This window comes from Drosophila busckii, chromosome 3R (assembly GCF_011750605.1).
Source record: "Drosophila busckii strain San Diego stock center, stock number 13000-0081.31 chromosome 3R, ASM1175060v1, whole genome shotgun sequence".
In the NCBI taxonomy this organism is placed as follows: Eukaryota; Metazoa; Arthropoda; class Insecta; order Diptera; family Drosophilidae; genus Drosophila; species Drosophila busckii.
In genome coordinates this window covers 7957437-8516085 of record NC_046607.1, presented here as the reverse complement: position 1 = coordinate 8516085, position 558649 = coordinate 7957437, and the positions used below count along the sequence as shown (strand labels likewise).

Genomic DNA, 558649 nt, shown 5'->3' with positions numbered 1-558649 from the left:
GGAGTGGTTTGTCATTCGTCGTCTATGGTGGCCATGCAAGATCGTAAAATCGGCGCTCGTTACAGGGAAAGCTTGACGCGTTTTATGTGTGCTTGGCCCTAGGTTGTCTCTGGGTGCACGTAAAAGCAAATCAAGCAAATGGATAAATGTTAAGAGTACCATGACCACGACGTCATTATTCGTCGCGTCGAGCTGCATGATTGCATTTTATGTTTGTGTTAATTTTTTATGTCTACTCATGCGAGTGGGGTGTATATGTGTATGTGTACATACATAAATAAAGCAACAATCAATTTTCATACGCACCGTTGTGCGACAAAGTAGCGTCGCCCCATATTGTGGGCAGGCGTGCAGGCAGTAGGCAGCGAGTCGTAAAAAATCCCAAAAGGAAATCGTATATTTTAACATAATATTATTGACACAGCTGGCAGTGGCGCGCCCAATAAAGAGCCCACTACTTAAACATCATAAAATATGAAAATTCATCTGCAATTTATCAATTATTTATTTATGGGCAATGTTCTTCTGCGTTATATGCATGTGTTAATGAATAATTTCGAATTCGCGTTGGCATGTTTATTACACTTATGCTTATAGATTAAAAAATTTATATTAAATTTCAACCCATATAACATTGATATCCAAAGAATTGCAAGCACAATAATGAGTATAAAACGTTTTTTTAGCACTAACTATTAATTGTCTTGTAGCAAATTGCAATTTAAACATCGGATTCGTTAATGTGGCGATACAATTCAGTAAACATTCGTATGCAGTCGCCGTACTATAATTGGAAGTGATTGATTCCAGAAGTAATTATAAATTGTAAAATATATTGCATTCTGTTTTATACACTTTGATATTTATAAAAAATGGATAAGGTCAGCTTAAGGTGTTAAGAGAATCTAATACGGCTTATAGATTTATGATCAGCAATACCGATTTAATAAGGTCTCATTCGATGCATATTCTTAAGAAGAGATTACCACAAAATTAATATGGTATGTTTAAAAAATGCCTACAATACAACAAATGAAGCAGCGAGCTTTTAGCTTTGTATTTTCTTTAGAGGGATACCGAAAAAAATGTAATTTTTTTTCTTTTGAAGTCTATTTCTATTAAATTATTCAAACGTAATGCTCAATTATTAATGAAAGTATGAAAAATATAAATATAATCATTAGAAATATACTGAATTTAAAATAATTATGAACTTATTATGGAAACTTAACAGACTTTAACAGGTTTAAAATTAAACCTAATTCTTAATTCCGATTCTTAATGTATAGTATTCGAAATGCCTTCTTTGCCAAGTGGATACCAAGGGTATACAATAAACATATGGCAAACGCATAGTTAATAAAGCTGTGAGTTTTACAGCTGTCTACTATAAATTGTGAATTTTATGAAAATAAATGTATAAATCGCTTGAAATCTATTAAAAACGTGTGTGCTTATTTTCATATGCTATTTTTAAAATGGTATGTAAATTTACAATTAAGCAGCTTATTGAATAAATGCCGCAAATTGCAGCGCATTAAATAAATGAAATGTCAACGAAACAAAATTTAAACTAAGGAACACTTGGCAAAAAAATCATAGTTCTGTACTTAATTGCACGTCCTTTGGATAGATTTCAATCATAACTTGGCAGCGTGTCGTTGTAATTAAAATTAATGAGTGTAAAATGCATAAATGCTCAACACTGTCTGCTGAATTCAGCGCAACAAGCATTTCAGAGCCAGCTAAATGCTGTGAGGACAAATTAGCTCATTCATTTGTCAATAAGATGATCATGGACAATGCACAGTCTGTCCAACTGTCTATTGAGTGCATTACACAGTGTCCCTATGCACGAAACTCAGTCAACTGGCTAAATATAATTGCATTTGCCTGGCCCTAATAATCAAAGCCTGAGCCAGGGCCTGAGCTTATCTTGTTTGTAAATTATTGACTGATGAAATGCATTTCTTGTTTCAACAATATGCTCAAAGACTTATGGCTTTGTCATTTGGCTTAGTTGGTGTTTGCAAATAACTAATATATATGTGATTCGTTGATATTGTTGCTTAAGAACTGAACATGGTACTTTAAAATAAGTTCTTAAACAAATAAAGTGCATTTTGCACTCTGGCACTTCAGAAACAAAATAATAAGATTCATGCCCATGTTAACAATAATGGAAAATTAAAGGCACTGCCAATAAACTCAGTGACTGAATTGTTCATGTGCAAAATTGTTTTTTAATATGATACAATTTGTTGTGGTTTTTTTTGGTATCAAACTAGCAGTACAGCAAACGAATTGTGTTGAGATTTATTTAACTATTTAATTGCGATTTAGAGTTTTTGTCTAGTTGAGGTTCAAATCGTATGATATGCATCTAATAACAAAAATTGCTGAATAGAAATTAATTCTATTTTAATATATTCAATCATTGCTTAGTCTAAATGCTATTTAAATGTTCGAATTTAAATAATAATTATTCAAAAAAGATTTAGTTTTGAGTAAATGGAAATCCAATAATTGTACTAACCTATCAATCTATATAAGTATTAGAAGTTTTCTTCTTATTGCAATAATAGTAAATGAAACGTTTATAATTATATTTTTTCGTTATATTTGTTTGAGGGTATCCCCTCTACAGATATTCCTTCGAAAAGTTGTTTGTGTTTTCTGTATAATGCGCTTTCAATTGTTTGTTTAGTTGTTAAACATTTTTTGAAACAATTTTTCATACGAATTATTGCCAGCCAACTGAGCGGGCTTTTCCACTATTTATGCATTGTTTAGATGGGTTTTATTCAATTTAAAAGCGCTTTGTAGTTGCAAATTGTTTTTGTTCTAATGCAAAATATTTTGTTGTAGCTCGAGTTTTTGCATTTTAAATAACATTTAGGGCTAAATTAACCTTTTAGCGATTTGAATTATTAAAATATTGCGAACTGTGCTGTTGGCAGCAAATAATAGTTCAGTTTAGTTCAGAGAGGCTTCGCATTTAATCTATGAGATGTTTGCCTTTGCTCAACAAAACTAATTTGAAAAAAAAAAAAATACGTGCGCTTTCAATGGCTTTCAACGTTTCAACAACATTTGCACTTTGCTAATTTGAATTAATGTACGCTTTTATAGGCAGCGCATCCTGCAGTTAAATCATTCAATTACAAAAATAAAACAAAAAAGGGTAAACGCATACGAATTAGTGCGCATTGGCGCAGCCCATCAGTTCCGCCAACGCCGGCAAAGAAAACAAATAAAAGTCGAGAACGCATTGCTGAAACAATTTGCGCGTTGCCAGCGTCGACGAAATAATGAAGTGTTTAGTTGATTATCTGCAAAACGCAATAAAGCTCGGCGAATGGGTTTTGGCATAGTCATGTACTCAATGCCCATGTAATCAGGACAGCAACGAACTTATGTTGGCTTTGACTATGCACAGTGGGAAGTTGGATGCAATAAATTGGGAATACATCAAAATGGGATTCAAAGGTGGCTCTTAAAATCATAGAAATCAAAGTTACTCGCTTGTATTTCATTTATTGAATATTTACATCAACAACGAGGATCTACTGAATAACAATTCGATTTATATTGTTTTTTTTTTTTTTTTTTTTTTAAGAAATTATATCAAGGATATGTGCACTGTAGTTTTTAGGGAGTCCATAATACGCAAATAAACAGTCTGTTGAGTTGTGCCTGTATAAAGGCAAGCTAGTTTGGCGGTCACGCAACTTTTGACTAGCACTGTTAACTGTTAACTGGCAAAGGCGTGTGCGTAGAATGCGCTTTTTGCGTTTGCATACTTTTAGGCGCATTGATTGCACCAAAATGCTTGCATTCGCTTTCTGCCGGGACTGCCGTGCTCAGCGCACATATTTCAAATGCAAATCAAACACACGCCAAGTAGCATGGCGACGGGAGTGGAGGCGTGGGCGTGGCATGGACTTTTGCAAGTTGCATTTGGCTTGATGGCTTAATTAAATTTGATTAGCCGTGTTTTGCTTTAGCGGCGAGCAAAAGCCAATTAGTTACTTTTGCCTGTGCAATTGATAGGCAGTTTGAATTAATTGGCTAATTGATTGATGGATTCAAACAGACATTAGACTGAACAAACGTAATTGCAGTTGCAAATACCTCAAGTGCTTGCAGTTCAGTTGATCAAAAATGTATAAGACCGTGTGGCATTTGTGCTCTGTGCTCTGGGCTGGCAAAGTTAGTGGCGTATGCTTTTGGCTAAAAGCGCGCTGGCTACAAAATACGACAAAAGCATAACTTGGCATTGTTTTAGCCAGAAAGCACAAACTTTTAGCTTTGCCGTCCCTTGGGGTGTAGTTTGTGAGGGTTTTTGAAAATTTTTTACTCAAGTTGTATAAGCGCTGCACAGTGATTCGTATGGCGTATGTAATTGAGCAAAGTCTGTAATAATTTGAATATTGGTGATATATTTTAAAGAGTTTAGTAGCAAACTCAATCTAAGCGTTTTCTTTTTCACAAGCAGATGCTGGAATTAAATATAAGCAGTTCGATAACCTACTTTAGAAGCTGATTAATTGGAATTTGCAGCCGTTGTATAATATTTTTAAATATTTTTACAGTTCCACTTTTCCAGAATAGTCGCAGCTAAAGTTTCAGATTCTTACCACAAACTTATCATTAGGATCATAAATTCAGATCATTTATGACTTTTTATACTTGGAATTTAATTTTTAAAATAATCACGTTGATGTATCTTCTTTGAAATCGCTGAAATGATTAAAAAAATATTTATTTAATGCGCGATTGGAAAAATATTAAAAAATAGCACGACAGTGGCTCTTGAGTCTTTTCAAAATAGGAACAATGAAGTCAGATTGAGATATTACTCAGAACAGAGCATTTGCTACTCTGAGTAATTAATAATAATGAGTGTTTAAAAAAGTCAAGTGAAATATATTTATTTCAATTAGAAGAACGATTTGAAAAAAATGGAAAAAATTTATTTATTTCAATTAGAAAGGCAATTCGAAAATCCCTCAAATTTAATCATGCTGTGGCATATGAATAAATATTGCTTAATAAAATAGCTGGTTATAGTTTATTATGCAATATTTTACCATATGCTATAATTTTATGAAATTTTCTAGCTGCTTATTGTAATATATAGATTGTCAGTTTGGTGCTGCGGTTTAACTCATAGTTAGCCACTGTGCAAAGTTCTTTTATATATTTGTATGCTTGCCCTTCTGCTTTCTTTTCTTTTATATATTTTGTTGGCTCTGTTGTTGTTTTTTATTACCTGAATTCGCCACTCTACAGCCCTTCGCGCGTGCTCATTTTGAGTACATGAAATTATTTTATAGCATGGAAAAACGTAAGTAAAGTTTTGTGCGCTGTGCTTGGCTCGGCGCGCGGCTTTTTTGTTTCGCATATTTATATTTTAATAAGCACGCTCGCAGCTGCGCTATGACGCGTAATTTCACTGCAATTTCTGACAGTCTTAGGAAAATCATGGTGAACGGTACTTATGAAGCAGTGAATGCAGCTACTGTCAGTTGCAACTGCCAGCTAGTCAGGCAGCTAGGCAGCCAGGCAGCAGCCAACGTGGCGTATGATTGTTATTAATTTCATATTATGTAGCAGCCGCCATCGCCGCTGCTCTGGCTGCTGTTGCCGCTGTTGCTTTTTGCTGCCTGCCTAAATGATATTTAGCATCATAGCCATGGGAGCTAAGGCTGATCGACTTGACAGCAGCAGCGGCAGCAGCAGTGAATTTCTAATAATTGTTTATATTATAAGAAGTGATTATTAAAATGCAACAATGCGTGGCGTTTGCAAAATTTAATTAAACAACTTTGTAATATGCAATTAAAACGGTTGCACGCTATAAATATTTGAACTAAAATCGAACAATAGACCAACAACCAACACACACACACACACACACACACACGTTCATATTGTTGTTTTCGCCACAATTGTTAACAATTTACGCTTCAATACAATGTGGCTGTCAGATAAAGCCAAAGCCATAGTCGCATACATCAGCATATCCATATATATACAAATATATGTTTGTGTGTGTGTGTGTGTATGTATGTGTGCGTAAGCATTGTAACAAAATATAATCATAAACGTAATTTAATCGCGCCAAACCGCGTCTGTCACGTACCTGCCAACAAGAAACAAACACACACAAACATATAACACACACACACACACACAGACACACTAACAATGTGGGCTGCGTTGACAGCGCAAAACTGTTATAATAATTCAATAGACAGCCATTACATAATAATGTCGATTTGGTGTAGTAAATTCATTGCGAATCGCTGCTAACCTGACAAATGTAATGATCACTTATTTGTGTGTGTGTGTGTTGGTCTGTCTATGCGTGTGTGTGTGTGGGTGCCAAGAAATTGATTTTGTTATCCAAGCACGTCAGTGCACACGTACAGGCAAAACTATTGTGTATTGAATTAAATTGTTGCCATTACAAACGGCAAACGAAATGAAATTTGTGTGTGTTGTTAGCTCTACACAAAGTTTGGCAGATTGCAAAATGACCAACAAACGAAGAGACAATGAAGACTTGCAATTAATGCAGCTGCGTGTTAAGTCAATAACTTGGATTAGCTTTCAAAGCTTTCAACTTATTTCAAATTTATTACAACTTGACATTTGTCTATAGCTTGGCAGCTTAAGTCTAAATAACTTTTACTTAGCCGACTAATATAAATGTAAATTTATGTAAAATGCTTTTAGAAATTATATAAATTTGTTTTGTATTATGATTAGAAACATGAGTTAAGTTTACTATAAAAACGAACTTGAATTTAAAAGTTTTCTTAGATACTGTACAAAGCAAAATATACTTTAGGGTCTTGTAGCTTATTTAATTGACGCGATTCGTTGCATTAATTACTTCATTTATGATTGGCTATGGATGTAGCTATGATGTAGCTTAGGAATCAGCAGCAGTTTTTACATCCAGAATAGTTTTTGTTAGAATGCTTACAAATTTTATATAGCTACGCCCATGTCTAAGCTTCTAAGCTTATTCCATCGAGCCAAACACATCAATAGACATTATCGGGGTCTCTCTTAAGTGTCTTATTTCAATTCGGAGGAAGCATTGAAGTTTAAAAGATCTTATGGGTAACAAAGAGTTACTTACATTTATACAAAAGTCTTGAAATTTAGCACTTGCCACTAAATGAGGAAACAGCTTTGGAGGTGGCCTTGATGTTGATTTGAAATTCAGTCATCTCAATGTATTTAATAAATATTAACAAGTTGTTTGTATTAAAGCTTTTTGATTGCTAAGAACTCAATGGCTGAAATCTACTACTACTCAAAACTAAATGTCGAGTTGAATTGGCAAATTTGTTTTTGGAAATTCAAACCAAACTCAAACTACTTGGGGAATAGCAGACTGTACGTATAATTATAGACAGACTGTCGGATCTTTATTAGAGTTAGATTTCAGCATAAAAGTATCTATTGGATCCTTGTCTCTGTCTCTGCTGTTGATGTTGGCGTCTTGTATTGTCAACTGACCTGCAGTCATTGGAGCGTGAGCGTGAGCGAGTGAGGAAAATCAAAACAATTTGTGTGGCTGCTGTCGCGCTTGCATTCTTTCTAAATCTTTTGTTTGGCACGCAGTGAATGCGCGTAAATTACGACTGACAAGCGACATATACGGCAACGATGTGTGATTGATGTGCTTGCCAATGCAGCAGCAGCCAGTGCAAGTTTTGCAGCAAGACCAGAGCCAAGAGCAAGAGCAAGAGATACGCAACGCACATGACAGCTGCCAAGTTGACTGGTATGGTATGCAGCTGGGTTAACTAGCTGACTGCCTGAATGGCTGGAAACCACAGCAAGGCAGTGCGGGGAAGCGAAGAGAGAAGCGTTGGTGCGTTTATTCCTGTCACCTTTTAGTTTTTGGCGTTGACATGCGCACACAGTTGACAAGGTTTGCGCTTTACGGTGCAAAGTGCATGGCAACAACGTCCAATGCTCTTTGAATAACTTGGCATATTAGCGCTTGCCGTTTCCGTTTCCGTTTTGCCAGCCAGCCAGCCAGCCAGCCAGAGAGCTAAGACTAAGCTACGGCTGAGTTCAGTTGAGCGCATCGCACTCTGTGGTTATTTGTCAAAAGGATTTCGTCGTGATTTGGCTGCCTGGCCCAAATTTCACAGCGTTAAGCTTGGCGCGCTTGGCTGACGGACAGACGCTGACAAGAACGCCAGCCTTTGTAGCTGTGTGTGTGTGTGTGTGTGTGTGTGAGCGACGGGATTAGCACGCACATGGGCTGCGCTCCGCCAGTTGAGCCGCTGCAAATTAGCTGCCTAATTGTTTGCCAAAGCCGCAACTTTTGCGTCGGACGCATTGCCACTTGGCCAAAATGACAGCTGAATAATGTGCGCTACATAAGCAATTAACGCGCCTACAGGGCTTTACACACACACACACATACAGACAGAGAGAGACTGAGACTGTCTCTGCACAAATTGAGTCAATAATTTCGGCTGGGCGGCATTCGACGTCGACGGCACATTGTGCATAATAAATAAACGCCATGAAATACGCGACTTAACACGCAATGCATGTCTTTGTCTTTATGTGTGTGTCTGTGTGTCTGTGTGTGTGCGTTTGCGTGTGTGTTAATGTGCATGCGCCATATGACACCACCTTGACTCATTAATTACGTCACTGGCATTTTTATTTTCATTGCATACTTTTATACAATTTATTATAACAATGCGCAGCAGCAACAGCAACAACAACAACAGCAGCAAGTTGAAATACAAATTACCTGCCTTTTTTATATTTATTTTTGTTTTGTTTTACATTTCTCTCTCTCTGTCGCGTTGTGTGAGTTATGGACCGTCACACACATGGCATTGTGGCGAACGGCACAAGCCGCAAATGAAACGTTTGTCACTTGGGAGACGCCACATACTCTCATGCGCCTTTTATGCATTTCCAATGTTTTTATAACTCACTCTCCCTCACATTCTCTTTGGCTTTCACTGTAGTGGTTTATTTGCATAGTTGTTACCACGCTTTCATCTGTTTCCCAGCAATGGGTTATTGGTTAATTGTAGCTTTATTGGTTCTAGTTTAAAGTAGTGCAAACAATGTGGCAATTTATTTATAAAAATAATTTCATTTTTAAGGCTTGCTAATATTTATTAGTTTATTATATGTTTTAATTATTAGTTCAGCTTTAAAACAATATCTTAAATAAAACAAAAAGAAATCTGTTCTTAGGATCTTTAAATCATGTGTGAATTCAATTCAGCCATATGGGCTTCAGTTGATGTGAATCAACTACATATTCCAATGAATAATCGATTATTTTTCTGACAAAAAGATAGCAACGATATTTTCCACGAATCAAGGGCTTCTTGTCAGACCATGCAGTAATCGATTGTCCATAGAAGAGAGACTTAAATTTAATTATCGTCAAGAATTTCATTTAAATGCTTGTAAATATATAATAATATAATATATACTATAGGCAACAATTAGGAGTTTAAAAAAATGTATGTAAAATATTATATAATTTTCATAAAAAATTTACATATTTATTTTATTTATAAAAATTTTAAGTATTATGCTTGCTGATGATTATATTTAAGCTCATTAATTAATTTAAGTTTATTTTTTTAAATCAGCGTATTTATATTTCGTTGCATTAGCTAGCGGAAACATAAATTTGATCTTTTTTTATACACTTTATTGCATTTTTTACTTGATATTGTTGCTGCTGCTGCTGTGTGGTCGAAATTTCCCCAAAGAATCTGAGGCACTTATCGCAAATTACTTTGGCAGTTGCAGCAGCGTTGCTTTTTGTATATAAATTTAACAATTTTACCCATACAGATGCAAGGACGCAAGCACTTGGGATTGTAAATTACACACATACACAGACATACACCCGAGCATGCATACATGCATACATGTGTATAAATGTTAAGCAAGTAAGAGCTGCAGTTGCTATTGCCACAGGCAAATTAATTGAATTTGCTGCTGCTGCTTTGTTGTGTGTTTTGCAAAATGAGACATCAGTGGCCAAGGCTCTACACACACACACACACATACATACGCATAACAAACTGTGTAAAGTTTTGGCCAACAACTGCAAACAACATGGCGTAAGTATAATATTTATTTGTGCTGCTCAAATAAACTTAATGCGACAAGCGATTGCAGCTGCCGCTGCTGCGTGGCTTAAGCCACAATTAGCCGCATGCCTCATTAAGTGACAGAGTGACAAATTTTTTTATGCGCATGGCGTTTCAAAAGTGCGCACTTAATGGTCGTTCGACAAATGCAATTGTTGTTGCTGTACGTAGCAATAAGTTATGCATAAGATGTTAACGCGCACTTAATGCCACTTAAAAATGTACATAAATCGCAATTGGCCAACCTCATACTTCGCTCGGCCATGTGTCCACTTACATGGCTACTTACAGGCTATAGTGCAGCTCAAGCATATGCCGTTGCCCATGTTGTGTTGTCAACAATAGCAACAGCAGACAAAGGCGGCGAGGGCGGCAGGGAGCGAACGAAAGCGAGAGAATGAGACTGCGGCATGCAATTAAGTGCATTTAATTAATTATTGTTGATAAAAATAATATTTTTGCAATTTATTGTGCATTTGCGCATAGGTAGGCGCTTCTTTTTCATTCTCTCGTGCTCATTTTTATGATTTTATTTATGCATGTGTGAGCAGCCATAAATAACGCAAACTGCCCATTTGATGGCGTACGGCATGTATAAAAAAGTATTGCATATATTTTGGGGCAGCAGTCATCGTTATCAGCGGCAGTGGCAACAGCAGCCAGCAACAACAAGCTGCGATTTCAATCGCTGCTGCTGCAACGTCATATAGCCAGCCAGGCTATCGACGGCCATGGCAGATCAATTCGCATAACAATAATTTCTTCCGGTTGAATGCCAACAAACGACGATGCACACATTCAGATACACAGACAGTCAGACATACAGACAGACAGAAAGATAGCAAAGTGCGTAGGTGAGGCGGGGGGTAAAGATGTCGATAGTCGACTGAATTTGCATAACGGATGCGCATAAGTACATGAGAATTGACAGGATGTGCGGGGCATGCACCGGCATGCGCTTTGTTTGCCCAGCTGCCCAGACGACATTATGTTAAGGGCGAAGCTTTACTGTTAATTTTCAGTTAACATATTACGCACATTACACACTGTAGAAAGTGTTGAACATATTTACATAAATTACGTACAATTTTAAAGCTATGCAAATGTAAGTAAGAGAGACAACTTCGATCCTATAAGTTGTATAATTAAGATTCAGCTTACTCAAGCTCAAGTTTGCACCTATTCGGATAAATATATTTGGAAATATTCAAGTCTTGAGCTTATTGTAGTTTCCTAGTCAAAGTGTATAACAAAGTTTGGCGCGCTTGCTTTATATTTCAAAAATTAAGTATTAAGCAGAAAAGTAAGTATTTCAAATAAACTTTTATTTCAACAATTTATTTCTCTTATTTTAACCAGCTTGTTGGTATATACTCAAGCTTGCTTTTTATTATTGTATACACTAAATTAAATAAAATATATTTCCATTTATAAACTGCTTTAGCTTTGAATAATTTTCAGTTCTGAGTTTGCTTTTCTTATGAATAAAAAATAAGCTAAATATTAAATTGCTTCTCCAAATTATAACAACATTCAGCAAAATATGCCAATTAATATTAGTTAAAATTCTATTAGCCTTATTCATATTTATTGGCATATGCACTATACATATTTTAGGCAGTGTGCATATTTTCAATAAATATTATTTTAATTTGTCATATAATGCAATTTTCGTTGACATGGCCGGCATATTCAAGTAAAAAAAAATATTATATAAAATATTGTGTGCGCTATAAATTAAGTGAATTTTATGTTCAGCGAAGCGCTTGTTAAACATTGATAAAATACACAAGCTATAACATTATAATTAAAAATTTATTTTCGCAGCACACACCAGCAATATATTTTTGGAAGACTTCACTTTAGTTGTTACGCATATATTAACGAAACAAAATAAACTAGAAGAGCTTCTTTTTATGTAGTTAGATATTAATTAGAAAAATTAATGGCGACGGCTATTTTGATGTTGTCGAAGGAGGCGTGGCAGACCCCACAAACTAGAAATTTTAGCTTAGCCAGACAAAATAGAATCTATCATGTTAGTTCGTCTCCTCTTTATGTGACGTCACTCTCAGTGACGTTAATAACTAGAGACCCAGGCGTATTTGTAGATAATATTATACTTAAAAGAGTTTCAAGTCGTTTTAGAAAATTATTTTTAGCTAGTCTAATGCTCTAAATGCTAATCAATTTATTAGTTTTATTATTTAATGTTTATTATGCGCAACGGAACTTATGAATTTTTTCTCTTGAACCCGTTTTGATTTTCCTTTTTAAATTTTTTTTATATAAAAATTGTGTGCGTATTATTATTTTATTATTTTTAGTAATATTATTTTATTGTTGTCTTTTTTGTAGGAAGATTTGACTTAAGAATGAAAATGAAGCTATTTCTGTTTTTCAAATGCTTCTAAATTCATTTATGCAAATCTTGCGCATACAATATTTAATAAATCATATTATAATCCTTCGTTTCACCTTTTAAGTAATAAATTTAATATGAATTGCTGTTAATTTTGTAGAAACTCAAAGCAATTAACTTAACTTTATGGTACGAAAATAGGCCTCTCAATCAATATAAAGTTTGGTTTAAATTATGCGCAAAACAGTTTTGATTTTTGTTGGGCAAACTTTTGCAAGTAGCTTGGCCTGTAATAACATCTTAGGACACCTTATGCTTGGGATTTATCTAAGAGCAACAGCAAGTGCTTGCCAGGGCAATAGGACCTTGGGGAGGGCTACATTGTTATGGTTACGAGACGAGAGCGACAAACGACAAAAGACAAAGCACTTGCTAATCCAACATAGAGCCTAATCAGGGCTCAAGCACTGTTTTTCCATTGGCTTTGGCTCTGGGCTCCGAAAAATTGCCAGCTAATAATGCAAACAGCGCGAGGAAAACACTGCGCAAATTGAAGATAATTATGAGAGCAAGTTGCTGGTAGTGGGACTGACTGGAGGGCTGGGCTGGCAGGCTCGTTCTCTCGTCACAGACTACTTTTGGCTAAAGCGGCGCAATTAGCGGGTTTAGTAGGGTAAACTTGGTGGCCATGACCATAAATTGGCGGCCACAATGCCTGCAGGCGCGCAGATAGAGAGCGCCAAACATCAGCTGTCAGTCGTTGTTGTCATTTGGGCTGCTTGTTCGTTGTCGTTGTGGTTACGCCCGGTCGACTCGTTCACAGAGTCTCGTATCGTTTGGTTTGGTTTGGTTTGGTTTTTGGACGCGCACTTTAATTCCATCTGATGTCGCCGCTTTGCCCTCCATACTTCTTTAATGAATTTAATCGCGCGTAATAAGCCGTTGCAGGCTCAATATACAAGCCTCTTATTCAAGCGAAACATACACAAAACACACTTGAACAAATTCCAAAACCCAAAATATGCGGGGCATATTCAAATTAATTATAAATGGTGGCTCAAAGTCAACATTAATGGTCAGCAAATGCTTCTATAAAAGGATTAAAATGATTTGAAACGCGTAATATGAAAACTCAGTACATTTAATGCAGAAATTAAATTATAAATGCTTATTAAAATTATGTAAATAATAAAGCATGTTTTATAGACTTTTATAAGAATTAATAATTTGTTTATAAAAATATATTTTAAAGATGAAGAAGATGATTAAATTATTTTGTTATTAAACGAAGTATAAGTCAAATATATTCGAAAGAATTTTAATGATTTGATGGCCATACTCTGATTTTTTTATTAGCTTATATTAATGTTAAACTTTTGACTGTAGCGTAATTTGTTAGGCAATATATAATATCAGATATTTTATGTTTTATACATTATTACAAATATGAATTACATTTTAAATAAATGGATTTTAAAAGGTTTGAAAGATTTGTTAGTCATAAACTGTATTTATTTTGAGCTTAACTCTTGACTAACTTTAATTCCTTTGTATTTAAGTACAAAATTAATGATTTTCAAACTGTTGACAGTTGTTCTCAGTGTAGAAAGTTACTTGTGTACTTATTAACAGTACTGAGTCGGTCGGCCCATGGCCCATGGCCGTTTATATTGTTTGCTTGGAGCCATTGTGGTCGTTTGACGTTGATAAGCATTCTGATTTATTGACAAACGCAAACTGTGTGCCTTCCTTTATATATATGTGCTATATATACTTACGTATATGTGCGTGTGTGTGTTTGGTGGACATTTATTTAAATACACAAACGCATATACACAGATATTTATTTATGGTCTTTGGCAAACAAACATATCGCACTTTAAACACATTTTTCAGCTTTCGACTTTTGTATGGATTTGCTTGGCTGCATTTCCGTTTGAATTCAATAATGTAAACTTCCGACATAAACCGGAAATGACAAATAAAATTCAGCCGCCATTCATGGCACATGCACTATAAAAAATACTTGAGTGCGCGCTCGAAAAACTTCACTTTATATAGATCATGCAATTAAAATGAACTTTTAATTCACGCAACGTGATTTTTGCGAGTGCAAAAACTTTTTAACGTGCTGGCATCAGAACTTGATTAATACCAATATAGCTACAAATCCAATAGACACCATGTGTAATATAAAAAGAAGGTTTTGTTTTTAAAGTAAAGCATGCAGCGTATTTGATGTATAAAATTCAAAATTAAACTGCAATTGGTGTTAGAGTGTTACCAAGAATTTCGTTCTCACATTTGACTTAATTTCTGTTTGAAGATAAATTTGTGTACAAAAATTTCATATATAATTATTTAGTTTTCACATTAGAGGTGAGTGAGTGAGTTAAGAAATCAGAAAAAATACCATTCAGGTATTTCTTTAATGTTTGGTTAAATTTTTCAGATACCTTTGCAAGAATTGCAAGAAAAAAATCTGAAAGAAATGGCTAAACTCAACTGCATAATTGGAATTTATTCCCTATCTTATCCATAACCCTGAATCACAAAAAATTAAAAGTGTTTGAAAATATTATTTATATAAAATTATAATATTTGCAGCAAAAAGTTAGGCTGAGCTTCGCTTCAATTATAAATGTATATAAATTTAATTTCTCACGCAAATCCTAGGACATTCAGCCAACAATAATTTATGAAAAAAGCCAAGCCCTACCTTGATTGTTTTATGTGGCTTTGGCATAAATTGTATTTCGATTGAAATTCTTCGCTTGATGTTTAACTTGTTTGTTCTTTGTGTTTATTTTTTGCGCGTACTTTTTGACTATTTAAGTCAGCGGCTTTTATCAAATTGATCGCATTTCATTTACTTTTTGATATGCGAAAGCGCTGCCTCTGCCTGTGCCTGTGTGCGTGTATTTTTCGCTTTAATTGTAGCTGGAGCCCTTTTTTTGTGTGTCTGTGTGTGTGTGTAACTGTAACAGCAGGAAAATCACATAAATTACGTGATTTTCGCGTACGCTTCTTTGACCAAATCCAAGCATTAAAAGTTGCTGCTGCCTGCTTCTGCAAAAAAATGAATGTAATACATATTTTTCATGCACACACACACAAGCAAGCGCAAATGCAAATGTATGTGTATATAGACATGCAACAACCATGAATTACATAAAAAGCCGCAAATACCGAACTCAAAATGCGTTGGTCCAAAGGCATTGTTGCTGCTGTTGCTGTTGCTGTTGCTGCTGTTGCTGCATGCAAGGCATACCAATGTGCATAAAATCGGTGGCAGGGCGTAACAGCTACTGCAATTGTAACCCATTGCCCATGTTGTCCTTGTAACACGCAAGCGTTTTACTCAGCCTATATATAAAAATAAATAAAGCCAAATACATGCATAAATATATATATATATATATATATGTATATGCTTTATATATATATTGCAATCCTTTAGGCGCACAAAACATAATGAAACGAAAATGCTTCTGTGGCAGGCAGGCAGGCAGCCAGCATTGGCAAGCAGCGCATTTGAGCCCTTCATGCCTCTTTACCAAGTCGAATAAGAAATATAAATAAAAACATGCAAATATTTCTTTGGGCAACATTTTAACAGCCTCTCGCTTGCAGCCCGCGCGCTGTCTCTCTCTCTCTCTCTCTCTTTCGCTTGCAAAAATGTTTTTATTTATACAGCTGGGGCGTATCGCTTGAGCATTGTCCAGGCTCTGGCTTGGAGGTCCAGGCCCGAGCCCAGGCCTTGTGGTCGTCGCTTGATTTATATTGATGAATGTCCGTTTGTTCGTTAGTTCCGTCTTCGCAGGCTGCCAAAGAGATTTACTTTGCTGCATGCAGCCATGAAGGCGTGCCACTTACTTTACACATTGACTGTGTTGCCACAAATACACACACACACACACACACAAACAAACACACACACGCTTGCACTCATTTTATACACTCGCTTATGCTCGGCGCCAGAAATTATTGCATACTTTACGGAAATTAACCGCATTTCCATTTCTTGCACGCATGCATCACGACCAATGCTTGCAACCATCCCTTGCAGCTGCTACATTCCTCCTTTGTATATTTACAGTTTTAATGACTTTATTTTTGTGCACTGCCACACACAATATTTTTTAATGCTCTTTTGCCAAAGCGTATTTGACTTGCATACCAAGCCAGGCCTTTTGCAATTTTAATTCCATGCACTGAATTTAAGTTTCTCCAAATCGATTCTTATAGTAACTTGTAGATTTTTAAAGGCTAACTCCCCTTAGTTTGAATGTTTTGTTTATAGTAAAAAGCAAGAGACATCCTAAGAATCTAGACTTTAATTATCAATATTAAAATTAAATTTATATCTACATACAGACTATATAGTACATAATTATAGTAATAATATTAATACAAGCTGCTGTTCAAAAATATTTTATTTACATTTTTATTGTTTGCTTTTTTATTTAAGAATTGCAAAAATAATTCTTATTTTCAACTTTTATAATAAAAACTGACAAAGAATTGTTATTTTTAGCTTTTGTATAACAAATTTTAAATCTAAGCGTTTATTTAACAATAGTTAAAATTCATTTACTTCGGAAACAATTGACAATTCTTATTCACTCTGGAACAGAAATACATTAACAATCTCGCCAGAAATTTATTAACAATCTCTGATATTTGCGAATTGACCATTGTCTGAGCAAAAAAAACTGGAGTCATCCTAGGTAATATTCTAATATTTCATTTATTTAAAGCATATATTTTCATTCACTTCGGAAACAATTGACAATACAAATTTGCTCAGTTACAGAAATACAAATTTATCAAAAAGCGGCAGAGCGCTTGCTTATGTTATTAACAATTTGTCTAAACAAAAAAGCAACTGGAGTCACCCTGTTTAATATGATTGCTGATTGTTTGACAAGTGTAAGTATCGATGACTTCCAATTTAGTTTAAGTTTATATTTGAGTGTGCTACATAAAAAGACAATTTTAATACTTTAATACAACTCTTTTAATGAATGAAAATCTTTGAATATTGCAGGGAATACGCTTGGCTGCTTTAAATGTTTCGCTGTGTCAGAATTTGCTTGCGCATTATTAATCAACTGTGGCTACATTTTTAATTTATGTTGACATGCACTTATTTATAAAATGCACAACAAAGAGAAAACTATGAAACGCGAGAAAAGGAAGCGAATGTTAATTTCTGATTAGCGTGGCAAGGCTTCAACTTCAACTGCAACTTCAACTATGCTAAACTTCGGCTATATTTAGTATTAGTGTCGCTCCGGCGTACGCAGTTGATAGAGTCACGCAATGTGGCAAGTTATTTGAAAAGTTGCGTTAGCACTGATTGCCTGCTCAATGCAATTGCTAGGGACTGTTCGCTATTATTTTGCGTAACCATTTATTTTTGCTGCACAAGAAGAAGTTGAAGTTGTTTTCGTGCGTGGCACGTGCGCGAAAAAAAAAAAAGGAAACTTCACATGCAAAGGACACGGCAAAGTTAAAGATTAAATGCTTGACTGTTGCGCTAGGTGGGGAATGCAATTTAATGTAAAATATTAATATTAGATTACAGCTGACTGGCGTCAATCAGAGCTGCAAGCCATTTTGATTGGACGCTGCAACAAGCGCTTCAATTTGATGACAATTTTTCCATAAACATCAAGGACACACCGGATCCGGATATGTGTGAATGCAAGTACGTATGCCAATTGGCATGTTCAAGCGTTGCATGCCAAGTGCGTAAACTATTTCAAGCAGAGACAGAGACAGAGATAGGGAGAGTGCGAGTGAGATACATGCAAATCGAGCTGTCGCTTGTCGGCAATACACAATACAAAACAATTTGCTGGCGTTGCCACTATGTCAGTTACTTGCCTGCTCTCTAACGCTCTTTCCGTCTGTCTGTCTGTCGCTCTGTCTGTTCGTTCGTCTGTCTCTTGCTGCGCATATAAAATGCAGCGCTGATATTAACAATGCTGCGCAGCCAAACCAACTGGCAATTTAATGTAACAAGCGCATTGACTGCTGACAAATAGCATTGCCTGTCAATTCATCAAAAAATATATATATATGCCATATATAGTTGTATGCTAAAAATGCAAGACTATTGACATGCATGCAGCCAAAGGCACAACAGCTACAAGCAGCTTGGCTAAGCGGGTTAAGGTGGCTCAACGGGGTCCTCCTTTAGCTGTTGCCGCTTCTGGCACGCACTTGGCATACGCTGGCTCAGCAGCGTTTGCGTCTGACTGTAAATTTGCTTAGCTGCCAAACAAACTTCACTTCCAGCACATACACGTGTGTGTTTGTAACTGTCTGTGTGTGAGTGTTAGACTTTTACAAATTGTTTTGAAATGAAATTCAAACGCAGCTTCTTCGATGCGCACAACTACTCAAGTGAATTGCATATTGACTTGTGGCCACGAAAGTGTAAGTAATTATTATTATGAGTTTCTAATACAATTGTTAAGCCAACTTAATATTGAAGAGCAGCATATCCAAAGTGTTTCACTGTATACTCTATACTGAGATTGTGAATAAAGCCACCCAAGCAACGCATTAGAGATTATGTGGCTTCTAATTTGTTGATATGCTTCTCTTCATTATCAAAAACCTTATTCGAGCAACAGCTGTGCCCATTTGCTGTATTAGAAATATCATATATTACATATATAGAGCTCTTAGTATATAACAAAAAGCTTTAACGTCAATACAAAATTTAGCTTTAAAGCATTAAATTGGATTTCAATCATTTTATTTAAATATAGTTTATAATAAAGTATTTTACGCCACTTTATGGTGGTTTAATTTTCTTTTTTTTATCCATGGTTTTTGTTATTCTATTAAAACAAAAAGAGTTTTGTGTAATGTGAGTGCACTTCGAAGAAAAGAAAAAATTTAAATAAATTAAAGTAGATAGTATTAAAAATTTTGTTGTAGAGACCAAGCGGACTTGACAACTAATCCTGTCGAAACAAATTCTAAGAGCACCAAAAGGACACACAATAAAAAAAATCTATTACTAATAATATATTTTTATTTGCATCTCACCCTCTGACAAAAATTTCGAGCAAGTTATTCTTACAACTATTATAACTAATGTGTTTCTTAAGATTTCTTACTTATACACATTTTATATTTTTTATGTTACTATCCTCGTTGTGGCCTGGCCAGACTTCAACTGTTGCATTGTGGAGTGGCATTAATTTTTAATTACTTACCACATTTGCAAACTTAAAGCCAGAGTTAACCCCAATTGGAACATGGCAAGCCCATAACTCTTCTGTTCTTGCCTCAGCTTAGGTCCTGGCAACAAATTGGCTCAATTACGGGCGTTTGCCACTTGGTGCCTGCCTGGCCAACTTTCTACGCATTTTGCTAGGTATAAAAACTTTATTAAAAACTTTTACGCCCAAGCCTTTGGTTTGTGTTTTTTTTACGCCTTGCGCTGTCTGCTTTGCGTAAAAAGAATTTTATAAAATATACACGCACATTTAGGCGCAGTGCAGTGCACTCCAGGGGCGTTGGTAGAAATCAAATTAAGTAAATTTGCTTTTGGGGGAAAAAAGTTTCTTGCGCCTGTTTAGAGTTTTGTAATACCTCAACACAGACAACAACAACAACAACAACAACACGAACAACAACAGCAACAACAATAAAGGCAGTCGTCTAGTTTGCTGTCGCTGTCCCAAGTTGCTTGTTTCTGGCTTGCTCCGCCATTACCATTGAGCTGTTGTTGGCCTTGGCCTAAGCCCCATGTGGTTACTTGAAAAATGCTAAATGGTCCCAAAGCAATTGCAACCGCAACAAGCCAAGACGTCAGCTGGCATTTTACACAAAGAAAACAACCAAAGTTTTGGCCTAAAATGCTCGCCTGTCTAATAAAATGACTCAAGCGTAGGCAGCGCTTTGGCGGACTTTGGCTGGCGGTAATTCAAGGCAATATATTTGCTCGCCAACTTACTGTGAAGCAAAGAGTAACCGAAAGAGGAGGATTATTAATTTTGAAAGTAGCAATCATTTGTTAGTATTTATTTATTAAAGTATTAAATACGTAATAGCAAATGCAAAATTAAAGCTTAGCCTAGCAACAAATCTAAATTTATAAAGGAAATGTTTACTTTAATGTACTTGCAGCTGCTTTGTTTATAAATCAAAGACAGCATAAGATTGCCAAGGTCATTGGCGATTGGCAGTTGTGCTTTTAGCCTTTTGCTTGGCCATTGTTATTGCTGTTTTGGCCAGATCGCCTTTCAAGTTCAATAATGTCATAGAGCGTGTCGCAGGGCAGGCGCTAAAAATTTATGACCAAATGCTTGACCTGGAACCTTTGTGCCCGGCCCAAGCGCAGCACGTGCCACTGCCAGGGAAATAATTTAGCCAAAAACATGTGAAGCTTGCCGTATAAATTATGCATACAAGCAACAGCAGCAGCAACAACAACAACAACAGCCACAAGGTATTGTGTAAGCGACCGGCCCACAAATGCAGCGTTTTGCCCACAAAAAGAAAAACTAAGCACAACAACAATAACAGCAAGAACAATGGACACAGACATTACTCAACGCTTGGCCTTTTATTTTATTGTATTTTATCTTTTGGACTACTTTTTGCCATGACCACAACAAATAAACTCGAGCATCTTGAGCTAAGCTTACAAAGTGGGAGGCAGGCGAGAGTGGGAGCAACAAAAATGAGAAGGAGTAAAAGTTGGGAAAATTTCTTTGTTGCTGGCTGGCCAAGTCGGCCCCAAGGGCTATAACAACAACAAGAACAACAACAGGAACAACAACCACGGCATTGGCTCTGAACAATTGCGCATGTTAACATACTTGTAAGTAGTTTTTCCACTTTGCTATGTTGTTATTTTTCTATCACACACACTTGCACACCCGCAAACCGCACACTCACACCTACACACAGCCACACCATCTGTATGTGTGTGTGTGTGTGTGTTTTGGCCATCAAGTGGCCGCTAGCTGTTGCCATTGTTTTTTGTAATTATCTGCACGTTATTTGTGGGTCAATAAAACTTGATATTCGTTGGCTTGAGCTGTGTGGCGTTAAACGCTCTCGAACTCGCGCCCAGAATTTATGGCACCAAATTGTGGTTGAAAGCTAATAGGAGCGCTGCTTAACATGCAAACGCATTAGGCGATTGCACTGCCATTTACCAAGCATATTGGCGGCATTAATTACCTTTTTATCGGCCACACACAGTTTAAGTTAAAGCATTTTGTAAAGCAGGCTTTGCATCTAAATTCATACGATTATTCGCTAAAATTTATTTCATTTAGTCACGTTTAGTCATCGGAAAATGTTTGCTTAATTTATAACATTTCTCAATTGATACAGTTTTCCTAAGCGTTTTTTAAACTGTCACAATGAAAATAATTCATTTTGAATGTGTTCTCCAGATAAGTTAAAAATCTTGGATTCAATTTTCAAAAATTAACTTCCAATATAGCTCTAGCGGTGCCCTAATTAATATTAATAAAGCTCATAATATGTTTAAGTTACCAACTATATTATCTTTGTTCTTACTTTGCATCCCTAGTTTAAAGTTTCTCTGTCATCTCTAATCAAGAAAAAGCAAGTCAAGTTACTGAAAATGCGATGAACACAACAGATATAAATAAACTACTTTATGTGCTACGAAAATATCAAGTCTTGTTATTTTCATTAAATCTATTTAAAAACAAACCATACATTTAAGTGAACCGAAAGTCTTTGGCAGCCTAGTAAGCTGATTACTTGGAACTAATCAAACTCCGTTACGGAAATGTTTATATATAACTGCTAAATTAAATAAATTCGATACTGCTATGTAACCTTAAAACCAAATCTAATTGGCTTTTCAGCCTATATAAGCGCGATTCGAACTGAAGTTTGAAATAGTGTTATTAAAATGGTAAAGTTGTGCATTACTTATTCTTTGCTAGTATTTCTAGTGTTAGCGGCAATACCACATGTGATCTTAGAGACCGTGTCGACATCCTTAATACAAGGCGTTCTTCGAAACAGCAAGAAATCAAATACTCTATTTTCGCCTGTTCTGCTTCAAGACGGCTTAACGCAACTATACTTTGGAGCCGAGGGTAATACTGCAGCTGAACTGAAGAGCCTGCTGCAGTTGCCAGGTTCCTCGAAGTCTGAGGCAATAGATTTATATGCACATACGAATCGTGAGCTACCACAAAATGTTGAAATAAATATGGCCAATCGGCTGTTTGTCGCAGAGAAAGCTCAAATATTGGAGGAGTATCAAGAACAGATTAAAAGTCTTTTTGATAACACTGTTGGACGCGTCAACTTTGGAAACTCTGCTGAGACTGTTGATATTATTAATACTTGGTTTGCCGAACACACCCGTCAAAAAATAACAAATATGATTGACAAAACCAGTGATGACACAATCGCAATGCTACTCAGTGCGATTTATTTTAACGGGCGCTGGAAGCATCCTTTTGACAAAAGTTCGACAAAAAAAGCAAAGTTTTATAGTTTAAACGATGAAGGGGAATATAAATCGATTTTCGTTGATACAATGCTTATTAACGCTGATTTCAGATCAAACCCAATACAGGAATTAGATGCAGAAATCATTGATATTCCTTATGCCAACTCAAATGTCTCAATGGTTATTCTGTTGCCTAATCAAAAAGACGGTATTGACAAACTGGTTAGCAACCTTCACAAGTTTCACGCACATCAACTTACGCCACACGGCAGCAGGCATAATGAATATAAAACACTTCTTCAGTTACCGAAGTTTAAATTTGAATTTAAAATGGAACTGATCCCTGTGCTGAAAGAGCTCGGCGTTATTGACTTATTCAGCAAAGCAGCAAATTTAGAGAAAATAACTAATAATAATCCACCTATCAAAGTTGAAAAGGTAATTCAAAAAGCTATGATCGAGGTAGACGAAATAGGATCTACTGCAGCTGCAGCTCAAGGTATGCCAATAGAACTAACGCAATGTATTTGTAGTTATTTCATTATTAACTTTTTTTAAATTAATTTTAGTTCTTGAGATTGTTTTCTTGAGTGGAACACTGAATCCAAGGCGTTTCATTGTGGATCGTCCATTTGTCTTTTTAATAAGAGACTTTGAAAGGGTTTATTTTGCTGGCCGCGTTGGCAACCCAAACCAATAAAAATGTATCCTTTATTTACAGGACGTTGTTCTGCGTTTAATTCTGCTATAGATTATTCTATAAAATCAAATTAATATACTTGGTCGGTATTTCATTTTTAGCCCTGTGCCAATCAGTAATAATGAATTGTTCGTATTTGGTGCTCAATTATTTAATAAAAAGACTAATGCGCCTGTCCTTGTATTTTATGGCCAGCTGTGAAGTTTTGCAGCAATTTTATCTACGGCGCGAGCATAGAAAATGCGTAAATTATAATTGGCTAATTAAGGCGACGGTATATAAATAAATATATGTCAGACATTGATAAATATGCTGCGCTTCTATTTTATATATTTGCGTTTGTGTAATTTAACGCGCTTCTCAGCGAAACGTAAATCAATTTTTTATGCTAATTTATTAGATGAAATTTTTATACATATTTATTTGTTGCCATGTTGAAGATAAATCAAAAATGTTAGTTGCATTAAAAATTCGTTATGCATTTAGGCAGCACAAACACAGTTATTCGGTTCTTAATATTAAAAAACAAAAAAAAAAAAAACAGCAAATTTTATTCAGTTACAAGCTGCCCACTGTGTAAAAGAAAAAAACTTCTAATGAAGAGACATGAAAGAAAAACCAACAAACATTGTTTGTGGCAACGCCAATTGTTTAAAAGTGAAAATTCGATTTTGTGGTAACGCAGAGCCAAATTCAAAAGGCACAGCATTTTGCAGTGAGTTTTTTGGTTTGCTCTGTTTGCATTTAGTTTGAATTACCTGCCAGTGTAGCTGTAGTTGTGCTCGTCAATGGCCGGACAGTTGCTATACTGTGCATTTCAGAGTATCTGTGTTGATTTGACCAAAAAATATACAACATGGGCAGCAGCAGCAGCAGCAAAAAATAAAAACAAAGACAAGGGTGTGCAGTTCAAGAATGAGGCGGCAACAATTTTGAACCTAGACGAGCACAAAAGCGATAGAGAATAACCGCCAAACAGTACGAAAAGCAGCAGCAGCATGAGCAGCTAACAAGAAACGTAACGATAACGAAAAACAAACTTTAAAAATTGGATTCTTCATTTGCATCGGGCAAATCCAATCAAGCCCCAACGTAAAGACCTCGGCCAGACACATGCACAACATAAAGCCCAAAATGCAGAGACACATACCCAGGCTGAGCTGAGCTGAGTGAGGAGTGAGCAGTGAGCAGTGCGCAGTGGGCTGAGCGTTTGTACGACGTTACGTATACGCCAGCAGGCACACAGACATGAGCAATGAGTTGAACAATAAATGAAAGGTGTGCAGCGCCGTCGTCGCCTCACCTGCACCGTTGCCGCCGCCGTCGCCGCCGCCGCCGCCGCCGCCCGTTTGACCATATAAGTTGACCGTTGCTTATAGACGAGCTACAGCTGTTGCTGCCGTGTCCGTTTGAAAATTGGTAACGATTTGTATGGGCAGCAACAAAAGCGACTACTGCTAGCATTGCTGGCTCAAAAAAGTTTTGTCTGCTGCGTTGCTCGTTTTATGTTTTCTTCTTATGTTTTTGTTGTTGTTGTTGTTGTTGTTGCTTCTGCTCTGTGTCTGTTGCATTTCTTGCATTTTCTTATTTGTATGCTCGGCTCACCTGCCGTTAGCCAACTGTCTTGTATCTTCATCAACTTGGCCTCCATTAAGTCGCTTGTTGTCAGCTCTGGCTCTCTCGCTCGCACACACACTAACACACAATACTCCCCGCCCCCCTCAAGTTATTGCTGTTGCTGTTGTGGTTTTTGCTACGCTTCTTGTTATTGTTGCCCACTTTTGCTGTAGGCTTCGGTTATTGATTGCAGGCATACGTTTGCCATTTTATTACAAGCACCAAAAACGAACATGCCGCATGAAAAAAACTGCATGTTCTTTTTTCTTTTTGTAGCTCTTTTTTTTTTTCCACGTTAATTGCCAGCAAACCAAACATTGGCATCGCACACTACCAAACCCAACCACAGCAGCGGCAGCAGCAGCAGCAGCAGCAGCAGCAGCAGCAGCACGAGCAGCATTGTCATGAAGCACAACATCAACCGCCACTTAAATTGCCCAAACCGCGACAAGTGTCCTGCTGCGACTGCCGCTGTACTGTGGCTGGCCATAGACACGGCCCACTGAAGCGCAGAAGAAAATCATTCATTAGCGCTTATCAAGCTGACTGACCTCAATGCCAATTTGATTTTGCGCTTAAGCTAAACTACAACATTTCGTTTTTTTTTTGTTTGTTTTTTTCGTTCTTTTCTTTTTTCTCCTCTTGCTTAAGCGCTGCACAATCGTTGACGTTTATTGTAAATGGCTGTCCAATGAAAATTGTTGTGGCCTATCAACGTCAACGCTGTTGGTGTCATTAGTGCAGCGCAAAAAATAAAGAGGAACTGTGAAAAAAATCACGTGATATTTTATCGCTGTAGGTTCTTTGGTTTGCTGCCTGTTGCCGCGTTTTAGTTTAATTGACACTTGACAGTATGGCCTAGAGCGCTGCTGACCAGCCGAGAGCTATCAATCAACTTGCCTCATGGGGTAGTGGGAGATGTGCTATCTACACGTGTGTGTGTGTGTCGAAAGTTTTTATGTAAGATAATTAAGTGAGAATTCTTTAGTTGATATAAGTAAAAATTGTTTAAAATTATTCTAAGCAAAGTATTTAAAACTGGAATATTAGTTTTGGGTAATAGCTTAAGTCATAAATCTAGCATATTTTTAACCTTATACCTTGTTACGTGTAATCAAAAAAAAAGGTAAGCTTCCGAGAATACCAAGAATCCTATAAAATATTAAAAAAAATTGGGGTATTCTCATATTATTCAGAAATATAAATATATAGTTAAAGGGGAAGACTCAAAAAACACGCTTTTTAACTTAATTTTGAATAAATGCAAAGTTTTCCACATAATATGCAGCCAACGCTTAAAAGTATGCTATGTTAATTTGAATTTTAGGAATATGCTGTCAATAAACAAGTAAATATTTAATTGAACGCATTCAGTATGTCTTACAGCTACAGCAAGACTCTATTTGCTGTACGATATGTACTTCAATTAAATTATATTAACCTGCTGCATTTCATGCAACATTTGAAACACTTGTGTATATGTATTATGTGCTGACAATAACTCTGGCGAATCAGAAATATGGCAAAAGTTTCTGTCGTGTGCAAGTAACAATAAAATTTATGCTTAAGCGCGCTTTACGTATTAGATTTCTAGACACACACACACGCACACACGCATATGAATGCTGCTCATTGTGGTAGAGGCTTATTGTTGTTTGTTGGCAGACAGCTAATGTTTCATTAGATGCGGACAAAAGAGAAAGAGAGAGCTAGTCCTGCCGGCAGGCATTCTGGCTAAAATGCAGACAACGTCAACGTGATTTCAAATAATAATTAAAACCCAACGATGTTTGATGTTTCCATGCTGCAAACAAGCAGCGCTCAAATGTGTGAGCATGTGTGTGTGTGTGCATTTTCCAGGCAATAGATTAAAGTCGACGTAGGCTAAGCCCCTTTGAGCGTGTGTACAGCATGACTGACTGACCAACGCTGGCTGGTCAGTGTGAAAGTCTGTCTACCTAAGGTATATACCATGTACAGATATAGATATAGATACAGCATATATATGTGTACATATGCTATGTATATAGCAAGTGAGTTTGGCTGGGTTATCGCGGCCTCGTCAGAGTCCTTGCTGTTGATGCTCTGTGCGCTCTGATTGCCATTGCAGCCAAATGCTGTTTTATTTGAATAATTGAAAGGCGCACACACACACACTCAGCTACAAATACATATATCTATATGTATATGAGGTTTAGCGTCCTCTTGCTCGCAAAGGGAATTATACATACGTATTTGTTAGTCTAATGTCCTGCTGTGTGCTCTGTTGTGCATCGTCCATTGGATTTATAACTGATTTCTGGTGATTTAGTTGCAATGCAACGAGCCCGTCCCCGCCCCCGCCCCCGCCCTCACACACTTACTATGCAAAATGCTTTCGCTCCGTTAGCTATCTCATTTATGTGAGTTTTGTGTTGTATAAGGTGCAAGTACTACATAGCATAGGCACAAGGACGCGTAAAAGTTAATTGAAATGCTATCGAAGCATATTCAATCAATTTAAATTAGTTCTGCGTTGCCGACGCACAAAGCCTGCAGCCTGCGGGGCACACAAAAAACGAGTTGCTTCGTTAATTAGATGCGTCGTCGTCGTCGTCGTCGGCGTCGTCGTCTTTGCCAGTCAAAAGTTTTCAATTTTCCGGCGCAGCGGCAATGATAAGTTGATAATTGGCTGAAGCTCTAGCTCTGTAGCTGTAGCAACCCCCATTAATCAATTATTGCCAGGCAATTTATTGCGTTGTTTTTACTACACGCAAAACCAACAAGCATTTTGGCTTGTGGCTGCCAGCAGCAGCAGCAGCAGCAGCAGCAGCAGCATCAGCCGCATGATGTAAGCAAACGAGCAGAGTGGTTGGGGGGCTCACAATTTTTAAACGCCATGTTCAATTTTAGCTGCCTTAAGGCAGTTGTGTCCTTTCGAGAGTAATTGGCAGCGTAATTTTAACATTTCACATGTCGACAGCTGTCAAGTCGCCGTCGATGTCGTCGTCTCAGAAGTCCAATCAAAATGCAAATTAATAACAAACAAAAATAACTTGACATCTGACTCAATGCATGTACAAAATTGATTAAATTGAATGCCAATCCAGCAGTTTAGACACTAAGTAAAGCATTGGCTAAAGGCACAAATACAATATGCAATTGTAGTAGAAGACTAATTACTCGCATACAGAAAGCGATAACTAGACTAACATCACATATTTACTCCACACAATACAAATTTTACAGGCCCGCAACATTGAGAGTTTGTTTGCTATCATTCGCTTCCTTTGACCTCGCAACAACAAACAATGTAGAAAGGCGAGCGTATCCGACATTGCAAGACCTGCTATATGGGATGAATATTCAGTTTTAACTTATTAATAAGAAAATGAGTTAAAAGAACATTGATGCAGGAAATCAAAACTGAATTAAGCAACAACAAAAAATGATAACTATGAGAAAATTTAAGTTGAAAAGTTCGAAATCTACAAAGAAATCTGAGAGCAGTAATAATGGGTCTAAAATAAAGTCTAGCGGCCGCTAAAAGAGATTTTAATCATATACATAATCTTGACAAATATAAATAAATAAAAAATATAAAAAAAAGATATTTTAAATTAATTTTGAATTAAGGTTTCAATGCCACATGCGGCAAACGCTTAAGGGTATGCTATGATAATTTTAATTTTTGGAATTTGGTTATGTAAACTGCAAAAAATATGTAATTGCATGTAAATATTTAATGCACTCTCTATGTATGATAGCAACCTATTACATATATTAAACATCAGCATGTAGATCTCTCAGCCTACAAGACCCAGAGCTTTCAAATACGACATGTAGTCTACTAAAGTAACTTTATTCAATATACGCTCAGGAAACTTTAATAATAATAATATCATACAAGCACATGCTCAAAGGCAGAACTAGTATTAGAAATATTGAAAGCACACAATTAGTTAAAAAGAATTCTTAAATCGATTTTTAAAGTCACTTCTAAAACTATATATAACTATAAAATAAATATAGTATAAATATAGCGACAATATCAACCCATACTGCAGCAAATTTCAGCTATCAGCCTGTCAAGTCTCTACCTAACTTTGTTTATAACTTTAAATTCAGTTTAGCTACATCTATGTTTAATTGCAAATGAAATGTATTTGTTGCCTTTGTTGTTTAGCACACTTTGATATGTTTTATCTTATGTTAAACCACAATACATTTTGTGGCTAGCGAGCTGAGAGATTGTGCTCTGTATTGAACATTTTGAGTTTTCAAAGCTGGCGCGAACATTTTGACCTCTGGGTGGGCTATTAACAATGCGTTTAACATAATAACACAGTGAATTGTTTGGCGGGCAACTGGTCAGCCACACGCTGTAGCGGTAAACAGGCCCTCACTATAACTAAATAATTTAGTTGTGCGGCCAGTCATGTGCTGAATCAAGTCATGTACTTGCCCCGCAAACCCCACACAGAGTGGTGGCTGGCCACGAGTCAGTCAGTGTGCAGCATCTGATTGCCCAGACACTTTATTATGCATGAGGCAGTGGCAACAACAACAACAACAACAACAAGCAGTACAACAATCGGCCAGACAGACAAACAGCAACAAATGCACAATGAGCATGAACATGAGTAAACAAATTATTTATATTTAAATTGTTTGTATGCCTGCATTGTTGGCGCTTTTAAGTTCAACTCACACGCCTGTTGATGCTCCCACCGCCCCCTCGCGTGCTTTTATTTATGCATTTTTGCATTTGAGTCTGCGCTTTGCTGTGGGTACAACACCGGTCTTTGGTCTGCGTCGGATTGATATGGTCGCTGAGTGGAGGTAAAGGCTGCATTGCGGTTCGCCTTTGCAGTTGATGTATTAAAAATTTTCACACATCTGGCATCTGACTGCGCTGTCAGTTTGCTCCCATGGCGGGTGCTGTTGCTGTCGTCGCCGCCGCTGCCGCAACCTAACAAAATTTGATTTTCTTCTACTTTTAACAAACAGTCCCCATGCTGGAACCTTTTTTTTTGTTTTTGGTGTGCCTTTGACTGTGCATTTTTTAGCACTGTTGTTTGCCAATCTTGCACATAGCATTCATTAGAGTTTGCGTTAAGCCAACAAGTTTTATTTAATTTGACATTCGAAAAATAAGGATAGGTTATTATTAAAGTTATGCAACCAAAGCTGAATCCAAAAATAACATTCATCACTTTTAACAGCAAAATTTTGTATAATTTTTATAATAGACTAGCTGACCCGACATACTTCGTACTGCACATTTAGTATTTCCGAAAGTGGGCATGAAATTCTCCGGAAACTGGTTTTATATTTCTGAATGTTGGCCAAGAGATGATTAGATTCATTTCCAATCCCAGAGCGCTAAAGGCCTGGCATCAAGTATTTACAAATTATTTTCATCTACTGAATTGTTACTGTTAAGCCACTGAGCTTTTTCAGTATTTTTTAAATAGTTTTTTTGTTCGAAATTAAAACATTTTATTAAGTATATAATTTATTATATTTATTTATTTATTTTATAAAGTATATAAAGTAAAACGATAATTAAGTGAATATATGTATTAAATTAAAACAACAGCCCCGACTTGGGCTGTGTTAAACTATTAACTATTGTCTCGAATTAGACAATGTAGCTAAGTGCACTAAGACCCGAGTAGTCTTTTGGTATGCGAACGATCGAAGATCTTGATACGATACGATACGAACTTGACTCGAGTCTTAGAGTAGTCTTTGCTCTGCGAAGAACTTGTTACGACTCTGGAAAATGCCCTTAGCAACAGGCCTTAAATCTAATAGAATTGATAGTGCGAAAATGATAAAACAAGATCAAAAGAAAACGAGAGTGCAGCTGTGCAGAAGGCAAGTGCTAGACAAACGAAGTTAGCTTATTAGAATGCAAGCGCAAAGAAGAGAGCGAGCGAGCTTTCTTCACCGCTGTGCAAAACCAAAATACGATATTAGGCCTAGATCAGCTGTTCATAGCTGAGGAGCTCCAATTATTGGTCTTGCAAGACCAAACAGTTACCGATTGGTCAGCACAATAATTAATTGCCGGATCATAGTTGTTGAATTTGTTAACATCATAAGCTCATCGATAAAATATGAGCTCCAGTACCTTCTATGTGCCTGCTGAGGTGAAATATTTTTAAGAAGTGTCTGCTTCCATTTCTAATAGATTTTTCTGGCAATTATTCGAATTTTTCTCATTTTTTAAACTGTTTCTAAACCTGTATGAACATTTCAAGACCAAGCTACGATAAATCCGTTCACGAGGCTTAGAGAGACAAACGAACGGCAATTCATTTTCATATATTTAAATTCATTTAAATATGTATAGATACACTAGCAGACATTTAACTTTAACCATTGTAGATAACCAACGGTTAGTTACCATCCGCGAAACATCCATTTATATATTTCGAAATGTGAGCAATTTTGTTTGTGGCTTTGCATTTTGCCCAATTATTATAGAGCACTAAATAGCTATTGATATCCTTCATATAAAATTGGATACCAGAAAAATTCATCGAATTTGGCAAAGCGAAGTGGCCAACTAAACTTTTTTTAATTTTAATTTAAGCACATTTCGCTAGAATTTGGTTATGTGAAAAGTTCACAATCTTTTGTTGTTTTTTTTTTGTGATCAAAAATGTGCGGTTATGGTTTGGCAGCAACTAAAATATGCATAGCACTGACAAATATAATATAATAATTTACTTGAATTACAAAAAGTAAAACCTACATATTTTATTTTAAATTGTTTGTGGGCGTATAAGCTGCGAAGTGGAAGTATAGGCATGCAAAATAATATTGTAGCTTGTGTATTTAGTATAAACTAATCGAATCGAATCGTTCAATAAACAACTGCAGGTGTAAAGTTTGTTTAATTCACTCTAATTAGACTGTAGGTCAAAGGGAAACGCTTGAGTTGCTACAAAAGTAAGTTAAATATTTTAATTAAATTAAAAGTTCTTAATAAAGAAAGGTGCTCTATAAATAAATATGTAGATAGCTAACAAAATAAATGATTACAACAATACAAAAGCAATGCCAATTTGCTAAAATTTATAATTTTTCAATAAAGCCAAATTCGGCCATTAGTCTAAGTTCTTAAATGACGACACTGATATATATATATTAATTTAGAAGAAGTGTGGCTTGAACTACCCTACCCGTAACTGAATAACTTTAACTGATTCGAACTCTGCTTTTATACTTAGACAATCATAATGTCAGTTGTGTGACTTAAACTAAGTTGCTATAGTAAAGAAAAATATTTAATTGCAAAAACAAGTTTATTTTGTATATTTTTTAGATTATTTAACTACAGGTACTTCTTAGCGAATTACCTTTTCATTTGTGCTGCCAACTGGCATCTTGACAGTTGCATGTGTAACATTTTGCTAAGTTAAAGCGCATTTGGGGCTTTTAGCAGGGGGCGGAATGGGGCGGGTCGCCTGGGCACTCTTATAATATTTTTATAGTGTAAGCAAGCAACTTTGTTATGCTGGCGCGTATGACTTTTTCTTTGGCAGTCCTGCATTTTTATTCCTATGAGCTGTAGGTATGTATTATGTCTGTCTTGAGCACAAAATGCATTTCAAACTGTCGTGCTGCTGCCACCATACGCATGATTGTTTGATGGCATCCGCTGTTGTTGTTGTTGTTGTTGTTGTTGCAACAGCAAGAAGTGTGGCATATACTAGCTACTTAAGTTTCCTATATTGTGATGCTTCCTGTTGCAGTTGCCATTGCCGCTGCCTGTCTGTTTGCATACATTTAGCATTCGTTTCGTTTGTTGCATGTTGCTAAATGTAACGCATTGTTGTCAGGCTTTTTGCAGCAAACATGAAAATTGCATAAGCCACGCATTGCGATTTGTGACTTTTGCAACACATACTAGCCCTGACTGATGGCAGCAGCAGCATCAGAAGAAGAAGAACACAAAAAAAATGTAGCTGCTACTCAGGATATACACACAATGCAAAAATGCGCAGCTTGCTGTCTGTCATTTTCTTTGGCCAACTGTACAGTACGCGCAATTTTTATGAAAATACATTTTTCATTTTGTTATGTGCTTCAGCATCAGTGAGTGGAAATGGTACCGCTGTTTGCCATGGGGAACGCATCTTAATGGCAGCCATAAACATCTTAAGGCTACTGCAACTGCAACTGCAGGACAAGAAGCTGCGCTGCCAACCGCAAGCCATTATCGGTTACATTAAGAGCCGAGCTCTCGAGGTCAATCAGCAATTAACTGTGCAAATTGATAGACGCGCACGCGAATGCAAACTCAAGCTCAAACTCAAACTCAAGCTCCAATGCTTGTTGCTTGCCACAAAGAGCACTGCAGCTATGTGGCAGCCACAACTGCTCAATTAGCAAACGATGACGACGTCCCGACTTTGCACTATGGGTTGTATTTGCATTCAAATCATAAATAAATTGAGCAAAATAAGTCTCCAATTAAAAAAATGCATAACAGAAATAAAGTAATAATATTAGTAAAAATAAAAATATTAAGTTAATGAAATAAAGTATTGTTCAGTGCTACTGTAATGTAATTAATAGGGTTAGTTACAAAATGATTTAGTGAATTAATCTTAGTTGTATTTAATACACTATTAATTTCTTATCCAAGCAAACCTACTTAAAATTTTCTTTTAGCAGCTTTGCTGCTTTGTATAAATATAAATATGATTGACCTAACAGCCTGTGACACTTAAGAGTTAAATGCAATTGACAGCTCCAAGATCCGCCTTATGCTACAATTTTGAAATTATATTCATTTCGTTATCAACATTGAATTTCTCAAAACTGTCTATGTAAAGATGGTTCTTAAGAGCTCTGCATTTTATCTGTAAACTCAAAGTTAATTTATTTTGCAATGCTACAATGTCTTAAAGATATTTTAATATATAGCTCAGAAATTCGTTGTCATTATTATTAGTACAATGAACAGCTTGAAGGAAATATAAATAGTTTTTTAGTCAAGTAAATGTAGTATTTATATTTGTTAATAAATGTATTTATTTTATTATTGCAAAAATTGCTAAAAGAAATTTCGATTTTTTATAGCGAGCGAGAAGCAAATTCCGTCTGGCAGAGGCTCGAACGCTTTAAATACATTAAACTAATCATTAGCTAAATCTAATAAAATAATTAAGATGATCTTATAAATCAGAAAATATTTTGGTCTTTTTTATATACTCAGCACATAATTTCTGCTGCGATAGAAATCATTTTAATTTTAATAAAACTAGCATTAATAAAACTCCTTACGCTTAATTGAAGCATAATTTAAAATAACTGTTTTAAATCATATTTACAGCATAGAAATATTATTAATATCATTGCGCTCGCCAGTATATATTTAATACATTTTTTTTTGATAAAGCGAACCACTGTGCGGCGGCGACGGCGGCTCAAGTTTGAACAATGCCAGCCACAAACAAGCAGCGGCGTTCATTAGGTAACCAAGTGAGCAGCAATGGTGTTTTAGTTAAAGTTCCAAAAGGAGCACAGCGGGCAGATAATTGCGGAGACAAGGCAAGTGCATAATTAATTTGATATATGTGCGTTAAGCCTGCGTTTGAAATGCTGCACCCCAAACTAAGCGCAAAACTACAAGTGCAAATGCTCAAGTGCCATCACATATAGGGGAAGAACAAAAACAAGAGCAGCTGGTTCTTTGTTTAAACATTTGCAGTCAGTTTATGGCGCGACATAAATTTCGTGACATTTTTTGTGGCATTTTACGAGGCAGTCCATTAAAATGGCAACACGACCAGAGGCAGCAGCACCCCATTGGGGACACACACACACACATGCACATGTGTGTGACAGCCTAAGACAGCGCCACAGAGAGCGAGCTGGAAATAAAATGAAATACATAAATTTTGCAACGATTTGAGAGACCGCATTTTATAATTGAATCACGTACAACGTTTACTGTGCGTGTGTGTGCATGTGTGTGTGTCTGTGTCTGTGTGTGTGTGAGCGCGGAAATAGGAAATAAGTTTGCCACTGTTATAAATTAGAATCTTAAGGGATTGCCAATGGCTGCTGGCCCAGACTTACTTCAGTTCAGTCAATAACTGCAAGCGTACAGAGCCGCACTGCTTAGCTTGGACTTAAAGCGTGTGTGTGTCTTGCAATTTATATGACTTGCTTTCAGCTCGCTCTCTCAGCTTTCTTCTCTTTTTTCTGCAAAACTTGCATGTGCACATTTCCGTTTCCGTTTATTAGACGCAAGCGTTTTGATTTACTTTTCGCAAGTGGCAAACAAAATACAAATACACACTTGGCCTGGGCTTAACAAGCAGCAACGAGCTAACTTTTTGTTTTACACACACACACACACATACATACGAACACTGGCACAGCCTGGCCGCCATTTTGTATCAGTCTATGCACACTCCATTGAGCATCAATGATGCGTGCAAAATGCAACGCCAACATTTTCGTTCTGTGTGCAAATGTTTTTTTTTTTGACATTTTTTTTTTTAAATGGTAAGTTTTTTGTTTGTTGTTGGAGCTGTTGTTATTTTACAGTCAACACACATAACTTTGTAAACTCTTTTTGGCAAGCAACTGTTACTTTGGCCTTGCATAAATCAAAATGATGGCACTGCATTTAAATTAAGCGTTAAGCGCAGTGATTTAAGCGCTTAAGTTTTACTTTAAAAACAAAATGTAGGCAAATAAACTTATTTTAAATTACTTATGCCTTTAAGTGAAAGTCAAAAGCAACTTGAAGCATTGACAAAGCTGTGGCCAAAGTTGCGGCATTCGCTTGCTGCTGCTGCTGCTGCTGTTGTTGTTGTTGTTGTTGCTTTTAATGTCTGCAGACTAAATATGTTGGGCTGAGGATTTTGCCTTGCGGCATTGCTGGCTGAGATTTGCTTGGAAAATTTATGCGCTACCTTGTTGAATTTATGAGTTGCACTCGAGTGAATTATTTTATCATACGCATGCAGTAACAAACACACAGACACTTGTACATGCTGCCACAAACAAGTTGCAGCTGCAGCTGCAGCTGCCATGCTGCATGCCTCTGGCGTTTGTTGTACACAGTTTAAGCTTCTAATTTCACATGCAAAAGTCTGCACTAAGCTGGCATTTTAATCTTCGCCAAGTGCGCACTTCCTCAACACCCTGAACAGCCGGAGCACCCTCAACCCCCCCTGCCCAGCCAACACGCCATGCGTCTGTAAGTAATTAAGCAACTAGCACTGCCGAATTGCCTACGCACTAAATAATAGAGGGCCTCAGGCCTCGGGCCTACCACCAGCTAGGCTAGGCTATGCTAAAAGCCAAACGATTTTTGCCAGTGCATTGTGCCTGGAACTTAAACTGTTGTTGCTTTTGCTTTTGCTTTTGCCTGCTGTACTAAGTCGCTCTGGAGTCTTGTCAAACAGTTGCTAAGTTTGCCTTTGTCCTAAAGCCTAATGCGTTGTTGCTGTTTGCGGCTTGCAATAGGATAACAACCAGAAGCAGGTGCCAGACATCATTCCACTCTCATCTCTGTCTGTTTCTTATAATTGTTGTTGTTGCTCTTGTGGTCCAAGCTGCTGCTGCGCCAGCTACTTGATTTTAAGCTAATCGATTGACTCGATGCCTTCACACTTTCAGCTAATGGCATGCAATAGCTTTTTGCATTTTGGTCTGGAAATATGATTTGTGAAAGGTCAGACAGAATAGCAACGGTAAATGTGCCTTAAAAGGTTTTTTTTAGTTTTTTTTTTATGTGTGTTTTAAAGTCTAGACATGGTTTTACCATTTGGAATCAAGTTGGAATCCAAACAGCACTTTGCCTTGTTTTGAGGCTTATTCAAAAACCGCAAAACTGTAACTTTAAAACCGTATGAATTCAAATTAAACAATTATTTACAGTTCAGAACTAACTACAAAAAATTATGCAATATTGTTCAAGACTATTTTGAAAATACAGGACACTCTTATATATTTTTTTTATGAATTTTCCCTTATTTTTTGATGTTGCCATAATAATAATTACTTAAGCATTCATATGTCTCATTTATCATTTTCTTTGTTGCATTAAGAAAATCACATGAAATGCTCAATGCATTAGCTTTTGCTTCAAATAAATAAATAAATTTCATTCTGTGTGTGTTTGCTTTGATAAATATTCCGGATTTAATTGTTTGCTTTAGCACATTTGTAAATTAATGCACATGCTAATTACATTCAAAATTGACTTTGGCAACTTTTGGCAATTGTGGCCTAATTCTCATTAAGCTATGTTATATATTGTATTTAAAAGCAAGAAAGTGTCAGTATATTATAAAACATATAATATATAATGAAATATGCCAAGAATTTTAACTTTCTTAATTTATTAAGCATCAATTCGGGCTTTATTATAACATTTTGAAAACAGCAGCTCCCTCAAATAGTTGATATTCAAAAATTCACGGGATACTTCTTATGATAAATTAATGTTCATTTTATTATTATATATTGTATATGCGGCTTTATTACTATAGCATTTTGAAAACAGCAGTTCCCTCAAATAGTTAATACAAAAAAATTTACGTGATACTTCTATAGTTGCTGAGAAACACGCACTCATACAGACGGACGGATGGACGGACATGGCTATATCCACTCAGTTAGTCTTGCTGATCAAGATATATATACTTTATGGGGTCTGCCACGCCTCCTTCTCCCTGTTGACAAATACTTGAATCAACTGTTGCTGTTTGTAACGAGTTTTTATATTGAAAAGAGCCTTGTACAAGGATCCGTTATATAAAATTAGCTATATATCTTTTAAAGAAATTATTTTCTGGTTTCTTTTTTTTTTGGAATTTTATTCTAAGCTTTCTCTATTCTATTTTCTTCTTGTTATCCATGAAATAAATCTGGTAATTCTGATACTAGGTTGATCTGCTTGGTAGTCTGACTAGTCTACTGGATTGCTATTAAGTCCCAAGAGAAACTTATCTTGCTTTTACCTTATAACAAAATGTAAAATTGTAAATAAAAAATATTACTTCTGACTGATTTGCATTCACTGAGACACTTAACTTTTATCAGTTTAGCTCACATTTTTTTTTAACCTGACATTAAGTAACTAACTTTCGAGTTGCCATAACATAACGAGCCACATTGTTAACTCCTACGCAGCTTGAAGCGTTTGAGGCATGTTACGTTGCTCCAGTCAGGCTAGCGAACATTAATGAAATTAACCGCGTTTGCTGAGACGTTGCTGCCGTGCCCGTGCCCGCTGCCACCCACAAAAGTGTTGCACAAGCTGAGCGCGTATTTTGTTATATAAAGCAGCAGTCCCAAAAGTTGCCGCAGGCCGCTTAATTTCAGCATGTGTGTGCCTCAGTGTTGCCGCAGACTTGCTACAAAATGAAGAATATATAACTTTAGCTTTAATTTGAATTATTTGAATTTAGTTTCCATTTAAGTATTTATATATTAGCTTATAATTAAAGCAGCACTGTAGTTGATTTTAAATTATATCTACTAAAAATTTACATTTATTTATGTATGTACATACATTTTATAATTATTATCAATAATAATAATTATAATATTTTTACACTGCTTATTATGGTTTTACTTTAATGATTAACATACATATGAAAAAAGTAATATAAATTAACTGCTAACTCCGCCTTTACCCACGAAAAGGAAAATTCAAACCCAGCTGCTCCAAACGTGGTGGAAGCGGGGAAGTCATATTGGATACCTGATCGCGTCTTAACAACATGAGGATGCGTCTATTTGGCCAGATATAATCTATCTCTCTTCTTACCTCACCTACTCACAATAATGTAAAATTGCTAATCAAATTCTTAGACATTAATAACGAACTAAATAACATATAAGTTAACTGTCGAGTCGATGGGCTTAGTACTCCCTTTCTTAGTTATTAAATTATTTGCTTATAATAATTAATCATGTAAATAAATAAATAAAATATATTTGAAAAAATATGCTACAAATTAAAGATTTTACAAGATCATGAAATAAAACTAAATATACAGGCCGTACCTTATTCACAGATGTAAAGACTTTCGAAATTTACTTGTAAAATTTACTAAAGCTAAACATAAATTACCTGCAGAATGCAGTAATAAATATAATATAAAAGTTAAAAAATAACTATTAAATATTCATTTTAATAATAAAAGTTATAACCGTTACGGTCCCTGAAGAAAAGGCTTAAGCTTTTTAGATTTTCGGATGAAGCCATTTTAAAAAGTCAAATTTATCTAGCTAAAGGCTAAAATAGCAACACTGGTGTGTGTGTATGTGTGTGTGTGTGTGTGCGTGTTCCTGTAGCCGCCTGATGAGTGCAGGCAAAGTTGGAGCTGTAGCTGTAACTTGTGACAACATTAAACATCGCTGTGAAATGTTGCTGCTGCTGCTGCTGCTGCTGCTGCTGCTACTGCAAGCTTGAGGCTCATTAAATGCTTCTCATTAGCCAGCGCAAGGCTAGACCGCTTGTTATGCCTGACAAGGCATGAAAATTGATAAATGCTAGTCAGCGAGGATTAACAGCTTGGGGTCAGCTGGAGAACATAGCAATCACATCAAATATTATGCCAGGCAACAGACAACAGCAACTGTTATCTACCAGTCGCATCAAATAATCCTTAGCAAACACATGCTGGAGTCGAACTAACTGCGGAGGATGTGGTGTAGACATTTTGTAAAGAAACTTGTGCACCTGCAACATTTTGGTTTGGCCGGCCGTTTGGTTAAGCCTCAGCATCGAATGCAAACAATGCATTTTGAAAACTATACTCATTTGAAGATTACCACCGGCTAGGTAGCAATTATTGTTTGTTTATGCATTTGCTAACATTGCTGCTGCTGCTGCTGCTGTTGCTCTCTGTGCTCGTTTTCTGATGGAAAGCATAAATTGAAATTCATAATTCAATTGGACTTGTGCTTGGCTGGCACAAAACCAAGCAACAAACAAACAACGCAACATTTTTGGGCATTGCTAAGCTCTGTCTAGTGCCAAATTGCAGTCGACCATTAGACATATCCCAGCCATTGTATATAACACATAAGTCGAGTGGCTACAGGTTTTACTTAGCTCATGCTAACAGGTGGCGAATACTGCAGTTGCGAGTTAATTCAAATATCAGTATTTTCATAGGAATATTGTGTCGATTCTTAGAAATGTTAACAAGCGTGCAGCTAAAATAAAAATTGCAATGAATTCTGCGGAAAAAATTTGCAATTTCAGGAAAAATCTATTCGAATTTGTTTAATTGTCGTAACGAGTTGCACAGAATTTACCTTTTCGACCACTGTGCTGTATATGCAATGCATATTGTCTATGTATTTGTGTGTGTGTTAATTGAATGCAATTTATGTTTGCAACTGCAACTGCAGCAAAAGCTGAACACTGAACAAATATTTCAACAAATTTCAATTTCTTTGGCTTTGATCTGCATTGCCTCAAAGCGTTCGCAGTCAAACAAAAAGCTTGCAATATATGCAATATACATGTGTAATAAAATAAGAGAAGTCCTCGTCGTCCTGGCTGACATTTTTGTTTAAAATACATAAATCATTGAGAGTTCTGCAGTGTCATAAACGGAACTAAGCATGAGGACAAAATGCATAGGTGACACATGCATACGCATATGAAATTCAAGCTACAGCATATTATTTATTATTTTCAGTTTTCTTTTTCTTTTTTTTGTGCTTTTCCTGTATTTGCTATATCTTTTGCCTTTTGGCTGTATCACCAAAATGATGCCGACGAGACAACGTGCAAATCAAACGACAGCAGCAACACAGCACTGTTTCCGTTATACACTGACACACACACACACATATGTACAGCACCCACATACTCATAGATCCTTTTTTTTGCTTGACCAATACGCTTTCATTCTCTGTCTCGTTGCCTCTTTCTCTCTGTCTGTCTCCATGTGGCTGTGAGCAAAGTTGCAATAAATCTGCTGGCATAGTCATAAATATTGATTTCAAAAAATTGTCAGCATGTGTGTGTGTGTGTGTGTCTGTGTGTGTGTTGCAACACACTCAACGTTTAGATTTGTCGCTTATATTAGCTGCAGAAATGAAAATAGTTTTCCCATTGCATTCTTGCCTTCTACCTTTAGCTATGTATGGGTCTTATTACTTTTGTTGATGCTCTTATGGCTGTAGCTGTTGCTCTATATGCGTCCGAAATGCAATTTGCAGTTGCCATGCCTGTCGTTGTTATAGGTTTGCTGCTGCTACTTGAAAATTTGTACTGTTGCTGCTCTCTATAGTTTCTACTTTGATAAGTGGCGTTAATAAAGTAAAAGCAATTGTTTCTCTCTGTTTAATTCAGGCTGCCCATAATTGTTAATTTAATTGTTAAATATAAGTTTTTAACAAAGAGTTAGGTTGAGTTGTTATCCTTTGCTTAGTTGTCACATTTGATCATTTCATCATTGAAAGTCGTTGACTTTCGCTATCCAGCATTGAATTTATGTGTTGTCAGTGGATTTAGAATTACGAGCAAAGGGTTTCTCGCTTGTAGCATTGCGACTCTCCCCCCCTCTCTGTCTGTTGCTGTCTCTGGGCAGAAACTAGAAATTGAATTAAGGCACATAACTCAATGCGAACTCGAGTGAAAGCAAGTTCATTGCTTAAAGGCAGACCATATGGTGTAGCACTATTGCAGTGCCTTTGTGTGTGTGTGTGTGTATTATAAAAATGTCAACGTACTCATCACCACCATTTGCTCATGCATTCCTTGGAGAGCAGTTAGCTCCACATGCCCACATCACATGCTTATCTGTTATTTGATGTCATTTTATTAGTCCTAAAATAAAATGAAACTTGACGCAAGTTTTTATCTCATCATATTATTTTATGAGTTAGATTGATACTAGAACATATAAACTTATATCTTAATTACACTGTCACAACCTGAACATTCGAATCGTTCTCGAGGAGTCATAAACGAATAATAGAGGACATCAATGCTCACCAAGGCTCTGTATGCTATCGACATTGCTTGGGAATCTGCCTAAGCTCACCTAACGCATTATCTTTCTTATTGTTAGAGGCAAACAAATGGACTCTTATAGTTTGTACATCATAAAATAAATAACTTATGAAAAGTTCGAAATATTTGAATTAAGCTCATTGCGAATTCTTGCTACGCAACCACAAATTGAATTGTTTAACTTTTTGTTATAAGCTCAATTTTACATTTTTAGATAGATTAATAATTTTGCAAATGTGTGTGTTTTACATAAGTGCATTTTGCTTTTGTTTAAAATATTGGCACAAAATCAAATTATCTGATATCCAATAAATAACGCATTTTCAAAAGACCAACCATATTAAAATTCACCACAAAGCGTTGTAGTTTCCGGTTTCAATTACGCCATAAATTTGGTGACTCTACACCCACACCCACACACACACACACATATACACATGCAAAAAATAGCCTGGTACATGACTACAGCGTTGACATGCTGCTGAACGAACATTGGCAATATTGAAATTTAAGGCCCCATTGCCAACTTGTCACAACTCAAAGCTGAACGCGAACGAGCCGAGCCCGAGCCGCGCCTCGACTCTAGTGCAACATTTTACTGCACACACACAAAATATGAGCCAATATAAATGCAATAAAGCGCAGCCCAAAAGCAAAGGCAACACAACAAGAGTACAAACAACTATGTAGGTAAATACAAACATGAACATGCAGCGATATATGAGTTTAGCCAGCGTATATAACTAAATCAAAGCTGGCCACTAACGGAAATGTGGCATTGCTGCCAAATTAATAGTTGCACACACACACACACATACACACATGCACTAAAAGCGAGAGAGCTCGAATTGCCGAGATTTTTGAATTATTATATGGTATCTAGCGGAACTGAATTTATGAATTGCATTAGGCAATCAAACGCTTCCCTATGCGCGCACCCACCACGCAGGCAGTTAAGTTTAATAACCAATCTAGTGTAGTTTGGCAGGCAGTTGGCAAAGCAAAGCAAAAGGAAAAAAGGACAAGCGTGTGAAGCGCATAAACAATCCGCGGCAAGTTGGCAGCGGCTCTGGCATACGTTGTAGCCTGCCAGGCCAAAGGCAAAGCCAGTTGCACAATTTATGGCAGCGAGTGAAAGCAGCAGCAGCAACAGCAGCAGCAGCAGCAACAAGAAAGGCAAAAGCAAAAGCAAAGTTTTTTACTTTTGCCACTAACTCAGCGCTCAGCGCTTGGAGCTTGGAGCTTGGCCGGGCGGCCGCTTGCCGATGATGCATTGAAGCAGGATTTAAAGTTTTAAAAAGGTTGCCGCGGCTAGCCGAAGCGTAAGCTACTGACAGCCATTTGGCGTTTTGGCGCATAATAAATTCGCGCTGTAGACCCATGGTTTAATTTATCATCAAAGCGCGGCTGCAATCAGGCGTTGTGAAAGGCGCTTGAATTTATTGAGCTGAGTTATGGTGCAAGCGCCTGGATTTGTGGCCTCTGCCATAGAAACTGATGTTGTTTATTTTTCTCAGTGTCAGGCTCTTGCCATTGACTTTTTCATTATTGACTGATTGATGATTGAAGGCTAGCCACAAGCAAAGTCAAACTGTAATTTAAACTTGCTTTGCAAATTCATTTATTTGCATTTAATTGCTTATTGTTTATTGGCAATTTGTTATGCCTTTGTCATAGGAATATTGAATACAATTTTTGTGAATCTCTTACAAAATTCAATTGCATATTTTAATTAAGTTTTGTGTTGCCCACAAATGTGAGCTTGACTGGAGTTTATTACTTGTGTCAAACGACTCTTGCTTAATTATAGGGTCCAAACAAAAATCAGGATGTGAGTTTGAGCGAGAAGAATAAAAGGTAATTCGTAATAATTCAAGTGGTCAGTCAATAATGGTCAATGACTTTGCTTTGACAACTTTATTTTGAAGCTGATTGACTACTCTACCGTTTGATATTAGAAAGAAATCTAACAGTTGCCCAGTGTTCACTGATCCCATTTCCCATACTTTAAATGTTTCCTTTCTTGTCGTTTTATCCTCTTTTGGTGTTGAAATGGTCGGGAACATAAAACACATCTAGGCAGCCATGGAAAAAGGCACTTTTTGAAAAATTCTCACCTAAGTAGGCAGTGAGAATTTTGCTTATCTACTGGAGCTCAGTCTCATATTTTTTAGTTTCCGTCGGTCTCTCTACTCGAACACATCTAAGTGCAATAAAAAGTATTTATTCAAACATATCTTGCAGCAAAATAAAAGTATTTTTTTTATTACAAATATTAAAATAATAACAATTAAAAGTCCTTTTTGTTTTTTGTATCAAACGTTTTATTTAAGGTAAGCTCTAATATTTTTGCTTTTTGGCATCCTAATACAGCAATTTTCCACATAGGTCATGTTGGATTCTTTGGTCTGACGCACTTCTTCTTTGGCTTCTGGAGCTCGGCATTTTGGACTTGGCCTTGGATTGATCAGAATCTGTAGATTCTCGCTTACTGTCGATCAGAACTCGATGCCTTGGAAACCAGCACTTGATGTCTTGGATGTATCGCCAGATGTATCGCCATATCTGGCTGATCATTGGATCATGCTCAGCGCTTCTTCTTTCTTTGTCCTGTTGGCCTTTGCCTTGGATTTATATCAGTGGATTCTCGCTTACTGTCGACCAGAACTCGCGGTCGCCTCAATACAAAATTGTAGCACTTGGCATATATAATCGGAGGACGCGGTTTCAGTTCCGTTTGCGGCGGCTGTTGCATGTTTACACGCATTCTGTATCCAATCGTCTCCAGCGCTGCCTTGCGATGCATATCCGTGGATGGAACGATAGCAAAAGGTTTTAAATGGTAAAGTTATCTCATCTAGCAAAAAAAAAGAAACTGCCCTTCGGAAAGTTATATAAATAATTCCACCCAATAACCTGCCCTGCCTCACGCTTTCTGATCACATGCGTCAACGGTATAAACAACAGCAGTCGACTGCATCAAGCGTAATGGGAAATAGGGCCATGAATCGGCCTTTGTGATCGCTTAACAAGCTGCTATTGGGCTTGACCTCGCTTACTGTCGACCGGCAGAACTCGTTGCTTTGGAGAGCAATATTAAAATTAAGTCCCGCTTCCTCTTCGTTTTCGGCGATCGCCTCAATACAAAAGTGTAGCACTTGGCACATACAATCGGACGTAGCTATTCTGCAACTAACAATATAATCGAATATATCGGTCTCCTTGTTCTCCCATCGATCGACATATTGATCTGCGTGCGGCAGATCACATGCGTCAACGGTTTAAACAACAGTGGCAGACCAAGCGCTGTACATATTCAAAATCATGTTAGTTCCTGGGCACAGAGCAGGTCAATTACTGGACTCCTTCTTGCTCATGTCGTGCATGAAGCTTATTTTTGCAGATAAATTTTTGTCATCAATAAACATTAGTATTTAAAAAGACGTCTTATGTTATTTGCAAATACAAACTTCTTCAATAATTGCTCTCCACTTCGTCTTATCAGCTTCCCGATAGATGTATGGCAATAATGTTTGGAAATTGGCTGCAAAATCATAGAGAAGTTCATTCATAATTTGCCGCATTAGATAAATACAAGGCAGCAAATGAGGGTGAGGACTTTATCCGGCTGTTGATAATCATGCCAAGGATACGCTTCAATGAGCGGGCCTTCAAATCAGGCAGAAAAACGCTGCCGTGTCTGACTAGCCGATGCCATTACCTTACAAAAACACACACAAGCAACAACAGCATACTTACATATATGTTTGTTTGTTTGTGTGTGTGTGTGTAAATGTGCCACATTTCATTACGTTCGACATGACGCTGCTCAGCACTTGGAGCACGTAACAAGTTTAAATTGCGCTCGTTGACTGTTGACTGCCGTGCGGAAGATGCCAAAGCCAAAGCCAGGCCAGTCGGTCGGTCTGCCTGCCTGCCTGACTCTTCTGGCCAAGTCATGGCATGACTAACATTGGGCTAGCCTCAATTGAAGCAGAAAAGTGTATTTATATGTAACGGAAATGATGCTGCACTTGTGCGCCGCCTCTTAGCAACTGATCAGCTATGCGATATGGTCCTAGATTTCCAAACTAGAGATGGCACTAGTGCTTAGGCTAACTGAAATGGCTGCAGGCAAATGAAAATGAAATTATTAAGAAAACAGAGTCAACATTATATAGTCAACGAACTAATACAAACAATTGCTTATCTATGCTTGTTGCATTTTGATTACAAAATAATTGACAATTAGAAAATGAAACAATATTTCGTACATTTCAACAGAAAGTTAAGCCACTAGCAATTAATATTACTATTTAGTATTTAGGTTAAAAGCAACTTAAGCCATCGAGACCGCAGTTCAATTACAAGGCTACACTACAAACTTCTTATTAAATCTTTGGTCGAGCCACAAATTAAATGTTTTTAAAAATAATATTCATTTAAGCTTCTTGTTTTGTGGGAAAGCAGGAGCCAATTTAAACGGAACTGCGTGACAAGTTTGGTGTCCTTAGGTTTAGTAGTTGCTGAAATAAAGTTTAAATCATAAGTATAAACAGCTTTAGTGTAAGATCAAGAATCAAGAATAGGTATAGCTGAAGGTGCTTCCTTTTGCTCAAATCGCTTTAACCTCACTTATAATACCCTCAGTAAATTTGAATGTTCCAGGACTAACAACGCGTCAGTCTATGATTCAAATTCATAAATGACGCACATCTCTAACAACGATTATGCTTTCAAACGGGTTGCCCTTTAGACGTAGCAATGAGCATTATTCGATTTGCTTGCGATATAAATGTGCTGTGATTTGCGTTTCTAATAAATGCTTATGATAGTCATACTCCTAGTCATAGTCATAGTCATAGTCATAGTCATAGTCATAGTCATAGTCAAGACACGCTGCTGTCTGCGGCCCCTGCCCGTGGCTTGTGCTCCAAACTGACTTCAGCTCTGCAGAATCTGAGCGATAAGAGTCGTTTTATCGCTAATTGTAAGTGAAGCGTAAATTGCGCGGCAGCCTAGAGAAAGAGCAAGAGAAAGAGAGAGAGTGAGAGTGAGAGTGAGAGAGTTTGAAGTAAATAAAGATATGTGTAACGTGCACGAGTGCCAATTGCTAAGCATTAGCATTACTTTTTATGTAGTTGAATTGATGTCTCGATTCTCGCTTGTGAGTGTGTGCGTGTGTGTGTGTGTAGTTGTTGGTGCTTATATCGTTTTGTGCTGTGATTCGTTTATGTATAAATTATGTTCATGCAATTCGGGCGGGCACCTGTTTTCATGGTGTACTTAGCACATGAAATTTATGCGTTTAATGCTCGCGCACGAATTAAATTATTTCGTTGGCGTGGGAATACAATTTTTGTGCTTGAGGTTTACTTTCTTTAACACACACACACATAGACACGTCATTTGCATTTATTGTAATAGTCAAAAGTTTGCCCATATCAAAGTCATGCATGCTGTCAAGCGTTAAAGGCTCTCTACACCTGCAAATATTCAACGAGACAGCGTACATAGTGTGAGAGATAGAGAGAGAGAGAGAGAGAGAGAGTGTAGATATGCATGTTAATGCGGCGTATACTTTATATTTTCAGCTGCTGCAAATGTTGTAATGTAAGCGCGTTGCTGAACCCAAATATTTGAGCAGCAGGCACAACACACACACACACACACACACACCTATACACAAATATGTGTAACCAACACGCTATTTGCCAAAGGCAATCTACATACATACAGTTGCAAACGCAGCGCTCTCTGCATATGTATTTGTATCTGTGTCTGTGTGTGTGTACGCAGTGCAAATAAAAATCTCTTGCCTGTAAGGTGAAACGTGTATTAAATAATTCCTTTGTCGAGCACATTTTAATCGTGCCGCAGCAACAGCAAACAAAGCAATGTTACCCAAGCTGTATGAAAACTGCCCAGCGGACAAAACAAATAGCGAGTCCCCAAACCTCAACCGTGGGCTCAGCATTGTCTACAACAAAAAAAAACAAAAAAACAACAAATGAGTGAAAAAAACTGCAAAGCTTGTAAAAATTCACAGCAGTCTGTCTGGGCACAAAAAAAATTTGTTGTGTCCACGTTTCACGTACGCAACGGATACTGAGCGAACTGGCAGCCACGAGTTTTGGCATGACAACTAAGCGACTGCGACTGCTCAGGGCTCAGGGCTAAGGGCTAAGAGCGTGGGCTGAGGGGCGCAGAGTCCGCATAAGCATAAGCCCAGCAAATGGATGACAGCGGTGCAACGGTTTGACTAGCGCGTGAAGAAAAATTTCTGCATGTGTGCGCCAAAAACAAAAAAGGTTCCAAAATAACACAAACACAAAAATTCAACACACACACACACACAGAAACAGCGTTGAAATTGTGAAAACAAATAAAACGAACAGATTACGCCCTATTTTGTTGGAACTCTCACTCACTCTCTCTTTATCTTGCTGTCTGCCTTCCACACTCATACTCTACTCATATGCGTGTGTGTGTGTGTGTGTGTGCGCTTTATAACTGCTACGTGTGTGCCGTGCGCTTGTTGCGGCTTTGCAGGCATCAGCAATGGGCCAAAGCTACGCCATCTTTTTATTTATTTATTGTTTTTGTCTGTGTTGCTGCATTGGTGTTATTAGTGGCCATTGTTATTGTTGCTACTGCTGCCGCTGTAATAAAGTACAGTACTCATGCTGGGGGGACATTTCTGTTGCGTCAGCTGGCATCGCTCAAAATATATACACATATATATGTGGAGATGCTTCTATGCAGGTGTTTGAAATGTAATCAAGCTTAAAAGTGGGGCTTGCGATTTATGCTTGTTTCTCTAGATTTTTATTGCAGCATTTCAACAAGACAATCAAATCCAAGTTGACAGCTGCCAGCCAAACTATGGAAAGTAATAACGCACGAGCGAGCAAATAGATTGAAATTAGAATTTCTTTGCCAACAATTTAGCCTGTAACTAAAAAAAAAACAAACAATTAATATCAATCATGCTTTAATCCCATGTTTGCACCTTTGTATGTCTCTTTTTTGACACCTGAGCCTGCTTAAGTTCAAAAGCTCAAACACTTTCTTAGTCTGTTCATTAAACATGCAGTTTGGCCAACATTGAAACCTGACAAGACCACACACAACATAATTTGACAGAAACTCAAGCAGTTAGTGCTTGCTTTTAAATTAGTTTGCTGCTTTTCGATTCGTCTAATGCATATTTTATGCGACAAGCAGTGATTTGTTGGGGTTTTGTACATTTGCCATTTGCCTTTGTCCATCTCTGTGGCTAGGCCAAAGCCAAAGGTTTGCATCTTTTCTCAAAACTGTTGCACAGTCATTTTTCTTTTACATACAAGTATTTTATTTATTTATTATTAATGTTGCTTTCGCTTTGCTCAACTGTTACTGCTGCTGCTGCTGCTGCGTTCGGAATTTTAATAAATCATTGCGCATGAAATGCGGTACACGAGCCAACTCAAATGTTATCAAATCAAATCAAATGAATGCCCGCCTCTAAGATGCAAACAAAACGCGTCAGACCATCCCCCACACTTAGCTGCCTGACAGGCACCAACTCATTTCGTTGAAAAAAAGCATTTGAAATGAAAAAAATTCGTTGGATGTGTTGTAAATCAGCAAGCTACAGACTTTGAATATTGGGTGTGTCTGTCTGTGTGTGTGAGATGACTGACAGCATCCAATATGCAAATTGTAAATGTTAAATGGCAAATTGTTAGATTCATTTTTTTGTTGTGTTAATTTTATGGCGTGCGAATGTGAGCTGCATGCTTTGCCATAAATTGATTAGAAAGCACGTCGCTGTTCACATTTCGTTGAACAATTGAAGGCTCTACTCAATCGCATTTTCACTGAATATAAATGCTCTAATGAGCATAAGCTGAGATAGATGGAAAGTATGACACTTTGTTTGACTTGATTTAATTGCCCAATAAGCTCTCTGTTTTAAATCTACTGCAGTATACTAGTTTCTAAAAGACTTGATGATAATGAGCTAAGGATATGGCTCAAGTCCATAACAAGCGTCGTCGGGTCGTTAGCTGCCGTCTCTGAACTGAGAAGAGTTCATGAGTTCACTTTATCTACTTTCCATTTGGCTGAGATTAAGATTTACATAATTTTCATTAGCATCTCAACTATTTCTAATTAGCTGCACTAATTGTTTTCAACAAACTGCTGTTGTGTGCAATACGTATACGCAGCGTTAGCCCCAAATGTAAGAAGACAGCGACAGTGGCATTGGCACTTTTGAATTTACATTTTTTTACATTTAGTTTGTCACATAATTCTAATTAACACTCTTAATTTGTTTATGAGACACTTTGCGCCATTACCTAAAAAATATAGCCAGGCTAAAATTGCGCGCGGTAAAAGCTTAAATGTCAACTAACGCTGCACGTTGCCAAGTGCCCCACTGCCACGCATTGCCATCGCCATCGCCATCGCCAGCGCCATTGAAAGCCACCACTATTTTTAACGAGTGAACCAAGGGATGCTGAGCGGGCTGAGTGGGCTTGCTACCATGACAAAGTCATTAAATGCGACACAAATTAGATTTATTGTACTCCACTGCACCTGCCAGGTGATGCTGCTGCTGCTACTTGGCTGTTGTCTGCTGGCCGCTGCGGCTGCCCGCTTTGTTCTGTGGGCACATCGTTAAGTGTTTGGTGCTGATTTTTTTTGCTGCCCGCTTAGCTCAACAATAAATTTACATTAGAATAAAATATATTTGTTTCGTTGCTATTTCTATTTCTCATTTATTTTATAGTGCTTGTCATCAAGCAAGTGTCAAGCTCAGAACTCAACTGAAGTGCATTTTGCTAGTCAATACTTCAGAAATCAAAGCAAAATATTAGCATTTTTTTATTATTTTCTTAGCTTAAATCGATGAGCTGTAATCAGATAGTCAAATAAATATTTTTACGCTTTAGTTTTCTATATAAAATAATTTATTTCGCTTTGAACTCCTTTAAATGAAACAATTGCCTATCATTTGTCTTCACATTTTATGTAAGAAACATAACAAGCAATTAATATATTATATTTTGCCATCGAGCTTGTAACTTTAAGTGTCGGGGGAATTGTGTTTATGACACCTGAGCCTTCTGAAGTTCAAAAGCTCAAATACTTTCTGTCTGGACTGCAGTTTTGCTTACATAGGAGAATTGAAACTTGACAAGACACAAGCAATATAATTTAATTGGAATTTATGCAGTTTTGTGTTTTAGCTGAAAGTTTTTTTTTTAAATTCGTTTTGTGTTTTAATGTAGAGTTGCTTGCTGATTTGTCAAATGCATATATTTTTTTTTTTTTTTTTTGGGCTTTGCGCAATGATTTTAGTGCTGAGTCTGTGGTAAGGCCAAAGCTTACTATCAATCTGCTTATAAATATTTTATTATTAATGTTGTTTCCGTTCTCCTTCCCGGACTAATACTGTTTCTGCTGCTTGCGGAATTTTGATAAATCATAAAATGCGTAATGCGTGGTAACTCAAATGTTATCAAATCAAATCAAATGATTGCGCATCCATTAAAATGAAAAAGCAGTTGAAATGAAAAAAATTCTCTTGTGTTGTTAATCAAATTGACAGCGCAGTAAGATGGCTTAAAGCAACCAGTCTGCAAATTGTAATTGTTAAATGACAAATTATTAATTTCTATTGATATTCGCATGTGGGTGGTTGCTTTGGCAATAAGTTATTTACGAGCACGTCTCAGTTTAAATATTCATAATGACAATTTATAAACAATTTATAAACATCCAATTTTTCATTTAATTTTAATTCTGGCTCTTGGCAAATTCCAAAAAGATGTCTTCCAATGATGTCTGACTTATAGAGTAATCTGCAATTTTAAGCTTACGTTGGTTTTTCTGTATAATTCCAAAGATGTTCGACCATTTCATGCCACTCAATGGAATGTAATAGGTTAAAATGCCTTTGTACTCTTCTCTATTTGAAGCAATTAATTAATAAAATAATAAATATGATATGTATAGCATCTTACTGTAACTGTGCATTCGGAAACTCTTTGCTGACAAACTCCTTTACTTTGTCCACATCATTGTCAGTCTGTTTTTGTGGCTCTTTTGCTTTGTCTTCTTGTCTTGTCTCAGTTTCTGGGGCTTCATTCGCCGCTTTGCTCTTGCGTCTTGCGTCTCTTGACTTGCGTCGTTCGCTCTGTTTTGAGCTTCTCTGCGCTTCTTGCTCTGAATCATTTTCCATAGAAGAATCGGTTCTATAAAATAATATGCTTATTAATTGAAAATAAATCTAAATGAATTGCCTCACTTGCTGCTCTGCTGGTCGGCGTCGGGATCCATTTTCAGCCTAAGCGAAAAACCCTTGGAGAACTTATTCTTCAAATGCTGTGTTGGCCCAATACACTTGAACTGGCCATTGACCATGATAGCGAGGCGCGTGCATAGCGCCTCGCACTCCTCCATGCTGTGTGATGTGAGCAAAATACTCTTGCCAGACTCGCGTAGCTTGTGGATCATATTCCATAGCTGACGCCGTGCCCCTGGATCCATGCCCGTTGAGGGCTCGTCTAAGTAAACGATTGTTGGACTGCCTAGCACAGCAACAGCCGTGCTCAGCTTACGCTTATTGCCCCCACTGTATTTGCAAACACGTTTATCTAAATGCTCCGTGAAGCCAAAAGATTTCGCTAATGATTCTGTCAAGTCCTTGATGTGTTTTTTGTGTATGCCATGCAGTAGGCTGAAGAACTTCAGTGTTTGGCGTCCGGTTAGATCCTCTTGTAATGCCTCAAATTGCGGACAGTAGCCGATTTTAGGGAAAACCTTGCCCAGTTTCTTTTTAATGGACATGCCTTCCACATAGGCATCGCCCTTGTCAATGCTCTTATCGCCAGTCAACATACTAAATGTGGTCGTCTTGCCAGCTCCATTCACGCCCAACAGTCCAAAGCACTCGGCACTGTTTATAAAGCAAATTTTAATTATGGCTTATTAATAATATTGCAAATTAATTTATGATTTAATAATAATGCTACTAGAGCTATCAAACAATATTTACAATATTTATTGGTCTATTTCACAAATTTCATTTTCATAGAATCAGTGTTGAAACTTTAGCTATTTTATTGCTAGATCTAAAAGTTTCGCTATTAGCCTGAAATCGAACTATTTGTGAGTAGTAAAATGTGAGTTGACTTCTTTTGTAGCTTCAATACCGATAGAATGTATTTTAAGTTCAATAAAATAATCTTAAAAATAATTGTGTTTTATATACTTAATATTAGTATTAAATTCCCAATTCAAAATTTTAGTTTTTTTGAAGCATTTTTAATTTCGTGTTTAGCTATTTTTAGCTATTTTTTTCATCAATTCAGCTAACTTAGCTTTGGAAATTCATAGAATCATTGATTTAAGCACCAATTGTTATTAACTATTGTTAGCTTTAAAGTTATAAAATTCAAAGGTTTTTAGTACTTACTGTTGTACACACAGTGACAACTGATTGACGGCTACTTTTTTGCCAAATTTCTTGCTTAGACGGTCCAGCACTAATACATGCTCTTTTCTTTCGGACGATGTCATTGCCATCACGCGTTCGCGCTCGTGCTGTACATCGTCATCAAGATCTGTCGGCGCTTCTTTGATGGCGGCGGCACACCTGCAGTTTACTATCCCGACACTGATAGCATCAATAAAAAGCACAATTCCAAGTTCGAGTAATGACACAGCAATAAATATGAGAATATAAGAATATGAAATCTCAGCGTGTTTAAAAGACAATTCCTGAAAAGAATCGTGTAGCCACAAGTGTGGCAGAAAGTATCGTAAGAATCTGAGACTTTGCATCAACATAAGCACCATTGTAAAAAATATTGAGCTTAGCAATGCCAATATAAAAATTACAAGAAATGCAGCTGTTGGACCTTTAAACCAAAACGATAGTAAATAGGTCCAAGTGAGCACACCAAAGCTAAAGACCAGCATAGTTAAAAGAATTTTGTCCGCATCCTCTTTGATATAATCAATAAAACTCATCCATATGAAGATAATCAGCGAAACAATAAGTAAGATTGCAAAGTCAAATATGAGATGCGTTAGCCAGAATGTCATAATATCGACACCGCCAATAAACTGTAAGTGCTTGAAGCGACCCAATCGCTCATTGATAACGAAGAGCACAAATATAGGTGTTACCAGTGCCGTTATTAGTGCCACATTGACAGCAACCTCCATAATTATGCCAACCTCCGATTTCGCCGGCAACGGCCAGTTGGTAACTTTAATTTCCGCCTCGTTGCTGATCAGTGCTTTGGCCATTGCATTGTGCACCAGATTGAGCGACATTGGAGCTGTGTGCAACGGCTGAGCGTTTACCCAGGCGATGATTTGATTATTGTCAATACTGACGCCTGCCCAGTAGTGTCTATTGACATAAGATTGCTCTGTATTTTGTATATGCTTCATAATGCCCTTGTCGCTTACATCTTTGAGATTAAATGTGCCATATGATGAGATTAGCTCTTTATATGCGTCAGCAATTTTATTTGCTGTTGCATCATTACCATGTTGATCAAATAAAACTGCGCCGTAACCATAATGCTTTAAAGTAATAAGTCTTTTGGAATCCGCAACAGAATTTGTAACCTGACCTATGTACGTAACGAGCATAAATATCATTGGTATTATCAGTATAAATAATATCAAGAACTTATTGTTCCAAGCGAAGAAAATCTTTTTCAGAAACATTGCTTCCCAACGATCCAAACAGAGATGTATCTTGGTGTGTGGAGTACCAGGTAAAAATTCGTTGTCTGAAACTATTTACGAAATCAATATATTAACGGTAACGTACTCGTTAAAATTTACTTTTCATTGCTTCCTTATCATCGTTCTCATCCTGCTGCTGTGCATTTTCTTTGGTTGCTTGTTCCTTGTTCAGTGCTTCCTTATCATCGTTCTCATCCTGCTGCTGTGCATTTTCTTCGGTTGCTTGTTCCTTGTTCAGATTGTGATATCTGTCAGCATTGACTTTTAAGAAAACGTCTTCCATATTAGAAATACTTATGCCAAATCCAGCCAGTTTTAATTCTTCCAAGCGTCCTTCAAGATTACTTAGCAACGCCTCAAATCTATCTGAATACACCAATGGCAATTTATACATGAGCTCCGTGCCAATGTCGCTATGTGGCTTTAAGTTGGGTAAGAAGTTGCTAAGAGCCTGTGTTACTTTCGATGATTGACAGCCCTCCAGCTTAATGCAAATCTGTGAGTAAATTAATCACAATATACAAATATCAAACAAAACGGGATTTTGTTGTTATTTTTTAATTCAATTAAAACTATAAATTTGTAACGCTTTGTTTTCGAACAAAATCTCTGTAATTATTTCAAGAAATCCCAATAAAAATTTTAAAACTTTTTTAATGCATAATATTAACCGAATTTCGTAATGCTACTTTTATTATCGATACTATCGATATATATTAGAGTATTTACTTCAATTCAATTCAGAATTATTTCGGAACTCTTTTAAGGCCTCGCCTTAACTAACTTGTAGTTATTGATTTAAGAGCTTAGCATCAACAGTGCCGTTAAGGCAACCTAGCCTGTGTTAAAACTCCATAACTTACCAGTACATAATCAGAAGAGTATTGCTTCTTTAAAAAGAATGATGTACCCTTGCATATAAGCACGCCGTTGCTCATGATAGCTATGCTATCGCCCAGAACTTCAGCCTCGTCCATAAAATGTGTGGTCAACAATATGGTGCGACCTGCTTTCTCCATTTGCACCAGATGCCAAAGCTGTCGTCTTGCAGATGGATCCATGCCTGAGCTGGGCTCGTCACATAACACAACCTTGGTGTCGCCACAGAAGGCAAGGCAAACGCACAATTTACGCTTCATGCCACCAGATAGATTCTTTGAGGCTACATTTGCCTTTTTTTCCAATCCCATCAGTTTAATATATTTGTCAACCTCCGATTTAATTTTTTCCTTTTTCACACCTTTGAGGCGGCTAAAGAAGCGTATGTGGTTAGCAGGGCTCAAGGCATCAAATAGAATATTGTACTGTGTACAGATGCCCATTGACATGCGAGAGTCCTTGAGATTTGTTCGAATATCATGTCCATTGACAATTGCCGTACCTGAGCTCGGCGCTAGCATGCCAACTAGCATGGATAATGTGGTGGTCTTACCAGCGCCGTTGTGGCCCAGCAGTACAGTTATCTCGCCTTCATACATATCTATTGATAGACGATCGACAGCAGTATGCTTACCAAATTTTTTAGTTAGATTTTTTACTTTTAAGCCAACTGTTTTATCTTTTGGTTCGTCTTCGAAAGCATTTGGATCGCGTTTTTCAACTGTTTCTTCCTCAGTCTCAGTATCTTCTGCTTCTTGCCTTTTTTGCTTACAGCTCCAAAACTGGCGGGTGAAAGGAAAGTTCCATTTGCGCGCCACACCAAATTCACCAGGTCGAACTTGTTCCAGGTACAGACAGAGCAGAATGTATATAATTGCAGAGATTAGCATAACAAGCATAATAAGACCAAAGCTCAATTTATCTTCGGCATCAATTCTTTCGTAAAGATTATCCCAGTGGGCTCCCACGCCAATTATATCTAGCTTAAACGAAGCTTGTATGCCAAAGCACAAAGCTGTGGTGGGTATAAAGCAGAATATAAGCTTTGTCCAAGGCTCATTTGGCTTAGTCATGTACATCACGAAGGGTATATAGCTTAAAAATACAATTAGACTGGTGACTACGCCTGCTGTTCCAGATTTGTTGAAGAATATCGAAAGCAGAAAGCAGAAGCAAATTACAGCTATAGCAAATGTTATAAAAAAAATGAACAGCAGAAAGCCATCGGAGTTGGTATAATATGACAAGCCGTTTTTTGGTATCTTAAGTATTATGAGAAACACAATGATAGTTATAAGCAGCATTAAAAAAGCTTGAACAAACCACGCGACCCAATGTATCCAACCACTGACATCCAACAGTTTCATCATCTCCTTCAGGTTCTTCTGCTTTTCGTTAGTTATTTGCTATAAGCAATAATTCAATTAATAAGTGTAAGTCCAAATAAATGTAAATATTACAGCAGTAAGAATTCCGAGTGGAAACATAAAACCCAGTAATAGGAACAGTGGCAAGACGGGCCCAAAAATAGGCGTTGCCGCATCACCGCTAAATTCGGAATATGGATATTTCTGGATAAGTGTTTCTGGTAAGGCATTTACACTTGATTTGTTCTTGATAAAAGCCATGCTTACTGCATGTTGAAGTTGTAAAAATCCTTTCGACATATATGGTGGAGTCGAAATATAATTATCTCCTGATTCACGATCACCAGGCATTGCAGTATCGGGATATAATTGTTTCGTTTGAAAAAAACCAGATAATCTTATAGCATAGGAAAGCTTATTAGGCAGTTCATTTTCATTTTCCCAATCGCCATCAAATTGAATTGCTAGATATACCTTGTCCTCCTTGGCTGCCTTTGCCATTTCAGATTTGGTGTCATAGCCCTCGATACACGTCATGTTAAGCGACTTTAATGTTATACTCATCAGATCTGATAGCACATCACTTTTCGGAGCGTAATAAAGACAATATTTATATTTTGGGTGAGGTGGGAACGTTTCATTCCTGTAAACAATTTTTAACATTTGGTGGATAAATATGTAGTTTTTAAAACTTAATTTATAAGCAGAGAAATATGTAGTTTTTAAAATTTAATTTATAAGCTTAAGAAATTTTTGAAAACAAGATAAATGATACTAGCTTGAAATAAATTTCAATATAGGCTATTAGCAAATGCCGTTGTCAGGACAATGTGACAATCTTATATTTATATCGAATTAGAGAAATCAGAATACTTACAAGGGCACAGAATCATACTCTATCGCATCAATGTGGTCTACTTTTACAAAATAGCGTACGAGGATTAATATTACTGCGAATAGCGCCACTAGAATACAATGGGTAATTAATTGACATTTTTGATATTTTTGTATCATCCAGTTTTTCCAAAGTAAAAGCAAAAATTTCCGAAACGCACTGACATTGGCCATTGGCTATAATAATCTAAAGATATTGCATATAAAAAATAAAAAAAAAACTATGGATAAATGTTAAACGACTTGAATGATTTAGAAATAAAATGATATATGTTAAAGTTTAAAACGCCTTGTATGATTGAAAATAAATGTATGTGCTGAAGATTTCTTAATATGGACCGTTATATATAACTTATAGTCTAATATAGTTAAATCCAATAGAGTTCATATAGTCAAGACCAATTCAGAAATCCCATTTTGATATAAGTATTCAAACCTCGTCGTCAGTTTAATATATGCTAAACATTTTGGTTCGATCCCATAATAAAGCGAGTACTTAAAACAGCGTCTCAGATGGATGGAACAAGTGGAGCAAGTCCTATCCTCCCGTGGGGTTTCAAATTGGAAAAGGTGCGTGGAGGAGAGAAGCGCCTTCAAGGACATACTGAGGTCGGTAGAGCAAAACACAATACCGGGTTGTAATGACCATACAAGAAGAAGAAGTAGTTAATAAAGTGACTCAAGCTCATGAAGACACTTTGTGATCAAGCTTTAGATATGTCAAATCATAGCAAGTACGGGCCTCTTTTTAATTTAGTGCTGTCTAATTTCAAAGCTCACGTCATTTAATTTTAGCAAATATCACGAGCTAAACAAAAGCCATTGGTTGCAACTGCTGCTGTGAGCTGTGTCGACTTTTTGGCCAGATTCGTAAAGAAACAAAAAGCACCAGCACACACACACACACATATACACACACACACATGCAAGCGCTTAGGCACAAAAACGTGCAGAGCGAGACAAATGGGTGCAACGTCTGTTTCTGTTCTGTTTCTAGGACTGCTTCGTTTGCTTGTTTTCTTTCTTGTTGTTTGGGGCAGGTGTCAGCAGCAGCGGCAGCGGCAGCGCCAGAAGTTTTCGCATAAACAAAAGCAAATATTGCGCACTTGTGCAATTTATATTGCAAAACAATTGTCATTAGAAAATGCCGCACGAACAAAAAGGCTACGGCGCAGCAGACAAAGGCACCAAGGCACCAAGGCACCAAGGCAGAAAGGCTGCTCAAGCCCAAAACTCGCCAAGGACCTGCAGCCGAACAAGCACAACACAACTGCAACTGTCACATGTGAATCGTGGAGCAGCAGCCGCATTTTATGGCAGAGCTTAAGTGCTTCAAAAATTCCACGTAATGCACTCAAAGGCAACGTCTGTCGACTCCCAACCCCCCTCCACTTGCCACATCCTACTGAATGTTTCACCATTCACTCCCAGTTCTCGCATCTAAGCAAAAAATAAAAAAAGAAAGAAACAACAGTAAGGCAAATAAGAAGACGTGCAAGTTGTAGCGCAAATTAAAGTTGCTGCCTGGGCAGGAAGTCGTGTTTTGCTACTGATCCTGCTTAGCTTCACCCAACGGCTCCGGCTTTGACTCTGGCTCTGGCTCCGGCTGTTAATGCAGCCACTGCATTCCTTTGCTCAGTTGCTGTCATTCGTCGTCGCCAGTTGTTGCCGCTTTTTCATCAGTGTTCGCCGAGTGCGGCATTTTCTTCATTTAGGTTTTTGTGTGTGCGACTTTCACACACACAGACACACACACATGCACTTTTTGTTCATTAGTGGATAATGAACAATTGCAGCATTATGACAGCAATAGCAGCGGCAAAGGCAGCACAAAGCGCACAAGTTGCACTGACAAAAAAAAATGCACCCAAGTGTTACTTATCTCAGTTGTATACGGTTAAGGTTATGTTATTAAGTGACACAGTAGTAACATTATCTATGAAATCTTGTTTTGGAGCACTGGTAGCCAGAGAAGCTAATGCATCCTCAAGAAGGCTCAAGGCCCTCACAATTACGTGGAGCTCCACTTGGATTTCCTTTATATTAAGGATGAAATTGCCACGCTGAGCGAATCGTACCTTGAAAGACACACTAATGTCCTTGCTATCAAGCAGCTGGTCAAGAGCACAGCCTTTAGAAGTTGCTAGTCTCTTGATTGAGATCTTAGCATGTCACAAACTCCAAACTTACTTCCTCCAACCAATTCTAACAAGGATCTGTTAATGTTGCTCATAATTTGCTTCAAACTTGTTTCAAATATAAATTCTATTAAAAATAAATATATTTAAAGAAATTTATACTTCAATCAGTTTAAACCAATGTTGAAAATCATACAAATTTAAAGAGGCTAACTAAATATAAATAATAAATCAATAAACTTAATAATAATTATGATTTCTGAAGCAATAAAAAGAATGACAATATAAATAATAAATCAATAAACTTAATAATAATTATGATTTCTGAAGCAATACAAAGAATGACATTTATTATAAATTATATTTAAAGTATTTATTTTATTATTATTATTATATATGCGTGATCTTAGCACTGCTCACTTAGTTTAAGCTAGAGAAGAAGAGTAAAGCCAGTCAAATTATATTTTTTGGCTATTCTAAGCATCGTGAAATTTCGTTAAGAAACATCAGTAAAAATTTCATCCAAGCACTGAGAGTTGCATTGTTTAAATCCAACAGAAAAGCATCCATAATATTATAGCAAATCAACAACTCGGATTAGTTAAAGATGTTTTATGGAGTCTGTTGTTGTTGGTTAGATTATAAAATTTAACTATGCCAATTTGAAATTTGTATAAAATTGAGTGAATATCATATTAATGCTTTTGACTTACAAAAGATAGTATATTTTTTTAAGTGCACTGGACAGGTTTGTTGTTGTTTTCATTTTTTTGCACCTCAAGCTATCTAGTCGCAAGCATTTTTATTAAAATTCCTTGCAAGGACCATTAATTTTCCTGCTGATGCTTTGCTACTCGTGCTGCCACCGCTTGCATTTTTATTTCGTTTCGTTTCGTTTCGCTTTCTTGCTGTTTTTTAAGAGAGCGCAGCGCATTGTTGCTTGAGCAGTTTGTACTAGATATTTAGCTGATGCACCTTTCATTTATTGCAGTTAATATGTTGGCTATTTAAAAACCAGTGGCGACTGCTTTCAATTTACATAAATCAAGCGTAGCTGCTGCTGCATATCAGTTGACGTCTATTTTTATGGCATTGCAGACATTTTAGCATAATCAAAGTTTTTCGCTGGCACATTAAACAACTTTTGCCCGTTGGCAATTAATTTGGCTTATTTGAATTTAGTGGCTGGCGCGCAGACAAAATTCATGAGTGCTCAGTGCTCAGCTTTAGGTGTAATAAAAAAAAAGAAAGACACAGACAGAGACAGAGACAGCGACAAGTTATATGCATAAAGAGCAGCCAGCTGGTGCTCACCTGAAATGAACAGTGCTGACCTCAATAGCAGCAACAACAATGGCAACGACAAAACTGAAATCAACTAACAACATTAACAGGAAAACGCAATTTTAACGTAAGAGAGAGAGAGAGAGAGAGCTGCAACGACAAACGACAACGAAAACGAGACTGCTGCTGGTGCTGGCGATTGTTGGAGGCTTGGCCTAAAACCAGACAATAAGCGGCCCAGCTCTTGATGCTGGGTATTGCATTGCTGATTTGTTCATGGCGCGGATAAATAGACGGAGCGCGTTGCCAAGGTGGTTGCCAAAACCTTTGTGTGCTGCTCTTGTTGCTGCTGCTGCTGTTGTTGTTGTTGGAGTCATTTGCCATATGCATGCGGCCATAGCCAGTGAGTGCTCTTGCTAGTTGCTGGTGTCACATATGCTGCTAACGATAATAGTTTTCTGCGTAATTTGTTCGCAATTTTCGCATGGCGCAAACGTGGAATCTCGCGTTGAAAACTTCGGCCCCTAGTTGGGGCGTTGGGCGTTCGGGTCTGGGCATTCGGGGGCTGGGCTGGTGATATCCGGTGTACTAGCCCGTAAGCATTATGCATAATTTAGTAGCTTTAGCCCTTTGTGCGCACAGCAGAGACACTTTTCGCTTTGACTCGTTCAAATTCATTTTAATTTGTAGTCGCTGCTGCTTTCGTTGTCATTTTTGTTGTCAGCGCCAATGGTCGCAAAGTCTGAGGCGCGTGTCTATGACGCCGCATCCTGCGTAGCTTTATAAACAATTTTGAATTTTGCGGTTGTGTGAAAATTAATGGATGCCTCGCTTTTGTGCGGTTTATGGCTGTGGCAGCGACCACATCGTTTGCCTTTAGCGCTCTGCCAACGATGGCGGCTAAATTTTAGCATTTTGTCATTAGTGCCAGTGCGACTGGGAGCGGGAAGCGAGCGGGGGTAGCTTTGGCTTAGCAGCAGCAACTTCAGTTATCAATTAAAGCAATTGCGAGCCAGTCAAGAGTGCACGTCAAGTGCTGTCCCCCACACAAACACACACACACACTCAAGACACACACACGCACACTTGTGTACACATGCGGCATAAGTTTGTCGCTGTCTTGGCTGCAAGTTGCCGCAGATTGTCAAGCAGCAGTCGCATGTATGTGTTATGAATAAGCCAAACAACTTTTGCTCCCCACCCTCACCCTCAGCCCCCACTCCTAACCTCTTTTGTATGCTTGTGCTTTGTTCTGTGTTGTTATCAAGCAGAAGCCGTCGAGCTGCAGCTAACAGCGAGTGTACGCGGTTAATAAAACAGACAAACACTTAAACTTTTGCTATAAAAATATCTGCAGAGCGTAGGTTTTTTAAGTTTCACGGCGTTGTTTGCTTGCTAAACAAGAGCTATTAAAAGAGCATAAAGGTGAATGCGGATGCTCGAAGCCAACTTGGCTGCAAGTTGGCCCAAAGCCTGCAGCCAAGCAATTGTAATAGGCCCCGTCAGGTCTTTATGTTTGTTTATACAAGATACAAACACTTAGACTCAGCATTAGATAAAGTTCAAATGGAATATTTCAGGCTGCTGCTCTGTTGTTAGCTTTATCAACAATATTATTTGCAATTCAAAGTGTATATATTAAGTCGGTTATGCTGGCTGCACAATGTTTTTCTTATACTTCCCGTTGGTGTGCTTTGGCTTTATTTTTAGAGCTAGCAAAATAAAAGTGAAAACCTACCAGAAAATACTGCCAAAATTTAATATGCTTAGTATTTTTTTAATGCTGCATATATTAGCTACTAAAAAAATACTATAAAGCAGCACGGCGTAAATGCTTGGACTCAAAATTAAAAAGAAAAAAGAAATAGCTAGTGCTAAAAATAAATTGAAATTAAATTGCTTAAACTTAAATTCAGTGCGAGAGTTTTGTAGCTTATAGGGCATCAATATTTTATTTTTGTAGTTTTGCTTGCAGATCTTTATGTGCTGGCCATGGGGGGCGTATGCGCAACATATGCAATTTATGTACGACCATTGGCAGCGAGCTCTTCCTGCTGCTGTCTATTTGCTTAATTTCAGTTTTGAACTGTGCCATTTCGGGGAAGCGCATATTAAACAGTTTGTGACGCTAGCAAAGGCCACAACGGGCGTCACCTCCCCCTCCCCATCGACTGTGCATGTACAAAAAGTGCCAACAGCGCACCCAAAGTGCAAAATGCAGTAAAATATTGAAATTGTACAGTTTCCCGTTGTGCAATGATGCGCATTGGTAGCCAAGTTTTTGCTGCTGACACTGCTGCTGCTGCTGCTGCTGATGCTACAAGCGAGTTGAAAGGTGCACTTCTCATACACAAACACAAAACATGCCCCATGCACATATGTCCACACACACACAGACAGACGGACATACGTTTGTATGCAAGCGGCGCAAGAGAGTGAGAGAGAGATTTTAGTCAGACGTGACCAGCATGCGACAGTTGCATTTCAGGCAACAATTGCAGATTGAGTTTTTGATGCCATTGCCGCAGCAGCAGCAGCAGCAGCAGCTGCATCATCAAACAGGCCGACTGGAAACAGAACAAAAGCAGCTACAGACATAAATACGATGCAGCAGACTGACGATTATATACAACAGACAAAGTAACAATTGATCCAAAGATTAATGCTACAAGCAAAAAGAAAAGTAAATAAAATTATGTTGACTAAACTGCAATTGCAACTCATGATCAGAGCGAGATAGAGAGAGTGGGAGCGACTGCCTGCTGCTTTTAAATCAATTAATTGATATCTAACAACGTTGCGGTTGCCACAGCCTGTGACAAAATAAATGCTTTGACCACAATTTGAATTTCACACACCTCGCTACACAGCAAAAGTAAATGAAAAAAACACATTTTTATTTTATTTTGTTTTTATTTTATATTTTTTTGTATTTTTTGTGTTTCTTTTGATTAACATTTTTTCATTTTATTTGATTATTCCTGTGCAGCGCGCTCGCTGCTCTGCTCACACATGCATGTGCATGTATGTGTGTGTGTGTGTGTGTGTGTGTGTGTGTGTGTGTGTGTGTGAGTGGCTGATTTGATTGAATTTGCATTTAGGCCTTAAAAGGCGCTATTACATAATTATGGCCATTCCACTGTTTGTTGTTCTCTAAATTTTGATGTGTTGCATTTTGTATTTAACGCATTTACTGCTGCTGCTAATTCAAATGTTTTATAATGTGTAACTGTATGCGTGTGTGCTTCTGTTTTTGTTTTTTAGGGGGCTTTGCTTATTTTTTGAACATTTATATGCAGCTTTGTTTAATTTGTGGCATGTTTATTTGCTCATTTTATGTTAGTTTTATACATTAAAATTAATACTTTTTTATTTGCTCTTCGGTTTTGCGTGCAGTTTTTCTTTCCTTTTTTTTTTAAGCACACACACACATTGACATTCTATAATCATATGCATTTTATATACATACACAACATTTAATAATTTATTGTATTACATATATATGTATATATATTTATATGCATTTAGCTTAAACCATAACTATGTTTACATAATTAAATATAATTATGCTAACACACACACAGATATATTTATTTATCATATTTGTATTATGCCAAATAAATTGCAGCTTTGAATATTTTCTTTAATCCCGCTGCTTATAATTTTGTTGTCCATCAATACATCAACATTGTCAATATATATATGTGTATATATATATATTTAGTATATGTTCAGCTACAATCATTTGTTTTATTTAATATCATTTTATGTGTTTAGCTTTATTTGCTTTTCCATTCAGTTTATGTCTATTTAAAATTATGCATAGCTTTACTCCTTGCACATAATTTTTGCTTGTTTTGTTGCTCAAATAACAGTTAGTATATATGTATTGTATAATAATACCTATATATATGTATATATGTATGTATGTATATGTGTAAAGTGATGCATACAGTTTGGCCCCCCCTCCATTTCGAGGGGTGGCTCTCAAAAAACGCGTGCGGCCAAGTGTTTCAAAAAAATAAATCAGTTTACAATTTCAATAGCATCGCATCGCAATAAAATCACAACTTATAGAAATTAGTCGCACTTGCTCGTGGGCTTATCCAATTACAAAGTGTACTAATTTGTAGATCGCTTGTGTTTTTGTTTCCTCTTTAAATTTTTTATAGTTTTTGTTTTCTTTGGTTTTTGTAAAAAATAGTTTACAATTTTGATGATTTTTGGTTTTGTTTTGTTGCTTTTTTGTTGTAAATACCATAAATAATTGTGTTTCGTTAACGTTTAGCATATATTTTATGTATATATATATATATGTATATAGTATTTATAGTTACAGTTACAATCTTAACTAAACATTGACTAAACTTTGTAGTTTTTGCTTTTGCTACACGTTGCACATGACGTCATGGACGCTGCTTTACTTGTGTGTTTTTTATATAGTATATATATATATTACGATTTTTTTTTTCATATATATTTCACTTTCATCATTCTCTAAATATTTTCACTAAGTTTGCCTCTTGTAGCGGTTTTTGCGCATTGAGTTCTTAACAATTTACATTAATTTTGCTTGGCAGGATAAACTTTGCCACTTCATACACTTTGCTGCTTAAATTGTAGAAGTCTACAGACTACAATCATTTGTTTTTTTTTATCGTTTGTTTGCTTTGTTTTTATGTCATGCAGCTGATTTTATTTTACTTTAGTTTAACATATTTTGCGTGTTTTTGCCTTAATCCTAATTCGAACTACGCTTATGTGCACATTTACTACGCTTTGACTGTTTTTTTGTTTTTCTTTACATTTAACTATTTAAGTTGCTTGCAATTTACTTAACTTTGGTACGCTTTGCTATGTTGCTTTCGTTTCTTTGGTTCCTTTGACTAGAATTCAGAAATAAGTTTTGGGGTTGATGCCATAATAATTTTTGATATTTTGCAGTTAAATGCGAAACAAAATTTTGTCTTTCAATTCAGTCAATGCAATTTATGTTGTTTATAAAATTAACAATTTAGACTCTCTGCTGCTCTAGCTGCCAAACTTATAAACACAACACACAGAAGAATTTAGACTTTATTGAATTTTTGGCTTCATGCAATTTCAGTTGCTCTCAACTCGTTAGCAACAATTAAATATTTTATTTGTTAGCTGTTGACGAAGCAGATGAATTTCAATCTTTGTACATTTCGGCAACTCCATAAACTTGATTTAATTGATTTACTGTTGGTGGTGGTTGCAGCTGCAATTGTTGCTGCTGCTGTTGCGGCTGTTGCTGCTCTTGATGCGGCATCACCCACTGAGTCTGCGGATAATACAGTTGTGCTGCAGTTGCATAGTGTGTTTGCTGTTGCTGTTTTTGTTGGTATTGTTGCTGCTGTTGTTGTTGTTGCTGCTGCTGCTGCAAGTCGTAGTACTGCGCTTGTGTTGGCTGCAGTTGCTGTTGGCGTTGTTGCTGTTGCTGTTGTGCTTGCTGTTGTTGTTGCTGTTGTTGCTGGTAGCGCGGCTCCTTCACATAATCGCCGCCAGGTGGCTGCTCCAGTTGCTGCTGCTGCTGCTGTGTGGGATACATGGCCACCGCTCATGGCAGCTACACCAGCAGACTCGGCGGCGCCAGCCACTCGTCCCTCTGCCAACTGCAAGAGCAAAGAGCTGCAAGCTGAGCACACACACGGACACAGTCACGCACACACACGCATGCCGACACTTACCTGCGGACTAACCTGAAACTGTTGCATGGGATAGGCCACCACGCCAGCCGCCTGTGGCACGCTCTGTGTTAACTGCGGAGCTGCAGCAGCAGCGGCTGCCGCGCTAGTCAATTGCGGCTGGGCCGGCACGCTCTGCCAAGTGCCGGGCACAACGCCCATGCTAAGATACAGAGAGACGTTCGTCAAGTCATCAAAATATTAATTGCTTTTTACAAGTGTCTTACCCCATGTAGCTGGCCTGCTGATAGCCTGCGAACTGGCCATAGGTGAAGCCCTGTATGCCTTGGAGGAACTGTCCTGGCTGCAAGGTGCCGGCTGGCGCTGCTGTGGGATATGTGGGAGCCGGTGGATACCAGTAGCCGGCCACTTGCTGTCCGTACGCGGCGGCGGCGGCAGCAGCTGCGGCCGCAGCCGAACCGAAGGGGAATCCTTGTGCTATGGCCTGGCCGGCAATGGCGGACATGTGATTGGGATCGCCGCTCTCCTTGCCCCACGCACACTTCACCGGCTGCTGGTTGATTTCCGTGTTATTGACAGCAACGATAGCGTGTGTGGCCGCCTCTTTGGTGGAGAATCTGTACGAATATTTACAGCAGTCAGTGCAAAGTTGTAGCTCTGGCTAATTTGCTGTGGGACTTGGGCTACAGATTGACCTGCTTAAGTTTCCAGCTAACCCTCTCAACCAAAACAAAAACAGAAACAATAACAACAAAGGGGGCGAGGGTCTTTGGCTTGAGCCAAACTTGTGTTAGCAGCTTGGAGCGTTAAAATGGTACAAGCGTCTGAGGAATTGTGTTGCTGTTGCAGCAGCAGCAGCAGCAGCAACAGCAGCTGCACTTACGCTTGTTGCAGCAAATGCGACGCCAGCGGCAAACAGAGACCACTTGTAGTCCCCAAGCTCATTATGTTACAAAACGCCAAACAATGCCAATCCACACTCCCCACTCTCCTTCTCTCACTCTCTGCCACTTTTAAATGAGTTTCGGACAGCGCACAAAGGCGTGCAAGTTGCTGCAATGCGTTGCGCCCCATTTGGGTTTTGCTAGTTAAGTCGCCCAGCCCCACTCGCCGCGCAGCCAAACGCTTTGCCATTAAAGCGCTATCAGCATTCGTGGCGGCAGCTGCGATCTGCCCCCCATTTTGCTAACAAAGCTGCATTGGCGCCTGGACCAGACAACGCGAACTGCCCCAAGCAGCATACAAAATTTAAAAAATATTTAAATCAGCTACAAAAGCAGAAACACGTAACCAATTGTCGCTGGTACGCAAACAGTCCCGCCGCACACCATAGTGATCTCAATCTACATGCAGTAGAAGAACAACTAGAAAGATAGACGAGGCTACGAACAGCTCGTCCTTTAAGACAGTCAATAGTAGCAAGGACTAACCAAAACGAATGGTCGTCAGTAATAAACTCATAAGCTAAATACTTCATACTAAGCTATGGAGTAAGCCTCTGTCCATTACTAATAATATTTGTTGAATGTACGTATACTTAATAAATATTTACTATTATTTGAAGTATAAATATAGAATTATTTATATAGACTGGGCTGACTACAAGTATTAATTATTATTTATTGCATAGATGGCATGAACTTATTAAATTCAAATCTACTTTGCATAATTCTTTAGTCTATTTTCTCCAGCTAATGTTATCCTATCTTCATTCTATAAATTTACTCCAATAAAAGTCCCACAGGGCATTGATCTTGGACCTCTGCTCTATTCGCTGTATACTGCCGATATACCCAGCCCAAACTGGCAACATATGAGAGCTCCCTCCAAGACACTTTATGCGACCTATGTAGATGACATCGCTGTCACATAGAAGTAGCCAATGGACTGCAAAAATATCCTGATACGCTTGCAGAGTAGTGCAAACGCTGGAACTTAAAAGTCAATCCACTCTCAGGAGACTAATCATGACTACCCCTGAAATACAATTTAAAGTTCCCTCAGTTAATAAATATCTTAACAAAATATAAAATAAGATCTAAAGCCAGCTTCGAGTTGGTGTCACACATTTCTATGAATGGTGGCAACTTCTTGTTCTTCTTCAACGTAACTTAATAGTCCCAATAAATAAAATATGTAAGTAATTTAATTTCAAAGACTGCACGTGAAAATCTATCGAGCGTTTATGTTAAACTGCTTTGGCTAGGCTCTAAATCTGTTAACTCCTCACTATCATCCATATGCCAAATTTATGTATATTATTTTTTTGAATTACTTTCGTTAATCAATAAGCCTCATATGGGAGATATAGCACAAAAACTTAAAATTACTATTTAGTTCATGATTTGCTTTGTTGTTTGGCATTTCATATTACGTATACGTCATGTTTCCGCTACTCACCGCACAAATGCATAGCCCTTGTCCTTAAAGACGCGTATCTCTTGTATGTTGCCAAACGGTGCGAAGGTCTTTTGCAATATATCCTCGTTCAGAAAGCCGGAGAGCGCGCCATTGATGCCGCCACAGTAGACAGTGCAATTGGTGGGGCTGCTCTGGTTGTAGACCTCATCAAAGGTCAACGGCTTCAGATTCACTGTAAATCACAAGAGATGGGTATGGAGTGCCGGGTGGGCTGCGATGCAAAGATAAGCATTTGCTACTCACTCTCTGCCTTGGTGGCTGGCGGTTTACGCGTGGCCCAGTTGGTGCGTATTGAGCGCGAGCCGAGCCATTGTCCGTTCATGGCGTTGATGGCGGTTTCGGCCTCCTGCAAGCGAAAAATAAACGAACGAGTAGTCGAAAATTAAATGGCAATGGCAATTAGCTAAAAGCTCAGCGCAATTTGCTACGGTTTGTCTAGCCGGTTAAGCCGCTTACTTAGCTTAGTTCGAAAACATCAACAAAACAGCTTGCGAAAAGTGTTGAAGAAAAAACAATTGCAGCCCAGTTCGGCGCAAAAGTTGCTCCTTTCGGCTGACGACGACGACGTCGACGGCGACCACAATGCGACAACAACTTGCGGCGCTCTTTTGATTCTCGCTAGCGGTTGGCTGCTGCCAGCCTGTCATGCACTTTAAAGTTGCGCCCTGTCTCTCTCTCTGTTTCTGCCTCTCGCTTGTGCAAGGACATGCACAAATTATAATTTCAATTTCGCTAAAAAGGTATTTCGTGCGTATCAAACGTGATACATACTTGCGCAGAGGCCATGATTGCAACTTGCCGCAAACTTGCTCTACCCGCCTCCCCCTCTCTATCCCTCTCTCTCTCTCTCGCTCTGCTGTTGTAGCATGCAGACTGCTGAAAGCGCACATGGCAATTTACTTGCGGCAATCCACAGAGCCAACAGCAACAGCCATGTAACCCAGCCCTAATGGCGTTTGCTGCTATTTGCGGTGCCTGCTCATTGCACGTTCTGCGGTGCAAGCCAAAGGCAAAGGCAAAGCCAAAGGCAAGACTCGTGCTAAGCTTGGCGACATTAGCCGCGAATCACCTGCAACGAGGTTTGCCCTACTGCATTTTTAAGCTAAGCACTACGTGCTGAGCCGACTCCAACTAAACTATAGTTACAACCAAAAACAAAAAATATATATATTTTTGCTTGATTTGGAATGCTCTAATAATTCTATTGGGAGAGCTATAATTGTAGTTTAAAGTTTTAATTATAGACTTTAATATTGATGTAAATTTAAGGCAAATTATTAAGGGCAAACCGCACAAGAAGTATAAGTAAACTACAAGCAGTTCAGTTTAATATTAAACAATTATAATAAACTTTGTTGCTCAAATTGCTTAATTTAAATTCATCAACGATTTAAATTTGCAGTCCTTGCTATAATTTGTTATGCTACAATCATTCTAGTGTCTGATTTGCTTAAATATTTGTTTAAATATATTTATATACGCAAAAGTTTAATTGCTAAATGAGCTATTACTGCAATTTGTTATGAAAATGTTAGCAGCTTCCTTTTAATTTCCTTTCTTCTATTTTTGTATTTGCATCGTAGCGTATTTGGCTGTCTGCATAACTTATATGAAATTTATTTATATTTTTTCGTTGCTTTAAATTAAACCCACTCGAGTCAAAAGTCAACAATTGAGTGGCGGCCCAGAGCGATAAACCAAGCAACTGTCGCGCAACTTTGTCCATAATTTAAATTGAGTGTATGCGGTGCTGCATGTGTGTGTGTGTATGTGTGATTGCCTTGGTAATGTCACGCAGTTTGCGTGCGTGCGCATTTTTATGCATTGCCAGTTGCATTTTTCATATTTGCATAAACTATAAATTTTACATTTTTTAACCGATACGCATCGTTGATTGCAACACAACAGCAGCAGCAGCAGGAGAAGCAGGAGCAGCAGCAAGTGGAGCCTTAGAGCATGCTGGATATACCTGCTTGCCCATTGGCATCGAGAGCTATTTATATGCTTCACATTCAACTTATCAGCCAAGCGCTCTTTGGGGGCAACTTAAAGCCGCTACCACGTTACATTATTTAATTTGTTTTAAGTCGTTGTTGTGTGGCATGTACAGTTTGCTCTGTTGACAGGCACTTCAAGTGCAGACGCTTGGCACTGGGAAGTGCAGCAAACTTGCTGCTCTGTCAATTGCCATTGCCTTTGGTATGTGTCAACGGAAATTGTCTTAACAAACGGTCAGCTTGTTTGCGAAAACTTTGGGCAGCAACAGCAACAACAACAAAAAATAAATAAAAGTTGCAGCCAAGCAGTTTTATTTCGTTTTTTAGAGTCTTTTGTGTGGCAGCCAAAAGTTTATCAATCATTTTGCTGGTAAATTGCTTAGAAAACATTTGCTGGCTGCCGCTGCTGCTGCATATGAACTGCAAAAGCTGTAAACAGAGACGTCTGTGCCGAGTTGAAGTAGAAAAGTTGCAGGCGGTGGCCTTTAACTAATTTTACTTAGCCAAGTGACTGTTAAATACCACAATATGACACCACGACTTTGCATGGGCAATAACTTGGCAAACTATTTATGAAAGTCCGTTGCCAACTTGGCACACAACAACAACAACACGAACAATGGACTGACAAATGGTTGATCCAAAAAATGTGCACAACTAATTGAAAAGTTTCGGTGCTAATAACCCCAACTCCATTTCGTTGTGACGAGTTTGCCAACTGCCATTTTGGCTCATTCGGTGTATGCTTGAGTTGTCAGTTGTTGTGGCTTGGCTTCCAAATTAATTAATTGCGTATGGCCAATTTGCAGCTAATAGCGGAGGCAGCTTGCAATAGCATTGCCTACTTATGAGCGCTGCATGTAAGATCCACCTTAATTAATTAAATGCTGCTTAAAAGTCAATGCTGCTGGTTGCTCGTTGCTGGTTGACAGTCGCTTGTCTTAGGTTGTTTAGTAAGCGACAAGTTTCGCCTTTGCGCTCGCAGTTAATTAATTTGACAAAACTTTCGGACGCACATTTAAAGAACATTTTAGCTCTAAATTCAATTTGATGTTCAACTTTTTAGACCTATGCCTTTGTAAATATTGATTGCTTGATAACCCTTTACGGCGATGGAGACGCCGTCGCTGTCGCTGCCGTCGTGCTGTCTGAATGTGGGTAAAAGTTTGCACATGAAACAAAACCAAAAAAGGCGAAATACCTTCATTAGGCGAATGAAGAAACGTAAAGTAACTTGAAGAATTTTTAAGTGGTTTAAAAGGGTTTTGTCATACTTTTCATTTGGATTTGGATTTTGGTTTCTGAGGCAGCATAACCACCACCAACAGCAGCACCACCACTAACAGCAGCAGCAGCAGCAGTGGCTGACATAAGTCGAGAGCAAGACATTTTAAATGTTTATTAAAACAATAAGGAAATGGTTTGTGCCAAACGCAAAAGGGACCAAACAGCAAAGACGTTAACAGAAAAAAAATGCTGCAGCAAAAAAACAAAATAAAAAAGGGCAAAGTCAACAGACACACACACACACACACACACAAAAAGAGGATAATCCCCGCACAAATACACTTGCACGCCAAGCCAAATAAGTATTTGGTACCTTTTTTTTTTGCTGGTGTCTTGCAAAGGTAAAAGACGCACCGGTATTTAGTGCGTAGCGTCCTAAGTTCTCTCTGCTGTATCGTCCACTTGTTTAGCAGCCAAGCGAACATCATGAAGCTAAAAGGTTCAGCAGTTCGGACTCTAAGCTGGTTTTATGTTGTTCTTTGCTCAGATTCATTAACGTGGCTATTTAGATAAGCGTCAAAGCCTTGGCTCGTCAGTGGCTTTAAGCGCAAACCACACACAGAGCAGCAAACCGATTGCTTGAGTTCTTTGTATGCTCTGCTCTACTTTAAGTTTTTCACTGGAATTTTTATTCTTTTTAATATTTATAGAACAACTCAAGTGGCAAATCGTTTACACACTGTGCATGTGACTGTGCCATTTGTCGCATTTTAAACTGTGGCGAGGAGCGAGGGGAGCGGAGAAATGTTGATGATGTATGAGTTTGCAATGCTTCAACTGCCTTCCTGTCTAGTCAAGAGCGAAAAAAGAAAAGCAAAACGCAAAAAAATAGCACACAGTTTTCAATGCTGTTTAGGCCAAAACGTTTTCGATGCTTGACCAATGCTTAGACACACTTCGTGGCAACAACAAAAGCTTCAGCTTCAGCTTCAGCTCCGGCTACAGCAAAAGGCATTGCGGCCAGTCAGTGGGGCCAGTCAAAAGTGGGACTAGAAATCAGTATTTCACGCAAGAGCGCATTTTTGTCAAGACATAATTCCAGGGGATTTATTTGTGTATTTTAGTTATTTTTTTTTGCTTTCTTTCTTGTTGCTTTTTGCTCTGCTGTGTGCCATTTTTTTCGTTTTCTATTTTTTATACTTGCCGCCTTTGCCTGAAGCAAAAGCTTTATGCGTGTGTTGGTGTGTGGGTCCGACCGTTACAGGCCTTTCAAATCACTAGTTTCTGAATTATTATGGAAAACATAAAATGAATGTTCAGGCCATTTATATTTATAACTAGCGTCCGGTGTGCTTCAGCGAATTTACAGCAGCCTTTTAGACTTCCTGCTTTACTTAAAGTCAAGTTGAGCTTTAAGCATTCAGCCTTAAATTGTTAAGCAGAATACACAGAGCAAATAATGTTGCAAGCAATTGAATCAAAAACTGTTATGTTTATATGTCGAATTAACTGATCCGCTCTTAGCGCATTATTTGATATATTTAGTATTAAAAACGTTATAAGCTTTGCGGCCTTTTATCTTTTAAATGCATTCTGGCCTTAAGTCTCCAATTGCCCTTACATAGAAATATGCAAAAGGCTTAGTGATGTTTATTAAAGAGAGAAACAGTGAGATGCTTATGCTTCCCCTTTCAATTTGAAGTGTATATTAAAAATTACAGAATATTTGTGAAAACAGCTGTAAAGAATTTTATTTTCTTTGGCTTCGGAGAATGAAGCAAATTGCTTAAACTTACAAAATAAATGATTGTTTTTTTTACCAAGAGGCAGGTTTTATAATAATTTTAAATAGTTTTTGGATTTTGACAGAATAACTTTTTTATATCGAATCAATTGATTAGCAGAATTATAAAAAAATAAACATCAGACAGCTTGACATAATAATCAGTAGTCTAGTGTAATTTAATAGAGTTTAGTGTTGACCTTAGACATTGTCTGGGTTATTAATAAATTTAAATTTAGTCAACTGACTCAAGTGTGTTTTATGTAAATAATTTGATAAGCCTTAAATTGTGTGAAATAAATTCAAATAAATAAAGTCGCTTTCTGTGTAACTGTCGAGGCTTACGAAAGTATTAACTTTACATAAATAATAATAGTTATTACTTCATAGTTGCTGCGCTTAAGTTATGCCAGCTGCAAGGATGTCAAGTTGCCACTTGGAATGCAAAACAAGGCGCAACAGTCGGCGTGCGGCTTAAGTTATTTGAGCTGTTGCTCATACGCCCCGATGTACGTAAGCATGTGTATTTTCACACTGTCATATTGTCGCCGGCATGCAATAATATGTTAATATTATGTGTGACAATAAGTGACGCCAGCCTGCGACGTTGGCTGCTGCCATTAGCTGTGGGAAAGCAGCTGCTAAGCTGGCGCTGCTGCTGTCTTGTCTGGTGTCTGTTCGCTGCTGCATCGACATGTTTATTGCTGCTAATGTTTGCGGCAATACTCAAAAAAAAAAAGAAAAGAAGTGAAGCAACTACAGCGCACTTGCTGTTGTTGTTGTTGCGATTTATGCTGCTAATGACACGCAGTGAGGCAGGCACTTGACTCGTTGTGCCTTGATGATTATTAAATTATGGCAATTTATGTAGAACGCTGGCAGCAGCGGCAGCGGCAGCGACGGCAGCAGCAGCATTTGGCTGCCTGGTGTTTATTTAAAGCATGTTGCCAAACAATTTTGAGAGAGCTCGTTCTTGTGAGCAGCTTTGTTGTCGTTCGCATTATGCAAAGCTGCTGAGTGGTGGGTGCTGGATGGTGGGTGGCGATTGGGAAAATTTCATGCCCTACCGGAAGCGCAAAATGAAGAAAATGTTTCTTCCTTTTCCGCTTCGGCGCTGGCAATCGTAATGCACATGCACACACCAGCGTATGTGGTATGTATGTCTGTGTGTGTATTTCTGTGTGTGTGTGCAGTAAGCCATTCGAAAAATAACTTTTCAATTTCCGCAAAACCACAGAAAATATATAAACTTTGCACAAAAATTTAATAAAACTTTTCGCATAAATAAAATTTGCATTAAATCAGCTGCAAGCGACGGGCGACGGAGCAGCGCAGTGTGCGGGGCAGAGCAAGCGCGCATGTGTGTGTGTGTGTGTGCGTGTGTGTGTGCAAAACTCATGTCGAGAAACTTAATTTGAAATATTTGAGTTTGCTATTTGTAGCGCGTTTGTTTTTCTTGCATTTTCATTTGCTTTCGCTCGCATCGAAACTAATCGAGAAAGTTCGAAATTTTTGTCGCTACCCCCTCAACCCCCCCTCACCGAACCAAACGCTTGATGCGCTGTGTGCAACACACAAAAAAGTTAACTAGTTAGCGCCAGCGTTGTTTTTGACACATAACGGGGCGCAAGCAGCTTAAATTGCGTATACGCCACAATGCATTGCGTATGCGACTTTTGATGTGTGTTTAACACACGTGACCGTGGGCCGCGGGGCATGTCGACGTCTAAGTGTCCGGGATTATGTTGAATATTTTCAGACAGTCTGTGGGCTGGCTGTCAAACGAGGCTTACAAATGGCTCTACGCCTACGACTACGCCCAAGCCAAGAAGACACATTGCTTTGGGCAGGCTACAAATTTAATTATTAATTTTCAACATTTGCTGCGTAGTTGACTTGTAACGCCTTTGGCTTTAACGCTCGCACTCGCTTTCGCTCTCGCTCTCTCTCTGTCTCGCTCTCTTGTTGTTGGCATTGACTGCATTGAGCACTGATTTGGCTTTGATTTTCCACATTGCTCAACTCTCTTCGGCTTCGAGCATGTGGATTGAGCATTTTTTCTGCCTGGCTGCCTTGTACGCAGCTTTGCGTGCGCCTTTGATCCTTAACCTGCAGGACTGACTGTCTGTCTGTCTGTCCGTGGCGTCAACTTACGGCTTTGTCGAATTTTCTACCTATTAAGCACATGAAATTCAATCGCAGCACACAAGCGCACGCCATTTTGCACTCACACACACACACACACACACACGCACGCATAAATCGCTGAGAGTTATTTTGTACCCTTATCATCTGCGGTTTAAACATATTGAAGATGATGTGTAAATGTTTTCAGTACTCCCAGCGGAGCCGTGAGATTTGCTGCATCTGTGCGTAAAAAGTGGCCCAACGTGCGTGACTCTAGGCCGAGCCGCCGAGTTGCCGAGCCGCCTAGCCCAGTGTATTAAATCTGTTTTACGTTCGCCCTGCATTAAATCTTAGCCCACAAGTTGTTTTTATTATGTGCGTATGGGCGTGGGCGCTTTAAAGAAAGTTTTATGCTTACCGATTTCTTGACAAAGCTCACAAATCCATAGCCCTTTGATTTCAGCGTCTGTGGATCGCGCACAACGCGACAGTCTCTGCAATTAAACAGATAAAAAGTAGAAAAGTTGTATAAATAACTTAAGCCCTTTGCAATTTATGTGCGTGAACTGGCAGCACATAATTCAATTTATCTTTTGCAATTTAAACTTATCTAGCAACTTTGATAACAAGTGACCCCCCAACAACCCGAAAGGGCGCAAATTAAATGCTGTAAGAAATTCAAACCAGAAATATGAAGCGAATAAAAAAATGCTGAGTGCAGAGCAGCGACTGAGCGACTGAGCGACTGATGCGGCCGCTTAAGAACATCAGCGTGCAGTTTATGCTTTGGGTGTGGCAGTTGGCATTACAGATAAAACGGATTTTGCCAACGCCGCCACGACCACGTGTCGGACGTTGGGCGTCAGAGCTGGCAGCTTTAACTATGCGCGCATCTAAGTTAAGCCACGAAAGAAATATGTTCGTCCGTCCCTCCGTCCGACCATGTGTGTGTGTGTGCGAAACTTGGCGCAACCGCAACAGCAACAAGAGCAACTTGGCTGTCGGTTAAGCAGGCCAGCCCGCATGTCGACCGCGGCATTTAAAAAAGGCCAACTTGATTGTAAATCACGATAAAAGTCAATTTTTAATATGAGTTTTAGTTTAGCCAACCCCAAGCAAAAGCAAAAGCAAAAAGTAATGCCGCACTTTAGTTGCACTGCCAACAGTTTTCTCAAAAAAAAAAATGAACTTAAGACTTTAAGCTCGGGCTGCTGCTGCTGCTACAAAGTCTTAAAAGCAAACTACTGCCATTTTGCTAGCGTATTTAAGAAAAAAGTGGCAGAGGGCGAACAAGAAATATTTTAATGGCCTTTAGCTGCGGCTTTGGCTTTAGCTTCAAGGTTGCAATTTATGGCGCTGACCAACAGCAAAATTGCATTGGTGCAGGCCCTCGAGCTGTGCTAGCTCTGCTGCGAATCGATACGCACATAAATATTGGCAAAAAAGCATATTTAATTAAACTTTAATATTTATTAGCTACCAAAGGAATTTTCGGCTGCAATTGCGCCCGGGGCAAGGGATGCGAGTTTGGAATGGCGATTGGGCTTTTCAGCTGGCACGCAAACAAACAAACTAACATGGCACGAAACAACACACACGCAGACATGCACATGTATGTGTGTGTGTATGTGTGTCTGTCGGCAACACACACAGCGACAGAAATGTTGAAGCCGCCCAACGTTGGTTTTGATTGTGCTAACAAATTAAACGCCATGCAAATGTATGCAAGCCAATGCATGTGTGTGTGTGTGTGTGTGTGTGTCAAGCATTGCATGATTGCTGCCCCCACCCAACACCCCCCAGGCAGTGGCAAACAGTTCAAGCGCTCAGCTCGTTCATATTTCACAATCGATAAGCATCAGTTCATATTTTCATAACATTTTTGTTTGAATATTTCAACATGCAGTAGACACAACAACAACAACACACACACACACACACACACATAAATGCGTGTCTTTGTGTGCGTGGGCAAATACGAATATGTTGGTAACAGTTCGCCTGAGCATCGTGTTGCAATAATATGTTTGAACATTTAACATAAAACAAACATAACCTTTGAGCATTGCACAAGAAACAAATCCGACTGTCGAGCCATCTTATATACATATATCTAGCATATGTACATATAACTGGTAAGTCTGTATGCATGCTTGCATGGCACTTTGCTTCAATGGCTCTCAAACTGTTGCCACAGTTGTTATCATGCACGAAAAACTCAAAAATTTGACTACGTCTCCGGCTATAGCAACAACTGTGGCAATTTATCCGCTGACGTTTACTTATGCAGCAGTCAAGAGCAGCTGGGGGCGGCTCTCCCTCTCTCACTCTCTACCTCTCTTCCTCTCTCTTTCTCTCAGTGTGTGAGTGTGTTTGCCTAAAGAATTGAGCAATGGTGGTAGGAGAAATGTAAACGCAAACGCGTACCAGAGGAGCTGCATGTCTTATTGAAAGGATAAATTTATGTGCATAAGCACAGGAGCTGCAAAGCTCTATGCATGTGTATGTGTGTGTGTGTGTGTGTACAAGCCAATCAATATCTTTTTTACAAATATTGGTAAAAGTTTTGCTTTTGCTGCTGCTCCTAGTTTGGCTTTAGCTTTGGCTTTGCTTCAGTTTGAGTTTAAAACAAAAAAAAAAGTATGTTGCTATCTTAAGTGCATAAAACTATAAACGTTAAACAAAATATTTTACACACACACGCACGCACTAGTATTCGTTTATTTATACTATATATTTTGGCTTTATTCCCAAGCCTTTGGCTCGGGCTTTGAGTAGCTTTTGTTGGCTTCAGCTCTAGTGCCAGCTGCTCAGTCTCTCTCTGTCTCTGTCGCTCGCTTTGGGGCGCATTGAGCGCATTAGCTGGCTTGCTTGTCGCTATTTTGGCTTTTACAATTGGTTTATGCTAACAATGCCCTCGTGTCTATGTGTGTGTGTGTGTCCATGTGTGTGTGTTGTGCGGCTTGTACGTTGGGAAATTCTTTTGTGTTTGAATTAAAATTGCATAGATGATTTATAGACAAATTTTGAGATCGTGCCGCTGGCTTTCTCTCTCTCTCTCTCTCTCTCTCTCTATTCTCTGCTTGCAAGTAAATAATATGAAAACTTATGCATGAGATTTTTACACTCCGTGCTACATTGGTCATGGCTTAAGCCCGTATGCCAACAAGCGCCATCAATAAATTGCCAACAGTAGTAACATAATTCTTCGAGCCAATCTCTTATCGTCTAAGTCAATATTTATTTAGAGCAGCTAAGCCATCAATTCGCATTGCACAAAAGCCGACAACAACAACAACTGTGAATGCAAATTGCATATTGTAAAATGCATTGCCATCAGCTGCAGTCAACTACACCAGTAATTTGCAATTTTCCCCGGGGCCACTTAAGGCTGGCTGGCCGGCTGGCCCCAACAAAACATCAAAACCAATGTGTGGCTCTCTCTCTCTCTCGCATAACAGTCAAATGGCATAAGGATAAAGCACCATATACATATAATTTTCAGCTCACATGGCAGCCAGAATGAGTTGTGAGCATTGAACATGGCCTGCAAACTAAACACATCAACAGTAAACACAAATTACTCAGCAATGCAAACAAATGAAAACTGATAACATCGCGTATACTCAACGTGCTCGAGCGAAACAGAGACAGAGAGAGAGTTGAGTTTGACTCAATGAATTGCGGCTGTCCTTCAATTTCCTTTTTGGCCAATTTTGTTATTGCCAATGCTTCAGACATGTATCAGCTTATAGCCCCCAGTTCAACATCATCATCATCATCATCATCATCTGCATTTTGGCAGCATGTTTAAAATATTGAAACATTCTATGCTGATTTTTTTTCTCTTCTTTTTTTTGGGGTTTGTTTGCATATTGAGCTATTGGCTGAACGTAAAAAATATTTTTGCATTGCGAATTTGCCAGCGATTTTTTATTTGATTCGCTCGCTCTCGGGTTTGCTGGTTTGACTGGCACTTGTGGCGTTCCGACGATCCGTCAACTGCACGCGTATATTTCAAATCAAATGCAAGCTGAGCATTAAGTCAAATATTTAAAGTGCTTGTAAGAGTTTTATGTTATTTTGCTCGCTGGCCTTAAGTAATAAGTTTTGTGGCTAAGCAATTGGCTTAAGCTTTGACTGGGACACAGTCACGCGCTTGGCTTTTGAGATGGCTTGTCCATTTATTTAGACAAACAGGCTAAATTCGCAACGTGGACACAATTTCATGCTCATCTGCATAAAATCAATTCCATTTTGGCGACTATTTGAAGATTGGCATACAAATTTCGAATTATCAAAGCCAAGCAACCAATGACCAGGAACTGTGATCGCAATCAGCATTGAACCTGTCATTGGGCGAAGAGTCGAGCTAGAGACAAAAAGAAAAAAGGGCAACGACAAGAAATTTTCCATACCGTTCAAGCATTTACACCATAGACCAAAGCAGACCAGACTGCTGGCTGCCAAACCCAAACCCAAGCCAATGCTTATGCCAACGCCATGCATACGTAATGTGGTTGGGGACTTAACGGCCACGGCAGCAGCAGCAGCAGCAGCAGCAACAGCAACAGCAACTGAAGCTGTGTAGCTCACTGCCCACGACAGCTGCTTCACTAATTCCAAGGCAGCCGTTATGCGCTGTCTCGTAATGTCTAAGTCTGTGTATGTTTCTGTGTGTGTGTGTGCGCAGTGCAGCGGCAAATTATGTGGTGTGTGATTTGCCACAGACATTTTACCCATGCTGCCTTTTGTGCTGAGACTGAGACAGAGACTGAGGCGATATTTTAGCGCCAAAGAGTCAAAGAGTCGCAGGCAGGCAACAAAAAGAAAAGAAATGTTGAGAGGCAAAACGAATTTGCATGCAACTCGTTACGGTTGCTGCGCGTGTGTGTGTGTGAGTCTCAGCTTATGCCCACACGCCCCAGCAGTTATAGCACTGACACTCATGCTCATGCACACTTATAAAAAAAAAGAACCATATCGATTTTGCAGTAAATAAAACATTCAAAGATTGAAGTTGCCCGCTTTTCAGCTTAGCCGAATGGTGTGTGTGTGTGTGTGGCCTTTCTCTTGCTCTCTTTCTTTCTTCTTTTTTTATGGACTGCGCGCGCTCTTCGACAGTCAGCGGCTGCTGATGGCTTTGCCATGGGTTTGCCACGTTGGGAATGGCGCTTCCTTTTATGGCTTCCGCTTGGTTTTTCACTTTTATTTTTTTTGTATTGCACAGCCGCAGCAGCTGTTGGCTGGTCGGCCGGCTTTTTAAGCGTGCAGCAGCATGAGAAGCAGAGAAAGCTGCTGCTGCTACTGCTGCCAAATTGTAAATATTTTCGTCGGCCACGTAGTGGCACTGTAGAAAATATTGCATTTTTCGTTTGGCATAATAAACGATGTGCCAAAAGCCACGAAAGCCAAACCCCAAACTAATACCAGCATGCAGGCACTACACACACACACACACACACACAAGCTTACATATATACTAACACCGATCTACATAGCTAAGCATGCAGTGGCAAGTAATGAAGAGCAAATATAAATTTTATGAATGCAAAATAAACTTATTTACTTTTTACTGCTGTTTTATTGATGATGCAATTGAACTTTCGCAGATATTTGTCGAATTTAATTAATTTACAAAATGTCATATGCTGTCCTAGAATCTGTTATATATAACTTAGCGCTGAGCTATTTTCACGCTAAACTTAACTGATTTGTAATTGTTATCATTTCTTATTAGAATATTTTTATTTTAATGTTGAACTTATTTTTGGATTTCAATTAATTGTGGCTTTTCTCTATAAATTTTGACTTGTGAGATTATTTATAGCTTCTTAAAATTTAGTGAAGATATTTATTTTAATTAATTTTCAATGATTTTTGGTTAACTGAGTTATTGTTGTAACTATTTTCTAATACAAATATCACAATATTCATATTCATAATTGATTCATTGAAATCAACAAATGCTTAGTTAGTTTAATTATGAAATTGTTGAAAATAGCTGAACATATTTTTTAATAATCTAAAAAGTCTCTTCGAATTATATGCACTAATTTATAATCTTTAATATTATTTACAATTATTAATTTGCTTAGTAATCCACAGTGGACATTAAGTACAAATAATGGTAACTAGTTGAAATTTGACTGCTCTCATTTCACTTATGTATATACAAATTGAATATTTGGAATGCTCACAATTATTATTTGCCAACTTCCAATAATAATATACATAAATAAATATATTTTAATATATTTTGCCTTCAAGCAAAGAATTTTCATTTGAACGCTGCGTAGTAAACTTAATTTATTTATTTCTTGCAATTTGCTTACTCTAAGCGAATAGTTTGAATGCTCACTGATGCAAAGAGCAGCATATTTAGTTTTGGCGTACCATTTATAACTGTCTTTTGGCTAAAATGGTACGCATGGTCAGCCAGCTGTCATACAACGCAAACGACAACGACAAGCGACAACAAAAAAAGCGAAAAAAAATTGAATTAAAATGGCGCCTCTGCCATTTCGCAGACACAATTACTCACACACACACACACACACACTTGTAAATTTGCGTGTTCTATTTCCGTAATATTGATTGCTGGTAAATTATTGAACATGAATTTGTTAGTTGCTTTAAATATGAATTGCATTAAATGCTGGGGCAGGGCAGATTACAACAGGGCGTATGAGTTTTATTTACAACGCAACAGACAGCGGCAGAGGCACAGTCATAGGGACAGATTCTAGAGGCTTGTGACTTGCAGTTGCCACGCCTGGACATACGTCAATAAAACTGCTTTAAACTGTCCACATTGAAGGCAGCAGCAGCAGCAGCAGCAGCGACAGCGACAGTCGCAGCAGTTGCACTAAAGCTGCCCCGAGCCCCAAGCTGCGATGCGATGCGATGTGTGCCCAGCGATAAGGCTACTTTAACGCTGTCCCCATTTTGTGCATGATACTGCGGATCGGCCCCTTTCGTGTTTTAGCCAATGGCAGGATGAGGTTAACGCTTGGCTGCCAATGCAGTCAGCCAGGGAGGTGGTGGGGGGTGGGGCAACGCCCGTTTGCATGGCGTTTCAAACATGCAAATTGCTTGTGGCTCGCTTCGGTTTTTCGCTTTCAATGAGTGCCCTCACTTACAGTTTACTCCACTTTTATTTTGCACCGCAGACGAGCGTGTGTGTGTGTGTGTGTGCATGTGTGTGGTTTGGTTTTTATGCGCCAGTGCAAGAAATGCAACAAAAAATAGTAAAACGCACAACAACAACAACAACAACAAAATAGCCATTTAGATTAATTAGTTTTTAAGCGAAATAAGCGCAAGGGGCGTGGCCAAAAGCTTTTTGAGGCTACTTCAATGGCTATGCCACGCTAAAAAAAAATCTGTGCCTCGACTGACCCCAAAAGGCCAGAAAGGTATTAACAACGCCAACACTTCAACCCCATGCCTGAGTGAAATTGAAGCTTATAAATTAAACGAAATATTTTTGCTCTGCAGCTAAAGTCAATAGAATTTCATATTCTTTATATAAAAGCTAGGCGGGTATTTTACTTTACATGAGATCAAACCATTTTTTCAATAGAATCAAATTGAATAAAACCAAAATAAATCTCTTGCAAAATGTAAATGTATCAGCAGCTTTTTAAATATTTGTTAATAATGTATTTGAAACTTCAGAAAATTCGATAGAATATTCTGCTAAACAAATAATCTGACGGAGACGTAAGGATATTGAAAAGAAAAAATAAACGCGCATTTTAACAAAAATTGTTACTATTAAAGAGTTAATTTAATTAGACTTCACTTACTTAATCAATTTTATGGAATCTCAAATCAAAAACATTAGTTAACTTTTATAGGGTATAATTTTGTATACATATTATATAGTAAAGTCTATACCAAATTCTTAGTAAGCTCTGAGCTCTAAAAAATTTGTTAGGCTTGATATTAAAACAAAAGTTTTGTTAAATACAAATTAAATTTAAATTATTCATTAATTTTACTTTATTTTACGTGCAATGGAATTTAATAGTATTTACCCATTAGCTCTCTAATATTTAATATTTTTTTATTGGTTTGTGGTCAGAGCAATTTGTAGTTGTCTGGCTTTTATGCCCGACTTCACTTGCTCAACTTTGTTGATCGACAGCATCTTTATAGTTGACAGTTGTCACCTGCCCCGTTCATGTTCGCAAAATGGCGCTTAATGATGCCCAAGATGGCTGCAGCTGAAGCAGCAGCAGCAGCAATGGCCACCTGGCCATCTACATAACTAACTAAGCGTGCCGTGTTGCAGTCGATGTCTGGGTGTTAAACTTGTCGTACATGGCACTGCACTTCACTCTTGCCTGGCTGGCTGGCTGGCTGGCTGACTGACTGGCTGGCCAGCCACAAAAACGAGAAAACGAAAGGCGAAAAACGACTACACAAAAAAGAAAATATAATAAGTAAAAGGCAGAAATAAACTTTGCTCAAAAGTTTGTTTATTACGCGCCGACAACCGACCAAGTAGTGAGTAGCTTTCACTGTTGCAAGGCTTTTGGGGCAGGGGGCAGGGGGCAAGTTTATAAAGTCGCCGCGCGCTGTGCTGTGCTGTGCTGGAAATTCATCATCTTTTTAGCCAGTTTATGCGCCAGTTTGCTGCCTATGCCAACAGCTAAAGATGCAGTAGCCAGCCTGCCGTAGTAGTCTGCTGAAGTAGTTGCCTTTTGTTCAGCTGTTGCAACTAAAGTTTGCTTCACTTCACTTTTTTACCATTTTTTTGGCTGCTAGGCTTTGCTCCATTAAAAAGTTGTAACAACTTGGCTCGTTATCCCTTTTTTTTTTGGGTTGAGTGCGGCGACCAAATAATAATACAAAGAATTAAACAAAGCGTATAACTTTGGCGACATGACGCATTAATTGATTTGCATGCCACACAGTCTTTATTGATGAGCAGGCCTGACTGAATTTAAGTTGGCGACCAAAGTTTTGCAGCGTTTTGCACGCTCTTTAAACAACAAACGCGCTGTGCGGGAAACCTCAAAGAAAAAGCAAGAAAATATACATTTTACTGCATCATTAGGGATAAGCATCAAATTCGCTTTGAATTCGCTTTGTCTGTTTGGCTCTTCCTGCAGTTAAGTGGCGCCAAGGGGCGGCAATAAAAATAAAGCTTTAGGCAGATAGTTGGCCTCGAAATCTTTTTTTCTGTGGATATTGCCAGTTGAGCTAATTAGGAAATAATTTACAAGTTATTCACGTTTAGTCGCCCAACAATGTCATTGTCAATTGTTCAAGTGCAATAAAAATTCAAGAGTCACACACACATACACAAAGCGTTCGAGTTGCGCATTGTGAAATCCTAGCGCAATCCTCAAAAATGTTTTATTAGCCCTACCTACGCTTGAATAAGCGAGCTTAGCGGAAGCTATCGGATTTTATGCTACTAACTTTTGCAACAACGGCGAGCGGCGAGGAGAGAGCAGTGGAGTCAGCTTTGGAGTCCAGAGTCAGCTTCAGTGTTAGAGAGTCAGCGCCCAAAGCTTGCAGCTTGAGCTGCCGCTTCAGTTGCATTCGTTGTGGTGGGGATGATGGCGTCCATCTATGCCAGTCACGGCCAGCTCTGCTTAAGCTCTTTGTACAGCAGCTGCTTTTTACGCTTCTCTCTCTCTTATTTTTTTTGCAGCTTTTCTCGTATTGTTCTATCGGACATTGCGCACCTTTTGGGCCAACGCTGATTATCTTCACGTGTGCTGTGTACTGGGCTTTGTGTCTAATGAACGACTGCAGGTGTGTCTGCTCGGTTAGCTTGGCAGCAGCAGCAGCTTCTACTATTTCCACATTCATTAACTGGCAAAATAAAAACAACTGCATGCGAGTTGCGAGAGTTCTTGGAAAATGTAAGTAATGTGCTCTGATTGCATTCCCATTGCAATTTGCAGCGGCCTTAACGCACATTTGCTATTGGGGCGCCCAAATGTGCTGTTCAGGCTTTAACTCGCCAAATTTATTGGGTTGGCTTTCATTTTTGGTATTTGGTATTAAGCGGAATTTCAGCATGTATAGCAAGGTTGCTGCCAGCGGATTTAGGTTCTCGCACACGCACACACACACACACACACACACACAAAGCGAAGCTTCGTTAATCCGCCAACAACAATGGCGCAACTGTAGCCGCAGCAACTTTTGCTTTGCTGCTCGCTCCGCTCCGTGTGTGTTCAGGTTAGAAATATTGAAAATTTTTGCTGAAGCTCTATAAGCCGAGCTGTATATGTGCGTATTTGCAACGAATACACAAGCTACACATCTATGTGAAGGTAAAGCGCCAAATTACACAAGCACACAGTATGTTAGTGTTATGTATGTAGCATTTAGCTAGCAAGCAATACATAAATGTTCTAGGAATTTAAATGCGTGGCTGTTGCTTTTAATTGTTGCAGATAGAATAACAATTTGTGGACTGAAGTTGAAGTTTGTATTAAATTCTTTTGGATATCGATCACAACGAGATTGCTGACCAAGAAGAGTTTGCTGACTGAAGAAAGCCCGTCAGGCTAGATCCAAAGCTTCAGTATTTATTAATCTGACCTAAGTTGGTTAGTAAGCGTTAGCTTAAGACAAACTCTTTAATTTAGAACAAGTTGAAGCCTTTACCGGCGACTATAATAAATGATTCTGGAAACATCTCATCTAAGAGCGGCCTCATGAATAGAGCGGCTGTTGCTTGAATAAAGCACAGAATTCATAAAGATCCTTCCACATTAAAAACAATAAAAATACGCTGAATGAAGCCCCGCATATTTAAAAGAAAATAACTAAAAAGTGCCATAAAATAAATATAACATTTTGATATAATATATATATGTAGGGTTTGCGTCTACAAATATGTATTTTTATTTAACGGATATTGATTATGATTGGGTGACATTATATTATGTTATATTAAAGTAACTTTGGAGCTGGTGTTGGCTCGCGCTTCACTCTATTCTTCAACTCCCTCGACTGACTCTTTTCTGACTCTTCCCCCGTCTCTTTCCACACAGCTCACAGCTGTTGTGTAAAAACAATGTTATCCCTATCCTACATATATAATAATATTTATCATCATATGCAAGACTGCTAATCTTATAATTTAACAAAGATTGGATTATAAATACAGAAGACAGACCTTACTAATAATATCTGCTGAAATGGAGAACTTACTTCAAATGTTATGCAGTTGATTAAATTTCCAACTAGCTGTTCAAGCTTTAAGTTTGTGTTGACTAATGCAAAATCGACTTTTTATTACTGTGCAGCTCAACATTTAATTTTATTTCATTTTTTTAATGTTTGTTTAAAATGTAACGATAAGTTTTTGATCAAGATGTGATCAACAAACTTTATTCTGTTATGCACACAGAGGCCTCTTTTTATTTTATAAAACGATTTATTTTAACTTTTTTAACTATTAAAAATTAACACTAACCTATACCTAATATGCTTTTCCCCAATCCTTGCAACGAGTGCTGGGTCTGTTTAACACTCCCAATCTATAAGCTTATATAAGCTCAAAAACAAAAACATTATTTTTAAATAATTTTAAATTTAATTTTAAATACTTTTTGCAATATTTTTGAATTTCTTGTTAAATGTTGCTTACATTTACTGTTAGGTGGCAGGTTTTTAATCTACTTATACTTATTTTTAAGAATTCCAATCAATATTTTGCGTTTTTACATGCGTATTAATTTATTATAAGTTACCCAAGTTCCAAGCGCTTTTTTCTTAGAATTATACTAACACTCATTACTGTGCAAACAAATTTTATAATCTTTACGCCATGGATTATTTAATATACTCGAAAGTTAAAGTATTTTCGTACTTTTTGGCAAAACTTTTTATCACTCTCTGTCTCACACTCGCAGTTTGCAATGCTATTGGCAGCTGCTTCAGCCAAGGCGGAAGCAGTTGATGCATGGCTTATAAATAATCCAGAGCCAATAACGCACAAAGCGAACACTTCCGTTTACCAAACATAAACGTGCTCACAAAACTTTCGGCTCGACCCCTTAGTAGGGGTTGCTGATGGTGACTGCTTTGCATGTCTGTTGTGAGCCGCCACGTGTGCGCCAAATACATAAACTTCATTAAATTCATATATTAAACCATCAATACGCAGAGAGAGGAAGAACAACAACAACAGCAGCAGCAGCAGCAGGCTGAGGTGATAGGCATGCAACGCAGTTGTGCGTGTCTCTGTGTTTATAGAAAAACTGTAATATTTATCATTTGGATTGCTGCTGCTAGCTGTGGCTGCTGGCTGGCTGCTGTGGTCTGAGCTGGAACGTGCCTGGGTGCTTGGGCTATTTGTCAAGCATTCGATTGTCTGGCAATCAGCGCTGAGAATTGATAAATTTTTGTTAGCATCTCAGTCTCTCAGTCTCTGCGTCAATATTTGTCATAATTTAGCTATTTATGCGTGCCATTGTTTACTTTCGACTTGACAAGCATTTAAAGCATTTAAATTGCCCAACACTTTTGCTGGTGATTAAAAATTGTTTCGAGCCGCAAGCAAAGCGAAAAAATGCGTCAGTGTATTGAGTATTGTCATAAAAAAAATTGAAAATGTCAAAAAAACAGCAGAGAGCAATTCGAGCTTGTGTGTGTTGCAATTTTGCTTTTGTATTTGTATTTGTGTGTGTCGCTGTGTGTGTGTTTGTAATTGTGAGTTTGGCTTGGTCGTTGTTGGCATGTAGTTGACATCATTGATTGATTTAGCTGTCAATTGCATAATCACTCAAGCGTTATTGTTCAACTACTGAGGCGTTGCCAACCCACACACACACACACACACACACACCCCTCACCAATACGCCTATGCACAATGTCCACTGTCTACTGCCGCTGCTGCTGCTGTTTGTCTGACACTGACTTGGCGCCTGACTAAACTAGTGGGTGCGCTTCAAATGGCAAAGGCAATTGTAGGTAGAGTGTACACAGTACGTATACGTAACGTAGCTTGTTCACGTGTGCGGCAAATAAACCAGCTGCCGAGTGTCAGGCAATTGTCAGCAGACTGCTGTTGTTGCTGTTGCTGTTGCTGTTGCTGTTGCAATAGTAGTTGCTGGTGACCGCAACAGCGTCAGCTGTCGGTGAGATTGTTACATAGAGACAGTCGTAGTTGCAGTCGCTGCTGCTGGCACATACATATGCATATACATACGCATATGCATATACATTCATTTATGTGCCTGCATGTGTGTGTTGCAGTTGCAACGTGCATTGGCAGCAGCAATTGATGTGGCAACAAATTAACATGCCGCAAATGGAAGTAATGGCCAAGTGTTAATTGTTGTGTGAGTGCCGCCAATCACACACACACTCACACACACACACACACACACACACACACACACACACACTCAACGCAAACGTGTCTGCCATGGCAATTTTATAATGACGTAATTAAAAATTGATTCGTGTTGAGAGCAGGCGGCAATGTCTGCCCACTAATAGGCAACTAAATCTGTTTCTCAATCGTATAAACTAATTGGCTAACCTCGCCCAGTTAGCAAAACTGTCAGCGCAAGGCACAAACAGTTAGAGCACAGAGCCTTTGTTCGCGTTTGTTATGTCAACAAGTGCATAACAATAGATAATAATAAAAAAATATATATTAAGTTGTTGACAGCAATTGCTGACAATAGCTAATTTGATATTACTGCTAACTATAGCAAACAGCATAACAAATTGCTTATAGGGCATGAACTATTATTTGCGAGCATTGAATTTCATACTATTGTAATTTAATTAATCGTGAGCTTTTTTTTTAATTAGGATAAGAATATATAGAGTCTTAAGGTAATGCTTTCTACATGGTGCAATTTTATTAATAAGAAGTAAACTGTTGCGAACTTTTTATTTATAATTTTTAGCTTCAAAGCTTTTATTGAGCGAAAGGTATTTTAATAAGTTTTTATTTTATAAAATTCGATAATATATATCGATACTGCATTGGCCAATTAAAGAAATATTTGACGATCGTCAAGCAGTCAAAGTGACTTCTAACTTCTTGGCAGATTCAACTGGGTAAACAATATTTTATTTATTTTTTTTACTGTGACTATCAACAGTCAATGGCTATAACGGAAATTAGAGTCGATAGCCTTAGGTGATAGCACTCACCACCTTTAGTTATTATATTATATTTTGTATAATAATTAAGCTTGCAAATAAATACAATAAATTACAGAAATTAATACAAAAAAATTACTACAGACATATTTGACTGGGTTCACATTTGTTGCAAGCATTAAGAGAAATACAAATGGGACTGGGGTGGTCTTAGTAATTACTAAAAAAATAAATAATGAAGATGAAATTTAAATTAAAATATACTTTTGCTTATAAAGTCAACACAAATCAATTTTCACAATAAAAAAAATACTTTGGCACTTTACTTTATCTTACTTAACTATTTTATTCAATTAAAAAAGTAAAAGTACATTTCAATTTAAATTTTATCTTACGCTAGTCTCTGTTCGAGCTTACATAATTCGTCTAAGACTGTACGAACAACAAAATGGAGTAGCCAAAGTTTGCCATAGATACTTATCTTTAGTCTTTATATATATTATGTATGAAAAAATAGGGGAAAGTTAGAAATTTATCTAACTAACAAAATAATTTTATTAGAAGTCTATATATTAAATTCAATGTAAACTGATTTCTTTTCTATTTGCGATAAGACCGAAGTCCAGTGTAACTCTATTGTAAGCACATTTTCTCACACATTTGCCAATCATTAGTAATTAAAAGGGTTCTGGCTCTGGCTCTGGCTCTGGCTGCGCCAGCTAATCGATGAGCTTGCTGTGTCAACATTACGGAAATCCGATAGTACAGTGAACAGAGTATAAATCTTGAAGCAAAGCACAACTGGAGCAGGTGGAAAATAACAGCAAATAGTAGAATAAAAAACTACAACAAGTAGGAGTAGACTTACGAAAGGGCACCAAGCAGGACAAGCAGCAGAGCTCAAGGACACTTTTGTCATAGGCGAAGCAACAGCCAAACTTGCAGTTTCATAAAAGTTGGTAGCTTGGGCTGTTTTTTATTGGCTTGCAAAACACTTTGGGTGGCTTTTTTGATTGGTGCGATTGTGAGCGCGCGTGTGTGTGTGTGCTGCTGTGTTTGTGTGGCTAAATGGTTTGCCACATGCCACATGGCTCTGGCTGTTAAATTTCGAGCGCATTTGCAACACTATGCTGCAATTTTTTTTTGGGTTTTATTCGCATTGTTGATTGTTAGACGCATGCAAAACAAATTTGTGCGCGCGCCAGACTAACAAGCAGCTCCAGCTGCAATTGCAGCCAATGAAAGCTTTATTGTTGCTGCTGCAGAGAGCGAAAGGAGAGAGCGGGGAGCGGAGTGCTGCGATGACGTTGCTGCAATTGCACGTCAACAGCAAGCGGCATGTTTGCACTTGACAATTCATTTCATTGTTTGTGGATTGCATTTGTCGCTGCTGCTGCCTCCCGCCCGTTCGCCCCCAACTGAAGACACCCGTTCACAAACTGCAATTGTAAGCGGCGTGTTGAAATTGAGAAATGTCTATGTGTGTGTGTGTGTTGGGTACGAAATTGCATTCACAGCACGCGATGAGCGTATTTCACTTGCGCTTGCCCTCGACGCCGACACCGACGACGACGACGACAACAAGCAACAAAATGCTCGAGTTTATTTCTCAGCGCCAGCGCCAAAGCTTTTGCTACCTTTTTCATGTTGCTTTTTGCCTTTGCTCGTTTCTCTCTATTTTTGGCATACGAAAATGCAATTTTCTTTGGCATTTTTGCCCAAAAACTTGGTATTTGTTATTTTCTGTACGTGTGTGTGTCTGTGTGTGTTGCTTGTGTTTGAATTGCAGTATGCACGTGGTCAACAGGTTATCCTGTGGTCGTCCTGGCTGGCGTCCCTGTCTGTGCCTTAGCGTCAGCCCTGCTGCATTTATTTCCGCTTTTGTACCTTTTTGGCATTTTGTTTTCTTTGCTCTTTGGGCTGTCTTTGCTTTTTTTTCCTTTTTTTTTTGTGTTGTGCTGCACTTTGCGGTTTTCTCATTTATTTGCTGCTACCGACTATTGCCATTGCCAGGTCCTTGTTGCTGCTGTGGTGTTGCTGCTGGCGCCGGAAATGACTTCAATTTGCTGTTAACAAGTTTAAAATTTCGAAATTGCTGCGGAAATACACAACATGATTTCGACCTAAGCATTGGCGCACATAATTACTCAAAAGCAATGCTACCTCCCCCCTCCTCACTCCTTACGACACACACTTTGCAGGTGTGACAAAAAAGAGTTTAAGGCTGACAGCTTAAATTAAAACTAGTGACTTATAAGCAGCTTAGCAAGTCGCTCAAACGGATGCTTAGCAGCTGTTGCAGCATGCCAATCTACTTGAAAATAAATTTAAAGCCAGCCAGCTGTACGCTGCGTATACGTAATGTGAGCAACCAGGCAAAGCAACAATTAATCAAACATCAGCTGGCACAGCTACAGCTACTGATGTGACATGTTTTCATTTCTATGTTAGTTACTGCTTAAAGATTTAAAGCGCTTTAAAATGGGAGCTTGTATTTCATTTTTATAGCGCATAGACAGAGATTTTATTTCTTGGAAGCTCATCAGCGCATAATCACTTATAGCACTCATCGTTTTAATTAAATTTTAGATTACTTTGTATTTGTTAATTGTGTGTGCGCTTAATTAGTTTGAGCGCTAGGCGTTAACGCATATTTTGTTTTTATTATTACCTGAGCGCGTGTGGCCAAGTGAATTGCGAGTTTCATTTGCAAATGTTTCAAGTTGATTATTAACTAGGAAGCTGAGAGGGGCACACACATCGCTCGCATGTTTGTAATTACGCTCGGAGTGCTTAGAGTTCATGCCCAGTTGAATACAGACATTAGGCATGCATAGCTATTTGGAGCTGCGCCGCAATCAGCCAGCTAGCCCCCTAAGCACCCGCAACCCACAAGCTAAATTAGTTCATAGACGCACTCAGAGAGCCTCATTTCCATTTTGCTCATATTACTACACATACGATATACATAAAGCAGTTAATGCGCAAGCGCTTGAGGATTTCGCTGCGGCAGCGGCTCAATTATAATTTCATTTCATGTGTGTGCGTGTGTGTGTGTGCGTGTGTTTTGCAATAACAACAAAGAAATGAAATTAACTCAAAGTACAAATTAAGTGTATGTGTGTGTGTGTTTGAACAATCTAATGCAATTAATCGGTTCGTCACTGTTTTGACAAAGCACAAACATGTCACTGTCATTGCCACCCACTCAGCCCAGCCACCCACTCGCGCTTAGCTGCTGCTGCTGCTGGCTTTCAATATGCAAATTAAACTCAAATTACAACACATGCAACAGCAACAGCAACAGCGCAACAGTTTCAATTAGTTTGAAATGTCTGCCCCAAGGACTTTTTTCGAAATCCCCAAATTGGCTTCGAAACTTGCATTAAAATTCATTTTGTTTTCAAGTGCAACTAAATTGAATTAATTTTGTTTTTATTGCCAAGTAAATTTTCCAAAAATGTTTTTTTGATATGCCAAACGCACAACAACAACAAATTTCTAATCAAAAAGACATTATGCAAATGCTATTGCCAAGCCAAATAAAAAAACACATCAAATTGATATCAATCTGCAGTAGCAAAATCATTTCGTGTCTCTAAGTCTACAAAATCAGCAACCTGCTCAGCAGCTCTGAAGACTGAAGACTGAATTCAATCAATCAAAACAAGCAGCAAATGCAAAATGTGTCCAATGTGCTGTTGCTGTTGTTGCTGTTGTTGTTGTGCTCGTAATGAAGTACTGTCCAAATTTACCTTTTTCTAAATTAGCACAAATGTTCTTTTTACGACTTTGACAGTGGCCAGCGGCATTGGTTTGCTCGTTGTCTCTAATTTCTCATTAATTTGCAAGTGAAATCAGTGAACACGGCGCTGACAACGAGCGACGGCACAAACAAAACGAAATGGGGCAAACGGGGCGTATGAGTGTTGTATGCAAAACGAAATTGCGCAACCTGCCACCTTTTCGCCCAGCGAGTGGCTCTGGCTCGGCTAGATGAATGCTTGCGAGGTATTTGCGGTGGTTTTTCGAGTATGCTGCCACAGGAAGCGTTGACAACGCCACTGCCAAAGTCAATAGCAGTCGAGAGACTCGAGCCAAAGGGACGAAGGAAGCGCGCAGCGGGTCGCGCCTCTCTCTGTGTAGCGCTTGTAGTTAATTGAAAGGCGTTTATTTGGCTTTAAAAACGTAAATCAAATTCATTTAAAACCCGCCACACTCCGCTGTCGTCTTCTTGCTTCACCTTTGTGCAGCAATTACACGGCACTCGACACTCGACAGCGCTCAGCTGTGTGTGGCTCGAACGTTGGCTCATTTTATGGCTTGTATTTTAAATAAATGCTCGTCTCTCCCGCTCCCTCTCCCTCTCCCTCTCATTCTTGTGCTCAGCGTAGTTATCACGCCGCAGCTGAGCAAATTTTCCTCGCTTACGCCACTTTGGGCAAACAAAAAGGCGCTTGACATTGGCCGCCGTTCGCTTTTGTTGGATTAGCTTTGATTAGATTTTGCACTGGCTTTAATGGCAGTCAATTTATTGCCAATAAATTTGTAGCCAAAAAGTTTTGTGTTGGGACCAAACATTTTATTTGCTTCCGTGATAAACTTGCAACATATGTGCAAGACGGCCTGCTTGCCACTTGGCAGCGCCTCAACATTGCGCTTGAGCTCAACGCAAAAAACAAAGCAAAAAAAGCTGCACTTAAATTCAATTTGCGACGACGACGACGTCGCTGCCTGCAAATGACAGCAGCAGCAGCCAAAAATTGTCCTCTTCATTGCAGCATAATTTACAAAGCGCGATAAAAGCAGCCCACACCCCCCACTCGCCCCCCGCCCATTGTGCACATATTTTTGTTGATTTAATTTTAAATGCTGACTGGCGCCCCAAGCGCTTTGGCAGCAGGCTCTGGCTTTGGCTTTCGCTTTGGCCGCTCATTGCGCGCACCGCAGCGCATTTTATTTATATATATAAAATATAGCATAGTATGTATATAAATTGTTAGGCTGCGCTGCGGGCGGTGGTGACGCTGGCTTGCAAATTGTTTGGCTTGCCAAGCCGCGCTAAGCACCACGGACAATGCCTGTCGCAGTCAGTCAGTCATTCAGTCAGTCAGTCAGTCAAGCAGTCAACGAGTGCACAAGTTGGCAAGCCAGCCAAGCATGTTTGGCACTTGTGCTATGCCTTTTGTCAATTTTAATGAATTAATGCGTATTTTATGTGCAAACTTGCGCTACAATTTGCTGCGCCCTTGTCTATTAACTAAACGTTACAGCTGCTGCGGCTATTGATACGCAAATTGTTAATTTTAAATTGGATTATGCCGCTATTAAAAGTACATTAAAAAAGTTGCACGCCTCGACCGTTTAGAGCTGCAGAAGTTGCCGCTTTCGAAGCGGCTTTAAATGAAGTGGAGCTTACGCATTTTGGGGGCATGCACAACTTTTGACACTTGCTCTGGCACAAATAAAATAAATTGTTGCAGCCAGTGAAAAAAGAGTGCTGGGGATTTTGTTGCGGTTGCTGCGCGTACGCTGCTGTTGCAGCAAAAGTCGCAAGACTCATTTTTCACGCAGCGCAGCGTCTGAGGCTGCCTGCCTGATTGTGCAAGGACTTTTTGGGGCTGGGGTGTGCACGAAAGTTTTTCGCATTAACTTCCGCTGCACGCCGCCGCTTGCATTTGAATGCGAATGCGAATGGGAATGCGATTTTGATTTGTCATTCGACAAAAGCCGACGCCTACTTAGAGCAGCGGCTAGCGAAACTTTTTGCTACCATTTCCGGGTAAAAGTGTTAGAAGGAGTAGCGGGGGCGCGCGCCTGCCGCACTTGTCGCCGATCATTGGTTTCCGTTTCGCCGACTGTCGCTCGAAGTGTGCATAAGCGCATTTTGAAGTTTATGAAACGGCGCTGGCAACTTTTCTGAATAGATTAAGTTGAAAGTTTTGCTTATTTTCAACAATTGAGTCCCATACGCAGTTAGTTACACGCCAGGCGAAAAAAGAAAACTGCGCATGTTTATGCAAGTTTTCTATACACTTGACTTTGGCGTAAGACTTTCTATGCTTTCTTCGAAGTGTAACAAATATGAGCGCAATGCTGTCAATGGCAAAATTTAAAAACTTTGCCCAACTATCATTAAAGCCAAGTCAAAGGCAACTGTTATCTTTGAGCTGCACCTGGCAGCAGCTGCTGGTTGACGTCAATCTAGGACAGCCAAGCAGCCAATTAGCAGTCTAGGCTCGACGCCACAAAAGTGTAATTTCATTATGTGGCCATGGCCAATGCATAACAAATTCAACGACTAATGTGCGCCAGCTTATTTATGATATGATGCTCATTTGTGGCTACTCCGTCCGTGGATATAGATTCCATGTAATTAATCTAGCTTGCTGGCTGCCTTTGCTATTGGTATTGGCTTGTGGCCGGGCGTAGCGTTTGCTGCAGCAATATGAGGCACTTAGTTTAACAAGCGGCTCGTAATTTGGTTGTAGTATCGCCTTTGGGGCAAATATGTAATTCTGTTTCAGTTCAGTTTTATGCGTTAAGTGTATTGAACTGCCAGCCAGCCAGCCAGTCAGCCAGCTCGAGAGCTGTCTAATTATAGGCATGAGTTTTGCTTCGTCAAATTTGCGATCCACTCATGTTTCATTGCATAGCCAAATTATTAATTAGCCGCATTAATGCGTCGAACGCCTATTGTGTGGCAATGGCGCATCCCAATTAGACGCCAGCAGCCAGCAACCTCCTCTTTTTAAAGAGGATTTGCCTATGTTAGTTTATAAATAGAGCTACTTTCATTGGAAATAGCATTGGGGCTAATGCGATTAGTCACAACAATGCTACTAGCATAAATTTCAGTTTATGCTTTGGCTTACGAAGATGGCCACAGTATTGATAAACATTTTAAGCTGCAGCTGCATAAAGCCAACATTACGTATACGTTATATATATAATTTCTAGTTTAATGTTAAATTAGCTAACAGAAATTTAATACACTTTAATAAGCGACGCAAGCTTTAACTATTTAAAGCATTTTAAAATATAAATCATTATTTGAACTTGACATTATTATTAGCAATATTTATGATATTTAATATTAACTAATTTGCTTAAAATGAAAATAAAAATGAGTTTTTTAGCTTCTATAAAAATAGAATTAGCTGTGCATATAATATCTAGGAAAATTGAGTATACGTAATAAGTTTTAAATGCTCTTTTTTTATTTTAATTAGTTAAGTTAATAGCCGGATGTAAATTAGTGTAATAATTATTAATATTTATTATTTTATTTAGCATTTATAAATTCAATATTTACAATACCTTAAATATTGCTCTACATGAAAATTAAATTTATTAAAAAGGCTTGAGGCTTGACCTTAAGTCTCAGTTACCCATGAACAAAATGCGTATACGTAATGAGTTAAACTTTCTGTTACATAGCTAACATTTAGTTTAATTTAACTAATTCAGTGTAAACTAATTTAACAGCGAACTACTTAATATTTATAAATCAGTTAAGTTCAGTAAATTCTAAAGTCTAAAACTTTATTGATTGAAAATAAATTTAACCTGCCCTGAGCCTTAAACATTTAATATTAAATTTTTGTTTTAGCCTATAATGAGCAGAAAACGAAGCCCCTTTGAGAGTCTAATGATGTCTAAATCCTTCGAAAAATTTAAGGCATTCAATTTACATATTGCTGCGGCTTTGAGCCGCAGCCCACATGTACGCAACCAAAAACTGAAGTCTCAACATACATACATAAATTTATTAAATTTTCATTGCTTATGTTGTTGGTGTGGTTGTTGTTGTTGTTGCTGTTGCTGCTGCTTGGTTGGTTTTTCGGCATGAATATAAAATGTATGCATGCAAACTTTCAGTTAATTAAAAAGAAAAGAGAAAGAACTTGCGAGCTCTTCTATATGCGTATGTATGTATGTATATTGTTGTTGAAGAAATTTTAGCGCTGTGCATGCGACTAAATGAAAAATCTACCCATGAGTGTTGTTAACCTGATGGAAACTAGGTAAACGGACGTAAACAGCAACTGAAGCTGAAGCAGCAGCAGCAGCAGCAGCGGCAGAGGCAGAGGCAGCAGCACATTTGCGATTATTTCCCACGCGGGCACTCAAAACATAAAGAGCAATAAATTAAAAGCTAAAGCCAGCAACTATGACTAGGAAGACGGCAAACGGCGACAAGCGACGACAAGTTTGCTGATGAAGCAGCGCGACGTCCTTCAAAGAAATGCGCTGTAAAGCAAATAGCGCCGCCTTAAGGCTCTGCCGAGCTGCCGAGCAGGCACTTCAGGTGCAAATGAAAAATGTAATTATTTCGTAGATTTGCGTTTACAAAAATAAACACAAGGCAGAATGTAACTATTTGCTAGCCTCGAGTCTTATGGAGGGCAGACTAATGAGCAAGCGCCAAAAACGAGACGCATCAGCAAGAAGCGCAGAAGAAGAAGCAGAAAAAAACTTAAAAAGGCATGCCCATAAAATGCTAAATAAATAAATAGTGGCCTGACTGAGTGACTGTGGAAAAGAAGCGACAGTGGGGGGCGGGGGCGGTTTCTCTACAAATGAGTTCAACTTTTGTAGCTGCTGCCGTTTGCAAAATCTCAAAGAAATTAGCGCAAGTAAGAGCAGCAGGTACAGACAGAAGGCGTGTAGGAGCGAGGGCTGCACATTAATTAAGAGGGAGTGAGCGCTAGAGAGTGTGGGGGGCAAACACGCCTCAAATTAAGGGGACGCGAACAACTGACCCGTGGGCGCAATGGGCGTGGGCGTGGGCATGGGCATGGGCTCAGCATATAAATCAGGTTCTCTTATTTGCTTTCACTTGTTCTGCTCTGTTCGCCTGGCGCTGTTATACAATTTAAAAATGAACAAAAATTTCTTTTTATTTGTCGTTTATTTTTTTTTGCTTATTTGGTCACTTTGTTTGCTGCCGCATCGCCGTTTGCCGCTTGCCGTTTGCGGTTTGTGCAACACAGAGCAGCGCATTTTGTTGTTGCTGCTGCAAACAAAAAGTCGAAAATTAAATTATTAATTTATTGCCCGCTGCCTTGCAGTCTCTCGCTCAACTTTCTATGCCGCAAACAGCTTTCATGCCTTTAACACGAGCAAAATAAAACAAATCATGAAATGAAAATGAAATAAAAATGCAGAGACCAGAGAGCCGAGAGCCTGTGCTCAACAGCGTTTGAGGCCCCTTGGCTAGCTAATTATTCATAAATCAGACTCTTGGCTTGGACTTGGGCTGGGGCTGGGGGCTCAGCTACTTTATAGCTCGTTTATTTGTTTATTTCATAATTTGGCACAAGTGCGGCAAAATGTTGTTTGATTGAAGTTAATGTGCCTGGCGCCTCAGCATGCGATGGGGGGCGGGGCGTATCGATGCGTTGCTTAGTTCAAAGGCAATTTAGTCGCCAGCCAGTAGGTAATTAACTTATTATAGACGCTTGAGTGGTTATACTTACGATATTTCTCCGAATGGCGTGAATGCATCTTTCAGCTGTTGCGTTTCAATTTCGGCGCTCAGATCGCCCACAAAGATGTGAAACTGTTCTGCAAAGACAAAATAGACAAAACATCAGCACAATTAGCAAAATCCGTACGAAAACCAATTAAGCCGAGCAGCCGCAGCTCCTAAGCACTTGATGTCTGCTTGAGTGCCACACGAGAGATAAAGAGAGAGCGAGTGAGTGAACCCACTTGGCAACAGCTGTTGGGACTGTTGTCAGCTCAGCAACTGCAATTGCAACGGCAACTGCAACTGAAACCGAAATTGAAATCGCAACGTGCAATTGCTGTGGGGCTCCGGTCTCTCTGTCTGTCTCTGATTTGCGGCTCGACATTATCAAATGCCGCTTGTCAGACTGTCTTGTTTCCACTTGCGAGGCGAGTCGAGCTGCATCGAGTTGAGTCGAGTCGAGTTGAGCGCTGGTGCCGCATGCGCCACTCGAGATACGAGCTTGCAACTGAAACTCTGTGTGTGTGTGTGTGTGTGTGCAGCTGGACACCAAATGTGGCAACATGTGCACATGTCCACCTCCTGCTTTGCATGTGGGCTCAGCTCTCACCTCGTTGGCTCTCTGCTCTGCTCTGCTCTGCTGCCAAAATGATAGTTTCGCATTACAAGCAAATTGCACTTGAATGTGTCAGCGACAAGTGCCTGACTGCTGCTCATGGAACAACCCAACCCCACCCCAGCTGCCTGCTCTGTGTCAACTGCGCTGACAAATATGACAAAAAAAAGGATGAATATATACATATGTATATATAGACATATCTAGACTGACCAGTGTATTCATGTTGGCAATTTTATCGCTAGAAAATGCTATGAGTGTGGGCTTGAATTACAAATTGTTTATTTATGTATTTAAATTGATTAGATGTAGTTTATTTGGTATGGTATATATAAAGGTTTAAAGCAGATAAATAAGTCCGTACTGGTACTGGAGCGTGGTACGGGAGAATTTTTACATTGCAAGTGTTAACTGATTCTTCACTCTTGAACTTATTCGCTTTAACTTTAACTTATTTTCTCTACGCTTAACATATTGCTATATATACAAAAGCATATAGATTGGTACAATATTCTAATAAGCAAGCCTGATTCTTTGATCAAAGAATGCTAATCCCATACTAAGTTAGAATTTTAGCTATTTTAAAATAAGATTTTTCTATTTTTGGGAATTATTTCATTATTTCATAGCGTTTTTATCGATGGAAAGCATTTTGTAACCTTTGGATAGAAGTCAACACATTCGGCCTCTTAGCACACATTGCTGTGAAAATAATGAGGTCAAACGCAGAGCTTGAACGTACTTTTGGCCAAGTCTAGGTCGTCAAGTATACGTTAGGACGTTTAGATAAAGATCAATTTAAAAACTCTTATTGCTAATAAAGCCATTAAGGTTGTCAACATTAACATTTTCAATTTATAATTTTACAAATTATATACAAATATGCACATAAAATAAGTGGAATTTGTTATTATTATATGAAATTAAACTCAATTAATTGAGAATGTTTTTGGAAAGTATTTTATAGAGGACTAACTAAGGCTTTTTACTAGCCTATAGTGTCTAGTAATGTATCCATATTCTCAATTTATTTTATTTATTTTTAACCACTTTCAATTTTAGTTTCAGCTATTTACAGCACTTGTATTTTTTTTTTATATAATTTTAGCTTTATTCAGCCCCATGATTCTGAATTCTGGCAACATTCTGTCTACTCTGTTTTGGCCACGTTCTAACTGGGACTTGCGTCTGCAGCGGAAGTTGTGCTAAGCGTCATTTCCGTTGTTTTGAGTGATTGCAATTGAGATACGCTTTTTGTGCGGTTGCGTTTTTCGGACTCTGTGTGTGGCGGCACGTGTTGCCACTTGCTGCAGCTAATTGAGCAGCTGGAGCTGGAGCAGTAGCAACTTAAAGCTTTAAGCTTGGCTGGCCGACCGACTGCTCTTATTTATGTTGCAAATCCCTAAAATCAATCGGCTAACAATTCATGCTATGTGCAATCCCTGCACTCGGACATGAGCGAGCCAGAGAGCTTCAACTAAATCTGTTGCAATCCACAATTTATTGCCCTGCAAACAAAGCAGCGAACTGCAGCAGCAGCCCAGCTCGACCATAAACAACCCAACCATATACAATTTACAACAATATAAACTGAGCAGCAGCAACAAAAGCGCCGCCGCTTCACTGCTGGAATTGCAGTCAATTGTGTAGTGAAAGTCATTTAAACTTAAACGCATTTAACAATTTTATTTAATTGCATTTTATTTTATAAATCTCTGCGGCAGCAATAAAATGCCGGTCGCTGAACTCTTCCACTGGCTGTTAACATAATTTGGCTTGGCTAACAATCAAAGCCTCATTGACCCAAGCAAAGCGGAGTTTGTTAAATTCTGGAGTCAAAGAGCAGCAGCAGCGAATGAGCGAACTTCAACAACAGCACACAATTCAACATAAAAATATCGTAAATCTTAAATTAGAAATTTCGCACATTAAAAACTTGGAAATTGCATTTTCGGCTTCATACAGCTTCTGTTTGTTAGCTTGCGTTGTTTGTGGGCTTTGTTTTTTTTTTTTCGTTTTTCGTTTGCGCGCATTCATGAAAATCCAACAAAATTCCCCAAAGCAGGCAACAGTGGGGCGGTGGGTTGGTGGGGTAGTGGGGCGTGGTCGTTGCGGGTCCATTGGCGTACATTTTTAATGAGTTGGACATAAAAAAAGTTTGAGCTTTTCAAAAAGCTGCCGTTGAAATGAAGCCAATATAAACAGACACACACACACACACACACATACATAGCTAGAGAGCTGGGAAGGAATACTATAAGCTATGCTGTTGGAGTGCTAAGCATTGTCTCTGCTATTCATAGCTATGGCTGTTGTGCTCGTCCGCTGTTTTATTACATAATCGTGAGTCAATCAGTGAACTGCAGCGCGTGAGCGAATGAGCGAACGAACGAGCGAACGAGCGGGCGAGCGACCTTCATCAAATGCTAGTCAGCTAATAAATACGTGCTGCAGTTTGCCCATGGGACTGGGACTGGGACTGGGACAGGGGCGTGGGTGGTGAACTGGACGCTAAACAATTAAATTTCGTTTCGCAGTGCAGTTTGAAGCTTTAATTAGGCATTGCATTGAATTGGCGCATTTAATTGAATTGCACGCATAGCTAAATTGCGTATACGCAACGTGCGCAACAAAATGAATTGTCTCATAATTTACGCTAATTTCCAGCCAAACATTATCGACATTAATTAAAGCTGCCAACACAACTAGTTGTGGCTACAATTTGCGCTGTTTATTTCCTCAAGTGTGCTAAGCATAAATTTCGCTGGCAAGTCATTTAGCGTAGCGCAGCGTTGCGCGGGGCTGCGCTTATTGGGGGCGCATATAAATTTGGCATATGTCCAATGCGCGAACTGAAACCGGAGTGACTACAAATGCGGTTGAAATGTACGCGAAAAGCGGGAAACCGCAAAAGTAGCTGAACAAACACAAATGTGCCGAGCCGGGGCCAAAACGTTGCCCCCCCACCACCAGCTAGCCAGCCAGCCAGCCAGGCAGACTTTGTAGAAGAGAAGCACACAGGCCACTCGCATAGGTTGTGGCGTGGGCAGGAACAAACACACACACACACAAATGCAAACAGTGATGGATGTGCGCGTGTGAGTGCTGCAACAAATAAAAATACAAATACAAATATCAACACAGATGCTAACTAACCACAGCAGTTGCAACTACGTATCTGTGTGTGTGTGTGTGTGCGAGTCCAGCATGAAATGCAAACACATGCAAAGCAGGATTACACCGCTGCCGCATTTTGATGTTATTTCAACGGAAATTATGTTACAATGCCACTTGTGCCTTCAACAACAACAACAACAACAACTACAACGATAATAATAATAAAAGCAGCTATCAGAGTTCATTGTTGCTGCAAGTGCAGCAGACCAACAAAGCAGCAACACACACACAAATACACACACACACTCAGCATGTGAGTGGGAGCGAGCGATCAAAAAAGGATAACAGCATAAGTGGGCAGAAGTCCTGGCTCGAATTGCTGTACATTTTTCATACGAACACTCGACTGTAAAATGCATAGCCTCTTGAATTAAATCGACAGCAGCTCAAGCTGAAAATGCTCCCCCAACCTCCCACTCTGTCTATGAGACTCATGCATGCTGCCACAAAAATATTCCACATTACATGGGTGTGTGTGTGTGTGGGAGGAAGGAGACGCACAGACAGTGCACAGTGGGCAATCGCAGCTCGCTAACTGAATTTAATTTAAATACCAGTCGATATTAGACAAGAATAATAAGAGCTTGATTAATAAAGCAAATTTATGTAAACCATATCGACTTGGAAAGTTTCCAATACAATACTAACTTTTGTTTTAAAATTATAAATAATATTCAAATCAAATTAATTAAGATATATAGAAACTAAATCTATAATTATCAGTTGCTTGTTAATAAGTTATTAGTTTTTGTTCTGAGCTGTAATGAATAGGTCATTGAAGATATCTAAGATCAGCAAGCTCTATCAGCCTATATCTGTAGGATGTGGATGATAGTGAGTTTGCTGTAGGCCTGTCTTAACAGTAGCTTAACAGTAGCAGCAGCATTAACAGAACAAGAAAGTCGAACACAAGAAAGTCGCGAAATACATGAAGATCGTTTAAATTCCAAATAATATTAATAGTGAAGAATACCTTTCCAATAAGTAATAAATAAATATTTGTAGAAGTAATCCGTACATATCTGTACATCTTTATCTTTCTATTTGTATATTGTATAATATATCTGTATAGTTATCTATATCTATATCTATATCTATATCTATATCTATATCTATATCTATATCGTATATCTGATATCTATATCTTATCATATCAGATCTATATCTATATCTATATCTATTCTATATCTATATCTATTGTGTATATTCACAAACAATAAGATAATTACATACTTTTATATTTATCTATATCTATATCTATATCTATATCTATATCTATATCTATATCTATATCTATATCTATATCTATATCTATATATATATCGTATATCTATATCTATACTAAATCTATATGCATATACTATATCTATATCTATATCTATATCTATATCTATATCTATATCTATATCTATATATATATCTATATCTATATATATATCTATATTTATATTTATCTTAGACTAGCAAGATTTTAGATATCTATCTATCTATCGCTGCTGCTCCTTTACTTTTTGAGTTGCTCATTGTATTTCGCTTCAGCTGCTCAATCCGCCCACTGTGCATAGTTAGCTTGACTAGCTTGCTCATTGGCTTTGTTGTTGAGGGACAGGTGCCCAGCACTATTGAACAGACTTAAGCTGCTTGTCTGCATATCAACTTATCTATATCTACATATGTGTATAAATGTATTTATCAATGTCTGTGCTTAAAACGCTTGCAAGTTCGCATTAATGGCGAAAAGTACTTGCCATGCTAACATAAGCTAAATAATGATTTTCGCTGTACTATATAGAAAGCTTTTTGAGGTGCCATTAAAAAAAAAGTTGACTAAATCCGCGCAAAGACTACAAATGTTATGCCGGGGGGTTGCGCGCATGTGAGGCGTGTGACCTCAAAGCGCATTAAATGTTGCAAAAGCGTATTACACACACACACGCGCAGCTAGTAGAGTAAGCAAGCGCAAATACAATAAAAATATATAGAAGAGAGAAAAAAATAGAAGAGCGCACCTAATAAGCTTTTGTGCAATTGCCAACAATCGCGCACTTTTGCCGCCAAGCTGCTGAAAGCTAATTCAAACACATGCCACTCGCACACACACACACATACATATGCACACACAAAAGGTGGTAAAAACCCACACAAACAGCAGAGCACACAATGAAAGCAAAAGCATTGCAACAGCCGCAAATGCACATGGCACATGAACATTTAGCCAGCAGCCTCAATGCCTGTCAGGCAAAAAGGACTAAAAGCCTGAGCTCTGTGGTTGAGTGGGTGGTGGGTGTTAGTGGCTGGTGGGTGGTTGCATTAACACACGGGCCAATAACTATGCAATGCACTGTGACATTTTTAACGCCGTTGACAAAGGCAGCAGCAGCAGCAGCAGCTGCAACTGCGACAACAACAACAACAGCAACAGCAATATATAGAGAAGAAGAATGTTGCTGACAACAAAACAAAAGTTACACAGCTCCAAACGCGCTGCTGAGGCTGAGGATGCGGCTGACGCTGACGGCGTCTGTTGTGCAGGAAATCACGATTACAGTGAGTCAAAAGTACACCACTGGTAACTGGTAACTGGTGCTTGGTGGTTGGTGGCTGGTGGCTCGAGGATGAGCAGTTAACGCAGCAGGACGTCATGTTACTTTGACGCGTTATTTGCCTGGTGACAAAATTAGATTTAAATATGGCGCCACTTGCTGTGTGTGTGCAGCGTGGGCTGACGCCTCGGGCGAAATGTCAGTGCATGTCCTGCTGCTGTTGAAAACGCGCTATGTGTGCATGTCCTTGTGCTTATGCTTGTGGCATTGTTTTTAATTAGCATTAAAGGCAACGCTCACTATGATGATGCAAGCCTTTAAATAAATAAGTCAATAGCTCACTCGCCTGGGCGCTTGAGTGCTAGATGTAATTGAAACAAGAAAACTGCAAACAATCGTTGCAAGGACTTAACAGGATTGCGATTTCATGCCCGCCTGCCTCACAATCTAACAGAAATCAATTCGATTTCATATTTACGCTTATGTGCAAACTTTTTCAATGAAACGCAAAGCGATTCACAACAAAATCTGCCAAGACAGTGGCTCAATGCAGCTCAAATTCTAAATAAAAAAATACGCAGCATAAATTATTTATCTTTTTATTAGTTTAGTTTTTTTCAATTACAAACAAAAGTTGCGCAAGTCGAAAATTTTTCGACAGCTTTAGCTTCAATTTCCGCCCATTGTCGTTGCTATCATCAGCATCAGAAGCAGCAGCAGCAGCAGCAGCAGCAGCAGCAGCAGCATCAGCGGATCTTCTGTCTTCATCATTATGAAACGTAAAACGTAAGCGATTTACAGTAATGCCAACACTTTGCCACCCAAGCAGCCGCCCAGCTCCCACTTGAGTCGACATTGTTGTTAAATGAAGAAAGTATTTTTCAAATGCGAATTTCCGTTATGCGCGTCGCGTTGCGTTGAGCGTTGAGCATGAAGACATTTTTGACTATTGTCTGCCGCGTGGCAATGGCAATAGCAATAGCAAAAGCTCAAAACAGCAACAAAGTCTCTGCTGCTGCTGCTGTTGCTGCTGAAACTATTGGCAATGACAAAGACAACTGCAGCGACAAGAAGGAACAACGAACAACGAGGACAGCAACAGCGACAGCGACAACGACAACGGCAACGAGTATGGCAATGGCAACGGCAGCGGCAGCGGCAACGACAGCGATGAGGAAGACGTTGATGATGGCAAGCGCTTCCGCCTTTTGTTGTTGCTATTTTTGCTGCCGCTTTTGCTTTTGCTGCTATGCACGACACACACAAAACATTGAATGACATTATCCTTTATTGCTTTTCCCCATGCTTTGCAGTCTTCGGCCTGAGCCTGAGCCTGGGCATGGGCCTGGTCCTGGTCTGGGATTCGTCGACAGCTGCGCTTTGCACATTGGCACGCAAATGTAACGGCAGCCAGTGGACCAGTTCGTGTTCAGTAAAGTCAAAAGGGCAACGCAGCGTATGCGTAATATTAACTATGACACTGTCGAGCAGCCAAGCTCGTGAATCGACTGTTCGTAGAACTTCTCTCTCTCTCTCTGCCCCCATAGAGTGTGATGTTGGTGGGTGGGGCAGTGGCCAGCCACATTGTGTCCGCCAGGACTAACTTTTTCATTTCCCCGCGGAAAAATTTTCAAAAATTTCATTTCGCAACGGCAGAGAAAAAGTTTTGCACCCAAAAAAAAAAAACAGAAAGAAAGAAAGACAGAAACTACTTCAAAGTACGAGCAGCATGGTATGGGGTCAACAAAAGCTGAAAGTCGTGTCGTTGCTTGGCTAGTTGGCCGCTCACCCACACACACACACACACTCACACACACATGCGGAAGCTAGACCAAACGCATTTCAGCGAAAATAAAGTATTCAAATAAAATATGCTAAAATCTTTGAAGTACTTCAAATGGCAAAAAGTGTAAAAATAAAGGCAACAAAAACTGTAGCCGAACAAAAAGAAAATGGCACACAGTCAAAAAAGTTTTGCGTTTGCGAAAGAGAAAGAAAATGTGAGAGAGTGAGAGAGAGAGAGAGCGAGGCACATAAAAAGCATTGAGAGCAAATAAAGAAATGGCTGAGCATTGCAAAAGGCAAAAGCAAACCAAAAGTAAATATCGTTTATGTTGTCATAACGCGCTATGCCCAACAGCCAAACCCCCCGCTCCCCCTCCCCAACAGGCTGCCCTATCATTTGAATTTGTGCTCAACGTGTTGGTCGAGCGGCTGTGGCTGTGTGGCCGAGATGCTGACGCGATAAAGATGCGATAAAGTGAGAACAAGTTTGTAGCTGTAGCTGGGCTGACAAAACTTTTGACCGAGTTTTGAATGCAATGTCTGAACGATTGTTGACGGACGTTTTGTGTTTGGCAAGCGAAATTGGCAATTTGTGTAAATTATTGGTTCAAGTTGTGCTGCTGCTCAAAAATTCATAGAAAATGCGACAACTGTAGACGCCATGGAGATTTGTGGTCGTCTTAAAATAAAAATAAATTACATAATTTGATTATTTGCCGCTAGTCTAGTGTAAAATATATACGCACATGTGTGCGTGTGTGTGTGAGTCTGACACGTCCGCTTTTAGCATAGTTAATTAAGCAGAAATATTGCAGAAAAGTTTCAATGTGCAAAAGTTTGAGGCATGGCTGCCAAAAATAACATGCAGCACAAATTGTATTACAAATTCATATTTGCCTAAATTTGTTTTTACAAGCGAAGCAAAAGTAGCATGAGAACTGAGCAGCCACTGCATGTGTGTGAAAGAGACAGTCGAATTCACAGCTGTTAGAATTTAATTTTACTGCACACACATACATACATATATATATATATATATATATATGTGTGTGTGTATATTTGTCTTTCATGCTTTTGTTAGCTTTTGGCTGCTGCGTAACTCAAACATGCAGCAAATTGTAAGCAACATTTTTGGTTGCCCGCTAAGCGACACAATTTATGCATGCCACATTACAAATGAACATTACACAAGCCCGCGTCTCCACCGCCCCGCCCCGCCCCGCGCACCACCCACAAACACAAGCGTATCGCATAATGCAGACAACTTTTAGGCGTTAACTGCCAACAATATGCACACACACACACACACACACGCATACATGTGTTCAAGCATGTGTGAGTTTGTTAATGCGGCTGCAAATGTTGCATGAAAATCCATGCACATGCTGCTGCTGCCATCAACATCAACAATATTATTTTGCCTGCAAGCTGCGCTAGTTTCTTTCTGACAGCAGCTGCTTTTTTTTTTTATTTTTCGCAATCATTATTGTTATCGTTATTATGACGCGCGCTCTGCTTACTGCTGTTATTAACACTTTTTGCTGCTTTATCAACTATGCAAATTACGAGTTAAAGCTAAAAAGTTGCTCATGTTTTTTATAAACAGTGTGGGCAACATGAATGCCGTTAACTCAACTAAACTCAACTAATTGCATTTATAGAATGTTGTTGGTAAATAAAAAAAAATTTAGTTAACAAAGTTGTATTCATTATTTTGTGTGTGAGGCTTTGGCTATAGAAATATATTTAGAATCCAGCTCTGAGTAATGTATGTAGTAGATATTTGTAGTCGAAGCGGATTAACAGAAAGAGCAACTTGACAGAACGAGTAGGACAAGGGAAATAGAAGAGCTGAACAAGGATAATGAATGGCAAGTGTAAAGATCCTAAGAAAAATCTTTACATAGACATATAAGTTAATTAATAATATGTGAAGAACACTTAAGTTTAATTTAATAAAAATAATTATTAGCATTATAAGGCCATAACTAGATTCAAGTTATTTAAAGTAGTTGGCATCATCGATTCGTTGAGATTTAATTAAGATTAGTGGCAATGCTAAGTCAGTGAAGATTCGAGAGAGTCCGAAAGCTAAAGCAAATTCAAAATACACTTTCATACCTTAACATATAGAATAAATAATCAGCTTACTGAAATTGAGTGTTTTTATATGTGTACCGAGAAGACATAATTGGCAACCGTAGAACAAAATACTATATTACTTATAATGTCTATTGAAAGTCAAGACACCCAATTGTCTTTAATTTAAACTTTAACAAACTTAAAATCAAAAGCGAAACGTCTGTCACCCTCTTGACTATTCTTATCTTTTTCTCCACATGACATATTCTGTAACTTAACATATATAACTATACTAAAGAGTTTAGCTTTAAATATTCTTATAACTTCATTCAGTCACTCATACAAATATATTTCACGTATTCTGTTTAGTCTAAAGTATTGTTTGTATTAAAGTAAAGTCTTAATAAGTACGGTTAACCATTCTCATCAATTCACTTTGCAAGTCTTTAATTAAATTAAACTGACTTCAACTGTCTAATCAATGAAAACTGAGCACTAATCGATGCTTTATTTGCTCAATCGCTGGCTCTATCTTATATTCAAATTAAATAGGATAACTAATAAGAAGATGGCGTAAGAGCAAATAATATAGCCTATGATCTCAGCTATCACATGCATAAGCTTAAACTAAAGCAATGTAGAATAATCAAATCATCTTTGAATTTAACACAACTCGAATGCATTAATTTCTTTCCAATATTATGTGAGCACAAATGCATTCTTAATTAATTATTCTGATACTGAGTGCAATCAATTTGAATTTGTATTTTCCATCCCTGTACATATGTGACAAGCTTTGATTTGCCAATATCCAGAATTTATGTAAAAATACAAAGCTTTGACAATATCTATTATAAACTTGCTATTGCAAAGAATTTTGCGCAAAGGGATTTCTTAGAGCAAAAGTCAATTAGAGTGTTAAAACGTTAAGAGTCAATAAAAGCAACGGCAATAACTTGGCAACGGTCACATGCACACAGACGCACAGTGTGAGACTCTCTCAGTTGTAGGGAAAAATGCTTTGACAAGCAACAAACCTGGCGTATACGCAATATGCACATATTTTGCATATTGAACTGCAGCCCTTATTCATGTTGCCTGCATTGGCAATCAAACTTGTGCCACGTGCCACACCCCGCAAGCAAGCAAACAGACTGTTGGAAAACGAGGGATGGAGAGTGGGATGGGGGGCACACATAGCTGAAGTGAAACGAGCCAAAGTTAGCCACATTTATTGATGTCTCAATTTCCTTTGGCAAATCACCTATTAGAAATTGAGAGGCAGCTGCATGTTGTTGTTACTGCTTTCTCTGTATGTGTGAATGGCTTTGTTGGTTCTTACAACTGCTGCTGCTGCTGCTGCAATTCGTACAAATTTGGCTGGCAAGTAAAGCGCTTGGAAAAGCTGCAAAGTAAAAATTACCCTTCAACTGGTAATGGCTGACAATTTGTTTGGCTGCTGCCATTACCATTGCCATTTCTCTGGGGAGGGCAATAGCATTGCAGCAGCAGCAGCAGCAGCAGCAGCAGCAGCAGCAGCAACTGTGGCAACTTGAGCAACGCCCAATTGGCAAGCATATTTGTATGTGTGTGTTGGCTCTCAGACTGAGACTGAGGTGACTGATTTTATGCCTCATTTTGTTGCTGAATGCTGATAGCTGTTTGATCAGCGCATTATCTGGCTGGGCCACGCCCACGGGCAATTCGCCACAAATTTCAATCAAACGTGCTCGCTAAAAGTTGGCACAAGTTTTAAGCCCAGGTAAACCGAGAGCGCAACCTTCGAGCTAAAAATGGCTGCTGCTTTTGCTTGAGTTGCTGCTGTTGTTAACAAACTTTTGCATTAAGACATTAGCGCAAAGTTTTTTTTTTTTGTTTGCTGCGCGCTCTTATGGCTGCAGCTGCAACAGAAAAAATGTTGGGCAACAACTAGTTTCTTATTTGTTTGCTGCCTGCCTGATGAGGCGAGTGGTCAGCGCTTGTAGTTTTTCCATTTTCGTTTTCATTTTCATTTCACTTGCAGCGCTTCTTTCATTGCTAATGGCTTGAACTTTGATGAGGCTGCAAGCAGTTTGTTAATTTGCAATTTATTGCATTACGTATACGCAGCAGCGTATGTATAAATATTCATACAAGTACTTTAACTGGTTGCTTCAGCGCGTTTAACCTTGACATTTCCGCAGCGGTTATAAAACACTCGCTTTTCGCTTTCAACGCTGCCAAGTCGCGTTAATGGCGCTGAGCCAGCAGCAGCAGCAGCAGCAGCTGCACCAGCTGCGTTGGCTCGGCTTGAGTTCCTCGTTGCTCGTTGCTTGCTGCTCGGTGTTATGGTTATGGACAGGGCTAGCTTGCGGGCTGGCTAGCAGCCATGCAACGCGCTACGCAATTTCCGTTTCCGCCAGCAGCAGCAGCAGCAGTCGTTCTAAAAATAGCGCATCCTTGACTGCGTCAGCCCCAGCAGCAACCCCCAACCAGTTGTCAGCCATTTTGGCGCGCAAACAAACCGTTAACACTCTAGATGCCGCCAGCACCCTTTTTGCAACGCACAGCAAGTTGCAACAGCAACAGCAACTTGCAACTTTGTGGCACTTGTTTTGTTGCTCTTGCCATTTGCTGTGTTTCTATTTTAGTATTATTATTATTATTTGCTTGCTCTCTCGCCCGTTCATTTTGTTTTTGTGGCTGCCGCTGCTGCTGCTGCTGCTGCTGCCTTTGACGCGACTGCAGGTAGTAAATTTTCATTAAATGTGCATTTTTGTGCAAGTTTTTGAATTAAACTTTTTTGCCTTGGCAATAGCTCTTAGCTGAGTGTGTGCGTGGGGATGGTTGGGGGTGCTGCTGCTGCTGCTTTGTTTGCCGTCGCAGTTGCCTTTTGGCTTTGGCTTTGGCTTCAGCTTGTAATATTGCAATCTTGTCTTGCAGCAACTGAAAACTTTGTCCGGGATAGAGCGAGAGAGAGAGAGAGAGAGAGAGAGAGAGCATAGAAACAAGTTCATTTTTAAAAGCGTCATTATTTTGCCAGTAGCAGCAAATGCCGCCCCCACATTTTGCAGCCTCGTGTGGCTCATAAATTGTTTGGCATGCTTATGCTCACTTTTGTTTCCATTTTCATTTCTTTTTTTTTTTGCTCACTCCTAATCTATGCAACGAATTTGTTAAGCTAACGCTTTCATCTGCAGGCAAGCGACATTATTTTAGCCAAATGTTATAATATTACACACACACACACATACACACGCTCTCGTGCTGGTGGCGCCTGTCACTTGCACCGAGTCATAAAAATCTCAGGACGGGGTCACTAAAGTGGGTCGTTTGACCAGACTGCCTGCCTGCCAGCCCCAGGGCTGGGGAGTGGGACTGGGTCTATTATTTTTAGTCTATGACCAAAACATGCAAAAGATTTTTCGCTTTCAGCTTCTGGCCGAGTGCAGCGCACAATGCAGCAGCAACACACTTTGACATTGAAATATGTGAAAATTATGCAGCAAACATTAAAGAAACTATGTAAATTGCTTGCTGCTGCTCCATAAGCTGGAGCTCCCCTCCCCCACACACCACTTGTCTAGCGTCTAGCAAGACGCACTTTAGCCGCGCCCAACTAAATGTATGCGCTTGACAAACGTTGACTCTCGCTTAATGGTTTTAATTAGCCAACTCGACGCGACTTGCATGTCGAGCATGAAATTCATTTGGTTATTGCCTACAGTCACCCATGTGCGTACTCGTCTGAAGCAAAACTAAAACTTCAAACTTAAATAACAACAAAAAGAGCGGGCGCAACCGACTGAACGAAACTCTAGGTCTAAGTTTTTCTTAAGTTGAGAAATTCCAGACAAGGCAAGATTTTGGCATTTCTGCATATGCTAGCGCTGAACAAGGAACTGCAGCTCATCTACCAGTAGCAAGGACAATAGATCTCAATGGTCGCAGTACAAATAGTTCAATCAATAGAAATAATAAGTCCTCCGTAGCGAAGTCCGACAGTTGAAGCATTAGGCTGTGAGCTTCTTATGAAATTTTTTGACTAATTTAATCTTTTCTAACTAAATGTTGTCTATTAACTTTTCGTTTCTTTAAATATAAATTCTGAAATCAAAATATAATCGAATTTAATTTAAATAAATTTAAGTAAATAAAAAAAATCAAATCAAATTAATTAGATTGAAACAATAAATTTTGAGTCAGACAATACGAACTCTTTGAGTTCTCTATAAAGCCTAAACACCAAGTTAGAATAACTAAATATTTTAAAGCTTTCGTTTCATTATATATTTTTACATATATATGCATACAGCTTATGTATTTATTATAGCAGGAAGAAGGAAGGCAACACACTAAAATTCAAATATATACGCGTATATGAACTTATGCGCCTATAGCTCTTATAGCCTAGTCTGAAATCTTGGCTCTCATACTGACCCCAATGGTCACAATCTTACTTGAATAACTTAACAGACCCACTGTTTCTTTTCTTATGCACCGGGTCTAAAATTAACTTGACACAGTTTTGCTCAGAGATGCAAACTTACTTAATTTTTGCCAACTGCACTTAACTCTACTGCACCCCAACCCCTCGAGTTGGTCCTTGGCAAGCCAACTCTGCTTTATCTGCATAGTTAGTCCAATTTTCTTTTGGGCTGCGGCATATATAAATAAATAGTTGGCAGCATAGCACACGTTATTTATCTTTGACACTTGCTAATTTTTGTCAAGTTGCTGATGAAAATATTTATGCCTGGACTTGTCAACTTTTTAAGTTGTTAGGCAAGCAATGCAACTTGACTTTACAGCAAGCGCTGACACTTGTTCGAAGCTCATGTAAAATTTATTTACTGCCATTTAACATTTGTACTCTCTCAATTTTAAGCTGCTCGCAAATAATTTGCAATGCACATGGAATTCTTGACAATTTTCAAATTGAAATGCAATCCGGGTGAAAGTCAAAAGGCATTCTCTCTCTCTCTCTCTCTCTCTCGCAATGCTGCCAAAGCAAAGAATTTTTCATACCAAATTTATATTAGTAAATTCTAAAAATTACATATCAAAGCTCTTGTGTTGGGAATCTCTGCAAAAGTTGTATCCCAATTTGGAGCCAAAAGGATGGGATTTATATTAAGGAATTTCCTTTGACTAGCTGCCAAATGAGTTTGGTATGTGCCTCTCGTTTGTGCAGTCTTAGTAAGGAATGTCCAATTATAAGTATGAAATGCAAGCTTAGAAAGGTATAAAAATAAGTCAGGTCTTAACTATACAAAGCTATTTGAGAGACTCTGGACTGTCTCATTAGATTTAATTTTGAGCATTCGATTCAAATCGCAGCTTTCAGCTTATGATTTATTTATCACCTCAGTACAGATTTTTACAAACTGTAGTGGACTTCATTTCGCAGCCTGATTATCTATTCGTATTCTCGTCGGCACGTCTTTGTTTGGCAATCATTTGTCTGTAACTTTCAACATAATTTCATAACTAAGCAGACTTCAACTTGCTTGTAACTCAAATGAAATGGCGCTGAAATCTGTGCAACACCCTAATGATTGTTCATGTCAACAATTTGCAAAACTAAATGAACACATTTCGCAATCATAAATTATGCAAATGCGGCGGGTGACGCCACAGCGCTCCAGCTACAGTAATAGTAGAAGCTAAGACAGGCAAACTGCTGGCCAACCAGCAACCAGCATGTGTGTGTGTGTGTGGCAGGTGGCAAGCTGCAATGGCAGCATGTTGGCCAAACTGCCAACGCAACTATTAGACAGAACAACATACACAAACATGGGCGAACGTAAGCAGAAGCGACAGCTCTTGGAGCAGAAGGCAATGCTGACAACATGTGTTCTCGTAGGTGAAGCTTGTAAATAAATTATTGATAAGCAGCTGGCATAGAGAAAACGTCAAAAGTTGTCTGCAGCATGAAGCTGCACACACTGAAGTTTTAGGTCTTTTGAAATTTTAAATAAATTGAAATCACAACAAAAGCGAAATTGCATAGCATAGAGCAGCCTTTGTTGGAGCATTTTTAATTAATTTCGCTCTCAGCCATTGACGCTGGCAGCAGCTTTTAGTCTTATTTAATGCGAACATGAAGTTCAGTGCATTGACACCTCAATGAGAACGCAACAAATTGTGTCGTTGTTGCAATTAAAAATTTGAAGACAAATTAAAAAAGCGCATGCCATACATAAGTGTATGTGTGTGTGTGTGTGTGTCTGTGTGTGTGTGTGCTCAAGCAGCTTTTGCAAATTACGAATGAAATGCGCAGCAAGTGCATACGCTTTGCACTTGGCTGCTGATTGCAATGCACATTCAGACTTTTCCTCCTTTTGCTTTTCCCTTTCCCTTAGCCCAGCAGCTGTCCTCATGAGCTCACAAGCTGTAATCCCAATTCCAGCCAAAGTTCTGTCCTCAATTTGACATTTATGCCAGTTGAAGCAGCTTGTATGTGTGTGTGTGTATGTGCGTGTGTGTGTGTGTGTGCTTGAAGGCGACTGTGTGGCGTCGCAACTAAGCGACAAACACAAAACGTTGCGCATACGCCTTGTTGGGCCAATGCTTGGCCAAGGCTAAGTTTGATTGGGCCACGCACTCAAACTTTTAATTAATTTATTTTGCTCAACTTCGCTACGCTTGTGTGTGTGTGTGCTGGAACCTCAATAAATGTTTTCGCTCTGACCATAAATGATTTATTTGTTATTTATGCGCACAGCCCATCAGCCCAGTTGATGCTGCAGTTGCTGCTGCAGCTGCATCGACTGCAAATTAAAAAACGCCGCCCAGTCAAACAACTTTATTTAACGTCAAAGTAAACAGCTGCAGTTGCAGTTTAAATACGTCAGCCCCACCCCCCACTGCGTTTTTAATTTGCATCCTGCGGTCAACGAGCGACATCGAGAGCACGCATCAAGCGACGGACGAGCGACGTGCGCACTTAAACGATTTTCGGTTAATTATACGCAGTTGCATAACGACATTTGGGCCATTGCCATTGCCATTGCTATTGAAGGGGCAGCGGCGTAACCACAGCATGCGATCTCGCCTTCGATTGAAGGATGCTGCCACATTGATGTGGCAAGTTGCAAGCAAATGCAAGTGTCATGCATTAGGCTAAGCAAACATTGAGCTTAAGCTACGCCTTGCTTTGCTTTAATTAAAAACGAGCAGCGCGCGCTGTTGACAATGCGACCACAAAAGCCATAAACACAACAATAATTCAGCTTGAGCGCCATTCGATTGTGGAATATAAATATAAAACGTAGCGTAAATATTGCCTGTGGTCGCGTGTTTTATAAGTACAATGTAAATATATGAAATTAAATAAAAAACGAGAGCGAGAGACAATTTTTATAATATTTACAGCACAGTTGAAAAAAAAGGAGAGTTAAATATGCAAGTGCGTATGGAAAAACAATACAAGTGTATTAAAGCGCGGCTTTATGTGCATTATGTGTAGCTGCAATTTGCGTATGTATTGAAATTCAATTAATAATTAAGGTGTAAATACATTTGCAGGCAAGTTAATTAAATTTGTGCGGCTTTATTAAAGGAAATTACATATTTTTTTATGCGGCTTTGTTGCCATAACAACAACAACAACAATAACAATAACAAACAAAATGCCAATGCCTAGACAAAGGCAAAACCACGCACTCTATATATAGCATATATATACATATATATAATGTGTTGTGTATATAGTTGACTGTTGCACCTTTTAAAGCGTCGCAGCCATTCACATCTATAAATATTTCATGCGTTGCATTGCAGTCATTATGGCATTCATTAAATATATAGAGCGAGGCCCAACCCCAACCCCAGGCCCAGCCCTCAGTGCACTGTGCACAGTGGAGTGCAGTCCAAGCCGAGTCGAGCCACAAATGCAGATAAGCAGCAGCAGCAGCAGCCAGAGCGTCAACTAAAAACCGTTGCCGCTCATAAATCTCTCATATGTTGTGCGTCGCTCTTTCTGTGTGTGTGTGTGCTTTAAATGCTGTAAGCGCTGGCGGCCATGTTACCAACGCCTGACAGTAGTTATTCATGTACAATATACGCATACATATGTATTTAAGTAAATGCTATGGCTATAGCTGTGTGTGTGTTCTGATTTGTGGTCTGACAGTTTAACCAAAATGCATGCATGTGAATTTATTTGTGCTCATTTTTGCTAGCCCCTCATAGTTTTTGTTGTTGTTGTTGCTGTTGTTGCTTTCATTGCTACAGTGGTTGTAATTGTTGTTGTTGTTGGTGTTGATGCCACGCTTACATATGTCAAAATATTAAATTTATGCAGTGACAACAACAAAATGAACGCAAATAATACTTCACAGTGTCACACAGACAGACAGACAGCAAGAGCGACACACACACACATAAGTGAGAAGGAATTTTACCTATCTGTGCACGTTATCGAAATGCAGAGTCCATAGTTCCCAACCCAAATCAGAACCGTTTTGAGTGGTTTCCAGTTGGTAAATCTCGATTTAAATGCACGCTAACTAAATTGATTTCTGCACAATAAAATTCTGCTATATTATATTGAAAATCAATTGAAATTTTTACACATGATTTTACTTTAAACTATATGATGCAAATACCAACAAAAGTAACAGTGATATCGATAATCGGAACTGGTCATTATCATTGCTTCACTCATCTAGTTGAAAAGAGCTTTTTCTGAGAAGTGAAGGTGAAACTGTCTCTCTTACGGTCTGTGCGTTGAATAAACAAGAAATGCCTTATACAAGTTAAATATACAAAGTGTTTTAATAACTTTACTATAAATGTGGTAACTGGTGTTGAATCGTCTATATATAATCATTTATTCAATAGCAACAACTGGATAAACCATGATTTTATTTCATGAAGAAATATAAAGTGTCACAATGTCAAACTTATGCTAAACTTCTAAGTTAAAATATTTGCTGAAATCATTTTTATATACTTGACATATCTTTGAGTCAGGTCTAAGCAATTAGTTTGAATACTCAGCTGATGCCAAAATAAGAAGATGAAGTTTATTTTCTCTTGGTTAGCAAGTAGCAAAGCATGCATTAATAGTAGTTTCCAGAGTGAACAGAGAGTTCCCATATAAAGTCATGTTATTGAATATAATTTATAAAATTATTGAATGGTAGAAAAAATCCATTTAATAATAAATAGAATAATTGAGGCAAAGATACAAAGAATGGCAATGAAGAAAACAATTTATCGAGATAATAGACAGTGAAGCTTTTGCATTTTCCGCTTAACTTTTAATAAATTTCTTCGCCTTTTGATTTGAGGAAAGATCTCTTGGAATTGTTGTTCCTACCTTAAGGTCTTATGCGTTTTCAGCTGAATTTTAAGAAAAGCAAAACATGAAGTAAACAGAGAAAACTGCAGAGATTTTAGTCTGAATTCTGTGTAAAAAATCCTAGAGGCAAAGCAGGTAATGAGATTTTATTGTACTGAATGTTAAGCTCAAAAGTTGAAATTCTATGAAAGCTCAGATCTGTGTTTTTCCATTTAGTTCTGAGTAAATGTGCACTGCACAATTTAACAGAGGTTGCTTATATCGTATTTGTTTGTTTTTAATTCAATAAACAAAAGTGTTGATTAATTTTTACATCAATTTGCTAAAAATGCAAAATTCATGCAATTTAAAAATTCGTTTTTAACTCAACGCACGGTTAAGCTTTATAGTTTATTGCTCAATTTTGAAGTGCAATTCACATGCTGTAACCGGCTCAGCTGTTGCATTCAAAAAAAAGGTTTGAATGGCCAACACTGTTGCATTGGCAATTGAGCCTTGTAACAATTTTCAGCTGCCCACATTTTTATAGTGCGCCATATCTTTTTACGACTGTTTACTGTATTAAAACAAGAGCTGCAGCTAAAGCTCACAACAAGTTATGTAAATCTGACGTTCCAGTGTAGCTTTACTTATTTACTTGGCCAGGCCAAGACGCTTGGCCAGCTGCGGCTGCTTAGACTCTGATTCCGTAGCTATGTGGATACAGTTATTATTTGAAATTTCATAATACTTTTACAACTTTATGCAACTGCAGTACACAGGCGTTGCCTTAACGCGGATTTCATTCTTTTCCCACTCTCCCTCTCTTAACTTGGCTCATGCTTGCCCCATTCAACTATTTACTTTTGCAATTTTCAACGCTCGAACTGCATGCCATTTGTTCTAGCTAGCTTCTGTTTATTTTGTTCTACTTTTTGTGTGTTGTTTTCTACTTAGCTACACTCTCAGGCACACGGCAAAAGAAAAACTTTATGTAAAACATATTTTTCTTAAATAATTTATTTTTTGTGCACTTTGTTTTGCTGCTGCTGCTGCTTGAACAATCCAAAATGAAGCTTTTATTGAGTTCAGGTGCGCTGCTATTTACCCCAACACCACCCGCCCACTCACAGTGGCTGCTGCTGCTGCTGCTTAAGTTGAGCTCGAACTTTTGATTTCCCGCTCTTACCCTTATTCCAGTTTATTTTCGCTCTTGTTTTATTTTCAATTTGTGGCCACATTAACGTTAGAAAAATATGAAAGCACACGAAAAGTGTAAAGAAATGGCCTGGCATGCACTTAGCCACCCAAGCAGCCCCACAGCCCCCACAAGCAGCCACCCAGCAGTGTTGTAAGGGAATGCAAAGCAGTTGGGCAAGACAAGCTAACGTAACGGTATAGAGTTTACCGAGTTTTCGCGTGCACGGAAACGTTTAGTCGCCGCATATTGCTGGCAGTGTGCTGCAAGCTGAATGGGGCATGCGGCATGTGGCAAGGGGCAGAGGTAAGCGCGAACAGACTGTTTTTATTTTTGGAAAATATTGGCACACAATGGGCTACGGCATGCTGAACGTAGCCGCCATTGCTTGCGCCAAGGATTTACCGTGTGCATTTATACGCTACTTTAGCTCGACTTTTGTTGTAGCTCGAGTGGGCTTCCATACTCAGTTGAGTGTATGTGTAATATAGCTGCAGATATTTGCTTATGGCTTACCTGCAAGGAGAGAAGAAAAGTAAGAAATAATTAATCGAAGCGCTTATCTGTGAATAAAGCGAGCAGCAGCAGCAGCCGCAGCAGCGGCAGCAGCAGAGCTGTCAGCTTATTAATAGCATATTCGATTAGTGCTGGTGAATTAAGCAAACCTAATGCAGCTTTAATCCTTCACGCGCTGACCACAGAAAACTTCATTTATTATTTTCGACTAATGCAAACACATCAATTTGTCGCAAGTAAACACTCAAGTGACTTTCCTTATCTCTGCCAAAACACTGACAGTCGCTCGCTCGCTCTCAGTCTCTCTCTCTCTCCCTCTCTGTCTCTCTCATGACATTGAGTTAACCGAGAAATTCATTAGACATCCAACAGCAAATAGCAAAATATATTTCGGCCATTTGGCACAGCTATCAGTTTGGCAGTACAAATTGTTTGCTTAGGACATGCCAAGGCTGAAATAACTTTCTGACAGTTACCAAAAAATATCCAAAAAGGCGAAGACGAAGCGTAGCGAGCAAAACGGGCACCTGACCCGCTGCCCAGTGCTTTTCATAATTTTTCAATAAATTCAAGAGCTATTAAGCGAGACTCCCTCGATATATTTTTGGGGCTTCGTATTCAATAATGTGCACGTTACATTTGCCTTTGACAAGCGTGCAGATGGCAGTTTTAGCATAGTTTGGTTTGCTCTTCTTCTTCTTCGCCGTCGTGTTCGTTTTATGGGTAGCACTTTGCTACTTTTCTACTTGGCTGCTGTTTAACCGCAATTGAAATTACGCGCTCGCTTCCGTGTCGGCATGAAGACCGCAAATTTATGCAAATTGCGTCACGTGCCCCAATGATTTCTTTGCCATTGCACGAACTGAGGCTGAAGCTTGATGATGACATTGCCAGCAAGTGCTTGCTACCTTGGCTCGCTCGCTCTCGCTCTGGCGCTGCTTTGGCAAGTGTATCATTATTTAATTTAATGTAAAATAATTAGCCCGCTCAACCCGCCCGAAAAACTTGTGACATTGATGTATCCTCGAAAGCCAACAGAACGTGCCGCACCCAGTGTTGACTTAGCTCCCCCCCACCCAACCACTTGCTATGCTTGCTGGTCAGTGGATGATATATTGCTATATAGCAATGCTAGAGTCTAAGCTGCTCACATGCTGTGGGGCCCTTAAAAAGTAAGAACGACAACAAAAAGTGATGTAAGGAAAAAAGTTTGTCTGCTGTTAACATAATTTCCGCAGTTGATTGATACAGTCGGTTCGTCTGGGGGCGCACATGTTTGACTGTTGGCTGGTGGGCGCTGTTCTTGTATTTTGTTGCTAGCGCGCTCTCTGGCTGCTCAATTGTGCTTTAATGTAATTTTATTGCAAAAGTTTTCAATTTACGCATTAAAATATGCGTAGCTTTTTGTCAAATTGCCAATACACGCGCTGCCGGTGCTGCCTGTGAGGCAATAATATTAAAAATTACTTTTCAAAACAGTCCAAAGCACTTGGCGCGCTCTCTCCAAATTGTGTGTATAATTCATGAGCTGTATAGAAGTTCGAGGCATATGACACTTTGATAACCTTTTTTCCCATGACAAAACAAAATAAAAATAGCTAGCAACTAACCCTTTTCATATTTGCGCTGCTACCAAATCATTTAGGTCGTTCACACGAAGCGACAGAGAGAGAGAGAGAGCGATGAGGAGATGTAGAGATGGATGCCAAGCAGTCAACCTTTGGGTCATCGATGCGATTGCTTAACAAAGCGGCTATCGAGCTTAGCGCAAATTGGCAAGGGCAGCTCATTTTTTATGCACAAACATTTATACTTTATGCTGAGCAACAGCTGCGAAGTCATTTTATGACCACACTTTGTGTTGATTGATAAGCCATAAGTTTATAGTCAGCAGCCAGGCCGCTGCCTTGGCCAAAGCGTATGCACTAATTAAATGCACACATAGTACGTCTGTAATTGCTACTAAGGGTTACTACAATCGCTAAGACTCAACGCTCTAGCAGCTTCAGTCGCTGTTGTTGTTGCTTCAATGCAATTATGTACACATTTTGCCAATAGACATTTTCATAAATTATTAACAATTATAGCTCTGCGGTTTGCATAGCGTATGTGTCTGTGTGTGTGTGCAGTCAACCCCAAAGCCTACACACACGTAAACGCAGAGTGCAGCACAATTTCAATATTTGTCGGACCAATGTGGCGTATGCGTTATGCAGGCTTGCACACAGACATGTACATATGTAAGCAAATATGTCGTAGCCGCTGCACTTAGGTCTGATTAAATTAAATTTACAATTCATATACGCTGCGCTCTCTCTCTGTTATTACGAGAGAGAGCGAGAGCGCGCGTAGCTTTAAGTGCGGCGCTTTGCTATCTAATTGCCAGCTTTGGTCGCCGCGTCTGGCGCTTGATTGCTGCGCGTTTAATTAGAAGTTACTGCCAAAGTGTCGAGCGTAGTACATTTTTCTATTTTCCACATTTGCATATTGCCGCGACAGCAAATAGATTGCCCTCAATTGCATATAATAATAACTTAATATCGGGTGTGGGGAGCTAAAGTCAAGTCTGCCACTGACCGCAACACTTCAATTACAACAGCATGTTGTAAAGTAGAAATTAAATAATTTGTGCCAGTTGCTAGACAAACAATCAAATGGGACGCAGCAGCAGCAGCAGCAAACAGCAAATGGGCAAACATTTGTTAGAGCACACTTTGAATTTAACAATAAAATTTGCAGCTGCTGGCTGAGCATAATTGCATTTGCGTTAAAACGCAAGCAAACAATTCACTTAAAGTGCAAATAAGTGTGGCTTTGTCTTGCTCGCTCTCACTCTCTTTCTATCTCTTTCTCTTGCTGTTGTGGCCAGCATGTGCGTCCAGAGTCAAAACCAAAATGGCCAAGCTGACAAACGTAGATAACGGAAGTCAATCAGACAACTGGACAGACTTTGATACGCAAGCGCACCGGAAGCTTCACAGCAATGAGACGGCGTCGTCGTCTATGTAGGCGACAGACTGCCGACTGCCGACTGACTGACTGACAGGCATACAGCAGCTGGTGATTAGATGTTGGCTTAAATGTTGAACTGGCTCCGGGTTCAGCTGTCGACCACGACAAACGTTGTTTAACTAAATTCAATAATCGTTGGCAATTGCAATTTACGGACTGTGGAGACGGCGACGCCAACGTCGACATTTGTGCAAATACTGAAATTATAATAATGACGTGCAGTACGACAGGACCTCACTCAACTGACCGACATACAATTATACTATATGTGTGTGTGTGTCAATGTATAGTACTTGTCACTTGTCGCCGCCTGCAATGGCTTGTAAATAGCATTAAGTGGCTCAAAGTCAGGCGCTGCCTTTAGCCGCATTACGAATTCTATTCGATTTGTTCGCTTATGTGTGTGTGTGTGTGTGTGTGTGTGAGTTTTTGTGGTTTCGTTGGGTAATTACTCGTTGGCATATACTTACGATATATGTATATATGCACTGACGTATGATTGAAGATGTTGCCAGTTGTCCATGATGACGAGTACGTGACAATTTGGTCAAAACTTGAGCCAGTCACATGTTGCATAATCATGTTTGATGTTTAGATTAAATATCTAGTTAAGTAATTTTGCAATAATAACCACCACAGAATTAATGCTCAAAATTCATTGCAGCACAAGTGCGTTCTAATTCAAGTGGCTTTGGTTTGCTATGCGAGCATTTAGTTTTATTAAATAAATAAGGCTAAGAGAACTTATTGTGCAACAGTGTTGTCGTTTTAGAGTTTTTCCAGATAGATCTATCTTGCTCAACACAGCTTCAGTTGATATATTGTATATATAGATATATTCAATATCCGGAAATTCAACCTATTCTTTAGCTTTTTAAAAGCGTTTTCATATTTTAATTGAATTTTGGCATTAGTTTCTGTTAAACTCTAATAAAATCAATGAGCTCTGATTTAAACGTAAATGCTTTTCATTCGCTTTTTGTAGTCATTCTTTTTAATTAGGCAAGCATCGAAGTAACTTTATTATTCAAAAAATTGTATGTTATGAAATTCATTAAAGCTTTACTAAGTTTAATAGTTTCTATTATATTATGAGCAGACTATTAATGAAACTTTATTATTTTTACGTTTAAGATAAGCTAAAGGTAAAAAAATATTTAATTGGCAAAACTTATGTTGTATTTTAAAAAAAAACTCTTTTCTGCTTCGTTCGATGGAATAAACTTTTCTTTTGAGGTTGAAATGTTGATTTCAAGTTATTTTATTAACGTTACAAGTTTCGTTATAAATACTAAGATCTCCCAATATACAATAAGACATTTGTTCTGTTTTTGTTTAATTTCTTCTAATTTATATAATAATATTTATATAAAACTTTTCTAGCTTTTTAATGAAACTGATTATCACTAGTCAAAGAAATGGTTGTGTAAAAATTGTATTAGGCAATCTCTCTCTCTCTCTCTCTCTCTCTCTCTCTCTCTCACTCTCACTCTTTCACTCTCTCTCTGTGTGCATGTGTAATATTAATTGCATTTACATGACGTTTATTTGTGGATTAGAAAGCTTTGATTGCGAGACTAGCGCATGAAAGCACAAAAATCGCAGCTTTAATTTGTTTGTATGTTGGCCCCACAACATATTCGGCTTATACTCTGGCTCATGCCCTTTGTTTTTTATTAGCTCTGGCATATAGTTGCGCCTTTATGCTTGCCTAATTAAAATAATAGCAGCAAAGCCTACTTTTATTATTAATTATGCAAGCACACACACAAACACACACACGCACCAAACACAATCCCGTTCATTAATAAAACATAAGCCCAACAACATGCAGCAGCAGCAGCAGCAGCTTGGGGAGTTCAGAGAAAGAGATAGAGCGAGCGAGAGAGAGAGCCAACTAACCAACACTCGTGGCATTTTCAATATTGTGGTTTGTATGTGTTTTTTTTTGCCTTTTTTATTTGCAGTTGTTGCTGCTTTGCGTTTTTGGTGTTGCTCGGCTTTTAATGACAATTAATTACATAATATTTAATACACATGTTTGGGCTACACAACTTGGCAGTTTCTTACTTTGGCAGTTTATTTGCACGCCCAGTGCCTTTAGTTTTATTTATTATGGCGGCCATTATTTGTCGGCCAGAAGATATGGGCGCGCACTTATAGCTGCGGCTCAACGGCTTTTTATTTCAATTACAAACAAAAATAGGCATTTATTTCGAGTTTTATGTTTCCTTTGAACGGGCGGCACACAGTCTAAAAATATGTTTATTAAAACTAACCAACGCGTATTATTTATATTCATAGCTATTTATGGCACATAGCATAAGCTGCCTGTGGGCACTCGCGACGGTTTTGCCTACTTTAACAATAAATTTATGAAGCATTTTTAATGATTTAAAAATGAAATCTCGTCGCGCGCAGCGAACTCCGAGGAGTGCTGGGCGCAATAAAAACTGCGTCATTTCGGGCAGGGGCATAAAAAATCGTTTTGTCCCCACTGACAGGCAGCATCAGACCTCAGCCCTCCACCCACAGCCCTCACAGTGGGTGAGAGAGAGACAATGTAAGCGGGCGATGTTGAATAAAAAACATACAACAAAAAACGTAGCAGAGAAGAAAAAAAATCATGTCATGTCATTGTCGGCATCGTAAAAATGTTATCAGCCATAATAACGAGCCACGATTTTTGGGCCAGGCTATAGTTGACTGGGCTGCATCGATGGTGGGGGTGTGTGGGTGGTCGGCGCTAATGGTGCGAAGCTAATGACTGGAGAGCAGCAGCAAGTCGGCTTCGGCTCAGCTTCGGTTTGTGTATTGAAGAATGAGCTTTAAACTTCAGCGCTCAATGCTGTGAGTAACATTACATCGCCGCACTGTCGGCATTTTGTCAACTTATACTTAATGGTAATAAAAAGTATATCAAATCAGTGTCCTTAATCCCTGAATTGATGTTGGGCTTCCTCGCTTCTGGCAGCCTCAGCCGCAGACTGTGGCTGCTGCTGCTGCTCATAGTTTCGTTTTATATTTATTTTTTTTTCTTAGCTTTGCCCTCTCGCATTTATGCGCTGGCATTTCTTGCTGCCTTACTTACAATTCAATTTCTTGTCTCGCTTTGACTCTGGGGCCGCTCGTCGGCTCGACATTTAATGTGCAGTTGCCATTGGCAGCGAAATACACGTGCCCTTAAAGCTTTAAGAGCCTTTGCCTTGGCAATTTTGTATACGTTGCGTATGCGCAATATTAAGCGAACTGCTTGAGCGCTTCAAAATGAACTGCCAACGCGCTCGGCACTCATTAATCAAATGTTAAGGAAGCGCAGACACCATGCCCCGACCAACAAAAAAAAAATCCTTTAACTCGCACGCTTTTTGGCAAGATTTTTGTGCATTTTTTTTTCGCTGGTTTCGCTGGCGTGGTGCGTGTTTGTTTGTATGTTGGTGTAGCTGGTTGAAAATGCATTTAAAATACACAAAAATCCGCTGCGAGAGCAGCTAAGTGAAAAAGCAAACAAACGCGTGCTGCGCCAGCGAGGGGCGGCCAAAGGGTTCGCAACAGGGCAAAGATAGTGAGTGCAGTAACTTGAGCGGGCGTTCGGCATTGTGTTTTATGCTATTTGCATTTTCTTCTCCCTACTAGCGCTTTTCCATTTTTTTCGGCAAGCCAAACACAGTCTGCGAGTACATAAAAAATAAGTTGAGAGCGCCTCACACACACAGAGAGATATACATATAAATAATAAGTACGTGTGTTTGTGTGTGTGTGTGTGGCGCAAAAAATGGGCGTGCCGTTCAGTAAGAAGAAAAAATGCATTTTATATGCAGATGCATGGCGTAAATTGCAGTTACATACTAAATAAGTAAAATAACGCTGAGTATTTTTTTTCACTTAAAATGCAGCTGGACTTTGCTAAGGGGGCAACAGAGCAGAGCAGAGCAGAGCGGAGCAGAGCAGAGAGCGCAAGAGCTCCAAGCTGAGGGCGTGACAGAGGGCAAGTCTCTTAATTGGGTGCATGCAGGCAAAATAACATGCGAACCGTGCGCAAATTGTGAAGCGAGAGGGCAATAGTGTGTGCGAAAGAGAGAGAGAGAGAGAGACAAGGCAAAGTGTAGAGCAAGTTAACTAGCCGGCGGCTAATTAAAGCCTGAAATGTTGGTCACTCTTCAATTTACATACTTACATGCAAACACACACACACAGACACACATATACACACACAGTTGCTGCCACAATGTGTGAATGGAATTTGTGCAGTAAAATGCGAATTGAACTGAGACAACAAGTGAGCGAAAGAGACAGCGCCATGCGACTGGCGCCTAATTGGCATGGCCTAAAAAAAAAACTCTTGCCTTACAGTTAGATAACCCTAAACCTAAGCTGAAGCTATAGCTGAAGCCGAAACTGGAAATGGAAATATCGTTTTGCTTTCATTTCCTATTTGCATAAGTGTTTGCTCCACATGTACACACAACAAAAGCAAAAGCAGCAGCAGCAGCAGCAGCTCGACATTAAAATTAAACACAAACAGAGCAGAAACTCATTTAAGGCGCTAAGCATGCTCAACAATTTCGGCAACAAGCAATGCTTTGCTTTCTTTTATGCTCTGGCTGCTGCCGCTGCACAAAAGCCAACTTGAGCGTAAAATTCTTAAGTTGCGGCAAATGTTTTGAAATTGGCAGAACAAGCCTAATGAGCGTGCTTGTGGACTTGCGAAGGGATTAGCGGTTTTTCGAGTTCAACGCTTTGATGCTTCACGTGACGCGCTTAAGGTGAAGCGAAAAGTGTAGCGCACTTTATGGGGCTGCTGCCAAAATTGGCATAAAAATGAAAACCTGCATTGTCTTGAGATTTTAATTTTCGTATCTACATATACTTTACATTTTTTTGCTGCTGCTCTTACCGCCTATGGTGCGGCACAGACTGTTGTAGCCAATGGGCGGTCGGGCGGACGGACGAGCTTTGCTCATTTTGTCAAGTTAATGGAGAATAATAAAGCGCAAAAGTAAATAAGTAAACAGCGAGGCAAAGCCTGGGCACAACACACAGCACACAGCACAGCAAACTACAACAATAAAAGGCGGCGCAAAAGCTGAGTCGGCAAACGGCCGGAAAATAAAAGCGGATGGCCCAAGGCTTAGCAAACGAAGCAACCAACAGCAGGCGCTGTCGCTGTCGCTGTCGCTCTCGCAGTCGTTGGCAGAGAACCCTGCAAGGCATCTTTTTGTTTTATGCGAAATGCACTAAAAATATATTTAAATTTATTTCATTTTTCCTCAAATGAACCGAGCACATCGCGCTCAGCGGGCCAAATGCTGGCAGGACATGGCAAAAGTGCAGCCACTGCAAAGGCAAATGCTTTAGATGCTGCGAGGGGTGCTAAGGGGGGGTCAGTCATGGGTGCGGCGCCATCAAGGCGACGACTGCCAGTACGACGAGCACTTTGTGTTGTAATAAACTTGATTGCGCATCTCTTATGTATGTGTGTGTGTGTGTAGATATTTTGTTTTGTTTCTGTTGTAGTTTTGCTTTATTTCCATTTCCATTTGTGCTTACAGTTTTGTTGTAGCTTTTTAAATAAAAATTTTATGAAATTTTTGGCAATTGAACTCAAGTTTTAATGGAACGCCATAAATTAGTTGTCGTCCCGTCAGTTGCCTCTCTTGCTCTTCTCGCTGCCGTCGCCATTCTCATTTTGTCCACTTGAGTCCAGCCTCGAAATTGGATACATTCGCTTAATAAAACACTCGAGAGGCTCCCAACATCCACACTATGCGCCCCTCTCTCTCTCTCTCTCTCTTTCGCTCTCTGTCGCTCTTTGTCTGCCCAACTTGACGGCCTCATATACCCCAATCGCATTTGTCGAGGCTCATCCATTCATTTTTGCTTGGCAACGACATCAGTTCATTTTGTGCGCAATTAGATTTTTGCTGCATACACACACACACACACACACACACACACATACACACAAAGTGTATTTGCTTAGGGAGCAAGAGAGAGATAGTGGCATACACGCGGGGCTTAAGTTTGGCATTTTATAAATCTGCTGTCTAACTTTTGCCAATTGCATTGGCCAATGACCAGCCCTGGCCACTCTGCTCGCTTTGCTAGTAATAATAAAGCTTACAAAGGCTTGCAGCAAATTAAGCATAATGTGCTATCAACAAATCCCGTTTCAAATCTAGCACTATGCACTTTGTTCTAAATCAAATCGATTTGCTATAATTCGCGCAAACTTCCTCATTTAAGTTCAGCTAATTGCAAATAGTTCACATATTTCATCTTAACTTTTAATGCATAAGTTTTACTCAAACGCATGCTCACCGTTATTTTTCAGCAGAAACACTTTTCACTGGAAATTAAATAACTGAATGCCGCACAACTATTTTTATATTTATTTTCTTATGTGCCATTGAGCAGCAACTGCACTTCATTGCGTATACGTAATGATATTGATTTCCAGCTGTTATTAGTGATGCATTTTATTAATGAGCTTCCAACTTACGACAATAAGAAATGTCTTGCATGAACAAATAAATTAAAGCTTTTATAGTATTCAATTTCATTGTCTCGCTGCTACTCGTTGCTCTTTGTTTTATTTTTAAATATTGCTATAAATACTTTCCTTTAATAAGAATACTATTTCGGTATATCCCTGCTGCCCACAGACCAATTGCCAATAAAGCAAACAATACATTTTATTATGACTCATTGGCCCAGTTCGTTCTACTTAAGTTGAGCTACTAAGCTTTTGCTCTAAAATGGAACTTACTTAACTAATTAAATTGCCGATTTGTCCAATTTTAACTTATATATATTTAATTAATAATGTAAGCAAATGTAAATGATTTCTTTTTTCAATATGTTTATATTCAAATTGTTTCAACAAGTTCAATTAGGCAAATGCTAATACGGCAGAGCTGGGAGTCTTTTAGTTCGCAAACGAAATAATTCTTTAAGTAGATTTCAGAAGAGTTTTGCCGTTTTATTTGCTGATCTTTAATTGCAGCCAGCAGCAGCTGTGCGTTTAGTTTTCTATTTAAATAAGTTAAAACAACTTCATAAACTCGACGCTCGATGGCTGGCAACAAAAACTGTTGGATGCTGGGGTTGGGGCTGGTTAAGCCGTTAGCTGTTGCATGTAGGTGTGTTGCAAGTACGTGACTGAAAGTTGCAACTGTCATTTTTGCTTGCAATAGTTTTTATGCTGGCAATTAATTTATGTGACAAGCCGCTTAAAAGTTAAAGCCGCTGCCCAAGCAGCGAGCGACGCCTGCTAAGTGCGAAGCCAAGTCAAACAAACATTTATTAGACTGAAGAGCAAAGCGGAAAGTCAAAGAGAAAGCAGCGCTAATAAATATATTATTGCTAATAATTACAGCAACAGCAACAACAACAACAACAACTGACAACTGCCAATAAAGCAGAATGCGTAGTAAAGTGCAGCTGGGAGTGGGAATTTTATTTTTGATAGGGTTAAAAGTAAAAACTATTATGAAAGTACTCGCAAAGTTTTTAGCCAGCTACAAAAATGTTTAGCAATCAACAGTGATGAAATTTATTATACGACTTGAGTTCAGCGCAAAACTTTGCACAATCAACAATGGCGCAGAGCTAGAGCGAGAGAGAGCAGAGAGTGGAGCGTAGAGCGTTGAATTGTACGCAGAGTTATGTATGTATTAATACGCATACTTATGCAGCAGACTGTGGCAGACAAAGAGCGAGTGAGCTAAGGAAAAGGCGAGGTGTTGAAATTGTTATGAAATCCTTCTTGCATTATCCTGTTTGTAGATTAAAATGAACTATTGCATGACAACAATAACAACAAGCGACGGAACAATGGCAACGGCAATCACAATACAACCAAACGATAAGCAACACGAACGTGCAGAGCCCAAGCCCAAGCCCAAGCCCAGGCCCAGGCACAAAGCAAAAGAGACAAGTGCTCCACTATAAAAGCAGCTAACCAAAAAGCAAAGCACACAGCACAGCACAACACAAAAAAAAAAACGACACATAATAATAATAAAAAATACAAAAAAAAATTGTAAGCGGCAAAGAACAAGAAATCTGCAAAGACGACAGCAGCAGCAGCAGCAGCAACAATAATAATAATAATGCCTTGGATAATAATAAGAATTAAGCAAGAAAACATATCAGAGACATGGGTAGACAGGCCGGCTCTAGGATTGGGACAGGGTACGGCTATTAGGGTACGGCTTTCAGTCTTTGGGCATGTGGTTCGTGTTACCAAAAAAAAAAAAAACGAAAGAAATACGCAGAACAGAACGTAGCACAACACACGGCTTCCGTTTCCGCCGACATTTTCGTGGGGATTTATTAGTTTTTGCTCGTTAGAGGCACAGCTGCTGTGAGGCCCAAGTGTTTACATTGGCTGGGGGGTGGGCGTTCGGTCTACTGTAGTCCGAGTCGACTTCATAAACCAACAAAAATTAACACCCTGTGTGCAAAAGATGAAGCAACAGCAAAGTGAAAGCGAGCGAGCGACTCCCAACATATAAGCTGCTTGTTTATAGTTACAGCTTATGCTGCCAGTCAGACCCAGTGCTAGTCTCAGCCCTTGCCTGACGCTAAGCAGGGTTTGCTGTAGCTAAAAACTGCAGCAGCAGCAGCAACATCAGTTTCTGCTGCTGATGTGCATCAAAGTGAGAATGATTGATTCAATTTTAAAGTTCTGTGTGTGTGTGTGTGTGTGTGGGTGTGTGTGTGTTGCTGTTGTTTTAAGCACAGTTGGCTAGCATGTGCTTTAACAAATAATCCAGCCAAGCCAGCAGCCATTCATTTCAACGAATCTAGAGCTGTTAGAGCTGCCACTGACTTTGCTCTGGCGTTACCTCAGCTACTAATGCGAGAAATAATTACAGAAGTGAATTTATGTTGGTGCGGTGATAACAAATGCGCCAAACCTTCTTCACTCCCCCTCTCACAGCATTGTGAGCACATAATTTAGCTTGGAGCGCTACTAAATTCTAAGATTTATATAGTTTTATTTTATTTTTTGGTATAGCGAGTGTTAGTTAAGCTTAACACGCGTAACTTTTGCCAATGACGCGAACGAATTTTCCACAGCCACACACACAGACTGCATGTGTGTGTGTGTGTGTGCATTCATCACAACATGTGGCACAGTTGAAACGTTGCAGCAGCTAGTGAACTTTCTTCATCAACTTTTGCCACATCACAGATTAAAATTTGACTTTTTGGCACTGCCAGCGACTTAACTACAAACTCAAACTTCAAGTTCGACGAGGCGAATGGGGCGCACTGTGGGCGTGGCGCTGTGTGCTGTGCGGGCAAATTAAGCTGAGTGACTTTTAAATTAGTAGCTCTGGTGCATTCAAGTTCATTAGCAAAGGGCCCCCCCTTGAGTTGCTTGATTGAAGCAACTTGCACTTTGCACAAATATTATGCAGTTGCTGTCAACTTTTGTTGCCGAACGTTTGCCTAACTCAATAAACCAAGCTAAGCGCACATACATACAGTATAAAGACAGTTGGGCTTGGCTTAGCCACGTAACAACGCAAAAGCCAATCACTTAAGCAGCCACTTAAAATTATCTTACGTAAAAGTAAAAAGCAAAAAGCTAAAGGCATAAGCGCTTGGCAATCTAATTGCCGCTTATTGATACTTGAACGCCGCATAATCAACTTAATTACTTTGCCAACTAACTTTAATTGTGCAAACGGTGAACGAGATAAACGCTGCAATTACAATGGCTGCAAGTACAACAAAAATTGCAGCGAATCGAGTTAAAAGGAAAAGGCTAAAGACGCTTTTTCTTTCTTGCCAGCTGAGTGGCTTAGTTGCCTTGTCGAGTGTCAAGACACTGCGCGTTTCAATAAATAATAAAATAATAATAATCCAATCATATCGTTATATCCGCCAGCGCGAACGTCATCAACTGCAGCCGTCGTCTGTGCGCTGTTCGCTGCTCGCTGTTGTCTTGAGCATATCCTTGCTCAAGGACACACGGCTAATAAGCGCGCTACAGCGGCGCAGCGGAAATTGCAACGGATAGAGCACAAAGCGCAGAGAGACTGTAGACAGCCTGCTAAGCAGCTTAAAACCGCATCAACGTTGCCAGCGCTTAGATTTATTGGCGTTGCTTTTGTTTTTGGGGCGACAGGACATTTAGTGCGCTGGCATGCAGCAGGGCTCGGCTCGACTCGACTCGGCTTATGCTTTGGCGCACTTACCTGCCACAGGTTGCGCCCATGTTCTTCTTCATGTTCTATCTGCCGCTCAGTGTTGTCGTTCGCCACTTGAGCGCGACGACGGACTTAACAATCAGCTGCTGCGTTTTCATTGTTCATCCTTTTTTTCTTGCGTTTTATTTTATGTTTGGGGCAACAAGCCAAGCCTTGGCTGCAAATCCTGCTCAACAAGCTTTGCACTTGATTTAATTGGCAGCATTTACTCAAGTGTTCGTCGTAGGCAACCGCAGCTCATTTTAGATTGCGATCGCAGCCTGGGCTGGCTGCCTGGCTGGCATTATTTATTTATTTATGCCATGGCAAAATATCAGATTTACGACATGGCCCCCAAAATGCGAACTCTTGCCAAATTGCAGTTTCGACTGCGCGCCCTTCATTATCCTTGACAGCAGCCCAAGCCCAATCCCAAGCCCAAGTCTAGCCAGGCAAGCATTACGAGATGCCAAAACCCCCAAGGCGCTGGCTGCCTGACTCTAATGTCATTTGCCAGGCGCCGCTGATTTGTCAACTCTCAGTCCCCAGCTCCCGTTTTTTTCTTTCTGTGTTAATAATAGCCTAGCACTCAACAATTTCCTTCCCACGAATGTTTTTTCCTCATTCAGTGGCTGCGGCAGAGGTGAAAATTGCAAATTACACTAGGCAATAGCAATGGCTGGGATATTGCGGCTAAAACCAAATTGAATTCGGCTCTTTAATGACAGCTCGTCGAGCTGCTCGAGTCTCTTTGGCATATCAAAGAAATTGTGCTGACAAATTGAAACAATTTCTTTGGCTTTTGTGGCTTGCCAACATTGTGAAACCCGCAAAACATTTTATGCCATAAATTAAAAAATAAGACGAACTGTAACCGGGCAAAAAGCTAAAAAGTTGAGCGATTCCGCATTCGCATTCGCATTCGCATTCGCATTCGTTTGGCATTTAATGGAGCGTGTGGTTTTCTCCTCTAGGCTCGAAAATTACAAATTGAGTGATTTTTGATGTGTGTTGCAAATGAATTTAATTGAATTCCTTGGTAGCATTTGACAAATGTAAATGTGGTCAACTGTCTTTGCCTAATGTCACGTCTCAATTCAAAATTGATAGCTCCAGCGCACACATGTTATAAATATTTAAAGCTTTAATCGTTTGTTTGCAATCATGGCTGATAACTTATGCCAAACATATGTACTTAACAACAGCTAAGAGAGAGAGCCAGCCAATCGCTTTATGGCCAAAGCCAAGCTGAAGCACTTGTCAACGCAAATGTCTCAACTTGAGAGCGTCAAGTGTGCTGCTATTCCTTGTTGCTGTTGCTGTTGCTGTTGCTGTTCGTGTCGTTGTCATTGTCATTGTCACAATATCTCTGCTTTCTATTGCCCAGGCAATGCGCAGAATTTCAAGAATGCCAACGTAGAAGGGGCATGCGAAACGTACACCAAACACCAAACCCCAAACCAAACCGAACGGAGCAACAAAAAAGCACAAAAGGCAAGGAAAAGGCAAAACATTTAATGTAAACGTTTGTGTCGACAAATGTCAAATGACCAGCGGACAGCAGCAGCAGCAGCAGCAGCAGCAACAGCAACAACATAGAAAAGGCGAGTCAAGTGTCCCCCCCACGCTCACAATCTAGAAAAATTAATTCGATTTAATGCACGACTCAGCCAGAGCCAGAGCCAGCGCCAGCGCCAGGTGGGTCAACAATGCGATTTCGCCTGTGCTAAGCAGATTAAGCCACAAAATCAATGACAATAGGTAAACATGCCATTGCTTTTAGCTGGTCAACAAGTTCATTACGTGGCACAATAAACCAAATACAACGATAATTAAATGTTAATGTGGTCAATCTAATGCAATGGAAAACTTTCAAATGAATATGTTGCTAATAATAATTTCTGGTTACTCATAAATGAACAAACACGAAACTGAGTCAACTTTTTGCTGCGGCTCTGTTGACTAACAACAGAGATTTTAATTGTACACAAGGGTCAACTCTCGCCTATTTCAATTAATTTTTGCTATGCCAATTTACTTAGCCGTCTTTGCAGTTATTTGTACTAGTGCAAGAATAAACCCAAAAGGATACAGGAATAGACCAAACGAGCTAAAAATGTCTTGTTATTTATTTATTTAAGAACGGAGGAAAATATTTATTAACAAATATTTAAAAATAGCCCAGCTATATATCTAAAAAGGAATGTTCTTTAAAAAATATTAGAAAAAAAAAAATTATATTATGTGAGTCTAAAAGAGATTCAACATTTGCTGAAAGGACTGAAGAAAGTTCAATCATATCTGGGTTAGTGTTAGTTATTAACAGTTCAATAAGAGATAATGCCAGGGCCTAAATTTTGTACAGTCTTCTGTAAGCGAAACAGAGTTCTCGGACAGGAATAGGAAAAATTACAAACATTAAGGAAGAGAAACTGGGAACAGTAACTGAAAAATTAATTTGATTTAAACAAATATGAGGAGTCGCTTCTACTATTTGCTAACTGAATCATATACATGACGCCAAACATAGTTAGTTAGATAGTTTACTTTTGTTCTAAATTTACTTACAATATATACACATATTTAAAATTGATTTTTAAATTTGTGGTACTTATTTTTATTACTTTTATTTTATTTTTGCTGACTGTTCATTAAATTGAAAAGTAAATAAAAATAGAACATCCCTAGAGAATTTGCAATCGACTTTTTCGTTTGTTGTAGCTACTGAATTGGCCTCTGTGGTTAGGGAATACACTAGTCTGCCCGGAAACATTATCCATATTAAATATCATGATATCATGTTTAAGCGAATATTTAATTTACAGCCACCAAATTGACGCGCAGTCAAGTTCATTGCGGAACGCTCTGGGCTTACCTGCAAATAAGCGTGGAAGCAAATAAGCTTTAAATTTTATTTAAAAATAACTTCTCATGTTGCGCACACTGCTGAGCACGGAGCACTAAGCAACGGCCTAGAGAGCGGACTAGAGAGGCCAAGTCAGGCCAAGCGGTAGGCAGAGCGGCGCACAAGGTTTCATTAGCCGCATTCAAAAGGCATTAAAAATGACGACGGGATATCAATTTTCGCCCTCGTCTGCAGCTATTAACACACATACAAATGCACACACACACACACACACATACGGATATTTTGTGTGTGTGTGGCGCCTGGTAAATAGAAAAATATGAAGCACGAAAATTAAAAAGTCTGCCATGGCGAGGTCATTAAAGTACAAATCTTGCGTTGCTAAACGAAAGTGAAGAAATTCCCTGCGGACGCCCATATACGAGTAAATGTGCCTGGCAACATTATGATCAACACACACACACACACACACACATATGACTGTGTGTGTGCTGAAATAATTTTTATGATTATTTCTTCCTTCCGCCGGCTTATACGTAGTGCCAGTGCCTTTTATGCTGCTAAAAGTAGCAGCAAGTGCGCAACGTCGCTGCTGCGCTTTTCTATTTGCTCGAGCGCAATTTAAGTGCGACAGAGGCAAAGCCAAACGCTCGCTGGCTCAGCTCAGATAAGCACAGTGGAAATAAACAGTAAGTAGCGCCTTGGCATGTGTGTCGCAATGATCTTTGGCGCATTTGCAATGAGAGCGCCTCTAATTCGTAGAATCTACAAAATTACAAAGCAAAAGTGCAAAAGCAAAATCAGCAACATTGCCAATTGTATTGTCTAGTCTGTACCACAGTGCGTATGCGTTTCTTTTTTCTTAATGCTCACCAATGCGCAGACTTTTATTGTTGTTGTTGCTGCTGCTACAGCAAACGACTTCGACTGTGGAATGCCTGGGATTAAATATTATGTTGGCATTATATTTCTTTTTCTATACGCCCCAGTCCGCCGCGAGTCTGTGCGCTATGTTTACGGTAAGTAACGCATGCTGTGTCTTAATGTCTTCTTCATGGTCGGGCGCAGCGCCTGGCAGAGCAGCCGCTGCTGCTGTCGCTGCTGTCTCTGTTGATGCACTAATAGCTGCGGCTGCCGTCGACTTTGACTTTTTGTAGCGGCAAAAATAGAGCAGAGAGTTAAGTAAATAATGCCAACACATGTAATACATCAAGACATGTGTGTGTGTGTCTGTCTGTCTGCCTGAGGGCGTGCGCAGTGTTGTGTATTTATGATTCAGCTGGCAGGCTAGGCAGGACTTAAAGCATCATTGTAGTCAATTTGTATGGCCTATTGTGTGTGGCGTGTTGTGTGTTGGCCTGACCAACGTGCTTATTTGTAACTTACTTTCGACAGCAGTCAGCCAGCCAAGAGCCAAGAGCCAACAGCTAGCGCAGCAGATACTTCATTTAATTTAATTTCGTGCGGAGCTCTCGCAAAAAGCGATGGCAAAATTTCAATTGCATAGAAAAGAAAATATAATAATATTAAAGCATTTTTTTTTTTTTTTTTTTGTAACTAAGCACTTGTAAATCCCCACAGAGGATATGCCGTCAAGTAAGTCTCAAATGCAAACACACACACACACACACACACTTGCAAATAGACAGTCAGACATGCGGACAGCCAAGCGGAGTAGAGACGCTTGTGTGTGTGTGTGTGTCCTTGTTGCACTTATCCGCATGCAAACACGAGCGAGCAAGCGACTCTGTCTGTCTGTGTGTGTGTGTGCACTGGTATGTGTGGCCAAACTCATAGGAACTTATGCATAAGTGACATTAAGAAAAAGCTCTTCAAATGCAAGAGAAACACTTTGGCTGAGCGCTGCCGCAGCTGCTTAAGCCGCCAAGGCAAAATTGAAAGAAGAGTGAAAAAAAAAACGAGAAATAGAAAAAGATGCAAGTAAAGTAAAAGTTTTGCCAGCTGAAATTTACAAAATACATAGACGAGCCAACCGAAAAAAGAAAACATGCGCAAAAAGAAAACGAAACGAAAATATGGCGAGAACCAACCAAATGAACGTAAAGTTGCGTCGCCAACAGAATTAGGGATATGGCAGCCAGCGAGCGAGCGAGCTCTTGTGCTCGTTTTCATGCAGCCAAGGATATGCAATCATCATGCGGATTTCCATAAGCAGCGTGCGAAGGAAAGGGACAGCAGGCTCTGAACGTATACGCAATGAGCTGTCACAACAGTGCAAAAGGGCTTGGGGGGGGCGGGTAAGCTGCTGCTGCGCAACTGGCTTAGTTCAATATCCTTTTTTGGTTTGCAATTTTAAACTATTTTCAATGGTATTTCCGGCAACGTTTTGACTGCAAGCTCTGCTGGACGCAGTCGCTCGCTCGCTCTGTCGCTTAAGTGGGCTTTGGCAGCAGGAAAATTGATAAGTTTTCTTGACTCTCTCTCTCTGTGTGTGTGTGTGTGTGTGTGTGTGCACGCTCTTGTTTGCAATTGTGTAAAGTTTGCTTTTACAATTGCTAAGTTCGACTTAAGCGTTGCGGTTGTGCCAGTGGAAAAATCAACTCAACGCTTGGCTTTCACTAAAGTTGAGCAAACAATCAATTGTTAAACAGCTTCTCATGTCTAGAAATTGTTTAAGCGCACACAGCATAATTTTTAATAACTAAAGAAAACTAAAACACATGCAGCTTAACTCACTCTACGGCTTTAACTTTTTGCTGTGGCCCAGCTGGGCGCAAAGTTTTTTGCCCATGGCGCAGTCGCTCATACCCAACACTTGACCCATTGCATGGTATTTGGACAGTTGCCTTTTTTTTCTATTTTATGCAATGTTTGTGTTGCTTGCTTCTTTTTTTTTGTTGTTGTTGCCCCGCACAACTTTTGAATGTTTGCTTTGCGTTGCTTTAACGCTTTTTTTTCGCTCTGCGCTTTGCTTTTGTTTTATTTACGCCTTTTGCTGTATCCTTTGCCTATTAACAATGCGCGCACAATAGGCTGGCAACAACTACAAGCGCACGTGATTTATATTTAGCAGTGAGTGCAGGGTAACTAATAGTCTGCTATGCTCGTCTTTTGTGCGGCTGCTGACCATTCAGCCCCGCCCACTCCTACGCCCACGCCTGTGCTTGTGTTTATGTTTCTGTTGAGTTCGCTCTCGCTTCGCTTTCTCTTTCTCTATTTTTTTTTCGGCAGTAAATTTATGCTAACAGTTCTCCATTGAAAATGCATAAATTTATGTGTTTACAAAAGAGCGAGAGCGGGAGTGCAGTTATTTGGATCGCACATGTGTTTACTTAGCACTTTTTATGGCCGCCATACTCTCGACTCTCCCACTCTCCTGCTAAATATTTCATACAAGCCTGGTACAATTTATTTATATTTACACACACATTGCTTTATTTAGCATAACATTTGTTGTTGTTGACTCACTGACTGACTGGCTGACTGTGAGTTGTTGGCTCATAATTTAAAACTTTGTAAATTCATAAATGTGTGTGTGTGTGTGTGTGTGTGTGTGCATTTGACTATTTGTAATTGTGGTGGGTACAGTTGAGTGTAGTGCTACTTAGCTCGAAAGTATGCAACTATTTTTAGCAGACTGCTCTAAAATTCCATCAAGTCAGTCATAAAAAGCAGCAGCAGCAGGAACAGCAAACTGAGGCATAAAAACTAAAGCCCAAAACGAAACAAAACAGCATTGAAGGGTTAAATAAAAGTGCACACGTAGCCACAGAGACGCGGCTGCTGCTCTGCTCTGCTCTGCTCTTGTTGTTCTCTGTTTCGCAATGGGCAATGCATTAAAACGTGCTAAAGTCAACGACGAGTGCGGAAGAATGCGTTTGCCTTGGCTACGGCAAACGAGCACATAAATGCGAAATAAAAGGCATTTGAATGGCAGGCGACACTCAAAATCGATACAAACAGTCTGTCCTACGTATAAAATGTAAATGGAGAGCTCGCTCGCTCAAGTGTTCTATGTGTCTGTGTGTGTGTCCAGTAGTAAAATAGTAGATGAACATTTCAAGATGTGGTGCGAGTTGTGTGTCTTTTGCAAATGGCTGTGTCCCAGTCCCATTCCCATTCCCAGTCCCAGTCAAGTGGTCACCCTTTTTGCCGTTAATGAAAAATGCATGAAATTTAAATTGCGCACAAGTGTTGACCTGCCTCCGAAATAACTCACAGGCCCACACACACACACACACACACACACACACACACAGAGCCCTAAAGCGATCTCTGTATATCGACACTTTTATTGCTGGGGCCAACGGCAGCCCCCAGCATTGACAACTAGACAAAAGGGCGACAAATGCAACAATGGCGCGCTGTCAACTGTCTGCATTTTGGAAATCGGTTCGATTTCTCGGCGGCGGCGGCTGCTGCTGCTGCTGCAAACAAACAGAAAAAATAAAAACAAACATTTTGTGTGCAGTCAAAATGCCTGGCATTGACTCTCTGGCTCATTTTCTATGCGACTGCAACTGTCAAATGTCAAGTGAATTGAGCAATGAAATGTTATCTTTTCATTTGCCAAAAAATAAAAATGGCCAAAATTAAATGGAAAAAATCGAAACTTAAATGTTTGAAAAATGGCGATTTGCCTGTCATAAATGAAAAGCTGCAAAATGAAAGTAAAACGAACGTTTGACATGACAAATTATATGCCCATTGTAAGCTTGAGTTTCAGTTATATTTTTAGTATACGCTTGCCTTAAATCTTAAAGTTTTTTAAGCCGCGGGCCAAACCGCATTTAATTGCTTCAGAGCACGTAGCGCGTAAAAGCGACTGTTGCTCAATTGTAATCGTGGCTGGAACTCTGGACTGGGCAATGGCATTTTGGCTTACGCCCAGCAGCACCTTTTACTTATTTTTTATTCGAGTGCTTTATTTTTAAAACGCGTTTTCATTTGAGCAACGCGCTAGGTAGGAAATATCTTGCCCACGGGGCGTATTAAAATCAATTCATTTAATTTTGATCAAAGCGAAATAAATCTTTGCGCTTTTTGCTTAATTTCCTTCGCTGCCGCTTGCCACTGCCGCTGCTCATTCCCAACTGAACTGAGCTTGAGCTTCAGCTGTGTGTTGAGCGAGGCGAAATGAGGAAAATCCACAACAACGGCATTGAGTAATTTGGCTTTAGCTTCAAGGGCGCCGTGTGCGGGCTGTGGACTGCGGAGTTGGGGGCGGAGGAAGAACAAAAAGCGCAAATAACACAGAAATACCGTAAGCGAAATGAGAAATCATTAGTAAGTAAAAGGCGAACACACACAGACAGAGACAGAGACAGAAACTCAGTATCAGAGGCAGATAAAGATAAAGACACATGAACTACGCTCTGAGCGTGTAAAGTTTTCTTTCTTCTACTTATCGACGCCAGCGACGGCAACTGAATTAATTTTTCAATTCGCCAAACGAATTCATTGACTTTTTGTGCGCTAGTCCTTGCAATCACACACAAGCACACAGAGCGAGAGAGTGAAAGAGAGAGAGAGAGAGATAGAGAGAGAGCGAAGCGGCAGCACGTTCACTAGGGTATTAAAATCCCTTAAACAGATTTCATTTCGAACGCTTTGCGGTCGATAAATGCATTTCACTTTAGCGGTTTTTACACCCACATGAGCATACAAGCACACACACTCACACACATGCACACACGTATGTACCATCTATGTATTACATTTACCATTGCATACTTTTCGGCTGCTGGTATTTCACTTTGCCTGCTACCTGCGCTTTTAACTCGCTCCCTGCTCTCCCCATCGCCTCTGTGATTTGCTGGCAAATTACGCTGAGGTGTTGCCTCAACTGTCTAAAACTTCACATAGTCGCAGTCGCAGTAGCAGTAGCAGTCACACTCGCTTTAGCTTTTGCGTTCAGCACGAAAATGTTCAAATTCATTTCCAAAGCAAACATTTTACATGCAGCGAGTGTGACATTCTAACTCTCTGCCACTGTATATGTATGTGTGTGTGTGTGTGTCGCAAGTGTTGCCAACCAATTTAAAAGTTTTGCTGTCGTCGTGGCGAAAGTGAAGCAGCAGCTTCCCGCTATTTCACAGCTGCCAAAGAACTGCAACGGGCCAGAGAGCCATGCAAAGTTAACTGAGTACAGTGAGCGCTGGCTTGAAGCAAAAGAAATTTATTAACCAAATGCAGCTATAAATAATTTTATTAAAAGTTTATTAATAGCTTCGAGTGCTTAACAGGCAAGTGTAGCATAATTATTTCACTTTTATGCGTTGGCTACTGTAGCTCTCTGTGTCTTTAGTACTTTAACTATGTTGGCACTTGTTGGCTCGACTCGGCTGCTGCTGTGGCGGCACTTCAAATCTCATAGTTTGTTTTTGCTGCGGCATCTGTCTATACATATATACATGTGTGTGTGTGTGTGTGTAGGTGTAATTGCTGCTGTGTGTTTAGAAGTGCTACTCAAAAGTTCATGCACCGTGAGCGCAGCAGCCCCCGCATCGTTTGCTACCCATGTATATATATAGCTAGACATATGTATGTAAGTATATGTAGCTCTGCTATGTTTGCTTGTTGGCCACAGTTTTTAGTGCTCGTCTATGTGTCTAGGAGTTCGCTGCTCTACGTGTCGTGTATACATTTGAATTGGAAATTTGTAGCGCGCTTAATTTTCAATTTGCAATCATTTGCTTTGTAGCTTCTTCGCTTCGGCACTCGAGATATTTTTCTCGCTTTTCGCCACTGCTAATTAGCGTCTAATTGTGTCGCGCTTGCAAAAGTCAATAGTCTACGCCAATGACCACAAACAATTGCAAATTAGACTTCACTTCGATCAGCTCGCTCCACTACAGCTTCTTAGTTTGTATTGTTGTTTACGCATTTGCCAACACAAAGGCGTAAAACTTGCCAGACTTAAGTGTGGAAATTTTCACTTTTTGCCATAATTAAATTCATTCTGAAGTTGCTCACTTCAGCGACTGAGCGCGCCGACTTTATATACAAAAATTTTACTTTACATTTTCTATTTTTCATTTTCATTAGTCTCAACTTGGCTGTGCTCAAGCCCCAGCCCCAGCCCACCCACTCAGACTGGCAGCGTTGGCAACGTTTCATTTTCATGCAGCTTCCTGAGCCGTTGTTTCCGGCTCTATGCCAGCGCCAGTGTCTGTGTCTATTTGTGTATATTCGTATACACTCCGCTCATAGTTTTTGCCATTAGCAACCGTAGTCAGGATAGCAGGCGCTTCAATGGCAAACAGAAAGTGGCCTAGCCCAGAGAGCTGCTGGGCTCTGGGTGCTGCGTTTTGTTACCAAGTTTTGGCTTAAGTTGTTTTTAAGTTGTAAATCTCCTCGTTTATGCAATTTTTACCCCCAACAGCAGCAGCAACAGCAACAGCAGCAACAGCAGTTGGTTAGTCCTTACAGACGGCAACACATTTTATGTTTTGCGGTTGCAAATATGAAAATTGTAACTGATATTTAGGCATGTAGTCTCCTCTCTACATTTGACATTTAAGCCTACCCCACTGCCTGCCTGCCTGACTTGCAAATTCGTGCTTGTGGCTTGTCCACAATAATTCATTGCTAAAGTGCGTGCACAATTTGTTGCTCTCTCTCTCCCTCTCTCGCTCTCTTTCTATAAAACAAAATAAATGTCAGTGAGTGTCTGCTTACATTATGACTTATTGGAATTTTCTTGTTGTGGCAGAAATTTTAAATTCAGACTTTTTGCAACATTCTTGGCTGCTGGCATGTAAATATTTTATTACATGTATTAAGCTCGAGCATAGCAATTTGTTGGTCTAAGAAATTCAAAAATAACTTCAAGACTGCAACTGAGTCTGATCGGTTATCAGAGAGTCGCAGGCAATTGCTGGCAATTTATTCTTTATCGTCTTCACTTACCTGGCTTCGTGTTGCTGCCAACGATCTGCTGCTGCTGCAATTGCTGTGCATGTTGCTGCTGTCCATTGCCGTTGTGCTGTAGATGGCCAGCTGCAACGCTTTGCTGTTGCTGTTGCTGCTGCTGTTGTTGCTGTTGTTGCTGAGCGGCAGCAGCTGCTGCTGCAGCTGGATGTATGGCCAGCAGCTTCGTTTCCGGTGGCTTGTGGCCCATCGTGATCTGCGGAGCACCCATGGCTATAGTTGGCGCTGGCATCATCAAAGTTGACATGGCCAACATAATTTGCGAGTGAATTTTTATATCTTTGCTAACAGTTGTGGTTGTTGCTGCTTGTGCTGCTGCCGCTTGGATTGCTGGCGGGCAATTGCTTGCTGGCCTGGCCCTCTTTTATTCTCGCTTTGTTTCTATTGATTTGTTGACCTCGCCGCTCGGTGTGTGTTTTATGTCCGTGTCTGTGTCCTTTGTTGCAGTTGCTGAACTCTGTGCCAAAGGTCGTGCGTTCGCCTCTGTCTCTCACATATGCGACTTGCCTCCGACTCTGCGACGCTCCAACTGACTCCAGGCGATGTTATATATATGTATAACTAGTACTATATGCTTATAGCAACTGTATATGTGTGTGTGTCTAAACTTATGAAATATGCTTCCAAGTTTTCTTTCACTTTTCGTGCTTATGTGACTTCGTCTTCAGCGCTTATGTATTCGATGCTACTGTTGCTGCTTCTCGACTGTTTTTTGGCTGAGTGTGTGTGTGTGTGCCTGTGTATGGCTGTGTGTGTGTGTGTGTGAGAGTGTTGTTTTTATTATTTGTATATTTTTTTATTTTTTATTTTTACTGTTCGCTTTTTTTCTTTTACGTTTTGGTTATGTGTTTGTTCAACCGGAAATTCACGAACACGAGCGCACTTGGCTTGTAATTTTTTTTGTTTTTTTTTTCAATGTCCTTGCTGCCGTCTTCTTGTCTTTTGTTACATTACAGCGGACTGTGTGGGGATATGGGCTTATGTATGCTTGACTCTATCTCCTTAACGGCCTGACTGTTACTGCCTCTGCCTGACTTTCGGTAATCGCAAATTATTTTCTGCTCTGTTCTGGTTGCTGTTGCTGTAATTGTGTTTGCTGCCTTTGTCTGCAACAGCAGCAGCGGAAATTATAAATATTGCTGTCATATGTATGCCAGACAGGCAAAGAGAAATGTACACGTCTACAATTTAATGTCTGCACTGAGCGCTGTGCACCAAAGTATTTCTCAGGATAAGCAAAGCCCCTAAGCGGACTGAGTCCGGGCTCAAAGTTGCCAACAACAGCAGCAGCAACAGCAGCAGCAGCAACAAAAACAAATTATTTGCTTGGCTGCTGGCGCTGATGAGTTTACAAAGAACTTTAAAAAGTCACCAAGTGTCAGTGACTGCAAATTGCAAAAAAAATGTTAGTAAAAGACAAAATAACTAAGCTTAACAGCAACTGCAGTTGCGATCACTTTAAACATAAAATTCCCTCAACAGCCAATCAAATAAAAAAAAAAAATATTCACAAGCTTCAGATCTAGAGATCAGCTCGAAGTAATGCACGAACCAAGAGACTGGCACAATAACTTTACGACTATTTTAGATACGTGTCTGAATGAATACCCTAAAGAACAATGGTCGGTCACAAACTCAAAGCGTACGGTACGAGTTCGTTCTAAACCGTTGGGCGACGCTTTTCTTACTGAGCGCCAAAAGCGCACGCATTGGCCAAGTGTCGCTGCCGCTGTTGCTGCCGCTGCTTGCTGCTGACAGCGAGCGATCCGCGTAGGCAGTAGCCATACGGCATTGGCTAAGGAGGCGAGAGGCGGCGGCGGTGCCAGCAGCAGCAGCAGCAGCGACGGCAGCACCAACAGCAGCATGGACATCAACGAGCGTTCGCAGCTTTACTTTCCCTACATTTCTCTCCGAGGCGACACGAACCCAAACTAACACACACACTGACGCACACATGTACACACTGCCAATTGTCAGAGTGCCGTTATTTGAGGCGAACACCCCATGGTTCAGTGGTATAGCCGTAGCCGGAACGAAATCCGTAATGCGCTCGTTCATAAAATATTCACGAATTATGCGCTCTCATTCTCTCCCATACCCAACGGTCGTGTTCGCGAGTTGCGCTGCTCTTCTCTTCATCGTTCTTGCTTCGCTTCGCTTCGTTTCGTCGCCTATCGCTCAACTCCCAATTCATATCCTGGCCCTACTAACACCAGTCGCTTAGCACGAATTCCAGCGGTGCCTTCGTTCATCATCGATTCGAGTCACTGCGCCGAATCTTGAAACAGTTGAGCGCCTAACTGACTATTTTAAATTTAAGCACAGAACTTAGCAATAAAATAGTTTAAAATTGTTAAAGAAAAAATTCAATTAAAATTAAATAAAATGTAAAATAAATTAAATAATTTTTTTCACACAAAGTTGCGACCAAAATGTAAATGCTGTGTGTTTATTTTATTGCTGCTTGGCATGCAAGTTCGAAAAAGTTGCTCTAGTGCGAATTTTCCCAGTATTTTGCCAGTTGTAGCATAAACTGTTATACAGCAGGATAACAGCGTCCTTAACAGCAGCCACAATATTGCAAAGTAAGTGAAATATTAAGTTATGAATGCAAACTGCAGTAAATAAGTTTAATGAAACTGATGCATATGTGTTGATATTAAATATATTTCTCAGTATTTTAAAACTGCAAACTCACAAGCAAATTGAAAATAATTATTGCTGCAAATGAAAAGCATTGAACAGCAGTCAAAGAGGAAACATTAATATGCTGCAGGCTCTCTCTATGCTTGGCTAATAGTTGCTGCTGGCTCATATAACTAACAGCAATGACATTTTAGACACACACATGAATCTGAAGCATATTGAAGTAATAATTAATGCAGCATATGAAACAAAATCGTAGAGAGAGAGAGAGATAGCAGCATGTAACATAAGCTTGTTGCACACTTTTTTTTCAGCTGCTGTCTGCCTTTTGCCTTTGACAACAATAATGAGCATAAAGGTGGTTACAAGCTGTTGCCGCATAATGTGTGTGCATATATATATATATATATTTGTGAGTAATGTCGAGCGAAACAAGAAGAAGAAGAAAAATACATAATTGCAGGCAATTTAGCATGCGACATTATCATTGTTCTATTTAGCATAAGAATCAGCGTCATTTCCAACAATAAACGCACACACAGGCGCAATGAACAAGCAGCACTTAAATATGCTCACATGTGTAAGTATGTGTGTGGGTCGGCAGAGTCGAGTCCAATGGCTGCGTGTTGCATGTGCTTAATGCAACAGTGGTAACAACAACAACAACAACAGCAGCAACATCAAGTGTACATAATAACAAAAGTGACGTAAACAATGAGAGGCCGAGTCGGCAAAAGACAAGCCAAGGGCCATTTTTCTTACCAGCGCTTGTTACGTGTATGTTACATATATATGTGTGTATGTGTGTGTGTGTGTGTGTGTGTGTGTGTGTGCTGCAAGACAATTGCCCTTTGAATTTTTAAAATCACTTTAAATGAAAACAAAACAGGATGCCTCGCTGTTGCTGTTGCTGTTTCTGTTTGCTGGCGCGCCCTTGCCTAGTTTGTTGTCCATTGTTATTTGAGCTACGCTTGTTAGGTAAATCAGCGTCAGATTGTACAACAACAACAACAACAACAAGCAGTAGAACGTGAATGTGTTAAGCGTGGGTTGAGTTAAGTTATAACGTGCTTAAGCGCTTTAACTAAATGGGCTAAATATTGCGCTCGGTTAGCAGTGGATGCAGTGTGGGAGAGGAGCCAGTGGATGTCTGTATGTAGAAATGTTGCTTAAGTTGTGTGGTGTAGATGGTGTAGTGCGGTGTCGGTGGCTCGCTGAAGTGATTAGAGGATAGGTTTGATAGGGTCCGGACGCGATAGTGTGGGAAGTAACAGCAGGGGTAAAGCATAGCTTTTTGAATGTGTTTGCAGGTGACGGGGGGCATCGCGGATTTTCGTTCGACACGGGTGTATGAGCAAGCTATGGTTCGTTTTGAGGTTGCATCATTGATCAAATGTTCATATGATGAATAGAGAATTATAATAGGAAAGATTTATTTAATAAAAAAAGCCAGGTATAAGGAGTGAGCCTGAACACGAGTCCAAAGTGTCTAGAAGGGCCAGTGAGAAGTAACCAAAAAGGGGTAGTGAAAAAGGAAGTGAAAGGATAAATTAAAGTCGGCGAAGCACTAGCGGGGCCATTGTAGAGAGGGGACGGAAAGATGTGAGAGATTCGTGCATTGTTGAAGCCAATTAGAGTATTTAATAAAACGCAAGCGGCGCTGTCATGACCAAGCTGCGTATGAGTGATATTTTGTCAAGAGTTGAGACAGCTATTAAAGCTTTATAGCCGCAGCTTTAAACACAAAACAGCCAAGCACCTTTGAGACGGCCACAATAGTCCACAGGGACAAGAGTGGGACACACTCTCTATATATTTGAAATGTGCAAATTTTTGGGTTAGCTTACACCAAATAAATTGATGTGCACATGCTGAAGACGAGAACCCAACCAAAAACAACACACACAAGTAAAATATTTATGCGCATTTTGGGGCAGCCTCTCAGTACGTTTAGGTGCTGCCTAATGGGGGTCACACTCGCCGTTTTAAATGTTTAAATAGGTGTGTCAGATAATGGAAATAAGCACTACGCTCTACCCCAGCGCCCAGTGCAATGCCAGCCAGCCAGGCCATCCAGTCGTCCGGGGAGAGTTGAGTGCGGGCTTGATGAGCTTGAGCCTGCGCTAAATAAGAATAAAAGTTACAAGAGCACGTGTCCAGCGCTTGTATCTTACCCAAGCCACCACCCACCCACACTCTCGCAGTCTGACTCTGTCGCTCATGCATGTTGCTGTTGTTGCTGTTGTTGCTGTTGCTGCTGTTGGTGTCTGCGGACCAACATGTTGGGCTGCGGCTTATTTTAGTGCTTTGCCTCTTTTTTTTTTTTTTGCACTTTTCTCCAGTCTGTGCTTGGGCTGCAGTGCGACATTTTCATTTGTTGTTGTTACTCGTAGGCCGTCGCCATTTGCTTTTTAACTTGACTAACGATAATTTGTTTGGCAGCTATGGGCAGCGTAATGAATTTTTATGTGCCTTTAATGCATTTTACGCAGATATGAAATAATGTACTCTTGCTCAAGCCGCCAGCCAGCCAGCTCAGCTCTCAAGACTCTTTAGCTCTCTAGCTAATTGTTATTATTTTTAATTAAAATATATACGTTAGACTTAAACAAAGTATTTGCTGCTCAAAATTTAAGCATGCAAGTAAATCTGTCATTTGAGCTATGAATTATTTCATTCAGTTGTGCCTGTTTCTCTGGCTTAATGTAGCGCAAAATAACTCGAATAACTCAAATGTAAAGCACTAAATTCCGTTTTCGGTCAGCGTGCCATTTATATGAAAAGCTAAAGTATCTTTGTCCAGTAAGTCACAAATTATTGCAGCCCAAAAGTCAAAGGCAGCAGCTTAAATATTTTGCATGCTATTAGATTCAAATTAACTTGACTTAACATTTAAAATACTAAAATACTTATTAGAAATAAGCAGAGAAATATGTAAAAAGAATTTTATTATGTGCAAAAAATAAAGCTGTGGGATTTACATAAGTGAATAAATTAGTCAGGCATAAGTCAATAGTCAGGCATAATTACACAAGTCAATAAATTAGTCAGTTGATCGAGCAACTTGTAAGTATCGACAAGTTTTCTAATTTATAAGTTTATCTAGAAGTCTAGATGTCGATAGCAGTAAGTTCAGAGTAGAGATAAAGCTGAAGCAAGGAGGTTGAAGATAAGAGTTTGAGTTGTTTTATATACAGAGACGATGCAAGAGCTGTTTGCATGTTGAATTAATTTTAATCGTTTACGCAGTTTCAGTGAAAATGTTAAAAATTAAAGCCGAGAATATCCGCTTCAAAGTTTTTTGTTTCATAATAAATTTAAGGTGGACGTGTTCACGTTTTGCTTAATATCTTCCGAAATATCAGAATTCGAAAGTGAAACTTTTTGTGGGCGTTCTTCAATATTTGAGGAACAATTTAAATCAGAAAAAGTGATTTTTCCAGATCCATATTTTTGTATTTATTATATGTGTTAATATGGTAAACTACAATGAGTAAATAAATATACATGTCCTAGCAAACCCATTGAAATTCTTACTTATTTATTTAATACTCGACAGTAAAAAGAAATGATTACAAAATTTATTAAACATTAAATTAAGAGTAGTATTTAAAAATGAAGGTTTGGTTTTTCTCTAAAAAGTATAAGCGTATATATTGCAATTGCTAAACAGACTCAACATTCGATATACATATATGCGATGCAAATAATTGTAATAGTTCTAATAAAACTGAGAAATTCAGATTAGTGAGTAAAATAGTTAGCCCTGTCACTCATAAGCATTGACTTGTAAGTAAGATAATGCAAGCCTACAGATATATAAGATATGGAATATTTATAATGTGCAAACAACCATAAGACGCAACATGTATACTCTGCCTAGAGCATGACGAAACAACAGAACATCTACTGGAGAAGTGTCCTGCGCTCTGGATAGTAAGACTTCGCCAGTTTGGGGCTCACACCCTAGATATATGTAAGGTTTGGAACTTGAAACCAAGAACAATTTTATTATATCTGCGCTTTGCGCAAGGACAAGGAAGTGTTACTCGTCTGCCAGTGGGAGGCACAATATACCTTTTAGGTAGCAGTGCATATATATATAAATATATATATATATAATAATAAAAACAATCACTACAATAATTCTAATAAAGACATGAGTAAAAATATATTAAATTATCTCTTGCCTTAATTAAAATAAATTTTGTCGTAAACAAGCCGTAAAAGGATTGATAGCCCCATGTTCTTTCTGTAATAACCCAAGTATTATTATTAATTTATTTCAGCAAAAGTCACTGAAGCAATTGCAATCAGACCATTTGGTCATATGCAAAGCTGCGCTTATGTTAAGCTTGGCTTTATATTTCCATTCAATCGGCATAATAAATACATATGCTTTCAAAGTAATTATGCTGTAGCGGTTGTAGCGTCGCCTTTAACATAATTGAAGTCTTTAATATTTAAAGCATAACTTGCTTTTGCTCTTTGTACAGAGTCTCAAACTGTCTGCTGCTGTCTGCTTTACTTTGCGTTTTGTGCTCACTAGCAATTTATATAATTTTTATTGCTGTTTTCAAGGGCATTATTTTGTCAATTGATCAGATAACTGCCCTTATAAATAAGTATATGCTGTTCATAATATTTTTTTTCACTTCCTAGACTGTAAATCTAATTGCTGTTTGAGACTGTTTGGAGCGCAGTTAGGCTGACAAAGTCATAGTAACTGCACATAACTGTGTAATTTATATTGGCCATTTTGGCTTTTGACTCACACACAGGCACATACACATGCACTAGTGTGTGTAGCACGCATATACTGCCAAAGTGCTTTTGCGACAAAGTAAATTGTAAAATGTCACCCATAAAGCGTAAATTGTAACAAAAAGCACTCGAGGCCATGCAGTGATTTAAATTTCTGTACTTCATAGGCTCGCTGCTGCTGCTGCTGCTGGCGCTGCTGGCTGCTGTAAAGTAATGTGCCCCTCGTTTCGAGCTGTGGCAGCTAAAGGGCGCAGCTGGCGCGGCGGTTTGGCCTACACGCCACTTGGCAACACTGGCGACAAGCCCAGCCCTAGCCCCATCCAGAGCCAGCCCCAGACTCCGAAAATTTATCTGTAAGTGTATGTGCGCGCAAAATTTACACAATTCATAATTCATACAAAAATATTGTGCAATATATGTATGCAAGCATGCGTATGCGTAATATACACACCCATACATATGCACGCACATAGCTGTGTGTGTGTGTGTCTCTATTTAGAGTCGCGGCATGGCGGTCACAGCTGCAGGCGAGCGAAGCTACAAACTGTAAATGCAATTGTATCTATGTATATGTAAATGTATAACTGCAACTATTTGCATGTGTGTGTGTGTGTGCGATTTAATTGAGTTTTAGTATGTAAAACACTGGGCCAAAGTGACAAATTGATTATCAGTCGCTGCATAAAGCATGAGCGCTTTAAATTGAATTGAAAATTATTCGTATACGCTCGCTCTGCAATCGGCAGCGACTGCGACGGCGACTGCGACTGCGGCGGCATATTAAAAACGGAAACAATTTATTTTACGCACTATTGAACTTTAGACTGAACGATTTTTCTTCGCCGCAATTTGAACAAATATTAATTTTTTTTTCCGTTCACAAGTTGTTTTACTTCATATATTTCTATTTTTTTTTTTTTTGGTATTGGTCCGACGAGTTGCTTTTGCCTTATTCATGAACCTGCCTTGGCAAATGTCTAGAATTTGCTTTCATTTTACAACTACTGTGCTGTGGGTTTTCCTCGCTCGCTCGTTCGTTTCTTTCTATTTTCAGTTGCTGGCGACGACGACAATCAATTTTTCTTCATCACAATATTGCATTCTTCAAACAAAGCGTGAATGGAGACGTGCAAGTGAAAGAGAGACAGAGAGAGAGAGAGAGCAACATACCGAAAATTTCGCACTTTATTCATTTCCGTTAAGGGCGGTCAGATCAGCGTTGAATGCGTTGAGATTCTAACCGCTCAACCGCCGCTTGTTGCGCGCATTTGTTCGCCATTCATTAATCAACTTTTAAGTCTTGCCACAACAACTGGCACTTGATGTTAGCTTAGAGGCTTCACTGTGACTGTGACTCTGACTCTGACTCTGACTCTGAATTGCGCGCGCCGCGTGTAGTTTGCGCTAATTTGCGGCTGTCGCTGCCGTGTGAGTAGCTGTTCGCGAATTTCGCGCACTTGTCCCGGCCCCATCAGTTGCAGTCACCACCTTCACCACATGCTTGACCACCAGCCAGCTGCATTCCTGTTTTATTTGTCTCGGTGCCCTAAGCGTCAATTGTTCGCTGCTGCTGCTGCTGCTGCTGCTGCTGCTGCTGCTGCTGCTGGTTGAGGCATGTAAAATCTGTTGGTGGCTGACTGTGTGTGTGTGTGTGCGTTTGGGGCTGACAGCTTCGTCGCTTGGGTGCTTAAGCGTCTTTCACTGCCACTTGGTGAGTCATTAACAACCGGAGATGAGTTTGGTTTAATGCGGTTGCCGTTTACAAATGGAATTTTTTAGTAGCCCAGCAAACACATTCAAAATCCCAGCCAGCTTGTCGGATTTGGGCAGCGGAAGCTGCTCTTTATATATGTCTGTGTGCACGTGTATGTGTCTGTTCGTATGTGTGCGTGTGTGTGTAAGAAAATGGCAGCTAAGCTTGTGCATTTCTCAAAAATTTCATACTCGTACTTCACTGCCAAATAAAACAGTCGCAAAGCCAATGGGATTCCTGCACACTCATTCACAGTGAGTGCAAAAGTTTATGTACTTATGATTACTTTTCACCGTATGCGCTGCTGCTGCTGCTGCTCCACTTACGTAACGCACTCAAAATTTTGATGCATACGAAAAGTGACGTGGAAATATTTAAATTTTAGTGTCAAGTAACAAATTTGAATTTTTTCATATCTATTCGTTTTTTTTTAAGCTTGTAATTTTCTTTAAAATTATTTGTGCTTAAAGTGACATGTGAAATTTTATAATAGAACCTTGTTTCCTCTCTACACATTTTATTCCAGTACAAGAGGATTACGACTCTTTATATGTGTGTCTCGCTTTTTACTTTTTTTTTCATACTACTATTTCCACTTTCTATCGCTTTGAACTACCAGATGATTTCATTCCTATATAGATAAAATCAATTTATTTCTAATTTGTCTCTTGTAAAGTTAGTTATACCTACCTATCAATCAATAACTTATCTTACATTTAACAAATGAAAACACAAACAGATTTGGACCTGGAAAACTCAAGTATAAGCTGTAGCCATATATCACTCATACGTAAGTTACACTTTTAATTTTTCTTTAGTAATCTTGTCAGCTGTTTAAAGTTTATTTAATAAAAATATATATATGTTTTTAATCTCGCCAATGTTATTTTCTCAATAATAATTTTTTATATTTACAAACTGATATCAGCTTGTTAGTTATTTATTTAATTTCTGTATAGTTATTTATTTATATTATGTATGAACACCTACCAACAAATTTTAAAAATTAATAAAGCAGACTATTTCATATTAATTGTTGAAACCTAATTAATGCGAAATAATCTGCTTTATTAATTTTTAAAAGAGAAAAATAACGCAAGAAAATATTTATCATAATAAAATACATTATATTAATATAAAATAGCTACAAGCAAGCAGGCCTTGGAGCAATGATGTAGTATTTTTTTAATCAATGTAATTTATTAAAATTATTATTATTATTATTCTCGTAAAATGTGATTGCCTATCATAGTTACAGTTCATTTGTGCGTACTTTGTAGTAATACAAAAAAGTTGTGAGCTCCGTTTTTAGTTTTCAAGCAAAGGGAAAGGACGAAATAACTTGTGGCCAAATAAATAATTAATTCTGAATGTGCAGACTCCGGAAGCAGAACAATGCGCTTATTCAAGGCAAATAAACATATTTATGTACTTATATACTTGAAGGTAAAACTTATTATAATAATTGATACTTTTGGGTTGTGAAACATTACATACTGTTTGCCATTTGCAAAATGAGCTAAGTCATGCAAAATTAAGTTTAGCATAAGAATTAATTACACTTTGACATTTTTGCATAATATCCTTTTATGTTTATTTAAGCAAAACTCATAACAATAAAGAAATGAACAGCAAACAACAAAAAGTGCCAAATTTCACGCTTTTAATTAATTGTTATCAAAAATGGCAACTATAAACATTTAATATTTGCTAATAGCCTCTATTATAGCCTAAGTATATCACGACATGAGCCTTGTGGCTAAGTGGCTCTACCCATGCGTAAGGCTCTTTAAGCTAGCTGCCATACTTTTGCTTTAAAATGCATACAAACTATTTGATACCCAAGAGTGCCTCAAGGCACCTATCACTTAATTTGTATTATCTTAAAATCCACATCTGATTTATAATTGTCAATTGCTAACAGTTGCTTTGAAAACTCTTCTTCTTCTAATTTTTCTTATGAATTAAGAACAAGAATTTTGAATCCTTTTCATACTTTGGCTTATAAATAAAAAGGAAATAATACAACATGCAATCTTCACATAAAATATTTTATAATACAAAAATTCACGAAATTCCGTAAAAGTTCTTTCAGGTAATTTATTAATTTTAAAATAAAATTTATACACAGTCCTAGCTGTAATTGTTTGAACTCAGGTGGTATATTTAATCTAAATAATATAATATCCAACTTAGTTTCACTTTGTGTTTTAAAGGGCTAAATGTGGAGTCTAGATACTACTCTATATAATTCTATTTTCGCAGATCCGATACACCAAATCAGATTTGTGATGTAATGATATATAAGATTTGTTTAATTTGGAGTTCATTGAGTTCCAATCCTTTGGAGTAGTATACATTAAAAATTCGCAACTCTTCGTAATAAAGCCACACACATCAATGAAGAGTTTCATTAGAATGTTTGCTAATAATTTCTAATGCTAAACTTTTTGCTCTACTCATTTTGCCAGCAATTAATTCTGATGATAATACTACAAGTCTTTTTTTTTTATATTGTACATTTAACATAAACCTTTTGAAATGAATTTTTAATAAAAAATGTATTCACCCTTTAGTTAAGTTTTGCTGAGTGCCACGCACAACTTTCCATTGGCCACATTTGCGTAAAAAGTTGAAGAAACGAATCTTATGCTGCCGCCAAGTTGTGAGTATGACAAATTTTTCACAAACTATTTATGTAGTGCAAACTTTATGCAGGCCATAGCCATATAAAGAGCCAGCTACCTAGCCCTGAGTGGGGCCCTGGCAGGTGGCAGGGCGCGTCCCTGAGCCAGTGCCTCAACTATTTATGTTGGGATTGCAAAGCGTAGCCCCAAAACCAATGAAATTTTGCAAAATGCTTACGACAACGTGCAAAGTGCACTTACTACATTACTTGTAAGTGTATATGTGTGGTGGTGGATGGGAGGGGGTGGGGGTGTTAGGCTGACTGCAAGTGGGCGTCACAAGTTATACATTGTGACTTAAGTTGCGCCCAGTTGGACGGGCAAACAGCAAGCCCAGCCAGCATATTATTCTTAACTTCAGCCAGCAGCAGCAGCGGCAGCAGCAGCTTGGAAACGTTGCAAGTGCAAGTGGCAGGGGCGTCAGTTGCTTGGAGTTTAAGTTTCTTAAATTGCTGTTGCAAAAGTCAACGGTCAATTTGTTTGAGATTTCGAACCATTTGGTTTGTCTTTTGGGATACGATGGGCCTAATTAAAATGGCATTAAGGCTTTGTAGCTTTTGTTTTGCTGTTTGCTAAATAAAAAGCAGAGCAGAGACTCGATTTGGCCTTCGACTAAAGTATGCACGGTAACCAAGCGAAACGTTGAGTGTTCAAATTGCAGTCAACATGCTGCGCAAGTCGAGCGGAACTCTGGCAAAGAGACACACTCACACACACGAACAGGACGCAGGACACACAAGGCAATGGCAAACGGCATAAAGCAGAAGGCACTTGGCACTAGGCACAAGGCTGAGTTGAACTGGCTGAAACGCATTAGGCCAGGCAGTGACAAATAAACAGCAGCAAAGGGCAAACAAACGCGCGCATATGTCTGTCCCCAGCAGCTCATCAGGACGAGCTCAATTCGTCGTCATCAGCAGAGAGCGAGAGCTACAGCTTCAGCTTTTAGCATCAGCAGCTTCATTTCAGATTTAATGTAATACGCAGCGACGCGGCGCTGAGCGCAGTCAAGGGACAGTGAAAGCCAAACGAAAGACAGGGCAGACCTAGAAAATCATTGCAGACATATGAAATATTAAATATGTATGCCATACACACAGAGCGAGTGAGAGCGAGAGCGAGAGAGAGAGCGAGCACATAAATAATGATTTGGACCCAAGCAGCTGAGGTTGTCTAGTGAAGCAGCGCGCGCTAGGAAATGGCAGGCTGATGATCCCATTTCCGAGCGGTAAGTGATGCCAAAAGTCACAACAACAACAGCAAAAACAAGAAGAGAAGCAACAACTGTAAGCCTGGTCCAAACCAGCAGCGAGTATTGTGTGGGCAGACTGGCTGCCTTCAATAACAATTCGAATTGACTTGCTTGCCATCAAGCAAAAGAAAAATGTGTGCCTCTCTCTCCCTCTCTCTATGCGCTTCTCTTTCGCTCACTCGCTGTGTGTTTGTAGCCACAGCAGTTTGCAGCATCCAGAGTCCTTTTCATTATAATTTAAGCATAGCAACATGGCAACAAGGTTAACTTTTACTTCTGTTCGCTTTTTTTTCTGCTCACTTTCAACATTTCCACATTGTTGACGCTGTTGTTGTTGTTGCTCTTGCTGTTGCTCTGATCAGCGAGCTGCGGCAAAGTTTTTGTGGCTTGTTTGCCTCTCTCTCTCTCTCTCTCACTCTTGCTGCTTCGTTCTATTTCTATCTTTTTCAGCTGCTTAATTTTGCATTTTTTTTTATAACCTTTGACATGTTTGAGTGTGCGGCAAAGGTTGAAGCATTTAATGAGCTAAAATTGGCAGCAACAATTGCAGCATGTGCGTATACTTAATGTAAGCTTTGTAACCTGAGCCTGAGCATATTGCAAATTAGTATACATTTCATTTCTATTAATATTAGCCCGTACTGCTGCAAGAAAAATGCAATTAAAAATATATATTGCTATGTATGTAGCGCTCACTTAAGAATTTCGTAATTGCTCACAGCATGCGGCAACATTATATATAATTTGTATATGGCGGATTGGTCGGGCGGGCGGGCGGTCGAACAAATTTGCATACCATCAGCTTAAAGCGTCAACATTCCGCAGAACCGCAGAACAATCCAATTTTATATCAGTTTACAGCACTCCCCATCGAGCCAAAAGCCAAGATATTTCAATGAGCGACATGTGCTTACAATTTGTATGCATAAAGCAAACACACACACACACACACACACACACATACAGACATACGCATATGTGTGTCATTTTATTATTTATTTTTATGCTTTACAATATTTATGCCTTTTTGCCAGCGCGTCGCATATGAAGCAGCCGCTGTATCTGTATTGGGGGTAATGCATTTAATTAATGAAGAAACCGCTGGCCATGGCGCAATGAGTGCTCTTTTAATAAGGATACAGATACACTTACAGCTGAACAATGGGTGGGCTGGTGGGTCGACTCGACTGGTTGGTGGTAGGCTGGGTATCATGCCCAAGCCGCACATTAAGCCTTTGACATGCGCCAATCGTAAATCTTGGCCAACGTACACATATCTGAGCTCAATGTTTGCGCAATGACCCCCCGCCTCACCCCCTCACATGCTGACGATTCAAGGAGAGAGGGGAGAGCAGAAGCTGCTGATGGAGAGAGAAAACAAAAAGCAAAAATTGTACGACGGCGTCGTTGTGTCCTTTTGATACCCAGCAACTGACAAGGCCTATGCAAATATTTAGTAAATGAATCAGCGCTTTGCGACTGTTATCATTTATGCCCCCCCCCACACACCCCTCGCCGTCACCCAAGCCATCAACTGCTCGCTTAAGCTCGGCGCCAGGCCGCTACGCATACATGCTGCTCATATGAGCAGAGCCCCATTGCCAGCGTGTCCAGTTCGTTGCGCGTTGCGGCCTGGTTAGCAGCTATGCTATGCCCCGCACTCTGCGCTCGCCTCGCCCAGCAGCGAGGCGACAGCCACAGCGACAGCGAATTTGTCAATTTGTAGCAATGTCTGTAAACAGACAGGCCGGCAGTGAAGGCTTTCGCTTTGGCTTCGGCTTCGGCTATGGCTATGGCTATGGCTATGGATTTTGTAGCGTATTGTAATCAAGCAAAAGCGAGAGCGAGAGCAAGGCCGCACATGGCAGTTGCCCATTTGAAAATTTATGGGCCACCTCTCGCTCAGAGCTCGTGACGTACTTGTCCAGCTTCAGCTGAAGCCGTTGCTGGAGCTGTTGCCAGCGGCTATGCATACAAAACGCTGCGGCAATTATCTCAAATGCAAATGCGCTCGCAGTGCGCTAAAGCGTGCAGCTGTGTAGTGTGGGGCGGTGCGGAGTGGGGCGGGGCGTGCCAAATGGCTAAGCACGTAATGAATTGTCTTTTTGGCCATTCGATAAATTTGCGACTCTATGATGCTATGGCAGCTTTAGCTGTAGCAACAGCAATAGTTTTAGTTTCGCAAGCAATTCCCACTGCCCCCTCTCGACGTTGCTGGCGGCCATGGCGCTGGCGCTGTAAAGTGTGCTACGTTTTTATGGGGCGCGCGAAATACGAAGCGCGAGCGTAATTAAAAATCATAAGAAATGAAAACACAAACAGAAATAAACATGTCATAGCCGAGAGCATGAAATTGCAAGTGCCACCCACCCAGCACCACCCCCAGCCTCTTTACTGCAGGCATTTTAAATCTTTATAGTAGTGCACTGTATGTGTGTGTGTGTGTGTGTGTGTGTAACTGTAACTGTTGCTGTGTGCGCGAATCTGCCATAAAAATATGCCAAAGGAAAACGAAGGCGAACGGCAATGCAAGGAAATAAAAATAAAAGCGTTGAAATAAAATAAATTGCACTCAAAAATCCTTTTCCGTGCCTGCAACTCATTACAAATTTTATTACAGATACTTTCCAGCACACACACACACACACGCACACACATGTATAGATAGCTGCATATAAACACAGACTGACATTTAATACAACACTTGATGTCGCTCATTAAGGAGAATTCAGCGCACGAACGCTGCCGCTGCCGCTGCCGACACGCCCACTGGCCATAGCCCAAGCCCAAGCTCTCGGAGTACTTGAGCTCAGCAGCACACGAGGGCTGCAAGCAAAGCAAAGCTGCAAAAAAAATTGAAGTATAAGCAACTGCGAGAGTTTGTCATGCAAAAGTGGAACTTGTTGCCGAATAAACAGCAGCTATTACACACACTCTTACTCTGACTGTGTGTGTCTGTGTGTGTGTGGGTGTCCATAATGAGCATACACAGACCAAAGACAGTGATGTCTACAAGCCTGCGGACGCCAACGGGTGTCTGCGCATGTTACTCAAACAGCAGCCAAGTGTATGATGACTACGTCTTGGGCTTGCTGTTGCCGCTGTGGCATGCATCCTGCTCCTGCTGTGACTGTGTGACTGTGTGAGTGTGACGCGGCGCGCTCTTGTCACCTGCAGCAGTCGCAGTCGCTGGCGCAGACGGAAGACAGCAAACGGCAGCAACATTGCTAACATGACTACAACTTGTCTACATTTCGTCTTCTGTCTTCTGTCTGCTTGTCTGCTACCCACTTGTTCTACTCACATATGTATGTGTGTTTGTGTGTGTTTGCTTGTACGTATACTCATTGCAGTCACTGCGTCTTCTCAGTTTATCCTCTGCTCTCTCTTTTCTTCCACTTACTTAACGCATTAGACACAATGCTGTTTACATTTAGTGCGTCAGACTTTCCAAAGGCATCAACGCGTGCAAACTCCAAGCGAATCGAGTCGAAATTTAAGCTCTCTTACCTATTGTATCTAATTATCGGACGTCAGCAATATGTCAAGACAATTTCAGACGCATAAATCGACATAACTTTTTACTTAATATTTTATACTAATTGTTTACAGAATGATGCAAAAATAATTTAAATTTTTATAGATTACCGAAAATCTAATTTTTTCACATCGAGCGGCTGTTTATTTTTTATATTTCTTTAACAATTTTCTAAAACTGTTTGATGCATACACCTCTAAATATTTGGGTAAACTTATCTGGCTCAATATAAATTCGACTTTATGAGTTGCATTCGTCAAATTTAATTACTTGCCAGTGCCGAACAATTTACTGGTCGGTGCCTGCGCTCAAAATTGCAACAGTAATTATTTCAGGGCATTTTTTAACGTGCTCCTCGTTAAAGAAGCACTCGACCACAGATCGCGGCTATATCTTGCCAAATTATAGCCATCCCAGTTACTCATTTGCTAAGGCATACGAAAATAATTTGTTTTAAGTTTTATTGTCATAGAATCTAAAAGTTTAAGTGTTGTGCTCCTGATTAAATTAAATGTTTTTCTTGATAAGCATCTGCTGCTGCAATTCTCTTGAAGTTAAAATTCCATAATTAAAATACATTAGGTGCAGATTCACTTATGTTATTCGAATAGGTCGACTGATCGTCAATTTAAGGTTCAGCATACCTTTTTTTTTAACTCACATATATCCAACAATTTTTATCATTTGTTTTAATGCATTTAAAAGCTGAAAGCATTTCAATTTGTTTCTAATGTCGGATAAGTTGAGGTAACGGTCGGGATCGGCAAGGATTAATGCACACTGCTGCAAAAATTTAAAATATGCAAGAATAGACAAAATAAAATGTGTGTAATTTTAGGTTTAGTACAATTAGTGCAACTATTAACAACTTTTTATCTTTTGGATTAATTAATGTATATATTTAAATAGGTTTTAAGTGTTCTTAATTGCTTATTCCTAATTCGGATTAAAAAATGTACTTTTTTTAATGAAATTATTTATTATGTGCGGAATCATTCATTTTTTGAACCTGACCGGTTATCACTATGGGAATTATTGGTGTTTGTATTTATGTAATCTTTCTGTTAGGTAGATCTAATGGGTGGATCCATTGCAGCCTTCTTATCTGTAGAGGATTGGCTAGATTACTAGTCAACATGTTCGGATAGACTATGAGCTTGTCCGCATATCGGCTGCTGTGCATGTTAATCTGATCTCCGATCAGTATAAATCGAAACTCGCACCCCTTACAACACGTGACTGAGCCACACGCAGTCTGTTAAGCTGTGCTTTGAGGCTGTACCACGCACTTGGATGGCATAGGTCCAACTTTTTATCTTTTGTATTAATTAATGTACATATTTAAATAAGTGTAGTGTTCTTAATTGGTTATTCCTATTTTTAAAGTTTCTGTTTGACTCTTTAGCTTCATTCTCATGACCTCGCGCGGACTACAGAGCGTATACTTACTTTTAGTGAAACTCTCTACATTTTATTAAAGTCTTGTACCAAACATAATCTTATGTCTATAATTATTTTAAAATGAAATATTTTAGTGCTATTCACTTGGATTTGTTTGTTGTAGCAACAGTTTGGGACAGTTTTTGATTGGTTTGTTTTAAGCCACAAGCTGTCAGCCTGCTGGGCTTTGAGGCCATGACAAATCTCTTTCTCTCACTTTTGTCAGTTGTGCGCTTGTTTTGCATTTAAGAACGCAATGATTATGTGCTTTTGATATGCTTTGGACCTGTCAGACTTATCATTATGATACAAAAAAAGGAAAGTTTTTTGTCATATTTTATGTATTCCTTTATGCGCCAATCAAGGCCTATGCCATCAAGTCAAGCGGTGCGCAACAGCAAGGAGAGGAGGAGGACAAAAAGAAACGCAAGTATGTCAAATTAACAATGTCATCAAAGAGATTTAACATGTTGGCGCTTCATGTCCTGCCAGTGCGTCTGCTGCCAAAGCCCATGTCCATGCCTGCTGCATGCGATTACAAGGCAAATCTTTTCAAAGCTTTTAACAAACACGCTCAACCGCACACAAGCTCACACACACACCCGGAGAGGGAAAGAGACGCACAGAGCGAAAGACTTTGAATTAAAAATGCGTTTAGTTGGGCTCTTAACACGCTGGCAATTGAAATGAGGCAAGAGCGGAGCGCAGAGAGTGTAGTAGAGATATAAAAAAAATATTAGCCCAAATAACTTTGGAAACTATTCAAAACATTTGCTTAATATGCGCATCGCTGCGAGACGCGAGACGCGAGGCGCCTGGCAAAGGACATCGAGAGGCGTCGCAAGCGTTTGCCAAGCAAATTACGCTCACACGCGCCAAAAAGCGGAAAGCGTCTTGTAATCCCTTGTTATTCTTATTTCACACACACACACACACACAGACACAATCACATGCATGTAAAGTTTATATACATACACTTGCAGTGATGTTTAATATTAAATCATATTAAAATATTCAAAAGGCTGCTCCACTCCCCTCTCGGCGCTGCTCTGTTTGGGAGTCTAAGCTTGCTAAGCATTTATAAACATTAGCACGCAAACATGGACGCGACCAAAAACGCGTTGCCAAACATATCGTTACCCCCATGCCGCGTCCTTGCCCATTTCCCTGGCCCTGTGTGTGGTCTAGAGCGAACGTGAGCGCCTAAATGTATGCAATGACAAACCCCGGAAAGCGTCGCCAGCGAGTCAGCAAGTCGGCAAACACAAGCAAGTCCTTCACACACACACACACCACACACATAGAGACAGGAGGCCTTACACAGCATTGGACAAGTTCCCTTTACCGCAGCCCGTTGACTTGGTAAACTGTTTTCAAGCATTTTTGAATAATTTTTGTGTGTTTGTTGTTGTTGTTGTTGTTGCTTTTTTTCGCTACGAGCCTTGTGTATATGTATGAGAGACATACGGCTTTTGAAGCATAAACTGCATGAGTTGTGCTTTGAGGGTGTTTAGGGTTTGCTTAAATATTTATCAGCGGCATGACATGTGTGTGACCGCAGCACATCAGACCCTGAGTGCTGAGCTCGAGCCTGAGCTGTGTCGCAAAAACAAATTGCGGCCCGCATCATTTTTCAAGCATTTTTACTACTATTATCATCGATACCTAATGGCTTGGCGGCAACGCTTTAGCCCTAAGTCATGCAAACTAAAATAGTTTCCATGTGTCTTGCTGTGTGTGTGTGTGAGGCAAAGAGTTATGCTTAGGCTCAGGCAGGTGCACTGGGTGGCAACTAAATGTGCGGCGTGTCAAGTTGTTGTGGCAAATGACTTGGAAAGATTGCGAAAATGCCACAGAAGCACTAAAGTTGCTAAAAAGCAAAGCAGCGCATAAAGCACAAGGCACAAAGCAGAATGGAGAATCGAGAATCGAGTAAGCGAAGCCAGATAAAAAGGCTTTAGTGTTTATATTTCAAAGCAGCGGCAGAAACTCGAGCTGCTTGAATTAAAAAATACTTGCAGCTGTATACAATAACAATAAAAGTAATGCATATTTATATTTAAAGTACAATTTAGCGTTTGGCGAGTAAACATCTTGAGCTTCGCTTACAGCACTTACAGCACATTTCGCTGTTTGCTCTGCTCAGCTCAGCTCAGCTCTGCTCTTAAGCAAGTAGCATGTTTGGCTGGCTGGGCTCAAAATGTAGTGCTGCAATTAGCTGTGAATTTCATTCGTTATTTCGCTGGCAAACGAGCTAACTTTATCTTTACGCGAACAAATAATTTTTAGCACCAACAACACCAGCAGCAGCAGCAGCAGCCACTGCCACTGAATCTGAGAAATACAAAGCACATTTAACACTTTTTCGAATGAGAACAAACAACATAAATAAAATGCTCTGAGCAGAGGGAGAGTAAAAGTTGCAGTCAGCGTGACCGTTGCCAAGATGTTGCAGCAGCAGCAAAAGTAACAGCATCAGGTGCGGCAGCAACATTAACAACAATGCTCGTAACTAAGAGAGCCGTAGCCTGTAGCTATAAGAAGAAGCAGTGCGGCGGTTGGCGGGCGCGCGAGTTGCATTTAATTAAACTTAAACATTTTCATTGTCAAGCGAAAAATAATTAGTTGTGTTGCAGACGAGCGGCAGCTAAACGGAAGCAAGCCGTGCGGCACATGCGGCGTATACGTAACGTGCAACGGAAGTAATATGGCGCAGACAAAAATTGAGCCCATCTGCACATATGTATCCATGTGTGTGTGTCTGTGTGTGCGTGTGTGGCAAACTGGCGTACAACTTTCAAAATTAAAATGAATGCACGGCTGTCGAGGAGAGCGGAGCTCAAAGGATACAAGACTTTTGCTCCAACAGGCATAAACAACACACACACACGACACTCACACATGCACACAACGAATGGCAGTTATAAACGACAAAGTCACATGCATGGTGCTTGTCAAAAAAGAGCGTAGTTAGTCCTGCCAGGACTAAAGCCAAAGCTAAAGAAAAGTGCCAAGTACAAGACAAAACAAAACAACAACTGCGATTGCTGTTAAAATAATGTGAAACATTAACTAGCGAGGTCTGCCAGCGACAGCCGCCAGGCGCCAAGCTGCAGTCCAAGCCCCAAGCCCCAAGCCAGCCTCATCCAGCATTATATGTTTGCTTAAGGAATTAGTTAGAGCTACACAATATGAAGCGTGTTCATAAGAAGTTTGCTGTGTTAAATGAAATTAATAATTAAACACATTGACAGTGTTGAAGCAATTAGCTTATTGCTTATTATTAAAGAGTGGAACTCGGAATAGAATTAAGTTCGATTCGGATAACAGCAAAGATCTTTTTATTAAAAAAAGAGTTGAATATATTTAGTTAACATTTTTTTTCATAAAATGCAAAAATGTGGCCGAGTTATGCAAAATATTCAAACACTTTCTCTTCTCTTATGTTAAACAAATCAAAAAATATATATAAAATGCCACCCTTTAATGATACACACATTGCAATTTTATTAATTATTTATATAATTTTTATTGCAGTCTACGGCAACAATATTCTTTAAATGGCCTTGATGCTTCTCTCTAAAAACTATTTTCTAACTATTTTCAATGTCACAGGATACAATTGGAACAAATTTTTATTCAATGATTTTTGAACTTTTTGGAGTATATTTCCGTTGGTTTTTGTGTGTTTACGTCACGGCCGAAACCCGACGACCATTATTCGGTTTCATACAGCGCCGCCAAATCCTACCTGGTCCCAAGGTACAAAATTGGGCTACTTAGAATAAGTCGTTGGCAACTACTACTTTTAAAACCAGGGTGATGTGGAGTGGGTATCCTTTGGTGCGCACTATTTGAAGTCTGAGCTCTGCGAATGCTTCTGCTGGGGGTACGGGATGGTTGGGAATTTTCCAAAAAAAGAAGGGTTATAATATTTATTATTATAATAAAAAAAAAGCTAGGTCAGTTAAAATTGTGGCAACTAACATTTGTGTGTCAAAAAGTGTATTAGTAAAGTCGCGTAGGTGTTAAATGGGGCAATGGGCATAAACTTGGCCTGTTGAACTGACCGACTTCTATTGGGGACCCAATAAATGATGGTTAGGACATTTTTGTTACGATCAGCGATATTCATTTGCTCACCAATGCTTGACCTGCGTCTAATATCGTGTGTTTTTCTTGTGACAATGAAATCTGTATGTTTAGTGTATTTAAATGTATGTTTTTTAATTTAATATTAATTGACTATGGATGCCTGAACATTACTGAGTGCTAAAATATTTCTTATTTGTGGATTTCTTTTCAAATTGACTTCAAATTTCATTTTTAAATCAACTTCGAATATATTTTATTTATTCATTTATATAACTGCATGCTTATAGTTGAAAACTAAAGCTACAGGAGATGCAACCACAGCTGCTTGAGCCATCGGCTGGACTTCAAATACATTATTTATATTATAAATAAATTCATTGACCTGCCAATGGGAGACGAATCGCTTCAAGAAATTAATGATATCGGCAACTCTGTCAAAATTAGATTTTTTATTTATAATATTCTAATAAAGTTGCCGACTTTTAAGTATTTTATGTTTTCAGTTTCTTCTGGGTTTAGTGCGTGGAAATTTTCATTTATACATTTTGACTTCACAATCAAAGAGTTCACTCTGCTCGTGCTATGAAGCTTTGCTCCATTCATTCTTAGACTTGCTTGCAATTTATTTGCATCAACATTTGTTGGCATTGTCTAATAGCAACCAAAATTCAATTGCAGCGGCCACTCGTCACTCTATAAGCTTCGGCGTTTGCCATTTGCTGTTGTTGCTGCATTTAGCTGCCTGCATAGATTAATTTAATTACTAGACGGCTTAGACTCTAACCAGTGCACTGAGCGCTGCGGCAATTTACGATTATCACACGTTAAATTTGCAACCCACTCGATATTCGATATGCGAACTCTTTGTTGAGCCAGCGGCAGCAGCAGCCTAGTTGGTCAGCTAATAAATTCGCGCTAATTATGTTTTCAATTACGTAACAAAGGCCAATTTAATATTTTATAGCCGTCACTCGCTAGCGCAACTTCAACGTGAGCACGTGTGTGTGTTTGGCCTCTGATTGATGGGCGTCGCAGCTTTTCGCGCGATTGCCAATTGTAAAAACATGGCATGCGCCTAGGCGGTAGGCCATAGGCTGTTGGCTGTAGGCTGCTGGGTCGTGGTTGCAGGGCTCATTGACAGACTTCTAATGGCAAATGCCTGTCGATAGATAGACACAGTTGCGTTTTACTTTTTTTTCTAGGGCTGATGCGCAAATTTAATGGAAATTCTCGACATAGCAGGGCATCAAATCAATATGTCATGAGAGGGCAACTGATGCTGCTGCTAGTGTTGCTGTTGCTGTTGCTGTTGTTGTGGCAGCTGATGTGTGTTGACGAATTGCTGGCGCAAAGGGGCTGGGCGCAATTGCGTATACGCAGCGTGATACATTTTGCAATAGTCATTGTTGGCTGGTTGGTGCTGCAGCAGCTGCAGGGAGTTTTAATTAAGCTGCTTGCAACACACGCAGACGCTTAAACATTTGCAGGGTATTAACGACACACAATAGGCGGCTGTCTAGCCTGCAATTTTCAAATAATGGCAGCAGCGAAAAAAGAAGAATTCAGTGTGACGAAAAAAAATTGCTCTGTTCGCTGCATGCGTCTAAATTGTTGATTTACGATTCACGCCACACTGAGAAGCCGCCGAATTCGTATGCCCCAGCAGCAGCAGCAGCAGCAACAACAACAACAACAACAATAGCAACAAATACAATTGCGTCGAGTGTGTGGCAATGCACGCATGACAGACACGCAGGCAGCCGTGCAAACCACTTTGGCGGCAATGCTATGCGTCGAAACACCACCCAAAAAACAAAAAGCCTACACTCACACACACATACACATACATGCATGTGTGTGTGTATGCAGTCACCATCATCAAGCATTTTACTCAGTCTCCTGCTCAATGCAAAAAATTTTGCATAACAATTTTTGTGACTTTTCTTTTTTTTTTTCTGTGCGGAAAATTTATTACGTGTCTCCAGCCAATATTTCACTTTGACATGCCATGTCGCGAAATGAAGCTGTCCAGTTGCGGCGACCGCCCCTCCCCGCTCCCCTCTGTGCATACCAACACCTCGAGCCTCTTGACGCCAGAGTCAATTTGCTTGGCTGCCCAAATAAAGTGCAGCTACACTTTTTTCTTCTTCGGCGCTTTTTATAGCTGCAGCTGCTGCTTGGGCTGTCAATTAATATGGCGCTTACGCCAGGGCTGGGCCGAGTGGCGCCCTAGGCATTGCGCCTTCAATCAATAATTCACTTTGTCCATTAAATTCATTTAAAATACTTATATGACACTTTCACGCCAATGGCATGCAGCACTTTCAACCATTTTGCGGCGGTCGAACTCTGCCCCCCCCGCCCCCCGCAGAGTTAGTCTGGCCTGGTCGGACGCTCGCATTTTATGCGTGCAGAGATGAAAAGGAAATGTTTTCATTTAATTTCATTTTCGCCACTGGCAATCCAACATATAATAACAGCAACAGGCCCGCATCCAATCCCCAGCCCAGTTCAAACTCCCTGAAGTTAACGGCCTGCCTGCCTCAGTGTGTGATGAACTTAAGCTTTGCATTATGCAAAAATGTTAACCTTACCAAACATAATTAAAGACAAACAATTTCAACGCACTGACCAGCATAGATCCCACCCACGCCCACACACATGCGTGTGCATGCCTATAAAAGTTTCTGATTGAAAACGAATTGAAAGGAAGTGAATGCCGGCAAAAATTGTTGCCGCATATTTTTATGCAATTTATTTTCACATGCAGTCAACTCCTGCAAATATTTTTATACCTATACACAATAATGTATGGAGATGTGAAGCTTGCTATTAATCCTTTTATGCGTCTGTTTACGCAGAATAATCAAACAAATCAAATATGAATAGCTCGACAGCTACTGAGTATCGTGATCTAAGAGAATAGAAGCGGGCAGATCGCTGTGGTAAAGACTTTAATATAAACCTTAAAAGCTTTTAATTAATTACTAAATTACTAATTAAAGCCATGAGCACTTTTATTTTAAGGCCTCACTAATGATTCAATTATAATTAGTTGCGGCTACGCTCAATTACTTAATGATAACGTCAATAAATCATGGAAAAACTATATAATTGAATACATTTGATCAAGGCATTTATATATATTATTTAAATAATTTCATTTAAATAATACTTTAGTTAAATTTTCTTTCGCATTATTTACAAATATTATAAGATATATACGCAAATCTGTAGCTTAAAGTTAGACGCTTTCTCGACTACGAATTATTTAAATAAAATTGCGTTCAGTTTATAAACTTTATATTCAACACTGGAAGAACAAATCGGAAGACACAAGCCGATAGATTAAGGAGACTCTCTAGCTTACTCGCTAGATATATTTTGCCCACTAGGCCCTTAAGTAGTTCAGGTTTTGACAAAACTATTGGACGGCGATGGGACTTTCCTTCCAGGTATAATTCCTCATAGGACTAAAATAAATTTACATCAAATGTGATGTTATGGTAATTATATGCATTAGACTGATCCTTCACTTGTTTAATTAATTATTACATAAAAAATAAACTAAATAAAGTTTATCTTCAATTAATTTTAATAATCTCAAATATTCGCATCTTATTCATCAAGTATTTGTGAACAATCATTAATGTAGGGGTTGTCTCTACAAATCTTTATGTTTCTTTAACGGATATTATGTATATATATATATGCACTCTAATCTTTAACTATATCGACTGAAATCTTCTACACTTCCCTTGTCTCTTTCCTCTCCGATCACAGCTGTTACCTACGCACAATGTCATACTATCCTTCATTAATTATTAGAAATATATAACATATGATCTTTTGTATAAAATTGCAAAATTAATTTGCAGTATTGCTAAAGCTTAACAGCTGAACTTGGAAGCTCAGAATAATAAATAATTTTTATATTGAAGCAAGCTCTGCACTCTGTTAAGAAAAAAATGCACTTGGGTCACTTAATTTTCGATTTTATTATTTTTTGTCACTTTAGTTTGATTCTGGTTAACCTTGTAATTTGATACAAGCGGGCAATGTGTTAATAGAGCTTCCGGTTGTAGGACCGGAAGAGGGGTAGGGGGCAGGCATGCGTGGGATCGTTGCAGTTTCCAAGCGTTCAGACAGCAAAGCGAGCAGAAGTTGAACACAATTTCCCTATTTTTTAGTTAACAGCAAACAGGTGCAGAAAAAAAGGTAAAAATAAGCAAAAAAAAAAAAAAAAACAAAGAGCACACGCATACAAACAAACACACATATGTGTGTGTATGGGGGCAAAAAGTGAGAACGCTGCGCTATATATAAGATAATGGCAAGCATCTAGTCGCAAGTGTGTGTGTGTGTGCTACTGTCTCTGTGTGTGTGTGAAAGCTATGCAAAAACTGTAAACAAACAGAGAATGCGGCTAAACACAAACACCTTTGAAAAATGCAAGCGTATGCGTGTGAGAGATTGTTTCTATGCATGTGTGTGTGTTTGTTTGCTTGTTACTGTGTGTGTGTGTGTGCGTGTTTATTAAAGTCAGGCAGGCAGGCAGGCAAAGCAGCACTTGGCGCGCCCTGAATACGAACAGCTCGAACAACGGCAGTCGTCCACCATTTACACCTGCCTCTCACCTTTCAGCTCCCTTTCAACCGTTAACCGCACTCTCTCTCTCTCTCTCTCTCTTTCTCTCGCTTCACGACTGTAACGGCGGCAGCGGCAGCAGCCCCACTCGAATGTTCAAAGTGAAAATTACATGCCGCATGCCCCGGCGTTCGCTTTCACTCTTCCTCAATAGCTTTTATCGGTGCTGCTCGCTGCTCGCTGCTGTTTGTTGTTTGTTGCTCTCCCACATGGAACTGTGCCAGTAAAACATAATTAATATGCAATTTTTTCGCTCCTCTGTGTTTTTGTATTTCTTTTCGCTTTTGCTCAACATATTTTGCATTTATATGTGTTGCTGCTGCTGCTTTTGCTTTTGCTATTGTTGCTTTGGTTCGGTTCGTACTATGCGCTGGCAAAGGAAATTTTACCGTCACTTTGTCGGCCATCTTGTTTGAGTTGGGCATTGTGTTCGCTGCATGCGTGTGCGTGTGTGCGTGTGTGTGTCTGTGTGCTTATATTTATGCAACACTGCATTTTGCGCAACTCAAACACGCTTAAAAGTTTAAGTGCTTGGATTGATTTTCAATCAATTGCCTAACAGCGAGTGCAAGGGAGATAGCCTACAGTCTAGCTATGCATGTATTTGTATTTGTGTGTGTGCTTAAGTCATATTGTCGATAGGAAAATCCGTTAATTCCAAAGGTATGCAATGAATTTCATTTCGCTTGAGGGTTTATTATGCCAAACGCAAAGCGCAAAGAGAGCGAGAGAAAGAGAAAGAGAGAGAGAGAGAGCGGATTGCGTTCAATGAGCGCGTCATCTGGAGCGTGTTTAATTAGTGTTTGTGTTTTTGCTTTTGCATTCAATTGAACAATGAGCTTTAAGGATTATTGTTGTGCCTTTATCTCAAACCCAAATAAGGCAACAGTCCATAGAAAAGCGCAAGCACAAATAATTGTTAATGCCTATGGGGCATAAAAGACTTGCACACACACACACACACACACACACACACACTTCATTTAACTTTCAATTGCATTAAGTATTTTAGCCAAAGAGCCGCTCATTATCTCTTATGCATTTATGGCTTTTATATTTAATTGGCGTGCATCCCACTTGGTCAGTTATGTCATAAGCGAAGAAAAAAAAAGCGCCAAGTCGTGCGTTAATAAGCCAAACAGTGAGCTGCGCCCTATTATGCTGCTTCGCTTACCTGACGCACACACACACACACACGCAAACAAATATGTACAATGTGTGTGTGTGTGTGCGCGAATCAAAATAAAATGCGTTGCATACGCCAAGGCGGCGAACGCAAATGAAAGACAAACACGCGAGAGAAGAAGAGCGAACGCGGCTGCGGCTGCGTCCATTTCCCAGCTGAACGTTAAGCTTCGACGCTGGCGCAGCAAACACAAAGTCAACAAAAGGGAGGACAACGCAACCGACAACAGCAAACAAACGCACGCACACACACATAAGCGCGCTTTTCTCTCTCTGTGTGTGTGTGTGAGGACACAAAAAGTGAAGTGTATGCGAAACAAGTGCAAATAAAGTTGTGAGCGGCGTTGAAACACCAACGTCAGCAATGTCAGCGTTGCCCAGGACATGAGACAGGACACAATGCAAGGGATAACAACAGCAGCAGCAGCAGCAGCAGCAGTAACAACAAATGCGACTGCCAACAATATCGCACTGACTGACCTTTGCACGTTGCCAGCGTAAATTGCGCTGGTCAATTTTCAGTTTCCACACACACACACACGCACACATTGGCCACACAGCAGCTATAACAATATTTTAGAATTTTTATTCACGCTGCGTTCGTTGGCAACGCATCATAAATAAAAACTGCCGGGATATTGCAGCAGAGCGGAGCAGCTCAGCTCTCAGTCTGTGAGCAGTCGCAGCTTACATATGCGTGTGTCATGCATAATCAAGAGATTAGGCGTTTGCCAGCAGCCCACTGATCGCACACACACACACACAGAGACACATTTGGAGCTCAGCTACTGGCAAAGAAGCAGAGCAGCAAGTTGGCAAAAGCAGCGCAAATGCTCCACTTGGACGTGCATCAAAAAAAGGAATGCGCCCAGTCTTTCCATCTGTGTGTGTGTGTGTGTGCCACAAAGTGATGCAGCAATAAAATTTGAAACAATAAAAGACAAAGTCAGACAGAGAAGACAAACGCAGCAAGTGGAAATTGCTGAATGAAGCTTCAAATGGAAAGTGTGACAGCAGCAGCAGCAGCGAAGGCAGCCCCAGCCAGCAAGCAAGACATTAACATACATATATAGTACACCCATACATACATACGCACACACACACACATACACACGCTCATGTGCTCAGCGGCCACTTTTCCGTTTGCCATGAAATGCGCTGCCAAATGTTGCATTTATTTTGTGAGTTTCCGCTTGCTTGACTTGACTGTCGACTCTGCTCGGTTAGTCCGGTCGCTTGTCAGCCGCAATACAACTAATGTAGTCGCCAAACTCAGTACTTTTAACAAGTCGAGACCGAAATAACATAGAATGAGCAACGGGTATGCTCGAAGTGCGTACAATCGAAAATCGAATTTCAATCTTCAAAATCAAAATCTCTAAAAACTAATTTCAATCTAGTTGTGGCTCTGCCATGATAACAATAAAACTATATTTTATATTTATTCATCCCCAATCCTTGCAACAAATGTTGGGTCTGTTTAACACTCCCAATATTTAGGTTTTAAAAATAAAGATATAATTATAAATAACCTTTTAAATTTAATTTACATATGTTAGATGCTTTTAAATTTTTTCTTTTGCTGTCGACTGCTCTTAGTTGACATTAAATAAATAAATAAATAAATAAAAAAAAAAAGAAAAAATAAAATATGTTTATTCCTAAAATTATCTAAAGAGTTTATGCTAAAGCATCTTAGAAATGCAATTTTATTTTCAGACCTTTGCGTTTATTTTCCAAACTCGTCTAATTGTTTAAAACGCTTTTTATTCAGAAAGTGTCCAGTGCCTTGACAGCCAGTTGGTGCCCATATGTATAATAATAATAATAAATGCTTAATAAATAATAATACCAGTTCTAATATAATTGGGTTGTTTACCAGTCAAATGACAAAATTACATCCTTCCAAAAAATTTTTAAAAGCCTTTTTTTATTTTTTAAACATGAGCCAAAAAGTTCCTTAATTATGGCCCTCGCTACTCTGGCTACTTTATTTTCTATGATTTAAAGTAAATAATAAAAATTAAATGCTACAATAATAAAAATTAAAAAAGAAAGCTTAAATATCCCTTTGGCTATCAAAAAAAAAAAAAAATATTAACTTATTTGTTATACAGTTCTGTTTTCATTTGTCATTTCAGCTGATTGAGTCAATGAATTTTGATATAAGAGCTTTTGAATTATCCTAAAAAAAATATATGACAATTTTCAAAGGAATTCTAAAACAACATTTCTTAGCTTGATTTAAATTGTTTGTTAAATGTCCACAGATATGATAGTTTTTCTTAAATTTGGCAGATTTTGAATTGCTTTAAGCTCAACTAAATGAAATTAGATTTCCACCTGCGACTTGTGTTTTGAAAATTGCTAACTTATTTTCTGAAATTTAAAGAGACTTAGCTTAAATTTCAACTTAAGCTTAGCTCCTTCAGAAAAGCACAGAAGCCAAATGTCTCGTAGCTGTAGCAACAACTGCGGCCAGTTGCATTTGTTTCTTATTTTTAGCAGCCGACACGTGTCCAGATAGATAAACTCGCATTGTCGCAGCTAAAGTTGTGCCAATAAAATGCCAAATTTATGGTACATATTTCGCCGAACTTATGTGTGTGTCCCAGGCCATGTCTTTGGGTCTTGCAGCAGCCAAGAGCGACAAGTTCATCAAATGGAACGCCTTGACCTCGTCGGGGCAGCTGCTTTAGCTTTAGATAGAATTCGGCAGGCTTCAGGCTTCAGGCTCTGCGCAGTTACGCTCTAATCGTTTTCTGCACTTAATTTGCTACAGCACGCAGACAATTATAGTAAGTGACCAAATGGTTCGAGGTACATAGCAATTTTCGTCCCATTGCTGCGTCACACAGTTGTTGTTGTCAACTGGCAACCGTTGCCAGTGCCGAGAGTCGGAGTCAGAGTCAGAGCCAAAGTGGAAAAAGTGTTCAGTAAGTAGCACATTTTGGCTAAAATTGTATGCCATACTCTTTACCTTAACCCTACGCATTCGAAGTAGACGTCTATGCCACATGTGCTTAGCTCTCTCTCTCTCTCGCTCTCTAACGCTCGTGCGCTCTCGCTCGGTTAGCGTTCAAGTGGCTGCTGCTTGTGGAACTTAATGCTGGGAGTCTGCTCACTAACTTAACTGGCAGCATCTGGAGCAAATGACTTTGTTAAGAGTTTTCGAAACGCAATTTTCTTCATTTCGGCTGTCCCTATCCAAAACTTTGACTTACACCTCTCCCAGTAACTCTCTCCCTCTCTCTTTCTCTCTCTGCTGCTGTTCCAAGAGCAAAGGACAATGGCGGCAGTATGGCGACAAATAAAAGTGTCACTTTCTATGGCAATTTCATAATTGCATAAGTGTAAGTGGTCAAGTGTGTAGTTCATAGTCCCTCTCCACTTATGTGTGTGTGTGTGTGTGTTAGCACTTTGTGTCTATGAAGACGAACGCCAAGCATAAATTTTCATTTGCCAACACACTTGTTTGACTTTGGCTTACAAGTTTCCTACAAAGTGCTCATTGGCTGTGGGGACTGAAGTCAGTCATGCATTTTATTTGATCTCCATAGCGATCGTTTTACACGCGTTTAACTTTTATATAATTCTTAGAATTTCAATATTTTATTATGCGAATTGTGTAGCATTGTTCCAAAATTAAAATTTGTTTGCCATGTCTTTTCTTTTGTACCTTTTTATTATTCCAAGGAAAAATATAAATTCTATCTGTGGTTAGCTTTAGAAAAATATGCAGAAGGTGTGTGATGTAATTCAAACGAAAAAATACGTTAACAAATGGCACATGCAGCTTTTTATATTTTTTAAGTGCATAATTATAAATAAATTATGCACACACGCGTATACTTCCAATTTCGATTACAATAGTGAAGCTAAAAATTAATTGGCTACGATTAAGAAGGCTAACTGAAAACTAAATTTGTTTGTATCTACGAAGAAAATAAAATTTATTTTTAGTTAAATATTTTTTTATATTTATAATTTTTCCCCACTCCAAACCAACTCCTCGCAGAGGTCAACACAAACAACATAAGAGACTTTATGAAATTAACACACAAATTAAAAATAAGAAATTAGAATAACAAAAAAATCAGCCTGAAGACCTTTGTTGCTCTGGCTATACCAATTGTATCATAGAATTTAATTCTAGGCTACAATTAAAAATAAATAAATTTCTAATTTTTATGCAATTTGTTTAGCATTCGAGGAAAAGATTTTATCGTCGTTTATTCTATCGATACTTTTACAATATCATCAAGCAATTAGGATATAGGGACGTTGGAGTTTATGTCAACAATTTTATAAATAACTTTCAATATAAATTGTAATATATTTAACATATTTTAGCTGAACTGTAATCACAAAATTTGTAGTTTATTTCTAGTTCTAATTTCGCAGAAAAAAAATTGTACAAGCAAATCTATTTTCAAGGCAAAGCTTGTAGATTTTATTCCTCAATGGATCCATGCTACGGATCTTGCTGTTCCTTCTGCAATTAATCCAGCTGTTCACCATGCTCTTTAGGTCTTTTACTAGGAGAGCTGGTGTTAAGTACATTCCGATATTTAAAAACAACAGTTTATAACACTTATATGGTCATCATATACCAAACTTCTTTCTCTTGGTGTTGGGTGCGAAATAATAAAATAAAACTAATTTACAATAATAGCAATACTCGTATATAACTTAATAAACAATGCGTGTGCGTTATAAGTTATAAAACAGAATAAGTGTTCTTATTGGGCCCATTGTAAAATGAAATATGTAGTACTATCAAATAATATTTTCATTAAATAATAAAAGTCGATATGCTTTTAAGTTGAATTATTTTTAAACTATGAGGAATAGATTTTATTTTTTGATTAAATATATGTTTATTTTACGTTCTTCAGCCAATTTAATGGTTAGAACAAGTAGAGACTGACAGTAGAGGCAAAAATAAACATAACAACAACAATAATAATTTTTGATTAACAATGGAGTTAAACTAAATAAATAAAAAATAATATTACTGCAGAAGAACTCGCGTTCTTTTCCTCGCTCTTGTCCATAGGTCTTCTGGATGACATCTCTTCAGTTTTCGTCTGGCTGAAGCCGCTGGGTAGTTCGGCAATGAAGCCGTTGGGTAGTTCGTATGGAGACGCCTGGAGTCGTTCCATGTAGCCACTTGAGTTTCGAATTAGCAGCTCGCTCACTGCAGGGGTGCGAAGGTCGTTTGAGATTGCATTAATCCTCGCGTACCAGCGCGCACTTGTGATCGCTCGGTTTGGACTCTTTGTACTCTCATTATGTTCGTGTTGGACGCCGTACCACAAATTTGGATGCAATATGTCATTGAGGGAACAACTATTGCTTGCCTCAGCTTGCTAGTTGCCTTCAACATTCAGCTTAGCTTTCTAAGCTTGCCGCGCCATGTTGCTGCAACGAATAGAAATTATATTATATATCTTGCTCAGTTTGGCAGCTATGAGTACAAACATATCTTTAGCGCCTTAATTCAATCTAAGCAAAAAGTGAATTGACATTTATTAAATTCATGATATTGCAGCAAGTTTAAGTTTCATCAGCGCTTGTTTCTCAATTGATTTGCAGTTGCATTAGAAACGAAACGAAAAATTCAGTGCAGTTGCGCTTAATTGGCAATTGGACGAACGGAACGAGCTGCGGACTTGCTTGTTGTTCTGCATTCACTTTGATGTGCCAAAGGTGGCATTTGCGGTTTGGTGATTGCTCCGGCACTTATGAAATATTTCAGCGTTGTCAACAGTCCACAGTCAACAGTCAACACACGCTTTTTGCTTTTTGCACGTAAGCCCGAGCCACAAGCTCAAATTGCAATTGACAACGCGTTTGAGCTGACTGTCCTCAATGGCGAAAGCGCCAACGCGCTTGTGTTTTTTTTTATTTTTTTCGGATGATTTTGTGTTTATTTTGGGTGTTTGGCAATAGTGTCCACTCATCGTCAAAAGGGTCAAATGATTTTGCATGCGCGCGCGCCTTCGCTTGAGCGCGCATCAAAGCTGGGAAAGCGATAAGGCAATTAGGAAAGCCCAGCGCATCTATATGCAATGCATAGGTGCAGCAGCAAAGAGACGAGCAGCAACAACAGCAACAACAACAACGATCAAAAGAAGAACAAAAAAGGGAAAAGTTTTTTGTTGCCGTTGTCAATTATTTAGATTTTTTGCGTTGCCAATATGCGGCAGCTTGAAATGACAGAGCGGCGTGTGGCAAACATGCACTGAAGATGACTTGCTGCCACGCCCCCCAGCCACAGCCACAGCCACAGCTAGAGCCATGCCCTGGTCATGGTCGTTTTGGCCATTACACTTTCAAGCCCGCCATCGTTCAGCATCCTGTGCATTTCTTTTCAAATGTTTATCTCTCGCTCTCGCTCTGTTGCTCGGGAAGTTGGTGTTTTGTTTAGATGAATATGCAAATATTTTTGGTGGCTAACAGACAAACAAAAAAAAAAAAGGAGAAAAATGGCCAAAGAAAAGCCAAATAGTGCGGCCGACTAGCATGGGGGTCAGCTGGCCATTTTGTGGGCAGGATGTGCCGCCGCAGGATGCGCATCATTTCCGCTTAAAATGCAGCACAATTTGCCGTAAAAACTCTTTTACTGGCCCACGCTCTTAATAGCGCGGCGCAGCAAATTGAAAAACTTAGCCGGCATGCATAATGACAAGGGGGTGGGGGGAAGGGAGCTTGACCATTGCACATGCAGCTCAGCAAAAATCAATAAAAGCAAGCGCCAAATATAGACGATATATATTTATTTCGTTAAATCGAAGCGCATTGATCGCCAGCACGACTTGAGGCGTTTGCAGCGCTTCTTCGTTTTTATGACACCGAAGAAATTGAAGTGCTGGTCAGGCCAGGCCAGGCCACCTACTGTTTGCCTAGTTGTCCTCGCTCTCGTTTGCTCCGGCTCTTGTTGTTGTTGTTGGCAGACGAATTAAATGGGCGCTTTGAATTTTTTACGATGCGCACTAAAAATCCAATTTAATGAACATTTAAGAGAGACACATACACTCATACACTCGACTTGCCTAGCTCGTGTGCGCAGCACGTAAGTCAGCATTGCGATTACGTATACGTAACGTGTGCTCTCCAAGCAAGCGAGCAGACAGCCAGCCAGCAAAAAGGGCTGCTGCTGCCACTGCTACTGCCATATCCTTTTTAATGTAATTGCTTTTTTAAGAAATGAAACGGCGTCGATGCTGCTGCTGCTGCTCATGATGATGCCGTTTAGACTCACACACACACACACGTTGGAAATCACACATACAAGCAGCAACATGGCATTAAAACAAGCAGCACAGCAAGCAGCGCAAAACTTTTGATGATGATAATGGAAATGAATTGCTTAGCGAAATGGCTGGCGGGTCAGCTGTTTAGGCAGCAGCAGCAGCAGCTGCGGCGACCCCAAATACTTGAGCGTCTCTCAAATTGATGCGATTTGCACTCGGACTCGCTCTTTGCCTTAATGACCGATAATTATTAGCAGCAGCAGCAGCAGCAGCAGCGTTGTAATCAGTGCGCAACATTGTCAGTTAGTTAGAATAATTTTAAATGTCTTTTGTGCTGCACGCACACAATGCAATCTACGATACGTATACGTAACGTTGGCGCCATTTAAAGTGCATTAAATTTGGCAAAGCACTGGCAATGGCAATGGCAATGGCAAATTGCAGCCGCAAATTGATGTTTGCCAAATGGCCTAAAGCACGCACAAAGCGTTAGGTGGGGGTACGGGGGGTTGAATTTAAGGTCTTGACGTAGGCCAGTCAATTAGCAGCTGCCTTTCTATTTGCATGCACTGTAAGTAGAAGCCAACAGCTTGCCAGCTTGCCAGCTTTGCTAGCTTGTCACTAAAATGTGATAAAATAAAACACACACAAATTGCAAAGTGTGTGTTTGATGTACGTGTATTCACATTCGTTTGTGTGTGTGTGTGTTGTATTTACATGCAAATATGCAAAGCCTCTCAGCAGTGCAAGCCAAGTGAGCTGACGGTTGGCTGCTTGGCTGGCTGGCAAGCCAAATGGTTACTGTGTGTACCTTTCACAGCTCTTGTCAATACACTTAGCCAATGCTAAAGCTGACGTTGGCTGCAGCTTATGCTGAGGCTGACCTTTCGAGCTAAGCCACAGAGAAAATGAAGGTCACTGGAAAGAGAAGAAAGTGCCAAGCGCTAGAGAAAAATAACGAAAAAGAAAGAGAAAGCTATCTCACATATTTATAATTAAACATTCAGTCAGTTAGCTAATTTATCGATCCCAATATGCAGCAAATTCTTCTCTACTGCACAGAAGTGAAAATGTTTGGATGCCGGCAGCCTGCAATAAACTTTGTTCGCATATCAGATTTTATTAAGAGCGTTAGAGATGATCCTATAGATTTTATATAGAGATAGAGTGGCATGGGCTCAGCTCAACACTTGCCTAGCTCAAACTCTATTGATCCATTGCTTGCCGGACCTGCGGATGTAACTGCAGTCTGCACTTGTCCCAAACTAAGACAAACAAAGCTACAGACACTTAGACCTACTTTCGAAAGTTTTAAACTAGACTAAACACTAAATCACGTCTTTGCAATAAAATTATTATGGGACGTAAAAGTCATTGACACTTCTTTGTTAACAGAAGTTTAAGAGATGCAGCAGCTAAACATTTTATTTATTAATGAACAGTCAACGGTAAAAGAAAATAAATGCAAAAAATTTTGGAATTCAATTTAAAAGTATTTAAAAATTAAATTTTTGTTTACCATTAAATTTGATAATCCTATAGATTGGTTAAGCAGACCCAACATTCGTTGCTAGGATTTGGGAAAACCCAAAAATTAATATTTAAAAAAGTCAACATAAATCGTTTGGAATGGGTTAAAAAGAAAGTCGCGAGGGATGAAGATCGTCAAAGCATCAAGTGACAAACATAAGACTTATTGATAATAATAGAAAGCAGCACTAAAATTGAATTTAATAAAATCTTATAGGCGCACCAATCAAATAAGTAATAATATTTGAAGTAGGCAAATACTATATTAATATATAAGTAGGAAATAATGTGACATTGTTATAATATTAAATTTTATATTATGTATGAACAGTAAATAGTTAAATAAAGTAAACAAGTGTAGGGTTTGTCTCTACAAAATATGTATTAACTATTTATTGGATATATGGATATGTGATTATATTCTATTAAATTAACTTTTGTATTCTTCTTTATTATTATTGAGTCACGCTTGGATGTAAGCGCCTTTTTTTTTTCTCTTATACGTCTACGCGTGTTTGACTCTACCTTTCAACTGCCTCGCTTGTAACACATTCCTTTTTCCTTGTCTCTTTTTAATCAGCTGTTTCTGTTAAGGCGCTGCATTCTATTGCCTACAGCAAATTCAGTATCATCCCCATACTACACTAGTAATTATAATGAAATTAGGTTTTTCCCAAATGTCCATTGTTTCAAATCGTAGAATAATTCTTGTTGCACTAGAATATAGACATATGCGTAAATCATTACAGCTTATAAGGAGTCTGATGCATATTGAGCCTCTAGCAGCTCATAAATAATTTGGAGTATTCAAAGTTGCATTGAAAAAACATTTCAAAAATGTGAAAGGCAAATATAAAAAATATTGAGTCTTAAGTTTGGAATCTTAAATGTAAATGTAAATTATCAACTTAAGGCTATACAGTTATATAATAAACTATACAAAATGTGATCAAGATATTTGATTTTCCAAAATTTGAAATTTTCATCCTTTTGTTGAACTTTTCGTATGAGCGTTAACTGGTCAAAGCTGTTGATCGGTAACCAGTAACTAGTGAAGGGGAAGTGAAATCATAAACGATTGTAAATGAATGCAAATCATTTAGCAAAGCCAGTCTAGTGCATCAATTAATAGTGTGATATAAATTTAAATTTGGCCGATAAGCTATTGTTGCTGATACTTCTTTGGGAGCTGCAGAAGAAGAAGCGTCAAGCTACATGGAAACGAGCGTCGTAGTGGTTGACAACGTAGACTCTGAAGCGTGGTTTGCTCTATTTGTATTCACGCGTATGCGTGTGTGTGTGTGTTTACTTTGGCGTAATTTAAAACCTCGTAATGCACACTTTCGCCTCTGGCATTTTACTGACAATACAGCGAAATGGGTGGGGATGGGGTGGGAGATATCGTTGAAAGGGCACAGGTGTCGGGCAGAGACGCAGGCACAATTCCACTCACAGGCTCACCTATGTACACAAGGTGTCAGCTAACGGTTAAGCTTTATTCACCGCGTAGCATTAAAACGATGAAACGCGCAGAGCTATGTGACAAGCTAAGGAATACACTATAAAGAAAGTTTAAAAGAAAGTGAGCATGCAAAAAAAAAGAGAAAACTTTAAATAAATGCTTTAAATGCTGCAAGTTTATAATTTACATTATTTTTTTTATTGTTTGCCAAGCACAACACTGCGTATACTTAACGTAAGCAAACACTGCGCGCGACATTGACACCAGCACCAGCACCGCTGGCAACGCCCAAAGCTACGCCCCCCAGAGCATCAGCTTGAGGCCTTACGGGCTTGCTAGCAAGCAAAGTGACGGCAAATATTCAAATATGTTTTTGATGTGATTTGTTGCCTTCTCAGTCAATTTGTTGCGACGCTTTTAGGCTGCTTTATTGAGCGCTGTTGCCACAGCTGCTTCATACTCATTGCTGTCGTCGTCGTCGTGGCAACGCTTCAGTTGCCGCCATTAGTGGCTGCAAGCAACAGCAACAACAACAACAACAACAACAATTGTCAAACACTTTGAAATCGAACACTTTTAGCAGTTGCCCTTCGACTTGTTTGGGGTTGCGCTGGTTTTCACTTTTCTTAAACCCGTAAATTGCCAGCGGCATGATTCGCGGTTTTCTTTTATACTTTTTTCTATGCATGGCCTAAAAGAAATTGCCGCGTATGAAGAGACAGTGGAGCTCAGCTAATGCAGTTGTAGGCAAGCTTCACTGTCTATCGACTCTGTTTACATTTGCCAATTTTGTTGTTGCTTTTAGCCAAGTTTGCTGCTGCTGCTGCTGCTTTTGTTTTGCTTGCCGCGCTCAGTTTCAAAATGTTGTATTTGTTTGCCTCAACTTATTTCCTTAGTTTTTTATACATTTTTATTCACACGCCTTGCTCGCTCGCTGGCTGGCTGACTGGCTGACTGGCTTTTAATTTGCACGCCACAATTGCCAGGGCCACCCTAAAATGCAGCGGCCACAATTAATTACTGCGCTGATATCCATGCCACTGCCACTGCCGTAGTCGCAGCAGCAGTCTCAGTAATAGTTGCAGCCGCAGCTGCGATAAAACTTTGGCAAATGTAATTTTAACAAAACCGCAATGCCGCACCGCCGCCTGCTTAAGACACGAAGCGCTCGCACTCGCTCTCGCTCTCTCGTGATAGTGAAAAATCTGAGCAAAATCAGTGTTGGGTTAGTTTTAATTATAGCTAACATGCACTGCTAAATTTATAGCTCTGCCCTCTCTCACTCTCACTCAATGGCTGGGCTATTGAATAATAATATATGAAGCATTAGCACAGTTGATTTGTTAGCTGAAGCTGAAGCTGTAGCTGCAACTGCTGACCCAACTGTCAGCTGCAAATCTGGCTAAAACTTAATGCACCTTTGTAACTTATTATAATGGCTGGCTTGAGCTTGAGCTTGGGTCAAGGATGTGTCAGGATTTGAGCTTAATGTGTGTACAGTTTGGTTAAACTTGTCGTATTTTATTGCCACTACACACACGTGTGTATCTGTGTGTGTGCCATTTTATAACAATGACTGTAAATCCATGTACGTGAGAGCGTCAGGTATATAGAACTATAACTATATCGTTCTCGTTGTTGTCGTTCGCATGTCTGGGGACATTGAGGAATGCGTAATATACATAATTCTGAAAAACACGTTTGGCTTTAAACTAGTTATTAGCTTTATTTGCCAGAGCCATAAGAGCCAAAGCAACACCCAGTCATTTACAACACACGCACACACACACACACATACGAACGCACACTATTGTAAATATATATAAATAAGCTCGCTCACTACTTGGGCAGCGCTCATTTTTGTGTGTGTAGCTTATGGAAGGTGTGTATAGCAGGCAAGGGCACGCCCACTTTTTACTGCATTTAATTCTCTAGTGAAGTATTTAATTTTATGACACGATATCCTTGTGTGCGTATCCTTAGCCAAGGCAAAAGCAGCAGCAGCAGCAACAATAACTAAACAAGCACAGCCCGTCGAGTACAACAAATATGAAATGACTGTCATTTCTTGCATTTAGGGGCACTTTGGGGAGTACTTTGCAGCATGTAACACCCAACCATCACACAGATACACACATACACAGCTGGCGCACACCTTTGTGTTGTAGTTGGTTGGTTATGGCTTCGCTTTTTGCTGCCATCATTAGCGTTAACGTTATGTAGCATTATATTATGATGTTCAGTTATGTTTTGTAACTCAAACTCAAAGAACAGGCGCACCACACACACACTCGCGTACGCCCTGAAGCAGACCATGGTTATCGCATAATTATGCAGCATATTAATGTTTTCGTTGGCTGACATCGCGCGCTCTTCCTTATAAATTTATAAGTAGCACTAGCGTCTTAGTGCAAGCAGCCATACAACTTTTTCAATTCATTAGCAGACTATGCCTCACTTCATTAGCAGCTCGAGCAGCTACACCTGCTTTCCTTTTTATATTCTCTCTGACATCATTTGCTCTTAATTAAAACTATTCGATCGCGCTGCAGTCACCAACAAAAAAAGTTCTAGGCGCTCAAATAGAATTTCATTGCTCTTGGCTGGCATCCAAAATTGCAGCGAAACTTGCACTGGACCTCTGCCACGCCCTGCCGCTTGCCCCTCGCCCAGCGTCAGTCATAAATATTTATGCGCGAATTTTGCCAAATTCAATGAGAGAGCAGACAGCGCGCGCCAGCATAAAATGAACTGTGCACAGGAAACGTAAATGAAACTAAAATCAATTTGAGCCCGGCTGATAGACATCGGCGCGATGCTAGATAAGAGGCTGGCTTTGTTTTGTGGCCAAAAAGAATTAAATTTCATAAGGTAAATATTTGCCAAGAGGCGCCTCCCCTCCCCAACAATAAATGTATCTTAATTTGGCAGCGTGCTGCCAGAGCGTGAAAATGAAAATAAAAAAAAAAAAATGCGAGCCAACAAGCAGCAAAGTCAACAAAAAGATCGCGGGCATTGGCATTGAAATGGGGCTACAGCTGTTGGCAGATAATGCATAAAATTATGTAAATATTCTGAAATTATCATTTAATTTCTAAAATTGTTTATATTTATGCACGGTAATAAGCAAACGGGCAGCGGCGATGGCAACAGCTAAAGCAACAGCAACAGCAACAGAAGCTAAGAGCGAAGGCAACACGCACTTCACAGCACTTCAACTTAATTAAAAATTACTTTACAGACGCCAAATACTTTTAATTATTTTGGGTTCGGCGGCAGCGGCGGCGGCGAATGCAAAAGGAGCTGTTAACAAACCTACCAGCAACCACCCACCACCCACCGGTAAGTTAGCTAATTGATGTTGGGCTGGCTGCTCTCTCTCTCTATTGGTTGCTATGCCTTGCATATATTAAACAATATATGCATAGAGCGATTTTATTTTTGAAATTTATATTGTGTGTATAATTTTTGTTGTAATGGAAACAGCTTAACCCTTTTGCATTGCCAACAATTTATGCTGGCGCAAACCACGGGTGATGTGACGTCAGGCATTGTATTCGGCTCTGCCTGCCCGGCGCGATTTTGATGGCCGGGGCTTCATTGATTTTCCATTTGATTTTACTCATTCATTTTTATGATTTGCCTGGCAAATCGAAACACTCAACGCGAATAGCGCTCAGTAATGGTTGATTGCGCTATTGCGGGGGGCGTGGCATGGTAGCGGGGGGCGTTGAGGTTACCGCACCTTTGGTGTATGTATCTCGATCCATTCATTTATGACTGCCATTCGGCGGTTTCTGTGCTAAATAAAGAGTTGGGTGAGTTGCGCGCCACGTGATTCGCATTATTTGCAATTTTGGGCGCTTACTTGAGTTAAAATAAAATTCCATAAAATACACTCGACTGCAAGAATTTCATAGAAATACAAAGCAAAATGAATTTGATTCGCATTGTGTGTTGGCTACAATTCAATAAAGTTTCATGTCTATTTAACAATGGCAGTGGCAAATCGAATAAAGCCAAGCGGACATTGCTTCATAACACAGATAGGAGCGAATGTCAACTACTTATATTAAAAACTTTAGTAAGGCCAGGGCTAGGGCCAGGGCCAGGTAACATGCGTTCGCTCATTCATTCATTCTGCTGATTGTTTGCTGTCAAGTATGCAATTGAATTGTGTGTGATTTCCGTTGGCTGTCATTGGATTTAATACAAGCGATAAGAGCGATGGAGTAGCAGCTTAACTCAAATGGAAGCACTTTACACATGCAAGTGCTAGTGCTAGTGCTAGTGCTAGTGCCAGTGCTAGTGGCTGCCAAAAAATAGAAAAGAGAGCCAAGCGCCGCCACCGCCGAAAGGCTAAAGGACTGAAAGCCCAGCACTCGGAGCTTACCGGGCACGGGCACGGGCTGGGCAAATGTGTCGAGCGTTTTAATTAAAAGTAATGTCATACAATTCCATTACGCTTGGGCCAAAATGTGTGCGAAACACATTTACATATCAAACTGTCAGAGCCTGGCTACAGTCTAATTCCCTCTCTCACTCTCACGCTCTCTCACGCTGTCTCTGTCTCTGTCATTGCCTGTGCTTTGTCATGTGTATTTGTTTTATTTCAACTTCTCTTCAAATGTGGCCCACTGGCAAAGTGACAACAAAAGTAAATTAATGTGCGTGCATATACATGCGCCTAACCCCACAAGCAGAGCCAGAACCAGCACCAGATCCACACCCCAAGCTCAGAACCCCTCATGCGTTCTCTCTCTCTATGTGTGTGTGTGGTTTTTGTCGTTTTGCCTTTGCAGGTAATTTATTGCAGTCTAACATAATGGAAAACATTGCTGCTTGCCGCTTGCTGCTGCTGCTGCTGCTGCTGCTTGCGACTCGCAGCTAGCGACATTAACATTAAGTTTATATCCGCACATCAGCTGTCGTCGTGGTTGATCACCTGATCCATTTCCATTTCAGCTCAGTTCATATGCGCTCAGGTATATTAGTTGACCCCCTCAAGATATAAACAAATCACACGCTCATACATTTTCATTTCGTTAGTTCAGCTCAGCCACTCGCAATCGCCATCGATAGCTTACTTAAAACTGAATTGACATTAATTGAAGGCATGCCGATGGCAACCGCCCAGCCGCCCACACTAAATAAATAGCAGACAAGTCAACTTGGTCAAGGCATGTGCTGTGGACAGCAACGACGACAGCAGCGTGAAGCATACGGCGGCGGCCGTAGCCGTTGCAAGCTTACAACTTGGCAAATTCAATTGTCGTTTGATGCGGCTGAACTGAAACAAGCCGCAGCAAGCCACATCAAGAGGCTACCAGGCGAGCTGCTGCTGCTGCTGCTGCTGCTTGGCTGTTTGGTTGTGCGGCCTGCTTTGGCATTTCACCTGATGAATTTATCACAATGTGTGTTTGTCTGTGGCAGCAGCAGCTCGACTCGACTCGACTCGACTCTGCCTTGCCTTGCCTTGTGGCAACTGTTGTCGTTGTCTGCCAAATTGGTTTTCTTTTTGTCAATTGGGGATTTCGATTGTTGCAAGAGGCCATAGCGACAACATTGGCTGCTATCGCAAAAAAAAAACGAAGTCTATATATATAAAGAATAGAAAAGTAATGCCAACATAAGTATTAAGTTAAATAAAATAGCAAGAAAAACGCCTGGCAGGCCAATAGAAGAAGCTGTTGCTGCTGCTGCTGTTGTCCCCAAACGAAACGAGTTTCCAAGTCAGATTGTGACTTCAATGGGGTCAGCAGCCATGCTCAGAGTAAGAGCCGCAACACCAACTCAATTGAGTATTGATAAAGTTGAAAGCAGAAGAGAATTTCGCTCGCACCTCCACCCACTCTGTACCCGCCCCTGGGGCAATGAGTAAACAATGACATAATGACAAGTGGCGGAGAGTTTAAGTGATAAATAATTAATTGATTTTTGTTGCAACAAAAGCGTGGCAAGCAGCGCACAAAGCGCCCAAGTGCTACACACCAAAAAGAAATAATAAAAAAGCAAAGAAAATACAGTTAGGAAACAACAAGAAAGAAAAGTTGAAATCCAACAACGAGATAAGTTAAAAGGTAGATTAAGATAAATGACGACTCGCTCTCGTACTTAGACTCATTCTCAGCTGGCGTTGCTGCTTGGGCTTGGGCTTGGTCGGCAGCTGGCCTGGCCAAGCGAGAACATCCTCTAAAATCGACTGTTGGTTGGTTTGCCCTCTTGGCTCGGTCCCCTTAGATTTTATTGTAGTTATTGTTGTTATTTTTAAACACAAATTTACTGGCGTGTCTCTTGTTTGTTCCTTCGCTTGTTTCGCATAATAAAGCAGCTATGTGTAGGGTGGGGGCGGGGGAAGGCTCGCTGCTTAGGCCACTAGTACTTAGTCAGCACGGCTCTGACGCTCTCTGGGGTGCCTTTGGCCAGTTGTGTCCGCTTTATTGGCTCGACACGACAGTCGCAGCAGCAGCATTGGCGCAATTCTCCCGGAAGTTGTGCTATTTATTTCCGCTACCATTTGATTTCGAAATTGTCATTTTTATGTGTCGTTGCTCTGGCCTGCGCTCGCAAAGGATTTGACCAATAGATGAAATATAAATGAGCCACGCCTAATGCCTTATGCGAGCGAGCTCCGGTAATGAAGTTTCTAAAGCGCTTAAAACTCGCGTTTTTATGCGCCCTGCCCTGTGGGCGAACGAACTCTTTAATTTCGTTGATTGTTGTATTCATTTCATGAACCGCACACACAGCGGCGTATGCGTAATTTAATAAAAAGCGCACTGATACTAATCTCAACTAATAAAGCAGCTACAGCTTAATGTGGGCTCTGAGTACAGGTGACATAACAACAAATAAGCATAGTAGGCTTTCTGCTAAGGCCTATGGCCTCAGCCGCAGCCGCAGCTTCGACGGCTTCGGCAGCTTTTCATTAATTTTGGACACGCAGGCCCAAAAGACACCGAGCAACAATAGATAAGGAGGCGTGTGCACATACGCCCCGCCATTACGCTGAATGTTTTCATGTTAAGCAGACACACACACACAGACATACATGTGTGTGTGTTCCCAAGTGAATAATTTGTTATCAGCGCATAATCAACGAGACAGCGGTGCGACTGTGGCCAGCGCAAAAGGTAAACAGACGAATACAGAGATACTTACATAAATACAAATACAACCAAAATAAGCTTGACATACCTGAGTGGAGTAAAAAAAGGCGAGTTGGCCACAACATTTTAGCTAACACTGCCACGCGTTTAGGCCAACACACACACACAGACATACGCTTATGTGTGAAGTTGTGTGGCACAGTTGTTAGAAAAAAAAGGTTGCCGCCATCAAAATAATTACGATACAAGTCAACATGCATGCAAATACATATATAAAAAATAAAAACAACATTGCTCATACACTTAGTTGTTGTTGTTGTTGTTGGCCTTGTTGCCGCACTGAGTGCGTTTGTGTGTAGCAATGCGTGTGCACAACAACAAAAAGTCATTTAGTTAAAAACCTGACTTTTTATTTGCGCAGCGGGTGGTGCTCCCACTCCCACTCCCACTCCCACTCCCACTTCAGATCCAACCTACCCAACCTACCCCACTTAGCCAGTAGAACTTTAGCGCCCCCATTAGGGCCCAACAAGGCGTTGAACACTTCATCAACTCATCAGAGCGCGCCCTTTTTTGCATGTCCTTAACCGTTTAACTTTGCCTCGCTATGTCTTTGTTCTTGTTTTTTATTTTTGTTGCCGCTTGTTGTGGTTTTTTTCATCTGTAAGTACACACACACACACACACATGTGCGTATATTATACATATAAGTTATATATTTTTATTTTAAGCGCCCCCTAGCATTGGCCCTTGGCGCCAGCAGCAACTGAGCGCTGACAAAGGCACAAACCAAACATAAAGTACACAAAATTACTCTTATGAAAATTAATAAGTTAATTTTTTTCTACTGCGCAACACACACACACATACACATAGAAGTATGGTATAGAAGCATTTTCTCATTTTTAATATTTAATTTTTTTGTTTTTGCTTCATTTAAGCGCATTTGCTGTAATAAAAGTAATTGAAATTAAAAGTAAAGAAACGTGTTGCACGCTTGTCTGTATGTGTGCCACACACACATACATATATGTAAATGGCTCGATGTGGTTATGTGTGTGTGCGTACTTCGTAAGCTTCTTCAAATTAATCCCCAAAGTAATTAGAAAAAAAAAAACGAAACCAAATGAGTTCGAGCAGCAGTGAAGGGCAACGGGCAATGAGCCAAAAGGCGTGAGGCTGAGCGGGGAGTGGGGGTTAAAATGCGCAAAAGGTTTCGTGCTAAGTGCATATTTTGTGCGCGGTTTGAAAACTTAAGCACCCGGACAACCAGCCAGGCCAAGTGGCAAGTGGCAAGTGGCAAGGGTTGCCGCCGCCGCGTAATAAAATTCTTTTTTATATGTGTGTCAAGCCAACAAAGAAAAAGGTAATCATGACACCTTTGCGAACACAAAGCAAATACATATAATTAGAAAAATGTAATTGTGCGTGCGTGTGTGAGTGAAATGATTAGGCGAGAGAGAGAGCTTAAGCTCAAGGCGTTTTCCTTTTGAAGTTTCTCGCACTCGCTTCAATTAGCAAATGGAAAACATTCTAATTTGAATTAAAGGCGCGCGGGTCACTCAGCGACAAAGCTAAGCTAAGCTACACTTTTGGCAATAAAAACCCGTTTGGCATATGCTGCTGGCTCAGGTTAAGTGCAGCATGGCCCGTCAAATAAAACTAAAATAAAAGAACTATAAACCGAAACCACACAAAGCGAGCAAAAGAGTGAGATAGTGAGTGCGAGAGTGGGGGGCAATTTGAAGAGGTGCGCACACGTCTGTTGCCGCATGTTTCCGGTTTATTTACTTTAGCTGCTGGCCAACGAATGCCGCCGCCACCGCCGCCGACTGTCGACTGTCGACTGGTGTGTGGCATCCGCGCCAAATGCAAAGTTTAACTGCCAGGCGAAAGTTGCATTTGTGGAACATTTCTTTGCCCGCCTGCTATGCCGAGTGTCACAGTTTTTGGCATGGCCGTAACTTTTTCGCACAGCCAGCGTCACCATCACCCAAAAAAAAAAAAAAAAGAAACAGCAACAACGCGGGCTAAAGAAATGTCCATGTCGCTGGTGTGTGAAAAAAGTTATGACTGCCAGCGGAAACGGAAACGTTTTGGCAGCGTGCGAAATAGTTGAGGAGTCGAAAGCGAAAATTTCGCGTTTAAAAAACACACACACACACACATTGGTATTGGGTCGTTAATTTCGAGCGTTGCAGCTAGTAAAAATTAGAAATATTTTAGACACACACACATTGCGTATACGCAATGTAAGGCTGCAGCAGCAGCCTATAAACTGCTGCGTGCCAATTGCAAGTGGCGCAGTGACAAATAGCCAAGGATTTTCATGGTATTTGCGAGCATTTATCTGTGGCATTTAAGTGCACACACACGCACAGAGACTCACACACATACACAGACGAACGCCTGCTATTTAGCTCAGCTGCCATAGTGGGCTACAGTCAATAGAGAAGCGCCTACACGCATTCACACAGGATTGCAATTGTCGATGGCGCGCATATTTGCAATTCTGGCGGCGATTGTGCACCTTGTTGCAAGTGCTAGAGCAAGGGTGAGGGTGTGGTTGGGGGGGGTGGCAACGTCAGTTGCTAACTTCCGCAGAACATTTATCATATTTGGCTGCAGTGAGCGGCGCGCCCACGCCGAGTTCAAAGTCCAACATTAAGTTTCAGGTATTTGCAACTTTTCGACAAAGGATTTTTGGCTACAAACGCGAACATAAATTACAACTCGCTACAGTTGTTGCTGCTGTTGTTGTTGTTGCTGCTGTTGCCGCTACTCCTGTTGTCTGCTTAGCGCATAATTAGCTGCATTCAGGCTGATAACCAAGCACTAGAGCATAGCAGCGACCAAGGCGGCGCTCAAGCGCAAAATGCTCAAATGATGAATGCGAATATAATGTACTCGCTGCAAATGCGTAGGAAATCGCTTAGACGGGCATTGCCAAACTATATCGCAACCACAAATGTTGGCTATTAACTAACCCTTTGCACTTTGATTACCACAAAGCGAACCCACAGCACAAGTTGAACCAGATAAAGCTCATTGAGTGCAATCTATATATCAACTGTTAATTTTGTTTAATTATTTATTGAATATTCACTATGTATAATGGATGCTCGAAAGACAATTATTAAGACTTAATTAACTAAGCACAAGTATTCAAGAATAATTGTTTCTGTAAAAAGAATAAAATATATATAACAATGAATTACTCAGCCCAATATTAATTGCATGGATAGGGAAAATCAAAAATAGCCAATCAGATCTGGATTAGTTTTAGTTAATATGAAATTCAATGCTTATGGAGTGCAGATCTGGGGGTTGAAGGCTTTTATGCAACGGGTAGTTATAAATAAAGATAAAAAGATAATGGAGTGAAATAATGGCTATACCTTACAAATACCGATATACTAAGTAGACTCAACAAATATAAGGACTCGATTTCAGTATTCACTATGTTTGCGCTAACAGAAAATGATGGCTCGACTCTCAAGAATCCAAAAGAACTAGACAAGAAACTATGGATATTGGTCTGTTAGATATTATTAATACTTAAAAAAAGGTGACGTATTAAAGTTGTACGCAACTAACATTTATGCACATTTTGACTAGGGCATCGCAGCAAGTACACGCACCCACTTACAAACACATACACACAAAATAGTTAACGCGTTACAATTCGTTTTCGCTGTAGCGTCGTCAACAAACTCATCAAGCTGTCTATTTTATAAACTAAAAATACGAATAGTTCCTATATCCGATCGGTTTGTAATAAGCGATATCCGTCATAAGCAAGACAAAGCTTATGTGTGATTTATTTTACATTTTTCCATATTTTTAGTCTCCGCTTGGGAATAAGTTACTATCGATTCTAGTTATAACATATACTGTAAAGAAGCATGACATAGTCTTTAAGATCGTTACTTCTTTTTAGTTTCAATCAAAGAATACTCAAAGTGTCTACTACATTATGTCCCTCCGATGACAGGAATTAGATACTATATACGCCCTAATCTGCTCTTCTTTACAGAGTACTTAATGATCGTTTGTCAACCGCGAGCTTTCTCCTCCAATCATTAAGCTATCAATTATTTTATACATTGTTCTTGAAGTTTATATCATTAGCGACATCAGCTGACTATGCTCCAGTTATTAGCTGCTGTTGGGCATTTCATAAGTTGGCTACAATTCAGAAACTCAATTCGAAATCAATCCTAATAAACTTAGGCATATGCATTAACAAACTAATTAACCAAAAATAGAGCGCCAAGCATATTCATAAGTTTGGTTAAAGGGATGAGATTAATGAAAAGAAATTTTATTGAATTAGGAACAATTTAAAGGAAATTAAATCCTTGCACAAGAAGCAATCAATGAATTAACCAATGCTTGTTATTGGAAAATCAGCACTTTATTTTTTTAAGAATAACAATCAGAGCAGCAACATCTAGGTGAACTGGTTACTGGCTATGACAACCCCCATTATAGCATTGATAAGTTTTGTATGGGTGGTTCAGCTGGTTCAGCAGTGAAGCGTATTGGAGGAAATATCACGTTTCCGTTCTACATTCCATTCATATTTTGAGTTAAACAAAATGCTGTTTAATAACATGTTTTATGATGCAAAGTCTTTGTGCTTAAATGCCAATGCAAATAAATAAATATTTTTAAGCACTTCCATGCGAGGAAATACCAATCAAACAGCATCAGCCGCAGCATCGTCGTTGTTGTTGTTGTCATCATCATCATCATCAGTAATGCATGAAAATCTCTCTTTCTGGTTTATTTGCGCTTGAAGACATTAAAAAGTTTTGTGCTTGAGCGCGAGATATGAAGTCGTCTGATATATCAAATTGTAAACAATGTATCAATACAAATGCAAACAGCTACGGTTCAATGGAGTTTGCATATATGCGTTAAATAAACATGAGAAACACGCAGATGGCACATAAAGCGGCGATAATCATAATCAGCTTTATGTGTGCGTGTCTGTTTGCGTACGAGAGCGCCAAATAAACACTGACAAGTGACACCATTTGCCAGCGAGAGAGAGAGAGAGAGAGAGAGAGTGGGAGAGAGTGGAGTGAAGGTAAAGCCAAAATGGTAGCACCTTCCATTAAGCACAAGCTTTCTAGCTGCTGTTGTTGTTGCAATAGCAATGCATAAATAAAATGCATGTGACATTAATTTAAAACGCGCAAAGCCCCATGCCCAAGCCCATGTGGAAGATGCAGTGCGACACAAATATTGTAATCATAAATTTTCATAAACAATTTTGCTAGCTCGTGCAGCCATTTTGTATGCTTTTGTATGCTCGCTTCCGCATCCGCCAGCCAGCGAGCTAGCCGCTAGCCACCACGACATTTATAATAATTAATTGTGCGCAAATATATGCCGCAAGTGGTCAGCTAGCTAGGCTAGCCCAGAAACAAAGCGAGCGCGCCCTGCTCCACACACAGACTCCACTGAGTTATTTGTGTCGCCTCGCATAGAAATTACAGCATTCCCCGTTAGCAGTTAGTTGCTGGCAGTTAGCAGTTGGCAGTTGGCAAGGTGCAAGGTGGTGGCATTGCTATTAACTGTGTGCACTGCTATATCAGAGACTACATCTTTTAAAATTTTATTTATTTATTTTGTGGCACACAGCAACGAACAAAAAAACGTCACAGGAAATTGCCACATTTATTTCGGCAAAGATCTATGTACATTTGACAATTTATATGTGTGTGTGTGGCCATAATTTTGGGCCAACTGGGGTACGGAAAAGCAGCTCAAAGGCCAGAGGCCAGCTTATAATAGCCTAAAATTAAAAACAGTCAACGCCACACACAAGATACACAACTCCCGCTGCCACACGCTCTCCAAGCTGCTGCTCCTGCTGCTGCTGCAGCCAGCCAGACACGTAGGCACACTTGGCTATGAAATGCCTTCACGGAAACGTGTGAAATAAATTGCTAAATAAAATAAACGAGCAGACACACGGCGACAAATGAGTCAACCGCAAAAGGACAACACACTACGAAAGCAAAGACAACAACAACAGCAGCAACACCAAATGGTTTATAGCGGAGAAGAAAAAATTGCAATTAAAAACGATAAATTTAAACGTTATAAATAAAACAAAAAGTATTTAATAGCAGACATGCGAGACCTTTGCCAAATTAGAGCGCTTGAAGTAACTCGAAATGCTTTACAGATATATTCAAAGTTGATCTGAAGCAACATCTGTTCATTTTCCTGGCTCGTCGAACACTTAAAGGCTGCGTGTCAATATCTCACTTGGCCGAGCGAGCGAGCTGTGTTTCTTTTCTTCCATTTTATTATGCGTTGCTTTCGTGGCCAATTTGGCAGTTAATTTTGAATTGTCAGCAAACACGTTAGCTGGCGCTGCCCAGCTGGAGGCGCTTGCCTTGTCCAATATATAATCGCCGTGCTAAGCACATTCCTCGACAATTAGCACGCGAGCCACTTAAACAAACTGCGACAATGTTGGCGACGACGAATTGGCTGCGTAAATGGCACCCAATTTGACAAAAAGAATAAACTACTTCAATATAAAATAAACTAAACTGCGACTGCTGCTTGGGCTGATCGACATTGGGGTTGAGCTCGAGGCCATTGGGAAATTCTCGCTTGGCAAACTCTCTAAGTATTTCTAGCAAAAAGGATACAGGGTATGCTTGAGTTCACTTCAACTTCACTTCACTTCGCTGTGCAAGTTTATTTGATTTGTTATTGTTTGAGCTTGTTTCATTTGTTTTGCTTGCAAAGCCAACCCTGTAGACCTGAACACCTGTTGTCCTGCTGTTCTGTTGCCGTTGCCGTTGCCCTAACTCCCCAAACGACTTGCGTGCGTCGACGACTTTAGTCGGCCTGAAATTTAATTGCCCTTCGTTTTCGTCAACGCCGTTCGTACGCAACATTTATTTACATTTTGTTAACATAAACAATGCGTAAAAGTTCGATAGCTAAAGCTGAGCCGAGGGGTTCACCCAATAATTTTGATTGCCCGCCTATAAGCCACGCGGCTGGCTCAGGCTCAGTCTGCTCGCACTTTTCGCTTAACTTGCGTGCCAGCTCGCTAATAAGCTGGTCACCTCCACTGCTCGCTGACCAGGAAATTGCCCATTGTGCCGCCCTCTCTTAGTTTGTGTGTGTGTATCGATTTGCTTAAGCCTATTTTATGTGTGCTCTGTCAATAGCTAAGACAGTCTCATAAAACTCTAATAAAATTTCAATGTGTTAAGCAAAGACTGAAGACTAAAGCGAATGTCCAGCAGCTGTTGCAAAAACAAGTTTGCCTTTGTTAATTTGTTAACAATAAGGCCTTAATAAATTTTTAAGCCCAGTTAGCTTTCAGCTTGGTGCATGCAACTAGAAAATTAAACAAATATAATCAAATATCAAGAGGCTTACAATCTCAATAAATACAAAGGCATTGAAATAGAAAGTGAAACAGTTTTATTACACTCGAACAAAATAAAAATATTTGAGCAACCGATGAGCTGAAAATTCTTCAGTCGAGTATTTAAATTTTATGCTTTGTTATAATTTTATATTAAAGCTTTAAATGTAGGATATCTACTATGCAATGGAATCTTATTTTTAAAAATATTTTGTGTCGAAAATCAAATTTTTGTGTCGATCTAATTATAATCTTTATAAATTAGATTATTTTTTATTCAAAATATGAATAAATTTTTAAATGAAAATTCTCCTTTGGAATCTCTTAGATACATGAATTGAAATAACAAATGCGGTATTAGAGATTATTTAAAAGAATATAAAGCAATTCGAAAATTATTATTACACAAATATGTTGAAACAATCTCCTATTAATAATCGACTGGGTTTTAAAAGTTTGTGAGTATCATTGCTTATCGTTGTCGTTAATTTGCTCAAAATCTGCCATTCTGATTTCTTTCGTAGTCATAAGAAAACGCAGATAAAAAATCTGTCTTCTCAGTGTATAAATTGCTGAAGAGTAAACTGATTAAATATTGTGTTTTCCTATTAAGATTGCACTGAATATCGCCTGTCAAAGTCAGCTGCTTGCCATGCGATAAGCTTATTGTTGTTCTGCCAGCTACAAAAATATCCAATGAAGTATTTCGATTGGCCGAAGCAAGACAATTTTAATTAATTGAGCAGCAAAAGGCAGTCGCAGATAAATGCAGGTAAACAAAACATTCCTGCAAGCATCGAGAGTTGAATTTTAAGCAAACTAAACTGGCAGCTTGGAGCAAAGTCTATTAAATTATGAAACACTGGCTGACATGTTTTCAATTTACGTTCATGTTCGCTTTTTCACAGTCAACGCGAAAATGCAAATACAAATTTATTCGCACAAGGGAAAGCAGAGCGAGAGACAGAGAGAGAGTGGGGAGAGTGGAGAGAAAGAAAAAAGCGCAGAGCAGCGTAAGCGTCGCTGCGTCGCCAATAAAGCATTGCGACCGCAATAGCAACAACGACAATCTAACTGGCAAACTGGCGTACTGGGATAACGCAGTATACGTCGCTGTATACGTCGTTCTAGTCATCGTCAATAAGTCAAAAGTTGGAATTTCATTACGCTCTGGCCTAAAAGTAGGCAACGCATTTTGGCAGACAAACAGCCACAAGCACGAGCAATAACGCGTCGGATGGCAACTGAAACTAAAACCAAAATGCTGCGCCATTGGCTGTCGCTGTCGCTATCAGCACCACCACCACCCCTCTCCAGCCGCCCTTTTGCAGCCACGCCCCAGAGCCCCGTCTTTGAGTGACAGCGTGCTTGGCAAATTTGTCATTTTGCCAAATGTCTAGGCGGTATGAGAGCAAGTATACGACAATAACGACGATGAACAGAATTTTCAACCAGTACTCGACAGCTCTAAAAAAAAACAACAACAACATGAAAACAGCAACTGCATGTAGCTCAAAAAATTAGTTTGAATATTTGGCAATACACTCTAAAAAAAGCTTAAAAAAAACAAGCAAAGCAAACAAACATTATTCAAGAAGTTAAAGTTATTTCTAAGATAAGCTTAATCAAATGCCATATGTAATTAGCACATATTTTATTTAAACCTTGACTCTACCTTGATTAGCATTAAAGACTTTCAAACTCTTGCTAACTATGAGTTAATGCTTTCAATCAAATGGCCAGTCTTTAATTTAGAAAGAGTAGAATAGTAAATTCTTTTGTCTTTTAAATTCAATAATCAATTGAATGATTACTTTGCTTTTAAGTCAAAACAAACAAACATCAACTAATATACAGCTATCCCGTTGCTTACATCACTTAAATTGAATATTTTATATATATTTTTAATATGACATAATAGCTATTGAATGCTTATTGCTTGACGACTGGACTCTGTTATGAATACAAGATCGACAACAACAAAGAGAACTGCATTGAGTGCAGTGTAATAGAAAATTAATGAAATATGCGCCATAATAAATTAAAAGTTCAATCACACACACGCTGACAGACAAGAGAACACACAAAGTTCAAAAGGGACAATGCAGCATTTGAAGTTGAAGCGTTGCTAGCGGCAACGCAAATAATATGCAATCAGGGTGGGTGTCTCGCTTTGGTGGCGCTCTGTGTATTTTTAGCGAATTGGGCTTGGTCCACTAAAGTCCAATGAAGTCGTAAAGTCGTAAAAATTATTTTGTGACAAATGGTTGGCGTACGTGCGCCTCATTTAAATGCGTTAGCCCCCGAAATGATATTAACAATTCAACAAGGGTATGCATGGGTGTGTGTCTGTCTCTCTGTGTGTGTGTGTGTGTGTGTGTGTCGAATCGAGTTGCAAAAGGCCAAGCCCTAGCAGTTGAGCCGTTGAAAAGTGCGCATCAAACTATTTCAAGTATTTGGCCACGCACATGCTTAGCCCCTCACATTTAAAAAATAAAAGCAGCATACTGACAAGAACTTAACATGGCCCCTTCTATGCAGTGAGTGATGTAATATGACAAGGACTCCAACTCCAGCTACGACTATGACTCGGAAGCGGACTGGCTTAGCGCGAGGGCAAAGCTGTTGCCTGCATGCCGCTGTGCATGTGATATGAGTTGACTGCCAGGCCAGGCCAAGTCGGTTGCTTGCTTTAAAGTCTGTTGAACAGACAGTGAAACGGACAGACTTGCTAAGCGTCGCATTGCGTGATATAGAAAATTGTGCGTGAAATGTAAAATACATGCACTTAGCACTGGAGCGAGCAGCGAGTGACAGGCATTGTGTATTGCGTGCTGCGTCCGTCTGTCTGCGCTCAGTTCAATTGGCCATTGCCTTGGCTAATAGCGCCTACTCATAACAGTTTGGCGCCCCTGTTTACGATGTGTACATGGCTGCAGTTTGTTGGGGCGCGGAGCGTTAGCGGCTCTGGCCTTTTAAGCAAATTAAGCATAAGAACACAAAGTGGACGCCATTATGTCGCAGTGCGTGGCCATCAGCAGCAGCAACTCGACTCGACTCCACATTGGCTATAGCATTTATTTTTTTACTCTGTTTTAACTGCGTTGACATTTTAGCATTTTGCGCGTTTGCCACTTTCTAATTTATTTATCGTTCTATTCAAAAATGCGCACACACACGCGCTAATAAACACGCAGACAAGCGCACTTTGCATAATATTTACACACACACACACACACTGAGCAAGTGCTTTGCTTTGAAGTGCGTGTAAAAATGCTTTTGCCTTTTTTATTGCCACTGCTTGTTGCTAGTTTAGTAGCGTTTTATACGCTATTGATTTATGCAAAGCCCTGTGCCCAGCCCTGCGCTGATTGCAGTTCTAACCATTACTATAAATTATTATTTTAAAATATAATTGCGTAACAACTGGCGCTGCTTTTAACAGTTCACTCAATCGACCCTCGTCAACTGAGCTGAGCTGAGCTGTCATAAGGGCAGCGAGTGCTGAGCAAGTGAGTGGGGCTCGTCGCTTGTCTCAATGCGCATTTAATTTTGTTTTTAGTGCGTAGCATGGCCAACAGCTATTAACAAAAGTTGTCATTGGGCCGGCTCGGCTCGGCTTATACAAATATATTATGTATATAGAATATGATTAGCGCACGTCATTTGCCTATCAAAAAGTTATGTGAATTGACGTTTGTATAGTTTTATTTTATGTGACTGTGCATGTCAATGAAATTAGGCAGAAATGTTACAGTCACTCAAATAAATTTACGTCTAGCTACGTCGGCCGTGTGTTGTAATCGATTTGCTAACTAAACGACAAACTTGGCTTGATTGTTGTTGATTGAAAGGGTTGCAGCAGCAGCGGCAGCAGCAGCAGCAGCAACAGCAAAATCAATGAGAAATGGGCAGGGCGCCAGCTTGTCGTATACGCAATTTAATAGACACAAACAGTCAGCCAGTCGAGTCGACTGAGTTTACTCAGGCATAATAGAAATAAAAATAAAATAATACTCGACACCTTGCGAAGGTGACAACTTTTCAAATTGTCACGCTAATTGTTTACTACGCTTTTTGATTGATTTTTTCTTGGCCAGGCCAAGCTCGTCATGCAACTTTGGCTGACATATGCTGACTTTTGTACGTAATGGATTAACTTTGATTTGATAGCGACTGCCGACTACCGACTGCAGCTGTTAGGATTAGTTTTCCTTATATTTAAATATTCAAGAGCTGGGAGTGAGTTTTTGTTGCAAACTCACACAATCTTAAATAAATGATGACTGTGTTGTTTAACAAATAAAATAAAAATATATATATGCATATAATGTTGCTGTTAGACTATGCCAAGCAGCCAGTGCTTAGCCGTAAGCATTTTATTAATGAATGTATTGCTAGCTAGTATCTGTGTATGACTCTGCATGTGTGTGCGTGTGCGTGTGTGTGTGTTTATGCTCAAGTTTACCACTTGACTGCTCACACAGCCAGCAGCTGGAGCTGGAGCTGGCGCTGTAGCTGTAGCTGGAGCAGCATCATCATCATCATGAAGAGCTTGTTCTTGAATGTGCTTACATATTCATAAATGCATAAATTGAAGGTAAATTCACAAAGAAAACAATTCACATCACTTTACATTAAAAGTTTTGCGCTGAATGCCTGAATGCCCTGTCTTGGGCTCTCTGCTCTGCTCTGGCTGGCTGAGTATTTTCTTATATTCGCATCCTTCTGCTTTTATATTCAGGTTGTTTGCTTTTAATTTTCGAATTTTTGAAATAATGCCTGGCAGTTATTTGCTTAAGTGTGCGTATAAAAATCAAGTATACGCACTGATAACGTACCATTTAGGCCATTCCACTAGCACTCACGGCTATGCTCACACACACACACACACACACACACACACGGACAGTCATGCATGCATGCATTTGTTTGTAGTTGCGGTCAAATTAAAAGTTTTTGGCAGCTTGAAGTTACTTTTTAGCCAACTGGCAAAAATACAGTTGGCATTAATCTTGAAATTGTAAATATTAATTTGTTTGTCAAAAGTTTTTTGGCTGTAAGCCGCTTATGTTTTCTAGTTTGACTGCTGCCGACAAACTCTGACTCAACTGCCATTCATAGAAATTACTATTTGAGTTGAGCTTGCGCTTATTGCAGTCATTCAATTAATGAACGATGCGAAAGTCAGCAAAACAGTTCCAAACAACAGTTGTGTATCAATTATAGAACAGCGTGGCTCAAGTCCTTAAAGCGCCTTCCTGCCTGCCTGCCTGCCTGCCTCTTAAATAAAAGTCATAAAAACAACATGCGCTCCACTCTATGACAAGCACAAAATCCATGCACAAAACAATCAGCGGACATTGGTATTTGGTATTGGTATGCGCAGCTAACTGATCTAATTAGGCAAATAGCAATACATACAAACAGACACACATGTGTGTGTGTATGTGTGCGTGTGTGTGTGTGTGTGTGAGCTGCTGTGTTTGTGGTCGTAAAATTAGTTTTATGACAATGCATAAAAATGTTGCATGAAATTAATGAGCGAAAATTAGATGCGAGAAACTCACTCGCGGGTGTGAGAGCTCAAATATTCAATGACCGCAATTGACATTTATGTCCATTGATATCGCTTCATGCGTATAATCGAAATAAAATGCAATTAATTGAATTTATTGTTGCACTTGCGTTGCGGCGACTCCAGCTCAGCTCATTAATGTTTGCGCTATGAATTCCGGGCAACGACTTTATTGCAAGCCAAGTGTCTATCTATTTTTTTTTTTTTTTTCGAGTGCGTGTAGAACTTTGAGCGACAAAATTTATGAGCTTTAAAATACACATGTCCCATCAACATAAATCATATGGCAAGCTTCCCAGCAGCAGCAGCAGCAGCAGCAGCAGCGGCGCGCAGCTGACAGCCCAACGGCGTATGAGATGAATGTGCCATTTGCCATACGCAATGCAATTTTCAAATGTATTTCAAACACACACGCACACACACACAGCAAGTGCAGTTTTTGTGTAAAAAGGACATGCATACTGTAATCATAATAATCGCAAGCTTGGCAACACTTTCGAGTGTCAGTTAATGTCCACTTGACACACAGATTTGCCTTGTTGCTTGCACCGCATCCTTTTTTAAGTTTATTTATGCTGCAACACAGACATGCAACATGCCCCCAAACAACGTATGCAACGTATGCGTATGGCAGATGCCAAGAGCAAGCTGCTTGGCTGCTTTTTCCATATCTCTTCTATATGTTTGTCTCTACAACAAATAAGCTAATGTATTTGATAGCGAAAAGAACCTTAAAATTCTTGCATTCTGCTTGCTGACGTGTGATAAATTTGCTGTCCTTCGAGCCATATCAACTGACCAGCCCCCCCCCACCCGCCACACAGTCAACGTATAAATCCAACAAATGACACAAAACTGCCAAACGAAATCACAATGAATGTCACTTGGGTTTCGTCAGTCGTTCACGTCCGTCCGTCCGTCTGTCTCTCTAACCGATTGCCTCGCTCATACCTGGCCTGGAGACAAAACTGAATTTTGACATGTGCCATTATTAGTTCACCACTCAGCTGGCACTTTTCGTTCTATTCCATTTTTTTTTCGTCGTCCATCTGTCGCACGCTTTACTCTTTTTTCAGCGCGCATAGTTTTTGCACCGAGCTGAGAGAGCAGAGTTGCCAGGTTTTATGACCATAAGAGTTTTACTTCTTAGATGGATGACGGCAATAAAGGCAGACACATACACACACACACACACATGCCAGCTGAGGTAGCTCAGTAGCGTAACCTTGACATGGCACAGACATTTTATCATATTGCTCATACGCAGCGTATGAGACAGCGCTAATTAAACTGCTCTCGCCCATCCCTCACATTAGCTAATATGATTGTCTCTGACTGCGGTCAACGCATTGTCACACACACATACACACACACGTACAGACCGCATGAAAAGGTCTGCGCGTTACGCATTTATGTGTGCACATCTAATTAAAATAAGTTTGCATGGCAATGGCACTTCAAAGTCTAAAATTGTCTTAACGGCTTCAACGCAGCCAAAGGCGCTGCAGAGTCCCCAGCACACGCACGCACACATACTTGCGCACATTAAGAGCAACTATGTCGCTCGACTGAGGCAGAGGCTGAGGCTGCACAGCAGATATGTAATTATAATATTTTTTATTAGCTTATCTGATGCGACGACGACAACGACAACAGCAACAAGGAAATAACATAAATTTAATAGGGCCACTGGCTCTTACCAGATCCTTTTGATTCACCTGAGTCCAGCCTGCAAACAAAGAAAGCAGCAGAGAGAAGTTCAAATACTCTTACTACAGCAAAAGCTGCAATAGGATAACAGGCTTGGAATTTTTATAAATATAATAAAATTCCTCAAGAAAAATAAATATACTATAAAAGAAAAAAAAAATAAAATGATCAACTTACATTATACAAATGGGAAGATCATTTTTATTTTGAATAAGAATTGCAAATATTTTGTTTTATAAATTGATTTATAATCAGTCTTAACAAAACATTTTGTAACAATTTAATAAGTATGGTAGTCTAGCAAAATATTTATTTATATTAAGCTATTAAATATTTTAAAAGCATATGCAGCACAGTCCCGTCAAAAAGATATTTAATTTCAATTGTTATGTTTTACTTTTATATATATTTAAATTGAATGTTATCCAGTGATCCATTTGATATGCAGAAGCTGCAAATATTACTCAGAATTTCACTAGATACTGGTACATAGATCTTCTATTAAGAACAAAGCGTTTATTACGAGTACCCACAAGCCCTTTAAAACTTATCCTTGGCTATAAGAGAAACGATCTTTGCCAAGCTATTGGCATTTAAGAAAACGCATATCGAGTTATCATTGCCAGTTATTTGGACGTACGCTAATTGTCACTTTAGTTTTAACTTGAGCTTTTGCAGCAGGCAATGAACTCGAATTTGTTAGCGTAGCTCAGCAGTTGACTTGTTCAATGCACACACAGAGAGTGAGAGAGTGAGTTTTTGTTGCCTGTTGTTTGTCGCACTGTTTATTATAAATTTTAATATATAGCCCTGCTCGGTAAGCATTGAGGCAAGGCAGCGTAAGGAGATACCGCAACAAGCCGTAGCAGCAGTTGGAGTCGACACAACCACAAACAATGTCCATTTTTTTTGCTGCTGCTGCTGCTGCTCAAAGCAGGCCAAGGTAAAAATGGAGTTGGAGGAGGGGAGGAGGAGTGTTGTGCCTCAGTTGATAATATAAATGGAAAAACGAAAGGTCGACATTTATTATGAGGCTTTATCAGCAAAGGACATTTGTTCTGTTTTGTATTATGAACTGAGGATATTTGGGGGCTACTGGCGAGTACATGCGCCATGCTCTGCAAAATGACTTGGCTTCATTATGTGAAGCTGTGTATGGTGGTGGTGGGGCGCGTGTTTTCCTTGGGGTGGCATTTGTATCATTTAGTGGACATAAGCGTCCGGTAATATGCCATGCGGCAGATCATCGCGCGAAATTTATAATAAAAAGCAGCTCAGCTCAGTTCGCTGCTAGTTTTAGCATGAAATGTTTACTCTTCTAATTGCCAGCTTAAGTTGCCTTTAAGAGCCAAGAGATTGCTTTAGTGCATGTGACTGCTGCTGCTGCTGTCGAGCGACAGGATATGCAGCTACTCGAGCTGAGCTCTCAGCTCTCAGCAGGGGGTCGACACTGCTGTGCTCGCAGTGCTTTGCTATTTGCGCATTTCCGGTTTCCTACACTGACAGGTTCTCTCGCAAAGTGCGAAGCTGTGGTCTAAGCTTATGATTTTAATGTTGATTATTTCATATTTTGCTGCAGCTTCAAGCAAAAGTGTTGTGTGCGCTTTAAATTTACACGCTACACTCTTTATGGCTGCATAAATAAAACAAGCGACGCTTGATAGGAAATATACGCACGCCTTCAAAGGACTCTGCAGCTGGTTGGGTGGGTGGGTGGCTGACTGTGAAATCAAAGTCAAAGTAAATAAAACATATTGTTTCTTATATAGGAAGACATTCTGCAAAATTGCCACGATTTGCAATGCAAATCAAACATAGCGCCATTATTTTGCTCACACACACACACACGCACACACACAGACAGAGGCAGAGACAGACATGCGAGTAACAAAAAGAAAGGAAAAAGTGAAAACCTCGACGCATATGTTGTTTCAAAAAGCACATGAACATCTGTTCGTGTTTTGTGCGTTGTGCTTGAAATCATTGCGATAATAACGCACACACACACACACAGAGACACACGCACACACTCATACACTTGTAGCCACACGCGTATGCTGGTCTTAACCTGCGGCAGTCGAAGCGAAATAACAACAGCAGCAGTCGCGAGGCAAAAAATATGTTTAAAACATTTTCGCTACCCCCCAATCCACCAAAGTTTGCATTTTTTGGTAATGTTCGTCCTGTTGCCTGCCTGAATGGCTGACTGGCTGGCTGGCTGGCTGGCATTGCTACGCCTTGCGGCCAACTGTGTGTTCGTGTCTTTATATTTTTCCTATTCGCTTTTTGTTTTTGTAAATTTTTGATTTGTTATTGTTGCACGTGTTGTCTTTTGCCTTTGTTATGACAATTTATGCTCGGCGAGTTGCCAACCCGCCAAAAAATGCTGACAGCATATATATTACATACATAACTGTATATATACATATATAGCAAGCCTTGTAGGCATATTGCCCAGTCGATTGCTTGTTGCTGCAAGCTTCGCTTCAATTGCAGTCCCCACTGTAAGAAAGAAAATCTCAATAAAAAACTCGGTGCGTTTTGTTTATTTTTACAAAATTTTTTTTTACTCATTTTATTTGTTTTCCTTCAATATATTTATGTATACATAATATAAGTTTTTGTTTTGCCTTTACTTTTATATATATATATATGTATATATATATTTGTTTTTTATTCCATATTATGCAATTGTTTGTTGTTGTTGTTGTTGTTTTGTTGTTTACTTGTTGTTGCAACTACAACTGCCTTGCGCTTCTTGAAAAGTATTTGCTTACCGCGATTTCATTTATGTTTTTTATTTAGCCAGCAATTCGCTTTAATTGTAACTTTTGCTTGTTGTCTTGTATAATTTGTATAATATTTTTTCGCTTGTATTTTGTTTGCAATTTGGCGCGCTGGTATATAAAAAACGCACACAAATATATTCATGTTATTTGTTTTGATTTTGTTTTTAATGCTTTTAACTATCATTTTTTTTTTGTTTTGGTTTGGGTTTTTGCTATGCTTACTTTGGTTAACCGTTTAATATTCGTTAAGTTATCGCACATGTGATACTCTATGCAAATGAGTGTGATTGTGTATTTGTGTGTGTGTGAGTGTATTGCATTCATTATTATGCCTTAGAGTATGTGTATGCATGTATATATATATATATATTTTATTGTTGTTTATTTAGAACATAGCTTAGACATAATATTTATATTTTATTTATATTTCAATTAATTTGTTTCATATTTTTTCTTTCTTTGCTCTGCTTGTTGCCTCTTGTTATCGCATATGCTGCTATAATATTTATCCTGTTTGCATTTGTGCTCCTTTGTTTTGGGTTTTTGTTTTAGTCCTTGTCTGAAAACACACTCAAACATGCTTAAATTTCTACAAAATATTTGCAATACTGCAGTCGATATCTATACTTTGTTTATTTTCCATTTTTTTCATTACATTTTGTTTTGTTTTTTGCTATTTACTTATCAAATAGTTTACTTCTATGTATATCTGACACAAAAGTACATACATATCAGTAAGTGTATGTGTGTGTGTGTGTGTGTGTGTTTGTGTGTGAGTGCAAAACGTACTTGCCCTTTAAGGCTTTTGGTTTTTGTTTTCTATGTTTTTTATGCAGCTTTTGGTTGTTTGCTCATCATTTTGATTTGTTTCTACAATTTGATTTTTGTTTTTTAAATGCATAAAACTTATGCCTCTCATCGATTTCTGCACAAAAATATTAAATTTGCTTGTTTGTTTTGTTTATAATGTACTACTCGAGCATTTTAATGCTCGTGTTTTTGCTCAATTATATTTTCGTTTTGTTTGGGAACTCTATTGTTGAGGCTATGAAACATCAAGTTTAAAATGAATCTGCACACATGCAAGTGTTGTAATTAACTTACTGTTATTTTAAATGTATTATGCACTTAACATTTAGAGATTAATAAAACATTTGCCTCCTTTGTGGTTTGGTTGTGTGATCTATGCAGATACATGGACACATCTATGTATATATATATACTATATGTTCATATAATTTACTCGTATTGTATTGTTGCTTAGATAATACTTTTATTTGATTGATTTACGGTTTTTGCATTTTGTTGTAATTTGATTTCACATTCATTTAATACAATTTATGCTACGTGCTTGCAATTCTCTGTAGTCAGCTTCTTGACTGTTTGTATGTGTGTGTGTGTGTACGTTTGTTTGTGTGTGTGTGTTTTGTCGATTTTTCTAACGGCTGCGCTCACTTCAAATTGACTAATATGTAATTTCAGTGTCTAATTATAAACTACAATTTATGTTATTTGTTTTTAGTGTATGTGTGTATTTGCATTAACAACAGTGAAAATTGAAATTCAAATCAAGATTACAATTAAATGAATTTCACTGGCGGCAAGAGAGCTCAGAAAACAAACTTGTTAAACATTTCAATTGAACTATGGATGGATCAACTAAACGATTTCATGTAGATAACATTAGTAAGTAAATGTAAACACATGTGTGTGACTGTGTGTGTGTCGATAGCTTACTCAACTTTAGCTTAGATTTGTGTTAATGCTTCTTGTATTGTTGTTGTATTCCATTGCTGTGTATATAGACGCCTATGACTAAATATGTTTGTTTATTGTGTTTTGTTTGTTCTTCTTGTATATATATAAATATTTTGTATAAGTATATGTATATAGACGTATATAAATGTCTTAGCACATTCAATAGTTGCACAACATAAATACTTTTTTCTCTTTTATTCACTTTTTTTGTAGTTTTTTTTCATTCATTTTTTATCATAGCTTGCCTTATATATATATATATATATATATTCTCATGTATATAGCTTAATAACTTAGAGCTAATATATTTTTTCTGGTTTACCGCTATCATTTAATTTATGTTCTTTGTTTTTAATCTCAGTTAGCTTCTATAGGGAAACTAGCCATTTAACTCTTTACTGATATGTGGCGCAAACATTAACAAACAAACCAATATTATTTGTATTTTTTTTTTATCATTTTTCTATAAAGTTTGTGCTTTACTTTTTTCTCACTTAGCCAAATGTATTCATATTTTCTATGGGCTTGGTCAACAATGTGTTAAATTTTAAACTGCCTAACTTTCTAACAAAATCTATAAATTGTTTTTTCATTCGCTTCTCTAAATAAACAAATTAACAACAGAAATGAAAATGCATCGCTTTACGCTTTTCTTCTTTAAAATCACATCTACATCTAAGTCGTTTGCTGTTCATGAAACATGCAATGCCTCTCATGCAAGTAGTCCAACTACTTAAACTCTACTGCTAAAACTCGCCCTAATATGTAAGTATATATGCATGTACTTGCGTGTGTATGTGTGTGTGTGTGTGTGTATATTACAATATAATATAATTTCTAATGTCTAGCTTAAGAGCGCTTGCCACGCCGCTAAGAAACTTCCATTGCACTTGTCCGCCCATCAAAAAATAGAAACACGCTCAAGCGTGTTCAAGCAAAAAATACAAATCAAAAATAAGCTTGCGGGTTAGGCCTAACCCAATTTCAATTGTTGCAGCTTACATACATATATGTATATTTATATATATATATATATTTGTTTGTCATATGTTTTGTTATCATTTTAATTGGATTTTTCATGTTTAAACACTTATTTATCATTTGTAGACATACAGACAGTAGCACACCATAAATATTATTTACTGTTTACTTACTATATATGCTATACACTCATGTTAATGTATGTATGTGTGTTCTTACTACGTAAATGGTTTATGCTGCTAATTCTCTATCGAGTATTCGAGTGAGTCCTAAAACTAATCATTGTATATCATCATCGAGAGCGAGGTTCGCACTTACCAGCAGATTTGTTTTGTAGCCGGCGAGCCGAGCCCAATTAAAATTCTTTAGGGCAGCACAGAAAATTCTACATGCGTGAATATGTTATGTTGTTGTCTGGCTACATATTTATGGTTCATTTAAAAAATAATTGAATTCAATGTGCTATACATACGTATAAATGTATAACGGTTATCATTCTGTTGAATTTCTCGCTAATTGCTGTTGTTTAGTATTGTTGTTGTTGTTGTTGTTGCTGTTGCATAACATTAAACAGAACCTGCTGAATTTGCATTCTATGTATGTGTGTGTGTGTGTGGGTGTGTGATTGCTGTTTTATTATTCACCAATGCGGCTTGCGCTTAATAGTTATCGTTTTATACTACATATAGTATGCATTTATGTATATTCGTATTATTATAGCTAATATCAATTAATATCATTCGATGGCATAATTTGATTGTTTTCAAATATATACTTATGTACGTGTGTGTGTGTGTGTGGGTGTTTTTGTTTGTATGAGGGCGCTCTAGCTAATGTCTAACCCGCATGTGCATGTTCTACAAAATGCCATTTGCTTTTCTTTTTTTATTCTGTTTGTAATTTGTTTCAGCTGAAAACCGCCATCAGATAAATAAAATACATTTTTTTTACTTTTTTTACTCTCGAACTATGCAAATTGACTAAGAGGTAGACTGAAACAGAGTGAGAGAGAGAGAGAGCGCGAGAGCACACACAAACTGTAAACTGTAAATTGTAAACGGTAAACTGTAAGCTGTCAAGTGTTGCCTAATGAGGTGTTCTTGTTCTTAGGCGTTTGTAACTCTTGCTCTAGACCTAACACAATAAATTTGCAGCTAACCATTCCTCTTCTGGCAACTGAAATAAAAACATTTATGATATATATACGTTTAATAGTAGAGTAGCTGGGGTAAGAAGCACACATACTTGCAAATTGATGAGTGGAAGCAAATGTATATAGTATATGTATGTGTAGCACATATAGACATACATACATACATATATATAGAATGTGTATGGGTGTGTGTGATAAAATGTAGCTTTTGTACATGATGTCTGTGAAATGAATTCAAAACCAAAAATTAAGGCAAAACCAAGATTAAACGATAAAACGATCTTGCTGCTTGCTATATTTGCTTACAAAGCCTGTGAGAAGACAGTTTGCATTTTTTTGGAAGCTGGTTGCCATTGTACATAGTATATTATATATTGAGTTAGAGTATTGCTTGAGTGGCTGGATACATAAGACGAGTTAAGATTAATTCTTTCAGTTACTATTTACTGCGAGTGCTGGTTATGTGTGTGTGTGTGTGATATGGCTGCCTGTGTGTGTGTGTATGTGTAGTAGGAACATGTCTTTGTAGTACTGAGCAATCACAAAATAAAGTACTTCGTTTAGTTGTGAGCGTTTCTTTTGTATTTTTTAGTTGCATTCTATAGGAAAATGAAAGCAGGAAATTGTTGATTTTTCACCGATTCAATAGGCTTGGTTTTTTGGCAGTTCGCTATATATAGATGTATGTGTGTCTGATTGTGTGTGTGTGTGTATGGCATTCTCAATTAGATCTACGATAGTTATATAGGCACTAGTGCTATGTGTATAAAATATATTTTAGTACGGCTAAGCGACTATCGAAAGCGGCGCGCACAAATGTAGGCAATGAAAAATTGTTCTTTGCTGCTCAAGCTGAGACTCAAACCCTGGCGCAGATTTGCAAATTAATTTTCAATGTGTGTGTGTGTGTTTAATGTCTGTTTGTTTTTGTGTGCGTAATTATTTTTAACGCATTTTTAATTACATTTATTTTAATTTATTTTATGCCTGCACAAACAGCGCACCGCAAACTTAATTTATAGTCACCCTTAATACAATTGCTTTTGCTTTTTATTTTTATTTCATTTTTTATTTACGCAAATGTTAATCTTTTGCTGCAATCTTTATTTAATTATAAGGTTTTCATCTGGCTTGCAGGCTTAACACATTGATATTAAGCATTAATTTATATATTTTTTGTATATGTGACTTTTGTGTCCTAAGCCTGCGCACAAAATTACAGTAAATTTCAATTTAATTTATATATGTTTTCTGTTATATTTTTAACGACCGCTTACAGCTGTGTGTGAACTAAATGTCTAAGCATAAACAAATGTGCGTATGTGTGTTTGTTTTTGTGTGTGTGTGACATTCGTCAAACGCTCAGCTGTCGGTCAAGTGTAAATTTTTTGTTCACGGCGTCTCGCATTTATTTACAGCTGACATTGGGGTGTTTGTTTTTTTGGCTTTTGCGTTGCTGTACTTAAAATTTTGGATGGGTTTCTTTCTTTTTTATGTGGCATTTTTTTTTTTTTTGTTTACTGTGCCTGCAAAAGTAAAGGATAAACCTTAAAAAATAATATGCGTGTTAGTAAGAATTGGAAAAAAATAGTAGACTGAATAAAACGATGTCTGAGTAAAAAACTTTGTGCACTAAGTTTATGTTTTAGATATTTTGATTAAGCATTAAGTAGTGTAGTTAAGCCTGCAGACTATGAACTATATGTACATGCAGAAGTTAATATATAACTAAGCAAACGCTTCATAAACTCTGTTGAGTTCTATAATGGCAGCTCAGCTATGACTAACAAATTAAATGAAATAAATGTTTAAGAATAGTTTAAAGTAAATAAGTGCATGCTACTAGTATTAATGTATTCATATTCATATACATATAAATATATATATATATATATGCATGTATGTATGCTTATGTGTGTGTGCGCATTAAGCAACAGTGTTGGTTAACACATACCTGTGGGCTCACTTGGAACTGCTGTATCGGATAGGCAACGACGCCGGCGGCCTGTGGTATGGCCGTGCCAGCCACGCCCGTTGCCAGCTGCTGAGCCGGCGAGATTTGTGCCTGGGTGACGCCTTGCCATGTGGCGGGTATCTGCACGCCCATGCTGCAAAAAAGGTGAACAAAGCGCCAGACGGCAAAGCGAACGGTTAACAATACACAAGCTCATATGGATTTGCCTTGGGGACACACATGTGTTTGTGCGTGTGTGTGTGTGTGTGTGTGTTTTAGCAATTAGCTTAATACATGAAAGCAGCGCATTCGTCATGTTGTCGCTGCTCGCATTTGGAGCCCCCAATGGCAGTTCAATCATTGGACTGTGTGCGGCTGGCACATCAGCTAATGAAATAATTATGCATTAATCGCGAGCGCCAGCTCGCTTACTTACCCCATATAGCCCTGCTGGTAGCCTCCGTACTGGCCAAAATGATAGCCTTGTATGCCCTGCAGGAACTGGTTCTGTACAGCGGCAGCGCTGGCCGCCGCGGCGGCGGGAGTGACGGCGGCTGCGGTGGCGGTCGAGGCCGGATATGTGGGCGTGGGCGAGTACCAGCAGCCAGTGGCGGCCAGTTGCTGGCCATAGGCGGCAGCGGCGGCTGTGGCAGCGCTAATGCCGTATGGGAAGCCGGCGGCGGCAGCGGCAGCGCTGTTCAGAGCCTGACTGGCCATGGTCTGTGAATTGTTCGGGTCGCCGCTCTCCTTGCCCCAGGAGCACTTCACAGGCTGTGCATTGATTTCGGTATTATGCACGCCCACAATGGCATGCGTGGCGGCCTCCTTGGTGGAGAAGCTGCAAGTGGCAAGTGGCAAGCGACGTTTAATATAAAAACTTGACGCCTTTGTTTCGCTTTCGCTTTAGACTTACCGCACAAAAGCATATCCTTTGTCCTTGAAGACGCGTATCTCTTGTATGGCACCGTAGTGAGCAAAATGCTTTTGCAACACCTCCTCGCTCAAAGCGGTGAGCGCGCTGTTGACGCCGCCCACATAGACGGTGCAATTGGAGGGACTGCTCTGGTTGTAAACCTCATCGAAAGTCAATGGCTTAATGTTCTCTGCGAAGCGAAACGAAAACGAAATATAAATGCAAGCGGCCATTTTGAGTGCGTGTTCATATAAATGCGGCCGCAATTAATGACGGCCGCTTTTTATGCTCAACTCGCTCTCTCTCTCGCACACGTGTGTGTGTGTGTGTGTAACAATATTTTTTCTGTGTCGACTGCATGATTAATATGCAAATTAATTAAGGGTTTTACCCGCCGCAGCAACAGCCAGAGCAGCAACAATATCAAGGGTAGTGTTGCCTACGTTTTGGTAATTAAAATAACCGCATACACTTAGTCAAAATGCGCTACGCTCATGTGTTGGTGTGTTGTGTTGCATTTTTAAAAATTGTTGCTCCCTGTTATTGCATTTTTTATTACACATACACATACACATATATATGTGTGTGTATATTTTTATATATTTCGTGTGCAATTTGAATGTAAATACATTGCAAGCTTGTTGTTGCTAGCAGGGCAAGCCACATTGTTGGCCAGTTTGTGGTTGTGTTGCTGTTGCTGCTGTTGCTGATTGTTGTTGTTGATATTGATGGTGGTGGCACTTTTAACGAGCACTGCGCACATTGCATTTGTGCACACGTATTTCTGTATGCAAAAGTTACACTAATTACTTCCTCTGAGGTTAAAACAAAATTTGCACTTTTTAAAAATAATGTCAGCTTTGCGTGTTTATGTCTCTGTTTAGTTGTTGCCGCCTGTGCGCTTGTGTGTGTGTGCCCCAATCTGTGTCTGTCTATATTGCAATTAAAGATGCAGTGCTTTGTGTATAGAGTCTGATCAGTCAACCCCTGCAGTTGAATATTCAACTACAAGGCACTGGCTTCCTTTATATATTTTTCCCTAGAAATATGGCTCAATCGCATGCAACAGGACAATATACGAACAAGCAGCAGCAACAACAAGCATCAAAGGCATGAGCTAACAAGCTTGCGAAATATTTTTGAATGCTTTTGCCACACACACACACACACACAAACGTATACGCCATGTTGGCCACGCAGACTGAGTGAGTGAAAGAAAGAAAGAGACAAACGGCATTGCATACTTTTGAGCTTTGAGTGCAATGTTTCACTAATTTGCACTTTGTGCTGCTCCTTCTCTCTTTTATATATTATTTTTATGCATTTCTTCTCTTACTACGCTTTTAAATACGTATAATTAAATTTTGATATGTATGTGTGGCTGTGTGCTGTGTTTTGTACGTGCTTAGCCTTGAGGTGAATTGCAACTGCCAACTGTGTGAGCGAGCGAGCGAGCTCGCTTGCCTCACTTCGTTGCATTTCATGTGTGCAACAAATTAAAGTGCTTAGCCACGTAGTTAACTCTAGCTAGTGCCGTGAGTGGGAGTGCGAGGCTTGCTGCACGATTATCACGTTACTACTAATGCATTTTTAGTAGCTAAACCAAACCTGAGCTAAATAATTAATAGGCCCAGCCTATCACGAATTAAACAGAGTTTTTGCTCTGCAAATTTAATGAGCAATTGCAGGCGTGTGTAAGCCCACGCAGCTAATCATTAATATAAATAATGTAGCACTTATTGACGTAATTAATATGCATGCTTTCACATATGGGCGTACGCCATGGGGCGTGGCCATGTAACACGCTTCATCGACTGCACACACTTTAATGTGCGCAGCATAAATTTTGATTAAAGATGCAAAGCTTCGAGTTGCCAAGCAGCTATATAAATTGTACTTTGAGGCATTCCAACTTTTACTTAATTGTGCGCAGCTCTGCATAAAATTTTGATTTATTGCTGGCAAAGTTGAAGTCAGCCCCCCACACCACACCGCACCGCACAGGTAAATAAATTTGCCTCAAGTTTGCGCTCACTGCACAGTCAAAAGTCAAATAGTTTCGGCACAGAAATTTGTCAAGCAACAATGTGAGCGCCATTGGGAGCTGGGAGGGGAGGGCGGCATATTGTTTCAGGTTAATTAAGTTATTACCATAATGAGCTTGTAAGTAATTTGGCCTTTATTTATGGGCATGCATTGAATGCGAGCTGCGAACTGCGAGCGGCGAGTTGAGCCTGCAACAAAAGCCTCGCGAACAAAAGTTTGTGCCACGCGCCATTTCTTATAAACGCACAAATCACATAAAAAAGCGTAGAAATGTGTGTAAGAGAGAGAAGAAAGTAAATTGTAAAGCGACGCCAAAAATTGTCACAACTGTAAAATGCGCAATTGCGTCGGCTCGTAAATCTTAGCAACAAACGCAGGCGACACACACACACGCGAGTGCGAGTGGCTTACTAAATGCTGCTAGTACTACGGACTGATTGCTCTGGCCATAAAATGTGCAGCCGCCTGCTTAAAACATAAAAATGCCAGGGCTGCCCAAAGTGGCTGCGTAAAACATCAAGTAATGCCAAATGCGAACTGCAAACTGCGAAAGCTGCGAGCTGCGAGTTGCGAAATGCGAAATGAGTTGAGTGCTACAAATCGTAAAGCTGACTGCCAACCAGCTAGACAGGCCGTAAACTCTACACAAAGCACTTCACACACACACACACTCACATACACATATGTGGAAACCCTTTAGACATTTGGTAATTGCGTAAAGATCTTTGGCTGCTTCGATTTTGCAGCTGAGTCAGCTTAAGTGACATGGCAACCATCAAAAAAAAAAAAACATATACAATAAATTCTGAAGCTAAAAAGAAGAATCCGAAATTATTTTGCTGGCAAATTGCTAATAATAACTTGTACAACAGTCAGAGAGCCCCAAACAGAGCAGACAAAGCCGTGACAAAGGCAAATAAACAATGAGACCAATAAAAATCCGCTTAAGCTTTCATAGGCGTTTTTTATGACAACAATATAAATGCAAAAAGCAGAAGAGAAAAAAAATAGAAACCAAACGAAAAATTCAGGCTTGTAGTTCGGCGCTTGGAACCCTTCAACATGTCACGATAAATTCCACCTTGACTTTAGTTTATATGGCCGCTCTTTGTGCTTATGTGTGTGTCTGTGTGTGTGTGAGTCCCAAAAGAATGCCAAATGTTTGCTCTATAACCATGAAATTTTCTACCCTGCAGGCTCTCTTTCTATATATGTATGTGTGTGTGTGTGTGTGCCCTTTTATGATAATAGTTTCGTGTTGGCAAAATTTATTTATCTGATTTACACTCTCCCTTTAGTAGCTAGTGCTTTGTCTATGCCTCTGTGTGTGTGAGTGTGTGTGTGTCTAACAAATAAAAATTATGTTAAAACATGCAAATATGCGTTAACTTTTGATTTATGAAAGACAAACGTTTCGCCCTCGGCGCCGACCTCATGCTACCCGCTCCGCTGCTCTTTGTTAATAATGATTACGCTAGTTACAGTTAGTTTTGTGGTTAACTATGCTAACTGCGGGCATATCCCGTTAACTGTTAAACAGCGGACTGGGCTGGCTGTTGGTAAATGAAAATTGATTTGCTGCGCCTTTTTTGTTGTGTGTGTGTCGCAGTGCGTTTTATTTTTAGGGTCGCGCGCCCGGGCTAATTGAAAAAGTTTAAAGTGAATTTTTGGCCTCGGACCATTACGGAAATTAGGCGCGTGCGGGTTGCGGTTGCTCCCATTGTATTACCCGGCGAGGCAGCGAAAAATATTAAGACATAATCTTGCTGAAAATGTATGCGACGCAAAAGCGCCAGCGACATTTACTTTTTATTTTTATTAAATATCTGTAGCTGGGGCAACTCTGGGCCTGGGCCGCGCTACCTTTGGCATTTATTGCCATAATTTCCTGTAATAAGAGCGTCGCGTCGCCTCGACTACTGTTGCCAACAACAACAACAGCAGCAGCTAAGCTGGCTGGCTGACCTGCCTTCGACTTTGTATAACGCGAGAGAGAGAGAGAGAGGTGGATATGTGTGCAAGGCATACGCATGGCCGGAAGCTACGGGCCAGGGCAGGCTGACAGTCATGATTTCCTTACCTTTACTCGCCGGCGGTTTCCGTGTGGCCCAATTCGTGCGAATTGAGCGCGAGCCAAGCCATTGGCCATTCATGGCCGTAATGGCGCTCTCAGCTTCCTGTGGTTATCCAGCGATAGCATTGAAGGGGAGGGGGAAAAAGAAGAAATCATTGTGTTAAGCAACATGAGCATAAGAATGCATTTCAATTTCAATTCGATTACGCGCTGCACTTACCGATTTCTTTACAAACGACACAAAGCCATAGCCCTTTGACTTTAGGGTCTGTGGATCACGCACGACGCGGCAATCGCTGCAACAGAGGGAAAGGGAGAGAGAAATTGATGTAAATATAGCATTTACTGTATGCAAAATATGTTAACGCTTAATCTATATAATTAACTAAATGAAATAGGTGATTGGAATTTAAAAATGTTTTGATTACTACTCTGCAGCATAAAGTTTGTAAAACAGATTTAATTATAGCAATAGCTGAGTAAAGATCTAATCAATAAAATTGAGCTACTAAACAAAATGAAACTAGTAAAAAGGATATTGAAATTGGTAGTGCTGTATTCGCTTAAAGAGTTAATAGTAAATGTCAAGCTAAATGTTAAAAGCGTATAGCATTTAAAATGCGCGCATATCTAGACTGTTAGCCCTGGTTATATGGGATTCAATTCGTGTGAGCTTGTTAAGAGCGTGTCTCTGTAGAGTTACTAGTGCTCAGAAAGACCAAAGTATCATATAATGATTAATATTGACAGTTAACTGACAACTACTGACGGACAACGTGAAGTTTGAAACTAAAGTATTGAGTTGGACAATCAAAAGGCAAAAGGTCTCGTTCATAGATGCAACAAATATGGAGATTTGCTATTGTTGTATCAAAGTGCAGAACAAAATAAACAGAAAGCCAAAGAAAAGAAGTGCAAAGAATTATAAAGAGATGACTGGTGCTATTCCAGATGAAGTGAAGTTAAGAATTAAGAGCAGAGACAGTCCCGTATCCGACATATGCATTTTATATTTAAGTTAACAATAGTTAACCGACTATTGCATTATCTATCTCCAGCAATGCCAGTTCGTTTAGAGTTCGTAGGTGCTACTTATGATAGAGCATCAACACTACGACTCTAAAGTTTGGTGTCTCGCAGGTGGTAGAAAGAATTGGAGAAGTGAGAATAAAAAATAGGAAAAGCTTGAGCGTGGACTGAGGCTAATGTAAGTTCGTCTAAGTTAGTTTAGTTCAGTTGAAGAAGTGTAGTCGCTCGTGATACATTTAATAGGACAAACAACACTAACAATACGACTATCGTTCACGTGGTGGAGATCACACGTGCGGGATTCAGGAACAGCTTAAGAGCTCCATCGAGACTCATCTATTGGCACAAAGATAGCCGCAGGCCTTCGCCACCGGTTCTACCTTGGAAGCGGCACCCACCACAAGAAGAGTATTTATATTTATATATGTGGGTTTCTGAATTGAGGCATAAGATCAAGAGCTAGTTCGTAATGCTTGAAGTGATCGATGCTATTGACAATGGTCAATTAATTTGCCTTGAAAGCTCTACTTTTTGGTCGATGCCCAAGAATTATCGAATATGACACTGAATTAATAGTCGATGCCAGAAACTCGTAGTGTACGTTTATTTTATTTTAATTTAAAACTGGAAGATTTTCATAATTTGATTCATGTATTGAAGTCAATACACTACGAGTTTATGTAAGTTATTAATACATGACTTAAATTAAGAAATGCTTCCAATTATTAATAATAAGAATAAATAGTAAAGCCTGTTAGGCTTAACATACAATAAGAAGAGGTGTTGAGCTAACAGAGATAGAGTGAAGATCGAACTCGTCAAATGCATTGCATGCCAAAATAAAACTAAAGAATAATAGAGAACACTTAAATTTAATTTAATACAAGCTTATAATACGCACATCAATATAAAAAATAATATTTGTATAGCCCAAAGCTGAGAGTAATAAACATTATAAACAATTTGAGCGTTGTCTTGGAGCTAATACTTGATACTCGAGGCTACATTTATATTAACTGAGCCTTCAGCAATTGAGCTTAGCTATTATTTTATGCAAATCATTAAAGCAAACTCATGCGCAAAGTTTTTTTTTTTGGTTTTTAATAAATTGCGTATACGTGTTGGATGCTGCAAATTGAGAGCATAAAAAAATCTGTTTATGCCACATCCACTTGCCGTTTTACTGGACAATTGTAGCTCTTGAGCAAAATGGGCTCATTTTGGCATTTTTAGAGCAATTTACTCGATTGTTTGTCTGGCCTCTCAAATTGATTTCCCACAGCGCGATGCGCAAGCGGCCTAGCCAGCGTCTTGGCGTTGGCGATGGCTATGGCCAAGGGGATGCCGATGCCGATGCCATAACCAACACACAACAAGGACAACTAAGCTAAGCTGCCAGAAAACTTTGGCAATTACCCCCAGCCTGCCTGGCAGTTTACTTAATACAGTGTGGCGAACGTTGGCCGGCAACTTTTTTATGATTATTATAAGCAAACGAAGGAGGCAAGGGGTGTAGGCACCAGCCCACAGTCGACAGTCGACAGTCGACAGTGAAGCGCCATGGAGACCGAGACCGTAGCTTGACAGGCTGGCAGACGACTTATTAAATATTCACACGCGCCGCGCATTTCTCCAAACGGTACCAAGACCCACTGGCAGTCGAGCTGCTGCTCACTGGCGCAGCATTAAAACCTCAGACAGCACACAACACAACAAGCAGAAAAAAAATAAATAAAAAGTAAATATAAAAAGGGCAAACAACGACGCACGCATAAAACTTTTGACAAAAAGAAGTCGTTGGCCTCGCGAGTCTGTAGGAAGTGCCTGTTACCCAAAAATGAGTCGCACGAGCGACCACAATCGTAACTGTTGCCTCCACTTAAACTCGAGACAAAACTTATAATGCAAAACGCAGTTGCCTTTGTCAGCCAAGGATGACAGCGAGCGAGCGAGACAGAAACAGAGAGTGAGAGTGAGAGATAAGCGCTGCGTATCAATGTTAATGATGTTAGTGATACAACTGAGCAAGGTGTCAATCGATTGCTCAATAAGGCATCAAAGCGAAGCGATTGAGCCAGCAAAAGGTTCTCGGCTCTCGCTTTTCGGTTCTCGCTTCTCTTGGGCTGTCAGTTTGCCATGGCAACGCAACTTATCAAAGGACATGGCGGCTCTCTCATTAGCAAATCACTTGCTGGCCTTTTCAGCCGAAAATCAAAGCCATAATCATTTTAATGACTAAAATGGGCAATATTCGCCCCGAACGTTAATGAGCAGCAGATTGACGCTTTGCAACTCACCCCATCACCCAAAAATCAAATACTTAAGACTGATTTTTGTTAATGTGGCCGACGGCAATATTAAAACTTTGCGCTTCAACATCAGTTAATTAAGTCAAGTGCTGTGTTATTGCTCTTCTTGTTCTCTTGCCTGCCCCATTTAGCCGTAAGCTGCTCACGCCGGAGAAAAAAAGCGCAGCTTAAATATTTAAAGCAGTTGCAGTGCCAGAAAATGCGCAAAGTTGGACACAAACGATATAATAAGACATGGTTTATAAGCAAATTATACATTTAATATAAAAAATAATATACTAAATATTAATTAAATTAATATACTGTTAAAATTTCCGTAATGAGTGCAAGTAAAAATCAGAACTGATGCAATCACAAACTTTTGAAATTTTTAAAGTTTAAGGACTAGATTGGGAATAAACTTGTTGCAGCTCCTTTCATCAGATATTGCTGTCTTTGTAATTTCTATTTTTATTAGCCGATTAAGACTTAATTAACAGCATACCTTAACATGATAATCAACTTTGCCTATACCAAAACGCTTGTCGGTTAGCATATGAAGCCAGTTAAATTTTCTTGATTTGTGAGGAAAATATGGCAGACATCGAAGCGTATAGTATGCACATATATACAAAGTTTGGTGTCTATAGCTATTATATTTGCTTATAGGCACACATGCAGACAAATATGGCTATATGTCCAGGAAGTGAAGAGTAGAACAAGAGACACAGCCGCAGAAAGAAATAGAACTCGTCCCAGAACAAGAGATGGGTTAAGTTTAAAATAAGAATCATAGAGAAGAACATTGAAGTTAAATTTAAATCAAAGAGCAACATTTCAATTCAATAAATAATAAATATTTGTAAAATCAAAACCCATTTAGATTAATTTGGTTAAGCGGTAAACTAAACTATGAATATTTTTGATATGATCGACTCAGCTGTTCAGTTTGATCAAAAATACATGTAAGATTTATTCAGTTAAATCATAAGATAATGTTAAATGTAATGCGAGTATTTAGTAAATGAATATCATAACTACGTTAAATTAACAAATTTTAGCAACTTTAAAACAAACAACATCGCGGCTTCACTTTTAATATGATAATATTGATATTCTTAGGGGTTGTCAAGTAGTCGATAGTTGTAGGGATGTCACCCTGCATCATCTAGCAAGTGTTGCCCTATTACATATATATATTTTTTGTGGGGTCTGCGATGCCTTCTTCACAACTCATTAGACTAAGTTAGAAGTGCTTTTAAGCATTTATAGCTTGCTGGTTTTTTTGCTCAAGTGAAATTTACATGAAAATAAATTTTACGACAGGTTATGCATTTTTTGTATGACTTCCAAACTAAAAGCGAAAGAGAATCAAAGAATTTACATAACACAAATACTTACGAGATTTCGCCAAATGGTGTGAATGCCTCACGCAATTGTTGAGTTTCGATTTCTGAACTTAGGTCACCGACGAAAATGTGAAATTGTTCTGCAAGTAGAGAAATGTATTGGCATAAGGACGGATTGGAATATCAAAGTGTTGTGTCTCAATTGTAAATGAGCAGACCACAGACTTAATCAATGCATTAAGTGCGATAAGCAAACAAATAATGCATTAATTATGTGCGTGTGAACTGCTCACAGTTGTTGTGCTAAGAAATTGTGATAAAAAAAATTGTAATGCATGTCTATTAGTTGAGCTGTCTACGCGGCGTATACGCATTAGTAATATACTTAATTAATTAGGCTGCAAGCAGCAGCAACTAGCTACGCAGCCTAATTACTGTCATCATTAATTAAACTAACCTAATTGCAAGTAAACTTGAAGCATTCGCACACTGCGCGTTGTCAAGTCAACTTGACAGCCATATCTATGTGCATATGTGTGCGTATGTATGTATGTATAGCCTATGTACACATGTATGTTGCTGCTGTGCATATAAAATTTCAGCGAGTGCACAAATTCAAAGGCATTCGCTGTCATGCAAGCTGCTCAAATACAAATGCAGCTATATAACAAATGTAAAGAGCAAGATGCACAATGGCACACATACACACACACACACACACACATACTCGTGCACACTCAAAACGCAATCATTTATTATTATTTTTGTGTGCTTTGTCTCTTTGGCACAGAAAAAGTCACAACGTTGGCAACGCAGTCGACGCCAGCGACGCCAGCGACGCTGCTCTGCTCTGCTCTGCTGTTGTCCTTCGTACGCTTTTGTGTCAGCTCAGCTCCAAGCACTAAGGCAGCGTCAAGCCAAAGCGAACGACAGCAGCGTAGACGCGCTTGGGGTGGCAATGGGTTAAGGGCCACACACACACACACGCGCATAGACACACACACAGAGGCAAATGTCTTACCCTAAATAATTAGCACTATTCAACTGGGGCATGACGACGAGGACGACGACGACGACGACGACGGCGCTGACTATGGTTATGGCAACGTTGATGGGCGCGGCTTTGACTGTGCCAGCCTTACTTGGCTGCATGTCCTGCCTCCTCGAATGTCCTTGTCAGCGTTGTCGTCATCGTCATCGTCGTCGTCGTCGTCTGACGCTGTCGCTGCCCCCGTCGCTGCCGCTGCTGCTGCTGCACGTGCAGAAATTAACATTTCCGGTAATTTTGCGAAAATGAAAAGCAAAGCGAAAAATTAACGACAGCGACTGCGAACGACCAGCGCAAAGCGCAAAGAAAGAACGAAGCGAACGCGAGCAAACGAATTGCGGAAAGCTTTTGTGTTAAATAAATATTAAAAGGACGAATTGCAATGCACACACACACAGGCGCACAGACACATTGGCTGAGATTGCGAGGCAGCAAACAAATTGTTGTGCTTGCAACACTCACATGCAAGCAGACATTTAATTTTAATTGAAAATTGCGTATACGCCGCACAGCCAGTGGGCTGTGCTCATTAATGAAACCATTGTACTGCGCCAGGCAGTTAACAGTCTTAGTTATCACCCCAAGCCAAGCAGACGGACTGACAACTCAAGTAGTTGTCATTATCGAATCACGCAACTTTACAATTTATTGCTGTCAGTCGCCCATGCTCGTCGTCGTCGTTGCTGACTTATTGGCGCCCCCCCACCCCCCAATCCAATGTAATATTCATGAACGCAAAGTTCGCATTGCTACGTTTAAAAGTGGAAGCCAAACGGCAGGCAGGCTAATTGCAGTCAGCGCCGGCAACTTTAAAGTTTAAACTTCAAGTGGGTGAGAGGGAAGTGTTGGGGCCTGATTAAAACTCAGTCCATCTAATGAGTTAATTAAGCAGCTCTGGCGTGGCGAACTGAAGCGTCATGTAGGCCGAGACACGTGCACATAAATTAATCATAAATCCGCGCCACACACACAAACACACACACACACATGATATGTAAGTGTGTCAGCACGCCTGCTACTGTAAATTTTCTACTATCCGCTTACATTGTTTGCTTAGCTTCAGTTGGAGTATTCAAAGTCGTTGGCCCACAAATGCCTCTGATTTCAGCATTGTTATTTATGCGTTTGTGCGAAACCCCAGTTCCTGTTCCTGTTTGTCTTGCATAAGCTGTAACGCTTAATTACACGCACACAAGTTGGCTTGGCTGTTGTGTCTTGGCCTTATCGATTGTCATTGTTTTAAAGCAGCGACAAAAATGTTTTTGCACTCGCTCGCTTTTTGCATTGACATAAATAATTCGCATATTGATTATTAGTGCAGCAGCAAACTATTTAGTAAATGGCATGCGGTCATTCACCACATGGCGTATGTGTAATGGCAATTATGAACTCGGCTGGCGTAAATGACACTGCATTAAAGCTAAAAGCGTTTTTGGCGCAACCACCAGCTGACCGACTGCTGCGACTGCCCGCTGTCAAATAAAAGCCTAAATAAGCTAACAATTTGACGCCAACGACCGCAAAACGTGCAAAAGCCTATGGACCAAAGGACCCAAGGGAGCGCCACCCACAGTTTAACCCAAAAAAGGGAATAGACTAAACGAAACGAAAAAAAAACTAAAATACCCAAAATGTGATGTATACGCAAGCAAATAAGTAAGACCAACACGTAGTTGGGTGTCACACACACACACGCACATTATGTTATGTATTGGCAAAAAGGATCAAAGTCCTGAGGCGCGTTAATTTTCGGCCAGACGTCAGCAGAAAAAGCAAAACGCTTGCCACAAAGAGAAAACCAAATATGAATGCCAGCCCACAAATTATATTGAAATGTTCATAATCCAGTTGCTTAGCAGCAGACGCGAAGGAAGCAGCAAAAAAAAAGGACAGCTCAACTGTAAAAGGATATTTACATGAAGATTTGTGCGCCCAGCGCCTTATGACTTTGATCAATGCCAGGCAGGCAGAGCGACCAATCAATTTCGACTATAGCCCACATTTATGCCCCTTCGAGAGTCACTTATGGCCGCAATTTGCCACTGCGGCTATCTCACTCGGTCTGGCTCCCTCGCTGGCCATTCTTTGATATATGACACACAATTTGACTCCAGCTGGCATTTGAGATAAGCAGCAAATCTTTAAATTAAATTAGCTTGGCTTGGAGAAATCAGCGCGCATTATAAAGTATAATGTGCTTTTAATTTCGTTCATTTGCGCCTGCAGCTTGGACGCAGCTAAGCGAAACTAAAAGATCTAATTAGCCCGCGCAACTAGCAACTGGCAACTGGCAACTGGCGTTAACTTAAAGCAAACTTTGCACTTTAATTTCAACTTAATTACGCCAGACTTTAAATGCTTTACTGCAGCTGCCACATGGAAAGCCAATCAACTTGTTTAGCTGTCTGCTTAATGAAAACTGCAGTCAAAGGACTTTCGACTTGATGACATTGTCGCCATTAAAACCCAACTTTGGTAGCATATTCTTTTCACTATAAGCTCACAACATGGCATTAAAGTTCGCTCACTCCAATGCTGTGGCAAGCTTAGATCAAATGAATACATTTCCCACATAGAGACAGAGAGAGATAAACAAAAAGTTTTGTGTTCGCTGCTGACAGCGCGTTTGTTACCTTTGGCAACTTTTTGGGGGCGCAACATTATACGAACTATTCGAGTCTAAGTATGCGTGCGTGTGTTCGTCTGTATGTGTGTGTGCGTTGTCATCATTATTATTATTATTATTGTTGCTGCTGCTGCTGCTGCTGCTAGTCGCAACCGTAGTCTGTGTAGAGCTCGTCGCGACCGTCTAACGTGTAAAACAATGACTCATTAAGACTCATCTAAATTCTAATGAGATTCAGTAACTATTAAAAACAAAACATGCCACTGGCAACAACAACAACAGCAGCTCAGTTGCTCAGTCGCTCAGTCAGTGGCAACTGTGGCAAAAAGGGTTTGTTGAGCTTTTCCACCCGCAGTCCCATTTCCGTTTCCCTCTGGGGCAATGTCTCGTCTGCCCATGGCCAGGTCGGCAGCTCTTCTTATCAGCAGCAAAAGGGCCACACTTTGTTCATTTTGTGCTGATTCTGCTCTTGACTTTAAATCGCTCGTTGTGTGTAGTAGCCGAAAAATTTAAGTCATTAGTATGCAAGTCGCCTGGCGTTGCCTTTAAACAAATGTCAATAATTTGATTTAAATTTGGCACAGCTAGAAATAGAGACAGAGACAGAGAAAGGGAAAGAATTGCGTTGGCTTTGCTTATTTAGCAATCAAGCTGTGTGTGTGTGTGGGGCACCCAAGACAAAGCGAGAGAGCAACAAAAAGAGAGAGAGAGCGGTAGAGGTTTTTGTGCTCGCGTGCAAATTTCGTATTTAAATGCCAGTCATAGGCGCTTGTTTTCCAATTTACAAGGCTCGACGGGGTAGCGAGAAGAGAAAGCAGAGGATGAGCTTGCCATTTGCATTTGCATTTGCTTGTATCTGTGTGTGTGTGTCTGTCTCTTTGTGTGTGTTGACAATTGTGTAGAAAGCGTCGCAGGACAAGACAATGCAAGCCACGGCCAAAGCTAAGCCAAAGCAGAGGCACAACAACAGAAACAGAAGCAGAAACAGAAAACAGAAAAGCAGAAAAACAGCAAAATTTGCGTATCAGAAATCAAATAGACATAAGGTCATGGGGGTGGGGGCTGGGCCTGGATCAGCTTGTGGCTCAACGCATGCATTAAACTGCTCCCAAGGCGTGCAAACGAACATGTTGGCTTATAAATTAGAAAACACACACACGTACACTAACACACGCACACTAACACACTTGACTATCGAGTGGCTGAAAAGCGAAATGGAAATTGCGTATGTTTGTTATTTGAAATTCGAACAGCAGCAACTGCAACAGCATTCAGCTGAACTTCAACTGTACAGAGCTATGAGCAACTTTATGTTTATTTATTTATGACTGTATTAGTATTAGTGCGTATACTTTGATTCGCATTGATGTATTGCCCACAAGCCTAGCACATGCCGCAGCCCCACAGACAACTCTGCGGTGCTGTCTAGCAACCACCGATACTAGCAACAAAGCCCAAGCAAAACAACCCCTGTAACAATTGTTGTTGTTGTTGTTATTGCGTGTAGCAGCACATGCTAACGGTAAACGCATAGCGCCGACAGCAGCAACAGCAGCAGCAGCTGAACTAACTGAACTCAAACCCAAATCTCATGCCATCTGTAAATTTGTCAGTGTAAAAAACTTGGGTCAAACAGCGGCTACAACTCAACTATGCCTATGTGTGTGTGTGTCATTAGTACGTGTGTAGTTTGGGGTTTCACGCACAGGTTGAACGCCTGAAAGGCAGCAATGCTTTTTGCTTTTTTAAGTCTGCGCTTTTTAATTGTTAAGCCTTTGGCTGTTAACAGTCGCAGCCTTTTTCAGCTTTGTAGTTGTTGCCCAACTCTATTTAGTTTCGCACGTTGGCGGCTAATTAATTAAGCTTGGCAGACAACAAAAGGTGTTTGATGCTCAGACTGCAGTGCATTCAACTCTCTGGCCATGTCCTCTATCAATGTCAAATGTAGATTACTTTACAATTGTTTTAATTTGCCCAAAATACATGGGGGACAGTCAAACGTGCAACAATAAAACACAAAACACAAAAATATATAAAGCGCTTGAAATTGGCGCAGCACAACAAAAACGAAAAAAGTTGAAATTTCAAAAGTCTGTACGCGAGCAGCCGCTGAATGAAATGTTGAAAATGCAGCATGGCCAACTCGACGCATTTGTCACACTCAGTGGCGCTTCACCCCACACACACACAGTAAAGTTGTATATGTGTGTGTGTACGTCCCTATTGTCTCATCTCCCCTTGGAGCTGGCGCAGCTGCTGCACTTTTATTTCAGTCATTCGCTTTGCCCTGCTACTCTCTTTTTTTTTTTCGTGAGTGGCTTGTTTTTGCCATGTACCAAACCCTGTGTGTATATGTGTGTGTGTGTGTGTGTGTGTGAATCGCGCTTTTGTGTGCAAGTGCGGTCATTTAATTTCGATTTGTGTTTTAGATTGTGTTGCGTTGCATTTGTTGATTTTTGCCATTTAAATAGAAATTTTTATTTTCTACACGTTTCTGGACAAGCTCCCCCGGCTGCGTAGCCAGCCGTCGCCAGTTTTTTGTATGCTAGCCATGCCAGTCTTGCTTTCCAATGTGTTTTTTGTTTTTTTTTTGCTATTCGTTTGGTTCGTAGCCTGGTGCTCGTTGCTGTTTTTATGAACGCTCGTCCATGGGGCATTGCTAGCGCACGCCTGGCAAATTGGATTTCTGTTTTTGTGCTTCGCTTTTTTCTGTTTTTTGGACATTTGAAACTGACGAGCATCACACAGTCGGGAATCGGCAGCGCGCTAAGGTCTGCCAGAGCAAGGAAGCGGGCGCGGGCAAAGCTTTGGTGCTTCTATTAGCTACGCGCATTCATAAGAGCGCAAAATTTAATCTGCAGCCTTGGCGCCCAATTTTTTGACAATTTAAAGCCAAAAGCGAGCGTTCGTTAAATATTTAAATTGACACAAAAGCTAATGAAATAAAACCAATGTGAGTGCAACTCAAGGCTCCCCAGAGAGCGAGAGCGAGAGCGAGAGACTGTAACGCTTCGTTGGCTCGTTGCTTTGCATAATGTCTTTAAGCCTAAATCTAATATTTGCCATAAGCACGAATTGATTTAAAGCCAAGTCTTAAAGTCGACAATGACAATGGCAACAGCAGCGGCTTCGGCTTATAGACACATGTAAATACGCATACAAAATTGGCATAAATAAGTAAGCAGCCTGTGTGTGTGTGTATGTGTGCTTGTCTACGTATATTTACTCAACTGCCTGCCTGCTTGGCTGGCTGGCTGGCTGTACACAGAGCACACTTGAGTGTGTATCATCATCAACATCAGCTGCTCTTCACTCAAGATAAGTCAGAGGAGTCGCAGTCGACGCACCCAAGCTGCACCCCTTGCTCGAAATGGAAACCGTTGAAGTTGCCGTCCACCCAAAGATAGAAAGCAGCAGATATAGCTGCAAGTCTCTTAGTGTGCGTATGCGTGTGTGTGTGCCCACTACAGTGACAGTATCTTTAGCCGGTTAACAGTATTACAAGCTGACTTGATATAGAAAGCGGGCGGGCGCCCCTTTTGCAATTTGACTTGACTTTTACGTATCGTCAAGTACTTTTCTGGTTTTGCCCACTCGGGGGACATTTGTCAGTCAAGAGACAAATTTAATTTTTGCAGCCAAGCTCTAAATGGAAGACAGCAGAGGACAGAGAACTCTACTACTGTGATTAGATATGAATGGTAATGAAAGTCATAGCAGGCATGACAAGCATCTAACGTTGAGTTGAGTTCCGCTTCGACTATCAGACGGACTCTCTGTTCGTCTGTCTGTCTCTCTGGCTGTCTGTTGGACTATTATTGTGTTATGGGGCAGCTCGTTAGACTCTGACCCCGATTATGCGTACAACTGGCTGCATTTTGTGCCACACACACACACACTGCGTATGCGTAATTTTATTACATTTTGCTAAGCTGCTCGTTTTGGGCATTGCAGCGAATTCAGCACAGAATTCATTTCGCATTGAAATGGCTGTTCAGAGAGCAATTAGCTGAAATTATTGTTGTTACGTGCGTTGCGTCGTCACTTCAGCCAGTCAGCCAGCCAACCAGGGCGTATGCTTAATGTTGGCCCACGCAGCCATTACTCAAGGCCAACAACAACGACGCAAAAATGCTGCTGATTTGCGGCGTACCAATGCCAATTACACACACACACACACACATATACACACATATTTACATAGAAGTGAAAATAATTTAAGGCAGCCAAGCAGCATGAAATGTGAAATTGCGACGACGACGACGACGACGACGACGATGAAGAAGAAAGCAAAGCAATGTCAAGACCTGAACAAATTATGCCAAAACAAATCAAGCAAATGAAAATATCACCCAGGCCTGAGAAATCAAAGCACAGCAAGTGGGCGACGAGTGGGCGTGGCAGGCTGTGGGGTGTGGGGTGCCGCAAATGCTGTGCTTAATAGGCATCAGCTGGGTATTACGTTGTTGTTTCGACTTCTCGTCTCAGCTCGGCTGTCTTGGCAGCATGACAACCTTTTTGTGTTGTGTGTGCGTTTGAAAGCGGTTCGAGGGGCGTGAGTGGGCGTGGGCTGGCCGAAAAAAGCGTTTGGCATAGCTTTCACTTGACCTGGCATGGCATGGCCCGAGTGTTATTCAAGAAACAATTTACGGAATGCCAACTGGCAAAATTATCTGAGGCCGGCAGCACCTTGGGGAAATAAATTCAATCACATCATCTTTTGTGATAAGTATGCGTTGATAAGAAGTTCGCAAGAAATGCGAAATTATTCTAAAGCTGCCACTTGCCACTTTTATCAATTGCTTGGCGCTTAAAGTTTCGTTTCTCTCGATACTGTTGTGCCCTTTCAATTTGATACAAATTCACACTCTGACCACATCAATGGTGGAAACCTCTTAACGAGCTGCCAAATTGCATTACAAACTTTACGTTTCAGCAGCAAGTTGCAACAGCAGCCGCAAAATGCTTGACACGACACACACACACACACACAAGTTTAAAAAGAAAAAAATTAAAAATTAATAGTAGCAACTAGCGAGTGTCAATGAAAACCACAGCAACAACAACAACACAACAGCAACCAGAGCAGTAACGATAACAACAACAATTGCAACAGCAAACAAAAACTAACCAACTAACAAAGTGTACAACAGCAGCAACAACAACAAGAATAGCAACAGCGAAAGCGTAGAGAAACTATTGAGTGCTAGGCAGTTGCTGCTGCTGCTGGACTCCACCAATTCCCCTGCCCAGCAGCAGCCACCACCACCACTAACAAAAATTTCTAATTTAAAAGTTTTGCGCCCAACCGACGAGAAGTGCATAAAAAGCTGTACAAAAAGGCAGGCGAAACAGCAAATAGAAAACAACAAGCGGCAAATAAAAACGCAACAGCAACAAAGACACAGACACAGACACACGAACGAACGAACATACGCACACAATTGCAGATAATGCAACCCCCACCCACTTGGTGCGCGCCCACATACTGACAAAATAGAGAAAAAGAAAGGCTTTTCAAAAGAGCTGAAAGAGAAGGTGGAGAAAGTTACTTTGGCTGCAATTTTGTTGCTGCTGTTGCTGCCGCTGCTGCTGCTGTCGTCGTCGTAGGCGTTGCGTTGTTTTTGCCCACATCGTTAGCAAAGCGCATCGGCAACATTTCGTCAGCTTCCGCCTGGGCTGACAGCCAGTGGAACAGTCGAACCATAAACCCAGGCACTTGCAGTCCAGCCAGTCACCCAGCCAGCCAGTCAGCCAGTCAGCCAGCTGGCGGCGGTTGGAGCAGCCGCGCGTCATGCGCACAGCTTTTTGCTTTGGCAATTGCAATTGCGGCAGTCAGAATTTTACTGCTGGGGCAGCAGCAGCAGCCGTCGTCGTCGTCGTCTCTAGTCGCTGCTCATCGTCGTTGCCCGTCGTTGCAAGTATTTTTATACGCTGTTTATAACTGTGTATGTGTGTGTGTGTGTGTGTGTGGGGGTTTGTCATTGTGCATTACATTAAGCATGCATCGTGGCTCGTTTCGGTGTTGCAACAATGTTGCTGCAGTCATATTGTTGTAATTTGGCTCGTTGCGTTGTTTGTTTGGCTTTGGCTTTGGCCCTGGCGCGTACAAAGTACAAAAGCATTTTCCAGCATATTCAACAATGATTTTCATATTCGATTCGATTCGATTCGATTCGATTCGATTCGCTTCGTGTGCATGCTGCATGCTGCATGTGGCAAGTGGCATGTGGCTGTGGGCTAACAAATCGAATTATATCTGCAGCAGCAGCAGCAGCGAACGAAGCTAATGCGCCCATTGTTGCCGCACGTGCTGCGTCTGTGTGTGTGCCCTTTGGCCTTTTGCCCTTATGCCCTTTTGTCTTTCAACACACACACACACACACTCACAAAGGTGCGCAGCCCTAAGTTTTATTTATGCTTATAGCATTTGCTTTTTTTAATATGCATAATGTTGACATTTTGACGCGCTAATAAACATAATTTGCTCATAAGATATTTTTTTATTGCCGTTCGCCTTTTATCAGTCGCTCTGCATATTAAATACATTTAGTACATTAACTTAATGTTGCGTTGCGACATTAAATAAATATACCTTTCAAATTCAAAAAGATAAGCCCTAAGTCAGTTGCAAGTGACGTTTGGGGCGTCGAATATATAAAAAATTGCTGCTGCCAATGGATGGGGGGGCGGGAGGTGCTTGCAAAGCTTTTAAGCAGATTTGCAGCAATTATATAATTAATAGCTTGTCTGCAGACAGTGTTGGCGTTTTAGCTTTTTTCTGGATAGACATTTTTAAGCGAATGTCTAGCATTGAAGCTGCTCAGTACTTTTTTTATTTTACTGAGATTCTTTTTAATAAAACGCAAGCTCATCAAGGCTTATTAATTATTATTGCGCGTTTTAATGAAAGCAATCAAATATAAATAAAATAACTAATAAATAATAATAAATAAATTGCAAGCAAAACATTGGAATTATTTATGTGGTAGGATAATATGTTGAGCACTACACAACTTGTATTCATTTCATGAGTGCAATAAGTCTTGCGTAATTTATTTTATTAAATCACAATTGTTCCAAATATTTATAATAAAAGTCAGTAAAGAGTTTTCGCAGCATTTTTGGGGAAAGTATTTATTATATTATATAATAAAACAAAACAAGGCAAAACAAAAAATAATATAATATCCATTAGCATTGAAAGTTATCTTCAAAATTGAAAAAGTATAAGAGTATGCGAATTCTTATCTCTATAAAAATTTCTGAAAATAATACAAAATTAAGCTAGCATTGATTTAATTATATAAACTTAATGTACATAATTTTCTATAATTATAATTATAATAATTATATTTATATAAGTACTGCAACTTCTCAATAAATCATAGAATTTTTTTCTATGAGGTCTGTTGTTTTTTTTAATTTTTGTTCTCTTTGGGACTGATCCATCTATTTTGCTTTTCCCCACTACTGTCTTAGAGCAAATCGACGGCTTTTCACGCGTACGCAGAGCAACATTTTGAACTGCGTATTAACAGCAGCTTACAAGCAACATTTTCGCTGGCTTGCCACTTTTCAATGCTGCAGGGCGATAAGTAATTTCGTTATTTACCAAAACATGCGACCAACGCCTCCGCAACTGCCAGAGCCCCAAAACAAGCATAAGCCAAAGTCCCCTGTCCTTTTGCCACTGCCACGCCCCCTAGAGTGAGTTCGATGCCTTTTTTATTTTTTTTGGTATTTTGGGTGCTGGTTGCGCCATTTGTCTGCTCATCCTGCCAGCTGCTTGTTGATGCCATTATCTTATTCAGCATCCTTGTCATCTCATAAAGGATGCCTATTATAAATTAATTTTTACCAGCCATGCTTGCCTGCTTGTTGCTGCTGCTACTCAGCTTGTGTGTGTGTGTATGTGAGTTTGTTTGCTCGACTGCCTATATGACAATATAATTTTTTGATTTAAAGCTGCTGTTGCTGCCTGGCATCGCAATTTTTCAAAGCAGAGACAACAAACAAACAAAGACACACAAACACACACACAAGTGTCTCATATATCCAGGTTTGTGTGTGTGTGTGTGTGTGTGGAGGGACCCACTTGTGACATTGATGGCCCGTCGCTGTGTGCTCTGTTTTATTGTTATCATTAAACGGCAACACCTCCCACGTTGCCTGCTCGACAAGTTGTCTTGTTTGCTTGTCTTGTTTGTTGGGGCTCGCTTGTTATGTTGGAGCTTTGATGCGGGTGCCCTAGTTGCTGCCGCTGCCGCTGCTGCTGCTGCTGCTGGTGGTGCTGGTGGTTTTGGCTTTGGCCTCAACAAGTTTGACATGGCATACATAGACTGATCCCAATATGATTAAAAATTGTGCGCTTGGCTTATCTTTTGAGGCTGACAGCATAATGGCTGCCAATCTTCTACTGCGTCTGTTTGCCCAAAAAGAAATAAAATAAAATAGGAGACTTATGCTGCCGGGCTTGATTAATTGGAACGCACAAGCTGCTGCTCTTACGATTGTTGTTGTTGCTTTTGCTGTTGCTGTTGCAACAAATCAAAATGAGAATAGCAAAGCCAAAAGCGGCGACGACGCTCGTCGAGTGTTAACTGCACTTCATTCATCAACGCTCGCCTAACCGCAACAATAACAGCAGCGCAGTAGCAGCGCCGGCAGCTGCATTGGATATTCAAATAAAATTTACCACAGTTTCGTAACTTTGTCAACGATGCGCAACGTGCAACAAACTGAGCGGGCGGGGGGGCGGCATCTTGGCAGCGGTTGGCAGTGTCAGGCAAACGAGTCATGGCGACGAATTGCAATTTGCAATTTTATGGCAGCGCTGCTAAAAACAGAAGGAGCCCAGCAGCAGCCACAGCAGCAGCAGCAGCAGCAGCAGCAGCAGCCAAAGCAGCCGCAATACAAAACAAACCAATTTAAATTTTTAGCGCTCAGACAGCGCAGAGAGAGCGAACGACAAAAAATAGTTAACAGCAGTCAAAGAGCTGGCGAAAAGCGCAACAAAGCGTAGCTGACAAAATCAAACCGAATGCAAAAAGCTTTAAAAAAAAAGAGAGAAATATCTACAAAGACAATGAATGGGCAGCCATGGGGCTGGGGCTGGGGACTGGACAAACACTCAATCAATAAATTATGTTGCTGCGAAATATACAAATCAGCGAACGGGCAGGCGACAAACAGAGCGCGCAGGACATGGTGATGAGTCTGTGGGGTTGGATTGGTTATTCAGTTGGGTCCGCTTGTTTGGCTGGTCACGCGGCAAACAAATAGTGCAGAGACAACAACAGAGTGAGCGCGAGCGAGAGAGAGAGGAGGAGAGACAAAGGTCATGGCCTGAGCTCTTCGAGCTTTAAGCAGCAGGCAACACAGACGGATGTGGCTTTGTGGGTTTTTGTGTGCGACCGCTGCCAGCTACCGCAGCTGCCGTTAGTCATTTTAAAAAGTGCTACGTTGATGCGCTGTCTCGCTCGCACTTGGTGGCTGGGTGCTGCTGTGGGTGTTGCTGTGGGGTTGTGGCATGACCAGCAGCAGCAGCAGCAGCCAGTGACAATGTCATATGCGCTCGCTGCATTGTGCAAATGCGGCCAGCAGCTTGGGAATTGTGTGACCACCAAGCGGCGCTGACTGAGGTGGATCGCCTGCCTGACTGTTCGTTGCTGCTCTTGTTGTTGTTGTTGGGTGGTGGGTCAGCAGCTTTGTTGCTACGTCAACGCCAAAGACAAAGGCACTATGCGACCAAATGTCAAAATGGCTCCAAGGCGTCTCTCAGCGACTGTTGCGGCTGCGGCTGCGGCTGCTCTCGTTGCTCGTTGCTGGTTGCAGCTGCTTGGCATGACCCCAAGTTGACCTCGAGCGCAGCAGCGGTTTTTTTTTAAAGCGAACAGCATCGATTTTTTGTTGTTGCTGCTGCTGATGCAAATTCAAGTCTATGAATCGATTATGGAAACTATTTAGCTACGCTTCAAATTTCATTACAGCAGCATCGATTTTCTGCCTTGCAATCAACTTAAAGTCAGGACGTGCACTGGGCATATAAACGCACCTGCCTCGCCCTTCATTGTCTGCCTCTCTCCCTCTCTCCCTCTCTCTCTCTCTCTCTGCTTTGTTGTTGTGCTACAAGTTGTCCGTGCAGCACAAACTAAGCGGAAGCTGTTGGAATTTACCAACGTTTAAACTTTAATGCTGTGTACAAGAGTTTTTCTATGGCTTTCTCTCTCTCTCTCTCTCTCTCTCTCATTCTCTCTTTTGCTGCTGTCACAGTCTGTAGTTCTACTGCTCGCTGCCCGCTCCAATTGAACCTAATCCGGCTGCTAAAGTATTAGCTACGTAGTTGTATGCTCATCCCGGCTGTCCAAACTGCCTTATGCTGCTTTTGTTGTTTGTTGGCATTTAAAAAACAAAGCAGAAAAAATAAATAGCAGGCAGAGCATTCTATGGCACTGGAGCAACTGCATCTGGTGCAAAAGTTTTTTGCCCACAGTTAATAACAAGGCGTCATCCGTTGATTGTCATTCTGTCGGCTGCAGAACGGACTGGGCTAGCACTTGAACCTGCATACTAATCTGTCTTCCAGCCCCATGCTGGACCTACCGATTGTCCTTAAATGAAGTGAGCGCACTCCACTTGCAGTAAAGCCAAAGTAGACAGCGAACATTAGTGACAGTCGATGCGTTATTAGCTCAGCGCTTGATTAAAAAATTAACAATAAGCGACAGCTTGGCAGGTGTGCTAACATGGCGTATGATTGATTCTGACATCATCGACTCGCTGAACTAAGCAGTCAAACTGCCAGCTGAGCGCTGCCAGATAAATGCGGCAAAAAAAATATTAAACGCTGCGTAAGCTGCAATAATAATAAAAGTTATAAATCTTGCCACTGCGCTGCCAAAGGGACATAACGAAGACGACGACGACGACGACGGCGAGAGCGACATGCTGCAACGTGGTGATAATAACAATTTATTGCACGCACACAAAGGATATACACACACACACACATATAAAAAGCGAGCAGTAGACACATGTGCAACGTTGCCAAGTGACGGCAAATGCCGCGAGACACAACTGCAACAAGAGCCAGGCAGACTGGCTGGCTGGCTGGCTGGCTGGCTGGTTGGTTGGTTGGCTGGGAAGCATAAAAACCACACAATAATAAAAATGAACAATGACAGGTTAATAGCAAATAAATGAAAGCCCATAAGAAAGGCGCAAAAGAGAGCAGCAAAGAGTGTAAAGAAACAACAACTTAAAGCAACAACTGCAACTCTCCAGCGAGCCAGCCAGCCAGCCTCTGCCTGCTGCTGCTCTAAGCCTTGGCAATTGATATATGGCTTTCAATTTTCAAAACCATTGACCACTTGCAAGCAGCGACGACGACGACAACGTTCAAAAGCCAAGCACAGCAAGTTAAAAGTAACAACAACAGCAACTAAAGCAAAGCACATTCTATAAAAAAAGTCGAGGCATCGATGCTGGCATATTTAGAAGCATAACTACGGGCATTAGAGACATTAGAGGCGTCTGCTTCAGTGCGCTGTAGATAACGCCAGCAAACGTACTTAACGTCTATAATAATGCCCCATAATGGACAAAGCGACTGCGACGCTCTCGCTCTACTTGGCAATCATTGCAGCAGCTTGCAGCAACTCAAGTAACTAAATGCTTAGCAATTGCTTAATATTAAGCAATAGTTAAGTTTACTCACATGCATTTTATTTACAACTTATTTTATGCAAATTTGCCCACTTTAAAGATTATTTTTATCAAAGCTTTAAGTGCGCTGCTGCTTTCACGTTCAAGTTTCGAGCAGTGCAAGTGACAAAGAGAAAAATCGATCACCTGCTTAAAGTTCAGACGCCCACGAGACGACAGCAGCAGCAACAATGGCGGCTAGTTGGCAGCTGTGCCAAACGCCTGGCGAACGCATCAGTCAACGTCCTTAGAGCTTAACAAAGAAGGACATTACGCCAGCTATGTATAGCTGCCGAGTCAGACACGACACCGGGCCACTTTATAATCCAAATTCAACGTTTGCTCGTTGCCTTTGCCTTATTGCTGCTGCTGCTGCTGCTGGTGCTGCTGTTGCTTACAATGCGCCTTTGTCTGTTTGCTTTGGCGACAACAACAGCAACTTGCTGCTGCTGCTGGTGCTGCTGCTGTTGCTACCGAATTTTTTCCGTCTGCCCTTTTTGGCAATTTGTTTCAGCATCTTACAACGAATTCAATTGAAAATTTTTGCAGACATTCGAGCAACGGCAACGAGTGAGTGTCGAGCATCGCAAATTTAAAAACAAATTTGCCGCAACGCAACAGCGTAAAAGTTTTCTTTCTTTCACTCTCGCTCGCTCTGCACTTGGGCGAAACTTCGATTCGATTCAATTCAATTGAAGTCAACTCGACTTTCGTTAAGATTTCCAATTCAGTGTTTGCCAGCAGCTTTCGTTGCTGTCAGCTGGTCAAGTGTGGACGTGCGTTTAAATGCATTGTTACTTATGCGCCACGTAGTACGCTCCACACTTTAACATGGCCAACTTGGCAGCGTGTCGACTTCGTCTTCGTCTTGGCTCAAACCGGAGTCGCTCGCTTCGTCGTCTGCTATTTGCTTAGTGCAGTTTTCACTTTGTGGGCGTTACACAAAAAATAGACAACAACAGCAGCAACAATGATAACAGGCACATCCTGCTTGTATTTGCTTTGTTGCCACACACACACAGACAGTTTGAGCGTGTGGCGTCTGGCTCGACTTTAGTTTGTTTGCTTGGCAGTGTGTTTGCTGTTCGTTTAGTCACAATACCAACGAAGACGAAGACGACAGAGAAAAAAATTGAAGAAGCCTGGAAATCAAATCGCTGAACCCAATGCCAATGTGGAAATTGTCAATAATTCCAAATTGATTTCTATTTGATTTAACACAACAACAATAAAGAAAGTAAACACCTAGGCACTATAATTGTGTGTCCCAGCTACCTGCCCAGTCGAAGCTTTTGACATTGAAGCCGAAATAGCATTAGAGACAACGATTATAGGCTTGCTCGAGTTTTACGGCGGGCAGGCAACGCCGTTTTATGATTCGTCGTAAAACTGCTGAAATGCGTTGGGAATTAGGCTAGACTACTTTACTATTTATAAACGCGCAGTATTTGTTTAGTTGCTGGCACTAAAGCCAGATCGATAAGTATGCTTCAATTGCTGCAAATGGCTCGTAAACAAACAAATTACACACCAAACACTAATACCAATGCACATAAATAGTTATAGTTTAATTATGCAATTATTCAAATATAAAAGTTAATCGATTCGATTGCTTACCCTGCTTGGGCGACACGCTCAGCACCTGCTGCGGCGACTGTTGCTGTGAGTGAATTTGATATTGCTGTTGCTGCTGCTGCTGCTGCTGCTGTTGTTGCTGTTGCACGGCCACAGCTTGCTGCTGAGCGGCACAGACGGCAGCGGCGACAGCTGCTTGCTGCTGCTGCTGTTGATGATGAGCAGCGGCTGCTGCTGCGGCGGCAGCGGCAACTGCCTGCTGCTGTTGTTGTTGCTGCTGCTGTTGCTGCGATTGCTGCTGCTGCAGATGCGGTGACTGCGACTGTGGATGCTGCTGCTGCTGAGTGGTCACAATGGACATTTGCTGCGAAGTTTGCTGTGACTGCTTGGCCTGATGCTGCTGCTGCTGTTGCTGCTGCTGATTGGCAGGCGCTTGTTGCTGCTGCTGCTGCTGCTGTTGCTGCAAGTGCGTCTGGTGTATGGCCAGCAGCTTAGTCTCGTACGGCTTGGCGGCCACCGACAGTGGCTGACTGCTGAGCGTCATCTGTGCAGTTGCTGGCATCATCAGCGTGGGCATTGCCAACATTTTATCAAATTTGTTTGCTCTCGTTGCGTCTGTTGCACGTTTGTGGTTTGCGGCAATTCGCTTTGATGTTTAATGAAGTGCCGATTCGCAGCTGTTATTTTGGAATTGTATTATAATTTGACTAAACAATTTTTTTTGTTAATTCTTTTTGCCTTTTTGTGTGAAACCGCACTTTAATTTGTTTGTTTGTTGTTCAGTGTTGTATGCAAATTATTTGAAGCGTTAAATGATTTCTACAATTTTACTAATTTCAAAAGTTTCTCGTTTGTGGTTTATGCTCGCATTTAACTTTCGTGTTTGTGTTTGTGTTTTTTTTTTTATATAAACTTTTTTTAATTTCGCTCGACCTTCACTTATCACAGACCAATGAGATTTGTTTGCAAAAATGTCATGTGGTTGCTAAAAATGAACAGAACTTTTAGTATGAAAAATAAATACAAAAAATTGCAGCTTATCTGGAGTCTACAGCTAAAGTTTATGATGTCGCTCACTAATGCTCAAATTTATGGCAGGCACTGTCAGTCAGTCATATTTTGTGCACAATCATTATCAACCGTCAGGCCTTAGACATTTACACATCATTTCAAAAATTAAATTTAATATTTTACGATTTGTGTACAGTGCGTATTCCCTGCAAGCAAACAAAGCTTCGAGGCTGAAGCAGCAGCAGCACAGCACATATAAAAATAAAATATTATGCGTAACGTGATGCTTAAGTGCCGAAAACAGAAACACACACTCACAGCCAAAGCAGAGCGCTCAGTGTAGAGCTGAGCCAACAAAAAATTATAACAATAATAATAATAAAAGCAGGCAAACACTCGTCGAGCCAGAGCCAGAGCCAGACTCAGAGCAGAGCGTTGCTGGTTTTTATGAGAGACGCGCGCCCAAGAGACAACAGACAAGAGAAGCCAAAAACTCGAACAAACTTCAAAACTCGCACTCGCCCCAAAGCGTTGGCAAGTGTCAGGATCAGACGCAGCCACAGCCAGAGCGACAGCCACAGCTCCCATTCCCACTTCAGTTGGCGTTGACGCCAGTGTCTGTCTAACGCTTCCGGTTTTTATAGCGCAACGCGCACAAAAGACAGACAGACAGAACAGACAGACAGACAGATGGGCGGGCGGACAAATGTTATGTATAAATATAAACTTATATTTTTTTTATATTTTTTAAAGGCAACAACGCACTCTAAGCTACACTCGCGTCCATACAGAGAAACGCAGTAAAAAACGACAACAAGCAAATTACCAAAAAATGAAGCGAAATACACAACTCGCAGCATTCGCAGCGGCTCTAACTGGTAGTGTGTGCGTGTATGCATGATTCATATTTATATATGAACATGTATTTTGTACATACAAATGCACTGGCCATTTCACTTGCCAGGGTGTGAGTCTGTGTGAGTGTGTGTCGACGCCAGTCGGCGATTGCTGGCTGGAAGCATTTATTGGCTGCTCGTTGTCGGTTTATGTGGCATATAAGCCGAAGTGGCAGCCTGTCTGTGTTTCTTGTTGCTGTTGTACATAATGTGCACAGAAATATAAAAAGCAAAAAAAAAAATATCTTACATCCGCAAATAAAAATGGCACTGTAAGCAAATGCGTGTGAATATGTTGGCTAGTATATTTAGGCTTGCATTAATTTCTGCTAGTCTGCATAAAATCGATGTGACTTTAACTAAACTCTAGCAACTTAAATAAAACTCTCAAGTCCGCATAAGTTTCACTAAACGCCCTCATAAGTATGCAACACTTTTCAAAAAATTCAGCTACCTCACTTTTGAATTAAAATGAACACAAAATGAAAATTGAAATGCAGAAGAAAACACTAAGTTTATTTATAAACAAACTTTGAATTATTTACTTTTTGATTTTTATGTTTTCAACTCAAGTTTATGATTTTTAATTTTTCGCGACGTTCACTTTTATTTTTTTGTTTTCAGTTCTCGTTTTGAGTTTGTTGTTTGCGTTTTTGTTTGATTTTGTCGCCTTCAAGTTGTTGCGTTTGTTGGGGACTTTTTTTATTGCAGTTTGCGTTTGGTTTGTTGTTTGCTTTTTTGTTTGGTTGCTTTGTTTGGAAATTATAATAACAACTTAACAACAATGTAACGAATATCCTTTCTTCACGAGGACACAATTCAAACTGAACGCGAGCGTAGCTCGTTTGTCTCACAAATAGTCAAAACACTTCGGCCGCTGCTAAACCGTTATTCTGCCAGCGTCGCAGTCGCGCCAGCAGCGCTACGAGTCCTTAAACTTAAGCGAGCGTCCACTTCGCCAGTTCGTCGCCTTTGCCATCGCATTTCCTCTCAGGCATGCGCCTTGGCTAATTTCGAAAATGGTTGCTGTCCTGGCTAACTCAACTGCAGCAGCTATGACGCTGGATTTCCCGACTTTCAAAAGGATTTTCTGTCACCTGCAACTGTTATACGCAATTGCATTGGTGCTTCTTATTAATGTTAACGGTCTTGGCAGCATTTTTCACGCTTCTTCGACACTTTTCCACTAACGAAAAGTTGCTTGAGCCAAATCGACGCTCAAACTCATTCAGTTAGCTACACTTTCCTGCTTAGCACGCATATGAAAACAAACACACACACACACACACACAGCTGTAAATACATAAAGCGCACGCTATTGTTTATGCTTGGCTTGAGAGCCAATAATCCACTTTTGTTTTGTTATCATTCGCGTGCCCCTTTAAGCAAGCGCGCGCACTCTTCAGCCAGCCGCAGGACTCATGAGCTAAGCGTCTTTGCTCTGCCCTTGTCGCTCTCTCCACTTAATTTCTACTTGATTTGTCGCTTAAGAAAACTAATTGTCTGTCTTTTGTTAAGCGTGAAAACAATAGAAAACATTTTAGCAACTGTTACTCCGGCCAAAAGCGTTTTAGAAGTGAGAGCAGAAGCTGGCTGAGGGCATTTGGCAACGCATTGGCTGTGGCAAAGTCGAAAGTGCCTCAAGTAGCGGCTGACGACTCCGTCTTGGGTACTTTGCACAGCTGTGGTTAAAGCTAAAGGACTTTGATGGTGATAATTTGGTTTTCTGGTGATTAGACAAAGCTTCAAGGTCAGTTGGTAAGCGCGGCAATGTAAATGCAATTTGCATGTCGCATAATTGTTCGAACAAAGTCAACCCCAGACCAGCATAAATAACAAAATATTAATATAAATATTTCTGTCAGTTAATATTGAGCCCCCAACAGCGCACTAATTAACTTAAATAAGACAAATAACTTGTTTGTGTATTCGTGTCACACTTCAGAAATATATTCTTGAAATATTTATTTCGTAATTTTTGCAAGACTTGCAGCTCAGACTCGTCTCACAACAGAAAATTTGTTTTCCAAGTGTATTAATAATTGTCAAATTGAAAGCATAAAGTGACTTTTAAAATTGCAAACTTTTAATGCATGTAATTGCTTTAATTGCTGCTGGTTATTTAATTGTTCAAATTCACAGAGCTGCCGAAGTGCGTTTTTATTATAACAAATTTAAGTGCGCAGATGAAATAAAAACTTGTAATATAAATATAAAAATAAAAAACTTTTCATAAGTTTCTCACTTAAAGCTGCTAATATAACTCTATTAAAAAGCAAATTGCTTCTTAGCTTAGTGTTAAGTTTCCTCAGAGCTTGCACTTATTATTTTCGCTTAAAGTCTTTTGATTTTTTAAGGTATGGAGCAAGTACTTACAACATTATCTGAAAAATACAAATTATGTTTCCTTTATCATATTCAATTTCTTGGAAAAAGAAATTTTAATGATTAAATAAAATCCAAATGGCATACAAATCATTTAACTGTCTATTTCATATTTGAATCCTAATTTTCTGTTAGATGAAAAAGTTTTCTCTGACTGAACTCTACTTATCTTACATAAGTAGTGCCAATGGATCTTTTTATTCTTCAGTAGTAAACATTAATCTTGTGTTTACAAACAAGCACCTAAGACTTTAAGCCTTAAGGACTTATTCTAAGAATAACATTTGTTAATTACACTGAAACAATTGAGAAGAACCTTTATACGAAATGTTTTTTTAAATTGTTATTTAATTAAATTTCTTTCGCAAGTTAGAGTCAGTTTATTAAAAAATGCATTCAAAGTGGGGAAATCCCACGAATATTTAATAAGTATAATATTATAATAATTACCGCAAAACGCTTGTTTAAAATATCTTCACACATTTAGTTGTGTGCAAAATTCTTTGAATTAGCTACGCGTGGCAATAGCTTTGAAGCGACAGCAGTTCTGTTGAAGTCTAATTGATTTAAAAGATAAAAGAGTAAATGGCATACAGCGTAATAGCTGAGAGTAGTTAACGGGTAGTGTTTTCATGCTAATGCTGTCCATGATGCATTAAAAATGCAAAAGTCCTCGCCAGCGTTGACGTTAGCAGGCATGGCGACATATTATCCGCTTTGTAACAAAATATGTTAAAATTCAACAACAGCAGCAGCAACTGCCAAAGGCACGCATACACATACGTCTATAACGGGACATGCACATAGGGTGTATGTGTGTGTGAAGGCATTGGACTCACGTGAGCGATTAAAATCAGAAAGGAAAGTATGTATTTCTGTTTTTACGTATTTTCAGTTTTATTTTATACATTTTACTTTTTTTCAACGCTTTGGCTGCAACATCGAGGGTTGGTTGGTTGACGACGCCAGCTGAGGTGTAAATGAGTAGACTTGAGCCTGTGTTGCTGCTGCTGCGGCGGAAGGGTTGTGTGGCAGCAAGAGAGCGGGAGAGAAAGTGAGCGAGATGGCGAGAGCGACAACGTCAGCGGCGTGTAATTGGAGGCGAGTGTCGTGTAAAATGTAAAACTTGCGCCGTAAATAAATCAAAACTTTCTGACTGAACAAACATTCAGGTGAGCGAAAAAATGCAGCGTACAACGGCAGGCAGAGCCTTCAACGTAAATGTGCGGGCTTACGGCGGGGGGTGGACTCGCAGTTTCATATTGACAAGTGGACCGGTGGCAGCAGCGAGCAACGAGAAAGAGAAGAGAGTGAGAGAGAGAGAGAGATGGAGTGGGTGGGGCGCAGGTATAAAAACGAGGCCGGGTTATTTACGCTAGAAATTGGAACAGCTGCTGCCGTTGGGCTTGAGAGCATGGCCATGGGGCATAAAGACGGGGGGTCCTGAGGCGTGTTGGCCTGAGCTCTTCATCTGCTGTTGCTGTTGCTGCTGGCATAGAAAGCAGTTAGCGTGGCTGTTGACTACGAGTTTATTTTCTGGAACATATCAAGCAAGACACTAGAGCTTAACAAAGCCTGTCAATGAGCTGACATTTTAAATTATATACGGGGCACCTTGTGCCATTTTAAATGTACGTTAGCAGCAGTATTAGCCGCGCATTATTTTGCCATTGGGGCCACCAGCTATGTTACACAACAGTTGCTTTTTTTTTTTTTTGTGTTGCTTTATTATTAATTTGTTGCATAATATGTTAAACAGTCTGACCCTCGGCTGGGGAGTGGCGCACACACAAAAGTTTTATGATTTATATATTCATTATTTTTACGCCGCAGCGTCAAGTGAAATGTAAATGGCGCTTTAGTTGCGCATTAATACAGTTACACACACACACACACAAACACATACTTATATTTGTTTGCAAAACTTTTGCGAAAATGCTGGTAAAAGGTAAACGCGGCGTCCATTGTTGCTCTAGCCGTACTACTTACTAATAAAATCATAAAAATATTATTATAAATAAACAGTAGAGCAAAAGAGATCTTAAAGCCATTTGCGCGTAAACTTTTTGATATCCTAGGCAACATTACGGCTGTGGCCGCAGTTTTCGCTACGCTTGTGCACAAGTTGACATTTCTTTTCATACACTTGGATATTTGTTTAAGAGATGCAAGGGGGTATCAAGATGAGGAAAGAGAAGGCAGGCAGACAACATAATGTTCCTGAAGACAAACTGAATTGATAGAGCCCACTCCATACTTCTGTATGAGCAACAAGAGCTACAAGAGGCACCAAATTTGATATTTGGTTACTTCTCTTCTTCTCAAGTCCACAGTCTTAAACATATTTGTTTCAAACTTATTACGCATAAGTCTCAACACACTTTCAACTGATGCCAACAGGATAAATAATCTTGAAAATATTCAATTGCAATTCTTTAGTTAAAGTGTATGCAACTCTAATTTACTGCGGTTGTTTGTTAGTAAGTCAAACTAGCAGCAACTACTAAAGTATATTTACTTACTATATATTTAATAAGCATTCGCTTGTTAAAGCTTTTGCTGCTATTGCGGCTTTGCAGTCATAAATATATTAAGCCTAAAAAGTTTGCCCATTGGGCGCCAACTTGTGTGCCCAGCTGTATTTGGTGGCAGGCTATGCTTAGAGAGAGACAAGTCTGGCCGCTCATAATTGATGACCAGGAGTTTAACATAATGTGTAGTATGTGGAGAGTAGTCAGCAGTCCATGGGCCATGTCATGCTGATTGTGTCAAGATTTCGCTTTCAATTTGCGCCGCGATAAGGCAACGAGACATAAAAGTAAATTGAAATGCCTGTCGCTGGCATCGGCATCAACTGGACAACAACAGTTTCAGTTGCTGCTGCTGCTGCTGCTGTTGCTGCTGCAACCTGTGCCACAAGCTTGTCACGCACGTGCAGATGGCGCAATTTAAAAAAAAAATTTTTAATTGAATTTGCCACTCTGGGCAGCGGCCATTGTCTGAAGCCAGCCCAGAGAGTTGAAGTTGGGCTGGGGGGTTGGAGTTGGGCTTTTGATTGTCAGCTACTCACTGTGCAACGGTATCATGTATTCCATTTCCGAGTCGCTGCTACTGTCTGCTTCTGCCACAGCCACTGCTGGAGTCTGGGCCATGGAGTTGGTCCGCAGTGCCATTGCCATGGCACGCAATGCGGGCAGGCTACAGTTACGTGGCAATCTGGCATGCTGCAATAAAGTCAAAGGCGTTGGCATATTAAAATTAGAGCATAAATAGCTAAAAACACGTGCAAAGTCTCCGCACAGTAATTATTAATTGAGAGCCAGAGCGAGTGTGAGAGAGACTGACTGACAAATGCTCAGCACAGAGTTGAGGCAAATCATGAAAAAGGATAACACTTAGCAGCCAGAGAAATGGATATAAATGTTCACCTAAGGTGAATTCCCTGCTTAAATATAAAATTTGTTTGTTTCTCTTATTTTTTTTTCTCGAGTTGTTGCAACAACGTGACAACAACAGCAGCAGCAGCTAGAAGCTGCCAGAAATCCAATTTCAGCAAGTAGCACGACATAAATTTGTTTGTAGCACACACACATGGACACACGTGTGTATACGCATTAAAGTCCAGTCACCGCTCTTGGGGAATTGCTGCGAGTGGGGTGTGGGGTTGGGATTGGTCTGTGGTCTGCTCATGTCGAGCAAATGAATTCTGTTAATGCAGACATTACTCGAGCATATTAAAAGTCCAAATGGTCATTTCGTACAGAATTTTATAGCAACTAGCTACGCACACACACACACGCACACACATGCATATAGGCAGACTGACAATAACGCTTGGGTCTACAAATAGGCACATTTGTTCCGCCTACCCCCCGCACCTGAGCGAGCGGCGCACAACCCTTAGGCCTGCGCTAAGGCCAATGGCCAATATAGTTAGTAGACCAGTCGTATACGCAGTTTTGTTTACCTTGCCACGACAATTGCGGTTGACAACAACAATAACAACAACTATTTGTATATATATTTGCTGCTTTGTTTTTTTTTCTGTTTTTGTGCCGCAGTCAAGCGCAAGTTGTACTCCACCCACCGAGCGAGAGACAAGTGAACATTTAGTTTATTTGATGTTGCGAAATGAAAATTGTGACATAAAAGGGACTAACAACATAATTAACTACTGTGCAAATGTGCAAATCCAAAGGCATAAAATGCGTTTAGCACAAAAAAGAAAGAATGCCATGCATACGCCGAATGACACTTAAAGGATTTGCTCCAAGGCCTAGACTCAAGTACCTTGCCCACAAGGCTCATATTGTGCATGTGTGTGTGTGTGTGTGTGTGTGGTTGTGTTTGTGGTGATAATTTTGTGCTTTTGCTTTGGGTACCAAAGGGTCTTGATTAGTTTATACAAACAAATAAACAACAAATAGCGCAGAAACTAAATTTTTGTTTATAGCTAAAAGCAAAAAAAGCATAGCATACAACTCAGCGCTAGCTTTCAACTTATTGAGGCAGTCAAATAATATATTTTATGCTTAGACTTGCTTTGAAATTCGTTACCCAAGGCTAAGAAAAAAATTGAAATAAGTTGTGGCCGAGTGGAAAGCCTTAAATAACGCCAAACAGTCAACAGCATTATAAAATTGCCAAGCTATGACTTTGAAAATGTAGCGTGGCCTGCCTATATGTATGTATGTATGTGTGTATTTATTATTTATGCTTGTGCGTGTGTGTGTAGAGAGCCGTTGGCGTATCGTTATGTCGCTGTCTTTTAGCGAGCCTTATTTGTTCGCTTTTTGAGTATTTGATTTCATTTTCTGCACTCGCAGCTTTTTGCATGTGCGAGTGTGTGTGCTTGTGTGTGTGTGAGCTGTGTACAGTTTTTTAATAAAACAAATTCAGCGGACAGCCTGCGGCGAACATGGCAGGCAAAATTAAATTATTTCGTTGTTTTGTGCACGGCTTCTTACACTGCTTACGCTTTATCATTGCTTCCTCTTCTCCTGCTTCTTCTTCTTCTTCTTAATGCTGTTGCTGTTCTTGCTGCTGCTGCTGCGGCTGCTGTTGCTGTTGACAGCAATACGTACATTGCAAATTTTCATTCTGCTAAATGGGAACGGTTGGTGGGGCGCACATTTTGACGGGCCCCGTCAGGCAAAAAGTGGGCGTGGCTTGTGTCTTGTAATTTAATGACCAACTGACATATCAAATATTCATGCTGCCGCTTGATTTTATTATATTTTATTATATTTCATTTGATATTTGCAGCCGCACTTAATCAAAAGCGACCCAATTTTCGTTCGTGCAACAGTTTGAGGCGTCACAAATGGCGAGGCGCGGTCCGGCGGCCTACAATCAATTTTTGCACTCATTTGCTGGCTGGCTGTACATTTTGCAGCTCGTTATATGCAAATTGCTCATTACAATTGGCGAGCTTTAATGATCGGAGGCGAGTGAGGAGGAGGAGGAGGACGAGCGACCTTCGACAAAATGCGCGAGGCAAATAATGCAAATTGCCTGTCAATAATATGGAAATCGCTGAAAATGTTGCAGCTGCGCGCCTACTGCGTCCATCAAAAGCTCAAAGGCTTAAAATAAATATGCAAACGTGGGACGCGCTTTTAAAGCGATGCCCAGACCCCGCCCCACATAAATATGTATGCATTTATTTTTATGCATTTGTACAAACAAATGCGTGAGCGAGTGTGTGTGTGTGCGTGCGTGTGTGTGTAAGGCATCGCCTGACAGTTGATGTGATTTCTACGTTGCATGTTGCAGTTGCAGTTGCCGTTGCAGTTGCTACAATATTGCGCAACACTTCCGTTTCCTTTCAGCATTCGCTGCTGCATGCCAGAGACTTTGATTAATGGCAGCGCGTGCGCGACAGGTAAAAATGCATTGCGTTAATTGTATATAAGCTAAATTGCATAATTAGCACAACAGCAGCGAGCGCAATGGCCGCAACAGCAACACCCTTAAGCACAATCAATAATCAAGCGACAAGCAGCAGCAGCAGCAGCAGCAACAAGAGCAACAAGCTTTGACAATTGCCATTTGCCAATTGCAATGCGTTTGGGTAGGTGGGGGTAACGATGCTAGTCCCATAAATTAGAGCGCCAACAGACATCAGTCAGCTTGTGTGTGTATGTGTGTGAATGTGTGTGGTTGCTAAGAGACACGCTAACAGCATCAATCGGCAAAAGTGCAATGAGCAGCGAGCAGCAGCAGCAGCAGCGCTGGCGGCCTGCAGCCTTCGGAAGTGCCAATGCAGTTTGTACGACAAAAGACACGCAACATTGCATATTGAGTCCATACACGGCATATGAGCCATGCTAACAGGAATTGCAAAACATTTTCTGGCTTCGATCAAACGAGGTTAGACAACTGAGGCCGAAGTAGGGAGTAAGTGCTGCTGCTTTCTTTGAGTCTGACTGCCAACAACTGACAACTCTGGCAACGATAACGCTCATAATTTCCAATTCGCATATTGCGGTTGCGGGCAATACACACACACACACACACACACAGATGCGTTTGAGCTGCATTGTGTGTGCTAAATTCTGCATAGACTGGCAGTGCATGTCATAATGCTCGTTTGGGCATTGGTATCCATGTCCTTATCCGTTTGCTCATTGGCATGCCTTTGCTGCTGCTGCTGCTGCTGCAACTCCTGTTTCTACTTATGCCATGCATGCTTGCATCCTTGTTGTTATTCCTCTCGTTGCTCGCTGCTCTGTGGCCTGAGACGCTGCCTGCTGTTTTATAGGCACATAAAAGCTTCAGATGCCATTTTCGTTAGATCAATTTAAAGAAATTTATTAGTCACAGCAGTAATGCGCTTTGTCTTGTTCGAAACGATAGCAAACGATTTGTATTTATCTTTGCTTACAAATATGCCACAAAAATATGCCAGCAACTTGTACATATTTTCGACTTTAATTAAGTTATGGCCAACAGAGAGCAACAGAGAAATAAATTGCAAGCTGCAGCGCCCCCAAACTCCAGCTCAAGTTGCTGAAACCCACGCTCAGCAGCAAATATCAGCGTAATGCACTGACAGCTGTTTAATCGAAGCTAACTAATTGAGCAATAATTGACAGTTTGACTGTTCTCGTAATTTGTTTTTGCATGCTTTGGCTGTCAGAAAGTTTCACTCGCTATTCGAACTGAAGTGGGGTGTGCCGCCTGCTGAACAAATGAGGTGTCCATTTGTTAGCATAAACTAAACAAGCAATCACTTGTAAACACAACCAGGACAGGTGGAAACTATTTCTACAACACTATGGCTTTGTTTCTTTTGTTAGCAGGCTGTCTTTAAGTTACAGCTGCTTTAATTAGTTCAACTATGTGTGTATGGGCAGCAGCAGCAGCATGTCAAGTGTTCCGGAGTTGGCGTATATCAGAGTTTCGGTAGCGCTTAATTTATGTAAAAGGCAAATAAATCAATTAATGTCAAACAACCTGTAGACAACAACAACAACAACAACCAGATACGAAGTGGGGTGAACGACTTGTGGCGGGCATTTCTGCTTCGTTAGGCTAATAATAATTAGGAGCCCACTGACATTTTGAGTCGAAGGCAAATACAATTAATTACCACAAAATATAAGTAAACACAATACCAAAAACAGAGAGCGAGTCGTGTTCGGTGAGAAGGGAGAAGGGGGGTGGGGTGTTGGGCATATCAAAAGCACAGGCTTGACAGCCAAGGCAAATGGCAACATTTTCAAATGCTCAAACACATACAAAATAATGAGTTAGTGGCCAACAATACCAAGAACTCGAACCAGAAGCAGGAACAGCAACGGCAACCAGAATAACTTCAAACACGCCAATCAATTATACGCCCAATTAAATGCTGGAAAAAGCAACAAAACTGCCGAAAAATATAATAGAGTCAAGTCAAGAGAGTTGAGCACGAGACGCAGTCGAGTCGCAGTCCAAGTCCTTAACTTAGCTGGGTGCGCACAGCTTGTGGCTACCATTTATTTAACTTGCCGAGCATTTTTATTTGTTATTGAAAATAAAGACGTGCACGTTGCTCAAAAGATAAACAAAACAGTTTACAAATTGAACAGCGCAGAGCGAGAGCCGAAGACTTGTCCCAGACATTCGCCATCAATTAGAAGTAATTCTCATTTGTTGAATCAACAAACTTAAAGTCAAATGCCTGAGCACATTTTTAGTTTAATCGGCTGGCATGTTTACTATTTGCCATGCAATAAATTTTAAAATAAGCAACAAAAGAATTCACAATCGAAATGCTTTGGGCTTACACACACATTGATATGCCCACATTGCTGTTTGGCATATTTATGTGCAGATATAATTTTTAGCTTTTACGACATGTGTGTGCATGCACATTAAACTGAAGCTGCCAAACACCTTTTGTGAGCAGACTGTTGATTTAATTAGCTCGCATTATAGTTGAATCATTGAACTCTTGAGCTTGGCTACAAGGCATTTGCTCTGAAATTCACTCCACTAGCATGTTGTCTTATAATTAATTAAGATTTGCTAGCAAGCATTTGTTGAATTTATGCTCGAGTGCATAGCTGGAATTATTGATGTGTGCACTGAAACTTTTTTTATATAACATATATAATTTTTTTTATTTTTTTTTGCTTTGCTGCGCTGCATGTGCAACAAAGTTGCAAGCGTTGTTTCATTGTTAGTTGCCAGCTTGACTGCCTGCCTGCCTTTAATTTGACAGCCGTGGCTTTGGCATTGTCGTTTCGTATACTACGTGTTGTCTATCTTTGCCAGCGACACGCCCCGCTGCAGCGTACGCCCCCCCAACCCGCCATTGCCATCTAGCATTGTGTCGCTTCGACATTAGGAAACAGTTTCTTTGTCAGTTTGAGGTTGCATTTTATTGTGTTACAACAGAGTTTGGCTAAGCTGAGCGCTATGGCTTGTTTCGCTGCTTGTTTCTGCTTGTTTTTTTCGCTTTTCGCTTTTCTCTGCAATTGTTTTCCCTTGGCCCATGACTTGAGCGGCAGTTTGGGATTTCGGGTTGACAGCTCGCTTAAAATTGCGACTGTCAATTGCATTTAATTCGCGTCGCCGCTGGTGGTTTGACCTTAGTGCAGTGCAGTGCAGTGATAAATAACAACATTAGTGCGCGCACAAAAAAACGATTTTTAAATCAAGCGTATACTTGATATTTGTGCAGAATTTAAAAACTGCGTTGAAAGTGAAGCGGCTGCAAACGTTTACAGTTACAAAGGCGATGCATCAAGTGCTCAATGCAAAATAAACCGTTAAATATAAAAAGCTTTTGGGGCAGCGTTGCTTTTGAAATTTGGCGCCAACGCACACAAACACACACACACACACACACATATACAGAAGGCAAAAAAAAGAAGCAAACTAGCAGCTTCAACAAAGAAGCACTTGGCAGACTTACACACACACACACACACACATACACACACACACACACACACATACACACAGAGCATTACAGAGGTAAAAGCTTTCAAGTGGCAGCAACAAAAATAATGAAAGCGAAGCTGCTTCGGCTGCTGCTGCCGAACAAATTGCAGTCGTCGTTGTTTTATCTGGGCAAAGAGACTTTTGGTAACTCAATGCGTGAATCACACACACACACACACACACACAGACAAAAAGAATGCTATATATAGATTGATGCGGTGAGCTTCACGCTTTTAAACACCAACGACTTTCACTAACGCCATCTCGCGGCTGAGGCGCAGATTAAATTAACAGCACTCTGTGAGCTGCTGGGAGAGCTGCCCATGGTGGGATCAGAGCGCGCGTCGAGGCTGAGGCTGCTCTGAGTCGCTCGTTGCCAAGAAAGTCACCACAGCTGAACGCTGTCGCTGTCGCTGTCTATGTGTGCGTGTGTGTGTGCTTTTGATTTTTTGTGGTTATTTTAGCCGCAAGGCGAGCATTTGATTTGCGCTGTTGGCTTGATATTTGTCAGGCTCTGGCGTTGGCGCGTTTTTGCCACTCGCTGCTTCCATCTGCCATTTAAGCTGTCAGCTGGCTCTGCTGGCTCTGCTGGCTCTGCCGCTGTCGCTGGGTTGTCACAAAGCGCGCCTTTTATATTGTATCCTGTGGCGAAACTATCAGATTTCTTTCAGCTTAAAAACATCAGAATTTCTGACACTCTCTGCCCAAGAACATGTCCCGCATTCTCGCTTCATTTCTCGTTGCATTGCTGTTTACAAAGTAATGACAGCATCAGTTAGCAATACTTTCTTTTTGTTTCTGTTTCAGTTTCAGTCGCTGCTGGCTTTGCTGCTGCTACTCTGGGCATATATAATGCGTTTGCTTTTTGCTGCCATGTTAAGGGCACATATAAAATATGAATTCACTTACGCAGCAGCAGCAGCAGAGCTGAGCATAGCTCGCAGCCATTAGGCAAGTGCCATTGCCAGCATAGAGAGTTGACTTTGCCAAACATAGCCTCTGCTATTTAACTATTTTGATTCATAGCGAAACAAATACTTTAAAGCGCTTAATTTACAATTTTTTAAAATAATCTTGCAGTAGTTTTCAATTCAATTTAATAATGAAACAGTTAAGCAAATCGAATAATTAATGTAGTTTGAATTAAACTGTTTACTCATTAGTTCGTCTTTGAAATATAAAGAATTCAATTACACTAGGCTACAACAGGTCTGTCTCTTTGTAATTTTCCATGAGACATGAGCCCCTAAAATCGAATATGATTTTTAAATTTGAAAATATTTAAATAGCATATTTAGATATTTGTAAAAATATATGTCCGCCCAACAGGGACATCGAAAAAGATTTAGAAGTGCCGATGATTGGAGACGTATTGCAAAAATTTGGCAACCAGATATGTGGAACGCCTCGGAGACCACACAAATGCACTAGTCAGGCAACTAAAAGAGCAACCAACGAGAAGACGATTAAAAAGCTGCCACCCACATGAACGCCCTAAAAGGGTCATCACTTAAATGTATATTGTATATTGTAGTAAGTATAATATTGTCTAGTTAGTATAGGACCCATGTGATCCTTTTGTTTTCCTTATATAACTAGATTAAGTTACCCCAGCGGTAACAGCAAACTTGTTTGTACTAAATAAAAATCAAAAGAATTGAAAAAAAAAGGATTGCCGACTGAATACTTTGAGACGATTTAATAATAAATATATAAAAACAATGCTATCAAAAAACCGATGCCATTATGCATTTTTTAAGCTGACCGTCCTAGAAAATTTTGATTATGATGATTGTTGCCTAGTTATATTAATAATAAATATTAAAATGACTACTTATTTATCAACAGGTAGTAAAATGTAATTATCTCATTTTCAAAAATTCATAATTCATAAATTAAGAGTTTAGCAAATGACTAAATAATGAAGACCCACTGCTAGGTTAAGGATCAGCAGCTTAGCATGGGGAGTCGCGACTTGAAAGGTTCACTCTGCCTATAGTTTTTGAATTTAGCATTGCATACATTTTTATTACATTGCAAATCTGGAAAAATGAATTCTACAACAAAATCAAATTTGCTTTAATTTAACATAAATTAGTGCAAACATCAATAGAATTAACAACAAATAAAGTTCGTAGTAGCAACCAACTCTACATAAATAATTTAAATTATTATTTCTTGTTTTACGAAACTCTAAAGACTTATTCATGATACTTATTCATTGTAATTCGTAAGTTTATTTTTTTTCTTATTTTCAAGTGCAAGTTGCTATGAATTAGAATCGTACTAATTATTTTGTGCTGTAATAACCCAACACCCACAGCTTTTTGTGAAAAGCACACCCATTGTAGCAGCTCTTACTTTTGCAAAGCGTTGAAATTAACATGTAAAATTTGATACCAACAGCAGCATCACACAATGTTTAATTCAATTATGCAAATGCTCGACCAAGCCGGAAGACCAAACAGGTGGCTCTAACACCAAAATCCGCTTAAAGAAGCTGCTGCTGCAATGGCACATGACGTATGAGCAGAATGATTATTATTTCGCCAGCAAATGGGTTTAAAACATAATGCAATGGGTCAATATTGCATGTGTGTGTGTCAGTGTGTGTGTGAAGCTTAATTTAAAATACAGAGTTTGGTTGTAGCTACTAAACAAGCGACGCTGCATGGATATAAAACTATTTTTGTATGAGCGAGCACTTTGAGACAGACAACCAGACAGATAGACGGACAGGACAGACAGTGGCAGGATATGGAGAGTGCATTATAACAATGAGCAAGTGCTAACATTAAAGCAAGTATATAAATGCTTTCTTTTGTGCCAGGCATACGTTTGTTTTCTTTTTTTTAAGGATATCTACGATAATGCTTGCAGGTCCAGGAGGAAAACAAAACGAATTAAGGCAGAGTGCATGGAAGATGAAGAAAAGGCATTATAACGAATAAGTTTTAGTCAGACCGCAAGGCATGCTCCACTCCCAACACACACACATAGACATGGACGTATGTCAGCTACAAACAAAACAAAAAATAAATAAAGCAGACAAGGACATAAAGGGAAGGAAAATGCATTTCATGCAGATTTGACATTCAAATGTGCTTCGAGTGCTCGGGCAAGGGTTACAAACGACTCTGCAGCTAATGAATTTTCATATTTTAATCAATGTGCGTGCATCAGTGGATCTCAGTTCAATCAGTGAGCAGTGAGCTCAACTCATTTGCTATGCACAAACAAATGCTGTCAAATAAATGAAAGTTTTGTCCAGCGGCACCAGATAAAGCGAAAGAGCACGAAATAAATACGTACAGTTGATGCTATCTGCATAGTCGAATCTTTAGCTGTGTGTGTGTCCTTGCTGTATAACCTGCCAGGCTATAACGAAATTTACAAGACGCGTTTGCATGTCGTTGCCCAAAACCCAAACTCAAGCGCTCAAACCAAGTTTTAGTTAGTTGTCGTTTTCTTCTTTTGCCTTTTGCAATAGTTGCTGCTGTAGCTGCTGTTGCTGTAGCTGCTGCTGTTGTTGTTTGCCTGCGCTGCTTTACTCATATTAAATGCAAAAGTCATTGAGCGCAGGACGCGGCAAGGAGTGAGCAAATGCTGTGAGCAGGACATGCTGCAAAACAACAAGTTTATATCCACATGCTTGGACATGAGTTTGCTGTAAAATTTCGTGTTGATGATCTTACTAGGTTATGCATTAGTTTTTTACACAGCACCAGAGTCAGAGTCGCTATCTCTGTCTCTCTCTCGCTCTGTCTCTCAGTCTGTTATCTTGTTGCAACCTGTACTTTCACTTCCGCTTGCACCGTTTGTATTTCCTGTCCATGTCCACCATGTAACTCTGATTTTTTGTGTGCTGTCGCTGCGTTAAATCTCACCAGCAACAGCAACAGCTACAGCTACAGCAGTAACATGCAACCAAATTCTGCTGCAAAGTCTCGACTTAGTTGCAGTTGTTGCTGTTCGTCTTTTATGTTTATGCAAATTGAAGTTTTGTGCTGCTGCTGTTGCTGCTGCTGTTCACTAATAAATATTAAGTATACGCTTGCAGGGTCCTTGTTTGTTGTCCGTTCACAAATTGGTGCATTTTACAAGCCTTTCAGGATTTGTTGCCATTGAGCGAGTGCTCGGCATTAAGCTAAATCTCAGATTTACGACTGCCGGAATTGCCAGTTACCAGTTGGCCTCTTGCTCTCACTCTTGCTCTAGGGATTGATTAGGCTAGCTGCTGCTAGCTACTCACCTGCTGATGCGCCTTGATGGCCGCTGCGGCAATAGCTCGAAGCGGCAGCACTTGGCGTAAGGGCGGCGGTGGTGTGGGTGGTGCATACTCGGGCAATGGTCCATCAGTAGCTAAAGGCAAGTCAGGCGAAAGTGTTGGCGCTAGAAATTCATTGGTTGCTGCTGTAAATGGGTAGTGCAGCCTTAGGAGTGGTGCTGGTGGTGGTGGCGGCGGCTGTGGTGGTGGTGGTATCTTAAGCTTTGCTGGCTGCTGCTGTAGATGCGACAAAGGCAAGCTAAAGGGCACAAAGATCATGGGCGTGGCATTGGTGCTTTTGTTGCTGTCGCTGTTGTTGCAGTTGCTGTTGCAATATTGCATTGTTGGTACATAAGTTGCTGTTGCTGTTAGCGGCAGCTGCTGCAGCTGCTGTGTTGTTGTTGTTGTTGTCTGCTGCAGCGTTGTAATGCAGCTGAGTTGCTGCTGCTGCTGTCGCGGCACTGGCAAATGCTCATAGCTCTGCTTGCAGCAGCGACACTCCCACTCGCGACAGCAATTAGTTGGCTTGCTGGCTCTGATGCTGCTGCTCTTGTTGCCTGGCGGCAACATATAAGGACGCGCTCTATTGTTGTAGCTCATCTTGCGTGCGTTGCCAGCAATTGTTGCCGCCAGTATTTTTAGCCAGCGCAGTCCCACAGTGGAACTGGCCGTTTGTCCAGCAATTGGCTCGTCTATTTTGACAATCGTTTATCAACAACAACTGTAGGAATAAAATAAAGAAACGTATGCATAGTTAGTAATTTGCAAATATTTACGCTTCATCAGCAACATCATCAATTTTAAATGAGGCAATAAATGAAACTGAATGTTGCTGTTGTTTGCTTCGTTGTTGTTGTTGTTGGTGCCTTGGCTTCCTGTAATTTATAAATTATTTTGTGTGCGCGGAAATAAACCTTCGGTACGCTTGATTACAATTTGCCAGAGCTCTGACGAGAGGCAAATTTTACAAAAACAATGCCCTGTGTATTTTTTTTGCTACTTGCTCGAAATTTTCGTTTCATAAAGAAAACATTTGTTGTTTTCATTTGGGCCGAGTGCCTGGCCTGGCCTGGCCTGGCTGCTTGCCTTATACTTGTTACTTTGACAGCCACACCCACTTTTCGTTCGGTTGGCAGTTAGTTGGAGAGTAGAGGGCGGGCTGGCTCGTTAGAGGCTTTCAGAAATCACTCAAAGTTTGTCAAGAACGAGAAAACCAATTTTTCAGCTGAGTGCATTTTAATTTCGTATACGCCCCGTGTGCTGCGCCTCTGTGCTAAGCTCTGCAGTCAGTAAGGCCAAGCAAGCCAAACCAAACCAAGCAGCGTGATAACCAAAAACTGTATATACAGCTCTGCCAGTGCGTACAATGCATGTGTGTGTGTGCGTGTGTGTGGTTGCCGCACCTATACCTATGCAGGTGTGCGTTGAAAGAGTTTGGTTTTCATTGAAACACGCTTGAACTGGCAACTTTGACAAACAGCAACAGCAGCAAAAGAATGAACGTAACACAAAAAAAAAAAAAAAAAAAAAAATTGCTACTCCCACATCTTGCAGCAAATGCAGCCAAAAATTGGCATTGCAACCAACCCCACACCCTCTCCCTTTGCTTTCGAGGAACCACAAAATTTCATTTTCTCACAATTTGCATGCCGCTTGCTGCAGCCTAAGAGCTCTGTTGACTTCTCGTGCGTTCCACATGCTTTCCAAATGAATCCCTTTCTACGTTCTAGAGCGCACAAACAATGGAATTTCAAATTTGAAAAATAGCTGCAGCTGTGAGTTAAGTTGAGCTCTCAAGTAGTTTGCTAGTTAGTTAAAGCCCAAACAGTTGCAATTTACAATAAATATTTCGCTATAAACTTTAGCCGAAACTAACTCTCGCTTTAAGCCGTAAGCGTTCCACACAATGTTGAAGGCTGTGCACACAAAATTGTTTTCGGGGCGGGGCGGGCGCGGCAGAGCAGCAGCAAGCAAAATATTTTTGAAATAAATTATCATAATTCCACAAATACTTGAGACGCACAATGAAAAATATTTGCACGCAGCAAAAACTTGCGACTTAAGATCAAAAGTTTTCAACTGCTACAAGAGCAGCTCAGACTCTCGCTCTCTCGCATACGCATACAGCAAATAGTTGAAGATACAAGCAAGCGGAGCAGAGCCAAAACCACAACAGCAACAGCAACAGTGGCAGCAACAGCAGCAACAACAATGACAAAAAACTGGGCATAAACATGACGCAAGTTTTGGACCGTGAGAGCGATTAAGCTGCCAAGCTAAACGGAACTTTTGTTTGGCCAACAATTTGGCAAGCGCAAGTTCTATTTAAATTTTTCATCAATATTCCACAAATACAAATGGCAAGAACTTTGGCCTAATTGCCAGAAAAGCGAAAAGTGCTAAGCTCTCGAGATAATCCATATATGAGAAATATGTTTTAAGTTTTAAATGCGAAACGCTTCGTTACTGTTGCCGCTCCCAATCCCCCAATCCCCAAGAGCGTGCAGAAAAACTTTGATAAAGAATTTGGTAACATCAAAGCAAAAATTTTTAATGAATTTCTTGGCCCGATTCAGTAAGCCTTCAAAAACGCACTACTCGCCCAAAAGCTCAGAGTGGTGGTGGGGGTCGAAAATGAATGCCACTGTCTCTCTTAAAAACACTCGCAGCTCGACGCTCACTCTGCCAGCTTTGTTTTGGTTTTATTTGTGCTTCTTTTTTTTTTTTGACCATGGCTCGGAAATCGTGTTGCTCGTTGGTGGCCTTAATTAAATTTAAATATTTTATCACCGAAAAATTGCCAGGCGGCAGCAACTGCACAGCGACAGCAGCAGCAGCAGCAACAGCAACAACAAAAACAGAGCTGGCTTGAAAAGGGTGCGGAAATGTTGGTACAGCGTGTGTTGCTGTTTGTGTTTGCCTTTCTGTGTGTGTGTGTGGGTGGGTGCAGACAGCCGAAAAATACTGATGTGGGTATATTTTTCATTATTTGCCAAGCGTTGCAACTTTTTTCCATACATTTGTGTGTGTGTGCGTGTGTCTCGCTCTGCCTTTTGCCACACTTCATATTCAATTGTGTTGAATAATTGCCATACGGTTTTTTGACCAACGGTTTTTGACACTTGCCTAAAAGGACACACGCGCTCAAGTGCCAGGACAGATCACCCCCGCCTACTCGCACCCCCAGCGCTGTCCTTGTGGCGCATTTGAAGTTCAACTTCCCTTTTGTTTGGCCGCCTAACGACAACCAAAAAGTGAACAAAACAATCGACAAAAAACTCAACTCAACTGAGAGCGAACAAACTGAGAGCCCAAAGCATTTTTTGAAATATCTTTGTAAATATTTAAAATGTTCCGCACATGCGGGTACTTCAATCATACCCACCCCCCACTCACACACACACACACACACACACTCACAAAAATTTGTCTGTTCATTTCTGTTTAGCTTATGCTTAGCTGGGTCGCTCCCTCTCTCTGCTAAGTTGCAAATAGTTTTCGTTGGCCAATGTCAAAATATAATTTGGTATGCATAAATTAATAAAGCGCTCGTGCAAAAAATCTCTTTCTGGGTGGCAAAGTTTTTCCATAAATTATACATATGCACTCAGCACATATCCAGAGGCATGAGATTTTTTGAATTAGGTATTAAACATGTAATCTGCATGCGATTAAAAAACAATATGAACTCTTTGTACTGAACTGTGTGTTTGCCTTGGCAAAATACGATTTTAATTATAAATTAAAAATGCATGAGGCTAATCGAAAGCAAAAAGAACTAAACTTGTTTAGCTGTTTGTTTGCAAATAAATTTACGATAAAATCCAAATTCATTTGAATTTTATTTTATAAATGCAAAGCTTTATTTAAACGCTTTTGCAGTTTTTTATGTTAATTAATGAATTACTCAACTAAAAACAACGTTTATAATTATGAAATAAACTATAATAAATATTCACTGCTATCAAAAGTGTAAAACAAAGATAGTAATTGTTCAGAAATTAAGTAAAAGGAAGAATTGCAAATAGCTATGAGTTATGGAAACAAACATAAAATTTGTGCCTTTAGCTAAATAATATATATATATTTATTTATTCAATATCAACTTTGAACAATTGACCATAAAAGCAAATGATTACAAAAATGATTAAACATTAAATTAAAATAAATATTTTAAATTTAAGTATTTTAATTTCTTTGCAAGGACTGGCCAGATCGGGTCTGGGTTAGTATTAATTATTGATAGTTAAAAAATGTAAAGTACATCACTAAGTAATAAAATCTGTAGCCTCTGTGTTAATAACAGAAAAAAGTTTGTAGTAATTGGCAGAGAGTACTTGGTTAGTTGTGCAAACGTTATGAGAGAAAGGAACAAAATTTGAGTTAAACATGCCTACCAGGAACTAAGACATTAAGTTGACTCAACAAATATGAAAAGTTAATTCCCCCCTTAGCTAATTTAATCATAAACAAACCACCTGACATAGCCCGGCGGTTAGGCAACGATGGGAGATTAATTAAAAGTAATCGATTAGTATAAGATTAATCGATTAGTGGTAGATCAACACCTATAACCCAGTTAAAGCCTCGCAAAGCAAATATTAAAAATATTTTTTGAACAGATTGATATGTTGGTTCGAATATTGTGGAGACCAAACAAACGATCGAACAAGAGATATATAAAGTAATTTAGTCGTGTAAGGATTATGCCCATCGTTTAATAAATCAGAGAACTTGAATTGTCTTACTGGCTGTTAGAGAAATATGCTTGTCAAACTAAAGAGCTTACTATCAAAAATAGTACCTTAGTCGCTTACTTTTGATAATCTAAAGAGAGGCAACTAATTAATGTGATAGTTGACGATTATTTATGGAAGAACCTAACTTTACATTTAGAACAGTTAAGTTTTAATACATTTTATTTACACCAATTTAAAAAGCGGTCAAGACCTGTCTGTAGCAAAGTACTACATGGCATGTTTCTAAACTTTACATCATCAGCATACATGAAAAGATTTAAATGCTCAATAACTGAGAGAAGATCATTGATAAATTGGTTGAAAATCAACGTTACAAGGCGACTAACCGAATTGAAAACCAAGTTTTGAGTTCTGTTAGTTTGGTAATTAGATATCCACTTATATACATATTCCACAAAAAATTCTTTGGAAATCCAATTGTATTTAATTTATAAACTATAAGACGGTTATTAACGGAGTCAAATGCTTTACTAAAGTCAGTGTGCATTTTGATTTGATTACCATTAAAAAAATAACACTAATAGATCGCTGTAGTTTCTAAAGGCTCAAAAAATAAACCTCTTGTGCATTGTTTAGTGTTTACAGAAATATTAAATACCACATGAAAAAAAAAGTTTTGTTGAAATAACGCAATGAGCCATTAATAGCATACAAATAAATAAAAATAATTAATTAACAAATACGAGCTAATAAAATGTATAAGCCCTTCCTCAAGAAATAACTGCACTCAGCTCTAAACATTCATATACTTATTAAAAACAACGCAACCAAGTACATTGAATTGATATTGAGCATACGTTTCACAAAATGTTTATTTATATATAAATTCTATTCTTAAGTACATTTATGCATAATAAAAGTTCTCGCTTGCCCCCTCAAAGATGAGAATTTATGTTTTGTTCTATTATTAGCAATACTTGAATACGCATATGCATGTAATATTATTACACTTATTTAATAATAGAATGAGATATAAATTTGACTAGATTTTTCAATGGACTAAGCAGTTGAAATTTGACAATCGTGCAGTTCAGATTCGTTCAATTTTTTATATCCAGTGTTTTATTTCTATTTCAGTTAAGAGTATTGTTCCCAGACTCGTGTGTGAAGTAAATACAAACTCCTGTTCAAACCTTTTTGATTTGCATTGAATGTGCCGGACATAAAATGTTGAGTCCTTAGCTGTGTTATCAAATACTTCCGTTTTGAATGTGTTTGAACCGAAGTATTTGAAAATATACCAATGGACTCAATAACAAGAACATCAACAACAACAGCAGAACTTTATACTTTCATAATTTGTTATATCAATCAAAAGAAGATTAATAGTTAATTTTTTTCATTTGTTGGTTAAAAATTCTTTGGAAAATATATTTTTCAATTGCTTTCAACCTTCTTAATATTTTTGTGAATATTTTGTGAAAATACTGTAAGCCGAGTAATTTCTATATGAGTAAATTTCAAATAAATCTCATATATTTATAAATGTAAGAATGAGAAACACAAGTGAGCAATTATATCTTATAAATAAATGTTATGTACCAAGTTCCCAATTATGTTTGTTTTTGGGTAATAAAAAAACTTTGTAATGCATATGTAACGATGAACAATCGATATTATCAAAGCGGTTTTGATGACGAAAAAATGGTTTTGTTTTACACATAAAATATTTATTTATTTTTTGATTTTGTTTAATTTGAAGCGCCTTTGAATGAATGTGACGTGTCGCTATGAAAATGCCCAGCAGTGTGTCACTTTTCGCAGAGAGCTAGACCTGCTGCCTTCATTGAGAGCGATGCAAATTAAATAAATACAAAACACAATACAGAGGAACTCACACTCTCGTCGCTGCTGCAGCAACGCAGCTGCATAAGCCGAAGCGCCTCTCAGCTGACACCGACACACACACACACACCGATACACACACACGTAATCACGAGCGGCTGAGCTTGACACACTTTGCCTTGTATCGAACTTTTTCTTGTTGTTTGTATGGAAACACAACAAGTGAGAGATGAGAAGAACTCGCGGCGTGCTGGAGGCAGCAGCAGAAATAAACAACAACAAATATCAGCTGTGTGCGGCGTGTGCTGCGCAAGAAATTACGCGCTTAAAATCGTACGATTTGGATTGCGCTGCTCGGCTCTGGGCAATTTTAAGGACACTCAGTACTGTAAGCGAAACGCAGCGTCTCGTGTCGACGAATTAACACTGAAGAGTCAAGTCGGTGGTCGGCCCAAGGTAATTCAGCTGCGCCGCGACAGAGCCGCAGCTGCACTACCACCAAAGAGTCACATACACACACACACACAGCTATACATATAGCGTAAGCAGCAGCAGCAGCAGGCAGGCCATAAGTAATAAAAGAAGCTACAAAAGGCAGCACACTGTGGTTGACATTAACGTGTGCAACTAAGTCTCACGCACACTAATACAGCCAAAGAGTAATGCAAGCTGTGTGTGTGTGTGTGAGTGCAAAAAAAGCAAAGAGTAACGCTCATACCACACACTTGCTGTCGCGCCGCCCCTTTCGTGCGCTCATTCGCTCGTACAATGCGGCGTATGAGTAACAAAAACACACACACACACACACAGACTAAACTGCGCTTGTTGTCACGCCCCGCTGCTCTAGTGTTACATTTATGGCATTTGATATGCTAATTTGAACGATTTGGCAAAAGCAATCGTTAACTGAGAGCCACAGCCAAAGTCGAAGTCACCACCAACATCGGCTGGCTGTGCTGCTCAGCTGCTTAGCCGTTCATCCTGCTGTTGTCCAGTTGCTGTCGCCACTTGAAGCAACACTCAACGTTAGAGAACTCTGTGTGCATAGAATTCAATTTTAAAATTGTATAAGAATATTTTTGATTTAAATTAAGTTTGTTTAATTGTCAGTTAAATAAATTTAATGCCTATAATTAATTTGTTTATGCTATTTATGAGTCCTTGATCCTCGCTGCTTGTTCCACAACCAACTGTAGCGCATTCATAGAGTCCAGCATAGCCTTTTGCCAGCTCTCGCACAGGAGCAACCACTAGTTCGTTCGCTCGCGCATTCGCTCTCTCAGTTTCAGTTGCTCACCAATACTGTGGCAGCAGCCGCAGCCGAGAGCTGCATATAGCAGCACAGAGGCGGAGTCTGCATGCGCTGGGGCCCATGTAAACGTGGCTTATATACAAAAAAGGCGGTGGCCTCAATGGACAAAGTGCAGTTAGCTAGTAGCAAAGCAATCGCAGAGTTTAGGCAATGCAGACAAAATGGCGACGCTCAGCGGCTAAAAATTCAAAAGTTTAATTTAAATGCAGACCCCTGCTGTAAACAACGCCACTGCATTTTGTTTACCACTTGTTTAGGGCCACAACACAACAGCAACAGCAACAGCAACAACAACAGGCTGGTAAATATAAACACGACGTTGAACGAGAGCGAAAGTTGTTGCTGGCTTGTATCGCATTTAAAAGACGACGCGTGCTCTCGCTCTTCCTCTTCCGCTCTCTCTGTGGACATCGATTGCCGGTGCTGGCAACCGGCGTCCAGCTTGACAGCTCTTGGACACTATCGCCCACTTGCTGGCCAACACACATGTGACATTATCTCTGGCAGCTGGAGCACACGCGTCCCAGTCAGAGCAGCCTCGCCAAAAAGCTATGAATAATTTGGTTGAACTTATCTACGCAGACATCGCAATGTCAATGTGTCTCCCCCCAACCCGCTGCGCTTCTTTTTGCGGCAAATTATGCAAATTTCAGATTTTCAATGTAAACATTTGCTTTACTTTTCAACGCCGGCAACTGCGACCGCGACAGCTGGCAAAGGCAGCAGCCATCATTTGACATTCGTTAAGTTTTTCTTATCGCGCGCTTTCATTAACGCGCGTCTGGGGCCAGGGAACTTCTTCTAATTGTCTTGCAAATTAGTCGCCAGCATAAAGTAAAAAATGCGAGACCCACTACAGAAAAAAATACTTAAAGTATATGTAACCGTTTGCCCGCCAGTCAAACTGTCTTTGTTTATTTAGCAACTGCTGATCTGCAGGCAGAGCCGCATTGATATACAGGACAACGACCGTGTGGCAGCAGCTGTTGAAGGAAATGAAAAATAAACAGGATTGCCGTGCAAAAAAAAAAAACTACGCCGTGAGTTTCACTGGCCACCACATTAAGTGGTGAGAACGTGCCTGTCGAGGATTAGTGCCAGACACTGAGCAGACCAAAAGCTTTCAGCTGCTCAGTGTCAAGAATGCCGACGACATTTTCTGTATATTTTATTACACTTTAAGGCGCATCGATTAAGCTTTCGAAATTGTATTAACTGCCGACAAACATTTTGTCATCATTTGACTTTGAACCCAATCTGGTAACTCATCAACTCAGCTGCTGCGTCCATAATAAAGTCAATGTGCTGCCATTAACATAATTTAAAAATACTTAAGGACACTGTCTTGCCTCCAACTCCAGCTTCAACGCACCCTCGTCCTTGTCTGTCTTTAAATTTAGCGCCCAGCCCTGCAGACTGCAGCTGTTTCCATTTATTGCTACAGACACAGAGACAAGCAGCGCGCTTGGCTCTAATTGAAAAATTATTGTGCCATAAAAAATGTAAGACGTTGTTAAAATATGTAGTATAGTGGGCCCATTACTTGAAATTTTAACATTTGCAACTCTTCTCTATGGGGGACGCATAAAGTATAAAACGCTCGTTTAATTAACTGCTGAATTTTAAATGCAAGTGCGCTCAGCTCCTTAGCCTGCGGCCATGTACATTTTAAAATAGGCAATATTTGTAGTTAAGTAGCTCACGCGTCAAATAGTTACTGGCATAACGGTTATACTTCAATTACCAAAAGTATTCAATTAAAATATTTTTGAAAAATAAGCAACAATCATTGAATATAATATGCTATTGTGAAATAATTTCAATTACAAGTAAAGAACAATCATTCAATATTTATTCATTTATTTATTATATTTATTTATTTATTTGATATTAATCACAATGCTTGAAAATAATCCATCCATTTTATTAAATGTCAATTATTTTCATCAGCAAGTCTCAATCAACAACTAAAATTTAATCAAATATCAAAAAATAGTTCAAAATAAATGAAGAAACTTAAAATCAATCAAAAATGTTTAGTTATTAAATTCTCAAATAATTTTGAAGCAATGGTCTACTTTCAGTAATTTGTTTATTTAAATGTAACAATACATAATACCACTAAAATAATCTTATAATTCAAAACACTAGTCACTTAATTCCTATTTAGAATTATATATAATGGTAGTCCAAAAATATTTGTAATTTAATCATAAGTTCAAATAAAAAAGGAACTAATTTAAAGTTTGCTTATTTAAAGTTTTTGAACTTGAAGCACCAAGCACTTTATTTATCGAAATCTTTTAGTTTTAAAATAGTACAACTTTGTTTTGTTGTGCGATTCCCCAACGTCTGCTAAGACGCAACAAAAAACAAAAACATGGGCTGCCTGCTGACAGAGTTAAAGGGACAGAGGGTCGGCGGGTCGGTGGGTTGGCGGGTTCTCGGCGGCAGCAACAAAAGCGGGGAAAAAGCATTTTGCAAAATTACTCTTAAAACAAAAATGCATTATTGTCATCTAAAATGCAAGCATGCATTATCCTGTCACACAGGTCCTTTGAGAGTTGACTTTTTGTGTGTTTCATGCTCATAGCCGTAGCCATAGCTTCGTTCGTTGGTTGTCGTTGTCGCTACGCTGCTTGAAATTGGCTTGCAGCTACGTTTATTATCTACGCCAGACCCCCAAAAGCAAGCGCTGGCGTTCGCTTCGCCTTGTCCATGAAGCTGGAGCTGTAGCTGGAGCTGGAGCTAATACGCCAGCATTAAATGTAGCTATGGCTGTAGCTCTGTTGTGGCACTTCATGTCCTTCATAACCCACTGAGCTGGGATCAATTTGCCTGCAGTAAGAAACCTTTTTCCTTGCGCATGCAAATATGACAAAACACACAGAGACAAAGAGAGAGCGAGACGGCGAGAGTGAGAGAAATGAGACACCAACTGCTAACGCCTCACTGCCGCCCCATCGAAGCACTCAGGCTGGCCAACGGCCAACTGCGTCTCGTGTTAATGCAGCCGTTCGCTCGTTCTTGGGGGAAATTATCACACAGCTCGAGCTGCAGCATTATGCATTTGGCAACGGAAAAAAACTTTGGATTTGCCAAATTACATATTGAAATATTATTGCAGTGTGCCGAAAATTGTATTATGTGTGTCCGTTGGCCTCGCCTCTCCAGCTCCGACCCGACCCGACCCGAGACAAAGTGCGAATTTGACAATTTTTGGAATGCATATTCCAACTGGCTGGGGACATTTGGCGTTAGAAATTGCTTTCAAATTATTTTGTCAGCTGCTTACTTGGAGAGTTGCTGAGCTCTGAGCTGGCGACATTGGCATGTCGGAGCAGCCTGGCGCTGGCTTCCGGTCTGGGGACATCACTTGCGTGCAATTTGCGGCCAAGGCGAATGCAAAATTGAAAAGAAATTATTGCTTATTTTTGCATGCGTTGCTGCTTTCCATTCCAAATTGCCGCATACGCTGGCGATTATAGTCATAAAGGGAAAATAACATGCCAAGGCTCTAATGAAAGGCCAGCCAGCCCAACCAAAAAGGCTTTAATATGAAACGGCTAAGCGCCAAAGGGCGACAAAGTTGGCAGACATGGCCGCAAATTGAAAGACAATAAATGTGGCGCAGTCATATGGAAAATTGTGATATTCACACAATTTAATTAACATGAATAAATATTGTTACAAGCAACGGGGCGGCGAGGCGGCGGGCCAGACTAATACAACAGCAATAACCAGCTAACGAACGTGCAACGTGGCGTATGAGCGACAACATTTGATTGTCTGTCTGTCTCGCTGACAAAACAAAGCGCAAACAAATCGACGTCAAATCGTCGTGTCGTGTCTAGCGAGCAGAGGCGGGGGAGCAGGAAGAACAAAAGGACAGACTATTAGCATGGCACGCAGCAGCTTTTACGCTTTTCGCATTTGGCGCATACCTCAACCAAACATTCCAAACAGACAGATAGAGAGACAGAGCTACAGCGACATCATCATAAATCCCTAAAATCTCGTTTGTTATTGTTTGAAAGTCGAGCTCAGCTACTTCAAAAATCCCCAGCGCACTTCAATTGCAGCCAAGTCTAAGAGCTAATCAGCAGTTCAACACGAATGCCATGACAGTTGCCTTCTGCTCTGATTTTCGCCTTGACTGTGATTTGCGTGTGCGAAAGTCCTGGCTGTGTCTTTATTAGCCGCAGCTCAGCACTACAGTTATTTAAGTTCGCGTTTTCAGAATTTTCTTGGCAATTTCATTAGCGAAATTTTTCAATTAGCTGCACGATTGCATCGACAAGATGTTTACAAATTCTTACACGCTTGAAACATTTGAGTTCTTCGCTTCTTTTTATTGCTTTTGCCTTTCGATTTGTCTGTGTATTAAAATCAATTGTTGAATCAACTCAAACTTTCACGATTCACGATTGAAATCTTTTACAGCCAAATTATGAGCATTTTCAATTTTCCTTTTTCCACACCCACACCCACACCCAAGCGCCGCGCCAAAAGCAACAGAGCGTGACACAAAAGTAAAGCAAACTTTGCGCTTACAGTTTCATGAGCAGCAGCAACAATCGCAACAATCGCTGCTGCTGCTGCTGGTGCTGAAGATGTCGATTTGCTACAACAACAACAAGAGTCATAACAATAACAATAACTTGGCTGCAAACATTTCAATACCAAGCCACACGGCCACGTTTCAATTGTACTTAGATAGAGATGTATGGTTGAAGCAGCAGCAGCAGCAACCGTTTGGCTTTTGCCACAAGTCAAGTGTCCTATGCTCGTCGTCGTAGTCGTCGGTGGGCGTAAGCAACAAAAATGAAATAAAAAGAAAAAGCAAAAGCAAAAGAATACGAACGTCAATTGTTGAAAGTTAAAGTGAAACTTTTTGAAGAACTTTTACACAGACGCCGCCGCCGCCGCTGCCGCCGCTTTGAGGGCTGGCCCCAGCGATTTGCTTGCCTTTATCGCTGAGCAGCAGCAACAAGGACTCGACGCTGTGTATTCAGTTTGCTGCCTTGGCTGTGCCGTCAAATTGCCATTGACACGTTAAGTTTGCAATTGTCGACCTGCTCTCTAGTAGAGGCTCCAAGCTTATCTGGCACTAAGCGTAGTTTTTCCGCACAGTTGGCGCTATGCCCCAGACGCAAATCTTGTCCAGCTGCGCTCTCGCTCTCTCTTTCTCTCTCTCTCTCTATATTTGTGGCTGTAGACAGCGTCTGTCGTTGTCATGTCTTATCTACAAATTCGTGCGTCTTACAACTTTAGTGGGAATTTAAATTTAAAGACAGACCGCAACTCATAAAACATTGAACAGAACATTTGCTCATATTTCAAACGTAAAGTTCATGTTTATATTTTGGCTAATATTTTTGCTATCAAAAAAAAGGAGAAGCAGCAAAAAATAGAGCAAACCACTTTTGAGTTTGACACCAGCTGGTGCCAGGCTGTGGCCGCTTTGGGTGACCCCCGAGAGAGAGAGAGAGAGAGAGAGACGCCCGCCCATGCGTTTGCCGCCTGAAGTGGCCGTAAAAGCTTTCAGCATTAATAGCTTGAGTGAGTTTCAATACATATTGACAATATGGCCATTGGCCAAAACGTTGCACACACACACAGAGACAGCGGCACACACATGGTCGGTAAATTGATGACAGTTTGCCAGTTGCAAAAGCCACAGCAACAGCAACAAGAACAACACTCATTGGGTCCATTGGGCACTGGCCATGCATATGTGAACCATGGATAAATACATTGAAATAGCTTTGGCTATTTGTTTTTGGTATTGCCAATGGCTGCTAGGCTGCTGGGCAAGCAACGGTGGGAGCGGGGGCAAGCAACGAAAGGGGGGCTTAAGTGGTAGATGGCAGCAGGAATCGACGCTATTATGGCCTCTGCCATTTTGGCACTTTGTAATTGCCTTGTTTGCCTCAATGTTTTCTATTTTTTCCCAACACCCCACCCCTTGCCGTACTGTACATTTATTTTCTGTGTTGGCCTATTGCGAGTTTTGGCAACACATTTGGCTTAGCGCACGTTTTTGTCTGTTAGTTTGTGGTGGTTACGGATTTGGCTTAAAGCTGCGCCTCAGCCTCGTGTTTACGCATTTCAATATTTGCGCATGGGCCAAACAAATAACGGTATTATGCATGACCATTTGTTACTAAGCGGATTTCGCTCGCATTGCACACACCTCGAGCAGCAGCAGCAGCAGCAGCTCGTACCACAGTGCGTATGAATTCACATTTAATATTTCAAGCTGCAGTCTCTCCCTCTCTCGCTCTCTCTCTTCTAATTATATAATTTAAACAAACAAGAATTCTAGCTTAGGCTCATATGCATATGCAATGAATAAATATTTGCAGCTTTTGCTTTTGTTATTTATGCATTTGCTTAATAAAAACTCTATATCATTTATTTCCATGCCAGCCACAAATTATTCAATTTGAATTCCCAAAGAAAACAATTGCTTGCATAGCAAATCCTTTTCACCAAGCCCGCTCAGCCTCTCTCTCTCTCTCTCTGTCTTCGGTACTGGCGCTGCAAAATGCATTTAGAATTTATGTGGCACTTGTCGTCGAAAAGCGCCACGAATTTATATCTTGCATGCGGTGACCACTGACCACTGACCATGGCCACTAGCCTTTTACCCTCTTCTGCACTTTGCTGCTCCATGCAAATGGCAAATGGCAAATGGCGGGCTTAAGAATATTTTGTGGGGCATGCGGCACGACGCGCGCGCTCGCGTCGTTTGTTTTATTGTTATTGTGCACTCATGACTTAAAAATTTGTCGCGCGCTCGCTCGGTGTAGCAACAAGAACAATTACAAGTTTTACAGCATTTCCGTTGGTGAAGCGTTTTGCTTTTATATTGTCTGGCTCGCTGGCTGCCTGGCGTTGGTTTTGCCTGCTGTCAGTGGCGGTGCCGCGCCGCTTGATGCAAACGGATTTGTCTATGGCCGTCGCCTCTGAAGTTGCACTCCTCACATGCAGCGCCAAATTTATCGTTTTTAATTTGCCGCAAAGAGGCATCAGGCAAGCGAAAAGAAAATAACACACGCCAGTGAAACGAAACAAAACAAAACAAAACAGCAGCAGCGGCAAAGTTGCAGCTCTCGAGAAAAATGGCAGCGAGTAATGCCATTAATGGCTTTCGCGTCTGCCTCTGCCTCTGCCTCTCCCAGTGGTGCAGGCTCAATCTGCGCCAACTTATTGAAAGCGATAAATAAAGATTTCGCCGGATAAGTTGCACCACCGAGCGTATGCGCAATTTTAACACATCAACTGCCTGACATTGTCACTGCGTTGATCACATGCTTAACTGCAAGTGCAACCTGCAGTGCGGCCCTTTCAACTATTTTCCCGATAGATTTCCGTCCGGAGGAAAAATTGTTAATATTTTTTAATTTCAACAAGTTGGCATAGATGAAACAAATATGCACAGAAGCAATTCTATGGCATGTGTGAATTATTGTGAATTTATATCAAAATGTTCCAATAGAAGTATAAATCAAAGATTGAACTAATCAGCTTTCAATTAAATTTTATATAAAATATGTAGGATAAGTATGCCTGCAATGATACCTGATTGAGTTCCAAAACAATACATATAATATACATATATTCTGTATAATTTAAAGAGACACGAATTTTATCAAATGGTTGAAAATAAGCATAAAATAAATTTCAAATTTGAAAAGAGAACACTATGAAGTATTTAGTTTATTTAAAAAAAAATGTTTATACCAGAAACACTAAATAAAATTAAGATTTAATCTTCACCTTAACTATATAATATATTAAGAATATAATAAACACAAGGCTCTTATATCAGCTAAATCTTAAATAATTTTTATAACGCATACGTTATCTGGTAAAATTATATTTATTGAAGCTTATGATTAAATCATTTATAATTCCAAAGGCCGCACTATGTTTATGTTTATAATATGTTTCACTTTAGTTTTATTAGACTTATGCTGTTTTCTTGCCCATTTAATTATTTTATGTTTTTATTGTATTCCTGCTGATTTATAATTCTTCTATAGCGAGACGGCGGCAACACCGACAAGCTGCAAAATGCAACCGGGTGATTAAATAATATCTTAAAACTTTTGCGCAGCTCGTTGAATCTATGAGGCAGCAGTAGCGGCCATCAAGTGGCGCTAAATGACTGCAGTTGTGCTTTGCAGTTGAGTTTAACTGCAATTTATAAGCACTGCTGGCTAAAGTCGGCCGAGCACAAGGTGTAAAAGCAGCCAATTAGACTATAAAAGAGTTAGAGTATAAGAGTATATAAGCTAAAGATTTAAGCATTTACAGTTGGAGCTTCGACGCTAACAATCGGTGAGCTGGTTCCTTATAAAATATATGGCTTGCAATAAATAAATTTAGTTGCGCTATTAACAAATATAAAAATATATGAAATAGGTAAGCAATTAAAGCGTTCAAAAGTTTTCTTCACCAATTGTAAAGTGCTGCATCATTTGCTGATTTTTTGCCACTCCATTTTTCAATAATAGCTTAACGTTTAATAAAGGCTTGAAATTCTGTGATGTATTAAGCGCTTTATTAAGCTTCTTATGACATTTAAGCAGCTGTGCTTGTAATTGTGTAATAAGCTCCTAAGCAACATAGATAATGGCAGTGATTCATTTATTATGATTATAATGATATTTTTATTCCTTTATTTAAGCACAAACTGTTTATAGCGAACATAAAACAATTGCTTCAAATACTCTTCAATAATTAATTCATAATTTTGAGTAATTAAAACTCTAAACGTTATTTGCAACAAAACAGAAAATTAAGCTCAAATGCTACTTATAGTATTTTTTTTCAAATTACGTCTTCTGTCTTATATATACAGCCAATATTAAGAGAATCACAAAGCTGTCCCAAATACTTGTACAGTTTTCTTTTATAACATTTTCATTGTATTAAAATAAAAATCACAAAAAAATATAAAACTAGTCTTTATGAAAATACAATATTGCTGGCGATTAATAAACTTTATAGAATGTTCTCATTGGACTGAGTGGACTCAGCTGTGCCATCTTGCATGCTAAATCGAATATGCCCCATTGCTGGGCTGTAGTGTAGACAATTGAATCGCAGCCGTGCACACTATACAATTTGAATTTATGTTATAGCCAAAAGTTTGCAAAACTCAATTAATTAACTTTTGTGCTGGAAAAACAAAAAACGAGAGCGAAAAAAAAAACACCAATAATAACTAACAGCAGCAACAAACAATGTGCTGTGCACTAAACAACAACAGCAACAACGGGCAGCGTATAACAACTGCAACAAGAACAATAACAATAAGTAATATAAATATTTAGTTTACAACAAATACGAGTGAGCGAGTGTGAGAGAGAGAGAAAAAATGCGAATGAAAACAACAACAAGTCAAACATGAGCTGCAACTCGTGCAGACAAACAAATGCAGCTGCCACATTTGGTGTGGCTAACATAGAAGGTTAGTGGGTGGTGCCTACATTTGTCTAAAAACAATTCCCCGAACTAAACTATTTCCGCCAAAAGACCGCAGGAAATCAGCGCGAAAATTTGTTGTTGGTCACACAGTGCTCAATTTTTTGCATTGAGAGTGTGAGTTGCTATGCAATCGCCCGGAGGACGCGCGTTAATGGTTGGCCATTGCTCATACGCCCCATGCGCCGTTTGACGTTCATCATTTGCTTGCCCTTTTGGCGAGCGTGCGTTTAAACACTTGCTGCTGTTGCTGCTGGGAGTTGCATGTTTTTCGAACAAATTATTGCTGTTGCTGTTGCACTGGCGCTTTGGCTGTTGTAATTGCAGTGTATTAAAACATCAAAAGTTAACAACATGCCAGCAACAACAACAACAGCAACAACAAAGCGCACAATGCTGCAAAGCAAATAAATAAAAAGTGCTGGGTAAAAATAATTAAAAAGTTTTGATTGCTAGTGCCAGCAAGCTAGTATAGTTTAAGATTAATTGAGTAAAGCTCTCGCACACACACACACACACACATAAACTCAATAATTCATTTTGTTCAAATTGTTTAAGCAAGCAACTCATGTTTGTCTACGTAACTTGTTTAATTTTTCTATGCCAAGTTATATTGAATCAGTTGTCAATAATGTGAAGAGCAGCGCCTTTGTTTTCACACAACTTTCAACAGCTTCAATGCTTCAGTTGAAAGCAGAGCCTTGAAGATCCACACACAAGCAACTGTTTGTGTTTTCTCGCTGTGTATGTGTGTGAGCGTGTGCGTGTTAATTTTCACAATATGTTGTATCCTGCAGCCAAAAGTTAATTAAAAACCAACAAAACTGCAAACTCCACTCACCACTGACGCTCATGCTGGGGCATCAGTCAGCCGCTCTACAGTTTCAATAGCCTGTGAGCGAGTGTGCATTGCCTGGAAATCATCTCATATGCATTTGATTTTTAGTTAGCAGCGTGAAAAAATTGCACGCAAGAAAAGCCAAATGGGTTGGCAGATATGGAAAAGAAAAAAATGCGAGGAAATGCCAAAAAATTCGTCGATACGCAGTTTTCAGTATTTTGATTAGAAAAATTGGCACATTTTTTCTTAACGCAATATTTGATTTCCGCTGGCAACGAGAACACGTGCTTATAGCCTGGTTATTTGATTACGCCATATGCCATATGCAGGGGGCCAAATACACATCTGGCACTGGCAAATATCGCGTTCGAAAATGGAATTTTTAATACATAGTAATTGGCAGCTAACAATGCACAAGTTGCAAATGCCACTCAATGTTACAAATTGTGTGTGAACACGTAAAAAGCTGAATGCATTAATAAATAAACAAAATATTTATTTGAAAAGGTTTTGCAAAAAACTTGAATAAGGTGATGACATTAAAGAGGCCAGCATTAAAGATTTTGTCGTTGTCCAGCATTTATTTATTAAATAACTTGCAATCTATCTAATTAAAGATAATAAGTAAGTTATATGGCTATATACGTATTTACAGTTTTTACATTCATGACTACCACTCCTTGGGTGGTCTAAAGGGAAGGTCTAGGGGGTGATGTCTTTTCAGACGCCTACGATGCTGGCTGTTGTCAAGGAGGTTGACTGCCAGTTAGTTAGTGTGTCGATCCAGTCTCTCCTGGTATTTCAGGATATGCCTTTTAACCTCTTCGGTTACAGTCCAAATTCCAAGGTCAGTGTGGATCACTTTGTTTTTGACATAGTAGGGTGCCTTGACAAGTTTGCGAAGAGTTATGTTTTGAAATCGTTGCAGGATGTCAATGCTCGATGTTGAGGCTGTACCCCACAACTGGATGCCATACGTCCATATGGGCTTGAGTATGGCTTTGTATAATAGGACTTTATTTGTAAGGCTCAGCTGTCCAGCAAAGTGACACTTATAACTCTTTTCTTAGCCCTAAACGGAAGCATGTGCTTTAAATTCACAGCAGTGAGCAAAATGTAAATTAAACAATGTGAATAAAATAAATCATTTTTTTAACAATTATTTCTTTCTCGTGGCACATGCATGGAAAGAGATTTGAAGCTCCATAAGGTCCATCAGCTCATGCAGGCAACGCCTTAAGGACACCCAATGAGAAACAGAACAAGGCAGACAAATTGAAATTTGAAAATTCAATAATAAGAATGGATTGGCAAATAATAAAAACAAATAATGGTTAATAAATATTTTATTTGCTTATTTTATTTATATGTATAATGAATAATTTTTATTATTATTTATTTTATACATCTATCTCTTTTCCATATAATTTTAAGATATTTATTCTTAAAATCGTTTTAAATAAATGTCTTTTTATCATTCATCATATATCATCATATACCGTCGCTGTCCATAGTAAACGTTAAATAAATAATATTAATTAAAATTAAGCACACGCATTGTATATTGTATATTACTTATAATGTAATTTATTTAATGCTGTGTTTAGCAAATTGTTTATTGTTCCCACGTTAGATATAATTAAAATTATTCTAACGCATAAGCAAAGGTTCACCTGATTATAAATATAAAATAAACTAAATAAATGTAAATATAGCAGACTGCGAGTGTTATCAAAGGACTTTTAATAAATCAATTTTAAAAATATTCAAAAAATATGCAAGTCAAGCCAAATAATAAAACATTAGAAAGTCTTTAAGATAAATTTAACTCCTGGAATGAGCTGCAGCTAGTGCAAATCCAGATCATCTGATATTTCATTGACAGCCCACACAGAAATTTTATGACAAAACGCGTTTGTTGCAGCATTTTTTATATTGCGTATACGCCTGTATGCCCCCAAGCACCCACTCACCCACTCTCTTTTGTCTTAGTTCGTTGAACGTTAACCGACTGTTGACTTTCGTTTTTTTGAGCACTGGGATTCATTGTGATTACCATATGCAGAAACGAATCTCGTAAATCAGTGCAAATATATCCCCAGCTCAGGCTTATTGCGGCAGCTTATCTGCTTATGACAGCTTTCCGCCTGGTGAAAAGCAAAGGGAAGCAAAACCAAAATAAGGCAAGCATAGACAGACAGACAGACAGACAGACAGACGGACAGACGGCCTGGGGAGCGTCCAGAGTGCGCATAAAGCGGTCGCGACAAAGCCAAAGGACAAAACCGCAAACAGACAACAACAAAAACCACTAAACCAAAAAAAAAAAAAAAAAATGGTTCTAAAAAAAAGTTTTGAGCCTGCGTCACTTTAAAGGCAGCACAAGCGACAAGCGACAAGCGAATTTGTTGTCGCTGGCCACGTGCATGGGGTTAACTGTCAACGACATCTTAATATGAATTAGTGTTAAATGCTTTGGCCCGTTGGCTGCATTAAGTTTTAATGCGGGCGGGCCGTGGCTACATAAATATATTGACTTAAATTTCAACTACGCGCCACAGTGGATATATTTTTATGATGAACACGAGACACAAGACCGACCGGGCCAGGACTCCGACTCTGACTCCGACTCCAGCCATCAGCAATCGGCAATCAGAGCCAGTGCACAAAACTGGTTAATAACGTGGAATGGCTATGAAATTGATGGCCAGGTCGAGGGGCGCGGGCGAGGGCGTGCCGCGTGCCGCATTTTCGACACTTTCCAAAACAGTCACGTAACCACGTTAGTAATAATCACTAAAGTTTCAGCTACCTACAGCCAAAGCAGAGAAGCTAGCACTACCACCCACTTGCTCTTTGCCCTTGCGGCAGGCGCCTTGGGCCGCTGCTTGGGCTTGGGCTGTGTTGTCTGCTGCTTATGCTCATAAATATTTGAGCAGCGGCCACACTGCCAGGTGTGCGTGTGTGTGTGTGTGTGTTTGCTGCTCTGCAGTTACGCTAAATTATTGAGCGTCTCTCTCTCTCTCTCATCGTCATATGATGATCATAGAATTTCTTTCCAGCATCCCGCTCTGTAGCTTATTTACATTTCATGCGCATCTCGCGCTGTGATTTACTTTTTGCGGCTTAATTTCATGCTCAGACATTATTTTGTGCCTCGTACGTCGTTTATCTTGCTCGTTAAGCACTTGACTTGCTGACTTTTTCCCGCTTGTATTCGTTGCTATTGTTGTTGTTGTTGTCTTTGTTAAACTTATGCAACTGCACGTGCGCCTAACTGGTCCACCTCTGTCGCTCTTCGGCAGTAAATTAGCATAAATTTATTGTTAATGTGTCTGCCAGCAACTAGTACTACTATATAGTCTGTGAGTTGTCTTCGGGGCCAGCAAGCAACAAGAGCTGCGGCATTTGTTAATTGATTATGGTGCTCCATTGAAGCGTCATCAACTGGCGCATAAATCAAGCAAACGTCAGTTGGCGACTGCTCTTTCATTCGCTGGGGCTAAGCACCCTTAGTCAGCAGCGCCAGCCAATGCATAAATTTGCATTTTTAACTGTAATAAGCGTACACAAAATATAAAAAAAAAATATAAATTTAGTCTGCTTGGCCATAAAATTGATTAAATGCGACAGCACAATGAGCAGCTTTTAATACATAAATTTAACTAGCATAAGCAAGTCTTAAAGTCGGCAGTAGTTAACTTTTTGATACACTTTGATTTATAGATCGCAGCAAACACTGCAGATTGAATGCGCTGCTTGTATAAACTGCTTGAATGCATTGCCTGAATGCACTGCTTAAACGAACTACTTGGCTGCACTGCTTAGCTGCAGAGCCAGCCAGCGCTTCAACTATTTCTTATCCGTTTAGCATTGATCAAGAGCAGGATGTGCTGAATTTGTAACAAATTAAATTAAATTTTAATATTAGAATATTTATTTATTTAAAAGAAAAGCAAACTGCTTCGCAAATAGAACTACCCATAAACCAAAGTTGTTGTCTAACAGTGTCAGAATTCTTGTTGTTCATACAAACGGGCATGACTCAAATCGACTCAGTTTGTCTATCTGATCAAGAATGGGGTCTCTATTTATCCTGTTTCTTCCTGTTACATACATTTGCTAAACTTTATGATACTCGTCTCTATTTTTTGAATTAATATGTCCAAGTGCTTAGTAGTTTGAGTGCAATTGCGGTTGGGTCCCAAAGTTGTATCAAAGCAACAACTTAAATAACAATAAAAATCTCTTGCCGCAACAAAAAGCAGTAGAAAAACTGAAAACTATATATATGTTGCCCATTCTTGTGCCGGGCTGATCAACTGTACTTAATTGAAACACTGATGGACACGGCTGCACTTTGGAAATTTCTCTCTGTGTGTGTGTGTGTGTCCACACACAAAGTCCACGTATGAAAAACGCTTGGAATGCTCTCGCATTGTTTGCACTGACCCCAAGTTGCTGCAGCAGCTTCAACTTCAGCTTCATGCTTTGAGTGCTGTGTCCATTATGAGCCAAAAGTGGACGCAATGCGCGGCTGTCATGATTTCGTATTGAGATTTTACATACGCTAAGCTAAAAGTATTATAAATCAATAGATAATAGCTGATAGAGCTATTTATTTTTACTATATCTTATAATTTAAAGTAGTCAATTTATATAAACATTTTAATTGCTGTTTTTATTGTACTTTGAATACGAATGTTTTATGTTTAGTATTTATATTTTATTATGATTTATATTATTTGACCAAGTTTCTTTGAATTAAATTCCATATAAAGCAGTTCTTAATATTGTTTTAGTAAGCATATTCCCAGTTCGTTGTATGCATTTGTTTATTTTGCGTTTATTTAAAATGTTTTTGTTTTGTCAAATATATTTCAACGCATGCACTTTGCAGCTTCCGCCGTGGCACAGCTGCTAAGCGCGTGTTCGGCTTTGACTGCTGCACCTGTCACAACATCATGCCGCATTCAATATGCGCATACTTTAATTTAATGCTGATGTTTATATAGTTGTTGTCAAAAATCTAAGACTGAAACATAAAGTGGCATTATAAAGTTATTCGGTTTGTTCACTCGACCTAATAGCTTAAGGAGTTTAAGAGGCTATAATGGAAATCGTCGGTGCAGGACTTGCCAATTGTCTAATACAGACAACATTCTATATAAGCAACGTCCACACATTCACTTGTAGCAACAACAATAGAAAAAAAGCAACAGCGCCAAGTCCCAGAAGGGGGAAATTGTTGCGACCGTTGTCACCAGTACTGGTGATAAGCAAATTATGCCTGAGCCAGATTTGAACGAGAGAGGAGCTTTATGAAGAATCCAATGCTCAGGTCCATGCAGTTCTTCAAACTGAGCCAGCAACAGTGTCAAAATCTCGCATAATGATCCTTTTATCTCTGTCGCATTTTTTAAGCTATTTTGTGCATACTATATTTAAGAATCATATATATATATCCTATCAGAGTGTTTCAGTGGTATATGAATATTAGAGGTGGAGGCTGTGGCTTGACACAATACATCTTAAAGTGGGGAAAAGTATTCACATATGTCAATATTTCTGATATAATTACAGTATCTATTTTGCCAGTGTTCAAATTGGACTTATATATTTTAGAGTAACATCTTGTTAATGTTTACTTCAAACTTTACATAGGTGTCGCTCTCATATCTCGCTGAATTATAGTGTCTTATCACACTTAGTCACTCCTCTGTTCATCTCGGTGTGTCGTTACTATAGTAGTAAGTTCTATAACAGACAAAGAAAGATAATGTGGCATTTTTGTTGATTTTCTTTAATGCAGTGTTTCATGAGCTATAAGATATATCTATAAGCGTGTGTTTGATTGATTGAGCGTCTATTAGTATGCAAGCTCTATAGGTAAAGCGGCAAATTAGTGTAATAGCTGACAATTGATAATATATATGACTTTTATCTTTAGAATACAACTTGGTGCTCATCTAAGGGTGTCGGTTGCGCATTATGTTTTGTTGGCTCGACGCCGCGTTGAGGTTGGGGGAAGAGTCGTGGGTTCTTCGACAATAAGCTAACTTTTGATCTGTCGTTAGAATATGTATGAATCCACAGCGCTTGATTTTCGTTACAACAGCATACTGTTCGCACTTGTGTTACATGGGAGAATGTGTGGCGACGCGTGTATTAGACTAAATAAGTCTTAAGTGCCATAACTAGATATCTCTACAGAATCGTGCTATGGATGCCCAGATGCAGAACTCGCGTTTTCTACAAGTATAGCTGTGGAGGATATAGTTGCAGCTCTAGAATATGCGTTTTAATTCTATTTGTAATATAGTGAGGGAACTCTCTGATGAAGACAACGAAGCGTCATATTACACGAAAATATTCAGAGGCGAGGGCGCTTGGGATAAAACGCGAGGGAGAATTCTTCGTGATACCAAACATTAGCTTTGGTTACGACTTCTCTCAGCATAGCAGTAGTAATAAGCCGGCTTTTCATTAATTTAATACAAAAAAAAAATATTATTAATTTGGTAAATATGTGTAATCATTCATAATTGTTTCTCACTCTAAATAATATATAAAACTATTTACTGAATTTATTCAGCAAGTATTTAATGTAAATTTGTTTAATTATACCGTTATACGTTGCCTGGTCTCTAATTAAGTTGCATGTGTTTTATTTTTTTTGCTGCTGGCCAATTTGATTGCAGTTTACAATTTTGTTTTACATTTTATTTATTACAGTTAATTTTTGTTTGACTTAATTGCATCATTTAATCAAAAGCTAATGAGCTAATCAATGTACCGAAAATTCTAATTTCCACACGCGAAACATAGCGCATATATATTTTAATTAAAAATGTTATGCGCTTTGTTGATAATCGAGTGCTACAGTGGCTACCAAACATGTTCGTGTGCAATTGAAAATTAACAAATATTTCATTAATAAACTAATTGCGCATAATGCGCATAAAATTAGCACTAAATTAGTTACAGTAACTATTGTCGTTTTTATTGTATGCTGGCGTAGAAATTTCATTTTACAAATTGTGCGAAAGCAGCAACAACAACAAAAACAACAATAGCGGTAAGTTCTGTGCATTATTTAGCAAAGTTAAATTAACCAAAGTACATGCTGCACAATAAAGCAGGCTTGGCCAAGCGGAAACGCTCACTCACACACACACACACACGCACACTAACATACGAACTACAAGCAGAGAGAAAAAATATGCAATTACATGCACTGCATACTTTTTGGGGCTTTGGCAGTTTTGCGCAAACAAGTTGTTGGGCTAACCGCAAAAAGCTTAAAGGTTTATTAGATTTGCGCTTTTATTAAGCGTTAAATTATTTTGTAAATTGTTTGCAGCCAACAACAGCTCACATAGAGAGAGAGAGAGAGACAAAAGGCAACAAAAGCTGTGCGCTCTGCTCGCAATCCCGCACTACTGAAGCTTATGCTGAAATTACTTCATTTTGGTTATCATTTGCATGGCCCAGACAAGTAGACAAGCTGGCAAGCACCCTGCAGCGCTTTAATTAATCATTTGAGTGGCTTCTGTTTTGCTGCTGCTGCTGCTGCTGCTCCGGTCCGTTAGCCTCATTGTAAAACTACTTACGAGCCAAAGCTCGGCAAAAACACACACACAAACACACACATACTAACGCACACAATGGCAAAACGCATTGCAAAAAGCCGATTAGCTGAATGGCCAGGACTCCAGTTGTGTTGTGGCCCTTTTTGTTTCGCTTGCTTTGTGTCGAGCTCTCAGGCGCCTTTGTTTAGAACAACTTTGCGCCAGTCTACACAAATGAATTACCAAATAAAGTGCATAGGTATATAGAAAATGAATTAAATAACAAGCGACAACTAAAACAGTTGCACAGACTAGACTTTGATATACACTATGCTAAATAGTTGCTGGCATATTGACTAAAGTAGTTCCATAGTCTAGTCTAAGACTCAAACAGCAGCAACAACAACAATAGAACAGAGTTTGATAAACAAGTGCGGCATAAAATAATAAATTACTTTAAATGTATAATAAATATATAATAAATATATAAATAAATGTATAATAAAGAGTAACATATTTGCTTTCGCAGTAGTTAGCAATAGCTTTATGAACTTTGACTCCTACACATTGAATATTTGACAATACATTCGTTCTATTCATTTTCATTAACAGAGTTAAGTATCTATGCTCTTCACCAATTGAATCACCTAAAGCTTAAAGTAGTTATGATCAGGAAAAGAAACTCAAAGAGTATCCATTAAATTTCAAATTTTAGGGACTATAAGATTTAAATATTTTCAAATAAGACTGCAAATTCATTTGTCTTTATGAACTTTGACTTATGTACACATTAAAAATAAAATTATTAACGAATGCAGATACTTTATTTATTCAACTGATTAATTTGCAGCTTAATTTACCTGAGTGATGTAGAAGGACAATTTTGGGCTCTGCTTATTTGCATTCTAAAATTCTTGCAGCTCTTTAAGCAATTTATTTAAAAAATTATAAATGAAGCCTTTCAAATTAATAAATAAAAACAATTTGTGATTATTTCTTTTAAATTTTTCTATTTATTAGAGTAACATATGCTAGTAAATTTGCTTGAGCTGCACACTAGAATACGAATTTCTAGTTTGAATTGATCAATGAGCTTATTGAGTCGCTTATTTTTTACCCAGTACAGTAGTTCAGGTAATAACTTGTTAGGTAATCAGTAGCTCATTATTTATAATATTTGTGCCTGATTCAAATAGTTTTCTTTTCAATAATTCTTACATGCCTGATACGTTGTTAAAATAAAAACCTATTAAGAGTTTAAGAATTAGGTTTGAGCTGAAAATTTATTAAATATATGTAATTCAAACTGAATAGTATGACTTCACAATAAGCTATTGAATAAAATTAGCTACTGACTAAGCTGTCACTTGGTCACTTTGAGGACTCGTGAACTCATTGTGAACGAAGCGACTCAACTCTTCCCCACACACAAGTAGCTATGACGCCGTTTTTTGCCTTTTGTTATGCTCATAGCATATTTGCATGCGAAACGGAACGACAAAGTTGGCACTGAGAACACAACAGCAGCAGTTGGTCAACACACTCTTTGGGTGTTTGAGTTTGCCAACTTGCTGTCAGCGGCATGTCCTGGCATATGGCAGCTTTAAAGCTGGCGCATATTTAAATTTGTGCACTACTTAGCTTAGGAGCATTAATAGTAAATAAAATAGACTGAAGCTGGCAGCAAAAAATGTAAGCAGCAGCAAAATAATACGAATTGTTTCCTGTCCAAATAGGAATTGCTCTGGGGAGTGGGGAGCGGAGAGCGGCGAGCGTATAGATCAACTACCGGATGTTCAAGCCATGCTTGGCCAATGGCCACAGAGAGCAGCGAGTCTATTTTATAAGCTGCGGCAAATCTTTGCGAGTTGATTAAAAACAATAAAAACAGCAGGTTCCTTATACTAGCCAAAAACGCTGAAGCCATAAATAAGCAATTTATTGTGCGCTTCCGCCGTGTGTTTCTGTTTCCATTGTAAGCGTGGCGTCCACAACTCACAGCAGCAGCAGCAGCAGCAGAAGTAGAGAAGTCACAGTGGCACAGCAGGCAGGCGGAATGCTCCTAGAGCATTCGACTGGGCGCTGACTTTTAGCTCTGACTGTTAGTTTGGCATTCGGACGGGCTTTCGATGTTTATTGCAAGCACTTTGGAGTGAAAGGCACGAAGCAATTTCCGCTTGCCGTGAAAGCTTAGCAATATTAGCGGACAATACACACACACACACACACACATACACACACGTGGCTTACACATATTTGTGGCACTTTGCTGTTTCCTTTACGATAAGCCGCAGCATTAGTTATTTAAAGCTTGCGTTGCGTGTTTGAAGCTTGATTTAGATTTAAACTACAGTTAAATAATAACTAAGCACTGCTTACGTTTTTTTGTAAAATTGAAAAATTATAAATTGCCAAGCTCAGTGCTGCTTGTGATTACTTTTCGCTAATCGCTGAGCATTATTTCCTTTCAATTTGTAGTCTTTGCCATTTACGTGCAACCAGCATGAAATGCTGACCACACACACACACACACACACATGTAACTCAATGATAGCTCTGCATGGGCACGTAGCAAAATATTTTTGGGTGTTACGACTCGCTGGGGATGCATGAAATCTTTGTTGCCCCCACCGCACGCACGTGACAAGCCACAGAAATAGTTGGTCAATAGTTTTTAACAAATTTTTGGGAACGAGACTGTGCTGGGGGCCGGAAACTTTTATAGTATATTATATAGATATTTTTTGACATTTTCCTCGGGCCACCAAATCCATTAAAATTATATTTGCGGCGTATGCTTTTGATGCAATTCTCTAATTTCATTTTGTATTTGTCCTTGTTGTTATTATGATTTCTTTTGCTTTTGTTTTTGTTTCTGTGTTTGTTTTTTTTTTATGCTGTTGTCAAAATAAATTGAAGTTATTTCTCATTTTTGTGCGCAAATTGGCAATGTGTACACAGCACTCGACATATGTACGTGCATATGCAACACCAGACCCCAGGACGCCAGGACCCACAGACCTCAACCTCAGCAGCAGTAGCCAACTGCACCACAATAATTTTCTAATTAAATTCGATTTTCGCCATGCATGTGGCATAAATTGTTTTGTCATTTTATGGTCAATTGTGCTTCAGAGGAGCGTGGAGCGGAGTGAAATCGAAACGAACAACATGCACAAATCGTGTATAATGCCAGCCGATTCCATGGCCAGCACAATGCGTCTTGTTCGGCATACTACTGGCAGCATTGACAGTATTTGGTTTTGCTTATGCCACTGCCGGCAGCGACTAACTTGTATACACGCTTAAGATTAGCTCAAATTGAAAATCTCTGACGCCGCTGGCTACAAAATTTTGCAACATGCTTTCTACCTTTATTCTCCAGTACATGCATGTGCTTGTGTGTGTGTGTGTGTGTGTGTGTGCGTGTATAAGAAATGCCATAACAAGCCATATAATTGGTGTACATGGCCGACATGCGAGTGCCTGTTCCGCCCCTTAGCTAAATCCAAACAGACTTGTTCGGCAACAACTTGACCCACCCCCGCGCCAGCAAAGACTTGTGTACTGTTGGCCAATTCCAATTGCTTTAATATTCTCTACTTGTGCATAAATATGTGCCTTAAAGTTTATGAAAGCATAAACATACATAAAATGATTTTTAATTGTGACTTTCTCTCAGCATCGTTTCAAAAATGTTGAAGTGGCGACGATTTTAATTTTCAGCAGTTCAAAGCGTCAATTCTAAAGCTACAATGAATTGTTGAAGTGGTCAGCTACGAGTGTAGACTTAAGACAACAGTATTGTGGAAGTATCGTTTATTTAAAGCCAATTTATTAATCTAATTTCGTAGCACTTGTGCGTCTTGACTTTATGAGCTTTGATTTTTGATCACTGCTCCTTTCTTTTAAGAGTTGCTCATATTGTTAACGACTTCAATATGTTAGTGCTACCCAAACAAAATAAATAACAGGACAGATTGAATATATACAGAGATACTTGTTATAAATGTATAAGCATATTTAAATAATAACGGCTGCACTTATGTTAAGAGTTAACAGCCACTACTCATAATGTAAACTAACATACATAGCGATAACCGCCAAATACATTCAGTTCGAATTAAGCTCTCAAACAGAGATCACTGGACTCATTATTTTATGTTAACCCAAACATAACAATACTAATGAAGCTGCATTTGATTTGAAATGATCAATACAAAAATTAATATCTATTTTTTCTAACAAACCTTAAGGCAGGGCTAAAATCTGTGCAGATTCTAGCTAAACTACAATTGTGAAACAGCCAAAATAGCAACAGTAGACATTTTTTCTATTTAACCTTATGACATCATCATCCTTCTGCAATTTCATGCCCCATCGGAATTAACATTCTAACAGCATAAACATTTTCATTCAATAACAACCAAAGTCAATCATTGCCAACACATAAATTTCTACAATAAATACATCTTTTTTAAATATATTATTATAAATTTTTGAATATATTATTTAATTAATATATTAACAAAAGCATTCAACGAATCATGTAGCGCACTTTCTTATGTAATTCATTAGGTCGCACTCAAATTTATCAAAAGTGGATCAAAGGTTCTTATATATTACAATCGTAAGAAGTAGAAAATTATAACAGAAGTTTTAGATAAATAACAAACAGGTCCCAAAAAGAAATACTAAACGTTTTAGCAGCAGCTTCTTGTGCAGTAATGCGATTTAAGTCTTAACTATTTATAAAATAATCAATAAAAACCTTTATTAATCATATAAGTATATATTGCAAAGTCCAGCACTTGAAATGCTTACAGTATGCAATGAAAGATTCTGTCTTCAAGAACGAATACCAAGTACAGTCATTGTAAACACAATACAAAATGTAATGAAAGCAACTAAAATGTTGTCATATGCTCTGCTGAAATTTGATAATTAATTAAACATATGCGTGATGCATGTAAGTTCATTGCAATTGTTCGCATTATGTTATCTCCCTATTGTTTTGCTGCTTTGCAGCTTTTAAATCAAAACTTTGATTACGCTCACGCTGCTTTAGTCTGCGGACGGTTTTGCAACTGTGAGCGGCTCATTGAAATTCATATCTATTATACACATGGCAGTCTTCTCTTTAGCCTGCAGCACCTGCTCTGTGGCGCTGCTTTCACATTGACAAAATTAAATTGAATATTGTGAAAATATGTTGGCTATAATGATGTTGGCCCCAGACATTGGCATTTTGCACACACGCTGCACTCTGCGCTCTTCACGTCCACGACCACGTTTGAGCTTTACGAGCGCTTTTAAATATTTGTATTTTGTGCTTTAGCTGGCGACAACGCGCTCACTCGCCTGGCTGCTCGCCTGCCTGCTTGGCAATGCCTTTTAAATTTCCGTCTCATCGGTGATACGACAAGAGAGCAACAACATTTCACTCAATTCAATTACCTTAAGAGTGTCGCCGTCGAGTGTCTGCCAGCCAGCCAGCCAGCCAGCCAGCTAGCAGCGACTATATAGACAGTCATACTCTTGCTAAAGGTTTATTGATTTCCATAGCCATAGCCAGTGGCAGCTAACAAAGCAGCAGATCGGAGCAGTTAGAGTATGCAATATGCTTAACTTCTCAGTTGTTGTTCCTGCCGCTTTGGCATTTAAAATCCCACATTTGATGTGCTTAGAGTATGTGTTTGCCCCATGCCACAAGCTGTGGCATCTTTAGCGGCGTCTGCCTCTGTTCTCTGACAACTTTGCCGCTTGGCTTTACCTGTAAACTCAAGCTGATTTATTGGCCTGCCAGCGAGCGATAGCTATGCAGCCATGTCGTGGCCCCAGCGTCGTCGTCGTCGTCGTCAGCGCTTGCGACATGGCGTGTAATAAAATTTTAATCGATGTCGTACATTTGCATGCCAATTGCTCAACAGTTGGGGCAACTCATACTCGAGAGTCATGCCAGCAGCCAATTACGCCCCAAGGCAACCAAATGCGTCACACGTAATAAAACGCATGAGAGAGAGAGAATGAGTGAGAGGCAAAGCCGCCTGCGGACTAATTTGCTGCATATTTGCATATTGGCAAAAGCAAATGAAATGCAAGGAATTGCACCACTCTATGTATATCCCTGTAGACCCAGAGCCACCAGGCTGCTAGGCATAATATGTAATTATTGTCTGGCCATCATCAATGTGGATGGCAAACTTTAGTTGTAAAAGAATGCGCATATAAATTTGTACTATGCTGAAATTAACAAACGCAAACGCAAATGTAAAATGCGAAACAGAAATGCAGAAAGAAAATTAAAAAACAATTGCGGCAAGTCGGTCGCAGTCGACTAAATGACTGCCTGTACAATAGACAAGTGTAATTGATAGAATATGCAACTGCAAAAGAATAAAAACAAAATGTGGCAGTCGAACTTGCATGCTCTAGTACGAAATCAGGCGATTGAAGCCGCCAACTTCTTATTCTACTTAGGTGATCAACTTGATGTTTTATAGCAAAGTGCTTAGTTACTACTAAAATAAGTTAAGACGACTTGCATTTAATAAAGCTAAAGAGTAGCCTATATAAGCGTTGCTTGATTTGGGAGACATTCATTATATTCATTCCTTAGATTAAACACAAACCTACATTTCAGATTTGATAAATCTAGTTCTCATAGTTGATTAAATCTATTGAAGGTGTTTATACATACAGACAGCCATTGCTATATCAACTATGTTTTCCAACCTGACTCTTGATTCTATATATGCCTATGCTACGCCCAGTCTTATGCCTGAATAAGAGAACTTAACAAAGTTTGTATAAATGTACTATGTATAAGTAGTAAGAGCAATTTATTTTATAAATTAGCTTATGCTTCAATTAAATTTGATCAAAATACTGAATTATTTTTTAAAAGCGAAGCAGTTTAATTTTAAAAGAAAAAGTTTCGCTTGAGTATGAAGTATAATCGCTTTAGATTCAATAAATAAATTATAAATAAAATTGCTATTAAAAAATGCATTTCTATAAGCAAATTAGCACTGACCAAGCGTTAATTTTACAACAATAGTTTCTATGCAAAATATTCGTAGAAATAAATCAACCCATCCTTAGTATATATATATATAAGATTTATTCAGCTAAATCATAAAATAATGTTATAAGTAATGCGAGTATTTAGACAATGAATATCATAAAGGAATAATGTGTACGTTAAATTAACAACTTTAAAGCAATGAAAACTTTTTGGGCCACTTTAAAACAGAGTGAAGATATTATTGATCTTCTTAGGAGTGGTCAAGTAGTCGATAGTTATAGGGATGTCACCCTGCAGCAGCTATTAAGTGTTGCTCTATTACATATATACTATAATATATTTATGAAATATACAATATTATTACTTAGCACAAATCACATGCAACTAAATTTGAAAACCTTTTTATTCACTTTTATGTACAGAGTCTAAAAATTGTTTTGCCTACGTACTTGTTTCTTATTGCTGCGCGACTGTTGGGATTTTGAGCTTTTGCCTGCTGCTGCGCTGGAAAATGCTTAAAATGCCATTGGTGACTGCTTTGCGGGCAGAGAGAGCTGCTGCTCATAATGAAAAAACTTAAATGGAATATAAATATGCTGCAACAGCAAAAGGTAAAGACACGCCTTAGCATTGTAATGATAATATAATATGCAACAAGGGCACAAGCCTTAGAGAAAGACAGCGAGAGAGTGAGAGAGAGTAAGAGGCGCTGCAGCTGTGCGTTGAGTCGCTTAAGCTTTGATTGTAATTACATATTACAAAGGCTTTTGGCCAAATACTAAGCCATTAATTTCATACTTGCTGACCATTAAATACACACACACACACACAGACAGACACACATGCAATGCGCGTGCTTTGGTGTCAGAACAATTACGCTTAAGCTTCGTCAAGTGTCAAACATAATGCGGCATTTGCTGCGAAAATCTTTGACTATGACAACGACAAAAGTAAACAGTTGTCGCAGTTGTTAGGCCATTAAGCTGCTGCCCAAATTGCTGCTGATGCTGCTCAATGCGTCGAATAAGACAAATCTTTTTAATAACTGTGTGTGTGTGTGTGCACAGCAGGCAACTACACTGTCCAGCTAGGCAGGCACTTCTAAGCGAAGCCGCAGTCGTGTGTGTGGCAACATGTGCGTGGAATAGTAGTTGACAGCGCAGCGCGTTTTGGGCCAGTTAATAAAGACATAATGGCATGGATTTATATTTTATGTGCCGCCATTTGCGGTTACGTAGTGGATTTGAGATTTGTTGTTGGCAATCCACATGAGGTACGGCCGGTCCATTTATGCCATAATTTGCTGCCTCAAACAATGCCGTTAGTTAACAACTATGGGCGTGTGGGCGTGGCAAGCAGCTTATTTGGAAAATCACCTGTGCTTCCTTAACAGCTTCCTGTTCAGGCAAACTTAATGGTACTTTGTGTTCATGCACATAAGACAAGAGCCCAAGCTACAGCCTTTGTGTTTTCCCTAATACTCAAGGCACACACACACACACACACACCTACAATTATATTACATACACGATATGGCAGCAAATTTTTGGCACACGCTCTCAATATATTGTGTTGCCTTTGCCAAACAGGCCAACGGCTTTTTATTTGATAAACAGTCGAGGCAGCAGTGCATAGACTTTCCTCTTCGCTCACCTGTCTGTCTGTCCGTCTGTCTGTCTGTCTTGCTGTTTGGCTGTCTGTCTGGCCTAACAAGCTGCTCTCAGTTTTTTCTTTGCTGCTGTCGGCACTGAAGTGCCTTTTTCAATTTCCCTTGAGGCGCTTCCGATCAAACAGGAAGTGCTTAAGTTCAAACTGAAGTGAATTGTGCCGAGACTTAGGACCCCAAGCTCAAGCAACAGTCAAGCGGCAAAATACAGCAACAACACACAGAGAGAAAAGAAAATCATATTCGGTTAGGCAGCATGAACTCAATTATACGCTGCACTGGCAAGCGGCAGCAGCAGCATCCCCAGCATAACATGCAGAGGAACTTTCGCGCACACCTGTAACTTCATTAGCATTGCCAGCGCCTGAGGCTATGCAATGAAAATATAAACTCGCTAAAGCAGCGTTGTAAGCCGCCATTTGGGGTTGCAGCCAGACAGCGCCCATCATATTTCATATGGCTAATAAAGCAGACACATACACAGACAGGCAGAGCAGGAGCCACAGCTAGAAAGCGTTGGAAGTGGGAGTGGGGCGCGACAACATCGACTCGCTGCTAGGTCGCATGAATTTATTAATGAATGCCAAATGAAGTTTTTCAGCTTAGGCTGCTGCACACACAAAGGGCAGGCAAGCAACAATATGCTTTGGAATGCTCGTAGCATGAGTCGAGCTCAACGTCGAGGCTGATTTACGAACATTTTCGCACACACACTCACAATTTTGGAAACCATATTAGCCGCAGCATATGAGAGAGTCTATGGGAGAGAGAGCAAGGATCAAACGCTGAACTCAGCTGTGCAAATGCAAATTGAAAGCAACAACTGCAATTTTTTTCATTTTGTTGTTGCTTAAAGCAGCATAAAAACTCAAAAATTGGAAATCAAATGCCTGCCGGAAATGAATGGCGTGCGTAAGAGTCAGCGAAGTGTGTATATGTGCTTGGGTGTGTGTGTGTTTGTGTGTGTGTCGGGGGGATTGAGGGTAAGTTAACAAACTTCTGTGATTGATAAAATATTTAAAGCGCAGCAACAAAGCGAAATAATTGAAATAAGTGAAGCTCTCGTCTACATGCCGAGGGTTGCCTTGCTCAATGGCCACGCGGGCTTTTGTTAGCTTACAAGCATAAGCGGCAGCAGCAGCAGTAGCAGCAGCTGGAGCTGGAGCCAAAAGGTAGCTGCGTAGACAAGCGGGCGACAGTCTGCCTGCCAATTCTGACACAACAAGCCAAATTGCTTGTTAGCCTGGCGTGTGGCAGTGGCACGACTCATGCCTCGCTGCTGCCACTGCCGCTGCACCTTCGGCTTCAATCTAATTTCAGTGCTTATCAGTGATGCTTGAAGCTTAGCTGCTTTAAAATGCGAATGACATGCCAAAGTACTACAGATTCAAGGGATTGGCATTTTAGAGCTGGGCGCACCAGCTGTTGCTAGTGATGCGTACAGTGAGAGAAAAGCAGTGACAAATGTTTCGGCAAAGTATTATATTGATTACTGCGCTGAATGAATAATAACTAATTAAATTATTCAATGGGATTGGGATTAGTGAATAATTTGAATAAAGCGAATATAGAGCCAAAGATCGAGCAAGTATATGTATCGCTTAAATTTATAGAAGTTTAAGTATCAAAAGCATTAAGTTTGGAAGAAGTGAAGCAAATAAGTTGAAGCGAGAAGCTGAAGCAAGAATGTTGAAGTTGTGATATTTATAAACTCAGTAAGATTGCAATAATGTTTACTTAAGACAACATAACAAATATAATATAGATTTATATGTATATAAAATATAGACAGGTCTGCTTAATTAAATATCGCGCCAAGATAGAGGCAGCATTAACTATCGATAGCATTAAGTACAAAGTTTAAAGCCAAGAGTTGAATCAAGGAAATTGAAGAAAGCTGCGCTCAAGTTAAAAACAATCTCGAGATTCACGTTACGTGTTTACTTAAACCTGTGTTTACTTAAAACTAATACATATATTACATATATACACTTACAACTATAAATGCGTTTAAATAAATAAATATAGGTATAGAATGTGAATTATACAGCTACAAATTATATAGCCTTAAGATTATTGAATCCACTTATGCAGCTTTCAATGCTTGTTGCTACTTCAACTAAATACCCACAAGTAGCTTCCCTTACTGCTTATGCTAATTATTTATTAATATAAAAATATCGACATTCTTTTTAATATAAACTTCAGTAGCTCAAAACTTAACATACGCGCTTCATTCATTGATATTCTTGCTCTGAGTTCACATTTCAAACTTAACAGATGCTTTGACTTAACATAACATTTGATTTGATCTAACATCATTTTATAACCAACATAATGCGGTTGTTGCTAGTGGATGTAGCAATTCAAAGCTTAATAAACCTGCTAAGATTTCATTTCTTTCAGTGCAGACGCACCCACTTGACTTGTTAGCCTCATGAGCAGCTGTGCCCGTGCCCAATGCGCTGTCATGTTTACAAGTTTAAAATGAAAATTTAGACAAAAAGAGTTTGACAACTTAACAATTATAAATAGCAAGTTAACCAGGGGATACAAAACAATAATTTACAGCGTATCTTTGCAGTTGAAATGATTTTTTGTGCTCCTTGCTGACTTTCATTTGTGCGCTGCTCTGCACGCTTGACTGCTCCTTTTGTCTGTGCCCACATAATGTCGCCATGCCGTCATTTTCAGCAGACAGTGTTTGATTTGAATTCATTGTCGTGCAATTTGCGTTGCACACGCCTTTCACTTAATGCTCCACCGCTTGACTGCCTGACTCTCCCTCTCTCTCGCTTTATCCCGTGCAAACTTTCAGGTGCGCGCGCCCATTTCGTGTCGCTAATTACACAGTAATTAAAATTGCTGTATTTACACTCACACACACACACACACACACACACACACAGCGGCACTCGCTAAAAGAAATGCGTGCAAAAATGTTTAACAAAAAAGAAACATACATCTCAACTGTAGACTGTGTGGGCTCATAATGGGGCTGCATATGGAATATTGCGCATACGCGACGTGTACACATTTCCTTTGCATGCGCATTGCAAATTAACCAAAAAAAAGAAAGCAAGAAAGAAAAATATAAACAAGCCAAAAAAAAAAGCATAAAGCAAATGTAATGACGTTTGCCGCTTTAGGTCTATACACACATTTCTTTTACGATGTGGGCGTGGTCGACATTTAACACATTTCGCCCAACTTGAAAACAAGCTGTAAATGTTTGCAGCGCCATTAGTTAGCTAGACATAGAGAGCGGAGGAGGGTGAGCGGGTTTTGCTTTTAACTCATTTCGTATCGCCAGTGCCATTTTAATTGCATATCGCCTAAAAATAGGCTGAGCCCATGCACCTAAGAGTGCTTTTGCGTGTTTCTATTTTCAACTTAATTAATAGCAAACACACACACACACATGCATACGCTCGTCTGTGTGCTTACAAGTGCAACAGCATATGCAGCAAATATTTATAAGTTTTTGCTGCGCCTCACACTTGATTTATGCTGCTTACATATTTTATGCAGAGCATTGCCTGTAATTAGTGCTGCATGCAGACCACACACACACACACACACACAGAAGCTAAACTATGTGTGTATGCATGGCATCTAATATTTATTATCAGTAAATTACAATTGTCTTTTACATGCTGGCCAAAATAATTCTAGCTCATAAATATTTATTTACAGCTGTCAGTGGCAAAGGTAAAACTTGTTTGCTTAGCTTTTGTTGTGGCTTTTGTTTTAAGTGCTAACCCGCAATTTACGGTTGAGCTTTAGATATCGAAACGCAATGAACGAAATAAATGCAAACATTTATTTAAATAATGAAATGTGAATTTCAAAGCAGCAGCAACAGCACAGCATAAAGTTCTGCACTCAAATTTCTTCAAAAGAAAGCAAACGGTAAATAAACTGCAGCAAACGGCGACAGCCAACAAATTAACTTTATCGCGTTTGGTTAGTCAGCAGCTGTTTATAGCGCCCCCCAACCCCTCTCAACCTGCTGTGCACTAATGAAGCAAGAATTATCTGCTTAACACTAGCGCAGCCTTGCTCAACTGTTTGTATGTATGTGTGTGTGTGTGCTTGCAGTACTATAATGATTGTAATTAATTTAATTCCGTTATATTTTCATCTAGACGACGGTAACGATCCTCCGCATTGCGCTAAATGCTTCCTGCAATAATTGTGTGCCTGCTTTTCGTTTTATTTTCAAAGCTACTGCTACTGCTATTGCTGTTGTTGTTGTTGTTCTTATTTTTATACCTCATTAGGTTGCATGTCATTGTTGTTGGGGCAATTGCAGTGGGGCTTGGCTTACGGTTATGCTTCATTTGCAGTTTATGTTGCTGGCTTTTCTCTCTCGAAAAATCAGTTAACTCCTTTTGCTAATTACTAAAGTTTTATTTCAGTTGCCACACACTACGAACAGAACAAGCTTTTAGCTTCAAGCAAAATTTTACTCTGCACGCTACGGGTGGGCAAGGCAGTTACCAATCTTGATGTTCGTGTCAGGGCCACACGTAGCACACACACACACACACGCGTATATTATGAGGCTACGTGTTTGAGTATATAGAGGTAGACAAAGGGTTAATTAAATGCCGTAAAAACTGTTACATTGGTATTGGTATTGCATAGCTGCAGGCGCACTCAGCTTACAACATGATGTTGCCAGTTGCCATTGACGCTACTTTGACAGCTGCAGTTCAAATGTCAAGTGCACGCACACACACACACACATATGTGATGTGGCAAGCTGTGATGAGGTTCGAGGTGGTGGTTGTAGGTAGACCGACTACAGTCAGGGCTCGGGCTCTGGCTCTGACTCTGACTCTGGCCTCTCTCAGCTTCGCTATCGCTTCACGCCCACATGATACTATGGGCTTTATAATTGATGAAAACAATAACAAGCTGTGAAGCATGTAAGCGAAATTTCTGCCCAAGCACAAGCAGCAAAGTACTATGCTGGCTGCACTTGAAACTTCCACTGCCACTTCGACTTTGCTGCTGTTGATGTTGCTGCTGCTGCTGTTGATGCTGCTGCGGTGGCTGTGGCTGCCACTGTTGCAAGTGTGTGCAACGGTCTCAAGTTAACAAAAGGTAAATATTTTCGCCATAGTTATGAGCTTTTCAGTCAAGTGCAGTTATCTCTTTGTTGTGCAATATCAGAATCAATCAAGTGCTCGAATTTTAATCAGTTGCCCAACAAAGAGGGCAACTCAAAGTTTTGCTGCTGCTGCTGCTAACCACAGCCACAAACTTACACCTCTCGGCTGCTCTGGCTCTGGCACTATCACTAGCCACAGCCAAGACCACAAATTACTCGTTACTTGTCCAAAGTCTACAAAGCACAAAGTGTTTTTCCCCCAGTTGATCACTTTAAATGTTGCCAACGAATTTTAATGTGTTCGACGGTTTGATGAACATGCCAGGCACAAGCACTAAACAGTGTCTGTCTGTGTGTGTGTCTGTGTGAGTGAAAAAACAAATAACAATAATTATCTTGACAACAATTTCCGGTATTTGTGCTTCAGTCGAGCGCTGCGAAAGGCAAAATGTAATACAACTCTACTTCAGAGACGTGCCACAGCCACAGCACGAAGCCTTGTTAACTCGCAACTCTCAACGGCGGTGGCGATGGCGATGGCGGTGGCGGCTGTTGCGGGTCAAGGGTCACAGGTTTAAATATTTTGAAAGTCTTGCTTATTGTTTGCTTGTGGGCTTGCTTATCATTCCCGTTAATATCCTTGTTGCTGCCATTACTGCTGCTGAAGCTTCCGGTCGGTCGGTCGTTCGCTCTGTCTGTCTATGAATTTTTCAGAGCTGCTCGTTGCAAATAGCTTGTCAAACCGTATTAAACTGTTTTCGTATGATTTTGCATGTTAAATAAGCTTCTAACTTATACTAAGGCCAGTCACTCTTTAATGCATTCGAAGGACTCAGCTACAAAAGGTAAACAGTTCCCAACTCAATCCAGCAACTTGTCAGTCTGTCTGTCTTCCTGTCAGCTACAAAATTAAAAGTTCATTTAGGCATAAAATTAAAACAATAATTTAAACAATGTAAATACAACATGAATTTGCTGACAAGATGAATTTTAATGTACGAAGTATGTTTGTCGTAGGAATATGAGAAATAAATTAGAGTGCGTTGACTAATGTCAAGTCGAGATGACTATTATTAGAATATGTTAACAGTCTTAAAAAAGTCGCCAAACAGTCGTCGTTACATAGACAGAAGAGTCGTTACATAGACGTAAGGAGAGTTGTTGAAGATTTGCTAGAATTTAAATAATACAACATAAAATAAATAGAACATATGCGGTACAATTGTTAATCAACGTTTATAACTAGCTAAATATTATACTGCAAGATTCAAATTGGGAATTACTATTATTCTTTTACTATGCAAGTTTTACAGAATTTACATTGTAAGCAAATGTTTTTGTTTTAAAAGTTCGAAGAGCAGATTGAAAACATAGTTTCTATAAATATTATTAATTATTGTTTATTTTATTGTATATATTATACTCTTATAATAAATTAAATTCTGCAGTTCTTTACCATCCTTGCAATGAATGTCGGGTATGCTTAAGCTTATCAAATTTAAAAACAAAAACGTAATTTTAAATACTTTAAAATTTAATTTTTAATATTTTTTAATCTTTATCTTTTATGGTCGACTCTTCATTGTTGACATTAAATCATTAATGTTTAGTTTATATAATATAAAACCTTCTAACTCGCGTCTCACACTTTAACTGCCCCTGCTCAACTCCTTTTCTTATCAAATGTTGAGCTGCTGCTGCTTAAGCTACGCTCAACAGGCAAATCACCTTCATCTAAATCCTAAAGAAATGAACGATATATAGTTTATTTTAAGCCGATTTAATATTATTCTATCTTGACTACACGACTTGTGATAATAATCGCTATAATTTATCAGTGCATAGAACAAATAAGCTCTGCTCAAGCTTAAAGTTTGAAATTGTTAGTATATAACAGTTATTTCATTAACTAACTAACTGCTCTTAGACATTGCCAACCTAATACAATATATAACTTGTTTAATAGACAAGCTTAAGCTCAAGTAGTTGTTTAAGTTACAAAATTTGCAATTCCTTTAAGTCTATTATAAAGCCACAGGACTTTATCAACAGCCTAACTCCCACCGTCGGATAACTACAACCCTTTCTGCTATCGAAGGACTTTCCATGCAAATGGAAATACACCTGCCCGCCATATAACAAACACTTTGGCTTTAATTATGTCTCGGCTGACCCTCGCACTCTTGGCTGGGCTGACATCAAAAAACATTTCCAAGCAATTACATACCAAAAATTCAGACACACACACACGCACGCACACATGTGTGAGCTGGAAATATTTTAATTTGTATTTATTTTAATGCTCGAACGCCTGCCCTAATATGCCGAGCGGAAAGACGTCAACACGTAAGTCTGGCTACAAGAAATTCCTGTTTGAGCGCATGGTCAAATGATTCTCGGCTACGCCTCAAATTATGCAGCAAGTTTTTTGGTGGTTAGACCAGAGCACAGACCAGAGCACACACAACACACACACAAAACAAGCGAAGGGTATGTCGAGCTGCTATATAATAAACTTTAATGAGCATGTTCATAATAATAAAATTTCATTAAATTGCCAAGAACGGAAACCAGAAGCTGCAAACTGGGCCTATGCAAATTTTAGCTTTAAAGCGAAAATTAAGAAACGTCCAAAGTTTGCAGAGTTACCACGGAAATAATTCAATTATACTACAGAATGTCTGTTTGTCAGTCAGTGTGTGTGTGTGCGTGTGTGAGACATGTAATAAAGTTTCATTTTATAGACCTGCCAGCAGCAGTGGCCAACTATTGGCAGCGCCAGAGACGAGTCGCAGCCTCAAAGCATAACTTGTGCTCATCACTGTGACCTCAGACTGCTGTTTCTAGTATTCTAGTTGTTGTTGTTGTTGTTGTTGCTGCACGCTGCAAGCATTTTCACAAGTTTAGAATAGAATTGAAAGCATTTCTGTGGTTGCTGTTGTCTTTGTCGTATATGTTGTTGTTTTTCTTTTTTTTGGTTGGCCCAGCAAATTCTTTGGAATTACTTTTGCTCTGCTCTCATAGTTGTTGTTGTTGCTGTTGTTGTAGCAGCTGTCCAAAATGGCGTACTAAACACTAAATAAAATTTTAGTTTTCAACTGCGTATACGCACACACACACACACACACAGGGATAGAGACAGACGCAAGAGCAGAAAGAATGCGGCATGTCCTTGGGCATATGTGCAGCAGTTTCAGTCAGGCTGGGGCTGCCCCCTTGTAGTGTGACTCTAGCATATTGAACGAAGATTTATTGCAGTGCCAGTGTGTCCAAGTGGAAATAAATCAAATAATTTTCCATGTGGAAAAATTTCAAGTACAAAAAACAACAAAAAAAAAAAAAAGAAAATATACGTACGTACGCACACACATAAAAATGAAATGAAAATTAAAAGCAACGAAAAGGCAAAGTATACAACAACAATGAGCGAAAAAAAAAAAGTTGTGCGCACAGCCAAAAGTCAAGTGAGCCACAAGCTCTGGCCCCAAAACGAGCACAGCGCACATTTCTGGCTAGAAGGGCTCATTGTGTAATTTACTCATTATGCAAGCACCAACCTGTTCGTGTGTGCCTGTGTGTGTGTGTGTGTGTGATATGCAGTAAGGCCCTACATTTACTCATTTAACGTTGGAGTAACAACAACTATAACAACACGAGTCATTTAGACTCGCCTGATGTTGCATATGCATGAGTAGTCAGTCCTCTGCCGTTGTTGGCCGTTGGAAACGACGAGCCCACTCCCCCCACTTGGAAACCCCACCGAGCAGACACTGCACTGCGCTGCTGCTGTATTTTTATATTAGCGCACATTGCGCATACGACCCGTGCACTCTTTTGCCACATTACCTAACTGTCATTGTCCAGAAATTAACGAAAATATATGTAAGGGCGTATGCCTGCATACTGACACAGGACACAGGACACGGGCGAGGCGCGAAAATAAGAACGAAAACGAAAACGAAAAGTTTTGCATTTCCTTGAGCTAATGTATGTTAATTACAGGGGGGAATTTTCCATGCAAAGGATTTGCATTTTAATTTATGCTCTCTATAAAAAAAAAAACAAGTCAACAAACACACAAAAATATAACGAAGTAAGCGTTAAGCGGCGACAAAGCGAAAAAGAAAGTACATATCTGTAAAATAAACTTAAATAATGCTTAAAAAAATGAAGCTAGGCTGTAAATTAATTCATTTTAACTTACATAGAATAAAAGCAAAGGAAGCAAATAGACCACAAGAATAGTCGCAAAATTCCAGCTTAATTTATCAATTAAAATAAAATATTGATTAAATTTAATTTTCATTTTCTAAGTATTCCAGCCCATAAAGTAAAACCAATATTATCATAAATTTGACATGTAACATTCTTAATGAAAATAAAATAGTACATAATTAAAAATTGCTAGATTGTCTTTTATTTAATGTTATATGGCATATACTCAATATATTAATAAATTAAATTCATATAAAAATATATTTAATGCTATGCATTTATACTTACCATATATTTTTTTAGCAAAAAGCCGTGGGAAGTAATTTTTTTGTCTTTGGTGAAGATTCAAAATTTGTTTAAAATGCATCGCATCACTTCTAATTGAAGTGACGATCCTTTGCTAAATGAATGCAGGACTGCAAAAGTAAAAACCAAATATTTGTCAAGTAAAAAAAGGCTAATAGCTGAAAGATATATATCAGCAATTCATTCAACTAATGACTGTTTGTGATATTGAATTGTCTGTTCAATTTGTAACTTAAAATCTACGAAATGTTAAAGTCATATTGTTTATTAAATGACAATAGATTCTAACTCTGACCTGCCAAAAATTTACAAAAATCTAAAATAATGCAAGACTTTTTATATTTTTTAATTTTTTATTAAGCATACTTTTAGCATAAGCTTTAGATTAGTTTCAAATGATATGTAGCTTGTTTACATTTTTCTCTGATTTTAAGGAAAGCAAACTTTGAGATCGATTTGCTCAGCACTGTCGCTTATTGTATTAGAATTCTATTTCGTAGAATTACAGCCCTTGATTATTATATTGCTCTACTATATAGCAAACATAAATGTAGCCACCCTAATGACTATACTTTATACTTTATTAAGGAGTCTATAATTACACATATGGCTGAGTAGCTTAACATTTAGAGACAGTACAAGTAAATGGAGCTAAGCTTGCACACAAAACACAATTCAGAGTTCGCAGAAGTTGAAGCAGTCTCAGTGTTGTTCAATTAAATTAATACCAAGCCCAAGCCCAAGCCCAAGCTCAAGCCCAAGCAACATGCACTACTCGTAGGGCTAAGTAGATGCGCGTGTGTTGGAGCAGACAACCTGGGCCATGTTGAAAGTGGCAGCGAGGCATGCCGAAAGCCTATGAACAGTAAGTAAACTAAGCAATGGAATTTATGCGCAACAAGAGTGTATAAGTATGCTAGAGATGCTTATTTGTGTGTGTGCGTGTGTGTGTGTGTGTGTGTGCATTGGTTAAGCATCTTACTTAAGTATTTATGTGCTTATACATAGATTTACATTGCGAATATTTAATGCAGATATGCGCCGGATTACAACAACTTGTAAGCAAAAGCACACGAGAGTGTGAGTGTGTGTGTATGTGTGAGTGTGAGTAGAAAAATGGCACACTATGCGTTAACTAAAAGAGAATATTTAAGTAATCAACAACAACAAAAGCAACAGCAGCAGCAGCAGCAGAATGAAGACAACAAATTACGAGCAGAGAATCTCCAAGCGCCTTATTTCACTTTTATGAATATTGCATAGCCAAAAAGCAAGCTGCACTGTACTATGTGCCCTTGGATAAGCTCAAAGCGTCGTCGAGCAACAGCAGCAGCAAAAGCAAATGAAAAAAAAACATAATTTTCCCTACAGTTGACTCAATGGCCTACGGCTTAAATCATTCAGGCGTTCATTTTACGGCTCGCTACAGATTCGCCATAAGAGTCAGCGCCAACGCCAGAGAGTCAGAGTGAATGTTGAGCTCCCAACTCGCAGCACAAACTATTTAAAAAAGTAATTTTTTAGTTAATTAAACGCCAAAGAAATGCCAAACCAACGAGCGCTAAGGCCAACGCCTCAAGCCACAACCTATATGTAGCTCCTGAATGCTCAGCAGCAAAAAGTCAATTGCCAGGGGATAATAATTTGCGCAGTAACTAATTTGAATTGTGCAAAAGACAAAGTAATGAAAATTACTTGAATTAAAACTATAACTTGAAACAAACTTACAAGCAAATGGAAAGATTAAGACATTTAAAACAATTTGCTTGATTTATTTGCTAAACAGAATCGACAGAGAAAATAAAATATTATCACTCACAATAATCATATTATAACTCTTCCTAATATAAGGCACATTATTGCTGGTGGCTATACATAAAAACTTGCACATTAATTGTTGTTTTTTATTTGTTTGCCCGCTTAGCTTAGCTGCAGTTCAAATTCATTTTAGCTAGCTTTAATTTATGATAAACAAAAAATGAGTATGCAACTGTCATTACATTCCGCTGGCTGCTCCCAAGCGCCGTGTGGTGGACAATCCCCCAACTCCAAACCAAAATCTAAGCCTATACACAATTGAACAGTTTATGAAACCGAACGCCCCTGCCCAGTCTTTTTATCCATGTATATCCATTTATTTATAAGCTGTACTACCGCTTATGTTATTGTTAATTTGCCACCTAACTGTTTCAGTTTCAGTTTTTCCCTCAATAAGTTTTCTAAGCATTTTTTTACAACAAACTCTCTGGCAAACAAATATGTGGCATATTTACTAAATGATTTCTTTAGAAAATGAGCTGAGCTAGTGCCTAAGTCTAATTCGACTACATTTTGTTTTGTTCATATGATTATTTTTAATCGATTTATTAATGTTATGAAAAAAATGTCGCTAGCTGTAATGTTGCGAATCGCGACTTAGCGCCCGAATTTATATTATAAGGTTTATGTATGTTTAGTTTAGTTAATTTTATAAGGTTTCGGCCGGCTTAAGAGAGTAGCTAAAGACTTCTGTGTGTCTGTTTCGAGAATCAAAGTTATAGTTCAAGCGATGCTACGACCGGCTTGCGAGAGGAAAGGTTCAACTTGCGAGTTAGCGACGATCGAATGTAAGTGTAAAGTAGAGAATTATAGGCTCGGCCTCATAATTCTTAGCGATAGTGAAAATCATAGAAGATAGTGAATATCATAGAGAACGCACAAAGAGAGCGCGATTTTTTGTTAGTGCAGTGCCAAATTCACGCACAAAGAAGAGAACGCGTAAGTGCAAGCGCAAGAGGAGAGCGCCTGTGCGAGCTTACACTAGATCAGCTGATTGTAGCTGAGAAGTCAAACCTATTGGCCTTGCATGACCAACCAGTATACTAAAAATTATATAACTTCATATAAATACATAAAGCAAGTTCGATGAAGATGGCTAAAGTAAACCAAATAAAATTATTTTCTTGTATTTAAATCAGCCGGAAGTCCTCAGCTGCTCTGGCTACATCATTGTACCATAGAATTAATTCTAAAATTACATATAAGCCTTATCATGTTCTCGACCGATGCCCCCAACTATATTCCGCTCTTGTTACTTTCCTTCGTAAGTCAAGTCAGAGACAAATTTTTGAAACGCATATTTTATATTCAAAGGTCATTGCATTTATTGATAATACGGTTACGAGCTATAATTATATATGTACGTGTTACAGATAATTTGCGCAAATTTTGCATCAAGCTGATAAGGTTGGCGATCTTGAAAACATAACTTCAGTTTATTTTAGAGCCTGCGCTTGAAAAGTTCAGTTTTAGTCTAATTCAATATGAATATTTCGCATTCTGTGCTATCAGTTATATTGTTGCTGCTTTATATGCGACCGCATTCGGCAGCTGATATTGAAGTAGGTCTGATTGCAAGTGAATAATTTCAAATGGTATTAATATGAATATAATGCATTTATTGTAGTCATGTCTAGCTTCAAACGAATCAAATGAGGATTGCAGGACGTACTGCTACAAAGTCGTAAGGCCGTTGCTGCAGTATTTTCGTATATCCGACGAAAATATGCAGCAATTTCATAAACTACAGCAACAGGAACTTCAGCTTCAAATTAAAATTCTTGAACAGCAAGTCGTTATCAAGACACAGGAATTATCGTTCAAGGATTTACTCACCAACCACACTTTATTAAAGAATCAATTTCAAGCCAAGTTTGAGCAACAGGAGCTCACTATCAACAACTTGCAAAAGGATCAAAGAGAAACAGTGAAGGAAAGTGAGCAGCTTAAAGCTAAAATCCATGAACTACAAAATAAGCTTGAAGTACAACAAGAAGTTCTAAAAAAAAAACGATGAAGTAAAAAATTCTTTATTAAATGAAAACCATAAACGCATTGCTGACTTAAAAGAACAAATACACAAAATAATTAAAGATCGAGCTCAAGCGACCAGCTGTGTCCCTTATGACAATTCTAATGACATTCAAGCGATTCGTGTACCGGGTATTGAACCATTCATTGCGCCCTGTGATTCAACGGATACTGGCAACGGATGGACCGTCATACAGCGCCGAATGGATGGCTCTGTCAATTTTAATCAAAAATGGGAGCAGTATAAATACGGCTTTGGTAAGCTAAGTACAGAATTTTGGCTCGGATTGGAGAAACTACATAGAATGACAGAGTTTCAGCCACACGAGCTCTACATACAGCTGAAGGATTTCCGGAACGAAACACGTTATGCACGCTATAGCAAATTCTCAGTTGGGAATGAGTCACAATCTTATGAATTATCTATAGGTGGATATACGGGCAGTGCTGGAAATGCATTAGAGCTCCATCAGAATAAGAAATTCTCAACCGAGGACCAGTTCAATGACAATATATGTGGTCATACGCACCAGAGTGGTTGGTGGTTTACGGATTGTTATACTTGGTAAGTATAAATGACTTTAAAAACTATGTATACAAGCTACTAAATTACGTTTGCATCTATAGTAACCTTAATGGAATGTATACAAAAACTGGTGACTATAATTGGCAGTCGCTGAAATGGAATACTTGGCATGAGAAGCCCCTGAAATTCGTGCAGATGATGATAAGACCAAGCACCAAGTAAAAAAAAATGTTTCAAAAAAAATTTCAAACATAAATCAAATGTCAATGTCAAAATAATAAGTAAATAAACTTTTGCAACTTGTTTCTTCAGATTAAAAAAATTTTAAGTGTATGCTGGCTTTTATTTGAAATTATGACTATATTACGTATACTTGATCTTAAAAAGTATATTTTGGCTTCAGCTTTCAGTTATACGTGTACATAATGCAAGATTGCAAAATTTAATTGGAATGTATGTTTTTGAATGAATTATGTCCAACCCCAATGCACATTACCTATCCAGATTGACTATAAGAAAATAATTTAGTTTTCATGCATTGCAGATAATATGTATTTAAAAGTAGATGAAACTAAAGCTAAAGGTCGGCAAATCTATTTTTGATTCAGCGCTCGCTCTTAAAGCCTTCTCTCTCTCTTTAAAATAAATCATTTGGTAATAATTTGCTCACATTCTGTGATTCATAGCTGCATTGGTATTCAATTAAATTTTACTTTTAGTGCTTCGAACTCAAAAGTCTTTTTATGAATTTAAAATGATGTAAATTACATCAGTTAACTCTTATTAATGTGTAGTTTTTTTGAAGTGTTTAAAGAATTTATTTTTTTTTATTATTTAGTTTTTTAATATTTGATAAATTGGAATTTAAATAAGTCGTCTTAAGCACGTTATACTTAATCTGCTTATAAATTCCGTTGTTATCAACACAAAAACATGCGTTGCCAAAGTTTTACTTAAGCTATTAAGCAATCTAAGTACTTGGACCTATTTTTTTAGCCAACTTGCATGCTTGGCTACGATTTACAGTTATCCAGCTGCGCTCTTGTTGCAACAATGTCTGCACAATAAATGCTAATGAATTTTAATGACTGTAATCAAAGGACTGGGCCATGTTTATCTGTAATTCTTTTTGTATTCTCGCACACTTGAAGCTAATGACGGCGCACAGCTGCAAGCAAGACAAATAAAAAAAAAAAGCACAGAATTGTTTAACATGGCGTATGCGCAACTTTGTAAGTTTTGGCCCATTTGTCGCATTTTGCGTTTATCTTGTTATTTATTTGCAGTAATTTAGAGCGCACTTTGGCCATGTTTGTTATTAACAATGGCATAATCATGGCCAGCATCGCTGGCAAGCTTATGAGACTCTGTAGGTAAAAAATTAATAAAAGGGTCGTTTTGTTTGAAAGAGTTGAAAGAGTTTATATGTATGGAAGGCTGAAGAAGGCGTGGCAGGCTCTATAAAGTGTACGTTTGATGACCTGAGGATATATAGATAATCTCCTAAGTACAAGAAATTTATTTGTATATATTATAATTTTTATTCAGACATTTTCTTTTACATATTAAATTCATTGGCTGATTATAAAGCATCTAATAATGTCGGTTGTGCCTGTCTCTGCTTTATATTATATTTTTTTGGTGGATTTGAGTTACAAAAACTGTTTTCATGCTCTAATTAAGTGCATTTACTCTAATGAGCAAAAATTGCAGCAACTGCAGCTGCGTTTAGCGCTGGGGGAAAAAAAAAGAGAAAACTGTCACAGTTGCACTCATTGCTGCATGAAGCAAGCAACCGTGCGTGAAAAGCTTGCTACTTGTCTAAAACAGTTAGTTAGCCTGGCTAAGCCATGGCAGGGCAAGTTAACAGTTTCATATTTTCGTTCGTTATTTATTTTGTGGCTTGACCTCAGCAACAAAAACAGGGACAGGCACACATATAACGCTTTATATAAATCATCACGTATCAAATGCAGCTCTCTCTTTCACTATCATGCTCTATCTCTCTCTCTCTGTCTGACTGCAGCTGCATTGTTTGGTCAGGCATTTGTCTATGCAAAATTTGTGGTGCTCATTAGTGCAATTTGCATGCATGGCGGCAAATGGAGAGCACCCAGACTTGAAGCCTACACTCGTGTCCATGTCCATGTCTATATATGTACCCATCCATCTATCTCTTTGCTATTCACAATAAATGCAAACTCAGATGCAGAAACAGCAACAGAAACAGATATAGATACAATTGCAGCCTCGTCAGCTGCAAGGATTCAGATTCAGATTCAGATTCAGTTGCAGAGTTAGGGCAAATTGCAAAGCGTAGAATATACGTTGTCGAATTCAAATACTCGTATGTATATTTTTATTTGACAATGCATACACTGTGCGGCAATCGTAATGTGTGCATGTGTGTGTGTGTGTGTGTGCCCCCTATTGCCTAAACGGCTTTCTATTCCAAGCGAGCGTCCAGTTTCGGCGACACTAAGTAAACAACAGACAGCGAGAGCAGCTGTGGTCGCTCTGAGAGCTGCAGGCTTTTCAAATATGCAAATTTTATCAACAGCCCCTCACACACACACACACACACACGCATACACTACGATAACATTGCGTTGGTTTTGCAGCTCGGCATCACATGCAGATAAAACACAAAACATTGCGAATTAGTAGACGAGAAAGCCAACAGCCAACTCCAGCTCTCTCCAGCTCTGTCCAGCTCTGGCTCTGGCTCTGGCTCTGGCAATTGGACAACAAGAAAAATACAAAATTTTTCCAAAAACCAAATTCATTTTCAATTAAGGACATTTCAGCATATCGACAGCGCATTGCATTGCAGCCCCTGTCGCTTGACTCTATTGCCTGCCAACATACATTTGAAATGCTAAATAAATTACGTATACGTACACATATAAATGTAGGTATAGAATATGCATGTGTGTGTGTGTGTGGGATATAGTTTTTAGCAATTTACATTCGCCGCTGTTGACACTCACCAACCAACCACCCAGAGCATATGGCCAGCGAGTGTCAGAATGTGGTCAAAATGCCAATTGCAAAACAATTGCATTTTGGTTACTTTGCTGTTAAATCCGGAATTTCGATGGCAGCAGCAGCAGCAGCAGCCAACTAAACCCACATTGCGACACTTTTGACTGCGAGCATAAACAAGCACAATAAAACTCTTAGCCGTGGCCTTAGCTTAAAAGCAAACTACAGTTAGAGAAATTGTTGCTGTTGGGCGTGAGTTTAATTTCGCAGCAGTTTTTGTTGGCAATCGTAACAAATTTTTAGGTGACAAGCAATTTTGACATACGAGCAGTCAGCAATGAAATTGCAACAAAACTAAAGCCCGAAGTGCAATTAAATTGCGAACAACAGCAAAAAAAATAAATATAAAGCTGACAACCGAATAGTTATGCCTGAGAGAGCTGAAGCTAAGTCAAGCAAGGCGTTAGATACTCTAGAAAAAAAAATTTGCTTATTAATTGTACTAAAAATTGTGTGCGCTGCAAAGTAAATTCATCATTCATTCATTTTTATTTCACATGTCTAGCCACAATATTAAGCTATTGTCAAGCTGCGTAGCGCAACAAATGTTTTCGAGCTGTAGTAGAGACAGTAACACATATTATAAATTCAACTGTATTTATGCCTTGCTGGATTGGAATGCATATGACATGCAAATTCGTTTAATTTGAAAAACTAAACTAATAATGCCAACTGGCAACCTTCATGCAATTTCCATTTGCTGCCATTGCCATTGCTGCTGAAATGTTTATTTCGTTGCCAGCATAGGCAATCGAATCGTATTTTTGGAAAAAGTTAACGCAAACACAAAATTTTTGTTTGAATTGCAAAGCAATTAAAGCTTTGGGTACATTGTCAAATAATAACAATTCGCAAATAAAATCCATCAGAAAGAGTTTGCGAAATATATAAATCTTGGCAGCTGCTGCTGCTGGCACTGACAGTTATGTATCTTGCATAAAGTTTAATTAAATATAGAAATGCAGAAAGTGCCTTTAAAGAGAGAATTGCACGATGAGTTGGCCAAAAGGCCAACCAAAAAGGCTTGCATACGTAACTAATGCAGCATGTAGAAAATTACAACGAAATGATGCGCAAAAATATTTCAATACAAAATGATAAATATATTTCCTTACACTCACTCGTCGCTTGTAACTTGCAGCACGTGCTGGGTAGCAATACACACGAGTATAACACACACACACAAGCATACACAGACACATAGATACTTATGCAAGCTGGCAGTTAAAAGCGAGCGAACAAAAGAAATCGCACATTTCAACGTTTTGAATTTGTAAAAGGATATTTTTCACATTATAATAAGAAATGAGGCTGAGAACGCGCAACGCATGATATGAGCCCCCAAACACACCACCCCTTCTGCTACTTTCTCTCTACTCATGCCTCATGCCACTTGCCACTTGCTATGCGGCTAGGCAGCCACTTTAAAATGCAGAACAGCTGAAAAAATCATATAAACACAAATAATAAAATCGACAATTTGGCAAGAGGCTCACGCACATCCACAAAGCATATGCATTATATCCTTGAATTCATTTCCATAGCGCATGTATGTGTGTGTGTGTGTGTGTGTGTGCAATGAGCACATAACCGCAAATGTACTGGCAACAAAACGTGCGTCGGTTTAAAAAACAAAAAAAAAAAGAAGAAAACTCTACCACATACAACAAGCAAAAACGAGAAAGGTTTAATTTGACGGCGTATGCTTAAAAGGATACTTTATTCTGCTTCTTTTTTTTTTTTTTTTTTGGTTTGCTGTTGAAGTCTTGCCGCTTGTCCGTTGCCCAAACAAACCAGCAGACACCAGAAAGTGCCAAAGGCTTATATTTATTCACGCCTAAGGCTTAAACTGCGACTACAGCATACACTTAGCCAAAGGCTTCGCTTGAAGACAGACTAATTTTAATTACTGTATCATGTTATTGAATAGACAAGTCTACAAATATTATATATTGCTTAGTTAATCAATTGGCCAGCAGCAGCAGCTTCAATATCGAAAATGTTATGCAATAAGCGCAATGTGTTTATAACTTAAGCAACTTGTCGCATTGCTCTTGTTGTTAGTAGCAATTGTGGCTAAAGAAAGTGAAACTTACAGATAATTCTTCACAGTTGAATATTGATAATTTACTAAGTGACATACCAGAGCTTTCTACTCAGCTCACACATAGATCAACATCAGCGTTGATGTACCAATGAATTGTTTAAAGAATTATATCAATAAAAAGCAATTATCTTTTTGCTAAAGCCTTAAGAATAGGCCAAATACTGTCCAGATTCGAATTGAGAAAAGGCTAAAACGGCGTCGCTGGTCTTCATAGCCATTGCTATAAATTAACGCGACCTCTTTGTAATTGTTGGCAAGGCGTCTAAGCTAATCGCTGTCGATCTCGCTGCCGCTTAGGAACACAGTGCAAGCCAATTAAGCAGCTAACCCATTTGACTGGCCATTCTTAATCTTGGTGTATACAGACCGTTACGCAATGCGCAGCAAAGTAATACAAAAGGAAATAGGCATTGTTAGGCATCTGTATTGTTAATAGGAGTAAGTCGCATGTTTGCCTTTTGTTAAGCTGGTCCTGTGTGACAGCTCTCAGCTCCGCTTCAAGCCTGAATATATGCAAGAAATTGCGATAACAACCGAACAGAAGAGCTTTTAATCTCGCGGCTCAATCTATTGTCAGCCTCATAAATGTAATCTATGAATTAGAGATCCCAAACTATTCGAAATTTAATTGCCAATAATTTTTTTCAGTGCAAAAGTTGACAACTAAAATTTTTCTCATTTATATATGTGTGTGTTTTTGTTCATATGTATTAGTGAGTGCCCTGCCGTATCATAAATAAATCAAACGCGCACAAAGCAAACCAAGTCGCATAATGTAGCCCAAGCCTTTATCGTCCAGAAACATGAGAAGCTACGTAGAAGAAGAATATGCGACGCCAATCTGTCCCCATTGCCTATATATGTATTCTGGCTAGTTGGCGACCCTTTGGACTGCATCACATCTACTTTCAACGGGATCATCATGCGTTTATCTGGTGTTTCGCCTCTAGGCGGCTACCTGCAGGCTGAGTGAGATGTGCGCGATGCCAATGCAGATGCAGCTCTATGCGCGCTCGCCTCATGGGCAGCACTTGATGGGCTATCTATTTGGCCAATTCCTCGCTTCGGCTATACCGCCTAATCCGTTGCTTATACCCGTGGGCGTCTCCCTGAGCGTCTGGACTGTGGGAAACATTGGATGTGAATGAGATGTTCGGTGGCATTCTCTGCGCGCTGCCTTAGCAGCTCATCAAATGCGATATCTGATCTATGATGAACCCTCGCGTCTGCCTGCGCTTTTGATATCCTATCCAAGCAGTGGCGACGCACGCCGCCTGCTCCACGTGACGCTGTGGAACGCACTCTGAAGCTTACTTCAGCCTCTGGGGCTGGGTCGTCTTCTTTAATGGCACCATAACCGACGACTATGGCGGCGAGATGCCGCTCCACGAGGTCTTACACTATTTCCTCGATGCTTTCTGGTGGGCAGATCTTAAGCAAGCGCTGCTGGATACTAATAGCTATGATAACATCATGGCTGACTATAAAGCTTGGCGCCTATAATACCTACAAGGTGTTAAGCTATTGTGTCACTGCCTCAAGGAGAGATAAAAGCCGCATATAGTAAATTCTTCAAACATACAGTATATGACGAATCCAGAGCTTATTTAGAACGAAACGAATTCAATAATTGACACTTCATGCTAAGCCAATAAAAAACGTTAAGCCCTTAAGCAAGTCAAATTATTACACTTTAACCAGCATGCACTTAAGCCAAACCCTAATACTCATTTTTTTATGATTGTGCACTTGCGCTAATTTAAGCGCAGCGCCTAATTCATTAGACTAAAAAATATCCGTTTAATTTTAAGTTGTTAACATTGTTTTCCAATTAAAATTCTTATATATTTATGTAGATTTTATTAGATCTGTCATGTATTAAATATTTATTTGAATTTAATATTTAAGCATACTTAAAATTTAGTTAGTATAATTTTGTAACTATTTGCTGGCCACTGTCAGTCAACAAAATTATACAACAAATTCATTGTCATTGTTTATTAACAGAATAACGTTAAGTATACGACTAGTGCTTATGTTTCGTTTAAAGTTGTCTGTGAATTATAATTGAAAGAGCAGCTTTAGGAACTAGTCAATTTTAGTTGTTATTGTTATTGTCATATGGCCAGACATAGTGTAAAAGCAACCTAAAAGGCAAATCGAATCAATTGCAAGAGCAAATGATACGAAGAGATTTGCAAGCAGTAATTGAAATGTTTTCGCAGCTGAAGCAACTGATCTTAGTGCTTTTACTACCAATGCTGATGGCCGAGGAGCTGGCAAATGATACTGAGCATACTTCGGAGAAAATAGAGCCGAGAATCTATGGTGGAGCTAGGACGACAATCACCAAGCTGGGCGGCTATGCAGTGCAGATTTGTCAGCAGACAAAACTTATTTGCACTGGAACACTGATCTCAACCAAGCACGTTGTGACTTCGGCGCACTGCGTCGAAAATAAGAGCTACAGGATGTATCATGTAGTCTCTGGCGAGACGAAGCATCGCAGCAAGCTGCGCACAATTGCAAAACTAAATTATATTGCAGATGCGCGACTGCATCCGGATTATAATAAATTCAACTTTATTGCCGACATAGCCGTGTTGAAAGTCACGCATCCCATTCGCAGCGTCTATGTGGGTTACCTACCTATCTGCAAGTCCAAATTAGCCGCCAAGGATGTGGTCACTATCGCTGGTTGGGGCGAAACTGAACATACCGACGATTCGCTGCGTACTCTAACCGTGCCCGTCATAGATAAAAAGGAATGTGAGGACAAGGTCAAGTTTGATTTGCCGGACAATGTGATATGCGCTGGCAGCTACAATTCCAAAACAGTTTGTAATGGCGACTCCGGCGGACCACTGGTATTCAAGGGTCAACTCTGCGGCGTCAGCACGTGGACCTATGAATGTGGCAATAGGCAGCAGCCTGATATCTTTATGAGTACGTACGCCTACAAGGACTTTATCAAAAAGTGTGTGGAGCAAATGAAATAAAGTTGAATTTGACAATCGAATTTTACAACAGCTGCTTTAACAATGCATTTAAACTAAATTTTTTAATAATATATTAACTCGTATATATTAAATCGCATAAAATTTAAGTATTTGATCTGTTTTCTTTGATTTAAAGAGGATTACTGTTGAGTTCCACTTAAATAACTTTTTAACTAGCTTATAATAAAAGCAGAGAATTATTCAAAGTGCTCTATGGCTTATTTAATTCGGTGAGCATTTAAGAAAAAGAACAATGAGATGTTCTACTTTAATATATATTTATAATTTAAGCTACTAATTTGAGTAACTTTTTCTAAACCATTTATATTGTACTCATTTTACTTAACAACATTTAGTTTAATTTAACAGCATATAGCTTAATTTACAATAATTAGTTGACAGGTTTGGTTTGCTTATCGACATTGATAGCTATAGTAGCAGCATATTAAGTTAAATCTAAAATTTATGTGTATTATATTACCCCATTCAACTGGCATACTGGACAAGCCTGTTTATTTTAAAATGTAACAAACAATAATATTATGTAACATAATATTATACTTGCAAATATCTCTATATAGCGAACACATCAGTTTGAAAGTGAAATGCTTATGTAGCTACTTTGTAAATTCTACTAAACTATTGAATATTTATATTTATTCAATATGTTAAACAGGTTGCTATGAAAAAATTAGACTGCGAATTGAATTCTTGTGGACATGTTTGTTGCTTCCGAATTTGGTAGAAGCCACTGAACTATTTTCTCACTCGAGCAAATCAATCAACAAATCAATCTATGAAATAAAAAATGATCGCATTATCATTGAGTAGAGCAAGCTATAAGTGCTTACAATCTTAATACTATAAAATACTATACACTATATTAAACGTATTAATGTACACATAGTTATCTGTATATAAGTGCATATAACGTAGCTTGACTGTATGTTCTCTCTGTTTATACGTCAGCACAAATCATTAAAAACATGTTTACTTGGAATCGAGGCCAGTGTATAAACGTTGTAATACACGTGGTATACAATTGACGCTCTTTCGCTTGCGCTCTTACGCTCTCTTTCTCTCGTCACTGCGCTCTCAGTCACTTGCGCTCTTTCGCTCTGGCGCTCTGTCAAGCGTAAACAATCTGAGCGCATTGCGGCTGGTTATTCCAGATGAAAACCAAAGAGCATAAGAATGCGAGCGAGCGAATCATAAAAATTTTCTCTATGCCAAACATGTTATTGTTGTTGCTGTTTCTTTTTTTTTTTTCTTGCTGTTCTGAGCGTTTTATCAGTTGTTGTCACATTTTCAACTATTTTCGTTTGCTTGAACGTACGTTCGCTTGCTCGCTCTCGCTCTCTCTCACGCTCTTCTCTCACGTGGCAAACACTTAATGCTGACACATTGTGCCTCTGCTTGCCCGCCGCCACCCCCCGCCCATTGGTTTAACCGGCTCAAGCAGTCAGACAATTCAAATAGTGGGTCGCTCGGTCTCTGGGTCGTCTTTGTGCTTTCAGTGCACGTTGAATTCTCGTAGCGAACGCGCCGATCGCATCTACAAAAATATATAAATCCTAAATAAAAACAGTTGTGTTCCCCCCGCTCGCTCACTCGCTCGTTACGCTCGTCGCTCTTTCTGTGTGTGTGTACCTAGTGTTTGTTTCTTTTTGATATTCAGAGCATAATCGTTCGCTCGCTTAGATTGAAAACTTCTTGTTGACCTTTGCTTAGTCACAGAGTTCAAAGCAATTATGAGGGAAATTGTGCACTTGCAGGCGGGCCAATGTGGCAATCAAATTGGTTCAAAGGTGCGTATAATTAATATACAATAACTAAGACTGTATGTGTGTGTGTGTGTCGATACAACGCCCCTTTTGCTAACTTAAGCAAAAGGCACTATAGTTAATTCCTAACCTCACACATTTAATTATAAAACCAAAGCAAAATCAACGCGCTCTACATTCTACACGCTCATTCGCCCCTGCTCTATGCTCTTGAGTTTTTCCTTTCTGCATTTTTAGTGCGCAGTGTGTACCGGCATGCACTTTCTCTCGCTCTTTCGCTCGCTCAGCCGCTCTCTTACTCTCGCGCTCTTTGTTTATTTTAGTTAGCGAAACTATACAACTGCAAATAGCAACAATTGACGTTAAGATTGAGCGCAGTTTTTATCTTATCTAAAGTACAGATAGCAATAGCTAAAATTTCTAAAATATTTTCTTTACCCTTCACACATAATCCCCCAAACGATGATGCATATGCCCAAAAAAAATATATATATATTTATATTTATGACATGCTACAATATATAAATTTCACTAAAGCGTGTTATCTGCTTAGCTTTGTAATTGATATCGTTAGACCTTCTAGCGCTATTTATTTAAGTATTTCAAAACTTGCTGCCAAGGTTCTGCTCTTGAACTGTGCCACACAAATGCTGGGAATGAAAGCTAAACTTTCTTTATGTTTGCTGCGGCCCTTAACACTTGACTAAATTTACATGCAATTGTGATATTCCATTAACAAGTCTAGAGAACAAGCGTATCTCAGTCAGCTCATAACAATTTGTATCTTGTCTTATCAACTGTAGTTTAGTTTGTTAGTCAACTATATGGTCGGGTGGGTCGATGTGATTGAAATTCTGAATTCTTTGCTATGCAAACAATGGAATTAAAATCAACCCCTGGCTATGCGAATATTGTAATCAAAATATGTGGTTGATGTATTGTTAATGTTTTGCAATAATATTTTTAAGAAATTCACTCATTTCGACAGCTCATTTTTTTGAATACGCACACTCGACAATAAAATAAAATTATTATAAATTATGTTAAAAAGTTACATCAATAGTTTTTCGCATTTTATATTTTAGGCTTTTCTTTTTTTCAATTTGAGGTAGCCCAGAGTTCATTTTAGAACAAAGGTTACTATGAGAAATATTTTGAAAATATTCCATAGATTATAATTTTGCTAAAATTTTAACTGACTCACCCTAATGTTCATATCTTTGCGTGTTTTTGTTTCTAATCAGTTGACTTAACATACTCTCAGCATAAAAAGGTAGAAGACAACCAAAAATAGCAATTACATACTAGAGCGTAGTTATTTCATCAGTACACTCGCCCATGTATGTCATCGCCCACTTTATTCAGCATGTTGGCTGTCAATTAAACGCATTCAAATGTAAATATTACAGTAAAGAGCCCAAGTCTGAATAAAAAAGAGTGCGCATTCTAAGTTAATTTAGTTCATTAATGCTAACTCGCACAATTTACCACAACGAGCAACTAGCAAAAAGTAGAAGAAGAAGCGGCTAGAAAAACGTTGACATTTGACACAGTTTTTTTCTCTTCGGCCGGTTTTCTTTTTGTTGTTTTTGCAGCATAATTTTCTCTTCTGCTTTGCATGATTATTATTCTTTTAATTTATGTTGTGTGTTGTTGTTGTTGTTGTCTTTACACGCTTTTCCACTTCAACTTGCTGCATTGGCATTTGGCAAAAGTTAATTATGCCGCTGAATTTTCCATACAGCCAAATGACAATGCTGGCTTATTTTACTTACATTACATTAAGGTTGAGGCCTTTGTTTTCAGCCACGATGCATAATTTGAAATTTATGTAATTTATAACAGCTGACAAGTGAGTTCGCGTTCGCGTTCGCGTTTCGCGTGTGTGAGAAGATAAAAACATGTTTGTTTATTATTGCATTAAATTTTTACCAATAATAATGGCAAGCATATTTAACTGCAGGCATTATTTACGCACACACACACACACACACACAGACACACAAATAACGCTTAATATTATTTTGTAATTTAATTGAATGTCCTCCTCTGATTAATTGGCTTTCAGTGTGAATTATTGTTTGTGCGCTAAAATAAATAAATAATAAATATGAAAAACTGCATGCTATGCACAAAAGCAACAACAACAATAATAACAACAACAACAACATGCACTAAATAGACAAATTTATGCGCTGCAGCGAAATTGTGCAAAGTTTTTTGCTCGCATGCAAATAAGAAAAAATCTATTGATAAAGCAAAATTCCAAAAAAACAACAACAAATACCAAATGTAATTTTTTACATCTAATGGAACAGATTAAGTATAGCACTCAGCATAAACCTCTTAACTACTTTGCGTACATATATTTTTGGTTAAATTATCATATATTTGTTTACGTTGAAGTTGCAATTCAAAAAATTGCAGTGTGCGTAGCTCTCTCATATATCAAAAGCAAAAATGTTGTAAATTTTTGCCAGCGAGAGCGCACAAATGAAAATTGAACCCTGGGCCATGCAATTTTTATTATTATCATTTTTTGTTTCTTTCATTATTTGCATAAACCTAATTTTCCCTAAATCATTTTTCGTGCACAATAACTGAGGAAAATCTATTTACGGGCATGTGGCCCTGTCTGCGCTTTAATTCCAAGCCCCAAAGCCCAAAGCCAGAGCCAAAAAACAGCAAAATAAAAATGCCAAAGAGTGAGAATAAAATTTATAGACGAATGGAACGGAACGTTGCTCGGGGTTAGCAAAAAGCAAAGCAAGCAAACAAAATATGGAATTAAAGACTGTGGCAAAAGCTGAAACCAAAAGACTCCAACCTTGCATCATCATAGCAACCAAAATAATGCACAAAATTGAATTATAGATGGCGTTGGCAACTATCGCAGCTATAATTTCTTTATGCTTACACCCGCACACATGCACAAGCACACACACACATACATGCTGCTTGTTTGCTCTGACAGCTCGTGGGGGTAATGCGCCTGGCTCTATGCAAATGCAATTTTGATGCGGTTCTTTATACGTTCGTCTATGTTTTGTAGCTAGCAAAGCATAAAAAGAAAGTTTACGGCAATATTTAGCTGAACAGGTGTATCTTGTGCATGTGTGTGTGTTGAATATTGTATTGGTATTGGTATTGAGTGTATGCTGCTCTAAGCTAATTATCGCAGCTTAATATCTTTCACACGCTTGTCTCGCTAACTGTCTCTCTCTCTCTCTCTCTCTCTCTCTCTTTCTCTCTCTGTCTTACTTGCCATTTGCTTAATCAAAAACTTTACATCTCTGCGACTTGTGTGTGTTGCTTTTAAAATAATTACTAGACCACAAAGCAAAAGCAGCAAATAACTTAAGCAGTTAAGAGCAGCTGACCAAATATAGATTTAAATAAATATGCTGTAAAATTATATAAAAAAAATCACTGTCAGTAATTGGAATTAAGTAAATGCTCACAACTAAATCAATAGTTTAAAGTAAAGTAATTTTAAGCTTATAAAAAATACTGTCTAGTGTATCGAATGCTGATTTAGTTTAAAAAATAAATAAGGCAATATATCAATATATTTATCTAACTGAACAAAATCAAATTATATTTGACTGTTCATAGAACTTTACTTTGTTATGACGCACATTGAGCTTAAACTTGTTTGTTTTAAATTAGATTTAGTCAAGGCTTCAACAAAATAGTAAACAATCCAAACCATTTTTGGGAGCTTGTGTGTTTAATGTTTCTTAGAAGCGTGAGACGCAACTGATTAAATTTTTAAATGCATTAAGACCCACATTTTTTATACGCTAATCGAACAGTTTGTAATCAAGTTATGATTAATAAATCTATGCCACCAATTAATTTGTCTAAAACTGACTCAAGTCCATATTATTGATTCCAGCTAATTTACAGAATATTTAAAAATTTTTAATTTTTAGTGATTAAAAAATCGACAACATATTAAAGTTTTTAGTAATTAAAATTTAAATTATATTTGTTGCAAACCTAAATGAATTGTTTCAATCAATGATAAGCGCATTAAGCAGTAAAGCATTAAGGATTATAGTTTAGGATTTCTCCCTAACTAACACCCAGGGCTACTCACATGACTAAAATATGCTTTAATACCTAAATACCTGGAAAAAAGTGTTTGGCTGTTGTTCTACACTAAGCGTAAGCTAAAGTTAGCTGTATATATAAAAAAAAAATATAAATGCTTTTATCAATTTGCATAAAAATGCGTTTATGCATAGCAAATGAAGTTTACATAAAAACAACCACACACATACACATGTGCATGGACTAAAAGTGTCTGCGCCTAACGCTATGCAACAGCAAAAGCGCAAAAGGGCAAAGGGCAAACGCATATGCCGACGGCAACAAAGCGCTTCGTTGCACAAACTGATTATGAATATACAGAATATATACAGAATATATACAGAACGTGCATTTTTATAAATATTTTGCACATGTTGCTGTTGCTGTTGCTGTTGCTGTTGCTGTTGCTGTTGCCCTTATGAAAATTACTTATTTATGCAATGCTTTATGCTTTTGTCTATGCTAATTGCTGCTGCCCCCAAAGGCGACAACGTCCAATAACTAAAATATAAAGAGCAGAGAGAGTTTGAAATCAACAGTGCAGCTGCTGCTGCTGCTGTCAAGTTTCGTCCTATTTGGTTGCAAGCACTTGCGGCAACACGCATAAGCCTTTTGCTGCAGCTGCTGTCACTGCTGCCTTCTTCCTTTTGCTCTTTGGGTTATTTATTTAAAACTCTTTTAAAAGCATTGCAACTCTCGTTAGCTCATTAAATTCTCATGCTGCCAGCGCTTAATGCATGTGGGCGAGCTGTTTGCCACAGTGTTGCATATGTAGTAGTATCATTGCAGCTTGTTTATTTTATTTAATTATAATTTTATTTTTATTTGTTGTTGCCACAAGCGTTGCTGCTGCTGTTGTTGTTATACTTTTAATTCATTTGCATTTTCATTGCATTTTCAATTACTTTGGTAATTTTATATTATTGAAATTGCATGCCACAAATTGTAATTATTGTGCCTTACCTTTATACACCGCACCCCCTGCCCCACTTGCCCCCTTAGCAGCACTGAAATATGTTGCGCTTTTGTAATCTGGTATTTACGCTATAAATAAAACAATAAAACAGCTGTTTGCCAAACAAAACAAAAAAAAGAGCAGAGAGTGAGAAAATTGTTAATGTAAATGAAAACTGAAAATGAAAATTGCAAATGCATTTAAAGCTTAAATGCCACACACACACACACACATGCAAGTTGCCTCCAAGCTACAGCAGCAGCAGCAGCCTGTAAATTATGCAGGCAATTACAATACACACATTTTAGTCTTTAGGCCACGATAAGCAAACGAGCTCGCTGTGCTGGGCTGGCTAAAAATTGTTCGATAACATATTGACAGATATTAACCGCATAATATGCTTTAAATTTATGGCAATTTGTCGCACTGCCAATGAAACATGCATAACATTCACATACATACATGTATAATTAACAAAAACAAATCATTGCCGTAGCACAACAGTGACAAATTTTTTAAAACAATAATCAAGATTTTGTCTGCAGCGCCAATTCAATGCAATATTATTTTATATCTGGCGCTGCGTTGCGTTGCGTGTTGACAAATTGTGCAATCGACAAAACGCCTAAATTGGAATTTGCTAAAATAAACATGCTGAGCAGAGAATAGAAAATATAAAGAGCTCTCGCGACAAAATCTCATTAAAAACCAATGCGGTCGAAATATTTATCACACATGCATAAATGCTGCTCTAGGTGTGTTGGTGTACACTTGAAAAAAATAAAATTATAGTTCTAAGCAAGCTAAAAAGGTTGGCACAATAATAAACAATTATTTTTAAAAACAAATGCAGTCAATGCTAGCATATGATTTAAGCTCTTAGTTTGTTTATATTAATTTAGAGTTTGTTTAGTACAAATATTATTTATTATCTATAGCATTGATGCACGCACAAATTTATGGGAAATGAAAACAAATCAGCGCTCTAAATGTTTCAATTTCTTTCAATTTGCAACTCCCTTTTTGTTTAACTCGCTTCAGCTTCTAAGTTAAGCTCTTTATTGTATGTTAAGCTGCGCAGCATTATCCACATTCTAGATTTAATTTATTACAATTATTATAATTCGCATATCATAGAAACTTTTAATTATCTGAGCTGCCACAGAGTTTCAAACAAACTTCAAACTTACCCAAAACCAGCTTCGAGCTTGTGTTAGAAAATAAAGACTTCTCTATTGGAGACTAGACGGACATTTTAAGAAATTTTTATATTTATGATAACTACAATACTCAAAGCTAAGTATAAAATCTCTCCAAGTTCTGCGCACCTTACGATTTGGTTTGAAAGATTATATACTCTACAAGAGATCTAGATTTAACTCTATAAATCTGTGACACACCAAATATATTTATTTGCTTAAAATGCTTTAATTTGTATTCCCCGGAAAGTTTTTATTACAATTGACTCAACTTTGACTTCAATTTTGATCAACTTAAGGCAGTAGCTGCCCGCTTAACTCATCGATCTAACGCTCTAGCTCTTGCTGCTATATTTCATATATATAGCTTGCTAGCTGGTTACCTATTCTCATACTAACTATGCTTATGACTCTTCTAAATTATGGCTTTGATTCTGATGTCGCATTTTGATGCAGTGTAGTTTAGATTTGCTTGAATATCTAATTGCGTGCATAATTTATAGCAGGTGAGAGGCGCGCACAATTGCCCCACAAAGAAATGAAAGCCACCATCAGGTTTGACCACAAAATAGCGCAAATGCGCAATCGAAATAAATAATCGGTGGCGTGGCGATATTAAAATATGTTTAGTGCATCATTTGCATGCAACTGCGTTTGGCAATTGAATTGATATACAACAAATTTATGTATTTTAATATATAAAACACAAAAAACAATGTTCATCATGTACTCGTAGCAGCAGAGACAATAGAAGCATAAATTTAAATACAAACCAATATCAATCATATAAAACATAATATGCTTTGTAAGGCCACACAGAACACAAAGCGTAAAACACAATATAAATATTTGTACTATTTGCATATGCACGATAACCATAAAGCCTAGCAAACAAATAAAACCAATAAATTCTTAAAACAAATATGAAGCGCAACAGAAAAAACGCCATAAAAAAGAAAAGTGCATATGCATGTATTTAAAATATAAATATATATATATATATGCATTCTAGCTAGACATCAAAGAGGCTTTGTACTATTTACACCAAAGACTTGCATGTGTCCGTTTTTTTTTTTAGTATTTTATATTTTATATGTTACAACGCCGCAATGGAATATATATTTTGTGTATCAGCAAACATCGTAAATTGGATTTTTCAGATACATAAGCACATTACTGGTTAGCAGAGCAACAGTCGCTTTTTTTTCAAGCGCACACGACTGTAATATACACTTGGAAGAACAACTGCTGCTATTGCTGGAATAAATAACTCTCATAACTTTATTATTCAAACTAGCAGCATATGCAGCTATGAGTTGTCTTTCTCTTAGGTGCTTTAGTGTTAATTAGTTAGTTTATTTCCAGCTCAATAAAACTCAATAATAATATAATATACACTTTAAAATAAAGTTTTTGTATAAATGTCGTCTAGTTTTCAAGCAAACAGTCTGAGTAGCCCGAGCTGCCTCTGCTTTAGTATTAAACAGATTCTTTCAAGTGCATTAAGTGGATGCACTCGACTATAATATACACTTTTAGCTACAAATATTTAAAGTAACTGTCGATTGAAAGAGAACGAAAGGCATTTCTCTTTCTCTCTTTAGTTTTTCTCTCTCTTTAGACAGTTTAAGCACAAAAAGTGCGTATGCATGACTATAATATACACTTTTAGCTACAAAGATTTAAAGTAACTGTCGCCAAAAAGAGAATACGATGCCTTTCTCTCTCTTTAGTGCTAGACAGTTTACTGTAAGCACAAAAAGTGCGTATACATGACTATAATATACACTTTTAGCTATAAAGCTTTAGTATAATTGTCTCCAATTTAACAGAACGAAAGCATTTTAACTAAGAGCCTTAATTGCTAGACAAATTTCTTCAAGTGCATATGCACAACTATAATATACACTTTGTAAAAAGCTTCATTGTTAAAACTTTAATATCTCCAATCTAAATTAGACAGCACATTCTCTGCTTATACAATATTTTTAATTAAAAACTTGCATTGTAGCCTGCAAGCTCAAAAGCTTTCGATTTTTTATGCATTAAACTAATTACAGCATTTTATAAAATTTATTTAAACTGAACTCTCTATACACAGCTAGTATGTTATGCAGATAAAGAAGTTTTATAAGCACCCATTAAAAAAACAATTTAAATATTGTGCGCATAAAAATTGTTATGGCATATTGTAAATCGTATATATAACATATATAACAGCGTTGTTATCAGCAGCCACAGTGAAAGCCATTAAGAAATCGCCTTTAAAATATTGTGACTGATATTTGGGATTTTGTACTTTATCAAGCATTTTTTTTCTTTTGCGCTGTTGACATATTCGGTCATTAATAGTATGTGGAAAATAAATTGAAAAAAAAAAAAACAAAATCGTTTATATTTGCGTGAATAACTCGCGTGGCATAAGCCTGCAACAAAAATGCATAAAATACAACTGAAATGTCAATTGTTTTAAATGCAGCCAACAAAATGCGAAAAAAAAATTGAAAAACTATGCACATGCCACAACAACATATTTACATGACATCAACAAAACCGCTGCTGATATCAATGACAATGGCATTAGGCAAAAAAAAATGCTTAAAAAAGGAATTTAATTTATATGGAAATTACACTTGAATGCGCGTGCTAATTAAATATTAATTGCTGCGATATTCATGTTGAAGAGCAGCCAAGTTAAGTACGAAAATTTAAAGAGCTGCAAAAATGAAGTGTGAAGTTAATTAACTGTAAGTTCCACCTAAGATAAACATATAGATTGGCCTAATAGGAGCAGTTAGTACAATCAAAGCTGCAAGAATTCAAAAGCTTAAGTATGAAATTTTAAAAAGTTGCAAAAATGTTGTGTGAATTTAATTAGCTGAAAGTTTACCTTAGATTATAAAAAAATATTCAAAGTTAGCTGCACTTCAATTTCCGTAATCTTAATGAGAAGTTACTCCAATCAAAGTTATTAAAAAGATAAATTTGAAAATTTAACTTTAAGATAAATATTACAATGCTAAGCATTGGAAACATATTGATTGGGTTAATAAATTAGTTGCACTTTGCTTAATCTCTATAAGAAGTTAGTTCAATTAAAAGAAGAAGAAAGAAATTTCATAAAAACTTAAGTACGAAATTTAAAGAGCTGCAATAATGAAGTGTAAAGTTAAATACCTGAAAGTAAAGCTAAGATAAATTAATAATAAGTTAGATATGCTTGAGTTTGCTTAATCTAAATGTGGAGTTTGTGCAATCAAAGCTGCAAGAATTTATTATAAACTTAAGTGTGAAATAAACTGAAGCTTCAACTTAATAATCTTAATATTAATTATATGCTAAGTGCTAAATATATAAATTATTGGTTTAATTAATAAATTAGCTGCACATCAATTTGCTCTACTCTATGAGTAGAGATTTTATTAAAAAGTCAAGTATGAATTTAAAAGAGTGTATTGAATTTAATTCACACAGAGTTCAACCTTAGAAAATATTTAGATTTTGATGAATCAATTTGCTTAATATTTATGAGGAATTAGTCCAAGCAAAAGCTGCTAGAATTGTATAAAACGTTAAGTATGAAATTGAAAGAGCTGCAAAAATGTAGTGTGAAATTATTTAACTGAAAGTTCAAGCATAGATAAACATATAGATTGGCCTTATAAGTTGGCTGTACTTCAATTTGATTAATCTCTTTGAGGTATTATTCCAAACATAGAAACCAGAAATTTCCTAAAAAATTAAGAATGAAATCGAAATGAAATCCCAATCATCGCTGCAACAATTTCTTAAAAACAAATCTTAAGAATAAAATATAAAGAGCTGTAAAAATTAAGTGTGAAGTTAATTAACCGAAGCTAACTTCATACTAAGGTAAATATTACAATGCTTAGTAAACATATTTGATTGGCTACTTAATAAGTTAGCTGCATTTACAATTTGCTTAAGCTCTATGAGTAAGCTAATTCCAATCAGAAGCTACAAGAAATTTCTTAAAAATAAATCTTAAATTCCTTTGCTCAAACATAAGTGAAATAACTTTAAATTTTGTGGTTTATTGAAGCAAATGCAGCAGCTGTTGTTTGATTTGGTTTTAGGGGTGTGTCACACACACACACACACACACATGCACATACACATTGTACATATGTGTGTGTTGGCTGTTTATTTATTTAGCTATTGGCAAAACGTACTGTCTTGTTCATATCGCTTGCCACATAAATATTATTATTATTATTACGTTCAATGTCTGCAGTGCTACACTCGACATAAATATGCATGTGTGTGTGTGTGTGTTCGTGTGTGCATATTACAGTTGATAAAGCTCAAGTCGAGACAGTTGAAGTTGCTGATAGCACATTGAATGTCCAAATACTTTGAACATTAGCAAATATTATTGAGCAGACCACAAAACTTCATAAACAAAATGAGTCTAAGCATAACTTAGACACGCTCTGGCACTTGCTACGCATACTCGACTAAACTCAAGTAAATATTGAGAGCCAAGCACCTGAGCTGAGCAGCAACAACAATCAAATCAATAGTTTTTCGACTCGAACGGGTTGGGCTGGGGCTGGGGCTGGGCTGGCGGCTTTCTTATGTTAATGGGCTGGCTAACCGCTAAATTAATATTTGGCTTAGACAGAGACAGAGGCATGGATGGAATTGCCGGCAACCGCACATTGCCACACACGTGAGGCATGTGCAGCACACATTAGTTAAATCAATATCTGGTTAAATAAAGCACAAATATTTGCATATCTAAATCGACAATTATTGAAATCTCAATTGAAATTTGTGCGTCGTTGTGCTTAAATGAAATTCAAATTCAAATTGTTTTTGAAAAATGTAAATGTGGCAACATCAATTGTTAAAGCCAATTGCTTTGTACAGTTATTATACAGACTATGTACAATATGTTGTATAAATAATATAATATTTGTTACTAATTTGCATGAGCTGCTGGCACAAAAGCTTTAAATAAGCGTAGCAAACTAAATAAACAGCAAGTGAAATAAAAGAAACGAAAGTTAAAGCTTGCTGACTATAAAATGCATTTTGTTATAATTTAAAAAAGAATTCTTTAGTTTTAGTCTCAAAGTTATGCAAGCAATTAAATGATTTTACACTTGTTAAGCTTTTGCTTCTTTTTATTGCTGCTGCTATAGTTAATATTATCGCTTAAAGTGTATCAGACAACAATAACAAATAAATAAAGCAAACTGCAATGCGCTGATAATGACAATTAGTGGCCGCATTTAAATTGATGCAGTTGATGAGCATTGCACACACACACGCACGCACGCACACACACATATAAAAAAAAGGTAATTTACGCAATGCGACGAGTTAAAATAGCATTTTTCTGGTTAACCGCCAGCACCTCGACATTCACACGTGCCATCAATTTACACTCACAGTACGACGCATTCAGCATGGAGTCCCTCTCGGCTGTATAAAGTTATAAATTGCAACAGTCTGTTGCAATTGCTATATAATTATGCCTTATATGCAACCCGAACAGCAACAGCAGCAACAGCAACGCCAAAAAGTATGCTATACATATCTAGCTACAAGTCTCTTGAAGCTTTTACAGTTATTACACACACACACACAGACGCACACTGGCACATTATTGAAGCGACACGTGTATGTCCAATTGGTATTTAGTGTAGTTTGGGTTACGACATGCCAAGTGCACATATAAATTGCATTTTTGAGCAGCTCGACAGGCAATAGAATTCGTGTTTGTGTTTGCGTTTGTTGCTTTTACTTTGCTGTATATGGTATATGGTTTATGAGCAGCGCCATCTATCGACGACAGCAGGCCATTAAGTTTCAAGTGTATTTGGATATTTGTATTTTATGGCGACTTTTGAATGGCCATGTCAACTGTGCCCCCCATTCCCGTAAAGCTCATTACGCTAATGGATGCAAACACATATGTGTGTGTGTGTTTGTTTTGTATTTGGGTTTTTGCCACACACACAAATTAAAATAAATTGACTTAGGCCGTAACGTAAGCGAGTGCGCTTTGCATTTAAAGCTCGCCGCATTTGTAAATTGGCAAATGGTCACAAAGCGTTTCAATCCTGTTTATTATTTTATAATTAGTTTAATGCCAAAGCGCACCCAAATTCAATTAGAGCTCAATGCTATGCAACGCTTACAATCGGACACACACACACATAGAAAACACACACGCATTGCCAACAACTTGATGCGCTCGCACATTATAAATTTTATTGAAATTTACGTTTTAATATGCTCACAGCACTTGGAATGTTAATTAGAAATGCACTCTATGCTTTTTTCAATAATCAACAAATAAAACAAATATGGCTGATTTTTAATGCAGTCAGTGCAATGTACGCACAAATGTAAATTGTTTAAGTTTTTTTTTTTGGAAATAAATTCCAGCGCACAATTATTTTATTGCAAAAAGCAGACAAAGCAAGACTAGGCTAAATAAATGAAAATAAAACAAATAGCAAACTTTTCAAAAATATTTGCAGTTGAAATTAAAAATTAAGTGTGACTAATCATTATTTTAAGTATTCTAGCCAAACTCTAAGCAGCAGCAATATAAATTAAAAAGTTGATTGATTAAATTGACTTAATAAATAAGAGTACATTTCACTTCGTATCTTACCATTGACTGAGGTCTCAGCTCTTTCTTAACTTAACTTAATTATAAAATTCCGATATATTCAGATGTGTATTTTGTTGTTAAATTAGTTTGCTATGACAACTTTACCTAATTATATTTTACTACTAAACTATACTATAATACTATAATAATACTAATAATAAAATAATACTACAATAGGATATGAGAATAATTAGGTTATAAGCCTAGTTGACAAGTCTTGGGGGTGTTGCCTCTTAAGTCTTCTTCGACCCACGTAACATGTGAGACGCTGTGCAAGTGCATTGGGGTGCAGGGCGTAGTGCTGTATATGATAAAAAAATGTATTATAGTATAGGGCTAACAAATATTTGCATAACTTAAAAATCAAAGGCACTTAAGGTTATTCAGACTTTTTTTTAAACATATTTATTAAATGAAGCAACTGTACATGCCGAAAGCTAGTACTATAACATCACAGTTATGAAAAGTGATTAAGCCTAATCACATAGGGGTCCCATCTTTTGTGCCATTGACCAACATACGCTGAACATTTTTAATAAGAGCAAGCAAAGAAAATGAGCAGCGAAAACTGAGGACAACACAAGCTATAAATCTATATCAAAATATATCTGATGTAAGCAATTAAATTGCGAAACAGCTTTCAGTCAAGAAATCTTTGGATTTACCTTTAATGTGGCAATGTAAACTGAAATGAATCAAGAAATCTTTAGCTTTAGCATTTTATGTAGCAATGTAAACTGTTGAGCAAACAATCAACGAAATCTTTAGCTTTAACTTTAATGTAGCAATGTAAATTATGAACTAAGCTACTAGGATAGCCTCACTGCCGTCCAATTGTTTTTCCAAACTCTTGCCAGCGTAGTCGCTTTAGAGGTCTAGCGGGTTGCTAACTTCAGCTTGGAGTGCCTCATCAATTTGTCCATGTATCAATTTGTGTGCCGTCCAATTTGTTCCCCCCACTGTGTAGAGCTGCATATCTGTGTGGAGTGTAGATCCTCGCACATACCAGGGGCAGTCTGTAGCACCTGGATTCGTTTATAATTTGACTTAGCAGCGATTCCCTAAATTTGAATTCCGTAGTCATATTGATAAGATACAATGTGCCCTTGTGCACCTGAGTGGTTTTTCAAACTGAGCATCAATATTTCTTCATTTTTCATTACAATTGTGTCTTCAATTGTTGATTTTCTACCATCAATATATTGATTGTATCCACTTTTTATTCACGCTCCATAATTTGAGTGCTGTTGACAACCTTTTTTATCTAAATGGCCACGCGGAAGCCAAAAACTCATTGCAAGTAGCTCGTTTAGAGCTGAAATCGCTTTCATAGCAACATCAGCAGTATTCTCAATATGATTAATATGCTTATAATAAAAACTTAGCACGGCTTGCTGTGTTTACTAAAATATTCTAATTTTAAGCAACAATATTTCTTTATCATTAAACATTATTGCAAGTTACTTAACTGTTTATTTTAAACTTTATGCTACGTAAGTTAAATTTAAATGCAACAAATGCATAGCTCAGTGCTTGATTCAACTAAATTTTGAATACAGCTCTTTGATTTTGTCTTTTTCTTAGCAGCAACAGCATCTTAATCTTAATATTTCTTATTGTTTATTAATGCTTTGGCGCTGAGCGCATTCGTTTCATGCAATATGCAATATCTTGACTCTCGTTGACTTTGGAGCCCCGTGGCAATGCCTTATCAATTCTCTGGCGTGGTGCTTCGTTCGCTTCCGGTGCGACATGCACTTCCGTTGCTTTTGCGTAGCACACGCAGCCCTTTGCATCCTGCGCCGCAAATGTCTTTTTTGTTCGCTGGAAAACAAAGCGCAAAGTGCAGCGCACATTTCTTTGGTCCAGCCGCAATTAATTTATGCTCGGCTTTGGGTTTTATTTTTTTTTTTTCTTCGTTGGACTTTGTGTAGTTTGCCACTTGACTTTTGGCCATTGTGGTTGTTATTTTTTTGTGTTTTGGGTTTTTGTTTGAGAGCGCGCTTTGAGAATTTTAATTTTGAATTGAAAAAGCTGGCGCCAGCGAGAAAAATTTTGTTAGCGAAATGGCGCCGCTTTGGTCAACGCATGGCTCCTTTTGTTTACTTTTAATTTGATCAGCAGACTTGTATTTCTCTCTCTCTCTCTCTCGCTTCTTTTACACAATTTTGTAATTAAGCAATTTGACCGCAGCAGCCAGCAAAACTTTTACGCAAATGAAGGAAGTTAATTGTTTTTTTGTTGCCTCTTGGCTTAGCCAAAGTTAAAGGTTGTAGCTGGGCCAACTTAAATTGCTCGCTGACGTGTTCGTGTCAAAAACATAAAAATGATAAGCGCAAACGTTAAATGGCAGCTGGACAGCTCAGCTCTCGCTCTCGAAGCTTGTTCAGCAGTCAATTTCATGCAAAAGCTAAAAATGTTGTATAAATAAAATAAGCAAAGCGTAGCCGAAGCTCGAGTACGCTGCCAAACAAAGAAACCAAATCAAGCAACAAAAATACATACAATAGTTTCTATATAGCATATATATTTTTATAGTTAAGCAGCTCAATTCAGAAGCTTAGACAAACAAGCCCGGCAAAGTATTCAAAAAGAAAAACGCTTATCTGCAATTGGCTTCATAAAATATGCGAAACATATTTACATTTCCCCAACGGCAACAAGTGCCAGCAAAAGCAACCAGCCCCAACCCCCAATCCAAGTCAGTCAAATTGTTGTTGTTGCTGTTACTGTTGCTGTAGCCAAAGCCGAAGCCGAACGTACGACAAATGCGAGAACTAAAGCGTATGCAAATCAAACTTATTGTCAGGCCAAAAGTGTCTGCCGATGCGTACAATTGAGTGTCATATTTCCAGTTTGTTATATATGCAAAAAGTCAACAACAACAATGTCACATATGCCAACTTTTTTCTTTATTTTGGCAAGGGTGGAAAAACTCAAGTCGCAACTTTTGTCGTTCTTTCTTTTTTTTTTCGTTACTTGATGTCCATGCAAGTTGTTATCATTGTTGCGTGTCTAAAAGCCAATGGAGAAATAAAACTTTTGCAAACAAAAGCAGCGGCAATAGCAGCAGCATTATCAACAGCAACAACAACAACAGCAACTAACTGTTGTAAATGTGCATGAGTGTGAGTGTGTGTGTGTGGGCTTAAGCATGCAATCAGTGTTTAGGAAACTTTCAACTTGAACGCTTATTAGCTGCACATGTTAAAGGGCAGCAGATATTAAAGAATAAATATATAGCAAATATATATGAGTGAGCTCAAGGCAGTGTTGCTGCAAAAACAGTAGAGAAGGAGATACAAATGAGAGCGAGAGAGAGATACAAATGAGCTGCATAGAATTTTTAATTTATATCTATGTCTATTTGCTGCAATTCATAATTCTGTAACAAAGTCTTAAGACAAATGTAAATGCTCTTTATATCAGGGACCGTAATGATTATAAGTTTTATTTTAAAAATTACGTTATACTGATTATATATTGATTCTTATGATTTTCCTCACCAATAACGATTAATTTTGAGTAATTTTACAATAACGCATAAGTAATCATTTTCAATAATAATGTATACCAAATTGGCAAAAGGCTAAAACGGCAACACTTTATGCAACTCTTCAGCCTTAGTTTGCTGCTTAACTTCTCCAGCATTGAATTGTAGTAAGACTTGTAATTCAAACTAATATTTTGCTTAAACATTTATTCTATTCTACTCAAGACGAATTCATTGCCTCAGTGCTTATAACAACAAAAGTATTTTGTCAATAAGTAACAGCAGCAGCTTAAGCTCAATATTTTTTATTGTTTATTAATGCTTGGGAAAAGGCTAAAATGGCAAATCTGTCTCCAAAGTCTTCAGTCTAAGTTTGCTGGTCAAGATTTTTATTACTCATCTTTAAGCTTTGTCCCAGCAGGCCCTGAAACAATTTGCAGTCTTCTTATTGCTATCTCTCTCTCTCTCACTCTCTCTCACTCTGCCTACAATGTGTTCTCATTAGTTGTCCCCTCACAATTTGCCTACGCAGTTCAATTAATTAAACTTTCTTCACAGGCTTTTAGCCAATGCATTGCTTTTGCTTTTAATTTCAAAGTGCTCTGCGGTTGTGCATAAGATATGTTATTTCAATTTAGATCAAAGTCTAGTGTCACTCAAAACTTGTGCTAAGATTTTGTGTTAATAAATAATTTATAAAATTCTCTGCTGATGACTTTTGCTGAAAAACTTTTAACTTTGCGCAGTCAATCTTATGGCAATAAACAAGAAGGCAAGAAAATAAAGCAAAGTATATGTATTTTTATAAAAAATGCTGAAGAAAAATAAATTAATTCATATCCGCTGGCGCTTAAGTCCATTAAAAATCATTTCGATCAACGTGAGTGAGTGCGAGAGGTTGAGCGCAGCAGCAGCAGCAGCAGCAGCAGCAGCAGCAGCATATTGCGATTTTTCTCACAATTAGCATTTTGGTATCCATCAGCCGCTGGCCCACACACACACAGACACAGACACACACACACACACACCGACACTCACCTGCACTCATAACAAAAGCAAATGGATTGAAACATTTTTAAAAATTTGAAATTCATATGCGCAACAAACGTGAAATGTTTTACGAAGCGTATTGGGCAATAAAACGAAACGAAACCAAAACGAAAGAGCAACAAAAGCTAAAAAAGGTGAAATAACAGCAGCGTGTGCTTTGCAAAAGAAAAATATACTTGCAAATAAATATAAGCGCAGTGAATGCACAAGAGAGAGAGAGGGGGGGGTGGGAGGGGGGCACTCGACCCATAGAAAAACGTTGAAAAATAAATAAATACATGGGAAAACACCTAAAAGGATTCAATTATTCCCGCTCGTTACACAACACAGCGCAAATGAAAAGAAAGCAAAACACAAAAAGTGTTGAAAAGTAGAGAGCTTTAGCTTTAGCAATTTATAATTGGGCAGCGCTAGAGCAACAAATGCAATATGAATAGAATAAACAATAAGTTGCAAGTTAGTGAGGCTCGAATTGAAGTAGAGTATAAGAAATGCCCATAAAAGTAGGCAACAGATATAGCTAGCGGCATGTAAAGTGAGCACGCTGCAGCCCCAGCAGGGGGTGTTGGTTGGGTGGGTGGGTGCTTGGCCGCATAAATCGCAAACAGATAGCAAGCAATGTCGTTCACGTTGTGGGCCATAAAAGCAAAGCGCCCATGTAAAAAGGATACTCATATTTATATGCACTGATTGCCAAAGCAATGCAACTCACACACACACACACACACACACACGCACGCACGCACGTTAGCAAGCAAACTGATGACACTCACACATGTGCTGTGTATTGATTGAAAAATAATATTTTAGCATTGCGGTGCAAAAAAAACACGCATACGACATGTGTGGCATGCATGCATTTGCTGCACAAACCGCTACACACACTGAAATATATTTCACAACTAATTGTTTATCAAATACCTTTTCACAGTTCTGGGAAATCATATCCGACGAGCACGGCATCGATCCCAATGGCTATTATCATGGCGAGTCGGACTTGCAGCACGAGCGCATCGACGTCTACTACAATGAGGCGAGCAGCGGCAAGTATGTGCCACGCGCCATACTCATCGACCTGGAGCCCGGCACCATGGACTCGGTGCGTCAATCGCCCATGGGTCAGCTCTTCAGACCCGACAACTTTGTCTTTGGACAATCGGGCGCGGGTAAGTGCCACACAGCATCGAAGCTTTGCTTTTGTTTTTGCAACCAAAATGCGCCCGCCAGCAAGCAGCAAACAGCAAGAGCAACAGCAACAGCAATTACAGCGAACTCTGCAGCAGCAGCATCGGTAGCGGCAGTTGTTGCAGCTGCCACAATGTCTGTTGTCATTGCCTTGATAAGTACAAACAAGTGGCAGGTTGGTTGCTGAAATTGCATCCCAGTCTCAGTCGCTGGCTGCTGCTGCTGCTGCTGTGTTGCAATTATAAATTGGCTGGCGGCGCTTGTTGCAAATTAATTTCACACACTGTTTAGTTAAATACGTTTATTTGTTTACACCCAACAATAACAGGCAACAACTGGGCCAAGGGACACTATACAGAAGGCGCGGAGCTCATCGATTCGGTGCTCGAAGTGCTGCGCAAAGAGTCCGAGGGCTGCGATTGTCTGCAGGGCTTTCAACTGGCGCACTCACTGGGCGGCGGCACTGGCTCCGGCCTGGGCACGCTACTCATATCGAAAATACGCGAGGAGTATCCAGATCGCATTATGAACTCATTCTCAGTGGTGCCCTCACCCAAGGTATGTGCCCAACTAATCAACCACTAGACGCAATCCGCTTAGTCAAATCAGCTTAGCGGACAGACAGAACGACAGAGCTGCCAAAATTTAAGAGCAAAGTTTGCTCGACTTTAATTCTTTTCAATTGATTTATAGACTAATTAAATATTGCAGTATTGAAATATTGTTTTTAGCAGCACACGCTGCCATCATGGATTGGGCTTAATTAATCAGATTTTCATATATTTAACACACGCGTGTCATTTGCATTTTAAGCATTTAATTACATTTCAACATTTAATTGAATTAATTTGCGCGCGCGCTTTATTTATGGAGCAAACCTTTTGGCAGCTGCCAATATTCATCAGTCAAGGCTTAAGTCGCCACACACACACACACACAGAAACACAATTTACAAGTGTGTGTGTTTCTATTGAGCTTTTTTGGTTTGGCACTTCGTTTAAAAGGGGCGCACGAAAAGTTTATTGAGGCGTGAAATTAGCATTTGACAAACTGCTTATGCCCCAACTATTTATGTGTGTGTGTGTGTGAGCTTAACACTTGCAGAGATTAGTTTTCTACTGCATGCATATGCAAATAGTTGTACATTGAGACATTACGTATACGCTACGCTTTGCGCTCTATTTAATTTATTGCTCGTTACGCTCCAAAGCAAACGCTGCAGCAACAGCTACAGACAGGCAGGCATATAATTGGTCAGCTCAAACCCAAAAACCTTTTTTTTGTGGCTGGGGGAGCCAGTAAACTATAACTTGGTTTCGGTTATTTATGTGCTTGGTCGTGCGATTTGCCACAATGTTATGGCATTGGCAACCATTTTGGGTTGCGGCCAGCAGCTGACACACGGCTGTCACTTAAAAGCCAAATACACATACACATACATATAGAGGCGTATACGTAATTTATTTTTATAGTTAATTGGCGCTTTGATAAGCTGGCAGTTTATGCAAATATTTTAAATATATATTTTAAACTCATTTAATTGAGAGCTCATTACACATGTCGCTTGACCCAATTGCCGATTGATTTCTCTAGCCAATTGCACAAATTGATAATTTTCTTCAAAAAGTAGCAGCAATCAAATCAAATATCAATCAAGTTGTGCAGTTTGTGCACTGATTTGATTTTGATTAAAAATGTACAAAATGTTTGCCTGCCAGCGCTTAAATCTGAAATGCAGCAAAGCTCACACACTACACTACACTACACTTTGGCAATAAATCCTTTTGATTTAACTAAACGTAGTACATTGGTAAATATTGTGTTTTGGGCAATCTGCAATTGCAACTGCAACTGCAATTCTGTTGTAGCTCTCGCTCTCGCTCTCGAGCAGCAAACAAATAAACTATAGCTCTGGCATAACTCATTATAATTAGCTAGCTGGGCATGTAGCAACCTGTTTCAGGTGCCACTACTTACATATCCACACACACACACATACATATGCATATGCATATGTATATGTGTGTGCATACGTTCCTTATCGCAGCGGCCCTGCAAGCTGCAACCATTAAATAATTGCTAGGATTTATTGTGCACACATTTTGCCATCGGACAAACTGTAAGCGATATTGCTGCATTTTATGCATGTTCGCCTCACTCTCTATACCCCTCTCGCTCTCTCTCTCTCACTCTCTATTTCTAGAGTCCTTTTGGACTGGTAATGCATCTTCCATGCGTAAATATAGCAGCTAGCCAAAGTATTACACAAATACAATGCAGCTTATATCTGCGTGCGTCTGTCCGTGTGTCTGTCCGTGTGTGTGCTTGGGGAATATGCAACTGCATAAATGCAATTGTGCAACTGTAGCATAGTAAACTCTGCTTACAGCAGATGGATAGCCAGCAAACATTCATATACTATGTAGTTAAGAAAATGTAATTTTCATGCACAAAGGTAAATAGACTCAAACTGCTGATGACTAATTTAACTTTGACTAAACAAAGTATGAACAATGCATAAAGTTTCTACTTGATAAACAGTTTTAAGCAATTGCCCAAGATAAGTAATCAAAGCAACTTATTATTAATCAGATTAAATAGGCAAGCAGCAAGCAAAGGTGGCACAAGTGATGCATGATTTAATTTAGGCATTGTCTAGCATTTCACTCAAATTCTAAATTCTTTTGTTAATAACCAAAAGCGTTCACTATTAAGTATATACAATATAAGCAATATTTATTGCAATATTAATGAGTCATAAAAATTAAATTTGATAAGAAATTCATTTTGATTTAAATATTATGTCAGTTTTAAATAAAAATGTTTGCCTGTGACTGAGATAAATAGGCGCATCTCTCACTTTATAAGGTCTATACAATATTGATTGACATTATTATTCTTCAAGACAAACTGAGTATGAGAAACTATGCCTCAAACTGAGTCGTATGAGAAACTATGCCTCAAGAGCTAGAAACACAAAATTATTAAATAGAAAATTAGCACATTATTATTTATGGTTAAATATTCATATTCGTATTGCGGCGCAGCTTGCATTTCAAAGTGTTGGCTGCTTAACTTACATAGTTACTTTATATTTGTCATTTATTTATAATTAAAATATCTCTGCAATTGTTTCTTCAGTTAGTGATTTCAATTTGTATTCAATTCAATTATGTGCAGCTGATTTACAGCTTAAGTTATGCGACTTCATTTAGTTTAAGCATTCAAATTCCAGGCTATTGTTTTAGAATAGGAAACAAGGCAGCCATACAAATCGTTTGAGAATCTGAAACAAAGCAGACGCATGTTGAGGATCCCAATAGTGATTGGTAGTGTTAATGGCTGTGAATTGGTTGCTGTCTATGCGTAATCTCCATATTGATTACAGCAATATTTTATTGTATGGGCGTCTATAATCAGATCTGGCCAGCAGTGTAGTTAGGGAATTATTAATTTAAATTTTATAAAGTACTAAGCATAAGCTTAGCATTTAAAATTAAGACTACAGTGCTCTTGGCTCACTCGCATACTAATTGAACTTTCTCCCATTCATCAGCATTAGCTAAAGACGCGCATGTGTCTCATTTAATTTAAGTACTAAATATGAAACCGTTAGCTGAGCTAATTAACAAAATGTATACGCTGCTCTATCTCCATTGCATGTTGCCTGGCGTTCGTCGCTGCTGCTGCTGCTGCTCCTGTTGCTATTCATTGCTGTTGTCTAGGTGTCCGATACGGTTGTGGAGCCGTATAATGCAACGCTGTCCATACATCAGCTGGTGGAGAACACTGATGAGACCTTTTGCATTGACAATGAGGCGCTCTATGATATTTGCTTCCGCACGCTGAAGCTATCGTCGCCCACCTATGGTGACTTGAATCATTTGGTTTCCGTAAGTGAATTTTAATTGACAAATCAACTAATGTGTGTGTGTGTGTGTCTCTCTCTGTGTCTTTCCCACAACCAACCAACCAACCATCCAACCATTACCCAAATCCCTAACATGCTGCGCCCGTGCCTGTGGCTGCTGTTTGTGGGCGCAGGTGTCGGAGGTGGTGGTGGAGCCATATAATGCCACACTGTCCTTGCATGAGCTGTGCGTGAGCACAGACGAAACGTTTTGCATTGACAATGAGGCGCTCTATGACATTTGCTATCACACCCTGCGCCTCTGCTCCCCCACCTATCAGGATCTCAATCATTTGGTGTCCGTAAGTAAACACACATGAGAAAGCACCAGCAAACAAACAAACGAACTCTTTGATATCCAAGCTCCAAGCTCGAAGCATGAACTAATTGAAATTCTCTGCTTATGCAGGTAACCATGTCTGGCGTTACCACCTGCCTGCGTTTCCCTGGCCAGCTTAATGCTGATCTTCGCAAGCTTGCGGTCAATATGGTGCCCTTCCCGCGCCTGCACTTCTTCATGCCCGGATTTGCTCCACTTACGGCCAAGGGATCGCAGCAATATCGCGCGCTCACCGTTGCCGAGTTGACGCAACAAATGTTCGATGCCAAGAACATGATGACCGCTTGTGATCCACGACATGGCCGCTACCTGACCGTCGCCTGCATCTTCCGTGGTGAGTGATAAATGATTCGACTGCTGTGTTGACATGACCCACGTGCTCTTTGAGAGTGGTGCGTCAGCAATGGGGAGGGGGCGGTGTTTCAAAAAAAAGAAAAATAGTTTTTTAACAACAAAACCCTAAACAGCTTCACACGTACAGAGCTAAAAGCGAGGGCTCGGCTCGGCACACAAAACTTTGTCGCTTTGTCATGGGGCCGGGCCAGCAGGTGGTAGTGGTGGTGGGCGGCGTCACCTGTCGCCGTCCTTGTTGCTCCTCCGCAGGCACGTAGCGAATGTCGCAGCGACAATTTTATTAGCAAACGCAAAGCCTACTTATGAGCACCACTAAAAATGATTAATGCAACTTGGCTGGCTGCCTGGCTGACTTGTTGGCTGGCTGACTGACTGACTGGCGGCTAAAAAGGCTGCAATCCGTCAGCGCGCACACGTAGCGTAAATTTGTTTTGCCGCCGCCGCCGTTGCCGCCTCCCCGCTCTCAGTCGCGCGTTAAGTGCGAAGCGCTGTTCTGTTTTTGCTCTTGCCTGTTTTCATTTTAGCGCTAATTTTTAAATTAATAAACTGCTGCGCTGTGGCGCCCAAAAGTATGCCGCATAATATTTCATTTGTTATTCCTTCTGTGCTTATGCGTGAGGCAAGCCCCAGCCCCAATCCTCGCTCCGCCTTACATTGCCTTTGACTGATGACTCGCAAAACGCGCGTAATTAGAAATTTACTTTCAAGATCCATTGGGGAATTGCGAGTACCAGTCCCGCCCCCGCCCCCGCCCCCGCTACAGTCTCTGTCTTATTCCCACTGCCGCGACCGCCGCCTGACACGGTTTTTGGGCCTTAACTAATCATGCTGAACGTGACTTAAGGCTAAGGCTCTGCTCCACGTCTGTCCACGCGTCCGTTTGTCGCCGCTTGCAAAATAATTAATCACAAATGAGCGCAGCGAAAAAACAAAATTCAAAACCTAAACAGCAAGCAACAGCAACAAACTGACAAGAATTTAAACAGCTTTTTTAGCTGCCTCCTGGGACTGTATTCCAACCACCCGCCCGACCAGGTGGCCCTCGTGTGATGTAGTTTTTATATTTAGGGATTTTGGGATTTACTTTGCGCATCAAAGCGCAGCCAACTTCATTTTTGATGTAAATGCGTCAAGGCTTAAAAATATTGAAAAATATTAAAAGAAAAATAAAATAAAATAAATTGTTGCTCCTTTTATGCACTTTGAGTTTAAAGAAGCATCTCTTATATGTTTTCATTTTTATTAATTTATTATGTAAATGGTTCAACTCTTTATAGAATTTCCAGAAAAGCAACTTCCTACCACATAAGCCTAGACTAAATTCTCGATATTTCTGCTTTTTATACTTTCTTTAAATATACAATGCGGCATTTCAATTATTAACAGGACCCATGTCCATGAAGGAGGTGGACACACAAATGCTGAATGTGCAAAGCAAAAACAGCAGCTACTTTGTTGAATGGATACCCAACAATGTGAAGGTCGCCGTTTGTGACATTCCGCCGCGTGGGCTCAAGATGTCCGCCACATTCATTGGCAACTCTACGGCTATACAGGAGATATTCAAGCGCATCTCCGAGCAGTTTACGGCTATGTTCAGGCGCAAGGCTTTCCTGCATTGGTACACTGGCGAGGGCATGGATGAAATGGAGTTCACAGAGGCAGAGAGCAACATGAACGATCTGATATCCGAGTATCAACAGTACCAGGTAAGCGCTCAAATCTCTTTTCCTCAAACTGTCTAAAGCTTAACTCAAATATTTCATTTTGCAGGAGGCTACAGCTGATGATGAGGTGGAGTTTGATGACGAGCAGGCCGAGCATGAAGGCTATGAGGTGGAAACTCTACAGAACGGCGACACTTAGTCGATATTATAGCTAAACTTGCATCCTGTATGATTATTTTAGACAATAACATGCATACATCTAGTAAGAGATCAAGTAAAGACAAATAAAATACAATACAATATTTATTTGTTAGCCAGTTAGTTTGTAATCTTAGAGCGGATAGTTCAGCAGCACATCCTGCCGCGCCAGCTCCAGCAGCATAGGATCATCAAAGAACTTGTTAATCGACACATCCTCCGACAGTCCCTTGCGGCGTCGCGTCTTAATCATAAACTCGCGCGCTAAATGTGAAGCTTGCTGTGGCTCCAGCGGCCGTATAACAATGCTCTTGTCCAGCGGATCGCCAGGCACAATCTGCCAATGATGAAAGACAGACAAGCAGAAAGCCTGACCTTGGGTATGCGTGCGCAGATCTGTTTCAAACCCGAACGAATCAATAGCTGGTATAAAAGCTTTGATCGTATAAATGGGTGAGCCCGAAACGGGAGCATCCTGTGTGACATGACCTCTGCAAGCAAATAGAACATTAATCAAAGTTGCAAGTAAATTTAACTTTAAGCCAACTCACCTGCGTCTTGCCAGGACTGTGTACACAGCTGAGACACAATCGGCAGGTGCCTGCACCTCCACAAACAGATAGGGCTCCATGAGTCGCGGTGTGGCCATGAGAAAAGCTGAATAGGCCACACGACGTGCCGTAGGTATTATCTGTCCGCCACCCCGATGCAGTGCCTCGTTGGCTATGACAGCGTCCAGAATCTTAAACTTGACATTGCGTATGGGCTCCTCGCAGAGCGGACCCTCACGCGCGCCCCACTGGAAGCCCTGCACTATGGAATCCTTAACGGAGTTCAGCAAATTCTTGTCCACCTCCGAGGGCAGCGTATCATCCACCAGAATATTAGGGCCTGTGGTGTCGGGTCCAAAAGCCCAAATCGAGCGCGCCGCCAGCAAATCCCAATCGTAGTTGACTTGAAAGAACTCGCCAATGCGCTTCTTGTTCCAATTAATGCAAACAGTTTCATTCTCAATATCCTCTGCCAGTCCTTTCTCCAGCGGCTCTGATATCATCGTAATTTTGTTCTTCTTGTTTGGCGTCTCAGCAAAGCACTTCAAGCTGCTCGTCTCCACTACAGTCTCGCAGAATGCCACCACGGGATCGGCCACTTTGATATCAATTTCCGAGTACATCTTGCGCAGATCGTGCATAACGCAGTCCAGATAGAGTTCGCCTGTGCCCAGGATCACATGCTCGCCGGATTCTTCCACACGCGTGGACAGCAGCGGATACGATTTGTTTACTTTGCGCAGTCCATCCAACATTTTGGGCAACTCTGAGGGATTCACAGGCTCCACAGCAATTTTAATGATGCTCTGTGTATTGAATTTAAGCGGTCGGAATATATAGAGATCCTCGGGCACATTGATGTCCACTATGCTGGACGTTTTTACAATGCACTGATCAATGCCTTCAATCAAAACCCAATTGCCGCAGGGCACGCGATTAAGCTCCACTTTATAACGCGCCTCGTAGACCCAGAGTCTGCCCACTTGTAAGATGCGCGAGTCCTCCTCATCCTGCAGCGTATAGTTTTCGCCCAACACGCGCACTTCCTGTCCAGCATGCAGCGTGCCGGAAACAACACGCGCCAGCACCTGGAAGAAGGTGCAGTCATCGTTGGGATACATCTTGGCGCTGTGCACCATCAGTGTGCCATACTGATTGCACGAGATCATGTCACGATAGATGTCACCCTCCTTGGGGCCCGTGTAGATATGATCCACCTTGCGCTTGGCATTGGCCTGCGGCGACATAATGTGCTCCACGCACATGTCCACAAAGCCACTGCAATCGCCCATGAAGCGACTGCAAACTGTGCGCAAGAGTGGTCGAATATTTGACTTCATTTCATCTTTGGAAACGCGGACACTAAGCTCGGCCAAGGTATCGCTTAGCGTGGTGTCCACATCGCCTACAACCTGAGCGATAAGCTTGTACATGGGCTCCAGTATGAACTCGACAAAGCTGCGCTGGGCCGAGCTATGCGGTGGCTTCTTGCTGAACTTGCGTCTACATAGTGAAAACAAATATTTAAATTGAGTTTTAGTTGGTGAGTAACTTTAAGCAACGCTTACGTTTTACTGTTGAAATACATGTCGCCCCAAAGGCGTGCAGCAAAGTCATTATAGTTAACGCCCTCATAGGTTTCAGCATAGAGCTTCGAGAATGACTTTAGTGTAAAGCAAAAGCCATAGAGCGAACTTGCAAAACAAACGTTGCCCAGCAGCGGTGACACGACAATATTATCCTCAGCGCTGGCGTAGGTGCTGTAATTAATAAAAGAAACGTTTATTTATGTGACCACAATTATATTATACGCTCACCTTAGTAGGTTATTAACCTCCTCCACTATATGCTTTAGCTTGAAGTACGCATCTTGAGGCGGCAGCTTTAGCTCCAAGATCAAGCGATCAATCTGAAATACATTGATGATTGTTACAAGTTGCACAACTCTAAGCTAACTACTCACCTTGTTGATGCACAGCGTTATACCCAAGCGCTCCTGCACAGCATGCTTAAGCAGGCGCTCCGTATTTAGCATGACGCCTTCAGAGGCGTCTATGAAGAGAACGACGCCGTCGCACATGCGCATAGCAGCTGTTGCTTCATCAGAGAAATTCACATGCCCAGGAGTATCGAATACATTGAGCAAGTAGCTCTTGCGTTTAACATCCTGCAGCACAAGCGTCACGGGTGTAGCCTTAATGCTGCAGCCACGCTCTTGCTCTGTGAAGAGCGTGTCTGTATAGCGCAGTGAGCGTTCCTCCATATTCTCAAATTGTGGATGTGTTTGCCGCATTAGGCAGTCTACAAAAGTGGTCTTGCCATGATGCAAATGGCCAATGAGCGCTACATTTCGTATTAGCGTTGGTGTGTCCATTAGATCAGCCATGAATTCCATGTTGTACGTAGTGTCAGGATGGTCCTGTTCCTTCATTTGAAACTTCAGCTTCTTTACGGGCTCTATTAGTGGTTTATCCAGTGGTTGCGCATCCTCCTCCTGCACTATTGTCTCTACATCCGGCCCATACACCTCCACAGCCGATGGATAATATCTTTTATCTTCGTGTAACACTACAGCTGTTACTTCCTTGTCCTCATCCTCCTGTGGCTCTGCTTCTTCCTCATCCATGCCATCTTCCTATATTATAAACATAAGCATAAATGTGTCACTGTTTATATTTGACTACTTACATCTTGGTCATCATGCACATCGGGTTGCCCATAAATAGTCTGGTCATCATCGTCGTCGCTATCCAAATCAGGTCCAATATAATTGCCAAACTCGTCATACAAATCAGAATCCATTTTGCTGCAGACATAAAAATAATATTAGTTACATTAGTTCACCCTAAAAACAAACATGCATGCAGTTTGGCAAACGTTTATAGCTGGTGCCGGCATATGCAAACGCCGGTCGTTCGAACTGCTATCAAGTAGATTTTATGTTTATTCTGTTTACCTTGACTTGGGGTACCTTTCCCTTACTAAAACACTTTCACTTAAGCCTTAAAAGTCTTAAAATTCGTACAGAATTATTTTGAAATGTTTTATAGCCGAAAAACGCGGAATTCAGAGCAAGTATGACCGTATGTAAAAAACACAAATATACCGCGGATAACTTTTTAGTTATCGGACTAAGACTATCGGTTATTCAACAAGTGTTGCCAACTACATGATATTTTATAGACGCGAGCCACTCATATTTAAATTATCTCTGCTGTTGCTTTGTTTACGAAAACCATCTGCTTAGTAATTATCCGGTTAACCTTTTAGTGGTCATTAGGACAGGTAAAATTTGCGAAGCATAACAGGTAGCCTAAGGATAGATTTAACTCTCATAACATTCCCAACAATTTAATCAGTCGGCGTTGACAGTTTAACGACGTAACAGCAAAATGAACGTTTTACTAATTGCTTTAATAATATTGCATTATGCTGCGAATATCGGCAGTGAAGTCTTAATGGCAAGCAGTTCGAACCTTATATTAAGTAATATTAAAACTCGCGAGGATTGGATCAATGCAGCTAAGGACTACATAAGTAATCATAAGCCTTATAATGTCAAGAAATATAAGCCATACAGCCCAACTAAAGAGATAACTACAGTGAAGCCTAATGTGGAAACTATTGAATCAACGACAACTACAGCAATTATAGAATCTACTACTATTTATTCAACTACCAATGGATACACTAGCACCACTGAACTGCCGGAAGTGTCAACACTCCTGCTGAATATAATAGGAGTTCCGACAGCATTTGAATATACTACTACGCCGTATGAAAGCAGGCCGGAAATTACTGAGTATAGCTATTATAGCACTACAAGCGAGCTACCAGCACTCATAAACAGCACTGAAGCAACTACTCCCATGGAAAGCACATCTGAAATATGGGATTCTACAACTGAATTATATACCACAACTAATTCAGTGCCAGTGGACTCTGTCACAGCAATAACAACAGCTAATCAAGAAACTACAACCGTTTCATGGAGCTCAACAACTGAAATACCTTTTAACATAGATGGTATTACCACGCCTATATCTGAAAATAGAGATTCTACAACCGAATCCAATGAAGCAAGAGAAACTACAACTGAATTTCTGAATATGGAGCCAAATATGTTAACATCTGCATTCGAAACAACAACATCGATATGGCCAGAAAGCACCACAGATACATCCCAAACGACCACTGAGGAACCGTTCTTTGAGTATGAAACCACTACAACTAAAACTTTAATTGAAGATGAAACAACTCCAGCAGAAGTAATTTTAACAACAACTGGCAGAAATTTCATACTAATTGGGGATAATGTAAAACCTAAGTCTAGAAAGTATACATATTCGTCAGATGTAATGCCAGAGGATGATGATTGGCTATAAAACTTACTACAAAGAATAAAGTTTTGAAACTTTAGCTATTACGCTGTCTTTCACATTAAAATCATTTTGCTATCGGTTAGGGTCGATAGTATCGACAAAAGATTGTACCTTATTCACTGTCATCCAGTCTATAGACAAAGTAAAAAGTAAATATAGTGAAACATGTCTAAGTTAACAAGATTTATAACGCAAAATGGTGAGTGAAAATAATTTATAAATCACTTAAACTATATCTAACAATTGTCCGTAGTCAGAGTTGCTAATTTATTGGGAAGTCGTCAATTGCTGTCTCGCTCTTATGCCAATGCTCCGGCTGTAAGTGAGGAGGAACTTCCAACAGCAACAAACAGCGATGAACCCGTGGATATGCCGAATCCCTTTGAAAAGGATCCCCAGCAATGCATTTTATGCAAACACGATATTTCACCACACTATAAAAATGTAAAACTGCTGTCTCAGTTCCAATCGCCTTACACAGGCCGCATTTACGGTCGCCATATAACCGGGTTATGCAAGCAGAAGCAAGAGGATGTGGAAAAGGCCATAATGCGAGCGCAGCGCTGTCTCCTTATGCCTGGCTACCACAAAGATTTAGACTTCCTACATGATCCTAAGCTCTTTGATCCTGAGAGACCAGTGCGCCCACACAAATATTAATAGAGGAAGCACGTTTTTGTTTTTTTGCTTAAAATAAATGTTTTACTAAAAGTTTATATTTTTACATTTCTCAAGAGTCATCTTCCAAGTATTTCATCATGTCCGAAGGTACGCGCAGCTGCTTTAGAAGCTCCCTTTTACAAACACGTGGTCTCACCAACGCTTGAATATCGTCTATCACCTTAGCAAACCCAACCTTCCAAATTTCAATCTTGGCCTCGAGGTCAGCTATTTCACGCAGTCTCCATTTCTCTTCTGGATCTATCCAACGTTTCTTTTGCTTTGGAGGTTTGGGAGACTCGGTTGAGCCTTCTGTTTCGTTAAGAGCTGTGAATTCCAATTTCTTTTTGGTTAAATCCTTTTTTATGCGTGACAAGCCAGGACGACGGCAATTTGTTGAGCTTGATTTTAGTGGTTGCTTTAATGAAGTCGGAGTTTCATCAGATTTGCTTGATTGACTGTTTCCCAGTTGAGTTCGTTGACCTGGCGTAGTATTGGCAGCTCTGCGCAAGCTTAGCCCCAAACGACGCCTTGGTTTTGGCGTTTCATCAGATTTTTCAGACATTTCTGTTTTGTATTTTAAAAATAAATAAATAGAAACGAAACGTTGCCGGAAGATTTTAAAATTATACTAAACATATTAGGCCAGCGTTGCCAGACAGTAAAATGAACGCCATGTTTGAATTAAATTTCAAATAAAAGAGATGAGAATTTTTTTTATTACTTTATTGATTTTTTGAATATATAAACTATGCGCTTTTTACTCTAATTCAATAGGGCTTGTATAAAGTCTACAAAAGTTATGCGCGCTTTTCTATGCTTATACATTCTTAAGTCTACATATGCTTAATTAATATATTTTAGTTTAATCGCATTGCCGACTAATTGTGACCTGATACTGATAATTGGGGGAGTGAGCGTAAAATTCCCATTCCAATTGTATTTTTTGGCTTCGAATAAAACTCTCCGCACTAAAATCGACTCTGATATGATTAAAAATTATGCTAAGGATTAAAAACTGATTTAAGACAAACAAATTAAAATATGATTGGCAACAAAAAATCTTACATTCGAGTTTAGGTGTGTAAGGTATGGGTGTATATGAATTGAAGCACTAGCATACAAGACTAACTGGTTGCTGGGGTGGGAGCCGTCAACACTACGGAAGTTTGTGATAGCGCTCCACGTCCGAGCTGCGGAAGGGCAACTTGCATGCGCATGTCTGTGTGCTCGACAGCAGTACAAGACATTCCCGGCAGATCAGATGTTGACAGGTGCGTATTTCGTAGGCGAATTGTCCACTGCGACAATTAATACAGCTAGGTGGCTGGGTGGGGGTGGTCACCTGAGTGTAGCGCGTTATCTTCTGCAGCGCCTGCTGAATGTCATTATCAATGGAAGACGTGCTGGTCGCATTCACCGATGTAGTCGGCCTCTGTTCCACTGTGCTGGCAGTGACTGTTGCACTGACAGCATAAGCTGAATTACTGTGACGCGCACGCTTTGCAGCTGGTGGCGAGGGTGGGCCTGGGAAGGCTGAGTATGCCGAGGTAGCCGTGGCGGTAACGGTCGACTTGGTCTTGCGCAGGTGCTGCTTATGTACGTTGCTCAATGAGGAATATGTACCAACGGGCAAAAGACCCAATCCCGGTCCAGTTTGACACATATGGCTGGCAAACTGCGACGCATGACGGCGACGCAAGCGCGAGCCGCTGCTGCCCAAGGAACGCGGCACAGACTTAAAGTGCTCCGAATTCTCCATAAGAAACTTTTCAATGCGCGCTTTAAGCGCCAGGTTCAAGATAGCCTTGCGTTGTGAGGTATATTCAAGTCCAGTAAATGGATCGGAGGGCATTCGACCCCACTTACCTTCCTCCTCCGAGTGCTTGTCGATGGTAGACTGGTCGACTATTTTGCCTGAGGGCAGCACAGTTGGAAATGTCTACAGGAAAATTATCTTAGACATGGAGATGGACAAGATAAAGGACAGGCTTACCATTAATTCCCAAGTAATGGAATCCAAGAACTCCTCCGGTATCTGCAGCATCGACTGTTCACGTAGTTCAGGAACGTTACGCGAAGGTGAACGTTGTCCTGCCTGTTGCTGCTGATTTTTTATTCCATACGGATCGTTAATCTCACTCCAGATTGTCTTCACCAGCTCACGGTCCGCTTTTTCCAGAGTGCGTGCAGGCAAGCCCCACATTTGAATCTTGCGCAGCACGGGCGGACAGCGATCTGTGGCACGTATTACAATCTTCACGCTATTCGTGGTGGCCAGTATTTTATGAGCTGTCTTAAAGAAAAACACCTTCTCGCTCTGCTGCTGGGCTGCGGCTGTACTGCTGCGTGAGTTGTAATCACTCTGATAGCAAAAAGTCATGGAGTCCGCCGTCTTGGGTATGTCACGCACATAGGCTACGCGCTCCCAAATACCATCGTGCTTGCCGTGCACCTCGAAGCCCGTGGAGCGCAGCGCACCTGAGCAGTGCCATAGCTTGATGACCTTCAGATCCACAGCCTTGGGAAAGTCAAACACAATCTCGATGGGCGGCTTGCAGACGGCGAAGCTCATAAACCCACGCTCCAACTGCTCCTCATCGTCGGCAATGAGATTTGCTGCTGTGTAGCCATCCTCGCATACAGCCTCGCATTCCACAGTGGGCTTGAGTTTCGGATTGAGAAAGTTGATTAGACTGCTCATTGAGTTTCAGTGTCAGTTTATCTCGCTCTTTGCTTCGCTTTTTACTGTGTGGTCACGCGGCGTTGCTGTTGTATCTCTACGTTTGCCCCACCTGCTGAATTTTTTCTGCTAATTTACACAGAAAATGGCGTCACTGACGATGTTGCTGACTCCTGTGTTTGCCTATCGACGCTTACTCACGCCCTTCATGCACACACAATGAGCAACTAAACACACGCCAACTGCTTTATAAACTTATTAGTATTATAATTTAAAACAATTTAGCAATTTTTATGGCTTTACTCGCGTTTTTTTTGTATATCTTCTGACTTTTACTTTTAATCAGCGTTTCCTCTTCTATTTTTCTGGCCAATAACTCACACAGCTGTTAATACAGCTGCCTTCGGTAGGGTTGCCAGGTTCACATTGGTGTGGCCTATTTACGCATTCAATTAAATACCAACACATGCAATTTATTTAGAAATGGAATTAATTTACTTGACTCAGTTTTGTAAACATATCAGGCACAATATTTTAATTTCTAATTTTAATTTTTTTTCTATTAGGGGAGAAATGTTTGCGAGCGTCAGTGAACCAGCTCATGTGTATTAGTTCCGTTTGCGCTCCAAATTGAAATTTACATTTAAGCAACAAGTCTGGTGGTGAATGAAGCACTTTATCAATATCAATATATATGGAGATCACAGCTTAAAATTATTATTAATAAAATTAAAATTATTAAGTTTTAAGTATTAATACAAATAATGAAGGGCATGTCCAGGGCGCCATCTATATAAAACTATTGAAAAATAAATAATAAACATAAAACATTTTAAGATTACGAAGTTGTTAAATTATTTCATATCGCAGATGAAAAAGCTTTTTTTTAATCCATCTATAGTAGTTAAAAAGTTGCGATTAAGTTGAAATCTATCAATGAAAGAAGATAACTAGGGCCGTGCGGCCACCTAAAATCTATAAATTAAGGTTCAGTTAGTATGGCAGATTAGTTAGTAAATTGTTACCATGAAGTGTGTATTAGTACTCTTGGCTGGTTTTCTAGCTGCCAGCGCGGTGAATCTACCGGGCGTTCCAGTTGACTTTGACCTTAGCGATAAGGTGCTGTCAGCCATTGCGGACGATGTGGCCGAACGGTTTGAGGAGGAATATTACACGTACCTAAAAACAGGAGTGGAAACGCCAGCCTTTAAACAGCTAACAGCGCAGTTGGCCAAATCACACAGCAAAAAGGACATATTCACAAAAGACTATCCTGAATTAGATACTCGTGATAGCTTTTTTGTATGCACACTTTGTCGCTCTGTGATTAATGTGCTTGCAAGGACCATACGCGATGAAGATGGTGAACTGCATGGCGAGAATAGCTCGGCTACAATGAAAGTCATAGCCATGGATGTCTGTCGTCGACTCGAGCTTCAAACTGAAGAAGTGTGCGAGGGTCTAATTGACTCGCATATGCCAACAGCGGAATATATTTTGCGCAACTCGCTTATAGACTCGCAAAGCTTTTGCTCGCTTTTTATGGAGTTTAACTTTTGCAATACTGGCAAGAATCCTGCTTACAACTGGACACTAAAAGTTGACGATAAAGGCACAGCAATGGATGGGCCCAAGTCGGATACACCAGCCCCAAGTGCTTCTGATATCAAGATCTGTCACTTCTCCGACATTCATTACGATCCATTCTACGAGCCTGGCAGTCTGGCTAACTGTGTCGAGCCTTTATGTTGTCAACGCAACAAGAGCACAGTGGAAGGAACTAGTGATGCTGCTGGCTACTGGGGGGACTACCGCGACTGCGACTTGCCTTGGCACACCTTCGAGTCGGCGCTGAATCACGCTGCGGCCACTGAAGAGTGCGACTATATCTATCAGACTGGTGATGTTGTGGATCACATGGTCTGGGCGACGTCTGTGGAGAAGAATACTGGAGTGCTTAGCAAGGTTGCCAATCAATTCACGAAAGTGTTTCCTAAAGTGCCTGTATATCCTTGCATCGGCAACCATGAGCCACATCCACTTAATCTGTAAGCAAAACATTTAAATTTATGGCTGGTTTTAAATTAATTCATATCAAACACTACAGCTTCAGTCCTGAGGATGTGCCCAGTGAAGTCAACACCAAGTGGCTGTACGAGCACTTATACAACGACTGGTCCAAGTGGCTGCCAAAGGAAACCAAGGAGACCATTTTGAAGGGTGGCTACTATACAGTCTCACCTAAAAAGGGCTTCCGCATCATTGCATTGAACAGCAATGATTGCTTGACTGAAAACTTCTGGCTGTATTACGATGGCAGCAATAAGATTCCGCAGCTGCAATGGTTCCACGATACGCTGCTTGCAGCTGAAAAGGCTGGCGAATTTGTGCACATCCTGTCGCATATACCTTCGGGCGATGGCACCTGCTGGTCTGTTTGGGCTAGAGAATATAATCGCTGCATTGCCCGCTTCCACAAGACTATTGCTGGCATCTTCAATGGTCATTCGCATTACGATGAGTTTAATGTATTCTACTCTGAGGAAGGATATGCTACAGCTGTTGCATGGAACGGTGGATCCGTCACTACTGCCAGCAATAAGAATCCCAACTACAAAATATATCATGCCAATGCTGAAAATTATGGCGTAACTAGCGTACTGAGCTACGTTTTCCTATTGAACGAAGCTAACAAGCAGCCAGATAAGGAGCCGAACTGGTTCCTTGAAGTCGATTTCATCAAAGAATTCACAAAGGACTTGAGTCCAGCTGGCATTGACGAATTGCTAGAGAAAATGTCTGAAACTCCCGAACTAATGCGTACGGTGAGTGTTATATAACAATTGAAATTGATTAGATATTAACTATTTAATATTCAGTATTGGCGGTATAGAGTAACCTTAGCTGAGCCCAGATTAACAGCTGGATGTGATCGTTACTGTTTGGCTGCCACGCTTTGCCGCGCCGCAACTACAGTCAACACTCAGCGTGAGCGCTGCGAGCACCTCAAGAAGAAACTTTTTATTGCTGTAAGTAAATGTAAAATGTTATAATAGGCTTTATAAGCATATGTTTTAAACTATTCGCAGCTCGATGAGGAAGAAAAGAAGGATGATGGCGCTGCTACAATGAGCATTGTGAGCCTTACCTCGCTTTTGGCTTTGGTACTCGCTGTGAGATTTGGTTTTTAAAAAACAATTTGCACTTGCACTAAGTGCAAGTCCATAATAATAATAATAATTTGATAGCAATAAACAACAACTTTTTCACTTAAATATTCCAATCTTGTTTATTAATCAGCATTGTTTTTCCCAAATAATCACATCGTATGAAAACACAATCGGTACTTGAGGACCCCCTATCAACTAAACGCTAGTTTTTCTAGCAAAGTCTTATCAGCTAAAGGCGAACAGTCCATTGAGCTAAATGTTTCTTATACGGTATATAAAAAGAGTTTATTGGTGAAAGTGCTAACAATAATAAAAACATAAATAATTACTTGAAATACAATAGTTTAACCTAATCTTATATTATTTCAAACAATTAGCACAAAGGTCTTGGACTTTTGCTGTAATAAATTCAAATATATATAAATAATAATTCAAATTGATTATGACCCATATGTTGAAGTTGATCAAAGTATCTTTTGCTTTCAATAAATATAGATATAAGTATGTGCTAAGGTTGCTGCTAGACAATGCATATTTAACTTGAAATTCAATCAAATGAAATTAATTACATATAATTAAGCCATAGCTGCCTAAAATCCAACACGTTTATTATTGTAGCATATGTAAGAATTTTGATTTATATATTATGAAAAAAGTAATAAGAAATATATTAAACACAAATAGTGTCCAATGAACTTAATTACACGAGTTAGCTCAGATTATAGACGATAATGTTTTTTTTTTACACCACTAGCCATTTGGATTGCACTTTCACTAATTGTATAAACTATATTTTTATGCACCTAGGATCTGCTAATCCTTCTGGCTACGCTCATGCAGAGATAACATATTATAAATAACGCAAATTAAAAGCTTTTATTTAATACACAAGTAGCTATTAAAAGCTCGCGCTTTTATCATGACTGAACTATAAATGGATCTATCAATGAACGAAATAAGATAAGCCGTTATTACGACCGTTAAATAGCTATATATTCACGTTTAGTTAGGATGGCAGATTAGTTGAATTGCTGCTGCCATGAAGTGTGTGTTAGTTCTGTTGGCTGGCATTGTTGCCGCCTGCGCGGTTAATCTACCAGGAGTGCCAATTGACTTCGACCTAAGCGATAAGGTGTTGTCAGCCATTGCGGACGATGTGGCCGAGCGCTTTGAGCAGGAATACTACACATACCTGAAAACAGGCGTAGAAACTCCAGCATTTAAAACGCTTACAGCTCAGCTGGCAAAATCACACAGCAAAAAGGATATTTTCACAAAAGAGTTGACTGAGTTGGATACTCGTGATAGTTTCTTTGTGTGCACGCTTTGTCGCTCTGTGGTAAATGTGTTTGCCAGAACGATACGCGAGGAAGATGGTGAACTGCATGGCGAGAATAGCGCCAAAGTAATGAAGTCCATTGCCATGGATGTGTGTCGTCGTCTGGAGCTGCAGACTGAAGAAGTGTGCGAAGGACTTATTGATGCCGAGCTGCCAACAGTGGAATATATCATGCGCAACTCGGAAATCGATTCGCAAAGCTTCTGCTCGCTCTTTCTGGCGTTCAACTTCTGCAACACTGGCAAGAATCCTGCATACAACTGGACACTAAAAGTTGACGATAAAGCAATTGATGGGCCCAAGTCAGACACTCCAAAGCGCAGTGATGCAGATTTGAAGATCTGCCAGTTCTCTGATATTCATCACGATCCTCTCTACGAGCCTGGCAGTCTGGCTAACTGTGTGGAGCCAATGTGTTGCCAGAGACAAAAGAGTACAGTGCAGGGCACAAGTGACGCTGCTGGACATTGGGGTGACTACCGCGACTGCGACTTGCCTTGGCACACCTTCGAGTCGGCGCTGAATCACGCAGCGGCCACTGAAGAGTGCGACTATATCTATCAGACTGGTGATGTTGTTGATCACATGGTCTGGGCAACATCGGTGGAGAAGAATACTGGAGTGCTTAGCAAGGTTGCCAATCAATTCACCAAAGTGTTTCCTAAAGGCCACATCCACTTAATAAGTAAGTAAAAATCTAAAATGTATTCTAGGATTTTAATTGAAATTTGTATGTTTAGCTTCAGTCCCGAGGATGTGCCCACTGAAATCAATACCAAGTGGCTATACGAGCACTTATATAACGACTGGTCCAAGTGGCTGCCAAAGGAAACCAAGGAGACCATTTTGAAGGGTGGCTACTACACAGTCTCGCCTAAAAAGGGCTTCCGAATTATTTCCTTGAACAGCAACGACTGCTACACGGACAACTACTGGTTATATCATAATGGCAACAACAAGATACCACAGCTGCAATGGTTCCACGACACGTTGCTGGCTGCAGAGAAGGCGGGTGAGCATGTGCATGTCCTGACCCATATTCCTTCGGGCGATGGCACCTGCTGGTCTGTCTGGGCGCGAGAATATAATCGCTGCATTAGCCGCTTCCACAAGACTATTACTGGCATCTTCAATGGTCATTCGCATAAGGACGAGCTTAATGTATTCTATTCCGAGGAGGGGCACGCAACGGCTGTGGCCTGGAACGGCGGCTCTGTGACCACATACAGCTACAAGAATCCCAATTATAGAGTATACGATGTCAATAAGGATGATTCAACGGTCACCAACCATCGTACATATACTTTTGATTTAAACGCAGCGAATAAGCAGCCGGAAAAGCAGCCAAACTGGTATTTGGAGTATGAGTTCAATAAGGAATTCACTGAGGACACCAGCCCAGCGGGCATTGATAAGCTGCTGGACAAGTTGTCTGAGAATCCAGAGCTAATGCGCAAAGTAAGCTGAGAAGAGCGAAAAACGCATTTGACCATCTTCTAATTCTAACGAACATTTACAGTACTGGCGCTATAGAGTCACCTCAGCGGAGCCACAAGTGACAGCTGGCTGTGATCGTTACTGTCTGGCATCCGTGTTGTGTCGCGCCGCCATTACAGTAAACACCCATCGTGAACGCTGCGAAGAGCTGAAGAAGAAACTTTTCATTGCTGTAAGTAAATGTAAAACTTTTAATGTACGTGATAACAAACATTTTTTAAACTCCGCACAGCTCGACAAAGAGGAGGCAAGTAAGGATGATGGCGCTGCCACGATGAGCATTGTAAGCTTCACCTCGCTCTTGGCCTTGGTACTCGCTCTTAGATTTGGCTTTTAGGCAGCCCTAGTTTATAAGCAACAAATATTCATTAGTTATACAATCGCAAATTCCATTTCAAGTGCAAAATCCAAAATAAATTCATATCAACATCCAACATTATATACCGTACATGTTGCTGCTAATCGTGTTTATTAATCTGCCCATATCGTTAGTACTTGGGGGCAGTGCATATCGATAAAGGTTAATAGTTTTTTTTTTTTTTAAACAATAGCTTATCTGCCTAATGTGAACAGCGTATTAAGCCAAATTAGTTAATAAAACCATCAAATTTATAGCTGCGCATTGTATATCAAGAGTGTTTGCTATTAAAAGCAGCTACTTATATTTAAAGCGAATAAATAGACTTTTGATTATTTATTTATGATTGATTATTGACTTTTTGATGTAATTTTAAATTAAGAATTAGCTTGCGTATTAATAGTGAAAGCTTTGAGATGTTAATTTGATATATTGTAGATCTTAAGTTTCCTTAATCTTTTTATTTAAAAGTTTGGAATAAGTTAGTAAGCTTAGTATTTGTTGTTTTCATAACTTGTAAATAATAATGAATAATTTAATCATTACTAACTAGATTATTTTCAGTTTAAAAGTGAACTAATCATTAAATTGTAATTATTTTCGTTTACTAATCATTACGGTGAGAAATAAAACTCAAATTATTATCTTAAATTATGGTTTCAATTCTTCTTGGTTAATTGATTATTGAATATTTGAATACACAATTATTAGCTTTTGTAGCTGAGAATTATAATTATTTTATGGCTATTGATTATTAATAAATATTTACCCTGTGCATTGTATAATGATAACGATTAATTTCCACGAATAGTTTAATTGATTAGTAATGGTAAAAAAGTAAGTAATTAGCTGAAGCTTTTTTATATTATTATATACTTTGCTTATTGTTGTAATAAATAAAATTATGGTAATACTATTTAATTTAAATGTATTTATCAGCATTGATAAAATTGAGAGCAAGTGCTGTAACTTTTGTAATTTTTATTGTAATGAACATAGGTAGCAACTTGTATTGGCTTTATAAAACAAATCACACTTTTGATAGCAACAATATAAAGATATAAGTAACGCAAAGTTCTATGGCCAGCGATCGATAAGTTATATGACAAGCCAAAAATTATAAATGGGTCCACAAGAGCAGTGAGTGCTTTAGTCGCAGTTTGAAAGTTGAGTTGAGATGGTTTCGAACTGGAGCTGTGGTCTACTCCTGCTGGCCTCAGTGCTAGTGGCAAGCGCACACAATCTGCCAGGTGTGCCCAGTAGCCAGACTGGCGATGAGGATCTCATTAGCGCGGTTTCAGGTGTGTAGATTAAAGTAATTATAAAGCTTATCGAACCGGAAAATAGCGACAAGCTCAAGTGTTGGTGCTAAAAGTGAAATGTTAGCTAATCTCTAATCGCTTACCCCCTTAGCCAGCGTAGCGCATGAGCTCAGCGAAGAGTTTATCAAGTATACGCGCACAGGCGTAGAATCAACGAGATTACGTCAGTTGGGCGCAGAGCTGCGCACTTCGCACTCGCGCCAGGAAATATTCACCGAATCGCTGGTGGATCTGAGCGCAGCGGATCAGTATTTCATATGCACCGCTTGTCGCGCTACGGTCAATGTGTTTGCTCGTACTTTGACCAGCGGTGAGCTTAGTGGACCCAATCGCGATGCGGAAGCCAAGCGCACATTTGTCGGACTCTGCACTTATTTGGACATACAGAGCGCAGAGATTTGTGGTGGCCTCTTCGATCTCAATTGGCCGCTGTTTGACTTTATTGTCAATGAGACCATAGCCGAGTCCAACAGCATTTGTGGCCTGCTGCCCATTACCATTTGCCAGATCAAACAGGATGAGTACAAGCTCAATGTGACATATACTGCTAATAACCCTACAACCGAACATAACTCATACACGACGCCAAGCAGCGACAAGGATCTGCATGTTCTGCAGCTTACGGACATACATTATGATCCGGAGTACAAGGTGGGTGGCTGGGCGGCTACTTGCCAGGATCCGCTTTGCTGTCGACTGGATTTGCCTGCGAATAGCAACGCCGCTGGGGCTGGCTACTGGAGCGACTACAATGTCTGCGATTCGCCCAAGCATATGATAGTCAATGCCTTTGAACATATTAGCAAGACGCATAAGTTGAACTGGATCTATCATACGGGCGATGTGCCGCCGCATAATGTTTGGTCCACCACCAAGCAGGGCAACATGGATATGCTAACGGAAATTGATTCACTCATTGCTAAACATTTTCCCGAAACACCAGTGTACTCCTGCCTGGGCAATCACGAGCCACATCCCACTAACGTGTAAGTATACTGAGAAAGAAAGTCAAGCAAAGCCGACCCAGTAAGACCCTGTACACAAACTTAAATAGTCAATACTAAGTCTCTTAATAGTTAGCATAGTCGACTATAATCTTGCAATGTATCCATCCATATATCCATCAATCTTTTGCAATATCTATATTCGTCTACATGCATACAGAAAATTAAGTTATCATGTATCCTATAGCAGGACTAAAATAATAACTAATTTTGCTGATATATTAGGATAAATTTCTATTTACAAGTTTTCTTTAAATAATTTAATGGAAAGCTCTTTTCCTTGTTTGAGTAATTTTTTTTCTTAAAAAATTTGCATTTTGAATATAAATCTAAGGCTAGTTTTATTCAAAAAGTTATCGCTATTAATATTTACTCGAATTTATATTTATATATTATATAATATCTTAAAATATTGCTCATGCTCTATTTAAATTATTCAATTGACAATTGAAGTTAAAGTTGCATTAAAACATTTTTAGTATTTTATTTACTTAGGATTGCTGTTGATTTACCTTTAGACAAAATAGAATTAACAAAGCATTAACATATATTAATATTTGCATATTAATTATATACCTAACGCAGTTTTGGCAACGAAGCTGTGCCTGCTGAGCTAAAGGTCGACTGGCTGTACCAGCATGTGTGGAGTCTGTGGTCCAAGTGGCTGCCAGCTGAGGCGAAGACGACAGTGCTGCGTGGTGGTTACTATACAGTCTCGCCCAGCAAGGGCTACCGCATCATAGCGCTGAACAGCATGGACTGCTATCTGTTCAACTGGTGGCTGCTCTACGATGGCTCCTTGGTGCTGGAGCAGCTGCAGTGGTTGCACGACACACTGCAGAAGGCAGAGGATGCGGGCGAGGTGGTGCATATACTTTCGCATATACCCAGTGGCGATAGTGACTGTTGGTCTGCGTGGTCAGCGGAGTACAATCGGCTGCTGGCGCATTTTAGAAAGACTATAACGGGCATCTTTAATGGCCATACGCACAAGGATGAGCTGAACGTGCACTACACTGCTGAGGGTTGGGCAGTGGCTGTATCCTGGAACGGCGGCAGCTTGACCAGCTTGTCTAACAAGAATCCCAACTATCGCGTTTATCAAGTGAACCACGAGAACTGGAAAGTTGTCAACTACGAAACACACATATTTAATTTAACCGCAGCCAATCTGCAGCCCGATACGCCACCCAATTGGTTTAAGGAGTACGAGTTTGTGCGTGAATACACCTCTGACATGAGTCCTGCCGGCATTCATGAGCTGCTAAACAAAATGGCCAAGCAGCCAAACCTATTGCGTAAGTTTTGGCGCTTCAAGCACGCCCAAGCCGATCCCAAGCTCGCCGAGGGCTGCGATGACAAGTGTCTAAGCCAAACGATTTGCCGCATGGCCACCAGCAACTATAAGGACAAGACACGCTGCAAGCAGCTGCAGGCCATACTAAAGGAGACCGTAAGTACTCACACTTTTGACTTTGCTGATCTAAATGCTCTAATGGATTTTAACTTGCAGCTGGCAAATGAGGACCCCGAGGACGATGGTGCCAGCGCCTTGTTTGCCTACAGCTTCAGCTCTCTGCTGGCGCTCTATGGCATTATGCGTTTATTTTAAGCCCAAATACAATTAAATGAACTAGAAGCTTGATATTTACTTTTTAACACGCAGAAATTGTTTTTGTTATACACATCAATATAATTACAGAAAATTTCCAAATACATATTTTTGCTATTTTTTTAGTTTTGCTTTTGGGGCTTGCGTATACTTGTTGCTACGTTTTTTATATATATTTTATACGCACACATATTTTCAACCACATGCATAAGTATTTACATACAGAAATCGTTTTGTAATCATTGTCGCCGTCCTAGCCCACGCCCAACGCCTTAAAGCGCGCACATGAGCGTGGCTATGTCCAGATCCTCCACATCGGCCTTGCGTACTATAACTGTGGCCTGGTTCTGATAGCGGCCCGTGGACACCAGACGCACACTGGTCACTTCACAGTAGATCGCCTGCTCCGGTCCCAGCTCGCCGCTCTGGCCACACACAGCGCTGGCAAGCTCCAGCCCGGCACTGTCCAAGCCAGCGCTGCCTCCTATTTCCAAGCGATCCTCATTCGATTGACACTAAGAGTATTCAAATGAGTAATAGTTATGTTAGTTTTCTGCTGACACTCACATCGTAATTGACTTTAGCCTGATTGCGCACGCTCTTGCCGCCTATGCGTAAATTTCCCAAAGAGATGGCTGCCGGAAAAATAGCGGAGAGCGTACAGTTGCGCGGATGTCCATAGTTGGAGATCTTGTAGACAGCAGCAGTGTTCTGCACTAAAACGTTGCAAGCTAAAAAACAGAGATACGATTAGAGCTCAAAATTAAAATAACAAATTGTCAATTAATTTGACGACCAATCAATGTTAAGTCAATGACTGTGTAGAAACTTGTAAGAACAGAAATTGTAAATACATTTTTAAATTAAAAGTTGAACGCTGAGGTTGTACACAGATCTGATCTTCGTTCATTTATTATGACATGAGTAAAAGTGGGGTCTGCAATTTGCTTAATATATTTTGTTTAATTAACGTTTAAGCCACAACTTTAAATGTGTTGCAAGTACGCATCCTTGGTGACATAATATTATACACGCCCACTAAACAGACCTGGGGTATACAAAGTTTAATCAACGTATTCTAAATAAAATGCAACACATTCTGTTCTAACATTTTCTAGAAAAATAAATTAATCAATGAATTAAACAAAACCTGAAAAGCCAAAGATCTTTAAATATTTTGTGCTGTTGAATAAAGTTGATCGATGATTGTCGTATGATTAATTGGTATACAGTCGGAGTTTAGAGTGTTATGCATAAAGTAAAATTAAAAATATTTCGTTTAAGTATAATTTATGCTATGTTATTTTCTACTTATTTTTTGCTGAGACTTGTTTATCAATATTAAATTAAATACACATAAGTCAGAAGTATATTCTATGACATTTTTTAAAAATAAAAGCATTTCAAATATAACAAAGACAGGATCAAGCAGCAGTTGAATATCTAGCAATGCAAGCAATATACTCTCAAGAAATTTAAGAGCAGCTCATCACACAATAATAATAATAGTCAACGAAAGATTCAACATTAATATAAAGATTCTAACTGTGGCGTTTAGCTTGCTTTTAGTAATTAAAACTTACGTTGTGTTATCTTGTGGAAACGCACATTGGCCACAAAGGAGCCATGCTTAGGTATTCTATACTGCAGCAGCGCTGCATTCTGACTGGAGCGAAAGAACTTTTTGTTGCTAATGCGTGGCCTAAAAAATAAAAATGATTAAGAGCTTAAGCTACAATGGAAAGCTTTATATGTTTACCACTGCTTGTTGTTGTTGCAAAACTCGTAGACACGATCCTCTAGCGTACGATGATGATCCTGCACACCGGGGAAGTACTCGCCATTTAGCTCCCAGCCATCGACAAACTGTAAGAGCAGAATAAATAAAAGTTGTAGGGCAGTCTAATTGCTTTTAATGGCATTACAAACCGCCATGAGGCCGCCGGACTCGCAGTTGACATCGTAATGCTTCATGGTAATCTCGACAAGCGTGTCTGGTTCGCCTATGACGTAAAGACCGCAAACTGTGGCATCAGTAGCAACAGCTGCAGCTGCGGCAGCCACAGCGGCAGGATCTGCAGCAGCAGCAGCTGCCTCAAGCTCCAACAGCGTTGTCTCTCTGTTTAAATTGAATGTGGGCAATTGGGACTGTGGTGAGGACGTGGCCGACTTCTTGAAGACATAATCACCTGGCTCGGAAGTCACATGCATGCAATCTGCAAGGCAATTTGATTAATATGCATATTACACACTAGATGGCTGTCTCGCTTTAGCCGCTGGTCATATGAAACCAATTTGCTCAACTGTGCAAATTGCAATAACTTTGCTGCCTCCGCTTATTGTTTGCTCTCTCACACACACACACACACACACACACACACAGCAGCGAGTGTATGCGAGTGTGTGTGCGCGCGTGTGTGTGGTTTTGTGGTTAACTAATAATAGCCAAACCACTTGGCAAACAACGTCTGCTGCATGCAAATGTCAGACATTATAGCTGACTGACCTTAGCTTGCAACTAAAGTTTCAACAATTAATTTATCATCTAAAAGTTGCTTGTTCTTTTGCGCACTTAATGCCAGGCTGATTTATGGCACGCATTATTTGTTTGACAAACCAGCAGACACACATGTGTGTGTGTGTGTAGCCCACGCTGAGTGGCCAATTCAGTGGCGCTTTGTTTTCGGGGAACATTTTTATGATGGTTATGCATGAGCAAAAACAATTAAACTACAGTCTGCCTGCGAGTGACTTTTGTCATGCCTGTCACATAGCCAAATGTGCGTCTGTATGTGTGTGTCCATAAAAATTGCTAAGTGCAGACTCCTAGCATGTTGAACTTCGGGAGAGAGAGAGAGCGAACGAACGATTTTTACTTAAGCACGCCCGTGGTGCATGCGTCTGAGCGTGGGCGGCGAGCAGATACAATAAATAGTTGATATTTAATTGTGCAACATTAATGGCATTAGGTTGAGCGCACAATGAAATAAAATCAATAGCAATTGCATTAATTATTATTATAACTTATTTATAGTAATTACAAAGTTTTTGCATCAAAGCTGTTGCCACGATAATAATAAATTAATCTATTTGCCAAAAGTTTTCGCCTTTTGTCAGTTGCCAGGCGTCCATAAATAAACGTAATTATTAATAGCCAGCAGCCCAGCACAGTAGCAACAACAACAACAACAACGTTGACATCCTGTTTACATTAGTAAGCAGCTCGTCCCCCATATCTTGGTTAACTCTAAGCTATTGGTTGGTTACCTTGCCAATTTTGGCTGGCCTCGGGCCAATTGAGCGTTACTTTGCTTTGATTACTATGTTTATGTTCAATATGTTAAGCTATTAGGTAATTCGTGGAATTTCAAATCCATTTATGGCAATTTGCAACTTGAAGTGTTGCTATGTAAATATATTGCGCATACGCAGCGCTGCCCCAAAGTAGTACACAGCGCATAACTTTGCGCTTGTTGGCAAAACCAATTTAAAAGACAATTTAACAAAACAAACTGTAAACGCTATAAACTTGTCACGGCCTTGTCAAACTGCAAAACTCACAGCCAAAAGCACTTGAGGCAAACTTATTTTTTAGCAGCAAAGTGCATGCAAACTTACGCTCGTGTGTGTGTGTGTGTGTGATCTTACCTGAGATTTTATGCTCAGTGTAGGGCAATGCAACGACGTTGGGATAAAGCTCAAAGGAACGCTTTACATTGGGCCAAGCCTGCAAATATAGAGATTAAAAGTGTTAGACAAGCGAAAATAACTGAAAGCAGCTGCCGAGGGTTGTTTCCATTGAAAGTAACCACAAAAAAAAAGAACAGAAATGTAAAAAAATGAGCGATAAAAATCAGCGTGCGGTCCACACAGCTAATAACAGCGCTTTTCTTTTCTGCTACAAGTCCAACAGAGCAGCAGCAGCAGCAGCGGCGGCTGCTTGTTGCCAATAGCATGTGGTCTGGGCCTTTAGTTCAACTTTAATGTTCGAAATGCAAACTCATAAGAGCCACAGAAACAAACAACTACTGCTACTGCTACTGCAACTGCTATTGTGGCTCAAGAGGCAACTTAAATTTTATTAATAGCAGCAGTTGGTACGCATCAACGATTTCCATTTGGATTTGCTCAAGCTACAGTTTTAAACTTTTTGCTGGCGCAGTCGCTGATTGATTAAAGAGCACAAAGGCTTGCCTATTAACTGAAACCGCCTCGCACTGATGAATGGCAGCAAAAAATAATAATTGAAAGCCACAGAACAACAAATTGTTTGATTTGTTTGTGCAACACTCGAAAAAATGTATATAAAGTATACGCATTGTTTAGCTTTAACGAGCTTCTCTTTTGCGTTGGCGTACGGGCGTTTGGCTTATGAAACTGTCAATTAGAAGCGGATTTGGCGTTTGCTTTGCGCCAACTTAAAGCTGCGCCACACTGTGACGTCACTGACTGACTGACTGACAAAGTCAATCGTATGCGGCATATGCGGCGTATGCGTGAATTCGTCAAAAGTAAATAAATTATAACATGATCCCTTTGAACACACTTGACGCAAGTTCTCATTTGCATAATAACATTGTTGCCCCGACGTAGGAGATGACAGCTTTCGCATTCATTTCATTTCATTCAAAAATCAAATACAAATACAAATACAAATACACAAATCCAAGCAAGTTGCTTTTGTTTGGTAGTTCTGACATGAAAGTTCTGCGAATTTTGCAGCAGCAGCAGCAGCTGCCTGCCGGTCAGAGATATAACTAAGCTTATTTATAATTCGTTGTTGGGGCAGCTTAAATTTGTTTTTAATAACAAGCTAAAGCAATTATTCTCACTGACGGCTTTATTGTAATTTCTGTATGACACTTCTCGACACTTTAATGTCGCTGCTTATGCATATGATATATTCATTCGAGTGCCGGTGCCAGTGCCACCCACGTTATACATATAGATGTCAAAAGTTTCAGTGTTAAATTCCGCAGCGCTAATTAGTTGTATAATATGCAAGACGTGTATGCCCCCAAGACAGCGGATAATACCTTAAATAATGTTTTTATAAAGCATTCACTCAAAAGGCTGCAACAGCGCGTAGGTGTTTTTATAAATCAGCTTTAAGGATTGCAAATATTTGCTTAGTTATAAATTTTAAGCACATACATAAACTTACTGTCCTGTCCTGTCCTGTCCTGTACGCCGTGTTGACCTTAAAAGGCTCACGCGCTGTCAGCGGCAACAGGCATTGAGCTCATTAAATATTTACTGTTTGCCTTATTGCTAGCAAAAATATTGCAAAAAAATTAAATATTGTCGCTGAGCAATAAATAAACATTTTGCAAAATATGCAGATTAATGCGACAAGGGCTGACAACAAAGGATTTGTGCTGCCGTAAGGCGAATAACGAGTATACGCCCTGTACTTTATACAATTATTCAAATAGTTAATTATCACATCAACTGACAGCAATAATTTATATGCAAAACACCAAGTTTGAGAGATAATTGAAATTGCGTATGCGACGCGTGGGACAAGCCAAGTGATAAGTGTTGCGTCTAAAAGTAGACAACGAATTTTCTCACACAACGCATAAATAGAAATGCAACGCTTAGCGGCAATTTTGCAATATGCATACAGTGAACACTCGCTAATTATAAATATATTTCTTTAATTTTTCTCATTAAAGGCAGTTGTTGTTTCAGGCATATCAGTTTCATTTCAATTACCATTACTAACAGTTAAACTATTCTTGGAAAATATCCATAATCCTTATATAAAGTGATATAATGTCAATTACTATTGATCACAATCACAAATAATTAAAAAATAGTGCAGGATTTTTTCGATTTATTCCTGAAAATAAGCCAAAGATTATTGCTTGCTTATTTTGAATTATTTTCAATAATTTTAAACAATTTTTTTCGAAGCAGCGCACAATAAAAAGCTATAAAACTTGCTTTAATTTTTGATCGGAAGTATACGTATACATATATTATATATATTAACTATTAAAATAATAAAATATAACTAAAAATTGTTGTAATTTAATCACCTTTAAAATTCAAATCATTTTATTAGAATGCAATCCTCCTAATCTATATTTAACTTCATTATAATAGAAACAGCTTTTCGCTTGCTAATCTGCTTAGCAAGAAAATTTCACACTAAAAACAAAAATAAATATAGACTAAATCGGAATTTCTTGCTTAGCTTTAGCTTAAGCCTGCTTGTAGACTGGCATTTGTTAAGACATTGATTTAAAGTCTTGTTGGCTTGTTGAAAGCAACCACAAAATGCAATAATTAGAAGCTTAAACATATTCAATATGTCAATTCTAATTACTGGGCCATTTCAATTTTCGAGCGTACTCTGTATGCGTGGCTTGTACTTATATGTAAATGTCATGTCACTGCGTTGACAGACAGCAGAGTGACTTGTAATGTTACCCGCTGTGTTTTGCAGTTCCAAGACGAACTATTACTATGACGGAAATTAGTTGCACATGAAGTTGCAACCCACATTTTCATTGCTGCCACACAGCTCAGCCAATTTGCAACTCAAGCAGCCGCAAATATTGAACATATTGCAGTTTGTTTTTTAGGGCAAAGTGCGCCTCGAATGTCGTATGAGAGGCATCAAGTTCGCAGCTTTTATTTTTGGCATAAATTTTGTGTCGCCGGCTGTTGCGACATGTGATTCACTTATAGGCATTATATATATTAAAGTGTGTGTACTTGTGTTAAGCTGGAGAGCAGGATATTTGGGAAATTACAAAGTGACAACGGCGCAACGGTAATTAACAAAGTTTTTGTAAATGAAAATAAATGACAATTACAGCTTTGGGGCATACGGGCCTTAACCAGCTGCCTCAGGTGTCGAACAAACAATTAGAGACTTGTTTGTGCAGCACAAACTGTGACCGAAACAATCTAATATAATTGCCCTTGGCTTAAGCTAAAGTGTTGCTGCCAGCGACAGTTTGGTGCTGCTGGTGTTGGCCTGGCTCAAATAGTTGTTAAGTGTCAAACTGTTTACCGCTCGTTGCTGCTAACATCGAGCACTAAGCTGGGGCATCAATTGCAGGCCAAAGTGCATACTGACATCCGGCTGAGTGAGTGAGTAGCCAGCTTGATTACAAGTGCGACAAGCAGCAGCAGCAGCCGTACAGTTGCTGTGGCATAGCCAAGTGGCAACAATGAAGTGCCGTCATTTGCAGCAGACTCTTTACACTTGCAACATGCAGTCGCTTGTCCCTCTGGACTGGACTGGACTTTAGCTCGACTAAATTTACATTTGCTTTTACTTGCTGCAGCTGCAGTTCATTAGCATATTATTATGCTTGTAACAAAGCCAAACCAAAGTTATTTTTAGTGCGCTTTTATTTATTTATACGTATCTGTAGTCTCCAATACTCAGAGGCCAGCCAGCACATAATATCATTTGAGCCAGCAGCAGCAGCCGTCACAAAAGTCAAGCTAAAGTCAAAGGTATTTGCAAAACTTTGCTCATAAGCTGGCTCATCAATCGTCGTTGATTGAAACACGAGACCGACGCATGTAGGAAATCAACTTAACACAAAACTTGTTAACTAAAATAAAGTGACATTTATATTAACCCCATGCATTACACGCACTACACATGTGGATGTTCCAGAATTATATTTTCGTAGGCCCAAGTTGAGCGGGAATTAGTAATTGAAAATAATTGGACAACAATGTGCTGAATTAACAGGAATTCAAGTGAAAGTTTTGGGCACTGAAAGATTTTAGCTTTGTAAATTAAAGTCAAGTAATGTTAAATTTAAGGATCTATTCCTCATAGAGTAAGAATTTTTTTGCTGGAACTTGACGCATCGGGAAATATTTCATTGCCACCTCCTTTTACTACAGCTTAAAATATTACACACCCAAGTAAAAACTTTAGCATAACTTACTTAATTCTCTACTAAGTATAGGTTTTTTTTAAATGCATATTTTTTAATGAGGCTGCCTATTGACATGAACATCATTATCTCAAGAATACATTTCAATCTACTGCGATAATTTACCACAAACATTTTTTTGAAGTTATAAAAAGATAACCCATCACACTACATCTCTAATAAGTATTTAGAATATAACCCACATATTCTTAGTTTCGATGCATTTAAAAAGATTTTTGCAAATTTTATTCCATACAATAATTCATTGCTGCCATGCAAATTAATTGGAGCCCAACTGTTTAAAGTATCGTTGTTGCCTGCTCAAATAACTTGATATTCTGAAGTCTCGTCGAGTTTCCAAACTTCTCATCGCTTTCATTACTCTTTTAATTCAACTTAGTTTTAATAGTCCAGCTACAATTATTCTTAATCACTTTAGCAAATACCCATAGCTTAAAGAATCTAAGTAAAGTCTAAAGTAAATAATAAATGTATTATATATGTACAAGTTACATAGTATTCAATTTCTTTTCGAGTTTAGTTATTTTATCTAAAAATGCTCATTTAACCTTTGTTTATTTTTCTCTAATTGAAAACAGCTGCTAACTTAATAAACATTTGGCTGACTATGCTGGATTTATAATAATGAAAAAACCGTCACTAGTGAACACTTTTCATACGTGGTGTTCGAACTTACAATACATAGATTTAATTCTAATTTTAATAACACCAAATAAATATTTAAAGATTTTTTTGCTCGTTTAAATTTTTATTTTTGTTATACACTTTACTCACCTGCACGCCCAGCACAATCATTGACACGTAGACATAGACAATAAGCTTCATTTTTATAACTTTAATTTAAGCAATTGTTATTAAGAGTTTGAACTTCAATTAGGCGACGGTCATACGAAAAAGTCGGTGATACGTTTAATGTGACCGCAAGCTAAGAGCTAAGCGGCTTTGAAGGATTAGCCAGGGAGCACGCAGTCGAAGTATAAATTAGTTAGCGCGCCAAACACGTAAATTGCACTTGGTCTTCGTGACTGTAACAGGAATTGATGCTGACTCTTGCACTAAAAGCGTTTTGAATGGACCGCAGAGAAACCGTTACAAGCTTAAAAAGGATACGCAATTGATGGGATTTCCGTTTTGTTGGCTGCGAGACGTCAATGCTGCCGTACGACGACAGAATGTTGGTCCTTATCAGCGCCGCATATCCTTTTATAGTCCTGACAGCACACACACACACACACACTCACAGACACATATACACACCACCATCGCTTGTTTTTGTTGTTAGTTGTTGCTGCTGCATGCAATGCCCACAATTGTTGTAGCAGAGATTGTTCTTTGGAGCAGCGCATTAAAATTAAAAATGGAAGCTACAATATTATATTTTATAATAATTAGTATAGTTTTTAAGTTTTCATTACAAGTTAAATTTGTTTATTGACTTTTACTTATAATTTTTAAATCTTTGCCGCTTAGGCACTAAACTCAACACACTGTGGTGAGTTTTATCAAAAGCTAACGTTGGGGCTGCCAACTTGCTACAAAGTAGTGTAACTAAGCGCCAATTTCAAATAATGCAACCGACAAAGTGAAATTACAAGTTGCGCTTGAAACTACGAGCTGCAAGTTGCAGTCGTAAAAGAAAGTAGAGTACTATAAATTGTAAACTTCAAATCTAATTTGTGTTGCACTACTTGAAGCCCATATCCAACGTCATAGGTATAGGCACATTACGCGCATGATTAACGTCGCCGCGGTCGTAGTAGCCGCCCAATTGCTCGCCAGGCACATGATAAAGGCCATAATGCAAGCCAGTATTGGCCACCTGAAAAAATTAGTTCAATTAAGCTTAACTCTAATTTGTAAACTGAAATGTACGCACCCGCTTTAGACCATTAATAGACGCCAGTAGTAGCGCCATTTTGGCCAAAAGTAAAGCTTTGCCACTGACTACGGAAAGCATTTGAAAGCCCATGGGCACCAATATAGCACCCAGTGCAGTTACACCAAACATCATGGTAATGATCATATTAAAGCGTTGACGACGCACACGCGCTGTGCCCGTAGAGTCATTAGTTGTAGCTTCTAAAGATAAAGAAAGTATATAGCAAGGAACTATTATAGTTAAAGAAACTAACCATTGTCTAGATAACGCTCTGTTAGCTTCGCTAGATTTATTTGCAGCGTATGCGTAGTAAGTCCTTTGGCCAAGCTAACTGCTAGCTGATCAAACCACGTCAAGTGCTTATTGTGTTTGCTTTCCTCGCTTGCTTGTCTGGCCTGGGCTGTGAGTGTTAGATTGGCATTGCTTGCCGCCAGCTTGACACCCTCAAAGATTTGTATGACCTCCCGGTTCATTATATCCTCGAACAACTGCAAACTGCGCGCGCGAAAGCAAAACCACAAGCCAGCGCCCGAGCGATAGCATTCATGGAGCTGTTGGTGTAGCTGCTTCAGCTGTGCCAGCCAGGAAATGCGCGTATCCGTTTGACGTGGCGTATACGTAGCATTTGTAGCTGCTGCCACTTGTTGCAACAGCAGCAAACATGCCACCAACATAGCAGCACTTTTCAATAATTTCACTTGCATGCCGTTTAAGCGTTTGCGCGTCTGTGACTCAAATAAAACTGCAGCTGCTTGGACGCTGCTGCGGCGCTTTTTATGCGTTGCTTGGAAATGTGGAATTTTCTTTTGGTTGCAGCCACTGCACTGACTGATTGGCATTGGCATTTAATGCAAGAATAACGGTCAAGCGACTCTTGTACGTTTCCAGCTTAGCTTTTGTTTGACTTTCATGCTCAGTTGACTTGGGTCGTCGTGGTGGGCGTGGCCCATGGGCAGTATGCCACAATGACACAAAACTGTTGAATTCGAAACTGAATCTATGACCCACAAATCCAGACTGTTGCTAATATATTATTTAGTTGTCAGCGCTGCAAAATCATTTAAGCATTTATCAGTTTACTTTCTAGTTCTAAATGCAAATCTATAATTTATTGCCATTTCTCTAAAACAGTTAAGCAGTCTGAGCAAGGGTAGAGCAAAAGAATGATCATTACTAGTAATTTTAATAAGTTCCATAGCTAAAGTAGATTAAATTATTTAGATAAACATCATATGTTAACTATTTCTTTATAATATATATATATCTAAAGCAAATCAATTTTTTTCAAGAAAATGCAGTAGTTTGAAAGTTGAGTCAATGCTACGAACGAAGTATAAAATTTGCCTTTCCATACAGAGTACCAGTCATATTGAAAAAAATGAGTACACATGATTTAATTAATTAATTTTCATAGCAGTAGTAACTCACTCAGCCTACAGCAATTAGTGTTGTGAAATGAAAAGGAAAATAATAATAATAACGTCAAATTAATTGAAGTATCCTGTGACGTGTGACTTTTGACTTTATCAGTCAGATATTGACACTTGCTGTAGGAAAACGAAAAGAATATTAAATTTTGTGAGCTTTGTGAAAAGTATAATGCTATTTATTTTTAATCACAGCCTTACTAATTATTAAATATTAATTGAAATCAATAGAATTGGCGAATTTAATTTTTGTTAGCATGGCAGCAGCAGCGGCAGCTAAAGCCGCTAAAGAATCGGGCATTAGCTTTCAAGACAAAGCGGCCACTTGGGACAATGCGGAGCAAGTCAAGGATGTGGTGGATGCGCTCAATCGCGAGTCGACGGTGCACTATCTGAATCTAGAGGGCAATATGTTGGGTGTGGATGCGGCCAAGGCTATAGGCGAGGCACTTAAGCGGCATCCGGAGTTGCGCAAGGCGTTCTGGCAAAATCTATTTACGAGCCGTCTAGAGACTGAAATACCATTGGCACTAAAGCATCTTGGCGCGGGCTTGATGGCAGCCAGTGCGAAACTAACGGTGCTGGACTTGAGTGACAACGCGCTGGGTACCAATGGGATAAGCGGCTTGGAAGACTTCCTACGCTCTCCCGTTTGCTATTCGCTGCAGGAGCTTTATCTTAACAGCTGCGACCTGGGCCCTGATGGTGGCTGCATGCTGCTCAAGGCCATGCTGAGTCTACATGCCAATGCCAAAGCGGCGGGTACACCGCTGCAGCTGCGTGTTTTTGTTGCCGGACGTAATCGGCTCGAGAATTTGGGCGCCACAGCTGTAGCAAAAATATTTCAGACACTGCAAACGCTGGAGGAAATTTGGATGCCACAGAATGCAATAGATCACCAAGGAATTGTGGAGCTAGCCAAAGGCCTCAAACTGAATCCGCAACTGCGTATACTTAACCTATATGATAACACAATCACCTGCGAGGGAGCCAGGGCAATGGCTGAAGTCTTTGAGCATACAGCTCATTTGCGTGCGATTCACTTTGGTGATTGCATCATTGGAACAGGCGGTGCTTATCTAATTGCTGAGGCATTGACCAAGCATCTCAAGCAGCTGAAAGTGCTCGACTTGAGTTTCAATCAAATCAACTTTGATGGTGGATTTAAGTTGGTAAAGGCCGTACTAAACAAATCCCATCTAAGGCTGCTCAACTTGGATGGCAATTGCTTTGGTCAGAAGGGCTGTGAGCTGATCATTGCCGAAATGAAAAAGGCTGCATGTCCAGCTGCACTGCAGCCCTTTGAAGAGGATGATGATATTGTAGAAGAGGTTGAGGAAGAGGACGCTGATGAAATAGCTGCAGAGAAGGCTTCTAAAGATGAACAGGATGGTGGATATTCAAAAGGGTACGATTCGATGGATACTATAAAAGAGGTTGACGAAGAGGATGACGAATACTCTGATGAAATTTCTGATGAAAACGCTGCTTATATTACCAAACGTGCTTTCAACTCTATGGTGAGTGCCCAGATATTGTATAAATTATAAATTTAGTCTAAACTATCATAGAACATAAACAAGACCGCAAGTGGCGATGCCAACATATCGGCTGAAGATTTCGTCTTGGCTCTTATGCCCTGGCCTAGCCCTCGCGCCGACAAGCTGCATGAACTAATGGCTGTCATTGATGTAAGTTGCACATTCACAGCGCTTTAACAGTCTAATAATTTATAATGATTTTCATAGCAATTTGATAACGACAATCACTTGCTGTTGCTTGTATTCACCACACTGAAGTGCGCTCATCACTCCATGTCATCCAAGGCTGCTTTGGATTTGGCTGTCTCCTTGTACAAAGCCACATTTGAATATGCAATTAAAACCAAACAGCAGCAACGTGTGCTCAACTATGTGCTCAAGCAACTTTGTCTTTTGCGCAGTGAAGAGCCTTTCAAATCTCCCTATGACATGACAAATTGTCGCTATGCACTGCGTGAGGCAATATCCCAAGCTGATTTTGCCAATGCTGATGTAAAAAATACATTGAAAGCATTTCTGGATCAACTTGATAAGCATCAAGTGACTTTGACAAGTTCTCAACATTTTATTTTCGAAAATAAATAATATAATATAAGTAAAATAAAATTATAGATAAATAAATAAACATTGCCGGAAGCTTTTGATATATGATAAATATACTATAGTTCAACAAAGAGGGAGGGCAAGGCAATTGTTAACTGATGTACTTTAATAAATCCACACAATAGACTGTGTACTAATCTTAGTCACAATCGTGAACAGACGGAGTAAGCCTTTAAGATATACTACTGGGTAGTTTAAGTAACCGCTAATTAATTCAAAGACTTTTCATACATCAATACGTATATATAAATATAAATAATACGCATCTAGTTACTACACACTTGTATCACGTTCCGGTGATTGAGTTTAATCCCATCATCCTCATCATCTGCTTGTGATGTTATTGGAGTAGACGGCCCTCCTCTGTTTTGAAGAAGCAACCTTCAGGTAATAGGTTGCATGGATTCTACCTCTTCTTCCGCTTCCATTTCCGCTAAATCTACCATCTGATTTCAATCCTGCAATATTCATTATTATTTATTAATTTCAAAGCTCTCGTCGAAATAGGCGTGAAAGTTACGCTATAATTATAGAAATTCTGAAATAGATGTGCGTCACTCTGATTTATCTTTATCTTTAATACTTCAGGCTTCGCACCTATAGTAATATAGAACTTGCTGTTCGTAACGATTACCACACCCACGTGTTTGGTTGTCAAATATTTCATTCAATTAAGTTATACAAATTTCATTATAGATGTTAAGACCATATTTTTTAGTTTTTTTGTTTATTTTTTCAATTGAATTTATTAGCTAAGAGGTAATCCATTGCATTTTTTCATTTATAATTTTGTTTATAACAAATTCATACTAATATTTAAAGGTGCAAACATTTTGTTTTTCAGTGATTTCTCTATATATAGTATATCAGATTTTCGAAAAGCCCTAAATTGTGTGCCATAAAATTTTTACTACTACATACATACATTCATAAGGATTCGTATATACATATATAAATATCTAGATAAATATGCTGTATCTTCAAAATATGTTTTACAAAATAACAATTGGGATAGTTGTTGTACAATTTAGAACAATTTGTTGCAAACACTTGTCCTCTGATAGCAAAATATATATATATTTTGTATATATACCTGAACTATGACTTGTAACTTTCTGCTTAGGCATAACTAACTACAAATATGGCGACGACTCTACAACTTAAGGCCTAGCTGGGGCAGGGCAGACGATGGCGCCAATACGATCATGAGCCGGTCGCAGTGTTCGAGCTGCTGGCAGCGACGCGTCCAAAACGTGGCAGATATAGACCGAACTTGGACTCAATGCCGGCGAGCAGCGGCACAGCAGCATTGTAGCCACCAATATGATCCGGATTCGGCGCCGCATGGCTGAGAGTGCTGCCCAGTGGCATGGACGTCTTGCCAGCCTGTGAGCCCTTAGGCTGACTACCGCCAAAGTCAACATAGAAGAGACGCTGCAGTAGCTCGTAGGTGACCAGGGTGACACCAAACTGCGGCGAGGAGCGACAGACGCGCGCTAGAAAGAGAGTAAATAGCATTAATATAAAGTCAAAATTTCGTTGAAGAGTTGCGAGCTTACCGGCTGTGCCCTTCCAGAAGGCGCGAGGTCCCTCTTCGGCCATAATCTTCTTGGTAGCATCCCAGACACCCGTATAGGTAGTCTGACCCGTGCGCGCAGCCACCTGCAGACGCGTCTTTATCACATCAGCGGGTGTCACCAGCGAAGCGGCCGGCACGCCAGCTATGGCGCCCGCAGCCAACAGCGACAGCGGACTGTTGTAGCCATCCTTGTCGGCCAGCGCCGACTTGGTATGCGCATAAGCTGGGAAGTAAATGGCTGAGAAATTGACATCGCGCAGCAGACACGCCCTCGCGCCCTTGTAGAGTCCCAGAAAGCCAAGTTCGCGCACTACAGTCCACGCGCGTATCTTGGAGCCGCCAGCAATCTCGCCAGCCACTTGCAAGCGTATCTTGACTATCTCCAGAGGATTGGTAAAGATCACCTGGGCAGCACCACCACAAGCACCAGCCAACACTTCGCCCCACAGTGGAATATTGCCACGCTCATCCGTACACTTGTCTCGCACAAAATCGTTGGTGGTCAGCTTGATGGCCTTCTCAGGCGCCACGCCCATAAGCTGGGGCAGCAAGCCGCGATACAGACCCAGGACACCCTCGTGGCGAATAACCTATGGAGTAAGCAAATATAATTATTATCGTGTAGACATGGCTGAGCTTCAGATTTTATATTCCGAACCAGAGCGAAAACTTCCGAATGATTGGTTTGCTTAAGCAGTTTTATCAGAAAAGTAAAAAAGAAAGAAATGGAAACACCTAGGTATCGAAAACTATCATAATGACAAATGATCTCGTCCATCAGATTCAAACATAAACTAAATTTTATGTTTAAATGTGATTTACATTATGCAGTATGTTTAATAATAAGAAAGTGTTTTAAAAAAATCACAGGAAGTCAAAAATTCAATAAGCTTAAGCCATTTACAATAAATTTCTAGCTAAGAAACAATCATTTAAGTTGTTTTTTAAGCTTCATAATGGACTTCCACTATTTGAATTCCTGGATTCACAATGATTTGATCCCTTGAACCGAAGGTCTTGGATAATTTTGAGTGGTTTATATGCCTAATTATTAAAATGAACCTCAGGCTCAAAAGAAACCCTGTAACCCTGTAACCCAAATAGTTAATTTATATGGGCTTACCTTCTTAAAGCAATCCCAAGAGTTGCGATAAGCGACTTCACCAATCATGGAGCCCGTGCGTTGATTCTGCATGCGCGTTTTCACCAGATCAATGGGATAGACAACAGTTGCGCCAGTAGCTATATTTAATTAAATAATGTATTAAGGTAAATAACCGAATTTAAGGACACACTTACCGCCTGCAAAGGAGGCCAAAGTAAAGCGGTAGGTGGCTTCCAGCATTTGTATAAGAACGGAGCGATCATTTGGACTATCCACTGCTTTGATCTCAGCCAGACGATGCGTGATATGCTTTGTATAATGCTCAGGTGCAATGTTGCTCAGGTCACTGTAGTCGATGCGGCTATTAAAATAGAAATCTGCATAAGTTAAATGTATAATAACCAAAGTTTTATAGGGCATAAGATGCATAAAGATTGAAGGAGATTTGAAGCTAGGATTGCTCATGAAAAGAAAATCTCACTTGCCTACTTGGCGCAATCTTTTTGCGCTTCCACCAGCGTTTACTATTTTGACAAATGCAATAATATTAAGAATTTATTTTGTATGCAAAATGAGTGCAAAAGGAGAGAATAAAAAAGAAACAAATGCAAATGTTAATTATAGAAGGACATATACACTGAAGCTAATCAATTAAAGCGCCCAATTATCTTTGCTTTGTTGTTGTTGCTAATCTACTTTAAGTTATTGAAATTACCCCGGTTGATTCACAGCCGACGTTAGCTGGAAGAGTATATCAATCTCGAGTGGCGTTATCTGGCTCATAGTTTGGGCAGCATAGAGCAGCTCGTCCTTTGTCACCATTTCGGTGCGAGTGCCCTTGGTGGCATGCAGATAGATCTGCTTGATTAGTTCCATGTTGTTCAGCAGCGAGGTAAATGCGATAAAATACGGGAAGCTCACGCGGTGACCCTCAGTAACCTACAGCGGAAGACTTTAGTAAAATATGTCAGGTAATTGGTAATTTGTCAAACTTACTGCCACCAAGTTATCCTTGACATCGGGCGTGAGTAAATGCCGCTTAACCTTAACAATAATATCCTGAAAATCTAAGGGTGATATGAATCCAGTGCCAGCTGGATCCTTGCTACGGAATGCCTCCATTGCATGCTCCTCATGAAAATCGTGCAGCAATTGCGTAAATTCAGCATAGTTGATAAGGCGTTGTTTCTTCTGCAATGAATATGAAGATGGATATGGATATGGAGTTGCTTGCTGCTGTCTTGAGTGTCTGACTTACGTCACCAAAGTAGCGTTTAATAAATGTACCATCTAAGCTAAAAGGTATCTTTGAGTGCAGTTCCGTTTTTTGTACGACTTCAGCAAAATCATCTGCAAAAAGACTTTACATTAATAGGAATTTATTTAAGAGTTAGCATAGCTTACCATAGGCAACGGTGCCGTTGCCCTTGCGATCAAATAGCTGAAAGGCGGTTCTATAGAGCGCATCGGGTGCACAGAGCAGACCCTCAAACGCTTGAAACTCTGAGAATGATATGAGGCCATCTTTACTCGTATCCGCTATGCCGGCCAATAGACGCACCGATTCCTAATAATTGATATGCAGAATAATAAGAACGCACATTAGACCTTTAAACACTTTTTATCGCTAATCCAAAAAAGACTTCAACCCACAGTTCAGCGCACCTGAAACAAATCATTTCAAGTTATGCATGCGCCTAGTCAAACAATTGATAACAGAACTAATTAAATTGACGTTCGTCACAGCACGAGGAAGCCAAGTGATTATGTCGCCCCAGCATATGAATCAGTATGCTGATAATACTATATGATTTAATATAGTTTTTAATGTTTGACTAGGCTGCACAGATTTTATGCAATTTTATGGCGAAGGTAAGCGCCAAAGCAATTTACAGCTGATAAGAGAACTAACAGCTGTTAGCGCTTATCAAATACAGTGCACTGTGTTTAACCTTGCAATGACCCAGCTGCGTTGAGTTGTTTGCATTTGCTTTTAAATACTTACATCATTGAAAGCGTTCTCCGTGAATAGGCCCAAAAACTTTCGCACAAAATCCTCGCTGGTCATGTAATGTTCGCCATCCTTTTGCATTGAAGCATACTTAAGGAAGACATCACGTAGTTTATCGGTGCTAGCGCGCTTTAAAAACGAGGGAGTCTGCAAAACAGAAAGAGGGAGAGAGAGTGCGTGCGTGAGAGAGCGCGTTATTTACAAGCAAAGTTTTGTACTCTCTTTGCAAAGCAAAGCTACACGTGTCATGCGTATGTCTATATGTGTGCTCTTTGGCAAAAATTATTAAGATATTTGACTTACAGCAACAATCGGCATTTTGTTTGCTTAAATATTTACACTTGCAATTGTTTTTTGTTTTCCAATAAGCTGCTGGTGTAGTAATTAGCTCATCAACTTGAACTGAATCGAACCAAATCGAACTCGTTAAAGTTCTTCAAGCACACAAAACAGACTGTGCGGCCAATTTGCTTGCGTTCGTTCACTCTCCCAGCATTTGTTGGAGCAGAATTTTTGCGAGAGAGTGCCGTTCCCGCAGCTAAACAACCACTACAGCTGTGAGAGAGCGGCATGTTTTATCTTATTCGACGCTGTACATCAAAGTGTAGAAATGAGTCTTATAGTTTCGCTAAGAGCGCAGATTCCATTTATACTCAATATATTTTCTATTTTATTTTTAAATACTATATTATCTATCTTATTTTGTAACTTTATTTTGAATTAATTTTCATATCAACAGTAAGTTTTTAGTGCTTGCTTATATGTACTGTACGTGCAGCGTTTATTATGGTCGTCTGTGCCCGCACTTGCGCATTTTGTCTTACTTTGCAATTACCAACTGTTGATCGCGCGCTCTTAGTTTGTCGCCCTCTCTTGCGCTCTTTGCTTGCAACTGTCAATATAAATTCAGTTTTATGGTTTGTTTGCAAACAATTTGTTGACAAGAGCGTGGTTTGCCCAAAAACAATTGGCAAAGAGCGAGTTTTAAGCAGTTGCTTTAGCTTAATTCGCTCACTCCACTGTTGTTGTTGTTGTTGTTGTTATTGTAATGCTGTCAACAAGTAAATTTCGCTGAGTGTGTTGTCAGCCGCATTTATCAATTAATGCACTGACGCAATAACATTATCACGCGTTTAAATTGTAATTTTCTCTGTCTTGGCAGCGAGTGTAAACAAGTGTGTGCATTTTGCAGATGTTATTGTGAAAATGTGAAATAATAATAATATTTTGGTATTTGAGCTTATCAACATAAAAGTAAATAAATATGCATAGCGTGACTGCTATAAACATATTGTTTGTCTTGTTTTTATTTAATGCTTAATTCTTTAAAGCACAAACAAGTTTTTGAGCAGCTTGTTTCACATAAATCAAAAGAGAACTTTCATTATTCACATTCAGTTTGAAGCGCAACACACACACACACACTTGTTTAATAATTCATACACACACACACATACACGGAAGTGTTTCGAGTTTACTTGCAGCGCTAACAAGCGTAAAATGTTGCACATACGCCTCGTGTGCAGGCATCAAGTAACAGTTGCTTGCAATATTTTGTGTTAGTTTAAAACAAATTATAATGAGGTTATTTCACTGTTGCTTAAAGGTCGCGGCTGCTGGGGGTGAGGTTCATGGCGCATGAGGCGGCGGCTGCTTTGACTGACTGTGGCATGCGAGCAGCTCCGTGTCTGTTGTGCCTTTCATTTAGGTTTATTCGTTTTGCCAACTTTATGGAAATTCAAACACACAGCACACTTTTGCAATTTGTTCTTGTCAAGGTCAGTGCGATTGTTCATTGTCGTTAAGCGTCACAGTAAGCCAAGTAAATGCAAATATTTGGCTCAAAACAATGAGTAAATCAATCAATCAATGGATAAACTTTCTTAGAGTGTCGTAAAAGCCAAAGTTGGTGCATATAGTGCTAACTGTATAGCGTACAGTAACCAATTAGCAATAGTAATTGGCTAATTTCAGTAAGCAACAATGGAAAAATACGAGATTAGTGCACAAAATACAGAGATTACGTATACGCAGCGACTGACTGGCGGCTAATTGATGTAAGAGCGATATAGGTATGAGAGCATGCAATAAAAAGAGCGCACGAGAGACAAACTTATCCAGTTTATTTATGTAATTGCAGCTTAAATGAATGAAATTCTCCACTTTTTGCTATAAAACAAAACACAATAAACTTGCACTGGAAACTGAGATATCGCTCAGCTAGCTGTTGAATGAAGGTGATGCTATTGTTGCTGTTTTTGTTGTTGTTTGACATTAGTATGTTGACTGTGAGAAGGCCGCCGCCGCAAAAAAACATATGACAGTTCTGAAAGCTTTTTTAATGAGCCATACACACACGCACGATACACATATGTGTGTGTGTATTTGTTTTTATTTTTTTAAAGAATTTTTTATAGATGTGCCTATGTGACAGACAAGCGCAACTGAAAAGTAAATCATATAGCTAGTATATATCATACCTCTTCCATTGTATAATATATTTATTTAATGAACACAGTTATTCTATTTGGCAGCCTTAGTTTGCAATTTTAGTTTCAACCACAACTTTTAATTTAACCACATTGGCCACAAAACTTTATAATCAACACCCAACTGTTGCAATTTTATTTGCTCAACGCACTTCCAGGCACAACAAATTTGAATAATTTTGATTTGGCTGTTTCACATTCGCCTGCGTCTCTGCCAAAGGCCCGTCGACAACTGTTCGTATGTGGGTTTATATGAATATATATTTTAATTATACATATGTATATGTATTAATGCGAGTGTAGGATTTTCATTTGAGAATTATCTATGTGAGCTGCGCGATATTTTTGCGATTCTGTCGTCCGTTTGTGGCGCGTCACTTTTCCGTTCTGAATCAAAATCCGAGGCGCTGGCAAAAAGCTTTTCCCCCAGTAATGTTCTGCAGCAGACGCTGACTGCGGCAGCGTCGTTAGCGTCAGTAGTAGCGTCAACAGCAGCTGACTGGGCTTGCATTTTTAATATGCATGTCTGTCGATAAGCTAAACTAATAAAAACAAATGCAGGCAAGGGTATGCTAGACTGCAAAGAAACTGTAATGTAATTTTCTTAACTCAAGAGTCAGCTACAAATGTTAGCTGCTATTTAAAATTACAGAGTATACCTTAGACTATATAAATATATACTAGGCTCCAAAGAAACTGTAACTTGCTTTGTAATTTGCTTAACTCAAGTGTCAGCTGCAAATGCTTGTTGCATGAAAAGAATATTAATAATTACAGCGTATGCTTTAGACTATAAGCCCAATGAGCCATAACTGTATTTGCATTTGTTTATTTCAAACACATACGTATACGTAACTGTAAAAGTAGTAAGAGTCGAGAATTATTAGCTGACATAAGGGCGCGGGTGCGCTTCACAGTTTGTTTTGCAAATTCCTCAACACAAGCAAATATTGTTTGTTAGTCTGTGTTAGTGCTTTCGTCTATGTGTGCGTTGATACAACAACCACCTGTAAGCAAGCTCACACACACACACACACACACATGCACATATGCATATTAGTTTATTGCAATTGCTATTTATAGCTCCCAGCCAGTCCGGGCTTAAGTTCTGACGCTTTAGCAAAGCGAAGCTTTCCCGGATGCACTTTTGCAAGCGCAGGTGAAAGCTTTCAATGATAGCTTCTATTTATTGCTCCAAATCAATGCAATGTAATTAAACAAACAAAAGGGCATGTCGTTTTGCTTTTAGACAATCAATCAACAAACAGTGCAAGGTCGCGACTTTCTGCTTTAGCAAAACTTAGAAAATAATAACGTTGCTATTGTTTCTAAGAAAACATTCATTCAGTGTAGCAATTGAGCAAAAAGTATTGTGACGACAATGCGTATACGCCACATTGACCAGCTGAGGTCTACGCACGTGAGTGTCGCATGCTATTTATAAAACTAGCAGAGAGGCGCAAAATAAAAAGAACAGCGTGCAAAGTAAAACAAAATAATGAGTACATGCTTACAGTTTATTTGTATATAGTATAAGCAATGTTCTGTTGTATACTCTGAGGCGCAGAGACTTTTCCACATGCAATTCATTAAATAAAATGAACAGCAATTACTGCTGCAGCGCTTCATGAAACAAAATTTATTGTTAGAACTGTACTCAAGGTTAATAAACAGTTACAATGCGTGAATGATTCTGTCAGCTGTCAGACTTCCTTTTCGTGTCCTTTCGCTTGATAGGCACAAACACGAAGGTATCAGCCTGACAGCAACTAGCCTACAGTTCTGTAAGCCTCATACTATCTGAAAGCCAAGCGCAATTGTTTGCAAGTTTACTTAAATGTGCAATAATCCTTTTAAATTCAGCAAAACACATTTTTTTTTTGTGTGTGCTTTTATATTTCCGCACTTGAACAGGATACTCAAGCAATAAACCGGGGCTAAGCACTTAATCCGCTTTTGCCTACATTGCTTGTATAGCTTGCTGACACTCACTCTTGACACTTGCTGGAGCACTCTTTACTTACATCTTGACATTGAACTATCCAATTTATTGGGCTCAGGTGAAGCATTGGCATTATAATCTGAACAGCAGTTTCGTTTGGCTGAGCTGTCCACCACTAATCCAAAAAATGTGTTAAATTAACTACACGCTATTTTATTATAATTCGTTTTTTATTTTATTATACACGCGTTTCCTTCGGTGCTTTAATCAAGGGCACGGCAGCAGTGCTGCCATCTTAGCCTGTTTGTGGCTAAATCTAGCTAAATCTAACGGCTTAGCTTGCACACATTTAAAAAACGACTTCAGTAAAAAGAACATTATACTTTTAGTTGCTTTAGCTTATTGTCGCATAAATTATTTTTGTATACTTTTCGTAATATACAGTAGATTCACAATAAAGGTGACCATACAAAAATGAAAATTGTTAAATTTCAGCATATTGTAGCCATATGAATTTTAATTCAGTCAGCACTAGCTCTTTCATCGATTATTTAGTTCGATACTTTAGAGCAACAATAATAACGTTTAAATTAATATAAAATGAATTTAGGATTAATTTTATATACATCGATTAATTTCAACGCACAGCTGTTAGCTGCACTGTTAGCAAATTACCATTTAAGTTAATTAGGTGAATTAGTAAAATAAATGTTGTTGTTTTCCTCTTTTAATGCAGAGCGGAAAAGTTAAACAGCTTTATTATTATTAAAAAACATGAATTCTGGAATTTCTTCATATAAATTAAACGTTTTATTCAATCAAGCCTTTTAGTAAGCATAAATAACATGTTTTCTTTGTTTCATTTTCATTAACATATTAATTATTAGCCAAAAATATAGTAACAATATTAAGTGTAGAATAGGTGTTGCGTGCATAGCATTCATTGCATTGCCAGATTGAATTGCACGTATTAAATAGCTGTAGGTAAAATTAGTTTAAACAAGGTTTAAGCCACTGTTGTAAATCACATAAAATAAGTTTAAGAAAAGCAGACTTTAAAATTCGAATGCATAGTGACAAGAATCTCAAAATAATTAGTTATAATATAAATGCCTGCTATATAATTAGTATAAATATAAAGTACTACATAGTAAAATCTTCAATTTTTGCACACTCTTCAAGGTACAAGTACACACACGAATTTCTGAATGTTAAAAGAATAGAATTTATCACTTTAGTGCGTTGCATATTAATTGCTAACGCTACTCAAATAAACTTTTTGCAATATACTAGCAATTTGGTTGTTTTCCGATGCTTTGCATTGGGTTCGGCATTTGAAATGTGCTGCTGGTAGCGAATAAGTGAAGCCTTTAGCTCTAGATGAAGCACTCAGCATATTATCTGCGCAAGTCGATGACCTTAATCTTTGACTGCGCATCGACCTTTATATGCTGTGCATCCATAAACAATGGCGGATCATTGGGATGCGGATGAAATCCAGTCTCGCGGCACTGCGCAATGTATTCCAAGCCGTAATGCGGCGTTAGTATAAAGAAACCAGTACTGCAAAAGAGTTAGAGAGAGATTATTATCAAAGTTAAGGTAGCATTGTGTATTATGAGCTCACGTATTGTACTTGGGAGCACACACAATTGCAATTGCCTCGGGCATCATGATTTGATACGAGCAATGTGTGTGCAAATCCACAGATGATAGAAACGCTGTTTGCGTCGGATGAGTCTGTAAGAAAGACAATTCAATATTATTACGAGCCAAGTTAGTGAATTAGAAATGCGAATTACATGTATCCAGCCTAGAGTGACGAGCTGCAGCTGATCTTGCACATCAAAGATCTCCTCCTCATGCATGGTGTTGCAGCTGTCGGGCGTGCCAGATTGCTGCGGCGTTATTATATGGGTAATGTTGAGCTCGTTATGAGCCAAATGTCCAGCCAGCACGCCACAAGTCTCAATATTTTTGCTAGTGTTGTTATAGGCCAGTTTCAAAAACACTTCCATGGTGTCACCAGGTACGTTGACAGTGCGCAAGGAGCCAGCTAGTAAGGAATCGGCGCGACTGTATTGCGGCTTTTGGTTGCGATCAAAGGCGGGCTTCGATGCTGCACTGTTGAAGTTATAAAAGTAAATTATTACTATTTAAAGGGTCAATTGTAACACCTACTTGGCTGTCTTGTCATTGGTAGCAGCGTCAGCGGCTGCTGCATTTGGCAGTAGCAGCCCTGAGCTGGGTAAATTCGTACGATTGGCGCCCGTGGGAAAATCATTGGGATAGACCACCTGGTCGAGTAAACTGAGATCTGGTGCTGTTGGCTGATTGTTTGCATCGATTTGCACATGTAAGTTGGCGGGTATAAGCGAAGGAATCGCATTGGCAGCAGCAGCTGCCGCCGCCTGCCTGTTGGCCTGTTCCCGCTGCAACTCGCGCACACGCTCCGCCTCCTTGCTAGCAAGAAACTGTTCGTATTCGCGTTGGTAGTGAGACAAAAGCTTGGCGCGCAGCTTTTCTGTTGTGGGCAAGATTTCGTCCTTGATGCGCTTGGTTATGGCCTTCACGTCAGCCTTGATGCTGCCATAGTCGGGATGCTGACGTATCTTCTCGATAAACAGTGTCATGTATCGCATGTACAGTATGAAGGCGTTTTCGTGGTTGCCCTCATTCTGGTAAACGTTCGCCATGCGCAGCATCTCAGTGCCAGAGCGATAGTAGCTGCAAAACGAGCAAACAGTTCAATTGACATAAATTAGCAGAGCATTTTCACAAGTAGCTGCCAAGCCACGCGCATACACACACACACACACACACACACACACACACATACGCACACATGCATTGAGCCTTTTCCAAGGAAACTCTGAATATCCTTCAAAAGGACAAGTGCTAACAAGGTCTTTTGCATTGTAGGGGTTGGAGAGGAATTCTCAGAGTGTTGGCATTGAATGATGAGTTTACGTTTTTTAGGCTATCAGAAATTGCAGCTTCCAATTGGAAATTGTTGTGTTAACTTACCGCGTAATTTGCATATTTTTATCCACCTCGATAAGATTGCCATATTGCGTTAGATGCTTCATGCGCTGTTGCGGCTCCACAATGCCCATGCTCATGTTGTTTACGGCCTTCGACATATTCTTAGATTACCTGCGGTTTGCAGTTTTACTTATTTTGTAATAATTTGCAGTTGCTTAGTGCTGTAAAATTTTGTAAGTACTGAAGCAAGAAAACACAAAAACAGCTGACAACAGCTGTTTGAACTATCGAGCGTACAACTATCGCGAGTGCAGCTATCGATAGCTATGCGCAAAAATGAGACGACTGTTACAAATTGAAATGTAGTCGCGAAGAAGAATTTATTAGTTTATATTTTAACACAGATGTACGATAATTGTGCTTGAAATTATAAAAGTTATAGGGTAATACAAAGGTACAATACATGCTTAGTACAAATATACTTAGTTATTACCGTAATCCTTATCTACAGATATAAGTAGTTAAGCTAATCTGTAAAAAACATTGATAGTATTGCTAATATTAGTAATCAATTTTAGACCCCACTTGAGTTTAGTTTTAAACTTCATTCAGTAATAGCGCGTGCTGCGTGTGGGTGCTACGAATATTTCGCATAAACTAGGTATGTACAGTTTATAATTAAATGATTCCAATAAATGCAAAATCGAATGAGAGCAGCAAAAGAGATCAAGGGATCAATGTTGAACTCATCTCTTATTTAAACAAAGTCGTATGATCAGCGCTCTCAGCAATTGAACAAAGAGGAAACGCTGCAGAGAAAAAAAAACAGAGAAAGCATACAAACAGTAAGTAAAGGAAATGCGGGTATACGATTAGAGAGTTATACCCTTTACAAATTACTTTTTACTTTGCATCTCTGAGCAGGCGGCTTTGGCAAAAGCCATTCTCTCTCTCTCTCAGTCTCTCTCTCAAAACATTGCAAAAGCCTCTCTCAACTGATTGCAGTTATGCATTTTTAAGTACTTTGACATTTTGCATGCAAAATGGAAATGGGTATGCTAAAGTGGTGCAAATGTATGTGAGGCGCAGTTATATCGGACAGTCTAACTGTTCCTCTGCCTGTGTGAGCAACAAGATTTCAGTAAGTTAAAGATATAGAGATACTACAGTAGATATGTAGATACAGCTGTAACCAGTGCAGATCGCGTTTGTTTTGATTTTTGACATGCATTTAGTCAAAGTGTATTTAGCTGTTGGCTGCGCTTGTTTTGAATACGCACGCTCTTTTCATACCCTACACACAGAAATGAACCAAAGCAAACAACCGATCATGGAGTTAAGTGAGGCGGCGTCGGCATCGGCTGGTGACCACAGCTTGAGTCTGAGAGCAGCGTCATTTACAAAAAGTAACCAACGCGAAGACAAGTGTGCCGCGGCGGTGACGGCGACCCAAAATCAAAATCAGTTTCGGTTTCAGTTTCGTTTGCGTTTTTCGTGTTGCTTTATGTTGTTGTATTTGCTGTTTTTGGATTTATTTATTTCGCATAGCATGGTGGGCAATTCATTCAAACTTATGCTAAATTAGCTGAGCGGCGTGTTTGGAAATTCGATTGCAAACAGATTGATAGCGGCTTGTTAACCAAAAAAATTAAAAAAAAAACTGTTAAACAATAACAACAAGTGCTTTACGTGCATTGACGCTAATCTCGATCAATTGTGTATATATTCGCAAATTAATTGCAGGGCGTGCGTGAGATAAACTTAAAAAAATCCGAGTAATAAACATGGAACAGCAATTGGTGCTGTGCCAGTTAAAAATTTAGTTCAACCTTAAGTTGCAGCGCAGCAAGCAGCAAGCGCGCATAAATATAAATTTGAATTTAAAAATTAATACAAATCTAATCAGTTAATGCTGACTAGAGTGCGAAATTATTGCATAAGTCGTTTAACCTCGAAAATTCTGTGAAAAAAAAAGCTGAAGTGGAAAAACTGTGCGCCCATATGAAGCGAAATCCTCTGTAATTTGCTCAATTGAACGCCAGCGCCGACGCGTTGTCATAAAGTTAATCAGCGTGTATCCAAGAGATACATTTGAATCTTTTGTAAGTGTTGCGCCCACACACAATAACAAGTGTTAAATAGAATTGACCGCCTTAGGCGTACCAAAAACAATTTGAATAAACATAACTTAAAGATTAATTGCCTAAAAGGCAAAAGGGCAAATGCCCAAGGATTAAGAATAATAAAAAATGCAATTTAAAAACTTAAAAACCATTATTTAGACAAGGCAAAGTTAAAAGCATGAATTTAATTACGAATTATAAGTTTCGACTGTTTATCTTTTTGTGGTTTGATCTGTAGCTCTGCGCTTGACCCTGCAGCTCTTATCGTTGCTGTTTGCATTTATATTGTATCTGTGTGTGTGTGTATCTGTGTGTCGGCTTTTGTTGTTGTGGCCAGTCCAAACCAGCATGTAAATACTCGTACGTACATTTTTATATTTATTTAATTTTCGTTTTCAATGTCAGGCAAAGCGAGTGAATTATGCAAAGCGCACGACCATCTCGATTGGTCGTCGGGTGGGAGGGGGTAAGCGGGGGTAACCGCTTTACATGGCAAACATACAAAACAATTACTCACACACACTATTTCCTATTTAGCGCCTTCTTTTTGTTTTCAAATCAAAAGTTCTTTATGCAAAACGTGGCCCGCATAAAATTTCGATCGCTCCAATAAAAACTCCGGGAAAAAAACTCATGGGGAAAAACCCACAACTACTTTTGATTTCAAAGCTTGACCAACAATTGGCTACCGCTAACAATATTAACAATAACAATAACAACTGTAGAAGGCCTGCGGATTTCACAAGCTGATAAAAACCAGTTCGAAGTCTTTGCAGCTTTAAGCTGATAACAGCTCAATTTGTTGTTGTCCTTCGCTATTGTTGTTCAATACGCACTTTGGTTGCAACACTTGCAACATTCAGCGACACCTACATAAATTACGCGCCAAACTTTGTCGTTTGTCTTTGTCTCTTGGCCATATCCATAAATAAATACATTGATGATGATGGTCTTGGCTTGGCCAATTCGGAATTGCTACTGACATTTGTTATAATTGTTTAGCCATGTGCAATAACTGACACTGATGATTGCAACATTTAGCTTTGATTGATGATTGGCATAAACAAATGCATAGGCTGATAATGCATAGCCTTGACTTTATTTATATTTAACTGCAGTTGGCGCAAAGGCACAAGTTATTCCATTACACATTTTTGCATACAAAATATTAATATCAGGTGAATCTTAAACCGGTTTATTGAAAATTAAGCAATTCATAAGAAATTCCATTTCCTGGCACCTGGTGGCGTATTCATATTCGCTTTAAGCCAACAAACATTTATGGTAGCTATGAAAAAAATCATGCATATATATCTTAAGTATAAAAATTCATAGCTGAGTTCCCATAGAACCCAAAATAAACTGCGTGCTGTATTCGAGATGAATATAATGAATGAACAATGAAATTTTCATAAGTTATTTGGTTAATATAAATATTAATTGTTTATTAATTTTATGGGCAGTCGACGGTAATAAAAAAAATTACAACAAAACAGTATTTCATATTAATTAAGCTAAATATTTAAAATTATGCATGAAGATCAATCAATAAAATCGATTTGTTTTTATAGACTTTTATTATTTTATGTTGTTTGAATACTAATCAATAAATCTTTTGTTTATTGTGTTAAATTATTTATCAATAAATGCCAAAATGTAATCAGTAGATAAAACTACTTATTTTTTTAAAGCTAATAAAATCAATCTAATAGGTTAAATCGCTTTGCTTTTGTGTAATTTAAACCAAAATAGAAAATATTTGGCATAGCTCATTTCTAGGTATTAAGACAGTTGAGAAAAAAATAAAGGGCTTAGCTTAATGTATAAAATATATTTGGTCACACCACTTTATCGAAAAAAGCTGGCATATTTAATTTTATTACAGTTGCATATTAAGTTACAAACTTAATTTGTTTATATCACAAACAAGTTTCAAAGCCGAAAATGCAAGCTAATATACATAGATTGGAATAGAAATAACGTTTTTTTCTTAGCACAGAATTTAATCTGACTACATATAGTATATAGTATATATAGAAAAAACAGCTGTCTTTAATTACAGTTTAAATTAAACTTAATGTTGCTTACAGTATATAATTTGTCACACAGAATAAAATGGCAAATAGTAAACCGGCTCTATTTGGGCTGTTGCTGCTCTGTGGACTCTGCAGTCTGAGCTACGCCTACAAAGTGGGCGTGGGACGTGCAGACATAACCGGACCACCAGTGGAAATTAATTTTGTAAGTAAACTTAGCCTAACTCCAGCTAGAATGCAAGTTCTGATTCAGTTTTGTTTGACTCTTTAGATGGGCTATGCGAACATCAAGCAGGTGGGACGTGGTCTGCACACTCGCACCTTTGCACGCGCCTTTGTCGTGGAGGATGAGAAGGGACATCGGGTGGCGTTTGTGAGCGCCGATGCGGGCATGATGGGCTATGGTCTGAAGCGTGAGGTTATCAAGCGATTGCAGGCGCGCTATGGCAATATATATAATGTGGAGAATGTCATCATAAGTGGCACACATACGCATGGCGCTCCTGGTGGCTTTCTGATGCACTTGCTCTATGACATTTCCATTCTGGGCTTTGTGCCGCAAACCTTTGAGGCAATGGCTCATGGCATTTACCTGGTTTGTTCCAATCTTATATATATAATACGATTATTATTAACAATTTGTACTTTCAGTGCATTAAGCGCGCTACGGATAACTTGGTGGACGGACGTATTTTGCTGTCGAAGACCACAGTGCTGAATGCGAATATAAATCGCTCGCCTTCTTCGTATTTGCGCAATCCGGCGGAGGAGCGCGCTCAGTATGAGCACGATGTGGACAAAACGCTCACCCAGCTGCGTTTCCTGGACAAGGAGAACAATTTGTTGGGCGCCTTCAATTGGTATGCGGTGCATGCCACTTCGATGAACAACACCAACAAGCTGGTTACTAGCGATAACATGGGCTACGCTTCGCTGCTGCTGGAGAAGGAATACAATCCTAATAAGATGCCTGGCAAGGGCAAATTTGTTGGCGCCTTTTGCTCCTCCAATTTGGGTGATGTTTCACCCAATATTATGGGCCCCAAGTGCTCCATTTCAGGCAATGACTGCGACATACTCACCTCGCATTGTCCCACTGGTGAGGGTGAGTGCTTTGCCTCTGGTCCTGGTCGCGATATGTTCGAGAGCACGCAGATGATTGGCCAACGACTGGCGGAGGGCGCCTTGAGTTTGCTCAATGAGCAGAGTCAGGAGTCGACGGCACGCGAAGTCACTGGCGATGTGCGCTTCATACATCAGTTTGTGGATATGCCCAACTATAATGGCAGCACCTACAATCCGCTGTCGCGCAAGCTGGACAAGATTAGAGGCTGCCAGCCGGCCATGGGTTATAGCTTTGCTGCTGGCACCACCGATGGGCCGGGCGCCTTTAGCTTTGAGCAGGGCACCACCACCGACAATCCCATGTGGAACTTTGTGCGTGACTTTATAGTGCCGCCCACACAGGAGGACATCAAGTGTCATGAGCCCAAGCCCATTCTGCTGGCCACCGGACGCGTAAGTTCAATTAAAATTTAACTTGCAGTAGTAATAATTTTTTTTTTTATTTCTGTCTGCAGGCAACTTTCCCTTATGAATGGCAGCCCAAGATTGTATCCAATCAGATTGTCAAGATTGGCGATGTCATCTTGGCGGGCGTGCCCTGTGAGTTTACCACCATGGCTGGACGTCGTCTGCGTAATCAAATACGCGCCGCTGCCTCCGCTGCTGGTGGCATTGATACGGAAGTCATCATTGCGGGCTTGAGCAACATCTACTCCAGCTACACGGTTACGCCGGAGGAGTATCAGGCGCAGCGTTACGAGGCTGCTTCGACCATCTTTGGCCCCCACACCCACACCATCTATATGGATGTATTTGAGCGCTTGACCAAGGCTCTGATGCGCAATGAGACCGTTGATGCTGGTCCCAGTCCGCCGTATATGAATGATGTTATGCTGTCGCTGAATACGGGCGTGCTCTTTGATGGGCATCCCATAGGCACGGACTTTGGCTATGTAAAAACGCAGCCGCTGAAGCAATACGGCATCAATGATACCGTCAAAGCCACTTACATCTCTGGCAATCCACGCAATAATCTCTTTACGGAGAAAACTTACTTTATGGTAGAGCGCAAGATAAACGAGGATCGCTGGAAGGTTACCTACACGGATGCCAGCTGGGAGACCAGGTAAGTGCATTCGAGCATCTCTTAAGCACTGCTCTTAATCCGTACCCATACATTCTGCAGAATGGTCTGGCATCGCACCAACACCATCTTGGGCTTCAGTGAATTGGAAATCTATTGGAATATTAGTCCGCAAACCTTGCCCGGCGAGTATCGCATACGTCATTGCGGCGAATACAAGTATATTTTGGGTGGCAAATATCCGTACGAGGGTCTGACGCATTCCTTCACCGTTAAGGAGGATTAAGCCACAAATTCCTGTATTTATTCTAACATATATTACATTATACATTATGAAGAAAGCTTTATTTTAACAGAATACAAGTAAAGGGAATGCCAAATTTAATCAGTATGTACAAAATATTAAAACAAAAGTTTGTTTTTACTGCTCGTATGCCGAAGTCAATGGCGCTGTTTAAATTGAGCGCCAAAGTAATAGTAAGCTAACTGTATTTTACAACACTGTTGCGGCAATAGCGTTATCGTGTTATCGAACCAATATGTTCGAGTTCGAAGCAAAAGCCGTCAGCTGATGACGATAGCAATAACGATAGCAATTTTCGGACGTGTTTCTTCATATTAAAACAAACAACAATATATATAACAACAACAATAACAACATTATTATTGAACGGGAAGGTTGTGTCGCATTCTCGTTTGGTTAATGCGGGCAATAAAAAGCGGCTAAAGTGAATAAAACTTAAAAGTAACATTTGCCGTGCATAGCTTTTTAAATTTAACTGCAAGCTATAATTAATACTATTTAAATATTTAAACGCTCCGGTTAATGGATGTGCCGCGCGCGTATAACCTGCTATCCAATGTGACAAAGACCAAAACGAATAATCACGACTGCCGTTAAATAATTGTGCATTATTTATACTCAAGTGCATTAACTTGGCTGCCATAGACAGTCAGTCAGAGAAGAATACATACAGACAAACATATCAACTGTAAACAAAGCGCAGGCCAAGACGCCCACGCTTTGTTTATTGGAAGAGTGTAAGGCCCAGAGCCAGTTTACAGGAGCGACATCGAGGCAAAAGGGTAAGTGTATGCAATAGCGGCAAGCTGACGTGTTCTAAGAGGAGCAGCTTCCGTCTTGGGCTGATAAGCTACGCCCCCTTGATCAAATGTGGGTCAGCTACTAAATTGAATTGAATTTCTGTTATGCTAAGTTTAATGATTAGAAAGAACTTTCCAGATAGTCAAAGGCAATCGCATAGAAATAAAATAATTCTATTCATATTTTATGTACATACATATATGTACATTCTGCTATTTCTATTTGTGCATTATGATGCTGTCCCCACAAACACACACACACACACAGGCACACACATGTTTAGGCTTCATTTCAATTGAAACTGCTGCTGCTGCTGCTGCTGACCGCCACATGCCTCGCATGCTCCCAGTTAGCGATAAGCAGAACATCTCAAATTGTTGAATGTGTGTGTGAAGAGAAGCGGGAGAGGGAATAGGGAAATGAAAATAAGCGGCAGCCTCCCGGTCACGTAGTCATTTGCAGGCGTTTGTTTTGATTTCGTTTTCTTGGTATGCGTACATACATACGTGTATGTATTAGTGTTGGAAAAGCACCCCTAACTAGCAGGAAAACTGGAAGGCGCACACGTGTTGCCAACTGCATGAAATTCTGTGCAAAGGCGCGCATTTGAAATTCAAATTGAAAACAATAAACAGCAATTAGTTCATATTTATTAATTTTTAATAATTGCTGTACAAGTTTATTGTTCAAGCTTAGTCTTATTTATGTGGCTTAGCCTGTTACCAAAACCAGTTGCCAAGCAAATAATTGTAAATAAATTGTAGCACACTTGACAAACTGCGCGTAGTCGTGAGCAAATATTTAATTAGGTCTAAAAATTGAAAGTAAGGCAGAGTAGTAAATGAAATCAAAATTCGAAATGAAAGTAAATGAAGTGAAATGAAAGCAAAGCAAACAGACTTCCTTGGCGGACCTCATGGCCATTTTCACTGCCATATTCATAGCCTTACTGCTGCCAACTTGTTGTGTAATTAGCTGCAGTTTTAGCCAAGTTCGCAACGAGTGCAGCGCATCTTTTGCAATACCGGTTTTGCTATGATTTCCAATTAGACACGAGACAGCAAGTTTATGTTGAAGGTGAAGCTGCTGCCAACTACTTATGTAAAATTTATGAGCCATGCGAGTTAGCAAATAAGCAGCGAGAGTAATGTGAATTAAATTAACGACAGCTGTAATTGAAAAGTTTGTCAGTTTGTCAGTGCGCAAAACCTTTTTGTTGGCTGTTGAAAAGTTTGTAGCGCAACTGACAACAGCCGGCATTAAATACGGTTTCAAATTGAGCATATTTAATTGCGGAATTTAGCGGGTGATTTTGGCCAAAACTCGTGGCTGACATTTTCGCTTTAAGCAGTGGCATTAACTGCAGCAAGACAATAGCTGCGGCAAATGTCAGCAGCGAGTGTCAACCGGGCTTAGTTGCCAGTTGCCAGTTGCAAGTTGGCCAAATGTCAGGCCACAGTTGCAGTTAAAGCTAAAGCTAAACTAATGAACAACTGAAACAATGTTGCTATTAATGTTATTCCCAGTGCGCCAGACACCTGCAGCAGCAGCAGCAGATTATATAACAATAGAACGAGTGTGTGTTGCTTTTGATAAACTTACTACTTATTTGTTGCTGCTACCTTTTGATATACTACTTATTTGTTGCTGCTACGCACACGCAGCAAGATTCCACTCAACCTTGCCACAGATCAACTGGAAATGACAGCAACAGCAGCCTTGAGCTGTTCGCTTAGCTCTGGTTCTGACTCTGGTCTAGGGTTTTCTAGGAAATGGCTGCACAGCTTTTGATAAAGCATAAGCTGCTCTCCTTTTATAGTTATCCATGTGTGTGTGTGTGTGTGTGTGTGTATGTTGCGGTGACGCTGCAGTTTTTGCAGTCGCTGCTTAGCTACGCCCTGACGAGTTTCCCTGCAACATTTGCCAATTTGCATATTGAAAGCTTTTGGTCAAGCTCCCAAGTGCGTCAGCGTTTTGTTTATAACATTATGATTTCATAAGTTAATGGCAACCAAAGCGCATCAAAGAAAACACCAAACATGCTTAACAATTAGTATATGCAACCACACGTTGCACGTAGCACGTTGCAAGCAAGGAAATATTTTTTTATTAAAAAAAAAATGTACAAAACATTGCTTGTTGCATAAACTTCAACAGCGGCAACACGCAAGCAAATATTTTTATGTGTTGCCGCAACGGCAACGGCAACAAAAGCGCAATGTTGCAATTTCATTAATTTACACAGCGACGTGCTGTTCATTCAGCCATTAGAATATTAAATTTGTTAAACAGCAATAGCTGCAAATACAATTTACAGCAAATACAATTTTCACTTTTTAAGCTTAACTGCAATTATTTATTTATAAAAGGCAGCTTTGTAAATAATTTAATTTGATTTTGCGCCTGATTGCAACTGGCATAACTCTTATTTACTTTTTTTTATTTAATGTCAACTATGAACAGTCGACGTTAGCAGAAAATTATGGCAAAAAGTCTTTTTAAATTAATAAAAATAGATGCTTAATATTAAATCTATTAGAATAACATAACTAAATAAAGTTTTGTATAAAACAAAAAATGAATTATTTAATATTAAATAATGATAAGATGATTGAAATTCCATTTCAATTAGTTAGCAGCTTTGAAACATTTCAATTTTAAAAGTTTTTTTTTAACATATTCACAGCTTTTCTATTTGCCAAATTGGCTTAGATTGGCATTAGTGAATTTTTAATTATTAAAATTCAATCTCAATTTGAATTGGCAATTTAAAAACTTTTTATACAGCATCTATATTTAGCACATGTGTTTGTTTCTTAATTGTCAATATTCCATTCATTCTCGTTTGCGTAACAAACTCGTCATTTATGCAAATTTTTGACGCTTGTTGTTGCTTGCAAATTTCAATATTTATTTAAAGCTTGACATTTGTTTAGCTACACACAAGATTAAATATACTTAGCTTCTATTAAACTGCAGTTAGTCTCGACTGTTTAACCTTTATTTTAATTTGGTGCTTAAATTTTAAGTAGCGCTTTAATTTGTCTGCGGAGCGCAATTAAAGTTAAGCACCTGTTTCAACATGAGCATAGAAATTGAAGCAAAAACAAAATATTTTGTGCTATGCTCAGCAGAAAATAAATAATTCAGCTGGGCCGTCTGTTGTATAGAAATGTATCTTTTGACACAAAGTGAACTGAAAAGTGAAAATTAAGCTTCGAAGCATTTTTTTGCCATTTCAAGCATAAATTGAATGTGTGTTCCACTTTTCTATTCCCATGGCAGAAGTTTTTGTGACTTTAATGTTTAAAGAAATAATTCATGGGAGAATAAATATATTTATTGTAAAATATATGCACAAAGTTAGTTCAGCGAACTCATTAACTAAAAGCAATTCTAAAATAAGGCCACGCATGTTATACAATATTATTGACAAGCAGTTTGTGGGCGTGGCGTTGGTTGTGAGGGGGCGTCACTCACGTAAGCGACATAAAATAATATTTGCATTTCAATAAATGTAATTGTTGAGCCGGCACCGTAACCGTTACCGTTACCGTTAATGATTGAAATGCCACTGACAATGGCACTCGTTGTGCATCATCCTGTTGATGTTGTCAGCAGTCAGGCAGGCGTATCCATCAGATACATTTGCATACTCCAAGTTCTTTGAACTTTAATTAATCAGTCTGTGCATGGCGCACACAACGCAACTTTGTGGTTCTTCGCATTGTTGTTTGTTTGTTTATGTTCCTAACTTTGTCAATGTCCGCACACTGCAGTCATTAGTTCGCAGCAGCAGCATCTTCTTCTTTCTATACGATTTTGGTTTGGTTCGTTCTCGACTCACCTTTCTAATCTGCACTCGAGATCTAAACCGTAACCCTAAACCGGTTACCGCTTTGTGGCGTCTATCAAAAGTCAAAGTTGTCTCTTCTAAGAATAAAATTATTTTCTAGTTTCACTGTTGACATTCTTTAAATTTAGTATGTCCATTCCATAGATTTAAAGCATCTTAAATTCCCATATATTTGACTTAGTACCAAAACATATGTTTGACTGTCGATATAGTATAAGTTTATGGATTGCGCAATAAATAAAATATAGGTCTGACAAATGTCATAAGTTTTTTTTATTAAACACTATGCAACAAAGTTATATTTGTTCTGCTGTTAAGCAACATCTGTTATAGAGTCTAAAATTAAAAATTAAATAAAAATTTGGTTAATGAGGAAATACAGTACAACCTCCATAATTATAAGTATTTAAATATTTGATACACTTTTTATTCAAATCTTTAATATTTCAAAAGAAATTTCACTTTGTTTCGAAATGAATTTTACAATTTTAAATACTTAATAAGTATTCTAAACTTAGCTTTGCTGTAATAATTTTTATTGAACATTATAAAATATTTTCAAGACTTGTATTTTATCTGGGGAATGGGAATACAAAATATTACGAATTTTACAAAAGTTTATGAATTACAATCCTTATTTTAAAATTCTTTTAACTTAATTTCTGGCTCTTCTGCTTAGGCTCTGATTTTCACAATTCTCAATATTCAATAGACTTTTAAATTCGTTGCCTGATTACTGATAGAGCTAAGAGACTCTAAAAATATTTACCACAATTTAAGAATAAAATTCAGTGTCCAGTGTCGTTAGTTATCACATTTCGATTCTGAACAAGTGTGTCAATAAATGTAATTGCATTGAAATCCTTAAGACAACTAAACTAAAGCGAACTGTGTGCTCTGCATTCTGCAAATCCACAATTGAATTTGCATAGCAAAAATCGAAGCTTAGTTTGGCACTCGAGTGCAATTAAAAGTATTTGCTGTTGACTAGTGTTGAATATATTTGCATTCGGTATGAGGCAAACGGGCGTGGCAGTAACCAGAGACTCTCAGTTTCTTGCTATGGCTTATTTGGTATTTTGGGCAAGCAAAAAAGAAAACTGTTTAGGTAGCCACAATAGCCGGTTTACTTACTATGGCACTAGGTGAGCGAATTTGCTTCTTCAGCTTCGGCTTCGGGCTAAATAAAGTCGACGTAAGTGTCTTGATTAATGCGAGCAATTAACGCATGTGTATGCAAGTCTGTTGCTCTGTCATGTTGTACAGTGTGAAAAGTGTGTGTATGTGTGTGTGGCAGTCTCGAAGCAATTAGTGCTGATTAATTACAACGTAGGGCAGACGCTTTACACTGATCGGAACATTTATTTTGACAAAAAACTTTAACTATTTAACTAAAACTTACAAATTATGGTGATAATTTTTGGATGTTATCATAAATGTGCAAACAGCTGAAGATAGGAAACAAACATAATTCAATGTTATAAATAATTTATTCATTAATACCTAATATTTCTAATAAATTGATAAGAAATAAGGAAACAAACAGGAAATTGTTGTTGAATATAGAAAATAATTACTCAATAAATGTCGAATAATTAATATAATTTTTAGCATGTTTCATAGTAAATTCCATTTATATTGTTATAAGTAGCTAACAAACAAAATTGCAATTTAAATGAAAAAAAAATATTTATATTTATATTTATTTTAAATAAATTAATAAAGCTGTTTTTCAAAATTCTTCGGCATTATGAATTTTCATTGAATTAATGTCATATCAGAACAGGAATTTAGAATATATTTTGGAAAGTAACTCTACATATTTCAAATTCTAACTCTAAGCTTTCCAAAATATATTCCAAATTTCTGTTCTGATATGATATTAATTCAATATTTTGGAAAGCGTAGAGTTAGCGCTAAAATGTAAAAATTGTTTAACAAGAAATCACATAATATATTATATTAACTTCTAAAGTAATTATTTATTCAACATTCCATTAAAATCAATACGACGTTTGGAATAATCAACTAGCGAATGAATATATTTGTTTTATATAATTTATAGGAATGTTCTTTAGCTGCTTGAATGGCTGGTCATAAAATCATAAAATGCTTCTTGCATCTTGGTTTTTAGTTTTGGATATACAAAATAGTCACTGGAGATAGATCAGAAATATAAGCAAACTTTTTCTTTTATTGAAACTGCAAGCTCAACATTTGTGATTCGAATTTAAATTTACATTTAGTTGCGATAAAGAAGAAAGCAAAAAAAAATTGCTGCTGTTTTATGATTTAAGCATAAAGTTCGTTTATCTTTGGTACACACTGTGAAGTAACATTGACTTTTATCTCTCTCGCCATTGCAAATTAAATATTTATTTGTTTGCTGCCGAAAAACACGTTTAAAAGCTCATTCATCTTCTATATGCAAATGAAGTATGGCCGAATATAAATCTTGCTAATTAATAACAATCATCGCTCAATTTGCACTTGAGTTTGAAGCGAATCGAATCAATGCGTAACAGCAGCGACTTTAGTTAAGCAGTCAACTTAAGCTAAATTGATTTAATTAATGCGACATCGACATAAGTATATAGCTCATCATTTGTTGCTACAGCTTTAGGTTGCTTGCAGCTTAATTTCAATTTGCTACTCAAGTAATTCAATTTTATACGCGGCAAAGCGCAAAGCCATAAACGTTTAAGCTGCTGCCTGCGACTCGAGTGAATAATAAAAATGTTCATTAAATGGAAATGTTCGGTGTGTCCAATTTAAGCATCTGGAAATTTAAGCAAACGAGAGCGAGTGATGCGGGCTGATTTTATCTAAAAATCAATACCCTGACTGTTGCGTAGGTCAACGCGTCGCTCTCAATTAGCGAATGCACTCGGGCAACATTGGCAACATTGTTACCTTTACATTTCACTGTTAACATGAGCTAATGCATTTTGTATCCTTCGCTTCAGCAGTTCGCAGGATGCTGCGTTTCACGCTACTTGGTCTGGCTGCGCTGCTCTGCGTCGTTGCTACGACACGCGCCGAGGTCTACACGGCGCTGGCGGAGATGGAGGAACTGCTCGAGACTGAATCCGTATTAATAAGCAATCTGGAGAAATATATACGCGCCCAGGAGGACAAGCTAAGCTACCTTAAGAAGTGAGTAGAGCTCGAAGAGCTTCATCAACTAGTTTATTCATTAGTTAAGTATGGCTTTGACAGCGGCATCATTTAATTAAAGCTGCTTGTTTATTTATATGCGACTTTTAATGCTTTAATTATGGCGTTAGTTGCAAGCGTGTGAGCTTAATTAGTAGTATATAATTTTTAATTCACAAATAAGCAAAGCGGTTGAAATACACTTTGATATATTTTATAAAAAATGGTATAGGGTATTAGGAAGTTATGCAAATAGGCAGAGCCAGGCATTGCAAACTACATAAAGTAATAATATACTTGATAGTAAGTCCAAATAAGTCGATATTGACATGTTTGTCTGTCTGTCCGTCTGTATGAGCGACTAGAACTCAGAGTCTATAACAGCTACAGCAACCAATTTCGGTATGTAGGATTGAAGCAATTTTCTTATATTTTTAAAATATTTTACACATTTTTTTACCTTCTCTATTCTCCGCAAAAAAAAAAATTGATTTACAAGCACTTAAAAAACTTAAAAATTTGAAATAAATTACACATAATTTTAGTTCTGTTCTCGACCGATATTGAAAATGCTGCTGTGTATATAAAAGTTGGTTAACTTTAATGCGCTGCCACTTCTTTTAAGAAGGAATAATATTTCGCTTCAGCTTATTTATTAATACAACTGTAAGTCTTATACTTAAAACTAAAGCCAAAGTGAAGCAATAGCTGCTGTTGCTTTCAGCTGCATTTGTATGCGATCTTAGGCTTAACATTTGAATTGAAATTAGTTAAGTCTAATCAGCTTTTAATGCTGCTGCTTAATCAAACTACAAACTGCCAATTAGAATGCATAACATTGCATTACACTTCATATTAGCAAAACCACAACAAATGAAAATCATATAACTAAAAGTGCATTATTTAATCAATTTACTGATTGATCGATTTTTTCTTCATAACTTTTGTTTGCTGCTCTGTGTCAAGTTTCAAATTAAAATCCTTTTAGAGCAAACACTCACTTAATCAACGTCAGTTGCTAATAATATATTGCAGCTATAATTATTATTATGTGCTAGCGTTTAATCAATGCAATGCAATGCTAATGCCATACGATATGCCTTGAATGCAGCAAACAGAGCAGATTGCAATTATATTCAATTTTAATTAACTTGTTATAAGATTTCGCAGTCGATTTATGTGGCTGCAATGAGCTTAAGCTTATCAAAAGTTGTTGCAAACAAACAGCAGTTAGTTTGCTTCACTGTTGTGCATAGCGCTAGACAAAGCAGCAAGGATTAAAAGGATTTCTCTATAACAAGTTAATAAGTAGCAAACAGCATGAGCGCTTGAGTTTTTTCCAATTAATATAGTAAGCTATAATTTTTTACTATGTGTATTAATGAAATTATTGCCGTCAGCATTGTTTTGTGTATAAGCAAGGTTTATTTTGGGATTTATGCACACATATGCAGAATATTTGTACCTCAGTCTTATTTCTAAAATTTATTACGCAGCAAGTTGCAACTTAATGAGCCAGGACTGAGTCACGCACTTCAATTAGCTTTTCGCAACTGATTTTCATTAAAGACAGACTTAAACTTATTTATTTTTAGTGGCTATTACTAATTAAAGTAGAGAAATCACACTTAGTAGACTGCGCTTAAAGCGGCCCATCCACAGTAGAGCATGTAGGCCGAGCTGCTCATCGAGCTAAAATTTAATTTGCCACTAACTAGTGCCAACATTGCTCGCCAACACAAACACGATAGAATGATTTCTATTTCTTTCGAGCGGCTTGGCCAACACAAAATTTGGAGACGAGCATTACCACCAAAGATGAAAATTTCGTCGTGTGGATGAGCCGCTTTAGGCCTATATTTTCTATATCTGTTATTTATTTACATAAGTTACTTTTTTCATTAGAAATGAAATAAACTTACTTAGCTAACTTCCACACATACAAACTATGAACATTTGTTCTTTTAAATTTAAGACCTGCAGCAAATTGTAATTCAATTTCACTTTAAATTGACATTTTTTTATTATAAAAATAGTTTTCATATTTAGCATGTGTTGTCAGCAACCTTGTGACTTGCTCTTTAGATTCCCCCTTTGTAACCCCTTATAGATAAACTATTGTAACCCCTTATAGATAAACTTATGTAAATTCCACTGCAAATAGTTAGAACCTTAACCTCTTATCTTTATAGATATGTAGATTGTAAATATATAAAAACATGTTTGTCAATTTGGTGCTGGCTGAACAGGAATGTCAAGTGATGATTGCTGCTTTTGAATAATTTCTTATGAGTTAATAACTTTGCCAATATGAATTCATTGTGTATCGAAGTGCGAATTAGAATTAGAACATACTGCGTATTAAAAGAGTTGCTAATACTTTTGTAAGTGTTAATTGCATTAAAGACAACAAATGCTGCACGCGCATTAGCTAATCGAAATTGCTTTTTAACGCAACTCGCTCGGCAAAGGATCAAGGCAGCTGACATGGAAATGCACTCACACTGACTGTAGCCAGTATGCGTCTACTAATTGTGACTGCATTGGGTGAATGTGTGTGCTGGTTGCCTGTCTGGTTGTTAGGCTATCATATTTAAGACACGTGCGTGTGTCTAGCAGCAACTCGTAGTTGCAACATGCATAAGATAAAACTTATATGCTATTTACTTGAGCTACCCCTATATCTATGGCTTAGTATATAAGCATATATAGCAGGAAGAGCTCAGGATGTTGCTGCAACGGATGCGTTAAGGCAACTCCCCTAATCGAAATATTGCCAAGTTGGCAGCACAAGCAACAAGACAGACAGACAAACAGGATCTATCTCATTTAGCTGCGGCTCCTTCTGCGCGACACAAAAGACGAAGCCGAAGCAACAAACAGCTGACAGCTGCTTTGTCTGTCAGCTGCATTTTTCACTCTCTTGTTGTTGCTGTTGTTGTGGCATGTGGCGCGTGCCATTGACAGTCAGTCGCATTAAATTTTCAACTCAGGCAGTTGATGCTGTTGATGCTACTCAGTGCTCATAGCGCAGCTTTTAATTCATAAATACCAATGCTGCAATGCACCACGCGGCGCTTTGTTGATTTAAATTGTGTTTGTTGCTTTGGTGTCAGCCTGGCAAAAACCAATTAAGCTGGCCAATATGCAGGCAAGGTGGGGGCGGCTACCTGCTGCTGCATTTATTGTTAGCCTGACTCTCACTCACAATTGACAGCAGCAGAATCAAATTGTAACGGTCGCTGCATTCACAAGTTGTCGAGGGCTCACTCTATATATATAAATGTTATGTACATAAGTTGGTTTGGCTGGGGGTATGAGGGCATTGGCATTGCCTATTTGGCTTGCTTATGAGTTGGCAAACAAACGAAAAATAAGTTGATAAAAACGCCGGCTGCGACTTTGAATGTATTTCAACCCCCAAATGCGAGCAGCAGCAACCACAACAGCAACAGCAACAGCAACTTGAGCAGCAGCAGCTGTTGGCAGTTAGGGAACGCGCCAAACCTAGTCGCAGTCTTAAGCATAATTATATGTGCAAGAGCGAGAGAGCGAGAGCGGCAGAGAGAGTTGGCAGGGGGGCGTTGCCTGCGCACGCGTCGCTGTCGATCCAAACGACTGCGCGTCGGCGCAGGAAATTGCAAGCAGCTCAGCTCAGCTCAGCTCGTTCAGTTGAAACGCAGTAGCGAACGCGCTCAGTTCGCAACGTGGATCAGTCGTCAGTTAAGCGGAGTGGAGTACAGTGCTGAGCTATGTCCAAACATAATTATACAAATCCGGCATTTTGCCAGAACAGTGAGTTCTATCCGGCGGCGTGTGTGGAGTCCATCTACAATCGCAGCTTGCAGCTTAGTTACAATGCCATAAGTCAAAGTGCTGCGCTGAATGCAACGCTGCCAGTGCGAGATCCGCGCGAGGGGCCGCTGCGCATGCAGCGTAGCATGTCGACGCGTTCGGTGACGCGTAAACAGCAACAGCAGCTGCAACAGCGACAGCAGCAACAGCAGCAGCAGCAGCAGTCAGCTCGCTATGCTTTGGTGCCGCTGGAGGAGCTGGGACAGTCGGCAAGTCGTTATGCTATAGTGCCAGGTCAAGCGGCGCAGCGTTTGGCGCGCTCGCAGGAGCATTTGGATCGCTATGAGTCGCAGCAGGAGCTGCAGGAGGAGCCGCATTCGTTTCACGAGGAGCCGCAGCAGCAGCAGGAGACGCAGTTTGCCAGCTTGCCGCCCATGCTGAATGCAAAGCCGGCGCCAAAGATTAAACACGCGTTCAGCAGCGACTTTGGCAGCAAAACTTTTCTCATCGTGGACAAGAACAGCAATCAGCGCTATCAAATGGTGCCCACAGCTGAGGACGAGGAGCTGGTGGATGAGAATCAGGAGATTATACAAATGCACAATGGACGCGCGCATCGCTATGCGGTGGTACCCACCGAAGCGGATGAGGATGAGGATGAGCAGCTGCAGCAGCAGCAACAAGAGACTTGTCTAAGTCACACTGAGCTCAATCAGCATTACAGTCTGCGCACTTCGACGCCGCAGCAGCAGCAGCAGCGCAATGCAGCAGCTGCCACACGCGCGTTGCACGAACTGCTGGCAACACCTAGAAAAATGCAACCACCCCCGCGTTTGGCGCACTCGACGCCACGCAATGCAGCGCATCAGCAGCAGCTGCAGCAGGAGCGACGTCTGCAGCTTTATCAGAGCCAGCAGCACATTGCGCAGTTGACTGCAGCAGCAGCAGCAGCGCTGCCTCAGCGTCAACAGCTGCGCGCATCGCCGCAGCGCAGTTTGCACTATGAAGCGGTCAGACCAGCGCCGCCGCCGCCGCCTGCTGCAGCTGATCGCAGCATGGCCGTCATTAGTCCACGCGTCCAGCAGCAGCAGCAGCTGGACAAGTCCACTGAGAGCAACAACAATCAACCCATCAACAGTTCGTTTCCACAGAAGTTGGCCAATGCCACCATTACTCTGGCCATAGTGTCGCTTATGCTGGTGCTGGGCAGCACCATGAACGCTGGACTCATCATCTATATGATAGCGCATGTAAGTCGCCCCAACTCTTACTCCATCCCAAACGCTTTACTCATCTTGTAACCTCTTTTAGTTTGGCAAATCCTTTTACCTGCAATTCGGTTTGGTTGCCTCTTTCTGTGGCGTCGGCTTGGGCTTTCTTGGCTTTCGCTCGCGCCACTGCGAGTGGCTGCCCAATCGCAGCTACACCTCGGGCTACATCTTGGTCACCATTTTCTGCCTCTTCAAGTGCTGCGGCCTGCTGCTTATACTCGTGCTGGATCCGTTTCCGGGACTGCCGCTGCACGATGTCACCACCGGCGTCATTTTGGGCCTTTCCACCTTCACCATGTTCTTCATTGGCCTGGGCGTCATCGGCAGTCTCTGGTGCTATCGCCCGCCGCCCGACAACCGCGTCAATGTGGTCTAAGCTCTCTGTTGCATTCTAGTTTAGTTTAAGCCACACATCATTAGACTAAGTTTGTGTTATTTACGGCTAAGAGACCAAAAAGGATTAAGGCGCGCAAAGTTTTTCGCGCAGAACTTTGTCGAGACAAGACTGTAAATACTTTTCGTACGTTGGTTATGACTACAAGGGTTGTAAATCGATTTAAGTAACATATTTTAAAAGCTAAACTAATTAGTATTAAATGTTTGTTTAGGGTTAAGGCTCAGTATGCACTACTAATTGTAATAAAGGCACAAGAAAAAATTATTTGTTTGAATTACAGTTTGTAGTAAAGTTTTCTAAGTAATGGTAATGATAATATAAATGTTGCTAGCATTTAAATTTTGGATTATTAGTACGTAATAAATAAATATTAAATTTCGCACCAATTGACTTTGATACATAATAGCAAAGATTCTAGAACATTGTCAACACTTCTATATGAAGTCAATAATTCTTTAATTCTGTATGAATCGTTGTTCAATTCCAATTGCATGTCAATAGCTCTAAATTAAAGATGCAACTTATTCTATTACTTATGTATGTTAAAAGTTAAATTTATTATTTAATAAGCTTTAGTTTGCTATAAAAGTTTAGCATATTTTGAAAAATTATGAAGCAGAGCTTGTCTCGCTTGCTTTCAATGTCTGCTGTGCATAAATCTTAAACATTATTTTAGTAGCAGTAGCTATACACTAGTGGGCATAAATATTTTGACGGAACTAAAGTTGAAGCTAATCAGCAATTGAGCATTTTGTTATTGACATATTGGTATCAATGGAAAGGTCTTGAAAATCTCTTTTTAATGATACAAAATTTGTCAGGTTTTTTTTACAGGTTTTTGAAATTTTTTTCTAAACATTTAAAAAAATATATTGGGATGCAAAAAGTTGCCCCTATTTATATAAATAGTGACTACAAAAAAGTTTATATCAAAAATCTTATTGCTTATATATATTATGATTATTTGAAATTTATTATTTTGTATGAGAAGAAGGAAAAATTAGTCACTTCTCATACAAAATAATAATTTTCAAAAAATCATATTTTTTAATATCAATTGGTGATTACCTTCAACATTAGTTTCGTCAAAATATTTATGCACACTAGTGTAGCTATAGCTTAGCTTAAGATTTACATAAATTTAATTATGTATGAGCTGCGATGAAACTTATAGACAGATCTGTATTCTTTCGTTCATTAATTCATACTTTTACTTTTACAGTAGCTCTTACTTATAAATTCTTTTCTTTTACTTTTATTTATGGCTCAGTTATACAGAACTGTCTTTTATATTTATAGCTCAACTTGGGCATGCAAAAGTTTTCATGTTTTTGTTAAATTACAAGCCAAAGCTTTGTCTTTCTTAGTCTATACACTAGTTTGCCTTCATAACTTTGCTTATAAATTTGCAACATAATGTTAGTGGCTGCTGCTTGTTTTAAGTTGCGCCCACAGAGCACTTAAGCTTAGCTCGAACTTACTAACAAGTTGGCGCTTTGTTTAACTGCAGCAAAATGGACGAATACCAAAGAGAGCACTCGGATGCAGCTGGGGATATAACCGCCTACGTATCGAACCCAATTAATGCGTATCTGCTGACCAAGCGCCTGACCACAGATTGGCGGCAAGTGGAGAATCTAATGGAGCACGATGTGGGCTCGGAGTTTATACAGAATCTGACGCAATACCGCAGCGTGCTCAAGTTTCCATCGGACGAGGATCTCAATGGCGCGGCTGTGGCGCTGCTGCGTCTACAGGACACTTACCAGCTGGATACGTCGAGTGTGGCACGTGGCAAGCTCAATGGCATACAGTACAGGTAAACAACAAGCGCCGACGAACGTTGAGTTGAGTTGACACATTTGTTTGTTTACAGCACGGCCATGAGTTCGGATGACTGCTTCGAGCTGGGGCGGCAGTCGTATGTGAATCGGGACTACTACCATACGGTGCTCTGGATGAACGAGGCCATGAGTCGCATGCAGGAGGAGCCGCACAATCAGACGAACAGTTTTACACGCGCCGAGGTGCTCGAGTATTTGGCATTCTCCACCTACAAACAAGGTGAGTGAGTGGGCGGGCGTTGAGTGGGCGTGTCTGTCTGTTTGCTTGCCAGCTTAGCTGCCATTTGTGTGCTGCACTCGCTTTGCATGACACTTTTTGTCGAGCACTTGATGTTGCTTTCTTGTTTCTTCTTGTTGCTGTGCACTTTACTGTCCAGTGCAGCTGCAACGATTAGGCGCCAGAGGGCGCCAGCTGCACTAAGTGCTAAACATTGTTGTTATGCTTTGGCTTCAGGTGAGCCAAGTAACGTTTAATATTATTAACGCAATCTCAGTGGCCTCAGGCGCTGCTTGTACTGCGCCCTTGAACTGTTCATAACTCATGTGAGTGTGTGTGTGTGTGTGGCATGAACTTATTGCGACGTTTTGTTGCGCGTTGCGCTGTTTTTGCAACTCAGTCGTATTTATGGGCGCGGCAAACAACGCAAAAAACGGAAGTTGCCACCATGTTGCACACACACACACACAACAAAACAGAAAAAAGAATTCTTGCTACATACGTTAGCTCAACTGGCAATGGGGGTAACAACTTTTGTTAGCTGTGGCTGTCGCTGTCGCTATCATGCAAATTTAAATTGCCACACAACTGAACGCTCAAGGTTGTGCAGCAAAAAAATTCAATAAAATGAAGTGCGCGCTTAAAGTGTCTGGCAAACTAATTGCGGACTTAGCTTAAGCCTGACGCTATTGAAGGACTTGCAAGTTTCTTATCAATATGAAAAACTTGTAGTTTGTCATTTTTTAAACTATAATTAATTAAACTGCGTTTGCGGCCCTAAAAGTTTGTTGTTCGCTCGACTTTTTTATTTTGCTCTTTTCTGTTGTTGAGGGTTGAACTTGCTTTCTTGACACTGAAAAGTTGAAAGTAGCACAAAGTTGATGTAAAAAAAACTGTAGCATACTTTTGGGCTTGCCATTAATTTGGTTCGCTTCGTTTTCATTTCCCTCTCACTTTCATTCTCATCATCCCAGGCAACGTGGAGAGCGCACTGACCATGACCAACGAACTGCTGCAACTGCTGCCAAACCACGAGCGTGCAAATGGCAACAAGAAATTCTATGAAAAGGAAATTGCACAGCTCCAAGAGCTGCGCAAAATGAAGGGCGACGACGGCAGCGATGCAATGCCCGTATCCGACTTGGTAAGCAGCTCATGCACACACAGCTCAGTGCTCAGTGCTCAGTGCTAATTTATAATTTATGCAGCCTGTGACCAAGAGCGATCCCAGCGTCTTCGACTTGACCGAGCGCAAGGCTTATGAAATGCTGTGCCGCGGTGAGCTGAAGCCCTCGGCGGCGGAGCTGCGTCCGCTGCGCTGTCGCTATGTGACCAACAATGTGCCGTTTTTGCGCCTGGGGCCGCTTAAGCTGGAGGAGGCCTTCATGGATCCCTACATTGTCATCTACCACGACGCGCTATACGACAGCGAAATCGAAGTGCTCAAGCGCATGGCGCGTCCGCGCTTCCGCCGCGCCACAGTCCAGAACTCCATAACAGGAGCGCTCGAGACTGCCAACTATCGCATCAGCAAGTCGGGCTGGCTGAAGACGCATGAGCACAGTGTCATTGGCACAGTGGTGCAGCGCACTCAAGACATGACTGGACTGGACATGGAGTCGGCCGAGGAGCTCCAGGTGGTCAACTACGGCATAGGCGGGCACTATGAGCCGCACTTTGATTTCGCCAGAGTAAGCTAACCGCAGTATATAATTATTTATTTTCAAGTCGCATGAGCTATGCAGCTTTCAAATCAATACACGAAAGTAACTTTGCTTACTACTAATAACAATTGTTTAATATTTAAATGATAAAGACACTCTTTAATATCAATTTGAGTAACTTCAAATTCAAATTGAGACTCTTACTCTATTCAGACTTCTACTCCTCTCTAAACTCGCACTTCTGCGCATTTTTAGCTTAACAAATTCATTGACTTAAGTTAATCTTATATTTAACTTTATTGAATTGCTTCTACATTAATATAACTTTACATATATTTTTTATTATAGCGTGAGGAGAAACGCGCCTTTGAGGGTCTCAATCTGGGCAATCGCATAGCCACTGTGCTCTTCTATGTAAGTAATTTATTTTAACAACAATTTATCACCACAATACTCGAACTATAAGTGAGTTTAGCATCTGTTCAGAAAAAATGTTTAATGGTTGTTCTGCGTGGCCTTAACCGGGCTTAAGGTATTGAGCTACCCCATTAATTGACCACCCATTAGTTGACTTCCTTTAATTAAGATTCCTTGGTTAACTAACCTACAAATTATGCACGGCACCATGTCTATGATTAAATTAGTGATTGGTGATTGATATTGACTCCTCATAATTTGTTGAGTTCAATTGATTTTCCAATCCCTGCCAGTAATTTAGTCTCAATATCTCTTAATAATTGCACTACTAATATATAAAAACTCTGCTAGATCCTTGTATAAACCTCTCCTCTTAGATTATAGTATTCCTTATTATGTCTTAAACAGAGAGGCCTCAACTTTGAATCTTAAGCTGTGTATTTTAACAGGCTTAACAATTAATAAATAACACTAACCCAGATCGGATTGCGCTTCTTCCCAATCCTTGAAACAAATGCTTTTGTTTATATAAATTTATTAGCATTTGCCTTGCTTTATTTTATTTATTCAAATTAATTTCATTCATTCTCCTTTACCTTCGACTGTCTCTATTGCCCAATTAAATAAATAAATACAACTTTTGTCATACATATATAATAATCTTTTGCTTGTCTTATCTTGCAGATGAGTGACGTGCAACAGGGTGGCGCCACAGTCTTCACTTCGCTGCGTACAGCGCTGTGGCCCAAAAAGGTCAGTTGAGTTTTTTTTTTGTTTTTGACGAAGACAAAGTTTTGTATGTTTTTAATTTGATTATAAATTGCATATGCTTAGGGCACGGCTGCCTTTTGGATGAACTTGCACCGCTCGGGCGAAGGAGATGTGCGCACACGTCATGCGGCATGCCCCGTGCTCACAGGCAGCAAATGGGGTGAGTAGTAGTAGTTGCATAATTCGTAATTAGATTTAATCCTAATTGAATTTATCAACTTTGCAGTCTCCAATAAGTGGATACATGAGCGCGGCCAGGAGTTTCGTCGTCCCTGCGCGCTGGCTGCAGATCATGGTGACTTTGCCATTTAGTGCGAGTGTGCAACAGCCTGTGGAAACTACTTATCATAGTTGGAATCTGTGCTTACTTCGTTTACTTATCTACTACGTCTATAAACTTGGCCAGCCGAACAAACTTCTATTGTACATAGACGCAAATGAACTGGACATATTCAACTCTGCTACCAAACTCATATGATTAGTTATTTTATGTTAGGTCTGCCTATTGAATTTAATACTTTTTTGTATACTCTTAGTTTTAAATAGAGCAAAAATCGAATGATTGCAATGCATTTTGCAATAATAAATAAGCGCGCTTAAGTGTTTGCCGAAGTGCGTGATGTACATAAAGCCTAATTGCAGTTTTATTTCAGTGGCACAAAGCAGCCGCAATTCGGTGGTGGCATGTAAATCGATAGTGCCACAAGCTGCAGCAAATTGAATTTATGCAAGGCAAGCAAAGTGCTGCGGCTTCTGTTGGGATTTGATTGATTGAATTTCGTGCTACAAACTTGCCTCGGTTCAGTCTATCTTAGCTGGGCTCTAAAGCTAACAAGCAACACGTGTTTACTTAGTTTAAACAAATTTAAACAGCTGTCTCGCAGCTTTTTGTTTAATATTTATTTGGTAACGTTTTTTGGGACAACTTTCATTACTTTAAAGTTCTTTCAACAGCATGTTACGTCTATCGGCGACGCTGTTGCTCAGCTGCTTAGCTCTGAGCTATGCTGAATATTACTCATCCGTGGATATAGCACAGGAATTGGGAGAGGTCGAGCAGCAGCTTGTGACTGCCACACGTCAATACGTGCAACAGCAACAAGCGCAGCTTAATTTGTACAACAAGTAAGCTTAATTCAATTATTCAATTAAATATTTTCCTATATTCTTAATTGACGTGCAACAAATTTCAATTGAATTGAACTAATTAAAATCTGTTTTTTTGGCAAACAAAAATAGTGAATAGCAAAATAATAAAAAAAGCAACAAGTAAAGTTTCTACCTTAGAGATAAAATAATTTATTTAGAATTGTTTGCTTATTCCGCAATTGTCAAAAAGTCTAAAGAGTAAAGTTTATTGTTGAACAAGTAAAATTGTAGCTAAATTTTATTCAAGCTAAATTTTATTTTAAGCATATTCATTTTCACTTTAAATTGCTTTTTCACTGTTTGTTTACATTAAAATGACACATTCTCGTTTAATTATTTAATAAATTTGTAATTACCTGTTGTACTTTACTGCTGCGCTGTCTTTGCTAATTGGAAGCTTTAATTTTAATTGGTGATTTTATTGTGTTATGTGTTAAGCTTGTTTACAATGTTTTTTGTTTAATGACAGAGAATTTACTGCTTTGATGTATAAATAATGAAAAATATAATTAAAGTAAAGCAAATATAATGAGATATGAAAGGAGACAGGAACGCAGCTCAGATTGGTCGCATCCAACGCTTTGACTAGTGCACTCTCCTTTATTAGCATCGATGCTTTCTATGAAGCTAATTTAAACTTGTTAAAATGCATACAAAACTTTACTGCTTTACAGTTGTACAATTTATATTTTGTATATTATTTATATTAAATCAATTTAACAATAGAATCAACAATGTTGCATCAACAATGTTTTTGAAATTTACGTTAGAAAAGTTAGTTTGCCTTCACTTCTACATAACAAAGTTAATACATTTTTAACATGTTTTGTTTAAGCTGAAAGAGTTTATAGTCTAGGCGGCTTACACTTTCTAAATGGAGCTTAGTTGTGAAGATAGTACAACTCAGTATGAATTTATTAATTAATAATTTACTTGTTTGCTGTCAGCTTGAAAGCTGCCAATGAGGAAAATAAACAACTTTGCATCTAATTGGCAACCTTTATGGTTGTCAACAACATAACTATATTAAATATGCAAGAATTAAATACTTTGCGTTTTAATTGAAATGAATCAACATAACTAACTTGCAGCTGTAAAGTAAACAAAGATAGTTTGTCTAAGTGCGTCTGTCAGTTTCTTGCAGCAGGTGAAGCTAGAACATGCCTTGGCGAAGGAACAAGAGGAGGAGGAATATTTGGCGCAGCCAGTGCAGGCATTTCAGCTGATCAAGCGTTTAGTAGTAGACTGGGAGGAAATACAGGAGATGCTAAACACAGATGCAGCCGCTGAAAGTTTGTAGAGCATAACATTGAATTGAAGAACAAAAGTAAGAGTAACTTCTGCAGCTTACAGCGAAGCAGTGGAGCAGCTGCAAGAGCAGTTGCCCCAGCTGGACGATCTGCAGGGCACTATCAAAGGCTTGGCGCGACTGCAGCGGATTTATAATCTAACTGCCAGCGATTTGGCTGATGGTTTGCTAAATGGCGAGCAAACCAATGCGGTGCTGCTGTGGCGCGATTGCTTCGAAATTGGCGTGCAGCTCTATGAGCTGGCTGACTATAAGCAGTGCTTGGAATGGCTGCAAGTGGCAGCTAAGCTACTAAACGAACTGGAGAGTGAGCAGCTGTCTGAGCAGCTGGCAGAGATCTACGAGTACATGGCATTGGCGCACTTTGAGCTTGGAGCTGATGAGCAAGCGCAGCAGATCTTGAGCGTGCTGCTTGTCTTGGAGCCCACGCATATAGCACAGCATACAGCCACGTATCTGAAGCATCGCGCAGCCAAGTGTCCCAAGCCGCAGGCAGAGAAGCCTTGGTATGCCAACTATACGCTGCTCTGCCAGGGCAAGCGGCCCATGGGCGTCGTATTCAATGAGAGCGCACTCAGCTGTTATTTAGACTTTCAAAGACACGCCGTGTTCACTTTGGCGCCACTCAAAGTGGAGCAGCTGCATCTCAATCCAGCCATCGATATGTATCATGGCCTGCTCAATGATGCGCAGCTGGATGCAGTGCAACTAGAGGCAGCCAAGCTGGAAAGCGCACGTTCCACTATCTCTGGCGGTCGTAAGGATGATCATCGCATTAGCCAGCAGGTTTGGCTGGAGTACAACAGTCCCATTATGCGTTCGTTGAAGCAGCTGGTGGGTGCCATATCTGGCTATGATATGGCTAATGCCGACATCATGCAGATGGCCAATTATGGCATTGGCGGCCAATATGCGCCGCACTTTGATTTTCTAAACAAACTGCCGCCTGGCTATGAAACGCGTGGCAATCGCATCTCCACCAACATGTTCTATGTAAGTTGAATTATATTTTCTACTTTTCTTAGCAATTCATAGCGCTTCTTTAGCTCTCCGATGTGCCGCAAGGCGGCTATACAGTCTTTCTCGGATTGCATGTTTATGTGAAGCCTGTGAAGGGCGCCTTGGTCGTTTGGCATAATAAGCATCGCTCCTTGGGGAATGACTGGCGCACTCAGCATGCGGGCTGTCCAGTTCTACAGGGCTCAAAACGCAGTAAGTTAAGCCAAGCTGTAGTTAAATACTATAGGCAGTTAAATTATCATATGCATTGCTAGTTAGATTATTTGTATATCAAAGCTGAACTAATTAATTATGATTATTTTTGCTTTCTCACAATTAGCCAATGATTATGATTATAAATATTTAAAAGAAAATTCCATCAGTCAAAACTACTCAAATGTGAAGTTTGCTATTGCTTATTTTTGATTATTGGTTAATTAAAAATAGTACAAGACTTTGTCGAACGTTAATGCTTGGGTAACTCCAAACTCTTGTATTCATTTCGTTTAGCGCAAGCTTAAATATATATACTTAGAATATCTCTTTATGTGGCGTAAGTCTGTAGATAGTAGAATGCCTCATAAATTGAATTTTTAAATATCCAACGCTAGTGAGTCTTTTAGTTTTGAGTATCTTTTTTAAAATATTATTGCCTTGCATTGCTTTGCATTTTGTTTCAACTCTGTAGGCTATTGGTTCATAAGCTAATAGTCCAACATTAAAACTGTTTGGATGAAGGTTAAAGATTATTTCATTATCCAACTAAACAGCATTCAAAGCCTTAATAGCTTAGATACAATGCAAAACGTTAAAGTATCTACAAGTTTTCTTTATAAGAATTTCGAAAATATCTATCAAATTAAACGTGCCATACAAAATTTCAAAGTATACTGTTGCTTCCTAGTGTAACCAAAGAAACTAAAAGTAATTTAAAGATAATTATTGAGTATTTGTAATGATGATCGTGAGTGTTTATTATCTACCATATAATTAAATTGATTAGTGCTGCTAATTGACATTTAACAATTATGCTAAATAACTTTTTATTAATATAAATTTCTGTCTTTGCAAGTCGGCAACATTTGGATATTCGAATCATTGCAGGAGTTTCGACGACCTTGCGGACTAAGTGCCAATGAGTAGAAGTGCACATCAAAGTATTTGCTTTTATTTGAATCTCTATAAACATCACATATGGCTGAGTAATAAATGTTACTAAATAATATTAATAATAAACTAACTAGTACTTGTGATCCTTGAAGGGCAGTGAAAGATGCGTATCACTTTCGAGTGCGCAGGGTCTGACATGGTCTTGATTACGCAGCCGTATCCAGACATTGGCAACTGTACAAAAGAGTTGATGTTAATACATTTTTTAAATAAGCTATGGGTTGACTTACTCCACTTGCTGCCTTGGAGAACTGGACAGCCAGCATGCCTGGTGCGATAGTCGGGATCACCAGAGGTGTGCAGATTGTACCAGAGCAGCAGACTGCCGCGCTCAGGCTTGACCAGTAGCGGCAGGAAGGGAAAGGCGGTGCCGCCACCAGCTTGCACATCGGATAGCTATAATGCGATTTAAGATTGAGTCTCTCACTAAGTCATTCGTGCCAGCTACTTACATAGAAAATGCCAGTGGCAATGCGATTAGTTGTGTCATCCTCTTCGCTGTAGTCGTAGCTGTCATCGAAGCTATCCATGTGCGGCTCATAGTGGCCGCCTATGCCGTAGTTGGCAATCTGCAGTTGCTCAGCATGCTGCATATTGAGTCCAGTGAGGTGGGCGACGTGCTGGCGCAGCTTGAGCATAACTGGATGATGATCGTACTCAAATGTGGTGCCTTGGCTGGTGCGATAGTTGGCCGAGATGCGCTCGCTGCCGTGCACACTGTAAACCTCGGAGCGTTGCAGACCAGGACGCGCCAGCTGCTGCAGCTTGAGTGAGTCCGCCAGGCTGACAACCTCATGCACCTGCACTATGTAGGGCTCCGACTGCAGCTCCTCCAGCTTATAGTTGAAATAGCTTTTAGCTCGCTGCAGACGACAGCGCAAGTGTCGCTGAGCTGCTGCTGATGGCTGCAGCTGCTCGCGACAGACTTGTTGATACTGCTTAAACTCCTGGCTCTGATGATAGTTGGGTGTGTGCAGTGCTGGATCATGCAGCAAGCCCTGCTTAATGCCATCGCGTATTAGTTGCTCAAGCTCTGCGCGTGTTGCCAGCAAATGCAAGCGCTGCTCTGGCTGCACTCTAAGCACATGATTGACAAGCTGCAGCGCCTGCTCATGGTCGCCCAGCGACTGATGATAGCCCGCCACAGTTTCAACAAAGTCCAGCGAGAACGACTCGTTGCTGTAGCTTTCCTGCAGCAGCAGCTCCATCGACTGACGCAGCCAGGGCAGCGTGTTGTTGTAATCGCGCAGCTGATACAAATGCTGGCCCAGGACAAAGCAGTCCTGCCAGCTCATGGCCGTGCTGCAAGCAACAAGCAAATCTGTTAGGAATTTTGTGCATGTTGCAATGTCAGCGTCGTGCCACTCACCCGTACTTGACGCCCTGCAGCATGCCGCTTGCCAGCTCAGCCACATCCAGCTCGTAGGTCTGCTGCAGTCGCGTCAGCGCCAGCGTCGTGCCCACAAAATCATCCGACGTCGGATAGCTCAAGTGCTGCCTGCAGCGCGTCACGGCCTCGAGAAAATCTATTGTTGGCCAAGTGCTAGTCAGTTATGAGTTATGAGTGATTTGTTTGTGTGGTACCAACTTGTGGCGCTTGCCTCGCTCTCCACGCTGCGCTCGATGGTCTCCCAATCGCTGTGCAGTCGCTTAATCAGGCGAAACGCATTCAACGGATTGTTTAGGTATTCATGGCTCTGCTCTGCGGCGCTCACATGCTCCGCCCTTATAACATCGATTTCGCTAAGGGCCAAGCCATAAAAATAAAACATTAATCAGTCTTAGACGCATATTTTTATTTATTATTAAGTAATTTGCATAAGCTTCGACACACTTAAATTTGAGAGTAGTACGCTTTAATTTGATTTCTTTCGTAATTAATTTATGTATCTATTTTACGCTTGTTCGGCGTTTAGTTATTAAATTTGCACCATAACTTTAAACGGCGCTACCTTTTGATAACTGGTACTGGCTTCGCTATCGCAGCATCTCGAAAGTAATTGTCTTTTGTCTTTGGGCAATATATTTAAACGCTTCATAAACATAAATTAAAAAACAAGAACGACTAATGTGCTCAATACCTTTCACTAAGCCAGCAATAGCTTTATTATTATTTTTACGACACTCACTCCATCAATATCAAACTTAAAGTCGGTACTATTCTTTAAATTTGAGATACACTTTGAAATGCATATAATATAAAATGAATATGGGTATCTTAGAGTTTTTTTTAGTGGATTGAAAGCTGTCTGAGAACTTTGAATATTGAATACAATTTGATATTTTTACAGAATGGATGTTCATCTTAGAGTTTTGTAATAGGGAGATGTAGATATTGCTGATTCAGTATTCGCATATCTGATCAATGAGTGGATTGAGCGAAATCTGTACACTTTGAATTATAAATACAATTTGATAAGTTTTTAAAAATATTTTCATAGGTCTGATCTGCAAAATATGTGGAAAAGAGAGAAGAAGACATTCCTGATTCCTTCAAATATTTAATCCTTATCCTATTATATTCGTCAGAACCCTTCAAATTTCGAATACACTTTGATATATTTTTTATGTATATATCTTGGAGCTTTTAACATCTCTGATACCATAAATTGTTTATATTCCTGATCAATCTAAGTGGATTGTATTAAGTCTGTCTGTCTGCCAGTCTGTCTGGAAGCGAAAGCTTTTATTTAAGAATTTAAAAGTCGGAGACGCCAAAAATCAAGTTTGCTATGGAATCTTCTACGAAACAATTAAGGTTTATTATACTGTAATTTAAATTTTATGCTAAAATTGTTGCTGGTGCCAGTTCAAGTTTCATTTTGCAATATATAATCGATGTTAAAGCATTACTGCTTAGGGTCAGGTACACTAGATGGCGCTGCAGCTGACATGAGTACTAAAGTTAAGATCAGATGAGCAAGATAAATGGAAAAAAATAATTTAAGATTTAAGCTGACTTAAGTCAGACTTATTCGTCCAGCTTGGGATATACTATAGTACGATCAAATTTATGGCTTATGGCTCTCTGAGATTCCCTGTGTGTATGTTAAATACTCCAAGTGTATCTAAAGCCAGGCGGATTCAACAACAAACAATCTGCTCACTTGTTTACAATTATTATACATGTACTATATATAAGCCTAATCCCCTAACGGTACATTTAACGAGCTGGATGTTTGGCCGGTTTTAATGATTGGCGTACAAATAAAATTAGCTGCGCACATTAGGTGCAATAAATAAATAATTTGCGTATAGCGTCGCAGTAGTGAAAGTCAATGACATTTTCGCAAAAGTCATAAATGAGCTGCATTTATTATTTATGAAATATAATTGCTACAAAAAAACATTTGCTTACGCCATGCAGGTGTCGCAAAAACTTTAAAAGAAATTAGCAAGTCATAAATAGCCAAACACAAAATATGAAAAGAAACAAATTATTAAAAAATAGCAATGAGACTGCCTTAGACGGTTAGGTAAACGCCTTTGTGTAAACCGGCTAAGTAGCTCATCTCAAGCATTTTGTAATTAAAATCCAATGAAATTGCCTGCAGAGGCAGCTGCTTGTTTAAATCTGCGCTTAGTCTCAAGCAAAAGCTACTTTCAGTCAATAGAATGAACAGTCGGCCGATTAAGTTGCCAGTCAGTGAGCTAAACAAGCCAAATGCGTGGGTGGCATGCATAATATATTGGAATGTGGGCTTAAAAATATTTTGTTTATTAATTTTTAAAGCAATATTCATAAAGCTAATCACAGCTTGATGAGCTTAGACTAAGCAGTAAGCAAAACAAATATGAATATTCTAATTAAAGCTTAAGAAATCGCAAGAAATATGTTTTGTACTTATTAAAGCTTAAGAATTTACAATTAAAATGTATTATATATAAATCATATGCTGCTTAGTCTAAGCTAATCAACAGCACGATGAGCTGAGACTAAGACTAAGCTGAGACTGAGACTAAGACTAAGATATCACAGCTATATTCAGTTACAAATTAAAGCTCAAGCAATCACAGCGAATAGTTCTATACTTATTAAGATATTAAGCTAATATATATTATATTATTGAAACACTTACCTTTGCAGCAGCTCTGCATGATCTTTGATTTCATTAACATATTTCTGTAGTTCATCCAAAAGTACGAGCTCAGTGCCCAGCAGCTGCTCCAATCCACTTGTGGAACTAAAGTACTCGGCGCTATTAAGCTTAAGCACTTGCACTAAAATTAAAGCAATTAAAACTCGCATTTCAATGCGCCTAAAATTAAATAAGAAATGAATTTAAATTGTTAGAACAACTTGTGTTGCTGTCGCGGCGTTTCGTTGGCAACTGTTGGCTTAAAGCTTGGCTTAAAAGCAAAGCAAAGCTTGTTGCGTGAGCTTCGGACGCGACGCGTGCGCGCACTTTGAGCTGCTGCTGGTCAAAGAACTGCCCTCGAGGGCGGTACGCTATGTACCTTAGGCTATGATTGCGCTATTGAGACCACAGGGTCAATAAACTTGTAAAGTGCCGAGCAATAACAGTCAGCAATATTTGCTTAGAGCTACAGCTGTGTTTATCTATAAGCACAGCTAATTACTTTCACTATAACAATAGTCATGGTGCTAGTCTCAGCCTCAGTCTCTCAGTTTGTTGTTAATATGCAAATGAAGCGGCTAAAAGTTTGTCGCTGCCCGTGAACTTGTTTATGCAAATTGGCCGGCATCAACAGTCAGCAGTCCAAAGCGCGCTTTGTTTTGAGCCAGTTTTGAGTTGAGTGGATCGCAAGCTTTTGAGTGGCGCGCTTAACCCTAGAAAGCCGTAGTCGAATTTTTAACTAAACAATTATTTATTTAATAGTTTGATACTCGAGCGATATTTCATTATCTCTATATAAATCACAGGGACGTGCAAACGTCTGCGTAGCCTCATGTATCCAGATATTGGCAACTGTAAAGCAGCAAAGTTAAGCCATATAGCGTACAATATATTAGCATTAGCTGCTGTCACACTTACTCCACTTGCTGCCCTTGAGCACGGGACAGCCCGCATGCTTGGTGCGAAAGTCCATGTCGGAGGAGCGATGCAGATTATACCAGAAGAGGACGCTGCCTTGCTGCGGCCGCACGGCAAAGTCGAGAAAGGGAAACGCCGTGGCGCCGCCCTGCTCCACCTCGGAGAGCTGCAAAGTTAGCAAAGTTAAGGCAACTCGTTGCGTTACGTAAGCCGCATGTCAACTTACGTAAAATATGGCTGTGGCCATGCGATTGCCCTCCTCGGGTGGATAGTGCTGCGCATTGCGAAAGAAGTCCCAGTGCGGCTCGTAGTGCCCGCCCACGCCGTAGTTGGCCACCTGCAGCTGCTCGCAGTAGGTCATATCCAGTCCGCTGGCAGCGCCCACGTCGCGCAGCATGCGCTGCATTAGCGGATGCGTGCTGTAGGGCAGCCAAGCGTTCTTGCTGACGCGGAATGCGGATTTCTGGCGTTGCCCCGCGCCAGGCACGGAGTTGACTGTGGAGCGTTTCATATGCGGCGTGGCCATTTGGCGCAGCTGCGCTAAGCTCGAGGCAGGCAGCATATCATGATAGCTCAGCACTAGCGGCTCCAGGCTGTACTCCTCCAGCTTGTGTGGCGCCAGCAGTCCAAATGCCTGAGTTCCTCGACTGTAGCGACAGCGCAGTTGACGCTGCTTTGCTGGCGTTGGCTGCACTTCGCCTCTGCAGACTTTCTCATAGTGTGCAAACTCCTCCGAGAGCTATATATACATATATGAGTGTGTGTGTGTGTGTGTGTGTGAATAAGCGAGCTGTTACTATATAAAAGTCATTTCGACTTACTTGATAGTCGGCTGGCTGCTTGGGCTGCTCCACCCACAGCTGCGTCGACGTCTCTGTCGTCTCTGTTCGTCCTGACTGCGCTGCTGCTGGCCAGTCGACCTTGCTGCCTGGCTGCCAATTCCGCTTGCGCGCCGGATCGAGCTCCAGCACACGCTGACTCAGCTCATATGCCGTGTCGAAGTCGCCTAAAAGTCGCCACGGTAAATATGCATAAAGTTGGGCCTTCTAACTAGCTGGGCTAGCTTGGCAGGTTGGCAATGCTTTTGCTTTTGCCGCTGCTCACCCATTTGGAATAAACTCTTCGCCACCATTTCCATGCTGTTCAAAATTGTCGGCTCGGGTGGTGGTGCCGCCGTCGTTTGCTTCTGTGGGTGGAGCCGCTGCAAGCGCTCCATCGACTCTCGCAGCCACACTTTGGTGTTGTTGTAGTCCTCCAATTCAAAGAGTTGTTGACCCAGCACAAAGCAATCCTGCCAGCTCATGTCGGTGCTAAAAATACATAGACCAAACACGAAAATCGAAATGAATATGTTTGGGGGCTCTATAAGCTCCACACAGCCAACACGACATATACAAATGCAATATATGTCAAACAGGAGCGGCTTGGGCCAAGTTGGGAAAAAAAAATCAAATATAAAATTTAAATTGCAGGCTATGCTAACTACTGAACTGTTGTGCACTCGTATATTTAAAAAAAAAAACATAAATATCATATTTTGTTGCCTGTATCAATTAAATCGCCGATGTATAATACATTTATGTTATTGATTTTTAAATGCTGCTCAATGTAAAAGTAAAACTGTTTTGCTTTTAATTATAGGATGTAAGCCAAGCCTTAAACGAATCATTACCCTACTGCTTAATGAATCCACATTTCAATTCTGTTAGAATTCTGTGTAACAGAACAAAATGTAGAACAATTCGTTTGCCATTGTCATGAACTTAGTAGGAGGTGACTCTAGTATATAAGAAAAAGCCCTTCTTAACAATCTTTAGGAGCATTCTGATACAGGAACTAACCAAATGCTCAAAGCTCTCAGCGAGGAGTAAACAAATGTGGAAACATAATGGGCAAAGCCTTTTCTAATTGAGGCATCAACGCTGCTCACTCCTAACTCCTAGCCCAAACTACATTATCACATTAAAATTAATGATGTGACACAATGTTACTATTTATACTACTAATAAATACATATACACTTATTATTACACACTTCTTGCATGAAGTCTAAGTACGTTTTGTTAATTATTAACCAGCCTTAGTCCAAAGTTTGATTTGATTTCAGTTTGCCTGATTGGCTTTGATTTGTTTTTGGCCAATTCCTGAAACTTTTATTTCTCAAGAAAAAGCATTTAATGTTAAATACATAAGCTTAATTCATTTTAAATGTATTCAATAATTTTATTCCTCTATCAAACTGTTCATTGTCCCATAAATAAATAAATACTGGTATTTTTAGTAATTTGATACTCATCACGAGAAAGTCAAACACCATTTGAAATTAACCTACATCCGGCAAGTGGTTTTAATTTATAATAAGATTAACCAAGCTCATATCATATCTAAAAATACATCATAGATAAAGAGAAAAACAAAAGTCAAGGCCTTCAGTGCTTCGTCGCCAACTCAAGTAGGATTAAGGCCATAAAATAATATTTACATAAATAATAATAGCCTATTAATGCTAATAACATGAAATGTCAATGCAGATAAGCTTCATTGAATGAGAATGAGAACTATGGAAAAAGCATAGTAAGTGGCCGTAGCCTTTTGTATTTTGTATCTAAGCCCGCTTCTAATTGAATACGCTCCTGTGCTGTCCTCTCCGAATGAATAGCATGAGTTTCATGTGTTTGCACTAGCGACTCTGGTGTATTTTAAGCCTGACTGGTTATTGCTTATTTGGTTACCGCACACTCTCACTCACTCTCACTCTCACTCTCTCTGTTGTTGTCTCACTCACCCGTATTTAATGCCATTCAGTATGCCAGCGGCCACTTGAGCCACATCCAATTTATAGGTGCTCTGCAGGCGAACCAAAGCCAAGGCAGCTCCATCGACATCCTCCTGGCTGGGAAAGTGCAGGTCATGGTATTGTGTAATATTGAAATCTATATTAAACAAACAAATATATGGAGACGGCTCGATTAAGCAGCAGCGGCAAACAAACTTACGCAGCTGAGAGTTTACTATGTGAGCACGTTGCTCAAAGTTGAACCAATCCGTATGCAGACGCTTCATTAGTCTATAGACGTTAATCGGGTTAGTCAAGTAGTTGTCCGTATCGCCTGCAGCCGATGCATGTTCTAGCTCAATGCTGGAAAGTTCTCTAAGGGGTGGGGTGGGGGGTGCAGGAGTTTGCGGATTTGCTTAGACGGGTTTAGGTTTAATCATAAAACGATCTACTACCAGTTTGTTTTGTTTGCTTGCTTGCTTGCTTACTTATATAAGCGGTTATAGTTAATTAATTCTAATTTATTTACAAAGCATAAAACTTTTGTTTATGATCAAACTGATAGCAGCAGAACGAAAGCGAAACAAAACAACGTGCGGAACGTGCGGAAGGCGATGATACTTACAGCTCCAATTGCTGCAGCAGTGTCCTGCTTGCCTTCACCTGTGCACTCAGGTCCTGCAACAAAATGTGCTCTGTGTTGAGCAAATGCTCCAGTCCGCTAATGGACGAAAAGTAATCCGTTGCCTGGCAGCTGCTCCAAGCCAGGCTAGTCCACACACATACGCTTAATAGCGTTTTAAACATTTCAGTTTGCCAATTTGCTCTAAGCCAGCTCCTAAACTATTTGCGCATGCGCAGCGCCTCACGTCTCAAGCCGAACTGAGAACTGAATTGAAGTCGCAGTCGCGTTTTAGAATCAGCAGCAGCGTTGACAGACATTTCGGCACTCGCGCTCGATATTCGCTGATATCTTGGGGCAGGTGCTAACTATGCCACCCCATGGGCATGTTTATATTTGCATAACCAATTGATCTTTAGAACCGACCGGGAGTGTGGTCTAAGAACAGACAAGTTTTAGCGACGATTAAGCATGTTTTATGGCTTTGTTATAGCTGATTTAGTGATGCTTATCACAGAGCTTGTTTAGCTTTGACGCGACTGCGCAGTTCTGGATTGCGCTCTCGCTCTCGCTCTCACTCACTCTCTCGCTCTCGCTCTCCTATCCGGCTTCTTTTTGGCACTGTTGTCATATCGCTGCTTTTTTGGCTGCCTTATTAATTCAGTCTAATTAGAAGCGCGTTTGTTCGATATTCAATAATGCAGTCAATGTGGTCAATAGTGTTGGAAAGTGTTGGGCCGGTTTTCTATTGTTTAAACGTTATGAGTCGTTAACTAAATACCTTGAAGCTACCCTGCAGTGGCAAACTTAGACGAATCACCTACAATTAAAAATCCATTAAGGCATTGGGAGTGATTAACTAGAATTCAAATGCAGCATTAATTCTCTAACAATTTTTATATTTGTGTAAAATGAAAACTTCAATTACAGTCCATAATCGAAATTAAATAAATAAATATATAAAATAGTAGAATTGGTGACTAATTAGTATCACTAACAAACTGCAGCCCCTTTATTTATATAAAATAATATAAGGTATATATTGGCTTTTTAAATTGAAGCGTGTTTTACTTATGTTATTGTGTATTATGAATATAAATGAATATATATTTTAAGGCGTTGTGATTATTGTACGCAAAAATATTATGACAAGATCGTGATGTACGGGAAATTCGAACTCTATTGTTCTCTGAGCTCGTTTTGAAAGTAGCATCAATAAATTTTTCAATTTGATTTGTATTTTTAAAAGGTTTTTATAGTAACGAGCTGCAGCAGGATTTAGGAACAATGGCAGTAACATTTTGTCAAGCTTATCGATCTATATGAATGTGTGATAAACCAAATCGTAGGAGATGTAGAGCTAAGAGAGATTTTATTGTATTAAAATTTCTATCATTTATAAAAAATGTTTTGAAATCGGTGCTGCCTTTAACTTGCACCAAGTACATTTTGAAATTAATTTAAAAGTCTATAATTTTTCCGAATTTTTTATAAGCTACTAATTCCGTTGATGATCTTTTTTCTAACTCCCTGGGATACAAGCGGAGCTATATCAAAAAGTTTGGCTGCACAGTAGGTGCTACAAAATACTTTATAGCTGAATAAATTAACTATAAAAATTAACTGAATGAATGAATTGAGTTGCAGAATCATTCTATAAATATATATTTTTATTTGTTAAACATATTATCATGTTTTACTAGTAAGTATTAGATTAAGACGCATGTTAAAACTTGTACTAACAAATGTTGGATTAAGTTGTTTTCAATATTCATTTATTAATATCTCAAGCACAAATTGCTTCAATAATATTCTGCGCAATTTCGATTAATGTGAGTACAGAGTATTTCCAGAGCGTGTTTTTTCGGCTAAGTTGAACAATTTATGGCGTTAATTAGTGGGCAAGAAAAAGTTCATTATAACACATATTGTTTGTTTTGATGCACGTTTGATACCGACGGCGTCATAAAATGTTTGCACACTTAACTTGCTACACACACACACACAAGCACACACACATACATATTTATAGATGTTTTACGAGCTGCGCATTGTTTGTTAGCATTTCCTGTTGCTTTTGTCTAAATGTCGCTAATTATGACAAGCAGTGAAGCAGAAATATTTAAATTTAACTTTGCCACGCCTCAACGACCGAGTTGAAAGTGCAAATGAGAGCTAAAAGCTTAAATTAAAGTTGACTTCAAATTGCGCCCAGGCAGCTGCAAATATAAATAAATTATGCAGGCAGAGCAGCTTGGCAGCAGTATGGGTATGGGGTGGGTGGACTTACAGAGTTGGGCGCCCAGCAGCACTGGGCAGACAAGCTGGCGACTGCGGTAGTCCTCCGCTTGAAAATAGAGCAACGCGCCTGTTGGCACCAGCACGGCCAGCTCCAGTTGGGGAAAGACAATGGCACCACCCAGTTTGGCAGCGCGTAACTATTGAGCGAGTTGGGTTGGGTGAAAGCCAATTAGTGACATATTAACTAATCCGTTTATATAAATTAAATGCTACGCACATTGAGCATTCCCAGCGAGTGTCCTTGCTGCTGCTGCTGCTGCTCGCTTGCCAGCGTCGTTGACACGTGCTCGTGACTATGACGACGTGCCTGCCACAACGGCGGCAGCTGCTTGTTAGCAACCAGATCCAACTGCCTGCTAATGGCCAACAGTTGCTGCTGCGCCAAAGTGTTGAATTTCATTTGCGGATCCAGCCAGCTGACGAGCTCTGCAGTTTGCTTTGGGCTAAGCATATTATGATAGAGCATAATATAGGGATCTGCACTCAGTTGCTCCAAGCGCAGCATGTGCAAATGCTCGTTAGACTGCTGGCAAATCTGATAGCGACTGCCAGTTGTCCGTTGCTTGCCAACCGCGCGACAAAGCTCCGCAGTCAGCTGCTGCTCCGCTGTTGGCTGCAAGAGCAAAGTATAGTTTACTATTGAGCAAGACAATATTGTTTAATGCTTTGTTTACCTTGGCGTGCGGCTTATGCATTGGCAGTGTTGCTTTAGTTGCCTCCAGTCGCTGCTTGAGCTGCAGCACTTGCTGATTGTTCGGCCGCAGCAGCAGCAGCTGCTCCGCCGTATGCAAAGCACTTGCAAATTCGCCTGTTGAGTAGAGAATTATGTACAAACAGCATAAATATAAAATGCAGACGCACCATCTCCATATTGCAACTTCAATGCAGCCTCCAGTATATGCAGCTTGCCACGCTGCTGCTCACTCTCAGCTGTGCCATTGGCTTGCAGCTTGGCCAGCGCTATGTCCAGCCAGTATTTGGCTATGGCGTAGTCTGACTTGCGCGCCACTTCAAGACAATCGCTCCACGACATTGCCGAGCTTTGAAATATGCAAAATATTCTATTACACTTTGTCAATTTACAAAACTTTTGTTAGCTTACCCCAGCTTCTCGCCATGCGCCACGCCCAGCGCCAAACTGTCAGGCTTCAGTTCATAGACAGTTTGCAGCCGCAGCAGATTGAGCAGCGCTGCCTCATAGTCCGCCTCACTGGGCAGCTTGAGCTTTGGCTTCAGCTGCTGCTTGTTCAGCTGATAAGTTGCATTCGCCTGCGCTTGCAGCTGTGGCCAAAGGCTGCTGAAGCGCTTCAATATGCGCAGCACATTAAGCGGATTGCCCATATGCTCAGCCACCTGTTCACCCACCTGCTCATGCAACTGCTCCAGCTGCCTCAGCTCAGCTCTGATCTGCAGCAGCTGCTTGTTCAAGGCATTTGTATAATCCCTCAAAGTGCCAATGAGTGTTGCTTCTGTCTCCAGCAGCTCACGTAGCTGCTGCTGCTCGTTGTTGCCACAAACGCCAAGAGCCAAGCAAATTAGCCAAAACAAATGAACTGCTCCACGCATTTGCATAATTTTCAATTCTGTATTCTTCGGTTTCTTCGCGGGTCAATGGCTGCTGAGATTATATAAGCGATAGACAAGCGTTGGACTAGTCAACTCAACGGCTGTAGTTCGACTAAAATTTAACATTGCTATTCTCTTTGAACTTGACCTTCGCAGCAAAAGCTTGGCCATCGTATATAAGCTGAAATTTGCCTAATTTTATTTTCCATCTACAATACATACTTATGCCAAATGAATTTGTGCTATGCCAAATTGATTCGCTTCAAGCTGTAAGTTATTTATATTTCTTGTGCTTAGTTCAAATATGTTAAAGCTTCATACATCGCACAAGACTTTGTGGAAAACATGAGCGACAAGCTCTAGCTACTACAGCAATACAAACAATTTGTTGACAATTTGCAATTGTACGCCCACAATATACTACAGCAAAAGATTAACATGCTAAGAATGTAGGCAAAGCTATCAAACGTTTACAGCCTTGTTGGCCAAACTACTACTCACCGTATAGTTTGGCACAAGAGATTCAAGCTTTATTGCCAAAAAGGCTCAGTTCTACTTTTTACGCCTTTAGCTGTCGTTGATATAAATAAACTATTGGAAACTTTAATGGCTCCAGGTAGTATTCCATAAAAGTTAAATGAATCTTTAACTGCATAATAAGTATACGCAGAGTAAATGAAATATATTGGAAAATGCTGCCCGAGTTGCGAACAGATAAAGATTTGTATGAAGCCACTTTAACTCTAATGAGCTGGGCACATCTGATATGACTAAAGATCTGCTAGCTGGAGTGCAATATGCGTAAGTCATCATAATCATAAGACTCTCAAGGAATCTTTTGCAATATTCTGCAAAAATTTTTCAAGCTTTTTATAATGCATAAGCCTTGGAAGGGCTCCTCTATTTTCTTTTCTAAATTGCTTTAGCCTGGAAACATTTCATCTGTCCCGTAGACGAAAGCCAATTCTTTACTGTTGCTTATCATTGCTAATATTAATTCTGTTTATTAGTACATATACATATTTATCAAGATACACATATCGTACTACACGATTTTATATAACTGCATACATTATTTAATCATCACATATGTACATTTATAATTAATACTTATATTAATACGCAAGCAAATCATATGAGCATAATTACATTGTATATCAATACACGTGAATATTCAATTCCACAAGGAATACGTGGGTGACTGAAGAGATTAATTAACAAATTTGCAAACGTTCAACGTATATTTTAAGAATGATTTTGGTTTTTAGTGTAAAACTGTCGTGTTTGGATTGCACTGAATTCTTTTTCTTGCATGCCACGTGTCCTGTGCTGGTTGGACACAAGACAGGTAAGTCCTGGACTTGTCAAAGTGGCTTTAACTAAAGCTTATTGACAGTATTGACGAAGTGGGTATACGAACGAGACCAAATGTTTACAAGGCCCTGCTCCGATATATCGAAAATATCATTATGCTACCCCAAACAAATTTTTATAATCTAATATATTGTATTTCAAATACAAAACATTAATAAATCCTAGTGCAACAAGAATTCTCTTTTGATATAATACACTAGTCACCAAGGCAAAATATATATAAGAATGGTTAATATTTAATATTATTATTATGATGACTGTAGATTTTTTACTTATTTCTTGAAAATATTTGGTCGTTTCGTTTAAATAAACGTATGTGTTAATAGTTTAATAGCATTATCACTCAGAGACTAAGTACCTTGTTAGATTACATTTTTTTTAACATTGTATGGTAACCCATTTTTTAAATTTTATTGAAAAATTTACATTTACAATACTCGCATTTAGACTTCAATAGCGGACGATTAAAATGATCTACACAATCACTAATTTGTCCAATATCACAATTAAATTAATTGAATTGACATAAAGCTGCTCCTCTTCAGCATCCATATGAACTTAACAATCATTTTTAACATCTGAAATCATTAGTAGTGCAAAATTAATGGCAATAACACAGCCCAGCTTACTTGAGTAAAGAATTTGATGTATTATTTTTAACTATCAACTTTGCAATTTGCATTTGTGCCATGCAAAATGAATTATTTTGGTGTGGAATATGAATTATGCCTGTAACGTATAGTTTTATATTTATAATATATTTTAGTTGTCTTCATTTGAAATATGCAAGTGGAACGCATAATTTTACATTTACTTGGATTATTCGCAACGAATACAATTGGCCATGAAGCTAATAAAAAGTACTATCGTGAAAATATGAACGATAGATTAATGCTACTACAGCAACGCAAACAATTTGTTTCTAATTTGCAATTGTACGCCCACAATTTGCAGGAAAAGATTAACATGCTTAGAAGGTAAGCAAAGCTATCAAAATTTATCAAACTTCTTAGCTAAACTTTCATTTTCTTAAAGTCTGACTCAAGATATTCAAGCTGCATTACAAAAAGGATGTTACAGCATTGCTACAAATGAGCAGCTGAAAATATTATTGGGTCCAGGTAAATACAAAATATGAATTCAAAGCAACTTTAACTCTATATTAAGTATACGCAGAACAAATTGAATTTTTGAAGCAAATACTGCCCGAGTTGCCTACATACAATGATTTGGATGAGGCCACTTTAGCTTTAGTTCGCATACAAGAGACTTATGCGCTAGATACGAGGGATATGGCTAAAGGATTTCTTGCTGGTGTACAATATGAGTAAGTTAAACAATCTATTTCTAATATGTGGATTCTATTGATTGACTGACTGACTGAGAATTATTCCGACATTCTTTATGAATTATGAAATTCAAGTAATTTTGATGAAAATAAGTAAAATAACCTTTTACTATTTCATATATTTACGGCCTTTAAACTAAAACGTAGACATTTCTTCAGAAAAAACTAAAAGTATAAAGATAATGTTTCAAATATGCGTACAGCATATATTTTATTTTAAAATATAATTTTAATATTTTTGCTTAATTTTATTTTCAGCATAAAACTAACGCCCTGTGATTGCGCTGAACTGGGCTTACGATACTTAAACATGGAACTGTATGGGTATGCACAGGAATGGTCAACTTTATCCCTTGAGCTGTTAAATCAAACAGAATTTCACAACAAAGCACCCATAGCTGCAATGCAAGAGTTTCGAATATTTGTATTATCTCAAGCCTTAATTGGAGAAGAGAATTTCGCTAGACTTTGTCGTTCACCGAATCAAACCATCTTAAGCTCATCGCATTTGCGTTGTTTTTATAAAACAAATGGAAATTGGTTTCTACGTCTAGCGCCTTTCAAGTTGGAGCTGCTATCGCTAGCTCCTTATGTAGTTGTCTATCATGATGTCATCTCACAGGCAGAGATCGATGTGATAGTAAATGTAGGTCAGCCTGAGTACCTGGAAGCTAGTACAATAGATGAAATACATAGACCCAAAGTATCAACATATCGCTGGGCCAAAGGTAATTGGATACCCACAGCCAATTCCACTGAAGAACAGCAGTTAACTCTGGCAAGAATACAGCAACGTATTCGGGATATGACGGAGCTAGCAATAGACCGTGGAAAACTGACAAATTTTCAACTAATAACCTATGGATTTGGTGGGCAATACAAAATACATTTTGACTTTTCCGGATTCTTTGATAATAATGTGGCACTTAAAAATCGCATAGATCTCATTTTTAATGATCGTATTGGCACAGTCTTATTTTATGTAAGTAGCATAATGCAGTTATAATTGTTACATTTTGATATAATTTGCTTACTAGCTCAATGATCCAAATGGTGGTGGTGCAACAGTTTTTCCCTTTCTAAACCTGAAGGTGGCACCAGAACGTGGCAAGGCCTTGTTTTGGCACAGTCTGGATCCCAAAAGCTTCGACTATGAAATGGGCAGCTTGCATGCCGGCTGTCCCGTGTTGGTTGGACAAAAAACGGGTGAGTAGTGAAGATGGCCTAAGCTATGAGTGGGCTTTAACTCAAGAATATTTGCAGTATTGGTGCAATGGATACACGAACGAGAGCAAATGTTTACTAAGCCCTGCTTCTATGCTCCAGTAAGACGAACATATAACTACGACATAGGAGGTCTAAGCTAAATTGCAAGCACATTATATATATATATATGTATACTATTCTATTGTAATAAAGATTAATAAAATACTGTAAATTAAGATTACAAACATCGTCACTGCGTCAGCATTCAAACTTGCTCATAGAAAATTGGTTTAGTTGATCGGTCGTCATCAGACTATGTAGTGGTAAAGCTTAAAAATGTTGAACAAAGAACATACGAGCCTTTTGCTCATCTTCTTGCTCATGCAGACTAGTGAACAAAGCTTTGGATGGCCAACTCAGTTTCTCTTTCTAATTGTAAGACTCAGACGTTTTCATTTAAAAGTGCTATTATCGATATAAAATTAATGTAAATTTGGATTATTTTTAACCAATTTAGACAAAAATAAAAAGCGGGTAAAAAGGCCAGGCCAAAAAAAGGGACGCTTCAAATTTTATCGGCTTGGGCACTTAAAACCTGCACAGATCTGTCAGGAAAAAGGCTGAAATGGCAACACTGTTCTGAGTATACAAACAGTTTATAGAGTCGGAGAGATATTCATCTTCATACACTTACAAAACCATAAGATACCCTTGCTTCTTTTTTAAAATTAATATTAAAGTGTGTAAGAATATCATCTTGGGCTTAAACAGCATACAAAGCATTCCTAATAATTTCATTATTAGCCAGACTTTTGACCAATGCTTTATTCTACTAATAAATATTTAAATTAAATATACATTTATAAACAGCAAGAAATTGAGTGAATGTTCTGCTTCTGTATATTGATTAGATTAATGCAGCTTGCTGCGTTTCAAATCAATTTGCATACCATGAAAAATAATTTAGTTTTCTGTTGTTTTCTTATCGTTCAAACAGAACGTTCACACGAAATATGTTAATATATCGCACGGTTCTATTTTTACTGGCACTCTACGCTGCTAATGCAGTTGGCCAAATATCCAATAGTAGAGACTATATTGCAAATTTGCGGGATAAGCTATTACTGCTACAGCACTACAAGCAATTAGTTCAAAGTTTTGAGTTGTATGCACACAAAATAGAGCAAAAGATTAACACACTTAGAGGGTAAGGAAAGCTTACATATTATACCAGCTTAGCTAAACTACAATCTTCTTATACATAGCTTAGCTGAAGAGATTCAGTTAATATCGCAGCAAAATGCATCTGTGCTCTTCATTCCCTCCTTTGCAGTTATTATAAAACAACACATGCAACAATTTGTGGCTACAAGTGAATTTATGAATTTTAAAAAATCTTAAAGTTTTTTTTATAAACATATGCAGAATCAATTGAATCTGTTAAGCGAATGCTGCCTGACGGAGCTAGTAGTGCACGATTTTCAGCTACAGCAATTTCAGTACACAAGCTACGGCTACGGCGGACACAACAGTGCACACTACGATAATTTTGGTACCTACGAGAATAATAACAGTGATCCCAAACGCATACCTTGGATATCGCCTAAGCACTGTGCTGATTTATGTAAGAAAATTAACTTAGTAACTAATGCTAAGCTAATAACTTTATTTGCTAGCTGAATGATGTGCAACGAGGCGGTGCTATTGTATTTCCTCATTTAAACCTGACGTTGTCACCAGAGCGTGGCAAGGCGTTGTTCTTCTATAATCTGAATCCCAAGAACTTTGACTACGACGAGCGTATGTTGCATGCCGCGTGTCCAGTGCTGCTTGGACATAAAATGGGTAAGTTAAAGTGGGAGATAGCTAAAGTAGCTTTAACTGTATATTATTTGCAGTATTGACGCAGTGGATACACGAACGGGATCAAATGTTTACTAAGCCGTGCATTAATGCGCCGCTATATCGAAAATATAACTATGCCTTACCTGGCTTTTCAGATGCCACAGCTTTGCAGCATTAATATATAAATTAATACAAGTCTTATACAAAATATTATACATTAAATTATTGCTCTATGCCCTAGCTATGAACAAGTTTCAATTCTGTTTTTGACAGATATTTGGTTTGTTAGTTTGCAGTACGTTTCAGAAATCGTTCACATGCTGCTTTGAATATTTCAATCGATAAAGAGACTCTGCATGTTTGTGGTGGCACCCACAACAGCTTAGCAAATATTTACCATGCTGTCATTTATTAAGCTTTAAGAAATCAGTAAGTGAAAATCTTTATAGTGACTAAAAGCCACATGACGCTGCAACGAAATACAAATTGACTGTTGGCTTTAATTGCAATAATGAGTGAGGCTAAGATTTTATTAATTCTTTGATTCGCAGTTTGCTTGGTATAATTCAGAAAATGCAGAAGGCGCTAAGTAAAGGAAATACACAAATCCAAGACTTCAAATATAATAAGAAACTAAAAGAAACTAGTAGACTACTGGCAGAAAAATAAGATACGATTTTATTAAAAATAATAAAAACCATATAGCTTAAACAATCTTTAAAGCTTTAATATATGTCTGGCAAACACAGTCACTAATGTGATAATTCTTAAGCTGATATATACTTTGCCGATTACGCTTTACTCTTACGCCAGAACTCACATAAAACTGCTTGAGCGTTTGCTTATGAGCGCAATCAATCAAGAATAGTTCAAAAGTTAGTTCGTACATAATCATATAAATATATATAAGCACATATGTACATAATCAATGTATATATATGTATATATATCTGCATACAAGAATTTAATAATTAAAAGTAATGAAATTTGAACATTGAAAATGTTTAAGCCTTTAGTAAACGGATTCAGGTTAATTTATTAAGTATACGACGTGCATTAAGTACACGACAGCTTATTGCATGCCACACAATATTTCGAATAAATGTTCCACAAAACTTAAGTAAAAGTTAAATATATTTGCTTTTCACACTCAATTTATAGTTCAATTTTGATATTGTCGTCAAAGCTGCGCTCTTGCATTAGCTTGTTAATCAACTCATCTTTCTTCTTTAGCGCAAACTCATTGCTTGGCTCTGCTTTAAGCAGTTCATTGTTGAATTTATTTGCTAGCTTAAAGTTTTTCACATTCTCGCAAGCCAGCACCAATTGTTTTTGCACATCCAGCGCATTAACATAAGGAAAGCTCTCAGTTTGCTGTTGGGCACGTATGCGAGCCAAGAGTAGCCATTCAATGGCAGCATCGAACTGCCGCAGCTTACCGAGATTCTGAGCAATAATAAAACATTCGCTGGTTGTCAATGCTTCATCGGAATCCCATGCTCCATTTGCCAACTGCGGCGTAGTGAGCTGGTTATCATTCTGAAAATGCATTAGGCTTGCCGTGGCTGCCTGCAGGTCCGCACTGTTGGGTGCATCCAGCTTGTATCTTTCCATTTTTGCGCCCAGCTGCTGCGTAAGCTGCTCGAAGTGCGTGTTGTTGAATATGACAGCCAAAACTTCATGCCTCCAGTCATTAACAAGCCGGCTTATGGTGCCGTAAGCGTTAAGCGGATTACCAAAGTACTCATCCGCATCCTCTTCGCCGGCATGCATTTGCACAGCTTCGACGTACATCAGAAATCTGCATAAGACAAAAGAAATATGAATTTTGCTACAGCTATTTGCTTTGCTGGTTTGAGCAAACCTGTTCAATTTATCTTGTTGCTGCTGCGCTTTGTGCAAATATAATTCAAATTGATTTATAAGCACCGCCTCAGTATCGAGAAATCCGATCAGCTCACTGTTGGCCGCGACGCCGCTGCCTAGCGAAATATATATAATATATAATGAGAATAGAGCTGTCAGCATTTGAAACATTTTAACGCAGCTGAATACCAATGACTACTAAATGTTGTCATGCTTAAAAAACTATTTAGATTAGACCTGAGTGCAGCTAAACAAATATTTGCACAGCTGTAGCAACTGGGGCGCTGAAGAAAGAAATTCTATCTTAACCAAATTTGGCGTTTGGCTACAAAACTTTTAATTATGTTTCAAACCAGTTGTAGGCACAATGAACTCCAAAATTTTCTTTACGAAAACAGGTTTTGCTTGATTGCTTATTTAATTTCCAGCAGCGTTGGGGTCAAGTCGTTATGTAAAGCTTTAAACGTTAGAATCTCGCCATCAATTGGCCAAAGTTAGTTTAGATTAAGCCGTGACTGGCAACAGACTCGCAAAATGTTCTCATGCGGACTGCTGCTCGTTCTCGCCACGCTGTGGCATGCGGCAAGCTGCGAATTTCATTCTTCCATACATGCCATGTCAAAAGTGTTTGGCTACGAACAGCAAATGTTGCAGCATATGCAAAAGTTTCTGGGTGACAATCAGAGTAAATTGGATTTTCTCAATGCGTATGTTGCAACTGACTTGACCTTGCCCCTGTCGCACGGCAAACACTAAACGCATTATGCCACAATTCAATTTGCAACTTGCAGGCGACTGGCAGAGTACGAGCATCAGCTCGATGAGGCGCAGCAATGGCGCGGGGGCGTCTCATACCTCGATAGTCCACTGAATAAATATTTGCTTACCAAGCGACTGACAGTGGACTGGCAGCGCATTGAAAATCTCATGGCAGCCAAAACGGGCCAGAGTGAGTCTCGAAATTCATTTATGCTTAAATTTCATTAGCTCCGGCAATCTGCGCATCGCATTTTCCAGAAGCGCTGCTGCGCCTCCAGCAAATGCAACAGCGCAAGCAAATCCCAGATGCAGCGGAGCTGAATGGTGCCATCGATGGCTTGTTGCGACTGCAGAGCATCTACAGACTGTCAGCCGAGGATATAGCTGCAGGCAGATTGGCTGGCATCGACTATGGGTGAGTGCTACAGTTCAGTGGAAAATATGTGATTAATGCATGGCTGATTCCAGAGACAAATTAAGTTTTAATATCAGTCCTCTTCATTATTATTGCATCAATGAAACTTTATTTGCACACAATTTTACTACGAAAAGCTCTCATTACATTTCCCATAAATTCTCGAAAGTCAAAGCAATTTACGCTTCGGTTACTAAAATGAATTCTGTGCATCAAAGTCCGGGCTTCAGGTTCAGTTTTAACCACGTTAATAAGCTGGCCAACGTGCTGCTTGTCATAAATATTAGTTTGCAAAATGTGATATGAGTAGTTAGTTTCCCAGGAAAGCTGTTACTGTTTTTATTCACTTTGATATTTTGAATTCTGCAAATAGGGAGTAGGAGGCGTGGCAGATCCCATGTCCGTCTGTTCGTCCGTCTGTCTGCATGTATGAGCGTCTGTTGTTTAGCAACTATAAAAGCTATAGCAACCAAATTTTGTCTGTCCTTCTGCTGACGCGCCCGTTGTGTAACTTTTCTATTGAAATCTGTGTATGCAATATGTGTGTTGAGTTGAATAAAAAAGCGTAGTTTGAAATTTCTTGTATCTATCAAAATGAATAAGTTAATTTCAGTTTGCTTTTTGATTTAATTAGACAATAAAGTTACTGTAAAATATTAATTAAACTAAAATCTAACATATTTTATAGCAATGGGTTTTTTTTTTACCATTTCAATTAATCTAAATTGGAACTGTGGTCAGAGTCTTTGCTGAGACAATGAGCTCTTCCCTTGACTATAAATTGCGAGTTAAATAAATGCTTTTATTTTAAATGTGCTGTACCAAATTCAAGCTATAAGGATTATCTGGGATGCGCAGTATATAAGTTAAAACAATTGCCTAACTATTTTCAAGACTAAGCGATTAATAGACAAAAGCTGCTAAGTATTATGATGAGAGATAGCTTAGAGTCATATATGTATATGAATCTATAAAGAATACATGCGTGATAAGGACTGTGAAGTCTATTTAATTAGTGCTGCCCCTGTACAGTATAAGAAAGTGTAAGATTGCTAAGCTGGTTACTAAGATGTGTTCGGTAATTTGTCATAAATTGTTCACAAGGAAGGCAATATCTTTCGACCCTCAGTGTTTCCGAACTAAAAGCTGTGGTTAAGCAACTTATTCTGAAAATAAAGCGAGAATGATAATTATAGAAGCCTGAACTTAAACCTTGACAGCCCGCTTTTGTTTTTAATTTATTTTACAGTTTTTGCAATAAACTTTATAACGACATTGAGAACTATTTAAATACGCGAAAATAAAATTATATTTAAAGAGTCTAGAAATGCACAGAAATATAATCAATGTATACGATTTTATATTATATAATCAATTAAATTAATTAGCCTAGCGCCTTAACAATTTAGCATTTCACTTACTTCGTTTTCTTAAATTGGATTCTTGACATGGTTAAAGAATTTGAAATAGTAGAATCATTGAATGTTTGCCACCTAATTGTTATTCACACATTTTTACATTGCAAGCTGCCAATATGCGAGCGTTAATTGCATAACTAAAAACTCCTTTCTTCATTTTATTCCAGAACGCAGCTCACTCTGGCCCATTGCATGGACATAGCGCAGAAGGCAATGCGTGATAATCATCTGCAGCTGGCACACGCCTGGCTGGTGGAGGCGAACAAGCGAGTGTCCATTAAGGATCGTGTTTTAATGCAGCCACAGATATTGGGCAAGCTGTTGCAGCTAAAGATGCAGCTAGCGGATTATCAAGGTGCTAATAGCACTTTAAGCGCGCTTATGGCTTTGGCGCCTGCAAACGAGCAGCATGTGCTGGACTATGAGGCACTGCAAATGAAAGCATTCGACTCATCCGGCGCCGTATTAGAGCATGCGGTAAGTAAAAGTGATGGACTGGCTGCCAAATGCGCGCTAACCTAAGCATGTCTTAGCCGCTGCCCACAGACTTTGGCGCTTTAAACGATGCGAATGAAAAATACAAATTCACATGCAGTGGCCACATCAAGTTGACGCCCGCCGAGCTGCGTCCTTTGCGCTGCGGCTATTTGAGCGAGACACACGCATTTCTGCTGTTGGCGCCGCTGAAGGTGGAGGAGCTTAGTCATGATCCGCTGCTGGTTATCTATCACGATGTCATTTATCAAAGCGAAATCGATGTGCTGACAGCGCTGGCGGAGAAGCAAATTGTGCGCGCTCGCGTCATTGGAGAAAATGAAACTTTAGTGTCCAATGTGCGCACTAGTCAATATACTTTTATATCCAAGAGCAGACATCAAGTGTTGCGCACTATAGATCAGCGTGTAGCTGATATGACCAATTTGAATATGGGTGAGTTTCAATTGCGCCCAAGTGTATGCTTTAAGTTTTGTACTGAGTTGCTTGCAGAGTTTGCCGAGATGCATCAGTTTGCCAACTATGGCATAGGTGGGCACTATTCACAGCATATGGATTGGTTTTATCCAAGCGCCGTAAGTCTGCATGCTATAAGAATTTATTTATTAAAGTTTGCTAACCCATTTCACTTCATACGAGCAACAAATTGAGCAATTAATGTACATAAATTTACTTGCAATTTTCATATTTACACTTTAAATAAAAATATATTTTTAATGCAGCTGCTATTCTAGCTGTTAGCTGATACTTTTTGCACTTCAAAGTAAATAGTAATCGACACAAGCAAAGCTCTTTACTTACTTTTTACACATTGCAACTTTTACTCAAGCTATAACAATATTTTGCCAGCACAGTTTCAACACAATAATGTCGCTCAGCCGGAGTGGGGCAATCGCATTGCCACTGTATTATTCTATGTGAGTTAACTTTACATTTGCATAGCATATATGCTAATCCTGCTTACTCCTGCAGCTAAGCGACGTCGAGCAGGGCGGCGGCACCGCATTTCCGCTCATAAAACAATTGCTGAAGCCCCAGAAATATGCGGGTAATTAATTATACGCTTGCTGCACACATATATATAGAGCATTTAATAATCGCAATCATTTGCAGCTGCCTTTTGGTATAATCTGCATGCCTCGGGCGAGCCTGATGTGCGCACTTTGCATGGCGCCTGTCCCATCATAGCGGGCTCCAAGTGGGGTAAGTAGCAAACAATAGACAGCTCGCCTAGCAGCTTAATCAGTTTGGCTTCATCAATCAGTGCTGAATCGCTGGATACGTGAGTCTCAGCAGTCGACGCAGCGTCCTTGTCTTTTGTATAATGACGCCTTGTTAACGCCCAGCATGCTTGCCGAATTTATTAAAAATAATTCCTAGTTTACTCACCTGTACCTGTTACCGTTTAAATAAATAGCAAATGCTTTTTGCTTTAATAACAGAAGACTTCAAAGTTGAAGCGACCTTCTGCATTAAAATTTTTATTTATTTTTCTTACATTCAACATTTATGAATATTGTAGTTTGCTAATACCTTCAATTGTCTGCGGTTCTAATTAATTCCATGTCCTTCGCCTTGAGCCTTTGCTCTGCTAGCTACTCGCTTCAATAATATGTGTGTACTTGAATCATTTCAATATGACTTAAAAACGAACATATATATGCATATACTGCTGTTTGATAATTATGTTTTGATTTCTGTTTAACGTGCAATTGTTTGCATCAATAGTACATCAATATTAAAATAACAAACATTGATATATAATATTTTCTACGCTGCCTTATGCAGGAATAAATTAGTTGTAGCTTTTAAGCTTTGCATTTTAAAGGACACCGAGTGAAAAGTATTTTTTTTTGTAATTTTCCTTCCTTTGACTATGCATTTCATAAATTCGGACTTCATTTCATATCATAGTGTTGGTGGTTAGAGTGTTAGTGTTAGTGTCTTTTAGTCCAAAGGGGATTGTCTTATAGGGGTACATTGATATACAAATAGACTTCGATAAATATATATATATATATATATATAAATTTGATTACTTATGTAGAGTGTTGACTTCGGTTTTGCAAAACTCGAGTCTTTAATTATACTAAGCCTCTTCATGATTTAATCATTTAAAATCGACTAATTGATTTTAAATGTTGAAAATGTTTTTAACTTAAGATTATTTTGTCGCGCAATCAGGCCTTAGTTTATTGAAATTACAGTTTCTTCTTTAAATAAATTACCGTTTTTTTTTCAATTGCAATTATAATTACAGCTATAAACTTTTATATAACGATATATACGTTTCATAAATAAATGTATTTCCTCATAGACAATTAAATGTTTTCTCAACGCTTTGGTTACTATATGTTGTTGTATATTGGTATAGACATCGATTTGATTAAATATGATTATGTAATTCTTGTATAATTTCACATCGAGATATATTCACCTTTTTGTTAGGTTACAAAGAATATGCATCTATATATGCGTGTAATTTGCCCGAAACGACAGCCCTAAAAATTGTGTGTTTAGATTTCATAATTGCGAAACTTATTAGCCACGTCGGTGTTCTCCGTGCCCCACTCGGTCTTGCGGTTGCCGTAGTAAAGGGCAGCGCCGCCCTCGGAGGCGCGACGATGAGCCGGATTGGGGGATGCTGCCGTCAAGCCGCCGCCACCGCCGCCAGCTGCGCCACCGCTGCACCCAGCAGTTACAGCGCCCCCGCCAGTGGAATCGGGTAGCATGCGGTCCTTGGTCTTGGGCGTGGCCCAATGCATGGACTTGTGTAAAGTAAATTGACAAATAATTAGACCCACTTTCGCGACTAACTTCCAGACACTACAACCAGCCAGCAGCAAATGCAATTGCCAAATGTATAAACAAATGCAAATGCATTTGCTGCCAGCTCGCATGCATGGCGTACACTTAGAATTTATTTTGGATGAAGAGGCACAGATAAATAAAATACAATGCTTGGAGGTGCACGCACAGGATCAGATCAGAGGCAGGCATTAGATAAGAGGAAGTGTTAATCTAACATACAACGGCAAATTGAGTTAAAGACACATTTTGGCAAAAGTTTATTTAGTAGTTATAGTTGAGGCTGAGTTGTGTTTATACGTGTGTGTGTGTGTGTGGCAAGTTACAAAATGTGGCACGAATTTGCGACTAACCACAAATCCAAATTGCAGTGGGAGCAAAACTTTTGACAACTGCGCGACTATTTCCGCCCAGCGGAAGTGCTGGCTGGCGCAGCTTTAATTCAACTTTAAATTACTTTATTAGTGGGCACACACACACACACACATACACACTACTCACCTGAACTTGTGCTATAAATTCGAATAAATATTTGTTATTTATATTTTGGTCTGGGTTCAGCTACTACTTCTCTGATTTGCTTTACTCCTTGCACTTACGCATACCTCTTTATCCACCTTCTCGGCAATTGTGTATCTTCTCACCTGGCCGACGTGCTCCTTCATGCCCAGCCACTGCTTGTAGCTCATCGAGATGCCGCTGTTCAGCCACTTGTCATACACTGCGCGCTTCTCCGGATCGCACAGCGTCTCCTTGGCCTCCTGCCAGCAGATAAACAAAAACAAAAGCATACTAGTTCAAAAATGTTCGCACGTACGTTGTTTTTATATGTAAACGTGTGTCCCTCTGTCTGTTTACTGCCTGGGCGGACTCAATAAAAGTCAAATTCTTGGCGAGTCCTAAATAAATAAGCGCATGCCACAGATTCTAAGTTGCCCTTGGCATTCCTTCCTCACTGCCTTCTCGACCGACTAATCAATTCTTGTGGCACACTTACAGGCGCGCCACTGTGATTCACACACACACACACACAGCCACAGACAAAAAGTCATTTGTGTAGAAATACATTTACACGCTCAAGTGGCTCTGATAGCGTTTGTGGCCATGATATGAGTTTACATTAGATAGCTGCTGCTGATATGCCAAAGGCTAGCCAAACACAAAGCTCTAACAAAAACTCACACACACACACACACACACACGCACACACATATACATGCTGTTTTGCTGTGTTGATGAGATTTTATTACCAACCATGCTGTTGCTTTTCTTACATGATAATCAATTATTTTACTACTCATTGATTATGTGGGTCAACACAACATTTTCAAAGCTTTTTCATATAGTATACCTTACGTACGTAGTATGTGGGTAGCTGCCTGCTTTGCTATTTGTCTACAGTTAATTGAGCCCTTCGGCTAGTGTGTCACTGTTGTCAACGAAAGGCCAAAGCCAATTAGTTATGTTTGAAAGTCAACTAAAATTTTGTTTATTCAGTTGTTTAAATAAAAAGGTTTCACTCTTTGCTGTAGAATTTGCTCAACAATTTCTATAAAAGCTCGACTTAGCGCGTTATTTGGTCTTACGCGATTGCCACATAATTTAATAAAACAAAGAGTTTTCTTAGAATGCTGAGAGGTCGCAAGGCAAAACAAATTTCAATACAGACGAGCAGCCTTAAGCAAGTAATGACTTAAACTTTTTCAATTCGCTTGTGGAATTTGCTTAAGCAAGCAAAACATTGCAATGTAGCTTGTGGGTACGCAAGAATCTTTTAAATTTTATTTATAAAATAAAAATAGAATAAAATCCACCCCTTTGTATTTACATTGTAATATTAGTTTTATATTTTATTGAAATACTTATTGGCGGCTCTTAAGTCTTCAGTCTGAAGCTACTAGTCACGATTTTTGTTACTTATATTTTAACTCTCTCTCTCTCTTGCAACCTCACACTGAGTAACACTATCTTTATCTATCAATATATATATATATATCTATCTATTGCTATATACTATCCTCTCACCTTTTTAGTGCAGCAGAGTATTAAAAGCATCTCAAATTGTATAACTTTAATTAGTTTGTCTGACAAATAGAGCGCAAAGTTCAATTAAGACATACTTATGACTATTTATGTTTAAAAAAAACCTCTGTATAAGCTGCTCTATATTCTTTGCTTTCAAAGAGTACTTGGAGACTTGAAGTAATTACTTTAGTATTGAAAATAAATAATATGATAGCTTAAATGTCTTTAAATGAACTTAAAAATATTTTAATGAAGCTAAATTTATACTGCAGGAACTTCTTTAGCTAAAGTTAAGCTCACGCAACAAAAACAGCAAAAGTTATTTGCCATGCTCAGAAAGCTTATTTTATATTTTATGCAATCTGCTCACAAGCCCCGTATTGACCTATACTATGAAAATTCTTACCAGCATAATTTAAATCAAATTATTTTACAGCCAAGCAGCTTTGAAGCAAAAACTACATTCAATAGGGCTTAGTAGCATTCATGTTGAAAATACTAAAGCACAAAGTTTGCAAACATGTATGGGGTACGTATCTCGTTTTCATTCAAATCTGCACATTTCACTTTAAGAGTTTTTATAGCCGTCATATGGGTTTGTTTTACGACTTTGTGTGTACTACAGCTACAGTTATAAAGCATGAGGCTCCACCCCCACCCCAGCTACACAAACATATGCAGAATGCTACTGAATTGGCACATACACACACACATATCATATAGTGAAGCCTTATGAGCTGCAAATTGCGTGTGTGTGTGTGTGTGTGAGTTTTATGGCAACTGCGTGCTTGGTGCTTTGGGTATCATAACTATCATTCATGTTAGGGCTCAAACTTCCGCTCAACTTGTTGCTGTTACCTTTTGCTTAAACGCATATACAAACTTTTATTGTCGCCAGAGCGCTCTAATGAGCAACAGCAGGAGCAGCAGCAAGGACAGACAGACTGTGTATGTTAAAGTTTTGCGGCGCATTGATAACAATAGCCATAGACGATTCTCTATTTATGTGTGCCAGGCTTTTAAACACGCATCGTCAGCGAGAAAATCAATAAAAACCTTTTTCAAAATACAACGATAGATACTATACATGTAATTTATGCTATCTAGTTTCAAAGCAGCTGCAATCTCAACCCTTTTGTTGTGTATAAAATTCAATTTAAGCTTTGCATAATGACGTCGTACACACTAAAAAGTATTAAATTTATTTCTTGTTAATTATGCAACAAAATGCGTTGCACTCCAATTATAATTGATTGCTGCAAAGTCCGTAGCAATGCTAACTAAGTCAACAACTATTGTGCAGAATTCATTGTTTGCAGCTTACCTTCAAGGACTGAAACTTGGCCTCAGCTTCCTTGTCGCCAGCATTCTTATCGGGATGGTATTGTAGAGCGAGAGCCTTGTACTCGGCCTGAATTTGCTCGGGCTGCAACAAGAAAAAAGAAACAAGCAAATTAGCTAAATTGTTATAAATAATGCGCTTATTTATGCTTTGTTATGCTTTGCTGCTATTTTATAATGAGAAGCATGCAGCAGCAGCAGGCACTGATGACATGCAGATTTTTCAGTGCGTAGAAACGACACTTGGGACGTGCCACAAATGCCAAACGAGTGACTGGGGAGTGTAGAAGCCGCAGGCCGCAGGACGCAGGTGAGCCTGTAAGCCTGTCAAGAGCAGGCAAAGCTACAATTGACAACGCATTAAGATTCAGGCTGCGCACACACACATGTAAACAAGCCCTAAGCGCTGTCTGGCTGCTTGGAAACACTTGAAATAATAACGATTGTTAAAAAACAAAAACAGTTGTATACTTTGCAATTGACAAAAAGGATCACGCAGCCTTGACGCTGCGTGTCCAAAACTGCACAAGCAATGGGAAATTAATTTAGTTGAAAGTGTCAGTGCACAACAAAGTGCTGACAGACAGACTCAACAAAAGCCAGCAGCGGCAGCCACTAAGCCGCTTGCGAGCATGCAGCGCAGCTAGACAACAATTCGTATTGTTTGACTTTTCGTAGCTGGTACATTGTATTAGATTTTATTTATTTATGTGTCGCTGCAAATTTATATTCATTCAAGCACACACGTTTCATATGCGAAAGTTCGGTTAATGGCAAACGAGGCGTATAATTAATCTCGACGCCATTAATATTACTCATACGCACAGTTTCGTTGCCCGAAGCACGCACACAAAACACAGCGCTGTTGACAGAGAGACAAGCACACACACACACACACACACACACTGAGTGCTGTGTGTGTGTGCATGTATAATTAACTTAATGTATTTCGCACTCACACACACGCATTTGCTGTTTGGCACTCGAGTGACTGCAATTGCGTTGAAACTAGAGTGACACAGTGGCCACAAAGTTTGGTCATTTAAGACAGCGCTGGACTCTAATTGCCAATTAGCAGCAGCAGCAGCAGCAGCAGCAACTGCGGCTCACTTAAGCCCAACTGCGGTTACCTTTGGCCACTTTGAATTGAGATCTATGGCAAATGGCTGCTGCAATTGGCGCTGTTAATTACACAATACAATAAATTGCATCAAAGTCGCTGCTAAATTAAAATTGATAGATATTGTATGCATATTTATAAACATTAATGCAGGCAGCCGCCTATTGCTTTAATTTAAGTTAATCAAGACAATCTTATACGCTATTGATTGATGCGAGCGCGCGCCCACTCGAGAGTATTGAATAACACATGCAATGAAAAGCAATTTAAGATCAACTTTCCATAAATTACAGATTTTCACAGGCCAAAAAACATATGATAGGCAGCAAAAATAATTGCATTTGATTAATACAGTTGGCTGGAAATGCTTTTTAATTTTTCGCATACTGAATAAAAATGCAAATGAGCTGCTGCGTCCCAATTGTATTGCGCTGATTTCCCATGCGTTGCCCAAACATATATACTATAGCTATAAATAACTGAACTGTATGCAGGCAACGGGCAACTGGCACTGGCCCTGGCATATGCAAATTTTACAATTGTGTCAAGCTGGACACACGGGCTGGCTAATCAGAGCTGCGTATGATGAGAATGGATGAGCATAGAGCGAGAATAGCGAGCGCATAGCTCAAATTCAATTCATTTGCGGCACACACAATTGAGCCCACAGAGTTTGCTGCTCGTGTCGTTGCAAATTGTCCACTCAACTTGGCATCATATAAATCTTAAAGTGCGCGCATGACTAAATGGATGCGATGCTTGCGGCAAGTTGCAATCGACAGCTTTGAAAAATGTATTACAGGTAACGACAACGAAAATCTAATATGTGGCTCAAAATTTTACATGCCAATAAATTTGATTACAACGAGGGATGTGTGTGCCAGCAGCCCTGCGTGCTCTTAACATTGTTATTGAAATTTACTGAACTCGAAAATGTGTTAAGCCCCCAAAGCAAAGCTGCTGCTGGGGGACACATTTAGCTCAAAGTGACTAAAAGTGGTTTTGTGTGTGTGTGTGTGTGTGTGTGTGTGTGTGTGTGTGTGTGAAGCTTGCACGATAATTGGGCAAACTTAAGTCACGTCGCATGAAAGGAAAAAGTTTCGAGTCAATTAAAAGAGCTGAACGCTAAGTTTGACCATTTGCAAAAGCTTAATCCTCATTTAATTGCTGTCAACACGATTTACTTGCATGCATTTCTCTGCTCTCTCCCCCTCTCTCTGCCACTCTGTCTCAAACGTTGCTATGGCCACAATCCCTGCAGCCTTTGTCGCTGACAAAAGGCGTAATTGAGACTAATTCTCAAAGTAAATAGCCCGACACTCAAAGTCAAACGTTGGCTTATATTTGATTATAATTCTAAACGCAATCTCAACTTTGTATCTACAGCTTTATTTCTAAGCTGTTTGCCTCTTGTGGTTGGCCCCATCATTAATGCGTGAGAACATTTCTGAGGCGCATCAAAGTTGGGCGTCTCAATTCAATTAAATACTAATTGAATTTTGTGTGCTAAAAAAAAAGTTTAATGGTGTTTGCCAAATATTTGGCTAAGCTGCCAAGGTTATTATGAATTTAGCTAATTATTGAACTTACCGAGGAGGTCTCGTCACAGTGGAGCAACTTGTAGTAGTCCTCGTTGGGATTGCGCTTATAATTGATAATGGCATCCACGGCGCTCATCTTGGAAGAGTTTTCTAGCGGCAACTGGAGGTATAAGAAAAAAAAAAAATTGGGAAAATGTAATTTTAATTAATAAGCTGTGGCTTATATATTCAATTTACGTTGCGTTGTTTGTAAATTATGAAACATAGAGCGCAAATTGAAGCATTGAACCAGAAATGAAAGCAAATCATGCGACCTTCAGCTGAAAACAAGTTAGCACTACTAATTGTTAACTGTTAGTAAGTTGGCTTAATCAACAGCTGATTTTCAGTTTTTCACTTTAGTATTTTAAGCGCGCTTTCAAGTCACTTTCACTTAGCATCCCAAACACTCAAAACTTGACACTTGATTAGCACAAGAGTAAATAACAATACGAGCCACAAACAAGTTAAGTTTATTGTTGTTGTTATTGTTTTTGTTCAAATTATTTTAGGCGCTCGCAAACAAAACAAAACAATTCAACGAATCGCACACTAAACACAAAGCTTGAGACTTCAATTCTGTTTGTCATTACACACAATGTTTTCCGTCTCTCTCTCACACACACAAACACACACATACAGACACTCTCACTCTGTATATAACTGTGACTGAGTTAAAACTGTTGCTTTGGCTTTTATTACATTTGGGAGCGCTTACGTTGTGGCCTGCAACACGTCGAAATTCAAACTGCCAGTGGGGCTGACTTGTTTTGTCTGGGCCTCTGCTTTTGGCTTGCTCTGGCTGAGCTACGCATTGGAAGAGCTTGCATCCACCAAAAGCTGAGAGCGCATACACTGGAAAAAATACATATAGAGCGTTGAAAACTTTAAAGCTGCAGCAAAAGCTAAAATATGCTTTATGATGAAATACAAATTTTACCAAAACGCAAGCGCTCAGCTTTCAAACTGGTTTGATTGAAACAAAAGAAAAGAGATAAGCTGTCAATACGCGCATTTTTCTTAGTGTACGCTGAACTTTTGAAGCACCTTTGACTTTATTTTTGTTTGCTTTCCAGTCACAACTGATAAGAGCGCGCACCAAATTTGAATCTGAATTTTTGTCTTAAACGTTTGACGTCATAGCAAATGAGCAACTGGCTCTGTGGGCTTTACCTGAGCAAGCTGACTCACCTGTGTGTAGCTTAAAAACCCCATTTACTTTTTTCTTTCATAATTAACTCAACGCTTGCACTGCTCTGAGAGCTTGAAAGTTGACGCAGCTTCCAGTTGTGAGCAACTTCTACATAACGCTATGCATGCTAAAAGCTCCATGCTATAAAAGCTGTGTGTGAAACTTTGCTAAGCTGGCACACTTGCTATAAATTAATTAATTCTGCTATAAAAGTGCGCACACTTGTTGCGCGCCCCCAAAATGAATTTGTCCAAAACACTTTTTTGCCTTTTGCAATTTGGCTAAATGGGAAATGGCATATTTTCTGCACCCTTGTTCAATATGAAATGAAAGCCATCAATCTAGTATGGGCAGAGAGGCCTTAGCACATTCCTATGCAGTGACAGTAAATCGCTTTTCAAATTAAAACCCGCACTCAAGTGGAAGGAAAATACCCAGACTGCCGACAAAAGTTTGTGGCAAACAGAATTTCGAATTGTAAACTGTTGCATACTTCTAGGCTTTGTAGACAGCAAGTGGCAAAATTTTTCAACCCAAACCCACGCACAGGGCGCACACACACAGTAATGTTCAACCTACAGAGCTTAGACGGCCCAAAAATAATTTCCGCCCATAAATCATCATAATGGCCAAAAGGCCGAGCATATGGCTGTCTCTGGACTCGACTAGGCAGCAAGCTGGCCAAAACAAAATTAAGATGAAACCGCTTGACAGACAGACAGACAGACAGCCTGCATAGAGTCGAACCCACGCACGTAGTAGCCAAGTTGCTCTTCTTTTTTCCAAGTGTGTAACTGTTTGTATATCTGGTGGCTGAGTTGGCAACCAAATTGAACTGTATGGCATAGACATTGGTACCAGCAACAGCAACAGCTAACCAAACGTAACGTTTTAATTAGAGAAAAGAGCTAAGCAACTATTTATTTCCATTTCTGTTTGCCTCTACGCACAGCTAGCAACCCGCAGCCTTAGTTATAGATATAGATAAAGGTACGAATACCGCTGCAAGTCCAGAGACTGCAGTAAGGACAACTCGCCTGCTGCTGCTGCTGCTTGGCATGTGTGGATTTGTTTTGAGCTGCTGCCAAACACTTGCCGGTTGGCAAACGTCGCACTTAAAAAGAAAAATCGCAACGCAAACAGTTTCAAATGGCAGCGTTAGCTCAATTTGCGGTAGACATTGAACTGCAAATGGCACGAAGCACTACCTTAAAGCGCTGCCCATTAAAGAGAGTACCAAGTAAAGTAGATTAAATATTTATTAACTTGCCTCAAAGGGTAGTCAACAATTCTCAATACGCATTTGAGTTGTATTGATTTTAAACAAAGTAAGGCTTAAGTTATCATCAGCAATATTTTTGGGAATTTAACAAACGGTTCCCATTTTACTGAGCTGAAGATTTTCAATCAAAATGTAAGCAAAGATTGTGTTGGAAATCAAGAACATTTTTTTTAGATTCATTAAATTGCTTATTGTGTCCAGAATCATTTATACTTTGTATTCGAACGGTACTCAATATTGGAAAGTATTTATGACACTTTGGGGCCTAGACGGCTAACAATTATTGGTGTTTTGTATTCTCTTCAGTCCTCTTATTAGTAGCGGATTGGCTAGATTACTAGCCAACATGTTGGAATGGGCCATGTAGTTGGCAGCCTGATTCTTTACTCATAATTATTCCATTATTCAGCTGATGCTAAAAACAAACTTGCATCATTATCTGTTAGATATTACAACTATCAAAGTTGTTTGATTTCTGAAAATTACTCAAGGCCAAATGCCTGCAAAAGCCCAACAGAACACCATTTGAGTTACAGTTTATCAAAAATATTTATATTTCACAGAAAGTAGCCTGGTTTCCTTACTCTTTTCTTTCGTCATCAAATAGTTTTTGAAAGCATATATATTTATATTCATTTAAAGCACTTGAGTCTTTCAAAGTTAAAAGTTCGACTTCAATGTTGACTTTATTGTTGTTCATAGCTTGGCTATTTTCACTGATTGTTTATTTTATTATATTCATTGTAGTCATAATTGTCCATTCTACGCTAACATAATGGTGTCTACAAGAGTCAAATCCTATTTGAGTTCCCAGTTCAAGCCTCGGAATGCAAAAATTTTATAACTTTTCTAATGAATGCAAAGTCTGATCTGAGTATTGTGTACGACTATTGTGGAGAACGGATCAAACAAGTGATATAATCATCAAATTCTTTTGGCCATCGATAACTTAACTTGACAAAACATGAAGCGTTGATGACTGATGCGAGACTTAACTTATCACTATAAAGTTTTAATAAATTTAATTTATACCAAATGAAAAAGCTATTAAGACTTACAAAATAATAAAAGCTAAATATATGCTTTTATATAATATATATAAATATTATTTAATTGTTTGTAAAATAGTTGCAATGTTTATTTACTTGTCAACTATTCGTATTGATTTTAAACAAAGCAGGCCAAACTCTTTAAGTCAAGCATTTGCAAATAAAACTGCATTAAATTGAAGCCAAGTAAGTAAGCATATATTTGTATTAATTTTGAATTGCTTAAGTTATAGAGCACGTATTCAGCTTTGTTTTTAAACAGTTGTAGCCCACAAAAATAACTTTATTTATACCAAAGACGCTTTCTGTTTTTGCATCTGAGCATTAATTGGCAAACTTTGCAGTTGCCACACACATGAGTCTAGCCAGGCAAAGAAACAAAAACACATTAAAACGTTCACTGGCTGGCTGTCTGTTTGTGTCAGTCCATTTACAAAAACCGATCGGCTATATATATATAGTATCTATGGGAGAGCTATGTATATTGTGCGTAGGTCAGCGCAAGTCAACGACACTTGGCGGCGACTGCAGATTGTAGGAAACGTCAGCATTATAAACGCAAAGTACTTCATTTACTTTGTGCAATTTACAGCTGCGTGGAGCTGAAACAAATGGCCGCAGCAAGGTCGTAATACAAAGGGTTGGGGGTGGGTGTGAGCTTGCGGTAATGCATCCTTAAGGCTACAACGCTCTTTTCCTTTATGCACACAACTGTCTGTGATTTGTTTTATCACCCATTGTGTGTGCCAGCGAGTTGCCTTATAATTTATTTATGCATGTGTTTTATTTAAGACTTTCCATAGAAATTTCCCCCCATTGACGTCGTTGCTTGCCAGCGAGCGAGCAATGTTGTTGACAAAAGAAATTACTTATTAATCATATGTGAGTGAGCGTTGATTTTTCGTCACCAGCGTGTGTGTGCGTGTGCGTGGGGGCGTATGCGTGTTATCCTTTTACTCTGTAATTTGCTTTGCTGCGCTTTGAGCGCTGAATTGATAATATACGCAGGCTAATTATACGCGCTCATCATCAACATCATATTCAACGCTGGCTGGCTGTATCTTTAGCTAAAGTACATGTATCTGTTTCTATATGCAGACACATTTGTGTCGTTGCGCTAGCCAAAACAGACATTTGTCGAGCATTAATTTTAGAAAATGTTCTTCTTGTCTTGTGTTCATTTGGCGCTTTGTTTGCACAACCCAATCCAATCCAATCCGAAGCGATCCAATCCCAGCACTTGTCTTTCATATATCTTGCAAGTCAATTTATACAGGAAGTTCGGTCGTCTGAATGCATCAGCTCATGAATGAAACTCGTTCGCACACTGTTTGCCGCTTCAACTAGACACCCTGTATGCCTTTCATATGCCAAAATACAACTTTGCTCAGCTGTCGATTGCCGCATTGGGCAAATGCCGTCAGGCCAAACTGCCAGACTGCCAGCGAAAAAGAAAAGCCCAAGCGAACGCAACAAAATGCAGAAGCAAAAAGCAAAGGCCCCCCCACCACCCACCAGTCCCCGCTCTATGTCTATCTTATAGTTTTAAATATGTTGTTTTAATGTTTATGCTCTTACAGTGAGTGTGAGCACTTGTTGCTTAGCTTTGCTCAAGTTTTCTTACAGAAATTTATTGCCTAAAATCAAACTGATTCATTTGCCAATTTTATGTTTATTTACTTTAATGTAATTATAATAATTTTAGGCTAAAGTACTGAAGGTGTTGATTCAACTTTTCTTCCTTATTAAGCCAATTTCTATTTACTGCAGCTATCAGCTATTTGTCCACATCAAAATTGGAACAAGTAATTGAACAAAGAGTTCGTTTGAAGTTTTTTATCATAGAAAAGATTAATTAACATTACTAGTATCAACCCTAGCTCAATTCACTGGTTCCAAGTAAGCAATGTGGTGGCAATTGATTCTATCTTTAGATATTTCATACAACAAACGATGTGAGGTTATTGGAAATGAGGGTTAGTAAGAATTAAAAAATGCATTAGACTTCAAAGAATGAATTAAGCTTAAATTAATTGAGGCAAATGCATTGGAAACAATTATTCAAATTGAATTTTAAAAATATAATTAATTAAATTTAATGACTTATTTTGATATTTAAATAATTAAGAATCCATCTGAGCGTAATTAAAATTCAGATAGGAAAAAAATGAATGCATTGCATTAGATCTTAATTCAAGATGAATTAAATTCGAAAATGATTTGAATCTTTTACATCTCTGGTAAGGATAGTCGCTTGTTTTAACAGCTCTGAACTAGTTGCTAGTTCTACAGGCTAGAGCTAGAGTATGCGACAGTCAGTGCTAGAGAGAAAATTATTGGTACACGAGCTATTGTTTGGCTGCGAGGGCGCGGGGAGCAGCCCAAAATAGCGCACTAGCAACGGCAGGGGGGTGTGACAGTGGTCTGGGTCTGGGGGGGCGGTTAGTTGTGCCACTAGTTACAGATTTGACATGCGTCAGAGCTTATGTCGTTGGCCGCGTCACTAATTGCAGACTAGAGCTCTGAATCTTTAGAGCATTTTGAAAATGATTTTCATTTAGAATTTGAATTTAGCACTTGCAGGCAGCTCGAACAATTAGAAGCAGCAGCTGCTGCTCGCCTAAAACAACGAATTATTATTGAAATGAGCAGCAGCAGCAGAGGAAAATCTTCTTCAAAAAATTCAGAGCATAACAACGTCAGCAGCATCAGCAGAGCTAAGAGCACAGCCTATATAGCTGCACTGCTCGCACTTATAGTTTAGCTGCGACTATTTTGGTCTCGCTCGCCGGGAAATTTACAAGCAGGCAAACAAATACAAATACAAATATACAGACTAGAGCATCCATGATCCAACTAGAGATGTATATGTATCTATATGCGCTCTCCGGCGCTGCTGGTGGCAGCATCAGCAGCAGCAGCAGCGGCGGCTATGACGTTGACTGTTCCGGTGGCTGCTGGCTGGCGCAGACAGCGAGCAGTGCCATCGATCGAAACAGAAACAGAAGCCACAGACTCTCGTGTAATTTGCCTCGTGCGTTCTGCTGCTCGTTCGCTTAATATTTTTTCGATTTATTGCAGCACAAGTGAAACAAACTGAATGTTCTAAAAAAGAAAGAATAAAATTTAAGGCGAAAAATATGCGTTTTTAATTGTACATAATATTCACTTTGTTTCATTTGTTGCTGCTGTCGCCTGTCAGCAGCGCTCAGTGTCTCGTTGTTTGTGGGTTGTTCCTTGTTCGTTGCTCGTTGTTCGTTCTACGTTTTGTTGTCGCGTCTTTCGTTGTCGCTGGCGCAGCCTCTGCTCTCTCAGTGCCAAGCACAGCCAGCGCCAGTGATGATCAAGCAGGAGCAATTAGCTCACGACTAGCAAAACACATTTCATTCAAAAAAGAGTTTTTCCATTGAAGTTGCGTGTGTGTCGCGTAGTGAAAAATCTTGCAAACAAACAAACAAACATAATCCAAAATAATTTCGTGTGCTCTTGTTTATATAATAGCCCAAAGCGCAGAGGCCATAGGCAGAGGCCGCGAGCAGCTCGAGTATAAATTTGTTTCTGGTTTTCTTGGTCTTTGCAGGCAAAACGCAAGTTGAGAAATTCTCTATATTATTCTATTGTGTACGTGTGCGTATGTGTGCGCTGCATTAGTGTGCGTGTCGGTGGGCCGCTATAGTTGCCATAGTTGAAGAAATTTCAGTGAGCAAGCGCCGAACCAATTCAAGTGCTACTACCAACCAACAAAGTGAAAGTGAACAAGAGAAACAAGAAATATTGAAACTAAAGTTAAAAACAAACTTTAAACATGTCGGACACTGAAGATGTTTTCGGCGCTTCGGAGGAGCAGCAGGATCAGGAGCAGACCAAGCCAGCTGCGGATCCGGATGCGGAAAGCAAGACGAGCGTCGTTACCGAACGCACCGAGGAGGTCATACCCGGCGAAACGGAGAAAATGGTGACCGAGACCATCGATGAGGATGGCGACGTTGTGGAGGAGACCACCGAAGTGACTCGCAAGACTGTCAAGCGTACCATGAAAATCACCGAGGTGAGTTACTATATAGACATATGTTATTCGAACAACCTTGGCGCACGGGGCATGTAAGCAACGATTTTATTTACTTGAATTATGCCCAAAAATATTATTAATGTCGTTTTATTGTGTGTGCGTCTTAACAAATTGTTTATATAGTCGACAGCGTGGCTATAAATCATGGCATATATTATTTTCTGTCTATATATATATATATATATATATATATATATGCGATATGTATGTCACACTTTGTATCGGCGACAGCCTGGCAGCAACAAAATAATTTAACAAAAACACACTCGCAAATTTTGCAGCTGTTTGATTTCGGCGCAAATTACGAATATCACACATACGCAAAAAAGAATAAAATACTCAAAAATTATTGTTAAGCACTTAATGCACTGCCAAAAAGTAAAAACCAAAAAGCAAGCAAAAACAACACTTGTCATAAATTCAAAAAAAAAAAAAAGTCGCAGAAAAACTTATTGAGGTTTCCGTGTCTTGCGGTCTAGCGCACTTGCAACAGGCTACCAGAGTGGGAGGGGGAGTGTCAGTTGCAAGGCAATTAATTGCTACAAATGCTGTTGCACAAATAGCAAATTGCATTTCCGGCTTGGCCAAGCAGCCACGCGTGCGACTATTTTTTTCGACTTCCCCACCCAATATTTTGTTGCTAGCATGGGAAGCAACATTGATTTATTTTGCAAGTGCGTTGCGTTTGGGGGTTTTATATATTTTGTTGGAATTTTATGGCGTTTAAATTAAATTTCCATTGTTATTGTTTTGTTCTTTTCGGGTCTATCTGAGCCGTGCCTTTTGACTTTGAGCCTTTTGCCTTTGCGTTCCGTCTGTGCGGCCCAAACGAAATGTAAATATATGCGAGACTCACACATGTAGATTTGAGCTAAGACAACAGCTGAACCTGGCATTAAAATAGGATATATAGACAGAAGAAACAAAGCAGAAAAGGAGTAAGCAGACAACATAACATTTCAGCAACATTTTTGTAACAAAAGTTCTAGTAAGCTTTATAGCAAGCAAAAATTAGCTTTGATGTGCTTTAAATTTAGAGTGCTTAACATCTATAATAGAAGAGCCGCTAATCATTGCAAGTCTTGATTGAAAATCACGTAAAATTAATTTTATATTATATATTATTTTCATAATAGATTATTTATGAGCTAATCATACAGTGGTTGCCACATTTATTTTTATAAATAGCTGAAGCAATAATTCATTTAGTATCTTTTTATTTCTTCAAGCTAAATTTACAAGCTCTAGTTATTAGCGTCTAAAATTATATAAGCGCAAGCTGTGATCTGTTTGATATTAATCCACTAAAAAGGCAAAATTGCGTATACTTAGCTTGGCGTAAATATTATGACAAACAGCTGGTACAACTTTTGTTTTTTTCCAAGAAAAGTTGTTAGTGGTTAGCTCTAGTTATTAGCTTTCAGAAATATATGCATAAGCTTTTACTTTATGATCTAAATCTATATAATATTCATAATGCGTATACGTAGTGTGCCACAAGTATTTTGACAAGCAGCTTGCTTAATTCTTAGTAAATATTAATTTCCATAAAATGCAGTATTTTTTATATAAAATACTATGTATCTCAAACAGTATAAATCGAATTAACTACGAAAATAGCTAATGTTAAATATTAGGAAATTAATAAGAAATTATTTGCTACATTCAAATGCAATATATTATAGTCTCATGTCAACGCCTTTTAACAGAATTATGATATCATCAGCCAATAAAGCAAAATGCATATTAACTTTAGTAAAATTTGTATACAAGCTATAAGCTAGTGCCCTATCTCTTGATTAGACTGACAATGTCATAAATCATTATTTTTATTTATAGTTGCTTTTTAAAAATAACGTGCCCTAATATTTTAAATGTCAGACACACTTGCTTGTATGCAAACATTGGACTTTATGCTCGGCATTAATCTTTATGCCGGCTTGCCAATTAATGCAATGATTAATCATCAATTGCAGCAGCCAGTCTTAAAGCAGGCAAGTGTACGTGCTCGTGCTTTGTCAAAATGAACGCAACAAAGGCTAATTGCGCTAGGTACACATTACAGCCCAACTCCCACTATATCGCTCTCTCGCTCTCTCTTTCGCTGTCTGGCTGTACTTTGCTTCTTAATGAGGCACGTGGCATTTTTGTCATATTTTGCGTATTTTTTTTTTTTTTGGCGAAGGGGTCAGCTGAAAGTTGCCACAAAGCTACGTGACTCAAGCAAAGTTCAAAATGTTGATGTAAATGCAAATTATAATAAAAATTCGTTTAATGAGCGCATGGTCAGATTTAGGGCGACATGTCATAAATTTAACAGTTGACTTAACAGCCGCTTTGCCTTTGCTTTAGTCGCACATACATATGTGTATTTTGTTGATTTAGCCAATTTGCTAATGTATTTAGCAATAGTGGCGCGCAGCCCAATGAGGCGTGCCAATTAGTGCAGCAAGCCGTGAACAGCAAACAGTGAACAGTAAATACCAAACACATGCATCTAGATAGGCAAACACATTAATCGAGTTTTGGGGCTGACCCATAAGCATGACCCATGAGCAGAGTTCGTATTGTTTAACTGGCATTGGGGTTAAAGTCACAGCTATTAGACGCAGGCTCTGAACTCTGCTGGCGCCGCTTGTTGTTGATTTTGATGTTGTTGTTGTTGTTGTTGTTGTGCATATATAAATAGGGCTATATACATAATTATCACATGGTTATGACATTTTAGTTGTGTGACATGCGAAATACGCAATTCAATGTCAGTGTGTGCTTTGCCCACTTGGTTTTCATTCATTTGTTGCAAGACGACGCACTGAACTCAAGGCAGCGCAAATATTGCGCATACGACGCATAGATCCATAGAATTGCCCACACACAACGGTCGGTCGGTTGTTCGCTTCTAGTACATTTTGGGCAAAAAGCTATTTATTCAATTTCGTTCATGGCGTTTTCTTTTGATTTTATTTATTTGCCTGCTTGCTTGTTGTTTTTTCTTTCTTGGCTGAGCAAACAATTTATAATTTTCAAACAGCATACAGCACTATATTTGAAATACACGTACGTACGTATGTGTGTGTGTATGAGTGTTAACTGAATACAATCTAAATATGTTTATATAATTGAAAAGCAAACGCGAAAATATCAAGCAAAACATAACGTCAAAGTATGCCACGCAAGTGAGGGCGGCAGCGGTTAGAGGGGCGTGGCATATGCTCAACCAGTGCCCAAGCTGCGAGCAGCAGTGTATGCATACACTCATATGTGTGTGTGTGTGTGTGTGCGGTATATAAATATTGCTGCCAAAAATTGTTCGACACACTGGGCGTATGATAAACGTGCCATTTATTTTGGCTGGCAGCGCTGCTGTTTAACTTTTTGCACGATATGCTACGAACGTGCGCATTGTTTGTGATCCACTCTCGCTCGCTCTCGCTCTGGCTCTGGCTCTGGCTGTGTGTATATAAATCAGTTTTATGCGTGGCATATAGCTCATGTAATTGGGAAGCACTTCTCAGAAGCTGCACGCCACTCAAAAGTCATCAAAGTATTTATTTATTTACGCTTAAATCGCATAATTTGCGGCCCGTCGTTGCTGTTGTTGTTAGCCTTTGACCTGCCGCAACGGAAACTTTGCTTATATTTACTCAAGCCTTAAACAACTAAACTAAACTATGCTCAACTATATGAGAGCACAACAAACAAATTAAAAGTACATAAACTTCCGCCTCGGCCAAATGCCTGGCGGATATTCAATTGATATTTGCTTACTTCATTACAATGGCTGTGTGCTGCCAAAATGTTTTACGTAGTTTCATCAATAATTTGGCGCTGGCCATGGCCAACATGCAGCTTAGCTTGTCTTGCTGTCTGGCTGGCAAAATCAATAAGGAAATTTGCAAATTGTATCAAAACAGAGAGCGACAGAGTTAGAGCGAAGCGGAAGTGGAAGCGTTTGCAGCTCAATCAAACTCTGACGCTAGCCTCGTCAGCTGAGCCTCATTAGGCAAATATATGCACGACAATGGGCTAATTCCTAGAAGCCCAAGCATATCTTGTTTATCCAAGCTACATTGGTTGCTATAAGGATATGCGGACTTGTAACCTAAAGAGTTGGCACGTGTTTGCTGTAAATAGAATTTTGATTGCCAACACTTTGGTTTGATTAAAAATATATTTAAATAAGCTACAATTTAGTATGCAAAATTTGGCACTGAATACAAATTAATAAGTTAAGCATTTTAGTTTAAGCGCTTGCTGAACTTTTGCTTAAGCTGCAGCTCTTTAAACTCTTTAAACTGACAGTTCGTTCGATTGAGTCACGTGCTTTATATTTGTTTTATATAATTAATATTCATATGCAGCTTTTATATTTGCACAGACTGCAGTCCATTATCGCATAAGCCTGATTAATACCACAGACAGTTCATATTGCATGTCAATTCCTTTGAGCGATTTCGCTGCTGCAAGCGACATTTAATCCTCAACTCATTATACAGCATTGGGCCCTGTTGACACTTGAAATATGGGCCAAGCTTAGGCCCCCACCCACCAGCTACCACTCCCACTGTCAAAGCAATATAAATTTTGTTTTGACTTTTGCAATATCAACAACAACAACAACAATTGCGTCAGTTGTCAAACACAGCTGTGCGCTTCACCTCAACAAATACATATAAACAAACACACATACATGTGTATAAATAAACTGGGGCAGTTCAATTTGTTCCAGTGAGAAAAGAGCCTCTGCGAAAATTAGAGTCTATAAAAATAATAAGCTATGGATCTAAAATCGAGTGTTAACCAGCGCCAAGAGCGGCTAACATTTCCATCAATGTTATGTTTTTTATTATAACAATCGGATTCATATTTATATTAAACAGAGAGCTAACAACAAATTTTGTTATATTGTAATTAATATTTAGTTCGTTGAAATGATATAATGATATAATAAACAGATGTCTAGCTTCGATTATTAATATTTATGTTTTTAATATTAGATATTAAATATTTAGTAAATGTAGAATCGGTACATTCAAATTGTATTACCATCACTACGCAAGTAAGATATGAACTGTAAAGTCCAATCCCATAGCTTCAATGAGGAACTGATGTTTATGAGACTTCTCATGTCGATGAGACCAATCGTCAAACTCATCGTTATAATTATAACTCAAAACAGTCTTTAAGCATATTTTTTTCCATTAATAATATTTGAACTTTCTTGAGTGTATCTTGAATAATTTGTGGTAATTGTTGTACTGTTACCAAAGTTGAATTTTATAGCTCAGTATCTTGTTATAGACCTGAAGATCTAGACGCTAATGAAAGTCCGTAAAACAAACATGACTATATCTAAGCTTGTTAAAAATTGAGATTGCACTTTATTGATTCAATTAAATCCAAGCACAAAATATTTTTTTTAAATTTATACTTAATGTATAAAAGAAGAAGCTACTATGATAAATTTGATAGTAACCCTTGCCCAGCTCGCCGATGGCTACAATTTGATTTTACACTCAAACTTGCTTAATGAGATAGGCTTAAAATTCTTCGTAGACGCTTCTATGGCAAACAAATCAACCCGCCCTAAATGCCTAAAATTCATATTTTACGCATTATTAAACAGCCGTCAATAATTTGCGTGCAGCTTTGGTTTATTATGCGCCAATTGAATGACTTAGTTAGCTATTGTTTTTTTTTTAACATTTTTCATTGTGGTTCACTGGCATTTGTGTAATGCCAAACACTTGGCTCAAAATATTAACAAATATGCCAAGCATTTGTCAACAAACAATGCAAAGCGTTGTGCTTGAAAACGAAAGTTCTAATGCAATAGTAGCTGTGGCTAGTGTATATAGTATTTAGTATATATTTTTACATTAGTACGTCTGTAAATATATATAATGCGCATTGAAATCTAATTTGGCATTTGCATTTCCTATGCACTCATGAGTTGAGATTGCACTTTGATTGCCTTGCGTTGTTGCTTCGATTTCAGTTGCATTAGAAGCCCCCAAAACAAAAGTGCGCAGAACCGAAAGCCGAAAATCGGAAATTCAGCAACAAATATTGCACAAAACTATTGATTTATGATTCAGGCTGGAAATGGCAAACGTCAGCTGCCAGTCAGCTAAATAAATAGATTAGTTTTTACGCGATTTTTCGCTGTTCAGTGCGCAGTTTGTGACGTATACGTGTGTGTGTGTGTGTGTGTGCATGTAAATTGTAAATTTACAATATATATTACACATATATATATTGTGCTATATTTGCATATTTTACAAATTGACCAACACTTTCAAGTGCATTCTGGTTTGAAAGCAGCTTAAGCTTCAGTCATGGCTATTCTAGACGAGAAGGTAAGCTAAAGCCCTGAGGCAAAGAAAAATTCCAAACGACAAACGAATTTTTGTGCTTCACTGCATCATAATAAAAGAAAAGCAAGCACAAAGCTTAGGCAAAAGTCTTCCTCTTCTCAGGCACTCTCTTGCCTGTTTTCCTGTGTAGGTGTTAAAATCACTTGTCAATCTTTTATGTAAAGAAGCCAACATCGTTTGCCTCGTCACCTGCGCTCGCCTCAGCCTCTCAGCTCGTAAAATTTTGTCGCATGCTTCCGTTTTGCTTTTGCACTTAATTGTGTCTGCCATATCGTCGCAGCTCTTTAGCTTGTTGTTGTTGTTGTTCTGCGTGTGGTTCAAGGTGAATCGACGTCGCCGCCAACACTTTAACGCATCTTTCAATCAGTTGGTCCGTCCGCTTCTTCTCCCTCTTGTGCTAGCGACTCTTGCAGCAACATCAGACACAACCCGTTAAAATCAACCAAATGAGAGTCTGCTCTGCTTGGAGATGCCCTGCGTATAATAAATTAATTAAATTAGTTTAAACATGCCGTACATACGTTGTGAACAACTAGAAGTTGTAATAATTTATTATGATGTTTCATTTTTTAATTATTTCGTTGTCGCTCTCAATTATGAATTTTTAAATAATCGAAAAATGCTATTCAAAATAATTTTAAAAAAAAACTTTATTATATTAAATTATTTTTGGCTAGTTGCGTTAATTTTTAATTATTTTTAATTTATTTATTTTGTACCATTCTATACCTCAAATACTAGTACAACGTTTTGTAGATTATTCTTGGCTTTTTTCTCTGAAAAATAATGTTCTTATAATTAATTGAAATAATTAAAATATTAGAATTGTTTTCAATTATTATGAATAATCTGAACTATTGATAATAGTAATTATTAGTAATTAAAGATAGTTCACCTGAGCTTGATCTAATCCTTGCAATTTTAATTATTTGCCAACAAGAATTAAATTCAATAGCTATGGTTATTAAAACTTAACAAATATGTTAATTTACTTTTTAAAATATGTTCTTATAATTTCTGCATTTTAAGCCTTAGCTTAAATATATTTATAAATAATTAATGATAGCTAAGAGCCAGAGTTAAATAGAAATTTTTAGCTCAGGCTGTTCTGAATATTTTGTAGCAAGATGTTGATTCGTTAGCCCTAAAAAATATTTAACCTTTTATAGTTGCCACTTGATTGTTTGATTGCCAATTAAGCTACCCTTTGTTTAAATAACAGTTTGTTTAAAGGGTATACATAAATACAACTTTTGCCCACTGCCAAGGACTTTAGTTGCCTTCGCTTTGACTTTGCCTTTAGCTTCTTTGGTTCGCTGCTCAACTTATTGTTGCCGCTGCTGCTGTTGCTGCTGTTGTTGTTGCCGTTGTTCTTATTGTTGTTTATTTTGGCTCTGGGTTATTTTCTGCTTCGTATATTTTTTTCTTCACTTAATAAAATTGTTTTCTTTCGCTGCGCTTGCTTTTTAGCTGATTTTCAATACGTTTAAAAATAAACGATAGCCAAAGCCAAAGCCAATATATACTTAGCCCGCCCATTGCCACGCCCACAAGCATACCCATCAGCCGAAACCTCTAACAATCGGGGCATGTTTCATTGTATTGTGTTGTGCGCTGTTATCAACACAGTTTTCCGTATGTCTCTTTGGCTTTGTGTTAGACTTAAGCTGCGGCTATTGTTGCTGCTTGTTTGCGGCTTATTAGCAATTCTTTTTGGCCAAGCTTAAGACTTGCATGCCATGCTGCTGATGCAGCGTTGCCGCCCCCAGCAAATTGTTTTCCAGCTAAGCTTAGATGCCTTGAGAATTAAAATTAATGCTCAATTGCGTGCCAACCAGAGTTGATGCTTTTATTATTATAGCACAAGAATGTCGAGCTGCAGCAATTATAGTAATGAACATAAGATTAGCTGTGTGTGTGTGTGTGTGTGTGTGTGTCTTTGGTCAGTTGCTTGTCCAATTAATTAAGGTTGGCTGTCTTGCTTGATGGTTTGATCTGTGAGTGATTAGCTGAGGTGTTAATTTGATGAATGTGTATCAAGCTCATAATCAACAGCATCATCAACATCAGCATCATTATCTGTAGCTGCAGTTGTCACATATGCGCATACATTTGTATAGAGTCAGGCGCTCTAGCATTTCCGCCATTGTCTTTAGCTGCAGTCGCGCAATCAATCAAAAGCGAAACATGCTAAAAAAGAAAACCAAAAGAGAAAAAAAATTGTAAAATCGTATGCAGCACGAGGCATGTGGCAGCTGTTGCAAGGCTTGCGGGCAATGCACAGTAGAAATCAGAGCAAACGCTAACGGCCAAAGCAAACAATTTATACTCACACACACAGAGAGACACACACACACACACATACATGCATGCCGTTAGATTGACTGTGCTCCAAAGATTTTCAATTTATTTTCACTAAAACGTTTTTGTATGTTTGCCGCCCCCGCTTTCACTCACTCGCTGCTGGCGTTGTGGGGCTAACGAAAATAAAATACTGACCGGGCCAACAGAGCGTATGCGCAACGCAATATATTGAAATAGCCGAACAACTGCAACAGTCAATTGATTTCCCATGCCACATGCGTCTCTCTCTAATTAGTTCAGCGCGCATGTTGTTACGACAACGGCTACAAAATCTATAAAATAACAGATGTCGACGCTAATCCCGGAAACGCCGACGACTGTCGACATTTAAATCGCAGTGCAATGCAAGCGACCGCCTGCAGTTTGATTGCTTAATCTGGCACACTTGATGTCGCCGCTGCTGTTGCTACTCGAGCGCACAACAGTGCGTATGATTAATATGCTAGCTGCCCTGTGGCAACTATTAGCTGCATGTGTGTGTGCGTTCCATTAGAAACAGATATAAATTGTGTGACACACATTAAAGTGTCGTGTGAGCAGATCGAAGCGTAAATCAACTGCCCATTAACTTAAAACTGCAGTCAAAGGTATTAAAATGCATTAGCAGCATTTCTAATAGATTATTAAACTAAATGAAAATGAACTACAAAGTTTGTCGTCTAGTAGTTTGAGCTTTTAATGGGCTAAGTTTGACCGCCATTGAAATGAAATTTCAACTGCAATTTCAATTGCATTGCTTAGGCAAATAGTTTTAGCAAAGTTCTCGAAAAGCAAATGAACTTAACAAATTAATTTCCAAGAAATATATAGAAGGTGCAAACATTGAATTTCCTTGGCCTCAAATGCGCTTTCGCTCCCCCCAACCCATGCCATGTCATGATGAGATGCCCTTAACTCAGCCGCTTGTTTGTTAGTCTTGGCAGCAATTTCTTGACAGCGCTTTCTAAAAATATATTTCACATGCTTATATAGATGTGTATGTTTTTATTTTATATTTCACTGCGCTATATATACATATAATGTATATATGGCGACCCCAGTCGAGGCGAAATTCTTCAGCAGCCTTTCTTTTGCTTTCGAATATTTTCCTTAAATTTTCTTATATTATTATATTTTGATGTGTGTGTGGCTATTTAAATTATAAGCTAAATAATGTTAATGGCTTAGAAAGCAGCATATATATAATTTAGGAAAATTTATGGCGCGTGGACAGGCACATGGCCAAATTGTTAGCTCTGCAATTATGAGCTGTCCTTTATGATCTAATGTCACAATAAATTGAGCAATGCAATAATAAAAATTTATAATATGCACTTTCAATTAGCAGCTATTTTTAAAAGACAAAGTGCGAACAACAGCAACAAATACAAACAAAAACAACTTTAACACGCCCGCTGTGAATTACCTTGAAAGCAAAAAGCGATGCCATTCAAAAAAATGAAACTATGAATAAGACGCAGCAACGCTACAAAATCAAATGCCAAAAGTGCTGCTACACTCTTTCATTTATGCTCAAGCAGCAGCAGCAGGTGTAGCTATCAATGTGTGTGTGTGTGTGTGAGCCAAAGAGCTAATTGCTTTAGAGCAGGCAAGAGTAAAATGGAAAAGCGTCTGGCGTTGCTCTTAAGTGGCCGCGACGCCGACACCTGTGAGAACAGCACTTTACACCAAATCAGGTGTGACTGTATGTGTGTGTGTGTGTGTTTATATGTAAAACACCTTCAGCACGACAATGTCAATGATCATTTCTGACATAGAGACGTAGGCGTGGCGCTGCTGCTGCTGCTGCTGCCAATTCACCACATCCAATGACTTCACAACTGTGCGTGCGTGTGTGGTGAGAATTGTTTGCTTCATGGCTTGCAACTGAAATAGACTTTAGATACTTATAGCATAGGTGTGTGTTCTACTAGTCCAGACGAGGTCAAAGCACTCTTCGCTGCATTTTGTTTACAAACAACAGTTTTTTGTTCTCATAGGCCACTAAATATTCGAAGCCAGACGCTTCGATTCGCAACTTCGATTCGATGCAATTCGCTGTGACGCAAATGCAACAAAGTATGCAACTGTGCCCCATTTGGCTGAAGTGCAAACAGACACGAATGCAATTATCATTATTCTAGCCTGGTTTTCACTGCTGCTGCTGCCTGCATTTACATTTCAGAAAATGTTTTCAAAAATATTTTTAAATGCATATATTGATTTTTGTTGCTGCTGCTTTGTTGGCTATAAATAATATTTGTATTTCGTTGCTGTTTTTGGAACAAAATTGTTTCAACGCGTTATATATTTAGCTTGTGTTGAGCCTACAATACAATTTGTGTTATTGTTATTGCTTTTGTTGTTGTTGGGTTCGCCCCCCGAACTTTGTGCGCGCTTCGGGCGACGAACAAAAGTTTTGTACAAAGTTTTTTTGTGCTGCTGCAAAGAAATAAACAATTAATTATGCGGATAAAGGGATAGCGCGCTTGCTTTCTAGCCTGGCTAATGCAATTTGAATTATTTTTAATTAAAAGCAAATAGCTCATTATCATAGAGAGGAAGACAAAAGGCCAAGCGAATTAAAACAAAACGCATTTAGCTTGTTGTTAGATTTTGCATTTCCGTATTTTAATAAAAATAGTTGACAGCTTGACATGTTGCATTGATTAACAGTGCAGCTGCTGCTGCTGAAGTACGCAAGACTTAGCATTTAAATGGATAGGAACTGACTGAGTGACTGACTGACTGCCTGACTGACTGAGTGACCAGCAAGAAATTGTTGCCGAATGCAACGCAAATTGTTGGCAATTAGTCTGACATGAACGACTTGAAGCGCCAACAAATTGGCAATAAATGATGATTATGGAGGCAGCTTTTAGCTATAACATCTAATTATATGTACACGCATATATATATGGTCTAGATATAGGTGAATTTGTCGGCTATAAATACCAACTGTGACAAATAAGCTGCGCAAGCAAATAAAATAATCACGCGACAAGGACAAGCAGTCGCTGCTTGATTTACTTACAACAAATAGCTGCGCCACAAAGGTGAGGAAACAAAGGCCAGCCGGCCAGCCATCCGACTTCGCTGCTGCTGCGTCAAAGTGCACGCAGCTGTGTGCGGACAGGCAAATCCTCAGCGTCAGTTTATTCCGATACAGTTCAGTTGAGTGCCACGCGCAGGCCGCAACACAGCTGCGAATTCAAAGGCAAGACAAATACAACAACCACAAAAAGTATAGAATAAAATTTGCTAGAGATTTAATGATATTATAAATTTGGTTTCTCATGTCGGCGGGCAAAGGCAAAGAAATAAAACTAAAAAGAATACATGAAAATTGAAAATTAAGAAAAATGTTTAAGGAATTTGCTATAATTTTTCAAGCGAGTGTGGTCAACAACAAATATATTCACCTGTTTTTCGCGTTGAAAGCCAATTTTAATCTCTCGCTCGCTCACACTCAGACGCAGACGCATACAAATGTACACATTACGCATACGTCGCGTTGACGGGGCGGCGGCAAAAAAACAAAAAGTATCTATAAGAAAACTCAAAATGTAAAGCAGTAAAAAGAAAGAAAAGCAAAAAAAACGCAAAATTATTTGCGCATATATTCAGCATTCAGTGTATAATTTAAAGTGGCCATAGACACAGTCTCAGGCTCTCTCACACACACACTTTGAAAAGATTATGAGCAAATTGTGTGCGGGACTCGCAGCAGCAGCATTAAGTGTTGATTGTGTGCGGCGCTCTATTAGACCCACCGCCACCTCCCCCTGCTCAGTTCTGGTGAATGTGTGGACAGGCTCTGTGGCTGCTTGCTTGGTTGGTTGACTGCCTCGCAGAAAAATCAAGCAAACTCAGTTCGTTGCGAGCGTGAGCGCGTCTGCTGCCTGCCTGCTGACTGCCTTAGACTCAGCCTCATGGCCCAGTTGAATACTTAGCTGTTGAATATTTGCATGCAAATCAAGGCGATAAAAACCACACGATATATAACACTGCAACAACACTACAACAACAGCAACAACAAGTATGCGATAAATACAAAACAAAAATAAACGAGATAACAAATAAAAATACAAACACCCACGCGTTAAAACACAAATCGCGCAACAACAACAACTCACAATAAAAAGTGCAATCAAACAAATACAAATACAAATACAAATACAAATACAAATACACACACACACACATGTGCAACAACAACAAAACAAAAACACGCAACAATTGTAAATGTTAACAAAAAAAATTTATAAAACACACAAATTGCATTTTATTCAAAAAAACTAAAAGCTGCACAACTGACAGAAGCTGCAACAGTTGTATATAAAAGTTTTAGAGCTGGCAGCCCATATCAAATGCTAGTTGAAGCATATGGTATATGGTATATGGTATATGGTAATGGTTTTTGCAAGCAACCGCAATGTCCGGTCCTTAAGGACGTGGCTGTCTGCCCACCCACTGTGCGGTCAGTTGTTACTTTGATACGGTTTCAATTTATTTAGAGAAATTAAAAGTTTTGCTATTCAAGCACACACACACACACGCATCTCTCCATTTTCCATTTTCCGTTTTCCATTTTTCATGCTTGACAGCCAAGCAATTTGATTTTGAGACAAATTAAAGACAACTTTATGGCATATTAAAAATTAAGCTTGCGGTTTTTGTTTGAAGTACAAACGACAATTATTTATTTACAGTGTATTTATGCACTCGATTCATTCATATGAATAGCCGCCTATTTATTTTTGTTATGTTTAATTAATTTGCTGCGTGTTTATGTTTTCACCTGTGCTAAAAATAAACATTTTGTTTTTAATCGTGTAGCATTTGCAAAAAATTATTTGCATATATAATTAAATAATTCAAGGCAGCTGCACTAATAAATTATTTAAGAATAAGCGCACGCTATAATTTATATTTAGTATGCATATGTGTGCGTGTGTGTGTATATTAATACAGCATTTGAAATGCGTTTTCCAGTGCACAGCAAAGTGATAGAGAAATGTATAAACTGCTCTGGTGATTATTGCAAATATCTTGCTGTGAAAAAGTGAAAACTCCCCCCAGAGCCATGAAATAAAGTTATAAACATAAGTATCAACGTTCAAGTAAAGCGACACTCAGGACTAAAATAAACACACACACACACACACATATATAAACAGGCTACAATATGGCAGACTCTGCCGCTGCCGCTGCCGCCGCCAATGACAATGACAATGAAGTCATTGACGAAGAGGAAGAGACCACAGAAACAACAAAGAAAACTTCAGAATGGCGCAAAACGCGCTCCACCAAGGTGAGAAAGCAGCTTGCATTGCCCTTCAGTACAGGCTGGAAGCAAATCGTTGGTGAAAAGCATACAGTGAATTCACCAACGCTATGTATTGGTGAATTTCGCTTAGGTAATGCAACGCAGAATCGCTTAAGCATTAAAGTTGCGGGCTACCTTCAATACGGCTGATATCAATCGTTGGTGATTTTATTGGGGAAAGCATACAGCGAATTCAACAACGCTAAGTATTGGTGAATTTCGCAGATTCGTTTAAGCATTAAAGTTGCAGGCTCTCTTCAATACCGCTCTTAGCAATTGTTGGTGATTTTATTGGTGAAAATCGTACTGTATATTCACCAACGCAGATTCGTTTAGGCATTAGGCTCCTTTTAATACTTTTCACATTAATTATGTTGATAATGACATCAGTAAAAAGCATGAAGTGATTTCACCAACACTAGATATTTGCAAAATGACAATTTTTTTAAGCATTCGAATGGCAGATTATTATATTAAAATAGAATAATAAACAAGGCATTCGAGTTCTGCTAAATTTATTTGTGTTTTCTAATGCAAAAATAATGCAAAATTTTCACCAACGCTAGATATAGTAGAATTAAAGCTTACTTAATGCTATACCATTTTGCTTAAGCACGCGAATCTGAGAAAAAAAGCATGCAAATGTTGGTGAATAAACTAGTGCTTTGTAATGAAAATGTTCACCAATGAGCGGTAGCTGGTTGGGTAAGCAAAGCTGCTAAGCGGCAATTAGTTAGTAATGTTACTAGTTGCTTACTAGTGAGCGGAACTGGAGGGAACGTACATGAATATACATGCATATGTTTTCTATTTGTATGTGTTTCTGCCATATAGATGGCATTTAGAATATAAACTTTTGGTCGCATGACCAGCGTACGCCCACTTCACTCAACATTCTGAAGCTGACAAATGAATGGGATTGAAAGTTGCCAAATGGAACGTCGGACATCGTCAGAAGAAAATGTCGAGAGCGCGACGTCTGCGATTTGCCAAAGCAAACAAAATTACAAAAGAATTTTTCGCCTTGGCAGTCAACTGCTAAATATATATGAAGCACATACATATATAAATATATAGCATATATATTAATGTTTTTATGTGCTTTGAGTAAAAGAGACACAAACTTTTGTAGATTGCTGCTAATTAAGCGCGGCATTTGCAGCTGATTAACTTTAAATGTAACTAAATATAGAAAAGAACATTAATCAAGTTGTGCAGGCATGGAATAGCATAGAAGCTGCTTGGACTTAAAGCAGCTCGAAGGGGCAACACAGCAAGAGTTTCCAGGTCAGTGAGTTTTCACTGTTAGTTGGGCTTGGGTTTGCCAACAGAAGCTTCGTTGGTGGCTAAAGGATAAGCATAAGTGCACAAATGGGCGGGTTACCACATTGATTATATACAGCCACATGGGACTCAATCTGTATTGCCAGAGAGCATTGTTGACTGCGGCGCATAAATTACTCTGGACTAGCAGCTGCAGCAGCAACAGCAACAGCAACAACTACTTAGGCTCTGACTTGATTCACCTGGCGTAGCTGGCTGGTAATCAATCAAGCTGTAAAGTATTTATTAAATGATATTATGAGGTTTACCAGTTGATAGACAGACGCGCACTCTAAGCCATAAACACACCTGCTAAGCCAAGCACTCACACAGACGCAAACACACACGTACACAGCAATATTATTTTTAATAGCTTCATTGTTTCGTTTAACAGGATTTCATTTCACTTAATATGGCAAAGAGCTACACATGCATTATATTTAAGCGTCAACACACATACATACAGTATGTATGTATGTATGTGTGTGTGTATCATTACTGCCTTTTTATTGTTGCCTGCCTCTCTCAGTTGTTAACCCAGCACGCTTGCCATTTGCCCAACGGCATTTTTGGAACTCTAGTCCCAGCCACATGGCTCTGTTGACTGCTGACTGCTGCTTGCTACGACGTTGACTGGATTTTCATAGCAGCAATCAAGTTGTATATGTGTGTGTGGCTGTGAGTGTGCTACAAAAGGCGTTCTCACTGTCGGCAGTGGCAGCCAAGCAAAGTTTCCGCTCCGGCGCCCCATTTTTTTCTTACGTCTCTTTCACTTTTTGCTATTTCACCTGCTACTTTTATTATTTTTTTATTTCATTTCAAAAATTGTTGTTGTTATTTCCCTCTGCTAAAGCTAAAAATGTTAACTTTAGCTGCGTTTTTGTTAATTTTATTCCCAGTTTTATTATATTTCATATGCTTTGAGTCTCGCACCTGCAACGTTTGCAAATTTATCTTTTAATTAAAAATTACGCGTCTGCTACTTTACTGCGGGTTAAAGCTTTCAACACATAGGTGGTGTATTAATTAAGTATTTTATTTTATATTTTGTTGTGCCGAGTTTAAACCCCAACAATGGTTTTATTGCTGCCTGACTGGCATAAAATGTTTTACGTGCCTCGTTGGTTGCCTCACTCATTTTGCTCAATTAACTGGCAAGCTGGCCAAGTGGCTGCCTGGCTGGCTGGTAACTTCAGCAAAAGGCTAATTGATGTGCAGTTTGTTTTGTTTTCTAAAGCATATTTTATAAAAATTAAATGTAAACAGCAGCGCCAAATGGCAAAACTGTTAAATCAGCGTTAAGCCTGTCAATGATTATAAAACTTTTATACATATACATCGTTTAGATAATGAATAAATTATTGCATAAATATATTTTTATTTCATTGCAAACGACAACATTTTGGCTTAGATATATACAGTTAATTATTATTTATACAGTCGTTAAATATATAAACATAAAAATATTATGAAATTCACGAATTAAAAATGAAAATAGATTTCATTCTGTTATTCAGTTAAATTTTAGGAAATTAAGCAAATATAGCTAATGTAATTATTAGCGCCAAGGTCAATCACTTCCAGCTCTAACATTGATGATTCAAATGCCAATATTTACAATGAAAAATACAAAAATTGCTTATTTTCGTATATAATAAATATAAATTTTTGGCATTTCTTTGTACACACATAAATCTGAAAAGCTCTTTGTCAATATAACAAATGATATTCTAATCTAATATATGCATCTCTTTTTCTCTTTTGTTATAGGTAAGCTGTGATAATTGTTGATTGTATATAGTACTCGTATGCTAGCCACAACGCATTGAATTGTAAGTAATTGAATTTTTGCTTGAGAAACATAATTTTCCCACATAATTTGCTCTTTGTGAGTGAACAGCAGCGAACTAATAGCTTGAAAATCAAATACAATACACATATATATACACACACATACATGTGTGCGTGCGTGTGTGTGTGTGTGTGTTGTGTATGAACAAGCAGTTATAAATAATTTCTGGCAAAAAATCAGCAAGTTTTTCCGTTGATCTCCAAGTATAGCGCGTTGGCAGTTTGCCAAAGCGTATTGCGCATACGCCGTGTGTTCCCCACTTATACAATCACATAGCCTGACTGTGTTGGTATTAGTGCGCACTACTAACAACAACTGCGAGCACACTCTGCTCTGGAGTCGACAGCATTTAAGAGAGAGCAGCAACTGAAGAGCATTTTGGCCTACAATTGAAAATAAACAAAAAGCAAAATGACTAAAAATTCTTTTTGTTTATTTTGCAGCTGTGAGTGTATACTTACTATATATGGCTATATGGCCTGCACTCGTGCTAGCCCCTAGATGAGTTTGTTAGCGTTGACAGCCTTGTGCATTGTTGCTCTTGCTCTTGTTGTTGCCGCTGTCCAAGCTGCCAAAATGTTTGTCATATTTGCACATTTGCACATCAAGCCTTTTCACATTTTCATCAGCTGTCCACTCTTGTTGTTGTTGTTGTTGTTGTTTTTGCTGCCGCCCGCTCTCTGGCTCATTAATTTGTGACTAATTAGTTTAGATCTGCTTTTTGTTGTGCAAAACAAGGACACAACGACTTTGGCATAGAACTTGCGCGTCCGCCTGTCGTAGATCAAAGTGAACAGCAAAATGTCGCACAGCAATAAATATAAATTATATATTGAAAATTAGTTTGTACATTTCAGCTGTACACAAAGCAAAGCATTTTTTTGTTGTTTACCAAATTTGGTATTGTTTATTTACATTGCTCCAGCTACAGTTCATCTTAATGCAATCAGCAAGATATACGTTTTATTATTGCTGCTGTTGACTGTTGTCGTTGTAATTTTTTACAGCTTGCCATGTTAAAAGCAGTGCAAGTGGGGTGGCAAGGGTGGCGCATTCGCTTGTTGCAAGTAAGTTTGCAATGCATTTGGCCACTTGCCAAAATATGTTTTTAATGCAACGGGCAACGGGCAACTGAGCTTCGAGTTCTGGGCCTGACATAAAGGCGTTCGACTATAGCAGCCAGTTTTTCTTTCTGCTTTTCACAGTTGTGCCAAATTTAAGGTTGCCTTTGCACTTGGCTGCTAAATGGAAAACTGTTTGTTTTTATTTTGATTGCAAAGAAGACCTTGTAAAGCATTTAACACTTTGGGTGTTACCAAATAAAAAAAAACCAAACAGTTAATGCTACAAATGTTTGAAAAGCGGTTGAGCATATGGTAAAGTAACTACATAAGCTGCTCAGCACTGAAACATTATTAAAGATTTATAAAGAGTTGGGATTACTGTAATATTTATTTGGTTTACTATTTTGATGTTAACTGCATATTTAATTACTAAGCACAACCAATCGCAACAGCAAAACAAGAGAGAGAACAACAATCAAAATGTAATCAAATTTCACGTTATTTAAAATACACAATGTATGAATGTTATTTTTGATATTGAATAACAATGTTTCATAGTTCCAATTAGTTGGCAAAACAAACAGATTTGCTTGTATGCTAATCAGTTGATTTGTTTATTTAATATTAACACTCTGCTTAGCAGTGAGGCTCTTGAGCACCTTTTGGTTTATCAAATGAAGTTACCTCTTAGTTCTTGTGCGTCTTTGAATACTAATTTTATGCAAATCAGTACACTGGCTAATAATTAATAGCCCTTTACTTATTTGCTCATATATCTGAGTCGAGCTTTATGACATTCAAGTGCATATTATTCCTAGTTCAACCAATGAAAACTTCTTATGTCCTAACTCTTATCGCCAAATTAAAGTCTTGTGCGTATTTTAAGACTAATTTGAAGTAAAACGTTATATTGGTTTAGAAGTTTACATATTTGGCTTTTATATCAGCGGAATTTCAATCAATCTGCACAGTCTGATCTAAATTTGTTAACTAATCAAGAAGTTTAAACATTAATAATCATAATAATACTTAGACTTTTATAATATACATGTAGGGGAGAGCTTGCATAGTAGATTTAAATTAAATTACAACTCTTATGTTGCTAAAACAATTCGATTTGCATAAAAGTTTTACAAAGCTGCATGCAGTAGATCCCAAGCGACTTTACCTCTGAGCTGAAAGTGAAAAGTTGCTGCTAGTCAAAGGGCTAGGGGTTAGATTTAAGCTTCTCACTGTCGGTGAGTAAATAGAACACTTAAAAACTGTTACCAGTTTGAGTTTAGTTCGATTTTAAGCAGCATACTCACCTCATAGACAAATTAAGTGCAACACAAAATGCTAATGTTTATATTGTAATTGTTGAACTTTTATTGTAACTATATGTTGTTCGATAAGAATTCGTTTATATATATTTTGGTTTGTTAATTGCTCAGCGCTAACTACACATACAATAAAATTTCATTGCATTTTCCTTTGTACTCACACAAAACTTTAAATAGAGTTTTTGTTGTTTGCTTAGCACTAAAACATAGATTTTGATATACAGTATATATAATAATTGTTAGCTAATACTATTATTGTTCGAAAGTATGCATTTGAATGCGCCATAGCATGCATAAATAATTTGATTTTTATTTTAATTTAGTTCAGTTTAATTTGATTACATTTTATGTCTTTAAGATATGACAACGGCCCTAGCTAAGATACGAATAATAAAATGAAAACCGTTTGTTTGTGAAATGCCAAAAACGCATTTAGCTCTGGCCATAAATACAATGCAATTGAAATTTATGCAAAAATAACATTGCACAACTTTTGCGAAAATTAAATAAATATTTGTCTAAATGTGCGTAGTTGGCTTTGAAACTTGCATTTTCCATTTGAAAACACAAACAGCTAGAGAAAATCAATTAGACACACACACACACACACAAACGCATTATGAAAATGTTTTGAGCACTTTGAAGTGTTTTTTTTTTTGCGTTTTTGCTACTTTTTGTTGTTTGCTTGAAAATCCCTTTGCTGGCTGTTTGGGCCGTGTCAATTTAAATGCTTTGTAGGCAGCCCAAGGCACCAGCCTATTGTAGAGTCTCAATGTTCGACGCAGTCTACACTCACACACACACACTCAAAAAATGGGGTCAAGTGTGTATATGGCGCTCAAGTGCTCAAGGCAGCAACTGCCAGCGGTCGAAAAGGAAACAATAAACTGTGTGCGGCTACAAAAAGAAAAATATATAAAAAATAAAAATTGTTAAATTATAGTGCACGCTGCACTAAAGTTAATGCAAACTTAAGCCATTGGGCGCGGCTCAACGCCCACGCCCAAGCACTTGGCATTTGTGCTGGCTCATTGCGCGCTTAAAAGTAGGCAATGAAAAAATATTTTTTGGCTCCAGCAGCAGCAGCTCAACTTTCATTATAAATAATTAAATACATGCATACAATTTTATTAACAGCATGTCGGCTACCTTTAACTGGCCACAAAAAGCGTGCAACACAATTGACTTAATTATAACTGAAAAATGCGTATAAACAATAATTTGTGTGAGTGTGTGTGTTGGTTCAAGTTTCACATGGTTCGCTTTTTGTCGCTGTTTGTGTTCGACGTGGCTTAACCGTGTGGCTGGGCTCTGGGTTTATTGTTTGGCGAAAAGTTTCATTGTGCACAAGTGTATTGTGCATTCGTGACAGCACTCCCAAGACTACCGTTACTAATTAGCGAGCAACCTAGTTTTTATCAGTTCTTCTTCAGTTCTTAGCGCTACTTATTTATCTCGCCAACAGCAGCAGCAGCAGCTCACTCCCTAGAGTCGCGGTCTGGCTGTGTGCAAGCTTTGATTTTCAGCTTTAAGACTTGCGCGCTCATTAAATGACAGCCCATGCTTGATGCTTGACTTGTGCAAAGGCGTCTCGAGTGTGAGTGTGAGTGCGAGTGCTGAGGGGGAGGCTGAGGGGGCGACGACTCTAGACAAATATAATTTCATTGCGTTCGGCACGCTGAGCGGCGCTTGGCTGACGTTGGAATGCGTAAACGTTGACGATTAACTGCGCCATGAAAATAAAGCAAAATAAAACGATTAGAACTAAATATAGAAATATATCTCGCAACATGACGTGCTCGCCCTAAGCTGTCGCTGTCTCTATCTCTCTCGCTATCGCTATCGCTATCTCTCGTACTGTCGCTCCGACGCGCTCTGTGGTTATAACTCTTGACTGCGGAGCTAAGCTGGCTCTGTGGCTGTTTGGCCTGCTTGTGGCAAGCTACGTGGCACTTAACCAAGCGGCCAGGCCTTGCATAGAAGAGTGCATGTTGTTGCTGTTGTTGTTGTTGCTTCAGTTGCTGCTTGGGTTTGTTGTGGTCTTTGGCTGCTCATTGCCTCATTGGTGTGCTGCGTCTGGTGCGTGCCCAGAACGACGACGACAGCAGCTGCAAATATAGAAGTTATCTGTTAGATTAGCATGTAAGTCACAGCTGCAAGTACAGTATATATATATATACATATATGTGTGTGTAACAAATAAGGCGCTGTGACATAAAATCGTTGAGCATAGCTTAAACTTTTACAGCTATAGCAAGTTGCACATGCTGCGCATAGCGTATACGCCACGTTAACTGTCTCAACTGTCTCAAGTTGCAACAAGGCAAGGCAGGCAGGCAGGCAGGCACATGTGCTGCATAATTGGGTCTCATGTTGCTCAATATACAAATGGGGCGTGGCAGCAAAAAAAACAGAGCGCACATACATTTGCAATTGAATCCGTTGGCATGAAAGCGAAACAAACAAACGAAATTCGAAACAAAAAAGGGTGCACTTAATTGCTATGCACATAAATAAATCAAAATGCACATTGCCTGCTGCTATTGTTCAACACTTTTTTATGCTATATTTAATGTATTTCTATGAAAAGCGTGCGCAGTGTTGAACTGCATGCATTATCAGCTATAAATGGAGGGGTGAATTGCCAATGGCATTGAGTGTTTTGCTCTTGACGCCATTGTAGGGCTCGAAAAATGTAATTAAATGCGCTTCAAGCCCAGCTTTAATTGCTGCAACATGTGGAATTTCAATTAAACACGCGTTTCCCCAACAGTTTGAGGGTTAAACGGCCAAGAGACTGAGTCAGACGCATCAGTGCATTTATAAAAAGTCAACGGGCATATGCATTGAAATTTATTTGAGCGCAACAGCGCAAAAGGACTCTCGACTATGCACACATGCTGCCTCATGCTTCACATGTGTATGTGTGTGTGTGTGGGGCACTATCAAATGACGGTCAGGCAAATTGCGGTTGCAAATCTCTCTAGTTGCGTCGCTGACTTGTATAGAAATTCAATCATGGGCTCGGCTGAGCAGCTTTCAATTAAATGCTTATCGCGCCAGCTGCAGTTGCAGCACATTCTGAGCCAAGCGAGCGAGCGAGCAAGAGTTAGGGCTAAAATAAAATAGAAAATTGTAGAGCCAAAGAAATGCTTACAAAAACTCATTAAAAAAGTTTTTGGGCGCAACAACAAAAAACCAAATTCCTTGCAGGCGTTAAAATTGCAAATGGATAAAAATAAAATGGCAGCTGTGGCAGCAACCAGCAAATTATGTAAACTATTTGTGCACACACACACACACACACACACACAGACACAAGACATAAACTTGCCAAAGAGTAAACAAAAAGCACAAATAACAAAAAGAACTTAAGCCAAGCGAGACTGCGGCTTGGGCCCTGCATCATTCATAAATTAGACGTCAAAGCCCAGGCTTTGACAGCCATAATATACACGCCAATAGACACACACACACACACTCGCATATATTTAGCAAAAGGATTCACACAGCTGCTGGCTGCTGCGGCTGCTGCTGCTGCGCTTAAAGCTTAAAGCCTTGGCTTGTAGCCTCAAGTTAACAAATTGCTCCAACGTTTAGTTTCGCAGCCACTTTGGCACATTAATTTTGCACGCGCTCAAATGCAAATGAAAGTTGCCAAAGTTTTAGAACTTGCTGGCTAGCTGGCCTGCTGGCCACTTGCTGTGCGCATTGGCAAAAGTCAATCAAGTGTTAAATCTCCAGCGGCGCTAAAGTTTAGCATAAGCCAAAGGCTTTGCACTTTAAGCAGTGTCTGTTGCGTGTCTTATTTGCTTAATAGACACGCAGAGCAAACATTGATGACAACACACACACACACATAAATATATATATATGTATATAATTAAAGCAACAATGCCACATGCTCAACATAAATCAGTGCCACACGCTACTCGCAATTCATTCATGATGTGCCAGCTTTCATTCATACGCACCGTTGTACGTTGTTGCTGTTGTTGTTGTGGTTGTTGTTGCTGCCACATGGCCAACTGCCGCTGCCGCTGTTGCTGTTGCTGTCTGTCTGTTGCGTTCCACCGTTTGTTGCCTTTGCTGTACAAATATTTTATTGTCACGCACTTTTATGTACAGCTACAAGAATTTCCAAAGAATTTCACTAACGAGCTCGTTTGCCGCAAAAACAGAAACTTAACAGCGTTAAGCGAATTTTACGCTTTTATCGGCGGCACTTGTGGCGTATGCGTAATATTTTCTCGCTATGGCCGTTGCGTTCGCTTTGACGTTGCTGCCGCGACTCAGCTCGTGCGTTTACTAAACTGCCAACTTATAGTCCTGGCTGGCTGGCAGGATGTTGCTGTTGCCGTTACAGTTGCCGCCGCCGCTGTTGCTGCTGCTTCTGTTGCTTCGGCTCTGCTCGTTGTTGCACTGCGTCGGCTCTGCATGCGGAAATTGTTGCAAAGCGTGTGTGTTGTATCTAAATACACAAATACGCAGCTCTACTGTTGGCTTGTCACATCATCAGGCAAATCTACATACTACTTAACTTAAAATATTGACATTCTGCTATAACCGCAGCAGCAATAGCTCTCTGACCGACCGGCTTGTGGTTGCTAGCAGCGCGTCAATAGTAAGTTGGCTCTTGTTGCTGCTGCTGTTACGCTGCTGGCACGTCAGTTGGTGTGACAAGTGGAATTTAGAGCAAGTGCCAGGACACAGTTTGTTATTATTTAAATCAGGAAGTTGAAGAAATTTCCGCTCGACACAGCAACAAATTGCTCACAGCACAGACAGTTGAAGCAATCGTTGCTGTCGCGGCAGCAGCAGCAACAGCAACAGCAGCAGTCAGTCAAGCTGCCTTCTTCCGTTTCGTGTTGCGTGCACGTTTCCTTTTTTGTTGCTGCCACTACTGGCTGCTGCCAGCCGTCGCCAAGTCAATTAAATTTTTGTTTAAGTGATTTTCGAGCGTCGCTTGAAATATCATCAGCATTAGCTGAAGGACTTAGCCGCCCACTTCGCCCCGGTACACTTTAATTTAATGAGAAATCGATGTGATCTACTCAATTGGCTTTGGCTGCCAATTGGCGTCAGTGGTCGCTGGCGCGCACCTGGCCTACAAATTGGCATGCCACTTGTCCTGTCCTGTCGCCAATCGCTGTCGCTGTCGCTCTCTGTCGCTCGTTGTGCTGAAGCGCGTTTTTAATGAGTTTTTATTGCGCTTCAGGTGCTTTGATTGCTGTGATTTTTAACTTGATTTACGTGCAGTTAGTGTGAGCCCACTGTGCTCCACTCCCACTTCCCCTCACACTATTGATTTTTCAATTAAGCCTGGCCCAGCAGATGGAGTGGGAGTGGTAGCAAGTTGCTGTTTGAATTTTTTACAATGCATTTTGCATGTTTTCGCGTGCTTGACGCATTTGTTTGCTGAGCTCTCGCGCGCGCCTTATGGCCAGGATGTGCTCCTCTACATATCGTAATGTGCCGTCTTTTGTAGCAAGTTTTATACGCCAGGCAACACTTGGCATCAGTCTTTGGCTGCCTTTGCCGCCTATTTGTAGTTGTAGGCTCTGAGCTGCGAGCTGAGCGCAATTTATGCGGTAATTGCTTTTTTAAGCGCTTCACATTTATCTTCGCAACACAAGTGAAATGAGTTTTCCCTTTGCCTTTGCGTGTCTTTGTCGATTTGCTTGCAACAACAACAGCAACAACAAAAGTCAGCTACAATAACAATCAACAAAAAATGTTTAGCTACGGTAACAATGGCAACAATGCCAAAAAGACTTTTGCCTCAACTACTGACAATGGCATTTTTATGACATCTTGTATTCTATTTTGTATGTCTGTTTGTTTGTCTGGCCTCTAGAAATATGCATTGGGCACGACTCTGGGGCCAACTTTGTAATACATTTTGCCGCCCAAATTAATTAAATGTAATGTCAAAACTGTTTAAAACTGCTCTGAGATGAAAACTAATTTGCTATTATATATTGCCCAAGCAACTTTTTAATTTATTAGCCATGAGTGTATTTGAAACGATAAAACATGCGTATGTTGTATGTACCTTTGCTAAGTGGTCGTAAAATAGGCCTTATAAAATCATAATTTATTGCAGTTTTTGAAGTAAGCCACTTGACGGCTGCGTTCAAATTTCCAGTTGCTCTCAAACCTGAGCGCGTTTGACTGCTTAGTCGCTCTCAAACTTGTGGCGGCCGGTCGGTCGTAGCTCTCTTTACTTAAGCGGCACTTGTAGATCATCGTTAAACCTTCATTAATCATAAAATAATCTGCACTTCAACTTTTAAATACGTTTTACTAAAATTATCACTAAATGCTTTTGCTAAAAAATTATACAAGCATTAAAAATAAAGTCGAGATTTAATTTAACATAACTCTAACATTTTGTTCAAAATCATGTATCGATATATCGATAATTTTGTGTGTGCTGTCAACAACCCTACTAACACAAAGAGATAAAATTGTATCTGTGTACATAAACATTTTACACCTTAAAAAAAGTTAGCGCTGTCAGTAACAGTAACAAATCGACTTTAAACAATTGCGCTGGTCTGCGTATTGTTAACTTAAAACGAATTAAAATTTAATCGCTGCGTGTGTTTGTCAGTGTTCAGTTAAAAAAAGAGTGAAAAAAACAACCTTTTGTTTGTAGGCCGGATTCGAAGTTCGTTTGCTTGTCACGCCCAAATATAAAAGAAAAAAGTTATAAAGTGCTGTAAAAACAAAATAATTTACAACATATTGTGCGGCGAGCAGTATTTATAAAAAGCCAGAGACCTTCACAGCTGTAAGAGAGACAAACATGGAGGTTAGTAATGTTTGTTGCTGGGTCAGGCGTTTTTTTTTTATTTTGTTGTTGTTGCTGCAATAAATGAAATGATTTTATTATTGATGCTTGCAGTTATCCTTGAATGATTTCATTTAATATTTCGACAACAACAAATTGAAGCCGTGTCCCCTTTTACCCCTTCACACAATTAAAAGGTGGTGTGTGTGCGTGCGTGTGTGTGAGAAAGAAAGAGAGCGGGGCCAAACGATTACGTCAGTGTGTTCGTTTGCTTAGCATATTTGTTCTGGAGTTTGTGCTCTCTCAGTGCTTGAGTGCGCCGCTCTCTCCCTCGCTACAGGTTTTGTTGCTTGGCGTTCGTCATCGCTTTAATTTGTTGCTGTTGAAGTTTATCCCTATGCCTAGTTAATTATTGATTTCCGTGCCGGCTATAAAAATGAGTCTACGCCATTGTATTATATCATCAGAAAGGCAGGCACTTTCTTTTTGCTTTGTTTAGCATTTGGCTTTATTAAGCTGCGAATGCATATTTTTGTAATAAAACACACATTTGCATTTTATGTAAGCCAACAGCTGTGGCGCTGATAACAACAAACGATCAAAATTAATCATCATACATATATTAGTGTGACGCGTGTTTACTGCTGTTTTCTCATATTAGTTGTGCTAAAATCTGTGTCAATTAGTTTGACTTAGCCCTTGCTTAAGGCACCCCCCTTCAATTAAACCCTTTGCCCACGCCCTGGGGGCGTCAAAGCGCATTAAGTGTCTTCTTGTGCGCTGAGTAAGTTAATTAATCGCCTTTACTTTGCTGTTGCCATTACCATTCACTTTGATGAGCACAACAAGCAACATGAAAAGCTCTTTTAAATAGGGGCAGCAGTCGCATTAAAAAAAAAAACCAATATACAAATAGAGAAGCGACAAAAACAACAAGCGGCCCACAGAAAAATTGTTCACTTCCGGCATTTAATTGACGTCGTGCACTCAAAAAATTGTCGAAAAACAAAAATAATGATACTTGGTGCTTACAACGAGATTGATAGAGCAAACAGTTGTTGTATAAAAATAACAAAGCTGAATCATAAACTAAAGGTCGGATCATAATATGTCTGAAGGTCAAACTAACCGACAAATACAGTTATAAAATGCTAGTACAATGCGTATTATTTACATAAAAAAAAAGCTGTAAGCTATCAAAAGATAACAAATTGAAATTTTCCAACGCTTGAATGTAAAATGTTTAACAACAAAGACATTGGCCAAAGGGCTTAGCTTATTGTTAGACTAACATTTATCAAGTTTAGAGCAACATTTATCATTCTCTGAATAAAGTTTCTCTTGCTACACACACCCAGCATCCAGCATTCGTTTAATTAGCAAAAACTTGTCTAGTTTGTATGCTTAGGCACTTAGCACGACGACGATCAAGCCCAACTTAATTGAAAACAAACCCAGCAGCCTGGGCGAGGAAAGTTTAAAGAGTTGGCTGGTAGAAAAATTTGTTGTTAATGTGGTGACAAGTTTAAGTCTCTTCTCGCCTCACAAAGTCTTAAGACAAAGTTTTCAGTTTGCAGCACACACACACACACAAGTTGTGTTGGCCACTTAAATTTCGCTGTTAACAACATTGGCCAAGCCTCTTTGGCTAAAACCCTGAAGCGCTTAGACACTTCTATAGACGGCATCTGGTGTGGCTCTTCTTTTTTTTATGATTACTTGTAAAATTTCTTAGGCTGGCTTTAGCTTTGTTGCGCTTATTTTCATAAATTTCCACTCACTCATGTAGAAAGGGAGTACCGAGCCTTATAATACGCTCCGTTAAGCGTATTTGGTTTGGTTTGGGGGGAGGCGCGCATTACTTCATCATTCGCTCAAACTTTGCATAATTTTCATTTATTACCACAACCATTTTTTATCTGCTGCCATGAAATCTGCCACATAAAGCGGCGTTTTTATTCCCAGGCAGTCAGACCCGACCCCCAACCAGACACTGCTCTGCATTCGGTGGGGGCTGGGGGGGGGGTAGGCCAATATATCTTACAAATTTAATCTTTTTACATAATTTTTGTGTATGGCTTTCATGTAATTACCAGCGACGTGGTCCTGTGTGAAGCTTGCAACGGCATGGGAAAGTTTTCACCTGCGTAGCATTGTTAAAAGTTCAAGTAGCAATATACATAAATTTATATAGTCATGTATGGTGTTTAAAATCATACAAAAATGCATACTAAGACTGGTTTTTATATAACCCAATCTCTGGAATATTCTGCTTGAAAGTTAATTGTATCTATTCCAAAATCAGCTTCGAACCTGTTTGTGTATCTTAAGATGTTTATTTATTGAATGGTAGCAATAATAATAACAATAAAAATATATTATTTAAATTAATAAAATATGTCTAGTTGCTTTCTTCGCTTTCATTTGACAGATTTCAGACTTGAATCACTTGAGATTTCTGTCGCTGCTATACAATTGTTTATTTTAATCGAAGAATTTGTAAAGTCAAAAGGCTAAATTAAAACTAAATTAATCGTTATCAGCTTCAGTTATAACAAAGATAATGAAAGCAATAACTAAATATTCAAAATAATAAAATATGCCTAGAGCTTTCTTGGTGTCTTTGAGAGATTTCAGACTTAAGTTTCTCGTATTTCGGTGACAAATCAAATGACACTTGTTGCCTCAATTATATTCAATTAATTTTAATCAAAGAACTCAAAATTTCTAACACTTTGTGAAGTCAATTTTAAATCTAAATTAATCGTTATCAATTTCAGTTATAACAAAGATTATAAAGCAACATAAATCTTAAATGTATTACGCAAGACTATAACATATGGAATTATATTCTCTTTTGTAATATTTACTATGACGATTGTAATTTAGAAAATGCTTGCTAGCAATTTAATTATTGTAATTATGCAAAGCTTATTGTCACAGTATGTGCAATTAATTGCCACACTGACTGACTGAGTGCAACTGTTTGCAAGTTTAGCAACTGTGCCACGTCCACAAAAACCGCAAAACGCACGCGATTTATGTTGCATGGTCGATTACAACATGGCCTGGCCAACGAGTGCTCTCATCTCACTGCTTGCCACTAATTGTGGCAACCCAAACGTTGCACAGCAACTGTGTCGTGTCGTGTGTCGTGTGTGGCATGTAGCATGTCCAAAGAACTTGCCACAACAGCAACTAAATTAATTGCAACCCCCACCCCCAGTTCTATCTGAGAGTTCAATGAACTCTCTCTCTCTCTCTCTCTCGTCATAAATGACACGTCTCTGGTTTTTAGTCAATGTTTAAACAATTTTTGATGTAGTATAAACATGCTGCTTAATTATCGGCCATATATCCGTTGCTGCGGCCTGTGGCATGTTTATATTTCGTAGACAAAGAGCGTTGTGCGTAGTGCAAGCAACGCAGCTGAGCAGCCAATTACAAATTAACATAAACTTTAGTTTCATTTGCATCGCATTAAAGCCTACGAAAGACAAACTTTCACTTTTCCCAAACTATTATGACGATGGGAGCCAATGCCTTTTGTTTTATGTGTTTTTTTTTTTTTGACGCGGCAGGGAAGTGCGCAAAATAGAAATAAAAAACATTCCTTGGCGCCAATTTGTAAATTTTTTTGTATTTCAAGCGGTTTGAGCGGCGCGCGCGTGACAAAAGCTATTCAAATGTAAACTACATAAATTTTGCAAACACATGACAAAGCGCCACGCCCACTCGAGTGTCGAGTGTGGGCGGCTGGGGCGCTGATGTTTATTTGACATTTTATTGATGATGCGACTGAAAATGTAAAAGAAATGCGCTGCACGTTTCTCATTTCGAGCAAATCGAGACAGACTCCAAGTATGGTTAACTCAATTTCACTCTTTTTATTTTATAAACAGCGGCAGCAGCTGTGTAAATGTTCCAGCGAGAAAGTAAAGAGCCAAACACAAGTGTTTATAATGCCATTAGCTTTAGCTATTGTTGTTGTTAATTTGCCACTTTGCTGCAATGTCAATGCTAATGCCGGACTTTTCTTTTGGTGCGTGCTCAATCAGGCGAAAAACCAAATGCACTGAAACGGAACTATCGTCGTCTCGGGTTTGCAACTGGCCCAGCATGACCATTGGCTGGGTTTCTCAACTTTCTAGCGACGAAACCCTAGAGCAGCAGCAGAGAGATTCCATACTTGTTTTTTTATACACTTTTTATAATAAAGGGGAAAAGGGTAACATGAAGTTGTGCCATTGTGTGTAACAGGCAGTGCCCCGAAAGCAAGACAAACTAAGTTGCTATAACCATATCCGTGCGTCTGTGTGAGCAACAAGAACTCGGAAACTATAAAAACTAGAGCAACCAAATTTGGAATTCAATTTCTACTGTTTCCGAAGCGAGTTGTTTATATTTTTGATACATTTTATTCCTCCTCCTTCTGTCACAAATAAAGAAAAACAGTTTACGACCACTAAACAATCTGAAATAAATTACACAGCTTTGTCAAGCTCTCGACCGATACTAAAGTGTATACAAAAGTCGCTTGCGCCCAACTTTAAAGCGCCCACTTGTTTTTTTTTATCACTGTGTTAGAAGCTCTGTCAGCTTGCCGCAGCATTGAAGCGAAGCGTGCCGAGCTGGGAGCTCTGAGGTTTATTGCTGCCATGCAAATTGCATAAAAGATTGCGCCATAAAAGCATATTGCTGTTCACTGAATATGCGATTTGTTCGTGGTGACAATACTGCTGTGGCTGACTGTGGCTTTGGCAGTGGCAAATGCTTGCCACAATTTGCTGCAATTGAAAATCAAATAAATCAAATTCCTTAACTGCCATTGCCACTGCCAACTGCATTTGTCAGTGCTTACAATGCGCTTATATTTAATATTATACACAGCTGCTCGCTTAGACTTAAACTTGGAAATCTTAGCTGAGCGGACTATAGAAAAAAACACATGTGTTTTTAAATTGTTTATGTCTGTTTCACTTAATCTCATGCAACACATTTTCTAATCAATGAACTCATTTAATTTAATTCTGAGTAGAAATGATAAATTTGCTCCAAGACACTTCAAGACTTTTATTAAAAATGAAACAAATGCTTGCTTAACCTCAGCTGTAAATATTTTCATGCGGTTTTTGTTCTACCTGCGCACCACTGTGCGTTCGTTAATTAGCAGCTGGTGGCTTTGGTTTTCGAGCTGGTCATAAAAACTAAACGAATTTTCCTACGCATAAAGAAAAATATGCGCTGGTCGCTGGCTTATGAAATTTCCTCTGTCGTGTCGTGATTTCCTCAAGTGTTATTATTTCCTGGTAGCAGCGCATCCTCACTTAGCGCACTCACTTCCCATCTGGCCATAATTGAGCGGCGCTCGCACATTTCCAGCCATTAGTCATTAGCGTCAACAGCTGCTGACCAACTTTCCGAACTAAACTGTTAAACGGTAGGCGGTGCATTTGAGTTTTTCCACAGTTTTTCCGCTTGAAATACGTGATCGAGCTTGCTGCAGTTTGCAACGCCTCAAAGCCGCCCAAGCTGCAACTTGACCCACTTGCCAAGACCACACAATCCACTGGACACTGACCAGGTCGGCTCAACTGAATTATGTGCCAGCTAGTCCAAAATATAGTAATAAAAACAAATCAATTGATTGCGCTTCTATACACTTTCTCTCAGTGCAAGGCCAAAGAGGGTATCTGGCTGTTGCGCTGCGTCTAAGTAAAAGAAAATTGCAAACAATATTTTAAGCGTATCTGAAATTTGTTAGTTTGCACAGCAATAAAAATGCTATTAAGTCAATTCATTAATAGATTAACTCAATTGCAATTTTACTTCTTTTTAAAGTCACATATTTTTAATACACAGTGAGCATTGAAAAATAAGCATGGAAATGGAATTTATCTTGAATCTATAGATTGATTAATGCATTTTTTTTTTCAATTACACTTGAAGTAAACTGAATTATAACGAATTATTTTGTTGCTAAGCTAATTCCTTGCGTAAAATTTGAATTTTTAATATGAATTCATTCAGCTGATTAAGATCCAACTGAATTTATTTATTTATTTTATTTATTCTTATTCAAATTTATTTTAGTTCGAGTTACGTCAGCTTGCTTTCAAATATATTAATAATATATTAATAAGCTAATATATTAATCCAAAATTTATATACAAGCAACTCTTTATTTTCACTTTAACTTTCATTCCATGCAAATAAATTGACAACAAATGCATTAAAAACTTAAGGCTTGGGAAATAGAAATTAAAAGCATTTGGAACTTATTTCTGCGAGACAATTCTGAAAAAATATTAGTCGTATATCTTAACTAATAATACTGATAATTTATGTTTCAAACTCAAAACAGATTTATCTAATCAATTTAAACGAATTTTTTCTAATACAAACAATTTACATTAGTTGCTTATATTGGTTTTTGTAAAGTGTACAACTAGCTTAAGTTATTTGGCACATTATCGAGTCAAAAACACAAACACACACAGACATAGACACACCCATACATACACCCATACCTGTTTAAGCTGCTGCTACCGTTGCAATCGCCGTTGCAATTAATGAGCCCAATCGAAAGCACTCGACGGGAGTCTCGACTACGAGTTGAGTTAAGCGCATCGAAGTGAATTTTTACGCTGTGGCCAACGCACAGACACGAATTTACGCGTTGACAACTGTAATGCCAATTGTATCTGTCAGATACATATCTAACTGCAAGTGTATAACAAGTTGAAGTTGTTAGCAGCAGAGCTGCATTTATTATTTTGTGGTTTTTATTCTCACACTTTGCAGTTAGCAAGATTCTCTATCTCGAAATCAAATGTATCTCGGGCGTGCTATGAACTCAATTATTTTTTGCAATTACTTTGCTTGCTGAATTTACAGCGCGTCTTAATTTAAGCTTGAAATTGTAAGCCAGCATTGAATTTTGTTTTTTTTTTTTTGTGGCTTTTGCGCTTTGTCATTGTGGCAACCGTTGGCTTCAATTAATCCAAAGCTGCTCTCAATTGAAATGTCAACACATATGATGCTGAAGATGAAGAGAGTACTTCAGTGAGCTGACATAATAACAAGCGGTGCGCGGCCATTCGCTTTGTAAAGTGGGTCAATTGACAGTATTTTAGCTGTATCTTGTAGATGCGCTGCGAAAAGTTAATGCCAAACTTGGCCATGTCTTTTGAGCAGCTTTTCTAAGCCAACTTGTGTGTGTTTTGGTAGAATTGTAAGTGTTTGCTGTACCTTTTGCACCGCCGTGTCTCTATCCACAGTTTAAAACCAGTTTCACTTAAATGGCAAACACTAAAGTTGCTGCCATAGTGAAGTGAAGTGAAGTACGCGAAGTGGTTTATGTGGTTAGTCTTGGCTTCCTGCAAACCAGTTTAGCCAGCCAGCTAACCAACTTCTGATTTGACTTTTGTCTTTACCCACCTGGTTGCATTTAGTTAACTTCTGGAACCTTTTGTTGTTAATGTCTGAGCGCACTCGCTTCGTTTGGTTTTGTTTATTTGTTTGGGTCACGCTTAGCGAGAATTCAGAACTCAGCACAATTATTTTATGTAAATTATTAACAACTGAGAGCAGCACAGCATGAACTCTCAAGTCCAGCTTGCATTTTAATTTCCCAACGAAATCTTTTTGTTTCCCCAAATCAATCGTTGTGGCTCTTCTGCTTTGCATGTTTTACTTTTGCTTATTTATGGTTGCTGTCTCGAGTTCTTTACGGCTTCGATTTCAGGCTCAATGCTTTGCTTCGCTTCGAGAAGGGAGCAGCGAAGTCATTTAAGTGCAGACAGCGTAGTCGCACGCTTGCCACACTTGGTTGCCAGTTAGACGCTTTAATATATGCGCCTAATTTACATTGTCGATTACGCCAGCAACAGCAACAGCAGCAGCAACAACCACCACAACAACAACAGCAATGCGAGCTCTGAAACTTTGACTCAGTGACTCGCTGACTGACTGCCAAAGTGGCAAGTTGCGTAGTTGCCGCCGCTTGCAACTAACCACAAAGTCAGAGGCGCGTTGCACGATTGTTGTTTTGGTTTCGACTCTCTCGTGCAGCTTAATTTGTTGCCAGTTGTGTGTCAGTCGCTGTCGAGCCCCAGCCCCAGTCGCAACAAGCTCAGCTCGCAAGCTCTTCATAGTTATTTACACGCGCCACACAGTCGCATAATTGGCTTTTGCATATTGCCTTTGTTTGCTTGCTTATTGTTATTGTTATTGCTATTATAGTTGTTTATTGATTCTCGCCAAGTGTCGTAAGCGCGCGCACTATGGAAAGCTTTGTGCCAGTGGCCGAGTTTCAAACGATCAAGCTGCGGCCGGTGCCAAAGGTTAAGCGTCGTGCACCAGCGCCGCCCATTACGCTGAAGCTGCAACACAACAATGTGAAGCAACAAATGAAATTTCGCCAGGCAATCAAAACTAATTAAATTTCGCTTTTTTTTTATTTGTTTGCAGACTTCGTCCACCACAAAGACAACTACGCTTACTACGCCGGCCAAGTTATATGGCAAGGATTTGAGCGAGTACGATGATGTGGATGTGGAGAGCTTATTGGCGCAGCTCTCGCCCGAAGAGATAACCATACTCGCCAAAGAAGTTGATCCCGATGTAAGTGACACTAACTGCAAACTCTTTGCATTTAATTGACTTTATTTTTCTTTATTGTAGGACAACTTTCTGCCACCGAATCAGCGCTGCAGCTATGAATGCACCAAGGATGCCACCGGGCCGCTGAATCGCAAACAGCTCATTGAGCACATTAACAAGCAGGCCATTGAGACGCCAGATCAGCCAGAGTTTGAGCCTTTTGTTGCGGGCACAGTGCGTGGCAAGAAGTGGGTGCCACCGCCACGTGATGCGCGTGACATTGAGGTGGAGGAACAAATTGCCATTGATATGGGCGAGGAGTACGAGCATGCCTTGAACGATGCCACACAGGAGGAGATCATTGACTTGGCTGCCATTTTGGGCTTCCATTCGATGATGAACCAGGATCAATACCACGCATCGCTGCTCAACAAAGGCCAACCCGTTGGCATGGGCTGGGACGGCATTACAAAGTCCACACAGCAGAAGCTGTACCCCATGGACCCGCCCAACAATACAGATGTCGAGGAGTCGATTAAGCGCGTCAAGGACGACGACAACAAACTGATCGACTTGAATCTGAATAACATTAAAGTGAGCGCAAAAGCAAATGCAATTTAATTTGCATTTAATTTATACGTTCTCTTGTTGCTTATAGAATATATCGGATGAGAAGCTCGAACAACTCATTGCGGCACTGCCTCAGAATGAACATTTGGAAGTTCTATCGCTGACGAATGTCGGCCTGACCGATAAGACAGCTCTCCTGCTCGCCGAAGCGATTGAGAAAAGCAAAACCCTGAGAGTATTAAATGTTGAAACCAACTTTATCAGTCCGCCCGTTATTGTCAGGCTGGTACAAGCCCTGCTCAAGTGTCACACCATCGAGGAGTTCAGAGCCTCCAATCAGGTAAGTGCCCCAGAAAATGTAAAACTAGAAGTTGAGCTTAAATGGATTTGTGTGTCTCTAGCGATCTGCGGTGCTGGGCAATAAGATTGAAATGGAGATCACCAATTTAGTGGAGAAGAATCCTTCGCTGCTGCGTCTGGGCTTGCATCTGGAGTTCAACGATGCGCGTCATCGCGTGGCCGCGCATCTGCAGCGCAACATCGACAGAAGTAAGTTGCCCGTTGCCATTGTCAGCAGCTGCTGCTCCCTTCCCACTTCAGGCTATACGCAACGTTGGGTTTTTCCACTCGCTAGGCTCGTTTGTGCCCTATAAATTCGTTTAATTATGTTAGTTATAGGCTCTTGACTTATGAGTACCGCCACTCGCGTTTAGGTGAATTGCAACAAGGTACGTTAGCTTCCCGCGCCGCCGCCGACGCCTCCTCATCATCAACTTCATCATCCCCATCAGCATCGGCATCAGCATCAGCATCTCGTTCATCTGCTGTCATTTCACCCACCAAGGCCAAAAGCTTGGCTGCTTTCGAGCAGTTTGTCTCCGCTCGCACTTGGACTAATGCAACAGACTCTGTTCCATCAGGGCGCCTAGTGCGCAATCAACAGTTGAACTCATCATCATCAGCAGCAGCAGCAGCAGTAGCAGCAGTCGAAGTCACTGCCTCCACCTCTGCAGCTGCCTTGGCTCGACTGTATGCCAACAACGAGAAGCAAATCTAAAGCCGAGCAGTGTTGGTAACAAACAAAACAAACCAACTTTATACGTTTTCAACATTTCGTTGTCCTTTTTCTTTTGTGGTAACCAGGTAAAATGTTTTCGTTCGTCTGCCCTCTCCGACGTCTTTTCTTTAACCACAGCAAACTCTCTCTCTTACCATGAAACGTTCTCATTGCGTTCACGTTCTCGTTATCACCACTCGTTACATTGCGTTCGCTCGTTCATTCGTTACGTTGCGTTACTCGTTTTGTCACTTAGTGAGCTACATATAGATTTAAATGAATATTGTACAACTTAAGCCGAGTTTATAAACAATAGGGTGCCATCGATTTTTATGAGACCAAAAGAAATGAAAAATGGTATCTCATAGTCATAATATTGATCATTTACATGGATGAAAATGAGTCCTTAAGCACATTTGATCCTTTGATTCGATGGAATTTTGAAAGTCGGGATCGGATTATTCCATAATTTTCAACTAAAATACTAAAACTATGGTTTCATGATGAAAACATCTTAGAATTGACTATGCGGTACCATTTTTTGTGTTCAAAATCGATGCATCCTAAACACATTTGCTCATCATAACTTTAATTATTTAAATTAAATTAAATTCTAGTTAAGTCAGTTTAACATGCTAAGTTAAAACAACTTACTACGCTCTACCTTGTTCACCTTGTATAAACCCCCAACTGCGAACCCTTTCAACATTTATTTGTACAGTCTTCTCCTCTATAAATGCTCCCTCTGCAATTGTCTCTTGTTTAGTTACTTTGTGTCTTGTAATTACCATACAATGAATGACAATTATGCGAACAAAACATTAACCAATTATTTATTTACCCAAATTTGTGTAAACTGTAAACCAAAATTTGCACACCCAACAAATTCAACTCGAACGTAACTCCCTCTGTGTAAATCAAACTTCTCAATGGGCTGCAGTTGTGCGCGTGCAAAAGCTCAAGCCCAACTTGCCCAAATTGATATTGCCCGGCAACATGGAGATTGAACGTGAGCAGGTGACTTATGGCTCGCCCACGCCGTCGCCTTCACCCTCGCCATCTCCACAGCCGCCAGCCGACTATGATGTGGAGATCGATCCAGACAACATGGTCATACGCGGCGGTGGCGATGCTTACGATCCAGAGATCGATCCCGATAATATGGTAGTGCCCGGCAGTCGTGCCGTCACGCCCAACTATGACGACGAGGGCGTCTATCAAGCGCACACGTGAGTGAAGCCAACCACCACAGAAACCGAAACCACCATCAGCATCAGCACACGGGCACACACAGCGGCCAGACAGAGTCCGCCGTTCCCCAAAAGACATACCAACCAACCAACCAATCAACAATTATGTACAGACAGTCACAAACAATTCTCGAATCCTCAAAAACCCAAAGACATTTGTTTTTTAACATCGTTGTTGTTGTTGTATTTGAGTTTACTGGCGTCCATTCCATTGTGTTTTGATAATGGCCGCCAAGTTTAAGACTCAAACTGTCCACTACCCCCAAATCAAATCAAATCAAATCGAACGTCTTGCAGACCAAGAACGTGTGTAAATTTCAATCGATGTCGTCGCTCCACTCAATCTCATCAATTTTGTATATAACTCGCTTACATATTACATCTCAGCTCTGCCACTAACCGAACACTCTTGCCAGCGGCCCAGTCACATGTTTTGAGTATTTTTTGTATTTATACTTTTACCATTTCTCCAGTTTACTTTCTGTGTTCGCCCTTGACTCAAATGACTTAGACAGACTTGGACCGCAGCACTGACTTCAAGTTCTCAACTCAATGCGCTTCATATATACAATATCGATCTTTTCTGTTATTTCTTGTTTTATGTGTACTATTTCTTTCTTTGTTTGTTCTCTCTCTCTCTCTCTCTCCCATTTACAGTAAGAAAAGATCTTGAGTTACGCCTGCAGTTCAGATTTTTTAATAATCTGCATAGAAAATCAACAAGAGTTCAATAAGCGCGCCAAGCAAAACGCAAACTTCAAGAAAAACAAACAAACATAAATGAAAACTAAACTAAATATTTAAAACAAACGTTTTGTAATTTTAAAAACTATAAAAAATTAATACAAAAAAAAGCTACAATGCTCGCAACGAAATATGTTAGAGAGACTTAACTTATAAAATGCGTAAAACCAAAACCAAAAAAAAAAACAATATTTATATATACACATGCATATTAATAAACTGCGCAGAAGGCAACACACTGATCAAAGAAAACATATGTAAATATATATGTACGATATGTAGAGATGATAAATATGCATATTTGACAACTGATTTATGACAAAAGTCAAGGCATCCTAACCCCCAAAGCAGAAATCATTTAGGCGTAATGTGTATAATTTTGTCTAATTTTTAACACAGGTATCTATGAATTCTCAATTGAATACAAAATGTTTTGCCAGCCAGAAATACTCTTAACACGCACGGCGCATATAGCCGCCATATAGCGAATGGCTTTTAAGCAGATTAGTCATAACTCAAGACTGTTAGATTCGATCGAAATTCTACTAATATTATAAATTGCATGCAGTTGAGCCTAATTGATTCATTCTAACATTTAATTAGTTTGTTGCATACCACACACTCACACGCACACACACACTCACACTACACCAAATGCATTCATTGGTTTCTTTTTTGTTTCATATTAAGCAGAACTCTAATGCACTTTTCTTCGTATAGGAATTAAACTGCGATGTACATTTTTAAGTGAAACTAAACCAAACTCAAGTAACTGCAATCAATATAAAACCAGATGAATATAAACTTTTTAAATAGCAACAAGCAATGCAGAAAATGTTTAAGCTCTCTTTATAATTCAACAACCCCAACCACCAATCAACAATCACCACAAAGGCCAACTCAACATTTTTTGTAGCACAACTTGCAGCGCAAACAGTTTGGTACCCAAAAATAAACAAATCTTTGTCTACGTCTTTGTTGTTCGTTAATTGTAATAAACAATTGCCCAAGCTTTGCTCTCTGCTCCTAACTAACAAACCTATGAAACCTACAGCTCCAAAACTAATGCAAAAAAAAAGATACTGCTGCCTGTTAAATTCTCTCTAAAAAAAATCTGAATTGCTGTTTGAATTGACTTGTGGAATGAACTTTGTTGTTTTAATGCGCTAACTATTTAATGCTCTTATGACAAATTGAACTAATCAAATTGTATGTATTTCTTCTCTTCCCTTTTCCCAACCCCCTCTCTCTTTCTATGTTTTACAGTACGTGTGAATCGCCTGAATCAGCGTAAATAAAAAGACAACACCCAAGCAACCAACAACAATCAACAATCTACAACAACCACAATGTCTCTTGTGCGTGTGCGTGTGTGTGAGTCTTTGTTTTGTTCACTATCCAACTTTCTACTAATTACCAAGCGCCAACAACAACAACAACAACAACCACGAGATCTATGTTCCTTTTACAAACTTTGTGATTGTCCAAACACCAACAACAAGAGCAACAACAACAACACGTACCAATCAACCTACACCCAAGAAACTGTCAACTAACAACGTAACGTTGCGTGAATGATGTTAACACATGCAGTACGTAAGCTACTATTTTACAGCTATATCTAAGTATCTCTAAGTTACGTTATGTAAGCTTCTAAGTAGCTTAGCAAATATGTTTAGCAGCACTCGTGTCAATTTGTATGTCAATCAATTATATAAAGCCAATGTCATATATAAAAGTAAAACTATTTGCTCGTTATTAGTGTGCAGCTTTATTTATAAATATACTAATCGATAGCATTTCTTTTCTAGTTGGACGTCAGCGTCGCATGGGTCATCTGGGCAGGAATTATACCATTGGCGTTTGGCAGTAGTCAGCGAGGGATTGTGGGCCGATGCTTATCATATGCTCATATATATATTTTTGCTTATATGAAGAAACAAATAGTTATATACTGCGCTTATTATTGTTGTTGTTGTTCACAGAAAATGAAAAGAAAAGTTGTAACATTAGGCTGGTTGATCAAGTTTTGTTTAATGTTTGTTGCGTTCAACTTATAAGAATATTTTTTATTTTTATTTATACACACAATTTGCCCTTGTGTTTACCCAAATCATTTGTTTGTTATATGAGTTCTATCACACACACACACACACACACACATACACGAAGTTATATATTGCTTGGCATTGGAACAATACACCAAATGTAGCTGCTTCGATTTGTAATTTAAACAAATTAACTTTCCTTAAGCAATTGTCAATTGTGCTATTGAGCTTTACGCTGCGGCAGCTTCACATGTTGCGCTCTTTTGTAATTTAAAAACAAACACATTTATTTTGTAACTCTCGATTTTTCAAATATTTTGTTTATTTGCTTTAAGTTTTCTATGTGCTACAGCTTATACACACATACATATACAAAATACACAAAACACACACACATACATATTATATATAGACATATATATAGCCATGGTCTCTGAAAACAATTTACTGCTATTGAATTATAAAATTGCCTAAACATAATATTACATATTAATATTATAAACAATCAAACGATACAATTGTATAATTTAATGATATATACCTTAAATGCAATGCTTTTAAAATACAATTTTTAAAAATCATGTATAAATCACATATAAATTTAAATAAACCAAAAAAAAAAAAAACATTAAAAACTTAAACAAAGTTTTTATTTACTGTGGGCATAGTTAGTTGCATTAAGTTAGTGTCGAAATTAGAGCTCAGCGCTTCAACAATGAACTTTAGTTAGCGTTCAATTTGATCAATGGAAAATTTGAGCAAACGGCGACAGCAGTGCCAGTTGATCAAGCCAATAAATCAGTTGGCAGCTGGCAAGTTGGCAAGTCGTGTGGCCGAAACAAACAACCTGCATCCCGCTTTTCCAAATGGCAAACACTGTAAGCTGATCGAGCGATAAGATCCGCTCAGCATCCGGGCCTTATCAGTTTAATTTTGCATGCTGAAGCGCGCAGACCTGAGACGTTCGCAAAATGTCCACACTGGAGCACGAGATTACGTTCCGGAAGCAGGCGGAAGTGAGTCATGAGCTGGAAGCGCGATTTCGCAGCTCTGCAACAGACTCCATCATAATCACCGATCATCGCACCTCCAAGCGTCAGAGTCTGGAGCAGCTGGAGCTGACGCGGCGAGAGGCTGAAGCTGCTCCAAACTGTTGCATGAGCTACTTGAGCAATGTTTGCACTTTGAAGAACCTAAAGAAACGTCTGCCCATAATCAACTGGCTGCCGCACTATAATAGGCCAGATGCCATTGGTGATCTTATAGCAGGATTTACAGTGGGTCTAACGGTCATACCGCAGAGTCTGGCCTACTCCGGTGTGGTGAATCTGCCTGCGCAGGTGAGTCGACCTAGTGCAGTTTAAAGTGAACAGTATTGCTACAAAACTAGAATAGATCAGCCTCAAAAAATAAAAAGATATGGCGGTTAGCATTATCTTTATCATGTTTAGAGAAGCTTTCATACTTATATAGGCTAGAACTTTTAATTATAGCAATATGCATTTTGTGAGTACTGCGATTAACATTATTAATCATATTCTGATAGGGAAGGAAAATGAGAGTTCATATTTAGAATTTTAGATAAATAAATTATTGTAAAATAAGTAAATAATTGTTTCTCTACAGATTACTATTTTATTTTAATTTATTACATAAAATGCATTTTAAACTAAGTAATAGCGGGCTCAAAAGATAAATAATAATTTTTTATGTCCACATTCCTATTTTGTCGATTTTTGATTTAAAGATATTGCCAATAACATAATTGCTGTGGCCGCCTGACTGCAGAACTAAACGATAATAAATAAAAAATCACATTTATCGACGGCATTACTCTTACAAATATTTATTTAATATAAAACAAATGCCCGCTTATTGAAATTGCATAATTTAAAAGCTAAAAAAGTACGAGACACATAAAAAAGGGATCAAATTTTAAAAATAACAGATCTATACGGAAAAGGTCTAAGAAGGCAACACTTAACCTCTGGGCTCTATGTAAGAGATTCGAATCGTTTTTAAATTTTGCAAACCTTGAATTGTTTTTAATGATTTTATGACTTCGAATTATACTCGATGCATTCTGAAAGAATTATTTTAATATATTTATATTTATTATATTTATTTGTATCTTTTTGTAGTCCGGACTCTATGGCTCGTTTCTGGGCTGCTTTGTCTATGTGCTACTGGGCACCTGCAAGGATAATACCATTGGCAGCACCGCTGTAGCCTCGCTTATGACCTATCAGTTTGCACGTGGGAGCTGGCCCAGGTCAGTGCTGCTGACGTTTCTCACGGGCATCATCGAGATACTGATGGCTTTGTTCAAGCTGGGCTGCCTGGTGGAGTTTGTCTCGGGGCCAGTGAGCGCGGGCTTCACCAGCGCCGTCTCGCTGATTGTGTTGACCTCGCAGATGAAGTATATACTGGGCGTGAAGAGCGAGGGCGGCTCCTTTCTGCAGAGCTGGCTAAGCATGTTTCGCGATATTGGCAACATACGCATCTGGGACAGCTGCTTGGGATTTGGCTGCTTGGCACTGCTGCTGGCGATACGCAGCCTGAGCAAATACCAAGTGGGCGCAAAGGACAAAGCACAGCGCAGTCGTTGGCAGAATGTGCTTAACGAAGTGATCAAGTTTGTTGGTGTCACTCGCAATGCATCTGTTGTCATTGGCGCCACTATGATTGCAATGTATCTGGAGCGCAGAGGCAACAATCCGTTTCAGCTCACAGGCTACATACCGCCGGGACTGCCGTCACTGGCACTGCCGCCGTTTTCCGTGGCGCCACAGCCTGGCAACGTCACTGCCGGCATAGCCGATGTGCCTGGCGAGAGTTTCTTCGACATGGTGCAGAGTCTGGGCTATGGATTGCTCATTGTGCCCATCATAGCGCTGCTGGAGAACGTCTCTGTCTGCAAGGCCTTTGCCAAGGACAGGCAAATCGACATTAGCCAGGAACTCTTTGCCACCGGTGTGGCCAATATTGCCAACTCGCTGGTCAGCGGCTATCGCAGCAATGGCGGCCTGGCGCGCTCGGCTGTTAACAATGCCAGCGGCTGTCGCACCAACATGTCCAATCTATATATTGGCATTATAGTTGTGCTATCAATTCAATACCTCACTGAGTATTTCTACTTCATACCGAAGGCTGTGCTGGCTGCAATTATTATCTCCGCTGTAGTCTTCCAGCTGCAGTATCAAATCGTCGTGCCCATGTGGCGCAGCAAGCGTAAGTCACCAATATCTTACAGATCAAGCTCAGTCTAATCTCAGTTTATGCTTTGCAGGCTCTGATCTGATACCCGGCGTACTTGCTTTCATCACTTGCTTGGTGTTTCCACTGGAAATTGGCATCATGGTGGCCATTGGTGCCAATCAGCTGTTCATACTCTATCATTCAGCCAGACCCAAGGTTACCTTTGAGCAACTGGAAACAGAGCTGGGCACACAGTTTGTTAAGATCACACCCGATCGTTGCTTGATCTTTCCCTCTGTCGAGTTTGTTAGAAAAATGATTGTCAAATCCGGCAGCAAGTCCACTCTGCCCGTCGTCATCGACTGCACTTATATCTATGCTGCTGACTTTACCGCCGCCAAAGTTATCTCATCCATTGTCGAAGATTTTCGCAAGCGCCAGCAAAAGATAATCTTCTTTAATCTCAAGCCCAGCGTGGTCAGCATATTCGAGGGTCTCAAGACCAAGCTTGTGCTCTGCTACAACACTCATGCTCTCAACCAGGAACTCAGCCACAATGGTGTGGATAATTTAGGACACTCAGTCGACTCTCTGGATACACTTGAGGAGGGCCGCAACTCCTGCGAATGTCTGAGCATGCGCACCAATAGCACGATATCGATACCAAAAGTATAATTTTTAAGAATTTAATTCTTGTAACAACATATGTATATTATTAAATAAATTTGCTTATACTTGCTCAACGTGTTATAGTTTCGGGAACGATATTGACGCTCAGCTCTGCCAACTTTAAAATAAATTCTATCAATTTTTTTTTTAGTTTCTACATTGCACTCTTCTTTTTGGGTGTTTGGGTACTTAGCTTCATTCGCTCCCGCTCACACCGTATACAAAACGAAAAGAGCGACAGCGAAAAAGAAGCAAAAATGAAGAAGAAGCTAAGTAACCTAAGAGCGCAGTCCGCTACCTTGAATTATTGTATCATGGACTGAACCAGCGGTAGCGGACTGCGCTCTTCGTTTTGAGTGTTTCGGGTACTTAGTCGTCAGTCGCTCGCTGAACGTCGTGAATGCAGGTTGGTTGCGCGTGAATTTTTTCAGGTTGTGTAGTGGTATGAGTGTTTTCATTTGTGCTTGTATTGGTACAGTGCACACGTGTTTGTATTTTATTATATGTGTTTTGTATTTTTGTTTACATTTTAGAAATTTGATAATGTCAATGCAATATTGTTCACTTTGTCGTTTAAAAACATCTGCACTAGTTGTACATGTGCCTAAAGATGTCAATAAGCGACATATGTGGATAAGGTCAGCAGGTATTGACCTAAGCGAGCGCGATAAAGTTTGCGAAAAGCACTTCAAAGCCGGGTGACTTTTGCTACCTCGCGTCCAAATGCAAAGCGCAGGCCAACTGCTGCCCAATGTTGTGCCATGTGTGGTACCAAAACTTGAGCCGTCAACTTCTGGCAATTAATATGTTTGACGCTGACACACAGACTGAGTAGAGTACGCGTGCCTGCACATGCAAATTATATATTTTACAAATATAATTACAATAAAATTTTTTAATAAACAGCTCAGCGATTATTGAGGAAAGGAGTAGTGCTCGAGAACTTGAGACTGAAGCTGAAAGTCATCCGCATTAGAACGCGAAAATGAAGCTTTAGCGTATAAGTTAGAAACATTAACAAATTCGCTTAAAGGGATTTTTACGGAGTCCCAAATACAAAGATTGCAGAGCGGATCCAAAAGAAACAAGTGGAATGCAAAGGACATATCATATGGCATGTGTTTGCAAGCTGCAGGGCCTAGAGCATATAGGCATCTCTTGAAGAAGGGATTTCCACTGCCTTGTGTGTCATCTCTACAGAAGTGGTCAAAAACATTAAAGATGGAGCCTGGCCCATTACAGTTTGCGATCGACCTAATGGAGAAGGCACTGGACATCGAGGAGGAGGACAAAGTATGCATAATACTTCTTGACGAGATGAAAATTAGCTGTGCCGAAGAGACAGTGCAGCATCCATGCGATTATGTGCAAGTGGTGATGGTGCAGGGACTTCGCAAGTCCTGGAAGCAGCCCATCTACTATGATTTTGACAGACCCATTAGCACCGCCACGCTAAACTTGCTTTTAGAAAAGCTATACACGGCGGGATACCATGTGGTGGCCATGGTGTCGGATTTGGCCCCAGGAAACTACAAGCTATGGAGCCAGCTTCAAATTTCAGCCGGTACGAATCTTGTTTTTAGTAAATACATATGCATACTAATTTTATTTTTAATATTTAGAAGAAACCGTGGATTCGAGCACCCAGCGAATGCCTCAATGAGAGTGTTCGTCTTCGCTGACGTGGCCCACCTATTAATAGTTGGTGAGAAACCACTTTATAGATTCCAGGAGCTTCTGGTTGGCGGCAAAGATCATTACTGCGCAGACAATCAAGCAAGCAATGAATCACGCCGGTTGCTTCGGACCTATCCATTATTTTGGAAGGTGACCGAAGAGCATCTAAAGTGTGCGATCCTCTCGGTCGTCAGAAAGTGAAAGTCAAGCTCGCAACTCAGCTGCTGTCCAACAGCACAGCCTGTGCCAATAAGGCGTTGTTCATGTCTTTGGGACTAGAGCTGCACAACGCTTGCGAGACAGCAGATTTTGTACAATTGGCGAACGATTGGTTTGATATATTTAACGTTAGGTTGTCTACCGCAAGCAGTATACCAACCAAACAGCCATTTGGTGAAAATCTGCCCGCACAGCGCAAAGTGCTTAGTAACATGACTGCGCTCATGTCGTCACCTTTAGTTGTAAAAACCAAAAAAAAAACAGCAAGTTTGCCTTTCCAGAAAGGTATAATCATAAGCAACGCTTCACTGGATATGCTGCACACATATGTGAGTGAAAAATATAACATGCGTTATATTATTACAAGCAGGATATCGCAGGAACAGCTTGATCAATTCTTTGGCGCAATGCGCTCTAAAAATGGCTTACACGACCACCCCTCTGGTATGGAGTTTAAATCTAGGATGCGCAAGTACTTGCTAGGTAACGTAGTGTTAGGTGCAGCTTAACACTTTGAAGTTTTTAGATATTTGAATATATGTGCTTATGAACTGAAAACTTCACGTGTTCGTTAAGTATTTTATGTTTTGTGTCAACTAAATTAAAACATAATTTTTAAACTAATTAAGAACAAATTCATCCCCTATTTAGCAAAGAACACTCGATGAGACACCTTGGTAAAATTTAGAATTAAGCACGTAAATAAGAAATTTAAGGTCAAAAATCAAAAGCAAAAATTATTAGGCCATAACAAATTCTTAAGCATATTATTATTATGAATATAAACAATTTAAAAACTAAATTTTGGTATTCAATATTTTTTTTAAAATATAAACAAAATTAATAACAATTGACTGCATTTTATTTGTAAAGATTTGCTATTCAAAAGTGTTCGCATATCAAAAACACATGCACACATAGAGTACACACATACAGCTCACACGTATACGAAACGAAAAGAGCGAGAACAATCAATATGGCGACCAGCACAAGCTAAGTAACCCAAGAGCGCAGTCCACTACCTTGTATTATTGTATCGTGGACTGAACAAATTACTGTACACTAAATAATTAATTTTTTAAGTTTTAATTGACAAACAATATTCATTTTCGATATCTCCATATATCGCTATGATAAAATAAAAAAAAATGCATCAACTTTAAAAAAGAAATTTAATAACTAATTTCTAAACTTACAAAAAATCAGTGTCAAGCATACAAAAAGCCAAACTCAATATAGTCTGCATAATAGAAAAATCTTTGAATCGCATTGCTCGTTTAATGTAATTAATTTTAGTATTTTCAACTACATTTAATGTGATAAAATAAAATAACATTGAGCATTTATAGGAATTTCCAGCATAAATAAATATACCACGCTTTGATTTGTGTATGGGTCTCCCGAAATTATGCAGCAAGATGCTCCGGGCTCAATTTTGAACAGCATCGGATACTTTTCAATAACAATGTAGAATTTTGGGGATCACAAAAATTACCAATATATAATACAAAATATTTAATTTATATTTCAAAAATGTTGCAGCTGCTAAGTTAGTATTTGCAGCCGTACGATATATTTTAAATTCATAATTTGATTGGTACAACAAAAGATATTTTTGGGAAATTTTTGATTGAGCAGCCACAGTTTGAAAACAGACTTTAGCTTTTTCTAGCTAGAATACAGTAAGTACCCAAACCGATCGCAACGCTGCAGTGTCTGTGCTAAAGGTTAGTCAGGACAACATCCATTAAGCCAAATTTATGAAGCGCTCAAACAAACCAAAATAAATTTAATTAAATTATAGTTGCCCATGATCTATGGTTAGCTGGAATTGTTAACAAACGTTCCAGGTATGAAATAATAATTTAAAAGTGTCACGTTATGCTTAATATAATTCGTTTTCAAATATTATTAATTCTTCGAACACAAAACATTGCATCCAAATGCTAAACTGTTCTAAACTATGCTAAAATTTGTGACCTATATGAATGGCGGCTGGAAATATGACGTATAAATTTATTTCTTCGACATTAAGTATACGTGTCTAATTGAGTTGTGTCGAGCTAATGGATACACCTGTCTGCATACTAAAAAAGTATTTGATATGCAAACTGTTAAACGTTTCGACAAATTAGGCTTATAAAACGAATAATAAAATTCAAATTAAAGGTATTCTCATAATACAGCTTTAATGTCAATGACTAAAATGCTTCAAAATAAATCAATCGCAGCAGGTTTGACAAGTTCATGGCAGCTAATTAATAAGCCGAAGCGTTACCGCTGACGGAATCAATTGAATTGCAAATTATTTATTATGAGCGTGTTACCAAAAATCTAATCGGGAACTGATTTAGTCTTACGTGAATTGAACCGATCAACTGTCAGCGATTAACCGAATGCCATTAAATCTCGGGGTATTTGATTAGCGGCTTTATATGGCGTTAGAAATGCAATAAAAATATTTGCTCAAAGCCTGACGTTGCAAAATACATTATAGAGGGCCAATAAATAAGTTTCTAAAAATATTTGTGCTTTTATTTAAGTACTAATGCTAATACTCGGTGATTCACGTTCAAAATAATACTATGCAGAGCAATCATCATCGCAATGGGGCGTGAAATTTGGAGTTTCACACTTCATTTTGCCAAACTTAAATTCATCAGCGAATAAATAATGCAGGAGGATTGCTTAAGCTTAAATGCTAATTAAATTTACGGAAAATATTTGACTATTTGGCTAGACAGTTGGTAACATTGCTGACCTAGTATTGCGTGGGCTTCGTCTGTCTAAAAGCCAAGCGAAAACAACTCGCTGGCCTCGCTAGAGAATTAAGCAGCATCTCTCAATAAATACAATGACTTAAATATATATAAATCTATATAGCGTGTTAGGCACGAGGTTAGGCCGTCGTCTTCTCGCCCAGCTTGTCATGCAGCGTGCCAATATCGTAAATGGCCACCAGATCTTTGTTCAGGCCGCTCAGCACCTGCGCCACACGCGGCTGCAGATTGTAGAACAACAAGGGCTGCTGGCGCTGCGCAAAGTCCGCAATCATTGTGGATATAACCTTGGCAGCGGTAAAGTCAGCGCCATAAATATGCGTACAGTCGATTACCACGGGCAGCGTGGACTTCACACCCTGCTTGTTAATCACCTTGCGCACAAACTCCATTGAGGGAAAGATGAGGCAACGATCGGGAGTGAGCATCAAATAGCGCAGACCACTGCTAGTCTATAAAATTAATTAGCAATGTAATTATGAACTCAAAGTTTAATTTGCTGCCGCTGCTTACCGTAAGCGTTTCAATGCTGAGCTTGGGACGCGCCGCCTGGTACAATATGAAGATGACGTTGATGCCAATGCCCACCAGTATGCCCAACTGCAGCGGCATCACCAGACACGCAAAGAATGCGCTCAGACCGGGTATCAAATCCGTTTCTGTTTATTAAAGTAAACAAAATACTTGTTAGCTTGGCTTACGCTTGCCACTGTTTGGCTTGCTGAGTCACTTACTCTTGCTGTGCCACATGGGCTTGATGACGCGATATTGCACCATGAATACCACAGCGGCTATGATGATCGCTGCCAGGGCCGCCTTTGGTATGTAGTTGAAGCAGGGCGTGAGGTAGAGGAGTGCCACGATTACAATGACGCCGGTATACAAATTGGAGAGCTGGGTGCGTACACCGCTGGCGTTCAGTATCGCGCCACGTGCCACGCCTCCATTGCTGCGCAGTCCCTGCACAAAGGAGTTGGCCACATTGCAAATACCCGAAGCAATCAGCTCCTGTGTAGCATCCGTAGGTTTGCCATCGGCTAAGGAAAGCAAAATTCAATTATTAATTCAAACCTTCTAAGCTTAATTCAATAATAAAAGCAATATTTTTATACTGTTTTAATAATGCTGAGTCACTGTTACTGACGTAAGGTAAATGTTTAAGATTCATGGAATTGTTTTGTTTTTATTTTGAGATATATAAACAACTTTCTCAGCTTGACTGATAATAATAAAAATAAATATAATTGTAATTTACATATAAATAAATTCATTCAAGCGTCAGTTTTGTATAAAAAATTTATTCTCATTTTGTTAGATAAATCCTGAGTCGGAATTCCTTGCCAAAGTTAAACATTTGTGGAATTTTTTGTAAATATTTTCTGAAGCATAAACAACTTTCTAAATGTGGCACACTTTAGTATAACTAAAAAAACATAATTGAATAATATATATAATCATTTCTGACATTTCAGATTCAAATTCATTAATTTGATTATTCAAACATCCGCAGAAGATATTCCTGACCTACTCTTTAATTTTGTTGTTTTTATTTTCTGAGACATTTTGCTCATTGTAAAAAATAAATAATTTTAATTAAATGACATAATTATCTTTGTCAGAAATCCGTTTTGAGTATTAAAAGAATTAAGCCTAACTCTAAAATAATTTTTTACATGCAACATTCATCAAATGAGAAGGTTTTTCTATATATCCATATGTTCTATAAAACTTTTTCCCACTTGCTTATGGAAACTTACCGAATGCCTGAACAACTGTCATGGTTTCTAGCAGAGCTATGAGCGGCACCACGATGAGACCAGAGCCCAGGGTGCTGGCCATTTCCCAAAAGCTCTTGCCCTCGTGCAATATCTCGCCGCTCGTCTCATTGAGCACAGCATCCATGTGGAACGGTGGTGGTCTGAAGTCGGGCAGTCCTTTGGGTACATAGCCCACTGTGTTGACAAGATTCTCATTGCCGCTAATGGACAGCCAGTAGCCCAGAGCGGCAGCGCCGCACACGAGCAGCGCATTGCGAGCTGTGCCCACGGTCCAGAAGATGCCCGTGAGCAGCTGCTGGCAGCGGGACTTGCCCTGCTTGGGACCAAAGCTGCAGCCGGCAATGGCGCGCAGACTGAGCAGGACTACAATGCAGATGAGGCCGAGCACAAAGTCCGGCCAGCTGATGTTGTGAATGTCGTTGATGATGCTGATCCAGACCTGGAGAAAGGTATTGCCGCTGGTGTGTATGCCCAGCAGATCCTTCATCTGGGAGCTGAAGATGATGAGCGAGACGGCGCTGGTGAAGCCCGCGCCCACAGGACCAGAGACAAAGTCGATGAGAAAGCCCAACTGAAAGACGCCCATGAGTATCTCGATGAGGCCAGTGAGGAAGGTCAGCAGCGTGGCCATTTGCCAGCTGCCGCCGGCGATTTGGAATGAAAGCAGCGCCGATATGGCTGTGGGACCCACGGGCACATCCTTGCTGGAGCCAATGAAGATGTAAATGAAGCAGCCAAGGAAACAGGCGTACAGTCCGTACTGCAGATCCAGACCAGCAATGCCGGCATAGGCCAAGGCCTGTGGAATAACTGTAAGGGCGACTGATATGCCCGCCACCAGATCGCCAAAGATGTAGTCCTTCTTGTACTGCGGCAGCCAGACTAGAATCGGAAAACGCTTCTCCAGCGTCTTGCGGCGAAATATGTTCGAGCAGCAGTCGGACCAGGCGCTGGATTTCATTGGTTCCTCCTCCTGCTGCACGATGCAGTCGCGCGATGTGTGATATAGCGTATTGGTGGGTATATCCAGGGACACCTCGCTGCTGTTGTTGAAGCCGCCATTTTCATGGCCCGTATCTTTGGCACTCATTTTCTATACAAAATTTATTGTTGCTTGCAATCAACTCTGGTTTTTATGCTTGGCTTAATTTGTTTTTGTTTTCGTTTACGGTTTGGGGTTTTTTTTCTTTTATTTTTTATGTGAAGCTTACACTACGGCTTCATGGCACTGTCACTGTCACTGTCACCGTCGTCAATTTGGGCGATAACGCAAATGCAAACGCAAACAAAAAGAAATATGAAATTTGATATTCGACGCTCTCGACGCTAAACTATTCGCGAGCGCTGGCAATGCGGGAATGAAACCAAAACCAAAACCAACACCGAAACTGAACGGAGATCGCGATCGCGTTTGCGGCAAAGTGTCTCTCGAGATGGGAGCTGAAGCAGCAGCGTGCACACGTTGTCGTCGTTTGGCGTGCCGAGCGTTTCGGAACTGATTATAAATAGGTGCCCCGGTCTGATCGCGATCGCGATCGTAATTTGTATGCGCTGCTGCGGCTGCTGCTGCTGCCGCTGCGATCTTCGAGACTGTCCACCGGCTTTCGTTAGAGAGCAATGCAAACCGGCTTTGGCTAATCGGCTTAAGCGGCTTCGGCTGTACCTAGAGCTTGGTCTGGGTGGGTGTCGCCGTCGTGTTTGTGGTCACCAAAGAAATGTGGAAATTGCTGGCAGCACGTCTGGGCGTGCGCCCTGCGCTTGCAGCTTGAGGGGGAATCCCAGGCAGTGCCTGCATTGGGCCCAAGCCCAAAAAGCAGGATTTTCAAGTTTTTTTCTCAGCACGTGCTGAACTCGCGAGACAGAAGCAACAAGCAACGAGCATCAACAATGCAATGCTTATTGCATATTTCCATTCTAATTGCATTGGCGATTTCACACCGATCACATGATTGTTTACAAATGCCCATAGCAAACGTATATATAATTAAGTTAACGGTGCTTAAAATTCTTATAAGAATAATAACAAAATTCGCACGATATCATAATAAAAGGGTTTATAGTCGCGGCATAGCTAACTGATGACAGCGCTCACAAAACCAATTAAAATGCCAGCGATTCAGTCAAACAAATAAACAAAAAAAAAGTATAATAAATAAATAATAGCCGTCTGTAATTTGAAAGCTAAACTTTTATAATAAAATTGTGGTCAACTGATTTAGTGACTGGAAATTTTTTAACAATAATATTTACTTTGGGTCAGCATTCAACAGAAATTCAGAAATTCTCCACTGCGCACTAAGCCGAGCTGAGCTTGAAAGTTCTTGTTGCACAGACTGGTTTTTGGCTTAAACTATCAAGTTATGCCGGCCTGGCCTGGCCAAGTGCTCAATCTCAATTTTCAAATCGCGTGCCGACAAATATCAGCTGGAGAAATTAATCAGCTTAAAGCGCAAACAAAACAATGCACAAAGTTTCAAATAAATTAGTTTTGAAGTGCGTTCACTATAAATCAAGTGTACACAACTAAAGATTAAGTCGCAGCTAAAACAAATTGAGTGTGTGATTTTTTTTTAGTTTTGCGCAAATTATATGATGATCTATAATCAAAACAAATGGGGAAGTAACTTAGTTCGTTGCATTGCCATATAAACAAGTTATTTAAATTGAATTTATTTAATTTGCGCTATAGTTTGCAGAATATGCATAAAGCGGGAAGTTTTCAATGGGATTTTTGCAAATGCGTCAGGCGGGGCAACAAGATTAGCTGAGCAGAATGTAAGCAAAGACAATAAATATGTAACTGATTTATCAAAAATACACGCACACCACGACGGACTGAGAGTGTAGCGTAATTAACGTTAATCACGTAAAATTGTAGGGCTAAGAAATACTTTAATAAGCGCCCACGGGCAATGGCAATTAATCAAAACGCACACACTGCGGTCAAAGGCAAGAGCACAAAGCACAAAGCACTCAAGCAGAAATAAATAAAAAGAGTATCCAACAGATACTGCGACGACACGTGATGAACGACTGATAAATTGGCCAACAAGCTACACTTATAAAAACAAACAGCTCAAGACACGCTGCAAAAAAAAAAGAGCAAAGCAAAGCAAAATTAAAGTAATGTGCTTGCCTCATTCGATTTGCTTAAATGTTTATTATGCGTGTTGCTTGCTCGCTGGGACAATAAAAATCTCTAGCTTTTGATGCTATAAGAAAGTCTCAACGAGCACAACTAGATAAACATGTCATTAATAACGTTAATTTTTTGGAAATATTATTGAACAAACATTCGTCGTATGTTGTTAACAAAGCTAATTTTTGCCTGCTCACAGCTTTGCAATTGTCTCTAACTAATTAGTGCATTGCTCAGGCAGCTGCGTGATTAACTTAGCAAATATATATTATATATAGGGCTATATATAGTGAGTAGAACGTGCGCCTTTCAAAATGACAGGCATTGATTTACAATTAGACAGTTTAATTATGAATTGTAAATATTTATACAGGCATTCTCGCAATTTCTAATGCATAGACATTCTCGTTGAAACCGGTCAACGAATTTCTCACAGCAATTAGCATGCCATTCAACTGTAAGAGCTATAATAATAAAATATAAACATAAAGGATTATAAACTTGGCAGTTGAAGTTGCGCAAGTTACGCGCTCACCTTGCTAAGTTTTTCTTTTGAGGCCAAGAGCCCTTGAATACATTTATATTTACTATATAATTGAAGCTGTGACTGGTAGCGATAGTTATCAGTATCATCGCCCCTGATAAGCGTTACTCATCATGCACATCACATGAGCTGCCAGCGCCTGGCAATAAAAAATCTTTTGGGCTTCAAGGCGTCGTCGCCATTTGTATGCCAAGCCAAGTAGCTCTCCATTTATGGCATACACGTAACGCCCTGTTAAAGTAACTGTAACTTTAGTAAACATACAACAATGACAGTTGATCAGCTGAGCATTATATAGACGTAATTGCAGCTATATATATATATATATATGCACATGAGTGCAGTTGATGTTTGCGCGACAAATACAACTGTTTAATTGTTGAATCGATTAAAAACTGTGACATATGTAAGTACAACCACAATTATGGCTGTGTGTGTGTGTGTTTGTGTGTATGTTTAGGCCTACAAATTGTAAATTACGCAATGCCAATGATCGCTCGAGTGCAGTGGAATGCATTGAGGCATGTAAATTAGCCGCCAGCCGCCAGCATTGGCTTCAACTTCACGTGACTCACTTGCATGCGAGTGCGAGAGTGTGAGATATCAAATGTTAGCTTGTTTCCGATCGCTGGAAAAATCAATCGCATTGCGCAACTTCATAGAGTCGAGGAAATAAACTTGTCTCAAACATTCATTACAATGCCGAAAAGCGTGTCAAGGTCAACACAAAAGCAAGTTCAATGGCAAAAAAAAAAAACAAATGTCAACTGCATTGGATCGGACATGCATGGCTGCTAATTTATTCAAAATTAATTTAAGTTGCTGAGTCATACTAAGTATATTGAAAATTCCCCCCACAACAAGTCACATGTTTCACATAAATATATTGGCCAGCCTGCTTTAAGATCTTGCGCATTGAAGAGTAGAAAGCAAAGCAACTAAAATTAATTGAATCACATGACTGGATGCGATCAACAAACAGGCAGTGATTATACATATATATATAGTACATATATTAATATTAACCATGGCGCATTTTGTATTAAGCCAAACGAAAACGACGCTTGCAAGTCTCTCAGCTGAAGTTCAATAACCAATTTGGCTGCAGGACTTGCTGCCGCCTTATTAAATAAAGCTTATGCTTAATGCATTTTTAATTGTGTTAATTTGCTTATTATTAACAATATACGTCAATTATTGTGTGTCAGTAAAATTAGCCGAAAAATTCTATAATGATGTTTGTTTATTCAATCGTATCATAAAGCCAACAAAAGCGGCGCTAAACTGCCAACTGGCAAACAATTTATGGCGCACCAAATGCCGTGCTAATGGCTTGTGAATTAGCAAATCAATTGTGAGTGAGTGAGTGGTGAACAGGTGCCAACATTGTTTTCACTACAATTTGTATGTCATGCAAAGCTGATAAAACAGGAACTTTGTGATGTGTGTGAGACAAGTTGGGCCTATTAAATATGATGGGCTGCTTATCAATATGCTAGACGGTGTACGGAAATTACATTGAAAAGTCCAAACTGAGTTCAATGCACGGGGCGTATGCGCAATGTGACCAAACGGCAGCTTGATTGTTTAGACAACGCCTCACGTGATTTAATAACAAGTCTGCTGTGTCGTCTTAACGGATTTAATTTAATTTTCGAAAACAGGTAACAAGAGATGAGATGAGATGCTGCTATAAATTTGCATATAAAAAGCTTATGCCGAACTTCGTTCTTGTCTTGTCTGCTTAATCCTTTTATTTCACCTTATATCATCAGCAATCAGTTGTTTGCTAACAAAGCGTGCGCCAGCAATCACAATCACAACAACTATGCTTCAAGGTTATATTCAACTGATAGTTAGGGCAATTGCGCGCTATATATCAAAGTAAATATTTTGTCGTCGTAGACGAACTTGACTGTAACTATTTATATTTGGCTACATGAGCGCAAGGTTCCGACACATTTAAGATTCTTTGCAGCTATTTAGTCAGCTTGTTTGCTGTTACTTTAAGCACAGAAGCCCCCAGTGGGGCGTTCCATGGGTGGTGTACAATATATAATTAAATGCATATGAATATTAAAAAATATATAATTAAATATTGAATTAATGTTGGGAATTAAACAATTAAATGAAGAGACAAGAAATAAGACTGCAGGCATTTCCGACTGTTCCAAATCCTGATCTTTTATTTCTTCATCTGACACTTTCATAGGCTCAATGTGAACTGTTAATGTTAAAATAGGAACCTTTACTACCAATTGAATAATTAAATCTATCAAAAGCTCTAGAAATTCCAGTTAACAGTAAATTCAAACAAACAATACTGTTTCTCAGAATAAACAATATCAATAAAAAGTACTTAAATTATTTCGACTATTAAATCTATTAAAAGTTGATATACTTTGCTTTTGACTCCAAACATAATCACAGATAATGAGAGTAATTCCTCGGAATATATGAAATATATTTCTTCTATAAGCTTTTATGTTAATTTTAATTGAAAAAAAAACTAGATTCGAATTTAGTTTTTGTTATTCTTGTTATCTCAATATGCAACTTTGGGTCAACAACCTCAAATTGTTAAGGTCAAAATGTTTTTTTTTTTTTGTGTTGAGTTCGTAGCTTGGGAGTTTCAAATTTTGGTTTCACGTAATCAGATTTGCTCAAAATAAATGTATTTTTAAAAATATTTATTTCCATTTAGCTTTGGGGCGTTTTCTACTGTGAACTGAACTACGACAATTAAATAAATAGCAGATAAAACGGCGAACTACTATATTATTAATGCATATTAAACAATTATAGATTGCATTTTTCCTACTGCCCACATAGATGGGGAATAACTTGTCCCCGAGAACTACGTAATGAGTTAAATCTGTCCCATTGGACTCATTATGCAAATAGATTCAACATATTTTAGTACACATATTTGCAAGCGCTTTAGTCGGTATCTAGTTAGTGCAACCCTTAGTTGGTTTATGTTTAATTTATGAGCGTCAATATTTGCCATTTCAACAACTTGTTCTCTCTGCGTATCTGTTCACTCGTTCTACACATTAATCATTAAGGCAGGGTCTAGCCTTAAAAATTGCATTGCTCGCTTGTCTATGTGTCTCACATGAGTTGAGACTCTGTAATCTTATCAGCGGCGTTGTGCTCATTTCCGCAAGGCATAAAAACAAAACAAGCGCATAAATATTTGCTTAAATATCTTCTCACTAGCACAACTGTCTGGCGGACTGTCTGTCAGCCAGCAGTTAACACTGCATTGTCTATGTAAATTTGCTTATACAACTGCTAACAATTTAAGACAAACACAATACTAACTAATACTAATATGTAGTATATATTTTTTAATAAATTTGCATTTCGCATTGTTGCAAACTCATGCCACATGACAATTTATGAAGCAATTGTTAAATTTAATTGAGTACTTATATTTATTATTGTAAGAGAAAAAAACGTTTTAAAGTTGGTCGTAATAAATGCAAATGCATGCAATCAAATAATTTATAATAATTGAACACGCCATTATTAAATATAAAAACGCAAACATATCGATTGCTTTCGTTAAAAGATTGTTACTATTAATCCGAATTTATGCAACAGAGTTAACTGTTAAAGCTATTAAGGTTTCTACAACAATCTATTACTTTTGTGTTTTATTTATTATCCAATATAATTGGGCTTAAAACTTTTCACTTGAATTGAGCTGTAGCGCCACAGAATCCATTAGATACAAATCAAAAAGGCATTAAACAAACAATAGACGCTATCGCCATTTTTAGAAATATTACATTAAATGTGTGTAAGTGATGCGTATGTATTGGTATTAGTATAGGTGTTGGTATTGGTATGCAGCATGCTTAGTCCTCCAGCGTGACATTGCGAAACAGATATGACATGGACTCCTTATTGTGTATGCGACGTATGGCCTCGGCGATCAGTATCGATATATCGATGGTCTTAATCTTCTGGCACTGCAGCTTTTGAATCTCATGTGGAATGGTATTGGTGACAACAACCTGCAAGGCAAGCAAACTTCAGTGAGACAACAAAACAAGGCAATGTAGTAAAGTCTCAACGTACCTCATCGATCACCGACTCCTCCAGTAAGCGTGGTGCATCAGAGCTCAACAGACCGTGTGTGGCCAGCACATAGACCTTGCCGGCACCATTTTCCTTCAGCATCTCAGCAGCAGCCACAAAGGCTTGCACATCATCTATCAGATCGTCCTGTAAACAGATAGAGTTAGGTCAACCAAATTGTCCAATTGTAAGTTAATACCTAATGCTTCAAATCCGAACGCTTAAAACAGTTCATAACTTTTTCAGCTGTTGTTAGATCTTTATGATGTTCTGCTTTATTTAAGGTGAATGCCTTGAATCAAAATAAAAATTGGGTATTCTTTATCACGCTTAGCAACAACTTTGCGCACATTTCTCTTGACTACTGCAGAAGATTCACCATGAATCTATTTCTTATCACAAATTAACAATTCCCTTATAATGTTCGATAGAACGAAGCTCTCAAAACTTAAGTATATTTCGGAAAAATAATTCTTATATAACTTATAACATTTTTAAATTTGCATAAATCATTAAATAAGAGTCAAGCTCTTCTAGATAAAGACATCTAGCCAGATTAAAGCTTTTTTTTTTCCAATTTTTTGCATGTCTAGATAGTTTTAAATTTTAAGCAACACATGTAGCTTTTTTACTTTAAATTAATTACGACTCAATTATGATTATGAATCATTCATTCATTATTTATGAAAAGTGAGCAGAATTTTTTGTCGATGCGCATTTTCCATTGTTTACCATTCTGCTAACATTGCAAGAAATTAATTTAAATTGCGCATTTGTTAACGGTATAGAGGAAGGTGTTGACTGTTTCACGGGGTTTAATAACTTCGTAGACATGTTGACAATTGATTTGATTGATTTTTGATTTTATCAGTAAATTTTTGCTTGTAAAACGTTAAAGCCAGTCTTGACAGTTCGATGACTTTTCATTGCTTTTGCGTTGCGCTTTTCTTTTAATGCAATAAGAACCAGCAAATGCCTTTTTTTAACTGAAAGCTTAACATAAAATAGAACTATGATTCAAGCTCGTAACCATATTAGTAACAGTGTAACGCACTTTACGTTTGTTGAATAATAATTTTGATAATCTAACTAACTTTGTATACGGATTTGAAGCGTCAATAGCAATTGGCTTACCACCATGATGGCAATGCGACCATTAACATCACCGACGATCGTAAGCGGCGGCTTCACCTTAACCGGATGCTCGGGCACGCCCACCGAAACGGATGTGGTGCGCGTGCGACTGTTCATGGGCGCATGTTGTGGAGTAGAGTTTCTTGTGATTAGTGTAACAAATTGGCAAATGAACAATTTATTGGTTGAGTGTGTGATGTGGCAGTGGCGGTGGCATCAGTGGCATACACAAGTGCAAATGTGTGTGCATGAGTGTGTTGTAATTGTTGTTGTTGTTGTAGTTGTTGTTGAACCAAAAATAGACAAAAATTACAATTGATAAAATACAAATACAAATTGAACTTAACTAAATATGTTGTTATAATTTAATTGTTTTCAATTCAATTAAAATGTTATACAAACCTATTAACCGTTGGTAAGCACATTTCAACCGAATTTCCTAACAAATTGCAATACGCCCTGCATAACACAATAAACAATAAAAATATAAAGAAAAGAGATTTGATTTGATTGATATGTTGTGATCAACTTTTCACAGTTGTCACAGCCACTTTAACAGCGAGCCAAAATTTTGAAACAGAAAGCTACAAGACAAAAACTAAGTTTTTAATGCAAGCGAGTGCTAATATTTGAAAAAAATTGACTGGGTACTGGACAAATCACAAATTGCGAGTACAATGCATTTATTAATGTGATTCTCTGTCGGAGCGTGCAGGATGATAAGACTACAAGAATTTGCAAATGATTCAACTTTCGATTTGACTGGCAATAAATTCATAAAGAAATGATTTATTACAACTAAATGCGTGCATGAGAGTAAAACTAAAGTCGACAGCAAAGCGAACTGTACGATAGTTAGAACGAGCTGTCAAATGTGCTAAATGCATTTGCTTTGATTTGCTTTGCTTTTTGCTGAGCGGGCTTACCTGGTGGGCGGCGGTGAGTATCTGCCATCAACCTCATCGCTTTCGGCCTCCTTCTGTTCGCCATGTATGACAGCCAGGCCGAGACGCAAGCGTTCTGCATAAGAATTAGCCTTTTTGGCAACTCCCGGATTGCGCGCCACAATCACAGAATTGCGATAGTCGGGTATCTGTATAGAATGACTAACGATTAATTCTAAATTCATTGCACATAGACTATGAATAAACGCCTACGCTCTCTTGTATGTACTGCAGCAAGAATGGGGAGGCACGTAAGTTGTCCACGGGTATATCGAAGAAGCCCTGTATCTCCTTCTGATGCAGATCCATTGTGATAATGTGTGTCAGGCCCGAGGTGCACATCATCTTGGCCAGCAGCTTGGACACAATGCAGCCGCGTTTGCGCATCTTGCACTGCTTCGAGTATGGCAAATACGGAATGACACCGACTATCGAACGAGCTGAGGATGTCTTGCACGCATAGGCCATAATAAGCAGCTCCATTATGTTGTTGTTGGCATCTCTAAAAAGCAAAAAAAAATGTTTAATAATTTATAACATCTTTATAGAGAAGCAGTCTAATGTCGAATAATTTTTGTCCTATTGTCAATTTGTTCGTAATTTTCTTTTATACATTTGGATGAAACAATTGTGTTTTCAGTTTAAATGAAAAATTGCTCATTGAACATTGAAAGTCCTTTATGAATATTTTTTTAAGCTATACCCTCTTAAAGCAATAAAAATACTAAAATATATCTTCACTATTTTAAACTACATAATCCCATTACGATTGATTGGAAATTTTTACACAAAATGGAAAACTTTAAAGATTATTCGAAACTGGTCAATCAGAAATTTAGCAAATATTTATTTTTAATGCTTTAGAACAAGTCTAATTAATAATCCAATGAATATCGTAAATTGCTGTTTTTCGAAAACATTTTATTTGATTTATTAATAAAAATAAGTATTCCTTTGAAATTTAACAAGCGCTTAGCTTAGAAAACTAAATATTCATACACTTTTACCTAACTCACATAATTAAACAGATTCACTGAGAATTGCATACATACAAATATATTTAAAGCTAAAGCCAAACCTATTATTGCATTCTAAATAGAAAATATCTACTTAAGCTTTTGAGTGTGTCTGTACATTATTCTAGAATTTTTCGACGAAGCTATAGGTCATTTGAATCATTTGGATCAAAATTGTAGACGAAATACCTTTTATTTTATTTGGTGGGAAACTTCCTATAGATAAAGTTTATTGTTTCAAAACCTGATCTATACAGATTTCTTGGCTTATCATACTTAAACATTCTAATCCAATTTAGTCAAAATAAACTAATAGACTAAGACTGGATCGCTGCTGAGGTTTTGCAAAATGCAGCAACATGTTAGAAGAGCTACATAACTCCTGAAACTTCTCTCTAAAAACACTAAGGACCAAAGGTGGTCTATGTGACCTGGCCAACCTCACTTAATCTAGTTACAACAGTTCAATGCTTAATAAATATTTGCTACATACTTAGTGCCTGTTTGAATGATGTAGATGTCCTTGCCACGCACAGAGTCACTTATTTCGACAATAGTCTCACGATTGGATTTGTGGAAGACGGAGCAGCCGCCGTTTTTGATGCCCATGCGTTCGGCCACCATGTTGGCCAGATCCGGATGCGAGTTGCCATTGATAATGACAATGTCCGAGGTCGATGTGTTGTCCATGTCGCTTCGGCAGCGCTTTGGCGGTCGCACGCTTCCTAATCTGCAAATGTATCGAATTATTAGCAAAAGTGTGACAAACATATAAAAAAGTTGTTAATTACGAAAATAATAAATTTAATTAACAATGTGTGTGAGTTTGGTTTAGTGTAGTGTAAGCTACCTGCGTTTGGACATGCTATGCGCAAGAACAAAAATATTACGCGTATCTCTAGACGACGACAAGTTGCAGCGCAGGACTTTATTGATTAGCCCCCGTGAACTACTTTGACGTCAGTTGAGTTGTGTGTTATTTATGTGTCGCCTGCAACAACCTGCCAGCAATTAGGTTGCTCAGCCGTTGCCCAGTTTTATGACGCGACAACGCAAAATTGTAGCCTGGCCAAAAGGAAAACTGAACGAATAACCGCAGCCAACGACGCGCGCGTTTTTATCGATCAAACATTGGTGCGCACATGTGCAGCGAAGTTCCTGACAGTGAGCGTTGTATGTATGGCAACGTCAAAAGTCAAGCCAAGACCCAGTCCCAACCCAGTCTGCAGCGGGCAGTTAACCCAAGTCTTAAGCGACAGCGTGACGCATAGTCAGCGCCGATTGGAATCTATAAGTGCTCGTCAAGGAATCGCATGCGAATCGAATTGCAAGCTAAGAAAAAGTGAAAGGCAAGTGTTGGAAATTTAAGCTAAAAGTGGGCGTGTTAATTGAATTGCTATTTTTAATTTCAACAGCTAACAAAGCAGGTCAAAGCGCAGTGCTGAAGTCGTATTCTAAGTAAAGTCTTCACACAGCAATGGGGGATTCAGGTGAGTGTGGCAAGCAGATTCTTTTTGTGGCTATGAGCTGCTGCTGCTTGGGTTCATAACTCGACTCGAAGGCAAAAGTATTAACAGCCACGCCCCATCTGACAGTGGGGGCAACGCAACCGCGACTTTTCAATTTCATACGTTTGACGTTTGAGGCGTCTTGCGGCAGTGGCAGTGGCAGTTGCAATGCCCAAAGTTAGCGATAAGCTCGACACGCATATGTGTGTGTCAAGAGTTTGGAGTTTAGATAGCTTGGATTAGAATCCAAGCTAAGTGTAAGTCCGGGCCATTGCACATGCCTCAGTTGCATTAGCTGCGTCTGTGGAAACAGTTGCCAAAATGCTGGGCATAGCATGTGATCCGTTGGAGCATACGAGCATGTATGAGCGTGGCTCAGATGGTATTTAAAACTAAACTATAACTTGGAATCTATGGTCCAATAAATTAATCAATGATATAGAAAGAAGCGTCCTTTTGAATTTCGCTTCAATTACATTGCGCGGTTTATCGGAATTCCGCTTCGAAATACTTTCGGCGGAATTCTGTTTCACTAGTGATTTCTGTTATGTTATTTCTAGCCATTATAGTATCTGAGATCTAGGTAAGATCGCACAGACGAGCAGACGTACACCTCATAGAGTTCGAGTTTTCTTCTTTCTGATATCCCACAAATATTTCAAGACTGTAGCTACAATTACACGTTCCCTTTGCAGATAGCGAGGACAGCGATGGCGAAGGTGGCCTGGGCAATGTCTCGCGCGTCATTATACGTCCGCCTGGGCAGAGCGGCAAGGCGAAGCGTGGACATTTGTGCTTCGACGCTGCCTTCGAGACGGGCAATCTGGGCAAAGCGGAGCTCGTGGGCGATTTCGAATACGATTTGTTTTTGCGTCCGGATACTTGCAATCCACGTTTTCGCTTCTGGTTCAATTTTACCGTCGATAATGTGAAACAAGATCAGCGTGTAATCTTCAATATAGTGAACATAAGCAAGAGTCGCAATCTGTTCAACTCAGGCCTGACGCCGCTGGTCAAATCCTCGAGTCGTCCCAAGTGGCAGCGACTGCCGAAGCGTCAAGTGTTCTTCTACCGCTCAGCCATGCATCAGGGACATTATGTGCTGAGCTTTGGCTTTCACTTCGACAAGGAGGAGGATGTGTATATGTTTGCTCTGGCCATGCCTTACAGCTACTCCCGACTGCAGTCGTATTTGAATGTCATAGACTCGCGTCAAGGCAGCGAGAAGCGTTATACGCGTTGTGTGCTGGTCAAGTCACTGGTGAGTAGTAGTGAGTACAGCTCTAAAACTGGTTAAAACGCTTTGTTGACTTGCAGCAAAATCGCAATGTGGACATGCTGACAATTGATCATGTGACGCAGAGTCAACGTTCGACGAATCGCTTGGAGCGCAGCTTTATACGCGTCATAGTTATACTTTGCCGCTCGCATTCGAGTGAAGCACCCGCCTCGCATGTCTGCCAGGGCCTGATTGAGTTCCTTGTGGGCAATCATCCTATAGCGCAGGTGCTGCGCGAAAACTTTGTGTTCAAAATTGTGCCCATGGTGAATCCGGATGGCGTCTTCCTAGGCAACAATCGCTGCAATCTAATGGGCCAGGATATGAATCGCAATTGGCATGTCGCCTCGGAGTTTACACAGCCCGAACTTCATGCCATACGCAATGTGCTAAAAGAATTGGATAATAGCGATGTTAGTTGCAGTTGCAATTAAGAATTGACTTTAATTTACTCACCTTTATTCAATTTGCAGACATATCAAATAGACTTTGTGCTGGATTTGCATGCGAACAGCAGCATGCATGGCTGCTTTATCTATGGCAACACCTATGAGGATGTCTATCGCTATGAGCGGCATTTGGTATTTCCGCGTTTGTTTGCCAGCAATGCGCCAGACTATATAGCCGAGCATACGATGTTTAATGCTGATGAACGCAAGCTGGGCAGCCTGCGTCGCTACTGCTGCGAGCGCTTGAGTGATACAGTTAATGCGTATACGCTGGAGGTATCCATGGCGGGTCATTTTCTACGCGATGGCAAAACCATATCGCTCTACAATGAGGATGGCTGTAAGTATATACATTGCCTGCATTTATCTTCAAGCTTTAAACGCTCATTCCATAGATCATCGCGTTGGACGCAATCTGGCGCGCACTTTGCTGCAGTATTATCGCTTTATCAATGTGCTGCCCGTGCCGCTGGTGCCGGAGCTGCGCATGCGTAGCAAGCGACGTGGCCGAGCACGCGCTCATCAGAGCCGCTCGCGTTCCAAGTCGCGCTATGAAGTGAAGCTGCGTCCGCGCACAACCAGATGCCATGCGCCCATTGCCTATACCAATCTAAGCATCTGCTATGACTCCACAGGCGCTGCTGGCGGTTACTCCTCGGATGAGGGCGGCTTTTCGCCTACACGTGCTATGCCCATAGCGCCGGGCAGCAGCTGCTTTAGCGGCTATCGCAGTCAGCGTCGTGCTGCCACCGCCAGCTGCGCTGCACATGATCAGTATTCCCTGGGACTGGGCTTGAGCGAACTAGGCTTAAGTGGCAGTCGTGGCAAGCGTGCCATGGAGTTGCCCGGCAATGTGAATGTGCCGCCCAAGCCATATCTGTCTATAATCGATCTGAATCAGCTGACGCGTGGTAGTCTTATGTTAAAGGCGAGCAGCTTCGATGCGGACGAGCGGCGTTAGTTTAAGAATTTTATAGCGTTTTTTCTACAAGTAAACAATTAGCTGCGGTTTATAACATTTGCGTTTCACTCAACAGCAGTCGAGCGTTCAACAAGTTGAGCCAAATAATTCAGTTTGCTTATCAATCTTTCACTCTCCTTCACACACACATTCTATGCATGTTTACATGTGTAGGTAGTAATTGCTGTCTATTGTTGCGCATCGGTTTGTTGGCCCGAAGCCAGACATAGCGCGACCCCCACCCAACCCCTCTGTAGCTATAGGCCGCCTATGCGCCCATGCGCTCAATTGGCGTCTCCATGGTAATGTGAGCATATCGTGGGCACAAATATTTACAAAAGCACAGTTATGCGACACGAACACATATATAAAATTACAGTAGTTTGTGTTTATGGCGCCTCAATTCTAGATTGTGTATGTCGCAATCTTTGACACTTGAACTCAAGTTCACGTGAGTGCCATGTAATTAATTTACAATTATTCTTATCGCGCGGCACAATTTACTTTTTGTTTTTGCTGCATTAGCATTTACAATTCTCTCACATGCATGTATTTATTTAAACAGATACCTGTTAATTATATATATGTGTATGTATGTGTGGGCAAAAACACGCGCGAAACGTTGATAAGCGGAAAAATGTGGACAGGCGGGCAGCGAGCAACAGATTAAAATGCCGTTGCTTTGATTGATTCAAGCGCACAATTCACAAATCCGTGGCGGCGAGTCGTCCGCGTTGCTGTGCCCCAAATCAATAAAACTCACTTTACACTTGCTCTTTTCTTTCGTTTTTTGTGTAAATAAAAGCAAACCGAATGTATAAATGAAGCGCAAGAGCAAACTTCGATAGCATGCGGCGTTGCCAGATCTAAGCACCTAAAGCGAAGCTAAAACCACAATACCAACAAAACTAAAACATTACCAAAACACTTAGATTAGCAACACACTAATTAATTAAACAAATAGCTTGCTTTAGGGCTACAAATTGTTGTTATGCTTGCAACAGCTGATTCGTTAGTGTTGCAGTGGCAACGCCGGCAGAATGTTATGAACAAAACAAAATACAGAAAACGAAAGCATAAATTACATTTACATAAATACATTTGTGTGTGTGTGTGTAGCTAAAATTAAAACGCAAATACAACATCAAGCAAGCAGGAGTGGGAGTATGGGAGTAAACAGAAAAGGCAACACAAAGAATTATGCACATTAACACAGGCGAGAGACACTAATTAAATTATGAGGAGCACACAAATTAGCTTAAGAAAGCAACCATATGCCGCTTTTTACTTGTTTCTTTGCAGTAGCATGACGTTGCGCCGTAGACTTCTAGAATATTTTCTGCAGCTTCTCTATGTATTAAAGATGTTAATAATTCAATTTATGCCAAACACATACACCACACTTATGTATTTATAGCGTGTTTCGTAGCACCTGCCGTTTTATTGATTGATTTCAATTTTATTTCGCTATTTACTTGCGGACAATGCGAAACGGTGAACGAGACAAGTGCGGGCAAACTCTCTTATTGGAATCTACAAATTTTAACTCGCGAGCAGTCGATGTCAAACTGTAATTGTTCTCAAGCTGGTAAGAAGTGAGCACTTGCTTTAAAACTGGAGACGAGCTGCTCTCAAACCATGTTAACTACTAGTTGGAAGGTGTCTGCACTTCGTCTTTTATATTCCATTTTCAATTGTATTTATTATGGAGTCAACACAGTGATTCTCAAACTTGCTTAAGCAATTATTATCCAGCTTGCGGCAAGTATTTTCAACAACATGGCAGCTCTGCTAAAGTCAAATGGGCAGCACTTTTATAATAATGCGCTCTCTCTCAAGTCTGAATCGCAATTTGATTTTTGGCGTATCAAATAGTATTAGAAAGTATAGTATTAAATAAAACTTTGCAGTTGTAAGTAATGCTACTGGCAGTGCTAATACTTACTGCTGTTTGCTTAAGTGCAGCAGAAAATCTATGCCTTGACTACAGAGTCGCTGAAGGGCTTGATACCGATAATGTGAACATTTATTAACAATCTGGAAGAATACATAAACAAACTGGCAGCAAAGTTAAAAATTCTCAAAGGGTATGTTGAATGTAATATTTTAAAACAAACATTAATCTAATAAATAGTGGATTGAATGGAATGCGCAATCGTTTCAAACAAGCTGAAACTGAAACGGATGAATTTATGGGAAATTCCATAAACGCATATAGACTGATCAGGACAGTCGTACAGGATTGGCCCAATTGGCTGCATTACGTGGAAGAGGAGGTGGGCTTAAAGGAAATTGAAAGTCTGAAATCTGTGCAGCTTGCCTTACCCACGTCAAACGACTTAAAACTGGCTGACGTTGGCCTAAGCCAAATTGCTGACACATACAATTTAATGCCAGAAGATATAGCATCTGGACTATTACTAGGCAAGCAGCATGCGTAAGTTGTGTCAGTTGAAGTTAATTTAAATAAAAGTGTTGATCCTTTCTTAGAGCATGCCTTGGTGCCCAAGAGTGCTGGAGTCTAGGCTTACACTATTTCAACTCGAAAAGCTATGAAGCTGCTGAGGATTGGTTTAAGCTCGCTTCAGAGCGCTATGATAAAAAGCTACGCATATCTACCAAATATTGAAATACGATCGCATCGAGCTGCATCATCTATATAGTCAGGCGATAATCCAGCAAAGTAAGTTTGTAAGCTAAAAAAAAAAAATACTGAGTTTAATAAAATGCTCAACTTGGCACCAAATGAGAAAATTGAACGCACGTATGGACAGACGAAGTCCTTAACTGATACGCAACAATCACGCTTGACCTGTACCTATAACAGCACTGTATCTGCTTATGCCAAGTTAGCGCCGTTTAAGATGGAGCAACTCAGTCTGGAGCCATATATAGCGCCTTATCATGGCTTTGCAACTAGACGTGAGATGGACTTGCTTAAAGCCTTAGCTAAAGCTGAATTGACACCAGCCAAAATATATGATGGAAAAAAGCTGTATATTGATAAAGAACGTACCGCTACTTTATCTTGGTTAACACATAAGCATGATCTAGTGTTGCAATTGTTTAAGCGCTTGGAGCTCATAACTGGCATCTGTCAATATGGAGGGCCACTGCAAGTTAGCAATTATGGCATTGGCGGTTACTTTCATGAGCATCTAGACTTCTTTGATGAGGTAAGTCGTTCACTATATTTTTGAATAAACATTTGAATTTATTTTTTTTTTTAAGATGTAAACGAAGACAATCGGTTCAGCACAGCCGTTATCTACGTAAGTAATAATCTAAATTAAATCAGAATGATTTGAAAAATTACTATTTACACTTGCAGCTCAATGACGTTGATCAAGGAGGTGCTACAGTTTTTCCAAAATTAAATTTGACCGTACAACCGGAGTCAGGTGCAGCCTTGGTATTCCACAATCTATTAAACTACATGCAAGGAGATCCTCGCACACTGCATTTATCTTGTCCTGTTTTGAATGGAAACAAGTGGATTGCCAACAAGTGGACATCCTTGAGGGCAAAAACATTCAAGCGTCCCTGTTATAAGCAGAATAACATTCAATGAGAGGAACCACACAGATTGGCGGATAATGTAATCCATATTTTTTTTGTTTCTGATATTTAACAAAAATATTTTGAAGACATATATTTATCTTCCAAAAAATTACTTCAATTGGTAAATATTTTCTTTGCATTGTTCCTTGAAATTCTTAAAAAAAAAGTCACTGTTCTGGTGATAGGGTGAATAATAAAGTTTTCAAGCCAATATGACTGACTTATCACTTTATTCATCCTTTTTTTTTGTGGAAGCAGTTAGTTACTCTTTTCTTTTACAGCGAGGACTGTTTCACACCAAAAAGATCCTTGTCTATCAAGCGCTACTCGATTTTTTCTAAGAATTGGTTGCGCATACTGCATTTTTACATTTTATTTTTATTCTATACACCATCTAAAGTAAATTAACTAATTTATGATCGGTACATATATGTATATTAAAATAATCTCTAATTGTATAAATTATATATCTTGTACCTCCATCTAGTTAGTTCCCAACACATTCGAGGTTTTCACTGTACTTTAAGCATAAAAATATTTCATGGTTTACCAAATTTTACAGATTTCTGCACGCCAAAGCGTGCAGCAAACTGTAAGGACTTCCAGTTTGAACAGTCTACTCGTAGTCGAAGTTTGCATTTCATACGCAGCGTACTCTGTTTGCACTTTAATTAAATTGGATGTGGTAAATAATTTGTAGAGCAATTCGTTATGCCAAGTAACAGGTGTTCAATTCTATTTGCAGTGTTCTGGCTTTCATTTCACAAGAAAACTCAAGTCAACATGTTTAGCTGCTGGTACCTGTTGCTAATTGTGGCATCTGTTAACTGCAAAGGCAATAAAATTAAAGACTTGAAAGTTATAAATGAAAAGATAGTTGAGCATATAACAAGCTATGCCGATGAGTTGCAGCAAAAATGTGATGCCATCAATGAGTAAGTAACTATCTAAAACATTCAAAGCTTTGCAGACAATATATCTGTTTGGTATACAGTGCATTGGATGAGTACAGCGAAGAGATAAAAGCGGTGGATGGCAATGCCGAACAATTCTTATCGAATCCTTTATACGGCTTTAAGCTAATACGTCAAATGCACAAGGACGTGCCAGCTTGGCTGGAGTATCTGGAAGCCCCAGTTGGCGACAAACATTTGATTGCGCTACAGGAACTTATGGAAGACGTAAACCTTAATAGTGTTTTCAAATTGGCATCAAAAGAAATATATGCCATTTTCAAATTCTACAACTTTAAACCCAACGACTATTTGCCGCCTAGATATGAATTGAGGTAATTATTACTACCAAGTGAAAAAATTGTCCACGTATTTGATCGTTTTGCAGGCTTTCAGCTGCGGATTGCTACTATGTGGGTGTGCAGCTATACGAGGCCGAAGCATACCACGATGCAGCCGAATGGCTTATGGCGGCGGCTTCGGAATACAGCTCAATTCCTGCCAGAGAAATGTTGACCGTGCCAGCTTGGCGCGTACTCGAAATGCAGTCGAAAGTATTCATCCATCTAAGTGAGTATTTGCTATTATATTGAAGGAATCTTTCCAGTATTATGTGATCAAATCAAACAGTAAATAGATATCTAAATCTTCCATAATATTACAGGTAAGTAAATCCAAAACTCCTCTTCCTTTCGCCCGTATTACTTGAAAATTGACAGCTTACTCTTGTCTCTCAACATTTAAACGTTTAGAATATATTGATATGCCATAAACGTTGTTAAGTGGAAATTAAAATATTTTTATCTAACTTAAATTTTGACATTCTACTAGATAAGTGGGAGGAAGCCAAGGCAGCGATTGATCTGGCTATTGATCAATCTCCAATGACCATGGCTCTTTTTCTACAGCGCGATCAGTTGGCTGTGCATCCGAATAGAAGAAATAAAAAGCCTGTTCCAGCGCCGGCTTACAAACCCACCAATCTGCAATTACAGTGTCAAGGCCACTTAAAGCCTAATCAAGAATTGATCTGTGAGAACATGAAGTCATCGACATCCTTCCTGGAGTTAGCGCCCTTACGTTTAGAGGAAATACTGATGAGTCCATATGTGTTACTCTATCATGATGTTATATATGAGGATGAGATTGAGGACATTAGGGTCGCCTTTGTCTTATGCAAGGACAAGTTAGATTTACCCGAGGGCATGCGTGGATGTCTCATTCCGGATAACCATAGTGCGTCAACTAAGAAAGTAGCAGTGCGGACATTGGACATGACTGGACTCGACACGCATGTTCCCGGTCTATATGTCATAGAGTATGGTCCACGTGAACTATTCAAGATAATTGAAACCTTAAAGGTAAGATGTATTCAAAATTTTACTGCAAATGAAAAACTATATTTCTTTTAACAGGCTAAGGATATGGCTAAAGATGTAGAGGCTTCGGTTATTATATTTGTAAGTAATTGCAATTTGAGTTGAAGCTGTTTATTTTTCATTTTTCAACTTTTTAGATGAATGACGTTGCCGCGGGTGGTGCCTATACAAATAGTGAAGGTGATTTCTCTGTCATACCGCATCGAGGCGATGCTTTGGTCACATTTAACGAAGGTGACTTTGAACAGTATGTGTGCCCCAACTTATTGGGCACAGGCTTTGGTAAGTCCTATACCGTTTTTAGTCTTCCCTCATTTAATATTTACATTTCCCTTGCAGTAATAGTGAAATTTGTAGCTACTGAGGAATAGCAAGTTATGAGGATTCCAGGAAGTACATTTGAATTCTTTATTCAGTTACGTATTCAGCTTTTTAATAAAACAATAATTCAAGAGTTTAACTTTACTTTACCATAACTGATGTTTTTAATTTACCTCAAGGCTTAACTAATTTATTAGAGCTACGTAGACAACTTTGTATTTGCTTTTCTATTATTCACTCGAAAAATGTTTTCGTTAAGAGTCTTCTGTTATGCTTTTATCGTGGTCATCAGTTTGTTTACATTTACTAATACAGTGGATAAGGATTATTTAGGGTCTATGAGCGAAAGGCTCTTATTACATAAGACCAATAAATTAATAGTGCAGAGTCTCAAGCTCTATGCGGACGTTTTGAAGCTGAAAATTTATACATTAAAAATGTAAGTAGATCACTTTAAAATTATTTGAATAACCAATAGAACATTTGTAGACATGCTAAATATTTAAAGAATTTAACAATGGAAAATAAACTATACTCGAATCCAACAAAGCGTTACTCCTTATTACGTTACATGTTTTCCGGATGCGTTCAGGCGGAAAAGTTGATGGCACAAAAAGACGGTGAAGGTTGTAGTTGCTTTAATTTGTAAAAACTTTAATTATTTAATATCTTTCTCACAGTTCAAATTAGGAATGTGAAAAAAATGCTGCCATTCTTGCCAAAAAATGGAGATGTTCAAGAAGCTGTATCGGCAATATATCGAATTCAGCAGATGTATGCACTTGAACCAATGGATATGGCTAGAGGTCTGCTAGATGGACAACAATATAAGTAAGTTTGGACCGGTTTTGAAATTGAAATTGAAATTCTCATGAAGAGTTGATCGTTTTCTATAGGGCTACACTTACGCCGTTAGATTGCTTTGAAATGGGCATGTTCTATGTAAATGCAAAGTTTTATGAAAATGCAATTAATTGGCTGACAACGGCTCAGTCACTAATGAAGCCACGACATAGGTCCAATTTATATGCTCGACTGGGCTTGTCAAGCACCAATTTTGCTCTCTTTTTGGCTAAAGCATACAGGCAAGGTACGTACAGTCGCGAATTAAAATTGAGGTGATTGTGTGTCTTGTACAACTCAAACTTTATATTACAGATAACATTGAACAAGCTCGAGCTGTGCTTGAGAACGAGCCTAGCTTACGTGGCGAAGTCGATAAACTATTGTATGAGTTTGGTAAGGAAGATGCCGAAGTTGAAAATGATTATGAGCAAAAATCGTTAGAGTTCGAGTTTGAATATGGAAAGTTTTGTCGGTCCTCCTATAAGATGAAGTTAAAGCGTTTGAGTTGCTTTTATAAAAGCAAGTCAGCGCCATTTTTGCAGCTGGCACCTTTTAAAGTGGAACAATTATCATTGGATCCCTATATAGTAGTCTACCATGATGTCATCTACGAGTCAGAGATATTGCAGCTCCAAAGCATGACGAAGTCGCAGCTAATGGGTACAACCGTAAAAATTGAAACTGGCAACTTACAAAGTTCCCAACATCGCACTTCAAGGGGTGCCTGGCTGCCACATGATGACTCGAGTGATGCGGATCTTGAACTGATTGATCGCATACAGCTGCGCACTGAGCACATGACGGAGCTACTTTTGGAAAGCAACATGAATCTAAACATGCAATTTTTGCATTATGGCTTCGGTGGACACTATACCCTACATCATGATTTTTTAAACCTTACCCTCAAGAGTCTCGTATTTGATGACCGCTATGCCACTCTGTTGTTCTACGTAAGAGAGTGACTTGAGCTTATAACTTGATTAATTCAATAATCATTTGCAGCTTAACGATGTTCCACAAGGCGGTGCTACTATCTTTTATGATCTGGAACTGGTAGTTAAACCAGAACGCGGCAAGGCACTGTATTGGCTTAGCGTGGTGCCCGAGACTTATGATTTTGAAAAGCGGAATCTGCATGCCGCGTGTCCTGTGCTCTTTGGTCAGAAGCTTGGTAATTTATTCGCTAAAAAATTTTCCTTGTTCTTTCTAATTTTTACCAACCTATTCAGCTCTGACTCAATGGATACACGAAGGAGATCAAATTTTTATAAAGCCCTGCATGCAAATCCCTAAGGAGCGCACATATGATCACTAGCCGAACTAATAAAGAATCTTTCATTGTTAAAATACATATAATAAAACATATAGCGCGACAATTGATTCGTCACATCGTTTCAAGTAAGTTAACGAAGCCAAAAATGGATCCAACAGTTTTATTTCAAATATGTTGAAGTTTACTACGTTGCGACATCTCTTGTTCTACTTGACTGTACCCTTGGCATTGGTTTTGAGTCGACAGTATTATGCTCAACCAAATAATTATATTTCATCTATGAACGATAAGCTTTCGCTGCTGCAACTCAGAAAGCAATTTGTGGACTATCTAAGGAATTATGCTTTTAAATTACAACAAGCGATTAAAGAGCTAAACAAGTAAGTAGCGCAACAGCAACTACTGCGCAATGAAGCTAGTTAAGGTATAAAATAATTGCAGTTCTGCTCAGCATATACAGCGTGTTTTAAAAAGAAATACTACTTTGTATGTAAACTTTGATACGCTACGTTCAGCGCTACATCCCGCTGGTTTGGGTTAGTATTAATTTCTATTAATCGTATGAAATAGCTGTTTTAATATTTGTATTTATAGTACAAATAGATGCTATCAAAACAATGCGGCCCCAATTGCCCAATAGACAAGATTTTGAAGAAGCTCAGACGGCAATTTTTCGCATTGAATATGTTTACGATTTAAACTCAACAAGTTTGGCAGATGGTTGGATTGAAGATGAACACTATAAGTGGGTTAAGTACATAAATATTTCTTTAAGCTATCCTTTGGTAAATTTACAGCATTACTTTGAGCCCTACGGACTGCTATGAGATGGGTTCATTCTATTTGGAAACTAGAATGTTTAGCCTGGCCAACAAATGGGCACAGACTGCGATGCATTTAAATAACTCAGCATGGGATGATCCAATTGGCGTAACCAGCGCTAATATCAGCGTATTGATGGCCTGGTCTCTTATCAAATTAGGCAAGTTACCTACATTAGTTTAAACAAAGCACTACTTTGCCATCTTTCAAGATTCAGGTAAACGTAAGTTGGCTAAAGACGTGCTCGAAAAAGAACCAGAATTCACCGGTAAAGTTCACCAGATGCTAACTCACTTAAAGTCAAACCTGCCTAATAATAAAGTCCATAAAGACGCTATGAATCTGGAGGATGCATATTTTAAGCACTGTCGTTCCTCCTTTCAAAACCCTACCACTCGTTTGACTTGTTTCTATCATGGCAATGCAACTGCATTTTTACGCATTGCACCCTTTAAAGTGGAACAGATATCTGGATATCCGAATCCCTTAGCCTACATATATCACGATGTTCTTTACGAGAGCGAGATGTTACGCTTGGAGCAAATAAGCGAGTATTCACTGGACCGGACAGAAGTAGATGATGTAAGCGAGAAGACAATTTCCCCCTTTCGCACCGCTAGTGGACGATGGTTATCACGTTATGATAGCGATTATGTGGATCCCTTCCTCTTTCTCCGCTTGCAACAACGCGTTGTGGACATGACTGGTCTTAGGTTGGATAGTGAAATAAATGAATCCATGCAATTACTACGATATGGCTTTGGTGGCCATTATGACTTACATAGCGATGCTAACAATGAGGAAAACGCCGAAAACATGAAAGGCTTTGAAAAAACATATTTTGACGATCGCATTGCAACCGTTCTTTTTTATGTAAGTTTAGTCCTGTTCTAAAATTTAAATCTGTAAAATGTGATCTTCTTCTAGGTAAATGATGTGGAAAAAGGTGGCGTCACGGCCTTTCCTTATCTAAACATTGCGGTCAAGCCTCGACGTGGTAAGGCATTAATATGGAATAGTCTGGATCCATTTAGCTTTGATTATGATCATCGCACATTCCATGCAGCATGTCCAGTGCTAGTTGGTCATAAGCTGGGTATGTTTTCGCTTTTAACTTTTTGGTTCTTATGAATTTACAACCCTTTCTGACAGCTTTAACGCAATGGATCCATGAACGTGATCAGATGTTTACACTTCCTTGTTACTATGCTCCAAAAGAAAGAAAATATAATTACAGTTTAAGTTACCTTGATAGCGACCCGTAAAACTCTTCTTCTTTATAGCTAAATTTTAACTCTTGCTGTATGCTTTAAATTATATAAAGGTAAATAAATTGAATATAAAATACTAGATGGTAAATGGAGACTATAATAATATAATTGTTCATATGAATTTAAAAATCCCATAGCGTAACAATTGATTCGCTGCATCATTACAAGTAAATGAATGAAAACAAAAATGGAAGCTACAGTTTCATTTCAAATATGGTGAAGTTTCCTTCGTTGCGTAATTTTTTGTTCTATTTGGCTCTAGTCTTGGCATTGGTTCTTAGTCAACAACATTATGCCGAACCAAAAAATTATATTGCATCTATGAACGATAAGCTTTCGCTGCTGCAACTCAGAAAGCAATTTGTGGACTATCTAAGGTATTATGCTTTTAAATTACAACAAGCGATTAAAGAGCTAAGCAAGTAAGTAGAGAAACAGCAACTACTGCGCAATAAAGCTAGTTAATGTATAAAATATTTGCAGTTCTGTTCAACATATACAGAGTGTTTTAAAAAGAAAAACTACTGTAAATGTCAACTTTGATATGCTACGTTCAGTGCTACATCCTGCTGGTTTGGGTTAGTTTCAATAATAAATCGTATGAAATAGTTGTATTAATATTTGTATTTATAGTACAAATAGATGCTATCAAAAGAATGCTACAGCATAAAATGTACCTTAACAACACATGGATAGAAATAGAGAAATGAACCAAACCTCAATACAATATGAGGATTACATTATGGATATGTCATCTTTATTGGCCCCTAATGGTTTTGGCAAAGCCTTGCCGTTTGAGTCGTCTCAGAGGTCTAGCTGGAAGTAAGTTTCTAGCAAGTAGGTTGCGGTGTCTCAGGAGTCTCTCACTGTATCGGCTTGTGTGCCTACCAATTTGCTCTTCTACAGTATGTAGTTTTAGGTCTTTATGGAGAGTGGTCCCGCGCACATACCAGGGACAGTCTGTTATGCTCCTCAGTGTCCGGTTCTGCAACACCTGGATCCTTTTATAATTGGATTTGGCTGCGATCCCCCAAATCTGTATTCCGTACAGCCAGATTGGCAGGATGCAATGCGCATATGCCGCCCTTTTGCATCTAAGCGGCAAGGTGCTCTTCCTATTTAGAAGCCAACGCATTTGCTGGATCCTCATGTAGCATTTTCTAGCCGTGGCTTTGAGATGTGGCCCAAAGGTAAGGCGCTTATCCAGGGTAATGCCAAGGTATGTTGCTTGCAAAGGCTGCTCCAGAGTGACTCCCTCTAGCTGTATTTCAGGCGTATTAGGTATGTACCTCTTCAGTGTGAAACAGGTGTTCGTTGTTTTCAACGGATTGATCTTCAGGTTCCACTGTTTGCACCAAGCTGCGAGAGTTGCAAGATACTCTTGCAGGCCATTAGCTGCTTCTCTGCAACAGCCAGAGTTGTAAATAACTGCAATGTCATCTGCATAGGTGGCAATTAGAGCTTTGGAGGGAGCTACCATATGTTGATTGTTGGGGCTGGGTATATCAGCAGTATACAGCGAATATAGCAATGGTCCGAGTACGCTGCCCTGCGGGACTCCTGCTCTCATTAGGTAGCTACTCGACTGTGTATTCCTAACTTTAACCTTAAACTCTCGCTCTTCCAAATATGATTTCAAAAGTCCATAGAACGGAGCAGGTAGCATGTTTTTAATTTTGCATAGTAGACCATCATGCCATACCTTATCGAAGGCTTGTTGCATATCAATAAAAACTGCATTGGAGTACTCCTGGTCGTCAAAGGCATGCAAAATATGTTTTACCAATCTGTGGACTTGTTCGACAGTGCCATGTCCTCTTCGAAAGCCAAATTGATGATCTGGCAAGATACTGCTTTGACTCATAATCAGAGTAATACGATTGGCAATTAGCTTCTCCCATACTTTAGACAGGGAGGGTAACAGGCTGATTGGGCGATATGACTCAGGATCAGTCTCTGGTTTACCTGGCTTGTGAATCATCAGAATCGCAGCTAACTTCCATTGCTTTGGAAACACTTGGATCCTAATAATAGCATTAAAAATTAATGCTATATATAGGAGCGCTCTTGTAGGCAAGGCCTTCAGCGTAGTGTTACAAATCCTATCAATACCCGGAGCTTTATTTTTGGGCAAAAGTTCGATGACTTCAGATATCTCCTCAATCCTTATAGGTTTAATAGGCAGTGACATCTGCAATGGAGTATCCAAACTCTGATGGGTCTCTCTAACTTGTTCTATTGTAGCAAAATCATAAGGAGTGAAGCGATCCTCTAAGTGTTGACCGAAAGCATTGGCTTGCTCCAATTCGGTTTTTGCAAATTCGCCACCAGGACATCGGACTGGAACCTGTCTAAAAGGTTGTCGTTTAAGCGATTTTGTGCACTTCCATAAAGAGTAATTCGTGTCAATGGTGTAGTCCATGGAGGACAATTTTTGCTCGAAGAAATCGCTACGAAGTTCCCTTAAAAGGGTTCGTAATTGTTTTGCTGCTCGATTCCATAAAATTCGGTCCTCAGGATCTTGAGAGCGAATTGCTCTTCTACGAAGGCGTCTTTTTCTCTTGATCAGCTCTCTGGCTTCCCTTGTAAGAACAATGCCATAAGTTATAGGACGATGATCAATATCAGGTGGCGTTGAAGCAGTAGCAGCTCTATATATGCTATCAGTTAGAATATCGACAGCATTCTCAATGTCCTCTTTAGAGTCCAGAGTCAAATTTAGTTGAAAGGAGCTTTCAAGATGTTGTTTGAAGGCGATGAGATCAGTGCGTCTTGTGATTAACCGAGGACTTGGGCTGACATTAACACCATTGGTTTGCAAATTTACAATTAGGGCAATGTGATCAGAGTCTAAATCCCAGCTTTGGCTAATATTTATTTGAGAATCCAGTATCCCATGGTATAATGCAAAATCAATGCAAGTAGCAGTGTGACTGGATACATATGGGTATCTAGTAGGTGAACCAGTGGCAAGAATTTTAGCCCCTCTAGCTGAAATTGATTCGACTAGCTCACGTCCTCTGGGTGAATTGTAAGTGTCTCCCCACAACCAATGTCGAGCATTCCAGTCACCACCAACCAGATACCTCTGGCCACAAGAAGCTAGTATGTCAGTGAAGTGCCTTTCTACGATTCTGTGCCTTGGAGGACAGTATATTGCCCTCACATCCAAATACCCCATACCTGTGGCAACTTTAATGGAAGACATTTGTATGTTTTGTGTTTCAATAACATTTTGTGGGAAATGACTTAGAGAGCTTTTCACCAAAACCGCCGCTCCTCCGATGCCATGATTGTGCCGTTGTGGACATGACTGGTCTTAGGTTGGATAGTGAAATAAATGAATCCATGCAATTACTACGATATGGCTTTGGTGGCCATTATGACTTACATAGCGATGCTAACAATGAGGAAAACGCCGAAAACATGAAAGGCTTTGAAAAAACATATTTTGACGATCGCATTGCAACCGTTCTTTTTTATGTAAGTTTAGTCCTGTTCTAAAATTTAAATCTGTAAAATGTGATCTTCTTCTAGGTAAATGATGTGGAAAAAGGTGGCGTCACGGCCTTTCCTTATCTAAACATTGCGGTCAAGCCTCGACGTGGTAAGGCATTAATATGGAATAGTCTGGATCCATTTAGCTTTGATTATGATCATCGCACATTCCATGCAGCATGTCCAGTGCTAGTTGGTCATAAGCTGGGTATGTTTTCGCTTTTAACTTTTTGGTTCTTATGAATTTACAACCCTTTCTGACAGCTTTAACGCAATGGATCCATGAACGTGATCAGATGTTTACACTTCCTTGTTACTATGCTCCAAAAGAAAGAAAATATAATTACAGTTTAAGTTACCTTGATAGCGACCCGTAAAACTCTTCTTCTTTATAGCTAAATTTTAACTCTTGCTGTATGCTTTAAATTATATAAAGGTAAATAAATTGAATATAAAATACTAGATGGTAAATGGAGACTATAATAATATAATTGTTCATATGAATTTAAAAATCCCATAGCGTAACAATTGATTCGCTGCATCATTACAAGTAAATGAATGAAAACAAAAATGGAAGCTACAGTTTCATTTCAAATATGGTGAAGTTTCCTTCGTTGCGTAATTTTTTGTTCTATTTGGCTCTAGTCTTGGCATTGGTTCTTAGTCAACAACATTATGCCGAACCAAAAAATTATATTGCATCTATGAACGATAAGCTTTCGCTGCTGCAACTCAGAAAGCAATTTGTGGACTATCTAAGGTATTATGCTTTTAAATTACAACAAGCGATTAAAGAGCTAAGCAAGTAAGTAGAGAAACAGCAACTACTGCGCAATAAAGCTAGTTAATGTATAAAATATTTGCAGTTCTGTTCAACATATACAGAGTGTTTTAAAAAGAAAAACTACTGTAAATGTCAACTTTGATATGCTACGTTCAGTGCTACATCCTGCTGGTTTGGGTTAGTTTCAATAATAAATCGTATGAAATAGTTGTATTAATATTTGTATTTATAGTACAAATAGATGCTATCAAAAGAATGCTGCCCCAATTGCCTAATAGACAAGATTTTGAAGAAGTAAGGACCGCCATTTTTCGCATACAATTTATTTACGGTTTGAATTCAACAAATTTGGCAGCTGGTTGGATTGAAGATGAACACTATAAGTGGGTTTAAGTTCAGGAATATTTCTATTAACTGACGATCGCTCAATTTACAGCATTACCTTGACCCCTACGGACTGCTATGAGATGGCTGCATTCTATTTGGAAACTAGAATGTTTAGCCACGCCTACAAATGGACACAGACTGCGATACAATTGAATAACAATTCTAACCGAGGTTTGGATAATCCAATTGGCATAACTAACGCCAATATAAGCTCATTGATGGCTTGGTCTCTTACCAGATTAGGCAAGTTACCCACATAAGCTTTAAAGGAGCTCTGTTTTGTCATATATTAATCCTCAGGTAAACGTAAACTGGCTCGGGAAGTGCTGGAAAATGTACCAGAATTTAGCGGTAAAGTTGACCAGATGCTAACTGATTTTAGGTCAACCCTTCCCAAAGGTATGGCGCATAAGGACGCAGTGCAAATGGAGGGCGCATACGCTAAGCACTGTCGTTCCTCTTTTGAAAACCCTCCCACACGTCTAACTTGCTTTTATAATGGCAATGAAACTGTATTTGGACGCATTGCACCCTTTAAAGTGGAACAGATATCTGGACATCCGCAACCTTTTGCCTACATATATCACGATGCTCTTTACGAGAACGAGATGTTACGCTTGAAGGAAATAAGCGAGAACCGGAGAGAAATGGATGATATAAACGATAAGATAATCGCACCTTATCGCACCGCTAGGGGACGATGGTTATACAGTTATGATCGCGATGAATCGGATTATAAGTTTATTCTTCAAATGCAACAACGCATTATGGACATGACTGGCTTAAGGTTGGATAGTAAAATAAATAATGCTATGCAATTGCTAAGGTATGGCTTTGGTGGCCATTATGACTTACATAGCGATGCTAAAACTGAGAAAAATCCCATTTTTAACGATCGTATTGCAACCGTTCTTTTTTATGTAAGTCAGACAGTCCTGTGGCTTAAATTTAAACCAGTAAAATGTAATTTTCTTTTAGGTAAATGATGTGGAAAAGGGAGGCGCCACGGCCTTTCCCTATATGAACATTGCTGTCAAGCCTCAACGTGGTAAGGCCTTAGTATGGTATAATCTGAATCCATTTAGCTTTGATTATGATCATCGCACATTGCATGCAGCTTGCCCAGTGGTAGTTGGCCATAAGCTGGGTATGTTTTGTAGTTTAAACTGTTTGCTTTTTATGAATTAACGACCCCTTTTGACAGCTTTAACGCAATGGATACATGACGTGACACACACATGTAGTTACCTGATCACTAGTACTGCCACAACTGCTCCGAAAATTACGCCGAAACATATCATCACACTTCTTTTAATCCTAATTCCAAACACAGATGGAAAACCAAATGTCAATGGATAATAACCTAATCATTTAATTGATTTTAACTTATTTTAAAACCTTTTTTCTTAAAAATGTTGGTTAATTTTACATGCTACAATGAAATAAATTGTGGAGTATGAAAAACTCGTCAAGTATTTATAATCTTCAATAAAGATAATAATCTATAGTTTCTAATACACATATAATAAGTCCTTTAGCGGAACAATTGATTCGTTGCATCGATATAAATCATCGAAACCACAAATGGATGCAACAGTTTAAAATTAATTATGGTGAAGCTCACAACGTTGCGGTGTTTCGTGTTGTACTTGTCTCTTCCCTTTGTAATGGTATTGAGTCAACAGTATTATGCGCAGCCAAATAATTATATTACATCTATGAACGATAAGGTTTCGCTGCTACAGCAAAGAAAGCAATTTGTGGACTATCTAAGGAATTATTCTTTAAAATTACAACAAGCGATTGAGAAGCTAAATGAGTAAGTAAGGCAAGTTCAGCGTTATCAATCTACTTCAAATATAAAATATTTACAGTTTTGTCAAACATATACAGCGTGAATTAAAAAGGAAAAATTGCTTATACTTAAACGTTGAGAACAACTTTGATACGTTACGTTTATTGCTACAACCTGTTGGTTTGGGTAAGTGTACATTTTAATAATAATTCGTATAAATTAATTTGTATTTTTTTTTTAGTACAAATGGATGCTATCAAAACAATGCTGCCAAAATTACCCAATGTACAAGATTTTGAAGAAATTAAGGCGGAAATTTTTCGCATAGAATATATTTACGGTTTGAATTCAACAAGTTTGGCAGCTGGTTGGATTGAAGATGAACACTATAAGTGAGTTTAAGTGCAGGCATATTTCTTTAAACTGATGATCGCTCAATTTACAGCATTACCTTGACCCCTACGGAGTGCTATGAGATGGGAGGATTCTATTTGGAAACTGGAATGTTTAGCCACGCCTACAAATGGACACAGACTGCGATGCAGTTGAATAACAATTCCAACCGAGGTTGGAATAGTCCAATTGGCATGAGTAACGCTAATATAAGCTCATTAATGGCTTGGTCTCTTACCAAATTGGGCAAGTTACTTAGATTATCTTAAAAAAAGCTCTTATTTGTTATCTTTCACACAGGTAAGCGTAAGTTGGCTCGGAAGGTGCTGGAAAGTGAACCACAATTTAGCGGTAGAGTAGACCAGATGATAACTGACTTTAGGTCAATCCTGCCAAGCAGTAAGGCGCATAAAGACGCAGTGAATTTTGGGGACGAGCACGCCATGTACTGTCGTTCTTCTTTTAAAAACCCTCCCACACGTCAAACTTGCTTCTATCATGGAAATTCAACGGAGTTTTTACGCATTGCGCCCTTTAAAGTAGAACAGATAAGTGAATATCCGAATCCAATAACTTACATATATCACGATGTTATCTACGAGAACGAGATGTTACGCTTAGAACAAATAAGCGAGGAACGACTGGAACGCACGAAAGTTGATGATGCACGTATAGAGACCATCTCACCTTTTCGCACCGCTAGTGGACAATGGTTGCCACGCTATGCCACGGAGACGAAACTGATTAGTCGATTGCAACAACGCGTTATGGACATGACCGGGCTAAGATTGGATAGTGAAATAAATAAATCTATGCAATTGCTTAGGTATGGCTTTGGTGGCCATTATGGCTTACATAGCGATGCTATCCATGAAAATTACCCCGACGTAATCAAAGGCAATGAAAAAACATTTTTTGACGATCGCGTTATAACCGTTATTTTTTATGTAAGTCAGACAAGTTTTGTCGCTTAAAGTTATTCCTGTGAAGTGTAATTTTAGCTTAAAGATGTGGAAAAAGGAGGCAGAACAGACTTTCCTTCTATGAACATTGCGGTCAAACCTCAACGTGGTAAGGCGTTAATATGGAATAGTCTGGATCCATTTAGCTTTGATTATGAACGTCGCACCTCGCATGCAGCTTGCCCCGTGCTTTTCGGCCATAAGTTGGGTTTGTTAGTATAGCTTGTAATTTATATTTATGAATTTATGATCCTCTTTTTCTTACAGCTTTAACGCAATGGATACATGAACGTGATCAGATGTTTACACTTCCTTGTTACTATGCTCCAAAAGAAAGAAAATATGCTTACAATACGAGTATCTTTTCAAAGTAAAAAGAAAAAGATGATTTGATCTATTGCTTACATATTGGAAATTTCTTTCTTTAAGCCTATTTCCTTATAGCTTTCATTAAATTTTTCCTGTATCATTCAGAATGATGCTGCAAAAACTACAACAGAAGTGAGACCAATTATACTTTTTAATACATTCTAATAATGTAATTCTAATTGGTTTTTATAAGATAGCTTTAGCAAGACTCTTCTATAGAAGAGATATCAAAGATCAAACACTCAAAAACTTTCAACGTTGAAACGTCGTATCTAAATTGTATTTATTCCAATATTCCAAAAGTTCTCAACGTTTTTCTATTTTAGGAAACTAAATCTAACTTACTGTAATATCGATTGAGGATCGATGTTTTTGCAACACTAAATCAGAATGAACTTGGCTGTAATCATTACATTAAATAAAATAAATTGTGGGCATATGCGTATGGTAAATGGCTATCAGAACAAAAGTAAGAATAAGCTCTTGAATAAGAGTCTTATAAATTTGTATTTTTGCATAAATTAAACGGTTGAGCCTGTACTGATTGTTTTTGCAACATTTGTGTTGACTTCACCTTAAACATGCCGCATGGTGGGAAGCAGTCTGTGCAACTGTTGTAAGTGCCATTCAACAATAAGGTAAAAGCGGCAATTTATCAAAATTTGCACGGAGCATGAGAAGTGCACGACAATGGAAATAAACATATGCGTATGGCTATATAGGTAGCTGTATCTGTGCCTGACTTAAATTGCTTTTTTCACTGCCAACGCATTTGTTGCTGCTGCTGCTGCTGCTGCGACTTTCTCTGCCTGAGCAGACTGTCACATGTGGAGCCAAATGTCATTTCAGCAAAATCCCTCAAGTCGTTCGTCTGCCCTTGTCTGCTGCTGACTTTATATACAAAGACACAAAGTAAATGGCTGGGGGGGTGCGGAGTGGTAGCAGCAATTGATGTGGTAGCTTGAATTGCACTGGGACAAAGGTTATGGAGGCAGTTGTTGCTGCTTTTGTGGTTGCAAGCATTTGAGCATTGAAGTTGACAAAAGGTGGCCAACATTATAATTTGCTGCAAAAGTGGAAATCATTTTAAATTCACAGTTTATATCAAGACAGTCATCAATTTTGATTTGTTTACTCGCAGCTTGTTGCTTTTCACATTCTTAATCAAATTAAAACGCTACCCATTTGCACTTAAGTCGCTGTGCAATGCGATAGTCTACGCTGTCGCAGCTAAAAAATTAGCAACCATTTTTCAAACATGCCATCAAATATACATATATCTCAGCCCAACCGCAACCGCAACTTGAGGCAAGGCACAGAACTCTCCCCCAAAATGCTGGAGGGGGAGGCACTTATCAACAAGCTGACTTGGTTTGCTTTGAAGCTGCTTAGGCTACACCTTGTTACGCGCCAACTCACTTTGTCAACTGCCGCTGTGTCTTGGGTAATTTGATATGCTGCGGCTTACAATATTTTTTATTTGCCACAAACGATTTACTTCCGCTAGGCAATTTGCTTTAAAATTGTCGCTACAATATGTTGGCACAGATTGAGATTTCTCTACCTTTAAGTGCACTGCAGTGCGAGGCGTTGAAGCTGAAGCTGCAAAGGACATGCGGCAAATTAATTTGCTGCAGACGCCAGCTCAAGCAGCTGGGCGTGGCCGTTGCTTCAAGTGTTATTAACTTTTTGCTTCTTAGCCTTCAGTCGCGCTCTTATCTGTTTGTTTGTTTCTCAGCTTTGCACCTTGGCTAATTGCAATTGGTTGCGCGTATGTTGCTGACAGCTACCAACTTGTGCTAAAAATTTAAACGCTTTAACTGATGTGAAAGACAGTGAGCGCTAAAAAAAAAAGGGCTCCTGGCGTTAATGGCAATTTTATGACCAAGCGCTGTGGTCGTGGTCGCTTCCTTTGCGTGGCAGCTGCTGTCAGTGCGCAAATATTTTTAGTCAGTGGCTGGGGCAAAAATCTAATCTATGCAAGCCGCATGCCACCAAAATACACACGCACACGCACACACACACACATGCATGCACTATTTTTTAGCCTTTTACATTTTTTGTTGTTGTTGGGGATATGAGAACTTTGCAGCGCGTCGCAGTTAATTGCCCCTTGAAGAATACCATAGTACCTATGGTTACAAAAGCATTTCGTTTGGCCCAACAGCAACACTCGTTGGACTGGCGTTTTAATCGGTTTGACTTTGCTGCTGACCTGCGGCGCAGCAGCAGCAATAACAACAACAAGGACTACGACAAGGACAACAACAATGAGAGCGACAAACAACGTTGCGAGTGCCCCGCAGCAGATTGAATCCTAATCGAGGTTTTGACTTTGGTTACGTTGCGTAAACACGCAACAACCGGTGCACACACACACAAACACACACACATACGTTGGGGTGGCTGCAGTTTATTGTAGCATACTTGCAGGCTGCTGTGGCACTTTGGGGGGCAATTTGTGCGTTGTATGCTGGGCCTACAGCTGCCTGCAGCCTGCGGTTTGGGTCATGCCTTCAGGGTGCCATTGACTGTTAATGCAGCCTGATTGGTCTAGGGTTTGTCTTTAAATGCGCTTTTAATCGCCGACTTTGTACCTACGAAATGCGTAACAAAAACTTGGCCTCAGCATTGAACTGGCGCGTGTCTATGCAGCTGTTGACAACGCATACACGTAGACAAAAAAAAACACACACACACACTCGCAAGTAACTTTTGACAGTTGAAAGTTTGTGTGCATGACGACAACTAAGATGTTGGCCCCTGTGTCTTCTGTTTGGCCCCATTGCTGCGTTGTCTTCGACTTGACTTGTCTGCATTTTCGTTTCTACCCTCCCAGCGACCTTCACACACACACATACACAGCGAAAAGTTAAACATCACGTAAGCATATTCCCTTACCCTGGTACACTTTACACATTTCTGCATGCATCAATTTTTAGTCATTTTTTTTTCTTTGCACATATTTGTTAGTTTTGCTTTTACTTTTTTGTTGCTGTTGTTGCTGCTGCTGCTGTTGCTTGTCTTGTGCTGTAGTTGAAAAGGTCAGACATTGTCAGTTAAGTGTCCATGTTGAAAACTCTAGTTGAACATTGGAGTGCTTTTTAGAAAATTTTGCTCTTTTTTTATATTTTTTGCACTATTACTCAAGTCCAGTTACTCAGCTGGCTCTCGTGTTCTTCTCTTGTCTCTTGCCATTGAATGACTTTTAGTTAGGTGTCAATGTGCAAAGTGATCTTATGGTAAATGGTATTGGAAAACTTTTACACACACAGCAGAGCGCATTTCATATTAAAATATTGACAAGCAAAGTAACGAAAGAACTTTCGAGGCGAAAACTAATTGAATTAAAGTACTCAAATTCATCATAAGATTGAAATATTAAACAATAAATGTAAGTTCGTTATTAATTATAAATTATCAAGTTAAATTTTTAATCATGGTACTTAATTTTTAAGGTAAATGTAATGGACCAAAATCTTAATATTTCACGCATTATATTTTCGATGCGGTAATAACAGCTTACTAGATATAAAAGTCTTTCTTGTAAGTACATCTAAGCGCGTCTATAGCAGTTTTATAGTATGATAGCCCAATAAGAAATATTTCTCTTAAGTAAGAGAGTACTTGCTTAAGAGTAACGCAATTTTTTTTACAATTACAATCTGTCTACACAGCGAATTAAACTTACCAAGTAAGAAGGAGACAGCAACATAAGACATTTACTATGCAGGCGACAAGTATTTAGCTCAACGAGCACACACAAAAGAAAAAGGATAAGAAAAGAAAAGAAATGCACAAATACTTATATTCGTGACTCACGCACACCGAAAGCACGAAAAACGCACAATAAAAATTAAACGAACGAACATAGCATAGGTAAACGGCGCAAGTCTACAAGCGATGAGAATTAACACACACAAAGAAAATGAAACGAACGAACATAGCATTAGCTTTACATAAATACATACATATGTATGTAATTCATTAATTATTATTTATATTAAAACTTGCACTAATTAGCACATTGCAAATACATGAAAAAAATACAGAACAACGAAAGCCAAGCATGCGCGAACAGCTCAAACTTCGGGCCTATCGAAAATGGCAGCTGTCATCCAGTTGATAATCAGCTACTCCTTGAAGGTGGCAACTATCATCACGTTAATCGTCAATTTTGTCGCGCGCATTAAAACGTTTGGCTGATGTGAAAATTATATTGTTTTATGTGTTTTGTGCAAGTGCTTATTAAAAAAGATCAGCACAAGTGTTTTATTCTTAATTAATAATAAATATAATGTTATTGTGCGTCGGTGCAGTCTAAATCATGTTGAGCTGTTGCCGTAGCTCATGTGCGTGTGTGTAAGTGCAAAAGCCGGTAAATTGTTTAATTGCATTGAAATTTGTTTTGATTTTTTTTAGTATAGTGAGTGCTTAGTGCTTATTAAAAAAGATTCATAAATAAAATGCATGTCTAATGCATAAATATAATATTAAAGTGCGTCGCTGCAGTCCTAATTGTCTTGCATGTGTGTTAGTGCACATAGCGGTAAAATGCAGTTGTGTTTGTGCTGATCTTTTCATGTGGCTATTCCTGTCGTTTTTATACACTTTGACATTTTTTATATTGTGTGTGCCTTGTGCTAATTTTTCGCCATTACTTTGGCAAATCTCACTTCGCTCACTGCATCTCTCACTCTCTCTCTCTCACTCTCGGTAAGTCATAGCTATGTATATTTTACTCCTTGCGCACTTGTTGCTATGGGAATGGGGCTATGCTAGCACTCAGCTATTGTCACGCGCTCAGCTTTTGTCAGGCTTTAGTATTAAGTTCACTTGTCACACAAAGTGCGCTGTTTAGTATTTATTTTTAAAAAATAAAATAAATAAAAGTGGCTACGTTAAATTAAAGCGACAGGCTTGTTTTTAACAAAAATAAAATTAGTTTCACATATTTAAACATTATGTTTGGACTTTCACGCGTAAATGGCTAAGCTACTCGTATTTTTTAAATCATACATTTATTTTCAAAACATTTAAAACAATATCAAAGCAATTATATGAATAAAATTGTAGGCAAAGTTTCTAAAAGTGGAGTTTTCAATAATTTGTCAACAGATTAATTGTAAGTAAATATATTGGATTTATTTATTATTATTATGCTGGCAGTTCGTTCACTGCTTGTTCAATCGCCAACAGTTCGAACACTACTGACAGAGTAGCAATAGTTTGTGATATGCTTGTTATCAAGCCCAGAGAGCAGCGCTGCTCGATCGCGCTGCTGCGACTGAACGAGAGCGTCATAGATTTGCATCGTTCGATGCACGAGCAGCGCTGCTCGTAGCTTTTTGATTGTATGAGCTCGATCGCCGTGCGCTGCTGCGACTGAACGAGAGCGTCATCATTCGATGCACTATGGGAAAAATGAGCACTTCTTGAGGCCAAAATTATCTGGTGTGAATCAACAACTTGCTCGAAATCAAGTTATGCCAACAAAAACAAAAATTGTATAAATTTTGATATATTGCTTGCTGTTTGAATTCACCCTAAGCTCTCCTGGCATACTTTACCCCATCCAGCCCGCCCATGACTAAATAGACAGCTCAGAGGCCTAAACGTATGTGAGGTAGTGTGGGTGGCAACAATGGCAGTTTTTTGATTTGTGACTTGCGACTCTTCACGTAGCCAAAGCCAGCACGCACTGCAAAATCAACATATGAAAGCAAAAAAAAAAAAGCAAAAAGGCAAAGAAAAACAGCAAATATGAAAATAAAAATCACGCAACAGGATATTGAAACGTCACACATATGCCACAAGTGCGAGCGTGTGCACGTAGCACAGACAACGGGGCGGACTACGGGCTACGGGCTACGACTACGGCCACGTTGCGATAGGAAATCATAAAAGTTTGGGTGCAAAGCCGTAACAGCAGCAGCATTAAAACTGTCAGTGGCGCAGATTGCCTGCGGTAGCCATAGGACACCTTCACACATGATTTATTTTGTTTCACACCGCGCCTTTTGCATTGCAGCAACAGCAGCTCAGGAACAAAATGTGGCGCAAAAACTGCGCAAAAAATTTGTAAACAGTTGCAGTTTGTTCTTTTTTTTCTCTGACTTTACTGCTTCTGGTAGAGGCACGTAGCATGCAACAGTGGAAAGGGGGCAGCTCCTGTCTCTTGGCCAATTGTCAGTCAGCGCGAGACGACATTGGTGTCTGATTGGAACTTTCGTTCGTTTGCTGGCCCTTGGCAAACGTGCCCTGAAAGTTTAAACAGCAAGTTGAAGAACAACTGTGGGTAGTTAGCTTATAGATCTAAAAATAGACAAAGCTTAGTAAAGTTCAATGAAAGAAAAATTTACAAATAAATTATGCTTAAATAAGCAAGTGTCTATTTTTATTCAATAATTATGCAACTTAAAATAGCCAAAGCTTTGTGCAGTTTGTTAAAAGATAAATTTACAAATAAATTATTCTTTAATAAATAAATTACTTTGAGCTGACTGAAAAAAAGTTTTAGTTATTTATTTATATTAATTGGTTTCCAAGAAACTTAAACTCGCTTTCGAACAAATTTTTTTTTTAACCATTGGCAACAATTTGTATTCAAATTATTATAGGAAATTAATCTAATTAAAAAATATATATTTAAAATATTGTAAAAAGATTTTCAAGCGCCAGCTGGAGCACAAATTAAACAAAAAGACATCTATGCTATTTTGTTATAGCAAATTCAGCAATACGAACTAAATTGAATATTCGAAAATAGCTTAAAATGTCTGAAATACTTAGCCAACTTATACTATAGTTAGCATTAAGCTTTTGCCTGTTAAAGCAAAACATTGTTAGCTAAAAAAATCTGTTAAGTTTTAGGGAAACCTGAGTTGAAGTCCACCACTACTTTAACGTTTACCAAGTGCTGCATGTGCGTGTGTGTGTGTTTATGTGTGTGTTTGTGTATGGCCTGAAAGCATATCCATTTCACGCACAAGTGCGATAGTAGAGAGATGCTGCCTCCTGTGCTGTTGAACCGTGTGTCAAATCCATTAACCTTCTGTTTACTTTTCTACGTCCAGCAGCAGCAGCAGCAGCAGCAAAAAGAACTGTACGCTGTTGTGTTTGTATTGCGGTATGTATGTGTGTGTGGGTGGGTGGGTGTGAGTGGAGAAATTTGATATTTTCAGTAAATTGCGTTGCACACTTGAGGCCTGGGCTGGCAGCGATTGACACACTTGCCTGCCCACTGGCCCTGCCATATACATAAATCTTACCTAGAACACGGCGCTCACACACATACACACACACATGCACATATATTTACTTTTACGTATACGAAAAGAAAGCATTAAGTTGACGTAAATTGCGAGCCATTACATTAACACCAACAAATTCTTTTGCTTCTAGCGGGGCTACCAATTAACTGAGGCCAATTGTAATTGCTTTTTGCTAAACTATGAGAAGTTTTAGTTATATTTATGTATACATACGAGTATATGCATTTATGTTTGTATATTTGTGCAGCTGTTTTGTTTTTATTGCTGTGCTTATGGCTCTTAATTGAATTTTAATTACCGTTGATTTCACTTTTCGACCTTTGGCGCTGGCAAACAAGTAAACAACAACAACAACAACATGGGGCCCTGAAATATTCAATTAACAGCAAAAATATGCAAAAAGCGCAAAAGTTGCGCATACGCCACATTATGCCCTCAGCAAGTTGGTCGCCTGTCCGGCGAGTTTTGCATTTTACCACCCACTTCTTGGTGTTGTCAAAGTTTTCGCGCACTTTTCACGTTTTGTTTCCGGTCCGCTGGGCAAAACACCAAAGTTGAAGCAACAGGAAGACGTATTCTCCACTTTGGCTGCTACAAATAACCGGCATCAACTTTAATCACCTGCTTAATTAAATCACTAGAAGTTTCGCAGGTCGCCATTGTCATTGTTGCCACCGCCACTTGAGCATGTTGCTGTTGTTCTTGCTGCTGCTGCTGCTGTCTGCATAAATTATGCAGCATAATCCACCTACAAGCATTTCATTTAAGCTTCACTTGATTCACTTGTTTCTTTGCACGCCAAGGACTTTGCATTTTTTTTTTGCGCTTCTGATAAGCGCTTAAGTCATTAACTTTCTGCTTTACAGTTTTTCATGCGGAAAAAATATATGTTTTGATTCATTTAACGCTGAAGTGTAGCCATATCAAAAGTCTTTATTTAGTATAGTCTACTTTACAGGTAAATATGGGGAATACGACGGAATAATCTACCTTCTTTTTATAAAATGTTGTTAAGCTATTCAGAATGTTTTAAAACTCAAGAAGGATTCTTATACTTATAGTTTAATTTATACATTATGGACCATTTTCAGCTAGGCTCTAAAAACGACTCGAAATGAAAGTGCGACACAATTGACAAGTTACTACGAAAACACAGACAATCAAGTATAGTTTTAATTGTAATAAAAAAATGTAAATAAAGCTACATATGAATTGCTTTATCAATATTGCGAAACATATTTTTTTTTATTTATTTATTTATTTAATGGATAATTTATTTTATAGATAACTTAATATAATTTCAATTATTTATTGTAGTTTATTTGTTCATAAAATAAAAAACTATTTTTTATTTTACCACAAATAAATATTTGGGAATGCTACAGCATGAAATTTCACAAAGCCAAGTCGTAGAATGAGCAAAACTTAGAGAGGTTTTATTGTTTTGAATATTCAGAGTTAATACCAATTATAAAAAAGTATCGTAAAATGTACCTATTGGTTCTAAAAGATGATTCAGTGTCTGCAAGAAGCAGCTTAAAATTAATTTTGTGTTAGTCTAAGGCAGAAATTGAGAATTGTGTAGCGATTAATGAAAGTGCCTTTAATTATTTTTATTATTTTAATTTTAATTTTAGCTACAAAATCATTTCCAAATTACCCATAGTGCATTGATTAAAGCCTGCTAGCTTATTTTTTTAAACAGTTGACCTCAATCTTTGTAAGAGATTGGTAATTTGCATTGTGGCTACTTTTTATGATTCAACAATAAATCGAAAGAGTAAGCAATTATGTTAATTTCTAATGGGTCATTGTCTCGTCGCTGACAAACTTTCGTTTAAAGTAAATGCATATATAGTAAAAAAAAACATTCAACAAGCTGCAATTGTAAGCAGAACTAACATTATTTATGCATATTTATTATAACAGATCTAGCAGTTATAGCGTTACATTAACATTTCGTTAGACAGCAGCGTTTCCCCTGCGCTGTTAGGGCTTAACATGCGCTGTTAAGTGTCTGTAAGGCAACAGTAAAAGTTTGCTCTCGCGCTCTGTAAATCGAAGCTGCTCTCTGTTAGGAACTGCGCATGTTTACAACTCACACCGCTGCCTGCCACGTGTCGTTTATGTGTGTGTCTGTGTGTGTGTGTGTGTGTGTGTCGTATATAATATACCTTACGCATCCACCAATCTACCTGCACAGCAGCAGCAGCACCGCCCAACCTACCAAAAAACTTACCTCAACCCAAAAGCTAAACGTATACTCAGCTATATCTTGCTCTCTCACTTACGCGCTCTCTCCAACTGCTGCCTGTGTGTCTGTGTGTGTGTGAGTACCTGTTCTAGGTGATGGTCTTCGTCAGCCAACATCGTCTTTGGCCAAGTAGTCGCTGCTTGAGTGAGTGAGTGAGAGAGAGAGAGAGACACAGTTTTTGTAGGTGCCACTCGTGCTTGCTCTGGCAACAGCCACCTGACGTGTAGCCCCTACACAGAGCAAAGGAGTCTGCTCATCACTCAGCTGGAGCCTCGCAGTCGCCGTCGCAGTCGCAGCGAGGCGCCTAACCGCAAGTGGCAGCAACCCACACCCAGAAAATAAAAAGCAAGCAAGCAATACCTCCAAACGTGAGGAGCCTCCGTTGCTCATTCGTTGCCATATCGTGCGTTTGCGTTCTCGCTCTCACCACACACACACAGATACACAATCAGAGACAGGTTGTTGCTTGCTGGCTCACTCGCACGTTCAGCGTTACCGTTAAGGTGTGCTGGCAGCCAACCAAAGTCGAGCACCTTGCTCGCCTGCTCACTGAGTGTGGAGCGTGTGGAGCGTGCTGCTTCAACCGACGGCTGCTTGAGTGGCGCCACAAAATGATTTATGATAGCCCAACATGTCGTATGCGTAACATTTCACTCATACGCCCCGTGTGCGTGTGTGGTGACATTAAATTTATTTTTATTTTATGTATGACCTAAAGTATTATTTAGCTATGATTTCATTCTGTAGCCTGCACTCTTTGCGCAGCTGCTGTGCTGAGCTTGTGCCGTATGCTGACTTAAGTCGCTTTCATCAACGTCACGGTAGCTGCTGCTGCTGCTACTGCTGCTGGCTCGTCCTCGTTCTCGTCATAGTCGTCATCGTCTCACTTTCGGCTAACACCTTGCTCCGGCTCTTGCCTCTGCTCTCGTGTAACTTTTTTGAGCGCAGTTAGGTGCACACACACACACACACACATACAAAGAGAAAGCTTCGTGTCGCTCGTTAGTTGTCGTCGTGTGTATCTGTAGCAGCTGCGCCTCCTGCTGCTTCTGCTGCTGCTGCTGCTGCTGCTTGCCAACGCTTTTTTACGTCTTTAGGTAAATACAAATGAGACCGCTGCCGAGTGGCTCCACCTTAGCCTGTGTGTGTGTGTGTCTCTATGTGTGTGTGTGAGTCTGAGAGCGGAGAGCAGCATCAGGTGCGGCGGGCAGTAACCCGCCAGCCAGCCAGTGACTGCCTGGAAGGTGTGTCGTCTCTCTGTGTGTGTGTGTGTCGCTGTTGCTCTCGCTCTCTGAGCGCTTTAGGTGCGCGTTGGGGACGTGATTTATGCCAGCCAATGGTTGCGTCTCTCACGCCGTCGAGGTAGGTGTGACATTACGGCGTGAACGTTAGTTGGCTATTGCCAAGATTGCCAACGTTGCCGTTACACCTTCTTCATCTCACGTGCGCTTCAAAATGGCGACTAAGCGGTACCTATAAGCGTCAAGCGCTGAAGCATACCAAACTTTTCTAATTAGCCACAGCAACAGAAAACTGCAAGCCCAAGCGAAAAAGGCGGCAAAAGTTTCGCCTCTTTATGGATTTTCTGGCTCGACTTTCTTTTTGTTGTTGTTGTTGCTGTTGTTGTTTGCGCCTCGAACATTGCCAGTTGGCTCCGCTGCCATAGACTGCTCTTCTTCTTCTTCTTGTTCTCGTGGTGTCAGTGTCCTCGTTAGAACGTAGAACATTTTCTTGCTTGTGCGCAGCGCATTTTCTTTTGTTGCAAAATAAAATCGATAAAATTTTATAGCAATTTAATATGACCTTCATGTGGCACACATACTTATATATACATCTAAGCATATATATATATGTATATATATTCATTTTCGCTCAATGCTTTCTTTTCTTGTCGCGTCGTTGATTTTTTTGTTTTTATTATTTCGCTTTTTTATTTGTGTGTCAGTTTGTTTCAGACTTTGGCCATCTTGTAGGCGGTTTTTGTTTATATTTATGTATATTATGCTTTCTTGGCTTGCAATCTCAACATTCCGCGCAGTAGAAAAGTTTTTGGTATTTTCAACAGGTCGTATGGGTAATAAAAAGCATTTTGCTTTCCACTTTGTAAAGGTCAACGCATTGACATTGAGATCTGTCAATGAACTCTTGCATTTTATAAGCAATTCAATTTTTTCCTATGATTTGGTTGGTAGTATAGACAAGAAAACTAAAAATGTTTCTTTCAGAACAATCAATAGTAAATTTTATTTATTTATTAAATTTTTTTTTAGCTGTGAACGCTTCATTATATTTAATGTGTAGTAAATATAAATATATATCAATTGATTAAAAGTAATTAAGTGTGCGAATGTTGAATTTGTTCGAATTTTTTAAATATCCCAGAATATATATTAAAAGTATTTCGATGTGTATTAAAAATATGTTCGAATTTAAATATTAGTGAAAATATGATTTAATTTATTTATTTTATTAATTTATTAATTTACTTATGCAAACAAATTTATTTTCTACAATTATTTTGTCATAAAAATTTATTTAATTGCAAAACGAGCTTCCTCCTATTTTATTAGACTTGTACTAAACTTAATAAATGCTCACTGATTCTTCAGAAATTTTCATTATTCATTAGAGATTAGTAGATTAGATTAGTAGATAATGTAGTAGTAGTAATATAAACAAATTATTTTTGTTTTGCTAATTCCAAAAATAATCGAATTTTGCTTTATAAAAATATATTTAAAAATTAGTGACAAATAAAATATATATTTTTATAAGCTAAGTTGTTTTTGTGTATGTGTTTTCAGTTAATAATATATTAATAGCTAATTAGTAAAACAAATGTTAAATTTAAGCAATAATTTTTTACTTAAATTAAAACTTGCAAACGCTGTTTAGTATTAAATATTTCTACAATTGTTACGTTGCCTTAAATTTAAGTACTAAAATTACTGAAGGAGATTTTTTTCACATATGAGCAGCATATGAATAAATTTTTGTTTGTAGCTGCGAACATTCAAAGTATTGTTACTTAAATAGAGTTCACAGCAAATCGCTGCAAGGCTCTAAAAGCACAGTTAGCACACACAAGCACACACACACACACACACATTGGCAGTCAGTCTGCTGGGTGTGTGTGTGTGTGTGTGTGTGTGTGTGCTCGAGAAGTTCAACAATAACTCAGAGCATTAGTCGCTTGAGAAATTGTCTGTTTACCTTGTTGGGTTTTGGCTTGTTGCCGTTTGCCAAATGGCACTCAAAGCGAGCGCCAAATATGAAAAATGAGACGCAGGATGTGAAATTACACAAAAACGCGCAGCCCCTTGAAATCTTGGTGCACCTCCAGACATGGCCGCAACACACACACATACAGACAAATGAAAAGTTGCAGTAATAATTGCGCAGGGGCCGAGTTGAGTTGAGTTTTGTGGGGGCAAGCAGCAGGGCGGGCGGGCGGTTGAGCTGTGAAGCGGCTGGTAACACATTTTCATTTGGTCATGTCCGGTCGACGACGACGCCGACGACGACGACGGTCAATGTTTGTCCAGACGACCCCAAGTAGTGCACACACAGCTGCTGAGCTTTTTTCCTTTGCCTTTGGCTTTGGCTGCTGCGGCACTGTCAACAGCAAATGTTGCTCTCTCTCTCTCTTGCTAGCTCTTTTCTTTAGCTGCTGACCATTGTCCAGTCGAGGACACCTCGCCGAGTCGTTGTCATTGTCGTCGTCGCCTAAGTGGGCTTCATCAGTTGCGCTTCGCTGAGCGCCAGCAGCGTCATAATCGTTGTATGCTCGTCGCATTATTTTCTTTTTGCTTTTGCGGTTTGGCATTGCCGTTCGCTGTTGGCTGTTGGGGTCAAAGTTCAGCCACGTCTGCTCAACTACTTATTTATCTTTAAGATTCTCAATTCAGTGCACAGGTTTTTGCCACACTGAGTTATGGCCCAAGCTCAACAATGCGTCTGACTCCAACGTTTTTGTCAATGTCCAGTTGCCATTTGCAGAGAGCGAGAGCCGAATGTATGTGCTGCGTGTATGTTGCACGTGGCAGTGCCTGTGGCGCTTAAGTGGAAAGTGTAGTTTTTCTTACTTAGTGTGCCACATCATCAAGATTTGTGTCTGCGTTTTTATGCCAGCAAATGTCAAGTGCTGCTTAAACTCCACTCACGTGCCTTGCTCCAAGGCTTAGCTCTAACTTGGCCACCACCTCAATTAGGCGCACAGCGCATTAAACAATTATAGAGCCAGAGCTTTGAACAACTTTGCAGCAGCATTAATTCAATTTGTCACACTTTTTGCAACTGCAGCAGAATCCACAAGCCAAAGCTTTACACTTTGGCCACAAAACTCTGAAAGCAGCAGCAGCAGCTGTGGGGCAATGTCATTTTCAATTTGACTATGCCGGAAGTTACCTGCTGGCGCCAGCAGCACACACACACACACACACACGCACAAACAGAGAGAAAATACTAAGCACAGCTGTGCTGCTGGCACTGAAGTCATTTCCTGTGTGTAGCCCTTGCCTGGGTCTGGTCAGTGGTTTTAAGTGTCCCAAGTGACCAAAGGGCCAGCAACTAGCACTAGATTAAATTGGCATCTTTTCTCACACACATGTGTGTGTGTGTGTGTTCATGACTTTGTTTCCACAAATGCGCTAGAGTACGAGCAAATTAAAACTTGACTCATGTGAGTTGCTTTGGGGACTTTGCACGACTTTATTGTTTAGCAAGCAGCAGCACACAGGTTTAGGTTTGGGTTTAGCTTTACTTTTAATTACCTTGCTCTTTGACTATTTAAACTAAATTCCCTTTGCTCAGCTTTAGTTTTGGCTTTCAACTTTAATTGATTACGCTGCCTAACGCTTTTGGCATTTTGCGCGCGCGCGCGTCGATTAATTAAATATTTACAAGCTCAATTGGGCGGCAATGAATGCTAATTAATTTTGCGCTTGCTTCTTATCTTTACGCTTGAGTTGAGCTCCATGCCGCTTTGATTGAACTTCAAATTGATTATTGCTGACTGATGTTGGGCAGCGGCTAAAAAATGACGAACCCTTTCGACAGCCACTGACTTCGCCTGGCTGAGCTGAGTCACTTCCAGTTCATGTGCTGCAGTTTGTGCTTGTAGCTTGGCATGTCTAATTGAAAAACTTTTGCTGCCACTGGAGCTGAGCTGAGTGCAAATAGCCAAACTCAAATACTAACTGCAAAATGGGAGATTGCCCAAATAGTTAAGCAAAACACATGAAACAATTCAATAAATGTAACTAGATATGTTTTGTCAAGTTGTGCAAAAGATACTCACACTTATTTTTTTTGCCGCTTACAAAGTGCGGTTAATTTTGTTGAAAGTTTTCTTGTGCTTTGAGCAGGAATTTGTAGCTGATCAGCATACACATGGCTTCGTTTTTATGAAATACTCACTTTCACTCTTAATCTCTCTCTCTCTCTCTCTTTTCTCTCATTGAGGCATTTTTAATTGCACGCCACGCTTCGCATATGAATTGTGGCCAGACGAAACAAACAAGTTAATTAAACGTTTCCGCAGTCGAGTAGTGGCCAAAAGTTTTTGGCTTTTGCATGTTATCTCAGCACTGGCATCACTATCGCCAACTCCCCACCACCCCCTCCCCCTTTTGGTGAATGCTGCTTTTAATTACACAGATTTGTATGCCGCAGCGGCCTTTCACTTTCGCCCGAAACTTAACTTGACTTGTATTACACGAGTCAGTTTTATATGTAAATTTATTATTTATTAACATTAATTATGGTGGTCAGCGTGTATGGTAATTGTAGCTGTTGTTACTGGGGTTGGCATTTGGCATGTGGGTGGGGGTGGGGGTGGGGTTAGGGCTGTGGGTTGTCATCAAATTTCTTGCGCTTTGCTGATGTCAGCGCTCCAATTATCCGACAATTTGTTCATAGCCCAGTCATAGAATTTTTTTGTTGGTTATGGAAATTGGCAATATGCGTAATGGCAGATTCAAGAATTAATTGCTCTTTTGCTTGGACAAAGTGGAAAGGTGCATAGAGCAGAGCTAAAGTAGTAAAGGACTTGTCCAGAAACTGTCCACAGAATAAAGAAAAGTTGTATAAATTTTATATAAATTCTGGCTAGTTCATAGCATAATTAACTGAGGTAGAACAGCATTGAAAATCATCCCAAACCAATTCAAATTCTTCGAGCTTCGAGCTAGTTTTAGTTGAAACCGATTCTCCTTTTGTATGCCCATTTTAATATATTTATTATAAATCGTAGAAACTCTTTGCTGACCAGGGGTGCCCAGCCCATATTCACTTCATGCCCATTTGTTTTTGTTTTACACTTGTGTATAGGGGGGCATAGGCTCACACATACAGTGCCCTTCCATATGGAGAACACACACAAGCATAGTATTTTTAATGGTGTGTGTGACTTGCAAGGCTTGCTAGGATCCCCAACTATTCGAAATTGAATTGACAATAATTTTTTTCAGTGCAAAATTTGACAACTACATTTTTTCTCATTTATATATATATATGTGTGTGTGTGTTTGTTCATATGTATTAGTGAGTGCCCTGCCGTAAGCAGCAGCACATCAAGGAGAGCAAGCAAATCAGCATCATAACTCAACGCTCTCGTTCAATTCGTTGCCACAACGTGGCTCTGCGGCCAACAGTCGTTACTTTAGCCAAAACGCACAGCTTGTGAAAATGCGTCCAATGCGGCAATGCACCACTATCAAGGACCACACAGAGCATACTAAGTCTAACCACCTGCTGGCGGAGCACCACTTGTTCGACTTGGGCTTTAATGAAATCAATCACCAAACCCAACGTTGAGCTGCTCAACTTGAATGGGAACTGCTATGCTGAGCTATTGGAGGAGCATCATGCCTGCAAATCTGGTAGATGAGAATGATTCCGAAGAGGCCAGCGACGATGAAGCGACCAGCGAAGACGTCAATGATGTGGCAATATGTTAAGGAATGGCGGCGATTCAAGTGAGTACGAGTTCCAGGCTGAAAAAATTCATTAACTTGTTGGCAACGCGGCATAGTCCATCTGCTCATCCATGCCGATTGCACTAATGTGGCTTAAGCCTGATAAATGGCACCTAATCCTCTCGGAGAATTCCTGTTCCAAAATAGTAAGGATTAGGTTTCCGCCTGCCATTTATCTGCGCCATGTCAAGCACGTGAAGTAGAAGAAGAAAACCAAGGAAATGTACTGAACTGAATGCCAAATCAAATCAATTAGTAAATATTTGTAAATTGTATTGACTTCAATTAATATTTACCTGAATACAAATTGTACACTTAATAAATTAAATTAAAACTTTACTTTTCACAAATTTCACAAAATATTATTTTCGTTTTTCTTTTAATCAGAGCACAGTTTAAAATGTAGCAAGTGACTGATTCTATTTGAAATTCGACTTGCTTATATATGCTTCGATTTTGAAAGCAAAAGCGTAGCCTATTTGGATTTGTTTGAATTTTAAAAGCATTAGTAACTCGATAATAGGTAAAAAATAGTATTTAATTTGCTTTATAATTTCAAAGAATGAATTCAGTGTAAATTAAGTATCGAAATAGAATTTTAATTTAAAAATTGGAGCATTAAGTCCAACTGCAGCGCTATAGGTAGATAATATGATTGTTCACCAACTTGTAATTGAATTTCAAATGTTTTTCAAATGTCTATCGACACTCTGCTTAATAAAATACAATAGTCATTAAATGAAATGAATTCATTTAAAGTTGGCAAATTGTTTGAGCGGCCATTGGCCTTTCTGCAATGAACTTGTGCTCAACGAATCTAATTAAAGCCACAGCCCAAAGGCAGCCAAATGCAGTTGCAACTTTGGCCAAAGCAAAGGTTAACTAGAACCCGTCGAGAGAGATTCTGTGTGTGTGCTACCCAAAGTAAATGCGAAATGTGCCCAAGGGCAGTGCAGGCGTCTTCAGCTGGTCAGCGCTTGAGCTTGAGCTTGAGCTTGAGAGCAACGCCTTCCAACATGTGCTAGCAATTTCATTTGGCATATGTGCGGCTGTCTGTCTGACTGTCTGTCTGACTATTGAGAAAGGCAACAAAGCAGCAGCAGCAGCAGTCGAAACGCTTGCAGCTAAGGACGTCGTATGTGACAATTGAGCGACAAGGAGCAGCAGCCAAAGCAACCAAAAGAAATGATTGCTAAGATGCTGGAGCATTTAAATTGAAATTAACATCCTGTTGGTCTACGTCGGGGCTTTTGGCCTGCAGCAATCACTTTACAAAATTCTAGAAATATGTGTTCTAATTATGCCATCGAAAGCCAAAACTCAAAGGCAACTTTGGCGAGAAAGAGAAAAAAAACGACTAGAAATTGCAAAAAAGTAAAGAAACTTGAAACTTGTGTGCTGGGCCCAACAAGTGGCGCGCGGCGGCCAAAGCAAAAGTGTCAGGCAAACAGCCTGACTGTTGGCGCCTAAGACAAACACTCACACATGTGAGTGAACACACACACACAGACAGACAGACAAAGCGGCAGGCAGGCACACACGTAATTAAGAGGCCATTGTTGTTTCGCTGACAAAAGTGAAAGATGTCTTGATGGATAACGTGGCTGCGTTTGCGACAAGGACTCTGTTCCCTGTTGACACTTCAAAGTGCGTATATGTCTGTGAGTGTCTACCCAAGTATGTGTGTGTGTGTATAGCTTTTGATGTAACACACACACACAGATGCAGCAGCTTGACACATTATGCTTCAATCTAGCAATTATACTTACTTACCTCAGAGTCTTTGAAGGCGGCAATTAAAAGCCACAAACACATGCATCGCGACTCTGTCTCTGTGTGTGTGTGCCTCTGTGTGTGTGTGTGTGTGTGTGTCTGTTGCTAATGCCTGCATAAATATGTAATGTGTTTGCCTTGTTAGTGGCTGCTATCACTTTATTTTGCGGAAGGATTAAATTAATGCCAAACGTGTGTGTGTGTGTGTGTTTGTGTGTGTGTTGCTTTTTGTTATTTTAGGCTACACACACGGCTCTACAAATGT

At 39.2% G+C, this 558649-nt stretch overlaps 40 protein-coding genes and 1 long non-coding RNA gene across 81 annotated transcripts; 24 read left to right on the top strand and 17 right to left on the bottom strand.

Moving 5' to 3' along the window:
- The first annotated feature begins 22462 nt into the window (after positions 1–22462).
- Positions 22463–23796, top strand: LOC108601585 (serine protease inhibitor 42Dd). The gene is made up of 2 exons (XM_017989485.1): positions 22463–23513; positions 23584–23796. Exons 1-2 carry the CDS (start codon positions 22463–22465, stop codon positions 23712–23714), a joined length of 1182 nt encoding a protein of 393 aa, XP_017844974.1. The 3' UTR covers positions 23715–23796.
- Positions 23797–52106: 28310 nt separating this feature from the next.
- Positions 52107–58470, bottom strand: LOC108604183 (ATP-binding cassette sub-family A member 3). Of its 6 annotated transcripts, none has more exons than XM_017993527.1 (9): positions 58219–58460; positions 57435–57984; positions 55959–57380; positions 55306–55591; positions 55195–55239; positions 53807–55145; positions 52637–53287; positions 52353–52583; positions 52107–52297 (listed from the first exon to the last, which is right to left on the bottom strand). In XM_017993527.1, exons 1-9 carry the CDS (start codon positions 58407–58409, stop codon positions 52126–52128), a joined length of 4887 nt encoding a protein of 1628 aa, XP_017849016.1. In that variant the 5' UTR covers positions 58410–58460; the 3' UTR covers positions 52107–52125. The 6 variants fall into 6 exon arrangements, with proteins under 6 accessions (XP_017849016.1, XP_017849017.1, XP_017849015.1 ...); XM_017993528.1 differs by having other exon boundaries at positions 55195–55591; positions 57435–57738; positions 57816–57984; positions 58219–58459; XM_017993526.1 differs by having other exon boundaries at positions 55195–55591; positions 58219–58459.
- A 7509-nt stretch (positions 58471–65979) lies between these two features.
- Positions 65980–146377, bottom strand: LOC108603985 (protein elav). Its single transcript, XM_017993214.2, has 8 exons — positions 145597–146377; positions 100464–100551; positions 77300–77375; positions 69991–70093; positions 69727–69919; positions 67593–67943; positions 67369–67528; positions 65980–67293 (listed from the first exon to the last, which is right to left on the bottom strand). Exons 1-8 carry the CDS (start codon positions 145871–145873, stop codon positions 66805–66807), a joined length of 1737 nt encoding a protein of 578 aa, XP_017848703.2. The 5' UTR covers positions 145874–146377; the 3' UTR covers positions 65980–66804.
- Positions 146378–211400: 65023 nt separating this feature from the next.
- On the bottom strand, positions 211401–241957 carry LOC108604085 (polyadenylate-binding protein RBP45C). Of its 2 annotated transcripts, none has more exons than XM_017993362.1 (8): positions 241015–241957; positions 224070–224157; positions 219572–219647; positions 219358–219454; positions 215232–215421; positions 214755–215156; positions 214319–214472; positions 211401–212387 (listed from the first exon to the last, which is right to left on the bottom strand). In XM_017993362.1, the coding sequence occupies exons 1-8, from the start codon at positions 241556–241558 to the stop codon at positions 212346–212348; spliced, it is 1593 nt and encodes a 530-aa protein (XP_017848851.1). In that variant the 5' UTR covers positions 241559–241957; the 3' UTR covers positions 211401–212345. The 2 variants fall into 2 exon arrangements, with proteins under 2 accessions (XP_017848851.1, XP_017848852.1); XM_017993363.2 differs by lacking the exon at positions 211401–212387 and adding an exon at positions 213862–213911.
- Positions 241958–246639: 4682 nt separating this feature from the next.
- On the bottom strand, positions 246640–259245 carry LOC108601584. Its single transcript, XM_017989484.1, has 4 exons — positions 259217–259245; positions 258952–259132; positions 248335–248488; positions 246640–246800 (listed from the first exon to the last, which is right to left on the bottom strand). The coding sequence occupies exons 1-4, from the start codon at positions 259243–259245 to the stop codon at positions 246640–246642; spliced, it is 525 nt and encodes a 174-aa protein (XP_017844973.1).
- Positions 259246–306610: 47365 nt separating this feature from the next.
- Positions 306611–307663, top strand: LOC108601583 (fibrinogen-like protein 1). Its single transcript, XM_017989483.1, has 3 exons — positions 306611–306821; positions 307033–307480; positions 307543–307663. Exons 1-3 carry the CDS (start codon positions 306611–306613, stop codon positions 307661–307663), a joined length of 780 nt encoding a protein of 259 aa, XP_017844972.1.
- A 7110-nt stretch (positions 307664–314773) lies between these two features.
- LOC108601582 (seminase) lies at positions 314774–315592 on the top strand. Its single transcript, XM_017989482.1, has one exon. It carries the CDS (start codon positions 314774–314776, stop codon positions 315590–315592), a length of 819 nt encoding a protein of 272 aa, XP_017844971.1.
- Positions 315593–317120: 1528 nt separating this feature from the next.
- Positions 317121–342582, top strand: LOC108603566 (tubulin beta chain). Its single transcript, XM_017992483.1, has 7 exons — positions 317121–317400; positions 335752–335986; positions 336334–336563; positions 339731–339898; positions 340325–340589; positions 341996–342318; positions 342383–342582. The coding sequence occupies exons 1-7, from the start codon at positions 317344–317346 to the stop codon at positions 342473–342475; spliced, it is 1371 nt and encodes a 456-aa protein (XP_017847972.1). The 5' UTR covers positions 317121–317343; the 3' UTR covers positions 342476–342582.
- Positions 342573–346073, bottom strand: LOC108603565 (116 kDa U5 small nuclear ribonucleoprotein component). The gene is made up of 7 exons (XM_017992482.1): positions 345982–346073; positions 345714–345831; positions 344989–345660; positions 344843–344934; positions 344594–344785; positions 343026–344528; positions 342573–342965 (listed from the first exon to the last, which is right to left on the bottom strand). The coding sequence occupies exons 2-7, from the start codon at positions 345825–345827 to the stop codon at positions 342608–342610; spliced, it is 2931 nt and encodes a 976-aa protein (XP_017847971.1). The 5' UTR covers positions 345828–345831; positions 345982–346073; the 3' UTR covers positions 342573–342607.
- A 335-nt stretch (positions 346074–346408) lies between these two features.
- On the top strand, positions 346409–347410 carry LOC108601581 (cell wall protein SED1). Its single transcript, XM_017989480.1, has one exon. The coding sequence runs from the start codon at positions 346418–346420 to the stop codon at positions 347408–347410; it is 993 nt and encodes a 330-aa protein (XP_017844969.1). The 5' UTR covers positions 346409–346417.
- A 119-nt stretch (positions 347411–347529) lies between these two features.
- LOC108602306 (28S ribosomal protein S18c, mitochondrial) lies at positions 347530–348469 on the top strand. Its single transcript, XM_017990390.1, has 2 exons — positions 347530–347606; positions 347661–348469. Exons 1-2 carry the CDS (start codon positions 347573–347575, stop codon positions 348065–348067), a joined length of 441 nt encoding a protein of 146 aa, XP_017845879.1. The 5' UTR covers positions 347530–347572; the 3' UTR covers positions 348068–348469.
- A 336-nt stretch (positions 348470–348805) lies between these two features.
- Positions 348806–351099, bottom strand: LOC108601730 (RING finger protein 37). Of its 2 annotated transcripts, XR_001915219.1 has the most exons (3): positions 350064–351099; positions 349136–350009; positions 348806–349071 (listed from the first exon to the last, which is right to left on the bottom strand). XR_001915219.1 is itself a non-coding variant. In XM_017989651.1 (2 exons), exons 1-2 carry the CDS (start codon positions 350769–350771, stop codon positions 349227–349229), a joined length of 1491 nt encoding a protein of 496 aa, XP_017845140.1. In that variant the 5' UTR covers positions 350772–351099; the 3' UTR covers positions 348807–349226. The 2 variants fall into 2 exon arrangements, 1 of the variants encoding a protein (XP_017845140.1); XM_017989651.1 differs by having other exon boundaries at positions 348807–350009.
- A 677-nt stretch (positions 351100–351776) lies between these two features.
- LOC108602225 (sphingomyelin phosphodiesterase-like) lies at positions 351777–353991 on the top strand. Its single transcript, XM_017990272.2, has 4 exons — positions 351777–352798; positions 352858–353575; positions 353630–353779; positions 353840–353991. Exons 1-4 carry the CDS (start codon positions 351777–351779, stop codon positions 353939–353941), a joined length of 1992 nt encoding a protein of 663 aa, XP_017845761.1. The 3' UTR covers positions 353942–353991.
- Positions 353992–354959: 968 nt separating this feature from the next.
- LOC108601580 (sphingomyelin phosphodiesterase 1) lies at positions 354960–357422 on the top strand. Its single transcript, XM_017989479.2, is given in 5 exon segments — positions 354960–355920; positions 355923–355944; positions 356000–356717; positions 356779–356928; positions 356989–357422. Coding segments are annotated over 5 exon segments (1956 nt in total). The 3' UTR covers positions 357094–357422.
- An 859-nt stretch (positions 357423–358281) lies between these two features.
- Positions 358282–361156, top strand: LOC108604393 (sphingomyelin phosphodiesterase). Its single transcript, XM_017993851.1, has 4 exons — positions 358282–358415; positions 358528–359422; positions 360026–360893; positions 360954–361156. The coding sequence occupies exons 1-4, from the start codon at positions 358292–358294 to the stop codon at positions 361050–361052; spliced, it is 1986 nt and encodes a 661-aa protein (XP_017849340.1). The 5' UTR covers positions 358282–358291; the 3' UTR covers positions 361053–361156.
- A 14-nt stretch (positions 361157–361170) lies between these two features.
- On the bottom strand, positions 361171–370167 carry LOC108604394 (corticotropin-releasing factor-binding protein). The gene is made up of 7 exons (XM_017993852.1): positions 369761–370167; positions 364701–364779; positions 362982–363268; positions 362812–362918; positions 362636–362754; positions 361620–361783; positions 361171–361567 (listed from the first exon to the last, which is right to left on the bottom strand). Exons 1-7 carry the CDS (start codon positions 369809–369811, stop codon positions 361325–361327), a joined length of 1050 nt encoding a protein of 349 aa, XP_017849341.1. The 5' UTR covers positions 369812–370167; the 3' UTR covers positions 361171–361324.
- Positions 370168–370499: 332 nt separating this feature from the next.
- LOC108604395 lies at positions 370500–371635 on the bottom strand. Its single transcript, XM_017993853.1, has 3 exons — positions 371119–371635; positions 370863–371065; positions 370500–370805 (listed from the first exon to the last, which is right to left on the bottom strand). Exons 1-3 carry the CDS (start codon positions 371567–371569, stop codon positions 370671–370673), a joined length of 789 nt encoding a protein of 262 aa, XP_017849342.1. The 5' UTR covers positions 371570–371635; the 3' UTR covers positions 370500–370670.
- A 781-nt stretch (positions 371636–372416) lies between these two features.
- LOC108601579 (ran GTPase-activating protein) lies at positions 372417–375600 on the top strand. Its single transcript, XM_017989478.1, has 5 exons — positions 372417–372443; positions 372524–373812; positions 373864–373983; positions 374041–374386; positions 375560–375600. Exons 2-5 carry the CDS (start codon positions 372550–372552, stop codon positions 375598–375600), a joined length of 1770 nt encoding a protein of 589 aa, XP_017844967.1. The 5' UTR covers positions 372417–372443; positions 372524–372549.
- LOC108604370 (calcium-binding mitochondrial carrier protein Aralar1) lies at positions 375236–383710 on the bottom strand. 2 transcript variants are annotated; one of them, XM_017993817.1, is made up of 11 exons: positions 383645–383710; positions 379126–379278; positions 378525–378687; positions 378379–378470; positions 378117–378311; positions 377836–378059; positions 377606–377644; positions 377315–377481; positions 377139–377257; positions 375996–376605; positions 375236–375932 (listed from the first exon to the last, which is right to left on the bottom strand). In XM_017993817.1, exons 1-11 carry the CDS (start codon positions 383693–383695, stop codon positions 375640–375642), a joined length of 2106 nt encoding a protein of 701 aa, XP_017849306.1. In that variant the 5' UTR covers positions 383696–383710; the 3' UTR covers positions 375236–375639. The 2 variants fall into 2 exon arrangements, with proteins under 2 accessions (XP_017849306.1, XP_017849308.1); XM_017993819.1 differs by lacking the exon at positions 377606–377644 and having other exon boundaries at positions 375237–375932.
- Positions 383711–384395: 685 nt separating this feature from the next.
- On the bottom strand, positions 384396–386705 carry LOC108602025 (STAM-binding protein-like A). The gene is made up of 5 exons (XM_017990027.2): positions 386590–386705; positions 385744–386289; positions 385365–385686; positions 385190–385302; positions 384396–385125 (listed from the first exon to the last, which is right to left on the bottom strand). Exons 1-5 carry the CDS (start codon positions 386703–386705, stop codon positions 384960–384962), a joined length of 1263 nt encoding a protein of 420 aa, XP_017845516.1. The 3' UTR covers positions 384396–384959.
- Positions 386706–388451: 1746 nt separating this feature from the next.
- Positions 388452–393240, top strand: LOC108604723 (neutral ceramidase). 2 transcript variants are annotated; one of them, XM_017994302.2, is made up of 6 exons: positions 388452–388649; positions 390780–390911; positions 390978–391301; positions 391358–392224; positions 392287–392897; positions 392958–393240. In XM_017994302.2, the coding sequence occupies exons 2-6, from the start codon at positions 390786–390788 to the stop codon at positions 393139–393141; spliced, it is 2112 nt and encodes a 703-aa protein (XP_017849791.1). In that variant the 5' UTR covers positions 388452–388649; positions 390780–390785; the 3' UTR covers positions 393142–393240. The 2 variants fall into 2 exon arrangements, with proteins under 2 accessions (XP_017849791.1, XP_017849790.1); XM_017994301.2 differs by having other exon boundaries at positions 390761–390911.
- A 270-nt stretch (positions 393241–393510) lies between these two features.
- Positions 393511–411970, top strand: LOC108604616 (prolyl 4-hydroxylase subunit alpha-1). 2 transcript variants are annotated; one of them, XM_017994156.1, is made up of 10 exons: positions 393511–393941; positions 400786–400972; positions 407946–408254; positions 408312–408499; positions 409471–409640; positions 409705–410187; positions 410509–410574; positions 411262–411330; positions 411412–411508; positions 411575–411970. In XM_017994156.1, exons 2-10 carry the CDS (start codon positions 400794–400796, stop codon positions 411658–411660), a joined length of 1647 nt encoding a protein of 548 aa, XP_017849645.1. In that variant the 5' UTR covers positions 393511–393941; positions 400786–400793; the 3' UTR covers positions 411661–411970. The 2 variants fall into 2 exon arrangements, with proteins under 2 accessions (XP_017849645.1, XP_017849646.1); XM_017994157.1 differs by having other exon boundaries at positions 400783–400972.
- Positions 404725–406597, top strand: LOC108604617 (transcription factor SPT20 homolog). The gene is made up of 2 exons (XM_017994158.1): positions 404725–406017; positions 406079–406597. The coding sequence occupies exons 1-2, from the start codon at positions 404725–404727 to the stop codon at positions 406412–406414; spliced, it is 1629 nt and encodes a 542-aa protein (XP_017849647.1). The 3' UTR covers positions 406415–406597.
- Positions 411971–412303: 333 nt separating the features above from the next.
- LOC108601577 (prolyl 4-hydroxylase subunit alpha-1) lies at positions 412304–415513 on the top strand. Its single transcript, XM_033293896.1, has 5 exons — positions 412304–412473; positions 413632–413789; positions 413844–414799; positions 414853–415018; positions 415494–415513. Exons 1-5 carry the CDS (start codon positions 412304–412306, stop codon positions 415511–415513), a joined length of 1470 nt encoding a protein of 489 aa, XP_033149787.1.
- A 444-nt stretch (positions 415514–415957) lies between these two features.
- LOC108602140 (prolyl 4-hydroxylase subunit alpha-2) lies at positions 415958–420296 on the bottom strand. Of its 2 annotated transcripts, XM_017990170.1 has the most exons (6): positions 420055–420296; positions 417564–417718; positions 417345–417501; positions 416428–417277; positions 416206–416371; positions 415958–416149 (listed from the first exon to the last, which is right to left on the bottom strand). In XM_017990170.1, the coding sequence occupies exons 1-6, from the start codon at positions 420222–420224 to the stop codon at positions 416046–416048; spliced, it is 1602 nt and encodes a 533-aa protein (XP_017845659.1). In that variant the 5' UTR covers positions 420225–420296; the 3' UTR covers positions 415958–416045. The 2 variants fall into 2 exon arrangements, with proteins under 2 accessions (XP_017845659.1, XP_017845660.1); XM_017990171.1 differs by lacking the exon at positions 420055–420296 and having other exon boundaries at positions 416428–417296; positions 417345–417642.
- A 509-nt stretch (positions 420297–420805) lies between these two features.
- Positions 420806–424613, bottom strand: LOC108602169 (prolyl 4-hydroxylase subunit alpha-2). 3 transcript variants are annotated; one of them, XM_017990202.1, is made up of 8 exons: positions 424374–424613; positions 423969–424123; positions 423758–423905; positions 422077–422282; positions 421794–421978; positions 421199–421711; positions 420973–421138; positions 420806–420906 (listed from the first exon to the last, which is right to left on the bottom strand). In XM_017990202.1, exons 1-8 carry the CDS (start codon positions 424553–424555, stop codon positions 420806–420808), a joined length of 1656 nt encoding a protein of 551 aa, XP_017845691.1. In that variant the 5' UTR covers positions 424556–424613. The 3 variants fall into 3 exon arrangements, with proteins under 3 accessions (XP_017845691.1, XP_017845693.1, XP_017845694.1); XM_017990204.1 differs by having other exon boundaries at positions 423969–424039; XM_017990205.1 differs by having other exon boundaries at positions 423969–424163; positions 424374–424461.
- Positions 424614–426218: 1605 nt separating this feature from the next.
- Positions 426219–428245, bottom strand: LOC108602599 (prolyl 4-hydroxylase subunit alpha-1). Its single transcript, XM_017990736.1, has 6 exons — positions 427774–428245; positions 427533–427711; positions 427346–427479; positions 426889–427284; positions 426661–426808; positions 426219–426589 (listed from the first exon to the last, which is right to left on the bottom strand). Exons 1-6 carry the CDS (start codon positions 428241–428243, stop codon positions 426546–426548), a joined length of 1371 nt encoding a protein of 456 aa, XP_017846225.1. The 5' UTR covers positions 428244–428245; the 3' UTR covers positions 426219–426545.
- A 1835-nt stretch (positions 428246–430080) lies between these two features.
- Positions 430081–440343, top strand: LOC108601576 (prolyl 4-hydroxylase subunit alpha-1). Its single transcript, XM_033293895.1, has 17 exons — positions 430081–430128; positions 431582–431941; positions 431997–432165; positions 432223–432284; positions 433591–433789; positions 433861–434010; positions 435701–435798; positions 436402–436583; positions 436668–436825; positions 436894–437050; positions 438636–438945; positions 439002–439398; positions 439456–439538; positions 439818–439880; positions 439936–440011; positions 440077–440166; positions 440228–440343. The coding sequence occupies exons 1-17, from the start codon at positions 430081–430083 to the stop codon at positions 440341–440343; spliced, it is 2718 nt and encodes a 905-aa protein (XP_033149786.1).
- On the top strand, positions 430507–432328 carry LOC108602283 (prolyl 4-hydroxylase subunit alpha-1). The gene is made up of 6 exons (XM_017990352.2): positions 430507–430588; positions 430647–430732; positions 430788–430938; positions 431218–431941; positions 431997–432165; positions 432223–432328. The coding sequence occupies exons 1-6, from the start codon at positions 430578–430580 to the stop codon at positions 432324–432326; spliced, it is 1245 nt and encodes a 414-aa protein (XP_017845841.2). The 5' UTR covers positions 430507–430577; the 3' UTR covers positions 432327–432328.
- Positions 433635–434176, top strand: LOC108602292. Its single transcript, XR_001915239.1, has 3 exons — positions 433635–433789; positions 433842–434010; positions 434064–434176. It is a non-coding gene; the product is annotated as an uncharacterized LOC108602292 (long non-coding RNA).
- Positions 440344–440992: 649 nt separating the features above from the next.
- LOC108602286 (J domain-containing protein) lies at positions 440993–448616 on the bottom strand. 6 transcript variants are annotated; one of them, XM_017990366.1, is made up of 5 exons: positions 448556–448616; positions 447848–447958; positions 445121–445222; positions 442377–442532; positions 440993–441731 (listed from the first exon to the last, which is right to left on the bottom strand). In XM_017990366.1, exons 2-5 carry the CDS (start codon positions 447932–447934, stop codon positions 441480–441482), a joined length of 597 nt encoding a protein of 198 aa, XP_017845855.1. In that variant the 5' UTR covers positions 447935–447958; positions 448556–448616; the 3' UTR covers positions 440993–441479. The 6 variants fall into 6 exon arrangements, 5 of the variants coding, with proteins under 5 accessions (XP_017845855.1, XP_017845854.1, XP_017845852.1 ...); XM_017990365.1 differs by having other exon boundaries at positions 448540–448599; XM_017990363.1 differs by lacking the exon at positions 448556–448616 and adding an exon at positions 448036–448135.
- A 6064-nt stretch (positions 448617–454680) lies between these two features.
- On the top strand, positions 454681–496445 carry LOC108602279 (tropomodulin). Of its 13 annotated transcripts, none has more exons than XM_017990339.2 (8): positions 454686–455408; positions 490308–490460; positions 490521–491033; positions 491098–491349; positions 491411–491558; positions 493007–493295; positions 494781–494996; positions 495327–495509. In XM_017990339.2, the coding sequence occupies exons 1-7, from the start codon at positions 455166–455168 to the stop codon at positions 494785–494787; spliced, it is 1605 nt and encodes a 534-aa protein (XP_017845828.1). In that variant the 5' UTR covers positions 454686–455165; the 3' UTR covers positions 494788–494996; positions 495327–495509. The 13 variants fall into 13 exon arrangements, with proteins under 13 accessions (XP_017845825.1, XP_017845826.1, XP_017845828.1 ...); XM_017990338.2 differs by having other exon boundaries at positions 494781–495001; XM_017990345.1 differs by lacking the exon at positions 493007–493295 and adding an exon at positions 493974–494459 and having other exon boundaries at positions 454693–455408; positions 494781–495001.
- Positions 476313–479318, bottom strand: LOC108602289. 2 transcript variants are annotated; one of them, XM_017990370.1, is made up of 2 exons: positions 479198–479318; positions 476313–477147 (listed from the first exon to the last, which is right to left on the bottom strand). In XM_017990370.1, the coding sequence occupies exon 2, from the start codon at positions 476829–476831 to the stop codon at positions 476685–476687; it is 147 nt and encodes a 48-aa protein (XP_017845859.1). In that variant the 5' UTR covers positions 476832–477147; positions 479198–479318; the 3' UTR covers positions 476313–476684. The 2 variants fall into 2 exon arrangements, with proteins under 2 accessions (XP_017845859.1, XP_017845858.1); XM_017990369.1 differs by lacking the exon at positions 479198–479318 and adding an exon at positions 479014–479053.
- Positions 496446–497079: 634 nt separating the features above from the next.
- Positions 497080–500074, top strand: LOC108602277 (sodium-independent sulfate anion transporter). Its single transcript, XM_017990334.1, has 3 exons — positions 497080–497448; positions 498250–499339; positions 499398–500074. The coding sequence occupies exons 1-3, from the start codon at positions 497080–497082 to the stop codon at positions 499979–499981; spliced, it is 2043 nt and encodes a 680-aa protein (XP_017845823.1). The 3' UTR covers positions 499982–500074.
- Positions 500075–504091: 4017 nt separating this feature from the next.
- Positions 504092–507912, bottom strand: LOC108602278 (sodium-independent sulfate anion transporter). Its single transcript, XM_017990335.1, has 4 exons — positions 506409–507912; positions 505386–505688; positions 505165–505310; positions 504092–505103 (listed from the first exon to the last, which is right to left on the bottom strand). Exons 1-4 carry the CDS (start codon positions 507517–507519, stop codon positions 504771–504773), a joined length of 1893 nt encoding a protein of 630 aa, XP_017845824.1. The 5' UTR covers positions 507520–507912; the 3' UTR covers positions 504092–504770.
- Positions 507913–513625: 5713 nt separating this feature from the next.
- Positions 513626–523010, bottom strand: LOC108602285 (phosphoribosyl pyrophosphate synthase-associated protein 2). Of its 9 annotated transcripts, none has more exons than XM_017990353.1 (8): positions 522781–523010; positions 517789–518025; positions 516493–516781; positions 516262–516428; positions 515738–515794; positions 515336–515477; positions 514202–514348; positions 513626–514137 (listed from the first exon to the last, which is right to left on the bottom strand). In XM_017990353.1, exons 1-8 carry the CDS (start codon positions 522798–522800, stop codon positions 513979–513981), a joined length of 1218 nt encoding a protein of 405 aa, XP_017845842.1. In that variant the 5' UTR covers positions 522801–523010; the 3' UTR covers positions 513626–513978. The 9 variants fall into 9 exon arrangements, with proteins under 9 accessions (XP_017845842.1, XP_017845845.1, XP_017845848.1 ...); XM_017990356.1 differs by having other exon boundaries at positions 522889–523010; XM_017990359.1 differs by having other exon boundaries at positions 522968–523010.
- Positions 518269–521695, top strand: LOC108602290 (cytosolic carboxypeptidase 6). The gene is made up of 5 exons (XM_017990372.1): positions 518269–519185; positions 519499–520064; positions 520121–520495; positions 520556–520871; positions 520927–521695. Exons 1-5 carry the CDS (start codon positions 519125–519127, stop codon positions 521490–521492), a joined length of 1884 nt encoding a protein of 627 aa, XP_017845861.1. The 5' UTR covers positions 518269–519124; the 3' UTR covers positions 521493–521695.
- Positions 523011–523639: 629 nt separating the features above from the next.
- Positions 523640–540242, top strand: LOC117134639. The gene is made up of 26 exons (XM_033293893.1): positions 523640–523929; positions 523983–524063; positions 524320–524668; positions 524824–524893; positions 525799–525988; positions 526048–526341; positions 526395–526576; positions 526838–527367; positions 527422–527466; positions 527523–527667; positions 527914–528145; positions 528196–528332; positions 528387–528537; positions 528603–528796; positions 528865–529502; positions 529555–529723; positions 531138–531520; positions 531575–531727; positions 536022–536221; positions 536283–536377; positions 536433–536583; positions 536637–536830; positions 536888–537507; positions 537566–537734; positions 540005–540107; positions 540212–540242. Exons 1-26 carry the CDS (start codon positions 523640–523642, stop codon positions 540240–540242), a joined length of 5796 nt encoding a protein of 1931 aa, XP_033149784.1.
- LOC108601573 (prolyl 4-hydroxylase subunit alpha-3) lies at positions 524123–525058 on the top strand. Its single transcript, XM_017990368.2, has 3 exons — positions 524123–524668; positions 524724–524764; positions 524824–525058. The coding sequence occupies exons 1-2, from the start codon at positions 524219–524221 to the stop codon at positions 524727–524729; spliced, it is 456 nt and encodes a 151-aa protein (XP_017845857.1). The 5' UTR covers positions 524123–524218; the 3' UTR covers positions 524730–524764; positions 524824–525058.
- Positions 525683–527866, top strand: LOC108602282 (prolyl 4-hydroxylase subunit alpha-3). Its single transcript, XM_017990351.2, has 8 exons — positions 525683–525738; positions 525799–525988; positions 526048–526341; positions 526395–526576; positions 526838–527367; positions 527422–527466; positions 527523–527667; positions 527725–527866. Exons 2-8 carry the CDS (start codon positions 525837–525839, stop codon positions 527754–527756), a joined length of 1380 nt encoding a protein of 459 aa, XP_017845840.1. The 5' UTR covers positions 525683–525738; positions 525799–525836; the 3' UTR covers positions 527757–527866.
- On the top strand, positions 529983–535850 carry LOC108601572 (CG31016). Of its 2 annotated transcripts, XM_033294071.1 has the most exons (8): positions 529983–530205; positions 530267–530361; positions 530420–530570; positions 530623–530807; positions 530865–531346; positions 535228–535401; positions 535456–535624; positions 535681–535850. In XM_033294071.1, exons 1-8 carry the CDS (start codon positions 529997–529999, stop codon positions 535791–535793), a joined length of 1578 nt encoding a protein of 525 aa, XP_033149962.1. In that variant the 5' UTR covers positions 529983–529996; the 3' UTR covers positions 535794–535850. The 2 variants fall into 2 exon arrangements, with proteins under 2 accessions (XP_033149962.1, XP_017845839.1); XM_017990350.2 differs by lacking the exons at positions 535228–535401; positions 535456–535624; positions 535681–535850 and adding exons at positions 531575–531743; positions 531800–531969 and having other exon boundaries at positions 529985–530205; positions 530865–531520.
- Positions 540243–558649: the final 18407 nt, after the last annotated feature.

Bases quoted from the DNA above. Each gene is read 5' to 3' on its own strand.
- LOC108601585 (XM_017989485.1), top strand. From the start codon at position 22,463: ATGGTAAAGTTGTGCATTACTTATTCTTTGCTAGTATTTCTAGTGTTA. The intron at 23,514-23,583 runs GTATGCCAATAG...AATTAATTTTAG, and splicing joins TACTGCAGCTGCAGCTCAAG to TTCTTGAGATTGTTTTCTTG.
- LOC108604183 (XM_017993526.1), bottom strand. From the start codon at position 58,409: ATGGCCAATGTCAGTGCGTTTCGGAAATTTTTGCTTTTACTTTGGAAA. The intron at 55,146-55,194 runs GTAAATTTTAAC...TTTCGTAAATAG, and splicing joins TGATAAGGAAGCAATGAAAA to TTTCAGACAACGAATTTTTA. The intron at 52,298-52,352 runs GTAAGATGCTAT...TGCTTCAAATAG, and splicing joins TTTCCGAATGCACAGTTACA to AGAAGAGTACAAAGGCATTT.
- LOC108603985 (XM_017993214.2), bottom strand. From the start codon at position 145,873: ATGTTGGCCATGTCAACTTTGATGATGCCAGCGCCAACTATAGCCATG. The intron at 77,376-100,463 runs GTAAGTATAACC...GTTTAATTGCAG, and splicing joins ACGCCATTCGGAGAAATATC to AGACTGTCGCGTTGTGCGCG. The intron at 67,944-69,726 runs GTGAGTAGCGGA...ATATTCGTACAG, and splicing joins AAGGGCTATGCATTTGTGCG to ATTCTCCACCAAAGAGGCGG.
- LOC108604085 (XM_017993362.1), bottom strand. From the start codon at position 241,558: ATGTTGGCAATGCCCACGCTGATGATGCCAGCAACTGCACAGATGACG. The intron at 224,158-241,014 runs GTAAGCAATCGA...CTCTACTTGCAG, and splicing joins GAGCGTGTCGCCCAAGCAGG to AACAATTTCACATTTTCGTC. The intron at 219,455-219,571 runs GTAAGTGCAGCG...GGATAACCACAG, and splicing joins TGTCGTTTGTAAAGAAATCG to GAAGCTGAGAGCGCCATTAC.
- LOC108601584 (XM_017989484.1), bottom strand. From the start codon at position 259,245: ATGATCTTTGTGCCCTTTAGCTTGCCTTT. The intron at 248,489-258,951 runs GTGAGTAGCTAG...ACTTTATTGCAG, and splicing joins CCATCAAGGCGCATCAGCAG to CATGCCAGATTGCCACGTAA. The intron at 246,801-248,334 runs GTGAGTAGCTGA...GATATGTTCCAG, and splicing joins ATACATGATACCGTTGCACA to AAAATAAACTCGTAGTCAAC.
- LOC108601583 (XM_017989483.1), top strand. From the start codon at position 306,611: ATGCAGCAATTTCATAAACTACAGCAACAGGAACTTCAGCTTCAAATT. The intron at 306,822-307,032 runs GTGAGCAGCTTA...ATGACATTCAAG, and splicing joins AAGAGAAACAGTGAAGGAAA to CGATTCGTGTACCGGGTATT. The intron at 307,481-307,542 runs GTAAGTATAAAT...TTGCATCTATAG, and splicing joins TTTACGGATTGTTATACTTG to TAACCTTAATGGAATGTATA.
- LOC108601582 (XM_017989482.1), top strand. From the start codon at position 314,774: ATGATACGAAGAGATTTGCAAGCAGTAATTGAAATGTTTTCGCAGCTG.
- LOC108603566 (XM_017992483.1), top strand. From the start codon at position 317,344: ATGAGGGAAATTGTGCACTTGCAGGCGGGCCAATGTGGCAATCAAATT. The intron at 317,401-335,751 runs GTGCGTATAATT...ACCTTTTCACAG, and splicing joins GCAATCAAATTGGTTCAAAG to TTCTGGGAAATCATATCCGA. The intron at 336,564-339,730 runs GTATGTGCCCAA...GCTGTTGTCTAG, and splicing joins CAGTGGTGCCCTCACCCAAG to GTGTCCGATACGGTTGTGGA.
- LOC108603565 (XM_017992482.1), bottom strand. From the start codon at position 345,827: ATGGATTCTGATTTGTATGACGAGTTTGGCAATTATATTGGACCTGAT. The intron at 345,661-345,713 runs GTAAGTAGTCAA...TTTATAATATAG, and splicing joins ATGTGCATGATGACCAAGAT to GAAGATGGCATGGATGAGGA. The intron at 344,935-344,988 runs GTGAGTAGTTAG...AATGTATTTCAG, and splicing joins TAACGCTGTGCATCAACAAG to ATTGATCGCTTGATCTTGGA.
- LOC108601581 (XM_017989480.1), top strand. From the start codon at position 346,418: ATGAACGTTTTACTAATTGCTTTAATAATATTGCATTATGCTGCGAAT.
- LOC108602306 (XM_017990390.1), top strand. From the start codon at position 347,573: ATGTCTAAGTTAACAAGATTTATAACGCAAAATG. The intron at 347,607-347,660 runs GTGAGTGAAAAT...AATTGTCCGTAG, and splicing joins AAGATTTATAACGCAAAATG to TCAGAGTTGCTAATTTATTG.
- LOC108601730 (XM_017989651.1), bottom strand. From the start codon at position 350,771: ATGAGCAGTCTAATCAACTTTCTCAATCCGAAACTCAAGCCCACTGTG. The intron at 350,010-350,063 runs GTAAGCCTGTCC...ATTTTCCTGTAG, and splicing joins CCATTACTTGGGAATTAATG to ACATTTCCAACTGTGCTGCC.
- LOC108602225 (XM_017990272.2), top strand. From the start codon at position 351,777: ATGAAGTGTGTATTAGTACTCTTGGCTGGTTTTCTAGCTGCCAGCGCG. The intron at 352,799-352,857 runs GTAAGCAAAACA...CAAACACTACAG, and splicing joins GAGCCACATCCACTTAATCT to CTTCAGTCCTGAGGATGTGC. The intron at 353,576-353,629 runs GTGAGTGTTATA...TTTAATATTCAG, and splicing joins CTCCCGAACTAATGCGTACG to TATTGGCGGTATAGAGTAAC.
- LOC108604393 (XM_017993851.1), top strand. From the start codon at position 358,292: ATGGTTTCGAACTGGAGCTGTGGTCTACTCCTGCTGGCCTCAGTGCTA. The intron at 358,416-358,527 runs GTGTGTAGATTA...TTACCCCCTTAG, and splicing joins TCTCATTAGCGCGGTTTCAG to CCAGCGTAGCGCATGAGCTC. The intron at 359,423-360,025 runs GTAAGTATACTG...TACCTAACGCAG, and splicing joins GAGCCACATCCCACTAACGT to TTTTGGCAACGAAGCTGTGC.
- LOC108604394 (XM_017993852.1), bottom strand. From the start codon at position 369,811: ATGAAGCTTATTGTCTATGTCTACGTGTCAATGATTGTGCTGGGCGTG. The intron at 362,755-362,811 runs GTAAACATATAA...TTTATTTTTTAG, and splicing joins TGCAACAACAACAAGCAGTG to GCCACGCATTAGCAACAAAA. The intron at 361,568-361,619 runs GTGAGTGTCAGC...GAATACTCTTAG, and splicing joins AGGCTAAAGTCAATTACGAT to TGTCAATCGAATGAGGATCG.
- LOC108604395 (XM_017993853.1), bottom strand. From the start codon at position 371,569: ATGCAAGTGAAATTATTGAAAAGTGCTGCTATGTTGGTGGCATGTTTG. The intron at 371,066-371,118 runs GTTAGTTTCTTT...CTTTATCTTTAG, and splicing joins AGAGCGTTATCTAGACAATG to AAGCTACAACTAATGACTCT. The intron at 370,806-370,862 runs GTGCGTACATTT...TAATTTTTTCAG, and splicing joins CTATTAATGGTCTAAAGCGG to GTGGCCAATACTGGCTTGCA.
- LOC108601579 (XM_017989478.1), top strand. From the start codon at position 372,550: ATGGCAGCAGCAGCGGCAGCTAAAGCCGCTAAAGAATCGGGCATTAGC. The intron at 373,813-373,863 runs GTGAGTGCCCAG...AAACTATCATAG, and splicing joins AACGTGCTTTCAACTCTATG to AACATAAACAAGACCGCAAG. The intron at 374,387-375,559 runs GTTCTCAACATT...CTTTCTGCTTAG, and splicing joins GCATCAAGTGACTTTGACAA to GCATAACTAACTACAAATAT.
- LOC108604370 (XM_017993817.1), bottom strand. From the start codon at position 383,695: ATGCCAATGCTTCACCTGAGCCCAATAAATTGGATAGTTCAATGTCAA. The intron at 379,279-383,644 runs GTAAGTAAAGAG...TCTGTTTTGCAG, and splicing joins GGATAGTTCAATGTCAAGAT to ACTCCCTCGTTTTTAAAGCG. The intron at 377,482-377,605 runs GCAAGTGAGATT...CTATTTTAATAG, and splicing joins AAAAAGATTGCGCCAAGTAG to CCGCATCGACTACAGTGACC.
- LOC108602025 (XM_017990027.2), bottom strand. From the start codon at position 386,705: ATGTCGAAGGCCGTAAACAACATGAGCATGGGCATTGTGGAGCCGCAA. The intron at 385,303-385,364 runs GTAATTCGCATT...TCTTTCTTACAG, and splicing joins TCACTCTAGGCTGGATACAT to ACTCATCCGACGCAAACAGC. The intron at 385,126-385,189 runs GTGAGCTCATAA...ACTCTTTTGCAG, and splicing joins TGTGCTCCCAAGTACAATAC to TACTGGTTTCTTTATACTAA.
- LOC108604723 (XM_017994302.2), top strand. From the start codon at position 390,786: ATGGCAAATAGTAAACCGGCTCTATTTGGGCTGTTGCTGCTCTGTGGA. The intron at 390,912-390,977 runs GTAAGTAAACTT...TTGACTCTTTAG, and splicing joins CACCAGTGGAAATTAATTTT to ATGGGCTATGCGAACATCAA. The intron at 392,898-392,957 runs GTAAGTGCATTC...TACATTCTGCAG, and splicing joins GATGCCAGCTGGGAGACCAG to AATGGTCTGGCATCGCACCA.
- LOC108604616 (XM_017994156.1), top strand. From the start codon at position 400,794: ATGCTGCGTTTCACGCTACTTGGTCTGGCTGCGCTGCTCTGCGTCGTT. The intron at 408,500-409,470 runs GTGAGTGAGTGG...TCATCATCCCAG, and splicing joins ATTCTCCACCTACAAACAAG to GCAACGTGGAGAGCGCACTG. The intron at 409,641-409,704 runs GTAAGCAGCTCA...TAATTTATGCAG, and splicing joins CAATGCCCGTATCCGACTTG to CCTGTGACCAAGAGCGATCC.
- LOC108604617 (XM_017994158.1), top strand. From the start codon at position 404,725: ATGTCCAAACATAATTATACAAATCCGGCATTTTGCCAGAACAGTGAG. The intron at 406,018-406,078 runs GTAAGTCGCCCC...AACCTCTTTTAG, and splicing joins TCATCTATATGATAGCGCAT to TTTGGCAAATCCTTTTACCT.
- LOC108601577 (XM_033293896.1), top strand. From the start codon at position 412,304: ATGTTACGTCTATCGGCGACGCTGTTGCTCAGCTGCTTAGCTCTGAGC. The intron at 413,790-413,843 runs GTTTGTAGAGCA...TAACTTCTGCAG, and splicing joins CACAGATGCAGCCGCTGAAA to CTTACAGCGAAGCAGTGGAG. The intron at 415,019-415,493 runs GTAAGTTAAGCC...TCAACTCTGTAG, and splicing joins TCTACAGGGCTCAAAACGCA to GCTATTGGTTCATAAGCTAA.
- LOC108602140 (XM_017990170.1), bottom strand. From the start codon at position 420,224: ATGCGAGTTTTAATTGCTTTAATTTTAGTGCAAGTGCTTAAGCTTAAT. The intron at 416,372-416,427 runs GTAAGTAGCTGG...ATCGCATTATAG, and splicing joins TTGCCACTGGCATTTTCTAT to CTATCCGATGTGCAAGCTGG. The intron at 416,150-416,205 runs GTAAGTCAACCC...TCTTTTGTACAG, and splicing joins TCTCCAAGGCAGCAAGTGGA to TTGCCAATGTCTGGATACGG.
- LOC108602169 (XM_017990202.1), bottom strand. From the start codon at position 424,555: ATGTTTAAAACGCTATTAAGCGTATGTGTGTGGACTAGCCTGGCTTGG. The intron at 424,124-424,373 runs GTAAGTATCATC...CCCACCCCTTAG, and splicing joins CTGCTGCAGCAATTGGAGCT to AGAACTTTCCAGCATTGAGC. The intron at 423,906-423,968 runs GTAAGTTTGTTT...TGTTTAATATAG, and splicing joins CATAGTAAACTCTCAGCTGC to ATTTCAATATTACACAATAC.
- LOC108602599 (XM_017990736.1), bottom strand. From the start codon at position 428,243: ATGCAAATGCGTGGAGCAGTTCATTTGTTTTGGCTAATTTGCTTGGCT. The intron at 427,712-427,773 runs GTAAGCTAACAA...CATATTTCAAAG, and splicing joins GCGCATGGCGAGAAGCTGGG to CTCGGCAATGTCGTGGAGCG. The intron at 426,590-426,660 runs GTAAGTCCACCC...TTATATTTGCAG, and splicing joins GCTGCTGGGCGCCCAACTCT to CTGCCTGGGCGCAATTTGAA.
- LOC108601576 (XM_033293895.1), top strand. From the start codon at position 430,081: ATGATCTACACAATCACTAATTTGTCCAATATCACAATTAAATTAATT. The intron at 435,799-436,401 runs GTACATCAGAAA...GACTGGCAACAG, and splicing joins TGCATTTGCACAGCTTCGAC to ACTCGCAAAATGTTCTCATG. The intron at 436,584-436,667 runs GTATGTTGCAAC...TGCAACTTGCAG, and splicing joins AAATTGGATTTTCTCAATGC to GCGACTGGCAGAGTACGAGC.
- LOC108602283 (XM_017990352.2), top strand. The intron at 430,733-430,787 runs GTAAATACAAAA...AAGTATACGCAG, and splicing joins GAAAATATTATTGGGTCCAG to AACAAATTGAATTTTTGAAG. The intron at 431,942-431,996 runs GTAAGTAGCATA...TTTGCTTACTAG, and splicing joins TTGGCACAGTCTTATTTTAT to CTCAATGATCCAAATGGTGG.
- LOC108602286 (XM_017990363.1), bottom strand. From the start codon at position 448,107: ATGATTTGCTTTCATTTCTGGTTCAATGCTTCAATTTGCGCTCTATGT. The intron at 447,959-448,035 runs GTAAATTGAATA...TTATACCTCCAG, and splicing joins TAATTTACAAACAACGCAAC to TTGCCGCTAGAAAACTCTTC. The intron at 441,732-442,376 runs GTATGCGTAAGT...ACTTTACACAAG, and splicing joins CCGAGAAGGTGGATAAAGAG to TCCATGCATTGGGCCACGCC.
- LOC108602279 (XM_017990336.1), top strand. From the start codon at position 455,166: ATGTCGGACACTGAAGATGTTTTCGGCGCTTCGGAGGAGCAGCAGGAT. The intron at 455,409-490,307 runs GTGAGTTACTAT...ATTTGTTTGCAG, and splicing joins GTACCATGAAAATCACCGAG to ACTTCGTCCACCACAAAGAC. The intron at 491,350-491,410 runs GTAAGTGCCCCA...GTGTGTCTCTAG, and splicing joins AGTTCAGAGCCTCCAATCAG to CGATCTGCGGTGCTGGGCAA.
- LOC108602289 (XM_017990370.1), bottom strand. From the start codon at position 476,831: ATGTTGCGAGATATATTTCTATATTTAGTTCTAATCGTTTTATTTTGC.
- LOC108602277 (XM_017990334.1), top strand. From the start codon at position 497,080: ATGTCCACACTGGAGCACGAGATTACGTTCCGGAAGCAGGCGGAAGTG. The intron at 497,449-498,249 runs GTGAGTCGACCT...ATCTTTTTGTAG, and splicing joins TGGTGAATCTGCCTGCGCAG to TCCGGACTCTATGGCTCGTT. The intron at 499,340-499,397 runs GTAAGTCACCAA...TATGCTTTGCAG, and splicing joins GCCCATGTGGCGCAGCAAGC to GCTCTGATCTGATACCCGGC.
- LOC108602278 (XM_017990335.1), bottom strand. From the start codon at position 507,519: ATGAGTGCCAAAGATACGGGCCATGAAAATGGCGGCTTCAACAACAGC. The intron at 505,689-506,408 runs GTAAGTTTCCAT...TGCTTTCCTTAG, and splicing joins GACAGTTGTTCAGGCATTCG to CCGATGGCAAACCTACGGAT. The intron at 505,311-505,385 runs GTAAGTGACTCA...TTTAATAAACAG, and splicing joins GCCCATGTGGCACAGCAAGA to AAACGGATTTGATACCCGGT.
- LOC108602290 (XM_017990372.1), top strand. From the start codon at position 519,125: ATGCTGGGCATAGCATGTGATCCGTTGGAGCATACGAGCATGTATGAG. The intron at 519,186-519,498 runs GTATTTAAAACT...TTCCCTTTGCAG, and splicing joins GTATGAGCGTGGCTCAGATG to ATAGCGAGGACAGCGATGGC. The intron at 520,065-520,120 runs GTGAGTAGTAGT...GTTGACTTGCAG, and splicing joins GTGTGCTGGTCAAGTCACTG to CAAAATCGCAATGTGGACAT.
- LOC108602285 (XM_017990353.1), bottom strand. From the start codon at position 522,800: ATGCTACTGCAAAGAAACAA. The intron at 515,795-516,261 runs GTAAGCCCGCTC...TGTGTTATGCAG, and splicing joins TACTCACCGCCGCCCACCAG to GGCGTATTGCAATTTGTTAG. The intron at 514,138-514,201 runs GTACGTTGAGAC...CTTGCCTTGCAG, and splicing joins AGGAGTCGGTGATCGATGAG to GTTGTTGTCACCAATACCAT.
- LOC117134639 (XM_033293893.1), top strand. From the start codon at position 523,640: ATGCGCAATCGTTTCAAACAAGCTGAAACTGAAACGGATGAATTTATG. The intron at 529,724-531,137 runs GTAATTTATTCG...CGAATCCCTTAG, and splicing joins GCTCTTTGGTCAGAAGCTTG to CCTACATATATCACGATGTT. The intron at 531,728-536,021 runs GTTGGTCATAAG...AATATGGTGAAG, and splicing joins ATGCAGCATGTCCAGTGCTA to TTTCCTTCGTTGCGTAATTT.
- LOC108601573 (XM_017990368.2), top strand. From the start codon at position 524,219: ATGCTCAACTTGGCACCAAATGAGAAAATTGAACGCACGTATGGACAG.
- LOC108602282 (XM_017990351.2), top strand. From the start codon at position 525,837: ATGTTTAGCTGCTGGTACCTGTTGCTAATTGTGGCATCTGTTAACTGC. The intron at 526,342-526,394 runs GTAATTATTACT...ATCGTTTTGCAG, and splicing joins CCGCCTAGATATGAATTGAG to GCTTTCAGCTGCGGATTGCT. The intron at 526,577-526,837 runs GTGAGTATTTGC...ACATTCTACTAG, and splicing joins GAAAGTATTCATCCATCTAA to ATAAGTGGGAGGAAGCCAAG.
- LOC108601572 (XM_033294071.1), top strand. From the start codon at position 529,997: ATGTTGAAGTTTACTACGTTGCGACATCTCTTGTTCTACTTGACTGTA. The intron at 530,808-530,864 runs GCAAGTTACCTA...TTCAAGATTCAG, and splicing joins CTGGTCTCTTATCAAATTAG to GTAAACGTAAGTTGGCTAAA. The intron at 535,625-535,680 runs GTATGTTTTCGC...CCTTTCTGACAG, and splicing joins GCTAGTTGGTCATAAGCTGG to CTTTAACGCAATGGATCCAT.